Consider the following 576,716-nt stretch of genomic DNA (forward strand, 5'->3'; position numbering starts at 1 on the left):
GGCCTGGCCACACACAGTTGGCCAATGAGATTGTAACACACAGAGAAAGGGGCACAGTGATGCTAGGTGACCAATCAAATTGCAGTTTACCCTATAATAGACATTTGACCTAGCCTATCGCACCTTGGTCAGAATTGGTGCCCAAAAGGTGCCCAAAGGGCAGGGCCCATACTCCTTGGTAACTAGGGAGTTACTGATCAGATGTCTTCACCTGGCCTGACCCACCCTTGTATCTGGGCTTTGTTACCTGGAGCTGGTTTCCGGGACTTGTTTTTAAGTAAGTCCCCTGGGGGAAGAGGAGCTGGGATAGTTTAAGGGTTAAACAACGTTAGTGTTTTAACCTTGATGGAAGCCTCTAGCTAAATAGGTCCTTACACTTATAACCTCTCAGAGGGATAGATGCTGGAACTGAAGGACACTTTGTTTTTCCACACTCCCTGGGATTTCAGAAAAGCAGCTGTATTGCTCTACAAAATAAAGAAGTGATGAGTTTGGAGTTCCAGAGATTAAAAGATCAAGAAGAGAGAGAGACTAGAGTCAGTTGAGAACTGGGTGGTAGAAGAGTTGAGAAGCACCTACTGCTTATGGCTACATGAGAGAAAATGAATAGGCACATCTACAGCTGAGTTTTTAAGTGAAACAATGTGTGTTATGACCCCTCTCTGTGATGTATAAATTTTTATTGAATACTTCTGAAGCCACCATATATGTCATATGACTTGATTTCAGACAGACAGCAGTGAGGGGCCATAGGTTTAGGAAGCTGGCAGTATGGACATGCCCAAATCTCACACCCAGGCTATGAAAGCCTCTCTTTGATCTCTGGCCTCAAGCAACTTCCAGCCCACCGTCCATGTAGCTGTGCCTATATTAAGACACAAACCCGGTCATTTCCCTGCTTTAATCTTTTACTGACTGCCCAGTTGTTTCTTCTGAAACCTGGGGTTCTTCATGGAGCATCGTCAGGGGTCTTCAGTACCCATGAGAACATTTGTTAGTTTCAGGATTAATTTTTAAAATAACTTTTAAAAAAGATTTTGTTTATTTATTTGACAGAGAGATAGAGAGAGAGCACAAGTAAGCAGAGTGGCTTGAGCCTGCTGAGCAGGGAGCCTGATGTGGGGCTCTATCCCAGGACCCTGGAATCATGACCTGAGCTGAAGGCAGCCGCTTAACCAACTGAGCCACCCAGGCGCCCCATCAGGATTAATTTTTTAAAAAACTTATGTGTAGTCCATAATACCCAGATGACTACCTTATAACCAAGTACTTTGAGGAGATATTAGTATTAGTCTCTACTCATATTTATTGATCAGACTGGTGCCAAGTAATATGAAATGATGGCATTTAACTTTTAATGTTGTAATTATTTTTAAGCTCATAGTTGACAGATATATCCTCAGCACCTAGAACAGTACCTGGCACATCGTAGGTGTTCCATAATATTTGCTGAATGAATGAATGAATGAATGAATGAATGAAATATCTCAAACCAAGTTCTGATATTCTTGGGGACTCTCTATAGTTTGAGATCTCCTCAGCGTAGCATGTGAGGCTCTTCACAATCAAGCAAGGAATACTCAACTAGTAATTTTATCAGACAGTCTGGGCAGGATGTGGAGGTGTAGTCCTTTTTAGAAAATTAAAAAAAAAAAAGAAAGTAGAAAGGATTTATGTACATTTTGACAGGGAAGCCGTGATATGCAAATGACTTGCAAATATAATGCAAATGACATGCAGCTTCTCATGCAAATGAGCATCCTGTCTTTGGAATCAACTGCTAGAGTATTCACTAATTTGTCTGTGGCACTGGCAGTAAATCTTTCAAGGGCTTAGGATGCAAGTATCCTTGATGGGAATGCCTGTGTATTGGGAGGAGGAGGTGGTGGAAAGGGGTCACTCAAGGAAGAGTCAGTGTGATGCTACGAGCTTGCTTCTTAGTATGAAACTTGGTACAGTATGCAGCTTAATATGAAGTTATTCTGCCACGATACTCCAAAGGCTGGCCTTTTGGAATTGGCAGAAAGTGTGGGTGCAACATGCAGTAACATGCAACCTCATATTTTCTGTCCACCCGTCTCCTATCATTCAGGCTGTGGACTACAAGAGCAGAGACAGGGGAGTCAGAGATCCCTCACCATGAGGACCACAGATGAGCTGGAGACAAGGGCTCTTGTAAATCACATCTGAAGGAGATTAAGAGCCTGATGTGGAGTTCTGCATTTCCTAATCTCATGACAAGAAGAATTTAGCTGAATTTTTACTAGACCTCTTAGAAAAAGGTGGGTGGTTACAAGAAACATGGGGGCTTTCTGAGAAATACATCTGCTTAATCTCAATACCAATGATGTGGTCTGACAAAATTGGAAGCTTACTTAGAAATCTAAAGGAAGGGGCGCCTGGGTGGCTCAATGGGTTGAAGCCTCTGCCTTCGGCTCGGATCATGATCCCAGGGTCCTGGGATCGAGCCCCACATCGGGCTCTCTGCTCCACAGGGAGCCTGCTTCCTCCTCTCTCCCTCTGCCTGCCTCTCTACCTACTTGTGATCTCTGTCTGTCAAATAAAAAAATAAAATCTTTAAAAAAAAAAAAAAGAAATCTAAAGGAAATAAAGGTCAGCTGTGATTTTTTTTTTTCATTATAAAAACTTGTTCTTCCCTGTCCATGACATGAAAGGAAATTTTTGGTTACACAGACTCTTCTCCAATGATTATAAAAGTACTCGGAAGGGGTGCCTGGGTGGCTCAGTCGGCTGAGCATTGAACTCGATTTCTGCTCAGGTTGTGATCTCAGGATCCTGAGGTTAAGCCCCACTCAATAGGGAGTCTGCTTGAGGATTTCTCTCTCTCTGCCCTTCCCCCTGGCCGTGCATGCATGTTCTCTCCTTCTAAAATACATAGATTAATCTTTTTTTAAAAATTATTTTATTTTATTTTTTATTTATTTTTTTAAGATTTTATTTATTTATTGGACAGACAGAGTTCACAAGTAGGCAGAGAGGCAGGCAGAGAGAGAGGAGGAAGCAGGCTCCCTGCTGAGCAGAAAGCCCGATGTGGGGCTCGATCCCAAGACCCTGGGATCATAACCTGAGCTGAAGGCAGAGGCTTTAACCCACTGAGCCATCCAGGTGCCCCAATGTTTTTTTTTTTTTTTAAAGTATTGGGGAGGGGCACTTGGGTGACTCAGTCTGTTAGACACCTCTCTTTGGCTCAGGTCATGATCCCAGGGTCCTGGGGTTGAGCCCAGTGGTGAGCTCCCTGCTCAGCAGGGAGTCTGCTTCTCCCTCTGCCTCTCTCTGCCATCTTGTGCTCTCTCTCTCTGGCTCACTCTTTCTCATATAAATAAATAAAATCTTTTAAAAAAAGTATTGGAAAAATAAAATAAAAGAGCCTCTATCAAATATATTTTAACATAGCTCAGAATCTGTGGGGCACCTGGATGGGTCAGTCAATTAAGCATCTGACTCTAGGTTTTGGCTCTGGTCTTGATCTCAGGGTCATGAGTTCAAGCCTCACATTAGGCTCCATGCTGGGCATGGAGCCTACTTAAAAAAGAAAATCAGGCAACATGGTTCAGAATCTTTTTTTTCCCTGACACTTTGCTTCACAGTTAGACTTTGATTCAAATTCCCATCTCCCAACTATACAGATTCAGGCACTTTACACAATTTTTCTGAACTTAGTTTTCTCATCTGTAAAATAGGAATAAGAGAATCCTTGGGAGATTGCTGTGAAGATTAAATGAGATAGTGGATATACTTGGTGATGAAGAAATGTTGGGGTTCAGAGCAAATGGTAAGAAAGAATTCTTGAGACTTCTTTGGTGCAAAAAGGTTGTTTTATTAAAGCATGGGACAAGACCCATGGGCAAAAAGAACTGCACTGGGGTTGTGATGGGTGACTGATTACATACTTTCAAGTTAGGAGGAACTGAGAGATAGTGTACGTCTCTAAGGAATTTTGGAAGCAAGGTTTCCAGGACCTTGAGGGGGCTAGCTATTGTTAGGAAAGGTCATTTATTACTGTTCAGTAAAACCTTAGTCATGACCCTTCAGATGTGTATCAGTGGTCCATATGCTTGGAGGATGATTGCTAACATGTATCTTGGGGGTAGAAATAAAGGAAGTCTTCAAAAGAATTTTATAAGTTAAAGCAGACTTAAAGGATCGGGGTGGCGGGGGCTGTCAGGACAATATTAAGCTAAGATTGCCTTTTGATCTTAGTAAAGTGTCAACATTGAGACAGTTGAGTTCCTAGAGGAAGGTTGCCCATTTCAAGAAATTATCAATAGGCTGTGAGTACCAAGGAAATTTAATTTTCTCTTTTGCCTTTGTTTCCCACATCACTTAGCCCCGTGTCTGCCTCACAGTAAGCATTCAATAAATGTAGCTATTTGCAGTGGTCATTTGTGGATTTGCTGCTTCAAGTCCATTCACTCTCTGTCTGGTAAATGTACATCATTGCCTTCTGAGGAACCATCATTCTCTCCTCAGTCCATGTAGTTCTAGTGAAACAGACTCCACTCTGAACACCAGGAATAGAGCATGTGACTTAGGTTTAAACCAATTGGACCATTCTATCCTCTAACCCATAGTTATTGATTTAAAAAATGGTGGCATAAACAAAGTTACCACATGCTCTCGAAACTCCATTCCTCAATATATACTCAAGACAATTGAAAACAGGTGTACAAATAACAACTTGTATGTGAATGTTCATAGCAGTGGTATTTATAACAGCTAAAAAATGGAAATAATCTAAATGTCCATTGTCTGATGAACAGATAAAGAAAATGTTGTTGTGGGGTGCCTGGGTGGCTTGGTCATTAAGCATCTGCCTTCAGCTCAAGTCATGATCCCAGGGTTCTAGGACGAGCCCTACATTGAGTTCCCTGCTCAGTGGGAAGCCTGATTCTCCCTCTCCCACTCCCCATGCTTGTGTTCCCTCTCTCACTGTCTCTCTTTCTGTCAAATAAAGAAATAAAGTCTTTAAAAAAAAAAAAAGAAAAGAAAATTTTGTTGTATCCATAGAATAAGAACCTTTTTTTAAAAAATATTTTATTTATTTATTTGACAGCGATCACAAGTAGGCAGAGAGGCAGGCAGAGAGAGAGGAGGAAGCAGGCTCCCTGCTGAGCAGAGAGCCCGATGTGGGGCTCGATCCCAAGACCCTGAGATCATGACCTGAGCTGAAGGCAGAGGCTGAACCCTCTGAGCCACCCAGGCGCCCCATAGAATAAGAACCTTAAAAACATTATGCTAAGTGGGAAAAAAATTCCCCAAAAGAACTATGTATGATTTCATTTATATGAAATATCCAGACTAGGCAAATCTGTGGAGACAGAGAAAGTAGCTTAGTGGTTGTTAAGGACCAGAAAGAAGGGAGTGGGGAGTGATGCTAATGGGTATGGGGTTCCTCTATAAGTTTCAGCCTAAATGTTGCCTTTTGGGGGAGACCTTTCTTAAAACCCTCAGTGACATTAGATCCCATTGCACCTGGCCCATTTCCTCTATGTGGTTATTTGATTAATTATTATTCTTTTGTTTCATGTCTGTCTTATTTGCAGTTTTTAGCCTCTTGCAAAAAAGGACTATTCTGGTTAGCTGTTTCTAGGTAACTAACTACCTCAGATCTTAGTGCTTAAAACAGAGTTTTGCAAAGTAGGGACCATGGGCCAGATCTAGCCCACAGCCTGTTTTTGTATAACTAGAAAACTGTGCCTGTGTGTGTGTTTACATTTTTAAGAGGTTATTTTAAAAACCCAGAACAAGAACACTATGTGCCAGAGACAGTACAATGGTCATCAAGGCCTAAAATATTTACTATCTAGCCCTTTACAGAGAAACTTCGCCTACTTGTGGATTCAAACAACAGCCAGTTTGTTACAGCTCATGGTTTTGTATGCCAGGAATTCAGGAAGGGTTTGGTTGGATGATTCTTCTGCTCTCTGTGATGTTGACTATGACCTCTCAGTGGCACTCAGCGGGAGGCTGGTCTGTCTGAAATGCCCATGAAGGCTTCACTCAAAGTCTTGTACCTTGGTGGGATGGGTGGAAGGCTGGGCTCAGCTGGGCCCCTCTCCCTGTCCGTGCTGTCTCACTATCAGAGTGGATGGACTTACTGCAGAATGGCTCAGGGCTCTAAGAGACCAACGTGGAAGCTTTTAAGGCTTAAAACTGGATAACATTGGTGTGCCTGGGTGGCTGAGTGGGTTAAAGCCTCTGCCTTTGGCTCAGGTCATGATCATGTCCAGCTCTCTGCTCAGCAGGGATCCTGCTTCCTCTACTCTCTCTCTCTCTCTGCCTGCCTCTCTGCCTACTTGTGATCTGTCTGTCAAATAAATAAAATCTTAAAAAAAAAAACTGGATAACATCACTTCTTCTGTATTCTATCGGTCAAAGCCATCTAGAGTCACAGGGATGGGATATATATTCCACCTCTCAATCATGGGAGTGCAAAGAATTTGAGACTACTTTTAATCTACTTCAAGACTAAGTGTGCTCACTCACCATTAAATCCCCAGTTCTTAGCACAGGACCTGCAGATGAACTCAATAAATTTATCAAGTCATGGACACACTGTGGTAGGTGGAATCTCACCTATTTGTAATATTAAAATATTAGATTTGGAGCTAGAACAAAGCATCTCCTTGGGCCATTAGGAACATTCTGTCCCACGTGTTCCATTTGGAGACTACCATGGTCCCAGCACTGTGCTACATCACTCTCAGAGATGTAGAACTTCAAGATGTAGTTTGAACTTCAGTTTCCTTTTTGGTTAATGAGGGAGAGTAACACCTGCATTTCTCAGGCTATCCGTGAGAATTATATGGCATACATAAGAAGGCTTTCTGAACTGTGAAGTTCTGCTTCATGTTGTTATTATTCTCATTCTCATTGTTGCTCAGGGTGAGTAGCTGATGAGGTCAGAGTCCCTAGATCCCCTGACCTGGAGAAGGACCCCTCAATCTTACCAGGCTCTCCATCTCTTACCCCTGCCAGTCACTGAGGAGCAGGCATTAGGAGAATGAAGTAGGGTTCCTGTGGCTATGCAGTCAAGTTCTAGCCAGGTAAGATTTATTTCCCCACAGGGGTTCTAGTGATGGTTTGTTTGGTCTCATAATTCCATAACGATCTTGATGCCAGTGCCTCCCACTCTGGGTGTCTCTGCAGAGGCCGTGGGGAAATGGGAAGTCACACTAGCTAAACAAATAAGAATGATGTGTTGCATGTGGCCAGCCCCTTGCCGCCTGAGCTGGCCTATTGTGTGCTCCAGTGTATGCAGTAATAAAGATGCCACGAGAAAAACCACATTCAACTTGTCATCCTCACCCAGCCCAGAAAATGCAGTATGCCTTCTCCAGAAGAGCTCCCAAGACCTTCTGTTCCAGAGATGCTCCCATACCTTTCATTTTATGTGTGCCTCATTTTTGACCAGAGGAAGGCTTTGTCTGCTTGAGTAATACCTCTTTTTCCAACCTTTTCACAAAAGCCCATATACAGCCTGGGCATGATGTATAATGTGTGTGTGGAAAGTGCAGATCTGCCAGTGGAATAATTAGTTCAAATGTTAAGTGGGAATATAAAGCAGGATCTCCTGTGTGAGCTTTTAAGTATCTGTACATGTACTGTGTGTGATTTAACTGTACCCAGCTTTTAGTGCCACATCTATGTAACCAAAAGGCCTGGAAAAGAATAGTACTAGTAACCAGCACTTACTGTGCCAGGCACTGGGCTGAGTACTTTGCATATGTCATCTCATTTAATCACCATACAGTTATAGAAGGGAATATTAGTATTATCTCCAGGTTACAGGGAAACAGCCCTGGAAGGTAGGTTAGGGTTAGAACAACTTGCTTAACTATTGAGAGGCTGTCAGGATTTGAGCCATCTGTCTGATTCTAAAGCCATTTAAAAACTGTTCCACAGTCCCAAATCCAGTCTCCCTTGCTAACAATGATGCTGGATTTGATGACCTAATATTCTGAGACATGCCACAGAGTCAGCAGAGTCAGCCTTATTCTCCATATGTGATCTCCCAAAGCTTGCGTGCTTAGGAACCTTTATGAGGGACAGTGTCAGAGGAGGGAAATGTTCTCCCCTCATTGACTTACTGACCCAGGACCATGCTAGCATGTGCAGGCATGGTCAGTCACTGTGCCTATCACACCTGGGAGTCCCCTACAGCAGACAGCATCCCATCTGCAGCTCTCTGCTTGGAGAAGCAGCCCTGGCCCTTGTATGTGGGAGGCACGGATTGGACTGGGAGAGGGCCCACACAGGCTGCCCTACAACAGCTCTGCAGTGGCCTTGTTCTTAGCGATCTTCCAGGTGTGGGTGGGTGGGTCGAGATTGCAAAGAAGTGTTCCAGTCAACTTGGTTCAGCCCAAATTAGGAATGTAGAGTTAAACTGTCTTGGTCAGTCAGACATCTTGGTGTGATACAGAAGACAAGAGCAAGAGGACAGGTGGTCCATGAGAAGGAGAGATGAGAGCGTAGCCTGTCTTTAGACCCCCTTGCTTCCAGCTCCAGTCCTTGCCTGTCTGTATTTACATAAGCCCTTTCTAATGGATCTGGGCAAACTTGTACTTCTCTGTATGGTAAAGGAGTGAAGAATTTGGAGGCTCGAGGAAGAATCCAGGAGGAGACAGAGATGTGAGCTGGCTAACTGGGTACCATCCAAGGGAAAGAAAAGGTAAAAATGATTCACAGAGTGATGGAAGTGAGACAGGGACTTGGGAGGAAAGAACTGCTCAAGTAGGCTTCCAGGTTGTCTGCTGCGGGGTATGTGGGATTAACATTCTCCTCCATCACGCCTGTGACACCTGCAATAAGTTCTGCATTTCACACTGATGGTTGTGCAGCCATGGGTTCTTGGTGGGGAAATGGAGCAGGGTGAGGGGACAACTCACATCTAGATTATACTCCATCTGCTCCCAATCTGGTTTTCTTAGGGTCTCTGTTTGATGTTCAAGGTTGTTCTCTAGTGTATGCCTTCATGTTTCCCTAAACACTTCTAATTGTGTAATTATGTAAGAAATATATATGTGACAAAAGGCATAGCATTAGGTGACATGTTCGTATATGTGAATGCAGGAAGTTTTCATTTATGTACAGGTGTAAACACATCTGTGCACTCTGTATGACTCTGGATGTGTAAGCTGTGTGCATGACTGTGGGTGTCTGTGACAGGGTGTGGGGCTCGTGGCTATTCTCCAGAGATGGCTGCTGTGATACATCCCCTCCCACATGTTCTCCTTACCATATGATGTCAACTTCTTTCAGAGAGAGAGAGTTTCTCCTTCCTTTTCCTTCCATGTAGACAGACCTCTGTGACTCCCTCAACCAACAGAACATGGCAGAAAAGATGCTATGTGACTGCTGAAGCTAGATCATAAAAATACCACGCACTTTTATGTTTTGTTCCCTTGGGATGCTCATTGTTAGAAACCAGCTATCAAACTGTGAGGAGGCCAAGCAGCTATTGGGAGAGGCCACTCGTCATGTCCTGGATGACAGTAACCAGTGGAGGTCCCAACTGACATCCAGCAGCAGTTGCCGGCCATGTGTTGAGCCTCTTGCCTTCACTGAACCATGCCAGCTGACAGTACACAGAGCAGAGTTGGTTCTTCCCTGCCAAGCCCTACCCAAATTGCTAAGTAAATGATTATTTTGGGATGCTTGGTTATGCAGCAGTGACTAACAGGAACAGGGCTGTAGCAGTGGCTGCCCTAACTGTGTGTGTATGTGTGTTCCTGTGGTTGACTGTCTTTGTGGGTGCCCGAATTTGTGTCAGATGTCTGTGTCCCTGAGTAGGTGTTGTGGATGAAGGTGTTTCTGGAGACAGAATCATGGTTCTTGGGGTTTTGCTTTAGCCTCAGTGGGAGCTGTTTGGTGAGAACCCTTTGAAATCTTGTCTGTCTTGTAGGTCTCTTCTTTTGAGTGCTTTTCCTTTGAACTAGAGAAACCTGTTTAGCTGAGGGCAAATGCAGCTTAAATTTACTGACTTTTCTGGTCGAAGCCCCCTGGAGCTGCCAAGGCCTTCTAGCAGGTGACAGCAGGTGACATGTGAGGTCTCACAGGATGTGAAAGGGATTGTTATTTTTCCTTTTCTGCTAATGAGGCCTTCAGAGATGAACCTGAGACAGAGGAAAACACAGTCACTGGCATCCTTGATATTTTCTGGAGTCGAGATACCTAGAATTCCTGAGTTCCACCAAGGAAGCTGCTTATGTGGGCTCAGATGTGCCCAGGTTTCAGTGTAGAGATCATCTGGTTTCTACCATGCCTTGGCTGCTGCCACCCATGCCATCTGTGTGCAGCCCAGGAAGTGGAGGGCCCTGCTTTCGAAGATCAGTTCCTCTTGGTCTCCTTGGAAGTGCCCCTCAGCTTCTTGCTTGTTCTATGTTGGCAGCCCTACTCAGCTTTTCTGGGAACACTGAGAGCTCTGACTCCATACTCCTGCCCTTGCTCTGTCTCTCAGGACCTCTAAAGTGCTTTGTTCAATAGAGATTTCTGTGATGACAGAAATGTTCTATTATCTGTGCTGTATGGTATGGTAGACATTAGCCACATGTGGCTCTTGAGTACTTGAAATGAGGCTACTATGACTACTGAGTTTTAAATTTTCTTTCATTTTAATTAATTTAATTAATTTAAATCTAAACACTACATGTGGCTGTTGGCTACCATATTGGACAACATAGATCTGATGAGTTCAAGGAGTTTTTCTTTATCTGCAAAATGGGAATAAAATCTGCCCTATCTGCCTCACAGGGAGCAAACAAGATGATGAATGGAGAAAAGATGTACTCACATAAGGGATTTGGAAAGAAAGACAGCAGTGTGAATCGAGTGGGGTTCTTCTTATAGCTCTGTTAATATTTCTGTTTTATAGTCCTTGTTGGACAGTGTTGCTTTGATCTGTTTACATTTCTGTGTCTCTTATCTGACCCTGAGCTCTTTGAGGGTAAGAACCCAGTGAGACTATTTCTGCCCAATTCCAAGAGTAATTCAAGGAAACAGAAAGGAGACTTCTGTGATCCCATCACCCATTCTGTTCCCTAGAATTCAAACTTCCCACTTTTACAGTGGTCCTCCTTGTTTGCTGGCCATGAAAGTAGGGGCTGTCTGCTTAGGCCTAGCCCTGCATACTGGTTTTAGCAGTCGAGGTGGCTTGAGGTCAGAGCTGGTTCTCCTGGGAAAGTGGTCCTCAGGTCCTTTCAAGATTTGGGGGACTGGCGGGGCTCAGAATTTCCCTTCCCCATACACTTTACCCAGTTAGCTCTGTCCCAAGAAGGAAACCAAGCTCTGAGTACTGGCATCTCTGTGTCCAGCTGGACTCTTCTCTTGGCCATACATTTATTTATTCATTCTAACATTTGAACTTATTTATTTATTTATAAAGATTTTATTTATTTATTTGACAGACAGAGACCACAAGTAGGCAGAGAAGCAGGCAGAGAGAGAGGAGGAAGCAGGCTCCCTGCCAAGCAGAGAGCCCGACTTGGGGCTCGATTCCAGGACCCTGAGACCATGAACTGAGCCAAAGACAGAGCCTTTAACCCACTGAGCCACCCAGGCGCCCAGCTTATTCTGTTTATAAGCATATTACTCTGGTAGCACTTTGTTACTGTCTTTTTATAACTTGCTTCAGGCACGATTGTAATTTATATATTCATTCTGTGAATTACCATTGTGCACTTTTGAACATTTATTATTTATCTTCATGGTACTAGGCAGTGACACAAGCTAGAATTATTCCTGGGCTACCCTTGCTAGCCTCCCCAGTGTTCCATGGAAAAAGTGAGCTGATAGCTGTCCTTTCCCACTTAGTCCCAGGAAAGTGTTCTATGCAGACTTTTCTGGGAAAGAGAGAGAGGAAGGAAGGAAGGAAGGAAGGACGGACGGACCCCCACCCCCCAAAAAAAACCCCTGTCACTTCCCACTCAACTATTGCCCAAAGTCTTGTTCTCCTTCCCCAGGCTACTAACCAAAGTTTGCTCACAGCTGCAAAGTCAATTTCCCATCTGTTTGAAGTAAACATAATCAAGAAAGTAGATCAACTGCTGGAAACCCAAACCAGAGACCGGTTGATTGTTTCTTCTTGGAAAAAACCTGCTATTTGGGGGAAGTTGCAGCTTGTTTGGATAGTCGTTTTCTCCATTTCTGAATGTCCAGGAATCACTATGTCTGGACTCTCAGGTCCTGAGGGAGCAAACACTCCATTTGACTTGTCAGATTAAATGCCTCTGGTCAAGGGGAAGGTCTTATCATGGAAAGAGAAAGGGACTTTGGGATCACCCAAATCTGGCTTATATTCTCAGTTTTATTACTTCCTGCGACTTTGTACAAGTTCAACTTCTTTGACCCTTAGCTTCCCCATCTATAAAAAGGACGGGACAGTTCTGATCTTCAGAAATTATTAGTAAATATATATGCAACACATGGCCCATAAGATATTCAGGGGTAGAGCAGAATTTGAACTGTGGATGACTTTAACTTTGAAAATGATTGGTTGTGTAAGTTCACGCAGTACGTAAATACAAAAACTAAATGACTTCCTAGTGACCTATCTGCATGAATTTTCAAAGGACTATTTTTACTGCTTGAGGCTCGGATGTATCCCGCACTGGCAACAGTTTGATTTCTCTTTACGCCTCACGTCCTCTGGTTTCCTTCTGTTGTTCTTTCCGCTAGAAAGAAATTAAACTGTTGGGAAATCAGAGATGAGACTTCAAAGTCCCATTTCAGTCTGGCTTGGAAGCAAAATCAGGCCCGTGGGGATCTCCTTCAGACGTGTCTCACTCTGGCGGAGGGATACAGAGTAAAAGGCTTCCATCACACGTGCGTTAGAAGAGGGGGGACTTAAAAAAAAAAAAAAAAAAAAAAAAAGAAGAGGGGGGACTTAGCAGAAGCAGGGGAGAGAGGCGGGGTTTAACAAGCTCTCTAGCAGGAAAGGGAGGGAGGAGGCCGCACGTCTTTTCTGGAAGGCGGCAATTGGGCGAGACGGCCAGTGACGCAATAACTGCGCGCTCACAGATTCAGAGGGTCGCCGCCGCGTCTGCGCATGGTGAGCTGGTTGCCGCTGCAGCCGCCTGGAATTGTGGGGGTTGTGTCTAACCCCTCGGCTGCCGGGCAGGAAGCCGAAGGTAGGGGCGAAGGGGGCCGCCCGGCCCTGGAGCTGGGCGGGAGTCTCGGACCGGTGTCCTAGTCTCTTCCCACAACTGTTCCGGGGTCCCCACACAGGACACCTGCCCCCCTCAACCTATATATCGCCTTCTTCCAAAGCGGGACGCCCAAGCGAGACCTGGCCTCAGCCCAGGAGTCGCCTCACTTATCTTTTTTGTTCACAGCGTCTCCCGTAACTTTTTTTTAAGTGCCAGGGTATGAGGCGGTGGGAATTCCGAGACTAGCTTCTGATCTCTGTTTCAGCTTCCTTTTCTGTTTCCTTCTTTCACCCTGTTTCTGCATCTAACCGCTCCTTTGCTGACATTCTGGTTCTTGGCCGAGGCCTCGATGTCTCTTCACCATATGGAATTGACCATATGCCTTCGTCGTATTTCCACGCCTGACTTGTGTTGTCCTTTTTCTTGGTAGATGGAAGACTTGTCTTTGAAGTGCGGATTTTACACTTTGGTGTTTTTCAAATCACCTAGGAGGTTGTGTACATCCCTGGCCTGTACTCAGGGACATCATTTAAAGTAGAGTATGGGCACCTACAGTGCTTCCCAGGTGATTCTGATGGTCCTGAAATTCTTGCTTTGAGAGTCTCTCCTATAGAAGACTGGAGGGAATCTGTTGCCATAGGAGCTCCTGAAATGGGCCTCTAGGTGGGAAAGAATACCTAGCACCTGAGAGGCCATTGGGGGTTTCTTTGCATTCTAGAAGGTAGAGGTATTAAAAAAAAAAAAAAAAGCCCCCCCCCCCCGCATATGTATTGTCAGTTTTCTACTAAAAAGTTTAATATCTGGCATTGACTTCAGTTTGTGTGGCTTTCTGACCTCAGTAAAACAAAACCAACCACGAACTTCTTTGCGGGGATTGAAGGGGTTAGATTAACCCGGAGGAGGTAGGCAGGAGGAGAATGAATCTTCCATGTCTGCTAAGAAAAGAAACTGATGTGTTTATAAACAGTAACAGTGTTATGACAGTGCAAAAGTTTTGTTTTATATCTTTGTGTCTTTTTAGCTCCCACCCCACCCAATCTTTTTTTGTTGTGTGATAGAAATATAGCCAGATTTGGGGTTTGGATAGGATTTTGATGGGAGCCAGGGTATGAGGATGTTAGGATTGATGTATAACGTGGATTTTAAGGTGATGTGTGGTTTCAGTTGAGAATATGGCCCTTGGGTTTTTTTTTCTTTTTTTTTTTTTTCTTTTTTTAAGATTTGACAGAGAGCAACCCAGTGAGAGAGGGGAACACAAGCAGGGGGAGTGGGGGAGGGAGAAGCAGGCTTTCTGCCAAGCAGGGAGCCGGATGTGGGGCTTGATCCCAGGACCCTGGGATCATGACCTGAGCCGAAGGCAGACGCCCAACAACTGAGCCACCCGAGAATGTGGCTCTTAGGTTTTTAAGAAAGTGTTGCCACACTCGATTTATGTTTTTCTTTTGATTGTTTAATGAATTTAATCTGCTAATTATGAGGTGTTCTGAAATGAAATTGGCTATAGAAAAGACTTATTTCCCCCATTTTACAGAGAGTAGGAATGGGGAATATGTTAGTAAGGCGGTGGTGATCCAGGAATGAAAAGTTGCCTTGTTCTTGGATTCCTGCTTTCTTGACCTTCCCTGATGTCTTTGGAGACCAGTTATTCTCTGCAGAGGCCAACTTTGACCCTTGGTGTGTTTCACTGACCCAATAAAAGGCTAGTGAAGTGAAACTGAAAAATTAACAACATGAGTTTTAAAGTAAACATGCTAGAACTTCTTCATTGAGTGCTGTTCTCCTTTAGAGTGGTATGCGTAGGTGTGAGTGGTGGGAGTGTAGCCTTACTTAAGTGAACTGTCATTGTCTGAAGCAGTTTTGAAAATCTACCTCTGAAATGTCTTCAGAGACATTTTTGAGCCATATTAGTGGTCAGTTTCATTAATACATAATGCCGTACTGTTGGTTTTTTTTTTAACCCCAAGTGGCATGCATGGTTAAAGCCACTTTCACTTGACTTGTCTTCAGATGAGTAAAAAGTTCTTTTGAAGTGGACTTAGTAGATTTTTGGTGTGTGGTGAACATGTTTTGAATCTATCACTTACTAGCCATATGACCTTGCACAAGTCACCTCTCAGGCTCGGTTTTCCAATGCATAAAAATGGGACTACTGGAGCACCTGAACCTGGCTCAGTTGGTGGAGCATGTCTCTTGATCTTGGGGTTCTAAATTCGAGCCCTATCTTGGGTGTAGAGATTACTTTAAAATTTTCAAAAAAAAAAAAAAGAGAGTGCTTACTTGGAAGAGTGGTTAAATGAGGAGGAACCCATTAATGGACATAGGAATGCAGTAACTTTCTACCCTCAAAGAATGAAGATTTACTATTAATGAGAATAGTTTTTGAAAAATGAGTCTTTTTTTTTTTTTTTAAAAGATTTTATTTATTCACTTGACAGAGATCACAGGTAGAGAGGCAGGCAGAGAGAGGAGGAAGCAGGCTCCCCTCTGAGCAGAGAGCTGATGCGGGGCTGATGCGGGGCTGATGCGGGGCTGATGCGGGGCTGATGCGGGGCTGATGCGGGGCTGATGCGGGGCTGATGCGGGGCTGATGCGGGGCTGGATCCCACAACCCTGAGATCATGATCTGAGCGGAAGGCAGAGGCTTAACCCACTGAGCCACCCAGGTGCCCCTGAAAAATGAGCCTTTTTAAAAAAAAAATATTTATTTGACAGAGATAGAGATCATAAGCAGGCAGAGAGGCAGGCAGAGAGAGACGGGGGTGAAGCAGGCTCCCTGCTAAGCAGAGAGCCCGATGTGGGGCTCTATCCCAGGACCCTGAGATCGTGACCTGAGCTGAAGGCAGAGGCTTAACCCACTGAGCCGGGGCTCGATTCCAGGATCCTGAGATCCTGACCTGAACCGAAGGCAGAGGCTTAACCCACTGAGCCACCCAGGTGCCCTAAATAATGAGTCTTTAAAGGTAAGTTGTATCTTTTTCCAAATAGGTAGATGCCTTTCTCTGTTTATTATCTTTGTCAATTCATGCTCTGACCTCATCCTACCTCTCCCTCCCACCCTCTACTTATTTTCTATCCTTTCCTCAGTGAAGCTGTGTTGCAGAGGCTGTCTGCCATCTCTTGGAGTAAGCCTCTTTTCAGGAGGGCTAATCTGAACATTCTTAAAATGCTAGCTCCTTGGTCATGTATTCCTGGGGATTTTTCTTTGGGGCCTCAGATGGTGCTTAGCTTACGCTCTGTAGCACAGGCATCTCTAACTCCTGGATTTGGTGTCAGTTTGGAGACCTGTCCTTGTGAGGCTAATCTTTTCTCTTTTTGAACAAGGATGAATACTTTATCCTTCTCTGAGTCAGTCTTGAGCTGCAGGCCTTAGTTTTTCACAGCACAGAACTTCTTATTTTAATTATATGTAGTCTGAAGGGGTAGTATCCTGCCCTTTTCTTCATGTTCTTTCACCAAGGGCTTCACTGCTGAGTAGGGGAGGAGGAGAATAGCCCCTTGCCATTCAGATGGGGCTTTGGGTAACCCCTGATTCCTAGCATCAACAGTAATTGAGTTTGACTTTGGTACAAGAATCTTGTAAAAGATAGAACCTGCTCAGGACACATGTGAAGAATTCTCCCAGAGTTTCCTGACTTGGGAAGGGTTTACACTCTGCATCTTTACTTCTTCTATTTTCCACCAGAATCCAGGAGCAACAGAATTATGTTCCACACAGACTTATAGTTCCTTCAGATTAAACCGGGTAGCACATAGGTAAGGGTGTGGTTGTGTTGGCTGGCCATATCTGCTTTCATTCTCCTAACAGTGCCCTTGGCTTTAGTGTTTTAGGCATTGAGATGTGTCTAAGTTGGTTGTGGGCTGCTGTAATAGAATAGTATAGAATGGGTGGCTTAAGTAGCAAACAATTATTTCTCGATATTCAATCTTGTAAAGGTTTTAGAGTTTGGAAGTGTGAGATCAGAGTGCTATCGTGGTCAGGTTTTTAAAAGTAGTGGGTCAGCTCTTGAGACCTCTCATCAAGTGTTTTTCGACCTTTTGTTCACTATCCCCTTTTGAGTCCCCCTCCCCCACAATTGTCCCTTCCCTATGGAATTTTTTTTTTTTTTTAATTTATTTGACGGACAGAGATCACAAGTAGGCAGAGAGGCAGGCAGAGAGAGAGAGAGAGAGAGAGGAGGAAGCAGGCTCCCCCTGAGCAGAAAGCCCAATGCGGGGCTCCATCCCAGGACCCTGAGATCATGACCTGGGTGGAAGGCTGAGGCTTTAACCCACTGAGCCACCCAGGCACCCCTCCCCATGGAATTTTAATACCAAAGATATACCATGTATCTATTTATGTACTGTGACCCTTTGGAGGAGCATAAACTTAAAATAGCTAAGATTTTTATTCCTGAAGAATCATTCCCTGCGGTGCTTGTGGGCAATACTGCCCTCAGTGAGACTGCATGGTCTTACCTATACACTGTCTCCAATACAGCCATCAAGGCATATTTTATATCTATAAGATTAGTTAGGACACTAACACCAGACTAGTAAAGGTGGGAGAACATTATCTCATTCAATCTTCCTTTTAACCTTGTAAAATAGTTGGTATTACCCCATTTTACACATGAAAAAAATAGGCTCATTGAGGTTAAGTGACTTGACCAAGGTCAAAAGTTTGTTGTAGTCAGGTTGTAAACCCAGTTCTGACTCCACAGTGATTTCTTTTGCACTGTACTACCCTCCTCCTCTCACCATGAGCCTGCTCATATCAGCAGAATATTTGACCATTCACTTTATTTTCTTAAGGCTCTCATAGGTGCCAGGCCTAATGGAAGATGAGATGTTGAGGACACTAAAGTGAGAAAGAGTTCCTGGTTTTGAAGAGCTCACTTAGTTTTCCTAGGGTGGGGTGTCTTAGGGATAGTACCCTTGGTACCCATCCTGTTTGACTTCTCCTGTGATAGCTGGCAATAGCTAAGGGCTGTCATGCAAAGATTTGAGGTAGTTGGCCTTTACAAGATTCAAAGCTGTGAATATGTCCCTCATAGTTTGATTTGCCAACCAGCTGAGCTGTTTCTAATCGCTGAGCCTGTTGCCTAAAGTGTGTTGTAGGCCCAGGAAACTCCTTGGCCATTGCGTGTTTATAAGCATGGGGATTAGTAAGATGCCATTTCTTTCTCTCTCTCTCTCTTTCTTATTAAAGATTTTATTTATTTGTCAGAAAGAGAGAGTAAAAGTAGGCAGAGTGGCAGGTAGAGGGAGAGAGAGAAGCAAGCTCCCCGCTGAGCAAGGAGCTCGATGCAGGACTCGATCCCAGGACCCTGGGAACATGACCTGAACGGAAGGCAGTGGCTTAACTACTAAGCCACCCAAGTGTCCAAAAGATGCCATTTCTGCTTTTTTAAGTGATATTCCTAATTCAGAGCAGAAGTTTTGTCCCTTTCTGATGTTACTCCATATTCCTGGCCTCAAAACCTAATGCTATTAAGAGCGTTGGAGAAGAAATGGAGTATGTTTGGAGGTAGAGGTGGGAGAGATAATTTTTACCTGCACTTCTCCAAAGGGTTGAATTGAGTTTAGCCTTTTTTTTTTTTAAATTTTTTTTTTAAAAGATTTTGTTTATTTGACAGAGAGATACAGCAAGAGAGGGAACACAGAGGGAACACAGCAAGAGAGGGAACAGCAGAGGAGTGGAAGAGGGAGAAGCAGGCTTCCCACCGAGCAGGGAGCCCGATGTGGGGCTCGATCCCAGGACCCCGGGATCATGACCCGAGCTGAAGGCAGACACCTAACGACTGAGCCACCCAGGCGCCCCTGAGTTTAGCCTTTGATATATATTTTTTTCCTTCCAAATGGACTTTTTAAAACATTTTTTTAAAGAGAGAGAGAGGGGGATAGAGAAGGAGGTTAAGGACAGAGGGAGACAGGGACTTTTAAAGCAGGCTTCATGCCCAGTGCAGAGCCTAACTCCAGGCTCAGTCTCATTACCCTGAGATCATGACTCTTGCCAGAATCAAGAGTTGGACACTTAAACGACTCAGCCACCCAGGCACTCCCTAGATCTTGGCCTTCCGAAGTGTTCTGTTTACCATCTGTTTCTCTGATGCCTCCTTGGCCTTACTTTTTCATAGCTGAGCCTGCTGTGTTGGCTCAGGTGTTCCTGGTAGTTAGAGCCTTTGGCTAGTTTCTGATGCCCATGTCCACATGTCCTATCCACAGAGAAATGGGAAGCGGTATGTTTCTTTTGGCTGAGGGGGAGGGTGTTGTGCTTTTTAATTACCACTTATCATTCCAGGCAGAAGAATATCACAGCAGTCAGTGAACTGATCCATGTCTAGCTACTGCCTTTTCTGTCTTATGAAGGGGAGGAGTTCTAGAAACTGAAAGAAGAATCACAGATGCATCTCATAGGTCAGGTGAGGGAAGGCTGATACCAATGGACTTATAAAAGGGCATTTCTTTATGTCTGGAAATAGTTTCATGCTTTTGCCTCTCATTTCTGTGAGGCTCCCATGGGTTTAGCAGGCATCTGACCAAACTTGAGAAAACTAGCAGGCTTCAGTTCAGTGGAAGTAACATAAAATGGGACAATCGATCAGACAACATTGATTGGTCACACTTTGAATTCAGTTGGTATTAGAGTTGGAAGCTTAAGGGGCAGAATCCTAAGGAAGGTATAAGGTTGATTTTTGTGACTCTCCCCACTGCTGGTCATGGGGAATTGGGTTTGATTGTATTCATGAAGCAAAGTCTCCATCTTTGGGCCCAGCTGCTAAAGTCTGAAATCATGGTGTTTATGGGCTGGAAAACATCATCCTAGGGGTCTTTATATCAATTTTATTGGAAACATCAGTGCTGGGTCTGGTTCAGATCCAAGGAATGGCTGTTGGTGGTTTCTTTGGTGAGTGAAGAGTCAGGAGTTTCCCTAGTAGTTTCTCACTTTTCAGTGCTTGAGTTTTGTATTCAGTGGTTCTTATTTTATTGATGACAAAACTGAGTTCCAGAGAAGTGAAATGGGCTGTATACCTTTTTTAGGGCCATCAGCATATTACTTGCGGAGCTGAGACTCAAGCCAGAGGGCTCACAGAGGGTGGCCATAGAAGTTGTTAAAATTATTTAAAGCTTTATAAAGATGCAAGATGCCTTTGCAGTTAAAAATCTCCAGGGAGGGAGAAGGGCCCCTCCTCCACTGACTGCCTTACTCATTATCTTAAAACCTTCACTGGTGAGGTTTTTTGCTGTCATGCTGATTTCTTTCCTCCTGTTGAGGTATGTTTCCTCTTGATCTTACCCTGGAGAAAATAGATTTGAAGCTTTCCCCTATTTTAGAAACAAAGAACAAGTGCTCAGGCCAGGCTGCTCTGAGGGTATTCTGTAAAGAATGGGGCCAGTGCACCAGTGGATCTTATCTGGTGACCTGGTAAACCCGTGATATATCGCGAGGGAATGAAGGGCGTGTCAGAGTGGTTTAAAAACATTATGGAGGGGCGCCTGGGTTCCTCAGTCTGTTTTGTGTCTGTGTTTGGCTCAGGTCATGATCCCAGGGTCTGGGGTTGAGCTTTGCATCAGGCTCCTTGCTCGGTGGGAAAGTCTGCTTCTCTTCTCCCTCAGTCTGCTGCTGTTTCTGCCTGTGCTCTCCCTCTCTCTCTCTCTCTGTCAAATAAATAAAATCGTAAAAAGAATAAATAAAAACATTCTGGAGTCAACTTACTTGGTTTCATATTTTGCTATTTACCTACTAGCTGTCAGGTCATGGATAAGTTACTCATTTTCTCTTAGCCTTAATTTCATGATCTGTAGAATGGGATTAGTAATATTTCCTCTTGGAACTGTCTTGAGAATTACTTGAGAGAATGCATATGGAAAGTGGCTCCTCCGGCATAGTATAAGTGCTCTGTGTGACCAGTCATGTCTACAACAGTAGTTTCTAATTCCTGACCCAAGACTTGGTTACAGGATAAGTTATGCTGACTAAGCAAGCCAGTGTTACCTTCACCATCGCATCGTTGTCAGCCTTCTTTGTTGTTTGATTCTTCATATCAGTGGTCACACCTGGCTCATGCTGAATAAAAGTCATGAAGAGCAAGGAACTTTGAAGTTTCTCTGCCATCTTCTTCCTTACTTAGCTTACTTCTCACCTCTCTGGGGCTGCCTTTGACTGGCTCTCCCAGCCAGTGGGCCCTGTGTCCTGGACAGTGGCTGACATGGGGATGTTATTAGAGCAGGGCTGGCTGTCCAGAGTCTGCCTGGGGCCCTCTGACAGAATGTTCTCCCTGTCTCTTGCTATCTGCTCTTCAGCCAGACATGAAGCAATTAGCTCGTTATGGGAAATTTGACTTCTGTCACGGCTTTCTTCTGATTTGTATGCCCATTTCTGGTTCTTGTCCAAGGTCAGGGAAGTGCAGTCAAATACACTGACCCAGATTTTGTGTTTAAGTTGACTCTTTCTTTTTGAGATTTACAACTGGTTCTGTGTAGCAGTGGGGGTGGGAGTAGGGAAAAGCCCCTGAAGCTACTACCTCTCATACTGATCTCAAGCTGAGTTTCTAAAAAACCCTGAGCACTGTAATTATAGCCCGTGCCTTACTTCTCTGAATGAAACAAATAGGCCAAAACCTTAACATTGTGGGGGTGGGGGAGTGGCAATGTGGGAGAGCAGTCTCAATTGGTTTAAAACAAGAAAAATTAAAGAGTCAATGCTGTTGGGGCGCCTGGGTGGCTCAGTGGGTTAAAGCCTCTGCCTTCGGCTCAAGTCATGATCCCAGGGTCCTGGGATCGAGCCCTGCATCGGTCTCTGCTCGGCAGGGAGCCTGCTTCCTCCTCTCTCTCTGCCTGCCTCTCTGCCTACTTGTGATCTCTGTCTGTCAAATAAACCAATAAACAAAATCTTAAAAAAAAAAAAAAAAAGAGTCAATGCTGTTGTCTTCAGTTGTTCCACAAGCCTCTACAGTATCTTACCTAGTCTTAATGCTTCCCCTATTTTCTGTAACTGCTCCTGAGTTATTACGGGAGCCTCCTCCTTTAATTTCCTCTAGGACACTGTGTACCACTGCCCCTTGGGGTCTTCCTAAATATGGTGGTGATTGGAGAACAATCATGCTTAGAAGCCTTCAGTGGCACCCCCTGGCTGCTGCTGAATGTGTTCTAAATGTATCATTTGTCCGTCATTTGTCCAGGTGTTCTGATGTTCTGTGCCTATCACGGTGTATCCCTGTCCTACCACTTTAATTATATCCTCTACCGTTACCCACATGTATCCTTTGCTCTTGGTAAACTGGTCTGTGTGGCCCTCTAAACATGCCTCATGTTTGTGATTTGGCCAGTTCTTTTGCCCAGAGTCCCCTCTCCTTTGTTTCCTATTTAAGCTGCACAGCTGCCTTCTTCAGTGAGCCTTGCCTGATACCTCCTCATCTGTATCCCCATAGCAACACTTTGATTCTAGAATTTAGCATACTTTATCCTGGTTAGTTATTTTGTCTCTTATTATGTGAGCTTCTCAAGGACATGGGCTATGCTTTATTTTGTGTCTCCAGCATTATGCTGAGTATAACATGGACATCATTAAATGCTTGTTGAATGAAGAAATATGTGAAAACCTGAGAAATGATAACAGTCCTGGTCAATTTCCAATTCTTTCCTGAAGCATTCCTTGAACCCCAGTCACAGTGAGTCTGGCACTCTCAATTCCTAGAGCTCTTGGTGTCTGAAGTAGTCAGATTCCATAGAGTAAGTCTTCTTTTCCCAAATGGGTTAGAAATTCCTGGTGGGCAGAAAGTGCATCCTTCATTCCTGTTTGTGTCCCCAGCTCCCAGCGCAGTCCTTGGTACACAGAGGGTGTTTAATAAGTGCTTATGAATGTCAGAGTCCTGCTCTTTGCCAGCTGATGTGCCTACCTCAGCCGCTTCTGTCACTCACTGGCCAGGAGTCTCCCAACTCCAAGATGTTTTCAGGGTCAGGTAGGGAACAGTGTCAGCCACAGGGAATGGTAGACCTGTGTTAAACTGAAGGGCTTATGTGTTCCATGAAGTACAGCTGCTACTCAGCTATAGTCATGAGTGAGTGTGGCTCTAGTGTCCTTATCTTACATTATAAGAGAAGCCAGAAATCCAGATTTTTATGTGAAATCCCCAGGGACTACCAAAGTACATCTGTGGTCCAGATTTGGCATCGAGGCTACCCATCTGTGATCTTTGGATAGAGCCTGAAATTTCACATTTTTAAGTTCTTTACGGAAGAAGAAAGGGAGTGGAGAACATAACCTGAAAGCTTGAAAGGGAATTTTGTTGAAAGCCTAGGTTTGCTTGGGTGTCCTGTTATTTTCTGTGGGGGGTGACATAGTCTCTTGAGCCAAGTCCTGCAGAGACCTCCTGTTTTGCTTCATCCTTCCTTGTATTCTGTCCCTGGAAAAATGGTGACCCAGGGACTTAGATGATTTTTACCCTTTGGCCCAGCCTTTGCTGAGGCAGGTGTAATGGTGGTTCTTGCTTCTGTCTGTTTCTGAGGGCCTGGTGGTCAGTCTGGTTACAGGCTGAGGTCCTAGGAATCATTCCTGTTGATGGCTTCTCTGAGAGGGAGTTCTGAATGAACCAGCACAAGTACAAAGGAGGCATATTGTACAAAATTATTGCCTAAATGTGGTAGTCAAGGGGTAAAGCAGTATAATAGCCAGGAGGAAATCTGTACCTCTATGGAGGCTTTTGCAGGAGTATATTACCCTCTGACTGTCCTGTTCTTTTCATAGTCCCTAGGAGCCTCTGGCAGAGTTTACTTGGCATTACCTTTTAGGTCTGAAGGTGTTACTACCATTGATACCTCCATCTGAGGCAGAAAAACTGATTGGATTATCTCTGGAAGACTGCATGAGAAACTGAAAAGAATGATGTCTTTGGTGAGGGGCCCTAGGTGGTTGGGCAGTGAGGGAGAAGAGAGCCTTAATTTTCATTGCATACCTTTGTGTGCTTTTTCAGATTTGAGCTGTGTGTGTATATTGCTAATATTTTAAAAAATATCCCTGGGCAGGGGAACCTGGGTGGCTCAGGTCATGATCCCAAGGTTCTGGGATTGAGCCCTGCGTAGGGCTCCCTGCTCACCAGGAAGCCTGCTTCTCCCTCTCCTACTCCTCCTGCTTCTATTCCCTCTCTTACTCTCTGTCAAATAAATAAATAAAATCTTTAAAAAATAAAGTATTCCTGGGCAGACCCAAGTGTGGTCTCTTCAGCTTCCACTCTGTCCTCCCTTTATTCTGTAACTGTGGATTCTCTGTAAACATCTAGAACCAGTTATTGTAGTTTGTCCCTTGGAGGTGACAGACTTGTTTTTCTGTTCCTCAGAAGTGTCTTAGGTTTTCTCAGCCACAGGTCTTCAGAATAACTGTCAGGCCTAAAATATGCTTAACATTTTACTGTTTATAAAAGGGCTTTCATGGGGTGCCCGGGTGACTCAGTTGGTTAAGTGTCTGCCTTCGGCTCAGTCATGATCCCAGGGTCCTGGGATCAAGTCTTGTGTTGGGCCCTCTGATAAATGGGGAGCCCGTTTCTCCCTCTGCCCTCCCCCCACTCATGCTCTCTCTCTCTCTCTCAAATAAGTAAAATCTCTCTCTATATATATTTATTTATTTTTATTAACATATTATGTATTATTTGCCCCAGGAGTACAGGTCTGTGAATCATCAGGCTTACACATTTCACAGCACTCACCATAGCACATACCCTCCCCAATGTCCATAGCCCAGCCATCTTATCCGTACCCTCCACCCCCCAGCAACCCTCAGTTTGTTTCGTGAGATTAAGAGTCTCTTTTGGTTTGTTTCCCTTCCAGTCCCATCGTGTTTCATTTTTTCCTTCCCTACCCCCACAACCCCCTGGCCTGCCTCTCATATTCCTCATATCGGAGAGATCATATGATAATTATCTTCCTCTGACTGACTTATTTTGCTCAGCGTAATACCCTCTAGTTCCATCCACGTTGTTGCAAATGGCAAAATTCCATTTCTTTTGATGGCTGCATAGTATTCCTTAGTGTGTATATACCACATTTTCTTTATCCATTCTTCTGTTGGTGGACATCTGGGCCCTTTCCATAGTTTGGCTGTTGTGGACATTGCCGCTATAAACATTGGGGTGCACATGACCCTTCAGATCACTACATTTGTATCTTTAGTGTAAATACCTGGTAGTGTGATTGCTGGGTCATAGGGTAGCTCTATTTTCAACTTTGTGAGGAACCTCCATGCTGTTTTCCAGAGTGGCTGCACCAGCTTGCATTCCCACCAACAGTGTAGGAGGGTTCCCCTTTTTCCTCATCCTTGCAAGCATCTGTCATTTCCTGACTGGTTAGTTTTAGCCATTCTGACTGGCCTGAGGTGGTATCTCATTGTCGTTTTGATTTCTATTTCCCTGGTGCTGAGTGATGGTGAGCATTTTTTCGTGTGTCTGTTGGCCTTCTGGATGTCTTCTTTGCAGAAATGTCTGTTCATGTCTTCTGTCCATTTCTCGATTGGATTATTTGTTCTTTGGGTGTTGAGCTTGATAAATTCTTTAAAGATTTTGGATGCTAGCCCTTTATCTGATATGACATCAAATAAAATCTTTAAAAAAGGCTTTCAAATAACAGATCCTTAGAACATCCCCATTTCATAGAGATGAGAAATTGAGGCTTGGAGAGCCTGAATTACTTAAACTTACTGAAGGTTGTACAATTAGGGCAGAGCTGTGACTAAGCCAGGTAGCCTTACATCATATTTCTGGTCCTTGCTCTTAGTGCTTATGTCAGTGAGGTATTCTTCCCTTTTTGGAATTCTCTTACAGGTTTCCAGAGCTGTTTCAGTTGGGGGCAAGAATAGAGCTGTGGTGGGACGCCTGGGTGGCTCAGTGGGTTAAGCAGCTGCCTTCGGCTCAGGTCATGATCCCAGCGTCCTGGGATCGAGTCCCACATCGGGCTCCTTGCTCCGCAGGGAGCCTGCTTCTCCCTCTGACTCTGCCTTCCACTCTGTCTGCCTGTGCTCGCTCTCGCTCGCTCTCTCTCTGACAAATAAATAAATAAAATCTTTAAAAAAAAAAAAAAAAGAATAGAGCTGTGGTGTTGTGCTTTTTTTTTTTTTGGTTTTAGCCTTCACCTCTTTAAAACTCTCAGTGACATCAGCCTGACTTCTCTAGAAAAAAGTGGTCAGTAGTAGGTTTCTCCAGTTTCTACTTAGAAACTAGTTCTGCCTCCATTGGAGCAGTATCTTTTAGGGAAGCTTGAATTAACAGTTTTCTTTTTTCTTTTCTTTGCTGAGTATTATTGCTGCTGTTAGGCAAAGGGCTTTGTTTCCAGGTTACAAATCTTTTTAGCAAAGAAGTAAGTGCAGACTAGAACTGGAAGGACTTGTGTTGTTCTTGGATATAATTTAATGCTCCACATCCCAGAGAGCATAAACATTGTAAAGTGCGCAAGATGGATTTGGATTAATATCCTGACAACATATGGCTTGGCATGTAGGGCACTCCTGGGAGACCCTTCTCACCATACCTAGACCGATTTTGCCGGGTGGCCCCTTCCCACATGTCTTCCCAGCAGCTGTTGTGCACCTGGGTGAATCATCATCTTTCCTAAGCTTTGGGGTGGGGGGGTACCAGTGTTAACTATTGAAAGCCCTCATGTGGGAGGTGAAATAAACAGACAACCCAGGGAGACTGTGTTTTAGTACTACTTAGCTTCCCCTGAGTTTGTCCAGAGTGTTCATTTCCGTTGGAAATACAGGCTGATCCTCACCACTGGTCTCTTCAGAATGCAACCCTGAAAATCATCTTGCCCTTTCTACTTTCCTGCCCCTGGCATCATGGGTGTAAGAGGTCTCTGAAAGCTCTAGAGAGGTGTTGGGCAACATGGAGGGAAGGCTCAGTTGCTTCTAAAGACCAAGCAGAAGTCCTTCATTTTTTTTTAAACTTTTCTATTTCTACCTTAAATCAAAATTAGGTTATTGTCAAAGAGAGTTCTGTGCATTACTGAAAGAGCTCAGAGTGGGAGAGGCTCTTGGTACCTCCTTTGTAATCTCTGAAGAAAGCTTGTTGGGGGCATGTAGAGATCATGCCCGGGTTGTCTTTTCCTCCCCCAGCCCTGACCTGCACTGTGCCAAGAGAGTTGCCCCAGCTGATGGCTTAGTCACTGGCTGGCAGCTTTGTGGGTCTGGAAACTCAGCCAGTTCACCCAGGTTTAAGTTCCCGTGGGCGCTCTCAAGCACATGGAATTCATGAGCCCATTCAGCTATAATTCCAGTTAACTAATTAACTCTAAGAAACATGCCTAGCAAGTTGACTTGTGTGGACAGGAGGGAGCATTTTCTCCTCTATGGATAAGATGAGCTGGAAGCCAGCTCACCTCTAGAGGAAGTCAAGGTGAAGTAGGTTGGAAAGCTCCTGGCTGTAGCATTAGATAGATCCAGATTGAACCATGTACTAGCTGTTAGACTAAAGAGAGTTATGTAACTTGTCCCTTATTGCTTCATCTATAAAAGTCCCTGGGCTTTTCAGATACACATACAATATGCATTCAGTGTATCTTTTGTCCCATTTATTCACTTCTTCCCTCTCTCCCCTCACAGCATTGTATTTTAAGGGCTATCTCTCTACTCTGACCAAAGTATACCTGTTACTCTCTTGGGGCACCAGAAGTGTCAGAGAGACTGAATTTAATTCTCTGGGTACCTCTTGGTGTTTTTCACAGACCACAGCCCTTCTTTTACCACAAGTTATAGTAGGAACAACTAGATTCTAGCTCTCATCAGTTGGTTCCAATCTAAGGAGTCTTTGTGGTTATCATTCGAGCTATAGTTCTTGGTAAAGACCTCTGTACGTGTCAGGTACTGCTTGGCCATGGTAATTTAGTGATGAGGGAGACAGGGTCCTCGCCCTAAGTAATACCTTTCTAATACCATCCTCAGTTGGGTTACTTCTTTGGGTGCCTAGTCTTATTCGTTCTTTGTTGATTCATACTGACTTGCTTCTGAGAGAGTAATCCTCTCCCTAGACCCTAGGGGACAGTGCCCCTTTGTGCAGCCTGGGCCTTGCCTTCTGGCTTGCCTGCTCTCAAACAGTGAGAGCAGAGTGCTGAGGCTGGAGGAAAAAGCCCCGCAGGCTACTACTGCCTCGGCCACACATGTCCCGAGAGCCTGTGCTTGGCACTCTTGAATGTTCTTTTCTCCTTGCACATAGATTATAGTGTTCCCTGGTAATTTAAATTCAAAAACCTTCCGCCTCCCTCTCTGCCTTGGGGAAAAAAAAAAAAGGCTCTGTGTATTACAGGGTGGAGAACAAAGCTGGCCAGCCCTGATTTCCTGGTGGGGTTTGTTTGATCACGTGTATTTTTTAATGTAGCCTCAGTGTGGGTTACCTGTAATAAGGCTACCGTGTAATTCAGGCATATTGATATTCTGCAGTCATAGAATCTCACATCTTGTTCTGCCTTGTTTGTCATAAATAGTGTGGTGGGTAGATTTAGGGGCTTTGGCCGACAGGAAGTTGTACTTCTCTGCTTTGTATTTCAACTGCATTCTGGCCCCTAGTGGGCTCTGTATGTAGAAGGCCCAGCAGCCAGGTTGATAGATTTCTCAGTTTCAAAATAGGGGCCTGAAGATAGTCCTCTGCTCTATCCTTCTCTCTCTCTTGCCAGTTTTCCTGGCAGTTGGCAGGAAGTGTGTGTGGGGAAGCAGGCAGAATTGCTCTCTGAGAACCATTTATCTGAACTCCCAGTAGAGAATTGCATTTGCCTCTCCTCCTTCACTTTCTGTGTTATGCGGTCCTGTGATTTGGTACTGCTTGTGTCTGTGCAGTACGGAGGCCTGAGTATGACTCCTCTAGCCCTATTGGGGTTTTTATCAGTAAATTACTTGCTGGTTGGTCTTTCCCCTGAATTCCATTACTTTCCCAGGAGCAGGGGAGTGTGTAAACATTTGGAGACCTATTTGAGCCTCTCTTTCTAGCACCGTGGCCACTGAAACAATGATAGCTAAGCCCAGATGAGCCATGTTTCCCACTGCTGCTGGGGCTGGGCATTGGCTATAGCTGGATTTAGCTTTAACAGTCACACTAGAGGCTTGGTTGGAAAGAAAAGAGCACAGCATAATTATTGCTTATGTATCAGTTAAACCTATCAGCCAACAGATGTCAAGTGTAGGAAAAAAAGTGCAATAATGTTATTATAATGGCATAATAGTTATTATTATAATAATCAGTTGGCATAGCTTTTGATAAGAGGCAGATCCTGAAAGGAGTGCAGGGGGAAGGGTTAACCTTGAACTATAGCACAGTGAAGGGATGCTTCACCTTGTAGGAGATGGTGTGTGAATGTATATGATTCAGGTATGGGGTTGATACCCTTTCTGCATGGCTTGAGGTTGTATGGAGACTTCTGCTGGGTACTGTCTTTCTCATGGTGCCAGGGAACAGCTGCCATCCTCTGGTTTAAGGTGCCTTGGGTTGCAGGATTATGATTCCAAGCACCTAGCACCAGTGGGTTCTCAAAAGGGCAGAGATTTCATCCCTGTAGCTCCATTTGGAATTTTCAGAAAATCTAGCCTCATCCCTGTGGCTACAAATGATGAACTCCCCTCTGTTCAGCACACTGCACTCTGTCCCTATGGCGTGGCAGTGTATCTCAGCTATGTACATGCTTATTGTGGTGGAATGTGCTCATGGTAGACAGCCTTTCCTTACCCAGGAAGCTCTCAGAATGTTCCCATTATGGTAAGGAGGTGGTGATGGGGTAGGGAGCAGAACTGAGCTCATGGGTGACCCATAAAGGCAGCTGTAGGGTAGGAGAAGAGTTTGGATTCAGGCAGACTTGGGTTGTCTCCTGACCTCACTGTTCACTAGCTGTTACACAACCTTGTTGAGCCTCAGCTGCCCCTCCGTGTATGTGTTCATTTATTTCTCACTGTTTGTCACTACCATCCCTGTCTCTGAAGTACCTGCCACTAGGTAGTTTTCAGTAATTGGTGCTGCTTCTACTATACCACCCTGCCCATCTTCCCTAAAGAATAGAAGGGCTAGGACAAGACCCTCCTGCTTCCATAGGGAATTGAGGCTTTAATCTGAGCTTCATGTGAGCTTTTTCAGGCTCTGGTGTTGTTGTTCAGAGTCCTACTAGGATTCCTCTGAAGCTGCCTCATTGTGGGAGACTTTGATATTTAATGTTTGGGCAAATCTCTGCCTTATCCAAGGAGTGAATGGTGGTATTTAAAATCCCATTCAGGGATTTTCTGCTTTAGCCCCTTGCAGTCTTTATCCCCTCCCCATTTTTCCTTTGGGTGGGTCACTTGGGGGTCACTGCCTGCTTTGAGGAGCATTTGTTTTTTGAAGATGCTGTTAGTTGTTTGGCTTAGTCTCTTTACGGAGTAGAGATGTTTGTGTTTCCATCTGCCTGGGCCTTTGCTCTGGACTTTTATTTTGGAAGTCTGGAGCATTCAGACAAGGTGATATCTTTTTAGACTATTTTTGGCTGTAGGCCAGCTTATCACTATGGCTACCACCTGCCTGAAGAATGGCAGGGCATAAACAGTCACTTTTATCAGAAATTTAGGAAGGAGAAAGGGCAAAGGGGAAAGAATAGTTTGGCTTAAGTTCACAAGGGAAGAACAGCTTCTCTAAGCAGAACCTTTTGATTTGAATAGAACTTTATTTCCCTTTTCTGGAATTTTGTTCGTTCTGTCAACAGACATAAACAGAACATCCTTTACACTCCAGATACTATGCTAAGTCCTGAGTCATGACCGAGTCATATGTATTTCCTCCTTAGGGTGTATTAATGAATATGGACATTAATACAATTAAAATCGCACATATAAATGCAAAATTACAATTGTATTAAGTGTGTTGGAAGAAAGGAATGTGATACCATGAGAAATAGGACAGATTTGACTTGTTCCTGCGGTTGAGAGGGTATCAGGGAAGGCTTGCTAGAGAAAGTGATCTTTGGTTTAAATTGTTAAGAACAAACAGGTGTTTTAACAACCCGATGTGAAGTTGAAGAGTGTTTCAGGCTCAGGGCCCAGCTCTTACAAAGCCTCTGGAGTGGGGTTGGGGGCAAAGAGGTGGCTTCTGTGAAGTGCTGAATAAGTGTGGTTGGAGTGCAGAAAATGAGAGGAGATGGATGCACACTGAGGCTGGAAGGATTGGCAAGGGCAGTCCTGCTGAGCTGTGGCAAGGCCTTTTTGTATTTACCTGGAGAACATGGAAGCCTTTGGAGGGTTGTTAGTCATGGTGGTGAGATGATTGGATTTGCAGTATGGACAGATCACTCTGTCAGATGGTACACTGGATGGATTTTGATGAGGGAGTGAGAATGAAGATCAGAAAAAGAGCGTTGCTGTGATAGGTGACTTGTTTTCCTTTAGTCAGCTAAATGGTAATTTTGAGACCCCCCCCCCCCCCCTGAAGTGTTGATAGTCAGTGTGTTGTTGGGGCCAGCTGGCCACTCAGCAGACATGGTGGCTCAGGGTGCTGGCATTTGGCATCTTTCCATCTTCCCGGAAAAAGGCCTGGAGGTTTCAGGCCTGTCACTTGTTAACATCTGACAGGTACAGAGCCCTTTGTTAACCTGTTTTCTTGCTGTCCCTCTGTTGGCTGTCACTACTGGGCAAGAGCTACCCCTTTCACTTTGGACCACTTAAGCCACTGACATGGGCAACTACCTGAAATGTGATGTGCCAAGTTAGCAAAGCCAACACCTGCGGTTTATGTAACATTCAGTTCTGGTTGATGTAGGTGTGCACATGTTCTCTCTTGGCAGTAGCCAATGTCTAGAGGGCTGGAAATGGGCTGTGATTGCTCTTGCTACTGTGTAGCTAGGAAGACTGAGGTACAGGAGAGACCTGGGGTGTAAAGAAGCCCGGGTCAGAGTCACATGCTGTCAGACCAAGTGTTAAATGCATGGTGGGTGGTTTCAGACCATAGACTAGAGTCTTTCCTCAGTGGGACAGTGGCCTTGTCCACTGTTCCTTCACGTACTCAGCTGGAAGGCTGTGCAGCACAGTGGGTAGGAGTATGGCCCTTGAATTTGGGCAGACTTCAGGTAGAATCTTAGCCTTACCACTTGCAAGCTGTGTGACTTTAGACAAGTTATTTCACTTCCCTGATTGGTAGTTTTCTTAGCCCTAACTGGGAAATAATAGTACATCTACCTAACAGGGTTAATTGTGAAGTATTAATGAGAATATATGAAAGGTGCTTAGGTTCGTTCACAGGGTAAATACTGAATTAAAAGTGGTAATACTTTTAGTTAAGGTTTTTATTTGTCTAATTTTTGTTTTATTATCTGTCTACTATGTGCTGGGCCCCATGCCGATGGTGGAATGAAGATGTGATCTTGGGGCGCCTGGGTGGCTCAGTTGGTTGAGCAACTGCCTTCAGCTCAGGTCATGGTCCCGGACTTCCAGGATCGAGTCCCGCATTGGGCTCCCAGCTCCTTGGGGAGTCTGCTTCTCCCTCTGACCTTCTCCTCTCTCATGCTCTCTCTCACTCATTCTCCCTCAAATAAATAAATAAAATCTTTAAAAAAAAAATTAAAAAAAAGAAAAAAAAGATGTGATCTTGGCCTTGATGGTGCTCAGTCTTATGCTCATCTTTGCTGCTTTTGGTTTTGTTCTGTGTGGTCATGGTTCAGCAAAACAAGGAGGTCTCCTATGGGGTTTCTTTTTATTTTTTTCTTTTCAATGATCACATTAAGTTTATTTAAAAAAATTTTTTTATTAACATATAATGTATTGTTTGCTTTAGGGGTACAGATATGTGAATCATCCGTCTTACACAATTCACAGCACCCACCACACCACATACCCTCTCCAGTATCCATAACCCAGCCACCCTATCCCTCCCCTCCCCAACCCCCAGCAACCCTCAGTTTGTTTCCTGAGATTAAGAGTCGCTATGATTTGTCTCCCTCCCCAATTACATCTTGTTTCATTTTTTCCCTCCCTACCCACCAACGATCTCCTTCCCTGGCTCTCAAATTCCTCATATCAGAGAGATCATATGATAATTGTCTTTCTCTGATTGATTATTCTTAGCATAATACCCTGTAGTTCATCCACGTTGCTGCAAATGGCAATATATATATATATATATTTTTATGACTGCATGGTAGTATTCCATTGTGTGTGTGTGTGTGTGTATTACATCTTCTTTATTCATTTGTTGATGGACATCTAGGTTCTTTCCATAGTTACCTATTGTTCTCCTCTGGGCCTCTCTTCTATGGCCCCGATTCCAGTTTGTTTGCTGCTTAGCTGTAGAGGGTGCTCAGCTTTGGTGTTTTTGTTGGGGGAAGAGTACCCCTACTTCCTGCTTGGACTGCACCATCTGAAACAGCGTTCTGTTTTTCTGCCTTATGAGTACCCATTTCTAATAGTGAACATCCCTGGAATCTTTGGTTTGTTCTTTAAAACATTTAATTGCTGCTGTTTCGTTTCTTTGGTAAAATACTGTGTAAGATGGTTGACCTAAAAGAGACCATGAAAAATAAGCTGGGTTGTATTTTTGTAAGGGTTTGTTTATTAGTACTGAGTTACTGAAATAGAATACTCCCCAGTGGTCTCAGGGGGGAGGTGACCTTTGTCATGTGATTGTTTTTTTGTGAAGGTGTTGGGGAAGGTTAATTTGATTCATCTGATTTCTTTGGTGGTGGTGGGTAAGGTGGGTGAATGGGAGAGAAAGGACAAAACCTTTAACAGTCTCCGAATTAGAGCCTATATTGGCTGAGAAGAGGAGAGGATGTATTTATCCCGAGGGTCTAGAGCTGCGTGTGTAGGCCCTGACCTTTGCCCATGCTTTCTTCCTCATTCATGGTGGTAGAGTCTGCCATGATGAGTTTATTTGTCCCTTCACTGACTCACCATTTATGTGTACTGTATACTGTAGAAGGGAATGATTTGCACTTCTGTTAAATGATACCTTTTTGACCTTTCCTGGTACTTCAGTGACTCAGCTTTCGCATCTGAATAAGAGTGTACTGGTACTCACCTCCTGGGGCAGTTAGGATGAAAGGAGATAATACACTGCATGTTTCTGGTACATGGTGGATACCTCAGAATGGTAAGGATTATAATGCCTTCAAAGAAGTCGGACCCCATCTGCGAGAAAAGCCACAGATGGGACCATAGGTGCTGAGAAAGGCTGGCGAAGGCCTGGAATTGTGAGACTGGATTTGGCTTGTTAGGGAAGGCTGCTACGAAGCATATTTGGGGTCAGGCCCCAGTCTGTGACCCTCACTGGGTAAGGTGAGTGACTGCTTAAATTAGAGCAGAAAGCAGTAAGCAGAAGGCTTGAGTGGTAAACCAGAAGTGTTGTCTCTCTTCCTCCTGTCAGGGAAGAGGGTAGAGTCAATACAACAAAGTGGCTGGGAAACCTGGCTCTTCTGAGGCAGACCAACCTGGGTTTCAGCTCTGGCTCTTCCATATACATGCTTTGTGGCCTCGGAGAAGTTACACTTCCCTTCCTCTCTTTTCGCTTTGGAGACCTCATCTGTAAAATGGAAATGATAATATCTACTTGGGAGTGTTGGGTGAGGGAGGTTTAAATAAAACAACATGCAGTGTCTTTCACATAGTACATATTCATAGAACAGATAATATTCTGCCATAGCACTGATAGATTACAAAACAATTAAGCATTTTTCTTAGGAAATTACAGTCTTCTAATTTTTGTGGCTAGATTAATTTTTTTGAAAAGTCAGTCTCTGCTTGGATTCAACAATCAACTCAGTAAGTTCTTAGGGAGTCTGTCACTCCCCTGTCTCACACCCTCTGCAGGTTTACAGTCTTGTACTTAGAATAAAGTCCAAACTCTTTACTTCGATTGCAGGCCATTCATGAACAGATCCTGGCCTGCCTTGGCAGCCATGTGTCCTAACTCTGCCCCTTGCCTCATATGTTTTCATCACAGTGACCTTGTACAGAGGGCCTTTGCTCTCACTGTACCCTCTGCCTGGAATACTCTGCCGTTATGTTCACTTGATGGGCTCCTTGTCATTCATATCTCAGTTCTGCTGTTACTTAGGAAAAAGGGGCCTGCCTTTCCTCTGTTATAAAGTAACTGCTTATGTCACTGTTAACATAGGCATCTGATATTTTTCTTGTTTGTTTGCTTCTTGTTGATTCTCTGTTTTTCCTTCCGCCAGAATTAAGTTCCATGAGAATAGGGACCATGTCTGTCATGTTCACAGCTGTATTCACAGTGCTAGGAACAGTGCCTGGCACATAGTAGATGATCATACGTTTGTTGAATGAGCTTGTGAGTGACAAAGGATTCTATTATTACTCAGAATCTGGTTACACAGGTGTTCATATTCATATTGCTTTGTTTTGTAAATAAGTGAAACTAAGATGACTTAATTTCTTGTTCATTACTTATTAAGTGCCTCCCCCTTCCCCCATTAATTGGAACCTTCTGAGGAGAGGCAGTTTTCCCTGACTTTAGTTTATGTGGCTCTCTTTCTTCTTGGCATTTTGTTATTAGAAAGGGGAGTTTGTGGTTGCTGGACTTTGTGCATTGATTTTTAGGTGTTCTCAGGAAGCAAGCCTTAGTGCATTTGCTTGGAATAAAACAAACAAGAAAGCTCACCAGGACATGGCAAATTTGTCTCACTCTGATTTTCTACCAACACTTTCTGCAATACTGTGTAAGTTCTTAGACAAGGACATTAGAGAAGAATTGACAAATTGACACCGGCCAGATAGAAACAAATTCACAAAATGTGAGTGAGTAACAAAGTAAGACATGGAGAGGTAAGAGAGGATAGTGCTGCTTTATGGCAGTGGCCTGGTTTTTCATGGGTAATAGTAACGGTATGAGTGAGAGATCCTGGACCAGTTAGTTAACTGTTCCTTTGGCAGAGGGCCTTTTATTCTGGGGAACTATACGGGGAGGTGCTCAGGAGTAAGTGGGACTCCAGCCACCTTTGTAAATGTTTGGGTCCTAAATCTGATTAGTCCTCGAAGACTTGGTCTTGAATTGAGAGAATAAAGTCCCAGGCATGGATATGAGCAGGAGAAGGGTGTCTGGAGCAAGGTGAGCAGCAGGGGTGGGCTTATATTGCTTTAAAGGTTTTGTATGCCTCAAGAACCATAGCTCTGTAGGTACTAGGCTCCACTCATTTCCAAAACTCCCTTTCTTCTACCCAAAGCTTCCTCTAAGCATGGGGTTATCTTAATCTGTCTTAGGTATTGTTGACTTTTCCTATTGATAAAGCTCTCCCTTATTGATAAAGACTGCAACAGCCTCCTTGTCAGTTATGTCCTTGCTCATTTTCCACCTTTGAAGGACTTAGCCTTGTGGTTAACTCAGGGTATTTGGTCACTCTGGCAACCACCTTTTTTGTTGTTGTTGTTAAAGATTTTATTTTTAAGTAATCTCTACACCCAACATGGGGCTGGAGCTCACGACCCCAAGATCAGTAGTCACACTCTGTACCATGGAATCAGTGTCTTACTGTGCTGTAGTTACTGACTATCCTCTATCCATTTGGGGTAATCTTTAATTTATGTTTAAACTTACTTACAAGTCCACTTTTGGTGAAGCTCCCAACCCCCCTTATAGCAGGAATTTTAGCTATAAGCCGCAGGGTAGGTTTTTGAAGATTCTGGTACAAGAAGGTGACAGAAGGTGGTAGAACAGTGGCTCTCGGGACCAGCTTTTTCTGGGCTCAAAAATTATTGAGCCTTTTCTTAATTCTTTCACCTCCTTTCTTTAATCCTTTCTCGGCTAATTGATAATCCCTATTCCTTTCTTCTGTGCTCTGTTTCTTTGCCTTGGAGGTGTTTCTGCAGTTCTTACTCAGAAGAGTGTTTGCTTTCAGAATCTTTCACAGCTTTCTTTTATGGCCAGAGTTGTAGGTAGCATGCTAAGCTCCATCTCTTCCACCTGCCAGGCTAGAACATGTCTTCTTCTGTGATTGTAGAAGTGTGGTTGGGGTGGGCAAAATGCCCTTTATACTCTTATACCCCGTTGTGATTGTCCTCCATAATTTGGTATCATTTAAAGGTGGATTAGCCAGTGAGTCCCCAAATCAAAGATGCTCCTGACATTCATGGGTGTTGATGGCCTCAATTTCTCTGCTTAATCAGGCTGTTTAACTAATTAATTAATTAACTTACTTTTGGTTAAAAAGTAAACAAACTTGCATCCCTTTATTTTGGTTTGCATTGATTTTTCTCTCCTTTCTAAATCCTGAGTGAGAACTTCTTCAAAATGAATTGTCAATCTTTATGTATTCACAAGGATTTGGAGGATGAGACCTTGCATCCTTGCCCTCATATTCTTTACCTATGCGTCCCATAGAATGATAGACTGCTCTAGACCTATAAATACAGAAAACAAACTGATGGTTGCTGGAAGGAGAGAGGGGTAGGGTAGGGGGAGTGGGCAAAATGGGTGAGGAGGAATGGAAGATACAGGCTTCCATTTATGGAATGATTGAGTCCTGGGTGTCCAAGGCACAGAATAGGGAGTAGAGTCAATGACACTGTAAAAGCCATGGTATGGTGACAGATGGTAGCTACACTTGCTGCATCACTATACTGTACACCTGGAAGTGATGTAACCTGGTGTGTAAGCTATACTCAGATAACAATAACAAAAATAATGGACCGCTATGGAAATAGCTCTCAAATGTTTCTATTCTCTTAGACACATGTGTGTACACACGTGAACACATTCATTTTCTGAAGAATGGATGGTCCTCTAGGAGGAATTCATCCTGTTTCATGTAAACGCCTTCCATTACAGTGACACTCTGGAGACTTTGTGAAAGATAGAAACAGGGAGGTTTTCCTTTTTTTCTTTTTTTCTTTCCCAAAAGGCCTCAAAGCTCTTAAAATAAACCTTAAAGAACCTGCTATACTGAGCTTTAGCTCTGAAAGCAGACACATTGCAAACCTGGTGCAATAAGACTCCTTCTCTTCTCTGATCTTTTTTCCTTTTTCTCTCTCAATTTATTTTAACATCCCCTTTCATGGTCTTACCTTTCTAGAAGGTTGATTCAGTCTTTCCTTGCCAGCTCTTGGCAGGAGAAGCGTCAGGACTTCCAGCCCTAATTTATGGTTTACATTCCTTCTCCATTCCCTCTCTTTGCTGTTATGGAACCTAATCTCGTGGCATCCTGCTGAGCTTCCCCCTGTCAGAAGGGACAGTGTTACTGCCAGTGACAGGTAGCTTTGGAATTTGATGTCAGTACTAGTGATTTGGGCAGAATTTGGGAGCCTGTTTTGTGCGTGTGCTGCTGCCTGAGAAAATGGGGCTTTTCTCTCTTTGGGTACCATCTTTCCCGCTGCCTGTCTAGCCCCAGTGAGTCCTGTTGCCAGGGGAGATGAAATGGAGAACTCTTTACCATGATAAATTCTGGGATTTTATCCTATGAGGTAACAAAATAGCCTTTCAGAACAGGATGTAAGGGAGTCTCCCTGCAGTTCCCATGGAACAAGTTAACCTTTCAGTTACATTTTTCTACATCTTTGGGGGCCCATTTGATGGGAGCTAAAGCAGTAATTACTCTAGGCAAAGAAAACTAATTTGGAGCCAGAATATTTTAATAAGAAGCTTAAAAAACCAGAACCTGCTGATACATGATAAATAGAAATTGGAGCTTTGTTCTCTTCTTATGTAATCCTTCCCTTTTTGCATTATTATGGTTTTTGGTTTTCTTCCCGAAATGTGAGGACTCTCCATTATTCCTCTGGTAGTGGAATGAAGATGTTGGTGTTGACTGCCTGCCTGCTGAGTCTCAAACAGGTAGAGAGAGCAGAGGTGAGCTGCCTTCAGGTACTGCTAAACCTTGGGGTTTTCGTTCACCTGGGAAAGGGGTAAGCTTGGGGTAAGCTTGCTTTCATGTTCAAGTTGATTCATATTACCCCAAGGATTCCTTGGGACTGACTGTTTTTTCCAGATGATTCTGGGAAATGAGCAGTGAAGGGAATTTTGTGGAAGATTTTAAGAACATATTTGCCAATCTTTCTGAGCACTCAGAAGCTTAGGCAAAAATAGGTAGATTTGTCTCTTTAAGGTCTTCTCTAGGTGACAGTGGTAAGGCCATCAATTCATCTGAGGAATTGATGTCATATGAGTCTGATGTTAAGAGCTTGACTTTGGCGTTAGATGTGTTTTGTAATTCTGGCTCTGCCACTGTTTAGCTCTCTGACCTTGAAAAGTGATTTAATCCCCGTGAGTCGCAGCATCCTCATCTCTAAGAGGGGGCTAATGGCATAGGGTTGTTGGTGCCCAACATAGAGTGAGTAAATACCCCCTGAATATTAGATATGGTTGTTATTTTGAGATACTGATGGAAAATCAGATGGAACCTTCTTGGCAAGAGACAAGAAGGTAGGACATTGCTCAGAAAACGTTGAAGGTAAGGGGTTGAGGGAGAGAAGAAAAAAGCATCTAGCAAAAACAAGAGTGGGAGAACTCTGGGTCCTCAAATGAGTTACCTATTGTTTCACTGCCTAATAAGTCCCAAGTCTTCTCCTTTGGTAATCCACCAAGTTGATTGTTTTCCCAGAAATCCTATCTGTGTGTTGGCTCCTCAGCAAAGACTGAATAGCCACATCAGCCACAAATGTCCTGCGTTAGCAAGACATCATTATTTTTACAGCGCACATTGCTGTGTTTTACCACCTGCACTTTGAAGTGTTAAAAATAATTAAAGCTGAACCATATTTGTCAGAATAGGTTCAAAAAGTGCATTTTGGGATGCTGTACCTTTGTTCTGACAATGTGTTCTTATTTGTTTGTTAGGATTATTAGTTTCCAGGATTGGTTAACTTGAGGCACCTCTGGGCCAGCCTGCTCACACCAATATTTACCCCAAGGGCTTAGAGAGAGGAGTTCAGTATAACTCACTCCTTTCCTCTGTGTTCCTGGGAAGTCATCAGGTGGTGAGCAGAGGATAGAGGGACACTGAGCTATTTGGAGCTGATAACTCCTTCCTAGATGTGTCTTTGAGGGGAAAGAAATTGTAGACTGGATGGAGCAGAGCAACAGAGGTTAGGAGCTTTGCGGTGTTGCGCAAAACAGTTAAGTGCAAACAGATTAGATGAAAGCCTTTATTAGAAGGTTTGGTGTGCTTTCTCATCAGGATTTTTTGGAATATGGGCTGTTTCACTGCTTACATGATAGTTAAAACACTAAGATAATGGCTGGGCCATTGATAAGCCTTTCCTGTGATATGGGAGAAGGGAAGAGACTTGTTTGGGGGCCTGTAGCAGAGGAGTTGTCACTGCTAAGTACTTCAAGTCTTGGTGGGGTCACCCATCAGACAGAGCATAGGTTTGGCTTGGTGAGGCTTTGTGCAGAAAAGGAGCAAAGCACAGGGCTTGAGAGTGTAGGCCTTGAGTCACCAGGTTCCAGGTTTGGACCCTGACTTTGCTCTCCTAACTGGGTATATTCGTTTCCTGTGGCTGTTGTAACAAGTTAGCACAGATATGGTAGCTTAAAACAGCAGAGGTGTATTCTCTCCTAGTTCTGGAGGCCAGGAAGTCTAAAGTCAATACCCCTGGGCTGAAATCAAGGTGTTGGCAGGGCTGTACTGCCTCCAGAGGCTTTAGGGCAGAATCTGTTCCTTGCTTCTTCCAGCTGCTGGTGGCTGCTGGCATTCCTTGGATTGTGTTCATATACTCTCAACTTCAAGTTCAGTATCTTCAAATCTGTGTGTCTTTACATCACCTTCTTTTCTGTGACTGTGTCAAATCTCCCTCTGCCTATGTCATATAAGGACACTGTGATTGTATTTAGGGCCTTTCTGATAATCCAGGATAATCGGTTTAAGATCCTTAACTTAATCATATCTGCAAATACGTTTTTTTCCTTAAAAGGTAAAATTTAGAGGTTCTTCTGGGCCTTAGGACCTGATCTCTTTGAAGGTCTGCCTGCCATACTGGGTGACCTTGGTAAGTGACTTTGACCAATGTAAGTTTGTTTCTTTATCTGTAATATAAAAATGGTAATTGTATATTCTGTGCCTCATTTCCATGAGGCTCAAATGAAACCCTGCAGGCCAAATACTTGGCACTTAGTACCTACTATTATTTATGTCCACGTTTGTTACTCATTACTGTTAAACATTACTATTATTGTTATTTAGCTATCTTCTGTGAAAGAGAGAGGACTAGTTTCTTAAGAGTTTATTTGACTTGGGGCTGCCCCCTGCCCCTACCCTAACACTCAGGTTGGCCCTCATAGCTCTAGGATCTTTGGCCATTAACCCCCACCCCATAGTCAGCTGGTGTATCCCCAGGCCACTTTTTTTTTTTTACCCAGTCCTCCATTTTTCCTCAAGGCCACTCTCTTAGCTGCTCCTCCATTTTCCTTTTTCAGTGAATGAGCTGGTGTGTGGTAATAGGTCTCACACTTCAGGGGGTGTTCATGTCTCCTCAAAAGCCTATGTTGAAATTGTAACTTCTAGTGTGGCAGTATTTGGAGTAAGGAAGTAATGTTAAATCAGGTCACAAAGGTGGGGCTCTGATAGAATTTATGTCCTCAGAGGAAGAAACACCAGAGAGCTCTTTTCTCCTCAGTGCCATGTGAGGGCCTAGGGAGAAGGTGCTCGTGTTCAAGGCAGGAAGAGAACTCTAAGTAGAAACCAAACAGGCTTGATACTGGATTTCTAGCCTCTAGAACTGTGAGAAAATATACACGTCTGTTGTTCAGGCTATCTAGTCTATGGTGTTTGATTGTAGTAGCCCTAGCAGACTAAGCAGATGGGAGTATATAACCCGGCTCTTAGACCTTCTTGTGCCAGACACTTGGGTAGAAGGTTGGACTCTGGAATTATTCCAGTTACCATTCAGTGTAGATTGCTGGATTGCTGTTTTCCCATGGATAATTCTAGCTCCATAATGAAGCATGGAAGAATATTATTTTTACAGTGGTATTTAGTATCTGATAGCTATTAGCCAAAAGGTACATGTCCCCAGTGAGGTACTGTAAATACATTTTATCTCTTCTATTACCTGCTGTTTCACGAACACATCCCTGAAGCATTTTAATCTTGTTTTTCATACTTGTCTTCAAGTGAGGAATTGTTCTGATTTGCAACTTCAGGGGATAATTACTATGTTCATTAATTTCTGTTCTTTTCTTTCCCTCCATTTATAACTGGTTTCTTGAGAAAATTTTTCCCTAAATCTACACTAACTGGAGACAAGTCACTTGATTAAAAGGGTGTTTTACAACACAGGTTTCTCTGGCTCTCTAGGCACACTGATAGGAGGGCTGTGTCAGCATCTTCTTAGCTGGGGTGAGGGTCTCCCTAGTCTGGGCTTAAATGAGTAAGAGGCTTTTTTGCCGGAGGGGTGGGGTGGGAGGGCTGAGCTCTCTCACCGCAGGCTGTAGGGCAGAATATTTTTTGCACTGGGGTATTCCTGGGGAAGGGGTGGGAGAAACTCACCCTTTTTTTTTTTTTTTTTTTTTCTTTTCAGAGATTCAGTGATAGACATTAATTGAGCATGTGCTACATATGAGACATTGTGCACAGCACTATGAGGAACGTGGTTTTTGGCTCATAGGGATGCTCATGTTGATTTAAGTGAATGTGTGGCTAAATAGAGTGACCTTAGCATGCACAGAGACTGAATGCAAGCCCAGAGGCTCGTGGATTAAGGGTGCTGTAACCTCCCTGGAAAGGTAACACGATTGGTCGCATCCTCATGAAGGCCATGATGCCCTAGCACTTGGATGTGCAAGAGGAAGCAGTACAAGAAGAAGGCTGTGTTGAGGATGGTTTAATTTTTTCTGGTATTTTGGCCTTGTGAGTCCCCTTTTCTTTTCATTGTAGACAGGGATTGTTAAGTATGTTTGTGTAAGTGCAGATGTTTCATAAAAGTCAAGTGATCACCCAAGACAGCTGAGGGAGGAGATGGAAAAATAGTGGTTTCGACAAGTTGGTTCAGGTTAGGGCAGAGGCAGGGATGTATGTGACTGACATGCTGGGGGAAAAGAACTGAAGAAGATGAGAAAGCAGAAGCCAAAAGGATTTGAATTAATCTGGAGCTAAATGGAAGCCCAGCTTAGAGAATACTGATCTGGGCTAGGTATTCAGGGAAAGAGTGCTGGAGAGATTTCTGTGAGAATGAGGAGAGATAGAGAGTAGTTAGTCTGGAACATGGCTCGGGAGGGGAGGGAACAGTGGGTAGAATGGCTGAAATCTTTCCTCCACTGCCCTCACCCCATGTTTTTCTGCATTACGATACTTGTCATACCGTGGGGGCAATTTTTTGTTTATATGCCTTTTCTTCCAGAAGGGAGGAGAAGTGGCTTGGTCATCTCTATCTTGGTTACTTGACACTGTATGCAGCACATAGCATGTGCTGCCTACATGACTGATTGAACATGTGTGAGGTTAAGGCCTTGGGTGAGCTATCCATTAATGACCGAAATGTGAGAGGTTGAGGTTGGGGTGTAGGGAAGATGAGCACATAACTGGCTGGGGTATAGGGGGGTGAATTAGGATAGAACTGAGAAGTGAGCCTGACATAGAATCTAAATCATCCTTTAAGAATTTACTGAACATTTCTCCTGTGTCAAGTGCCAAGAGAGCTGTGCAAAGTGGACATGGTCCTTGTTCTTAAGATGCTTGGGACAACCATATTATAAGTGTAGTAAGTGGTGTCATCCAGGGGGGTATGCATGCTGTTGCAGCACACATTCTGTCCAGTGGAGAGGGTCAGTGGCAATGCCCTGGAGGAAGTGTCTTTGAGGGTGAGGAGGAAATTTTTTAGGATGGTAGGAATTTGCCACATAAAGATGAGGGGTAACAGAATTCCGAGCAGAGGGAACGATGTGTACAAAGACCTGGAGGTGGGAAACAAGATGTCTTAGAGCCCTGGAAACAAGTTTCATAAAGCCAACAGTAGACAGGGAGAGGAAAGAGACAAAGCTGGAGATACTGATCTTGGCTTGATGGTGGACAGCCTGCGTGTGAAATTTGGCCTTGATCCTCAGGGCCCTGGAAAACTGTTGGATGGTTTCAAGCAGATGGGGGTATAAAATTGTGTTCATGTTCTGGTTATAGAATAATTCATCTGACATTTAATCAAGGTGTGTACTTGTAATGTGCTGACATTTTACCCCACGATCCTTTGACATTGCAACAAAGTCTGCCCATTTGCTTGAAATCCCTGAGTTCTGGATCCTGAAGTGGGGTGGAGAGGGAGTTCCGCCTGCTGTAGGCCTGAGTCTCTAGTGTTTGATCTCAGGCTCAGACGGCTCCAGCTCTGTTGCTGAGTGAGTGTTGGGAAGGACCGCAGCTCCCACGGCTTCTGCAGCTGTTCCTGCTCTCACCTCAGCCCCTTTACAGCAGCTGGCAATTCCTCAGCCACCATACATTCCTCTGCTTTGTGCTGTCAACAAATGGAAAATTTTTATGACAATGTCAAATAATGGGATAGGTTTTGAATAGTAGAAGTGAAAAATAAAGACCTCTTTGCCCTTTCTCCCTGTAAGGGAATTTGAAAAATGGAGAAATTCTAAGTTGTATGTTAAATATCCTTGGGGTTTCCTTTCCTTTCCTTTTGAATATTTTTATATTAACCCAAAATCTGGTAGAGACACTTGTGGGAAGATAATTCCTTTTGGCTGGAGCTTAAGCTCCACATCGTGAGCTTTTTAATTGTCTTTCATCGGAGGTGGGTTGGGACCCAACTGTGCAGTCGCCAGCACTCATCACAGTCCTGTTGCTGTGCGAATTAGCTCTGTGAATCTGTATGTTTTCCCCTTGTACCTACCTAATGAAAGCCAAATTAAATCAATTTTTAATCAAGGAGATGAATGACAGGTTCTTCCTCAGAAAAGAAACCACAAGGCCCCAAAGTACTGGATATAATAAAAAGTGAAGTTTTTATTTGCGTATGTGCTGTTAGGCATGGCTTTAATGTCAGGAAAACAGGAGGTGCCGTTAAAATAGTATTCGGAAATATGCCATCCCAGAGAGATGAAGGGGAGTGCTTTTCTCCCTGCCACGTTTCTCTTTCATAGGTCGTGCATGTCTGTTCAAAGCATTCTGCCCAAGTACAGAGTACCTAGTAGGTGCTTGGAGACAGAATGAATGAACATTTGGTTTTGAGCAGGTCCTTCATGCTGCTCCCACCCTCTAGCTCCTCAGCCTATTTCTTCCTTCCATTTTCCATTTGTTCATTCATTCAACATACATTTTTCCTTCTTGACAGATGGGAAGGTCATTGGTAGGGAATGTAGTGAAGGGAAGTTTCCGTTGAGTTGAGGCTGAGAGACATGGCTGGATCTCTTCTTTAATACCTGTTTTGTCTTTTATTTGGGGGAATTGATTTCTAGGCTACTGTGGGCACCCACATTATCCTCCCCAAAATTGCCTTCTTCCATCTGCTTGCTTTGGTGGAAGGAAATGGCTTCCCTTGTGGTGAGGGAGGATGGTAGAGCCAGTAGGGGTGAAGACTCTTGAATTCAGTGGCTGTCCCCATAGCTTGTCTCTTTGTACAGTGTGTGTGGGGGCATTGTGCAGAGCCCAGCTTGCCTCCACTGTGATTTGATTCCCATAATCATGGGTCTGGCTTTGGCCTCTGGGCTCCCAATACATTGGCATCTCCAGAGGATTCAGGCAAGGCACCAAATCCTCCCTGCAGCCCACGTTGCAGCTTGTTACTGTGATTGAATGGGCTCCCTGAGTGTGACTCCTCATCTGAGGAAGAAAGTGGCTTTTATTGAGAGCCTTTGCAAAGGAGGAACTCAGGAGACTGGATTTGGGGTACTCCACAAACCTTGGGCTGAGCAAATAAGAGATTAAGTAAAGCTGTGTTGCTTCTGCTTCCTTATTGTGCTGACTGGCTTGGTTCTGGCTTCACCGAAAGCCTGCTTGGGTGGCCCTCACCTGAGAGGTGGGCGGTGGCTATAGCAATTTGGTCAGATGAGCAGAAGGGAAATAGTAGATGAAATTGACTGTGTTTGGTGTTGGATGGGCAGAGTGGTAGGGGTGGGAGGAAGGAGAGGGAGGTATTGTGGAGAGCTTCCTGGGTTTCTGGCTTTTGCAGTAGGGCTAGGAAACCTTAAAGGATCAGGAACGTTGGGGGAAGAGCATGAGTTGAGATATGAATTTGCTGAATGTGAAGCATACAAGGAGAGTGGAAAGCAGGCATATCCTTCAGGGAGAGGTGGCACAAACACTGCCTAGATTCTCAAACTGCTTTCCTGTTTAAGTTCTCTGCTGGGGTTTTAGGCCACTGTGGGGAGTAATACAGCCCAAATCCAGATTCTGTTGGCTGGCTCTTTCTATTAATAGATACTGAGAATTTGCAAGAGCTAACAAACCACTGAACTGCAAGGCAAAGGAATGAGTTCATAAGCAGAGTTCACAAACAATGGTGACCTTCTTATCTTATCTTAGCAGGCATATAGCAGGTCTCCTTTTCGCCTTCCTAATCTCCCTCTCACTGTGGGCAGTTCTTCAGATGCCAGAGGCTGGCCAAGACAGTGCAAAGAGCTATGTGTTTGAAGCTCATCTGACCTGTCTGGCAAAGAGAGTTCTTGTATGTCTTGATGCCACCTGCCATAAGTCCTTTGCTCCTGCCATTGTTGAAATAAATGCATGTTCCTAGTTTCGTGCCTCCAGGTCTTCAAAAATCCCTCTTGCCTCTGCTTGGGATGCCTTTGTCATTGTTTGGCTGATTCATTTTACTCTTTTCATCTTTAAAACTCACCTCTTCCAGGAAGTCCTTTCTGACCCCCTCTGTCTCAATGAAGGTTCTCTCCTTCTCAGAGACATCTGGCCACATCTGTGTGGGCTCTTTCAAACCAGTGCTTACTATAATGACTGAGGGACTCCTCCATATCCATTGGCCATCTTGAGGACTCCTAGAGATCAGGACCTTGATTTACTTAGCCTTTGTATCTCTAGCACTTGGCCCAGGGCTGGCTTGCAGTGGGTCTCAATACATAGGTATTAAAGAATGAATAATCCGCCTGTTGAATGTTTTGGAAGTGGTGGCAACTGGACATATGTTTCTTAGTAGGTGGTAAGGATTCCTTCATCTTTTCTGTTCTCTAAAGAACAGAAATTTTGGGGGCGCCTGGGTGGCTCAGCCGCTGCCTTCGGCTCAGGTCATGATCTCGCGTCCCGGGATCGAGTCCCGCATCGGGCTCTCTGCTCAGCGGGGAGCCTGCTTCCTCCTCTCTCTCCCTCTGCCTGCTTCTCTGCCTACTTGTGATCTCTGTCTGTCAAATAAATAAATAAATCAATAAATCTTTAAAAAAAAAAAAAAAAAAAAAAAGAACAGAAATTTTGTTCTTTATAGCTCTCCTATATGGGAGAATGGACAAGGTCTTGTAAAATATTTTTCTGGGGGCGCCTGGGTGGCTCAGTGGGTTAAAGCCTCTGCCTTTGGCTCAGGTCATGATCTCAGGGTCCTGGGATCGAGCCCCACATCGGGCTTTCTGCTCAGCGGGGGTCCTGCTTCCCCTCTTTCTCTGCCTGCCTCTCTGCCTACTTGTGATCTCTCTCTCTGTGTCAAATAAATAAATAAAAATCTTAAAATAATTTTTTTTTCTGGATTGGTGGGACTGTTAACTTCTTATCTGAGGTTGAAATGGATTTGGCGTGGGTGAGGCACTGCTGGTGAACATCATGTCTGGGCTGTGTGGGCTTAGTGCTTTTCTGTTTCTCTGGATGCTCTCCATGTTTTTGTGAGTGGCAACCCAAACATCTGGCTTCTCTGAACCCAGGGCTTGTTGCCTAGTTGTTTATGGGAGTGGTTGCCTTTCAGGGTTAAGAGGCTGTAATATTTACGAAGCTTTTTCTACAGTGTTTTCTGTTGGCATTACCAGGGGGCCGCAGTGGCTGTTTTAAGGAGAGCTGCCATAAGAGGAATCCCTGAGCTCTGAGAGACAGGATGAACTAATTGGAAAGAATTGCCTCCTACTCTGTGGCAAGGCACACTCTTCAGGCAAAATAGAAGGTGTAGGGAAAGTCCTGAGTAACAGAGACAAAAAAGTAAGGCTAACCTGGAGGTGAGGTGGTAGTTTTGTAGGAAACTAGGAAAACTAGGGCCTCTGCATTAAGGGTGGGGCAGGGGAGGGCTAACTTGGCATCACTCACACCTTTGATGCTCTTCAAAGATACTGTCTGATCCTGTGGAATTGGGTTCAGAGCTGCCCACAAGGTGGGCTCCAAATGCTTACTGATCCTTGACCAAATGTGCTCTGCTGTGAGGCCTATTGTGAGACTGACTGTTTCTAGGATATGTATACCTGGGTGGGTGGCTGTCATGTCACCCCTTTCAACAAACCTGGTGCTATGATAAGGCTAGCTGGCAAGTTGTCCCTGTGGAGCCTGTTGTGGCAAGGGAGACTTCCTGCGGTCCCTTTGGCATCCCCATCACAAGCTCATTCACTGGAACCTAGAGTCCCCTTGCAGCCTCCAGTCTAGGATGCTGCTCTGGCTGAGTGTGCCCCTGTCAGTTGCAGGCTGATGACTCCTGGCAGGCTGGGATTTGGTTAGTGGCATCTTGCAGGGCCCCCTGACCCTACCTGCTGTCACAAATCCTGTTATATCCCCTTTGTATACATGCTTGAATATCTTCTGATGCACCACTCTTCAGAAGAGCAGATACCAGATGGGAGAAGTGTCTCTCTTGGGTTTATGGATGTGTGTGTGTGTGTATATATATATATTTTTAAATACACTAAAAAATAAATTGTGTCCTGGTTTGACTGTTTTCCATGCTCAGAATGTGTTTGTCATGTTCTTGATCCCCTGTGGAGACCAGTGGAGCTGTGAAAAGAAGCCACCTCATTAGGAGACTCTAGAAGGAAACTGGGCTCTTCTGGCACTGCTTCCCCAGGGTATGGGCTCCTCATCTTCCACAGCCTGCCAAGGCCAAGGCCTGGGAATAGCTCCCCCAGGCAGTGTGCTCTGTGCCAGTGTCCAAGGATTTTAAAGAATTTAATTAAATAACTAATAGACTAGATGTTTAAGGTGTGATTTTGTTGACATTAAACACAGTATTTAAATATCAGTTAATTAGTGCTTTTTAATATTGCTTCTTGAACTCAAGTTTGGTTACTGTAGTTGACGTAGATACTTGACAAACCCAGGTTCAGTGTGGAGGCGTGGGGCACAGTTGAGCACGGACTTGGAGGAGGAGAGGAAAAGAGAACACATAATTTACAGCTGCTGAAATAATTCAGCTGTTTCCCTTGCTGATTGCTCTCCTCCTCTGTGCTGCTGATGCAGTGAATTGTTAATGGGATGGGCTTTTGCTTTTCCAATCAGGGCTGGGATGAGGCCATTTTGATTGTTGGGAATAAACTCTGAGATTGGGAGGAACACTTCTAAGCTTGATTCCAATACCGAATTCCTCCTTAATCTCAGCACAGGATCTAAGCTTTGGGGTGTGCTTTGATATGATGAGGGCTGGATCCTGTTGGGTGAAAGCAGGCACTGAACTGCGGAATGTTGTTCACTGGGTAATGAGGGAAAATGGGGAGACGAGAATCTAGGGCTGGGGTTCAGCTTACAGGGCTGCAAACTGTGCTGCCCATAGAGAAGACTGCTCTGTGGAGTGATTGGTGAGTGCCTGCAAGGTCTCCCTGCCAGAAAAATCTGCTCTGCACATCTCCTTGAGTGGGTGTCAGTATTCTGGATTAAGGTGCTCATCTGCTCACCTGTTCGTCTCTCCACATATTCTTTCATTTATTAATTAATCAGCCATACTTTTATCGGGTGCTTGCTGTGGCCTAGACCTTAGACTAGCTAGGGATGGAACAGTGGATGAGGAGGGAGTCTGCCCTCAGGGAGTCCATATTTCCAGTACAATTTGGTGGGTCTTAGGACAGCTGCACAGAGAGTCATGAGAGTACACGGAGGACCAGCAAAATATGGCAAATCAGACCCAGTAGGATATAAAAATGACCATCTGACTAAGTTGGGCTTATCCCAAGGTATGCAAGGGTGGTTTCACATTAGGAGATCTTTACACAAAATTTGCTATAATAACAGACTAAAGGGAAAAACACTGTGTGATCATCTTAGTAGATGTAAAAAACACACCTGGTAAAATATGACATCCATTCATGATAAAAAACAGCTATTTAAAAATAGAAGGGGGCTTCTTCATCTTGACCAAAAATACTTAATAGAAAAAGTACAGAAAACGCCATTTTTGCTTCTTAAATTTTTGTGTAATGAGCATACTCATGTGCTCATTGTCCCATATTTGACAGTTCCCAATTTGTGAGCAGTCTTAAATTCTTTCTCAGTGTGGTAAAATATATATCACATGAAATTTGCCATTTTAACCATTTTTTAAGCATATAATTCAGTAGCATTAATTGCATTCACGGTGCAGTACAACCATTACCACTATCTATTTCTAAAACTTTTTTTTTAAATCCTCCGAGACAGAAGCTCTGAACCCACTAAGCAGTAACTTCCCATTTCCTATCTCCTCCCCCCAGTTCCAGTGACCTCTGACTCTCAGACTTTCTTGTCTGAATTTGCCTATTGTAGGTACTTCATATTAGTGGAATTACATAATATCTTTTTTGTGTGTCTGGCTTATTTCACTTAGCATAATATATATATATATATTTTTAGCATAATATTTTTAATGCTCATCCATATTGTAGGATGCTTCAGAACTTCATTCTGTGACTGAAGAATCCATTGTATGCATATACCACATAAAAAAAAATCTGCTAAAATATCTACCCATCTCTTGGTGAGTACTTAGGTTATTTCCACTTTTTGGCAACAGTGATGTGCAAATATCTTTTGAGTCACTATTTTCAGATATTTGGGTATATACCTAGGAGTGGAATTGCTGGGTCATAGAATTCTCTGTGCAGCTTTTTGAAAAACTGCCAAAGTTTTCCACAGTAGCTGCACCATTTTACATGCCCTCTGGCAATATACCACTTTTCCATATCTTTGTCAGTGGTGGTTTTCCTTTTTTTTTCCCTTTCCTTTTAATCATTGCCATTTTAATAGGTGTCGGATGGTATTTCTTGTGATTTTGATTTGCCTTATGGTACCCACAACTGATAATAAGCACAATTTCATGAGCTTATTGGCCACTTATGTATCTTCTTTAGAGAAGTAACCTTCTTTCTATATTGTCTTCACCAGCTTTCATTTTATTTGTTTGTTTGTTTGTTTGACAGACAGAGATCACAAGTAGGCAGAGAGGCAGGCAGAGAGAGAGGAGGAAGCAGGCTCCCTGCTGAGCAGAGAGCCCGATGCTGCGCAGCTCTATCCCAGGACCCTGGGATGATGACCTGAGCCGAAGGCAGAGGCTTTAACCCACTGAGCCACCCAGGTGCCCCTCCTTCACCAGTTTTCAAATTGGGTTGCTTGTCTTTTTGTTGTAGGAGTTGTAGGAGTTGTTTCTATATTGTGGAAAATTTAAAAAAAAGAATTTATTTATTTGCGAGAGGATAAGAGAGAGAGTGAGCGCACAAGCAGGGGAGAGGTGACAGAAGGAGAGGGAGAAGCAGGCAACCCACGGAGCAGGGAGCCTGATGTGGGGTCCTGGGATCATGACCTGAGCCAAATGCAGACGCTTTACCAACTGAGCCACCCAGGTGCCCCTATATTGTGGAAATTAAACCCTTATCAGATATGTTTTGCAAATATTTGCCCCCATTCTATGGATTTTGTTTTCATTTTATTGCTAGTGTTGAGGCACAAAAATTTTTAAAATTTGATGGAATTCAGTTTATATGTTTTCTTTTTTATTGTTTGTGGTTTTAGTGTTGTATTTAAGAAGTTTTTGCCCAATCCAGGATCACAAAGCTTTGCCCTTATGTTTTATAATTTTACTGTTAAATGTAGGACTTTAATCCATTCTTAGTCACTGACACCCTTGTTAAAAATCACTGACTGTGGGGCGCCTGGTGGCTCAAAAATCACTGACTGTAGATGGGAGAGTATGTGTTTACCTTTATGTCAGTACCATGTTGTTTTGTTTGTTAGCTTTGTGGTCCAGTTTCGAAGTCAGCATATGTGAATCCTCCCACTTGGTTCTTCCTTTTAAAGATTCCATAAGAATTTTAGGATCGGTTTTTCCATTTCCTCGAAAAATGCTGTGGGGATTTTGACAGATATTGCATTGAATCTGTAGATCGTTTTGGGTAGTATTGTCATTTGACAATATTACGTCTTCCAATCCACCCAGAACATCTTTGCATTTATTTAGGCTGTCTTTAATTTCTTTTAGCAGTTTTGTAGTTTCCAGTGTACAAGTTTTTTCATTTGGTTAAAGTATTTCTTCTTTGGTTAAATTTATTCCTATTTATTTATTTAAGAGAGAGAGAAAGTGAGAGCGCAGAGAAGGAGAGTATGAGGGTAAAGCAGACACCCCGCTGCATGGAGAGCCCAACGTAGGGCTCCATCCCAGGACCCTGAGATCATGACCTGAGCTGAGGGCAGACACTTAACCACCGAGCCACCCAGGCACCCTAGATTTTTTAAAATGTTATTTTTATTTTTATATTTTTTAAAGATTTTATTTATTTATTTGGCAGAGATCACAAGTAGGCAGAGAGGCAGGCAGAGAGAGAGAGATGGGGAAGCAGGCTCCACCGAGCAGAGAGCCCGATGTGGGGCTCAATCCCAGCACCCTGGGATCATGACCTGAGCCGAAGACAGAGGCTTTAACCCACTGAGCCACCCAGGTGCCCCTTTAATGTTATTTTAAATGGAATTGTTTTCTTAATTTCCCTTTTGGAATCTCTTTTGCTGAAGTATAGAAACACAACTGATTTTTGAGTATTGATTTTTGTCCCTGCAGCTTCGCTTATTAGCTCCAACAGGTTTCTTATAGATTCTTCAAGGTTCTCCACATATAAGTTTATGTCATCTGTGAATAGAGATAATTTTGTTTCTTCCTTTCCAATATGGGTATGTTTTATTTTTCTTGCCTACTTGTTCTGACTAGAACTTTCAATATTAATGTCACATATAACTGACGTAAGCGGACATCCTTACATTGTTCCTAATCTTGGAAAAAACTTTCAACTTTTCATTATTCATGTTAGCTGTGGGTTCTCCATACATGATCATCTTCATATATGTCCTATATCATGGTAAAGCTCTCTTCCTGGTTTGAATGTTTATGGAAGAATGTTGGATTTTGTTAAATGCTTTCTGGGTATCAGTTGAGATGATCATGGTTTTGGGTCCCCCCCTTATTCTATCAGCATGTAGTAGTAAATGGATTAAATTTTACTTGCTTAACTGCCCTTTTATTCCTGGGATAAATGCCACTCAACCATGTTATACGATCCTTTTTTTTTTTTTTTAAAGATTTTATTTCTTTATTTGCCAGAGACAGAGGGAGAGAGCGCGAGCGAGCACAGGCAGACAGAGAGGCAGGCAGAGGCAGAGAGGGAAGCAGGCTCCCTGCCAAGCAAGGAGCCCGATGTGGGACTCGTTCCCAGGACCCTGGGATCATGACCTGAGCTGAAGGCAGCTGCTTAACCAACTGAGCCACCCAGGTGTCCCTACAATCCTTTTTAATAGGGTGCTCAGTTTGGCTTGCTAGTAATCTTTTGAGGATATTTGCATGTATATTCATATTGTTCTATAGTTTTCTTGTAGTGTCCTTTGCTTGCTTTGGTGTCACGATCTAGACTCAGAGGACTCAGTGTTCCCTTTTCTTGTTTGTTTGTTTGTTTGTTTGTTTTTAGTATTTGGAAAGATTGGTATACTGTTAACTCTCTGAACAGTCACTTTGCTGGCTTAGAAGGCCCTGGGCTGTGTGGCATGATGGTCTTTATTTGAAACTCTGGCCTTAAAGCTGGGCCAGGTCATCTTTTACATACTCTTTTGTCTTAACACCTCCATCTTGACCATCTGTCTAGTGAGCCATTCATACTGATGATGCACACTGGCAGGTACTCTGGCAAACAGGGTGAAGTTGATAAGTTGGACTTGAAGATTGCAGCTTTGCCCTTGTACTTTTTCTTTGGGCTGATGAATGGATGATCTGTTCTTGGGCTTGCCAGACAAGAGCAAGGCCTCTGAGCCATCCCAAGGACCAGATCAAGTCAACAGACAAGGGAATGGGTTCCATGTTGAAGATAATATTTATTTTTTTAAAGATTTACTGATTTGAGAGAGAGAGAACAAACACGCACGCGTGCATACACACACACACGCGCGCGCGCGCGCGCGCGCGAGTGCGGGGAGGGACAGAGGGAGAGAATCTTCAAGCAGACTGCCTGCTGAGTGTGGAGCTGGATGTCAGGCTCAGTTTCACAACCCATGAGATCCTGGCCTGAGCTGATACTTAACCAACTGAGCCACCCAGGTGCCCCGAAAATAGTATTTATTTTAAATGTTTTCTCACATAGCTAACGTTTCAGGAAGAAAGACTCCATTGAACATAGCTTCTCGTAATTCTAATTTCATATCCGATCTTAAAGGTGGTCACACATACTATTTTTCAAAGTAATATTTCATACACCTGTGCTGTTATGTTCTGCTTCTGCTTAAAAATATGTATCTCTTTTTCCTGTATCATCACTGTCCACAAGTTCATCTATTTAAAATTTTTTTCATCTGTTTTAATGACAACACTGTTTTCCATTGTGCTGTTCCAGATGACCTCCCCCCCTTTTTAAGATTTTACTTATTTGACACAGAGAGAGAGAGAGCAAGAGAGAGAGGAAGTGTGTACCAGCTGAGGGAGAAGGACGAGCAACTCCTCGCTGAGCAGGGAGCTGGATGCAAGGCTCCATTCCAGTACCCTGAGATGATGACTTGAGCCAAAGTCACACGTGTAACCAACTGAGCCACCCAGGCAACCCAGATGACCCCTTTTAAATTAAAAATAAAAATAAAAATAAAAAAATTATTTATTTATTTGAGAGGGGGAGAGAGAAAAAGAGCAAGACCAAGTGAAAGCATAAGGGCTGGGGGAGGGAGAAGCAGACTCCTCTTTGAGCAGGGAGCCCAATATGGGGCTGGATCCCAGGATGCTGGGATCACAACCTGAGCCAAAGGCAGCCGCGTAACCAACTGAGCCACCTGGGTGCCCCCAGATGACCTCTTTTTAGATTGTTGATTTTATTCCATCAACAGGTACTTTTGAGTGCCAGGCACAGTGTTGGGCAGTGGAGATACAGCAGTGGACAATTATTCCTTCCTTATTGAGCTCCTAATCTGGTAGGGTCTAGTTATTAAAGGCCTATGAAATGGAATTTCATTGGGCATGTAACAGCCTTAGAGAGGATGACAAGGTTGTGTAGTCCCCAGCTCCGTCTTCTATCATTGCTTTCTAAAAACCAAGTGAGACCTTGGCAGGACAGGGGCATTTCTGCTCGTGAAGCCCAGGATGGGGAGCCCTGGGACAATGGCAGAATCGACTCTGAAATGGGGCTGTCGCAGCGGGGAAGACTGCTGTTTCCTAGGCAATACTCTGCTTAATATTTTTAGTGCGTGGTCACGGCAGAACTAAATGTGGTTTCTGATCCCAAATTGGTAATAAATGTAGACATATTTAGAGTCAGAAACAATGCATTTAAAATCCTCTGCTCCTTAATGGTCCTGCCAAGTGCTGAGTTTAGGTTTCTTTGTTTCTTGGCTACCTACCCAGCCTCCCACCATCTCTTGGAGAAGGCGCCCGGTTTTTCTTTGGGTGTTAGGTGGGATTGTGAAAGCCGTGAGTTAGGGCTCCCAGAGCTGTATTGAGAGGCATCTGATTTTTGTGTTTCTGCCCACGTATGTAAATGTGTACATTTTAAAATTCATCCCTCTTTCAAGTTTTTAAGGATCTGGGATTATAAATAGTCTTGGACTCTAAGGCATGTTAAAAATAAAATATGATGTTTCAGTTGCCGATTTACCTGGAAGACCGAGTCATTGCCAACATGGTAGTAGCGAGTTCCGTGCTCGGTGACCTGTCCTCATGCTGCACTAATTTTTTCTGTAAGTTAATGCTGTTTTCTTCAGGCTCCTGAATTAGCTTAAGGAAGAACCTAATTGTTGCTCTTCTCATCATTTTGAAGTTGTAATTGTGTCTCAAGTTGCCTAGAACAGTATACATTTTCTTGTTCCATATTTCTTAAGAGGGCTTTCTTTTTGGTGATTGTACCATCTGAAACTCATTTGTGGAAGGGTTATGTTACCCACTAATGGTGCATGGGGTACCAACTACCTGAGGACAGTGGTGGTTCTGTAGTATGGTGCTCAGTGTTCTGTTCCTGTAGTATGTTGTTCTGTTCTATAGTATGTCCGGTTCTGTGATATGTTGCTCAGTGTTTTCTGGAGACTGAGGATAATGGTAAAATATCTTTGTGAGGTACCTGTTTCTAGAGTGGAGTGCTGAATGCCTATAATCCAAAGTGCCAGAATAGCTAGCATAGAATAAGGGTTGGTGTACTTATGGATTTGCAGATGGTCCTGTTAGAGTTATGGACAGGGAGTTGTACCTTCCTTCCCCTTATCATTTCACGAAGAGGACTTGACCTTCTCTGGAAGCTTGGAGGCAGCAGGGAAAGGAAAGATGAACTCCAATTCTGCCTCAGGTTGTATATGGATGAGTGCGTGAAAGTCCCTGGTTTTCTTTGAGAGCAGGCTATAGAGAAAACCCATTGTGCTTACTATCAGGAGATCCATTTATTATTATTATTATTATTATTTTAAAGATTTTGTTTATTTATTTGACAGACAGAGATCACAAGTAGGCAGAGAGGCAGGCAGAGAGAGAGGAGGAAGCAGGCTCTCTGCCGAGCAGAGAGCCCGATGTGGGGCTCGATCCCAGGACTCTGGGATCCTGACCTGAGCCGAAGGCATAGGCTTTAACCCACTGAGCCACCCAGGCGCCCCTCCATTTATTATTTTAAAGGAGAGGGAAGAAGGAGGACCTGGCGCCTTACTCTCTGGATGCCAGCTGACCCTATCTAGGGTCGTCCAAATAGTCTAGGTCTGCTGAATTTGGCCCGGCTGTTCCTGTCTTCTCTGTTGTCCCCTTAGAGGTATTGGAGTTTGGAGACAGAAAGAACTGAGTCACCAGGAAGTGACCATTCTTTTTTTTTTTAAAGATTTTATTTATTTATTTGACAGCACAAGCAAAGGGGAGCGGTAGGCAGAGGAAGAGGGAAAAGGAGGCTCCCTGCTTGATGTGGGGCTCAGTCCCAGGACCCTGGTATTATGACCTGAGCTGAAGGCAGTCACTTAACCACCTGAGCCACCCAGGAGCCCCTGAAATGGCCATCCTCAGTCATTTCTTTAGTGGACACTGATGCAGATCCAGCCAGCAATGCTGAGATTTCCATGGAAGTGCCTATGTAGCCACCTAGAGTGTAGTCCAGATGGCTCAGGGAAACTGAATTCCAAGGAGAGACTTGGCTGTTAGAACACAAGACAATTCTGTAAGAGAATGAAGCTCTCACTGCTTTTGTTTATCCTATCCTTGGCTTGGAATTTTCTCTCAGAATAGTTGTTAATGAGAGCTACAAGCTTCTTGAGCCCTTACTTAGTGTCAGGCACTGTACTCTGTGCTTCTTCATAACATCTCACTTAATACTGACAGCCATTCTACAAAGTAAAGTGGTTACTATCAAGTCCTTTAGTAGATGGAGTTGAAACCTGGAGAGGTTAAGCAGCTAGTTCAAAGTCCTGCGACAAGTCCAAGATACCTGAGTCAAAATCCAGAGCCCACATTCTTTTCATTACATCAGAGTGGAGATGGGGTAGAGTAGAGCTTCTAGTACCCCTTGCTTTTATCAGACACAGGCCCATCACTCTTAGGACCTCAAGCAGGGTTAGGAAGCAAGTATAAGGAGTAGGTCTTCTTGCCCACTCTTTGCTGGGAGTTTGTCATCTAGGGCCTAGGGGAAGTATAATCAGCTGGTCTGGGATATTTCTCTAACTCACCTGGTCACTTACTGGTGTGCTTAGGCAAATGACGGTCACCTTTTTGGGCTCCATTTTCTTCTGCCGTGAAGAAGTGATCCTGTCCTCAGTGTTCCCTACATGCAGAATGGGGATGTCATGATCACAGAGTAGATGGAAATGAGCCATCTCATTTCCGAGTTCTTGAGCCGAGTTCTTGGCAGACAGTCGGGTATACATGAAGGGAGTGTGTGGGGTTGGAGGGCAACAATATTTGTCCTTCCTGTTCTGTGTTGGGAACCCTACATAATGGGAGTTTAAGAGGTCAAACCACACAGAGTGCCAGTGATCTGGTTGCAGCATGAGTTAAGGGTGTTCTTCCTCTTGAATGTCTGTGCCTCATATGTTGGCAGCTCTGTGCCAAGGGCATTCACCAATCAAAACATACTGTGTGTGTGTGTGTGTGTGTGTGTGTGAGAGAGAGAGAGAGAGAGAGAGAGAGAGAGAAGCTTGGACATGGTAGAGGTGGGTCTTTCCACAAGAGGGCCCCAGTAAGCTCATTTAAAATTTTTTCTCCTAACACAAAATGTGTGCCTTTGTATTCACGCTGTTGTAGAATAAGTAATAAGAGTCCAATTTCTGTGGCTGATTCATAGGCCACTGGAAAGGCAGTGTGGCCTGTGGAAAGAGGATGGGTTCTGGGCCAACTGGCTTTGATTCTTTACTACTCTCTGGCTTCATGATCTTGGGCAAATTATTTAACCTTTCTGAATTTTAGTCCCTTCATGGGCAGACTGAGAAGCATATTAGAACCCTATCAGAGAGTTGTTGAGAAGAGTGAATGAGCTTAGAACTTTGGTTGGAACATAGCAAGTGCTTTATAAACACTGACTGATTACTATGAGACAGAATTTATTTCCCTGTGGGCGGCCCAGATAGTGCATTTGAATCCTAGGGGATTTGGTGTCATTGAGGTATTTCTCTCCATCCCATATTACAAAATACCAGGACTAAAGCTTCTGAGCAGTCTGAGGCATGGCCGAGAGCTAAGAGAAGGTGGAGTTGTGTCTAATGGGAGTTTGTTCTTGATGGTTTGCTTCCCTGCCCCCTTCTTTTGCCGGTGTGACTGTCCCTGTCATTATCCTGAGAATTTGTGTGTTAGAGAAGGTAGTTCTACACCACCGTAAGAACCTTTCTATGGCATTAGAGGATCCATCTGTAGGATCTGACCATTGGAGTCGATTTTTTCTCTGTTATCATTAAGACTTGAGTGATAATATTGAAAAAATTGGATTTACAGAAGTGGCCCCAAATCTCCAAACTTAAGTGTACTCACTCGAGCTTTCAGAGGATTCTACTTATGTGCCTCTATTTCTTCTCACGTGTGCCCTCTTTTGCAGGGCCCTCTGGCTGCCTCATTGCCAAATCCAGTGGTCTTTTATATCCTCATTCTGATCTCTTGACATTGTTGCCTATAACTTGAATTTCTCAGGGTTCTTTCCTCTGTTGATCTGTTTGATTCTGCACTATTGTTTTTGTTCCTTGTTTGATAACGTTGCTTGCTTTGCTTTCTTCTTAAACTCCAGCCATCATGTGAAGATTATTCTTGCTCATTGTTCCTATCCCTCTGGGTTTCTCTCTAAGACAGGGACTCTATTCTTGTTGCTTTGCTTATTATCTCTGTGGTTGTGGCATGAAGTTCTGACCCTGTCCTGGCCTTCTGTACCTCTTTGTCTTTGGTAGGTGTGAAGTTGCCAGAGCAGAGCTTTCCTGGATCTACTGACAAGCTTCAGGCCTAAAGGCATTGAACCCTGGTTATCCTTTTTTTTTTTTAAAGACTGTTTTTGTCAGAGAGGGAGAGCATGCACACAAGGAGGGGGAATGGCAGGCAGAGGGAGAAGCAGGCTTCATGAAGAGCAAGGAGCCTGATGTGGGACTGGATCCCAAGATCCTGGGATCATGACCTGAGCAGAAGGCAGACACTTAACCAACTGAGCCACCCAAGTGTCCCCTGTTTATTCTTCATGTAATGAGTGCCTGCTATGTCTTCTAGGTCTTCAGCAGATCTAATGAAGATTGAATCTTAAATTCCCTTCTAGCATTCAGATTTATTGAAGGCTCTGGTTGAGTAGCATAGGTCTGGAGAGGGTTAGGCTCGGCTTCTCTTTGCTTTGTCCCTTTTGGGTTTGCTCTCTTTTTTGTTTGTCACTTGATTTCTTTCAGCTGATGTCACAGTCTTTTGTCTGTGAGATTGCAGTCTTTTGCTAATATGCTTAGCTATCCTCTTGAAGATCTGTTTTCTCCCCTACTGGAATAGGAATGGGATTGGTCATGTTCCTCAGCTTTTGGAGTACAGAGTATTGAGATGGGGTCAGGAATGCTTTCGTCCTATTTCATCCTATTCCATGTTGTTCTAGTTCCTGCTGGGCTTCTGGAGTCCTTCTTGGTTCCATGTACTCTCTGGTGGGGCCAGTACCTGTCCTTACATTGCTACTGGAAAGGGCTCTCCTGGGTTCTTTTTTGAAGGCTGCATGAATGGATTTTGGCTTTGTAGCATTCTGTTGAGGCAGAAGCTTATTAGGTCTCTTGTGAACCTCCTTCCTCCAATAGCCTCCTCCAATCACTTTTTTTCTTGGGTACCTTGGGTCTTTTGAGAGCAATCTCTGTTTGCTTGGCCCTAGGCATGACTTCAATATTGGGGACAGATATTTTCCCCATTTACACAAAGGGTTGGTGGTTAAGGATATTCCCTGTCCAGCCTCCCAGCCAGTTACCTGGGCTGGCCTGGGATTGGAAGCCACTTTTCTTTTGCTGTCCAAAGGCTCTTTGGATTTAATTGCTGTTTACCTCCTGACTTTCTATTTAGTTTATGTCTTAGGGGGAAAGAGACTGTTTGCTTGACTGTTCCAGACTTACTTCTCCTGTCCTTTAAATTTTTCTTTAAAAACCCATTTCTTTTCCTAAGCTTTTGCACATTGTTTTCTCTTGTCAGGGCTGTCCTTTCAGTGTCCTTTTTGCTTTGTTTCCTCAGCTTCATATTTGCTCAAATTAGGCAGCAAGTTTCTGTTTGTGTAGAGGTGAGTGACTGTGTGTGTGTGTGTGTGTGTGTGTGTGTTTGTGTGTGTGTGTATGAGTTTGTGCAGCCCATAAATAGTAATAAACGTGTGTCTGTAGGAAGAGCTCATCCTCTAACCTTCAGTCTGGAAAGCAGAAGGTTTTTCACAGCTGTTCCTGCAGCCAGCAGTTCTATGTGAAGGTGGCCTGGCTCTCTGGACACTTGTATGCTGGGAAGAGTACTGAGTGCTATGGATCTGCTTAGGGACTCAGAAAACTGGCTTTCATCTCTCCATTTTCAGAGGGGGGTGGGGAGGGGGGGTTGTCCTATAACATCTGTTTCTTTCACCTTCTGGGAGTAGATACCCAAAAAAGGCTTTGGTCCTGAAGTTTGAGGTATAGGGTCAGCTAAAGGATGTGTAGGTCCTGCAGAAGGCAGAGTTCTGGAGAGTGGTTCCAGGGTGCCTGGCCTGGCCCTGATGTGTAGGTCCAAGAGCTAGTCATCATCCCTACTCTAATGGTAAGTAGGTACCAGATGCTTTATTAAGCACTTTCCATATATTTATTTAATCCTCTATAACACTCTTTGAAGTGGGAGCTCTTATTATGCCCATTTTAGAGATTAAGAAACTGAGGCGTAGTATAGTTGTGTTCAAGATCACATAGTTAGGAATTGACAGAGCTAAGAACTGGCCTTAGGTCATTCTGCCTTTAAATTCAGGTATTATACTTTATCCAGTGTTTTTCTCTCTTTCCTTCAGATTCCTTCTTTTAAGATGGAAGTGGGAATTCTAGTCCTTTCTCTTCTAGATTTAGGGAAACAAATACATGGATATACACTGTAGGTTAAGACTATGAGCTTTTCTGAGATGGGTTTCAGAGTTCTCCCAGGTAGCTTGCTGAGGTGGTTCTGTCTGCCCAGGACATTTTTGACCTCTTCCTGTTCTTGTGCTCTAGTCCTGAGATGAGAGCAGCCACTGTCCGTGGGGCCAACCAGCCATGTAAGACGCTTTCAGAGATCCAGCAGTCGCACTTCACCTTCCCCTGTTGGCTCTTTGCCATCCTCATCACATTCTTTTGTTTTCTTGCTTTTGGAGAAGATAAAAGTTGTGGGATAATGGTTGGTTTTTTTAAACTTTTATTTTCTTTAGGTGGCTGGTTAGCTCAGTTGGTTAGAGCATGGTGCTAATAAAATTTTTACTTTCTTTTTATCCAGTGCCTAGTCCTTTCCCCCAGTTCTGTCTGAATGGAATAAAGGACATGAGGCACCAAGAGAGGCAAGGGCTGGTGAGTCCAAAGGCCTCCTCCCACCCGTGCCCCAAGCATCTGCTTCCGTAAGCTGTACAGTACAGTCAGCTGAAAATACAGATTGCTGAGAGCATCCAACCTCTATTAAAGTAGAGTTGCAGCCTACAGATGGCCAGTTTTGATAGGAAAAAAAATGGGCATTTCAAGTCCTAATTATCTTTTTTATCCCAAAGCCCAAGGATACCTAAGGAAAGAGTTATTGGTAGAACATTGAAATGTGTTTCCTTTCCCAGATCGAGTGGTGGTGGTTTAAATCAGAAGAAGATCGTAAATGTAAAGATGTTGCTCTGTGCTCCAGTGAGAGCCAAGGATGATGGGAAGATTTGTTTTACAGTATGTGCAGGGATAGGTGATCAGGCAAATACAGGGTTAGTGGGTTTTGGGAAGGTTTGGAAAGGGCACTAACTGCAGGCCAGGTGTGCCTACTATGCTTCAAAGGGGCGCCATGACTTTGGCTTTACTTACATCAGTGTACTGAGGTGTTCTCTTGCTGCTGCTGTTGCTGCCTAAGTCCCTGGTTGTGTTGTGAGCTGTCCTGGTAAAACATAGCTGTGTGCCACTTCCTCTTTCCTTCTTTCCACCCACCCCCCACCCCTCTGCACTCTGAGCATAAAGCCCAGAGAAAACTGTGCCTCCATGTTCTCCACCTGCTGCTACTTGAATAAGGCCCAAGCCCAGGTTGACATGCTACAGGCCAGGCCTCAGCAGGATGCAGGACATCATTCCCCATGCCTCTGTGTTGCACTTGCTCTTAGGGTATCCCTGCAAAGCCTGGGAAGCTGTCTCATTCCTTTCTCCTAGCCTCACTTCTCCTACCTCTGTCTCCTGGCACCTCCTCCCTGCAACATGTTCTCTCTCTCCCTGTGTTTCATGGAGAAATATATGGAGGCAATAAATAGGTCAGGTGTGCAGTTCTTGTGGAATTATTGGCGGGGGGAGATGAAGGATCTATTTGCAAATCGATTGCTCATCCTTAGTATTGGTATAAAATGCATCTGAGGGCGTTAGTATGTGTGCAGGAGACGGAGGCGGCTGGGAGCCCTGTGGGAGCTGCCATTTCTCTTGCTGCCCCCCCCACGCCCCCTCCCCCAACTCCAGGAGGTAGGGAAGCTGCAGTGTGTGTATCAGCTGCCCCCAACCTCTTTTGCCTCAGTCTCTTCTGTATTTCTTCCTGCTGCTCATTTGTCTTCTTTGCCCTTGACTAATTCATTCTTATTTATCTCTTCCTCTTCATCTTTTCCCCCAACATCAATTCCAGTATTTATCCCTGGCTGTGAGAAGGGAGTGTTTAACTGTGTGTGTGTCCATTCATGTATAGATGAACACTACTCTTCATGCAGGGAGGGAGATCTGTGGCTTTGGGGTTAGTCTTTGTTTTCTCTTATGGCATATTTCCCAGTAATGCACCCCATTCCCGTTTTTGATTCTCCTTTTCCCCACAGGCAAGCCTGTGGATTAAGAAAGGTATGGGGCATAGAGGAATCCCTAGGGAACATTGTGTGTTCTCAGGACCCTTCTCCCTGGGCCTTTCCAGCCTTTTCAGTCCTGATGTGGAAGCCTCTGCTGCTTGTTCATCCTCACCCAGGCTGCCCCCCGCCCCGAGATCTCCCCCAACCCAGGCACGGTCAGGTACCTGTCCAGAACCTAATGCTGTGTTGTGAACTCACTCCCTGTCTTTCAGTGTGATTGGTGCCCCAGGGAACCAGGTTGCTGGGGAAAGCTCATGTGGCACTCCGCCGTTCCATTTTGTCGACGAAAAAAGAGGGGAGAAGCTGGCAGAAAGCACAGGCTTTTGCTGCTGGGTGAGTGTAGCAGCTATTTTTAGTGCCCAAGCCTTTGCTTTTCCATTTGGCTATGCTTTTTTAGCACAGTGCCAGTCCAGCAGGGCTGTTTTCCTTTACGGCTCCAGATGTCCTTAGGGAAAGTTTCCGTCGGTGGCTGAGAAGGTGTGGGCTGAGCAAGGGGTAATAACTGCTGAGAATGGGTTCAGACAGGGCTTTGGGTCCCACTGCAATCCTGTTATAGGACCAATTTCCTGAGGTGGAATGTAGAGTATGGCAGGAATAGCAAGGAGAAAAGGAGAAAAACATACTCTTCAGAGATGTTCCCCTATAATGAACACAGTTAAGCCTCTGTTGAGTAAACAGCCTAATAAGGTGTAATAGGGCTGAGTGACCAACATGCAAACCTTTTATAAGGGTCTGGACTAATGCTGACATGTTCTGACTTTTTCTAAGGCTTCTTAAAAAATCTTAGCTTGTTTTATTTTTTTCTTTTTGCCCTTCTTTCCTAGATCATGTGCCAATTTTTTTTTTAAAGTACATGGGTTTCTCTTCATTTTTTTCCACGTTTTATTTAAATTCCAGTTAGTGAATATACAGTAATATTAGCTTTGGGTATATAGTATATATAGTGATTCAGCAATTTGGATTAAGTTCTCTTGACTGCCACTCTAGTATACTGACCAAAATTGTTTCACTGAGAAACCCGTTAAGCAGTAACTCCCCTGGTAACCCGTAATCTACTTTCTGTCTCTCTGAATTTGCGTGTTGAAGAGAATTCATTTAAGTAGATTCATAACAATATCTTTTCTTTTGTGTCTAACTTACTTCACTTGGCATATAATTTTTTTCAAGTTTGATTCATGTTGAGGCATGTATCAGAATTTCATTCTTCTGATGACCAAATAATATTCCATAAGTGTGTAAATACAATATTTTAAAAACTCTGTTGATGGATATTGGGGTTGTTTCCACCTTTGGGCTATTGTGAATAATGCTGCTATGAACATTCGCTTAGAAGTATCCGAGTCACTGTTTTCAGATCTGTTGGGTGGAATAAATACCGCGGGGTGGAATTACTGGATCATAAGGTAATTCTGTGTTTTACTTTTTGAGGGACCACCAAACTGTCCCACACCATTTTACATTCCCACCAGCAGTGTATAAGGGTTCCAGTTTGTCTGCATCCTTGTTAATATAGGTTATTTTCCCTTTTTTAAAAAAAATACAGGGCACCTGGGTGGCTCAATGGGTTGGACCTCTGCCTTCGACTCAGGTCATGATCTCAGGGTCCTGGGATCGAGCCCCACATCAGGCTCTCTGCTCAGTGGAGAGCCTGCTTCCCCCTCTCTCTCTCTCTGCCTGCCTCTCTGCCTGCTTGTGATCTCTCTCTGTGTCAAATAAATAAAATCTTAAAAAAAAAAAAATACAGCCACCATAGTGGATGTGAATTAGTAAATATGTGGTTTTGGTTTGCATTTCCTTAATGATTAATAATGTTGAAAATATTTTCATGTCTCTATTGGCATTTGTATATCTTCTTTAGAGAAATGTCTTTTCAAATCTTTTGGCTATTTTTAATTTGGGTTGCTTGGTTGTTTTTGTTGTTGTTGTAGTTGTTGTTGAATTGTAGGACTTGTTGATATATTCTGGTTAGTAAACCCTATCAGATGATTTGCAAGTATTTTCTCCCCTTTTCTTGGCTGTCTTTTTACTCTCTTGATAATGTCTTTTTTTTTTTAATGTTTATACACTTTATATCATTTATTTATTTGTATTTTTAAAAAAATTTTAATTTTTTATTAACATATAATGTATTATTAGCCCCAGGGGTACAGGTCTGCGAATCACCCAGTTTACACACTTCATAGCACTCACCATAGCACATACCTTCCCCAATGTCCATTACTCAACCCCGTCTCCCTACATCCTCCCCAACCCTCAGTTTGTTTTATGAGCTTAAGAGTCTCTTATGGTTTGTCTCCCTCCCAATCCCATCTTGTTTCATTTTTTCCTTCCCTACCCCTCAAGCCCCCCGCCACTTTGCCTCTCAACTTCCTCATATCAGGGAGTCTTGATAATGTCTTTTGAGGCATAAAAGTTTTTAAATATTGCTGGTGTTCAATTTACTATTTTTTTAATCACCTTTGGTTTGGGTATCCTTTTCAAGAAATTACTGCCAAATCTAAGGTTATGAAGATTTTCTATATGTTTTCTTCTAAAAGTTAAGCTCTTAAATTTAGTCTTTGATCCATTTTGAGTTAAGTTTTGTATGTGGTGTAAGGGAAGAATCCATCCCATCTTTTGTCTGTGGCTATTTACTTGTCTCAGAACTGTTTGTTGAAGAGACTCTTTTTTCCCGATGGAGTGGTATTGACACCCTTATTGAAAATAAGTTGACCATACATGATTATTTCTGGGTCCTCAGTTCTATTCCATTGGTCTTTATGTTCTGTCCTCATTGGCTGTACCATACTGTTGTGATAACTGTAGCTTTGTAGTAAGTTTTGAAATCAGGAAATATGTGTCTTCCAAATTTGTTCTTTTTTTTCCCAAGACCTTTTTGGTTGTTTTGGGTCCCTTGAGAGTCCATATGTATGGACTCTCATATGTAATCCATCTTAGGATGGATTTCTCTATTCTGTAACCACTTTGGTATTTTGACAGAGATTGCATTGAATCTGCATATTGCTTTGGGTAGTATTGTTATCTTAACAATATTAAGTCTCTAATCATGAATATGAGATACCCTTTTATCCTTTTGTTTTAATTTTCATAGCTACTAGAGCGTGGGCTTCAGGCCTTCCCTTGGCCTCCCCAAATTGTTTGGCCATTTGAAAAGCGATGTGTAAGGCTTTGTGGCTTGGGAATATTGAATTGCTGGTTGATGGGATACTGATGGCATCTTTCTTCAGGTATAACAGTGAGCATGGTTTAGAAGTGAATGATTATGAAGGCTTAGGAGAATTTGGGCCCAGGTGTGTTCACACACAAATAAATCGGTTAGTTTCTTTCTCTCACTGTCATAGCCAATACTACCCTCTACAACCTGACAACAAGTTGATAATGAGGAAGGAAGGAACCATACCTTTGTATCTCCTGTAAGAGTCCTGCTTGGCTCTATGCTTCCAACTAAGGCATGTCTGCCCATGAGTGGCTGAACTCGTTATGGGAGATGGAGGCTTCCTTTAGATCTTATCCTGTGGTAGAAGACCTTTGATAACTCTATGCAGAAAATGTATGTTACCCTTTGAACAAGTGACATCTTGGGAATCACATTACTGGGGGACCAGGCACCAGCTTCCTGTTGACCTTCTGTTTGTTTGTTTTTTTTATATTCCCCAGGGCCTGCCCCCTTCCAGGATGGCTCTTCTGGGAATGCTGCTTGGGCTGCTGATGGCTTCCTGTTTCACCTTCTGCCTCAGTCATCAGAACCCGGTAAATATCTTAGCATAAACAGAAGAATCCTATAAGGTCCAGGAAAACATCCATGCCACAAAGGCTTCTGTGGGAGTAGAGTGAGCTTATTTTTCTTGTAAGAATGTGGGCAGCACTGGGTCAAGGAGTATGTGTACTTCTCCCCTCAACCCCTGACCTTACTCCTCTGGCCTCTATTAAAGCTCATAGCATAGTTTCCTTTGGAGAAAATATGATGATGATGGTGGTACAATAATAATATCGATAATGATGATGAGTTTATCATGTATCAAGCAGTTTATTAAGTTCTTTATGTGTATTCTCACTTAACCCCCTTAACTACCCTATGAAGTAGACAACTATGAAGTAGATCCTTCATTTTGAGAAGGATCCCAAGGCTCAGAGACATTAAGTAACTTAGCTAGGATCATTCAACCAGTTTGTGGCAGAATTGGGAAGGTCAGGATTTTCCCCAAGAGAGCTGGTTGCTTGTGTGGTGAGCACCAAGTAAGACTCTGCTTCTTCCTCTACTCCTGTCTTCCTTGTGCTTTCTCTGTCTCTGTTTCTCTTTCTCTATCCTTCTGTCCTTTTCTCCCTATTCTTTCTAGGCCTCTCTTCATTAACCTAGACCTGACTGCTCAGGGTTTCTGTCACTGCTACAGGCAGGAGTAGAGTGACTGAGAAGCCTCTGAACTTGGCCTGGCTGCAGCATTCCAGGGCTTCTGGCCCTGTTTCGCTGGCTGGCCCTAGGAACAGGCTGCCCTTGACAGCTCCCAGTGCCCCCTCTTTCCTCTCCCCTGAGAAGCCTTGTCTGTCAGCTTTCTGACAGTTTTGCCCTCCCCTGGCCACCTTCCCCAACCCCAGGGGCTCCTACTAAATGTTGGGTAAGTGCTGCAGGCTTTGGAGCAGGAGGGCCTTGAAGTGCAAATGACAATTGTGATGAATTTAATAACAATCCAGCTCAGCTGAGTTTCACCTCTGGCTCATGGCAAGCTTCCACCTTCTCTCTAAAGTCATTTGTTTTCTCTCTGCCTTTCTCCCTACTTCGTGGAGCAGAAGAGATAGTGCAGTTAGGAGTCACGAATTCTTTTGAGCTTTTAATGTTACCTAAGATCTTACTGCTGCCTTTTTTTTTTTTTTTGCCTTTTCCTCAAGGATAATGAGGATGAGATCCCTTTGGCCCCTGAGGGTGGCACTGGTCACAGCATGAGTTAGGGGCTGTCCTTGTCATAGCCTTGGCCAGAAAAGCACACAAGTGTCTCAAGGGATCCAGGCTGTGTCCCACTTCCCCCCAACCCCCCACCCCTACCTGCCACTCATGAGGATCCAGTGGTCCCCCTTGTGAGCTTTAGCAGATGCACAATTAACAAAAACGTGCTGATGGATTTGCTTAAGGACTGTGTTAGTAAGTCCCTTTTGGATAATAGTCCAACCAAATAGATGAGCTTTCAGAGCCATAATTATTCTGGCCCATTTATATTAGCTCTATTGAGTCTAGTCTCAGAAAAATGTTAATACTGACTTTCATCAACAGAAGCTACTTTTATCCTTATGTCTGTTCCTAAGCTGTATCCATTTGTCATAATCTTTCATCATGTGCTAAGCACAAGTAGGAGTTGAAGCATCTTTTCTCTCATATCATAAAAATTGCTGCCCTGTTGGCATTTAAAATCCAAATTCTGCAGCCAGCCATCACAACAGTGAAAATGGGTGGTGGAGGAGGAGGGGGTGGTTATGATGCTTTCTTCAGAGCCCGGAGTCCAGTCAAGAGCTCCTGGTGCCTGGAATTGTTCTCCCCAAGGGCATTTGTGCAGGTTAATGGCCACCCAGGAAGGGTTGTTTGTGTGTATCAGGGTATGGTGTGGAACCAACCACTTCTCCTGGCTTCTATCATCCTACCTCTCTGGGATGCCACAGCTTAGGAGCAGTGTGGATGCTGAAGTAGTGTGGTTGTGTGGTATCCTGGACTTCAAGAAGGTAGTGAAGGTAGTGGAACCAGTGGAAGGAGCAGAGACCCTTGGGAAGTTCCGTTTTACCACCTATGTTGGCAGTTGGGCCATTTCTGAGCTTTGTTTCCTCATCCAGAAAATAGGCTTGATACCTCTGTTAAGATTTCAGTGTAGATGATATGTGATTACATATACAGAGCACCTAGCATTGGGATTGGCAGAGTATGGTCAATAAATGTCAGCTATTATTTTTAGTAAGCACGTGGCTGCTTTTTTGACTTAATGTAGAGCTCTGGCAGATAGGGGTCTTGTCCAAGAATGTTGCCCTGGCAGTCTGTCTCTGTCACAGCGTCTGTCAACTTACCATTAGAGATTCATTCATTCTCCTGGATTATGAAGGCTTTGGTCTTTAAGAATCTCTTATTCAGATATAAGTGCAAGGAAGTGAGACATGGTAAGCTGTTGTCAGCTAACACCTTAGCTGGAATGTCTTGCCAGTCAGTTGAGAAGAAATTGGTATTTGGAGTGATGGTAGCGGGGAAAAGAGAGTGCTGAGGTTTCAGCGTGGAACAGAGACCCAAGAAGCCAACTGGGAGGGCACCAGACATGGGGTTTACTTGAGAGTTAACCAAGGGCTGGCTGACTTCTGTCACCTCTTGGTCTTTTTCTCCTGTTGAGGACACTTCCTGAGCACAGAGAAGCTAGTCTTGCTTGTCCTTTCTTGGGGACTGTGGTTTTTCACTTGGTCCATGGAAGTCTTCGCTTTCCCCTGGGAGGCCGGGGATGTGCTGGTAGATATGCAACGGTGATTTCACTGCCCTTCCTGCCAATTCCCTCAGCATTTAGGGCACAGCCTTTAGGACACATGACTAAGAACAGAAACACTGAAGGGAGTCAAAATTCCTGCATGGGCTTTGGAGCCAGGCAGGCCTAACTTAAATCTCTGCTCTGCTTTTTTCAGCAGTGTGATTTTTGCACAGGCCCCATACCTGTCCTCATCTGTAAAATGGGAATGAAAGTGTGTGCTTCACAGATGAAACTTGGATGAGTTGTGCGGCGTGGAAGGCACTTTATAGCCTGGAGCTACGGATGGTAGCTGCTGTTACCATGGCAGCCTCATCCCTGTGATCTGCTTTTTCTCAAAACCTTTTCTGGAATGCCCTTTTTGAACTGACTGACGTCCTCAGTGTTTGTCAGATGTGATTTGGGCAAACAGTCCAAAGTCACTCAGAGTTAGATTTGGTGAATAGGGTGAGCTGACCAGAGGAGCTCCAATTTGTATCACCCGCACTAAAGACGGATTTGTACTGTAAAATAATGGCAGGTTTTGTGTGTGTGTGTGTGTGTGTGTGTGTGTCTTAAAATCTGGTTCAGAGGTGACACTAAGAGGAAGCTCAAAAAACATTTGGAGCAGTGGTGGGATTTTTAGCTCCTTTAGGGCTTGGGGCATGTGGCTTAGTGGTTCATCAGTCTCCTTCCTGAATTTACTTTATTAACCTTAAAAGGAATCTAGAAAAAGAGGCTTTCTCAGCCTCTAGTCAAGAGAATGAACACGGACCAGCCTAGAGTTTGATGCCATGTTTCGTCATCACCATTCCTGTTGCCTCTTTCTGCTTCTCCCGGAGATGAGAGTTTGGTTGCTTGTTTACAGCCACACCTGCCAGGAGTTACCTGGCTAATAGACTAAAGCAAGAACTGCAGTTTATAGCTTAGAGATGTTTAGTTTGGTCCTCTTAGTGTTCTAAAATAAGAAGAGTTGAGATAAAAATCTGTTTTTCTGTTTTTCTCTTTTTCATGGCAGTGGTGGACCAGCTGAGTAGCAGCTGTGTTCTTAGTCAAGGCAGGAGGACTCCAGTTTTCACAGCACAAGCACTCCCCATTGTTGGACACCCGGCCCTCCTTGGCCCCTTAAGACATTTGACCCTCACACTTTGGGAGTACATTTTATTAACATTCCCCTAGGCCCATGGTCTAGTGTATGGTGCTTTTGGCAGAGGCTGACCAGCATGGATGGGCTGGATTATAGGCTTCGGGTACTTTGTGGAGAAGGTAGTCTTTGTTCTAGAACGTGGGGCTACTGCCTGGGTTCTAGCAGGTGTGGCTACTTTGGACTTGCCTCACTCCAAGGCATCCAGAACATGTACCTGCCTGTGGGAGAGGGTTGTTCCTTTATTCCTTTGTTCTTGGATGATGGTAAATTAAGAACTGTGCTGGGCATGGAGGTACCGTGGTGAAAGAGACAGACACAAAGCCTGCTCTTAGGAAATCTGGCTTTTGGCCAGTGTCTCCTGCCATTCTGTCTTTATTTTAGTCTCACAAGCATGGCTGCTCTTTTGCTCCTAGTTTTCTTTTGAGCTCAGATCTGTGCAACTCCATGTTGAAGGGATACGAGAGGTTTGATGGGCCAGGCAACTCAGGTGTCCACAACCCAAACTTGACCTGAGTCATGTCATTGTGTAGTCACAGCACAGACTCATCCAACCTGTAGTCTATGGTTGTCTTTACAAGTGGTAAGACTAATGGCTACCCCGTACCCAGAGCTAGTGGTTTATAAGTTGGTGCCTTGTCTCATGTATGAGCTAGACGTCGCTATTACTTTTGCTTTAGAAATGTGAAAACAGGTTTAGAAAATTGAGTACATTTCTGGGAATCACAAGAAACTAGGATTCGAACTTCTGTGTATATGATACGGAGCTTGAGTTCTTAACCACTGTGCTGTAGTCTTTGCCTCTCTTTACATGTGACATGATTTGAGGGCTTCTTCTTGTCCAAGATCTCTTCCTAATAGGTCCTGAACAAGATCTGAAGTCCTGCCATCTGAATACCATGGCTATTTTTCTTGTTAAAATGTAAAAAGTCTTTGGAGGGGCTTTCCATTATCATTACCATTAACTAAACACCTTGCCTTTTGACAGTTACTGAAAGGTCAGACTCTGGGTAGGTGCTGGGTAGGTGCGGATACCTCTCTGAAGCTGGGGTGCTGCTTGGAAGAGATGCATTGCTACCTCCCATTCAAGGTTAGGCTTGTTGGGAAACCAAAATGAGATGTGTGTAAAGGTCCTAGCTCAGGTTTGGGTTCATAGGAATTCACAAAATATGCTCACTATTATTACAGGAAGGCTCTGGAGGTGCGAAGTCTAAAATAACCTCCCATTGTGCTAGTGGGGGTTCCTCCTTGCTATCCAGAGCTCTGGAACCCTCTGGTTCCAGTTTCCTGAGGCCCTACTGCTTTTATGCAAGAAAGGTTTAAAAATGGGACAGGAAGAATGCGCGGCCTGGAAGAAGCAAAATGAATAATACTTGGTATTTATCTTGCATCTCTGTTTCCTGAGCTCAAAGTGCTCCACAGACATCATCTCATTAATCCTCCATGCTCTCCATGGGGTGGAAGGAAACAGGTTTTAGGAATTAGTTTTCAGCCTGGCTTCTTCCTCCTTCACCTCAGCTGGACTCCCAGCTTCCCACTTGCAGTCCTTTCACCCTGGGTTGTTATGTCCCAAGGGGTCATTTATGCCCTGTAGGCACCCCGGAGAATTGCCAGGCCCTGCTGGGCCCTGTTGGTATCAGTTGGGCCTCAGCTGGCAGGTTTTTACTGTCTGGGGTGGCCATTTGAAGTCTTATTCTCCCATTCATGTGTGCATTTCTTCTTTTATTATTTATTTATTTATTTATTTTTAAAGATTTTATTTATTTATTTGACAGATCACAAGTAGGCAGAGAGGCAGGCAGAGAGAGGAGGAAGCAGGCTCCCCACTGAGCAGAGAGCCTGTTGCGGGGCTCGATCCTAGGACCCTGAGATCATGACCTGAGCTGAAGGCAGAGGCTTTAACCCACTGAGCCACCCAGGCGCCCCAACATTTCTTCTTTTAAATACATCTTTTTTATTTGTAAGAGCAATTAGGTGAGAGTTTCAATGTCACACAGTATAGTAACAGGGCAAGTAAAAAGCAAAAAGCTCTTACTGTCGTCTTCTGCCGACCCCTCTCCCTAGGTTGTTCCCTTAACCCCCTTGAGATAGTAATGAACTGGGGCACCTGGGTGACTCATTTGGTTAAGCATCTGCTTTTGGCTCAGGTCATGACCCCAGGGTCCTGGGATCAAGCCCCATTTCTCCTTCTCCTCCCTTCTTGTGCACATTCTCTGTCAAATAAGTAAATAAAATAAAATTTGAAAAGTGATAGTAATGAACTTTGTGGAGTTTTTCCCTACTCATATACACATAACACCTGCTGTGTTGATGTAACTGTATCACCTCACTCATTCTTGTTATGAGGCTAACCTTGTGAAGGGTCCAGACAAGGCTGGGGAGGAGAGGAGGACGGAGGAGAAAGGTATACCACCCAGGCCATGTTCTTTGTTTACCTGGTACTTTGCTATGGTGGGTCATGCCCTGCGTTTTCCTTTCTCTGAAGGAGTTTGCGCTCACCAGCCCAGAGAAGAGCAGGACCAAAGAAGCAGACAGAAAGGAAACCACAGCAGAAGAGGAGCTGGACTCCGAGGTCCTTGAGGTGTTTCACCCGACCCATGAGTGGCAGGCCCTTCGGCCAGGTACCAAGCCCAGCCCTCTTCCTGTGAAACACACTCTGAATTCTAAGTGCATATGTCCTTCAACCCCACAGGGCTGTTTGGAAGAGCAGTCACTCTGTGGCCCACTGGAGGGGAATAGTGTGGTCCTTCCAAGTGGCGACTGCTGCTGTGGGGCTTAGGGACCTCCGTTTTCCAACAGAGCAGAGATTGTGGCATGTTATTGCCATGAAAGGAAGGCAGGTGGTGGGTGGCCGAGCATTCTGAGCAAGTGATTGAAAACTTTCTTTCCTTGTGCTTCTGAAACACAGGAGAGGCAGTGACATGTGCCTCACTCTGCAAATGCTATTTTAGGCTCTGCTGCTCGGCTCAGTGCAGCTGAAATATTGTTCACGGGAGAGTACTGAGCACCGGTGCAGGGCAGGAGTGTTCTGTTGCTAAAAGAACCTGTGCCAAGGAACAGGGGCTGATCCTGGCCTGGTTTCTAAATGGGGCATCCTCAGAAAGAACAACTTTCTAGCCCTTTTATGAACCTGGGCCCATAGCTTAGAAAGTAATGAGCAAAAAAAAAAAAAAAAAAAGAAAGTAATGAGCATTTGTGGAGAGTTCACCATATTCAGGTACTGTGTTAGGTGCTGAGTGTGCATAATTTCATTCAAACTTCACAACTGTAGGAACTGTTATTGTCTGGGTTTTCCTGTGAAAACACTGAGGCTCATTGACCTGTGTCATTCAGCTGATGTGTCGTAGGTCACTGACTACGGAGCCTTGAACCACTTTCCTTCGCACTGTCCTTCTCGTTCCAACCTTACCGACTATAGCCCCACTATGGGGACACTTGGGTCTGTTCTCCAGAGCGGGCTGTTAGCACTGTGTGCTGTGGCAAGGTGGATGGCCAGCCCTGGCAGCTGCCACTGTGGTTTGGTCTGCTCTGAACCAGTATTCATCGCTGTGTCCTCACTGTCCCCATTGCTTCTGTGCCGGCAGGGGCAGCGTACACTGTGCCAGCCAACTTTCTGGTAGCGATAGCGCCCCTGCCGGGCTTGCATACAGGTCGCTGATGCCACTGAAGAGTGATGAAGCACCAAGGAAGTGAAGTGGGAGCCAGGGGGAGGTTTTAGGAAAACCCCTATCACTGGGGAAATGTCCTGCCCTCCCTGTTGTGAGGATTCTTGACATCAAGATATCACTCAGTACATTCAGTTCTGATTTTAATTGGTAAATTCTCCATTTGTGCTATCCTTTGAACTTGATTGTGGAATTGGATGCTAGTAAGGGTGCATGAGTGTATAGGCTTCCTGTCCTCTCTGGTCTTTGATGGGGAAGGACACTTATGGTGAGGTGGAGAGACTTCTATGCCCCTAAAGTGCCTACCCCCCTAGAGATTTTGATGAGGGAGCAGAAAGTGTTAGCACAGTTTTTTCTGCCTGAAAGTCAGGGATGTGGCACAAGGAGGATGATGGAATATCTTTTGGGGACTTTTCAGAAAATGGCTAGTTTTTGTTGACGGGTATTTTCCCCAGTTCAGTAACTTTTGTCCCCTCATGTGTCTGAAGGAAGAACCTCAGCTCTGTTGTCCTCAGGCCTCCAGGGAGGGCACCCTGGGATACATGGTCTGGGCTCATAGGAAGGTAGCTTTCCAGGCTGCATGCTGTGGTCTGTAACACCACGGGACCTATCTATGACTTCATGGGCCTTCCCACCAGGCCAGGTGGGAATTGGGCCCCAGCCTTTCAGCCCTGGAGCAGCTGCAGGTCACCCTCCTGAAATCGACCCGCCTCTGTTATTACTGTCAGCATCCTCACTGTGAGCCGCTTGTTCCTGGAAGTGATTTTCCTGTCTCTCTCTGTCTTCTGGTTTATTTTGGGATCTGTCTCACCTTACGGAGGCTCAGCAAGCATTTGAGTGTGGATTCAGCATCAGCTGTTCACAAGCAAGCAGAAGAAAGCTGTTTGCTGGCAGGTCCTATGGGTTCTGGGCAGGAAATTCAGATATTTGTCTTGGGGTGGAAGACCCCTGAGACCTAGGACTTTGTGCCTGTGTAATTGTTACTACAGAAAGCCGGTCATCGCTTCTTGGCCTTTTGGCTAAGATTAAGTGTACGGAAAGCCAGTCATAGCCAAATGTGGTGAAGTCTCTGCTCCTTGGGCATTTGTGAGATTCTGCTTTGTGCCAGACACTGTACTGGTAGCCAGAGATACAGGTAATATGTCACATTTACTGAGTATCGATGGTGCCAGTGCTATAACTACCCTCACTTTTATAGACAAAACTGAGTCTTAGAAGTGACTTAGTCAAATGACCAGTTTTAAACTGTAGAGTCACAGTTTGTCTGGCCCCAAGCCTGAACTCCTCACCACTGGGCCATGCTGTCTTTTTGAGTAGCAAATGAGACATGATTCCTACCTTCTAGTAGCATATAGTCTCAGGATACAGTGACAGAAAAAGGCACTAGAGTTTGGATGTTCTGGTGGAAGTGTCCTGTGCTCATTGAGAGCACAAAGGAGGGTATGGGAAGGCTAGGGCCTTCTCTCTGTATTGTTGAGATCTCAGTGGAATGGTGAGTCAAATTTTATGCTGCTGAGCCTTCAACCCCATGAAAGTTCTCTTTTTGAGCTGTGTGTTCTTGGTCAGGTTGATGAGAATCTTTGAACCTTAGTTTCCTCATCTGAAAATATCTGCTTCCCAGAGATGATGTGAGACTAAAACAAGATTAACATATGTAGAATGTTTCACACAGGACTTGGCATATAGGAAATAGTAAGTGGCTATAGTTGTCATTAAAAAATATATATATACCTCTGTTGCCTCCCTTTTCTTGGGACCTGAAGGAGAAGTGGAGGTTGACAAGGCAGCCTGAGCAAAGAGCCTTGTCCTGCCCGTCATCCAGTGCTGCTTGTTGGCCCCATGTGGGCTCGGGGAACGTCAAACCTGGGGCACCCTATTGACCTGAATTGACCTCTGAGGCTGTTGGAACCTCAGAAATATTGGCATCAGCACAAAGAGCCCACTTAATGGGAGCACGCAGAAAGCCTATGCAGGAACACATTCGTGTGAGGGGGTTAAAAAAAAAGGGAAAAGAAAAAAAATCCAAATCATCAACAACTGATGAGAGCAATCCAAGAATTATAGAACACCAGCCATCTGGTCAGATCATTTCAGATCTGCACGAGCAATAGGAGGGAATTGAATTTTAAAAACCTCATTTATAGTAGACCAACTACTCTGTTTCAAGTATTTAAGAGAGGAGTCTGATTTCCTGCAGGCCCTGGACATCTGTCTGAGGGAGCACTTGACTCTGATCCAGGTGACTCTGTGGACTTGTCTGGGAGGCCTTTGACCCCTTGCAGCTTGGAAGGGGGCTGTGTGATTCTTTAGTCCTCAGATACCACCTGCGTGTCCAGCAGTTCAATTCTAAGACCGCATTCCTGGAGGTAATGTCAGATCCCTAAGTTAAAGGTCTCAGTGACACCGCATCTACTTAAGATGCTAGTTCCAAGTCCCAGATCACCCCATATTTATGACCAGCTATAAATTGGAAATTCCCACACCCCCTCTTCAGTTTCAATAATTTCCTAGAACAACTCCTAGCTCAGGGAACTTAGGAACACACTTGGGTTTGTTGGCTTATTGTAAAAGGTCCAACTCAGGAACAGCCAAATGGAAGAGAAGCAGAGGGCAAGGTATGGTATACAGAGAGAGGTGCAGAGCCTCCCAGCCCTTTCTGGGCACACCACCCTCCTAGAACTTCTGCATGTTCACCAGATTGGAAGCTCTCAAATTGCTTGTTCAGGGGTTTTTATGGAGGTTGAATTTGATATACATGATTGAGTTTAATCACTGATGTCCAATCACTTAATCAGTCTCTAGCCCTCTCTCCTCTTCTTGGAGGTCAGCAGATGGAGCTAAAAGTTCCAACTGTTTGATCATGACTTACTCTTTCTGATGACCTGTCCCCATCCTGAAGTTATCTAAAGCTGCCTTCTCTCCTTCCTCTACCCCTCAAGAGTCATCTCATCAGCATAAACTCTGGAATAACTCTGGAATTTACTGTCACTCGGTAAATTTCAAAGGTTTTAGGAGCTCTATGCTAGGAACCAAGGATAAAGACCAGATTTTTTTGAATATCCTACAGGATGAATTGAGTTGGGACTCAGGAGCAAAGCTCCCTGTGCCTTCTGCCACCTCCCCAGCTGTGTGGCTGGGAGGCAGGTGATCCTCCCTTCTTCCCCTGGTGTGGAGAGATCCTCCTTATGGGTGATCTTGTTCCCAGGATGGTCCACAAGTGTATGACCTGCTTCTGTCTCACCCTTCCTATACAGGCCTGTGCGTGCGCACACACGTCTAAGCCCATGAGCTGTGGGTGACTATGGGAGTATTGGTTAAAGGCAGTTTATAAGTTAACTCCTGTGTCTTATCAGAGTGGTGCAGTGGGACTTGTCTGCCAGCAAAAGGTAATGCCCTGAGGGAGGTCTGTAGCAATAGGTCTCTGCTCGTCTTTTCCTGGCTCAAGTGCAGCACTGGAAAGGTGTAACAAGGAGCAGATAGAGGAAACAGGCTGGTTTTTGTGTGGCTTTCAGATAGTCTGTCTCTTCTCTTGAACACAAGTTGCTATCTCCAGCAACTTTAAAGGATAAGATGTTCAGCAGAGCTTCTCTCTGGTGCTCCTTCTTTCTGCACAATGCCTTCCCCCCACCCTCTCCATTTCAAAGCCTTTTGAGTCTTCCGGGGATTCCCTGAGAGCTTTATTTGTTCTTTCCTACCTATACTTCTGGCCCATCTCCATCACTACAACCACCTATGAAGCCTTTGTTAAGCATTCTGTGCTCTGAGCATTTCTTTTGTACCTTGGTAATAAGAATTTGTCAGGAGAACTGCTTGGGGCATAGCAGGATGCCAGGTCTTTTGAGGCCTATAAGAGCATTTTCTGAGGCTCCAAATTACCTTGTCCTTGGGGAGAAAAGGAAGGTGGGTTGGAATACATGAAGGTCCCAGAAGGTTCCATGAATACAGTTTAGATCTCTCCATTTCAGTGAGCCCTCATTTTCCATTTGTGGTGTTCTCCCAGGATGGCTGACCACTGCTCCTCAGCAGCCAAATCCCACACCTCCTGGGGGAACAGGTGGAGGCCAGGGCAGAAAAGCCTGTGAACTCCATAGCAGTGACTGCCAAGGCTGAGGCCACTTTGAGACTAGCTGGCTGAGCTCTGCACTGGCACAGAGCATTGTTGCCCGGGGTTTGGCCTTCATTACCTGGATGGGGTAGGCCAGGGTCCAGTTTGCAATCTGTGGACTTGGGTGGTAATAGAGAGCAGCTGTTGACCGTCCGCTTTCTAACAAGCATTTGTATGCTTAATGCTTACCCTAGGCTCTTACCCTTGCCTTTCTCTGCTTCCTCTGTCCACCTGTTCTCTCTGAGGTTTAATAAAGACTACTTAGCAGAAGGGCATAGTCTCAGCTCTCAAAAGTCAGGATACCCAAACTGGCTGAAATGAAAAACTTAAACTGGAGTAGAGATGATGGAAAACTAGCTGCCAAAACAAGTCCTAGCCCTCATGCCTAGGGCTTGGCTTTAGCTCAGACAATCTGTGTAGCTGTGACTTCCCTTTTTTCTCTCATATTGGCCTCATGCTGCTGGCTTAAACTGACCAGGCCATCTCCAAGGTTGGGACTCATCAGGGCTGGGAGTATCTCTCAAGGGCTGCCTTGGAGCTGGAATGAGAGGTCCTTTTCCAGAACCTGTTCCATTCTTGGTTTTGTGATAGCATTAGAGGTAGGAATTGATTGGTAACTTAAGAGGAGGTAATACTTGTCTAGGTAGAGAAGAGGACAGGTAGGAAGCATGAGTGGACGGGAAGGGATGACATGAACAGAGACCTCAGAGTGAGAGTACAACTCCCTGGCTGGAGAGACAGGAATGTATAGGGAATAATGGGAAGATGGTGGTGGGCAGAGTCCCATCTGTCAGATAGGGGACGGTGGAGAGAGGGTGGGAGGAGAGATGAGGAGGAGAGCTAACAAGGCAGTAGAACTAATGATGTAAGTAAGTGTAAACTATTAGTGTGCAGTTGAGTCCAGTCAGGGGCTGTGTTGTGAATGGGAGATGAGGAAACGAAGAAAGATGATAGAAACTCCTAGGTTTGAGGTGTTTAAGAGTAAGTGGAAGAAGAGAACTAAAACAGTAATTTTGGTGATAGTGACATCAAAAAACTTGTCTATGTTATGTTACATTTATTGTATGTTATAGTGATGTACAGTTGATTCCATCAAGATGGAATGCTTGATGCTAGAGATAATGTGGTGGGCATTGAATGCCTGCCTAGGTTTATGGTGTAGGAGGACCCCCAGACAGGAATATAGTTAGGTAAGAAGACAGAGGAGGGGCCCTGAAGGGAAGACTTCCTAGAGGCAGGGTCACTGAAACTGAGTTGAGAGACCTTTGTAAATGTTTGAAGGCAGAAGAGAAAGGAATCAGTGTTGACAGATTTGAAATCCCAGAGAGGAGACCATTGATGAGATAAAATTGTATAGGTGCCAGATGGAAAGTCTTGGCCTATTGAATATGATGCGCCTTGGAAATGAGAAGCAGAAGCTAAGAGACAACAAAGATCAATGGGAAAGAGGTAGAGGGAAACTGATGAAACTTCACTTAGATATTTTCTAAGTTTCCTGAGCCAGGCTGAGGGTGGGGTTTCTACCTTGGATAATGTGAGAGAAGGACTTGATTGGTTACTTGGGAAATGGAGGGATGAGGAAGAACCTCTGTGGGGAAGATGCTGAGACCGTCAAGAGGTCAGAACCAAGTGGTGTCCAGTGTCCAGTCCAAGGAAGGGCCTAGTTGGGCTCCATGCTGGGCACGGTGCCTACTTTAAAAAAGTGGGGGGTGGGGCATTGGCATTTGACAGCCTAGCCTGCCTTTGTTGGGGACCAGAAGCATTGGATTTGGTGCAGTCTGAGCCTTAGATTGGGATAGCTGGCAGGCACATCATTAAGGGGACTGTTGGAATGTCCTCCTTAGTAAGGAGACCTTTGGCCTATGGGGCAAGTTGGAGAGCTTTACCAGAAGTTCCTCTGAAATTGCTCCAACCTTGTCTCTTCTGAACCAGGGACTCTCAAGATTTTTTTAGGTCCCTGGCAGTGTCCAAATTCAGAAATGGAGTGGCACCCTACTGGCCACTGATCTTCTTAAATAGGCCTGAAAAGAACCTGAATGAAGTAGAACTAGTGTGCAGGGGGCTCTGTGAGCCTTTTGGTGCTTGTGCTGAATCAGGCTGATTGTATTTTTGGTCCTGTGGGGGTTTTGTTTTGATACTGTTCATAAACTAATAGGTTGTGGTCTTGCCTTATTTCCCATAATATGTTGATTTGGGCAAACAAAGATTGAGTTGTATTTTAATTTCTTTAATTAGAGAACAGTCTGTTTTGGGTTTGTATAAGCAGTTATTTGAATGGAAAGAACCATTTCTTGGATTAAAAGTTTTCAGATTTGATTATCTGTAGACATAATTAGTTTATCTGGGTAGAGGTGAGTTTTCAGGCAATACTAATATGGTCTATTTATAATTTTTTTTTTTTTTTGCCTAGGGAGAAAAAAGAAAACTACCTCTATAACCCCATCCCAGCAACCCTCTACATGTTGTATAAACATCATCTTGTTAATCTCCATTCTGTCATCCTGGTTTGCCAAGTCAGGCTTTTGGACAGAGGGTGAGGAGGTTGTCTAATCTATCATGGCCAAGAATGACTGAGGCAGAAGAGGACCCAGGAACTTTAGTCTAGCTGTTGGGGAAGGGGGAAAACTAACATTTTTTTTGGAAAACGCCCTTGTCCCTGGTGTCTTGTATACATTATTTAAGGGAGATCTCAAGGTACTGCACCAAGGAGTGATTACCTCTTCTCTTGGTCTCTTCTGGAGCCCATGGTCTGTCAGTGAAGGATCCCAAATCCCATTGCTTTTCCCAGGATTTCAATCTGCAAGATCATTGTTTGAAAGCAGTGCTATTTGAGGGCTATGTGGGAACAAAGTAATGTGAATTTTAGAGGCTGTTGACATTGGGAGGGGGAAATTATTCAAGAGGATGCAGAATTATTCAAGCCTTGTTTTCTAGATTAAATCTTAGGGATCTTAGGAGTAGATCCAGATGTTCCTAAACACAATCAATTAAGTAGCCCTGTTTTATGTCTGATTCGAGGGCTCTTAGTTGGCTTTAGATTCTCCCTAGGTTAGATTGCAGAAGGGGAAGCTGGAGGAATTGTTCCCTAAATACCATTAGCATTTCAATTTCTAGTATTTGATCAGAGTACCCAGCTGAAGATACCTTGGAGTTCGGTATCAGTGGTAGATTGCAAAGGGGAGGGACTCTTGCGTAGTCAGCAGTAATAAGGGCGGCCACTTGCAATGTCAGTTTTACACAAGTCCATCTTAGTGATGGAGTTGGCAGGGACACTTGGGGAGCTGAAAGGCAGTGGGGAGAAGGAAGAGACAGATCAGAAGAAGACTGTCTTTTCACCTATTTGCTGGCATCATCTGGCCCTGCTTATGCATGTCAGGGAAAGTCTGGGTTCTGTAGTGACTCGCTTTGAACAAAATGTTCTCTCTCCCTTCCTCATTTTCATGCCCTGAGTCCTTCTCCCTTCCACCCTCCCTTGCTGCCTGCCCTCCCTGCCTCCTTTCCTTCTTTACTGTAATGGCCTTTACCTGCAGCTGAATGGCAGGTGGCAGGGATGGATAGATGTGGGGGTGTGTAGCTGGGGGAATATTTTCTCAGTTTTGCCAGCATCAGAGAAATTACTTCGAAGGCAGTCCTTCCAGCCATGCATTTCGCTGATCAGTCAGAATAAGAGGAAAAACATATTAGCATTGCCAGAGAGGCTATTTGGGAAAAATCAAGTCTGTGCAACTGAGTTATCTAAAGTTACAAGCATTAAAAACAAATCCTGGTACGCAGCTGGAATGCTTCCCACCTTGTCTCCCATAGCCCTGTCCCTTGACACCACCCCCCCACCCCACCACCACCCTCACCCCCGCTCCTGTGCTACATGAATGGGTTGTGCTTCAGCATTCCCAGAGAGCCTAATTTGAAAGAGGAAGTGCCAGGTTGTGTTGGACTTCTCTGGGCCTGACATGGAAAAGCAGTCTAAGAAGTTTCTGGTTTGGTTTTGCTTTTTGTTTGTTTGTTGTTTTTAAATCCTGTGACTGCAGTGTCTCCATACCCTTGGAGAGGCCATTAGAAGGGGGTCCTTTTGAGGACCTACACGCTCATTTATTTTCTCTCTGCCTGGTGCTGGTCTGGAGTGAGGTCTCAGGACAGTGGCCTCCTCTTTATCCTTAGGCCAGGGAGGTACTTCTTGTAAAGGGAAGGAAATTTCTGGTTGTTTGGGTAGAACTTGGGAGTTAAAGTGGGTTTGTTTGTCTCCTTTGGAAAAAATGACAAAAGCTAGAATGCCCTTTCTTCAGAGGGTAGCATCCCGGCTGTATTGTGGCATCTAGCCGAGTTTGGCTGGCAGTGGAGTGTTATAGAATCAGTCTCCCCATGCTCATACCTCAGCTCTCCCTTTTACAGCTGGGGAGTCTTGGGCACATTACCTAATTTTACTAAGGTTTAATGAAGTATTATTTGCAAAATAGGGATAGTAAGTAATACCTGCTTCAGAGGGTTGTCTTAAGTAGTACATGAGGTGAACATATTAATTGTTCACTGTAGTGCCAGGTTCATACCAACAGCTCTTGTAGTAAAAATGTGTAGACATCAAACCCACAGTGAGACATAATCTAGAAAAAAAGCTGGCCATTACTCTGCAAGTACATCCAGGTCAAGAAAGAAATACTGAGGAGATGTCAAAGATCAGAGGAGACAGCAGTTATGTGTAGTGTGGTTTCCTAGATGAGAGTCTGGGACAGAAAAAAAGTGATTAGAGGAAAAACGGGTACAGTCCAAATAAAGTCTCGAGTTAGTACTATTGTACCAATGTTAATTTCTCAGTTCTGTTAGTTTTATGGTTTTGTAAGATGTTAGTATCAGGAGAAGTTGGGTGAGGGGTTTATGGGATCTCTACTTCTTTTTCTTCTTCCTTTTTTTTTTTTTTTTTTTTGCAACTTTTCTCCAAGTCTAAAATCATTTCAGAATAAAAAATTAAAACCAAGGAAGTTAATGTCCAAGTGATATGTTAGGTAAAAAGAGAGACTGACCAGAGTAGAGCCACGCACAGCAGATCTCACCTGACTTCGTCTCACCTCCTGTGTCTGAGAAGGCGAGCTCTTACTAAGGGACCCCAATGCCCTCTTCTGTAGTCCCCGTGTACCTGGGGCATCCTTTGGAGAGGTTCCACTGTAGGCCGATAATTGGTCAGCAGTGGAGACACACACCCCATGTCTGATCCTGGATGGTGCTCTACAGCGGTTGGGAAGGAGACTACTCATTTAGCATTAGGACTCTCTGTGGGGCTGAATGATCAGGGCACTTGTCTCTGTTCCTTGGAATATAAATGAAGTTCTGCCTGTTTTATCTTTCTGTCTCAGCACCAGTCACTATGGCAATATGTTTGCAGATTGCGATGCCTACCCCTACGCTAACACTCAGTGTTTGATCATCCAGAAAAGAAAAATAAGTTCAGACCCAGCTCTGCAATAATTTATTATTTTGTTTCCTGTTTTAAGTGCCTTGCTCTTGCACAAAGCAGGCATTTTGCTTGCTCTTCTTGGGTGCAGAATATACATGTGCTTTTCTTATGACTGATGTGGTCATCTCTGCCATGCTAATGGCAGGGTGTGTAGAAGAAAGCCATTATTGTAATTGGGAAAATGTGAATCTTGGGGTTTTTCTTTTTCCACTGAAATTGGCTGTCGGGGGGTGGTTCTAGAAAGGATAAATTCTTCCATTCTGGCATACAACTCCTTCACAAGTATTTGCTGTCAGAAATTCGTATTTTCTAAGTTTAAAAAAAAAAAGGTTAATGCTAAAAAATGTTTTTTGTGTTTTACCTTAGTGGCTAAGGTGTACTGCTTTTTGCTGTTGATTTACAGATTTTATTGTCTGACCCTTGGGATGCATGTGGATTACTCAATAGTGTGACAAATGGCTGGGCTCTGAATTATGTATTGTATTACAGGGGAGTTCATAAACCATATTTCTCTGTAGGTTATTTTAGGCATAAGACTAGTGAACTGTCGTTTCTCTTTTGGTCACATGTGACTAAAAAAAAGGTGGGGGTTGGTGGTGGGAAGAAGTGTCTGGCTCAAAATCCAACAGAGCACCGGGAAAGGTTTTGAGTGTAGATGCTGGATGTAGACCGACTTCGGGTGTGGACTGGGAGGACTGGGAACACCTGGAATAGAGAAGAGTGGCTTTGCTGCACCTTTGCTCAGGCTAGAGCCCCTTCAGGAAAACTTCTGGCTTCCACTCCCCTGGGGCTTCTGTTCCAGTCAAGTAACAAATGGCCTGAGGCCAGAGAGTCCTGCACCCCGAGTAGACCTACCACACTCCTGCTCCCCTCCCCCTACATAGCCACTTGTGCTGATGGATGTGCAAACCCTTTACAGACGGTTTGGCACTGCTCGGCTTGCAGAGATCATCTGTCTCTTTTGAATGAGCAACTTGATGTTTGTGGCTCCTTTTTCCTGCACAGAGAGAAATTGCTTCTGCCTTCTGATGGAAATGTTTACCTTCCCTGGGGAAAGGTACTATTCTTTAGGGGTAATGTTTGCTGGTGCTCCCCACCCCTTGTGGGAGCATCAGCCTGTGCTTGAGGGTGGACAGGAGGAGGCGGCCATTGGAGCATGCAGAATTGCCACTGGGGCAGCCATCTGCCAGTGTCGTGGCTCACAGCCTGCCTCTGAGCAGGCCGCGGGGAGGGAGTGTCTATACTCCGGTGCCTGCATGCATTATGCACAGCCTCTTCCCTAAAAGAGCTTTCTGAACGTATATAACTCCTTTCTACCCTTTTCTTGTATGGTCTGCCTCGGGGCACCATTCAGAATCTCCCCTAATTATACTGGAGCTCAGCTTCTACTGTCTCGCATTTGGAGTTTCTGGTAATAGCTGATTTTTTGGGGGTAGGGGGAGTAGGGAATAGATTTCTAAAATTGCATTGAGGGATTGATTTATAGTTATAGGAAAAAAATGCTTTTTACAAGCAAATTATCAAGACTGCGATGATAAGAGTTTCCCATCAGTGGTGTTGAGACTATCCAAAGCCGGGTTAGCTTCCATGTCTTTTCTAGAATGGACTCTGTAATTTGAGGAGGCTACTCTAGTATTAAAATGAAATCTGTGCTTCTGATTGCAGACCACCACCTTCCCCACATATTGCCCCCATGTCTCCCTTCCCTTCCTGAGATGGAGGAGTTTTTGCACATGCTGCTTAGAAAAAGAAGATTTATATCATGACTCAATCCTCACCCACAGATCTAGGATTCCTGCCATCCAGTAAATTTTGGCAGGCAGGTCCTGTGTATGGAGAACATGTCCTGCCTCCCTATCCCTGTACTGCTCCCCTTATTGCGTTTGCGTCTTGGGTGGAGTCTGGGATGTCTAGCTTCCCATCTTTCCTGCTTTGCCTCCCAAGCAACTCTTGCATCTCCTATAAGGCTATACCTTAATATCTGTGAGGTACAGGGTTTGGTCTCTCATATCCCAGGGACTTGATAGAGAGACCTATAAAGCCTGTAATTATAGTGTTGACCCCTTAAAGCCATTGAGGCTTCCAGGTGAGTGCTGGTGAGGCCATGATGCTGTTGAGAGTGGCTTACTGGTGGCACTGGATCCTCCTTTGCACTCTGGTAGGGGAGAGGGGGGTGGGGGAAAGGCACTGGGTTTTAGAAAATGCTTGGCTATGAAGACTTGGTTGAACGTCTTCTCTTCCCCATCCCTAGGTAATTCGAAAGAATTTAAGATAAAAGAGCACAGGGCAGAATAGGACTTTGGGGGCCAAAGACAAAGAGAGAGGTGTGGTGAGGAGAAAGAGGGTGTGCTGCTGGCTCACCTACGTCTTAGAACAGGACCTTCTTGGTCTGGCAGCCATGGACCAGCATGGGCTGAGCCCACTGTTGGCATGTGTACGAGGGAGCGGTGAGCACCTCAGAGACTGTTCCCTAGGGATAGGATATTGCTGCTGCCTCTGAGGCTTCTGCTCCCCTCTTCACCGGGCCACTGGAAAGCAAAGGGTCCTCAGCTGCTTGGCTCCTGCAGCAAGGAGACTGGCCACATGGGGAGAGACTTAGGCCAAGTCTGGACCACATTAGATGTTGCTCCCTCTGTAGCCGAGCCAGTAGGAAGCTCTTGTTGGAATAGCCTCCCTGTCCCCTGGGCCTGTGTAGATGTGACTGGACCTGAACCTTTCCCTTCCAGACTGACTATTTTGGGTTTTTCTCCCCATTTCTGACCTCAGAACTAACATGATGGCAGCTTCTGGAGTGTCTCCAGGCCTACAGCATATAGGGCTTAGCAATTACAAGATGAGTTGTAGGGTGGCACTTTTACTGGATGTCCTTTGAGATTGACTTTCTGATGGTCCTTAAGTGCCCCATGGGGGCCTCTTCAGGGGCCCTGGTTTCCCTTGAACTTAGTGTTAGTGCTGACTCCTACACACATTCCTGTGTGGGGTTTTTTTTTTTTTTTTTTTTTCCATCTTAACCACGATTGGTGATGAATTGGGGGAAGGGAGCAAGGATTTGCTTTCCTCTGCACCAGAAGTGCAGAGCTGCTAATTTCATTCTCCACGCTGTCTCTTAGATGAGCAGGGTCCTCTGTGCCCATGTTTAGTACCGCTGTGTTGCTGGACTCTCCTGGCAAAAATTAGGCTAATGTCTCCAACGACTGCATTAGCCACTGAAATGAGGTTCTAAATTGAAGGTACTACACCAAGTCTGTCTCCAAGGTATTGCCTTGTTCTAGCTTTTATTATTCAAATTCATTCTCTCAATGATTCTCTGCAGACTGACTGGCACGGGGTTCAGCGTGGAACTGAAAGGCAAGTTAGCTGAAAGGCAGGCTCACCTTTAAAGAGAAGGGAGAAAGGAAAGGAAAAAACAGAAAAAAACCCAAAAAGATGAATGTTGTGGTACAAATAGTCAGCCATTTGTCTGTTCCAAGAGCTCCTTGGCCAGTCTGAGCAATGCATAGAGATAGGAGAGTAAGGGACCAGACCTGGGACAGAGTGGAGGCGGTAGCGTGAGGATAGAGGGACTTGTCAGTGCTTTAGTGACATCTGTGCCTTGTGAGTTTACCGTACTTCCTCCTTCCCTTTCATGTTTACTGAGCACCCAAATATATGTCTTACAGGGTGTTGAGAACTCCACGGTAGAAAACCAAAGATCAACAAAACAGGATCTTCTCTTTACAAAGCTGTTAGTCTTACAGTTTCACTGCGTTTTCTCTATCTTGGGTGTGTGGGTAGGGGTGAGGGGGATGAGGATTGGAGCTATGATTCTTATATTTTACATCAGAAGTAGGAGCCTTCTAACAGTCATATGCTTAGAGAGTTGAGAATTTGGCTCTTACATGTTTGTTTTTAAAATAGATTTTTTTTTGCCTGCTGACAAAGTAATATGTTTTCCAAGCAGAAAGCTTGGAAAACACAGAAAAGCACAAAGGGAAACACCACCACCACCCGTATTCCACTATCCACATGTAAAGATAACATTATAGCTTACGTTCTTCCAGTTGTTTTTACACAAGTGCTGTCATTCTGTACGTAGTATTTGGAGGCTGATACTTTCCTTTTAGCAACTGGGAGTTAAATTTTGCAGAGTTTTGAAAGGTAGAGCCTCTAGCACATAACTAGGCACACAGTGAACATTATCTAGGTGCTGGTCTTTATCAATTATATGAATATACCAAATTTTGCCTAATTGGTTCTTATTGTTGTACATTTAGGTGGTTTACAGCTTTCCATTCTGAGTAATTCTACAATGAAAAGTGTGTGTGTGTGTGTGTGTGTGTGTGTGTGTGTAAATCTCCTTTTGTTTGTTTTTCTGTGCCCTCTGACTATGTTCTTAGAAGAGATTCACCAAAGTTGAAGCGCTCGTCTTTTCTGATTCTTCTGCCGTGCGTCTCAGCTGGGACAACCTGATGTCTGGGCTGTTAGAACAGCACCGTGGTTTGAGTATCTCTCATCCCTTTTCTGTATCACATGTCAGATGCCCTAGGATTTCTTCTCCCTGTGGTCGCTGGGTGCTTCTCTCTTGACCAGGAAATAGCTGGCTTCAGGGAAGACAGGGCAGCAAGCACCTAACACCTGTTCTCATTGTTTTGCGCCAAGATGGTAGTATCCCTGGAGACAGGGACATTGTCATCAACCTCTTTAATAATAAGCACATACTGAGTGCCTGCCCACCTGTGTCCTGCCCAGTGCCAGGTAAGGCAGAGATAAAAAAATGGGCCTCTACCTTCCAGCTACTTGCCTACTGATTGGATAATGGAATTGACACAAAATAATTCACACACGTTTATTGAGCATTTGCTATATGGTAGATACTTGTGCCAGGCTACTGTTGGGGGAACCGAAACGGCTGAGATGCTATTCTCCTTCTTAAAGGACGCTGCAATACATATAAATAAGAGCTATTTATAGGTAAAGTTAACTAGCCACACAGGTCAGTAAGTGATAAATATCTAGTCAGGCAGACAACAAGTATTAGAGACTGGCTGCTTTGGAGAAGAGGGTCATTCATTATGAGTCAGAGTAGTTAGATTTCGGAGAGAAGGCAGGACACTTTTTGGGGCCCAAGAAAGAGCTGGCATTTGGTGAGGTAGAGTGGGAAGGGTTTTCTAGGTGAGAGGAGCAGCTTGCAAGAGATGGTTGCAGTACTGATTGTGTTAAGGTGTAGAGCAGTTGCCAGGAAATACAGGAGCAGGCTAAGGGTGGGGAATTGCAGAAAGGCAGGTTAGGGTCAAGGCTGCATATCGGGACACCTGAGCATGGTGGGCTCCAGATAACTATTTGGTACACAGTAGATGAAAACAGTTTGGTAAAATTGTCTCTGATTAAAGGACAGGTAAGAAGGTCTTATGTCTCTCAGTGCCAGAAGGCCCTCAGGCTCAGTCCTTGGGTCTCCACTCTTCTTTGTCTACACTAAAGTTCTGGGTGATCACATCTAGCCTAGCAGCTTAAATTTCATGTATATGCTGGTCATTGCCAGATTTTTTTTTTTAAAGTCTCCAGCACATACTTTTCTGAACTCCAGACTCCTGTATCCATCTGCTTACTAGATATCTGTATGTGGATGTTTAATAGGCATCTCAACCTTAACATGTTTAAAACTGAGCTCATGTAACCTTCCCCACTTCAGTGAATGGCAGCTCTGTCCTTTGACTTATTCAGATCAGAATCCTCTTAGGTATTCTTGACTCCTTTCTCTCACATCCACCTTTGCCCAATGTGGGGCTTGAACTCAGAGCCCTGAGATCAAGACCTAAGCTGAGATCAAGAGTAAGTTGCTTAACCAACTGAGCCACCCGGCCACGACTAAAGATTTTATTTTTAAGTAATCTGTACACCATACTTGGGGATCAAACTCAAAGCCCCAAGATCAAGTCACATTCTCAAATGACTGATCTAGCAGGTGCCCCCCTCACACTCATATTCTGACAGCACAGCCTGCAGTAGCTCTCTCTTCAAAATATATCTAAAATCTGACCACTTCTCATTATTCTTTGACCACCATGATCTCTCACCTGGATTATTGTAGCTGGCTCCTAACAGGCCTTCTTCATCCTTCTGCCTTTATCACCCATACTTCTTTCTCAATACAGCAGCTAGAGTGATTCTTTATGTCTGTCTGTGCTCAGAAATATCTTTTGGTCTTCCTTCTCATATAAAGTAAGAGTCAAAGTCCTTTCCAAGACCTATACATCCCCGTCATGTGGCCCAACATTACCTTTGTCGATTTATCTCCTACTGCCCTCCCTAAAGTTCCCTCTCCTCTAGCCATCTTGGCCTCCCTCATGTTCCCTGAACACATCAGGCGCATCACACCTTGGGACCTAGAATACTCCTCTCCTAGACAGGTTTGTGGGCAACTCCCTCACTTTTCTTAGGTCTTCAATCAGAAGCGAACTTGTCTTCTGATGGCCAAAGCTAGAATGATTTAAGTAATGTAATGTAGTATCAGATTATAGCCCGAAGTATAAAATAAATATATAACAATTTGAACTGGTATAAACAAATGATTGAATGAATGAATGAATAAATGAATAAATGGGAGAAATAAGATAAGATATCTCTTACAGAAGAATTTCAGTAATTTATAGGTGCTTTCACCTCTAGGAGGAGGAGCTTAAATCTTCTGAGTGTGATCTGGACTTAGTGATTTACTTCTAAAGAACCATTTTTGGGGCGCCTGGGTGGCTCAGTGGGTTAAGCTGCTGCCTTCGGCTCAGGTCATGATCTCAGGGTCCTGGGATCGAGTCCCGCATCGGGTTCTCTGCTCCGCGGGGAGCCTGCTTCCTCCTCTCTCTCTCTCTGCCTGCCTCTCTGCCTACTTGTGATCTCTCTGTGTCAAATGAATAAATAAAAAAATCTTTAAAAAAAAAAAAAAAAAGAACCATTTTTGAGGGGCGCCTGAGTGGCTTAGTGGGTTAAAGCCTCTGCCTTCGGCTCAGGTCATGATCCCGGGGTCCTGGGATCGAGCCCCACATCGGGCTCTCTGCTCAGCGGGGAGCCTGTTTCCCCCTCTCTCTCTGTCTGCCTCTCTGCCTACTTGTGATCTCTGTCTGTCAAAAAAATAAATAAAATCTTAAAAAAAAAAAAAGAACCATTTTTGAAAAGAGAAAAATAGTAACATTATGGTAAAGAAACCCAATAAGTATTACCTGTCATCAAGAGGGACCTCACAAGTGCTGTCATATGGATATGAGGGACCCCCTGACAGGATGTGAGAACATAGGCTCTTTGCCTGTGTGGTGTTCTTCCTTGCAACCAGTAAGCCCAGAGTAATCATGAGAAAAGTGTCAAACAGATTTAAATTGAGGAATAGTCTACATAATATGTGGTCAGTACTCCTCAAACTGCCATGGTAATGATAAGGAAAGACCAAGAAGCTATCACAGGGATGTCTGGCTGGCTCAGTCAGTAGAGCACACAGACTCTTGATCTCAGGATCATAAGTTCAAGCCCCACGTTAGATGTGGAGCCTACTTAAAAGAAACAGAAAACCCCCTCATAGAGCAGAGAAGACATGACACCTAAATTCCTAAATTCTGATTTGTGTACTAGAACTGAAAGAGGACATTAATGGAAAAACCAGTGAGACATGGAGAGTCTGGAGTTTAGTTACTATTAATGTAGCAATGTTGGTTTCTTAATATTGATAAATATACCACAGTAGTGTAAGATGGTAATATTAGGGGACAGCTGGGTGGCTCAGTCAGTTAAGCTGCTGCCTTCGGCTCAGTTCAGGATCCCAGAGTCCTGGGATTGAGTCCCGCATTGGGCTCCTTCCTCAGTAGGGAGCCTGCCTCTCTGCCTCTTTCTGCCACTCTGCCTGCTTGTACGCACGCTCTCTCTCTCTCTCTCTGCGACAAATAAATAAATAATCTAAAAAAAAAAAGATAATATTAGGGGAACTGAAACTGGGTTAGAGTTATGCAGGAATTTTTGGAACTCTGTACTATCAGTAAAGTTTTCTGTAAATCTAAAATTATTCCAAAAATGAAAAAAGTAGCCTTCTCAAACAAGGGCTTCCCTGACCACCATCTGAAGAAAGTTTTTTCCCTCCTTGACACTTCAAATCCCTTTCTCTGCATTGGTTTGCTCGTTAGTACTTATTGTCTCATAGCATATATTTTACTCATGTTTGTTTCCATGCTACAAGAAAGAATAGGGGTTTTGGTCTTAGTCTTGTTCACTTATGGCTCTTCAAGGCCCAGCCCTACGCTTAGCTCATAGCAGCCATTCAATAAATACTTGTTCATGACTGAAAGAATGAATTCTTAGATCACCCTTTTGTCCTTAAGCAGCATGAGGATTTTGTGTTTGGGCCTGCCTTTCTCTTTCGAGATTACTAGTAGTTTACCATTCCAGTGGGGGAAATGACACCTGTTGTTGGCTTTTCTTCTTTAGCTCACGTAGAAATGAAAGTCATGTCAGAATATGCTTCTAATATATTCACCCACCAGCAGGCAGAAGAAGAAGAAGAAAATTTCATCATTTATTCTTTCTTGCAGACATTATTCCCCTCCTTAAGGTGAGGGCTGTTTTATGAGAGACACCCTTCTTCCCTTACCTGTTCTCCTGTTGAAACGGACTGGCTGGTTTAGCATGACAAATGTGAAGTGTGAAAGCGCTTCTTGGCCTTCTGGCTAAGGTCAAGTGAAGTGTGTATGGATGTGAGGACAGTGAGCGCGGGACTCTTGGATCTGGAAGAGTAAAATTAGTCAAGGGAAATGCATTTAATCCTGAATATGTATTGAGCTTTTCTTTGCCCAGCCCTGAAACTTGAAGGATGAAGATAATGGGGATATGAACTGGTTCAGCAAATCCTGGTCACTAGAAACTGATAGCCATGCTTGACTTCAAGGGGACTAAATCTAGAACAAACTAGAGAAAACACACAACCAGTAGTAAATGCATAGTTAGGTGTGGATTCACAAATGCCTTAGGGAAGTGTGCGGATGATAGTAGTGCTGTGGGCAAGGGATGTAAAAGAGAGTTTTGAGGACCTCCATTGATGACGATGGAGAAAGAACAGTGTTTTGCATGCTCAGCGCATGTGCCAGGAGGGTCCTGCAGGTTCCTCTGATACTTTGAGGGAGGTGACGTTGGGTGGAGAATTATATTGTCAGGACCTTTTCATGTGTAGGAAGTGGGGAAATGTTGGAAGAGAGATGGGTCCAAGTGATCTCTAGAGGACTGCACACAGTGTTGGCTCAATAGCATAAGTTTTGTCCTGTGTTGGGACTTGATTTATGTTGTCATTTATTTCAAAGCCTCCATGGAACATACCAATTAAAGAATGGAGTCATACTGATTTGATGCCTGAGCAAAGCCATCAGGAACAACAAAACTAGAAGATAAAAAGATTATTTCCCTTGTAACTGACACTCTCAGTCTCCTGTTGTTTTCAGGTTCTCCTTTTCCTGAGCCCAAAGGTGGAGCATTTTTGCTTTGTTTTTGGTGCAGTGCCCATCACACTTGTGGTGCTCTCTGAACAAAGGCCTGCTCCCTGCTGGGTACAAGAATTGAGCCTGTGCCTGGGGCAAGATTCCTTTCAGAAACAAATAAGCAGGGCATCTTGCAACCCCCTCCACTTTGCCTGTCTTAAGGAAGAGGCCAAGGTTCCACTCCCTTTGCAAGTAGAGCAGAATGTACTTTCTTAAAACTATTCAAATATCACAGTTGGGTTCAATTATCTGCCAAAATAGATTTATATAAAAGGAAAACTTACAAAGGAGAAATTTGTACCAAATAACAGTCTACATTTTTGTTAAATTTTCTTTTTCTTTTTTAAGGCCATCCAGTTGAAAGTCTGAGTGTCCAGGAAAGAAGGGGGTGGGGGAGGGGAATTAAAAAGGAAGAAGAAAGGGAACAGAAAAAGAACCCTAAGTATTTAAGATTTTAAAAGTGTAAACCTGAGGTGATGGCTACTCACCAGCCATGTGGCCTGTCAGGGCCTTCCCCTCCATCACCTTCTGCCTTACATTCCATGTCTGTGTTGGAGGGTCAGGCAAGGAAAGCTGGCCCCTAGAACCTTAGCTGTTCTAAGCTCCTAGCTCTGCCTGCCTGCTTCTCCAGGCGAGCTAGATGGCTTAAGGTCCCATCCAACTGACTTCTCACACCTCTAGGTCTTGATGTGAACCCTTTCTCCCATCTGCAGGGTCATATTACAATATGTAATATTACATATTACAGCTGTGCAATAAATTACTACAAACTCGGTGGTGTAGTGGCCTAGCTCACAGTGTAGGTAGGTTAGAAATCTGGGTGGTGGTTAGCTGGGTCTTCAGCGCAGGGTCTCATAGGCTGATAGCAGTGTGTCATGCAGGCTCTCTTACTTTCTGGTGGCTCTGGAGACCATCTGGCTTCCAAGATCATTCAGGTTACTGCTGATGTATCTTTGGAAACCCTTCCTGGAAGTTACATTTCTGTTTTAAGGGTTAAGTGCAGTTGAAATTTTTACTAGACATTGTCAAATGGCTTCCATAGGGGTTGTACCATTTGCATTTCCATGAACATTGTTTTTGTAACTGCCCCTTTCAGTATAATCTTCCCTGGGATAGGTACTGGCTAGTCTCATAGGTGAGAAATGGTTTTATTCCTATGATGTAGAAGGCCTTCTGTGGTTTTATTTGACTTTTCTTGTATTCTGAGCAAAGTTGAACATCTTTTTTAGTTAATGGCATTGTATTTCTTTTTCTGTGAACTGCCTTTTTTCCTATAGGGTTATGGGTCTTCTGTATTTTTAAAAGTGCTTTATGGATTAGTAATATTAACACTTTGTCTATATTAAGTTGCAGATTTTCTTCCCAGTTTGTCATTTGTCTTTTACTTGTGATATTTCCCATGGATCTAAAATTTTTATGAAGTTATTTTTGCATCATCAAATTTATTAATATTTTTGTTATTGCCTCTGCATTTTGGATCATAAATAGGAAACTTATTCTCTTCCGAGGTTATAGAGGAATTCACCTATGTTTTCCTCTGGTACTTATATAGTTTCATTTTTTACATTTAAATATAATTTGTTTGGAATTTATCCTGATATATACGCATAAGGATGGAGTTAATTTTATCTTTTTCCATATGTCTGTTAAATTATCCCAAAGATGCTTATTAAAATGTCTTCCTTTCCCCACAGATTTGAGATGCTACCCTTATATTAGATTTTCATATGCAGTGGGTCTATTTTTTAATTTTCTTCACTGTTCCATTGCTAATTCTATCCATGTGCCAGTTACCAGACCTTTTTAGTTATATAGACTTTGCAGTATATTTTGTTTTATTACCTAGTAGATCCTTCTAGTTTATTTCTATGCATTCCTGTGTGTGTGTGTGTGTGTGTGTTTGTGTGTGTGTGTGTGTGTGTGTGTAAGAGAGAGAAAGAGAGAGAGAGAGAGAGAGAGAAATGTCACGGAAGAGAGACAAGCACTCGTTTCTGGAAAATTTTAACTCTTCAAGGTAGGAAGAAGAAGATAAGCTGGCAGAGTAACCTGGGGAAGGGGAGACTTTAGAGGCAGGAGGTAACTGGAGGTTTGCAGTCTCACATCAGGGCAGAGTACTTTTGGACAGAGATACTGATCTCTGTGTCAGGTGCTGCCACAGAATCTCAAGACGTGAGGAGTAAGAAGCATCAGTGGTTATCACTGGATAGGAGTAGAGTGGAGTAGGCTATGGAATGAGGGGGAGGTGAGGAGGTACATTCAAGTGTAGACAACCATTGTGAAGTTTCTCAGTATAAGTGAAAAGAAAGGAAATAAGGAAAGGTAATACCTAGAAAGAGTGTAGGGGAGTTTTCTTTGCTTAAAATTTACATAATATAAAGTTAACCATTTTATTTATTTATTTTTTAAAGATTTTATTTATTTGTCAGAGAGAGAGCAAGAATAAGCAGGGGGAGTGGCAGGCAGAAGGAGAAGCAGGCTCCCCACTGAGTAAGGAGCCCGTTGCGAAACTTGATGCCAGGACCTTGGGCTAATGACCTGAGCTAAAGGTTGATGCTTAAGCGACTGAACTACCCAGGTGTCCCTCATGTTAACTATTTTAAAGTGAGCACTTTGGTGGTGTTCAGTACATGTAAAAAACAATCACATCTACCTGGTTCTACAGTGTTATCACCCCAAAGGGAGACCTCTTACCTATTAAGAAGTTACTCTCCAGTGTCCCCTTTCCCTAGCCCTTGGCAGCCACCAGCCTCCTTTCTGTCTTTATGAATTTACCTCTTCTGGGTATTTCTTACAAGTAGAGTCATATAATATGTGAGTTTTGTATCTGTTTTTCTTCCATGTAGCATAATGTTTCAAAGTTCTTCCATGTGGAAGAAACTAGCGACTCTATAAAAAATGCTGCTGGAAGAACTCTAGGACACAGAGACAGGTGGGTAAGAGGTCAGGTTCTTGAAAAGGTGAGTTCCATTCATTTGGAAGTGGGAAGGTGGGGAGAACCCATCTGATAGCTTTCATGTAGTCTGTGATGTAGAAGTCCAGACCTCCATCACGAGATGGGAGTCAGAAGTTCCAGGGAGTGTAGATGGTGTGAACCAGTGATCAAAGAGAGGGGTAGATGCACTAACTAGAGAAATGCAGTTATGATTGGTGGGTGATACTAGATACTTTGAATCTGTTTATTTCAGTTCATACAGGGTCTTTTGTGGGGGGAGGGCCCTCCAAATGTTGCCTAGTCACAGGAGGAATATTTACGTGCTAAGGCAGTATTCTAACTGTATCAGCACTCGGGGTCCAACCACAAGTAGGACCTACAGGGTGTTCCACCTTCACAAGTTTAAAAAGGTTTTGGTTGGGCTTTCCTGAAGCAGACATTGTGATGGAAGCCGGGAAACAGTATATTTATTCCAACACTAGTGCAAGGAAAGGGGAGGAAGAAGTCGAACAGTGCAAGCCCATGAAGCCATGGCCATCCCAGCAGGGAGTTCTGGAATGAGTAGTCTTTTAGATGGTCCTGTATTGGGCAAAATTGGTGAGGTTTTTGTAACCATACTTGGCTCAGTCATCAGTTACAGGCTGCTTAAAAGCTCATGAGCTTGACCAAAGTAGCTCTTTGCATAGGAGACAGACCCTGAAGGAGCTGACACTGTAGTTTTCCTTGGGACCAAAGTAAGTCTTTACTTAAATAGTCGATTTGGGCATATCTGCCTCAGGATAGGGAGTCTTGCTGGACTCCCAGCTAGAACACCTTAGAGCTGAGTCACGTGGGAAGTAAACTTTTTCAGAACAACTCTTCCAGTCATTGCCCCGGAAATTTTTCTTAAAATTTTTTTAAGAAAAAAATTTTTAAGAAAATTTTTCTTTTTCTTTTTTTTTTTTTTTAAAGATTTTATTTATTTATTTATTTGACAGAGAGAGAGATCACAAGTAGGCAGAGAGGCAGGCAGAAAGAGAGAGAGGAGGAAGCAGGCTCCCTGCTGAGCAGAGAGCCCGATGCGGGACTCGATCCCAGGACCCTGAGATCATTACCTAAGCCGAAGGCAGTGGCTTAACCCAAAGAGCCACCCAGGCGCCCCAAGAAAATTTTTCTTAAAATCTGAATGTGTGGATAGGAGCTTGGTGGGCTGGTGGAGTTGGCACCAGAAGTTACACTCTGCTTCTCAGGTAGAATGAGCTCAGCCCTCCCATTTGAGAACATAGGTATGTGTTCCCAGGGGTAGTGAAATCTTGCTTATGAGAAAGGCTTGATTCTCAGTCAATCAAGTGACCAGGAGTGGTGTGGATTTTGAAAATGTCTCATTTGTTTTTGACTTCACTATTCTTTGTCAGAGAAATGACAAAAAGGAAAGTGCACCTAGTCAGCAGTCAGCAAATATTTGCTAAACAAGTGAATGAAAGAACCATTGTGAGCAGAGCAGCCGCAGGAAGGAAGCAGAGGGTCAGATTTCCCTGTCATCTTTTCAGAGGAGACTGTGCTCCAGAGGTAGCAGCTTGATGGGCTTAATAACAGCTCAACATGGAAAGCGAGGATGAAGGATAGAGCCTGGAGCAGAGGCACAGTGGTCCAGGGTCTGGCTAGGGAGGTTCCTGAGTATGGTAGACATGGGTAGACTGCCTCAGCTGGCTTGTAGGAAGAGAGTGTGGGCACCTGAAAGTGGATGGATGGCTGGAGACTTGCCACATGTAGCCTTGGGACATGGAGGGATGGTCTGGTAACATTTTCCCTGGGGAGGCTTTTCCCCTCCACATTGTTAGAGAACTTTGTGGCCCTCCCCTACTTCCAGCAGCTTCCTCCTCTAGCCTTTGAACTCCTTCAGCTTTATCACTTCCCCCCCCAAGAACTTAATATGACTGTTCCCCCCACCCAGTCCATCGAATGACCCCCAGCTCAGGCCTGTGGCCCATCAGCCCCTTCTTGGTTCTCAGAGTCTCTCAGTGTGCTTATGGCCTCACTCTTTATCACCTGGCATGGATCTCATGCCACCTGTCATTTGTAAGACACTGTTGATTGCCATTCCCCTTGATTCCCTCATCTTCTAGTTGTATAGAGAAAGAGTTAGAACTGAGCAGGATGGGGCGCCTGGGTGGCTCAGTGGGTTAAGCCACTGCCTTCGGCTCAGGTCATGATCTCAGGGTCCTGGGATCGAGCCCCGCATGGGGCTCTCTGCTCAGCAGGGAGCCTGCTTCCTCCTCTCTCTCTGTCTGCCTCTCTGCCTGCTTGTGATCTCTCTGTCAAATAAATAAAATCTTTAAAGAAAAAAAAAAAAAGAACTGAGCAGGATGCTGGATTATAAATGAAGAAATGGCTGTGGTGTACAAGTTAGAGTCCTGGGGTTTGGGCTGCTGTTGTGGTCTGGGTACTAGCCCTAGGAGTGGAGCTGCAGCTGGGCAAAGAAGGGAAGGAAAGAAGCCAATAAATATAATAATTTATTATTTTAATGACTCATTTATGTAGAAGTTAAATTTGGCAAATTGTTTCTACATCTTTTATTTCCCTGGAGTCCATTCTTCTGTCCTCTTTTTCTCCCTCCTGTTTTTCAGATGTAGCCATTTTTCAAAGCGGTCATAAATACTTTGTCTTCTCTCTTTGGTTTCTGCCTCAGATTTCTGGCTTCAGCCCTCATTGCTATGCAGATGACTCCTAAACCTGTGTTTCTAGCCTCAGCCTCACCCCCTGAACCCCCATCTCATATTTTCAGCTGATTAATATATATCCACTTGTCTCACTGGTATACAAACACTTTTAAACCAGACTCATGATAATTTCCTCCCAAATTCCTTCTTCCTACTTAATCATGACACCATTATCTTTCCAGTTACCTTACCTTTCAACTTTGCAATCTCCCTCCCTCCCCTGCTCCCACTAGTTTACTCTTAACAGTTGTCTTGCTCTGCCTAGGCCCATCACTTTGTTTCCATTCCCAGTGCTCTCTCTTGTTCCTACCATATGACTTTTTACTAAGCTATGGCTCCTTGTCCAGTCTTCCCAGCCACAGGTGTGTTTGCCTCCAGGTGCATCCTGTACACATCAGCCACTGTTCTTGTTACATGATTTTTTCCCCCAAAGAAATGATTCCCCTATTGCTTGCTAGAGCCAAGGTCCAACTTCTCAACATGGATTATGAGGGTCCACAACCTCTTTCTTTCCTTCTTGTCTCCTACAATGACCCTTCTCACACTCACCTCATTTTCTTTCCCCTTTTTAAAAAATAGATTGATTTATTTATTTGATAGAGGTCACGAGTAGGCAGAGAGGCAGGCAGAGAGGGGGGCGGGAAGAAGTCTCCCTGCTAAACAGAGAGCCCTATCTCCCAGGATCCTGGGATTATGACCTGAGCAGAAGGGAGGGGCTTAATCCACTGAGCCGCCCAGGCACCCTCTCACCTCATTTGCTAGCCATGGGACTGCTTCCATTTCTCTGACTGTCCTGGACTTGACTTCTTCCTTGTCTTTGTTCAAGTTATTTTTTTGTTCTGAAGTTTCTTTTGCACTTCTTTCTTTCTTGGCTCCCTTGACCTGTAGCCTACATAATTTCTACCTGTTAAATCATACTGATTTATGTCCATTGTAATGGAATACTGTGACACCATTGAGAGATGAGGTAAGGTAGATGCACATGCACTGACATGGAATAATACTGAAAGTGCACTGCTAGATGAGAGAAAACATCTCATATGACAATACGTATGGTGTCATTCCATTCTTGAAAAAATTAGTAATAAATGTATACAAATATACATATATACATATATAGAAATTTTTAAAAATTGTGCCCTATTAATAATTGTTATTTGGGGGAGTGCTTCTGGGTGGCTCAGTCAGTTAAGTGGCCCCCTCTTGGTTTCGGCTCAGGTCATGATCTAAGGGTTCTGAGATTGAGCCCTGTGTTTGTCTCCTTCTTCGCTCAGCATGGAGTCTACCCCTCTTTCCCCCTCTGTCCTCTTGCACATGTGTGCACTCTCTCTCTCTCTCAAAATCTTTTAAAAAAGTAATATTTTTTAAGAGAGTGTGAGTGGAGTGGGGATGTGGGGGTATGAGTAGAGGGTGAAGGAGTAGAAGGGGGAAAGAATCCCAGGCTGGCTCCTCACTGAGCCCTGAGCCTGTCGCAGGGTCTGATCTCACTACCCCAAAAACCAAGAGTTGGTTGTATAACCGACTGGGCCACCTAGGCACCCCAATAATTATTCTTGAAGAAAAATGATGATTATAGGGATTATAGGATGGTTATATATTCCTGTAATGTTTAATTTTTTCAAGTATAATGATTGTATATTTCTGTAGTAATCAAAAAATGTAAAGGAGGATGCCTGGGTGGCTCAGTGGGTTAAGCTGCTGCCTTCGGCTCAGGTCATGATCTCAGGGTCCTGGGATCGAGTCCCGCATCGGGCTCTCTGCTCAGCAGGGAGCCTGCTTCTCTCTCTCTCTCTGCCTGCCTCTCTGCCTACTTGTGATCTCTCTCTGTCAAATAAATAAATAAAATCTTTAAAAAAAAATGTAAAGGAAAGGAAAGTGGGGGAAAAAAGTTGTCCTTCCTCCCCCCACTTCAGGGTTCTTCAGAATTTTCTGTTAATTGCTCCCAGTAGTCTTACTTATATTCCTACTGCTTACCACACCCTCTTGCTTGAAGCTCACATAAAGCCTTCTATTATAGTAATATATGGATTTGCTCTATACCCTCTTCTTGTTCCTGAGCTAAAACCAGTTGGTATCATTTGCATCCTTGAATGCCTGTAGGGCCTGGCCTGGTGCCTGTGCTTGGTGGTGCTCCAGCAATGTTGGCTGAGCTGGGATGCCGTGCCCCAGGCATTTCTGGGTATCCCAGGACCTTAGTGCTACTTTGGTTTGGGAGGAACTGAAGCCCTGTTTTTACCACAGCAAGAGCTATATGTCTGATGAGGCTGATTGATTGGCCTTTAATTCATTACCAGCTTCCTGAGTAGGGTCCTAATGATGATGATTGATAAAGTTGTGATTGGAAATCTGATCTGTGTTTTTACTGATCCTTAGAGGAATCTATTCCCACATGGCAACCTAGGCCCTTACCTTGCATTAGATAAATTCAATTCAGCAATCCATCAAGACATAAAGTAATTGAAGTGTGCCTGCCAAGAGTGGCAAGAAGAAATGATGGAAGAGTTTTTGGCTAAAGGGGCTGAGTTGTCCAGCCCTTAGGGAATCTATTATTCTACCAGCCCACCAATCCCTCTGTTGAGCCTTAACAATGTCTGCTTTGTTCTCAGGCCCCAGATCAGCACAGATTCTGGTCTTTGTATTAAGGTTGGCTTGTAGCACATAGTGAGAGACTTTTCTCTTTGACCCCAGTCTGTTTTCTTGGAGGCGAATAGCAGAGGTGTTGGCAGTTGGGATTCATTTGTTCCTGAAGTGCTTTCAGGCTCAGGACATCCTCAGCAGAGCTCAGATACTGGGGGAAGCAGTGTCTGGTGGTGGAACAAGAACTGCTTTTGAAGTTAGGCAGACCTGGGTGGGAGACCTCGTTCTCTTACTAGCTTGAAGGCTACTCTAAGCAGAAACTTCTGTGCGTTGCAGGATCCTAGGTGGCTGGTAATTTGGGAAAATATTTGTTGAGTTGGACTATTGGTAGAATCAAAGTATTCTCATCTGTAAGATGGAATACCTATCTCACAGGATTGTTGTGAATATGAAATAAGGTGTGTTAATAGCAACTCTAGTGCCTAGCACCAAGAGGTGATTGTTAACTGCTGGTTTTCTCTTTTCTGTGCCCTTTCCCCTTAAACTCTTAAAGGTTAGAAATCCTAAGAACTACTATATACATACTTACTAGGCTGCAATGGCAATGGCTTGAGCTGATGTCATTTTTTAGCAGGTGTGGCCTCTCTCCCCATCTGTTGTCCTCATACCTATCTATATGGTCTCTGAAGGCTCTCTTAACAGCAGTGGCTCATGGCACAGCAGTGTCGTACAGTGGAGAGAACCAAGGACTGGGACAAGTTACTTGAGCTCTTTGCCATCTGTCTTCCTATCTGTAAAAAAGTAATATTTTCCCTGTGTAGAATTTATATTGCAGTCCAAATCTACTTGTATTTGAGAGGACATTACCTTACCCCATTGTTTTCAAGAAGGATGCTGTGTGCTGTTGTATACCTCTCTTCCCACTGCCCTGCCTACATGCACTTAGCTTCTCCTGAATGCCTGTCTTAGGATAGGAACTTACCAGTGAACTATTATTGACACCATATTGTGATAACGGTGGTTAATGCTGTGCTCATGGTGTGGTAGTGCACTTTTTTATTAGGCTGCCTGCTAATTAAAAGGATTTTAAGTAGCTGTTAGTAAAAGAATATATACAGAAGACTGTTTAAATACAAATTAAAAATAATTTAAACTCTGTGGTTGTGAGGCTGGAGAAAACAAGTATTGTAATCACTTAAATAATTATAGGACCTAAACATTAAATATAGTTCTGAATGTCCTGGCAGCCAAGAGAAAAAGGTAAATATGATGAAATACACAATTATCATCTAATAAAATTGCCAGTATTTATATTGGTTTTCTGCTGAGAAACAAGCTTTTACTTGGTACTAGTAAGAACTGATCTAAAAGAATCTTTTTTTTTTAATGTATTTTTCTTTTCAAGTTTTTATTTAAAATTCTAGTTAGGTAACATTGTTAACAAGTGCAATATTGGTTTCATGTGATTCCTCACTTAAATACAATACTCAGTGCTCATCATAACAAGTGCCCTCCTTAATACCCATCCCCCATTTAGCCCATCCCCCCATCCCTGACATTCCTCAGTTTGTTCTCTGTCATTAAGAGTCTTTTATGGTTTGTTTCCCTCTCTCTTCCCACCCCCCATATGTTCATCTGTATTCTTAAATTCCACTTGTGTGAAAGCATAGGGTATTTGTCTTTCTCTGACTTAGTTTGCTTAGCATAATATACTCTAGTTCCATTCATGTTGTTGCAAATGACAAGATTTCATTCTTTTTGATGGCCGAGTAATATGTGTGTGTGTGTGTGTGTGTGTGTGTGTGTGTGTGTGTGTGTATTCACCACATCTCCTTTATCCATTCATCAGTTAATAGACATTTGGCCTCTTTCCATGGTTTGGCTATTGTTGATAATGCTGCTGTAAACATCAGGGTGCATGTATGCCTTCAAACCAGTATTTTTGTGTCCTTTAGGTAAATACTAGTAGTACAGTTGCTGGATCGTAGGGTACTAATACTGTTAACTTTTTGAGGAAGCTCTGTACTGCTTTCCTGCCTGGCTACACCAGTTTGCATGCCTATCAGCAATGTAAAAATGTTCCCCTTTCTCCACATCCTCACCAACACTTGTTTTCTGAGTTGTTAATCTTAGCCATTCTGACAGGTGTGTGGTGGTATCACCGTGGTTTTGATTTGTGTTTCTCTGATAATGATTGATTTGAGCATCTTTTCACGTGTCTGTTAGCCATTTCTGTGTCTTCTTTGGAGAAATGTCTGTTCATGTCTTGTGCCTATTTCTTAACTGGATTTTTTTGGGGGGTGTTGAGTTTAATAAGTTCTTTTTTGGTTTTAGATACTAACCCTTATTCAGGTAAGTCATTTGCAAATATCTTCTCCCATTCCATAGGTTTTTTTAAGTTTTGGGTTTTTTTTTTTTTTTAAAGATTTTATTTATTTATCAGAGAGAGAGAGGGGGAGAGAGCGAGCACAGGCAGACAGAATGGCAGGCAGAGGCAGAGGGAGAAGCAGGCTCCCTGCTGAGCAAGGAGCCCGATGCGGGACTCGATCCCAGGACGCTGGGATCATGACCTGAGCCGAAGGCAGCTGCTTAACCAACTGAGCCACCCAGGTGTCCCTGGGTTTTTTTTTTTTTTTTTAAATTTATTTGTCAGAGAGAGAGAGTACAAGCAGGGGCGTGGCAGGCAGAGGGAGAAAGAGAAGCAGGTTTCTCATCGAGCAAGGAGCCCGATGCGGGACTCCATCCCAGGACTCCAGGATCATGACCTGAGCCAAAGGCAGATGCTTAACTGTCTGAGCCACTCAGGCATCCCCCACAGGTTGCCTTTTAGTTTCATTGACTGTATCCTTTGCTGTACAGAAGCTTTTTATCTTGTTGAAGTCCCAGTAGCTCATTTTTGCTTTTGTTTCCCTTGCCTGTGGTGACATGTCTAGTAAGAAGTTGCTGTGACCAAAGTCAAACAGGTTGCTGCTGCCTGTGTTCTCCTCTAGGATTTTGATGGTTTCCTGTCTCACATTTAGGCGTCTCATCCATTTTGAGTTTATTTTTGTGTATGGTGTAAGAAACTGGTCCACCTTCATTCTTCTGGATGTTGCTGTCCAGTTTTCCCCATACCGTTTGTTGAAGAGACTGTCTTTTTTTCCATTGGATATTCTTTCTTGCTTTGTTGAAGATTAGTGGACCATTTCTGGGTTCTCTATTCTGTTCTATAGATCTCTGTGTCTGTTTTTGTGCCATACTGCCTTGATGACTATGGCTTTATAATGCAGCTTAAAGTCTGGAATTGTGATGCCTCCAGTTTTGTTTTTCTTTTTCAGGATTGCTTTGGCTATATGGGGTCTTTTCTGGTTCCATTTGGGGTCTTTTCTGTTTATTCTAGCTCTGTGGAAAATGCTGCTGGAATTTTGAAAGGGATTGCCTTAAATGTATAGTTTCCTTTGGGTAGTACAGACATTTTAACAATATTTGTTCTTCCAGTCCATGAGCATTAGACTGCTTTTCCATTTCTTTTTTTTTTTTTTTTAAGATTTTATTTGTTTATTTGACAGAGAGAGAGAGAGGTCACAAGTAGGCAGAGAGGCAGGTAGAGAGAGAGGGAGAAGCAGGCTCCCCGCCAAGGAGAGAGCCCGACGTGGGGCTCGATCCCAGGACCCTGGGATCATGACCTGGGCCGAAGGCAGAGGCTTAACCCACTGAGCCACCCAGGCACCCCTGCTTTTCCATTTCTTAATGTCCTCCTCAGTTTCTTTTATGAGTAGTCTATAGTTTTTAGTACAGATCCTTCACTTATTTGGTTAGGTTTATTCCTAGATACCTTGTTGTTTGTATGTATTAAAAACATTTTTTTTAATAGATTTTACACCATGTACTGGATAGGGTCTTTAATGAAATTTCTTCAAAAAAAGCAGAAATCTTCCCCCTCCCCCTGTCTGTTTCTTCTAGAGAAAATTTGAGGGCTTATAAGAAGTCAGGGTTCAATGAATTTGTAATGTAGGGGACAAATCCAGTGCACACTGTTCTGTTTTACCTAGGATACAATATGGAATCCCCTTAGCAGAATGGACAAGGAGCCTGTCCTTTAGATTATCTTCCTCGAATATGTGCTCTGTTAAGCTGGTTTTTAGCAGGGACTTGAATGATAGTCAGATGAAGATTAAAACTCTGGTCAACACTTGGTACAATGTTTCATCTTTAAGATATATTTAGCCCATAACTCTTTTTTTTCTGTTTTTTTGAGGATTTTATTTATTTATTTGACAGAGATCACAAGTAGGCAGAGATGCAGGCAGAGAAAGAGGGGAGGAAGCAGGCTCCCCACCGAGCAGAGAGCCTGATGCAGGGCTCAATAGCTGGACCCTGAGATCATGACCTGAGCCGAAGGCAGGGGCTTAAACCACTGAGCCATTCAGGCGCTCCTAGCCCATTAACTCTATCAGGAATGATCTGTATGTGTTGATATTGTATGCATTGTGGTAATATGAAAAGTGAATGGATGCATATCAACTATTAAACAAACAAAAACTATGAATTGTTTAACTTTTCATGAGTGTGTCCAGTGGACGGTAAAATCTGCATTTTGTGTTTATGTATAGCTTTATTTGAAGAAAAATACATCATACACAGTCTATTGCCAAGTGCAATAACATACATGAACTCCCTTTCCCCAATCCCACACTGAAGATGGTAGTAGCCTTTGTTACATAAGAAATTCTTTTGTCAGAGATCAGAAGTATAAATACAGGTCTAGGAGACTTACTGAGAGGTATTATCTGTGGTTATGTTAGAGAACGTGGAAATCCCTGGTTTTCCTGTCTGTTTCCTTTGCTTTTTCTCCTCTTGGGACTTTGAGTGTTGGTTTGAGGAAGAAGAATGTCATTGGAAAATGTAGAAGTTGCTCTTTTGCTAATATGGAAGATTCCTTCAGAATTCGGAAAGGGGGGAAAACTGGAAAGCTGTATATAAGGTTATTATGAAGTGATTTTCTTACTTTGTGGAACCTTTTGATTGTAATTAGTCTCAGAAGACGCTATCACTAGAGTTTAATTTTCCAGTTAGTTCTTTCTGCCATCTCCTGAACTGAAGAAATCCAGGCCAGTTATTATCCCTTTGGCACTTATTAGTGGGTTGTTTTCTGTCCCCTTCCCCTCCATCTCTGAAAGGGTTCTCTGTATTGTTTGGGAAGGCAGGGTGTTCTCTACTTGTATATATCCATTATTTATGTTTGCAGTCAATGATACTCAGCCTTCCTTTCAATTATGGAGATAGCTCTTGAGCATTTTTGTTTCAAGGAATAGGTATCTGTTACAACAGTTAGCTCTGGAGAGAGGGGAATTACCCATAATTCTTGTCCTCAGAAGACATGTGGTACTAATGGATCCCTGGCCTCCTATCTGACTCTTCTGGAGAGTCACTGCTCTTATTTACTCCTTAACTCGGGGTCTTCTGAATTGGAACTGGCAAAAGGAAGGTACTCAGTGTTGTAAACCAGTTTTGAGTCCCCGAGAGGTGCCTGTGCTACAAAGATTCCAGGATTCCAGCTTGAGTTTGTGCTGGTTGTCATGCCCTTCAGAGCCCTTTTCTATCTAGTATTTGACTAAGCCCTCAAAATACTCCAGGGATACTCCATATGTGAAATAAAGATCTACCTCTGCAATGTTTAACATGGTAGTCACTAGCCAGTTGTGACAAATTAAATTAAAACTAATTAAATAAAATTTAATATTCAGTTCCTCAGTTTTATTAGTCACTTTTCCATTGCTCAGTATCCATGTGTGACTGGGGTCTGTTGTAATGGGCAGTATGGATTTATAACATTTATATTGTCACAGAAAGTTCTGTTGGATAGCCCTGGTCTACAAAGTGAATGGCTGATGCTAGTCTCCCTTACTTGACTGCTAATGTGGAAACACAACCTCCTCTCCTACACTATACCTTTTTTTTCTTTTTTTAAAGATTTTATTTTTGAGTAAGCTCTATACCCAGTGTGGGGCTCGACTCACAACCGTGAGATCAGGTGTTGCATGCTTTACTGACTGAGCCAGCCAGACACTCCTCCTACACTAAATCTTAAATAGCTGCTTAATGATTATTATTATTTTGCTGCTTTATTAATATAACTCATCAAAGGAAAATGGCTAGATACTGCTACCTAAAGGCATTGGCAGCAGCGCTTGGTTCTTGACCTCTTGTTGTCTGGCATTTTATATTTGTGTCATGTGGCAGGGATTTTCCATCTGCTGGGGAGGATGAGTTCACATGCAGGTTGTGAAACTAAGCTTCTCCGTAGAGAAGCCACACCTTATCATGCGGGTGGCCTCTGCAGGTTGATTCTTGACTTGCTGCTCTTTCTTTCTTTCTTTCTTTCTTTTTTAAAAACAGGGAGGCCTGGAAAAAGTAGATCTGGTGAAATCTGGAGGCTCAGGTGGGAAGATGCTTGGCTTTTAGGACCTGTGATGTGCAAATCAGGTCCAAAGGGTTGTGGAAGAATTCAGATGGTTGTAGAAATAAAGATTTCTTTTTTCCCTAGAGACCATAATGAGAGATTGGGAAGCTTTTTTGTCAATTACAATGTTGTCCCCTGTAATTCTTCATAATTTTTTTTCAGGCAGGATGGGGTTAGCTAGATATTAGAGCTATAAAGAGTATATGTAACCAAAATGATTTGTAGTGTACCCAGAAATGTGAATGTGAGATTTTACATGGAAAAATAGAGCCACGTTGCCCAGGTGACCCTGGAAGGACATATTTGCTACACTGAGAGTGCCTGGACCCATGTGAAATCTTCCCAGATGCCAGATCTAGATACGTGCTTCCTTGTTCAGTGCTTTAGTTTGTCTGCGGTGTGTTAGGGGGAATGAGGACAGTGGAAAGCACATTCATATACATGTCTCCTCCTACCCTGCCATCCCCTTATCCTAAAGTGCATTGAAACATGTGATTTGTCCTAAGATAAACTAAAGATATGATCTCAAGAGATGACAATCTTACAATGGGATTTGATTAGTAGGATTTGGGAATGACTTTTGGCATTGCACTGACTCCCTCTTAGCTCTCCAGTCCCGGCATATCAACAATTGTTTGGGTGCCTCTTGTGTAGAACTGTGTCCACTGCTGTGCCCTTTCAGGCCAAGTGCAGGTATTTGGGAGAGGAGGCATTGGGGAAAGTTCCTTATGATGTGGTGGCAAAGCCTCGGTTACTGGACTCAGGAGATATAATGAGAGCTGTTAGGAAAAGTCAAGGGAGATGAAACAGCAAATTCCCAGAGAGAATTAAAAAGATTGTTAGATTGGGATCACAATTTTAGACAAGAATACTTTGGGGAAGATGGACTTTTTTTTTTTTTAAGATTTTATTTATTTATTTGACAGAGAGAGAGAGTGATCACAAGTAGGCAGAGAGGAAGGCAGAGAGAGAGGGGGAAGCAGGCTCCCCACTGAGCAGAGAGCCCAATGTGGGGCTCTATCCCAGAACCCCGAGATCATGACCGGAGCTGAAGGCAGAGGTCTTAACCCACTGAGCCACCCAGGTGCCCCAGAAGATGGACTTTCATTGTAGTTTGGGACTCTGGCCTCCTATTCCTGGATTAGGACCTGTTAAAATTTCAGTTATGGAAGCTGTTGAGAGATCAGAGAAACACCAGTCCCTCTTGATGGATGGTACTTCAGGTGATTGTTTGTTTTTGTTTTGTCCCTCCGCCCCCCAAACCTTGGCATCTCTATGTAGGTCAAAGAAGGCTCCCTCCATTCCACTGAGCCTGCAGTCAGCTGCTTTTCTTTTTGGAGACATGCTACTGTGCTGCGAACTCTACAGAAATTCAAGTTAAAAAATCATTGTCCCTGGCCACCGTGAGCTTGTAATTGAGAGGCATGGAGAATATTTAACTGATGCCATTGACCAGATAATTAAGCTATCTAAAAATGTGAAATAATGAGGAAGTCTTGAGTATTGGATAATAGAAAATTGAGGGGAAGTTGAGATATATGTCACTTGTATACTTTTTGTAGCTTTGAAGTAATTTATTTATTTTGGAAACGGAGAAGGACTTTACTTTTTGTTCATAAAGGTATCGTGTATTTAGCAACATGAATTCCTGAAAAACTTGATTTTAGATTGTGGAAGAGAGGATGGTTGAAGAATCAGACCTGAGAGGGGAATAGCTTTTTGATCTCTCTCTGGAGGCTCTTTTATTGCTCATTTTGGGTCACAATGGTCTTTGAATAAGAGTGACCATTAGCTATACCAGTTGAAGGGAAATTGGTTTCTTAGTCACTGTGCTGGTTAAAAAAGGGGATGGTTGTAATTCTGACCTTTTTGACATCATGTCCTCAGTTTTCAAATGTCCATCCACCTGTCACAAGCCCTAGGAATAATCATTTATTCTTTTAAATGGAGATGCTCTGAGCCCAGAGATTGATCTCAGGATGGGACAATGTGCAAATAACTCTATCAATACCAAGCTCTTGCTGTTCCCAAGATCTTTATATTCAGCCATTTTAGTGGCTTTCCATGTAATGCATTTGACTTTTAGTTTCTGTTGCTAAAGTAATGGTAACATATTCCGTTTTCCATTTGTTTATTTATGGTCTTGTTTTCTACCCTTACAAAACTTGATATAGGTACAAAGCCTCAGAAATATACATATACCAGAGTAATAGATAACTCTGATTTGGTTACAAGGCAATAATTTAAGTTGACAGGTTTAGCTGATAACATAAAACACAAGAGAGAAATAGGATCAGTTTATAAATGTCAGCAGAACCCCTGAGAGTGAGTTGCTGCCTTGGAGCTGGCTCTGGTACTATTGTTTTGTCTAATATATTATAAAGCAAAATAAACTGATGTCTGTGAAAATCTGGCTGACCAAGATTAAAAGAATAGTGTTGTAAATTAGCTGCTTCCTTTATGACACTTTTAAGCAACTTTCAGAAAGGACTAAATGACAAGACGTGAGGGTCCTTGCAAAGATCTAGGGTCCAGCTTCTCTGGAATGCCAAGAGACCAAGAGCATTGGATGAGCCTCCCTGTGACAAGTCCTACTGGGAATCACAACTTGCCAGTTCTCCATGCCCCGCTATGCCTCTTTCATGGGAAAATGACATCTTAGAATAGAGGAGACTGTGAAGTCCCACATGTTTAAAAACTGGACCTTGTTGAAGGTCATTATAGGTTCTGTCACTGTGACAGCCGTAGCCATCCAAAGTAATGATGTGAAATATTTTTAGTAATTTGTAAAAACAAAAATCAATACAGCATAATGAGGTGATGACACACAAGATCACCATCTCCCTCACGGAAAATAAATATTCCTGCTTTACCTTGACATTTATTCCCCATAAATGCACTAGCGTTTATGTGGTGTTATCTTATGGTTGTGTTTTATTCCCTGTGATGTGCTCTTTTATTGATGTCTGCAGAGCCAGGGAGGGTGGTGGGGATTGCTTAGGGCATCTAGGAGTAATTGGTTTTTAGGGAACTAGTTTCAGTTTTGTGTAGTTAGTAGGACTGGACATTAAAAACCAAGCACATGCCTCTGTGGCTTCCGTACACTCAGAAGAGTCCTTGGAGTATTGTTTTTACTCTGTAGAGCAGCTTAGTCTCATGTCCTTGTTTTGAGATACCTCCTGCTGCAAAGGAAAACGAAAGTTTAAGGCATAGAACTTTTTAAAAGTCCTATTTCTTTCAATCTGTCTCAAGGCAGAGCTGCCCTGAATCCTGTCTAGAAACCACTTTGAGAGGTTTTTGTGGATGTAGCTCACAAACTCTGGTTGTTGATTTGTGTTTTCGGTCATTATGGGCATTTAACATTGTCTTAGTCTGTTTGGGCTTTTATAACAAAATACCACTGGGTGGCTTATGAACAACAGAAATTTATTTCTCAAAAAAAAAAAAAAAAAAAGGAATTTACTTCTCACAGTTTTGGAGGCTGAGAAGTCCAAGTTCAAGGCACCAGCAGATTCAGTGTCTGGTGAGAGCTGGCTTCCAGTTCATAAGATCACTGTCTTCTTGCTGTGGCCTCACCTGGTGGACAGGGCAAAGGAGCTCTCTGAGGTTTCTTCTACACAGGCACTAATCCCATTCAGGGAGGCCCCACCCTCACCATGACCTCTTGACCTCCCAAAGGCCCTGCCTCCAAATACCATTATGTTGGGAATTAGGTTTCAAGATATGAATTGGAGGATGGGGGGCCATGGGACATGAACATTCAATCCATAGTAAGCATTAAATATAACCCAGAGATGCTTAGCTCTAAAGGCAAGAGGGGATGAAGGGAAATGAGTCCTGTTTTAAAAACTCTTTAATTCTCTCTACTCTTAACTCACCCACCACCACTGCCAGTACATCTATAAATCCTCCTGAAGTGCCCATCCTCTCCCACTCTTTGGTTTCCCCTCTTCAACCTAGAGGACAGATTGGTTGGTTGGCTAAGGGCTCTGTTAAAGATCATTTGAGGATAAAGACACCGAGGTCAAACCCAGCATCTTACTTTATGTTTAAACAAGGCTGTTCCTGTTCCCAGCCCTGTGGACCACATTCTTGTGAAGCTATAACCTTATCAAAATACCTGTTAGGTACTCCATTGCAAATATGCAATTTACATTTGATTTGGATTGTCTACTTAGCAGAATGTGCTAGAATGTGTGAGTACTGTATATTGATTATGACGATAGGGTATTCTACATCATTCTTATTTTAGAAAGTGCGTGTGTTGTAGGTATGTAATTTATAGATAGATCCCAATTATACCTGTATACTTAAAGGGATCCCAGATGAACTCATCCTATAGGAAAGGCATGAAATGGTTGGTTGGTTTATTCTTTCCAGCTCCCCTCATTTTTCCTTTTTAAAATATGCCTTTATTTAATTTTCTAATACATGCTCACTACTTAAAAAGTCATAATTACAGAAACATATAACAAAGGCAGTAAAAGTCCTTTTAAGTCCACAGTTTCTTCACCTGAGATAACATATACTAGTGTATATTCTTCTCAAAGCCCTTTTTATTATAAAATTAAGTACAGATACAGAAAACCGAAAGTATACAGCTTTATTATTAGAAGGTGAACACTCTTGAAATCCTACCCAAGTCAAGAAATAGAACTGGACCAATTACATCAGAAGCCCCTCCCATGCCCCATCCCAACTACAACATCTCCCTCCCATCAGATGTAATTGTTAGCTTGAGTTTTAGAGTAATTGCATCTTTACATTTTAGAATACTGTGTTACCCAAGTGTGTAGCCTAGGCCCTTCAGTGTTTACCATTAAAGAAAAGGTTATATCCTTCAAGTTTCTTTGAATCTACAGGTTATTCCTCCATTTCTTTTTTTCCTTTATAATTTGTCTGTTGAGCTCAGGTCAATTCCCACATTGAATTTTGCTGATTTCATACTCGTGATGCAGTTCAACATGTTCCTCAGATCTCAGAATTTCTTACAAATTGTCAGCTGGGTCCAGAGGCTCAATCAGATTCAGGTTCTGTCCCTGTTGCAAAACTATAAATAGTTTTGGGTTCTTGTATTAGGAAGTACATAATGTCTGATTGCCTCTCTTTTTCTCATAGGATTGCAGGATGGTGATATTGAAATTTATCGTTTTCTTTTTATTTTCAGATGAATTACTGTTACAGAGACATTTCACTTCATACACTATTAGGTTGCCCAGTAGTAGAGTTCATGAAGGAAAGACGGAATAAATGTTTGGTTCTTTTTCCTAGCTTATCAGTTTTCAAGATGTGTTGCTAGTCATCCTCTGAGGGTGGTTCCTAGTCATCCTAGGATGAGGATGAGGGTGATTAAGGCCCCCCCCCCTTTATGGAACTCATGGATTTAAGTGTATTTGGTATATTTTAATCCCTTGCAATCATCACTTTTACTGAAACTGAAATTGTCCCATCTTTGGTCAGTTGAAGGTTTTCAAATAAGCTCTTTTGGTATTACCCTAGTAGCATTGATAGGTTTTTTACTTCTGGTGTGATAAGCTATTCTAGGCTCACCTTGTAATTCCTGCTCAGGACTAAAATCAGGCATTGCAGTTGGGAAGCCCTGGATTCGTTTAATAGGAGGTGGTATCTTAAGACTGCAGTCTGACCATTAGGTTGCTCATTGCCACTGTGTTGATCGTTGTTTCTAGGCCTTTTCTGTTGACAATAGCTGTGAAATATATATATGGTAATACACCTCAAGTAGTCAAGTGGATATTCATACTTAGGGGAACAGGATTTTTGTTAAACCTCTTAGATATTAAATCCATATCTCTTCTTCCACACTAAGAATTCTGGTTTTAGGATACAGGGGAGTATACAATTAAAATATCTGATAATTACTCATTTGCTCTGTGTCATTTTGCACATATAACAGTTTAATATTGACGGTATTACCACCCCTGATGTAGTAACTGATAAGAATTTAAAAAATCAATGCATGTGTATGTGCACTCATTGTTCTTAAACTGCTGTACTGTATTTATGTTGTCAGAGCATATAGCCATTATATAATTTCTTCTTCTTTTTTTTTTTTGTCAGAGAGAGAGAGAGAGCAAGCACAGGCAGACAGAGTGGCAGGCAGAGTCAGAGGGAGAAGCAGGCTCCCTGCGGAGCAAGGAGCCCGATGTGGGACTCGATCCCAGGACGTTGGGATCATGACCTGAGCCGAAGGCAGCTGCCCAACCAACTGAGCCACCCAGGCGTCCCTATAATTTCTTCTTTTTAACTCTCATTTTGTCTTATTTCTATACCCAACTATATATTTGATACTACCAGTCCTTAAGACAATGTCTGTCTAGTGATTTTTGGTTGTCTGAAATGTGTTTTCTGGTAGATTCTTCAGGAAGGGCTCATTGAAACAATCGTTCTCTGAGTTCTTGTGTGCTAATAAGTTTGTCTGTGGTCTTTATACCAAAAGTCTCTTTGGTAGGTACAAAGTCCTTGGCTCACGTTTTCTTTCTTGGACTATCTTAAATGTGTTATTTCATCTTCTGCTGGCAGTAGGCTTTGCTGTCAAAAACACTGCTGACAATCTAATTTTTTAAATTGTATTAGTCATTTGCTGTTTTTGTTGGAATTTTGTTGGAATCCAACAATTTTCCTAGAATATGTCTTGATGTTGAATAATCCTGGCTATTACTCTCAGATACACAATGTGTTCTTTCGATATGTAGTTTGAAAAAAAAAATTTTTTTTTATTTTAGGGAATTTGTCTTGAATTGGAGTTTTTGGTATTCTTTTTGCTTGTTTGGGCTTTATTCTTTATGTTGGATCTTCTTTATCTTCACTGTTTATCAGCTACTGACAAATTTTACTTTTTTCCTTCATTTCCTTTAGGTTTTTACATTTTCTTCCTTTCACCTTCTATTTATCTTAAGGTATTTTCTGTTGTGATTATTCTTTTACTTATAATTCTGCTTTGAGTTTTGATACATTGTTTCCAGTTGTTGTTCTTGAAAATCTTATATCATTAAGAAAATGTATTTAGCTCGTTTTGAAATAGCAAGCTCAAGTTTTGATCTGTTTGTGGCCAAGTCTTTCTGGCTTGCTTGGATTGTCTGTAAGCATGTTACTCTTGTCTACAATCTTTTTTTACTGTCTTCTAATAATTTTACTGTATAGGATTTGACTTCAGTGCTTTTCTGTTGCTTATTCTTAGGTGAAATAAGATTTCTTGAACTGTTAGAAAGAAACATGGTTTTAATTACCTTTTCTAAATTCATAGTGCTCCCTCTTCTGTTGTTTTCATGTAGTGTTCACAAACATGGCAGCTTCCTACATGAGATCTGGCTCTGTTTTCTTCTCCAACTTTTACCTGGACCTCCTCTTTCCTTTATTTCTGTTTCAGTTTTGCTCAGTTTTAATTCCACTTCTGAAAGTGTCTTATTATGGGACCGTGTGCTATTAAAGAGTGCTGGTTGATTAAACTGAGAGTTCGCTGGGACTCCACTGGTCCAGCCCCTTGAGAATTTACCACGAGTTTCTTGGACTTGCCCACTATTAAACCTGGAAAAATCTCTCCTAGGTTCAACTGCTCTTCTCCTATTCAACCACTGTGTTTTTTTAATGAATACCTATTGACTACATTGGCATTGTCCTTTCTAAAGTCTAGAAGATACCTCAGTGCTTCTTTAATCCTCACATACTGATACCATTCAGATCTGTGTTGTTTGGTGATTTGTCTTCATTTGCTTCTGTTTTGGGATCCATAGATACTTTTGCACTTAGTTTTCATATAAATGTTGCTTATGGGCTTGGTTTTGCTATCTAGTCACTGTGTCTGTTTTTGTGTGGGGATTTGGATAGATTAGGAAACTATGCTGCTGCGACGTTAACATTATATGTTCTTTAAAAAGAAAGATGAAATCATATATTTGCAATTTTTTCTCTTTGCTTGGTCTTAGTCATCTTTTTATGTCAGTACAAATCTCCCTCTTCCTTGTATTCCATTGAAGGGATATGCTGTGTTAGGCTGCAAATCCCATGTGATAGATACATGTATTGTTTGTCGTCATTCACAATTATCAAAAGTTCAGAAATAGGTAAATACAATACTAGTTAGTAAAACTTTATTGTGCACACACCAAATAGACAGTTTGCAAACTGGGAATACTCCAACTAAAACAACAAGTGAAGAGGCTTAGGGTATATTTCTATAATGCAGCGTATACAGTGAGAGACTACCAACTGTTTATTCTTCACGGGGATGGGTTATAGTATTAGAATTTCCTGATCAGGGAAATGGTCAGTGGTCACCTCCTGTCAACCTTGGGACATAGATTCAGGTTTTGCTTATCACGTTCAGAGGCATAAGCAAGAAATGACCTAAGTCAAGTTAGTGTTGCAAAATAAGTTAAATTATGTTGTGTTTGTATGATGAAAGTGGTTTTGTCTGCCCAGAGAACGTTCATGGCTGGTCTCCATTTGTTGCTGGTTTTAACACAGTTTATAAAATGCTATAATGAACTTTCTATCCGTATATCATTGTGCACTTCTGTGAATGTCTCCATTGGAGACATTTGAAGTGGAATCTGCTGGTTCAAATGAAATGAACAGTTAAAATTTTAATAGATATTGCCACATGCCCAAAGGTATTTTGAATTAATTTGTATCCTTAACATACAGTGTAGTAGAATGCTTTTTGCTGAGTGGCCTTGCCAGTATTGGCATAAAGGCTCTCCAAGGTATGCATGCTGATATGTGCATTTGGAGAGTAATGTACACACCTCTTTGATAAATTGATGAAGGCTGTAGACCTCTTCAGAAATACATAATTGTGTACTTACAGACTACACATACAATTTCAGTCTTCAAAGCCAGTCTCAGGTGACATCGTTCTTGTTGCCTTCCTAACCACCAGCTCTATCTTGCTTCTGTTGGTTTACTTGGGAACACTTGCAGGGTTAAGGTTAAAGAGCAGTTATAGAGCTGTGACCAATAGTTCATTGACTAAAGCTTATCGTTAGAGGTGATAATATTCAGAAGTCTGCAGTGCAGTCTGATGCATGTGTTTAACCATTAAGAACTAAACCATGATTCCCTCCTATTCTCTTTCAATCTCTTGCTCTCTGTTTTTGTCTGTGTAATTCTTAGTCTTTGTACCTCTCTTTCATTTTTTTTCTGGGTTGAGCAGTGATACTGTGGAAATAAAACACATTTAAAAATACATTTAAATTAAGTTTTATTTTCCCCTGGTCCCAAATTGAAGACTGTCTTTTCAGCAATACATCCTTCAGCCCTGTGTTTCAGAAAGATGAAATTGTTTGTTTTTCTTCCCATAAAGCTCATTCAGTCATTTTTGTTGTGGAACATATACACAGTGGACATTTACTACATACCAAGCACTCCATTTAGCAGTATAAGGAATATAAAGATGTCCTGACTTCAAGAGGAATATAGCCTACAGGAGAAAATTTGACAGGTATTACGATTTTATGGATTTGTTTCCCTCACTAGACCAGTGATTGCCTTAATTACAGAGAGGCCATGTCTCATCTTTGATTTCCCTAAGACCTGGCATATTGTAAGTGGCCAGCAAATGTCTGTTTAATGAGTAACAAGAACCCAAATGACTAAGAGAAAATAAATAGAATGCCATTAGGTGAGAATAAGCAAGATACTCTGGAGATTAAAAGAAAGGGAGAACAGTAGATAAAACCAGGTGGAGTTGTTCAAGCTAGGTCATTAAAAAAATGGATTCAAATTAGGCTAAAAGCAAGGAAAGAGGTGTATCAAGGACAAAGGAAAGCATTGGGTGTGTTTGGCCAGAGTATAGGGTACCTGTGGTTGAGGGGAGATGGGCACAGAAGATCAGACAGGCACATTAGTGGATTAGGTAGGCCTTGGACACCTAAGAGGTGTCCTAAGACACCTAAGACAAGAGCTGACACCTAAGAGGGTGTCAGCTGGGGTATTGGTACTTGGAAGGACAGCAGAGAACCACTGAAGGTGTTTCAAAAGGAAAGTGCCAAAAGAATTGTCCTTGGGTGATGCTTGCTTTGCCTGTGTGCAATGGCAGGGGGCATGGCACAAGGAGAGACCATTTATCTTTTCGGTGGAGATTAGCTCTCATGATCTCCTAATGTTGCTTCTAGCTCACGTTGCTGGCATCCCCGGAGTTTTGAAGGATTTGCCATCTCCCTTATAAATTTGAAATGGGAGATGAAAAGAGGGTGTCAGAGGGTGTCTTAGAGATGGCTTTTTGGGAGATGATTTCTATCACAAGGGATCCAGTCCAGAAATAATCACTTAGTAGTAAATGAATCCAGTTATGAGTGGGAGAGAGTACCAAGGCCAGAACTTTGAAGCACAGCCTGAGTGTATGGTGGGTAAAGTGTATGTAATCAAATGATGGTTGCAAAGTTCACATTAGGTGCTTAGGATTGGGAGTAACTTGGGGAGGTTCAGCCAGGGCCAGCACCAGCTGTTTTGATGTTGGGGTGGAGGTGTGGAATGGGCTGCTTGTTGGAAGTATACACAAGCGCCAACCTTGTGCTCAGTGGTCCAAAACATTCCAGCCTCCTGGCCCATACTTGGGTGGTACCTGCCAGCATAGTCCCCTGAGGAGCCAGAAGCAAGGCAGCTGCTTTTATCAGCTTTGTGGTGCATTGTTGCAAAACTGGCTTAAGCTTGTGATTGAGTTAAGTTTATCGGGACTCCTGAAACCCTTCTCCCCTATTACTGGTTGGCAGTTCTCATTTAAATCCTCCCCATGTTTGCCTAAGTTATGTTTCTGGATATAACCTCTTTGATTTCTGTTTTGATGTCTTGGGGAGTGGGACAGAGCCCTCTGCATCTTAAATGGATTTGGTTGGCCTGCTTGTTGCCCCAGTCAAGGAAAGCTGTAGTGGGTATTTTCAGTGTGGTACAGACCTGGTTTAACAGGCTCATTTGCTACCCTCTCAGTTTGAATGCCCTGAAGCCTTTATTGTTACTGAACTTTTTGTAGCCTTAATGAGGCAGTTTGATGTGAAAATTCTATAAAAATCATGTACTTGTCTCTTTCTACAGAACTCAATCAGGTATGTACTAAGAGCCTGTTAACACTCAGTGTGACCATCTATCATGGCACTACTACCTGTCTCATAGCTGGAAAAATGGAACAAGTCACAGAGGGGCAAGAGGCACAAAACACCATTACTGAGGGCTCTGGGTACTCAACCCTAAGCTTCCCACGTGTATTATCTCTTAATCCTCACAGTGAACTATATGGAGAAGGTACTCTGAGCCCCTTCTGTCCATGGGTCACAGAGGTTATTTTCCCAAATTGTAGGAGGTTCTAAGAGGTGGAACTGGAACTAGAACCTGGGTCTTCCTTACTCTTTGCCCTCTACCACTAGACTGGACCACTGTCCATGCCCCCCAGATGTCAGGGCTGTAGCTCCTGGTGAAGTTGGCAGTACAAGTGATTAAAGCAAAGCACAACACTATTAAGTAGGTCTCAGTACTGATGATCTCAAATTTTAAGGTAAGATGCAACAAATTGGGATTGTCATCACACTTGGATAGGTGAAAGAAGGCGTAAGTGACCTCATGTTATTCAAGTTGCCTCTATTTAAGGGAGGTCTCCTTCAAATGGTGGGAGAAGGTCTTGGGACCAGTTGTTTCTTTGACTGCCTTATCTGCACTGTATCTGTTTCCCCATCTGCCTCTAGTCCCACTCTGATTTGCATGCGACCCCACCCCACCCCCAAAAGGGGAGAGATTTAAGTGCTCCATCCCTTAGAGCTGATCTAGAGAGAAATTCTGTCCTAGAAATTTTGTTCCAATCCTTCCTATGGATTTTCCCTCTTTCCATTGCAGGGAGCATCCAAGCTGGGGGGCTACTTCAGCAGGCCCTGGGGAAATTGTGGAGGTTGGGAGTCACTAATACTGTTTTGGAATAATTCATAGAGCCATGTTTGGCCCTTGAGGTAACAGGTGCTGTAAGAGAGAACAAAAAGAGCCAATTATGATGTCAGGAGCCCTGGGGATTGATGGGGTGGGGAAAGAAAAGGATTAAAAATTGGAGTACAATATCTTTGCACTTTGCCTTTTTTAGCCCCTTATTAAATTATGACTTCTGTTTGCAGAAAATAAATGAGAACAAAGGGTATGTTTAGAATACAATCTTTGTGTTTTAAATTTGACTAATGAGTGGTTTTAGCACTTTCATTTGGTTCTCAGTCAACCTGTGTTCAAAGTGTCAATTAACAAATAAATATTATGAAAAACAAGAGTCAGGAATGGTTGCCACTCCTGCTAATGAGCTGCTAATGAAATTGTGCCTGGGTGGGAAATGCAGGCACTCTGGAATCCCCAAGAGTCTCCTCCAGAAAATGAGCAGTAGTGGAGCCAAGGCCCCTGACCCTTGGGAAATGGGCACAGTTAACTCCTTCACTTCCAAGCTGTCATATCCTCCCTCATTATTAAGTGAAGCTCATTGCTAGTCTCTCATGGTTAATATCAATTACATGGAGTCTTTTACAGATCCAGTTTTATTTGACTTAATAATTACTAGGTCGGTTTAGAGAGCTGGAAAAACTGTAGGGATATGCTTTGGTTTATTTCTAACTGTGTAACCTTTGATGTCTCAGTGATTCCCTACCTCTTTGAATTTTCTTGAGGTTCTTCTCCATCTCCTCACATGTGAATATGTGCACAGTTGAAAATGGATTAAAGTCTGGTTATACTCAGGATTTTGTAGGTTGGGGTGAATATATATATATATAATTTGATGTTTCATTTATTTACTCTAGAGCGAGAGAAAGGAAGAGGATGCTCCAGGGAAGGGACAAAGGGTAAAGAAAAGGGAGAGAATCTCAAGCAGAGTCCTTTCAGAGCCCAGAGCCTGACATGGAGCTCAATCCATGACCCCCGGATCACAACCTGAGCTGAAACCAAGAGTCCGTCACTTAACCAACTGAGCTACCTAGGCGTCCTGGGGAGTATATTTTTAAAACGAAAGAAATGGCAGGAATTAGTAGACCATAACAGTTAACAGAGTTATTGAAAACCAGCTTTCCAGCATGGATGCAACATCCCAAGTGCCCTGATTAAGAGGCTGTGCTGTATCTACTAGTCTTACTTACTGGGTTGTCTTCTAAGCTAAAGAGGAACATGGTACACATTGAGGATAGCTGGAAGGGAACAGAGGCAATCAGGAGGCTAGGAAAAGACATGGAATTCCCAATCTGTGAGTAAAAGTAACCCCTCTGCCCATTACCTCTGTTGTCATTTACTCCACCCATTGTCTTTCTTAAATTTGGGGGGTTCTGACAGGTACTCGGGGCTAGTGGGAGAACTATTGCTTATGCATAAAGATCTGGTGCTTTTGAGGGAAGAAAGATTGATGGCCATGAGAGGATTCCTAGTTTGTCTGGTTAAGATGTGGTCATTCCTTACTACTATCTCATTCTACCCATTCCCCTGGTTCAGACTTTATTACAGGTGATTAGGACAAGTATCATAGCTTTTCAACTAGGCTCCTTGCTTCTTGTATCCCTGTTTTATATGCTGAGCTCCGAATGCTTCAAAGGGTGTTACTTGTGACCTCTAAATATGTTCATTTCTTTGCTTGCGTTCTGAAAGCCATTCTCTGGACTTGGAACTCCAAATGTTACTACCATTCTCCTTCATTTACTTCCTACCCCTCCGTGGCAGCAGTTGGCCTTGTTCTCGTGGTATTCTTCCTAGTGGCCAACACAGCAAGTGGCCCTCAGTGGGTGTGCAGTAAGCTGTGATAGAAAGGATGCCTGGAGAAGAGCAGGTTCTTACCTAACCCTCAGTAAATTCTTGTTGAAAAGCCAGTAGGAAAAGAGGCTCACTGTGTCCTACATATGGTTACTTTGAGCCTTTGTCCTGTACCTCTCCGACTCTAACACAGGAAGTTTTCTAAGTAGCATTGCTAGTCCTTGTCTTTGAAGAACACTGCTCCTGTGATTTCTGTATGAAGAGGTTGGTGACCACCTGTTTGTCCTCCTTGAGGACAGGGAAGGAGACATTCCATAGGTCACAAAAGATGAGATTTTTGGAGCATAGTGCTGGAGGGTGGTGGGAGCTGTCTGGGTAGCTGTTCGCTGAGGAAAATGGTGGTCTCTTGTTCTGAGGAGCTTTAGTGGTGTTAAGGTGATTTTCACCCTGGGAAGCCATGCCAGTTAACTCTCCTGTGGCCCCACCTGGAGTCTTTGACTCTGTAACTCAGAGTGAAAAATCAGTTTGGAGATTATTTTCGTGTTTTTCTCATTTTGTCATTGTTGAGTACTTTTAAAAAATGTATAAATATAACTCAAGACTGGTTCGCTGCATGTTTCACTGTTTAAAAAAAAAAGAAAAAAAAAAGGTCTCTGTTGGTGTTACCCTTCAAAATATAATAACATAAAGCATTGGTTCAGGGTTCAGCACTCTAGAGAGGTTTCTGCACATTTTTTTTTGTTAGTGGTTCAGTTCAAGTTTTGCCTGAGAGACAGGATAGATGCTCATTTGTGTGAGGCAGGGATCTTGCCAGGACTTGTTTGGGGATTTTGAATAAAAAAGCAGGAGGAGAGGGCTGTGGTAGTCATGGCAACCAGGCCTGTAAAGTCTCTGCTCTGACCAGCCCTGGTTAGGGGCTTGGAGGCTGAAGTGAGGTGAGTGGCACCTCTTCCTGTTCCATAATCCTCCTATTCCTTAGGCTCTGGGGGAGGTAGGGGCAGGGGGCTGGCATTGAAGCTGACCTTTCTGGAGGCCTACTTTGTGGCTGGCGTTGAGCCTGAGCTGTAGACACAGGTAATTGGTTCAGAAATATAGCATAATTGGGATTGTTTTTTTTACTCTTGTTGACACATACCTATAGGACTTGATAAGTAAGATGTCATTGTTTCATCTGGTTGACATTTACCTTTTTGGGGCTCTGTTTCCTGAAGCACTTTTAACTTATTTAGAACACTGGCACAGTATTTTCTCATTTGTTCTTCACAACAATCTAACACATGAGGGAATACAGACATAGTAGATTCTTTTCATTTGGCACATAAGGGCATGAATTTCCAGAAAGAAAAGGAATTTGGCTAAATTCACCCAGCCTTGAAAGGCAGAGCTGAGTGGGTCACAGAGTTGGAGAGCTCCTGGTTGCATGGTCAGCTTTCATCTGAGGAGGCTGTCAGCCTAACCCTGGATTTCCTGACACTGCACCTGGGGATGACTTGAAAGAGCCTAGAAATCCCTGGAAGGGGAGTTTTCCAGGCAGGAGCCTACAAGGGACAGGCCATACTTGGCACCACTCCCAAAGCCATGTAACTGCTGGGGCATCTGATGGCAAGGCGAGAATGAGCACTATGGCATCCATCTGAGCTGGCCCTGGGTCTGCTGAAGCTGCATAGCCAGGCTGCAGGTTATCCTCACTGTGGGCACGCCCCATGGGGGACCCTACTGTGGTGAGTCCAGGCAGGGCAAATGTCCAATCACTAGAAACTAGGAGGAGTTGGGGCCAACACTAGGTGAAATACCTTTTACAGCAGTCACAAACTGGCTGGAGGACAAATTCCATTTATAGATCTATTTTGTTTGGCTTTTGTATTTCAAAATTTGTTGCTTTTAGAGTGGACATTTTTTTTCAGCCTTCACCACTCAATATTGTCTTAGAGATGGCCCATCTCACTGGTCTCTCTTAACTTGCCGGCCTCCTGTGGGCATTTCTGTTGGCTCCTCCCTCTTGGATCACTGTTTCTTACCTGCCCTTCTGGTAGGGTTCCTCTTGCCCACATGCTTCAAGGCCTCAGGCTTTCTTGGGTCCATTTTCTTCTCCATACCATACCTACAACTATCCTGGGGCTATGTAAGCTCTGTGCTTAGTGCTCTGTCCAGGCCCCTGGAAATATGTGGTGTCACCTTGGACTGTATCAGATACACTAATTGCTGTTCTGGGATTTGAATGGAGAAGGTAATGCTTTATCCAAGAAATGTATTTTTTAAACAGTTTTATTGAGATATAGTTTATATGGCGTAAAATACCCTCACTTAAATTGTACAATGAGAATAATTCTCAAACGTCCTGGAGAATGTTGGTAGAATATATGGGGGGAGTTTCCTGATTGTGGTGTTTGATGGGTAAGAAAAAGTTGAAAAGCAAATTTTGGGGACTAAAGGCCAACTTCTATACTTTGCTGAGTTAAGAGCCTTAACATCGAAACAACCCACCATCATCCATCATTGTCATTTGCTCATTTCATAAAGGGACATTTTAACACTAAAAAGATAAGAACTACATAATTTCAGAAAAAAGAACTGTTCTTTATATTGGATACTTTTAAATTCCTTGTTTCTGGACCACTGGAATGAATTACCACAATAAACACAGCACCTCCAGATTTAAAAACCACAGTAATTTCTTTTTGTATAGTTCTGTCTTAGAACTCCAGAAATAGTTCACATACCCTTGAGATGCCCCCCAAACAGACAGTTAAACCAGCCAGCATGTGGAGGAGCGGGAACCACAAAATGGAATACAGACACTAACAAATGAACTAGGCATTACACATTAACATCATAATCATACGACATGGGGGGTAAGGAAGAAAAGAACTAACCTAAGTGACTTTGTGGAAAGATAATCCTGATAAGATATTGTGAAGTCAGAGACAAAAGAATTGCACGTAAATGCTGCAATCTAGTTTGGTAGCATTTCTCATAGGGGTATGGGTTACCAATTTTGAAAATATATTCGTGCTAGAATTGAACAATAAAAAAGTACGTTGCAGAAAATAAGAGCCAAGTCTCTCTCTGCTGGAGAAAGAAGTTATAAGTAAGGGAAAGGGAAAGACAAATGAACTCTGTGGTGTTAGATTGAAATCTGATATAAAGTTTTAGTTTTTACAAGTATAAACCTGTAGTTTTTAATAAATATAAAAATAGATACCAAAATAGAGATGCGTATATGAGCATATATATAAATTTATACATGTACATAAATTTCTTAGCTCTGTCTGACAGGGGCTAAAAGCCATGGTACTCTAGTAGTAATAAGCATACCTAGCACCCAGATCTTGGTTTCTTTTTTTTTCCCCTGATTTCTTATTTTTTATTAATATATAATGTATTATTAGCCCCAGGGGTACAGGTCTGTGAATTGCCAGGTTTATACACTTCACAGTACTCACCATAGCACATACCCTCCCCAATGTCCATAACCCAACCACCCTCTCCCTACCTCCTCTCCACAGCAACCTTCAGTTTGTTTTGTGAGATTAAGAGTCTTTTATGGTTTGTCTCCCTCCCGATCCCATCTTGTTTTATTCTTTCCTTCCCACCCCCTAGCCCCCCCCACATTGCCTCTCAAATTCCTCATTTCAGGGAGATCATATGATAATTGTCTTTCTCTGACTTATGTCACTCAGCATAATACCCTCTAGTTCCATCCATGTCATCCCAAATGGCAAGATTTCATTTCTTTTGATGGCTGCATGATATTCCATTGTATATATATACCACATCTTCTTTATCCATTCACCGTTGATGGACATCTAGATTCTTTCCATAGTTTGACTATTGTGGACATTGCTGCTAGAAACATTCGGGTGCACATGCCCCTTTGGATCACTACATTTGTATCTTTAGTGTAAATACCCAGTAGTGCGATTGCTGGGTAGTAGGGTAGCTCTATTTTCAACTTTGTGAGGAACCTTCATGCTGTTTTCCAGAATGGCTGCACCAGCTTGCATTCCCACCAACAGTGTAGGAGGGTTCCCCTTTCTCCATGTCCTCACCAGCATCCGTTTCCGGACTTGTTGATTTTAGCCATTCTGACTGGTATGAAGTGGTATATCATTGTGGTTTGATTTGTGTTTCCCTGATGCCGAGTGTTGTGGAGCACTTTTTTATGTGTCTGTTGGCCATCTGGATGTCTTTGCAGAAATGTCTGTTCATGTCCTCTGCCCATTTCTTGATTGGATTATTTGTTCTTTGGGTGTTGAGTTTGGTAAGTTCTTTATAGATTTTGGATACTAGCCCTTTATCTAATATTTCGTTTGCAAATATCTTCTCTCATTCTGTCAGTTGTCTTTTGGTTTTGTTGACTGTTTCCTTTGTTGTGCAAAAGCTTTTGGTCTTGATGAAGTCCCAATAGTTCATTTTTGCCCTTGCTTCTGTTGCCTTTGGCGATGTTCCTAGGAAGAAGTTGCTGTGGCTGAGGCCAAAGAGGTTGCTGCCTGTGTTCTCCTCAAGGATTTTGATGGATTCCTTTCTCACATTGAGGTCCTTCATCCATTTGGAGTCTATTTTTGTGTGTGGTGTAAGGAAATGGTCCATTTCGTTTTTCTGCATGTGGCTGTCCAGTTATCCCAACACCATTTGTTGAAGAGACTGTCTTTTTTCCATTGGACATTCTTTCCTGCTTTGTCCTAGATTAGTTGACCATAGAGTTGAGGGTCTATTTCTGGGCTCTCTATTCTGTTCCATTGATCTATGTGTCTGTTTTTGTGCCAGCACCATACTGTCTTGATGATGACAGCTTTGTAATAGAGCTTGAAGTCTGGAATTGTGATGCCACCAACTTTGGCTTTCTTTTCAACATTCTTCTGGCTATTCGAGGTCTTTTCTGGTTCCATATAAATTTTAGGATTATTTGTTCCATTTCTTTGAAAAAAATGGATGGTATTTTGATAGGGATTGCATTAAACGTGTAGGTTGCTTTAGGTAGCATAGACATTTTTACAATATTTGTTCTTCCAATCCATGAGCATGGAACATTTTTCCATTTCTTTGTGTCTTCCTCAATTTCTTTCATGAGTACTTTATAGTTTTCTGAGTACAGATTCTTTGCCTCTTTGGTTAGTTTTGTTCCTAGGTACCTTAAGGTTTTGGGTGCCATTGTAAATGGGATTGACTCCTTAATTTCTCTTTCTTCTTTTTGGTGTATAGAAATGCAATTGATTTCTGTGCATTGATTTTATATCCTGACACTTTACTGAATTCCTGTACAAGTTCTAGCAGATTTAGAGTGGAGTCTTTTGGGTTTTTCACATAAAGTATCATATCTTCTGCAAAGAGTGATAGTTTGACTTCTTCTTTGCTGATTGGATGCGTTTAATTTCTTTTTATTGTCTGATTGCTGAGGCTAGCACTTCTAGTACTCTGTTGAATAGCAGTGGTGATAATGGACATCCCTGCCGTGTTCCTGACCTTAGTGGAAAAGCTCTCAGTTTTTCTCCATTGAGAATGATATTCGCTGTGTGTTTTTCATAGATGGCTTTGATGATATTGACATATGTGCCCTCTATCCCTATACTTTGAAGAGTTCTGATCAAGAAAGGATGCTGCTCTTTGTCAAATGCTTTTTAAGCATCTATTGAGAGTATCATATGGTTCTCGTTCTTTCTTTTATTAATGTATTGTATCATATTGATTAATTTGCAGATGTTGAACCAACCTTGCAGCCCTGGAATAAATCCCACTTGGTTGTGGTGAATAATCCTTTTAATGTACTGTTGGATCCTATTGGCTAGTATTTTGGTGAGCATTTTCGCATCTGTGGTCATCAAAGATATTCATCTGCAGTTTTCTTTTTTGAAAGAATTCCGGCCTCATGAAATGAGTTTGGAAGTTTTCCTTCCATTTCTATTTTTTGGAACAGTTTCCGGAGAATAGGAATTAATTCTTCTTTAAATGCTTGGTAGAATTCCCCTGGGAAACCATCTGGCCCTGGGCTCTTGTTTGTTGGGAGATTTTTGGTTACTGCTTCAATTTCATTACTGGTTCTGGGTCTGTTCAGGTTTTCTATTTCTTCCTGGTTCAGTTTTGGTAGTTTATACCTCTCTAGGAATGCATCCATTTCTTCCAGATTGTCAAATTTGCTGGCATATAGTTGCTCATAATATGTTCTTATAATTGTTTGTATTTCTTTGGTTTGGTTGTGATCTCTCCTCTTTCATTTATGATTTTGTTTATTTGGGTCTTTTCTTTTTTCTTTTTGATAAGTCTGGCCAAGGGTTTATTGATCTTATTAATTCTTTCAAAGAAACAGCTCCTAGTTTCATTGATTTTTTTTCTATTGTGTTTTTTTTTTTTTTAATTTCTATTTCATTGATTTCTGCTCTGATCTTTATGATTTCTCTTCTCCTGCTGGGTTTAGGCTTTCTTTGCTGTTCTTTTTCCAGCTCTTTAGGTGTAGGGTTAGGTTGTGTATTTGAGACCTTTCTTGTTTCTTGAGAAAGGCTTGTATTGCTATATATTTTTCTTCTCAGGACTGCCTTTGCTGTGTCCCACAGATTTTGAACAGTTGTGTTTTCATTTTCAATTGTTTCCATGAATTTTTTCAATTCTTCTTTAATTTCCTGGTTGACCCATTCATTCTTTAGTAGGATGCTCTATAGTCTCTATGTATTTGGGTTCTTTCCAGATTTCCTCTTGTGATTGAGTTCTAGCTTCAGAGCATTGTAGTCTGAAAATATGCAGGGAATGATCCCAATCTTTTGGTGCTGGTTGAGACCTGATTTGTGACCCAGGATGTGATCTATTCTGGAGAATATTCCATGTGCAATAGAGAAGAATGTGTATTCTGTTGCTTTGGGATGGAATGTTCTGAATAGATCTGTGATGTCCATCTGGTCCAGTGTGTCATTTAAGGCCTTTATTTCCTTGTTGATCTTTTGTTTGGATGATCTGTCCATTTCAGTGAGGGGGCTGTTAAAGTCCCCTACTATTATTGTACTTTTGTCAATGTGTTTCTTTGATTTTGTTATTAATTGGTTTATGTAGTTGGCTGATCCCATGTTAGGGGCATAGATATTTAAAATTGTTAGATCTTCTTGTTGGACAGATACTTTGAGTATAATATAGTGCCCTTCCTCACATCTTATTATAGTCTTTGGCTTAAAATCTGATTTATCTGATAAAAAGATTGCCACCCCAGCTTTCTTTTGATGTCCATTAGCATGGTAAATTGTTTTTCACCCCCTCATTTTAAATCTGGAGGTGTCTTTGGGTCTAAAATAAGTTTCTTGTAGACAGCATATTGATGACTTTTGTTTTTTTATCCATTCTGATATGCTGTGTCTTTTAGATTGGGGCATTTGGCTCATTTACATTCAGGGTAACTATTGAAAGATATGAATTTAGTGCTATTGTATTGCCTCTTCTTTGTAGCAAATTTTCTTTTTTTTTTGAGAGGTGCATATGGAAATATTTAGAACTGACATGTTTCTGTTTGTAACATTTTGTGTATTATGTTTCTGTTTGTAACATTGCTTCTGTGAAGCAGTTGTGACAAAAAAGCAACAGTTACGTGATATAGGTGTCTGTATTCATTGTGCCCTGCCTTTTCCTGTGCTTGAAATTTCAATTAACATATTAGAAAGGAAGGAAGTAGAAAATCGCCATTAGACCACCAACACGGTGGTAGTTGTTGCAGAAGAATTTCTCTAATGGTGCGGTTTGAGAAGAAAAGGGATTTCTATAATCTCAAAGAATTTCCCTTGTAATTTTTTTTAACAATTCTCCGGCTTTTGGTATATGCACAGTACTGTACAACAATTAGCATGGTCTAATGCCAGAACATTTTCATCCGCCCTGAAAGAAACTCCATCCTAATTAGCAGTCACATCCCATTCCTTCCTCTCCCTAGCTCCTGACAACCACCCATGTACTGTTGTTTGATTTGCCTCTTTTGGAATTTCATTTAAAAGGAACTGTCTGATATGTGACTTTTCTTACCTGTCTTCTTTCACTGAACATAATGTATCCAAGGTTCATCTACATTGTATTTGTCAGTATTTCATTTCTTTTAATGGTTGAATAGTATTCTACCATATGTATATACCACTTTTTCTTCATTTATTGGTTGATGGACACTAGGGTTGTTTCTGCATTTTAGCTATTGTAAATGATGCTACAGTGAGTATTCATGTACACGTTTTTGGTGAACACATTTTAAAATTTTGGGGGTATACACCTAGGTGTGGAGTTGCTGGCTTCATATGGTAACTTTTAAGTTGTTGAGAAGTGGCCAAGCTATTCTTTTCAGTTTGGTAGTCTGCTCTGATTTTTGTTTACTACAGTATAAAAAGCTCAGTAGGTACTACTTTTTATTAGTTAATCAAGTCCGATATCACTAGTTATAAGATTATTAACACCACAAACTTTGCAATATAATGCACCAAGAATAACACCGTGTCCTGTACTTGGCCATTCTGTCAAGGATGAATGACCTCAGTTTAATCATGAGAAGACACCAAACAGTCCTGAAAAACTGATCAGTATTCCTTGATGATGTCAGGATTATAAAAGACAAGGGAAGGCTGAGGGATTCTTGCATACTACAGGAAACAGGGGAGAAATAACAACCAAAGGTGATATGGAATCCTGGAACAAAAAAGGGCATGGTGGAAACACTGAGGCTTAAAAAAGGATCTTTATAATTTGGTTAGCATTATTGTTAATTTCCCAGTTGGGATAGTTATCTATGACTATGTTATTATGTTAAATTAATGCTATTAACATTGGGGAAGGCTGTGTGAGCAATATATGGAAATTGTATTATTTTTCCAATTTTTGTGTATGTTTAAAGGTAGTTCAGAGTAATAAGTTATAAAAGAAGTCCAGTCTTTTATTCTTGCTCATGTGTCTGTAGATCAGCTAGACCTGGTTTACCATGGCTAGGCTCAGCTGGGCTTAGCTCCGTTCTGCAGTTGGGGTCCACATTTGCTCCATGGGTCTCATCCTTCTCAGACCAGAATGCTGGCAAACATTTCTCATGATGATGATAGAATTCCAAAAGACTAGCAAAACATATAAGCACATTTCAAATCGCTATGGCATATTTGCTGACATCCCACTGGCTGAAGCACATCATAAACAAAGTCCAGAGTCAAGGGGTAGGAAAGTACTCCACCATGGTAGGTGGTGCTACAAGGTCCTGACAAAGGGTGTGGATACAGGCAAAGTGGGGGACAGTTGGTGACAATAATGTAGTCCACCACAGATTTTCCCCCATAGAAAAGCAAGAGTTATTACCTGGGTCTTGGACTATGATTGAAGTCAGTGACAGATTCTCAGTGGGCATCAAAATTCAAGTATGATGTGGCCTTACTTAATTTGGACAGTGTTTCCTTTTGTCAGAGACTGTTTATTCAGGCCATGGTTTGTCCCCAGAGGGCCAGTAGTAGGGACATTGTCACAGTAGGCTTTGCAGGCCTGTTTGAGGGGCCTTTCTGGATCCCTGTCATATTTTCTGCCTTCCCCCTTGCCTTCCACCTTTCAATTGCTGACTCTTGACCTGGATGTACCTTGTGACTTTTTGTATCCATTCTGCTCTTTGAGTGTCCCTGTCCCTTCATAGAGGCTCTAGAAGGATGCAGGTCAAGTTGCATGCTAAATTGGCCTTCTTCCCAGTGGGGTGGAAACATTTAAAATATTCTGTTTTCTGCTGCCTCTGTTGCTGCCATTGCTGGTTTTGTGTATCTTAAATGAGCGTAACCTGTATTTTAAGTTAATGCTATTGTGGTTGCTCTTGCCCCCTGTGGTGGCTTATGTGAAGGGAGTAATTTTGGAATTTTCCCCAAATAAGTGGATTCACATAAGATTCTAGTCTGTTCCTTGGCCACTTTGGCATATTATATAACCTGTTATGTTTTGAAACTATTAGTCACATACTTTTTTTTCACCTTGTCCATTTCTAATTTTGATCAAAAGTCTGAAATTTCAAAGTGCTACTCTTGTTTGTATTACTAGTAGTAGTATTACTACAAAAGAAACTATTAACATGACTAATTATTTTGAATCCTCTTGAGCTAGTAAAAATCCTTTTTGGTCTTTCCACACACCTCTAGATGAGTTAGGATTTCTTTTTCATTTTTAATCTTTACTCAGCAAATAATTATTGAGGATTTGCTGTGTACTAGACCATAGGATAGGCCCTGGGGATAAAATGGTGACCATTTCTTTTTAACAGATGAATAAAAACGCTAAACTGTAACCACTGATTGCGGTCCGTGGTGCTGCGAATGAATGTAGGGAGCAGGATCAGCCGGGTGTGGTCTGAGAAAATAGAGGATACCACTCAGAGGAAGTAACTGTTAGCTGGGATTGGGAAGTTGAGGAGATAGGGAGGCTGGAGTTGAAAAGAGCCTTCTGGGCAAAGCGAACAGCAAGTGGAATGGCCCCATGGTAGGAATAAACAAGCTTCTTTCATGGAATGGAAAAAGGAGAATAGAGAGTGGACAAGGCTGAAAAGGCAGGCAGGGGCTAGATACTAATGGGCCTCATTGACCACCATGAGGACTTTCAACTTTATTTTGAGAGAAGTCAGAAGCCCCTAAAAGGTTTGAAACAAGGTAATGACATAGTCAGATTTGTATTTAAAAAAACAAACCACCACCACCACCACCACCACCACCGACAACAACAACAACAACAACAACAACAACAAAAAACCCTCAAACTGTTGTTTGTAAAGAACATTGGACCAGGAGCTAAGAATAGATTAAGGAGTCCACGGAAAGGCTGTGGCACTGTCCAGAAGAGACATGGTGATGGTTTGGACAAGAGCAGTGGTGAGGAGGACAGAATGAATTCAAGAGATGTTGTAACAGGAAAAATCACTAGGTTTTAGAGATGCATTGGGTATGGGGGATGGTGAGGTAAAGGGAATATCAAGGATGGCCTGCTTATTAGCCTTTAGGCTAGAAAGATACTCTGTTGTTTTGTCAGTTTGGGATCTCTCCAGGTGAGACAACCTCTTGCCTTCACACATGGAGAGATTAATGGTGAAGAAGATACCTCTTGCCCCATGATCCTGGAAAAGCATAGAAGTTGCCAGTTCCTTGTTGTTGCCACCAGTTGGCCTCATCTTGTCCTCAGCTGCCTCCCGTCTTTCCAGTTCTCCCTGATTCGTTTGCTCCTGGCTGCCTGAAGGTAGCCTGTCAGTTTCTGTGTCTGAGTCTTTGCACGCACAGCTCTATTTTGGATTCCCTATTTTCCCAGCCTTTTTGCCTCATTCAACCACTAGTTTAACCTTATTCAGGAAGCCTCCCCAGAGAAAGTTTTCCCCACTCTACTTTGGGCATGTATTTTTTTTAACCTTGAAGCATTTTGGTTGATTTTGAGGTTAGAAGAAGATGGTAATGTACATATACTCATGTACTTAATTTCCCATTAATTTTTTTAGCCAAAGATACAGAAACTCCCTACTGAAGTGGGGGCAACAGGAACCGAACAGCTTGTCTTGGCATGGTATTTCCCTGGCTTTTAGTTCTCTGGTAGAGACACAGTGGTCAGTAGAACTTGGAGTTCACTGTGGTTCTGCCAGAATTGAGAAAACTTGAAATCTTGCTACCTCATTACCTTTTTATACTTAAGGTTTACCTGGTCTAAGTTCTGAGAGAACTCATGCTATATGCTTCCCTTAAAGGAATTTTTAAAGTATTGTCATCCTTTTTTGATCCTTGAATCAAATTCAACATCAGCAAGGCCATGCCATCCTCTGGCAGGAAAAAGCACAGAGCAGGATTTCATCTAGATTTCTAATATCTTGAACCCTTTCCCTAAAATTTTCTATCCCTGTGGCCATTAACATTCCTCTTTGTATTCTTAGAACCTGCCACAGTAGCTGGTATATAGTAGTTTCTGGGTAACAATCTGTTTGTAGTATGTGATCTTGCACACTTGCTTTTTAAACAATGTTTTAAAAAATTCTTCTCTATTTCCAGTATAGTTAACATATGGTATTCTATTAGTTTTAGGTGTACAATATAGTGATGTCTCTATGTTACTCCTTGCTCATCATGATGGGTATACTCTTCATCCCCTTTACCTGTTTTTCCTACATCCCCACCCACATCCCCTCTAGTAACTGTGAGTGTGTTGTCTATATTTAAGAGTCTAGTGTTTTGTCTCTTGTTTGTTTTGTTTGTTAAATACCACATATGAGTTGAAATCGTATGGTATTTCTCTTTCTCCGATTGACTTATTTCACTTAGCATTATGTCCTCTAGATTCATGTTGTTGTAAATGGCAAGATTTCATTCTTCTCTATATCTGAGTAATATGCCATTGTATATATATATACCACATCTTTCTTATCCATTTATCTGTTGATGGACACTTGGGTTATGTCCGTATTTTGGCCATTGTAAATAATTCTGTGGTAAACATAAGGGTGCATATATCTTTTCAAATTAGTGTTTTTGTATTCTTTGTGTAAATACTCAATAGTGGAATTACTGGATTGCATGGTAATTCTATTTTTAATTTTTGAGGAACCTCTGTACTGTTTCCTAATGGCGCTGTGGCTGCAGCAGTTTGCCCCACCACTAGTGCAAAGCTTTCTGCCCATTTTCCAAATGGATTATTTGTTTTCTTTTGGTGTTGAGTTGTGTAAGTTCTTCATATGTATTTTGGATACTAACCTCTTAGCGGGTATATCACTTGCAATATCTTCTGTTCAGTAGGTTGTCATCTTGTTTTGTTGCTTCTTTTGCTATGGAGAAGCTTTTTATTTTGATCTAATCCCTGTAGTTTACTTTTGGTTTTGTTTCCCTTGGCTTAGGAGACATATCTGGAAAAATGTTCTTACAGCCAGAAATCACTGCCTGTGCTCTGCTCTAGGATTTTTATGGTTTCAGTTCTCACATTTAGGTTCTTAATTTATTTTATGTTTATTTTTGTGCATAGGGTAAGAAGGGGGTCCAGTTTTCCCAATGCCATTTGTTGAAGAGACTGTCTTTTTGCCACTGTATATTTTTGCCTCCTTTGTCATACATTACTTGACCATATAATTGTGGGTTTATCTGGACACTATTCTGTTAATCTCTGTGTCCATTTTTGTGCTAGTACCATACTGTTTTAATTACTGCAGCTTTGTAGTATATCTTCAAATCTGGTATTGTTGTACTTCCAGTTTACTTCTTTTTCAGAATTGCTTTGGGTATTTGGGGTCTTTGTGTTGCCACACAAATTTTAGGATTATTTGCTCTAGCTCTGTGAAAAATGCTTTTGGTGTTTTGTTAGGGATTACATTAAATATGTAGATTTCTTTGAGTAGTATGGACATTGTAACAATATTTGCTCTTCCAATCCATGAGCATGGAATGAATAGCTTTTCATTTGTTTATGTCTTATCTATCTATCTATCTATCCATCTGTCTGTCTGTCAAAGAGAGAGAGAAAGAGAGAGTGCACAAACGGGGAGCAGCAGGCAGAGGGAGAAGCTGGCTCCCTGCAAAGCAGAGTCTGTTGTGGGCCTTGATCCCAGGACCTTGGGATCATGACCTGAGTCAAAAGCAGACGCTTAACCGACTGAACCACCAACGGTCCCTTCTTTGACATCTTTCATCAGTATTACAGTTTTCAGAGTATGAGTCTTTCATCTGTTTGTTTAGTTATATTCTTAAGTATCTTATTATTTTTGGTACAATCATAAATGAGATTGTTTTCTTAATTTCTCTTTCTGACCTTCATTATTAGTGTATAGAAATGCATCAGATTTCTGTATATTGATTTTGTATCCTGTGACTTGACTAAACTCATTTATCAGGTCTAGTAATTTTTTAGGGTGGTCTTAAGATTTTCTACATATAGTATCATGTCATCTGCAAATTGTGGAAGTTTTACTTCTTCTTTACTGATTTGGATGCCTTTTATTTCTTCTTCTTGTCTGATTGCTGTGGCTAGGACTTCCAGCACTCTGTTGAATGAAAGTGGCAGCAGTGGATGTTCTTGTCTTGTTTCTGATCTTAGGGGGCAAGCTCTCAGTTTTTTCGCATTGAAGATGATATTACCTGTGGGTTTTTCATAGATGGGCTTTATTATATTAAGGTATGTTTCCTCTAGATCTTACTTGTTGAGGGTTTTTATCATGAATGGGTATTTTATTTTGTCATATACTTTTTCTGCATCTCTTGAAATGAGTTTTTATGCTTTCTCTTGTCCATGTGACCTGTCACGTTAATTGATATGCAAATATCGAACCACCTGTGCACCCAAGGAGTAAATCTCACTGGATCATGGTAAATGACTTTCTTAATGTATTGTTGGATTTAGTTCACTAATATTTTGTGGAGAATCTTTGCATCTGAGTTCATCAGAGATACCGGCCTGTAGTTCTTTTTTTGTAGCGTCTTCACCTGCTTTTCAGCTGTCTTTGAGTAATTTTGTACACTGTATTACTTGTTTTTTCAGTTAGTGGATTATTTCTTCTGAGATGGTTGGGCATAGATTTTTAGTTTCTAGTTTCTGTTGATTCCATTCCCTGACTCCTTGGCTTGCTCTATCCTCTTACCTTCCAATCACACCCTGGTCTGGGGGCTTGGGAAATAAAATAGGAAGAGATATAGTCCCTGTGCTCATCAGGGAGAGAGCCTCACAGAGGGAGCCTGATGATGAATAGAAGAAGGTGGTGAGGTCTAAGCTTGGTGGAATGGCAAGCTCGCTGGGGTTGTCTGGGATTGTTGGGGAGGGGCAAGAAGCATGTCTTGAAGGATGCAGGGATGTAGCCACATCCTTAAGGGTGAGTAGTATTTACTATTCACCTGCACATTAACAGAAAGGCTTATTATAGCTCAGTTTAAAGAAAACAGAATAGCTTAAAGATGCAGGTTCTAACTGGAGTTATTGGTCTCTTGATTGAAGTGCAGATGCCCTTGCCCATCTGCCTCATTCCCTTAATTTGATATGTATTAGCAAAAGGAGAAAATATGTGTGAGGTATGTGTGTGTGTTAGAGAGATGAATGGAGTCAGGCAGTGGAACACAATGTTAGCCAAACATTCCATTGCACTGTCCCTTTGAGGACTGTCTGCCTCATGAGCCCTCTTTCTTCTTGGCTTTTAGGGCAGGCTGTCCCTGCAGGATCCCATGTGCGGCTGAATCTCCAGACTGGGGCAAGAGAAGTGAAACTTCAAGAAGAGGACAAGTTCCGAAGTAATTTGAAAGGGTTGAAAAAAGGCAGAAGGTACAGTGATGACCCTAGGGACTGGGAGGTTGACAATATTGATTTTGTAATACTGAAAGTAATGAAAATAAAATGTTTCTTACCCAAATTCCTGTGGCTTTTTCAAAAATTTGAAGTTTAGTAGTCTAGAATTTGTGATAAATCTGTCAAGGTTTTGTGGAAGTTTACTTGTAGAATCTACAGAAAGAATTGGTTTGCAAAGCAAATTGATACTTTAGAAAGGGCTGTAGGGGGAATGCTTAACCTGCTTTAAAAATGAAGCTATTTTTCCCAGTACTTTAAGAGCACCCATTTGAATCCCAACAATTAATGTGCTGATTACAGATGAGTCATCTATTCATTAAAACAGGCCTGTTAGGCCTTCTGCTTTGCAGTAATACTTCCTTGGTGAACAATAAAATTGCATTTTAAAGTCTTTAATTCAGACTAACTTTTCCTCTTGTTAGTCCATATTAAACAGGCTTTCTTGCAGGATAAAAATTCTCCAATGGTAAGAGATTGCTTTATTTTTTAATAACCAGTTTAGAGTATTTGATTTTGGGCAATTTGTCTATTTTTCTATTCTTTGCTTTGAATTAGTAAGTACTACTTGCAAGTTCTTTTTTATGTGAGGGAGGAAGAGACATGGGGTTTGCAGGGGCTGCTAGATTTGGGTAATTTTAAAGGTCGTAAATACCAATCATGAGGTTTCTAACACAGGGACCAGCAAACTATGGGCTGTGGGCCATACTGGGACTGCTGCTTATTTTTGTGCAGCCCACAGCTAAGTTGTTTTTAACATTTTTTAATGGTTGGAAAATAGCAAAAGAATGGTATTTCATAGCTCTTAGAGATTTCAGTGTCCATAAATAAAGTTGTTTTGTTTTTTTTTTTTTAAAGATTTTATTTATTTGTTAGAGAGAGAGATACAGAGCGCAAGCACAGGCAGACAGAGTGGCAGGCTAGAGGCAGAGGGAGAAGCAGGCTCCCTGCCGAGCAAGGAGCCCGATGTGGGACTCGATCCCAGAACGCTGGGATCATGACCTGAGCCGAAGGCAGCTGCTTAACCAACTGAGCCACCCAGGCGTCCCCATAAATAAAGTTTTATTGGAACACAGTTATGCTCATTCATTTATGTATGGTTTGTGTCCACTTTCCTATTAGCTGGCAGAGTTGAGTTAGTTGGGATGATTACGAATAAGGCCCATAAAACCTAAAATATTATGTGGTCATAACAAAGAGTTGATGCCCCTATTCTAAATGCATGCAAGTATTGACAGTCAATAATGGATTGAGCTGGGTTAGTGTTACTCAGTCCTTGAATTTTCGTTATTTCAACCATATTCTACAGTTAGATAAGAGCCAGAAGTTAAAGGAGAGACCCAATTCTTAACCTGAGTCATTTCTTTGATGTACTCAACAAAAGGTTATTTAGCCTGTCCATATGTACCTTCAGTCCTATGGCACCCACAACCCCACAGAGCAACCTGCTCAGATGTGGGTGTTTTTTACTGTTAGAAAATTTGATTATATATTGTGATAAGGATATTTGTCCTCCACACAGTCACTCCTAACTGGGGAGGATCTTTATCTTCCCCATCTCTCTTGACAGGTTTATACCTGGAGGCCATATGATGATTAATTTCTCACAACCATCGAAGAAAGAATAAAATTTCATTGTTGTAACCCCTGCCAAGCTCCCTCCATCCCTAGCACACACATATATGCACACATATATCAGTGTCTCACAGTACGTCAGGAGGTCTTTTATCACCTCTGTGCCAAGTCCTATTTTCTAAATAAAAAGCTTATTTTATTCTTGGTTTAAGAATATTGAATTAGGAACTTGATTAACTTGGAATTTGTTGATTTTAGTACTGTGGAAAGTTCTTTTTCCAGTACCTTACCATAGATCTTCAGTAAGATTGCTAAATGCTTTGTCAGTTGCTTTTATCTTTTTAGGCTAGAAATCAAAATTATTCATGTGGTCTGTAATAGGCACACCATAAGAGAGAGATATCTGTTTTATTTCTGCCTCTTTACTTTTCTCCTTCAGAATGTTTCTGAGGGTTCTGGTCTGGAATAGCCTCCAGGGTATATTGGACATATCCTCTTCCTTCTCCACATTTATTAGTAGTAGCAAACCTGTCTAAACAGCAACCAGAATCATGGACAAAGTGGTGTGGGTTTCACTGCTGTAAACTCAGTGAATCTCTGGCCACCTCTGATGGTGACTTCTTCCTTCTGCTGTGGACCTCATCTTGGGCTCCTCCAGTTCTACTTAAAATTGTCTTCCTGGCTCTTCAGTACCAGAATGGTAATAGTGGCTAAAGGGCAGGGTTCATTTCCACAATTTTTAGAGTAGTTTGCTTATCTGCTCATTCTGTTCAGGGGACAAGAAGACAAGGCCCACAGCTTTCCATCAGATTGTCAAAGAGGTTGATGATCACTGAGTTTAGAACCACTGGTTAAGGAGAGATGGGTACGGTTCATTTAGCATGCAATGGCAGCCTGTCCATTTAGCATCCATGGCAGCCTGTCCACCAGTTCTGCTGGATATATGACTGGCCACACTGCTAACTAGAGCTGTAATGACTCTGGCCTCTAAAATCTGGGATAAGGCATCTGACTCTGACTTGTTTCAGAGGCCTCTCCTGGCACTGCCTTCAGTGTATATTTGGTTCCTAGCAGTTGGGTTTTCTCTTGCTATTTATGTCTTAGGCATTGTCATCTCCACTGGTTTTAGTTCATATCCCTGTCAACATCCCAACATTGTATCAGTCTTTTTTGCCCTGGAACAACCATCTTCTTTGAATCACTGTCTTCGGTTCAGAGGGATGAAGGACGGTGTACAATCAGGTTTTCCCATCTTGAGTTGGGCATTTAACATGGTAGAATACAGCATTGTGATTAAGGGAGTGGGCCAAAGACAGAGCCATTTCCTTGCTCCATTCATTAATTTCATAAAAGACCTGTTGAGTGCAGATGTGCCATGTACTGGAGATACAGTAGTAAATGAAACAGGATGCTAGTGTTAGGCTGGCAGGCAGAAAAACAGAAAAATAAAAATGCAAGAGAAATAATTACAGATAGTGGTAGAAAGTAGGGAAGAAATAAGCAAGGTAATTAGTCCCTAGGGAAGTCCAGTTTAAATAGGATGGTTTTGGAAGGTCTCATTAAGGTGATATTTAAAACAAGACCTGAAAAATGACTGGGATTTAGTCATGCAAAGAGTTAATTTTACAGAGTTAAGGTTAGAGCATCTCAGGCAGAGAGAAAAAGGAGAATCTCCAGCTTTGTCAAGGAAGAGACTCCATCAAGTTTGGGAAATAGGAAAATGACCAGAGTGACTAGAGAGTAGGAGAAGAAAGAAGCATAATAGATGGTTTTGGAGAGTGGCCTCATGAGGGGCCAGATCATGTGAAGTTTGGAGGTGCATGTTGAGCTGTCTTCCTTTAAGTAGAATTGTAATGGAAATCCAGTGGAGGATTTGGGGTGGGAGAGTAGTCAAATATGATGTAGTTTAGCAAATTCAGTCTAGTTGCTGTGTGTATGGAGAGTAGATTGAGGATGGACAAAAGAAGAAGCACAGAGAAACAATTAGGGTGTCATTTCAGTAGATCAGGTAAGTTATAATGGTGGCTTAGTCTAGATAGTGTCATGATGGAGAGTGGTTGGGTGTGGAGATTTAATTTGGAGGTGGTGCCAGGGGGGCTTGCTTATAAAGATTTAGGGGTTGAAGGAAGGCAGTGGGGAGGTATTTGAGATAAAGCCTCATTTTGGGATTTAACACAAGTAGGTTCTTAGAAGTACCATTTATTGAAATAGAAGAGATTGAGAAAGGAGCAGATTGATGGGGAGAAACATCAAGACCTCTGTTTTACATGTAGTAAATTTGAGGTACCTGATGAATATCTGAGATCCATGATACATCAGTTAGTTGTACCACAGTCTGGCTGGTACTCTGGGGAGAGGATTGGTCAAAGATATAACTTTGGACATCATTGCCTGACAGATACTTTATTTTATCTTAATTAATTTTTTTTAAAGATTTTATTTTTTGAGAGACAGAGAGCATGAGCAGCGGGTTGAGGAGGGGCAGAGGAAGAGGGAGAAGCAGACTCCCTGCTGAGCAGGGACCCTGACGTGGGGTTTGATCTCAGGACCCTGAGATCATGACCTGAGTTGAAGGCAGATGCTTAACCAACTGAGCCATCCAGGTGCCCAGCCTGACAGGTATTTTAAAAGAACTTGTGGAGAATGTGGAAATAGAGATGGTTGTTCAGGATTGAACTCCAAAGCAATCAAGTATATTGGGTTCAGTAGGAGATGAGGAACCAAGAAAAGAGTCAGAGAAGGAGGAAGGAAGGGGAAGCAGCAGTAGAATGTAGTAACAAGTAGCTAGGAAGGAGGGTATTTCAACAAGGTGGGGGTGAACTTTGTAAATGCCACACAGTGGTTAAGGAGATTGACATGAGTGAAGAGTCCATGGGATCTGGTCCTCAATTACTTTAGTAATCTTGATGAGAAGTTTTAGTAGGCTGTGGGAACTGAATCCGGATTAGAGCAAATGGCAGTGTAGGTAGAAGTCATGAAGATGAGAATAGTGAGTGAAGACAATGTGTTATAAAGTTTTACTCTGAGGAGAAGGGGAATGGCATGATAATTAGAGACCCTGGAGTCAAAAAGAGTGTTGGTATATTCAAAGGAATAATCCAACCAGAGAGAGAAAATGAAGATGCAGACAGGAGAGAGAAGTATAATTATGGGAGTTAAAACTTTTGAAAAGAGAAGTGGAATCTGGAACATAAGTTTAATAGGAGCAGGGACACTGTTACCCTTCGCTGTAGAGGGGAAAGCAGACAGTGTATATTTGGTGCAGGTTGGTGTATAGAGGTGATGAGTGGAATATGAAGATGTTCTTGATGATAGCATCTATTTTTCTGAGTGAAGAATGAAGTGGGCATACCAGCTGAAGATGATTTGATGTCTGTATGTGCAGTCACACATGCGCACACTTGTATGTGTGTGTAGGTTGGGCTGAGAATGGATGATGGCAAGTGGCCTGGAAGAGCGGCACTTAAGGCAGTGAATAGAGGTATTAGCATGATGGGATTTGTTCCGACCAAGTCTTAGAGGAGGGAGGGGGTAATCCGTTCAGGCTGTGCCCCCAAATACTTACCTCTGTTTTAGGGATAAGGGGCAGGGCAGTGGCTTCCTCATGCTACTGTCAGTGGGTGATGCTCTTCTGAAAGAGGGGTCATCTTCCCTACCTTGTAGGATTGTGGTAATCAGTTGAATGAAATAATACTTCTAAAGGATTAAAACAGTGACTGACACATGGTTAAGTGTTCAATAAATGGGAGTGATTAGCTATTATTAATTAGTTTATGAAGATTGAGGTTTAGAGAAGACAAGCATTTTTCTTAGGGCTCTAAGGGGTTTCTAGGATGAATCAAAGACTAAATGAGCAAAGCCCTAAGAGCATGTGCCTCTCATAGGCACTAAGGCCTGCTGACATCTTGACTTTTAGACTGATATGCTTATCTTGCCCAGAGCAGCCTGTTAGCCCCTTCCTTCCCCACCTGTATATATCTCCTGGGCTATCCTTAAACCACCCCGCCACCCCCTTCCCCTGCCCAGAGCTGGATAGTGTTGTCAAGCACAGACCACATTCCACACTTCCTTTGTCTATGTTACTCTTAGTCTTACCTCTCTGTTCACTGATCAGAAGTCACCATTGGTGGCAAAACCCACCCCATCCCATGAATGCCTTCTCTCAAGAAGAACAGTCATGGCTTGGATCAGCTCCAGGGGGCTTTGAGAAGATGCCACTTGAGTTTTCGCCAAGTTCTTGAAATGACATCCACATTTGTTTCTTTCCTCCCTCTCCTCAGAGGCTGACTTTGGAAGGTGGTTGGCTTTGTGTCTAGTCCTCAGTATCTCAAACTTATTCCTTGGTCAGATTGACACATACCTCCTGCGTTTTCTCTGTGCCCAGGAGTTGGTTTCATTTTTTTTTTTTTTAATTTTTATTTTTTTAAAGATTTATTTATTTATTTATTTGACAGAGAGATCACAGGTAGGCAGAGGCAGGCAGAGAGAGGAGGAAGCAGGCTTCCTGCTGAGCAGAGAACCTGATGCGGGGCTTGATCCCAGGACTCTGGGATCATGACCTGAGCCAAAAGCAGTCTTTAACCCATTGAGCCACACAGGCACCCCTAGGAGTTGGTTTTAAAGGTGTGATTTTATCCAGCCTTTTTTTGTGAAGAAAGATTGCCTTATGAAATCAGGCCAGGCCCATATAGGGGGGTGTTCAGGTCCCCCTTTACTAGAAGAATATAAATAAGGTGCTTGTTATACCCTTTGTGCCCACTATTTCCAGGAGGTCCTCCTGTCACATGCTGCCAGAACAGCATCACACTGACATTCCAGACATACTTCTGCCTGTGTAGCTGGCTGAGAGCTCTCTCTCCATGGTAGGCCTCTGTCTGCCCCATGGCATTTCCTCCTCTTTCATGAAATGACCCCATCTTCAACTGTGTATTTTCTCCTCTAGCTTCAAGATAAGACTTCCTGTTTGCTTGTGGCTGACCAAAGTCAAAGTTAGAGTGGTGCACTCTGAGTTAGAGCTGGCCTGGCTTACCTTGTTTTGGAGTGCCAGCTCCTGTGGTGGTGGGGGGTGTTTTTTCCTTGGGAAAGATGGTGACTCTCACCTTCTCTTTGGACAGGCTGGACATCAACACTAACACCTACACATCTCAGGACCTCAAGAGTGCTCTGGCAAAATTCAAGGAGGGGGCAGAAGTGGAGAGTTCAAAGGAAGACAAGGTGTGTGATACTCTTTCCAGGGAGTTAGACAGCCTTGAAAGGAATCATTTCTTCCTGCAGCTGTTAAAATATACATGGGGTTATGATAATAATACTGTAAAATAATTCAAAGGGTAGTTAATGCCAAATAAGTAATCCTTTATAGACAAGTTAAAAAAAATAAACCAATGCTGGGAGCATTTCATTGTTTAGGTTCTAACTTTGCATTTTATGTTTGGGGAAATAGAGGCACAAAGAAGAGATAATCATACTCTTCATTTTTACAGACAAGAGTGAGGGAAGTAGAGATTAAAACACAAATCTCCTCACTTTCACTTGGATTAGACACAAGCTTAAAGAACAGAGGAGCTAAGCTGGGAAGGAGGCCTTGATCCTTGTCCATGTCCTTTGAACATGTAGCAAATGTATTCCCTGTTCCAGGGTTCATGTTCCTAAATGTACAGCACAGGGGTGGAACAAGAGGATGGCTGAGGTTTTCTCCAGTTCTGAATTTGTGTACAAACTAAGGGAATGAGAAGGAGAAAAAGGCAGAAATGCAGCCCAATCTTAAACTTGAGATGGATCATGAACTCATGTGATAGCCAGAGAAATGTCCCACATCATTAAAAAAAATAAATGTGTGTGTGTGTGTATTATTTTTAATTTGGCAGAGAGAGAGGACAAGCAGGGGAGAAGCAGGCTTTTTGCTGAGCAGGGAGCCCGATGTGGGACTTGAGCCCTGGACCCTGGGATCATGACCTGAGCCCAAGGCAGATGCTTAACTGACTGAACAACCCAAGCTCTGCTCCCGTATCATTTTTTTGCACTTGCATTTGAGGTCTGTCCTTGAAAGAAGCTCCTCTGATGGCTACTTTAGAGGGCTCTCTAAGTTCTCCCTCTTATCCTCCTCACAGTCCTCTTTTGCTTTGTCTCTCTACTGGTGCCCCAGAATCCAGGCAGTATCTTGGAGGGGCAGCATCAGGTTCTTGACAATTTGTATGTTAAGTGGAAGGAGCCTTAGGTCCCTCAGATCGTTTAGAGCTAAGCGTTTCTGAGACAAATGAGCCTTTTGTTGTTTTGTTTTTTGGTTTTGGTGTCGAGCAGGACCTAATTAGGATGTGTTAATATGCAGACCATGTCCTACATGTCTTTCCTCATTTTAGTGAAGTCACGTCTCCCAGTATGGAGAGTGTATATGGTATGAGAAGATGAGTAGGATGCAGGATGGCAGTGGTTGTAGGAAGGTAAAAGATAAAATTTCATCATACCACTGGTTAGGAGAGTGGGGAAAATCAAATTCTCTTACCTGATGAAGCAGAGGTCAGCAGAAGAGAGAGGTGTGTGCCTAGGTGCTTAGAACAGAGATTGATGTTCCTATGGCCAGGGGTTGGACTCATTCTCACTTATCATCCCCTCCGGGCTTCATGTGGACCTGATGGGAACATAGCAGCGAGCCCCTGATTCATGTCTTCTCTGTGGGTGATAGACCCACTCTACCCCATCTCTTCTTTTTGTTCTCTTTTAGTGGTGTTCTTTCCCATAGTTAAGTTCGTATAGAAAAGTATGAATATTAAGAAAATATTTTTTAAACTCACAGCTGTCAGAATGGCTAAAATTAACAACTTGGGAAACAAATGTTGCTGAGGATGCAGAGAAAGGGGAACCCTCTTAAACTGTTAATGGAAATGCAAACTGGTGCAGCCAGTCTGGAAAACAGTATGGAGGTTTCTCAAAAAGTTAAAAATAGAACTACCTTATGATCCAGGCATTGCACTACTAGGTATTTACTGAAAGGATACAAGAATACTAATTTGAAGGGATACAGCCCCCCCCCCCGTGTTTAAGAAGCATTATTAACAATAGCCAAGTTATTGGAAAGAGGCCAAATGTCCTTTGACTGATAAATGGTTAGAGATGTGGATCAGGGGCTCGTTGCTGTGTTCTTTTTGACAATATCTGTCCTAGTTTAGCCAGAGATGATGGAAATCTCCCACTCCACACTTGTACCAGTGGAAGTTGAATGGGAAACTTGGATTTCCACCTCCTACTTGGTGGTAGCAGGCTGCACTCTCATTCCTACACCAAAGTGGTATCACCAGAAGCCAGGTGGGTAGGCTGAACTTCTACCACCTATGAATGGCAGTGATAGGATATGATGCAGTATTCTGCTGCCTTAACCAAGGTGGCATCAGTGAGCCTTGAACAGGGAGCTGGAATTTCTACCCTCTGCCCAATGGTAGGAGACTATTCTCTGTTTCCTCTGCTGGTGTGGTACCAGTAGACACCAAGTGCAGAGCCTGGTTTTCTACCCTCTACATGGGGGTAGCAGGCTGCTTCACCTGCTGGGGTGGTATCGGTAGAGGCCAAGTAGGATATTTGAATGTCTTCCCCTGCCTTACACTACCAAGGTGATTTTTCACTTGGAGCAGAGGTGATGCCATTGTGTGTGTTGGTGGGAGTTGGGGGGAAATGGGTGATGGTGAATGGAGAATCTATATTCTTACCTTCTACTTGGCACTGAGGTAGTGTGAAGCATCATTTTGCTCCCCACTTTGGGACGTTGTCAGTGAGGGTAAGTGAGGAGCCTGAACTTCCACCCTCATACTAGCATCAGCGAAGCAGTGTTTCAGTTTCCCCAGCAGGGTGGTAAAGAGGCCAAGGAAGGATTTCTGTCCCAATGTAGAGTGTCCAGTGGTGGCAGGTGATGTTCTTCCTCCTAACTAGAGAATGGTGGTAGGATTTTAGAGACAGGGAGCTGGAGAAAGGGATTTCACAAATGAAGCCTTGGCCATATTCTCTGGTGACCCACGTGAGAAACTGACCAGAATTAACAGAGCAGAAGATTTGATAACTGAAACATAGTGTGGAATACTCGCAGGTTTCTAGATGTGCTTTTGGCAGGTTATAAAGGAAACAGACCAAAATAATGCTGCATAGGGTCCGGAAACTAAATTGTCTTAGAGTCACAGCCATATAAGAAGGACAGAACCAGCGTATTAAATGTAAACATTAAAAAAAAATTTTTTTTTAAGATTTTATTTATTTATTTGACAGGGACACACTGAGAGAGAGAACACAGCACGGGGAGTGGGAGAGGGAGAAGCCCGCTTCCCGCTGAGCAGGGAGCCCAATGCAGGGCCCGATCCCAGGACTCTGGGATCTTGACCTGAGCCGAAGGCAGCCGCTTAACCAACTGAGCCACCCAGGTGCCCCAAATATAAACATTTTAACTGCGTGCTTTAAAGGAAGATTCAGTAAGTTAGAGAAATCTTAAAACTAATACCCAAAATGTCCAGAATAAAAAAAAAAAATCAAACCTTGAACCAGCAAAACAGTTAATAGATGCCAACAGTGGGATGACACAGAAGTTTGAATTTCCTAAAAAGGATTTTAAAACAGTTACAAAAATCATTCAACAAATGATTCTGAACACTTTTGAAACAAATTACAACCTTAGGAAAGAAGCAGATGATAGAAAAAAGAACCAAATGAAATTTTTAGAACTGAAAAAATACAACTGAAAATGTTCAAAAATCACTGACTAGGGCTCAGTAGCAGAATAGGAAAGAGAAGAACCAATAAACTTGAAGACAGAAATGATTAAAAATGGAAAAAAAAAAACAAATGAACAGAGACTTAGGGACCTGTGTGATTACAAGGAAGGATCTAACATTTCTGTCTTAGGAAAGGAGAGAGTACTGAAAAATAATGAAAAAATAAACTAAGAAATAAAGATGGAAAAATCCCCAAATATGATGAAGAGCATAAACAAATAGATTGATGAAACTGAATTTTCAGTAGGATAAACTCAGAGAACTCTGACTCTTCACAGTTAACCTCCTGAAAATTAAATACAGAAAAAATATTGAAAACAGATAGTCAGAAAAAAAAAATACTAGCTTACGGTATAATGATTGACAGTGCATTTTTCATTTGAAACTACCAAGACCAGAGTAAGTAGCACAGTATTTTCAAGTCCTGAAAAAACTGTTCACTCAGAATTCTATAGCCAATGAAAATATCCTTCACGGGTGAAAGAGAAATCAAGACATTCTTTCCTTTTTCTTAAGATTTTATTTAATTATTTGACAGATCACAAGTAGGAAGAGAGGCAGGCAGAAAGAGAGGGGGAAGCAGGCTCCCTGCTGAGCAGAGAGCTCGATGTGGGGCTCAATCCCAGGATCCTGAGATCATGACCTGAGCCGAAGGCAGAGGCTTAACCCACTGAGCCACCCAGGCACCCCGAAATCAAGACATTCTTACACAAAAGAAAACTGAAAAAATTTGTCACTAGCTGATGTACCTAGAAGAAAGACTAAAGAATATTCTCCAAATAAAAATGAAATAACAGTAGAACAAAACTTGGAATCATCAGGAAGAAGAAAAGAACAATAAAATGAATGAAAATAAGGGGGGAAAGAATAGATTGTCATTCTTTTACGTTTGAAAAATAATGTTTGGAGGCGCCTGGGGTGGCAGTCATTAAGCGTCTGCCTTCGGCTCAGGTCATGATCCCAGGGTCCTGGAATCGAGCCCTGCATCGGGCTCCCTGCTCGGTGGGAAGCCTGTTCTCCCCCTCTCCTACTCCCCTTTCTTGTGTTCCCTCTGTTGCTGTCTCTCTCTCTCTCAAAAAAAAATACATAAAATCTTAAAAAATGAAAAAGAAAAAGACTGATAGTTGAAGCAAAAATTGTGGCCTCTTCTGTAGCTCCATATACATTCCATAGGAGTTTTACTTTCAGAGTTACCACTGTTAGTTTCTTTGTTGCACTTCTTTCTTGGCTACTTCTTTCTTTTGCATACCCATTTTTATGAAATGTTATGTGGGTTTGTCATTGGAGGATGAGGAAGTCCTACAACTACAACTGCAACTACAACTACACTATACTTCTGTGTATGAACTAATTTGCAGTGGCCTGTCAAAGTTAGAAAGAAGTGGTATAATCAGCTGCTCATCATCGGCAGCATTTATGTTACATTAGTGAGTTGTGGACTGAAGAGCCAGCAACAGAGTTTGTACTTCATGCAATTACAGTTAAATGTAATTTGTGGTAACTGGAATTTGTGTAGTGTTGGGAGTATGGTGTTATTCAAAGTATAGTATTTGAACTTGGTGCATATAAGATCTGTGCAAAGCAAAGACTGTATCTGATTAAAGACTTGAATCTAGAATATAAAGAACTCTGAAAGCTCAACAGTAAAAACTTGACAACAAATTTAGAGAATAGGGTAAGGAAATGAACAAATGGATAATTCACCAAAAATGATTTGTGAATGGCAGATAAGCTCAAGAAAAGATGTTTAATGTCTTTAGCCTTTGGAGAAATGCAAATTAAGTCCACAATGAGCTATCACTGTACATCTATTAAAATACCTAAAACAAAAGTGGTGATAATGCTAAATACTAGTGAGGATATGGAGAAATTGAGTGTTTCATACACTGTTAGTGAGTATGTAAAATGTAAGTCACCATGGAAAATAGGCGGTTTCTTATAAAACCAAACGTGTATCGTATGACCCAGCAGTCATACTTGTGGGCATTTATCCCAAAGAAATAAGAACTTGAATTTATATAAAAACCCTTATACAAATATTTATGTGATTTTGTTCATAATAGTCAACACGTGGAAACAACTCAAATATTCAACAGGTGAATGGTTAAGCAAACTGTACATCTATATAATGTAGTACTACTCAGCATTAAAAATAAATGAACCATTGATGTGTGTGGTAACTTGGATAGATCTCAAGTGCTTTATGTTCATATAAAAATACCATCTTCAAAGATTACAGACTTTGTGATTCCATCTTTATAATATTGTCTAAATGCCAGAATTAGAGAGATGGAGAACAAAGTAGTGATTGCCAGGGCACAGGGTTGGGAGGGAGGGTGACATGTAGCTATAGAGGGGGGTAGCACAGTGGAGTTGTTTGGTGGTGGTGGAGTAGTTTGGTAGCCTGATTGTTCTGGCAGATGCATGAAAAAAAAATATATATATATGATAAAATTCTATAGAATAATATACATGCATATACGTGCACATGTGCACATGTAAAAGCTGATAAAATCTGAGTAAGGTTTATATTCTGTTTAACAGTATTATACTTTGTCATTTTCTTGGTTTTGTTAGTGTACTATTATGTAAGATGCTGCCATTGAGGAAAGCTGAACCAAGGGTACATAGTACTCACTGTATTATTTTTGTAACTTTTTGGGAGTTTATAATTATTGCAAAATAAAAAGGTTTTGTGATTTTTTTTTTTTCTTAAAAGAGGAAGGCCCTCAGGAAGAGGGCCACGTATACATCACTTAGGTGAGATGGAGGTGCTCACTTCCCTGCCATCCCACAATGGGAGGCAGTGACTCAACTTCCCCAGACCTTTTTGCCCTGCCTTTGGCAGCCATCCAGAGTCCTTTAGCTGGATGTAGGGGGAGCATTTCACTGTTGTTTTATTCTGAAGAAGCAGGATGTGACATCCCGTAGATGTGATTACTCTGCTAGGAGCTTGGTCTTTTTTAAGAAAGGCTGATTCATTTCAGTACTTGTAACTGGGGAGAAAATCCATAGGTAATAGATGAGCAGTTTGGAGCTGACAGCTGCTCATCATTCTACTTTTTATAAATATTCGTGCCTTTTAATTTTTCTGGGAAGATAGAGACATAAACCACTGTGATCTTCTGGACTCTATTTATAAGCACTGTCCTCTAAAATTGGGAAGAACATGGAAGTGCCACATGTATAAAATATCTAATTAAAGTCTTTTATTCACCTCCAGCATAATTTCATTTTTTAAATTTTTGTATGTGTGTGGGGTGGGGAAGAATTGAGAGAAAATTGAGACTTGAGTATAGTACATACAGTAATTTAGCCACTTCAAACAGTTGAACAAATTGTACACCTGTAGTTAGATCGACAGTAATGACAGTGATTTAATTTTCATCAGCAAATTGCTCCCACTCTGACAGCTCTTTACCCGCAGTTGCCTACATCCGGGTTTCCCTAAAATGTTGCTGGACTGGGCAGGGCAGAGCAAAGATATTAAATGATTGTTGAAGATACAGAACCAAGGTGCCGATTACTCCACCTTAGCCCTCAGCCTTTTCAGCTGAGGTTAGGGGTTGAAGGTGAGCTTGCATTACTTCCCCTGACCTCAGCAAGAAGACTTTCCATTCTTCTTGAACATTAGAAGTCAGACTAGAAAGTGAACCTTGGAAAATCTTGAGTGTGTTTCTTCTGTGGGCATCTTAGAAGGTATGGGTGTGCCTTGAGTATGGATTTGGTTCTAGACCACTGCAATAAATCAAGTCAGATTAATTTTCTGGTTTCAGTGCATGTATGAGTTATGGTGACTCCGTACCATGGTCTACTAAATGTGCAATAGCATTATGTCTAAAAAACAATATGTGTGCCTTAATTCAAAAAGTACTTATTGCTAAGTCAGTCAGGGTAAGGTAATTATCATATGATCTCTCTGATATAAGGAATTTGAGAGTCAGGGTGGGGGTTTTTGGGAAGAAGGGAGGGAAAAATGAAACAATGGAACCAGGGAGGGAGACACACCATAAGAGACTCTCAATCTTAGGAAACAAACTGAGGGCTATGGGGGGGGGTGGATGAGGAGGGACAGGGTAGCTGGGTGATGGACATTGGGTCGAGTATGTGCTATGGTAAGTGCTGTGAATTGTGTAAGACTGATGATTCACAGACCTGTGCCCCTAAAACAAATAATACATTGTATGTTAATTTTTGAAAGTACTTTATTGCTAAAAAATGCTAAACACCTCGAGCTTATAAGTGAGTTGTAATCCTTCTGCTTGTGGAGGGTCTTGTGTCAATGCTGATGGCATTGACTGATGCAGGTGGTGGCCGCTGAACATTAGTGTAGCTGTGGTGATTTCTTAAAATAAGACAGCAGTAACTTTTGCCACATCGAACAATTTCCTGGACAGTTTCTCTGTAGCATGTGATGCGGTTTGATAATATTATCCCACTGTAGAACTTCCCTTAAAATGGGAGTCAGCTCTCTCAAACCCATTAACTGCTTTATCAACTGAGTTTCTTTAGTATTTTAAATCCTTTGTTGTCATTTCAGCAGTCTTCACAGCATGTTCATCAGGAGTAGATTCCATTTCAGGAAACTACTTTCTTTGCTCATCCATAAGAAGCAACTTTTCATTCATTAAAGTTTTATGTTGCAACAGTTCAGTCACATCCTAAGGCTCCACTTCTAATTCTCTTGATATTTCTATCACATCTGCACTTATTTCCCCCACTGAAGACTTGAACTTGTCAAGTCATCCATGAGTGCTAGAATCAACTTCTACTAAACTCCTGTTCATGTTGACAGTTTGACTTTTTCCTGTTATGTTCTTAATGGGATCTAGAATGGGGAATACTTTCCAACAGGTTTTCAGTTTACTTGGCCCAAATCCATTAAAGGAAACACTATCTGTGGCAACTGTAGCCTTATAAAATACATTTTCTTATTATTATAATTAAGACTTGAAAGTCTAAATAACTCCTTGATCCATGGGCTGCAGAATAGATGTTACGTTAGTAAGCATGAAAACAATATTAATCTCGGCTTACATTTCCCTCAGAGCTCTTGGGTGACCAGATGCCATGCCATGTCCGTAAGAAGTAATAATTTTGAAAGGAGGTTTTTTGGTTTTTTTTCTGCCATGTCTCAATGTTGGTCTTTTTTTTTTTTTTTAAGATTTTATTTATTTATTTGTCATAGAGAGAGAAGCGAGAGCGAGCACAGGCAGACAGAGTGGCAGGCAGAGGCAGAGGGAGAAGCAGGCTCCTTGCCGAGCAAGGAGCCCAATGTGGGACTTGATCCCAGGACGCTGGGATCATGACCTGAGCCGAAGGCAGCTGCTTAACCAACTGAGCCACCCAGGTGTCCCCTCAATGTTGGTCTTAACATACTCAGTAAACCATGTTGTAAATAGACAAGCTGTCATCCAGGCTTTGTTGTTCCATTTATAGAGGACAGGCCAAGTAGATTTAGCTTAATTCTTATGGGCCCTAGGATTTTTAGAGTAGTAAATAAACATTGATTTCAACCCAATGTCAGCAGTTGCATTAGCCCCTACCAAGAAAATCACTGTGTGCTTTGAAGCCGGGCATTGACTTCTCTGTAGCTATGTAGGACCTAGATGGCATCTTCCTCCAATAGAAGGGTACTTTGTCTTCATTGAAAACCTATTGCTGGGGCGCCTGGGTGGCTCAGTGGGTTAAGCCTCTGCCTTCGGCTCAGGTCATGATCTCGGGGTCCTGGGATCGAGCCCCGCATCAGGCTCTCTGCTCAGCGGGGAGCCTGCTTCCTACTCTCTTTCTCTGCCTGCCTCTCTGCCTGCTTGTGATCTCTCTCTGTCAAATAAATAAATAAAATCTTTAAAAAAAAAAGAAAAGAAAAAGAAAACCTATTGCTGAGTCTAGCCACCCTCATGGATTAGCCGACCTTCCAGATAACTTGCTGCATTTTCTGTATCAGCACTTGCTGCTTCACCTAGCACTTTTCTGTTATAGAGATGGCTTGTTTTCTGAAACCTCATGAACCAACCTCTGCTAGCTTCAGACGTTCTTCTGCAAGCTCCTCACCTCTTTCTGCTTTCATAGAATTAACAAGATTTTTAAGACCTCTGGATTAGGCTTTGGTTTAAGGAGTTGTTGTGGCTGGTTTGATCCTCTATCCAGACCACTAGAACTTTCTCCATGTCAGCAATACTATTGTATTGCTTTCTTACAATTTGTGTGTCCATTGGAGTAACTTTTCAGTTTCCATCAGGAATTCTTTGCATTCACAACTTGGCTAACTGTTTGGCACAAGAGGCCTGTCTTTTGGTTATCTCAGCTTTTGATATGCCATCCCCACTAAGACTAGTCATTTCTTGGCTTTTGATTTAAAATGAGACATGAGACTCTTCTTTCACTTGAATACTTAAGAGGCCATTATGGGGTTATTAATTGGCCTAATTTCAAAATCATCGTGTCTTAGGAAATAGACCAGGCCCAAGAAGAAGGAGAGCAATGGGGGAATTGCCTACCAATGAACAGTCAGAATACACAAAACATTTATCAGTTAAGTTCAGTGTCTTATATGGGTGTGGTTTGTGGCACCCAAAACAACTACAACAGTAATATCAAATACCACCAATCATAGATCACCATAACAAATATAATAATGAGGGGCGTTTGGGTGGCTCAGTCAGTTGGGGTCTGCCTTCGGCTCAGGTCATGATCCCAGGGTTCTAGGATTGGGTCTAATGTCAGGCTCTCTGCTCAGCAGGAGTCTCTTCTTCTCTCTCTCCTTCTGTGCTCTCTCGCTCTCTCTCTCAACAAATAAAAAAAAAAAAATCCTTAAATAAAGGATTATAATGAAATATAAATATAATAATGAAAATGTTTGAATATTGCAAGAATTACCAAGTGTGACACAGACACACAGAGTGAGCAAATGCTGTTGGAAAAAATGATCCTGATAGAGTAGCTAAATGCAGGTTGCCACAACCTAACAATTCTAAGTGTGGCAAAGTGAAGTTCAGTAAAATGAGGTATTTCTGTGGGAGGATTTTTTGATAGTACAGATGAAAGAAGGTTTTGAATCCGGGAGCAGCAGTCCTTTGAGAATGGACATCCATGGTAGATAGCAACTGTCTCGGGGAGATGTCCCCAGTTGATCTACTTAACCCCTTTGCTTCAATTTTTTTCTTAGGCAAGGCAGGCCAAAGTTAAACGACTCTTTCGCCCCATCGAGGAGCTGAAGAAGGACTTTGAGGAGCTGAACGTTATCATTGAGACTGACATGCAGATTATGGTACGGCTAATCAACAAGTTCAATAGTTCCAGCTCCAGTTTAGAAGAGAAGATTGCTGCACTCTTTGATCTTGAATATTATGTCCATCAGGTATTGTATTTCTCTGTCCATAAATCTGACTTTTAAGTAACATCTTCAACAGCAAACCTCCCTGTCCTAAATCCTAAGAAAATAGCACCAGCATCTTTACTCCTCTCTTAGGGCATCTAGTATTTTTAACCTAGGCCAATAGTTACTGTAGTAAGATCCATTCTAGAAGAAAGGGCCAACCTCTTTTTTCATTTGCTGTGTTACGTCCATTATTTTTTCAGTACCTGTTACACAGCAGGGGCGAAACAGCCACGGTCCCTGTTTTATGTAACTTACAGTCTGGAAGAGGGAACAATGAAATCATGAACAACTGAACAATTAACAATTAACAATAAATTTAAACTTAAGATTGTGATAAAGGCTCCAGAGAGTAGTGTGGGAGTTTATAACAGGGGAACTTAGCCTAGTCAGAGGTGTTGAAGAAGGCTTTTGTAGATAAAGTTTTACTGCGACACAGCCACATCTATTTCTTTATGTATTGTTCTGTTGTTTTGGGTTGTTTCTATGGTACAGTGAAGAGTTGAAGGGTTGTGACAGAAACCCCGTGGTTCACAAAGCCATAAATCATTACTGTCAGACCCTTTGGAAGACGTTTGCCAGCCCTTGAATCAGAGTACCACAGGCAGAGGAACAGCATATGCAAAGATTTTGAGGTTGAGAATCATTGAGAAGATATGATAGCATAGATAAAGTGGGAAGGTTAGAGAGTCAGAGAGGTGGAATTGGGAGTATTGTGCTCTTTATGATTTTATCCTTGATTTTAAGACCCATTGGAGAGTTTGCGGCAGGGAAAGGACTGATCACACTTGTGCCATAATTATAATAGTTAATATTTATTGAGCGCTGTTATAGAGAGGGCACTTATTCCAGTGTTTTGTATAAACCAATTTATTGACTTCCACAGCTGCCTTATGAGTGGATGCTGTTACTAGTTCCATTTTATCACTGAGGCAAATAAGACACAGGTCACACCTGATATTACCCAAGGTCATCCAGTTAGTGAGTGGTAGAGCTGGGATTTGCAAGAGGGTCTGTCTGACCCTAACCAGTGCTCTTAACCTTTTGATCACTCTGTCTCTCCTAGGATACTGGAATCATTTGAATGAAGCTCAAAAATATCTATTAGGTAGATCTAAGGAAAAGGAATAAGAGAAGTCATTTGTTTAAGTAAATTAATTTATTGCATCCCTGTTAAGTTCCAAGAGCTATTCCAGGCACTTAAAATACATCTGTGAACAAAATTGTGGAGCTTAGCTTCTAGTGGAGACAGGTAGATAATAAACATAACTAATAAGTAAATTATGGGTGTTGTGTTTAAAGTTGATAAATACTATGGGCAAATAAAAAGTAGTTAATGGTAAGGATTGGCAGTATTGGAAAGGAGCGTCTCAGGAGATGAGAGAAGGACATAGACGAAACTCAGATAATGAGGGAAGATCATGGTCTGCCTTGTCAACCATGGAAACGAATATGAAACTAGACGTTATTAAAGGCTTTTGAGCAGAAAAACAACTTGCCCTGACTTACTTTTAAAGGATCCCTCTGCCTGCTTTGTTGAGAATTAGACTGGAGGCAGGGGGTGTGGGCACAGAAACCAGATAGAAAGCTATTGCCATAATTCAGACTAGGGACGATGGTGGCCCAGGAAGACTGTGTAATCATAATCAAAAGCTTGTTTGAGATCCTCATCAAGACACAGATCTTCAACATCCTCCCACTCATGACTGCGTCCTTGTTCTCTATAAACTAGGCTAAAAGACATTCTTTCTTTCTTTAGGATTTTGCCAGCCTTTGTGGTGAGAGAGGATGAGTGTATACTGTATCTGCAGGAATTATGATGCGGCCTCTTCATCTTCTTCCTTTGCTCCTAACTGTTTCTCAGGACTCAAATAGCAGGTCTATGATCCTCTTAGAGAAAAAGTGGGCCTGAGTTCTCTTTCCTCTTTCCTGTGTTTCTCTTCAGGGTGAAAAACAAGAATTCCAACAGCTTTTCTGTTACAGATATTTAAAGGATTAAGGATCTTAGAGGTTATTGGCCAACTTAGTCCTGCTCTGATCTTGGCAGCTTTTATTTTTTCTCATTTAACATACTTGGGCAGATCTTTAGGTATCAGGTTTCTACAGACTCTTCCTTTAGCTGAGCATGAAAGGCCAAATGACTAGAGAGCTGATTATACCTAGAGGGGAATGAGTATACAGGAGGCCAGTAGGGCCCTGACAAAATGTTTTTTTTTTTCATGCAAGTCTGGTGGTTATCTGGCAGTGTTACCTCTAGGGTGACATCCTATTCTGCTTTCATGGATTATGAAGTGGGGTAAACAGTTTCTTCAACATCACCTGACTCAGTCCTAGGTCAGACCAAGAACCAGTTCTCTGGTGAGGCTTAACATGCTCTCTTCAGAGGCTCCTGCCATATTGGAATTATTAAACAGGGTTTATGAAAAATATACTGTGTGTTTAGAAAATTGTTGTGAGTTGCTTATGAGGTGCAGCTTCTGTCTGCCCAACATACCATAGGGCAGTGTGTTTGCCTTTCCTCAGTGTCTCCCTTTCTCTATTTACTGTTGTCTGATTGTCTGGTTCTCTCTTTTCTTCTGGAGTGTTGGCACAGTTCCTACTGTGTCCTTCCTCATACACTCCCTCCCTCTACCTTGAGTTTCTATCCACCTGTCTCACCTCGTCCTGAAGGCAGCCTGGGGAAACCTGTGGCCTTAGACCTAGATGTGGAGCTGCAGACCTGGGCCCTGATCATGACTTCTGTGTGATACTGAGCAGGGCCCAGATTTTGGAGCTTGATTTTCTGTGTATACAGTGGGCAGAATGACTCTTTTCTTCCTCGTTTTCAGTGAAATAACAAGTGAGAAAATGTATTGAAAAGGTTGAGAGGTGTATATAAATGCTATAGAATTTATAATCCCCTGAATTGTCTATGTAGTAATGAAGATAAACTACATCTACAACAGAACCTCTGTGACTGTGTTGCTTTGGGGCTGTCAGACTGGCAGCCATTCCATTAGGAGATCCTACCAGCATCGAGAAGTAGCCACCCCAGGCATTTCATGACAGGACTCTGAGCCATGGCTTTGTTATCCAGAAAACTTGGGGGAGGGGATCAAAAAGAGGCAGTGAGTTTTTAGATTTTAAAACTGTGAGAAAGGAAGGCTCATGAGGTATTATTGTACTTACCTCAGCAAACACCCAGCTCAGAGTCTCCCTATTTGGCTGGCCTATGGTCCAGTAATAACTCTTCATAAGGACAGATTGAGATGGAAAAATCCCAGCCCTGACTTGGGGGACCTGATAGCAGAGCAGACTCCAAAGTTCAAGACCCTGGATTGGCCATCTCTTCGGGTTTCTGGTACCAAGGACCCACCATTTTGTTGGCACAGATACCCCAGGTTGCCTTTTTTACTCACCTAAGTATATTATTGAGCACCTAAGTATATGCTCAGCACTGTTCTAATCACTGGGCCTATAACAGTTGACAGGCAGACAAAACCCCTGTTCTTGTGGAGATTATATCAGAATATATAAAAATGATCTTATAAGTGATGAAAACGGTCTAGGTCTACCCAGAAACAGGCAGAGTCAAAGTCCTTCAAACTCAATTTCTCTGTTACAGTCTTTGTCTAGTTTGGAAGGGCCCAATCAGGTAGGAAACAGAGGCATCTGGAGGAAAAGGTGGATAGCAGTCACGGTGTTGGGCTAGCTTTCTACATTTTCCTGATGATTCGTAGAGTGGGATCAGACTGTGGGCAAGAGGCAGTCTTTGTAGCAACAGAGGTGTTTCCAAGGGAGACTGTAGTATTACATGGAGAAAATAGGATCCAGTGACCTTTCTGAACAAGTTGAGTTTTCTTGTTCCAGGATACTAACTAAGAAAGCCTGGGGAGTGAGATACCCTATAGAATAAAAGAGTAATACTTCAGACTGTCCTTGGAGCTTTGGACCTGAAAGGGTAGCCTAGACCAGTGCCATTTGATAGAATTTTATTTGATTATGGGAATGTTATGCACTCTTCAATAATAGCCACTACCCAGCAACTCGAGCCTAGAGAACCACCTTTGAGAGAGAGAATTCGTGCAGATTTTATTATGAATGTCCACAGAGTCAGTCAGCCTTGGACTGTATGAAGTGAGGAAGAGAGAGGACTTCTTTTTTTTTAAGTGTTTGCTGCTTCCATTCCCCACACTAGGACTAGACATGAACCGGAAGCATGACACCATTTAGAAGTCCTGATGATGCCAGATCTTTGTGTTAGCAGCTTGTTAGGAGCAAGCTTTGTGATTCATGATGGTTATAGAATTTTTCCAGGACATGTTTGGCATAAGCAAAAGCTAGGTGCCATTTCGGCCATTTCCCATGCAGGTGCTCATCAGTCATGTTAGATGAATTTGGAAGTCTCAAATTTAAGAATATAATTTGTTACTACAGATCTTTTCTAGCTGGTCAGAATGGCCACCATTACTTTTTACTTGACTTTTTAGGGGTTTTTTGAATACTCACCAAAAGAAAGGCAATAAATAAGAAGGGCTTTTCTTTGCTTGATGGCTGTATATACTAAGCCGTGCTTTTGTTGCAGATGGATAATGCACAGGACCTGCTTTCCTTTGGTGGCCTTCAAGTGGTGATCAATGGGCTGAACAGCACAGAGCCCCTGGTGAAGGAGTATGCTGCATTTGTGCTAGGAGCTGCCTTTTCCAGGTGAGCAGCATGGACGGACATCCCATTGGCCAGGATTGTTAGGGCCCTTCAGGTGACGTCTAGCTTTACTTTTGGCCTGATTGGCCTGGAGAAGGTTACACTTGAAGTCTTGCATATCCCTATCCACATTTCATTGTAATCCTAATGAAACTAGGGTAAGAATTTGATTCTGTCCTTACTCCAAGTAGATAAGCATTTTCACCATGTTGTTACCGTGTGTGACTCTGTGTTCCCTCTCATCTTATGGACATACAATAATGAATTTTAGGTCATATTCTCTGTTGCATTCAGAGCTAAAAAAAGTTAGACTACCCATAGCTGGTTGAGTGGAAGGGAATGAACTCTAAGAGTTGATCCTTTTGCAATCTACATCTAGTAGATGTATCTAGAAGCTACATCTAGTGATGAATAAATGTTGAACCCAACCCATAAGAGCTTTGTGGGGGGAATATATGCCTTCTCCTTATCATGTGGTACCAATCAACATGCAGTCAGGTATTTGTACTCTTTGGGTTGGGATTTGTTTAAATTTTAGTTAGTTTGGCTTATGTTAGAAGAGTGATAAGGCAAGAGAAATGGGGATACGGCATCACTTAAGACTGGATACAGAAAGATGTTTGGGCACCACATCATAATACTAAAAAAGTCAAGATGTCTTCAAGCTGTAGTTGGTCCATGGAGCCATAGTTCCTTTAATTTTTGAAAATCTGCTCTTAGGACTATTTGTGCTTCTAAAATAGGAACCAGTCAGTATTCAGATTCTTGGTGTAAGGGCATGGGTAGTAGCTATGAGGGGATGCTCTGCTAGGGTGCAGGGATTACGATGTTGCAGGAGAAAGGCTATTGTAAACAGTTTTGCCGTTATAGGCTTTGTTTTTGTTTTTTTGTTTTTTAATTTTTAAAGATTTTATTTATTTATTTGACAGAGATCACAAGTAGGCAGAAAGCCCGGCAGAGAGGGAGGGGGAGGCAGGCTCTCTGCTGAGCAGAGAGCCTGATGTGGGGCTCGATCCCAGGACCTTGAGATCATGACCTGAGCCAAAGGCAGTGGCTTAACCCACTGAGCCACCTAGGCGCCCCTGTAGGCTTTGTTTTGAAAAGATTTTCTTTGTCTTTCATCCATGCTTATTGTTACTTAATCAGAATCTCAGACTGGTGCCTCCTCACCGTGAAAGGCTGCTGAGTTTTTTCTCCGTAAATTGAGGGGCAGAGCTGGTAAGGCTGGAAGAATCTTTCCATGGGGAGACTGAGGACTCTGCAGGCCTTCGTGCCCCTTATCACTAACCTGCTTTGATCTTCAGGCCCTGGTTATCCTGTGGTTATGTTCTTGACAGTGTAGGCTGTGGCTTCCAAGGCACTCTGCCTCCCTTGGTCTCACCTACCACACCCAGACAGTCTCTCAGGAAGCCCAAGGAGATGTTTGCCTGTACATCTCCTGGAAGGGTGGAGAATCTGTAAGTTTATCATAGGTCTCTGTGATTTCAGCCCTGGACTGAAGTCCAGGGTCTTATCCTTATGGCTTCAGAGGCTTGAGAACTTATGGAAGCTCACTTTTTATTTCTCAAGTCATGAAATAACTAAATCAAACATTATTAACCTCTCTCCCCAGACTCTCTTCGAAATTCTTTCCTCTAATCCCAAGTACCTTCTTTCCATTTTCAAGATGAACAAATAATCCTACATGTCCCTTGCCATTGCTTCTGGAAACACATTTCTTGGGGGAAACAGTAACATTTTGATGTTACATCTTATTTAAAGGAGACTAACCAAGTGACTTGAGAAGCATGCATTAGGCCTGCTTAGCAGGCCATAACTCACCCAGGGGTGTGCCAGTATGCAGTGTTATTAAGACTTATCCATGATTGTATTAGCATAAGACCATGTTAACATTTATGTGGCATCACTAAAATTTAAATAGAGATAAATATAAAATACCGCAACTTAGTGTTTTGGTGACAAGCGAGCTGCTGTACTAAAAACATTCTTGCTGGTCTTTTGATGGCCCACTGGAGGGCAGTTACAGTGACAGCATGGTATGGTGCCAGAGCTTTTGGAAGCCAAAAGCAGGCTCCCTAAACATGAAAATGTCAGTGTTTTATGCACAGAGGAAGTTGGTACAAGGTAACTCTTTCTATGCAGAGAAGCAAGCTTCCGTGCTCTAGTCTCATATTCATTATTGACTCCTAATGTCCTAAGGGTTGGTGTTATAGCTCCCTACCTGTCCCGAGCATACAGTGTGTGTGTGTGCACACGCATGCATGTCTGATTGGATGAAGTTGCTCGTTGTCAAGAAGGCATTCAAGGGATAGTGAGCATGGAACCATGGAGTTCCAGGGTTTGGGGGTGTTATTTAGATAGCATTCCTTCTAGTTTTCTGCTAATGGGTAGGAATACTGCTCATTCAGTCCAGATGTTTGAGTATATGGGAGAACCAGGCAGACCACTGCACCAGGAGTCAGAAAATCCAGGTTCAAGTCTAGTGTCTGTTATTTACTGACTGTTTATGCATGGACAAGTGATTTCACTGAGCCTCACCTTTTCATCTGTTAACTAAAGGCAGTGATAGCCATTCTCTGTATTTGGTAAGGTTGAGTGAACATGAAGTAACATACAGGTCCCGTGAAAAAGCTTATAGAGCTCCTGTCAGTGATGAGTGGTATTACATCATTGTATTCACCATGTGTTCTTTTTACTATGAGTTTTCACTATAAGGCAATTTTTACTTCTTATGTTTTCACAGTACGAACCTTTATCTTCCTGATTTTCTTTTCGGCTTATGTTCTACCGCATATATTTCTCGGAGCTAATTTTGATGCATCATGAGGGTGTTTACTTGCTTACTTGGGTTAATTGCTTAATAAAGCCTCCACACACAATTCTGTGGATAAAGAGATATCTTGCCTCGTGTTAACCATGAAGCAATTATTCCAAGATCAAGAAGAAAGAGTTGACATAAATGTAATTGGCATGGCCACTGAATGTTACATGGCTCCTGAAATAGTCTGTTCCCTTATTTAAATATTATTCACACTAATTTAGGGGTCACAGACATTCATTTTCTGCTGTTTGTTGCCTTTGTGTAAGGCAGGTCATGCTCTTGCATAAGAAGATATGCAGAGATAAGGAGAATGGGATCTGATGCCTTTGACAGCTTCATCTTTTCATGGTTTCTTTCCTTTCTTACATGCTTCCCCATCTCACTGCCCCTCTCTCACTCCCCACTCTCCATGTCCCTCCTCTTGCCTTCTCTCTCTCCATTCCCTCTCCTTTCTTCTTTAAGTCACTTATTTTCATTGGCCTTTCCCTGACCTGATAACATCTCATGAGGGCACCTGTGTGTACTATCTACAGTCTGACCTACCAGGAATCTTGGAGTCCCAGACAAGTCATTGTGCTTCTATGGGTGAGAAGTCTCACAAAGGTCTTGTGAATTTCAGAGGGCCTGCAGCCTTCTGTAATCTGGTTTTGGTTTTATTTCTCAAAGTAAGAGTACTTTGGCTTCTCAGCCAAACTACCAGCTGCCTATTTTTATCTCTTATCTCCCTATATGTAGCCTTTACCATTTAACTGTCAGGAGTTAAATTATCAAGAAACTGGTGTGCTTGCCCCAGGGAGCCCTGGCTTTTGCTCTCATGCCCCTGTCTCCATCATTTCTCATGTTCTATATCCATCTTTAGTAACTCACATTCTCATCTGCATATGTATGCATTATTATGCAATTAAATGGGATTGTAGTTCTCACTGAATGCAGTACTTTTGTTTGTGAACTGTCCACAGTTTGCAGGGGTCATGGACCTGTGCCTGGTGCGAAAAAGTATGTACATGTGCCATCAGTCACACTGCAGTTATGTTCTGTTATGATGGATCTCCAGAATAGGATTCTGTTCTAGCCTCTTTTCTTGGCATCTGCCTTGGAACCTCCTTAGCAGATTCTGTGTTAGTTACATGTCTTTATAAAATGAATGTCTCCCCGACTCCCGACCCTGCACCCCCTTTTCCCACGCTTTGTTGGCTCTCTGGTTTCCTGTTATACTCTTCCCACTAAAGTTTTACCAATTCATTTTTTTAACAAAGATTTTATTTATTTATTTGACAGACAGCACAAATAGAGGGAATGACAGGCAGAGGGAGAGGAACTGAGCAGGGAGCCCGATGTGGGTCTTGATCTGTGGACCCCAGGATCATGACCTGAGCTGAAATCAGGCACTTAACTGACTGAGCCCCCCATGTGCCCCTTACCGATTCATTTTTAACCATTGGGCCAGTGTCCTTTCACCAATTCCCATTTCCATCTATTGACCTTCAACTTCGAGATTTCGTGGTGTCCTTAGTGAATTTTAGTGCTCTCCTTCTTGATGGCTTTTGTGAGTTTGCTGGGCATTAACGCTCTCACCTGTATTGACCTTTATTTTTACTTCTCTTATCTGCTAGATATCTTGAAATTCATTACCCATTTATGTCAACATCTCATGTTCACTGACCACCTCCATATTCATATTTTCATCTCTCCTGTCGAATCTAGTTTTTAGCCTTATCATGACCTTTAGCCTCTGCACATTTTCCTGTTTTCCCATTCCATTAGTGCTCCTCACCCTTTTCCCTCTTTCTAGGCTCCTTCCTCTTTGTCCACAGTGTTCCCAGTTACTCACTGACCCCTTCCCACCACTACCTTAACATTGCCTCCAACATGACAACCTATATTTTCCTTCCCTTCCAACGTCCTCGAAAGAATAGGCAAAAAGGGATTCAAGTAAGTGCACATGACCATTATGTTCCTACTGTTCCTTGAATTTTTCAGGAGTATTTTTTTTTTTTAATTTATTTATTTGTCAGAGAGAGGGCGAGAGCGAGCACAGGCAGACAGAGTGGAAGGCAGAGTCAGAGGGAGAGGGAGAAGCAGGCTCCCCGCGGAGCAAGGAGCCCGATGTGGGACTCGATCCCAGGACGCTGGGATAATGACCTGAGCCGAAGGCAGCTGCTTAACCAACTGAGCCACCCAGGCGTCCCTCAGGAGTATTTTGGAATCATTAACATCTGTGTAGCAGTCGGCAATGTCAACCAGTATATTCCTTTGAAAAATTTACTTCTTGGGGTACCTGATTGGCTCAGTCAGTGCAGTATGAAACTCTTGATCTTATGGTTACGGGTTTGAGGGTCACTTCTAGAGATTACTTATAAGCTTTTAAAAAAGAAGAAGAGGGACGCCTGGGTGGCTCAGTTGGTTGGACGACTGCCTTCGGCTCAGGTCATGATCCTGGAGTCCTGGGATCGAGTCCCGCATCGGACTCCCAGCTCCATGGGGAGTCTGCTTCTCTCTCTGACCTTCTCCTCGTTCATGCTCTTTCTCACTGTCTCTCTCTCAAGTAAATAAATAAAATCTTTTAAAAAAAAAAAAAAGAAGAAGAAACTTTACTCCTTGACTGCCATGTGATTATGGTCCCTTGGTTCTTGTATCTCTGGAATTAATTATTCCTTCTTCCTTACCTTTTATGGCAACTTCATCATCTTACTGTCTCCTAATTATAGCTGTTCACCAAGATTTTTTTTCTGGCATTTTCCCTTTTCTCTCCCAGTGGTTCTGTCTATTCCTGTGTTTCAAATCCTGCCTCACTGTGGATTATTCCAATATCTATGTTGAAGTCCAGCTTTTCCTCTCAAGTTGTATTCTCCATTTCTACCAGACTGTCTGACTGTACCTCAAACCCAAGGAGAAGAAAGTGGAATTAATTTTTGTCTCTCTAACAAACTAGGTTCTCCCTCCCACGATCTTTTATCTATTTTTGGCAGTATGATTGTCGTAGTTACCCAGGCTGAAAACTTTTGAGGGATATTTGAGTCGTCTTTGTCCCATTTTAGTTGTTTAGTTGGTGAATGAATCTTTGGATTTTTATTTTCACTATTGTGTCTACTAAAAACTATTTGCCTTTTTTAAAATCTGTTTTAAGGAACCTTGATATTGTAAGGATAGCAACATGTTCAGAGAGGGGGTTCCCTCTCCCAGTGCTAGGAAATGAATAATCTGAACCAAAAACAGTAATCTCATTCTTTGTGCGTGTAGATTGATTTAGCGATGGGCATGTGACCTGGTTCTGACCAAAGAGATGTAAAGAGATGTTTCTTGAGAAGGCTTCTGGAAAGCTTTTTTTTGCTGTCTTATAAAAAGAGAGATAGTAAAGAGACCCTGCCTACTCCTTCATGCCTTGACTGCATTTGTCTTAGAGCCTCAGCAGCTGGCTTAGACCCCTGAGGTGAGAAGCACAAGGACAAAAAGCCAACATGCTGAGGAATATAAACAATAGAGGGGAGAAGACAAGGGAGACTAGGTCCATTATGATATAGTTTAGCCACTATACTGATTTAGGAGCCAGCTATTTCCAGACTTCGGTTGTGAGAGATAAACATCTTTGTTTTTTAGAAATCACTGGTAGTTTTTGTTTTGTTACTTGTAATTAAACATATTCATATTAATAAAATTTCTGAACTGTGGCATAAATTCTTCACAGCATTCATCTCAATTTCCAATTATATCTTTGTTTGATTACCTGTTTATTTTTATTTATTTATTTAATTTTCTGGGAGGTTGGGGAGAGGCAGAGGGAGAGAGAGAATCTCAAGCAGGCTCCAAGTCCAGCATGAGCCTCATGCAGGGCTTGATCTCAAAACCTCAAGATATGACTTGAGCTGAAATCAGGGATCAGATGCTTAACTGACTGAGCCACCCAGGCACCCCTACCAGTTTATTGTTGATGACCTTAGACTGTATGAGAAGAATAGGATTTGTTCTCTATCTTCATCTTCTTGTCTCCCTAGTATATAGTACAGAACCTTGAACTGAAATCTAGGAAATAATGAATGATGAAATTAAAGGGTAAACTCGTACCTAGGAAATGAAATGTTTCTCCAGATAGCATATGAGGGCTGAGTGGTAGTGCCGTTATGATTAATGATGCAAGAGTGGATGATTCAGATAGCATTGCTTGACCCTTTAAGATCTGAAGTTGTGGAAATAAGTATGTGCCCCCCACCTGTGGCTGAAGGTCCAGAAAATTGAAGGTTAGAGATTGGGATGAGGTCAGGCACTGGAGATGCCAACATTTGATAGAAATCCAGGTCTGACCCCCTAGGACTAGTTCTGACCTCTTGACTCCAGGAGCTAACTGTTCACACTCCTCCTGTGACAGGGAGGTGTTCAAACCGTTTTATATCTGATAAATTGATGAGTATATTAGCCAAAATTGACCCAGGGAGGTTGGATAGCCATCGCTCTTAAAGCTGCATTCAAAGTCTCATATCTTTTCTCAAATGACAATTAATGACAAATAGAAAGTGAGCTCTAAGCCTGACCAGCCACCCGGACAGCTGCAGAAACCAAGACTTCATTCTGGTGAGGGAGGCACCACTTTGCTTAATGAACTTGTCCTTTCAGTGTTTCTTTTGAATCTATCTCCGTGATGTGCCCCTGACTCCTCCACATCCTGTGTGTGGCTGCCTTCAAATATTTTCATTTATTGACTACCTCCTTCTTAATTTGTTCCTTGTGTAACTCCAGCCCACAAAGTTCTAACTTTTCACTTTATTATTGTTTGTTGTCTGGACTTCTTTTTTTTTTTTAATTTTTAATTAATTATTTATTTAACTGACAGACAGAGATCACAAGTAGGCAGAGAGGCAGGCAGAGAGAGAGAGAGCAGGAAGCAGGCTCCCCGCCGTGCAGAGAGCCCGATGCGGGGCTCGATCCCAGGACCCTGGGATCATGACCTGAGCCAAAGGCAGAGGCTCTAACCCACTGAGCCACCCAGGCGCCCCTGTTGTCTGGACTTCTAAACTGATTCTTAAATACCTCTAATTCTCTGTGTATGCCAGTTCTTTCCTTTTCCCTAATAGAACTGAAAGCTTCTTGAGATTGGAAACTGGTTCCCAATTCTATGGGACCCACAGAACTTTATAGAAGGTATGTTTTAGAACATTTCATGGTACAAACTAAATGGTCAACATGAAAGCTGAAACCACCAAAAGTCGGTGGGAGGAATCAAGCTTCTAACAGCAGGGAAGCTTTTTCTTTTCTTTTCTGTTTTGTTACATTTTTGTTCCAATGAATCTATATTATATTTATAATTAAAATTTAAGTGATAAGTAACAAAACAGAACTGGAGAACTTCTGTATCTAAAGAGTGGTGGTTTATATTTTCCAAGGAGCATTCTTGGTTCAGAACACTGGATGATGGGGCGCCTGGGTGGCTCAGTGGGTTAAGCCTCAGTCTTTGGCTCAGGTCATGATCTCAGGGTTCTGGGGTGGAGCCCCACATCAGGTTCTCTGCTCAGCAGGGAGCCTGTTTCTACCTCTCTCTGTCTCTGCCTACTTGTGATCTCTCTCTCTCTCTGTCAAGTAAGTAAATAAAATCTTAAAAAAAAAAAAGAAGAAGAAGAAGAAGAAGATTGGAAGATGCTGGATTGAATATTTAAACCTTTCAGGGTGCCTGGGTGGCGCACTTGTTAAGCGTCGGCCTTCAGCTCAGGTCATGATCCCAGGGTCCTGGGCTAGGCCCCTACATCAGGTTCCCTGCTTGGTGGGAAGCCTACTTCTCCCTCTTCCACTCCTCCTGCTTGTGTTCCCTCTCTCGCTGTGCCTCTCTCTGTCAAATAAATAAACAAAATCTTAAAAAAATTTTTTTTTCAATCTTTCCTTAAATACTCAGTTGATCTAACAAACTATAGGGCCACTGTTTTGTATAACTAAAGGGGGAAATTAATAGCATCATAGTATATGTGGTGTGGTGGCCCTGCAAGAAAATGAGAGAAGTCCTGAAGACAAATAAAATGGAAAACACGAATCCCAAAAGATACAGAACTTAGAACTCTCCTGGGGATGCTGCCATTCCCTAGTGGCCAAGAGTTTTGATTTCATGGCTCACTAAGCTGGGGGACAGGAGACAAAGGCTACAGTCCATGAAAAGAAGAATCAGAAAAATGAGAATTTCTTTTTTTTTTTTAAAGATTTTATTTATTTATTTGCCAGAGAGAGAGAGAGAGGTGAGCACAGGCAGGCAGAGTGGCAGCAGAGGCAGAGGGAGAAGCAGGCTCCCCGCCGAGCAAGGAGCCCGATGTGGGACTCGATTCCAGGATGCTGGGATCATGACCTGAGCCGAAGGCAGCCGCTTAACCAACTGAGCCACCCAGGCGTCCCAGAAAAATGAAAATTTCTACCCAAAAGGAGATACTAAGACAATTTGGCTTTGAAGAGAAGGGAGAAAAATTCCCCAGAAAATTCTTCACTGAAGCCAGCCCTACAGTGCCTTTAGGCTAGAACTCCTATTCCTTGTATGGCCTGAAAATAGTCAAGCTATGAATTTAGTCTAAAATGGTTTCAATATGGGGCACCTGGGTGGCTCAGTGGTTTAAGCCTCTGCTTTTGGCTCAGGTCATGATCTCAGGGTCCTGGCATCGGGCTCTCTGCTCAGCAGGGAGCCTGCTTCCCCCTCTCTCTCTGCCTGCCTCTGTGCCTACTTGTGATTTCTATAAAAAAAAAATAATAATAAAATCTTAAAAAAATTTTTACTAAAATGGTCTCAATAAATAATGAACTATAAAAAATGTTTGCAACTTATAAAGCATTAATACTCGTAATATTTATAAAGAGCATCTAAAAATAGAGAATAAACACAATTAATAACCCTATAGAAAATGAGCTAGACACACACAGTTCACAGAATTTAAAAAATGTAATGTAGCCACGTGGAAAAAATACTCATAAGCAGAAAAAAACAACCAATAAAAACTACACCAAGATACTGTTTGTCACCTATCAGATTGACAGAAATCCAAAAATTGATAGCATACGTTTTTTGTGAAGTTGTCAGGAAATATGCTCTCTTAAGCATTGCTGGTAGAATTCCACCAAAATGGTACAGTCCTTATCGAAGGAAACTGGACAGTATTTAGCAAAATTGTATATATTTTCTTCCCCTGAAATGATACTTCTATTTCCAGAATTCTGCCTTGAGAATACATTGGTTAAAATATAAAAAGATACGTGTTTTGAAGGTTAGTCATCATAGTACTGTTTGTAAAAGCAAAAGGTGGCAATGTCCATCAGTAGGAAACTGACGAATGAACTGTATAACTTATTTCATGGAGTACTACATGGTCATAGAAAAGATAGAAGAATATTTCTATATAATACATACTATTTCTACTGTTACATGTTCTAGGATATATTAAATGACAAAAAGCAGGTCAAGTATGAATAACTGCAATTAATTGTGATACGCTTATATTTTAAAAAATGAAGAATAGAAGGTTTATAGGGAGAGGGACTTTCTAATTATGCTCTATTTTATATAGTCTTAAACTCAGAATGTAAAAATCAAGAGCTAAATGAAATGTTTGGATCTACTTATAGAATTGGTGGCATAAGCCCACAGGGAGAACTATTTTGTATGATTTTACAACCTAATAATTTGTATGTCTCTGTTCGGATATATCCTAAAGACCAAAAAAGCCTGTAAAACTTCAGACATCTTACTGTTGATGGAAGTGTTGGTGTTGTTATTCTGAGACTGAGTTGTGGGATAAAGTAGATGAATAATTATGCTGGTTTCTCTGAGAAGCAGGATTTTCAACACAACAGAAGGGAAATACTAATGTAAAATTGGAGATTGTATAAAATCCCCCTTACTCCTGACTTTGAATTGGAAGTACTAGTAAGAACTCACGATGAATTTTTTCCTTAAAAGTGTATTTGTGGGGATGGGGAGCTCTGTCCTCTGAAAGGATCTAGGTAAAAAAATAAACCCAATACCAATGAGCAACTCTTACTCTACATTGTATTTTCTAAATACCATTTCTGTCTAAAATTGCATTTGCCACTAAAAGGAACCATGATTTTTTGGAGAAATTGCTGATGTCAAGTCTGTAGTAAGATGTGTACAGAATGATAGTGAATATCTTATCATGACAGAAAGCAAGGAAGCTCTCAAAGGCTGGTAGGATATTGTGTGAAGGACTCAGGAGTCATTGTGAAATAATTTCCATTGACTATAGATGGGATATTTTGAGTTTTAAGAAATGTAACAACTGCAATAAATTGCAGCAAATCAAATATATTTAAATCCCTAAGTTCATCATGATTCTTAAAAAAAAGTTAGGGCACCTGGGTGGCTCATTGGGTTAAGCCTCTGCCTTCGGCTCTTGTCATAATCTCAGGGTTCTGAGATTGAGTCCCCCGTCGGGCTCTCTCCTTAGCGGGGAGCCTGCTTCCCCTCTCTCTCTGCCTGTCTCTTGGCCTACTTGTGATCTCTTTCTCTCTCTATCAAATAAATAAATACTTTTCTTAAAAAAATTTCTTAAAAAAAAAAAAGTTAAACCCATCTCATTAGACTTTAGAGAGTACTGTAGGAAACCAATAATGAAGAGTACCAAATAAATAGAAACAGTGAAGCATTTATCCTACCCTTCCATATGTACTAAACCTCAGTGTACTCAAATAGTTGATGAGGGGAAGTTTATAGAGAAATTCTAGCTAAAAAAGGAAGAATGATGCAATTAGAATATCATCATTTAGAACCTTTTTAAAAATATATTTTATTTATTTATTTGACAGAGAGAGAGAGCAGAAGCAGGGGGAGCAGCAGGCAGAGGGAGAAGAAGAAACAGGCTTGCCATGAGCAGAGAGCCCAATGTGGAGCTCGATCCCAGGACCCTGGGATTATGACCTGAGCCTAAGTCAGACATCTAACCAACTGAGCCACCCAGGCCCCCCGCTGACTTCATAATTTTAAAAGCTAATTTTTGGGTCTAGGGAAGATTATTATACTGTTCATTCTCTACTTGAGTGTATATGAAAGTTTATATAAGAAAAAGTTTCTTTCTTTCTTTTTAAGAATAGAGATAGAGAGATAGATAGCAGATAGCACAAGCAGGCAGAGGGAGAGGGAGAAGTAGGCTCTCCGCTAACCAGGGAGCCCGATGCAGGACTGGATCCCAAAACTCTGGATCATGACCTGAGCCAAAGGCAGCCACTCAACCGACTGAGCCACCCAGGTACCCCATAAAAAAAAGTTTCTAAAGAATGTTCCAAGTTGGCAGAATTTATAGGTTACTAGTAGAACCATATATAAATCCTCTTTTGAGGAACAAATCTTAAATCCAAGCCTGAAAGCATCTCCACAAAGAAAAGAACTCCAACGATGATGAGCTCATAATCAAAATATCACAGAACAGTCCAAAAAATAAGACATCATCTGTGAAAGACAACAAAAGTAATGTAATCAGAATGGAGAAACTATAGATAGTAAAATTCTGAAAGTACAGAATATAAAATAGTTCTTTTAATATGTTCAGAGAGATAAAAGATTTTATCAGAAGTATGAGTAAAGACGAGCACCTGGGTGACTCAGTCAGTCAAGTGTCTGCCTTCAGCTCAGGTCATGATCCCAGAGTCCTGTGACTCCCTCACCCTCTTCTGCTCCCCCTGCGTGTGGTCTCTCTTTCTGTCCAATAAAATCTTTAAAAAAAAAAAAAAAGTATAAGTAAATAATAGTACACTACCAAAAACGGCAACGTCCAGGAAGATTTGGAAAAGAAGTAGAAGATAAAATAATTGCAGTTAAAAATTCAGTATTGCTAATGCAAACAACTGGTCGGACACAGCTGAGGAGTGGTTAAGCAAACTGGAATAAAGAATTGAAGAAATCGGGTGCCTGGGTGGCTCAGTGGGTTAAACCTCTGCCTTTGGCTCAGGTCATGATCTTAGGGTCCTGGGATCGAGACACACGTCGGGCTCTCTGCTCAGCGGAGGGGCCTGCTTCCCCCTCTCTCTCTGCCTGCCTCTCTGCCTACTTGTGACCTCTCTTTCTCTCTGTCAAATAAATAAATAAAATCTTAAAAAAAAAAAAAAGAAAAAAGAATTGATGAAATCACTCAAGGTGCAGGATGGAGAGACAGAAATGGAAAAAGGAAAAAGAGGTTAAGAGATAGAAGAGTACGACTAAAAGTTTAATGTGAGTTCCAGAAGGATAAAGAGAATGGGGGAGAGGCTATATTAAAAGAGGTTTGGTTGATACTTCTCCAAAATTGCCAAAAGACATGAATTCTAATTCAAGAAGCCTACTGAATCTCAAGCAGGATGATTAAGAAAACAATGTTTGCTGGCAACATAGTGAAACTATGGAAATGTGGGGTTATGAAAGCAGCTGGAAAAAAGACAGATTTGCTGAAAAGTACTAGGAGTGGCTCTTGGCAAAAAGGAATATTCTTAGCCTAGTTGCCTGGACTGAAAGTTAGGCTCTAATGTTCTTTTCATCAGCTGTATGCAGTAGTTGCCACCATGATTCCATTGCCTTTGACATTCCTTTCTTGGTTCTATATGCATTCCATTAGCATCTGGATTCAAGGAAGATTCTACCAGGCTCCCCAAAATTAGGGGTACTTAAGGCCTGCCACATTTCTTATTAAGTGTTTGTTGATAGGCTGAGATTATTGAAAAGAGGATAATTCAGCTTTTTGAGGAGAGAAAAGAGTGGAGCTACAGTCTGGTAGAGAGGCAGCCAGCATGGGATTTAAAAAATTATTTCATCCCAAGGTGCCTGGGTGGCTCAGTCAGTTAAGTGTCTTCCTTCGGCCCAGGTCATGATCCCAGGGTCCAGGGATCGAGCCCCATGTTGGGCTCTTGGCTCAGCGGGGCGTCTGCTTCTTCCTCTCCCCCTGCCTGCTGCTCCCCCTGCTTATGTTCTCTCTCTGTGTCAAATAAATAAATAAAATCCTTTAAAAAATCTATTTTATTCCTACTTATTTATCAGACCTCAGTTTCTCTTTCTCTTTTTTCATTTTTTCTGTTTTTATTTTTTTTTTTAGGATTTTATTTATTTATTTGATAGAGAGGTCACAAGTAGGCAGAGAGGCAGAAGGAGAGAGAGGGGGAAGCAGACTGCCTGCCAAGCAGATAGCCCAATGTGGGGCTAGATCCCAGGACCCCGAGATCATGACCTGAGCCAAAGGCAGAGGCTTAACTCACTGAGCCACCCAGGTGCCCCTGTTTTTATTTTTTTAAAAGAGTTGCTGGTTTTGTAGAAAATATACTTGCTTGTTGAAAATATATAAATTGGGGCATCTGGGTGGCTCAGTGGGTTAAGCCTCTGCCTTCAGCTCAGGTCATGATCCCAGGGTCCTGAGATCGAGCCCCACATCGGGCTCTCTGCTCAGTGGGGAACCTGCTTCTCTCTTTCTGCCAGCCTCTCTGCCTACTTGTGATCTCTCTCTGTCAAATAAATAAAAATCTTAACTTATACATTTTTTTTAATGTGGGAGAGATTGATTTCTACCATTATAGTAGGAGGTTTGCTGACCCACTCCCCAGTGAAACTGGTGAAAATACGTTAAAAAAATTTTTTTTTAAGTCTTTGGAAATGGTCCTAAGGGCAGACAGGAAAAAAAAAAGAAAGAAAGAAAGAAAGAAACTTTTACTCAAGTAAATCTATGTAAATTCACCAAGAAAGTAGAGAATTTGTATTGTTTGAAACAGGGCATCTCTATTCGTCCCCACTTGGCTACTCTAAACCACTGTGGTTTAGAACCCAGGACTTGCTCTACCCTCAGATCCCAGTTGGCCTTTCTTCTTGGAAGGAGCAGAACTTGATCCTGTCCTGAGCTTTCTGTTGCTGAAGCCAAGCTGTGGAAGAGTACATTTTCCCCTCCCATCCCCAGTTATGGAATTGAGGCGCTAACATGGTTGTGAAGCACAGAGGAGCACTAGGACTGCCATTCCCCTCACCCTGGCTCATGAGGTGGTGGTACCCTGCTTGGAGGAGCAAGCCAGGGAGACCTCAGGCTGTTGTCCCCTCAACTCACTAAGCACTCAACTTCTAGGGAGGGGGTGTCACTTGAAGCTTGTCATTGTCACCACTTGTAGTTCCAGAGCCCTGGTTCAGTGATTTTTGCCTGGGAAGAAGCTAGGCCTTAAAAGAGATAGCACCCATCAAAAGAAATGAAATCTTGCCATTTGCAACAACCGTGGATGGAACTAGATGGTATTATGTGGAGTGAAATAAGTCAATCAGAGAAAGACAATTATCATATGATCTCTCTGATACGAGGAATTTGAGAGGCAGGGCAGCAGGTTTTGGGGGTAGGGAAGGAAAAAATGAAACAAGATGGGATTAGGAGGGAGACAAACCATAAGAGACTCTTAATCTCACAAAAACAGAGGGTTGCTGGGGGTGTGGGGGCTAGGGAAAGAGTGGTTGGGTTATGGACATTGGGGAGGGTATGTGCTATGGTGAGTGCTGTGAAATGAGTAAGCCTGATTTTTCACAGACCTGTACCCCTGGCGCAAATAATATATTGTATGTTATTAAAAATAATTTTAAAAAGCGAGAAACCCTTCCCAGTGGAACTGACTTCATTTGCAAGATTGTGCAGAAGTTCAAACAGGACAATCTCATGAACATGGAAGGTTGTAGTAGAAGGCAACTAGAAGATTGATGGAATTAGCAAAGCTACAGCCTAGACTATAGGCTGGCTAGATTTCAGGAGGGAGTACAACATTTGGGAAGTAGCCTTCCTGGGATCAGAGCTAACCTCACACAGGGACCTCAGAAACTATTCCTTCAATGGGGCTGTAAGCTGGTTGGATTAGTTTGTATAACAACTCATGCAGCAGCATATGTTCAAATAATAGAGGTCTCTACATTTTAGATATTAACGTTTTTGTGTTAAAAATATTCTTTTCCAAGTTTGTAATTTTTCTTTTAGCCTTATTTATGGTACTTTTCTATATGGAAGTTAAAAATGTCTACTTAGGCAAAATTGTTAACTATTTCATGGTTTCTGTTTTTAATGACACACTAAAGCCTTTACTAACCAAGAGTATATAAATTTTTTTTCTTCATATTACTTTAAAAATATGAGCTATTTCATAAAAAGGAGTTCAGAGCATCTTACACTCATTACCCAGATTTAATAAACTAAAAGTTGGTTTGTTATTAGCCTCAGATTTTTTAAAGAATAAAATGTTAAGGGGCGCCTGGGTGGCTCAGTGGATTAAGCCGCTGCCTTCGGCTCAGGTCATGATCTCAGTGTCCTGGGATCGAGCCCCGCATCGGGCTCTTTGCTCAGCGGGAGCCTGCTTCTCTCTCTCTCTCTGCCTGACTCTCCGCCTACTTGTGATTTCTCTCTCTATCAAATAAATAAATAAAAAATCTTAAAAAAAAAAAAAGAATAAAATGTTAAATACAGTAGAAAACCATTTCATAATTCTTTCTAATTATTCCCTTTCTTCTTCCCCAGAGGTGGCTATTGTGCTGAATTTTATATGTATCATATCCATTTGTCATGCTTTATCATATATCTGTCCTCATAGTGTGTATATATTTATATTAGTTTTGGGCAATCTAGTGAGTGTGAATTGGTATTTTGTTCTTAATTCATTCTTTCCTGACTACTATAGAGGTTGAGTACTTTTTCCTCCCATAATTGGAATCATACTGTATACACTGCTTAGAAATGTCTTTGCTTCTTCCCTCCCTCACTTTTCTTGGTTGAGTACATTTTTTTTGTATGTTTTTGTCTTTCAGGACTGCCACATTTTTAAATTGCTTCTTCCTTTGCCCATTTTGCCATTGGGTCTTTTGTTTATTGCTTAGTATTTTAAAATATTTTTGTATACTCCAAATACAGTATACTTTGTATACTCCAGATACTTAAGTATGTGTATTTTCATTATAGGATTAGTCTGGATACAAATCTTTTGCCCACCGTATGCATAACAAATATTTTCTAGTATGTGGCTGGTTGTTTAACATTGCTCTGTATTGCCTTTTGGTATGGATGTTTAAAATACTTTTGTAAAGTCAGAATTATCACCTTTTTATATATAGTCGGTTCTGCTTATGTTTTAAGAAACTCTTCCTTGGTTTGAGGCAATAAAGACATTCTTTATTATATTATAATCTCAGAGTGTAAAGTATTGACACTTAGTTTTTATTCTAAAATTTACTTTTTGGGGGCGCCTGGGTGGCTCAATGGGTTAAGCCGCTGCCTACGGCTCGGGTCATGATCTCAGGGTCCTGGGATCGAGTCCCACATGGGGCTCTCTGCTCAGCAGGGAGCCTGCTTCCCTCTATCTCTCTCTCCGCCTGCCTCTCCATCTACTTGTGATCTCTCTCTGTCAAAAAAAAAAAAAAAAAAAAACCAAAAAAAAACCTTAAAATCTTAAAAAAAAAAAAATAAATAAAATAAAATTTACTTTTTGACCCTGTGATACATAGATTTAATTTTAATTTTTACCATGTGGCCAGCTAGTTGTTATGGCACCATGTAGTGAATAGTCTGTCTTCTCCCCAGGGAATTATAAAGGGTTTTCTACCATGTATCAAGTTCCCTTATTTGTCTGAGTTTGTGTTCTGTTCCACTGGTCTCTTTTTCTGTCCTTGAGAAATTCTCCTGGTATTTCAATTATAATAGCTTTATATGCCTCTGTATCAAGTAAAACAAATCTTTTTTTTTTTTTAAGATTTTATTTATTTATTTGACAGACAGATCACAAGTAGGCAAAGAGGCAGGCAGAGAGAGAGGAAGGGAAGCAGGCTCCCTGCTGAGCAGAGAGCCCGATGCGTGGCTCAATGAGGGGCTCAATCCCAGGACCCTGAGATCATGACCTGAGCCGAAGGCAGAGGCTTTAACCCACTGAACCACCCAGGCACCCCAAAACAAATCTTTTTTTTTCATATTCTTTACAATTGCCTTGGATATTTTTGGCCCTTTACTCTTCCGTGTGGATTTTAGGCACATTTCGTCCAGATCAACAAAAACTATATTTCCATCAGAGTTGTAGTACATTAATAGGTTTACTTGTGAGAATTAATATACTTTAAAAATTGTCTTCCCCCCGAAAAATTGTTTTCCCATCTTTGAATATGTCATATCTTTCTACTTAGATGTTTTTAAATCTTTTAACAAGCTTCATGATTTTTCCCTATGTAGTTTTTAAATCTCTTTTGTTATTCTCAAGCACCTTACAGCATTTGTTATTGCAAATAGGGTCATTTCAAGTTTTCATCTTCTGATTTGTTGTTGCTGGTGTATGTTTTTCTATTTAACGAACTTACTGAAGTCTTATTACTTTTAATAATTGGTGTTTTTTCTTGGATGTACTTAGTAGATGATCATATTATCTAAAAATAAGAAATTTGTTTCTTTCTCTTCTTTATCCGTCATTTGTCCTTATTGTGTTGTTTAGCACCTTTAATATAACATTCATTGAAATACTAATAATAGATTTTCCTGTCCTGTTTCTGCCTTCAAAGGGAATGATCCTCATATTTTACCAATAAATATTATCATAGGTTTTTAGTAGGCTAAAAACTCTCTTCTGGAGCTTCTGGGTGGCTCAGTTGGTTAAGCATCTGACTCAGTTTTGGCTCAGGTCATGATCTCAGGGTTGTGAGATAGAGCCCCTTTACAGGCTCTGTGCTGAGTACAGAGTCTGCTGAAGTTTCTCTCTCCCTCTGCCCTTCCTCATCTCACTCTCTGTCTCTGTCAAATACATAAATCTTTAAAATAAAATTCTCAGTTTGCTGAGTTTTTATAAAAACCATGAATTGGTATTAGATTTTATTGATGATTTTTTGTATCTGTAGAGGAGATTATATGATTTTGCTCTTGTTAATTTGCTGATGTGATTAATTGCGTTAGGAGATTTTCTAGTGTTCTACTTGGCTGTGATATTTCTTTAATATTTTGTTGGATTTAGTTAATGTTTTAGAATTTTTTAGTCTGATTATAAGTGATACTGGCCATTTGATTTTTTTTTTTTTTTTTGGTCATACTATTCTTGTTTGGTTTTGTATGAAGATTATAGTGGTGTCGTAAAAGAATTTGGAGTGCTTTCCTTCTCTTTATAATGTCTGGAACATTTTCTATAAAATGGGATTGTCAGTTCCATAAAGGCTAGATGAAGCTCAACTATAAAACCATCTGTACTTGGTACTTTTTTGGTGGGCAGATTTAAAATCTTTCTTTTATTCAGTTTTATTAATATTTAAGTGTCTTTAGATTTTATATCTCTACTTGAGTTAGTTTTGGTAATCTTTCATCTCTAAAGTATTTTTTTATTTAATTTTTCAAATTTATTCACATAAAGTTGTGTGAAGTATTATCTTGGATTTTTAAATTTTCTTCTGGACTGTTATGTATATTTATGTCCCCCTTTTCATTCCTAATATTATTTGTCTGTGCTTATCTCCTGTTTTACTTGGCCAGCCTAGCAAGAGGTTTATCTTCTATTAGTCTTTGGATTCAATTTATCTTTTCCACCTTTCCTTCTCAATTTAATTTATTTCTGTCAGTAACTATTATTTTTATTTGTATGTTCTCTTTGGAGTCATTCTTTTTTTTTTTTTTTTTAATTTTCAAGTTGTTTTTGTATTTGAAAATAAATATAAGGACTTGGTTTCCTATGAGAACATTTTAGTTCAATTTTCCATAATTTTTATCATAATTGAGAGGTTTTTTTTTAAATCCATGATTTATTTATTTATTTAAAGATTTTATTTATTTATTTGATACAGAGAGAGAGATCACAAGTAGGCAGAGAGGCAGGCAGAGAGAGAGGAAGGGAAGCAGGCTCTCTGATGAGCAGAGATCCCGATGCCGGGCTCAATCCCAGGACTCTGGGATCACGACCTGAGCCGAAGGCAGAGGCTTTAACCCACTGAGCCACCCAGGCGCCCCGATCCATGATTTATTTAGAAATGTAGTTTCAGCTTCCCAAATACAGTGTCTCCTTTCTGTACATATGCATGTATGTATGTATCTATGCATTTTGCTTTGTAGGCAAAGAGTATGGGCCGTATGATAACAGTTCTTTAGTATTTGCTTAGAATTCCTTTTTTGCTTGTCAGGTGGTTAGGTTTGGTGAATGCCCTGTAAGTGTTTCTGAAGAACAGGTGTTTTTTATTTGCTGGGTACATGGATGGATATAGATAGAGATAAAGGTACTACTTTATATATTTGTGTATGTATGTGAATTCAGTTTTTTATAAGGTATTCATGCCTCTTATTTTCTTATTAATTTGTGGCCAGCCTTGCTTTCTTTTCCAAGATATTAGTAATAAAATCTTTCTATGATTATGTATTTCCGTGTCTTCTTGTAATTGTTCAATTTTTGCTTTATTTTGAGTTATGGTTGTTAAATTTATATAGATCGAGGATTCTTATAACCTCCTGGTTAATTGTGCCTTACATCCTCTAGTTATAATCATCTTGACCCCCAAGAAGTCTTTTTTGCCTTTAAGTTTATTTTGTCTAATATTAATAAATCTATCAGCTTTCTTTCTGTTAGCAGTTTTTTGGTATATCCTTTTTTTTTTCAGTTCTTGTTTTTTATCTTTCTCCCATTCTATTTTGAGTATTTCTTTTCTTCATACAACATGTAGCTTGATATTGTTTTATTACTCCAATTAAATATCTTTGTTTCTTATTGGGTGAATTTAATCCAACCCCTTCTACTGTGATTTCTTAACATACTTGGATTAATTTCTGCCATCTGTTTCAGTAATTACCTTGAAGTTTTTAACATGCTTGATTGGGCTGCTAAGGTGGAAAGTCTTCTACCTCCTCTCAAGTAATATGAGAGTTCTAAGAGTGCTTTAAGTCCAGTTTCTCTAGTTTTCATTTTCCATGATATTGTTGGCTAATATTTTGTTTCCAACTTGTTTTTAACTGACTTCATAAATTAGTCATTATTATAGTAATCTTTGCTAATATTTTACAGTTCATGCTTTTTCCTTTGTACCTATATGTCTACTGATTTTTTTGCCCACATTTCCCTCCTGGAGCTCAAGTCTTTTTTTCTTTTTTTTTTAAGAGCTCATTTATTTAATTGACAGAGAGCACAAGCAGGTAGAGTGGCAGGCAGAAACAGGCTTCCAGCTGAGGAGAGAGCCCAAGGTGGGGCTTGATCCTAGGACCCCGGGTTCATGACCTGAACTGAAGGCAGATGCTTAACTGACTGAGCCACCCAGGTGATTTGGGGTTCAACTCTTTAATCAGTTCTCTGGGACTGGTAAACTTTTTAATTTTCTTTCATACTATCGTCATTGTGCTTTTCTGTATCATTCCGTATCATTTTCTGTATCATTCCGTAGAATGATACTATATCTAGTTACCCTTCTGTTATCTGTTACTATTGATGAAAATATCTTTTATGAATCTAATAGTATTTTCTTCTGTAGTTTTCCCCTGATTTTTTTAAGGTTTTTCAGTTTTATTTGATTATCAGCAAGGTTTACCATTATATATCTAAGTATGATTTATTTTCATTTATCCTGTTTGATAAATGAAAATCGATTTTGAAAATTTCCTCCTTCATTACCATTATCTGGTTCATTGGCTCTCCCTCATATTCTCTCTTCTTTTCTCCCTAAACTTCTTTCAGAATTACATTGGACCATGTGTTTATAATACCTTTTAACTACTATTTCATATTTTTCATCTCTTTCTCTCTTCTGATTATTTGTGGGTGATTTCTTCCACTTTATTTTCAAATCTACTATTTTTTTCCCCTCAGTAGTGTTTAATGTGTTTATTATATCCATAAAGCTGGGATTTAAAGGGCTAAACACTTGACCCTTGAACTGCTTGGTAGTTAGGGGTTCTGACCCACCATGCATTTGAAAATATACATTTAACTTTTGATTCTCCAAAAACTTAACTACCAGTACTTAACTATATAACTAATTTCATTGTTGACAGCAAGTCTTACTGTTAAATAGTTGACTAATACGGGTACCTGGGTGGCTCAGTGGGTTAAGCTGCTGTCTTCTGCTCAGGTCGTGATCCCAGGGTCCTCAGATTGAGTCCCACATCCCAGGCTCTCTGCTCAGCGGAGAGCCTGCTTCTCCCTCTCGCTCTGCCTACTTGTACTCTCTCTTTCTCTGTCAAATAAATAAATAAGCTCTTTAAAAAAAATAACAGTTGACTAATACATATTTGGTATGTTATATATGACATATGTTATATGTGTATATATATTATATATAAAAAGTGTTATTTAGAAATTCATAAGGAAAGTACATTTCTAGAACTGTACTATAAAAAATTCATTTATTCCACCAAAAAAACTGCTGGAGCTGATAAATGAATTCAATAGTTGCAGGAAACAAAATCAATGTACAGAAATCTTGCATTTCTATATACCAGTAATGAAGCAGTGGAAAGAAAAATTAAGAAAACAATCATATTTACAATTGTACTTCCAACAGTAAGATTGCTAGGAATAAACCTAACCAAAGAGGTGAAAGACAAGTCTGAAAACTATAAAACACTGATGAAGGAAATTGAAGATAGAAATGGAAAAGCATTACATGCTTGTGGATTGCAAAACTTAAGTGTGAAAATATCTATACTACCCGAAGAAATATACACATGTAGGGCAATCTCTGTCAAAATACCAACAGCATTTTTCACAGAATTAGAGCAATCAGTCCTAGTATTTGTGTAGAACCACGAAAGACCCCAAATAGCCAAAATAATCTTGAAAAAGAAACACAAAACTGGAGGCATCCAATCCCAGATTTTAACTTACACTACAAAGCTGCAGTGATCAACACAGTATTGAGCTGGCAGAAAGATAGACACATAGAGCAATGCAGTAGAACAGAAGAAACCCAGAAAGAAAAGCCACAACTATATGTTCATATAATCTTTGAGAAAGCAGGAAAGACTATCCAGTGGGAAAAGGATCGTCTTTTCAAATGATTTTGGGAAAACTGGATAGCAACATGCAAAAGAAAGAAACTGGACCACTTTATTACACCATACACAAAAATAAATTCAAAATGGATGAAAGACCTAAATGTGAGACAGGAAACCATCAAAATCCTAGAAGAGAACACAGCCGGTAACCTTTTTGACATCACCTGTGCAACCTTTTTCTAGATATGTCTCCTGGGACAAGGGAAACAAAAGGAAAACTATTGGGACTACATCAAAATAATAAACTTTTGCAAAAGCACAGGAAATTATTAACAAAACTAAATGATATCCTAGTATACAGGAGAAGATACCTATAAGTGGCATATCTAATAAAAATTAATATCTGAAGGGCGCCTGAGGTTAAGACTCTGCCTTCAGCTCAGGTCATGGTCTCAGGGTCCTGGGATCGAGCCCTGCATCGGGCTCTCTGCTCAGCAGGGAGCCTGCTTCCCTTCCTCTCTCTCTCTGCCTGCCTCTCTGCCTACTTGTGATCTCTGTCTGTCAAATAAATAAAATCTTAAAAAAAAAAGTTAATATCTGAAATCTATAAAGAACTACAACACTCAACACTCAAAAAACAAATAATCCAGTTCATAAATGGGAAAAAGACATGAATAGACAACTCTTCAAAGAAGACATACAGATAGGCAGCTGACACATGTAAAGATGTTCATTATCACCATCAGATAAATGCAAATCAAAACTACAGTGAGGGGGCACCTGGGTGGCTCAGTGGGTTAAAGCCTCTGCCTTCGGCTCAGGTCACAATCTCAGGGTCCTGGGATCAAGCCTCGTATCCGGCTCCCTGCCAAGCAGAGAGCCTGCTTCCCTCCCACTTCTGCCTGCCTCTCTGCCTACTTGTGAACTGTCAGTCAAATAAATAAATAAAATATTAAAAAAAAAACAAACTACAGTGAGGTATACCACACACTAGTCAGGATGGCTAAAATCAACAACACAAGAAACAACAGGTGTTGGCAAGGATGTGGAGAAAAAAGATTTGTGCACCATTGGTGGGAATGCAAACTGGTACAGCCACTGTGGAGAACATTATGGAGGTTCCTCAGAAAGCCTGTAGTTCAGCAACCACAAGACTGGGTATTTACCTAAAGAATACAAAAACGCTGATTCAGAGGGATACATGCTCCCCTCTATTTATAGCAGCATTGTTTACAATAGGCAAATTATGGAAGCTGCCCAAGGTCCAACTGATGAACGGATGAAGAGGGTGTGTGGCATACACACACACACACACACACACACACGTGCACGCGCATGTGTGCACTAGAATATTACTCAGATCTAAAAAAGAATGAAATCTTGCCATTTATAACAACATGGATGGAGTGAGAGTGCATTATGCTTAGTAAAATAAGTCAGAGAAGGACAAATACCATCTAATTTCATTCATATGTTCAAGAAAAAAGCAAATGAGCCAAGGGAGAAAAAAGAGACCAACCAAGAAACAGATTCTTAAGTTTAGAGAACAAGCTGATGATTACCAGAGTGCATCCAAAAGTTTTGAAACATAGTATTTTAAGCATTATTCATTCACAGTATTTTTTAAAATTTCATTTATGATTTTTTGATTCATTATGTTTGTGTTTTCTTATTTTCCAAATATAAGAAGGTTCTAGTTTTATTTTTGTTACAGACCTGTAGCTTGTAGTCAGAGAAACACTTGTATTATTTCAGTCATTTGGAAATAGTTGAGACTTTATCTTTGTTTAGTATATGATCAGTTTATTTTATTTATTTGGGCGGGGGAGAGGCAGAGGGAGAGAGAGAATCCCAAGCAGGCTTCATACTCAGAAAGGAGCCTGACATGGGGCTCAGTCTCACAACCCTGAGATCACGACCTTAGCTGAAATCAAGAGTTGGACGCTTAACCAACTGAGCCACCCAGGCACCTCATCATATGATCAGTTTTTATAAATATTCCACTTGTGCCTGAATAAATGTGTATTCTGTACTTTGACCATGAGGTAGCCTCCCTGCCTTTCTTTTCTCCCCCTTACCTTCCTCTGTCTACCACTCTCATCTATGATGACATTTGTTTTCTTTTAGCAACTTAAATACATCATTTCATTCCACATCCTGTTGATGTGGAGAAAAGTTAGCTATCAGTCACTTCTTGAAAAAGTCTTTTTTTTACCCCTGTCTACTTTTAAGATTTTCTCTGATTTTCTGTACTTTTTCTAGATGATGTGTTTAAGGGGCATGTATGTGTTTAATTTCCTGCTTGGAGTTTGCTGGATTTATTCAATCTGGATTTATATCTTTCATCTGTTCTTTAATATTTTCAGCCATTATCTCTTCAGACATTCTCTGCCTCTTTTTCTTTGCTATGTTTTTGAGATTTCAATGAAATAGATGTTAGACCTTCTTATTCAGGTTTTCCTGTTTCTTTACCTATTTTCCATATTTCCTGTCTACATGTTACATCTCTGCTGAAGTCTAGATCATTTTGTGTAACTTATCTTCCAGTTTACTCATTTTCCCTTGTGCTGTGTCTAATCTGCTTTGGATCTGTCTATTGAATGCTTAACTATGGATTTGCAGTTACTTGGAGAAGTTTTATTTGTATCTTTCCAAGTCTGATGTGTTCCCCCCCGCCCTTTTTTAGTTGATTTTGCACTACAGATATTATAAAGGATGTCTTTTATTTATTTAATCATTGTAAATGTAATTGTCATTCCAGGTCTGTTTCTGCCAGTTTGCATGTACTATGCCTTGTTTCCTTATGTGCCTGGTTATTTTTTACTCTACTACTCATTGATTTTTAGTATTTGGGGCCTACAGAGAAGGTGTATTTTTCCAGAGAGGCTTTGGATTTTCTTCTGCCAGGTGCCTGGAGGTAACTAACTGTCTGGAACCATCTCAAGTCAGGTTTACAGCTTGAGGCTTTCCAGTGTGCCCTAAGGAGGTGAACCCAGATTGTAAAATCATATGTAGGCTACATTTTTGTTCTCAAAGAGTGGGTTGGTCTGAATAACCTAACTCTCCATTATTGGAAATGAGAGATGGGTATTCATTTTTTTAAAAAATACTGTGATGTGCCTTAGTTAAACCATCTTTTTGTTTTCAACAGCTTTTTGTTTTATTCTCTGTCTGTTTTTGACAGTATTCTTCTTGGTATTTTATGATTTTGCATGATGTTGGCATTTGGTGTGTATGTGTTTGTGTTTTATCTATCTGTGTTTATCTGTTTGTGTATATTAGATAGGTATATGTTAAGTATATTATATTAATGTTAAGTAAATATATAGCAATTTCATTTTCACCAAGGTGAGTCTAAGAGCAGTTTGTGGTGAATTGTATGTATTTTGACATCTATTAAGATGACCATGTGATAAACCTCTACTGTGGCTTCTCTTTCCGTGAATTGTATTTATATATTACTTAGTGGTGAATCATTCTTACAAATCTGTAATGAATTGTCTTGGTTGTTGTATTAATTATTTATTGCTGCAAAACAGATTACCACAGATTCAGCTGTTCAAAGCAATGTACAATTATTATATAATTTTCTATGTATCAGAAGTCCAGCCATGACTTAGTGGGTCATATGCATTGCTTAGTAGCTGGGGTCCAATCTGGGGTTGACTAGGGAAACTCATGAGTAAACTTATGTAGCTGTTGACAGAATTCAATTTTGTTCAGGTTATTGTCAGATTACAGGCCTGTTTTTTGCTGGTTGGAGCTTGCCCTCAGTTCCTTGCCACGTGGCCATCTCCATAAACAGCTTACAACATGGCAGCTTGCTTCTCCAAGGCCAGCAAAGGGGAGAGTTCTCAGCAAAGTAGGCATTTGAGTGTTGCATAGTTGATCACATACACATATGTCCTGTCACCTTTGCTGTATTGTTTAGAAGGAAGTCATACACTCCCACTTAAGGTGAGGGAATTACTCAATGTTGTGTCTGATTTTTGTCTAGACCTTATGAATTGGCTGCAAGTGATAGAAAATGGCATAGATAAGGTAGACGTTTATTTATCTCTTGTCTAAACATCATCTTCCAGGTCAGCAGCCTACGTCTGGTGTGGTGGCCTTTTTCCAGGTACACCCAGGATTCTTGAGTTTTTTTTTCCACTCACGTTAGGATGCCATCCTTCAGGTGTAACCTTTTCCTTATAATCCAAGATAGCCAGGTATGCATTGCAGAGAACAGAGTGAAAGAAGGAACCTAAAAGAGGAAGCAAATGATGCTTAAAGGGTTTGTTTTTGTTTGTTTTTTTGGAGGATCCTAAAAGCTGTCAAGTGGTGCTTCTGCTTATATTCTACTGCCCAAAATGTAGTCTTTATACTTTATTTGCCTAGAAAAAAATCTTGCTGCTGTATAAGAATGGGAGAACAGATCATGAGGGACCACTACCAATTTCTGCCACAGTTAGCTTTAAGCTAAAAAAACAAAAACAAAAACAAAAAAACCCACAAACATCCCCCCAAAACTAGTTTTTTTTTTGTCTTGGAATAATTAAGCATGTAGTATTTTTTTTTTGAGATTTGTAAAGATAATCTGAAAAAATACCAATGACTTGGTTTCTCTTTTGTAGAAAGGGCAGGAATTGAAGAGTTCATTATACCAGAGGGGATTGGACTGACCAGGAGCAGCTCAAGTGTAGATATGAGAGGGGTGGTTGTGGAAAATGAGCCTGCCAGGGCCAGGGGCTTTACATATACCATCTCATTTCATCCTTGTAGTAGTTCTTACTGTAATAGTATTCTGGCTTTAGAGAAAAAGGTACTTGCCCAAGGATACTTAGAAGATAATTGATGGGAAGGCTGTAAATTTTGTTGAAGCGCTAACACAAAAAATGCCATCTCTCTAAGGGTCTTAAATGGGAATCCTAGTCTTTTTATTCATCAGTCACATAAGCTTTTGACTTTAATATTTTGAGGTTGCAGGAAATGAGATAGGGAGGGAACAGATGGGATTTATGGAAAGTCCTCCATACTCAGGCTAGTTCCCATAAACAGTCTGAGTGGTGGTCAAGATGAAACTTGATAAAAGTCTCATCTGCATCCTCCTTCCCTTCCATCATCCAATTGTACATGCAGGTATCCAGTGGACATTGACTGGATTGATCCTTATTAGGGATTTCATGCCCACAGGCTCCTGCCCATTGCTAACAAACCCTGAAAACAGCTCTATCCTTTCCAGAAATAGGCCTGGTCAGACTGGACAAGCATGTTTCAATCTCTACTGCTCTAGTTCATTTTTCAGAACAGTCAGGCCCCTTCTCAGTGGTCTCTGTAGGAGATTTGAGTCACAAGGTCATCGATGGGGAGCCTTCTCCCATCATACTTCATCTCTTTTCTCCCTCCCATCAAGTACTTTTGAGTGTTTATTAAATTCTGATTAGTTAGGAGTTTCCACTCCCAGCCTTTCTTCTGCTGGAAATAGTAGTCCATTCCTGAAAGAGGAGAATTCATAAAGGGGAGGGGGAGGGGGAGGGCAATAACTGAAAGATGGCAGGAAACAGCAACCCTGTCCCCCATTGATGACAGCCATGCTTTGCAGCCAGTGCTATACAGGTAGAAGACTGGTGGGGGAGTCTCAGGGCCTTTTCTGGATGTTGGCTGCATCCCATTATCTCTGAATGTATGCAAAGTGTTTAATGAACAGCACTGAGTAAGAAGCTGTCATGTGGCTGTGGAACAGAAGGATTTCTTCGTTTTGGGCAATCCATAATCCTTTTGTTTCAGGGAAATCTCTAAGATTGACTTTCCAGTCTGCCTCCCAGCCCCCACTGCATTTCATTTGTGTGCACAACCTTGAGGTTTAAAGCTAATTTATTTCTATCTCATTTTCTTTCAGCTTTTATACTGCGTTTAATCAGTTGCTTTGGTCCCACTGCCACTTCAGCCAGACTTGCCGGGAAAGGATTATAGCTGGGCCCTGATGCTCTGGCCTCATCCAGAGCTTTTGGCCAATATGCCAGAACCCAGAATGTCTCCTAGGCTTCCTGCTCTCTTTGAGTGGCACATGCAGGGTAATTTAGGGAGCCTTCTTTTTGCAGAGCACCCCAAAAATGGGAAGGCTGAAAGGTGCTTAAGGGTCTTCTTAAAAGCCAGATGGAAAAATGTGTGAAACATTAAATGCAAGCCACCTCCCTCTTCCCAAGAGTTTTCCCCATTTTACTATTTGTGGTTATGTCATTTAGGTTCTCATGGCAAATAGATGAAGGGTAAAGTAGGGTTTTTGCCTCAGTAGGGTTTCTGTTTGGGATTAGACTGGGAGTTCTGGGGGTATCCTTCGGTCATAGCCACTGTGGTGGTACCTTCCCTCTGACCAAATGTCTTTTTACGATCCTCATTGTCTTGGTGAAAAACTTTCTGGGTAAGTTTATGCCCACCTTGTAGCGTATGCTAAAATTCAGAAAAGAAGCAAAGACCAAGGAGATATTGGGCCCAGAAGTAAACTTGTTGGGTAGCACTCAGTTAGGAAGAGCGGACAGGAATAGGCAAGTCCTGATGCATACCTGTGGCATTTAACATGAGAGCCCTGATGCACACATGCTCTTGCCAAGGAGCTTTGGATGGTGATCAGTGGCTGAATGCAGGAGCCTCAGAACCACCTCACTGCCTCTGTTGAAGTGATTTGTGCAAGACCACGTGGCCATCTGGCAGCCAGAATGAAAAGATGAGTCAGAACCTTGGAGTTTTCAGGCTAAGATAAGACCTTCAGGTAGCCTTTCCTGCCCAGTTGGAGAATTCCTGGGATCTGGGACAATGTGTTCCTAAAAGATTCAGATAAAGGCCCCCTCTCCAGCTCTGTAACTCACAAAGAACTTGGCCTTAACAAGCTGTTTTGCGTGCTGTGAAGTGTGTAAACCTGGCGATTCACAGACCTGTACCCCTGGGGATAAAAATACATGTTTATAAAAAAAAATAAAAAATAAAAAAATTATTTAAAAAAATTAAAAAAAAAAAAAGCTGTTTTGCAAAGGTAAGAAACAGTTGGGGGCTTCTCAAGCTAGATGGTGCCTCATGGGGCAATGTGTGTCTCATACAAAATTGTCCAGCCTGCCCACCCGCCCGCCCTCCCTCTCTTCTTCTCCTCTTCCCTCCTTTACTACTACAGCCTAGTTTCAGATATTCAATGGTAACCACTTACGTCTCCATATCTGACTTGCTGTGGCTCAACTTGGCCGTTTTCTTGAAGTCTATACCCAAAGGTTCCGTAAAACTGTTTGGCAAAGAGATGCGTAAGACTTGTTTTCTCTATGGAATGTAATGAGACATTTCTAATATTTTGGTAAAGGTTCAGGTAAGTGTCTTTGAGGTGATTCACTTAAATTTAAATTTTATATCTTCAGCTCTGATTTAGTAATATATTCACATGGTTCAGAATTCAAAGGGCACAAAGGGGCATGGTGAAAAATGCTTTGTCCAACCCTCTCTTTCCTGTCCAGCTCCCCTTCCTTAAAGCAACCAGTGTTGCCAGTTTCTTCTAGAGATATTTATGCATATTAAAGCAAACAGACCTATACAGTGTTTTTCCCTGTTTTTACACAAACAGTATGTTACAATATAGACATCATTCTACAATTTGGTTTTTCCACTTAACAGTGTATCTTGGACATGATTCTTTATCTGTACATAAAACACATCATAGGAGGTGGATTTTGTTTTTAAATAAATGTAGAATGACTCTGGTGGAAGCTTTTGGGAAAATGTAAGCATTGACCTGTGTTTAAAAATGACAGTGGTCCAATTAATTAGACTTACTACTTGGCAAAATTCACTGTTTAAACAAAGGATGTATTTGATTGTTGTGTCTAAGAAGTGATTACCGATGACTTTTTAGTTAGTATGACTCACCAGGCATCTTTGATGATAAGTTTGGAATGACTGTGTCATTAGTTCTGATTGGGAGTTTGTGCAATTCAGAATTTTAGTTTAAAATATGTTAAGGCAATAAAGCAGCCATGTGCTGGATCTCTTTGATTACACTCTCTCCCCTCTATTGTGTTGGGACAGCTTTCCAACAGTCAGGTGCAGGAGGCTGTGGTACATACACCATGACCACTAGATACTTTGGACTCTGGTGATGCCCTGATGCTTTATCCTAGCAACTGTGAAAAGTAAAAATAAAAAGCTTAGCTATTTGCATTTTCTCTACTGAAAGCTGCTGACAAGTTGGGAATGCTTCCAGACCCATGTGGTCGTGGGAAGTGGTCCTTTCCTGATGTTCTTGTGATAAAGAGACCATCCCCACAGGGATTGGGGTTGGGGGTGGGTGGGTAGGAGGGCTCTATCCTGAGTGTTTGCAAGGAAAGCCACTTCAGTGCTGCCAGGAGAGCCAGGCTATTTACAGAAGACAAAAGCCATAGTTCTTGCCCTCTTGGGGGTTATGAGGGCTTAGAAGTCTCAGGACCAGCTTAAGCTATCAAGAGGTCCTAAACACTGAACACCCACGGCCTCTCCTCTTCTCTCCACAAATAAGGAACTCAACATAAAAATAATTCCAAATTTTAAATAAGGTCTACCACCCCAGGATGGATGACTAGTTACATTTTTTAAAATAACGTATTAAATACCAGTTGACTCAATTTTTGCCCTCAGGTTTTTCGGGTACCTATGCCTTGCAGATGCCCAAGAACAGATTGAGTATCTGTTTCATGATCCAATGCTGAGAGTTTCTAGTTCTCCTGAGAAGCTGCCCTTTTCTGGGATTTGGGGGGCAGGAATTATTTTACAATGTCAAGAATTTTGAAGTTTTAAAAAATGTTCTTTTGTTTATTTAGTAATATCTTTACCCCAACTGAACACTAAAATAGCTCTGAATTTTTTTCTCCAAGAAATGCATTTTCTTCTTGAGTGCTCCATGATGAAATCAGTCTTAATTTCAGTTCAACTAGTGTGTAAAAACACACAGTGAGTGATTATTAGTCCCCAAAGGAGGCAAGACAGATGGAGCCGAGAATGGAATTGGCTTTATGATTAATTGAATCCTTGAAGAGTTGAATAGAGTTAGAGCTGATTCGGCCCAATCAGCGCCTTGAGACGGCTGGTGCTGTCCCAAGCCTGAGAGAGGAAAGGGTCACAATAACCCAGATTTATCCTCTATTAAAATGGATTGGATGTATGCACCAGACGGTTCACATTTTTAAACCATTGATGCAGGATAATTGGAATGGAAACAAACAAGATTAGAACTAGATTACAGGTATTTGTGCAAGTTGCCTTCTAAATCAATCGGAGTCGATGATTTATTCTGAGGGTGCGTTATCATTAGAGTGAATCATTGAAACTCTGCAACACATCTGGAGCTGTCCAGCCAGAAGGAGAAGAGGGAGGAGGGGGCGCAGAGCACTGCTTGGGGTTGGGAACTAGGAACAACTGTACGTTGCTTTTCTGGCCCTTTGGGGCAGGCATTTTCCAGAGAGAATTTTCATTCAATTTTGCTCTTTTTCTTTCTAGCATGGTGGTGTAGTGTTTGGGTTTGAAATGACTTCCTCTACTCTACAGTGAATAGATAGATAGATGTGCTCTTTCATAATGTTTGGATCCACTGGTCACCCAGGGCAGCTGCTGCCTGTGGGAACTCTGCAGTTCAGGGAGGTAGAAGGGAGAAGGCCTAGTGCTGTGGGGGAAATGCAGCCACATTAACCACCAAGTCCATTAGGATGATGGGTGGGTGGCCCCGTGCCTTGCCAGGGGGCCTGCTGGTGCAGGCCATCATCTGTGGAGCTGGGAAGCTTGGGTTTGCCCTCATGGACAGGCTATTTTTCCTGGGCCAGGACCTGAGGGAAGAATCCCAAGTCCTCTCCCAGCCCTCTTCCACCACAGAGTCTAGCCATGGCCATAGGATGGTGTATGGGGTCATGGTCCTGAGGATGACTGATCTAATCCTGAACTCGGGAGTCTGGACACAGGTCACAGTCTCATGTCTACAGCCAGCTAACTGACATTTAAGCACTCATTTTGCTTAGAAAAACAAAAACAGGAGGACTAGATATCCAAGGTTCCTTCCGTGTAGAGAAGTGTGCCCCTGTGCCTTTCCTTCTTGAATTGTCTTCCAGGCACTGGTGCCCATACCAAGTCCCTGGCACCATGCTGGGTTAACCTCATAGAGGCCCCATCTGATAGTGAAGCCTCACCCTTACCTTCAAACTGTGCCTTTTTTTTTTTCTTTTCCTTTTCCTTTTCTTTTTCCATTTTGAGCTCCTGTGAGTCAGGCTGCAGGCAGCTCATTTACATGGGAGTCAGCCAGAAGGAAAGCGGCTTGAAGTCTACTTTCATTTTGCCGTGGGAGGTGTTTTCCTGTTGAATTGCTAACCAGGCAGGTCAGAGGGAATCATAAAGGATCTCAGTCATCCTTAGATGGAAACAAGTATAGCAAAGTACCTCAGAAGCAGGTGAAAAAAATCTTCCTTGATGGCATTTCTCAGCTCTGGCATTCTCCAAATTGAACATACCTAGAAGACACTGTCCCCAAGGGAAGGAGGGGGTGGTTTCTTAGTCCCAGATCAGGGAAGGTAAAAACCAAGGCCCATGCCACACCCTCAGGCCACTGTAGAGCTAAGAACTGAAGGCCTGCTTCTCTTCTCTCTGTTTTCCCACTTCCATGTCCTGCTGTTACCTTGGTCCTGCTAGCTGCTTTGGCTGTGGCTTCCACCGTTGCCATTGTGTTAGGCACAAAGACCTTTAATTTGCCTATTTTGTTGGAGTCCCCTTTGTGTGGAATAGAGCCTGAAAAGTATGTAATCCCCTTGTGTCCGTTACAGCTTTTGTTCTTGTCAGAGGCATGTCCTCCCTTTCCAGCTCAGCCTCAGCTGGACATTTTGCCCTGCCCTCGCCTGGCCCCCAAGAGCAAGCAGTGCTCAGCAGATTTTCCTTCCTTGCTTTGGGGTGGGGATGGGAGCGAGGAGTGGCTTTCCTGGTTACGTGGCGGCATGCCTGGTTCCGTGGACCTGAAAGGCCTCAAGTATGTACAAGAAAGAGGAATTGGTGATACAATGTCAGTCTTGCCTGGGACTGCTTGTCTTTCCTGTAATCCTTGGCGTCTGAGGTCTAAGGAGTGTGTTCCACTTTTCGGGCTTGAGTCTGCTTTCTTCCTCCCATCTGTCTAGGGTGTTACTTGTCCTGGAGTCCTGAAAATGCAGCTGCTCTGTTCAGTGACGAGAGGACAGGCTAGACACTTAACCCTGCGGGTTACGTAAGATGGGAGAACTCAGCAGTGTCTTTCTTAGCCTTTGATTCTTTAGACTTTAGTTGGAACCTGTCCTCTGGGGTTTGGGAATATTCTAGCCACCTTTGCTAATTCCCCAGTGAAGCCCAGTATGACACGAAGCTCTTATTTTTGCCTCGAGCATGACACATGGTACTTCTTCCTAGCATGTCCCATCCGTCAAATGCCCAGTGCTGTGGGAGGGGTACATATCACGGAGATGGTTGAGTGAGAGCTGTTCACAGCAGAGGAAGCTCTTGTCTGAGAGTCGTTAGGATCCATTTCTGGGGGGAGGGATGCCAGCTAGGCTTGTGTCTCACAGAGACTTTGTTTTTCTGCTTAGACATCAGCGTAGTTCCCATTCATAGTTTCTGCCAGGCCTCCCTGTCCCTCCTCTTCTCTTAGAGCCAGCATTTTCTGTTCTCACTGGGTGGGTGGACAAGCCCTGTTGGGAAGGACTGGAACATGGGAGGTCCATTAGGGTGGAATGGGTGGCGGTAAGACAGACGTGCTTGGATACATACCTCCTGTATGTCTCACGCAGCGTGAAAGGGCCTGTCCTCATCTCCAACCCCTCTCTCTCTCTGGCACACCCACTTCTGGACTGCTAGGCAAATGGGATACTGGATGACAAGCTGGAAGGGGAGAACTAAGCCAGGAAGCACTCCTGGCTAAGGGCTTCCCACCAGGAGCAATGCTTTTTGGAATAGTGCCTAATGCCATTCCTCCTCCCCCCTCCCCCCTTCCGCCATTGGCATGTTCTTAAAAGGTGACTTTGTCCATTAAACATTCCAGGGATACCGTGCTGGGGAAGTACTACAGGGACCAGAGTTGCCATCCAGAGATGCAGAGGAATCTATAGGGCAGGATCCCTAGGGTCCCACTGATGGGCACAGTGACCTTGACCAAAGCCCTTAGCCTCTCTGTGCTCTTACCTGGAAGTACAGACTGTTCTCCTATACCTCCTGGAGAAAAATGAGATTATCCCTATAAAATGCTCTGATTCTCTTGGAAGAAAGATGCTGTATCTATGCCAGTTGTTATTGTTACAAATAGTGACACTTGAAAATCGATAGGGCGACACTCTGAGGAGCTGCAAATACTACCCATGCACGTTTGTTTTCCATTTTATTTTCACCTCTCCCTAATGAAGGGGAGGGGCCGATGCTGTCAGCCCTGCACACCTCACTCATGGTTGCGAGGATTAGCCTCAAGGTAATGAGCAAAACCAGGGCCATGAATGGGCAGAGACATTTGGCTGCCATGCTCGTTGACCATGGCAGGCAGGCTCGGAGAGTCCAGCTCATTTGACAAATATTTACTGCATTTCAACTCTGTTAACACTCTAAGAGGATAGAAGGATGCATTTGGCATACTTACTAACCCCAAATATTTAGAGTCTAGACCAGGGCACGAAGAATGTTTAGAAATAACTGTAGTACTTACAGTATTCCACACTCTGAGCTGAGCGGTTTATATACATTTTCACATTGAATCTCAGTAAGTGCTGTTATGAATAAGTATAGTTACTTCCATTTTACCCAGGAGGACCCTGAGACCTAGAGAGGTCACGTACTTCCCTAGGGTCACACGGCTGGACTGTATTCGGCCTAAAACATGAGCCTAGTGTGACACGAAAGCCAAAGCTCTTAACCACTGTGTTGTGCTCATGATAATAAGTCCTGAGAAACAGACAGTGAGAGGCAGAGAGAAACAGAGAGAAGGAAGGAGGCAGAGGAGAGAAGGAAGGGGGGTAGGGCAGAAGGGCGGGAGGAGGGGAGCATGGGAATGGGAAGACAGGCTGAAGGGGCTTGGAGAGGGAGAGGTGGGTAGATATCCGGGTTCCTTTTGTTTTCTCTGCCTGTGAGTGATAACCAGCCTTATTCTTCGCTTTTATTTCTGACCTTTCTGACCTCTTCTTTTATTTCTAGGATATGCCATAGGTCAGATCCAACCCCTAGAGCAAACTCAGGGTCTATATCAGGTATGGGCTCTAGATAGGAAACCTGATTTGGGTGGCTCACCAGTCCCATGAAATGACCCTCACCAAACACTCTGTCTTGAGGTGGACTCTGATTGTTCCCTGGGGAAGGTTGTTGGGGGTTCTTCCTTCCTTTCTTGATAAATACTGGGTTCTGGTGCCTCTGTAGTTGAATGGTACTCCCTTCAACCCCAGTCAGCCTGTCTTCCTGAATGGTAACCCCTACTTCACTAGGGGCTCTTTCTGGAATTATTGAGAGCTTGAATGCTATTTTCAGCATGTGGCCCTGGGCCTAGGATGCTTCTCAGAAGAAATTTGTCTCCTTACTACTAGAGACAGGGCACCCAGGGTGAACCTCTGATACAAACGGGAGGTGGCCATGATAGCATTGAACTCACCACACTGGGAGGGAAATTTGTCTGTTGTCATCAGGCACTAGACAGGGACCCTGCCTTTGGGGAGAGGGTCAAGCATGGTATTTTTAGCAAGCAATCCTTTATCATTTATTCAGCCACTTTAAAAATAGATACCACTCTTTCTTTCTAATTGGCACCATTTGTCATCCTCTGTCCTTGCTTTTCACATGCTGAATTGTTCATGAATATTTATTTACCCTCCTGGAGGCAACTCCGTGTGTGTGTGTGTGTGTGTGTGCGCGCGCGCGCGCGCATGTGTCGCTCAAAAGGCATTCTACCCCTTTTTGCTTTTTTGTCATAAATGTTGACATAGTGGAAGGCAGGGAATGAAAAGCTGGGGCCCTTGTCTTTGAACCCCTGTCTTTGATGGTGCAACTGGTGAGTCCTTGTACCTCTGTCACATTCCTCCATGTCCAAGAGGTGACCGCTCCTGGTTGCCCAGAGTATTGCCTTTTTTTTTTTTTTTTTTTTTTTAAAGAACTAATTCAACCTTAGGCTCCCATACCATACCTCCACCCTCTCAGCCTGGCTGGTGAAATGCTTCCTCTTGGCAGTCAGATCCAGGATCCCTGAGATTCTTTGATTGGAGTACCGTGGCTTAGACATTCAAATATTCAGATTTGGTGGTGTTGGCAAAAACTGCCTGAGAGAAGGAGCCGGGTTTCACCTTTTTTTCCCCAGTCAAATCTCTGCTTCTCAGCCATACTGATACCAAGGCCTAGCAGTTCTGAACAACAGAGGAGCCTAGAGCTTACCTCAAGGATATTGTGCAGAGCTGAGCCCTCTGGAGAGAATCTCCCCTTTGTGGCTGGGCCTCTCTGCCTGATATGTCCCCATTCCTGAGCCACTGTTTTGTCTTTTGACTCTCCAGAGTGGCTGAAAAGACAGGGTGACAGCCTGAGCAGACTCCTGGCTCAGTCTGGAGCTTGATGTGGGGCTCACTCTCAAGACCCATGAGATCATGACTGAGCTGAAACCAAGAGTCTGACATTTTAGACTGAGCCACCTAGGCGCCCCTGATTTGCATTTTTGAATGATCCCTCTGGTTACCCTGTGGGAAGGAATTCTTCCTATTTTCATAATGTAGAGCCTCCTATCTTACTGTTTTATTGTTTTGTCTTATACCTCCCATGATAGGAAGGCCTTCTTGGTATCTCCTTCAAGTCATCCCTTCTCATGAGGATTCTGGAAGGTAGATCTCATGACCTACCCTGGAGGTAGACCTCATGACAAGATTGTTGCTCTCCAGGGCACCTGGGTGGCTCAGTGGGTTAAAGCCTCTGCCTTTGACTCAGGTTGTGATCCCAGGGTCCTGGGATGGAGTCCCGACTCAGGCTCTCTGCTTAGCAGGGAGCCTTCTTCTCCATCTCTCTCTGCCTGCCTCTCTGCCTGCTTGTGATCTCTGTCTGTCAAATAAGTAAATAAAATCTTTTAAATCTGGGGAAAAAAAAAAAAAAGAGAAAGATTGTTGCTCTCCAGATTAGAACATGGAGTCAAAAAGCTTCACATCTCTGCATGGATGTGGGTACTTTGGTTGTGAGGTTTTGACTTTCTGGGCTTAGGACCGTGGTATCTGCTTAGTTTTCCAGTGCTGGGGTTGGCTCTGACCCTGGTACCCTGGGACAAGATAAGTAGGGCCATTCTTTTTCCTCCACCAGCTAATAGCATACCCACTTCCTTCCCCTGAGTTAAAGGGTAGTCTTAAGAGGAAGCAGTGCAGGGTGCTGGGTTGATGTCCCACAACCCGGTGGCAGGGTTGGAATGAACTTTTTTATGGCTCCAAGAAACTCTTGAGATGCTGGTAGTACAGTGAATTAGAACATAAGACAGGAGCTCTGTGACCGGGATTGGATGTTAGCTACATGTTAGCTGTCTAAACTTGGACAAATTATTAATCTCCTCAGCAGTTTCCTCCTCTGTAAAATGGGAATAATAACACCTATCTCAGGCTCGTTATTGTGGGGGATTAAATGTGTTAATACACATGAAACATTAAGAAGAATGCCTAGCAGGGATGCCTGGGTGGCTCAGTTAAGTGGCTGTCTTCTGGTCAGATCATGATTTCAGAGTCCTGGGATTGAGCCCCACATGGGGCTCCCTGCCCAGTGGGGAGTCTGCTTCTCCCTCTGCCCCTCATGGCTTGTGTTTTCTCTCTCTCTCGCATATGAATAAATAAATAAAATCTTTAAAAAAAAAAAAAAAAAAGAATGCCTAACAAGTAGTGCTCAGAGTGTTAACCTTTTTCATTATCTTCTCTTTCTTCCCCCACGAAATATCCCAGAGTCAGCTCTGGATGGAGGTGTACTTCTCCCGGCAAGGCAGTGGTTGCCCGGAGTCATTAGAGCTTTGCTTGCTGTACAAATACTCTTTTTAAATTTCATGTGTGTTATTTCTTCTGATTCTAAAAGTAATACACACTCAGAATAAGCTTTCCAAACATTAAAGTAATAATATATAATGTAGAAAGTTGAAATTATATTGAAAGGATGTAACTGCCTAATGGTAGTTAATTTGCTCATGTAGCAAATATTTCTTGAGTGTCAATTATGTGCAGAGGTATGGGCATTGTATTTTCTGTAAGCTTTTTCTTGACTGGGGGGCTGGGGCATCTGGGCAGTGAAGGTCTTTGTTTTCTCCTGTATAGTGTTCTGGACCTTAAGGGCTTAATCTGATCTTTTTGGTGGCCTGTGGCCCTAACATCAGACCCAGTTCTTTCATTGTAACATCATATGCAGGAAAGAGAACACTGTAAAACCTCTCTATCCTTTCCTTCTTACCATTTATTAATTTTTTATTGCTTTTTAGCAAATTGCTTCCAAACTGACTGACTTAAAGCAACAGTAATCATTTTATAGTTCAGTTTTTGTGAGTCAGGAATTTGGAAGTATAATCAAGATGTTGGCTACGACTGGGGTTGTGGGATCTGTTTCCAACTTGTATGTCTCACAAGCTGATGTGGGCTGTTGGTGAGAGGCCTCAGTTCCTCTTTAAGTGAGCCTCTCCATAGGGCCATTCAGGTATCCCTGTGTCTCCCTTCAGAGGGAGCAGTGTAAGAAGGGCGTCAAGTGTTGATGCCTTTTTATGACATAGCCTCAGAAGTCAATACCATCACCTCTTCTGTATTATTTTGGTCACATGATTCAGTGTGAGAGGGAATGATACAAAGGCATAATACCAGAAGGCAAGGCATTGGTGGCCATTTTGGAAACAAGCAACCATACCCTGTATCCAAAGACCTTTTCCTAGACACTGTGGGAGGGGACCCCAGGCATCCAGGGCCTGGCCCAGTCACTCTGGAGATAGTCATCTCTGAGGTAGGCAGTGCTCATTGTGGCTTGCAGAGCCTATACCCGTCCCCCATGCTCTGGCCTCAGATTTCTACACTGCCCGTCTGCTGAAGTAGTGCATGTCAGAAGGACAGTGGTTTCATTTTTCAGGCTTTGGCCATGATAGTAGATGGAATGATAAAAGACTCTGTACTCCTCTAAGTTTGCCAGTGGCTTGGGCATCCAGACTCTGGATTTCTCGAAGTGGACTAACCGGCCTCTTTCTACAGGCTTCTTGGTTTCAGAGGCGGGGGGCGGGGTGGGGGGCGGGGGAGGGGCGCAGTTTTGGTATTTTGAAATCCGGTCATTTCAAGATGAGGGTGGATGATATTATACTTGTAAAAATTCGTTTTCATTCCATATAGTTTCATGCGTTCTATACAGAAAAATCTCACTTACAAGGTGGTAGAGTTATGAGCTGGTCAGCAAAATAAGTTCCCAGGTAAGAGACTCACCTCCAGACTGACAGCTTGACAGTCTTTATATGGAGCAAGTTACTTAATCTCTCTGAGGCTCAGCTTCCTCAACTTGGAAAGGGAGAAGACAGTGCTTCATAGACTGACTGTGAGGAATAAATGAGATAATGTATGTATAGTATAACTAAGTAAACTGCTGGCCCAGAGCACAGCACATGGTAAAGAAATAAGAGCTGTCACTAAAAATATTATTAATGTCTGTTTAATCACTATCACCATCATCATACTCGTTGACCCTAAGTAGGATGGAGAGAAGGGCCGTGACTTAAACAAAGCAGAGGCAATCTGGGCCTGAGAACAAGGTCTCCTTCCCTCTTCTTGCTTTCATACTTCCCATCTTGAATGTTCTTCCACGTGATGCCTGAACCACAAATAGAAGTTTGGGCAACTCCCAATTATCCCTAGTGTGAATAATTCACTCTGAGATAATCTGTGCGACTGGCTAGCTTCCCAAATCAGCTGAGTGGATTATTCTCCTCTTTCAATTATTCAACAGTACAAGTAATTGGGAGCTGGCGTTAGCATATGAAGGCTGTGAGGTCATCTCCTGTTGTTCTCAGTTGCTCAGCCCTGCCAGGGGTGATGTTTCAGAGGAGCATGGAAGCTGTAGAGCAGGGCCCAAGGGGCGATGACAGAGGTGGTGACAGGCATGAGGGTGAAGGACAACAGCCCTAGAATGACCTGGTGGGCAAGATGAAGCTGCCAACTGCGGAGCAGGAGAGCCAGACAGAACGGTTTACAAAGGCTACCTTCTCTCTCTGGGCCAAAGGAGGGGCCCTGTTGGAGGCAGGGGTGTGCTTCCTTCTGGAGCTCTTGGATTTAAAGTTGACTCTGGAACGTTAAATGTTACTGGAGTCTTTTAAAATAGGATTGGCCACCCTCCTCCATTCTATTTGCTGTTCTCTTTGGCTTTGGGGTATGGCACTAGGAGACTCGAGGAGCCTCTCCTTTCTGTGAATAGGGTCTTGACATATAAATTACATACAGTGATGATGCATTCCTCTACAAAGTAAATGAGTAAAAATTTATGTGTACATTTGTAGTACATGTGTATTTTTAAATATATAATGCAAAAACTGGCTCTGAGGGTGGGAGGAATGAGGTTATGAGAAAAGGATTTTTCCTTTGTGTTCTGTACTCTCTATACTATGTGCATTTTTTTTTTAACCATGAGCTTGCATTTGTTTCTAATTAATGATATAATGAAAGTAAGACATAGAAGAGGAGCTGCTGTTGGGTTTTGCAGCAGTAGCGCTTTAAGCCATCACTGTCTATAACCTTGAATTGGCTTGAGTTTGGGGTGGACCCAGCACCTTGAGCAAGGTGGCAGTGGAGGCATTGTGCATGAATACAATGACCCAGGCTCTCTCAGAGTCTTGTTCTCCTTGTGGGACTGAACAAGCCTGTGTCTGCCCCTAGTCGTCAGTGCCTTGGCCCCGAGGCAGTCATGCTCCTTCCTATTCTTATTATTCCTTTCTCTTCTCCTTCCCTGAGGACCCAGACACCATTTGCCCTAGATCTGCTGGACTCAGGGTTACCCTGAAATTATCAGCACAGTCTCCTCTTTGCCTCTGGGTGGGAGAATAAACTTCTTGATTTATACACTATTTTGATGTATGTGCATTGTCCCAAGTTCAGTAGTTTGGAAGAGAGAAGAAGGTTAGTTTCCTTTCGAACTGTTTCTCTAGGTTAAAAAATTTATTTCATTTAGTTGGTGGCTCAAGAAAAATTGTTTGAGGGGCACCGGGGTGGCTCAGTTGGTTAAGCGTCTGCCTTTGGCTCAGGTCATGATCCCAGAGTCCTGGGATTGAGTTCCACATTGGGCTTCCTCCTCTGTGGGGAGCCTGCTTCTCCCTCTCCCTCTGCTGCTCCCCCGATTGTGCTTGCTCTCTCTCTCTCTGTCAGATAAATAAGTAAAACCTTTAAAATATTTTTAAAAAAAGAGAGAGAGAGAGGGGAAAAAAAGTTGTTTGAGCTCAGTTTGAGCTCAGTTTGGGGTTTGTAGTTACTGAGGTTAACTCCAGGTTTTGGCTGATGATTGGTTCCAGTGTGTGCTTAGGAAGGTCAGGGGCAAAGTGAGAGGTGGGAACTTTTTTGTCTCTAGGGCTCTCAATAGCAGCAATAAATTGTGATGTGTGTGGAACAGGAGCAGAGCCAGCTCAAAGAGCTCTGGGCCAGAGGGCCCATCCATGGGCAGGCTGCTTTTCAGCCTGGTGGAGGTTCTTACATCTGGGCCCAGCATGACTGCACTGAACCAGACCTTCAAAAGTGTCTCTGGAGTACCAAGCATAGCTAGAGCATTTAGCTACTCCACATGGGAGCCAAGCTTCATTTTCCTCCAATTCTAGAAAAGGCCTCAGTGGCAGAAAGAACTCGGTAGCCACATGTTGGCCAGCATCACTGATAAGAGTAGGCCCCAGGTCAGTGGTGAAGTTGACAGAATCACATGAATGTACAGAGTTTGAGAGCTGAAGCCTAGACGTGAATCTGCGACATCTGGCTCCTGAGGTTCCCTCTGATCTCTTTTCCTTAGCTTGTCTTGGAACAAAGAGACCTTCTGGATATGTTTCAGCTCTGTGTGGCCTGGCAGGGGTGTGAGTTTCCAGAGTCCCTTGAGAAGGGAAGCTGCTTTGATAAAAAGCCAGAGAGACAACTGGGGTGTTCACTGGAATCTAACTAAGGAGGGAGTTTGAGGAGGGTGCAGGAGTGAGCCCTGCAGGTGAGGGAGGCCAGGGACCTCTCTTCCTTCAGGCACATTAGGGAGAGAGCCCCACTGTAAGCCCTTTGTGCTAGGTGCTGAACAAGTGGTGGCTTTGGTGGCAGTGAGGATGTGGTAGGTTTTCTATTTTTGTACTGGAATACCTGATTCCCTTCTGCAGGAGGTAAGAGTATCTTGGAATAGAGAAACCACCCTCTGGAATCATTGGTGCGAATGGGAGTGGCACTGGGCTGAGCCTTATTCCCATCCTTGGGTCCCTACCAAAGGTGCTGAGCTGAGATTTCCCGGTTGAGAGGAGTTTATTCTCTTTGGTTTGTGCTATGGGAAGAAAAGATTCAAGTTAGCAGGTGCAAAAAGCTTCCAAGGAGTTGGCTACCCGGGAACTTGATGCTTTGGCACTATGTGAGTTTCCTAAATATGGAGCTCTCTGTTGTCCACATGGCCCTGTGCTTGGTTACGTCTTGGGGAGAGTCTGCAAAGATGGACTGCTATTAAAGGGACAAGCAGCAGGGCCTTGAGAATGTTCACAGTTGATAGGGTCAGACTGGATCTCTGCAAACAGCCCTGGTCAGACGGTGACAGACCTGGCCTGCCTCCCATTCAAGCCCTTAATAACCAGTTATTACTGAGCATCATGGTTTGAGGTGGTATAAAACAGGGTGGTGAGCTGTGAAGGCTCCTGCCTGAAGTCGTTTTTGGCCCCTTAACTCATTCTTCTATCCTCCACCTTTGGAAAATACTTCCTTTCTTTTGGGACTCTCTTTAGCTGAACCATGTGGTCAGGTAAGGGTGTTCATCTTTCTTTGCCACCTTTTTCAATCCTGGTTGAGGCTGTATGACCTCAACCAGCCACTTGTTTTGCCTCTGCCATCTGTGCAATCATTGGTCCGGGAGCAGACATGTGACACAAGCAAAGCCAGTGGAAGTGCTGCCCTGAAAGTCTGAACTACTTGATGGAGAGAATGCTTAAGCTGGGATTGACGTATTTAGGAACTGCCAGTGGACACCAGGTTCATCCCTGCCTGGAGCAAGCAGCCTCATCTAGAGAGGGAAGCAGAGCCTAGAAATGCAACCTGGGAGAAGACCCTTGCATATTGCTTGAGCCTGTGGTCCCAGTTTAGCTTTGACTTTTGTCATCGTTCTTCATGACGGAACCCAACAAACCAGTCTTTTTCACTTAAATAACTCGGAATTCCATTTTAATTCCTTAAGAATTAAGTCCTAACTAATACAAAGCCGCTTCTAGCTGATCAGACTATTTGCTTCCAAATAGCTTAAGTCATGTCTAGGGAAGCTTCTCTTCCATGGTGGAGCCCTGTGCCCCACACTGTGCTTCACACACATTGGGGCTCTGTTTCTTAGGAGGGCACATGCACCCTCATCCTCTGCCCCAGCCTTTGGGAAGAGAGTGTGGAGTCCTGAGCCTGGGTTTCCCAGCTTGCCTCTTGGTGTCAGCAAATCTTATCTTGGATGCCTGCATTTTTCATCTCCTTCCTCTTCCCGTGCAGAGAAAAATACGGTCTGTCAGTCTTGCTTTCGCAGGGGCCTTGCCAAATATGCCACTGGTGGGGAGTTTATCGGTGTACGGCAGGTGGTCATCTTCCAGACGGAGACAGGGGATCATACTCGCACGGGACTCTCATGGCACAGCACGGTTCACAGCTGTGGGCCTGACCATCTCTCTTTGAAATCACTCCTCTAGTACCCAACTTGAGTTGGTGCTGACTGTATTGTGTCTGCAACATCAGGGCAGTATTAGACGTTCCTTGCCCACTGCTTTTTTCCCAGACTGCTTGTGCCAGCTGCAGGGCCCTTGTGAGGCTGTTAGGTGTCTCTCTGTGGCAGATTCATTGTTCCATATTTTTATTTAATTACTTACTTTTACAGCTCTTAGAATAAATCTAATTATCCATCTGTTATGCTACATTATGTCACTGTGGTTCATGCAATAATTTCGCGTTGTATGATATTTGTCAACTTGACCTTGCCCTCTTCCAGTGTTTGTGTTCCTCTCTGTGGCTCTGTGCCATCTCCTCAGTGGATTCCCAGCATGTCAGTCTGTCAGGGCCCCCAGGCAGAGCTGACTGCAAATGGCTTTTAGGTGGAGTAATGGTTGGTGTTCCTTGGCGTAGTGTGGAAGAGGAGAATGGCCAAGGACTCATCTCTGATACTATGCTGACCTGACCAAGGTCTAGAAAGTTGGATTGGTGTTAGAGTTCCAGAAAAGAAAGCAGGATTTCTAGCTTTAGGGTTTCTGAGCTTTTGCCAGAGGGCTGTTGTCAAGGAGAACAGCCAGGAAAGGTCAGGCTAAAAGGAGATGACCAGCTGTAGATAGGTCTGTGACGGTCCCACCATGGCTGTCAGGTGGTACCTAACATTAGGAATGAGTTAGGGCTGACCTTAGACATTGCAGAGGTAAATGTTACCTACTAGAGGTTGATTTCGGAAACCATGTAGAGGATCCCAACTTTCAAATTCTTTTATTCCCCCTGTTACTGCCTAAAATTCTATTATTACCATTAGAAATTAATTTCTTGTTTTTTTTTAATGCATCTCTTTGTGAGCAAATGTAGATACTCCCCATAGGGTTACCCCCAGGGGTCACTGAACAGCTCTGCTGTATTCCTTTTCACAACCAGGCAGGGGATGTGTGGCAGTGGACACATATGAGGGAGTTGTTGAGGGAATACGAGAGGGGGTGAGAAAGAGAATGCAAAACTTAGAACATTGGCTGGCGTCTGCCCTCTCTGGGCTCTTGGAGTAAGATGCTCAGAAAGGGAGGAAGATCATATGCCCTACCCACCCCCACACCCAGGTGTGGGGCTGGGCAGTCTCAGCAGGGGAGGGGCAGTGAGCCAGCCTTGTCCCTTCAGGTAGCTCCTGCCTAACTGAGTATGGGCTTTGGGCTAGACCATGGAAGGTGAGGTTACTGGTGAAGAGACAATAAGGCACAATCTATGCCCTTGAGAGAGTTGACAGTTTAGCAGGGAAAACAGACTCACCAAACCTGTTGAGTGTGATGAAGAAGGAAGAGGGCCTCAGGAATGCATAGCTGGGGCCTTAATGCGGGTCAGGTGGTGATTGAAGCCTTCTCAGAGGCAGTGTTTGGAGTGAGACTTGAAGGTGTAGGCTAGCCTGATGAAGATAGGGACAGAAATGAGGAGGGTAGGGAAAGGGTACTCCAGGCAGAAGCAGTAAAGAGCATAGCACATCTGAGTAGAGGAATTCATTTGGGAAGAGGAGGCCCACTTTTGGTCCTGACATAGGGTCAGTTCCAGCAGATTCTTGGGTGGAAGCATTGAGGCAGCTGTTACTGCTTGCAAAGCATACACCCACCAAGGACCAAAGGAAGGCCCATATGTGGCCCATAGGCGTTCTCTGGTGGAGGCCCTTGGGTTAGAGGCTCTGTGTTCTACTACCTCCCATACCTAGCTAGGGCAGGGTCTGCTATACTCCTCCTCCTTCCCACCGCCCCTGCCTTCAACCCTGCCTCTGGCTCAAGCCCACATTAAAGGCCTTCCAACTTGGATGTGGGCCCAGGTTGGAGCTCATTACAGCCCTGTGGCCAGGCCCTCCATTTTCTCTTCCAGGTTAAGACTTGGCAGGCATCAAAGACTGCCAGGAACACCCCACAGGCCTTCTCCCTTAATGATCTCTCTCCGTTCCTCGGTCTGCATGGCCTCCCTAGCCACGCTTTGCTCACCAGAGCCTCTGGTGACTTTTCGCAAGCTTTTCTCCATTCCAACAAGCAGAATTCAGTGACTAATTGCTGGTATTTTTTTTTCCCCTCAAGACTCTATTTATATAGGCTGTCATGTTGGGGGTGGGGAAGAGCAGGCTTTAGTCTTGGGAGGACTGCTGTTTCCTGCTACTGCCATCATTAGACGGAGGCCCATGTGGCATTGATGTCCACACTTTGTCTTTATTCTTGTATTTTTTTTTGTCGTTTCGACATTTGGTTCTTTGAACATCTAACATCCCTTTTATGCTTCTCATCTCCCACGGAAGATTGTTGTATTTTGTCCCCCACCGAAGCTGAGTTTTCCTTTTGTCAGATTTCTCACTTTCTTCTTTAATGTATTTTGATCAGTGCGGCCATGTAGGTCTGGGTTTTATTGGGAGCTTTTCATCTTGGCAGTGGCCCTCCGGGCTTGGGTCTTCTTGCAAAAACCCAACTCTGTTTCAGGCCCCTGAAGCAGGCCTTTCCTGGCCACGGCTACAGAGAGCCCAGCCTGTCACCTGTCCAGGGACATGCTCTAGCCAACAATTCTCAAACTTAAGCATGCATGAGAAGCAACAGGATTTAACTGGGATCTGTTAAAATACAGATTGCCAGGCTCCTCCCCTAAAGCTTTTCATTCAGTAGGTCTGGGTTGGGGCCTGATAATTTTTATTGCATATTATTTCCCAGGTGATGCTGGTACTGCTACTCCAGAGACCACATTATAAAAACAAAAACAAAAACAAAAACCACTGTTTTAGTGTAATTTTTCTTTTATCTTATGCCAGAGTGTCAAAGGCCCTAGAGAGGGGAGAATAGCTGAGGACCAAGTTCTCTTTTCCCCGTACTGGGCCCAGCTCTCCAAAATTAGATGATGACATCTGTTGGCAGTGGCATTGTGATATTTAAACATTTTTACAGTAATTTCACTTGTCCTAAGTCATTTGATACAGCAGATCCTTTGGTTAACTAATGAGTTTTTTCAGTTGAGAAGGTCAGATAAGAGCTCTTTCTTGGCCTTCCAGCTAAGAGTTTGTGGTGTTCCCCCAGCTGAATCCAGGTCTCTTAGCTCCTATTCTTGAGCTTTCGGTACTCTGCCACTTACTACATCTGTGTGATGTGACCTACTACGGTCACATCATTATCTACTATGTGACACTATCTACTGTGTCACTATCTACTATGTGACCTTGGGAAAAAAGTACTTAACTCTCTCTGACTTAGTTTATTGATTAGTAAAATGGGGGTAAAAATACCTGCCTCATAGAGTTGTCATGAGGATAGTGTGACTTAACATTTTTTTTTATTAGAAAGATTGTAACTCTTTCTGTGGGGTAGAGGGGGAAAGGGAGATACAAACTCTCCGTGGGCATGGAGCCCAACTCAGGTCTTGATCCCAGGTCTCTGGATCGTGATGTGAGCCGAAGGCAGATGCTTAACATACTGAGCTACTCAGGAGCCACTTGACTTAACATTTGAAAAATATATGACAGCTATGAAAGGACAGCACTCCAGAATTCATTCTCCTCTTGACTGTTAGGGACTGCCCTTAGTTTGGCGTTTCTGTTATTACAGGAGCCCCAGAAGAACGTCCCACCACTCACCAGGCAACATTCCTGGCCATTAGGACAGGGCTCCATCACTTTGGAAGGGCCCTTCTCTCCATGGCCTGCTGTGAAGGAACTGGAGCCTAGCAAGCCGGTGGATGGCCTTTGCCTCCAGGAGTTGAAGATGAGGCTGTTGCTGATAGGCTGGGTTGGTGTGAGAAGTTTAAGACCAAAGGGGAGCCCCTAGGAGAGCAGCCCGCATCACCTTATGCCCTCCTGGGGAGCTGCCGCCATTGAGGCCCTGCTGCTGTCTAGACCCTGCAGCACTCAGTGTTGAAATAGCCCTTGGAGCTTCATTTAGAGGGAAGAGAAGTCAGACCTGCCCTTTTGGGGTTTTCTCTTTTCCTGCTTCTCTTCTACCTTCTGATGGGGGCATTCATAGAAGTAGCTGTGGTTTTACATAAAAGGCTGGCCCTGGTAATGTTGTTATCATTGAACCTATTGAGCTTAATGTCTCAGGAACGGTTATATTCGATATTTCATTTAATCCTTGCAACAGCCTTCTGAAATTATCTTCATTTTACAGATGGAGGAGGCTTAGGCAAAGACAGGTTAGTTAGGCTGGTCTAGCTCCAGAAGCCATGGTCTTTACCAGTGCGATGCTGCCTCCTGGGACCCTGCCCTGATATTTCCCTCCGTGGTGCCTTGTTTCCCTCCCATGGATTCCTGGCCTTATCCTGTTCCCAGGATCCTTTGCCCCTCAGCTCACTCCCTAGAGTCCAGGCCTGTGCAAAGTCTTTATTTACCTTTGTACCTTTCATAGAACTTGATACAAAGCCTTATACAGAGGTTGACCATATGCTCCATTTATACTTCTTGTCCTAGTGCAGTAATTAATAGTATCTCCTTTCACTCTTTTTAAAGTGTCTCATTTAGACAATAAATTACGTGGTCACTTTACTTACACATGACCGATTCTCCCAATCCAGGGACAGTGGCATTTTAATAGAGGAACCTGAAAGACAGAATTATCGTTAAGACTCAAAGAAATAAATCGCAGATGGCAAAAATTTAAGCACTTTTACAGCCCAGCGGGCAAGAGGATTTGGACAGAGGTTCTGCTCAGCACCCCACAAACCTACCACATAGAACTATTCCCAAGTCCAAACTCGAGGCCTGTGAAGGTCACCAGGCTGGTCTCAGATTTCACAGGGCCAGAGTCCTACTGGGTAGCTTCGTGGAAGTGTCTGACAAGCAAGGCCAGAAAACAGGAAGGAGTGCCAAAAGCATTTGCTTTTCCACCTCTTTTGGGCAGAAGGGAGCCTTGCCTAGAAGCTAACTATCCTCAGCACCTGAGGCTTCTTGCAGAAGACAGCCTCAAGCGGCGGTTGGTGGGGTGGGGGGGACTGGCCCTTTCCAGTGCTGAACTCAAGCTTAGTGGGAGCCTACACTTGGGGTCCCAGTGCTGGGGGTTCTGTTTACCACAGGCTCTACCCCATACCATAGACATGGAACCATAGCCGCCCCTCAGCCTTGGTGTGTGCAAGTCACATTCTAGGCTGTGTCCTTGGCCCATTTGTAGGCAGCTGGAAACTGCTGTGCATATGTCGGTTCACACTTGAACTGGTTTAATGTTTTTTCTTTTAAGCTGCAATCTAAAATTCAGCCAGACAGGCTTTAACGAGCACTAAATCGTCAAGCCTTTTGTTTCCCTTGCTATTCAAGCCATAGAGATTTTGTATTTGATTCAGCAACAATTGCTGTATCTTAAACAAACCATTTACATTTTGACATTAACTATTTTATGAGCGTAACTTTTTTGTTGGCATCAGAATGGTTCCAGCAGAAGGCCTTTTAACGATTTATTAGAAAAAGAGTTTAAAGGGTCTGTGGAAGGTGATTCTTAACATTTTCTTTGGGGACAAGAAAGACTTTCATCTGAATTCATGCGGGTAATACATACAGACGTGTAACCTTTTTCCTCCTATCTTAGTGACTTGATCTCAGGTCATTCTTCTAGGGCACTTTCCTGGTCAAGCCGTCCATTTTTCAGATTACACCTAACACTGGACTCTTGCACAGGGGCTTGTCTAATAAACTACCTCTTTGCGTGTCCTTGTTGGCTGCTAATTTTGTTTACTAGGGGCAGAGACTGTTTTCATTCTTTGCTCCGGCTCCAAGCTGCTTAGCTGAGGAGCCTGTGCACACTGGGCCCAATCAGGATTGGTCAGCGAGCCACTGGGATGAAGAGCCTCAGTCAGATAAATTACATGCTCACAAAGGAAGCATCCATCATTCTGTCTGCAGAAGCTGAGAGTAACTGGAGCTGTTTTCTAGTTCTTATACCATCACAGAGTAGGAAGTCTTCTCTTTCCTCCTAGGCCCCCATTCCAGTGCCTGGTGACTCAGTTCTAAGGGCCTCAGGCAAGGCAGGCCTTCTAGTTCGGTTCCCACATTAGGGGAAGCTCTGTGTCCTTCTTCACCTGGAGTCTTAAGCCTGAGTAGGGAGTCAGGAGACCCACTCCATCCAGTTTTCTCCTCTGTTATAGTGTGACAGAAGTGGCTAGGGGCAGGGAACCCATGCTTACCTGAGCCAGGAGAAGAACCACACAAACCTTCCCTAGCTGGGGAGGCCCTATTGATCCACCCCCACAGAGAACCAAGAACCTGGGTACTGCAATTCCTTCTCAGAGCTATAACTAATTGTTCATAAAGATCTTTCTGAATACCAATGATGCAAAATATTTGAATGGTTTACCATATTGTTCACCATATTTAAACTGTCAGAAACCTTAAATATCTGAGCAGAACCTCAGCAAACAAAGGATATTTTGGGGACTTGTTATGTATGTTGTACAGCAGAGAGATTTGTAGTCTATATGACTTCCAAATCCTGTAAACGAAGCATTTCAGTGTTGTCATTTTCAGCTATAGACCATCCCACGATTGTTGCTTTTTCTTTTGCTATTAAGAGATAGCTCTGTAAGTCAATTATTTCTCAATAAAACTGGGGGGTAGGGGGAGAAGAATGGCTCATTCATTAACATTTCTGCAGTTTGTGGCAAAAGCCAAACAGGCCCTGCTTGATTCCATTGGCTCTGATAAAGGGGAGGAGGACGTGGGAGGGAAGGGTGAGTGATTGCCCAGCACACACCTCTGAGCCCTTGAGAGCAAGATCTGGGTGAGTAAGGGAATTCCTTCCTGAGCCACCAAGGGACTATCGAGAAGTTGTATAGCCTTCAGTTGGGAACAAAGATTGGCTAGGTGATTTCCCTGCAGCCCTCTCACCCTGTGGATCTGGCCTGCTCTGGTGCACGCCCCCTAGCATCTTGGGTGACAGAGATAACCCACCAGCTGGTATAGATGACCTCAAGTAACATCCTCTCTGTGTTCTCTAATAAACTTGATAAATCTGACTGTGTGAAAAATCTCCCATATGCTTTAGTCTAAATTTTCTTCTGCTTAACCTTGTTACTCCTACCTTGCCTCCCTCAGACTGCCTGAGACAATTACTGGGAGGCATTTGTTGAATAATTATAGGCCACAGATAATTTCTCTTTAGCTCTCAGTCTTGCATGTTACCCACCCTGTGGCCTCCCTTTAGCCAGCTCTAATTAGCTTCTTTGATCCCTTCCTCCCAATTTCTCCCTCTAGCTTGTTAATTACCTTTCTCCCCCATGAATTCTTTCTGCCCTGCCTTTGTCCATGTAGCCAGAGGAGCTGAGAATGACAACCTAGGGCCACTCAGTGGGAGGTGGTACTTCTTTGTCTCCAACCACAGGTAACCCCTCCTACTTCTGAGAAGCCTGAAGACCCAGGCTCTCCTTAGCAGAAAAGTAAAAATAGTGATTTTCATTAAATAATATAAATACTTTATGGTAAAACAACTATGAATAGAATGCTTAGTATTTGCCAGGAGTTGTGCTAATCTCCTTATATATTATCATATTTCATCCCCATAACAGTCCCAAAGGATAAATACTACTAAGCCCTGTTTACAGATGTGGAAACCAAAGTCCGAAGAGGTTTTGAATAAGTTGTTCAAGTCCTACAACTTGGAAACACCAGAAAGTTGGACTTGAACCCATTTCTCTCTGGTGCCAGAGCAACTTTTATTCACTAGTTTGCTCACTGAGTTTGGGCTTTTGATGAAATAAAAGTTGAGATCATTGGCTCTTGGCCTACTCCAAAACACACAGACTAACCATGGGATAAGATGTCAGCTAGTTACCGTCAGTGTAGAAGAGGCTCTCTGAACTGAGAGGCTAAAGCTGGTGCCGAAGCAAGCCAATGTGGCACTTCGGGTCTCTGTGTATCTAAGCAGCTAGAAATCTCCTTCAGTAGAAAACAAGACCCTGATAAATTCTTGATTTGCTCTAATTCTTAACTCACTTTCCTGACAGTCTCCTCTCTCAGATGATTAAGGGAACCATAAGGAAAAGGACCTCACTAAAATTATATTCTGAGCAACAGAAAGGATATGTTCAGTGAAGTGGCAGTGTTGGGGACCTTAGCAGGAAGGGGCCATGTTTGGAGAAGCCAAGGGAAATGTAGAACTCTCTGGATTTGGGGGAAAGCAGATTGTAGAAGGTCCAGGAGCAGGTAGATAGGATGTTTGGGCAGGAGCTTCAAAAGGAGGATGACTCAGTCTGAGAAGTGAAATGTGCTCAATGCAGTCATAGGTGATTGCTGCAGGGAACAAGGCAGGAGACGCCTAGAGGTCAACGTGGCCACACAGCAAGCAGTTAGAGTGGAGTTTTTTTGGTGAGAGATGAAAAAAGGTGAACAGAGAGGGTGTGAAGCTCTGACAACACTGTCAGGAATATCAGGAGGGTGTGACCTGGGATGCTAAGAACGAAGGGACCTCCCCAAGCAACGTTAAGCAACGTTAAGAGTGAGAGCATGGCTGGGGGGCATCAACCCATTACTTTGGCAGATAAGTCATTGCAGCAGGTGAGGGCATCCCCATCCTCCTTCTTAGGTTTGTTTTGCTTCTCACCTCTCTTTTAAGGAGAATGGTCTTCCTGGGACAGCTGGGTAGCCCAGTCTTCTAAGTGTCCTACCCTTGGTTTTAGTTGAGGTCATGATCTTGAGGTCATGAGATCGAGCCCGTGTTGGGTACAGAGATTACTTAAATATATAAAACTTAAGAAAGGGGGGAGACCTTAAAAAAGGAGGGGAAAAAAGTGAACACACACACACATGCAACTACAACCCAGGTCAAGCAACAGAACTTTGTCAGCACCCCAGAGAGGACTCTCTCATGTTCCCTCCCAGTTTGAACTTCCTTTTCAGAAAGATTTGCCATCCTGGGAGCTTAGGTGAGTGTTACGGACATAGAAGGGCTGTGCATTTCAGGAAAGCATTCAGCAGAATCTGATGATTATCTAATAGGTTAGATAGAGAAATGATGTTAAAGATGTGGACTTGTAGCTACTTGAACAGTCAGACCTAATAGATGTTTGTTTACAAATGGTCCGGTGTCTATAATAGAGTCTTGACTGGGTTGTTGTTCTGGAAATCTCATGTCAGACTCAGTCCTGTCCAGGCTGCATTCAGATTCTTACATAAGGACCTGGGGGCAGATGACACAGATCAGAGAGGGCTTAACCACCATGTTGGGCACATGACAGAATGAGGATTCCATAGTGACATGCTAAGGGGGCGGTCTTGGGTAACAAAGTGGTATTTTAAATCTTGTTATTTTTAATTTTATAAAAACCCATATTTGTTGTTTAAAAAAAGAAATCCGGGAGAAGGGGGGTGGGGTTATGGACATTGGGGAGGGTATGTGCTTTGGTGAGTGCTGTGAAGTGTGTAAACCTGGCGATTCACAGACCTGTACCCCTGGCGATAAAAATATATGTTTATTAAAAAATAAAATTTTTTTTTTAAATTTTTAAAAAATAAAAATAGAAATCCTACTGGCCAGAGACAAATACATGATGTCATACTATCCATATCCTTTGGTAACTTGGTTTTTGCCTTCTCTACTTCGGTTCAGGGCAATGTTGGAAATCCTTGGCTTATCACGTGAACAGCTTTTAGGGATTGGATCTAGGCAGGCCTAGTGTGAATCAGTTCTGCAGTACCCCTGCCAAAAACCTATATGTGACCTGAGGCATTAGTCACAGCATGATCCTGGGCCAGAGGCAGCTAGGCCCCCTGGACTAGAGGGGTTGGCCAGGCAGGAGCCCTGCAGGTAGGTTTGCCAGATTTTGAGGGGAGCTTTCTCTAGTCAGTTGGCTGCCCCTAAGCTTCAGAAGGGGTAACCTGTCAGGACAGTCAAATGACCTTCTCCACATTGAGAGGGCAGACTTGGGACCAGTGGGTATAAATAAGCTTCCTGAAAGCAGATTTCAGTCCTTATCAGAAGACATTTTTCAAGCAATTAGATGAGTTTAAAACTCAAGGCAGCATAAATCGTTTGAGGAGCCCCCTACTGCTCTAGTCTTCAAATACTGGGCTGTCAATTATCAGAGGTGCTATACCAGGTAAGAGGTTGGTGATTGGGTCTAGTTATCCTAAATGTTGGTCCTCACATCAGTGCCAGGCATATTGGTAAGGATCAGGTGGAACGTTTATGAAAAATCAGGTTTTTGAGCCCCATCTCCTGAGGCTTTGATTCAGTATGTGTAAGATAATGGTTAGACTCTGTTAGAATTTTGAAACACTGCCCCAAGTGCTCCTTGGTGAAATGGCTGATTCTACAGTGGTACATCTAAAGTACAGTATCTTGTGCAAGAATGTCTTAGGCCAGAAAGTCAGGAACTGCTTAGAGAATGATGAAAATAAGTAGAAAAGGCACAGAAGCCAGTATGAAAAAGGCTCTGGTGGCTATATAAGGGGGTAATTTGAGCATCAAGATAAATAATGATAGAAATGGATTATAACCCATTATAGATTAATGAAGAATCCATGAATCCATATTGATAGAAATGAGTAAGTGAGAACATAGGAAAGCCTTTCCTTTCCCGTAGACTGCCAGCACAGACGGGTAGAAGCAGTGATCAAGTTTGAATATCATTTGACAAACATCATGGTAATAATAATTTTAAGGAAGAATGATCAATGAACACCAAAACTAGTGGGTGAAAGTTTGCTGAGGAACAGGCTGTTTTCATATTTCAGAATGTGTCTCTCCACAAAATATGTATTAATTTCAAAGGGCCAGATAGCATCTTCATAATGGAGAAATCTGGTAGACGCCCCTGTGACCAGTAATCCAAGTAAACATGGCCCATTGTGAGCCTTCCTGACAATCATGTGCCTCCTGACAAGATGCACCGAGAAAGACACGACATTGCTTTTTACGGTGTTCCTACCAACGTGCACAACCTCAGTCTAAGCATGGGAAACCATCAGACTCTGGAATATTCTACAACTGGCCTGTGCTCTTCAAAACTGTCTGTGTCTTGAAAGACAAAAACAGGCTAAGGAGGAAGTGTCAGGACTAGAGGATTTGAGACATGCTGCTGAGTTCATTGTGCCAAGTCCTGGATTGGACAGAAACCAAAATTACTTTATAAAAAGGATAGTTTGGGGACAGTGGATAAAATCTGAATATCTGTATGTTAATTTCCTCATTTTGATAACTGTCCTGTGGTTCTTAAGACATACACTTGATACATTTAAAGGTAAAGAGGCAACTTACTCTCAAATGTTTTAGGAGAGAAAATAATACGTCTAAACATATATATAGAGAGAGAGAAAGAAAATTAAAAAGCAGATGCGGTGAACTGTTAACAATTGATGAATCTTAATGGAAGTCCTTTTACTCTTTTAACTTTTCTGTAAGTTATCTGTGTAATTTTCCTGTAATTTTTAAAGTGCCCAGTCTGAAATCGTTTGAGGGGGAATACAAATCAGTGTCCCTGATGACTGTGATGCAGTTATGTATGGAGCTAGCAGATGTCTGTTAAGATTCCTTGGGACTACCTTCTCTGAGGCCCTGTTTCTTTTTCCAGAGTTGGGCATTTGATCTCTGTGCATGTGTGCAGAGGACCCCTTAGAGATACTCTTGTGAGCACTATCATTGTGGTGATGTGTGTGTGCCCCACATTTGCTTACACAACTGGCTTCTGGTTTTGAACTATTTATGAATGGGTCCAGTGATGCTCCTACCCTTCCCCTGTCCTGATGGAACCTCTGAAGTGGCCCAGTGTGGTTCCCATCATCCCAGTTGTGGTATGAGCCTCATGTTATAGGCTGGTTGCTTTGGTTCTCCTGGGGGCTTCACTTTGATGTGGAAGAGTTGTATGTGGTATTTATTCTTTACCTGTTCTGTTGTTATTCAAGTTGGTAATTGTCCATCTCTTGATTGACTAATTGATTGCTTACCCCCACTTAATCCCTAGATGGCAGGCTAGTATAGATCCCCAGTGACCTGCCGATTTCAAGATTACACATCCTGCAAATCCTTGTGTTCCACAGATGATCAACGCCACACGCTAGGTCACGGGCAAGGAGAGGCCCGTAGAGAAGGAATCTTTCTCTCTGGGCAAGAAGGTGAACAGTTAACCACCACTTCATCAGGCAGGATTGCAGATGATGAAGCCTGACCACGTCCTCCCCTGAGATATGCCCCCTTTCCACACTGTGTAGATTGTTCTCAGGGAGTATTTCACAACAATGGCAGTTTTTTCCCCTCTGTTTTTAAGAGAATGAAAAAAAGAATCATTATCCTACGTAGAAATATGGTGAGGACTCCTGAGAGAGCTCATACCCCGATGCGTGGATAAGCCTTGAGTCTAGGTTGGGACTGGGACTCTGAATGACGCGAGCTCTGCTTTGGAGGGTTTCCCCTTGGTATCTACTCAGCCCCATGTAATGAGTCAACCTGACCCTTATTTTCCAATCCAGAAGTCTCTGCCTTTTCCGTTTTTTTTCCTGCCATTTCCAGTTACTCAGATTCCCTTTTCCATCCTTGTTGTTCCACTTCACCCCAAACAGGATCTCTATGTGTTTCCTGTTTCCATGCATATGGCCCCTGATGCCAGCAGCACCTGCTTTGTGGCTCTGTGACCCTGTAGTTGCAGGGACCCTGCCCTGAAGTGGGCCTGTGCTTGGTTTAATGCTCTGCCTGCTCTTTCCATCTTGAAGTTTCTAGTTTCTAATAGTTTTTGAACACGGGCCCCACGTTTCCATTTTGCCCTGGCGCTGAAAATTACATAGCTCATCCCAAGTGGTAGAGAGGGAGAAGGGCAACTCGTGGGCGGCACTCTCATGGGGCCTGTGGTGGGGCTTGGCTGTATACCCTGGGATCAGCTGAACCACCCAGACTGCCCCCCAACACTTGCTCAGCTTTGCTTAGCTGAAATATGATCTCTGACCCTTGGCAAATTGCCTACATCAGTCACCCTGACCAAACTGTTTGGTTTCTGCACATGTAATCATTTCCATTTCTGTGATCTACCCCTCCCCCAACCCCACCCAAGATTTGCAAAGTAGCAGCTGCTGCCATCCCTTTGCACACAGACAGCTGACTTGCCTGCTGATTGTGAACATCCCAGTAATCCAAGTGCTAATGGTATTTATTCAGTCCAGCCGGCTTAGCCCTGAACAAGGTTTAGTCTCATTTATCTCATCAGAGACAAGCTACGTCCTTAATATCCTTCTGTTGACTTTGAGCACACCAGTTCCACGGATGTCGCTGAGAGGCAAGCCAGGCCCCTGCCCTTTTAACGCACTCAAATCCCCAGCTGTCAGGCTCCGCACCTTTCTGCCCCGCCCCCTGCATGGGCCATAGCTCCCGTCCTGAGCCTGTAGGCTGGGAGGGAGATGAAGCCAGCATATATGTGCCCTGGACATCTGTGTTCCCCGGACAGCTGTGTTCTCGAGGATATGGTCTGGGCTCTTTGTAGCAAACCCACCGTAATTGTAATGTTTCCATCACATTGCATTGGCTGCATTTTGGCACTCGATACCTGTTGTATCTTTAACACAAGGTAGTATTAGCTCTGCCTCACAGGTAAGGAAACAGAAATGAAGGGACTTGCCCAAGGTCATCAACCCTTGTTCACAGGATTCCCACCAAATGTCCTCCAGGCACTGGCCCTTGTACATCCCCTAAACTCACTCAGCTTTCTGGGGCATTTCATCCCCCAAAGCACAGAGTAATGAACATTCAGAGCCCAAGGCTAAGCTGCCAGGGGAGGGAGAGGTTCTGAGAGCATGTTGGTACCTGCCCCTCCACAGTGGATTGCCTGAATGCCCAGCTTACCTGTTCCCACCTGGCTGGACTGAGTGTCATTTGGAAACTCTACCTTCATTGGAAGAACACACCTCTGCTGTGTTCCTTAGCCCCTTGATTGGGCAGGACTAAAAGACTGTTTCCAGAAGGTATTGTACAGAACCCCTGAATCATGCATGGTGCCCCTCAACTCGGGAGTAGGGCCCACAGTTACATGGGCACCTTACCTTCATTTAAGTTAGGAGAAAAGGCCCAGGGCTATTGAGACCACACTTGGCCACAGTCCCATGTTTAGCTGATGGTCCTGCTCTCCTCACCCAGGTTCTTTAGGACTCGGCTGCAGGTGAAAAAGTAGATTTATTGCCTTATGAAAGTGATTTCAGCAAGTGACAAAGTATCAGGCTTTCACTTTTTCCCTTTGGTTTCTTTCTGTGTGACTTCTATTTTGTCCTACCTTAATGAGTTTCTCTCCTTGGGGATGGGGTGGGACCCGGCCACTGTTGTCATGACCCTAGGTGCTCCTGGCTTCTAGCAACCTATCTTATGGAGAAAAGGACTTCTTTTGGTCGTGACTCCATTATAGACTCAGGGCTCTGGTTGCCCAGTCCTGGGTGACCCACAGAGGCCATGGTGGTAGCAGGCTATTATGGACCAGCACCCAATCCACAAGCCCTTCCCCGTGGTTTCGGGAGTTGCCATAAGGACCCCATCAGGACCATAAGGAGTGGGAGAGGGAGCAGTGTCTCAGAGGAAGGGAGGCAGGGGTATCACTACTGGGAGGCAGGACAGAAGGGATGCTGGGCAGATACAGGTGCACACTGCATAGCCACAGCCAACCTGACCTGGGAGTGGTAAGTTGTGTCTGGTTCAGAGTGTTCTACCATCTCATCTCTTGTCCCCAGGGCAACTGTACTGAGGCAGACCCCGCTTGTGGGCCCTCTCTGGTGTCTGCTTGTCACCAACTTTTCATTTTATGTAGGGTTTGGTATTTGCTGTGGAAGGAGGAGCAGGAGCAGATTCTGCTTGCTGGACGAGGTCTGGGTCCTGCATCACCCTTCCTAGGTCCCAGCCAGCAGACTTCAGTGCTGTCAGTAGCTTGGCCTCCTGACCTGCACCTTCTTGTCAGCTGCACCTCTTGGCCCCATTTCCATGACTTTCCAGGGTAGCTATTCATTCAATGGTCTCACCTCTCCACCACAATCATGCTGTTCCCTGAGCACCTGCCCTTCCTCCTGTCTACAAGCTGTCTTCTTCAGCCTCCTGCAGTGTCTCTTCTCCAGTGCAGGCCTCCTGGATCTTCCAGCCCAGACCTTCCTGTTCTTCCTCCACCCTCTGCCCGCCCCCAGCCTTAGGTTCAGAGCAACTTGGTCTGGCCTCATGTTAATATCATTCATTCCCTCTGTAACTTCTAAGTAAAATCTGGTGGATGGTCTCTCTCCTGTGTGTGGATCCTGGCTTGTTCAGTGGCAGAGGGCTGGCTGAGCTTCCCCAAAGACCTGTCCTGTATGTGGGGCTACCTGTACATCATTCCTAAGACAGACTGCTGTCTGACCCTCTGTCACTTACATCAGGGCTCCCGTGGAAAAGAAGCACCCGGGAAGCCATGGGGATTTGCCTAGATGGTACGTGCCCTCCCCTTAAGGCCCTGGTACTTTGTTTCTTGTTGGTGCTTTGGTTCCCTTAGGGGTTTGAGCCTTCTCTCCCCTCCTAACAAGCAAGACATGGGTGAGCACGGTTCCCCTCCCTCCTAATACTGCCTTGCATTGTGACAGGGCTACTCCTCTGGGTGGTGTCCAGGTGGGTCCCGGTACCCAGCATGCTCAAGTGGCTTTCCTAAGGCACCTGGCAGGTGATTCTCTCATCTCTAGGTCTTGTTCTCAACTCCATGTGCTGTCTTTGGAGGACCTTGCCCCTGCCACCGTGTGGGCCCGTGAGCGATGGTGCTTCCTATGAGGCTGATGTGATGTTGGGTCTCACAGCCCCCCTTCCTTGGGAGGCAGCTTTTGACGTCTGTGTGAATTTCTCAACATGGTCGTCTTTTCCTAGAAAAGACCCTGCATGTTGCGGGTGAGCATTCCGCAGGCACATGATGGCAGAGGCAGTTCTAATTAGCTCACGCTTTGATGAAGCAGCTGCCTTTCTCAAGTTAGGGGGAACAGGGGGCAGGGGAGAGGCTCAGCTCCACAGCCCTCCTGCATTGGTGCCCACCTGCTTGTCTGGAGAGGAGCTGTCAGCTTCCCTTCCCCAGAGACCCTGGCCCATCTCCAGGCTGCGCCTGAGACACACTGGTGGGGTTGCCATGGGACAGGCTGGCACCCACCCTGCACATCCTTTCTGGCTGAGACGATGCAGAGGGACCCACGCACCTCCCATTTAGAGCAGGGAAACTGGCTCAGTGTGCTGAGTCTTCTTTGAAACTTGAAGCTGGTGCCTGGTAGGATCGGGCCCCATCACCATGCCACTGGGCCAGCTTTCATGGGGTGCCTGCCATGTGGCAGGCTCTCTCTTTCAAGCAGTAGTGTGCACTCTCGTCACCTGCCTCCCATTTCCTCTGGGTCTCAGACCCTGCCTCACTCTGCAGGATCACGAGGGACCCTTGCCAAAGTTGGGGGTTAAGAGGAACAGGTGCTCTTTCGGTCTCCAGGGAGCTGGTGGCCTGGCTTAGGTGAAGGAGCCAGAGCCAAGAAGAGACTCAGTGCCCTTTGTGGGCTGTCTATGCAAGTGTGGCAGCCACTCTGTGACCTCTGGAGTCTGGCCTCTCCTCTTCCTTCTGGCCTCAGGGTTTTAGGAGCCTGCCACATTTCTTCTCTGAGGCCTCCTAAGTGTCTGGCAAGGGAGCCTTGACCTCCCTCGAAGGCCTAACCACCCAGGTCCCTGTACATGACACTTCTCCCTAACTGATCACTAATTTGATCTTGGAAAGCAAGAGGTTCCCAGTCTTATCTCCTCCCGGGCACCCTGCCCTGTGGAGGCCTCACTGGCAGGGCCCCTCTGCTTTCTTCCAGGAGAGTTGTGCCTGAATGTTTGAACCTCCTTGCTCTTTTGCCAGCCCAGAATGGGGAGAGGAGCTGGAGAGGCAGCTCTGGGTTTTGAGTGTTACAGTGTTGCTGTGTGTGGGTTGGTATAGTCCTGGTTGTGCACACATGTTGATTCATTCTGGCCCTCTTTTCCTGGGCCCCATGACAGAGGCTATATGCTGAGTACTGATAAGATGGGGGCAATCCCAGCAGCTACTCTCACAGTGGGGAGGCATCTGGGTTGGTTTTGTTTTAGGCTCTGCTCAGGTTCAGAGGCTCCCTGGCTCTCATTCGTTCTTGCGGTCTTTTTCCCCCACAAACATTGACTATATGTTGTCTATGTACTCCACCCAGAAGAGAAAAGAGGAGTGGGTCCCAGCACATGGCCAAGAGGAGCTAATAATCAGAGAGCAGACCTGTCAGTAATTGCCCCCAGTGTATGATTGCATGGGGTGATGGAGGGAGGAAGACCCAGTGTAGGCCTGGGGACTGTGAAGGAAGGCTTTCGTGGAAGGGACACTGAGTAGCACCTTTAGCTTCGGGAGATCTTAAAGGGGTGTAGGTGATTTCCCTTCCCAGATCACTCCAGCCCAATGTTTGCTGGGTAGTAGGATGTTGTGGGAGCCGTTGGTCTGTGATTTTGGCCATAGGCTTTGGTACCCAGGTAGATGTATAGTCATTCACCTATTCAGCCAGCTAAGTTCTAGCTTGTCCCAAGGGGGAATGCTCCTTTGGGCACCTTAGTTTTCCCCAAGGGATGGCTGGTACATTATCACCCCCAAACCACCAAGATCCCTGGGCTGTGCACAGTGATGTGTCCCTAGCTTGGTGAGGAGGTATAGTGTCATGCTGTCCTGTACTTTCCCTCCAGCAACCCAAAGGTTCAAGTAGAGGCCATTGAGGGGGGAGCCCTACAGAAGCTGCTGGTCATCCTGGCTACGGAACAGCCTCTCCCTGCAAAGAAGAAGGTATGTATCTGCTCCCTCCCTGCTGCCCAGCCCCTAGCACATCTGCAGAGCCTGAAAGACAAGGGTCCCTTGGGACGCCTGGGTGGCTCAGTTGGTTAAGCAGCTGCCTTCGGCTCAGATCATGATCCCAGGGTCCTGGGATTGAGTCCCACATCGGGCTCCTTGCTCGGCAGGGAGCCTGCTTCTCCCTCTGCCTCTGCCTGCCTCTTTGTCTGCCTGTGCTCGCTTGCTCTCTCTCCCTCTGTCTCTTACAAATAAATAAATAAAATCTTTAAAAAAAAAAAAAAGACAAGGGTCCCTTTTTTGGCTGTGCGTGTCACCCTTGGGGACCTGAGTGCTCACCCATCCACTGGGTGGCGTAGGGCGAGAGGTCCCACTCACCTCAAGCAGCATGACAGCTTGCTGAGGCATCTGGAGGCCTCAGTTCAGCTCCCATCATAGTCTGGGATACCACCCTCTGGCTTCTTGTGTTGCGGTCTCTCTGCCTAGGGGGTGATGTTAAAGGTGTCTCACCCCTCTTCCAGCTTTCACCAAACTGTGTTCTGGGGTATAGCTGGACCTGAGAGGGACGAAAAGAATGGAGGCTGGGCTGGGGTCGTCGGGGCACTTCTGGCTGCGTTTACTGGGCCCTGGAACAGGCTGAGCAGCATGTGGCTCATCACCCTCTGCAGGTCCTGTTTGCGCTGTGCTCCCTACTGCGACACTTCCCCTATGCCCAGCAGCAGTTCCTGAAACTGGGGGGCCTGCAGGTGCTGCGGAGCCTGGTGCAGGCAAAGGGTACAGAGATGCTGGCTGTGCGTGTGGTCACTCTGCTTTATGACCTGGTCACTGAAAAGGTGAGTGCCCAGACCTGGGGTGCCTCCGGGTCACTTTGCTTTGTTTTGCTTCTAGCCTTTTGGCCCTGGCCTCTTCCATGCTACCTTCCATCCTCCTAACAGTGCTTCCGAGAAAACGTGCCAGACTGTGCTGGGTAGACCTGGAGGCTGTGGAGGCCCCTCCTTGGGATCCTGAACCCAGAATTTCTGAGGGAGGGTGTCCCATGGGATGTGACAGCTAAACTGAAACTTGAGGGCTGGTGAGGAGGGGGGAAGGGGACGGGGTGCCAGGGATGGGGGTGTGCCAGAAATGGCCAGGATCGGCCCTTCGTGGAATGACAGGTCATTTGGCTAAAGCCTAGGGTGGTGCAATAGGGAGCAAGGAGGATGGAGCAGCTGTGTCGGGGAGCCCTCGAAGCAGCCGGAACGACGACTAGCCAGAGCCTGGAAAGAGGCTGAATCTTTAGATTCTAGAAATGGGGTCTTTGGATTTTTAAGTTTAGATTTTTAGATTTTGATCTTTAGATTCTAGAAACATGCAGGTTCCTCCTCTGGGAGCTTTGACCCTGGGCAAGGGCTTGGCTACCCTCGAGGGGCTCAGGGACCCTGTTGTTGCCACCTGGCAGGAGACTTGGTGTCCAACCCACTTTGGTCTTTGTGAGCCTGAAAAGTGTCTTAATTAAGAACAGAGTGCAGCCAGCCGGGCCTGGATTCTGAATGCAGCGGCTGCAGAGTGCAATAGCAGAGCTCTCAGCTCGCTTTCTGGCCACGCTTTCCCTAGAACAGCCAACTGGAGCAGGCTGGGCAGCCCCAGAGCCACCGCTGAGTCTCGGAGGAGGAGAGGCCCAGGCCTGCCTCCCTGCTCCTGCCTCACATTGAGGGTGGGAGTGTCTGGAAGTTGCTGTTGTGAGTGCGTGGACTCTCTGGTGCTCCCTGTGTCTCCAGGCCTGGCTTGTCCTTCATTCTCTCCTGCTCTCCCCCATCTCCCTCTTTTTCTCCCCCTCTCTCTCTTTCCCCTCTTTCTCGTTCTTTCTCTCTCTCCAAGCTGCAGAAACCCAGAACAGCAGGCAGCCATGTGGTGCTCACATCCAATTAATAAGGCCTGGGCACAGTTGACTTCCTGGCAACAGGCCAGCAAGCCTGGAGAAGGACCTGTGTGTTGGCTTGGCGTTTTCTGGGAGAAACTGACCTCTTCCCTCTGCTGAATTCGGTGTCTCTTTGCCACCCCTAGTCCTGGCATGGCAGGTACCATGGCATTGGCATGTCCCCAGAGAGCTGCCCAAGTCAGCCAGCCCCCAGGGCTCACCTTGAGGCTTGGGGTGCTGAGAACACTGGTGTTTCTCTGTGGAAAGTACTGGGATAGCTGTCCCTCTGCAGGCGGGGAGGACAGTGGAGGAGTTTCTGCCGCCGGTGAGCGTAGGACAGGTGTCAGCCGAACTGGGTTTGAGGCAGCTGGGGCTTCTCTTTTCTTGTAGTTCCCCGGAAAGAATGAAAACCAATTAACCCTGGGGCTGGGTCTGGAGCTGCGTGAGATGGCAGCGTGTCAGGTTGCCGTTGGAGGTGCCCCACGGCTTGAGGGTGTTGTGGGAAGGGGGCAGCTGCTTGGCAGAATTCCCGTGGGGAGTGCGCCCACCTCTCACAGTCCCTGTCCTCCTGGTGCTTTGGGACAGACTTTATTGACAGTAGCACCTGGAGCATGTGGGCTGCAGAGGACTCTGACCTGTTTGGGCAAGTCAGGGGAGGCAGTGAGATCTGAGGGGTGAGTTAGTCGGGGAGTTGGAGTTAGGTGGGAGTGCACCTCCTAGCTGCACCTTAAGGGCTCTGGGGGACAGTTTGTGTGACAGGTGCATGAGTGAGGGCGTCTGTGGGGATGAGGCCCTGCACAGGTTGGGGTGGACCCTGCAGGGCCTTTAAGTCCTTGGGAAGGGATTTAGTTATGAACATCAGAAATGCTCAGTTGTACAGGGTGTAGGGCTGGACAAGTCTACTGTCAGCTGGCTGGAGGTGGTCGTGAGTGGGAGGCAGGGGGCTGACAGGTGCTGTGAGTGGCAGTGGACGTGGGGCAGAGACCAAGGGCGGTGGGGCCTTGAATGTTCCAGGTGCAGCTGGGGTATGTGGGGTAGCTTAGGAAAGGACTGTCAGAGCCCTCTCATCCTTTTCTGGGCCAGGATGCTGACCCTGCTCCTCCCTGCTTCCTTCACCAGCCCCAATGGACCTCAAGGCCATCCGGTGGTGCTCTGTGGTCCCTGCTCTTTGCCTGGGCTTTCCTCTTGTCTTCCCTGTCCTTGGCATGCCGTGTTCTCCCCGGAATAAGGGCAGAGCTTCCTCTTTCGTCTTGTAGGTACACTTAGTACAGCCAGTAGCGCATGTCTCCCCCCTCTCCCTGCTCATCCTCCACCTCTGCCTTCCCCCAACATTCGAGAGAAGCTGGTCACTCACATTTTAGGTGTGTCCTACCCCTGTAGCCTGGCAGGCATGGCTCCCACTGTATTGTGCTGGCGGGGGGTTTCTGTACTTAAGAGCCACTGGCCAAGCTTGTGACTTTCTGCCCAAACTTGTCTCAAATCCCCAGGCCCTTGGCATAAAGGCCACACACAGCCGGGACTCAGCCAGACCCTCACGCCCCCTGGGCCAGAACAGCCTCACATTCTACACACAGGAAGGGGGCCTCAGCCTACTGTTGTGACCCGCCCGTGTGTGGACCCTCCACCCTTGTCCACTTGGACAACTCCCACATAGCCCTCCAAACTCAGGGAAGTGCCATCCTGTTCTCTTGGCTGTGCCCTCTGTCCTCTGAGGGAGTGAACTGTGCGGAGGTGAGGCTGCCACTGCCGCGGACGGAGGTGTCGATGGTGTGACTCAACTTGAGAGCTGAGCACCTGTTGCTAGGTGTGCTGTGTGCTGGGCACTGGCCGTGTGTGGTCCTGAAGGGGGCACATCGTCACATAAGAGATGATGCCGTGCCCGTCCAAGGCTGTTCGGCTGTCAGTGGCGGAGCAAGAATTCGAACCCAGACTGCTGGCATCCACCGGGCACTGCTGAATTGCAGTCATTGTGCTCCTCAGGGATTACTCCGTTAATTTCTCTTCTCCTGCTAGACCCTGAGCTTCTCAAGGGCAGGGACTATGTCTCCATCTGGGTTTCTCAGGCATACTGCACAGTTGTTTTTGATGAATGGATGGATGGACAGACAGATGGACCTATGGGTGGATGGGTGGGGGAGCCTGATTGAAGCCGTGAATCCAGCTGGCCCTCTCCCATGTTGGGCCTTTGAGGCCCAGAAGGAAGAGCGGGTGGACGGATGATGAGCCACATGCCTTCCCATGACTGCTCTCTGTGTGTTCTCTCCCCCAACCCCGTCCCGGGTGCCTGGCCATGCGGACAGCAGAAGTTTGCTGAGGAGGAGGCCGAGCTGACCCAGGAGACGTCCCCGGAGAAGCTGCAGCAGTACCGCCAGGTGCCCCTCCTGCCAGGCCTGCGGGAGCAGGGCTGGTGCGAGATCATCGCACACCTCCTGGCCCTCCCTGAGCATGATGCCCGAGAAAAGGTGCTGCAGACGCTGGGTGCCCTCCTGGCCACCTGCCGGGACCGCTACCGCCAGGACCCCCAGCTCAACAGGACGCTGGTCAGCCTGCAGGCTGAGTACCAGGCTCTGGCCGCCCTGGAGCTCCAGGATGGCGAGGATGAGGGCTACTTCCGGGAACTGCTGGGCTCCATCAACAGCTTGCTGAAGGAACTGAGATGAGGCAACTCCCTGCCACTGGGACTGGACTGGGACATTAGTGAGGCTGACGGACACCAGCTTGGGTGGGCTCCTCAGGGGACAGTAGCCAGCGGGGAGGACTTCCCTACTGGGGCCAGGGCATCATCTGGGCAGTGCCGGCTTGACCATTAAATGGAGGCATGAGGGCCATTGTCTGTTGTGTGTCTCTGCAGACCGGACACAGTCCTGTGGTTGAGGGACTGTGTCTAGGAGCCCCCAGGTCACTGGGTAGATAGGCACCCCAGAGGCCCCTGATGACACGGTGGATGGTCGGCCTGGGGCATCCAGTAATAGGCCCTATGGGAAGGGTCTGGGCTCAGGAGTTGGAAAGCCCTGGCTGGGACCTTGCTCTTCCCCACCCAGGAGCTCTGTGACCTTGGCAAGTCATTTACCTTTCTGTGGGCCTATTTTCTCAACTGACAGAGGGGAGTGTCATTAAGTGCGAGCAAACCTGCATAAAGCACTGCAGCAGGGCACCTGTGCTTGTTCCTTCCCCCACCTTGCTCTGATGGCAGGTTGGTGCCAGGGTGGGGGGGGTCATCTCACTGCCCCTTGTGCATGGAAATAGCTTTGAGGCCCATGGCAGTGGTACTCTGTCAGCCCTGGCAGCCTATGGGTTCGGCTGGAGCGATCGGCACTGGGACCAGGGTGCTGGAAGGATTGGGGGTGACTTGTGGCACTCTGGAGGGCTTGGGTGTGGGCCTTGCTCTTGGAGAGGAGTGAGCTCCCTAAAACTGGAAGTAGGAGCCCAGGCCTGCCTGGCCCACCTGACAGGGCAGAGGTGCGTCTCTGTGCCCTCGCCCCTCCCCCGTGTCAGCCGAGGTACACTGCGGAGGAGGCCTCGGAGGCGGGGGCAGCCGAGCCTGGCAAGTCCCGGCCCCCACCCCACAGAGGCTGAGTGCCAGGCTGGGAGCCTGCTGCAGGTTGCCACGGCAACTCCGGCCCTGGGCTTTCCTGTTTTGGATTCTGGTGCGTTTGTTTTTCAGCCTTTCCCAGTGCATCACAGCCTCACTCCTGCTGCTTAGGCAGCCCCTCCTGGCCTCTGTGTAGAATCTCCCCCATCCTGGCCTGACATGTAGAAATCTCGGTTTCACAGAGCTCATGGGGAAACCAAGGCCCAGACAAACATGAGGTAATGGGTAACTTCCTATCTTGCAGTCCTTTTGTTTGGCCTCCCACCTTCTTCTGCCCACCTCGTGCCCCAACACACAGGAAGCTCACAAGAGAGTGGTCACCTGCACACAACCTTCCCAAGAGGGCAGGAGAGAAGCAGCAGTCTGTTTTGCTGGTTGGAAGGCTCATGGTTCAGGCGTCATGGGGATCAGACCCAAAGTCTATCGCATATTGGATATTTTCTGCCTTGTTGCCTTTAAAACCTTTAAATCACCTTCTAATTGTGTTTTACAGATGAGGAAATCATGGCTCAGAGAGGCTGCATGGTCGTGTGAGGTCACACAGCTTTTGACTGGCAGAGCTAGGATTTGGTTCCAGCATGTGGCAGAAGGCTTGCATATGTGGCTCAGAAGGTGATAGTGTTGAATTTGATAGGCAGGCAGGGGCAGGAAGACCACGATGGATGGCAGAACAGCTGTTCTGTGGTGAAGCAGGGCAGGGTTCAGAAAGGAGGTCCTGGGCCTGGCTAGGACCAAGGTCAAAAATCCCTTTAAAGATGGTGTCAGCAGACTGAGTGAATTTGAGAGAGGAGGGCGGTAGGAGGACACTGTCCTGCACATGCTGGGAATGAGGAGGGCTCAGGGCTGGGGAGAAGTTCAGTATGGGCCTCAGCCTGGCAGAGCTGAGAGCTGAGGTTGTGGGAGCAACTGTACCTTTGAGCGAGGGCTGGCGAGACCCTGCTGAGTTGTGGACTGGGGCCTTTTGTTGGCCTGGGACAGTAGCAGCTGGGGATGGGGTCCTTGAGACCTCTTTGACCACCAGGATCTGATCTGGGTTGTGGGAAGGGGTCCCCATGGAAGGATTAACATGAGTGGAGGCTTAGTTGAGGACCCCAGTATCCCTCCACCCTCAGGCATGCTGCAAAATATAGCATTTAACTATAAAGCAGGGTGGTGTCTGAGGGGGCCCTGCTGGTTGAGCGTCTGCCTTCGGCTCAGGTCCTGATCCCGGGGTTGTGGGATCAAGCGCCATGTTGGGCTCCCTGCTCAGCTGGGAGCCTGCTTCTCTCTCTCCCTCTCTCCTTGACCCTCCCCCTGCTCATGCTCTCTCGCTCTCTCAAATAAATCATTAAAAAAAAAAGAACCTAAAAGGAGACTTTGGACCATGAGCTGTTTGTGGGAAGTAGAGGCAGGGGTGTGTCAGTGGGACTGAAGGAGCATCTGGGGGCAACGGTGCTGAGCACATAGGCTGGGTGGTGACTGCTGCTACCCTGTTCTCCACTCCACATCCACAAAGACAAGACCTAGCGAAGGGTGAAGTTCAGTCTGTACTCCTCTTACTGGCCTCTGATTTTCTGGATCTTGAAGCAGAACCTCCTGGATGGAGGCAGCAGTGTGACCCAGGGCTTGGGCTCAGGCCCAGGCTTCTTGGCTGTGGCTTCTGATTCCATCATCCAGTTTATCACTGACTGTCTGCAAGCAAAAAGGGGACTTTCTCTGTCCTCCTTTGGATGCCATCCTGGAACCTGTGGCCAAGAAGTAGGACCTTCTAGGCAGAAGAGTTAGGCAGAAAGTGGTAATGGGGGCTGTAGCCACCAGAACTCAGGGTGATGTGACTTTTGCCAAGGCCTAGACCCTACTCTTATCTTCTCCCACCCCTGAAATGCACTGGAGCCTTATGGCAGGAACAGGACAGAGAGCTCTGACTGGATGACACCCTCTAGGCCCTGGATGGTTATTGCTTCCCTGCTCCTCAGCAGGGCTGAATGAGGTCCTCTCTGGGAGGATGACCGGGATGGGGAGTGGGGTGGTCATCTACTGTCCCCACCCCAGCCCTCAGCAGACTTGGTTTTCATTAATTCACTTGTTCATTTATTCTTTCATTCAGACTGTTTGTTGTGCACTTACTCAGGTAGGTTCCAGGGTCCCGAGGTTGGTCAGTCACAAGCCCTGCTGTCAGGGAGCTCACAGTCTGGTGGGGGAGGCAGCAGTGGTATCACATGTACTCTGAGCGGGAGGCCTCTGTCAGTTGGAGCTGAGGGAGGGTCAGAGGAGGCCAGTGGTAGCCAAGCTGAGACCTGAAGGACATGTGGAGAATAAGCCAGCTGAGGCAGCGAAAGTGTTCCAAGCCCAAGAAGATAGAGGAAGACCTGTGTTGAGGGAGAGTGGTCTGTTGGAGGACCCACGTGTTTAGTAGAGCTGGAAGAAGTGGTGGGGTGAGGGGCCAAGTGGCCACATGGAGCCATAGGGGTCGAGGGGACCACTTTGTCCAGCACCTCATCAGCCTTGCTAAGGAGTGTGCCCTCATCCTGATGGAGGGGGAAGTGAGGGCTGACTTGCAGGCACTCTCCTGGCTGCTGCTAAGTCGTTTGCTTATTCTTTCATCTTGATTTAGTACAGTTGCTTCTACCAGGTCCCATTCTAGGGCAGGAGGTGGTCAGAAGAACAGTGGCGGGAGGGGCGGACCAGGACAAGTAGGTGAATGCTGAGAAAAATAGCATTCCATAGCATTCAAACAGCAAATGCCAAGGAAAATGCAGTACAAGGGGAGAGAGTGTTCGGGGCTCCCTTTTTGGACCCAGTGGTCAGGGAAGGCTTTTTTGAGGAGATGCATTGTGAACAGAAGGAGGCAAAACCGTGAACCCTGTGGGTGTCTGGGTGGTGCTTTGTAGGCTGGAGAGATGGCAGAGGCAGGTGTCTGAAGAGCGAGAGTCTCAGCACGGTGAGAGGAGTGAGCCCGGGCCAGGACTTGAGGTCTCTCTTGGCAGTGGTGCTGCTAGAGAGCTACGGGCTGAGGAGAGACCTAATGAGACTGACACTTCAGCAGGAGCGCTCTTAGTGCATGGTGAGAACAGACAGCACAGGTGGGGACAGTGGCAGGGTCCCAGCGTTGTGTCCTTGCACAGCCGGGTGGGAGTTGATGTGGTTTAAACCCAGGTGATTAGGGCGAAGGCTGTACAAAGTGCTCAGACCCAGATGTGTTCTAAAGGCAGAGCTGAGAGGACGCGCTCAGTGATGGCCTGTGGCTGAGAGGAGAGGGGTCAGGGCTGGATGCAGCCTCGCTCTGGGGCTGGCACAGAGGGGCCTGTGGAGGTGCCATCTATGGAAGTGGGAAGGCAGAAAAGCAGGGGAGTACTGGGACCTGGTCACGGACGCTGTTTTGGCCGCATCCATACTGAGTTGGCCATTCGAGCCAGGGATGCTGACTGGCAGCCAGGGCCTGTCTGTGGCCTAGGAGAGAGACGGCCTGTGGAGAGCACGTGCCAGGCAGGGGTCCGAGGCACTGCAAGCTGCTGGTTCCACAGCTGCTGTCACAAATCGAATTCCACAAATTTATAATTCAATGACATATTAAAAAAATAAAAGTAATTTTTAAAAAAAACCAGCAAAAGAAGAGCAATAGAAGAGCTTCTTGTAAACCCACAGAAAGTAGAAGAAAAGGAAGTAATAAAGATAAGGGCAGAAACCAGTGAAACTATAGACAGCAACGTTAGAGAAAATCAAAGGTAGTTCTTTGAAATAAGAAGACACAAATTACCCATCTCAGGAATTAAGAAGAGATTATCACTGACAGCTTGGAAGAAATGATGGACCAGTTCCTTGAAAATACTGTCTTTCATTCTATTAGTTTACTCCTGCTGCTGTAACAAATGACCACGAATTTCACACCTTAAAACAGCTCAGATTTGCTCTACTATAGTTCTGTAGGTCAGGAGTCAGACACTGTTCTCATGGGGCAAAACCAGAGTCATCCGCAGGGCTGCATTCCTTCCTGTAGGTGCTGGATAGGATCTGTTTCCTTGCCTTTTCCAGCAACTAGAGACTGCCTGATTTCCTTGGGTTGTGGCCCTGTCCTCCATCTTCAAAAACCAGCAAAGGCCATTCAGCTTCTCATGTGACACTACTCTGATCTTCTCGCCTGCCTCCCTTTTCCACTTTAAGGCCCCTATGATTATCTGAGGCCCATCCAGAGAATGAAGGATCATCTCCCTATTTTAAAATCAGCCAATGAGCAACCTTAATTCCCCTTTGTAGGTTCCAGAAAGTAGGATGGAGAAATCTTGGGGGAGCCACTGTTCAGCCTCCCACAAGGACAAATTACTAAAACTCAAGAAAAAACAGGTAATCAGGGGCGCCTGGGTGGCTCAGTGGGTTAAGCCGCTGCCTTCGGCTCAGGTCATGATCTCAGGATCCTGGGATCGAGTCCCGCATCGGGATCTCTGCTCAGCAGGGAGCCTGCTTCCCTCTCTCTCTCTCTGCCTGCCTCTCTGTCTACTGTGAACTCTCTCTGTCAAATAAATAAATAAAATCTTTAAAAAAAAAAAAAACAGGTAATCATTTAGTCTTGTATGTGTTAAATTGAATTCATGGTTTAAAACCTTCCCACGAAGAAATCTTAGACTCAGATAGTTTCCCTGGCAAATCTACCTGATAATATCAGTTCTACAGTCTGTTCCTGAAAATAGAAGATTCCACTCCCAAACTCATTGCAGAAGGTCAGGGATCATTGGGGAGGGGAGATCTTACACACAGCGTTAAGGACTTCAGATTTTCCTAAGGTCCCTACCAAAATTCTTAGTGCAGAACTTGTCAACAGAATGTATTAGCAAATTGAATGTATCGGGGGGTTTACCCTGGGAATGCAAGGCTAGTTCAACACAATTCCCTGTATTAACAGACTAAAGAAGAAAAAGCCACACGATCATCTCAATAGATACAGAAAAAAAAAATGACAAAATTCAATATCCATTCATAGTAAAAGCTCTCAGCAAATTAGGGATAGAAAGGAATTTTGTTAACTTGATGAAGGGAAACCACATAAAAACCTATGACAAGTATCAAACTTCATAGTCAAAGACTGATTTGTTTTTCCCCAAGATTACAAAGAAGGCAAGAATGCCAGTGCTCTCTGCTCTCTTTTTCTCTCCTTTTCAATATTTGTACCAGAAGTTCTGGGCACTGCAGTAAGGCCAGAATATGTATAGGCCTACAGATTGAAAAGAATAAATTCACAGATGACATGATTGTTGAAGTAGAAAATACCATGGAATGTAGAAAAAAATCTGGAACTAATGGTGAGTTTAGCAAGATCACAAGATACAAGGTAACATCCAAAAATCAATTTTATTTCTGTATACTGGCAATGAACCATTTGAAACAAAGATTTTAAAAACAGTTCCGTTGGCGCCGGTCTGGTCCAGTCAGTGGAGCATGCAACTCTTAATCTCAGAGTTGTGAGTTTGAGACCCACCTTGGGTGTTGAGATTACTTAGGAATAAAATCTTTTATTAAAAAAAGTAAATAAGGGGAGCCTGGGTGGCTCAGTGGGTTAAGCCTCTGCTTTTGGCACAGGTCATGATCCCAGGGTCCTGGGATCAAGCCCCACATCGGGTTCTCTGTTCAGTGGGGAGCCTGCTTCCTCTCTTTCTCTCTGTCTGCCTCTCAGTCTACTTGTGATCTCTGTCTGTCAAATAAATAAATAAAATCTTAAAAAACAAAAGTAAGTAAAAAATCAAGAATGAAAATAAAAACAGTACTATTTACGAATACCACCGCAACAAACGTGTAAATGAAACAAAATATTTGCAGAATTGTTATGCTGGAAACTAAAACACTAAAGAAAGAAGTAAAAATTATCTAAATACACTTGATCCTTGAACAGTGTAGAGGGTTTGGTGTACTGACCGCCGTGCAGTGGAGAATCTGCACAGAACTTAACTTCTCAGAAACTTAACTACTAATAGCTTACAGTTGACAAGAAGCTTTACCAAGGACATACACAGTTGATTTACATGTATGTGGTTTATTAAATATATTAGAATAGATGAGAGGAAAGAAAATGTTATTAAGAAAAACCCAAGGAAGAAAAAATACATTTACAGTCCTCATACATATTTATTGGGAAAAAAAATCCACCTATAAGTGGACCTGTGCAATTCAAACCCATGTTGTTCAAGCTCAACTGTAAATGGATTCATAGGTTGGAAGACGAGCCAGCACCCCCAAAATTGATCTGTGGATTCAATTCAATCCCAGCAGGAATTTTGTTGATCTCAAGAGTGTGATGTGAAAATTTGTGTGGAGATGGAAAGGAATCAGAATAGCTAAAACAATCTTGAAAAAGGGAAGAAGTTGGAGGATGCAGACTGAGCTGATTGTAAGGCTGACTGCAATCTCTGGTCATCCAGGCAGAGTGGTGCTGGTCAAAGACAAGACACAGAAATGGAAGAGCACATGACAAGTTCAGAAGTAAACCCACGCAAGTATAGTTACTGAATTTTTGACAAAGGTACAAGGCAGTTCAGTGGAGAAATGTTTGGCTTTTTGATAAATGGTGCTGCAACAAGTAGACAGTCCTGTTTTCTGCAACGAAACTTGACTTACACCTGTCATCTTATTTCACTCAAAATTTAATCACAAGGGTGCCTGGGTGGTTCAGTGGGTTAAGCCGCTGCCTTCGGCTCAGGTCATGATCTCAGGGTCCTGGGATCGAGTCCCTCATCAGGCTCTCTGCTCAGCAGGGAGCCTGCTTCCCTCTCTCTCTCTGCCTGCCTCTCTGTCTACTTGTGATCTCTCTCTGTCAAATAAATAAATAAAATCTTAAAAAAAATTTATCACAAATCATTTATAGACCTAAATGGAAAACTACACAAATTTTAGAGGAAAAGAGGAATGAAATCTTTGTGACCTTGAATTAGGCTAACGTTTCCTAGTAAAACTCCAGATGCAAAATTTATAAAGCAAAAAATGAATAAATGGAAATACATTAAAATTAAAAACCTGTTCTGTGAAGGAAATTAAGAAAATAAAAAGCCACAAACAGGGAAAAAATAAGTGAAAAATTACATATCCTAAAAAGGCCTTGTATCCTGATTATATAAAGAGTCCTCAGAACTCATCAAGGAAAAAAGTCAACGATAGGGGCCTGGGTGGCTTAGTCAGTTAAGCATCGGCCTTCAACTCAGATGATGATCTTGGGGTCCTGGGTTTGAGCTCCAAGTCCCTTGTTGGACTCCCCGCTCAGTGGAGAGTCTACTTCTCCTATTGTCCCTGCCTCTCCCTGGGCTTGTGCTCTCCTGCTCACTCTCAATAAGTGAAATCTTTAAAAAAAAAAAAAAAAAAAAAAAGGGCAAGACATTTGAAAACACATTACCCCCAGAGGAGATATACAAGTGACAGACCAGCATGTGAAGAGAGATGTTCAGCATCAGTAGTTGTTAGAGAGGTATAAATTAGAACCACAAGATACTATGACCTACCTATGCAAATGGCTATAGAAAAGAAAAAAATACCTAAACACACAGAAAACATGACATCACATGCAGGGGAGGATGCAGAGTGACTGCGACTCCTGTGTTTTCCTTGTAGGTGCAGAATGCTACAGCTACTATGGAAAAGTTTGGTCATCTCTTACTGAATTACATACTTCCCATATAACCTACCAGTCTCACTGCCTGGTATTTACCCAAAATAAACATCTAGGTTCACACAGAAATTGTACATAAATGCTTATGTCAACTTTGTTTAAACACAATGACAAAAACAACCTAGAAACAAAATGTCCCTCGGATGGACAAACTGTGGTCAGCGCATGTGAGGTGGCAGTCCTTATGGCGGGAAGCAGAGCAGGTGACCCCACGCAGAAGAAACTGGACCCCAAAGACTGCATACTGTGCGATTCCATTTGTGTGACAGCCTGGAAAAGGCAAAACTGAGGGTATTTTGCTAGGACTTAAGGGGACATTTCTACAACACTGCGGTAGGACAGGGAATCTATGTGGAGGAGACGGCACCGGTCTGTACCTTGATTAAGGTGACTCTATACATGAGGCATGTCCATGGAATTATATACCAGAAGTGAGTTTTAGTGTATGTAAATTCAGAATTTAAAAATGTGAAGGCAGTAAACACTCAAAACTTTCTTTCCTAATTACTTGACATTTGACCATTGTGATCTGTGCTCTTGAGATTATAGGTGGCCCTCGAAAAGTGGGTTTGAACTGCGGGGGTCCACTGTGTTTTTTTTTTTTAATTACATACATAATACTGTATATGTATTTTCTCTTGTGTCTTTCTTAATGTTTTCTCTAGTTTATTGTAATATGGTGTATTATTCATATAACACACAGGGGCGGCTCAGTGGGTTAAACATCCAGCTCTTGGTTTCAGCTCAGGTCATGATCTCAGAGTTGTAGGATAGAGGATGGAGCCCCGTGTCAGGCTCTGCGCTCAGCAGGGAGTCTGCTTAAGATTCACTCCTCCTTCCCCCACTGCCCCGTTACCCGACTCGTGCTCTCTCTCAAATAAAATCTAAAAAAAAAGAACTCCCAAAACCCTGTAACACAAAGTATGTGTTCCTCAGCTATGGTATCCGTAAGTCTTCAATCAACAGTAGGCTATTAGTAGTTAATTGGCGGGGGGGGGTCAAAATTTATACGGGGACATTTGGCTGCACTGGGGGCCATTCCCCATTGCCTGAGTCATTCAGGAGTCACTGTACTTACATCTGTCTGTCCTATCCAGGTGGTGGAAACTACGTAACACTGTACCCCGGCGCTTCTCTTCCCAGCTCCCACCAACAGGACAACACGCTGGTGGCTGGAAATCTGATGTGGGAGTTCTGACGCCATGAGCTCAGGAAATGCTACAAATCCAGGCTTGATTTATTGTTGTGTTGATTGTCTAGTCTTAAAGTGAGGAAGAAATGTTAATACTGCCTATTAAACTTGAAAGTGGGTCGTCTATAGATAGCCCATAAAAATGGATGTCTCACAGTATTTGACAGGTATTATCTGAGTGAGCAAAGAAGTCACTCGTGGATGAACAAGTGCGATTCTAAGATGTTATCGTTGCTTCACTTCCATCTTACTCCTTAAGGTCAACAAAGTAACAACCAACTTTGATGTCAGAACTAGACTCATTTGTCAGTTGCAACCATAGGTTGGCTATGGATGCAGTTTCAACAAAAATCAGTGAAAGCCTTTTGTGAGAATCACTTGGCTGTTGGGAATTTATGGGAAAGGCTACTGCATACTTGGTTAATTGTGAATTATGTGCTGCAAATTCTTGCGGGAGTGAAACATGTACTAAATGTCTGTACACGTATGCAGCCCCTCCCCTCTGCCCCAGGAAGCTGGTTGGCCAGCACCTGGCAGCATACTAGAGCTGGGAACCATTGCAGACAGGGAGGACAGAAGGACCAAGGTGTGTGGCCTGGTTGCTTCAACATGAGAAGTCAAGAGGAGGAGCTGGGAGAGGAGATGAAGGACAGGGGTCAGGGGTCAGGGGTGGGTGTGGGAGACCGGGCGAACAGAGTGGCCCCGGCACCATGTGCTACTAAAGGGGAGGAATGGGCAGAACGGTGTGTGCTGTGGAGAAGGGTGGGCAGTGGGCCTGGAGGCTCATCTGAGTTCTGGTAAGGGGGTTGGAGGCAGGACTCAAGGGAAGCTCTTTGTATTGTCGTTGGTTTTAAACTTTGGAATCTAGGTGAATGTGTTTTGTCTGCTGCTGAGAAAGATGGAGGAAGAAGGAGAACCTGGGAGGCAGGAACTAGAAGGGAGCATTGGGTACAGCCCTTGAGTAGGCTGGGGGCCTGGAGAGCCCCGAGGACTGGGCCCTGCAGTGGGATGTGGCCGCTGCAGTGGGGAGGAGCTTGAGGCAGCTTCTGGGAGGAAGGCTGGGGGACAGGCCCCTGCCCTGCTCTCTGCAGCCCAGAAGGGATGGTCATCTGAGGCTGTAGGGGGACTGGGTCCTGAAGCTGGGAGGGAAGCTGGGCTCCTTGCCTGTTGTGGACTCTGGACCAGCTGGACCTCTCTGACTCAGTCCCCTCAGCTCTAAGGCCGGACGGGCAATAATGGCACCAGTGGTCACAGGTGGATAGGATGAGGTGGGGGACGGGGTGAGTGGCGGCCTGATGGGGGCTCTGGGCCGCGTGTCCAGTACATAGCAGTTCCTCCTTCAGTGGTGGAGCATTCAGTGGTGAGGATTCAGGCTGCAGAGGTGAGGTGGGGTCTTTGAGGTGTCTGGGGACCTTGGGGGGCACTGCTGGGAAGGAGGAGGGCAGCTGCTGCCAGTGAGCAGAGGGGAGGCAGGCTCTGCAGTCCCCGGCATGCAGGTAGTGGCCAGGCCTCCCCTGAGGGAGGTGACACTGAGGGTCATATCTGCCTTGTCTGAGAAGCAAGAAGCCTCAGGATGCTGAGGGCAAACCACTTTTGTGGCAAAGGAGCGAATACCCGCAAGGACAGGGTGGCGTAGGTCTCCCTGGTGCTCAGCCCGGGCTGCGTAGCTTGAGACCACGGTCTCTGATGAGGATGTAGGATTTCAGGATTTTTGGGCAGGGCCTCTCTCTAGTGCCTCCTCACTTGCCCGCTCTGTGCCTTCCAGTATCTTCTGCTAGATTGGTTTACCTCAATGAACGATTCGACAACTGTTTCTCAAGCATGTGCCAAGCCTTTTGCTGGGCAGTAGGGTGAACGAGACCACCAATGTCTGTTCCCCAGCAGGACACAGGGCGGCCCCCTGGAAGGCCAGCACCCCAACAGTGCAGGTGGAGGCAGAGAGGGCCAGGCAGAGTCCCCGGGGCGGGAGGGAGACCGTGGGCCAGTGCTTCCCACTGTGGTGCAGGGGTGACACACGTGAACATTTATCAGAATGTTACGTGACTGTGTACTGGAATAGAAGTAGCACAGGAACATGATTCCAGATATTGCTTCGGAGGTGGATTAAATGAGTTCATCTTTTAACGCCGGGACGATGATATGGCCAAGGATGATCCAGACCCAGGAAAAGCGCTGGGTTGTCCCAGGAACCACCGCCAGGAGGCAGTTTGGGCACAGAGGGCAGGGTCACAGTGCCAGGCCCTGCATACCCACCGGCCAGCAGGAGAGGTGGGAGGTCCCAGAGATGTGACTGGCAGAGGTATTTCCAGAAGATCCTTTTCTACTAGGTGAGAATGGCTAATGGATGCTGGGGGCTGAGGTAGGCCAATTTCGGCAGCTTTGCAGCAGTCAGTCCAGGTGAGGGCTGGGCCCTTGGTCTGTGCAGGAGAGGAGTGGACAGGCTGAGGGGGAAATGGGGACGGGAATGGGGACTGCCAGGGGTAGGCTGTAAGAAGCCAGCAGGTCAGGTGATGAAACATCTGAGGCAGATGTGGATCGGAGCTCAGGGTGGAAGAGAGTTGTGGAGTGAGGCCAGCTGATGGCAAAGGAAGCCATGGGAATGGCCCAAGAGTCCATGTGTATCTTGAGTCCGCCAGGGGAGAGACTGAGCCACGGAGGCCAGTGCCTCAAGGGCTCAGCGATGTCCTGGGGCTGCTGCTCACTCCCTGCCTGGGGCCTTGGAAAGTCAGCGAGGAACGGAAGATTCCCACCCACATGGATGCATACTGTGGAGAGAGGGCAGGGTACTATCAGGGAGGGGTTTCGGGTTAGAGAACTTTCAGCAGGATACCTGGAGGCCCAGGGAGCTATCTGGGGAGGGTGCCCTGCAGGCAGGCAGCAGGCGCACGAGTGCAGAGGCCCAATGACAGAGACTGGGGAGTAAAGGCCAGATGGGCAAGAGACCAGACCATCACCGAGGACTTTTACTGGGAGATGGAAGCCTCTGTTAGGGATTGAGCTAAGGGAACGACACTATCAGACCTGTTTATCGAGGTTCCTATGACTGTCGTGGGTAGTGGAGTGAGGGAACAGGATGACTGGGGGAGCCTGGTGGAAAGGTCACTGCAGTGGCCGGGATGCACAGGACTGTGGGAGCCCCCCCCCCCCGGCCATGACATTTACCCCATGTGCTGTCCCTTTTCACAGTGCGCTGGGGGTGAGGGGGCGGGAGTTGATGGGACCGACAAAGTACAGCAGAAGTGATTTATCACTTTTCTAAGATCAGGGTGGGGTTTTTTTGTTTTGTGTTTAAAAACCCTGTAGCTTCCATCTGCTTGCTGTTATTTTTTTTCCAGCTGCCAATTTCTCTGGATCATTCCTTCTGGGGGAAGCCAGCTACCATGTTGTGAGCGGCTCTATGGAAAGGCCCACGTAGGATGGAGCCAAGGCCTTCTGCCAGCAGCCACGTGAGGAGCTCAGAAGCAGATCCCCCAGCCCATCAAGGCCTCAGACACTGCAGTCCCATGAGTCCCCAAGTCAGAGCTTACCACTGAGCTGCTCCTGGATTCTTATCTTTAGAAACTGAGGTAATAAGTGTTTGTTGCTTTAGCTGCTAAGTTTTGGGGCAATCTGTTACATAGAAATAAATTAACAGCTTAGGCCAGGTAATAGTAAGCAGAAGCGGTTGAGTTACTAGTAGTTGGACCCGCCTACATTTTGAAGAAATTGGACAGCTCAAGTTTGAGATGCTGATTAAGACATCCAAGTGGATAATTCAGGAGGCAGAGTAGTCAAGTTCTGAGAGCATTCAGCATTTGGACAGTATTTAAAGCCAGGATTCTGCTTAAAATCCAAAGAAAGAGCAGAGCTAGAGAGGAAGTAGCCCAGCTACTGAGCCCTGGGACCACACAACTAGGAAGAGGAGAAGGGGCACATGGTAAGGAAGACCGGAACCCAGTCAGGTGTTCCAAGAGTCCCGTGAGGGGCTTCAGGAAGAAGGATGGGGTGGTGGGGAGGAGAGGTAGAGGGGAAGGAGTGTTCCCCTGGCCACTTGTATGGTGAGATGGAGGAGACAAGGAGCCATGCTACTTAGTGGTAGGATGGACGGCAGCAGAATGGCCAGGACACAGCTGACCAAATTGGAAGGAGGAAGAAAACACAAGCACCATATTGGTCTCTTTGGGGCCCTGTGCTTCAGGAGGGTATGTGTGCCCAGGAAAGACATGAGGTTGAAGGGGTACTTTTATATTTAGGGCAGCTATTAGCACAATTTTAAGTTGGTAGGACAATTCAGAACAGAGTGGGAGACACCCACAGAGATATCATGAATGCCTCCAAGGTTCTGACCTGCACTTGAAGCTCCAACATCGGAGTTCCTGAGGAGGGTGAGGCCCTCCCTGGATTGGGAGGGGAAGCTGGCACGTAAGTGTCAAAGCCCTGACAGCTGTTAGCTTAGAGCCACAGACTGGGCAACACTGTCCCCAGGGCAGAGGGACATCACGAGGGACCAGGGCACCACAGATGCGCTGGGCAAATCCAAGAGATGTTTAATGTAAAACCCGACCCACTAGAAGGCAAAGAAAATCACCTTGGCCTCTCAGACTTGGTTTCATAGTGGACTTTACTGGGAAAAGTTAGTGTAAAAAACATTTAAATTCATAAAATTTAAATAAGACAGCAAAATTATACCTTTTAGCTATAGTAATCGCTATAGTAATCACAAATAAGGTAAAGTCTAAATTATTGCCTAAGCAAACACTACTTTTTGTCAGGCTTCTGTTGCAAAGCCCAAGGTAGGAAACACTGCAATTATTAGAAGTGAGCCCAATGATGAATTTGCATTTGAAGCTGAGGAACGGGAAATAAAGCATGTTCTGATTGGGGCATCACAACATTCTAGTCTGAAAAAAGCAACTTTATTAATGTCCTGCAGCAGAGTACATTAGTAATTGTAACCAGGCATTAAAATTCTCATTTCATGTCATAAAGAGAGTAATCAGTTTTCTTCATGATGCATTATGTTCTATTGAGCTTCGTGTGGTCTGTCCCCCCAAAACCTTTCTGGGAATGCTCCTTCTCCAGGCACGCTCCTTCTCCAGGCACAGCTTCCTAAGATGCCCAGGTAGCTTACTTGGGAACATCTTTGGTCATGTGACACCAGCCAAACCCCCAGAACCCAGCACTGGTGGAAGCCACCTCCCTAGCCAAGGCTGATTCTGATCCCCGTATCTCAACCCCTAATGCCACACTGAGAACTCGGTCAAGAGTATCACTAACAAGTTAATGTGGGCTTCTCTTTGGTTATGGAATTATTTTTATTTCAACTTATAAAAAATATAGCTAGAAATGTGCTCCTGAATTCCAAAAGTATTTCTGACCAATTTAAACACAAGTATGTCCTTGCCAAATTCACCACCTGGACAGGTTTAAAATCTGCCTATTTCCCTGTGGAATCTAATATCAGTGTTCTATTTAGCAGATATATTTGAGTGAAGAGCAGTGACTGATCTTTAGAAGCCCCAAGGGGTGGGGGCAGCTGGCAAGGTGGCCCTAGATGCTGTCCATGGCTTTGAACTCGCTTAGGGCCTGCACAGGGTTCACGTGCTTCTTCTGAGATGCCCGTTTAATCTTGGTCTGTGTTTCATCCTGCTTCTCTCTCTTCACCAAGGGCTTTTTCTCAGGTGCCTTCATCTTCCACGACACAGCCGGGAGGTTGAGGGAAGCCATACCCTGAGACTTCTGATATTTGGTAGAGGCCACGTAGGATGCCTTCACTGTCTGCACCACCGCATTCATCAAGTTCTTGGCGGCCTGGATCAGGGACATGGCACTGTCCACCTGAGAGGCACAGACAGGGTGGTGAGTATCACAGGCCTGACCTCCACCCCATGTACACTAGGGATCTGGGCAGTAGCCACATTCCTGGTTTGCTCTCCCAGTGGCTACTGCCCTGATCCAAGAAAGCTTAACATGCCTGTTTCACATACTTAGAAGTCAAGGGAGTAGTATCAAAACCACAAGGCACCATCACCTTGCCTGTCCCCACCCCTTCCCAAATCTTTATTCAGACTCAAAACCCAGAGAAAGATCAGTCTGAGTGACTGTGCAGCTATAACCAGCAGTGACAAGGAGGCTTCCTAGACAGAAACCCACCGCTTTCAGTCATGACCTAGGGACCATCGGTATGTCCCACATACCACGGAGTCTTTCAAAGGAAAAGCCCTGAGATAAGCAGAAGCTACAGGGAACCCAACAGGCCAAGCAAGAACTCCTCTCCCCCCGGCCCAATGTGATGAGGGGTTCAGAAACGTAGCAGAGGGAGAAATACTGCTTGAATACTCTGTGAAGAAGGGTGGAGGAGGTCTGAGAAAGCCTGGCTAGGTTATCTTTTTAATTTTGGAACAGGTTCAATTTCTCTCTAGGGGGGAGAACAAGAAAGATAAAAACACTTTTTCCCAGGGAGAGACCAGCCAGGAATTGGCTCCCAGCTGTCACCAGGCACTGTGGTTCATCAGGGTGCCTGACATGCAGCTCATGGTCACCAAGGACTGAGAAGAAACCAATGGTTTTTCCACAGTGCACTTTCCTGGTTTCAGGGCATGTAAGAAGTATATGCGGCCAAGAGGCTACTTTCATTTTGGAGAATCACTTTTCATGGATATAACTTACCCCAGAGACGACAAGCTCCCCTCCTAGATTCTGCACCTCAGCCTTGACTTTGCTGCAGATGTTGAGCTGGTGGCAGTAGAGCGCGATCCGCTGCAGGTAGGCCAGCAGGTCCTGCTTGCAGGCTGAGTCTGGACACTGATGGGGGAGCAGCAGGTTCAGCATCCCAACCCAGGCCTGGCCCCAACACAGCCCCCACCAACACCAGGCTCAGCTGGATACAGCTCAGTGTGCCGTGAAGGGCAGGGGAGGGGAGTTACCAGTTACTGGGGGACTCCGGTCCTAGGCTTGCTCTGCTGGGGCCCACGTCCCTCAAAGGGAGAAAAAGCCTCAGCAAGAGCCTGGTTCTGAGAAAAGGGAGAGAATGCTTTGAGCATAATAACCACCCAAGTGCTCTTCTGCTCACAGGCACTTTATGTGCTCAACTGTGATGCACACTGTAAACACCTGATAAAAAGGAGATGTTAACTTTCGGCAAAGATGGGGGATGAGTGAGTAACCTGATGCAAGGGAAAGAACACCTGAGGTCTTGACCAGCTTCAGGGAAACCCAAGGGCAGCCCATTTCCCATCCTGTTGCGAAAGCTGAGGATGGCTTAGAAAGCTTCCCCCCCAGCAACAAAATAGAGCACCTCTCTCAAGTGTTTAAAGCAAACCCTTCCCTCTGGTGAGGCTGGAGTGTACTGAGAGGTGGTCTCAACAGAGGCCTGGAAAGCACGCTGGGGCTCCCGAATGTTGTGAGAGGAAGCTAGTGAAGAACTGTGGACCCCATCTGGTCTGCCCATTAGGACTGTGCTGATGGCCATGTCCCACATGGAGGGGAGGGCAGGACCAGTGAGGAGAGGCTACCACTGGCTGAGCCTGGGCTGCGGAGGCCTGGACTGAGCTGTGGTTGCAGAGAGGAAAAGACTGGGTGTGGCCAGCAGATATACCAGGGCTTAGTCCTAGATTGCAAAGAGGGGGAGTCAAGAAGGACCTCTGCATCTCTGGCTTGAGTGGTGAGGAAACATGGCCACTTGTTCTGCAGCTTGGATCCTTCTGGCAAGGAGGGGACTGCAGGGCTGGACCTGCAGACAGAAACTCTAATGGGCAATAGGGGCTCTGAGAATAAACTTAGAGCATCAAGGGAGATGTAGTGTAAACTTGGAGGAGGAACCACATTTGTTGATACATGCATATGGAAGCAAAGGGATGAAGACTGGGTGCTTGAGAACACATGGTACAGGGGACAGACACATCTGTCCCCAGCGGAGCCCATCAGCTTTCCAAAGCACTACCATGGGGCATCTAATTCTTAGACGAAATACCCACATGAGCTGCCCAGTTTCAGTGTGGGAAGCCCCCAGAGGCAGCTCCCAGCTGGATCTGAGGCAAGGAGGAGAGAACAAGCAGCAGCCCACAGTAGCGGCTGCCAAGCCACCACCACGGCAGACGGCAGGATACACACACCTGCTCTAGAGAGGTGCTCTCATGCACACTCTGCCTGGATCCCAAGACTTGTCAAAGGAAAGGAGGAATTCAGAAATCCTTACAAATCTCTGCTGGTATTAATCAGGGAGGTTGACAAGTTAAGCACAATGTCAGAGATAAGAAGAGTGTTGTGTCCCCAGAAAAACATTACTGTCACCACCTTGGAATGGTCCAGGTTGGGGTGACCTAAAAAACCCAGAGCAAGCCAAGCCTCTCACTCACATGGTCTGCAATGGTCCGGCCGAGCTTGTCCATCCTGGATCCAGCCTCCGCAATTTTCTTGGCAGCACTGATCACGTCTGATGTGTTTTTGAGCGGCCCTTTACCTCTGACGAGAGAGAACAGGCATTGTCGTATGTAACTGGAGATGGACAGAAAAAGGAAAGGTCTGCAAAGCAGCACAGGGTCACCTCTGTGCACGTGGTGGGGGTGGGGGCGGCTCACCGGGTGAAGTCTGTCATCTCCATCATAATCATGCACATCTGCTTGGCCAGCACGATGATGTCATTACCACTGTCATCCCACTTGGACACTTCGGCATCCAGCTTGCTCTTTTCTTCCTGGAAGCTGGCCACCTGTTCTGCAATCTTTGCTTTTTGCTCCTGGGGAAGCTGAGCCATGATCGCCTGGAATCAGAAGCATAGAAAGCTCTTACAGAAAGAGAAGATGAAGTTCTCACAGTGCATTAGCCCAGAGTATTTCTACCAAGCAATCTATGACACAGGTAAGATAATGCTTTAATAGATTTCATTTTTCCTAAAGGTCCACTTCTTCTCATTTGGAGCAGAAGTTTATAGCAGTCTGAATTTCCGACCCACTTTCAAGAACAAGTTTTTGTGTGGAGAAAACACACTGCAAGGGACAGAAACCTAACATGGAAGCTTCCAGATCACATCTGTACAGGAACAGAAGCTGCTTAATTTTTGGTAAGTTCATCCTCTGCCTGCTGCCGTGGGGAGAGGACATACGAGAAGGGAATGATGCATGGAGCCCTCTCCCTGGTGGGCCCTGCCCATGGCTTCTACATTTAGCTATGTGACATGGCACTGAAACTGGAGGCCTGGTGCCCACCTCAAGGCCCACGGACACCAAGCCTAGAGCTGCTCCCCACTCAGCTTCCCCAAGTGCTCACGATGGAGTGGGGCCCAAAAGCAAGGATGCATTTGTTGTTCAAAATGATTTCTACAGAGTGCAGAAAGACTCCACAGAAATATTTCTTGGCATGCTCCCAAAAACATAAATGCTATTGATTGAAAATTTAATGACTCAAATGAATGCAATGGCTCTGAATGATTTTCTTGAATGTACCACTGTTGTTTTTTTTTTTGGTAAACCATGAATAATTAAATAGTTCATACCCATGATATCATTGAGATGGGCAAAGACAGCAATCTTTTTCGAATTTCACAATCCTTTTAACAAACATTGCATTGACTGGATGCTAGGGCGCTCCCGATGCAGCGCTCTGTCATCAACCAAAGCCCCAGGGCACAGCTGAGGCAGAGGGCTTATTCCTGCCCTGCTCCCAACCAAGGAGGCATTCTAATGGAACATACAACAGGCTAGCATGTGCCACAACTGAGGTTCACCTCAGTCCTGCTGCCAGAGAGAGAATGGGAAAATGGTATTCTCAATACTGAGTGTTTTCCTAGAAAATAAAAAGCCAAGTTCCTAGTGGCACAGGGAGGAGTTGCAAAGTGAAGTCAAATGTGTCCCTTACCCGGGCACTTTGGCCTGCTATCAGCTGATCATCTTCTGTCTGGACGCTTGTCCTACTTCTGACATCGAAGTCCTCTGTCTCAAAGTCAGAGTCATCCAGTTCCTCGGGGGTCTACCACCAACACAGAGATCACAAGTCAGACACAACCCCGGGCGTCTGAGCCCAATGTATGAACATTCTGGATTTTCATGTGCCATGTTCCTAACAGTTCTGGGGAATTAAGTTAAAATCATTCATTATTTGTCCAAGACCCCACCTCATTAATGCCCACATTGGAAGCCCACCCAACAAACACCGGGCAAAGGCACCACATCAACACTTGCCAAAGGGGCAAGGAGTTTCTCATGGGGGCTGAGGCTTCAACTTCCACTAGAGTCAACACTCTCTTTGAAATCATGTACTCCTCTAGCACCTGTATCCTAACATAAAGGTGATGATTACCCTGCATAGGAAACACACTGTATTAAAAAGAAATATTTTATCCAACATTAAGCATATTTTTATAACCTTCCCAACCTGACGGCAAAAAAAAATTAATGAATTACATAATATTGGGGTTTCTCTTAGGATACTGCTTTGAGGAGTACAAATAAGCAATGTATTTTGGTAGATGCTTTTTAATTTTATCAATACAAAAAGAGTATGGCAGGTAAGGCCTGAGTATGTACCAAAGGCTCTGATTACCAGTCCTAGCTCTTTAATTATGAAATAAAATTCCTATTTCACATAACCTCCAGCCTCTCATGATTAGCTGCTGACTTGAAACATAATGTTGTCTTCTGGAAGTTATCAGTAACAGGGCAGCAGGCGGAACAGCTGGGGTTGGCTCTTGGCCCAGCTGGCTGGCCTGTGACAGGAGGGCAGTGAGGCGAGTCCCTCATCTGCACCAGGACCTAATCCAAACCCAGCCCAAGGGCTCGCTGTGAAGCCCCAATGTGAGGATGTGTGAGGAAGCATCTGGCCCAGCCAAGACTACCTTGGGTTTGTACACAGGCAAATGCCAAGACTGTCCCTCAGTGAGATGAGGTAGGGATGGCGTGGGGGTAGGGGGTCACACTAGGCACCAGCAAGCCACAGGGAACACCGAAATGGAAGATCCTGGAGTCTCTCTGACCTGGCAACATGAAATACTACACCACCATTGGCCATTTTAAATCCTAGGGTCACAGACACCTGTGGAGGATCTTTCTCAAAGACCTGCCTGCTGGTAATACCTCTGCTTCTGTACCCCTCCAGCAGAGACCCAAGAACTGTGCTTGCCAAGAAAACCCAGTGCCTCCTCCTCTTTGATTTTTGTGGAGTATCTGTGTGCCAAGTACTGTTCTGGGCCCTGGAGGTACAAAATAACTAACACACAGCAATGTCCCTGTTCTTGCATATATACAAATGGGAGAAATTACAAGAAACAAAATGAGAAAGTAAATTTTATCACATAAGAAAGTGATGAGTGATAAAAAGCAGGATATGGGAGGTACCTGAGAGGGAGTGTTCTAGCACAATGGGGTCATCACCAGAACCAAGGCCCAGAGGCAGGAACTTGCCTGGGGAATTAGATGAACAAGGAAGCCATGGAAGAGAAACTCAACTCACTGCCCTCATGTCACAGGTCCACTCTGGTCAACAAGAGCCCCAAGGGAGCAGCAGGTGGTGAGGTCCTGGAAGGCCTGCAGGCTAATGTAAGGACTGGTGCCCCACACAGCCTGCGGAGGGTGCTGAGCAGTGGGTAACATGATCAGACTGAAGCTTAAAAGGATCACTTGAGTTGCTCTGTGGAGAGTGAGACTGCAGGCATCGAGGGATGAGAACAGGGAGGCAGCTGCATGAATCCAAGTGAGAGATGCTAATGGCCTGGGCTACAGTGGGGACTGTTCACATGTGCTTTGTATTATGAAGGTAGATCTGACAGGATGTGCTGACAGATCCATGTGGGACAGGAGACCAAAAGAGCAAGCAAGAGGGAATCTGAGGTTTGGGCCTGAGCAAGTAGAAGGTAGGTTGCCATCACCTAACACATAAGACCAGGTGGCACAGGGTAGGGGTAAAAGATAAGGACATGCCTGTTAGATAACGGAGTGGCAGAAAGGGGCAGGTGAGTGTGGGACTCAGGAGAGTCACCCCGGATGCTTTTCTCAAGTCTTAACCACCAAGGGAATGAGGACAGCTGGAGAAGAGTTTGAGAACTTTGCTACCAGGCATGCCACTGGTCAGAAGCTGAAGAGATGAGGACAAAGTGCCACAAAGAAGGAAGGGGGGGACGCCTGGGTGGCTCAGTTGGTTAAGCAGCTGCCTTCGGCTCAGGTCATGATCCCGGCGTCCTGGGATCGAGTCCCACATCGGGCTCCTTGCTCCGCGGGGAGCCTGCTTCTCCCTCTGCCTCTGCCTGCCATTCTGTCTGCCTGTGCTCACTCTCGTTCCTCTCTCTCTCTGACAAATAAATAAATAAAATCTTTAAAAAAAAAAAAAAAAAAGAGGGAAGGGGAAAGTCTTAGGCAGGAGCACTGGGATAGTCACAGAGAGAGGGGAAAGCAGAGTACCCGTGCACAGCCAGGGCAAGGAACAGGCAGGATGTCGAGACCATCGCCACACCAGAGAAATAGCAGGCCACGCAGGAGGCGAGCAGGAAGGTCTGAAACCGTCCCCAGGCGCTAAGATTGGGGGGCAATGCTGGCCGGTTCTAGGACCCCAGGAGGGACGGTTGCCTACACTCCTCCGGGCTCAGCAGATGGCGGATTCCATGAGGACCCTACTGTGCGAGGCACCAGAAGGAAGTGAAATGGCGCAAAGGAGAGTCTGTGGACTAACAAGAGATGCAAAGCTAGAAGAGGAGTGAAGCAAAGACCAGAGAGGCCGAGTGAGGGTGGCAAGGGAGGAAGATTCAAGGTTGTCACAGTCCTAGAGAGTGGGAGCTGTGGAAAGCGACACCTGACACTGGTAATGATAAGGAAGGAGCTGAAGGGCTGAGGTAGAGGACGAGACAGCAAGCAGCTGAGAGTTCCCGGGACTTGAAGGATTCTTGAACTGAAGCAGCAACAAAGCTCAGGTACACAGCCATTAGCAAGGACCTGCCACATGGCTGCTTCACAGGCCTCTGCCCGCCGCGCCCCAGCTCCCAGAGGCCCATGCCTCTCCCAACCAAGGACCCAAGACTGTGCCTCCTGCCAGGCCGCTGCCATACTTGTGTCCCAGCACAATTCCTTCACGGCCTGGCCCTGGGCACATTACCTACATTACAGTTCATTAAAACCACCAGCACCTCTGGAGATGAGGGCACCCGCCTATAGTCTGAGAGCTGGAAGAGGGGCAAGGGGAAGCTTGCCTGCTCCCAGAACCTGCTTTCCCACAACAGGACTTCAATGCATGCATTTCCTTGCATGTCTGCAGTATCTACCCACTTAAACCCCTCAAACCTCAGCCACCCACAACTCCTCTTTATCATTAAGGTTCCTTTTTATTCTATTTGTCTGTCAGTATGGAAAAGAAGTCTGGAAAAATAGGGCTGTGTTCATTACCAGTGGTTGAAGGGACTGTGAGTCCCTTCACACCACCGAGCTATGGCTGCTCGGTTTAACCTATCATTTACCCAGGCCAGATTTCTTCTTGGCCACACGTATGCAGGGATGGAGAAAGCAAATCAATTCCTTGCCGCCAACCCCCACCATGTCCAGGGGATCAGGAGCCAGTAAGAAAAGTCAGCAGCCTACTAGGCAATCCATGCACACTTCTCTTTCCTCCTCACCCCCAGGGAGGAGCAGCAGTGGTCTTGCCCAAGTGTTTCTACACTGCATACAAAATGGGTCTAGCCTCATGCCACTGCCTTAGAAATGGCCTCTGTTTCCAGCTGACAATCTGGCTAGATTCTGCATGGTGCCAAGCTGAGAAGATAAAAAGTGGGGCAGAATCCCTGCCTACCTTGAGAGATTTGACTAGCAAACCATGTAAGTGTAAATGAAACTCCCCTGTGCCTACCAGCCCGGAAGCCCAGACCAGCCTAGCCACTAGCTCTGCATCAAGCAGGCCCCACAGGGCAACCATGGCTCTGCAATGAGAGTGGGGCCTGGACTAGGCTTGCAGGACACCCAGGGGGCTCTGGAGAGAGAGACGCATACTCTCTGCTCGCAGCTTCCAGACCAAGAGGCACATCCTCAGAAAAGCATGTGAGAGACGAAAAGCTAGGGGAGACAGCTCTGAGGGCTGGCCCAGCACCCTGCACTGTATTCGAGGGGACAGTAGTTTCTCAAAACCCCTCTGTTTATGCCACCTCAGAGGGGGTGCTGGCCTTTCCCTCATATGGTAAGAACTGCTGCGTTCTTGGAGCAAGTGGCCAGGAGAAGGTGGCACTTTCAGGGAGCATCAGCAGCAGCCGCCACAGGCTCCCATCCTTCCTGTGCACACCAAGCCCCAGGAGCCTCCCTGCTACTCCTTCAAGGACAGCAGCACTCTACGTGAAGGGTAAGGGAGTACTCAATCAAAGAGCCTTCATTCGGTGTTTCTTCCCTCTAACTTACCAGAAACCTCCTATTTGTGGGGATGATATGCCTGCAACTAAATCCTCAAAGCCAACTCATACTCGCTCCCCTTCTTGGCCCAAGTTTGGGCTCTAACTTGCAACTAAAAGTCATTTTAGACAACATAATTAAATATATCTCATTTTAACAGCTTTTAGATTCATGGTTTTAATATACTGCCACTGCATCTGGTGAGTTCCAGAATGATGCATTGCTCAAGTTTAGCAAACGATAAGAAAGAAGCTGTTAAAATGTCTAAAATGTAGTTACTCACCCTTATCATCAACACTGCTTTCCTGATGTCCCGGATGCCATCGTACACCAGGCGGGAGGCATCGATAAACTCGTTCTCATCCATGGGCTGGGCGGGGTCTGAGCTGAGGGCTTCCACCGCCGCCTCCACTTGCTCCGTAAAACGTGGCATGACTGTGGAGAAAGAGGCGAGGAAGATCCTGCTGGCCCGGCAGACAGCACCATTCTACCAGCCCTCCCTTAATCCCTCAGTGACACAGGAGGCAGCAAGGTACGTGATGAAGAGCCTCTGCCTCTACCTTTGTGAGCAATATTTATAGTGGAAATAAATTAAACGCTGTATTTTACCAAGACTCAAATCATCTTTGTCTCTGACCAGATTCTGCAATACTAGGTTTGGATGGATGAGCCACTGAAGTGAGACAAAGTGGAGGCCTTGCTTAAGAACAGGACTGCCGCCCACCCTTAATTTAGTATTTATTCACTAACAAGACTCAACAAAGAAGTTCATCTCAAATATGTTCAGAACTATTTCCATCATAAGCTGTGGGACGCATGGGAAAGAAAGGTGAAACACTTAACTTGGCGGATCAACTTCTCAAAGTCTGATGTTTGACCCAGACATGTCGTGGGCAGACCTGCGCTGTGCCCTGATCTCGCCCTTCCTCACCACAGGGTCTGGACTCACAGAGCGGCCCAGCCTACCCAGGCCATCTGTGTGGGGGAAGCACAGTAAAGGGAGGGAGTCCCCGAACCTGTGTTGGAGAGCAGCTTCGTGGCTTCCAGCACCTTCTCTGTGTAGACTCCTGGCTCATAGTTGTCCATCTCTGAGGTCACTACATGAATGACCCGAGCAGCCCGGCCTCGAATTGCACCAGCTGTGCGGTCCAGCCCATCCACATCTTTCTCCTGGAGAGCAATGACGCATTTGTTCACATCTTCCAAAATGTGATTTTCTGAAGAACAAACAAAAACCTGAATGAGGGAAAAGGCATTCCACTAGAAGGGGACAACTACAGGCTGGCATCTATCACTCACTCGGTGCTTGTTCTGGGTCAGCTGCAGGGCCAAAGCTCCACATGTATCATTTCACTGAAGAGACCAGACTCACCACTGGATTAACTGTCCCACAGAAACTCAACCTGCAATCACCTCCAAGAATAACAGCCTTCAATTCCAGGTTTATAGGAAGAGGGAGAGATAAATCAAGATCTTTAAGGCACAACTGTTCTGTAAGCCAGGCAGAAAATTCAGATCACAGAAACCTTAATAACTTCTCTCTTCTTTTAATCTCACTGACCTTATGTCCAAAACAAAGTCTAAAATAGAAGAAAGCATTCACTAGAAGGCTCTATTCTTCCAGTCCCTTGCCCCACCCTCCAGTAGATGCCAGTGGTATTCAGACAATTTGCCAAGAAGCCAGGACAGTCCTGGGATAGAAGGTGCTGGAAAGCAAAATGAAGCCTCCTCTGGAAGTCACCAAGGGAACATACCTGGGGCAAAACATTTAGTAATCCTTTCATAGATGGCCATGGAATTACTGTGCTATTTGCAAAAACGCTTGAATCCTGTTAAGCTGACAGGTGACTCTTACTAGTTATAGACCTGGGTTTGGAAAACCCACTGAAACTATTTTTCCTCAAAGCAAAATGCTTGACACTGGATTCTGGGAACCCCAGAGTAAGGAATCAGCCTCAGTTTCATCTGTAAGAACAGCAAAGTGGAAGCAACCAAAATGTCCAAGAGCAGAGAAGGTATAAAATATGGGCACTACAGAGCCATTCAAATGGATGATGTCAATCTGAACCGGCCCACCCAGAATGGTGAAGGAAATGTTCTCACTGCCCCAGAAATGCAGAGACCACCAGCAGACAGCCCAAATGACAGGGCTGCTCAGACTCTCTGGGGTGGGTGGGAGAGTGAAAGAAAGGAAAGGCCCCATGTCTATTTTGGCCACCGTCCTTCTGTTCAGAAAGGAGTTTTCTTTAAGACCTTTAAGAACTTGTAGAAGACAAACTCACTCGCTTAAGCCAAAAGAATACCTGGTACAACAGGTCAAAGACCAAAGGTCCTGGTTCTTCTGGAGGAGCCAGAATTATCAGGGTAAATGTTAGCTGCTTAAAAAATGTATCTGGGGGGCGCCTGGGTGGCTCAGTGGTTTAGGCCTCTGCCTTCGGCTCGGGTCATGATCTCAGAGTCCTGGGATCGAGCCCCACATTGGGCTCTCTGCTCAGCGGGGAGCTTGCTTCCCCCGCCCCCCCCCCCCCGCCTCTCTGCCTACTTGTGATCTCTATCAAATAAATAAATAAAAATCTTAAAAAAAAAATGTATCTGGTCATTTCTTTGCCAGCCCTGGCCCTCTTATGCACTGACATGTCATTATTCTGGACTGCCTCCTGATTTAATCCATTTCCAATGGCCCCTTCCCTTATAGCCTCTGCTAACATACTCAGTCAAGTTCTATGTGACAGTGTCTAGAAGGGAGGTAACAGTAAGCCTGACCTCTTAAGATACTTTAAACAAGACAGTGGTCATGGTGCTATTTCCTTTCATGTCAAAGGGAACCAGAGGCAAGAGGTACTTAGTGTATCTATCAAAGAGCAGAGAACCACAGTGCCCTGCCTCTGGGCTTCAGGCTCCAGTGTAGGCCCCAAGAGAAACCAGAGCCCTCCTCTTTGTAGTTCCCAAGAGACTGCAGGCAAAATGAAGTAAGATGAAAAAATAAAAAGTCACAATAGGTAGTAGTAATGATGTAAAAGAAATAAAAAAGAAGTTTGGTAAAAATTTGTTTCCTATAAAATTAAACACCCTGATCCTGGCTCCAGGAGTCCCACTCCTTGGTATTTACCCAAAGGAGCTGAAAACTTAGGTCCACATAAAGACCTGCACATGGATGTTTACGACAGCTTTGTTCGTAACTGCCAAAAGCTGAAAGCAACCAAGATGTCCTTCAGTGGGTGAAGGAAAAAATGAGGTAAATCCAGACCATAGGATATTATTCAGTACTGACAACAAATGAGCTACAAAGCCACAAAAAGACATGGAGAAATCTTCAGTGTGTATTAAATGAAAGATGCCAATCTGAAAGGCTACATACTCTATGATTCCAACCAAATGACCTTCTGGAAAAGGCAATAAAACTATGGAGACAGTAAAATATACTGGGAGTTGGAGGTGAGAGGGAAGAACAGGCAGAGTATAGAGGATTTTTTTAGGGCAATAAACACTATATAGGACACTGTAATGATGGATACATTTGTCCAAACCCATGGCAGGTACACCAACCAAGAGTGAACAGTATGTACATTATGGACTTCGGGTAATAATGATGTACAGGTTCATCAACTGTAACAAATGTGCCACCACGATGGGGGAGGCTGTGCATGTGCGGGGATACAGACAGATGGAAAATCTCTGTACCTTCCTCGTAATTTTGCTGTGAACTTAAAATTGCTATAAAAGTTCTTCTTTAAATATATTAAAATATTTACAGTGAAAGCCAAAATACAGTATGAATTCCTATTATAGAAGGGAAAAATGAATTACCACTGTATAGCTAATAAGACCCTAATTCAAAAACTAGAGGAGACTTGCTAGAGTTTCCATCATTGTACTATTAACAGAGAAAATGTTATTAAACTTTTTCATAAACAAATTTTATGGAGGATATGTAAACCAATCATAAGAATAAATGGGTGGGGAACCCACTGGAAGCACCTTTTATAATACAAACTCTATATAACGTAAGCTGACTGATACTGAGCCTGCACATAACTTTTGCTTTTGCTAAACCTAACACATTTTTTCATTTGTATTTCAACTCACCACGGAAAGGAAAATAAAAGAAACAAAAAGGAAGAAGTATTGCTAACTAAACCATGGGCCAATGTTTTCTTTTACTGATTTTAAAATTCATCCTTGTTTCGAGATTGTTAATTCTGGTGAGGAAAAACATCTGAGAATCAATGAAGCATGGCATTCTTTTTCATTCATTAGACAAAGTAGCCCAAACTTCCACCAAAGATTTGTTAACCTTCATCTAGACCCTGATTGTTTTTACAAATCAATTTTGAGGGGCGCCTGGGTGGCTCAGTGGGTTGAGCCTCTGCCTTCGGCTTGGGTCATGATCTCAGGGTCCTGGGATCGAGCCCCACATCGGGCTGTCTGCTTAGCCGGGAGTCTGCTTCCTCCTCTCTTTCTGCCTGCCTCTCTGCCTACTTGTGATCTCCGTCTGTCAAATAAAAAATAAATAAATAAATAAAATAAAATCTAAAAAAAAAAAATCAATTCTGACTTTCTTGAATTTACACTGGCTTTCTTCTAGTGAACCTAAACCAAGGGTGGGCTTGCCATGTTTTAGCAACAAAGGAGCCTTCTATTTTGGGAAGCTGACTAAAGTAATAGTCTCTCCTGTCCCTCAACAGCTGTCTCTAGGAAAGCCCCATGCAGCTGAGGCCACCACATACCCAAGACACAAGCACCAATTCTGCTCGCTACACTTCAGCCATCAGGTAGAAATGAGTTTCCACTGGACATGTACAAACAAGGGAGGGTTGGAGGTACCTAGGCTAACCTAAACCATAAATTACTTTAGCTTTAATTGAATTACCAAGGAAACTCAGCATGGGTCCATTATGAGCTGACACACCAATCTGTACCCCATTAAACACACTGAATATTCAACATCAGAGGTGCCACTTAAGAGGAAAAAAGTCACAAACACAACAGTCTATCTAATAAGGGATCATATTATGGACACTATTTTATGTTTTTCATTTCAAAACCTTTCTAGGCCTGCCTCCACCCATCTATCTCATCCTTTTTGGTGATTGCAAAGTACCCTAATTAACAGATGCAGGGGCCATAATTTACTTACCTAGTCTTCTCTTAGACATTTTGCTTGACAAGAACATCCTTGTACAGGTATTTTGGCAAATATTTAGGTACATACCCCTGGGGAAAATTTCTAGCAATAGGATTACTAAGTCAAAAGGCATATATGTTTAAAGTAGATGTGTGATGTCTAACTGCCCTCCAAGCACCAAGCCAACTGGAGTTCTCCAAAAAGACTGCATGAACTCTTACTTCAATCCATGATGAGTAACAGGGCCCATTCTGTGTACCCTCTGCTCTGACTCTACTTACTGATGTAAACTTATGCAGACATAGGAGGTGACAATATTAATACTTCATATAGAAGACTTAATCTATTCTGAGTGCTTGACATCTAACTCTTTATAGACTAGCATTAAAAAAAAAAAAACAGACAATTTAGGGGCACCTGGGCAGCTCAGTCAGTGAGGTCTCTGACTCTTGGTTTTGGCTCAGATCACGACTTCAGGGCCATGGGATTGAGCCCCATGTCTGGCTCCACACTCACTGTGAAGTCTGAGATTCTCTCCCTCTGTCCCTCCCCCATGTCTGCCTATGCTCTCTAAAATAAGTAAGTCTTTTAAAAAATAAAATTTAAAAACACCATTAATTAATGAGGAAACCAAGGCACATAAGTATTAACTGAACTGCTCAAAGTCACACAGCTAGTGGGCACAGGAATCAGAAATCACACCCAACTTGACCACTACTTTATCTGTAGTTTCACAGGTTTTTTGCTCTCAAACACAACCCCTCCCCAAATTAGGTATAATAATCCTTTTATTTAGTGGCCCTCTATCAAAAAGAATAGTAATAATGGCCTTCAGTCAAACCAAATTCTTTGGGCACACTGACACTTAGTGAAGAAGTACAAATCACCACTCTTAGGTGTTACCCTGAAGTATCTAATGTGGTATACTATTTGTTTCCAAAAGTATGAGGTAAAGAAATGTAATAAGCCCAATTAGAACCACTCTAACCAAACACTTGAATTAAAAAAAAAAAAAGAGGTAACTGAAACTTCCACATATAACCAGAATAAACATATAAGAGTAAATTACACTTCCATGGAAAACATTTATCAAATATAATTCAAATGAAATTCAAACAGTCTTTATCACTTTGATAAATTTCAAACTCCCGTCCTTAAGGGATCAGTCAGTATAAATATACTTGGGGTTTAATGAATGCACTCTACCATCTTAACCATCTCCAATATTTACAAGTCATATTCTGAATACAACTTGGTGAAAAAGAGCCCCCCAGTCTTTCTTCCCTGGGTTGGGCGGGCATGCATAACCCCTGAAGTGCCACTGTCTCATACTTGATATATAGGGACCCAAGTTTCCTTTGCCCTGCAGCCTCATGAAATGCTTGGTAGCTTGGCCAGATTATACACAATATGACCATTACTTCTCGAGCCACAAGATATGACTTGTGGCAAGTATGCGGGAACTTTGGGAACCAATGGAACTGAATATGCAGGAACAATACAGAGAAAGTAGACCTATTCCCTAAGTAACTTACCCCTGAAGGGGTTCTTGGCTAGTGGACGGCTACATTGAGTGGACAAACACTGAGGCACCATCAATTCCAAGAACGATCTGATGATGGAAAATCAGTAGTGGAAATATTCCACAAAATCTATCACATTGCCAGAGGTACCAGAATACAGTACAAAACAGTATACAACAACCACTCTAGGGAGTCAAGCAGCTTCCTTACTCTGCATTTAGCGAAGATGCATGATGCCAGAAGCCAAGCTGAATCGAGACTCTGGGCTGGGCACTTGCCTGGCAGACCCTTTACTCAAAGACATGCCAACATCACTGACAGGACTGCTGAAGCCCCAGTGTGCCACAGGGCAAGGGGAAATTGACAAAGAGGGCACATTAGGATGAGGACAAGATATGACTCCTTGTCCAGAGGCTGTCTATGAATGCTACAGACTGACACCCGCTCTCCAAACCATGGCACACAATGAGAGATGCTGTCAACTGCCCCAGGGTGAAGGACTGGACACCAGTGGGGGCCTGCCCAATTCAAACTGAGGTTCCTCATGATGAGAGCCAGTCACTTCCCTAGCAAGACTGGGTCAGGTGTGATGGGAAGACAACTCTAGTCGCCCACAGACATGCTGAAGCTCCCATGGGTGGGGGAGGTGTGTGAGGACAGAAAGCATGAATGCTTAAAACTGGTCAATGGTGGAGAACTCTGCCCAGACATTTGCTTATCTCCTCCTTCATCCCATGTCCCTATGAAGCACACCATAAGAAAATGATAAGAATTATGAATAACAGGGGTGCCTGAGGGTTCAGGGGGTTAAGCCTCTGCCTTCGGCTCAGGTCATGATCTCAGGGTCCTGGTATCGAGCCCCATGTCAGGCTCTCTGCTCAGCAGGGAGCCGGCTTCACCCCCCACTCTCTGCCTGCCTACTTGTGATCTCTTTCTCTCTCTGTCAAATAAATAAAATCTTAAAGAAAAAAAAAAAAAGAATTATGAATAATAGCCTGGCCCTGTTACTCTTAATTGCCTGACTCTGCTAAGCGAGCCTGTAACAAAACTTTGGAGAAATATATTGGGTAGACCTCTAAAAATTAAGGTACTCTGAAAATACCACTTTCTGACTGAGAGAATTGTTCCATGTTTTTACTGTCTAAACTCCTTTCCATGGAGGCGACCCCTTATATTTTCCCTCATCTGCATAAACATTGAATATACTCACTAGATAAAAGTGTATCTGTTAAAGAATTTGATTTCTCTTTACCATGCTTCTGTTTTATGTCATACACCCTAAAGATACTGTCTGGATCCCACTAAATGCTACTGCAGAATCCTTTTTGTTCTCCAATTTGAAGAATGTTGCATGAGGGACATCTGATTCTATTACATTTTATTTTGCTGTAAGAAGGACTGAAAATCCCTTGAGACCAAGCCTGAGCTAAACCCAACCTAATCACAAGAAATAAGTATAGGAATGTAGGATCTATCTCCGGAGGGGGGCTTTACATTTAGATTTCAAAATTTGTTGTTTGCTTAAAAGTGTGCTGTGAAGGTGGAATGTTTTTCTCTAAACCTATGAAAAAGAATAATTCAGTACTTCATTGGGAAAAACAACAGAAGGCCAAGATTTCCCAAAAAAGCCATTGCTGCATTTTTGGCACCTGCAAAGATGTGCTTGCAAATGGCTTTTCTGTTTTAAAGTACCAGCACCTGCAATTTGGCAGTCCTGCAGCAGCGTGGCTTATCCCCTCTTTTTGCAGTTTACGGATTACACTCCCTACTCTCTCATGTACAGCCACAGCTACCAGTCCCAAGGAGAACGGGCAGGGACAGGAGGACATTAATATGCAGAACACACTGTCACCTTAGATATAGGTCATTGCTGGAGGACTGTGCTGTGCATGTACTTAAGCCCCGCTTCTCTTTCAAGCCCCACTGACACTCACATCTCCCACGCCGCAGCCTGTGGTTCCCTGGGGTGACAGGAAGTTTTAGCCCTACAAGTACCCAGCAACTGACTCTGACCAAAGCCACTGGCCTCAGGAAGCCTGGCACCTCCAGAGAGCAAGCAATACATCTAAGGGCAGCAGAGGCCCTGTTACACCAAGAATGCATTTATACTTGCTCAACTTGAGGGAGATGGATTGAAATTTATCTCTGTGTGATAAACAGTGAATTGCAGTTGACAGACATTTTCTATATGAATGCAATTTACTATGTCATTACCAGTTTATGTTTATATAATGAAATCAACTGTTTTTGTGAGGTGAATTACCCAGATTTATTTTTTGCAAGTTCATAATTAAATGCCACTTAAATATTTCCTCTCTGTTTTCTATCTGTGCATCATGCAGACAGAGTCTTTCGAAAAGTAGGCAGTTAAACTATGATCATTTCTGAGGGAGAAAGGAAGAAGCTTTCCAAGGAGGGGGCAAAATTATTCTCAAAAAGAATTCAAGGTGATGGTGCTGGGAAACCCTTCTCTTAAGTTTCACAAGATCATAAGAAATAATCACAGCCTCTCCCAGGACCCAGGTCAGTGTTTTTTCTAAATACAACAGCAGCAAGAGAGACGGATTTTTATGGTGTTGTGCAGGTCACAGCTGCAAAATCTTACTCTACACAAATAGGGGAAAACTGCCAGCCAGCTTTCTATTTCCTGTTTCTAAGATCAAGACCAGCCCCACCATAAGGGAAACAATTTCAACCCCACCTCCCACTGCTGAGGAGTCAGTGACAGTTTGTTGTTGTTAGCTGCTGATGTTTTTTTAATTAAAATGAAAACCAGCACAATATTATTGCTAGAGTAATTTACCTGCCCAGACTTGGGGGCGTTTTGATTGTCCATTATTGTGACTTAGGCGAAAAGTAATTATGCACATTCTCACAGGCTTCTCGGGGGAACCAGCTCATTACCTGAGACAGCCAAGAAGTCATCAATGGAAGTAATGTCATCGACAGCATCTGTAAGAACACGGACTTGTTTTTCCCACTGTTCTTTAAAAAGATCCATGTTCTCTTGGGCCAGTTTACTCTGTGGTTTTGCTGCTAAAGCCAATGCAGCATTGATAACCTGCAAAGATATGGAAGTTCCTTGTTTACTCTTTCAGTGTCATGAAAATAAAAGTATGGGGGCCGCTCTGGTCAGTGCAGCAGCTGTGCTTTGTCTCACATGCATCTCACCAGGACCCGCCATACCACGTGCTCCACTGCAACACTCACAAAGATGGAGAGAAGTGGCAGGCAACAGGCTATATATGTGTGTGTGTGTGACAAACACACTGCAAGTACAGATAGGCAGTGAAATAAAACTATCTCCAATCTCCACTCTGTGACAGCAACTTAAAATTTTTGACATTATATTCCAGGCTTTTTACACACACACACACACAATGTAAGTACACATGTCCAAAAATATGTAACATTATCTTGTTTCTTCTTTTAAGTACATCTCCGTATCATTAAATGTATGTTAAAAATATCAACTGTTTCTTATTCCATCCTGTGGATGTACATCATTATTTTCCCATATGATTTGCAGGTTCGATCCAGTTACCTACCATTCTTAATTATCTTGTGATGAACATCTGGTATTTCAGGTTCTACATGGGAAGTGTAAAATTTCTTAAGCTTAAAAAGTGATTTGTAGGAACGTCTGGGTGGCTAAGTTGCTTAAGCACCCAACTCTTGACTTTGGCTCAGGGCATGATCTCGGAGTCATGAGATCAAGTTCCACACTGATCCCACAGAGTGTAGAGCCTCTTGAAGATTCTCTCTCTCCCTCTGCTCCCCATCCCCTTCACTCGTGCACACACTCTCTTATAATAAGGAAAGGAAGGAAGGAAGGAAGGAAGGAAGGAGCAATCTGTAAACTGCCCCCCACCCCAGGTTGATATATAATTCACATACCAAAAAAATTTGGCCATTTAAACTGCATAATTCACTAGTTTTTAGGATATTCACAGTTGAGAAACTATCACCACAGTCATTTTTAAAACGTTAACAAAATTTTCATCACTCCAAAAACAAATCCCGTTATCTGTCAGCAGTCATTTCTCATTTCCCTCAGCGTTCCTTAGGTCTACCTACTGGCATCTACTTACTTTACTTTTGTTCTCTATGGATTTGCCTATTCAGGGCAGTTCATATAAACAGAATCATATCAATATGTGGGTTTTTGTAACTAGCTTCTTTCATTTAATGTTTTCGAGGTTCTTCTATGCTAGAGAATGTGCCAGCACTTTATTCCTTTTTATTGATGAATAATATGCCATTATACAGATATATAAGATTTTATTTATTCATTCATCAACTGATGAGACATCTGAACCATTTTCACCTTCTGGCCATTATGAATAAAGTTGTTATGAACATTCATACACATATTTCTGTGTTTTCATTATTCTTGGGAATATAGGTAGGACTGGAATTGTAACTCAACTTTAGAGAAACTGCCAGACTGTTTTCCAAAGCAGTTTCAAAATTTTACATTCCCACCAGCACATATGACGGTTCCAATTTCCCCACATCTTCACTAACACTTGTTTTTTTCTTTTTTTCTCCCACTCTTTCTTTCTTTCCTTTTTAATGAGAGCCATCGTAGTGGTATAATAAGGCAACATGGAAGGGAAGCAAAGACAAGATGAAACTAGTGGGATGGGAGCAGAGATCTGGACGAAGCAGAAAAACAGCACAGAAGCATCTGTACATGCAAAGTGGAGGACAGGATCTGCAATAAATTTTGTTAGGTGCCATAGAAACTACATGCCTTCAGATCAGATCATGTGTTTAATTCCCAATATAAAGGAGCAGTATTCAAGAATAACATCAATTTAGCCCTCACAGACTTGTTACCAAACAGAAGCAGCACAGCTTGTAGACTGGTGCAACTACTCCTCCTCCCAGAAACAAGGAAGCACTGGGCCACCGAGACTGCCAGCTAGAGATTCGGAGGCACAGAGAACTGGGTAGTCTACTTATTAGTTACTGACAGCCCACCACTTTCAAAGGTATATGGGTTTAGACAGTGAATTATTTGTGAGACAAGCTGTCCCATCATCTTTTCATCTCAAGGCTTGTTCTCTGCCTCTTTTCCTTCTTGCCATTGAGGACTATACTCCTCATTGCTTATCTCACTGATTCACTAAATGCATCAATGAATCAGAGCAAGCTAGACCTTTTAAGAATACGTGGCTCAAGTAAATGCTTCCTAAGAGAGCCAAATAAACAAGGGCAAGGAATTAATTATATGTTTTAAATACAAAGATAATTCCTCCATTACAAAGAGAAAATTGCTCTCTTTGTTCTGTAATATATCTTATCTCATACAGTATAATGGAGAAAAACCACCTTGTCTAAGGTTAACTTTCTCATTTTCATTTACAGAACTGTTTACAGAGAATACTTGATATATTAAATACTCATTTCTGATGACTCTTAGTAAATTATATAGATACTTACATACTACTTCAAATAGTCATCAAACATAATACTTAGTCGTGAAATCTAGAATCATTTACCTTAAAAATAAAGATGTTATTAGTGCTGTACCTATGATCACCATTAGTTAAATAATAATATAATGGTCCTTCTACCCAATAAAATAAAATGGGAAAGGAATAAAAGAAAAAGTTGTTAGAAAGTGACCACAAAATTACTTCTCAATACAGATGATCTTTGTTATCTAGGAAACTGGAAAGCCAACTGAAAAAACTTAGAATTATTAAGAGTTCATTAGGTAGCTAGCCAATATAAATCTATTTTAAAATGTATTTTCTGTATGCCAGAAAAAAAGTTAGAAAATAAAATGAGAGAATGTTAAGTTCTTTCTGAAAGCAATTAACAGGAAATAAAGGGGGTTAAATCTGTGAAGGAAACCACATGAGTGAAGTAACAGTAAGTGACTAAACTTTTCTAAGTTACATGACAAAAATTCAAATAAAGAGCAACATATTTCTTGTTTGGGGGTAGGAAGAATTACGTATTTATTCACAAATTCATCTAGAGCAATGAATAGCTGGGAATAGCGAAAATTAAAAAAAAAACCCTTGGGAATAGAGAGCTAGAGTAATGAAGTGAAATAATTAAAATGTAATACAAAGCTAAAGCAATTAGAAGAGAACCATCTAGGGGCGCCTGGGTGGCTCAGTTGGTTGAGCGACTGCCTTCGGCTCAGGTCATGATCCCGGACTTCTGGGATGGAGTCCCGCATCGGGCTCTCGGCTCCTTGGGGAGTCTGCTTCTCCCTCTGACCTTCTCCTCTCTCGTGCTCTCTCTCAAATAAATAAATAAAATGTTAAAAAAAAAAAAAAAAAAAGAGAACCATCTAAAAACATATCCTATCAGGTGCCTGGGTGGCTCAGTCAGTTAAGCATCTGCCTTTGGCTCAGGTCATGGTCTCAGGGTCCTGGGATCAAGCCCCATGTGGGGCTCCCTGCTCAGTGGGGAGCCTGCTTCTCCCTCTCCCCCCTCCCCCTGCTTATGCTCTTTCTTTTGCTCTGTCAAATGAGTAAAATCTTAAAAATAAAAATAAAAATAAAAACAAACCCTATCACAGAGCATAATTCAGTGTACAATAAAAGTGATATCACATACCAGCAGGTAATTAATAGTATATTATTTTTACACTTGATGTGCTATCTGGAGAAAAATAAAATTAAAGCTTCACTTCATGCTTATATTTAAATGCTATGACTGTTTCCAGAAAGATGAGATAACAAAGCTAAAGAATTTATTTATGCTTTTATTTAATATTTAAAAGAAATAAATATTTCTCACTTCTTGGAAAATATCCCATATTTCCAAATAACAATGGAAGAAGTCAGTTAATAAATTTGACTATTACTTCTGCATTTAAGTATACTTACACAGTGTTAGGTAAATCCGTAAGGAAAACACCAAAATACTAGTAGAAAAATGGGGGAAAGACATGGGAGAGCCTACCTAAGATGAACCAAAAATGACCAACAGAAATTAGGGGAAAAACTTACTCTCACAAATCAAAGAAAAAAAAATTCGTGTGAGTTAATATTTTTGCTCAATAAATTTGCAAAGGGCCCCAAACCAGACACTACTATATATAGACAATGTCTATAGTCATGGTGACTATCAACTTTTAAAATGCTGCTGTTGACTGTGTTGAAAAGGATATCCTTGTCTTGTTTCTGATTGTAGGGGGGAAAGGCTCAACCAGTTCCCACTAAATATTATATTCCACCATTAAGGATAAAGTTATCAGGCTGAGCTGAGCAAATTCTCTCCTGTTTCTGCTTTACAAAGAGTTCTTTCTTTCTTTCTTTTTTAGGCCTTGATGTTAGATTTTTGTCAAATACGTCTTCTGTTTTATTTCCACTGTTTTGGCTATTTTTTCTTTTTAAAGATTTTATTTATTTATTTGACAGAGAGATCACAAGTAGGCAGAGAGAGAGAGAGGAGGAAGCAGGCTCCCCGCTGAGCAGAGAGCCCGATGCGGGACTCGATCCCAGGACCCTGAGATCATGACCTGAGCCGAAGGCAGCGGCTTAACCCACTGAGCCACCCAGGCGCCCCGGCTATTTTTTCTTATCTCCTTTGCTACCCTTTCTTCTTCCGCTAATGGTAAAGTTCCTCAACGTTCCATCTTGACACGACCTTCTCTCCTTCTTCTGCACTCCTCCCTTCATAGTGAGTAATTTCATCTAGTTTCATTACTGCATACCACTTAGATGTCAACTACTCCCACATCTCCTACCTAGACCATTCATTCTAACTCCCCACTCATATCCGTGCTGCAGACTGAACAGCTCCACTCAGATGTCTCACAAATTCCTGCTCCCAATCATGCTGAGTGGTCTTTCTTTAAAATTCTTGATCACTCAAGATGAATAATGTTGGGGACATTTCCTTAGTCCAGTTAGTCTCCTCCTTTCGGGTCTGGGCTCTAAATTAGTATTTGTTTCACACTTTCTTCTCAAACCCATAACACATCTGAGAGCATCCTCACTCTCAGCTTGTAACTCTGCTGCTTCCTATTTAAGCGGAAAGGTGAGTGCCACCAGAAGGCAATGTCTATAGGTTCCTACCACTGCACCTACCCACATACTGTGCCACATACTGCACCTGTGCCACATACTGTCTTAACCTTTTTTAAAAAACAGTGTGCACTTGTCCACAATAGCCAAACTATGGAAAGAACCTAGATGTCCACCCACAGATGAATGGATAAAGAAGATGTGGTATATATACACAATGGAATAATATGCAGCCATCAAAAGAAATGAAATCTTGTCATTTGCGACGACGTGGTTGGAACTAGAGGATATCATGCTTAGCGAAATAAATCAGTCGGAGAAAGACAACTACCATATGATCTCCCTGATATAAGGAAGTGGAGATGCAACATGGGGGGTTAACAGGGTAGGAGAAGAATGAATGAAACAAGATGGGATCGGGAGGGAGACAAACCATAAGTGACTCAATCTCACAAAACAAACTGAGGGTTGCTGGGGGGAGGGGCGCTGGGAGAGCGGGGTGGGGTTATGGACACTGGGGAGGAGGGTATGTGCTATGGTGAGTTCTGTGAAGTGTGTAAACCTGGCGATTCATAGACCTGTACCCTCGGGGATAAAAATACATTATATGTTTATAAAAAATAAAAAAGTTTAATAAAAAAAATAAAAAGATATTCGTCCAAGAAAAAAAAAACAAAAAAAAACAGTGTGTACTCTATGCTTGCATGTTAAATCAACCCTTCTTTCCATCAGTCCCCTAGACTTCATTTGGTCTTCCCTACTCCAGAACATTTCTCCATTCTATATTATCAATATAGGTATCAGTATCTATACTGGGATTTTCTTATGAATTCTACTGATCATGTAAATTATCTACATTCCTTTCTAGATTATCAATATTTGGTAATGGTAATACTATTCTGTAGTATCAGTATTTCCCCTTTACTGGACTATTTCCTAATTCTCTATTTTCAGTATTTCCCTCTATTCTATAATGTCACTACTTCTCTACCAATTATTTTTCATCAAGTAGACATAAAAACATGCTATTACAGGGGCTTCTGGGTGGCTCAGTCGGTTGAGTGTCTTTGACTCTTGGTTTTGGCTCAGGTCATGATCTCAGGGTTCTGAGATCAGGCCTCCATCAGGCTCCTCACTTAGTGGGGAGTCTGCTTGATATCCTCTCCTTCTGCCCCTTGCACACACACCAAACACACACACACACACTAAAATAAATCCGAAAAAAAAAAAAGAAAAGAAAAGAAAACCATGCTATTATAGTTTCCAACTAAAAATAAAAAATAGGGAACACTCTCAATCCCATATCCACCTCTTGCTACCACCCCACGTCTACGTAAACATTACCTAATAACCTGAAAGAGCTGCCAACATGCTAAACTCAATCCCTCTCTTCTCTCCTGAACCCACTCCAGGCAAGCTTGTGTCTCCTCAACTCTACCTAGACTTCTTTTGTCCAAAGTAACTTATGACATCTACATGTTGCTCAAGGATAAACTCCCAGCTCACTTTCTACAACCATTTGACATGAACGAACACTGTTCCTAGACACACTGTTTTTCACTTGGTTTCCAAGGTAAAACCAGCTTCTGGTGTTCTTCTGGTCTTACTAACCCTTCCATCTCCACTTCTGGATATTGCTCACCTCCCAAAACTCTAAATGCTAGAGAACCCCATTTTAGTTCCTAGACTGTTTTACTCTAGATATGTACTCCATTAACAAGTACATTCATTAACGCTTTCTCCATTAACGAGTACATTCAGGCTCATAGCTTTAAGCATCATGTATGTACTGATTGGTCTCAATTTATATATCCTGTCCAGAACTGTTCCCTGAATTGCACTTAGCATCTTGCATATCTAATTACCATGTCCAAAACTGAGCTCCTCAATTCTTCCCTTAAACCACTTTCCCTATTAAAATAAATGATAGTTCCATCCTTCTAGCTACTGAGACTGAAAATCCTGATTTCTCTCTGGCTCTTCTCCTTTCCTTTCACTTCACTTCTAATCATTCAGTAAATTCTATCAAAATATACACAGACTCTAACCAGTGCTCACCATGTCCACCGTCCTCTTTCGTGGATTAGTACTGCAGCTTCTGTTTTGCTTTCCTATTGCTGCTATAACATATCGTTATCAAAGTAGTTTAGCTTAAAACAACACAAAAACGTATTATCTTAAAGTTCTGGATGTCAGAAGTCTAACTTGGATCTTAGGCAGCTAAAATAAAAGTTCAGCAGACCTCTTCATTTTAGAGGCTCTTGGGGGGGAACCCGGTCCTACTCCTGGAGGATGCCCACATTCCTCTGCTTGTGGCCACATCACTCCAACTCCTTCTTCCACACTCACAGTATCTTCTCCGACGCTGAAACCTTTGCCTCCTGTGTATTAGGACCCCTGTGATTATACTGGGGAGCCACCTGGGTAATCTAACTAGATAAAGATTCTTAAGTGTTTGTTTATTTTTTTAAAAACTGTTGAAAAGTCCCTCTGCCATAAAAGGTAACACATTCATAGGTTTTTAGGAAATGAGCATTTTTGGTAGAGGGGAAGAAGAGATTATTCTACTTAACACAGTCTCCTGAGGAGTATTTCTGCTTTTATCCCTCCCGACAAAAGTCATGGAGACTGTGTTCAAACCTACGTTAAATCATGTCAATCTTGTATTCAAAATCCTTCAATGGCTTCCCATGTCACTCAGAGTAAAGAGCCAAAGGCCTTACCATAGTCCTAAAAGGCCCTAAACCACATGAACTCATTTCACCCCCTTCCTCAAAGCCTCTGCGCTTGCTATTCACTCTACCTGCAGTGCTCTCCCCTCAGATACTCTCCATGGCCTGCTGGGTCATCTCCTCCAGGTCTATGCTTCTAAATCACATTCTCAGTGACATCTTTCCTGACCTTCCCGTACTATCTAACACACACATTAGAATTTGTGGGATGCAGCTAAAGCAGTGCTTTAAGACAGATTTATAGCATTAAATGTTTAAGTGTGACATTAGAAAAGAACCTACCAAATCAATTATCTCAACGTTTTGAACTTCAGAAACTAGAGAAAGAAGGGCAAATTAAACACAAAGCAAGTAGAAGGAAAAACAGAGTAGTAACTGATGCAACATAAATTACCAAACCTCACTCAAGAAGAAATAGCCATGAATTTGAATCTGTAACAGAAACTGAATTGTTAAAAACCTTCCCACACAGAAAACTATAGGTCAAAAGACTTCATTGGTAAATTATCCCCAACATTTAAAGGACTAATACCTATTACACAGACTTCAAGAAAACAGAAGAGAAGGAAACACTCTCCAAATGTTAGGATATGGAAATCAGATTCTATGAGGAAAGAGAAGAGACCAGTATCCAAACACAAGCCCTACAAGGAGAGTGCAGCCCCTCTGGTGGCCTGTTACTGCACAGCCCTGTCAGAGTGAGTGGAAGTGGGATGGGGGCGGGCAAGGGACAGAAACTTAGTCAGAAGCATGTCCTTCAAGGTCCTCTGTGAAAATGCTTTGAAAGAAAAGATTAGACAATATCAAAAGTGGAAGAATGAGCTGGTTCAAAGATAGATGGTCCTCTCATTGTGAAATAATAGATGAGTGAGAGCTGAGGTCACGGTACCGTGGCCTGTATGCCTTGAATGCTCCTTTAAGAGCTATATATTTTCTCATCACGATAGGCCAGGCCTGTGTGGGTTTGTGCTTATTTGATGCTTGTTAAGCCTGTCAGCCACAAAAATGATCAGCGTTACCAGAAGCACAAAGGAAAAAGCAGCAATATGGAAGATAGATCTAAGGAGGCACAAGAAAGAATAGGCAATTTTAGAAGTTATTTCTCTAGTTAGTGAGAAGTACAAGAAAGAAAAAAGAAAGAAATGCAGATAAACATTGGCTTCAAATACTTAATTCAACCTTGTGTAGATTTCCAAGAAAGGACACACATTAAAACCAGGCTCTATGAATTATTAAAGGGCCAGATCTGTATTAACCTAAATGTATAATGCTCATTCTCACAAATGAAGTAAGAAAAATAAAATATTAAGTGAGATCATCTCCAAAATGCCTTCCTACAATTTTAAAGACTCAATTGTCAGAAACATTCTTCTTTTGCTTTTTCCTTTTTGTTCCCCCTAGCCAGCAACAAGCAAACTAACAAGTGAAATATCTTAAGCAGCTACCATGGACTAAGACTTAGGAGCCTTCACAAACAAGACATGTCAAAAATATGTGGGGTACAGACTGAGACCTTTTCTCAAAACAGCTGGGCTTTTTCCTGTGAGATTTTGCATGTGAGATCAGGGCTCTGTGTTCAGATGGAAGCAGGTCTTGCTCCTGATGAAGAGAGAGTGCAGCCACAGAGTAGAAGGCAGTGCAGGCAGAGACCTACTTCGTTTCTTACAATAGCAGATCAGCAAAAAATGCAGGTGCATTTTTTTAATCCCCCAAGCAATGAAAAAAAGCCACTTTCAGGTTACTTCCTCCTCAACTTTAATTAATCTCAAATATTTGAACTTAATGTTTAGATGCTAAGAAGTGAGTACTTCAGATTAACTCCCCTTTCCAAAAGTTAATTTGCCCTTGGGTGGACTGAAAAGTAGGGAAGGAAAGCTCCTCTAGAGGCTCCATCTATCATCTCTCCCCTTTAGAAAGAAAAATAAGGTCTAGGAACCAACTGTAAACTGCACGTGGGGGCCAGAGAAAAGCAGCCCCCAGGAAGTTACACAAGGAGGGCATCCCCAGCACAGGGACCTGATTCCTAAATGTGAGAGCCTATGTGTGAGGCACAAAAAACAGCCTGGAAACGCCTCACAAGGTACTCCATACTGGGGCCAGATACCGACAGCAGCCTCACCACAAAGAAAGATACACTCTAATAAAAACCCCATCTTAAACTCCTGGTGAACTACCTCGCCTAGTTGATTAACTTGCCTAGACTCTGTTTTTGTTTTTTGTTTTTTTTTTTTTTTTAAAGATTTTATTTATTTATTTGACAGTAGATGGAGAGGCAGGCAGAGAGAGAGAGAGGGAAGCAGGCTCCTTGCTGAGCAGAGAGCCTGATGCGGGACTCGATCCCAGGACCCTGAGATCAGGACCTGAGCCGAAGGCAGCGGCTTAACCCACTGAGCCACCCAGGAGCCCCGCCTAGACTCTGTTTATCCACAAACCAGTGACTATGGAAAGGAACACCTCAGTGCTAGGGCCCTCGTGCTAGAGATCACTGCCCAAATAAGGATGAAGAGTAAAGAAAAGGCTCCAATGAAGGCCTTCCTCCCCAGAGGGATGGCCACCTGCATCTTTGAAGAAGAGGCCCTTTGGGCATGCAACACATGGGCCAGAGTAAGCCAGATGCAGTCCCAGAAGAGTTAACAATACTCCAAGATTTTCAAAACTTTTTCATTAGTTACCTATCATTTAAAAAGGAGACCTGAGAAATAAATCTGAATTGCTGACTTCTCTTTAAAAATAAGGAAAGGAGGGGGCGCCTGGGTGGCTCAGGTCATGATCCCATGGTCCTAGGATCAAGCCCCGTATCACATCAGGATCCCTGCTCAACGGTGAGTATGCTTCTCTCTCTCCCACTCCCCCTGCTTGTGTTCCTTCTCTTGCTGTTTCTCTCTGTGTCAAATAAATAGATAAAATCTTAAATAATAATAATAATAATGAAAGGAGGGATGCCTGGGTGACTCAGTCAGTTAAGCGTCTGCCTTCAGCTCAGGTCATGATCTTGATGCAAGCCCCGCTTCGGACTCACTGCTCGGCGGGAAATCTGCTTCTCACTCTCTCTCTGTCCTACTCATGCCTTCTCTCTCTCTCTCAAATAAACAAAATCATTTTTAGAAATAATAAATAAAAATAACAAAAGGAGGGGTGCCTGGGTGGCTCAGTCAGTTGGGCATCTGCCTTCAGCTTGGGTCATGATCGCAGGGTCCTAGAATTGAGTCCCGCATGGGGCTCCCTGCTCAGCAGGAAGCCTGCTTCTCCCTCTCCCTCTGCCTGCCACTCCCCCTGCTTGTGCTCTCTCTCTCTGACAAACATGTCAATAAAATCCTTTCAAAAATTAAAAAAAATAGGGGCGCCTGGGTGGTTCAGGGTGTTAAAGCTTCTGCTTTCGGCTCAGATCATGATCCCAGGGTTCTGGGATCGAGCCCCGCATTGGGCTCTCTGCTCAGGAGGGAGCCTGCTTTCTCTCCCCGCCTTCTCTGTCTGCCTCTCTGCCTACTTGCAATCTCTGTCAAATAAAGTCTTTTTAAAAAAAAATTAAAAATTAAAATTAAAAAGAAAGGACCTGGCAACAATGGTCTGGAGTGGAAGTGCCCTGCCTCATGTAGAAACACCACATAGTACTCAGTCTGTCACTGTCATGCCTGCAAACGTCAGCTCCATTTGCCTCAAGAAGCCTGCTCAGCCTGGCTTCTGAGGATGAGTAGAAATGAGCCTAGGCCAGGGTCTAAGAGAGAAGAAACACACCTAGAGAAATGTTTTTTGAAGTTTTTTTTTAAATTTTATTTATTTATTTGACAGATAGAGATCACAAGTAGGCAGAAAGGCAGGCAGAGAGAGAGGAGGAAGCAGGCTCTCTGCTGTGCAGAGAGCCTGATGTGGGGCTCGATCCCAGAACCCTGAGATCATGACCTGAGCCGAAGGCAGAGACTTAACCCACTGAGCTACCCAGGTGCCCCCTAGAGAAATGCTTTTATCCAGAACACACACTCATACCAAGTGTGGTCTGGGCACTGTTCTAGGCCTACTTCCCTTGAGGGTGTGTCCTAGTAGAAGAAAGGACTACCCAAGAGAGAAGCAATCATCTCAATCATCTTGATAGCAAACGCAAACCAGCACACCACAGCCCAGCCACACATGATTTATGCACACTATTGTTTCATTAGATCTACTAGACTCTCCAAGTGGTTTTTCTCCTAGGCGTTAAGATCATTTATATAAATAATCTTGGTAGGTGTGATCAGCGTATGTTACCATCTGTTTCAGCTGATATGTGAAAGCATTGTCACTTTTGAAGCATTTCAAAACCAAATGGAGAACTAAAGACATTAAAAACAAAGTGCTGATAGGGTAAAATGGCAAACTTGAAGAAAAGAGGCCAAATCTTAGAAATCTACTTTAAATTTACTTCGTAAAATTTGGTCATCATGAACTTTCTACATGTGACCGAATCCACTGTGCTTCCATCTTTATAGTTACCAGATTCCCACCAGATTTCACAACGGGATTAAAACTGTGGAGATGTCCATCCCGTAGCATGGATTTACTTCGTGGCCCATCACACTGCTGTTTAGACAAAGCAAGTCTCATTGGCACATTACATCCACATGGGTAAGAGGAGAAGAAAGAACAAATTCCCTAACTAACCTGTGCACCAGTCAGGATCCCAGATAAACAACCAGGTATTACTTACCATGGTGGCCTATCCTGAGTATCAGGAATTGTTTAGATAAACAAGACCTCAACATATTTTAACACTGGCTGCAGACCTAACACAGAAACTTCATTCCTGGGACCTGTCTTCTGTTACTCCAGTTCCTCTGTTTTGTTTCCTTCTATCTGTGGCCACTGCCATCTGGCAGGACATCTCGAGAGTGAATGTAAATCCTCAGAGTATGCCAATAAGGCAGTCTCTACGTAGGAAATCAGAGGCAGCATCTTCCATGGGAAACAGCACTTATACTGCTTAAGAACACCTGTGGCTGTCAAAGAGCTTCAGGCACAGACACAGTGTTCCCCTCACAGGAGGCAGGCAACACAATGGGCATTTAACAAAGTTACTATTCTTCTATGTGCTTCTACGTCTTTTTCCAGATGCTTAACCTAGCCTAATCGCCAGTCTTCCAATATGCCATTATAAATGGAGAAAAGTTCTCAAGCTTTTAATTCAGTAGCTGGCTGAATTACATTATTAATATCTGTATCAGGATGTACTTTAGGACATTACAGAGTAACGATTCTACTCTTGAATCTTGTTCCCTCCAACAAAGAGATCCAAATCCCAGGCATTAAGGAGGAGCACAGGCGGATGGCTGTTTCTAGAGTCAGGCTCACGAGGCACCTACCCTAACTGCGGGACTGCCAGATGTTGTCACAAATGGCCCTCTCTCAAGGAGTGTGCAGATCAAATAGTGTGGTCACTACCCCTTCCATTTGCCAGCGATTAAAAGACACTATACATTTTTAATGAAGGGCAAGAGGATAGTAACATGTGATGCCCCAGGGAAATGTTACTTGAAGTTAAACACAAATTTCTCCAACTACATGAATTCTGGATCAGTGTTTTGTACCCCAAGACTTCAATGTAAAGTCCTAAAAACAAAACAAACAAAAACCCCTCATTTTCACCCTAACTAAAATCCAGTTGGGTGGTACCATAAACATTCCCAGCCATACCTTACCTGAGGACAGAGGGCTTCCAGCTGGCTTGCTGACATTCGAACAAGTTTTACACCTTCTTCATTGTTTGAGATGGAACAGGCCAAGTTGGCAACCTAGGAAAAGGAACACCATAAAAAGATCTTTGAAGATTTTTCTTTTGAAGGCTGAAGAAAACACACGTATACCTACTCCCAGCCCTGATCTTCTACAGAACACACGCCAAGAGCATCAATGGTGTTTTATTTCTCACAGATTGATTACGTACTTCTGAGGACAAACAGATTTTTAAAAAATCTCTGTGCCATTGTACATACCTGTAAAAAAGGCCACACTTTAAGCTGGTGGCAGAAGCTTAGAAATTTCAAGGCGTGTAACTCAAGGTTTTACATGTGCTCGAATCTGCCTGAACAGCAGCTTCAGAAAGAGGTTCTCGTGGTGCAGACAACATGAGAAAAGCTAAAGAACCAAGGGCATCGGGAAAGAATAGTTGGTATCCTCAAATAAAAATATACTATGCAGCTGTTCTTGAAGAAAATAAATAGAGATTCTGAGTTGCTATTCTCATGTGACGGGTGAATGGATGCTTATTAAGCCAAAAGGAGTTTTACTTGAACATAAAGCTATTTTTCACATAAGGAAATAGTATTAAGACAATATCAAGATGTGCCCAAAGCCATCTTCCTCAGAAGCGTACAAAGTAACAGGGCTGATGTTCCACGGTTAAGAGCAGAACTGTCCTTCGAGTGCATTCTCGAAAGCACTGACAGCTGGCCTCTTTCCTGAACGGTACCACTTCATTTGAAATAAAATCCTATCCTTCCCTATCTGAGTATCTCTGTGACACTGCTCATGTATCCAGAAACCACCTTTCCAGGCTGTGTCATACTAGCCCTCCTGCGGACTGCTGGGGCTGAAAAGGCTGCTCTGGAGCAACTGTAAGGGCCGTGATCACTTACCCCTGTTTCTAAATGAACAGGCTTGCCAATACCATTAGCAATGCTAAGGACCAAATGAATACACAGTGCTAAGACACATCATTCCCCCAGTTGCAAATTGAGTTATGAATGACAAAGGCGTAGGCAGGTGAATATCAGAGGCACTTTCTGGGAGCTTAAATGCCAGAGTAAACAAGGGCAAGGGCAATAACCTTTGATTTTCACTCTTCCACCCAACATAAGCACATAAAGGCATAAGAAAAATTACATATTATTAAGGCAGTTGTTTGCAGTAGTATGGTTAGGGATTATCAGCTTTCTGTAAGACTGCTATCAGAATCCTAACCATAAGAAACAAAAGAACTAACATGCAATTTAAATTATAACATGTAAGGAAGTGAAACATTAAGTCAGATCCTTAATGTTCGGGGACTTCAAAATCCCATAAAGAAATCCCATTTATACTCCCCCTAAAGATTACAATTCCACTTTCTAGTATCATCTGGATCTGGGCAAAGAGACACTCATCTTCATGATCATAATACATAGCTAGAGTTGACTGTAGATTTCTATTAGTTTGTTTCAAGTTACTGCAGGGCCACCCAGGTGACTCAGCCAGTTAAGCACCTGACACTTGATTTTGGCTTAGATCATGATCTCAGGGTTGTGAGATGGAGCCCCAAGTTGGGCTAAGTGCTCGGAGCAGAGTCTGCTTAAGATTCTCTAGAGAGAGAATCCTTCTGCCCCTCCCTCCATTTTCTCCCTCTCTTAAAAAATTATTGCAAAATATGACCAAAACTATATTTTATAGAATGCAAAACTCCTAAAAAACCTAATCCCTCAAATGTAGAATTGATGATGCTACAGTGAAGGAAAAAGCTTAAATCAGATGTGTTCATGAATCTGTAACTCCCATTGCTTTAATTCTTTAAGAAGGCATTTTGAAAAACAAATATAAAATTTGAGGTTCATCACTGAATTAGTAGTTTGGGACTAACAAAGATTCCTGGTGAGGTGAGCATACTAAGACCTAGCACCCTTGCCCCACTCCTGCCATCTGGGAGGCCAGCCAAGTGTTAAATTCAGGAAGGTCTGTCCCTGTGTTTCTATCTTCTACTGTCTAGTCAAATTTTATTTCAATTTGTACTCTCCAATTTAATGAATCTGTGAAAACTAGAAAAACACTTAAATTAAGACGCAAAGATTATGTAAACTATCACCTACTGCAGATCAGACACCTGAGGATGGTATGTGGCTGAGGCTGAAATGGGTAACTTCTGTAAATCATCTTTCCTGTTTCCTGATACAACACTGAACAAAATAAAGGTTATGAAGACTTGTTCTTTCTTTTAAAACATTACTTGAGATGCTTTCTGATGTACTGCTGAAGCAGTTATGCTCTACATGAGTACACTGCCTGTTTCAGGAGGCCACCCTGCCTGGCTGAGGAGGAAGAAGCGGGCGCCTGTCACTGACAGTCTTCTCCAGATGAATGAGCTTCTATTCACCCTCCAGGGACAGGGCTACTCACTTCTAACAATGATAAATGTGCAAATGCAACATCTCAACCATAGCTCTCTGAGAAACTGAGAGGCTAACCTCATATACTAGTGCCAGGCTTGAAGACAGTGAAAGCTGAGAGTGAGAGGACAGGCTTTCTAAATGTCTCCTGGGGCTCTAAAAATTTGGGAGAACAACTGATTCTGAGACTGAAGAAGATCTGGAAGTTTGAATTAAAAATACTCAGAGCAGCTCGCTTGTAGAGAACCTTGGTAGAGTGCTGCACAGTACCTCTAGATTTGTGCTGAGAATAAATGACTGCATCTCTGCCATCATGGTAACTTGTGTATTAACAACTTTGTCTTTCATTCCTGCTAATCCAAGAAGTGGGCTTAAACTGACACTATGACCACTAGCTTTGAAATCATGAAGGCCTCTTGAATGGTTGATGCCTACACTGCGTAAATCTGGACCTCACAGAAGAGCAGAACATTTCAGAAAACCAGCAACTCCCTGATTTTAAATTAAAAAATAATAAAAAAAAAAAGCTCTGGATTTCTGCTAGTTTCAGGAGTAGTGCAGTAACAATCCGTGCTGTGGAGAAAGAAAAAAATCTCAAAGCCAGGCTGTATCAGTCAACAAATATGACATCTGCACATTGCAGAAAAGACTTCAAACATTTAGGAAAACCCTACCTTTATACTAGATTTTCTTTTCTGGAATAAAATTTATGAAGTTCCCTAGTGGAAAAATACCCCATTTAGACAGTATTTTTTCTATTATAACATGTGTTGATGACTTTAAGTGAAGTTGAAATTTGTTTAAATTCAAGCACAAGTTGTCCCCACTGTCATGAGTAACTGCTTCTCCCTGATATTTGGCTAAGTTGCTCCACTGCCCCTTACTCTGGACCGTGTGAATAAATTAAGATTTCTTTTTGTTCTTGGTAATAAATTAATCATTTATTAATGACCCAACAGCCTACGCCCACTTTGTCAGAGTAAAACAAGTGAGAACAACTTTGAAAAAGGCAGCTTTTAAGTCCATAGTGATACCACAATCATAATGCTGAAGAGGAGGAAGTTCAAAACCTAACAAACAATTACTTGCCATTGAGGCTTTTCATCAAGGAACCACCTAAATTTTCCTCTTTAAAATGGCTGAGTCTGAACTCTCAAAAAAGGGGAAAAAAATAACAATAACTCAACTTTCCAAGTCTGTCATGCATTAAGTAGTCCTAACTGTACATCATATAAATTTCAGAACCACTCAAATTTCTACCATTTACTCCCAAATCTACAAGGGAAATGATGATGGAACAGAGGATAAGCTATCAAAAAATGAAGCATGCATGGATTATAGAAAAATTCCAAACTGGATTGTGGTAATGGCTACATACTTCCGTAAATTTAGTAAAAAAAAAAAAAAAAAAAAATCACTGAATTGTATAGTTAAAAGGGGTGAAGGTGAAATTTTACAGTCTGTAATTTATACCTCAAAAATTTTGTTGTTAAGGCAGAGCCAACCAGGTAATTAATTAAGGAAAATTATCAGAGGCTAGATATGAGAAAGCAAAAATTCAAAGAGGAAAACACAAGCACTGAAAACAGTGTTTATACGAGGGTGGGGAATAGAGAAATGGAGTATGCGCCATTGTGTAATCAGAATTGGGGTTTTTAGTGGACCAACAACACCACTGCCCTCAGAAGGTAAATGCCTCTGATCTAGTCATATATTAGTGATATGCTTAAGCAACTAGGAGAAGCAAATATAAATGGAAATTCTCCATTTATATTTCCATTTAGATGGAAGAAAACTTAAACCCAGGCCTCAAAGAATTCTCATATGCATCATGCCAGGAATCTGAATCTACAATAAAATATGCAGAAGTACCCAAGGAGATAAGCTATCTTGGGCAGGAGTAAGCAAAACAATTGTGTATCAGATCCATAATGAAGGCAGATACTCCAATGACCAAAACCAGAGTATTAAAAAGTGTTTCTTATGTTAACAGAAATAAAAGAAAGTATACAAAGGAAAAATGCACTAAAAAATGACCAGGCAATGGAACAAATAATCTTAAAATTTATATGGAACCAGAAAAGACCTCGAATAGCAAAAGGAATATTGAAAAAGAAAACCAAAGTTGGTGGCATCACAATTCCAGATTTCAAGCTCTATTCCAAAGCTGTGATCATCAAGACAGCATGGTACTGGCACAAAAACAGACACATAGATCAATGAAACAGAATAGAGAGCCCAGAAATAGACCCTCAACTCTATGGTCAACTAATCTTCAACAAAGCAGGAAAGAATGTCCAATGGAAAAAAGACAGTCTCTTCAATAAATGGTGTTGGGAAAATTGGACAGCCACATGCAGAAAAATGAAATTGGACCATTTCCCTACACCACACACGAAAATAGACTCAAAATGGATAAAGGACCTCAATGTGAGAAAGGAATCCATCAAAATCCTTGAGGAGAACACAGTCAGCAACCTCTTCAACCTCAGCCGCAGCAACATCTTTCTAGGAACATCGCCAAAGGCAAGGGAAGCAAGGGCAAAAATGAACTATTGGGATTTCATCAAGATCAAAAGCTTTTGCACAGCAAAGGAAATAGTTAACAAAACCAAGAGACAACTGACAGAATGGGAGAAGATATTTGCAAAGGACATATCAGATAAAGGGTTAGTGTCCAAAATCTATAAAGAACTTAGCAAACTCAACACCCGAAGAACAAATAATCCAATCAAGAAATAGGCAGAAGACATGAACAGACATTTCTACAAAGACGACATCCAGATGGCCAACAGACACATGAAAAAATGCTCCACATCACTTGGCATCAAGGAAATCCAAATCAAAACCATAATAAGATATCACCTCACACCAGTCAGAATGGCTAAAATTAACAAGTCAGGAAATGACAGATGCTGGCGAGGATGCGGAGAAAGGGGAACCCTACTACACTGTTGGTGGGAATACAAGCTGGTGCAACCACTCTGGAAAACAGCATGGAGGTTCCTCAAAATGTTGAAAATAAGACAAACCATAAGTGACTCTTAATCTCACAAAACAAACTGAGGGTTGCTGGGGGGAGGGGGGTTGGGAAAACGGGGGTGGGGTTATGGACATTGGGGAGAGTATGTGCTATGGTGAGTGCTGTGAAGTGTGTAAACCTGGCGATTCACATACCTGTACCCCGGGGGATAAAAATATATTATATAGTTTATTAAAAAAAAAAAAAAAAAAGAATAGAAGTAGTAACTGGGAAAAAAAATGTTGAAAATAGAGCTACCCTATGACCCAGCAATTGCACTACTGGGTATCTGCTCTAAAGATACAAAGGGTAGTGATCCGAAGGGGCATGTGCACCTGAATGTTTATAGCAGCAAAGTCTACAAGAGCCAAACTATGGAAAGAACCAAGATGTCCATCAACAGATGAATGGATAAAGAAGATGTGGTATATATACACAATGGAATACTATGCAGCCATCAAAAGAAATGAAATCTTGCCATTTGCGACGACGTGGATGGAACTAGAGGGTATCATGCTTAGCGAAATAAGTCAGTTGGAGAAAGACAACTATTATATGATCTCCCTGATATGAGAAAGTGGAGATGCAACATGGGGTGTAAAGGGGGTATGTTAAGAATAAATGAAACAAGATGGGATTGGGAGGGAGACAAACCATAAGTGACTCTTAATCTCATAAAACAAACTGAGGGTTGCTGGGGGGAGGGGCGTTGGGAGAGGAGGTGGGGTTATGGACACTGGGGAGGGTGGACACTGCTATGGTGAGTTCTGTGAAGTGTGTAAACCTGGCGATTCACAGAGATAAAAATATATGTTTATAAAAAATAAAAAATTGAAAAAAAAAATGACCAGGCATACTGGAGAAGGATCAAAGTAGAACTTCAAGAGAAAATTAATAACTTCCACACCTTCTAGAAGTCTAGAGTAATACTGACTAAATACTGATGGAAAGAAAATTACTAACCTATAAAGTTAAACTGAAGAAATTATTCAGAAAAAACAAGAAATTTTCATGATAAGGAAACCATACACAAAAACAAGAGATGTGCAATTAGACTGAAAGAGACTACTATTCAACTATGAAGGATACAGAAGGAAACACAGAGAATGGGAAAGGAGCAATAGTGAAAGAGATTTCGGTTAAACAATTTTAAGAGTGAAGGAAATATAAATTTTACATTTGAGAAGACCAATTTTAAGCAGGGTGAATAAAAAGAAATCCATACCTGGACATAATACAGTGAAGCTTTACAACAACAAAGATAAGATTTTTAAAACAGCCACAAAGTTAATAAAAATTATTCACAAAAAGTAAGCTCAGTGAGACTGAATGCTGACTTCTCAAGAGCAACAACTAGAAGCCAGAAACGGGGAAAAAGTACCTTCAAATCACTTGGCAGGGGAGCAGACATGGAGAGATCATCCTAGGACTGTACACTCAATGAAATTATTTTTCCTAGATTTGGCGCACAATAAAGACATTAAGAAAAACAAAACCAAAAACAACCTAAGAGCATTTACTCCAGAAAGAACTTCCCTACCCCAACTAAAGCAGTTTGTAAGAAAAATGCTTCAGGAAAAAGGGAAGTAATTCCAGACGGAGGGTTTAAAAACATGCAAGAAGTAATGAGAAGCAATGAAAATTATGTCTCAGGTCTATTTAAGCAAAGTTGAAAAAATGAATACAGCAACACTAATGGGGCTAAAACTTAACCAAAGTATTGGACAACAGTGATATTTAAGTTGGAGAATGATGGAAGTGGAAGCATTCTAAGATTCTGACATTGTTTCAGAAGAGGAAAAGATACTGATTAACCTCAGCCTCTGAGTTAAACATGCATGCTCTAATATCCCCAGTTACTACTAATAAAACAGAGTTTACAACTTCCAAACAAGAAGGGATAAAAAATAGGTGAGAGGACTCAATCAATCCAAGAGGAAAGATAATCAGAAACAGAGAAGGAGGGATGGAAACAGAGGGTAAAGAAGAAGAGAACAAAATGCAATGTTAAAAATGAATCCACATGTCTTAACGGTAATGAAATGTGTATGTACAAAACTCTCTAATTAACTGGGAAAAAAACCCCTGCTAAACTGAGTAACAATAAGTAAACATATGCTCTTTATAAAATACATTTAAAACATAAACAAAGATTGTACAATATTTTAAAAAAGAAAGGAGGGCACCTGGGTGGCTCAGTCATTAATTATGACTTAACTAAATTAATTAACATTAATTAAACTCCCCCTTTCTCTGCTTGTCTGCCTGACTGTGATATTTCTCTCTCTGTGTCAAATAAATAAATAAATAAAATCTTTAAAAAAAAAAAAAAGGCTTTCATTGTAAATCACCACCCAAATGATACAGTAATCATTTCCATTTACTTGGTTATCATATGGACCACTAAAGTTCCCTATTTCTATATAACTGCCTGAATAATCTATCAGTACAGATAGGGTGTCTGCCTAAACATTAGCTCATCAGCTCTACTGAGGAGCGAACAGTAAGTCCTATACTCTTTTGGAGCAGGATGAAGATTGGGCGTGCTTCCTTTGTCATTCCTATCAATGTTCCAAGAGAAAAGAATATTGATGTTTCTTGAGAACAAGGTTCATCTACTGTCTTCTCTAGACCATTCCAAAATCTGACTACGTAGTTAAGTTCAGCAAAAAACACTAGTTTGGGGTATGAGTTGTTAAAATAGTACACACAAGACACTTCTGTTTTGCAGACTCACGCTTATGAACTTGCAGAACTTTGAAAATGTGGGAAGACCAAGCTCAATAGGCTTAGTAAATTCTTTTGGAATCCAAAGTCAGCATTCCCCCCAAGAACACCAACTTCTTTAAACATGCTACAGTCCTAGAAAACTGAAGCTTCATTTAATTTGCTATTTACAAGAATTTCAGTCTACAGTATTATACAGAAGCACTGAGAAAATGCTGAAGATGTCACAGGTGGATCATATAAGGTTAGTATTCTATTCAAATACTCCTCACAGAGCCTTCTTCAAGGCTACTTTACTGCGCATTATCAGCTAAACCACAGAACATAAGTAATAATGCAGATCATTCAATCTGCAGTAAAAATATACATTTCAAGCCAATAAAGTCCTAGATAATGGGAAATACTTTGGGGTATGGATAGTGCACAGGGCAGTGCAACAAGTAGTGATAATCCAACTCAAAAGCATACCAATTACATTTACTTATTGGCTAGTTTGTTTGTTTAAGATTTTATTCATCCATTTTTGATAGAGAGAGACAGAGAGACAGACAGAGAGAGGAGGAGGAGGCAGAGGGAGAATCAGGCTCCCTAGTGAGCAGGGTCCAATGCAGGACCTGATTCCAGGACCCTGGGATCAGGACCTGAGTGGAAGGGAGACATTTAACTGACTGAGACACCCAGGGTCTACTACTAGACCCTACTTTTTGGTTAATACACAAAACAATGAACAAGATGTATCTCACTGTAGCAAGTTCATTATATTAAGAGACCCATTTTAATGCAATGTCTGGGGTTGGGGGAAAGGGATACTAAGTGATACATAGTTTTTTATAGGTAAGATTTCATGAATGGCACTTTCCCGATTTCACTCTTAATTTATGAAATTGAAAAAGAACTCAGAAGAAAGCAAAATTAAAAGGGAAAACATTGCTCCTTAGTTATTAGGCTGCTCACAGCCAAAGGAGCTAGGCAAAGAATGAAGCAATTAAAAAAGGACACATGGGTGTTGCCTTATTGACAAAAAGGTTACAAAATAATTTTTTTTTTTACCTCAATACACTTTAAATTGAAGAGAAACATATGGAAATCATTAACCTGATATGGGAGAAAGAGTCAAGTATAAAAGGTGTTATCATCACCCAGAAGCATAGCCTTGCCCTCTCATAACAAGATGAAAGGAAAGCCCTCAGTGCTATGAGGTAGAGCAGAATATGGTGAAAAGAAGCAACATCCAGCTCACCACCCTCAGCTCTTGGTCCCTAACTCAGTGACCTTGGGAACACACCTCTATGCACCTTTTGCATAAAAAAAGGGACTTCAATACCTTGTGGTAATGGATTCCACTGACAAGTGTGATATGAGATAGGCAGAGGTCCTAGCCAAAACCTGAGAAAAGAAGTCAAGAACAACTTCACTGGAAACACTCCATTATTTGCTTTTTCAAATAAAACAGAGTATAACTGAGTGAGTATCCAATTGGCAGCCAGTCCTAAACATCCTTCCGGACATTGACTGTGTGCACACAGAGAGACTGGAAAAACCTTAAGAGTCAGTATATGGTTTCTATTCTTTAAACCAATCTTGTATTTCCATAATGTGATATCCAAAGAAGGCACCACAAAAGGTTTCCATTTTTAAGTGTGTGTTATCCCTAATACCACTCAGAAACTATTTATATATTTGAAGCAACTTTACATGACACCCCAAATTAAAGCATAACCTTTTTATACTATTTTACTTGGTCTGGAAAGAAAATGTTTCTATTAAAGCAATAAATAAGACTTCCAAAAACCAAGTTAGCAAATGCCAACACATCTGCTCCAATTTTATTTTGGTCATGTATTTAAACGCTACTTAAACAGTTTTAGCTCAGCTTCCATTTAAAATGCTGATAAAATGGATAACTTTTTTCACGTATCATCTCAGCATCATTTGTATCACATTATACAAAATAAACAGACTATATAAATTATTTTGATTGTCTTTCTCGCTCTCTAGTAGAACATAACTCTTACGGGGGTGAGGATTTTTGTTCCATTCTTTACTACCTCCCTAATGCCTAGAACAATGACTGGGACATATCAGAACACTATATCTGTCATAAGAATCAATCACAATTTTTTTTCTCCCTCAACTGCAGAAAGTTTGCTTTGGGTTTCTTTTTTTTAACATTTTTATTGTTTTGAGATTTTATTTATTTATTTGAGAGAGAGAGAGAGCGAGAGAAGAGCCCGCACAAGCAGGTTGAGCAGCAGGCAGTGGGAGAGGGAGAAGCAGACTCCCCACTGAAGAGGGAGTCCAATGTGGGGCTCAATCCCAGCATGCTAGGATCAAGACCTGAGCTGAAGACAGATGTCCAACCAACTGAGCCCCCTAGGAGCCCCCTGCTATAGGTTTTTCAAATGTTTCAGGACCCATTCAACTGTGGCTTTCTAGCTAACAAACAAAAATATTTTTCAAATCAAGTCACCTCATCTTTGAAAAGTGTCCAAATTTTCCCGTTTATCTTCATATCCCCCAAAATCTTACACTTCATCCCTTCATGTACACATTATAAAGAATGATGCATTGTGATGCTCTTTTGTATAAACATTACAAATACTCAGGCTCAATATCCATGATGTTGAGTCATAATATACAGCTTTGAACTTCTCAAGGTCTAGTACTGAGACCAGGGAATAAGAATCCTGGGGGACGGTGGTCCAGGGATCTGAAGGTTGAGCAACTTTACTGTTTATTACCTGCGAACTAGTATTCATTTATGTAGTAGTTAGTGAGTACCTACTAAGTTTCAGGCACTGTTCTAGGCCCATGTTCTCAACAAACTTACATTCTATTAGAATGTGAGATGGGGAACAGAGAAATAAGAAAACGAAACAGACCTAATAATTTCAAAGAGTGAAAAATGTTACAGAGGCTAAAAAATAGGCAACTGGGTTAAAAAAAATGATGGAAGTTGGAATGGAGGGGATGAGGGATCCATGAGAGCCTCCATGCAGAGGAAATATGTGAACAAAAGACAGGGTGAGAGGATAAGTGGACAGAACATTCCAGGCAGAGGGCCGAGGGAGTGCTGACATGTCTGGGTTCACTTCAGTGCTGAAAAGCGTATTTTCTAATACCCAGTTTAGTAATCACATGTGAGGAGAGTGCATCTAATGCCAAGGAGCAGCTACAGTACAGTAACACCACCCAGGTGTTCATGCAGAAGATTTTTTTAAAAGGGGTGGGTGCAACAGACCACAAAAAGAGAAAGAGAAAAACCCTGCTCCCACTCGTGTGCACACACGCACACTCTCTCTCTCTGTAAATAAATAAATCTTAAAGAAGCAGCAGCAGCAGAAGAATGCACGTTTTAGGATTTTATCTCAAGTATGCTTAGAAAGCCACAGTTGAATGGGTCCTGAAGCAAAGAAATGATGTGATCTGATTTAAAGGGGTCATGTTGGCTGCTCTGCTCTACAAAAAGAGACTAGAGAGGGACAAGAGTGCAAGCACAAAAACCAGCAGGGAGGCAGTGGCAGAAGTCCAGTGAGACAGGATGCTCGGACTAGGGAAATGACCGTGGAATAAAGAAAGACAATGATATGAGAACTTATAGATTAAATAGGGAACATGAGGTGAAGAAGAAAAATTAAAAATGACTCCTATTAATTTTGGCTTAAAAAACTGGGTGGAATAAAAACCACCCAGAAAAATGGAAAACAAAAAACAAAACTGTTTATGAAAACATTGTATGTTATAATGAAAGACTAAAACAATCTAAATAACCTAATATCCAGCGGTAGGGGATTAGTTAAATAAATGGACCAGTATGCAATCAACAGAAATACTACAGATGACTACTTCATAACACAATAAAATGGCTCTGATATCGCAAGCAGGAGGAAAACACATTACACCATAACAAATTACGATATCATTTACCTCAAAAAATAAATCAGTGTATCCATTTTGTATATTTTTTTAAAAAGTCAACCCACACATAAATTAAGTATAAATCTACTCCAAAATGTTACTCCTTTTTCTTTGTGCTTTTATTTTCCAAATTATCTAAAATGAACTCATATTTTTTTATAGTATTTTTAAAAGCTGCATTTTTAAATGGCAGTGTCCCTAAACCACACCTACCTAAACTGGCATTTTTTTTCCTCCTCAGGTACCTCCTCCATAAGGATGCTTTCAGAAACTCCTGTAGCATCTCTAGTATTGGGATATGAATGCATGAGCAAATGAGTACTGTTGCCACAGAGTGACCCCAGATAAACTCTTAACTCATGAGAGTTTTACATTGGGTCTGGATCCCTACTACAACAATTTCACAGCATCCCCAAATGGTTCTGGGAAGAAGCCTGGCTTCACTGCAGTGCTGAAGAGCACATCCTCTAACATCCACAATCAGACTAACCAATTTAGGGATCTAATGTGAGAGGAGTGCATCTAAGCCCACAGAATGGATATCTGATATATACAACAGCACCCAAATATTTATGGGGAAAATTGGGGGGGGGGGAATTAACAGATTTTAACAGATAAATTAACAGATTTTAACAGAAAAATTAACACATTAACAGAATCTCCCAGCTGCTTACAAGAATATAAACTATGATCCCTATAGGTATCCCAGTATTAATAGAGTGATCACAGAAATTACCGAAAAGGATGTAAGGAAATAATGTAGACATGTTTTATCCAAATAATTTAGAGAGCAAGATAAAAATAAGGGGATTCTAAACAGGCTGAACTGCCAACTATATACTAAGAATTGTTCAATCAAGAGAATGATTTCCAGGGGCAAGCTAAAAGGTTCTTGGAATTTAAAAAATTTTGAGTAGCCACTAAAAACGATGAAATAAGCAAAAGTGATTTGCTAGGTTTTATTTCCTTCCTCCCTTCCCTCGCTCTCTCTCTCTCTTTTTTTTAAGATTTTATTTATTTATTTTTCAGATAGAAATCACAAGTAGGCAGAGAGGCAGGCAGAGAGAGGAGGAAGCAGACTCCCTGCTAAGGAGAGAACCTGAAGCGGGGCTGGATCCCAGGACCCTGGGACCATGACCTGAACCAAAGGCAGAGGCTTTAACCCACTGAGCCACCCAGGCACTCCTCTTTCTTTTTTAAAAATATTTTATCTATTTATTTGAGAGAAAGAGAGAGCATGGAGCCTGACTGGGACTTGACCCCAGGACCCTGGGATCACGATCTGAGCCAAAGGCAGACACTTAGCTGACTGAGCCACCCAGAGGCCCCTAATTTGCTGTTTTTAATCCCAAGTTATTACATTTTAACATGTAATCAATATAAAAAGCTAATGAGATGTTGTACATTCTTTTCCCATACCACATCTTTGAAATTGGGTTTGTGTTTACACTGACAGCTCCTCTCAATTTACATGTGCACAGCAGTAAAACAAAAAAAAGAGAAAAAGAGCAGCAGCTCCAGAAAAGGAGATTGCTGCTCCCCTTTACTGACAACCAGAGAACCTAGCAAAGTCCCCCTACAGAAGCAATCCACGAAAATATAAATAACAATGCATGTATGTTACAAAGAAGGGGGATTTACAAACCAGAATGAGAATCTATGTTTCTATGAAAAGAAAACCCATTCACTGTGAAGAGATGGACCCAATCCCTGAAGAACAGAAAACCTAGCTCCCAAAGGGGAGAACCTCCAGGGAAAAGAACAATGCAAGAACCAGGTAAGTAAAATGGTAAGTCACTGGGTAAATGGCCACACAGGATGCAGTAAAGCTACAGAAAACAAACACCAGCCTTGTCTTACCTCTTCTATTCTATGTGGCTTTATGGCAGCAGGGCCATCTACCTGAAAACAAGGTATCCCACATTCCTTCAAGATGGGGAGGTGTTGTATAATAAAGAATGTCCAGTCTTTGTCTCAGTTTCCTGAAAGGAAACTTCCATTAAGTTCAGTTAATAACAAGAATGTCTTTGTTATTCAACATGACCCTGAGAGTTTATGCTAATGAGGTAACTCCTGGTGGGCCCCGAGTTCTAGGTGTTGTTCTAGCACATTATCAGACCTCAAGGGGGCCAAGGGAAGCCCCCAAATTTGTAGCCAGTTGGTCAGAAGTGTGAGCAGCCTGGGGACCCTCCAAACTTGTAGCTGGCATTTGAAACGCAGCAGTCACGTGAGGAAGGATCAGGGAACTCCTAAATGTAAAGTCACTGGGGTGAGAAGAGCTTGTGGCAGCTTGCACCTACAGTGAGAGCAATCTTGTTGGGGATCATGCCCTTTTACCTGGGGGGGTCTATGCTAACTGCAGATGGTTAGCATAGAATTTTACTTCAGTATTTCATTTTATTTTATCTTACTTATTTTTTACTGCAGTATTTTAAAAAGTCAAGCCGATCTGGCAGAATTCTCAGGGGCTGCAGAATCTGAGCCCCACCTTTCCAGCTAATATCACTAGCCCTACTCAACTTTCCCACATACTCTTACTTTCCCTAAACGCTCAGGAAAAACTACAAAAGGCCACAAAAACCAAAGTCAACTGACATTTACTCCAATTTAAAAGGGAACTAATGCAACTAAAAGAAGTAAAGAGATTCAGAGCAACAATCAAAATGAAGTATTTCACCTTTGTTTAAAACAAGGCCCTCACTAGTTCAGCGCTCATCATAATGTAAAAGTGCAGGGTAGAGAAGCCTTGTCACTGAAGAATCAAGTTCTGCCTTGAGTCAAGAATTTTAGGCTTCTACAACACTTTAAATACTCATTTCCTTTTCAAGCACATGTGCAATTATATACCCTAGTATCTCTATTACCATAAATGCAATTCAACTGTTTGCAGAGTCATACTACAAAGTCTTTAGTTATGCCTTGAGCAATAAAAAGGATGTCATTTATAAGTATGGTGGGGTGAAAGGGGTGAGATAGGGGTCAGAAGTGAGTTGTGATAGAGAACACCAAACTCCAAACTCAAAGGAGCCTTTGGTTAGTGAAGTTCAGAATGAAATAAAAAGTAGAAGCATAAACATGCTCCTGAAGCAAGGTCTACAGAGCCACCAGGTCCACATAATGTTTCCACTGTCCACTATGCTAGCAAGCTCAAAAGGCACAGCCCTCACTGCTGGAGGACCTTAAGCAAGTTACTTAACCTCTCTACGCCTCAATTCCCTTACCAAGAAACTTAACCTCTCTACACTTCAATTCCCTTATCAAGAAACACCATATTCACCAGATATGGTGGAAAATGCACCATATCCGCACATGCCTGGTTGCATAGCAAGTGTCAGTTGTGTTGGACGAGTCTGACAGAGCAGGTCCAAATAAAAAGCCCTCCAGCACTAGAGACAAGGGCTTGCCCTCTGAGATTCAGGGACTACAATGAGCCCTTTCCTGTGCCACTACCAGTTACCCTAGGCCTAGGGCAGACAGTGTCCGTGCTTTCTGCATTACAAGCATACTTTCTAATATGTAGGCTACTTACAGGAGGTTGGCTTCCTAAAGGAGGGTTTGGAGGTTAGGCCTCATGCTACCATGTGAGTATGGCGAACAAGACTATGCTTAATGGAGACACAAAATGATACTCTTCTGATTTTAATTCCAAATGAATCATTAACTTGAATATAAGACTGACCTATGACCCACAGGTATATGGTCAACTAATCTTTGACAAAGCAGGATAGAATATCCAATGGGAAAAAAGACATTCTCTTTAACAAATGGTGTTGGCAAAACGGGACCACTTTCTTACACCAGACACAAAAATAAATTCAGAATGGATGAAGACCTAAATATGAGACAGGAAACCATCAAAATCCTAGAGGAGAACACAGGCAGCAAACTCTTTGACCTTGGCTGCAGCAAGTTTTTACTAGACACGTCGCCAGAGGCAAAGGAAACAAAAGCAAAAATGAACTACTGGTCTTTTATCAAAATAAGAAGCTTCTGGACACCAAAGGAAACCAATGAACAAAACTAAGACGTAGCCTACAAATGGGAGAAGATATCTGCAAATGACGTATCTGATAAAGGCTTAGTATCCAAGATCTGTAAGGAGCTTATCAAACTCAACACCCAAAAATGAATAATCCAGTTAAGAAATGGGGAGAAGACATGAACAGACACTTTTCTAAAGTAGACATCCAGATATAGCTTGGGCGCCTGGGTGGGTTAGTCAGCTAAACATCTGACTTCAGCTCAGGTCATGATCTGGGGTCCTGGGATTGGGCCCACAGAGAGGTCCACGCTCAGCAGGCAATGTGCTTCTCCCTCTTCCTCTACTACTCTCCCACTCTCTAGCAAATAAATTATTTAAAAAAAAAAAATCTTTAAAAATAATAAAAAGAAAGGACACCTGGGTGGCTTGATCGGTTAAGTGGATGCCTTTGGCTCAGAGGTCATGATTCCAGGGTTCCCAGATGCAGCCCTGCATGATGCTCCCTGCTCAGTAAGGAGTCTTGCTTCTCCCTCCGCCCCTCCCCCCACTCTTGCACACACCACCAGCCAGAATGCATTCTCTCAAATAAATAAAATCTTTTTTTTTTTTAAGATTTTATTTATTTATTTATTTATTTGACAGAGATCACAAGTAGGCAGAGAGGCAGGCAGAGAGAGAGGAGGAAGCAGGCTCCCTGGTGAGCAGAGAGGCCGATGTGGGGCTCGATCCCAGGATCCTGAGATCATGACCCGAGCTGGAAGGCAGAGGCTTTAACCCACTAAGCCACCAAGGTGCCCCAAAATAAATAAAATCTTTTAAAAAAATAGTAAGAAGACATCCAGATGGCTAACAGACACATGAAAAGATGCTCAACGTCACTCATCATTAGGGAAATATGAATCAAAACCATGATGAGATATACCACCTCACACCTGTCAGAATGGCTAAAATTAACAACCTAAGAAACAGGTGCTGGTGAAGATGCAAAAAGGGGAACCCTCTTGAACTGTTGGTGGGAAGGCAAACTGGTGTAGCTACTCAGGAAAACAGTATGGAGCTTCCCCAAAGTTAAAAACAGGACTGCCCTATGACCCAGCAACTGCACTACCAGGTATTATTCACCCAAAGGACACAAAAACACAGGAGCACATGCACCCTGATGTTTACAGCAGCATATCAACAATAGCCAAAGTATGGAAAGAACCCAAATATCCATCGACTGAGAAATGGACAAAGATGTGACAGAATGAAATCTTACCAACTGCAACATGGATGGAGCGACAGTGTATTATGCTAAATAAAGTCAGTCAGTCAGATAATGACAAATACCAGATGATTTCACTCATATGTGGAATTTAGGAAACAAAACAGATTAACATATTATGGGACTGGGGGGGGATGGGGAAGAAACCAAGAGACTCTTAAGTAAGACCGAAAACAAACTGAGGGTTGGTAGAGGGAGGGAGGGGATGGGCTAGATGGGTGATTAGTATTAAAGAGGGTACTTGTTATGATGAGCAAAGCATGTTGTATGTAACTGAAGAATCCCTGAATTCTACTCCTGAAACAAATACTGGACTATGTGTTAACTAACTAGAATTTTTTAAAAAAGAAAAAAAAGAAAGAAAGAAAGAAAGAAAATTAAAGACTGACCTATGTATTTTATACATAATCAATTCAGGTCAAAATACATTTAATGGTCAAAGAAAACCTAGTGTAAAATTAGTAATGCATTTAATGTGATTACTGATGTTTTCCTTGGAATATTTTTATGGCATTAACCTGACCTAATGTCACTATAAATTCAAATGTACAAGACACACATTTTACATAAAAGGTCCATTTTCTATTCTTACATAGTGACCAACTTCCCAAATGGTCTATGGAATATCTTTTCCATACGTTAGATGTTTTATATTTAGGTTACAAAATCAAATAACTTGAGTATCTGCCTTCTATGTGTCAATTTTTTAAAATAAAATAATAGTTAAACATAATATACTTTCCAATATAATAAACAAAAGGTAGTAGCAAGCATAACTTACCTGGAAATTAAATACCAATTCACTTCCCTTTTTTTCTTGTCACCTTACAAAACAATCAATTTACATGAAGATTTCTATTGTACAAACTTAACTAATTAACAGCATGTTTCTTCAATTTTAAAACATGATGAATGGACTAAGTCTACGTCTAAAGCAAAAAATTAAGCAGCTGACACAGATCATTTCTTTCAGATCTCAAAATATTCCTCCTCCAACAGGTATCATTAGTATCCTCATTTTACAGAAAAGAAATGGCAATTTAGAAAGGTTAAGTAATTTGCCAGGATGCAGCCAAGCAATTTCTCCTAATTGTAGACACTACTCCCTTCTATAGTATCTTTAATTTCAGATATATGACAATCTATTTTTATTTGCATTAACATTAAGTGGAGGGGCGCCTGGGTGGCTCAGTGGGTTAAGCTGCTGCCTTCGGCTCAGGTCATGATCTCAGGGTCCTGGGATCGAGTCCCGCATCGGGCTCTCTGCTCAGCAGGGAGCCTGCTTCCCTCTCTCTCTCTCTCTGCCTGCCTCTCCGTCTACTTGTGATCTCTCTCTGTCAAATAAATAAATAAATAATCTTTAAAAAAAAAAAATTAAGTGGAGATATTGGGGCGCCTGGGTGGCTCAGTCATTAAGCGGCTACCTTTGGCTCAGGTCATGATCCCAGGGTCCTGGTATCGAGGACTCCCCCTACTTGTATTTCCTCTCTCGCTCTCTCTCTGTCAAATAAATAAATAAAATCTTTTAAAAAACAAACAAACATTAAGTGGAGATGTTAAGTTTCCAGGACAGAGACTACCTATATTTAAGCATACACATAATTAATGTAAACTGACCAAAATGACAGTTTGGCACAGATGTAAAGTAATGCTAAAAGACTTTCATCTTATACATACTGTGATTAAAAAATCACCACATTCCACCAAGTTACCTACAATTAATGAAACTGCTAACACACTTACCTCAATTAATTTGTTGGCATGTTCACGGAAAACTTGGGCATATTCCTTAACTTCTTTCTCATTTCCATTCTTTGCAGCTTCAATCAATACTAAAAGTGGAACATTGGTTTCCAGGAATGAATCTGAGACATGGTCCATGACAGCTTTGCGGAGCTAATAAATAAATTGTAAAAATTTGATTTTATTTCTACCAAGAAACTAGACTGCTTTTTTTCTCTTGTACTTCCAAATGTTAATGTTAGCTCATGATAGCTGGGCCACACTGATACGAGGATCCCTCATGTAAGCTGTGCAGCTACATGATCTGCAACACAGGAAACACGATCCTGAGGATAATGGTTATGCTGCAGTTATAGCATTTCAGCAACAAAATTTCAGAATTCAAGATAATATCCTTTTTTTCTTGGGTATTAAAAACTAAAGCTTGTATCTTAAAGGAATAATACAAAGCAGCTCCGGGCTGAATTGAAACACAGCCTTGGAATATATGTTATTAGCCTAACTGCCTAACTAAAAATGAAAACCCAGGACTAAGTGACTAAGTACCTTCTGGTTTATCTGAAGAGGGTTAGCACACTGTGAACCTTAAACCTAAAATGTTATCTTTATAACCATTTCTGAAAGGACTTTACCAGAAGGAAAACAAATAAAAACACATTCCATCATTAATTCTGCTTTTTATCAAATGTGATCAATAAAATGTCTCTTTACTAAGTGTGGAAACTATTAGTACAATTTTATTTTAAGTCTTAATACATTGTTTTGTAAATTCAACCCTAATTTTTAAAATACTAAAACTCAACTGGATTCTGAAATGTTAATGGGACTATTTAACAAATGAGATTCTTTCCTGTGTATTTACTAGCTTGGAAAATACAGCAAACGCCAATATCTCTATACCCACATATTTGTACTAGAAAAACAACTCCACCAAGGATCTCCACTGCAATTTCTGCTTCTCCCATATGTAACCCAGTATCACGAGACCCTTCAGGGTTCTGTCACAGGTCCCACCCAAGTCATTTTACATTGAGTTTCTTACCTGTACATCTTTTTCATGCTAGAGCTAATTTATTCAGTCCATCCCAGTGGGCTATATCATTCCAGGCCCCCAAAAGATTTTATTAACCATTTAGAACTTTACTAGCAATCAAACACAGACAGGCAGTTCCCTGTGAAAAATCCATCCTTTGCCCCAATAAAAAATATGGGCCCAGTATTTATTGGAATTTTAACCCAAACCACAAAAGTGAGAACCTGGGAAAGCAAACAATTTGTTCCAGTTTACCTGCCTACGCAAGTCCCTAGTCTTCTTGGTCATTTTATCTATTGCAGAATTGAGTGCATCACTTCTTTCTTTACGTCCAGCCTGAAAAATAAGAAAAGAAATGCACATTGTAGTGATTCACAAGGAAATGTTAATTATGGTCAATAGTTGTTTCTGTTCAAATCAACACTTTTTTATTTTTTTTAAATTAAAGCCCAAACTTGGAAAATAAATGGGGGTAGTATAGGAGAGAACCATGTGGCTTTGTTTATAAAAACCTAACCTTGGGGGGGACTTGGGTGGCTCAGTGGGTTAAGGCCTCTGCCTTCGGCTCGGGTCATGAACCTGGGGTCCTGGGATCGGCCCCGCATCGGGCTCTCTGCTCGTTGGGGAGTCGGCTTCTCCCTCTCTCTCTGCCTGCCTCTCTGCCTACTTGTGATCTCTGTCAAATAAATAAATAAAATCTTAAAAACAAAACAAAACAAACAAACAAACAAACACCTAACCTTGGGACACCTGGGTGGCTCAGTTGGTTAAGCAGCTGCCTTCCACTCAGGTCATGATCCTGGAGTCCCAGGATCAAGCCCTGCATTGGTCTCCCTGCTCGGTGGGAAAGTCTGCTTCTCCCTCTGTCCCTCACCCCTCTTGTGTTCTCACTCCCTCTCTCTCTCTCTCTCTAATAAATACATAAAATCTTAAAAAAATAAAAAATAAAATAAAACCCTAACCTTACAATGCTTAGGCTCCACATTATCTGATGGCAAGAACTGAAGGAGTTTTACCAAGAGAAGCCAAGACATGACTGTCATTTAAAAGGTTCTGCTTGAAAAAATTAAACCTTTTTTTTTTTTTTTTAAGATTTTATTTATTTATTTGAGAGACAGATAGTGAGAGAGAGACTGAGCACAGAGAAGAGGGAGAAGCAGGCTCTCTGCTAGCAGGGAGCACAAAGCAGGGTTCATGACTGGAGCCAAGGGCAGACACTTAACTGACTGAGCCACCCAGGCCCCTAAACCTGTATTTTACTTCAAAGTTGAGAATACATTAATTTCTCCTTGAACTGCAAGCAATATTAGGTTATACCTGATTCTCATAAACTCTGAGATGTGAAGAATGTCAAAACATGAAAGATGGCATCTGGCACTAAAACAATGTGAAACAATGAATTTTACAGTTAAGATGCACCAGGAAGGATCTGAGTTAATGTGTATTATGCAGCTCCAATAAGAATGCTTTGTAAGATTACTTCAGCCATATATTTTTAAGTTCTAGGCAAAGCTTAATCCAATTGTATTGCACAGAAAAGAACATATTAGTCACTCTGAGAGAGTTCTATAAATGGGCACTGCTTCAGAGGTCAGGAAGTTGAGATTTTCATCGGGAAACATTTTAACCAGAACCAAAATTGATGGGTGCTGAAAGAAAAGGAGACAAAGTTAAGTTACCCAGGTAGAATTAGCCATGTGCTTGGAAATACCTTGGTAAGATATTAGTAGGTTAGTCTGTAAAGTACATTAAAAGTTTTTCCTTACAAAATGCCTGGCCAACAAATGTAAAATAAAACACATAGCACTCAAAGGAGAGATACAAGTAGACAAAGGAATTTAACTCAGCGTTCTACTTTCCGGTGCCCTCAAGACATTCTGGTATAGATATGCCATCAGTACACAAGCCAGCACAGCATATGAACAGCCAGGTGAGGAGATGTATTTTCGTGTTTTCTCAGTGCCCTGTTCATCGTCTATTTGTTACTCGCCTTCTCTGTTCTCCCTCATTGGAACCACTGGAACAATGACACTTGTCCCTCTGCTCCCATCTCTATGGATTGTTACAGGAGAAAAGAAGGAATATTGAGGGATATAGATGACTCAGCAGAGGGCAGAAAGGAGACAAGAGGGGATTTCAGGAATACTAAGAGTTGAAATACAGATGCAAAATTAATACAATCACTCTCAAATTTGTTTAGGGTCACATCCATTACTTTTCCCCCTAATAATCATGTACTGCCAATAAAATTAAGTAGTGTAACTTTTGGGTTCAGCTCAGGTTGTGATCTCGGAGTTCTGAGATCAAGCCCTTCATCAGGCTCTATGCTCAGTGAAGAGTCTGCTTGGGACTCTCTCTGCCCCTCCCTCCCTAATCTTCTCTCTCAAAAAAATAAATAAAATAAAATAAATTTTAAAAAAGTAAAAATGAAACAATTTTTTTTTTTTTTTTAAATGGCTTTAGGGGCTCCTGGATGGCTCAGTTGGTTAAGCATCTGCCTTCAGCTCAGGTCATGATCCCAGGGTCCTGGGACCAAGCCCCACATGGGGCTCCCAGCTCAGTAGAGAGCCTGCTTCTCCCTCTCCCTCTGCCCCTCACCCTGCTTGTGCTCTTTCCTTCTCTTTCTCTCTGTCAAATAAATAAATAAATTCTTGGGGGAAAAAAATGGGAGGGGAGTTAAAAAAAAAAAATAAAATAGTCTAGGCAAAACTGATTTAGAAATGAGAATTTCTACCTGACGGAATAAATGGTGATTTACTCATGGCCATCAGTGAGAAAGAACGTGACAAGTGTAATTAGTTACTGACAATCTCAAAGATCAAAATAACAGGATCTAAGGCAAAGGTGACTAAAACAGAATTTTAAAATAATCAAACTAATGCCTTCATCAGGAAAGTCTCCATGCATTCCCCTGAGACCTAAGAACACACTTCAAAAAAAATTTCTCTAAGTCAATCTAGTATGATTTATCATTATTCCTAGCTACGTTTTTAGGATGTTTCTAGGAGATCATTTATCCCAGAAAATATCAGCTATCTGAAATGCAAAAGCTGGGTACAATAACCTCATGAGAACCCAATCCCTTATAATCTCGAGTGCCCAGAAATTTTCTCAATTTGTGCAGAAGGATTTACTCTGCAAGTTATATAAAAGCAAATCATCAAGCTTGATTTTGAGGGAATCATAGCCACACAGCAAAATCATAGCCACACATACCACAAATCAGCTAATTCTATATTTGTGAAACTACCCTAAAAATCAATTTGTCTTTCTCGTTACTTTGGGAGATAAAAGTTTATGCCTCCTTGATCAGGAAGGGAAAGTTCAGAGCAGTAATCTGCTGAAGCTTTTAGGTTATACGAGACAAACCCTTTTAAAATCACAGCATCCCTTTAAAATATGTATACACACACACACACAAACACACACATATGCACACACATACACCTGGTGGTTCAGTTGATTAAGTGTTTGTCTTCAGTTCAGGTCATGATCCCAGAGTCCTGGGATTGAGCCCTTGCATCCTGCTCCCTGCTTGGCAGAGAGCCTGCTTCTCCTCTCACTAACCCCACTTGTGCTCTTTCAATCTATCTGTTAAATAAATAAATCTTTAAAAATAATAAATAAAATAAAATATAATGGCGTAAGTACACAGGCATATACACACTTACAACTTTAACAATGAGCTTGATGAAAGTGGAAAGGCTGCTGATGCATAAAAAATTTTTACTTCTCTTTGAAATTAAAGTTGTTGGGATTTTTTAATTTCTAGTTTTAGTTATGCCAAAGGAAAGTTGCTCATTTAACCTTTAAAATAAATGACTCACAGCTCCTACCTAATTGAAACTCTATTCCATCTAAGCAGAGACCACCTAGGTCCACTCACATTTGATATGTATGTTCTGCGAGGCAGCGACAAAAGGGCTAAGAAAACGACAGGCCATATTTAGGGTTTCAACATACAGTTTTCCCTCAGCAAGTAAATACCAGCTGAACTGAGGGGAGGTAAAGGTTATTAGCTAGATGGCCTCTAGCAACACAGTCCTAGTTGAGACAGTGAAAGGGCTTTCAAAACCCATCCTCAACAGAAGCATGAAGAAGCCATTTTACCTTTCTCTTATTTATTTGAGAGAGAGAGAGAGAGAGAGAGAGAGAGAGGAAGAGCAAGCACAAGCCTGGGAAGGAGCAGAGGGAGAGGGAAAAGCAGACTCCCTGCTGAACAGGAAGCCGGATGTAGGGCTTGATCCCAGGATCCTGGGACTATGACCTGAGCCAAAGGCAGACACAAATGGACCTGAGCCACCCAGGAGGCCCAGGATTGCTCTATTTTTAACTTCTTAAGGAACCTCCTTACTATTTTCCAGAGTGGCTATACCAGCCTGCATTCCCACCAACAGTGTAAGAGGGTTCCCAATAGCCAAACTGTGAAAAGAGCCCACATGTCCATCCACAGAGGAATGGATAAAGAAAATGTGGTGTATATATAATGGAGTATTATTTGGCCATCAGAAAGGATGAAATCTTACCATTTACACTGATGTGAATGGAACTAGAGGGTATTACACTGAGCAAAACAAGTCAGAGAAAGACAATTATCATATGGTTTCACTCATACATGGAATGTAAGAAATAGCACAGAGGATAAGGGAAGGGAGGGAAAATCAGAATGAGAAATCAGAGAGGGAGACACAAACCATGAGAGACTCTGAACTACAGGAAACAAACTGAGGGTTGCTGGAGGGGAGAGGGGTGGGGGATAGGGTAACTGAACAGTGGGCATTACGAAGGGCACGTGATGTGTTGGCGCTGGGTGTTATATGCAACTGATGAATAACTGAACTCTACATCTGAAACTAATGATGTCCTGTATGTTGGCTAACTGAACTTAAATTAAATAAACAAACAAATAAAGCAAACAGGTATATGAAGTAAGTATATGAAGTTCATAAAATAAAGCCTTAATTTTGAAACTACTAATAACCCAGAAGAAAAAAAGAGTAGGATGACTCAACTGTGAGGATATTTCAGAAGGATTTTTTTTTTAAGATTTTATTTATTTATTTAACAGACAGAGATCACAAGTAGGCAGAGAGGTGGGCAGAGGCGATGGGGGGAAGCAGGCTCCCCACCGAGCATAGGACTCGATCCCAGAACCTCGAGACCATGACCCGAGCCGAAGGCAGAGGCTTTAACCCACTGGACCACCCAGGCGCCCCTCTCAGAAGGATTTTTAAATGCTCAGTCGACTAGGACAATCAGGCTAAGATTTGGTGATAATCCAGGATCTCTTGATTTCTACACTGATTAACAACAACAAAAAAGCACTGAGCTCGATGTGGGGCCTGCTCTCATGACCATGAGATCACGACCCAGGCTAAAATCAAAAGTCGGACACTCAAATGACTGAGCCACCCAGGCACCCGCCAAATTAATTTAATTTTAAAAAATAGCTTACAAATCTTTTAAGAATGAGCAAATGAAATACACATCCACGGAAAGGAACAAAAGGATAATAAACTATATACAAATGATAGTCATTGTTACTCATAAGTAGAGAGAAACAAATAAAAGAGCATTTTTCACCTATGAGATTTCCAGATATTGTTAAATATGGTGTGGGGGGTGGCGGAGGGAGGTGGTGGGATGGTTAGTGAACACTTACAGACTTCTGGGGAAGTATGAAATGGTTTAAAACTTTTTGGAAGGCCATGTAGCAATGTCTATCAATTTTAAATATACATACACTGTAACCCAGTGATTTTATGGTTAGGAATTTATATATAAACTTGCCTAAGGATGCAGAGATATTAAAAGGATATTCGTTTCACACTGTCTGCAAAAGCCAAAATCCTCAAAACAAACTACATGTTCACAAATTACTGTATAGCCATACAATGGAAAAACTATAAAGCCACAGACAGACAGACATCCTGCAAAAAAAAGCAGCAGCAATTTGGAATCAGCTCCCACAGGATGTCAAGCCTTAGCAGTACTGTTTCAGCAATATGGGTTCAGCTCAAGCCCAGCTATAATGCTAACATGCTGCTATAAGCCTTTCATAGTAAGCAATGATCTTTTTCTCTTTGGGTCAAATTTTTGTTATTTTCTTTGCACTGATGACATCACATGTTCAAATTTTTTTGCTTGTCTTAGCACAGGTCGTTGTCCTTCTACCCCAGATTTTTGAGGGAATGACATTTCTAAGGTTCAGCAATGAAGACTGCTAGCATCTAGCCAATATACACACAAATTCACCCCTTTTAAGTTTAGCCAACTGGGTCAAAAGGCCTAACACTGAAAGGGATTCTTCAAGAAAATATGAATGGGTATCTTAACTCTTAATTCTGTTCTGTGCAAATGGCTTTGTATACCTGTGAGCCACCTATGTTGGCAGGAGGAAACACATCTAAAGAGAAAGCTACTTGGAAACGGAGTGGGAGAAGTAGGAAGGACAAATCCAAACGTGGTAGTATTTCAGAATAAAAAAATGAAGCCTGCCACACACACACACAAGGAAGGGGAAAACATGAACATGATGAAGCCACTGTGCAAACAGTTAAAAAAAGGGTTTGGCAATACAAATTTCAATCAGTCTGCATTAATCAAAACTTTAAGATAGCTCTGTTTGGTATGAGGTCTATGGTAGATGAAATAAAAGATCTTCATGGCTGAAATGCACCTCTGCCCCACGTTCTATGAAGATTTCCCCTCACCTAATGTCTGACTCTCCAGTGCATCATCCCAGTATTTACTGCTGAATTACCTAGCCTTGGACACAAAATACAAAATTAGCACTACAGAGTTGGGCTGTTACCTGATCCTAGCCCTGCTACCCCCACCAGCAACAACCAAAAAACACATGCCTCCAAAGCTAGAAGAAATCCCTAAGTTTGTAAGTTATTGCATCAAAAGGAACACAGTTCACCATCACTGTGGCACCACTACTCCTTCTTTCTGCTTTCTCTGTCATGTTTACTAACAAGAGAACAAAAGGACTTTTAAATACCAAAATCAATGGAGGGTAGGGATAGGGACAAAGATCTAGTAAAAAACGGGATTCCTGGCCTAAGTGGACAATTGACTTTTAAAAAGGTATTTGAAAAGAAAGATTACCAACCATCACCTATTTATTTACACACAACAGTGGTCTAGTGAACACCAAGGCTCTGGGAGCCTAGTGTTCTGAATGCTCTCAGATCCTCCAGCTCCACCTGGGACCATCAACTACTCTTTATAATCCATCCCAACATGATAAGAAAATATGAATGGGTATCTTAACTGGTAAAGCCAATGCATCCTTATGTATTCTATCTGCCTCTGTTATACACATTTTGTTTCTTGAGAAGATAACAAGTTATGTTCAGCAGGAACTTCACTGGTTTTTCTTTTTTTCTAAATAGCAAATCAAATAATTTAAAAGAACAGTCATATCTTTGCCGCCAAATACATGTAGTATGAAAGCGGTGAACAACTCTAGGATTTATCGTATCTTTTCTCATCTTCCTTCCTACTTCCCTACAAAAGAAAACCACTTATTCTAATATAGGCCCAAATATGAGGTTGCTAACTATGAACCCTAAAAGGTTCTTAGCAGGGGATATACTTAGACCCACTAAATCTAGGACCTTCACCCAAAAATGACTATCATTTTTTGATAAACCTGAGGAGATCCTCCAAGTAGCAATCAAGACTGGCAGCAACAAGGTTTTTTGTTTGTTTGTTTGTTTGTTTTTCCCACTGACAAACCATTTATGCATGCCCACTGTGGGCCCTGCTGGGTGTAACAAGGATCTAGCTGTGGATCAGAAACAGCATTTACCCCCATCCCTTCCCTGGGACAGTCCATTAGAGGGCGGCCTGAGCTGCAAGGACAATGTAGACCCCAATAAAGAGTCCCCAACTCAACCAGGCTTTGCAGTTCACCTGTCACGATGACGAGGCAGAGAGGACCTGAACAATGTTTATTTTAAGGTACTTCTCCAGAGCACCTATGTGTAGCACCACTGGTATTAGAGTTATTACAATTTTTGGATTTGGGAATGATTCAAGAAACATTTGACTTTTTGGCATAATGCAAAAATCAAGCTCTGGCTCTACCACAAATGAAAAGAAAAGTCCATGTATCTGTACATCTGTCTCTCTGAGCAGGGAAATAATTCTCCCTAATCAGCAATACGTATCAAAAGCAAACTTTCTGGGGCGCCTGGCTGGCTCAGTGGGTTAAGCCGCTGCCTTCGGCTCAGGTCATGATCTCAGGGTCCTGGGATCGAGCCCCGCATCGGGCTCTCTGCTTGGCGGGGAGCCTGCTTCCTCCTCTCTCTCTGCCTGCCTCTGCCTACTCATGATCTCTCTCTGTGAAATAAATAAATAAAATCTTTAAAAAAAAAAAAAAAAGCAAACTTTCATATAGAGTAATGCACATAACTACAGCACAGCCCTGCCACTTGACTCAATTACTTTTGCTTAAAGCCATTCAGAGAAGAGAGATGAGTTTGACTCTGCTTCTCCTTTGCCTTGTCACAAACAAAGCAGTGAAAACTTGAGCAGAGGATATGGACAGCGCTTTCCAAAGGCTGAACTACCACTTTAATTAAGTCAAAGGCATATGTATGGGGAGTGAAGCTGCCTAAAATGAAACCAGAAGTAAGTTTAATTCAGAAAGAACATGGATCTCTGCTTAGTCCTTTGAGCTAAAGAAACAGATTTTTTAAAGTAACAATATAAAATTCTATCAACAAACCATGTACTCCACCAATTTTAAGACAAACACTGTATCTTCTTTGGTTCCACAGACAACCTTTTGAACCCAAAGAAAAGGCAAGATGACTTGTGACTTAAAAGGAACTCTCTGGGTACCGTGCATTACTGCCCACTTCTCCAGATGCGTGAAAAAATAAATACTCTTGGGGCACCTGGGTGGTTCAGTGAGTTAAGCCTCTGCCTTCGGCTCAGGTCATGATCCCGCGGTCCTGGGATGGAACCCTGCATATGGGGCAGGGGAAAGGTGTCTCTGCTCAGCGGGGAGCCTGCTTCGCCCCTCTCTGCGCTTCTCTGCCTACTTGTGATCGATCTCTCTCTCTCTCTGTCAAACAGATAGATAGATAAATAAATAAAATTACTCTTGATCGCACTGGTGCTTCTCTGGGTGATTTTCCTTGCCCACAAATCTGGTCTAACAGTGCTGGGATAATATAATTTAAGCATTCTCCATTTGTTAACATGTAAGAGGTAGGCAAGCAGACTAGAGAGCAGAAAGGAACCAAGAGTCTAAGGGGGAAGGAGATGCTTTCCTTCTAAATTTTCACATACAACTCATTCCTAATTGTGGTTGCTCTAATACAACTGCCTCTAATGCTTTTCTCCACATGGAACCAAAGTGGTTACTTCAGGGAAGAATTTAATCCAGTTCTTCTTGCATGTTAAAGGTATTTTTTGTTTTTCGGGGTTTTTTTGTTTGTTTGTTTTAAAATCAGGGAGCAGCTTACTTCATTCAACAGGGGCAGTTACAGTAACCCAAGGGCTGCTTTTCCTTTAAAAAAAAAAAAAAAATTAAGAGCCAGTCCTTATCAGACTACCCCCTCCTTAGATGTTTTGGGAGAAAGTTGCTGTAGAGCAGGAACTCTTGTCACCCAAGCTCACAGGCCCTGTACGAATCTGATTAAAACTTATTCACAAGAAAGAGAATTCTGCAAATCAGTCTATGAACCCAGGACCCAGCCTATGGACAGGCAAGACTTCAGAAAAGATGAGGTCAGTGCAGGGGGGAGTGACATCCTTTAGGTCTAAAACCGAACCTTTCCCTTCCTTAACCAGCAAGTAGGAAAATGGCAAGAGTACTACCACAGGCTCATTAAGAATGTGGGGTTCCATTCATAGGCAGTTCTGGCCTGGGAGCTTGGCTCTGGCCTGGGGATGCACTGCAGTCTATGACTGTCTATCCAATCTTACTTTCCTCTGTGGCCTGAAGACTCCAGTGGCCTATAAAGTATTCCTACTGTCTTCTCTCTCCTTTTATACCTCTATGTACTTTCCAAATATAACTCTAATACTTCTAATCCATCTTGGGGTCTGCTTCTAAGAGGACTTAGACTAACCCACCTGCAGTTGCTGATGCTTCCACAGCACCTTCATGCAGGTCCCTGAGGACAGGACCTTGGATTCCTCCAATTTTCACTCCAGTAACACCTTTCAACACAGGAACTATACCTCTTTAGAGTATAACTTCTTACTCAGCAGGATGAAGCTCCTGGAACCCAAGAGGCCAATGATGTTCTGGTTTCATAGACACCACAGGTAGTTTTGAAATTTTTGCCTCCAGGTTAAGCACCAACAGTATGACAGGAATTGGCATGGAAGCCCAAATTAATATAAGGTAAGACCTGTAAAAGACCTTACATCTGTCCGGCCTGAATATATGGAAAAAAAAATACACACACACACACTCTCTCTCTATGTGTATGTATGTGTATATATACACATATGTGCATATGTGCATGTGTGTGTGTGTGTGTGTGTGTGTGTGTGTGTGTGTGTATGGCCCTGACTAATGCTAGAAAAATCCCTCACATTTATAGTATATTAAACATGGACCTGGGGCACCTGGGTGGCTCAGCTGGTTAAGTGTCTGTCTGTCTTTGGCTCATGATCCTGGGGTCCTGGGATCGAGCCTCATGCTGGGCTCCCTGCTCAACAAGACACCTGCTTCTCCTTCTCCCTCTGCCCCCAACTCGTGTTTGCTCTCTCTCTCTAGTGGTGTCTCAAATACATAAAACCTTAAAATAAGATAAACATGGAATTGTACGTTCATAACCAAGTTCTGAAAAATGACACTACTCGACAAGGAGAAGAAACAGGTCAAGTAAAAACAAAATCCTATTCCAAAGTACAAGTGACCTTCTGTATTCACCAGAGATTCCAACAGTGAGTATTAGACTCAAAGTCAGTTCTTAGTGTGCCGGTAGGAGCTATTAAATATGCAAATGCTCTGTTACATGGGGGCTACAATGCCCCAAATCAAGCTCAGTCCTTTCAGATGAAGGAGTAAGTGAGATTCAGAGGTAAATACGAGGGACTATACCAGAATCCAACCATGCTCTATCACTTGTCCTAAATCTCTTCTGTTCTAGGTTTATGTTTATTTAGGACATGCAGTATTAAATGACAGTATCACCCTTATTCTCCTAGTAAGACATCTAAAGATCAAATCAGCATTATTGTTCAATCAGCACTATGATCAAAACATCACTGTAAAATGAAACAGAAAAGGAGAAATCTTTTTAACTCAATTTCCCCTTCAATTCTCAAGGAGCAAAAGTAACCAAATACTTTGTATTGTTAGGTTTTTCCCCCCTCCTCTTCATTCTTGGTTTATGATGTTAAGCTCTTAATGACAAGAAGCCAAGCCCACCTTGGCTAGTTTTCCAACACATCTACAGCAAATCATACTCAGACTTCTATTTTCTCCAAGCATGACAACAAGGTGACGGAGTAGCTTTCCAAACTACTGGAGCAGCAGGCACTACCTCGCACAGGCCGGCATTAAATCTGCACTTCACAAATCATGCAGGCTCCTGCCCATGTAGATGATCTCTCTCTGCAGAACCGGCAGTCTAACACTGGCTCTTCCAAGCATTAAAAATCATCACTCTGCTATCCCAACTCACTGTTCAGACGGGTCTTCCTGAATGCAGCCTTTATTATACCTCACTGCTGCTTCCTACACTGAAGGAATACCATGTTTTTAAGTCAGGGGTCCTCTTTCTTGCTTTATTACAATCAAGGGGTCTTACAGCAACCCCGATGCTGTTACATAGCACAGTGCTTTATAACAGTAAAGCTTCTGGAAAACCCAAACAAAAGACACGTCACCCGGTGACGTCAGCCTATATACGGTTCTGTGTGGTCGCAGCACATAAGCAATTCCATTCTTGTGCCGTTTCTCGGAAAAGCTTTTCAGTAAATGCACTCATGCTGCTCCAGGAGCTCTTCTCTGCAACAAGCCGCCCATCTGCCATCAACAAGTTAAGACCGAGGGAACTAACGGCTGCGGAAAGGAGAGACTGAAGCTTTGATTAACCAGCCGAGCAGTTAAAGGAGGACAAAATTAATAACTTACATTCAAAACTGATTAAGGGAAGCAGAGAGGACACAGAAAATGAAACCAACGCTTTCAAGAGGAATATCCTAAGGAAAAACATAATTCACCCTGGTGGATTCAATTTTGCTCAGAAAGCCTGGGACACAGAAAACAGGAAACTGGTCAAAGGCTCCTGCATGTTAGAGCCTTTTACAGACTCACTGCGTTGAGTCTAACAACCGTGACTGAATGCAGCCTCCAATGTGCTCAGAAGAATGGGTAAGTCCATGCATTTATGTGTCTTGTACAGTCAGCAAGGAATCGTGCTTTTTAAAATAAGCCACTGAATTCATGTTTTATGAAAGAAATCACAGTCAAATTTCTGGATTTTGAGGTTTAGGTAACAGCCTATATTGCTAATGACAAAACATGCTCTATTTTCTTAATGGTTTAAGTTTTGTTCTAGTCATACTAACGAGGTTAGTTTTCCTGCAGCAAATGAAAAATAAGTTATATGCAGTGAAATCTTTCGCCATAATGTTTTGTTTTTTTTAACAGCTCATACATTCTGCTGAAAAATATCCTATCTTCTTGTTTTCCTTAAATTATATTCTGCAGGCTTACATTTCAAGTGGCCATTAGGGGCCCCTATGCTGGCAGCAATATATGCAATGAGTATGGTTTTAAAAATGCTGCCTGCCCTGGGTATGGCGTGTCCACCCAAATGCCGCTGCGAGAAGCTGCTCTTCTACTGCGACTCTCAGGGCTTCCGCTCAGTGCCAAACGCCACAGACAAGGGCTCTCTGGGCCTGTCCCTGAGGCACAATCACATCACAGAGCTCGAAAGGGATCAATTTGCCAGCTTCAGTCAACTTACCTGGCTCCACTTAGACCACAATCAAATTTCAACAGTAAAAGAAGATGCTTTTCAAGGACTATATAAACTTAAGGAATTAATCTTAAGTTCCAACAAAATATTTTACTTGCCAAACACAACTTTTACTCAACTGATTAACCTGCAAAATTTGGACCTGTCTTTTAATCAGCTGTCATCTCTGCACCCAGAGCTCTTCTACGGCCTTCGGAAGCTGCAGACCTTGCATTTACGGTCCAACTCCCTGCGGACTATCCCAGTACGTCTGTTCTGGGACTGTCGTAGTCTGGAGTTTCTGGATTTGAGCACAAACCGTTTGCGAAGTTTGGCTCGCAATGGATTTGCAGGATTAATCAAACTGAGAGAGCTTCACCTAGAGCACAACCAGCTGACGAAGATTAATTTTGCTCATTTCCTACGGCTAAGCAGTCTGCACACACTCTTCTTACAATGGAACAAAATTAGCAACTTGACATGTGGAATGGAGTGGACCTGGGGCACTTTAGAAAAGCTAGACTTGACTGGAAATGAAATCAAAGCCATCGACCCAACAGTGTTTGAAACGATGCCTAATCTTAAAATTCTCCTCATGGATAACAACAAGTTAAATAGCCTTGATTCCAAGATCTTAAACTCGCTGAGATCCCTCACAACCGTCGGCCTCTCTGGCAATCTGTGGGAATGCAGCCCTCGAATATGTGCTTTGGCCTCCTGGCTGGGCAGTTTCCAAGGTCGGTGGGAACATTCCATCCTATGTCACAGCCCTGACCACACCCAAGGAGAGGATATACTAGATGCAGTCCATGGATTTCAGCTCTGCTGGAATTTATCAACCACTGTCACTGCCATGGCTACAACTTATAGAGATCCAACCACTGAATACACAAAAAGAATAAGCTCATCAAGTTACCATGTGGGAGACAAAGAAATCCCAACTACTGCAGGCATAGCAGTTACTACTGAGGAACACTTTCCTGAACCAGACAATGCCATCTTCACTCAGCGGGTAATTACAGGAACAATGGCTTTATTGTTTTCTTTCTTTTTTATTATTTTTATAGTGTTCATCTCCAGGAAGTGCTGCCCTCCCACTTTAAGAAGAATTAGGCAGTGCTCAATGATTCAGAACCACAGGCAGCTCCGATCCCAAACACGACTCCATATGTCAAACATGTCAGACCAAGGACCGTATAATGAATATGAACCCACCCATGAAGGACCCTTCATCATCATTAATGGTTATGGACAGTGCAAGTGTCAGCAGCTGCCATACAAAGAATGTGAAGTATAATATCGGCCTGTCATCAAAAATTACATCAGATAAGTAACCTATTTTACATAGTAGGGGCTAAATACATACCTAATTTTTACCAATGGTGACATTAAGCCTAATTTTCCAAATCAAGTGGAGACTTAAGTTTTTGAAGTGTTGAAGTATTTTTAATTTTTTTTATGAAACCATATTTTAAGTGTTATATGAAGCAAAGCTCTTATTAATTTGCACTCTTGTTGCAAAGTCTAAAAATGCTTACTTCAAAATAAGACATTTCATGTATGTAATTATAAACTATTATGTGTAAACATTTACACTAAGGTCTCCATATGCTATTTTTTTTCTACTGAAAAGAGTTTGGAAAGAAGCTACTGAGCAGAAAAAGATATGGATCAATACTTGTTAGATCACTGCTCTCCATCCCAAGTACCACAACTGGCTTGCTGCTTAAAAGGAGGCTTAGCAAAGTTCCCTTATATGATAATTTGGTATTTACTCAAATCTACAATTTACTGCCAGTGTGGGAAGTAGAATTTGATGTATGCTGAAGACTGGTAAATATCAAACACTCTTCTTCCAGAGTTTTTGCCTGGGTTGGTAGATGCTATCGAAGTCCACATTATGAAATCAAAACCCTTTATGTAATTCTAATAAGCTGAGTGACTCTTTAATGTATTTAAATAATGAATCCAAGTGATTATGAAAAGGTCTCATCGCAATGAAATCAATAGCAAATAATTACACTGACTTCATGTGACATATTTCTAGTTTTACTTATAATGGAAATGTTGATTTTTGTGGCATTTAGACAATTTTCTTAAACTAGTATTAAATCACCATTTTACTAATTAGTTTACTAAATCCTGTATTTACATTTACATGTAAAAAAAGATTTAGAAATTATTTTGGAGAGAAAAGAGACAAACAGAGTCAACTTAACAATCCTGTGACCTGCTCCCTCTAGTTTGAAGCACACACAAAAATTCTCTCCCTCCATGATCAAAGATGCCTTGACAAAGGGGTTTAAACCTCTTTCTTCTGCCTTCTCCTGATCTTCAAACCTCAAAAAGCCAAATTAAAAACAATTGGCTAGCAAGAGGCATAACACTAGTTCTTAATAGAATATAGTATAATGGAACCAAGAAAAAAAAATCACTTTCTAAATATTATATGCTGAAATTTGGCTATTTAATAAAGATATCTAACCATACTATAAAGAGCAGTTCCTTCCAGGTGAAGGGAACAACATATTACTGAGGAGAACATTCTACATGCCTATATAGCCACACAGCGGTAATGCAAAGGTGGCGTGGAGGTGAAGGGATGAAAGGGAAAGGCAGCATTTTGAAATGTGACTCAAAGAAACAGTATAGCTTAAGTTAAAAGACAGTCATGAGTGAGGCAAAGGTTAACTACACAATCTGCATCAAACTGGGCAAGGCCCTGGGACCTGCAGCTGAAAAGGGGAGAGTGTGTTAATAAAAACATTCCATAATTAACAAATGCTAACGATGCCATACTTTTCATGCAGAAAAGAGCCACAAGTATCTCATTTCTTTGATTATGATTTCTACAAAGAAACTATGACATATATGGGATTTAGATCCAAGTCATCATTTCATATAGAATTTTTCCATAGAAGAGGTTTGTTGCATGTAGAGGCAAAACCCATTAAATTAGACTGGCTTAATTTTAGAAAAATGAGCATTTCTACAACTGACATTGGCTCTATGTGAAAAAAGGCATATATCCTTAGAGAAAACCACTATCATTAAAAAACAAAAACAAAAAATCCCCAGCTAATCTTTCCCTTAATATGACCATTAACACATTATCCTTCTATCCAAGGCATGTTTTCTTCCCAGGATTGAACTGCAAACATGCTAAGACTACAGTTTAATCCATGAGATTTAACTGTAATTTTTTTCTTCTTTAATATTAAGAGAGGGGTGTCTACCTACATTTCAAAGAAAACGTCTATCAGTAAAAACGCAGATAAGATCACAAATTGGGGTAAAAATGTGCTCTCTATATTTTTTAGGGTGGGTAGATTAGTTTGGCAAAGTCTCAGCCCAGCTGTGTTCAGCTGATCTAGAGCGGTGAGCATTTTATTTCTTATTAAACCAGACCATGGGCCTGCCTGAGCAGAGACAGAAGCTGATTTTACGGCATAGAGCGCAGATCATTGCTTCCCTGTGGAGGGGCTGGATCAGAAGCCCCATTACAAATGAGAGCTCCATGAGCTAAAATTTACCAACCCATTTATCAGGGTAACCATGGCCATTTGTCAGGGTAAGCTTTGTCACAACACAACTGTGCCCTGAACACACAAACTCCACTAGCCCTAAAGGATAGCACTGAAGTATTTTCCGTCATTTCATCCACAACCAACATTAACTGAAACTGTGAAGAGAAGGATGAGAAATACTGGCTAAAAATTCCCACATAAATATTAAAGATTACCTTTAGTAAAACAGACCATCAACTGACAAAACCCTTAATGTGTGTAGAAAAGTAAAATGGGAAAGCAAGCAATTCAGTAAATTCCGGGAAACAGCATAGCAAAGCCACTAAGGAATACTTTCCAGTCGAAAACTACAAAAATTTTTTGCCCTCCATTTTTTGGGTAATGCTCTCAGAGAAAAGTAACAGTGCAGATAGCATTTTCCTTTTTCACTTAAAGTGCAAACTTCCCTTTTCAACTGCTTGTAGAAGGCAGGATTCCAGTGAATTTTGGCCTATTTGTGTTTTGGTATCGGCGCAGCTTTGAAGATGAGACTGTTAATCATATGTCCTCTCTTTACCAACTGGCTAGGGTGTAAGAGCATCACAGCTACACTGCAGATCCTGGTAATATGATGTTAGAGCTTTTGTTTCATCAGTGTAGTCTTACCCTCTTCAGTGCCTCCCCCCTTCCCTCAGATCTTTTTTCACTTTCAAGGTTTGAGGAAAATGACCACTTAAACAAGAACCAGAAAAATAATTAAATCTTTCTGGAAAAAGAAAAGCTAAGAAGGCCATGATACTGTACCCACCTAGTAACCAAGAGCTTCTTTGGAATCGTTTATATTCATTTCTGTAGCTTGCCAGGGATTTCAATCACTTTTCTGAAATCAGAGTGGGCTGATAAATCTGCAAATTCACACACAACTCAGAGAATGCCCACTGCCAACATCAAATAGCAAAGATACTAATTTTTTAAGCCAAAAATCTGCACTAACACATGTAATTTCTTAATGTGCCTAAGTTAATTTCTATACCAATTCAATGAATGGAATCGACTGAACTTTCCAACTCCACTAATTATTAAAATCCATCTGCTTATTCTAATGCTAGTCACCAAGAGCTAGACTCCATCTTTCCAATAAAAATGAGCCCTCTGTATCGCTAGGTCCAAATCCTAAAATTCAAAACAGGCATATCATTTTCTTAAGGCATACTTCCTACACGTGCTATCAGGGCAAAAAGCTGTAAATGTCTTCTTCCTAAAATGTGGATATCTATATGAAATTTTAAAAAGAATATTTTTGAGAAGCTGACTTACATGACCATTTTCCTAATAGAGCAATACAGTGACAGACCTTTCTCAAAGTCTGTTTTGGGACATGATCTTCATATTTCATTGGCTTAAGTGCTTCAACCAGAAAAAGATGAAGATAAAAATGATAAGGTCATCTATAGGTAATTAAATATTCCTGTTCTTAATCTAGGGCAAAATCACAGTACTTGAATAAGGCCAAAAACACAAGGAAAATGACTGTTCAAGCTTTCATACAAGCTATTCATACAAACATTTGGAAACCTCTGCTACTCCTTCAACTAACATATTCTTCCTTGGTAATCTTTAAAAAAAAAAAAAAAAAGTCTGATATATGGAATGTTTGGTGAACCTTCCTATCAACACTGAGACTGGACACTAAGAGTATAGTCCAAACACATTGTGTTCAATCACCTTAAGAGCCATTTTTCTGTTTTGTTTTGTTTTTGCTGGGAGGTGGGCAATTGGGTTTGGGGGGTGGGTGGGAAGAAAGTACTATTATAATGGGGCCAGGGGGATAACGAAGTGCAGTGTACAGGAAAGATTTGTTATTAAAATTGTGTATACTGTAAAAAGTGAATGTCTTTTTTTTTTTTTATAAAGCTTTTCCTTGGTAGGCAATCAATTTTGACATGTGAAACTTGAAAAACCATTTGTGACAGAGAAACCTTAAATGAACATTTGTTTTGTACCATATTCTCTGCAATGCCAAATATGCCAGTTGAGTAAAGGGCAGTTAATCAACTTTCTTCATCGACAGAAAGGATAAACTAAGCGAATGATGGGGTGCTGGTGGTTGGGTGGGGAGGGGGTTGGGGACAGCCCTAGCCAAAAAGCTACCATGCCAACAGCTAGCAGTTCTGGAATAAGAAGCTGCTTTGTCACAAGCCTTAGGGAGTGGACAAACTGCTATCCATAGGGATCACAGGGCCTAAGGTTGGCTCCTACCCTGCCCAACAGTGGACTGCCACCACATCCTGAGGAGCTTCAAAAAGACTGCCTGTATCTAGCAAACAGCAACTTGGCCTTTACCTTGGCAGTTCTCTGGTGGGGAAAGACACCAACAGCACCTTACACACCATTCCTGGGAGGGATGGCCATAGGTGCTGATCATGCTGAGATCTCTAGGATCCCCATATACCCTACCCCACTCTGAGATACCAGCTCAGCAAATATGGATAGGGAAAAGGAAGGTAAGATTTTTAAGTAGTGGCCTTTGCTTATAATAAACAACCCCGGGATAGGATGCTATGTCTGGGCAGCATGGTGGTGGGGGGTGGGGGTGGGGTGTGTGTGCAGAAAGTGCCCTGGTCTCAAGGAACTGACTGCCAGGAGCTGCCACATTTGACTGGATGTACTTGCTACTTCTCTAGGCCCAGAGCAACGCAGCAGGACTACACCGCAGGAAGAAACAAGGCCATCCCTTTCACCCAAGATTAAGGGAATCAGAGAGCCTAAGAGAGCTATCACACCAGGAATCTCAGCAGTAACAAGGGCAGAGACAGGAACCTCAGCACAAAATTTTACTGTCAAACTCATCATGTATGCACTAGAAGGCAGAGGTGATGGTGGTTTCAATTTGCACAAAGAACCGAATTCCTATACTATATGGAGTTAAAAGAGCTTATTAACCTAATTCTCATACTTTTAAATCTTGAAAATCCCATGTAAAGCTACATCTCATTTCTTTATCAGCTATTTTAATTAGTTTTGCCTGTATGCCACAGCATTCTCAGGTTCCCACTCAAATTTATAATAGATTTCTTCAAGGTCTGTTTCAAGTGATTTTTTTCCCTTTCTTTAAATATATTTAACCAGCTGGGTACTCAAATCTCCCTTAGACAAAATGTACTACAAATCATCTTTCACAAAGAGAGAAAGAGAGGTGAAAAATCATAGCTATTCCAAACATCACTCCTTCTTAGCATGAGATCCTCCTCACCAGCCAAAGTTTTGGGAACACTCTTTAGGGACACATGTTGAGCCTCCCCTCCCCTAGCCACAGGGGACATTAAAGAGAAAGAAATTTCCAAAGGCAAGTACAACGAGGCACCCTATCCTGCAAAGTCTGCAAACTGAACATACACCAACCCTGAATACATGGAGACCCAAGAGCAAAGTCTACCACATGGCCTCCCACATGGGTCTCAGGACCTCCCACCAGAACCCCAACATGAATAAACATCTGTGAACAATTAGCCTGAGGGCAGGGCCAATAACTCTACCACCACGCTAAGACACAGGACACTCTTTCCTCACTTGAGAACCAGATTTTAAAACTGCAACCCCAGAGACAAACCCAAAGCAGTTTTACAACTTTCATCAAGACACGACCAAAAACTATGGTAGAGAGATATAAAAATGTTTTAACTTCACTAACTGACTCTCCATTCAAAATTGTGTTCAGAGCACAAGAACTCCATGCTTAGGCTGCAGTATTTGTACAAAAAAAATACACATCTGCACCTGCACATATTTACACACATATACATATGTGTATAATTTAAATATATACATGTAAAACCTGTAAGTTGCTTCTTTTGAAAAATTAGAAACTATACAGCCACTGATATTAGCCCACCTACTTCATCACCATGAGAAGCAAAAAAGTTCCTCGAGACAGACTAAAACATTTCCCATGACCTAGCTGCCAAATATACAGAGAGCAACTGCTCAGCACCTTACACCTTTGAAAACTATTTATCATTTCATATAACTTACTTCTATGAAGTCAAGGAAACAGAGCTTAATACATTCACATGAAATAAATGGTTCATGTATTTTTTAAAGATTTTATTTATTCATTTGAGAGAGAGCCACACAGAGATAGAGAATGAGCAAGGAGGCAGGAGAGAGAGAAGCAGGCTCCCCAATGATCCAGGAGCCCTACTAGGGGCTCGATCCCAAGGCCCAGGATCATGACCTGAGTCAAAGGCAGATGTCAAACCATCTGAGCCACCCAGGTGCCCCAAATGGTTCAAATATGGATATTAAAAGATCAAAAGCAGGGATTCTTAACTCTAAGGGTCCAGGATATGTTTCATAGAAAGCAAGAACCTCTTGAAATTACAATGTAAGTATTTTATGTATGTCTCAATATTTCACCAGATTCTAAAGAGTTGTGATAACTTATTAAAAGAAAACTTATTTTTAAAAAACTTATTTAAAAAGTTTATTATTAAACTTATTAAAACATTAAACTTATTACTTTTAAAAAGCCCTAGCAGAATAATGGGACAGTTATTTCTAATATACACTAATTTGACCTTGACCTTCCCCTAGTGGCTAAGGCAAAGAACAAAACCATGAGCTTTCATCTGATAAAAGCAGCACACAGTTTACTTGGGGTAGAGATACTTAAGAGCAAAACCCTGTGAATTACTTATAAAACAGAGCCAGTTGCAGGATCAGTAAGAAAAAATGTCAGACAGTATCTCCAAGGAGGTTATGAAGAACAGACAGACTTGTTCTTCATGTAAATCCTTGAAAAAGTTAAGAGTAAGAAGCCTACCCAAGCATGTTGCATGCTTTGTGGTGACCCAAGGGTGAAGCCTATACAGTCAGCAAGAATGAAGGCGCACCTACTTGGGAGAGCAGTTAATGTCTCCTCCTTATCACATCCCTACGACCCAAACTACAGTGTTCCATCACCTATGAGACATTTGGTGAATATCTGCTCCATTACAACATGAGGAGTACAACTTAAAATTTAAAAATCTTCTAACTACATCAGGAATGAAAAGCAGCACATTCCATGGATAATCTTTAGTGCTGATGATAACCCTAACCACTCTCCTTGGGTAAGAATCTTAAAAATGGTAACTAATTTTCTAAGAAAGAATGCATTTAAAAAGATAAAGCATTCACTGGTCTGATGGCTGTCACAAATTTAACTGTCCCTCATTCTATAATTATCAGAAAAAACATTTAGATTTCAAAAGGAGTAAAGAGCACAGTGATTAAGAGACCTATTCCACACTTGTGCCTGTGACCACAGACAAGTCCTTCAACCTCACTGTCCCTCGAGCTTCTCATCCCTAACACGGAATTAATAGTAGTAACAACAAAAGGGGAATCAAATTCACGTAAAGTACTGAGAACAGGCTAGAACAGAGTAAAGGTTCAATAAATGCTTGCTATTTTTTTAACTGCAGTATGTGGAGAGCTAGATGCAAAAGATCCATCAAGAAGAGAATATAATCACATTAAAAACATGTTAGACCTCAGCATTATTTCAGGAACCTCTCTGGTTTCTGGTCTCCCTTCCCTCACTAAGCTAATGCATAGTATCCAAAATGAAGACTCATAGCAACAGCTTTTAATAAGCCAACAGACTGCATACACTTTCTGTGTCTAGTACCGATATAAAACTAACCACATTACTCACAGCCAAGTAATCTGCTTTATAAAATGTATTATAATATTATGTATGACATTACTTTGGCTTTACGAATCAAGGCTAAATTTCAAAAGATAAAATCCCTAATTCCAAAATTCATTCTGAGTAAGGCAGTCACTTAAAATCCAGTGATGTCTTTTTTCCTTGTTCAATAAAACTATATGTGACACATGTATTACCCATTATCATAAACAGATACTATTTTTCAAAAGAAAGAAGAAATAATCTCATTGGTATCTCAGCTTCTGACAAGTTTCTTTTAGGACAAAATACACGGCTGAGGATTAAAGATCACGATTATGTTTATTATTTTTTTTTTTTTGCTTAGAAGATAAATGCCTTCAAGTCTACCACATCTAATTTAGGAAGAAGCCCATCCAACTGTGGCAGATTTGGTTTGTAGGCAGATTTGCTAGAATCATTGATATGAAGGGAGGTATGAAAATGTAAAACCACAAAGATAACTTATCAGTTCAGTGCATATAGGAGGGTTATGTTTCATGATTGCTGATGATCCTCCATTTTACCAAAATGTTAAATATAAAGCTTGTTCAGAATTAGCCTGTCTGAATGAATACACACATTATTATGGCCCCAATTTTTTAAGTAAAGAACTTTCTTAGTCTTCCTAAGATCATGATCCAGTTTATCCAGCAAGGAAGAACATTTTATCTCCTCCTTCATCCACAATTTTTCTCCATTTTCCCACATCTCTTGACACTGGGCTTGCTTTCTGATCCTCAGTTTTACAAACTTTTCCCATACCCGATTATCCAAGGAAATTCCAAGGAAAAGCACCTTAATGAGCAGAAACCAGTCAGCTGCAGTGTATTCAGGCTGAGCACCAATCTTCTATAAAAAATAACCCATATAAATATATATATATATATATACACACACACACACACATATATATATATATATTTTTTTTTTGAGAGAGAGAGAGAGAGCATGCGAGCGCACACGCATGAGGGGGTGGGGGGCAGAGAGGGAGAGAGAGAAAGAGTATCAAGCAGACTCCATGCTGAGCATGGAGCCAAACGTGGAGCTCAATCTCATGACCCTGAGATCACAATCTGAGCCAAAACCAAGAGTCAGACAGTTAACTGACTGGCCACTGAGGCACCCCAGAAATTTTAAAGATACTCCTTGACTTCACAAAACTAGATGCCTATCAGCTGCAAAATGATCCCCACAATTAGGGAGACAGTAATAGGAACAAAATCACTCACCAGAGTTGCCCTCTTAGTTTACCTTTCCCTTTGTAGAAGATTCAAGTATCAGATGTTCATTCGTTTTGCTTTTACTTTCAAAAGACCAAAAACCCAAGTCATTTGAGAAAAGTACCCTTTTGCACTAATAATTAGCATTCACTCTGGCCAGCTCTCTGGCCAAACAAAATTCCCAACACCTTTCACATCTTTAATATGAATAGTTATTTTACTGGTTTTATTCAGGGGTGGGGAGCGTGCCTTGGAGCAAAGAGGACATGGTTATGAAATTTTCAGAAATGTCGAATTCTTGGGGTAAGGATAGGCCGTACTCCTTACCCCCCTCATCTATGCTGTAAAATTTTATACCAGTTTTGTCAGGATTCCATAAAATTGGCCACAAAAACAGTGATCTTTCATGTGTAAGTACTTTCTGAGTTTTTGTTCCCCAAAGGAAAAAAGACATGAGCATGAGACACTGATAATGCTAGGACTGCCACACGTGGCACACACAATAACAGCTGTGCTCACAAGTGACTCTGATGTTGCCACTCCTCTCTCACCAACCTCCCTAACTTACCGGGAAGCTCACAAGGGGAAAAAAAAATAGCGCTGGGAAAGAAAAGGAAAAGAATCACCACTCTCAGCACACTCTTGTAGGCATCTAGAACACTGCCATATCACCACGTCTTCCTCTTTCCTGACAACCCCTGAAGGCCAATGTGTGCAAAACTGCTCTCTGACACTTGCCATCAACTTTCAACAACTAAACCCATTTTATTATAGTGTTAAAACTGCCAGTCTAACATTTATCTCTTACTCTCCATGAAAACCTAACAGCAGGTGGTCAGGCATTCTCTCCCTTTGTGAAGCAGCATTTCTGAGGTGTCAGAAAAACATCACAGCGCATAAGTGATATCACCCATTTCATGCTCACTTAAAATTAGAAGTGAGAGGAATTAGATAAAATGTGAAGAACTGAACAAACTATAGTTTATTTAAAGTCTAGCTAGTTGACATTCCCACCAAAGGCATCACCATAAATTACAAAAACTATTAAACAAACATATTTCTATAAAAAAACACAAATCGACTAGCCTCCCAAACATATAAACAGTGTTTTGAAAATCTTGCCTTTTAAATATTTTATGTCAATTTTTAAACACAAACACGAACACGCACACACACACACACACACACCCTTCCCCTCAGTTTAAATTGAAGGCAGGGTTGTCTGGGGATTAGATAAAACCCAAGAAAGGCTAGCTGCTTTATTTTGCTATTAACTAACATTTAAACTTAACTGAATTCCAAGCCTTTGTTACCAGCTGGAATTGAGAATATTATCTGGGAAGGGGAGACAGATGGGAAAGACTGAGATTCAGGTTTTGACATACTAAAATCGAAATGTTTATTAGCTATTCAAGTAGAGATGACAAGTCCAGGATAGAGATCTAGACTGGAAATACAAATTTTGAAGTCATCATAGTAAACATGGGTATTTAAAGTCACAGAACTGAGAGATTACCAGGGGGGATGAGTATAGATGGAGAAGAGACCCAGAGAAAACACATCTTCCTCCTATGTCAATCTGTGGCATATTTAAACAATATCTTACCAAATGGCAGTCAACAAAAAAATGACAAGTTTCAAGGGCAGCATCCCTTCAACATCAAAGTCACATGAGCAAAGAATGTTCTATTGGAAAACAAATGGGAATAAAGTCAGCCTGATTCAGGAAAATTACCTTGAAACATTACCTATCAAAGAAATTGTTGCTAATTAAAGGTCTGCACATACACTGTTTTAGAAGTGAGAATGATTACTACCATAACAAGTCCATCATTCATGGAACCTTGCATGGAGCATACCTAGTAGATGCTAGATATGGCCCTGTCCTCAATGAGGTCAGTGCAATAAATTAAAGAACCAATCAAAGATCATGGGACAACCAGAAAAGCAGGTTTTAAGCAGGGCAAAGGTACACCTGACTCTTGTACTTGAACTACAAGATAGTCAAATATTCACTAAAAAGATAACCATATTTTCTCTGATAGTGATTTGGTTACAAAGTATGTGTGCTGATCAAAACTCATCAAATAGCACACTTACTATCTGTACATTTGTGTACAAAATTTTCCATAAAAAAACTGAATTCCAGTGCATGCACGCCGCAGTGTTTAGAGGTAAAGTATACGAGTGTCTGCAAAATGATTTTAAAATACATCTGAACAATAAGATGGATATAGGGATAGATAAACATGTGATAAAGCATCTAACAAAATGTTAATCACAAAATCTAGGAAATGAGTATGTGCGTGTGTGTGTCTATATATATGAATGAGTGATCGCTGTACAATTCTTCCAGCTTCTCTGTATGAAAATTTTCTTAATAAAATGTTTGGAGGAGGGGGCGCCTGGGTGGCTCAGGGGGTTAGGCCTCTGTCCTCGGCTTGGGTCATGGTCTCAGGGTCCTGGAATCGAGCCCCGCATCTGGCTCTGCTCAGCAGGGAGCCTGCTTCCACCCCCCCCCGCCCCCCGTCTCTGCCTGCCTCTCTGCCTACTTGTGATCTCTCTCCGTCAAATAAATAAATAAAATCTTAAAAAAAAAATTGGGGGGAGGAAAGGAAAATATAAACCTACAATTGTAATTTATGGCATTGACAATCTACACACTATTCCTCTCAATTGAACCAACAGCATTACATGATGGTTAATAGCTTAGACTCGAGTCAGACTAGGTTCAAAATATAGCACATCCACATGCTACCTGTGAGATCTTGAGCCAGTCACTTATGCCTTAATGGTACATAACTCATGCTCTGAAGAATATTATGGGAATATGTGCATAAGAGGTTGTAACACTTCCTGGCACACAGTAATTGTTAAAGCATAAGCTGTATGATAATGATGATGACGACGACTACTAAGTATTTTTAAATATTTCAACAAGTACTACTTCAACTTCCACTATGAGAAAAAACAATATTCACTGAAGAGCTTAAAAAAATAAAATAAAATAAAATAAAATAAAATCGGCCAAAAAATGTGGACAGTGCTACTTAGATTGCTGATATTCAAAGAACAGGGAGGGCAAAGAAGAATATAGTGGAAAAGAAGCCGTTAACTGAGCTGCAAGTACCAACAGGATTTTAATATAGCTGGGTGCAGGGGCAGCCAAAACCACCAATCTGACAGAATCTACCAGTAAGTACAGCTAAAGTGAACCGAATGACAGGGAGACTCGGAACCAGAAAGGGTGTATAGACTTAACATGGTCAGCAAGAGCAGCCATTCCAGATCTCTGGAGATGGCTGGGATATATGATCAAAGCAGTGATTAAGAAAAATGTATTCTGGGGCGCCTGGGTGGCTCAGTGGGTTAAGCCGCTGCCTTCGGCTCAGGTCATGATTCCAGAGTCCTGGGATCGAGTCCCGCATCGGGCTCTCTGCTCAGCAGGGAGCCTGCTTCCCTCTCTCTCTCTCTGCCTGCCTCTCTGTCTACTTGTAATCTCTGTCTGTCAAATAAACAAATAAAAAAAAAAATTAAAAAAAAAAAAAAGAAAAGAAAAATGTATTCTGGCAATCTTCCTTGTTTTGCTGAGAAAAACAAAATCCAGAACTTTAACAAGGCCTGCTAAGGAAGAAGGATAAGGGAAAGAGATTTATTTAAAGGACAGGCAAAAGGGTAAGAACCAACGGTCCGCTCAGAAAGAACAAACGGCTCTCTTGAAGACCCCTGCTCAAGAGAAACAGGCAGAAAGTTATGGTATGAGGGGGAAAGGAGGTAAGACATCATTCATTCACCAAGATGCACTAAATAAAAATAAATAAATAAAAAGAGCCTCTGGGTTCCAATATTATATCTTGAGGGTTCACCTATTAATCTCCAATCTAAAACTATTTTCTGAAAAGACAGTTTCTCCACATTTTTGATTTGCAGGTCCCCCCCCCCACCAACTGTCAATTAAGGGACTTCCTCTTATGAATCAGACACACAGAAAAAGGCAGGACCCGTTTCTACTTTGTCAAGTATGAAGCAAAGCTCTTGCCAGGATCCCATTCATTCTAGTAAAACCTACCCCTTTCCCACTCTTAGTTATATACTGTTAACATTTTTGCAAGATAAAAGTCTTAAACTTTTAGAACAATCATTTCTGACTCCCTAATGTGGTACAAATACTAAACAGAAATGGAAGAGCACAGTGTAGTGACAACCTGTTAATTTTACTCCCTCACATGCTACAAAAGAATCTTAATGTAAGGTTTAATTTGTTACTTTCATAAATAAGAGGTTCTTTAATGACTTCACTGTTAGAAATCTCAGTGGAACTGCTGTTTTTGTTAAAAACTATGTGGGGTATGACTGCCAATACGATCGTAATAAAAGCTCAAACTGTTATCTACCTCCCATCCTAATAACAGAAACTGAAGATGAAACATGATGTCTTAAGGGTTACACTTCACAATCAACAACCAAAACAAGTTTCGGTATTTCAGAATCCCTTCATTCCCTACCCGGATTTAACTCTAACATGTTTTTCATTCCCTCCCCATAATCAAATACTTTATTCTCCTTTAGAAATATTCTTTCAGAAATCGTAATTATGGAAGCTCTTCAGTATGTCTCAAATATGTACACCTCTTTTTTTCCTCCACATTTGATATTATAATCAAGACTAGCTAATAAATTCCTTCACTTAGGCAAACCATGAAAATTATAAGATATGCAGACTTTTTCCAAGACTTAACAATTATACATTAATTTTGATTTAACAAAAGTTAGGAAAAATTCAAATGGGGAGAACCTACCAGAAATCAACTCTTGTTGCTTTTGTTTCCAGCTCTTCCTTTTTACAAGAAAAGGGACAAGTTGTTCTTTCTGCTAAGACAGTAACAGAGTGGAGACCCTATCTCACCAACCAAACACTATATGAAGTGTGAATGCTCCATACACCTTCAGGGAACTGTCCACAACTAAGAACCATTGGTAAAACAGCATTCTACGCTAAAAGGAAATTAAAACTCAACAACATACAAATTTTTAGGAAACAGGGAGAAAAAAAAATATTTTATCCAGTATGTGTTGGATTTTTCTGTCATTGCTGTTATAAAGGCTTTACTGGTAAATCTGCAATTTCCTGCATCCACAACAATACTTATTTACAGGAACTATACATAAGGGCTGGCTCGTTAGTCTCCTTGGTTAAAACATAAAGGTTAAAAAGATAGCAACGGGTTTGTTCTTTGTAGGGATCAGTTTTGGTCTTCACATTCAAAAATCCCCCAAATCCCAGGCTCCAATGTTGGGAGCCTGGGTGACACAGTTGATTAAACAACTACCTTTGGCTCAAGTCATGATCCTGGAGTCCCAGGACTGAGTCCCATATCAGGTTCCCTGTCTGGCAGGGAGTCTGCTTCTCCCTCTGACCCTCCTCGCTCTCATGTTCTTTCTCTCATTGTCTCTCAAATAAATAAAATCTTCTTTAAAAAATCCCAATGTATTTTCTCTATAAACTGAAATTATCTGTCAAGGGTTACAACTGGTACTTAAAACTCCATGGGAATCAGTGAAAATGCACTGCCAGTGCTGCAGAGAAATCCCAGTGTATATCCCACAGGGTAAGAAATCCCTTTCCATGCAGGATGACATTATTAAAAAGACATTACCTCTTTTAATGAATACCATCTATGCACTATAAGGAAGGGTAAGAGTACATCACAATAAATCAGACAAAAAAAAGAGGGGCACCTGGGTGGCTCAGTCGGTTAAGTGGCTGCCTTTGGCTCAGATCGTGATCCCAGGGTCCTGGGATTAAGCCCTGCATCGAGCCCCCTGCTCAGTGGAGAGCCTGCTTCTCCCTCTCCCTCTGCCTGCCACTCTGCCTACTTGTGCTCTCTGTCAAATAAACAAGTAAATCTTTAAATTAGACCAAAAAAACCCCCCCCAAAAAAACTGGGAAAATGTCCCCAAAAAGACTCCATGGGCATTTCTTCCTTAATAGAGGGATTTAGTGGGTTCAAATCAATTCTGCCCTTAAAATCCTTTACTGTTTTCCCTGTACCCCAAAATGTCTGTATTTTACACTACTGCAGTTGGAGGAGTTTGTCAAACCATTCTTTCTTCCTCTTCTTCTCCCACTCAAGTTTCTCTCCAGTGATGCTTGGCAGCCCACTCATTCATCTTTTCATTGTCTTTCCTTACTTGGGAGCTCTCGAGCATTTACACTTTTCTCTTAAGTCTATGTAAAAAGAGAGTGTGTGTACAGCCACAAGTACATGTGTTCAGTTAGGGAAAAATGGAAGCAAAAAGACCCGTGATCAAGACAAAACAGCCTCTATTTATTTCACAGAGAAAGCCATTATTTAGCTCATTTCTTGTCAAAGATTTTCTTTTTTAACTTTGGCTCCTCCCTTTAAATTCGAGTCTTGTACCGGCCATTTTTACTTGATTAGAAAAAGAACCTCTCACTTGAATATGTTTAGCGTCACATTCAATGCTCGCATTCAGAAACTTGTATATCTATAAATAAACTGCAGATATCCACACAAATTTTGCAGATGCGGGTAAAAATAAAAACAAAATAAATATTCTTAAAACTATTTACAAGTATAAAAATCCTGCAGATGTGATGTCAATGAGAATTGTGAAAGGCAGGTTTATCATATTTTGCTAGAGAAGGAAAGGCTCTGAAAACCATCACTACAGCAGTTCCCTGACTGGTTGTCTTCCAGCCATCCAAGTCAAATAAATTTTGATGCTCAACAATTAAAATGGCCTGTATGAAAGAATTTTTATAAAACCTAACAGCTCAAAGTCAGGCAATTAATTACTATCTTATATTCAACCATGAAATTTTTACAAAAGAGTCTGTAGTCACAATATGTCAATGTCAAACTCTCATTTGAAATGTGAAAATTCCTTCCTAGAACCACTGAGCTCAACACTCCTTTCTCCTTTTTCTGTACTATTTCTGCATGTGTTTCATACACACACATACACACACATACACATAGCCACAGCATATTCCTTCTGAGTATTTTTATCCTATTCTTCTGTTTTAAGTTCCTTTTTTTTTTTTTTTTTTTTTTTAAACTTATTTGAGACAGAGAGCTTGAGAAAGAGAAAGAGCACAGGAGAGGTGCAGAGGAAAAAGAAGAAGAAGGCTCCCCCCAGAGCAGGGAGCCCAATGCAGGGCCCAATACAGCCCCTATTTTTGTTCCATTCCTAAGTAAGAATTGGAAATGTGCCTTTATTGTACAGTTATGGAATTTATATTTCTTTCCTAAAGAGTATCCACTAATGGAGGCTTCTAAGTCTCAAGCAGTAGCTATTACTTTAAGTTAATTCCTGATTTAATAAAACTGATTGAGCACAGGCGCACCTGGGTGGCTCAGTCAGATAAGCATCTGCCTTTGGCTCAGGTCATGATTTGGGTGCTGGGATCAAGCCTGATGTGGGGTACCCTGCTCAGCAGGGAGTGTCTCCCCCTCCCCTGGGTATGTGCTCTCTATCAAATAAATAACACCCCCCACCCCCCGCAAAAAAAAACACAACCCACCTGACTGAGCACACAATTAGTAAATGTAGGAAATGTCCTGTCATTTACCTACAAGCATTTCAAAGACCAAAAAGAAAAATAAAGACCTGTTAATGTTAAACTAAGTTTGGACCAATTCTGCAAATTTAAACTCAAGTAAATATTTGCTAGTATAACTTGATACTTGACAAAGTCATATTTCAATTCACTAGAGGAAAAGATGGCCTATTTATTAAGTCCCAGGGCACCTGGGTGACTCAGTCATTTAAATGTCTGCCTTCGGCTTGGGTCATGATCTCAGGGTCCTGGGATCAGCCCCCATCGGGATCCCTGCTCGGTGGGGAGCCTGTTTCTCCCTCTCCCTCTACCGCTCTCCCTACTTGTGTGCTTCCACTCGCTTGCTCTCTAATGAAAATCTTAAAGGAAAAAAAAAAAGTCCCTATCCAAATGGAAGAAATATTAAATTAGAACACGTATCTCAAAACAGGCAGATGAAAGATTTTGACATTATTTGTCCTGAGCCAATTTAGCTAATCTGGAACTACATTTCCCAGAAGTCCCTTCCCTGTACAGTTCCACATCACACTGGACCACATGAGACAACCTTGCATGAGATTTGGAAGGCAGAAATGAAGCAGCAACCATCTTTCTTATGCTGGCAAGGTTGGTACAGGTACAAGGCACTAATGCAGGTCACACACATTGTAGCTTTGCTGGCTCCTTTTGTTAAAATAGGGCAACAATCAAAACAACTCCTACAGGATTTTCTCCTTCAGCTTTGCTGACTTCTAGGTCAGGTGCATATCTAAGTCTGTAATAAAGGAAGCCATTTTCTTCAGGAAATCTCTGTCATCAAAGTTGGAGGCACAGATGTAATAAGAGGCCAATATGAGTTCCAGACTGTTCCCATGAGGCCCAGTTCATGTTCCAGAGTGACCCGGCTTCACAGGTACTACCTTTTCTTACAGACTGCATGCTCTGTTCATCTCTGGCTCCAGCACCAGATACATAAGCAAAAGCCTCATGCAAACTATTTAATCTGCATGATTGCATGTCAAATCACTAAACTCCTTATGTCTTTCATAGTTGCTCTACCTTGGTGAATGAACCCTAAGTGACACAAAGGTGTGTGTGTGTGTGTGTGTGTGTGTGTGTGTTATGTGTAATTAATCCAAGGTGGGAAAGGAATCTGTACCCTACAAAAATCCCCTAGCTGCAAACTAAGAGATAAACACATATAAATAAAAATAAAAACAGAACTCTGATATGGTGAAGGGGGTGGGGGAAGGGAAGAAAATCATAAGCAATATCAAAAGGCAAAGGACAGACTTAGAAAAAACATGCAATGCAGATGGGCAGGTATTAGGTTAATATCAATAATATACAAACAAAGAGCTCCGGCAAAGAAAAAGACACGTAAGTCATTAGAAAAATGAGCAGAGGATATGAATAGGCAACTCACAGGAGAGTAAATTCAATGACCTACAAGGATATGAAAAAAATTATTTTAAAAGTGGCCAGGGAAATGTAAATTAAAATAATAATGAACTATGACCTCATACCCATAGGATCAGAAAAATTACAACACTTTCTATTAGAGGATGTAAAGAAAAGGCTATTTTCTGTCTTACATTAGTGGTAGACCTATAAATAGTTTAGGCTTTTTTTAGAAAAGCCTAAATCTGCCAACATCTCTTCAGATGAGGATATACATGTACATTAAACCCAGCAATTTCACAGAAATAAAATAATCTATTCTTTTATTCTCTATTTTCAAGAATCTATTTCATAGAAATAAAGCAGCAAACACAAGGGACTGCCACATTGTTCCTGATGCTTAAAAGAAATCAACAAAACAAAACAAAACAAAATTAACCAAATGCTCTCAAGAGGGAAATTGTCAGATAATTTATGATATATCCATACCATGAAATACTAGTCAGCAATCAAAAGAATGAATCAGAGGTAAACTAGGATAAGTCAAAGACTTCCATGAGGTACTACTGAACAGAAAGATACCAGTTTTTAAGTAATGATCTCACTTTGAACAAGTAACTATGCAAAACAAAAAACAAAAAACTAACACCTACAGTGGGGTTAGGGGTGTGGAGACTGGAGGTCTACTACATAAGTCAAGTATAGAGATACTCATACCTGACTGTTAACACTGGTTCTTTGGGGGAGAAAGATACGGGATGGGGGAGAAAGCTCAGTAAAAGGAAAAGCTCGTGTGTGTGTGTGTGTGTGTGTGTGTGTGTGTGTGCGCGCGCGCGCCAGAGAGAGAGATTGTGTATAAATATTTTAAAAGGATTTTCTTTGCATTTATACATTTTTGTATCATGTAGTTCCACTGCTAAAAATGAAGCCTAATTTCTTATGATTACAGTATTCTGAAAGGCAATACAGGCTTTAAGAAGGAACTGCAAATGAACTATAGTAGTAATCAGATTCACTGGATCCTGGAAAGAAAGGGACAACCTTCTAAAAAGGTTGGAAAAAGCAAAAAAATGAAAGAATGAAAGCGGTGGGAAAAAAGATATACAGTGAAGAACAGAGTAGAATCACTGTCTTGGAATGCCACCCAAGGAAAAGGTAAAAGAAAGTACCGCCCTGAGCTGAGCATGAAAACAGGAAATGTTATGAGCTGAGGGGTTTGGCTACTGGCTCACAACCTCACAGGCAAGGTGCATATTCATGGCAATACAATGAGGCACTATTAAAACTACTGAAATATTACAAACCCTTATACACACACTTACATACACACACCATTACTTAAAAGGTTAAAGCCAGGCCCAGAAAAGGCCTCCAGAATCCTGCTCCAGCACTGGAGCACTACTGACTGAGTTCCACCCATATTCAACAAGTGTTGAACATATACGGAGTACCTCCCCAGCTGAGAGGCGGAAATCTCCATCCCCACAATGACACGATCATAGACCACCTTTACCCACAAGAAGCGAAGCATTACCTCCCACGAACAGCTGCCATGACCAAATGGACAACCTCTGGATGAAAAAAGACCAAGTGCCCCAGAAACTCTGGGGTCAGAGATCAGGTGCAACAGTGACCAGCAGGACACGAAAAGAGGCTCAATGAGAAAGAAGCCCAATAAAGAAAAAAAGGGATTATGGGCTCTCTTCTTCTGATTATACATGACATGCTCTAGACAGAATATTCTGTGGAGTCCTCTTAAACCTAAACTTCCCAAGCATGTTACCAATGGTTACATTACCCTACATGTTTTCTACTGCCACTTTTTGTCTTTATTTATTGAACAGTCTTCTTTCATTCTAGAGCACAGCATACCAATTTTTACCAACCATATAGCTTTAGGTAATATTCAATATCCCCTAAGAAGAGTGTAAAAACTTTGTGCATGGCTAAAGTTAAAGGTCCAGTATTTGTAAAGAGAAACTACTATCAGTCAAACAAAAGATATTTATTAGACAGGGATGTGTTCCACTGTTCTGAATTTTTTGTAGCAGTAACAGGCAAATTTTAAATGTGTAGAGGTATTATCTTTTGAACTCCAAAACCATTACTCAAAGTTAGGAAAACAAATGAAGGTTTACTGGACAAAAGCCAGGGTCAGTAGTTAAAAACCAAAGGAACTGTCAGATATGCAAAACTGAGAGAGACTATAGTAAAATGACAAAACCTCCAAAGTTATTATAGTGAATGAAAACTACTTTCTTTTTTTTAAATAAAGATTTTGTTTATTTATGTGACAGAGAGAGAGCAAGAGAAGAAATACAAGCAGAGAGAGAGGGAGAGGAAGAAGCAGGCTTCCCTGGGGTGCCTGGGTGGCTCGGTGGGTTAAAGCCTCTGCTTTCGGCTGAGGTCATGATCCCAGGGTCTTGGGATCAAGCCTGCATTAGGCTCCCTGCTCCTCCGCCTGCCAAATAAATTTTTAAAATCTTAAAAAAAAAAAAAAAAAAGAAAAAAGCAGGCTCCCCACGGAGCAGGGAGCCCAATGCGGGTTTTGATCCCAGGAAGCTGGGATCATGACACAAGCAGAAGGCAGATGCCGAACATGTTACTGAGCCACCCAGGCACCCCTGAAGACTACTTTCAAGGATCTGTGATGAGAAAAGGTAACGAATTATAAAAAGTGTAAAGAGAACTGACATTCTGGAATAAACATTTCAAAGAAGATAGTAAATACCTACTGACTATACAGATAATAGGCTAAGATGTGCTATTATTAATAGTAATTATTCGTTAAATAAAAGTAACCTCAGCATTACACAGAACAGTCAGTTAAGAGAGCACATAGGCAAAAGCAACTCAATCTGACTTGGTTGAAAAGCAATTCAGACAAGAAACAAAACACAATGAATACATCCCAGACATGTAAGGTTTACAGACTTCTCTCCAATAAGGTACTATGAGCTGATGCCATAGTATAAAGAACGGGAACAGAGGGCTCCAAGATTAAATATCCAAGAAAGAAGGAAAACAAAGACAGAAATAGCTTACTTAGGAGTAAGGAAAAGAATATAGAAGGTTTTGTGGGGTTGGGGGAGATACATGTGGAATGAAATCCAGTGGCCTTAAGAGCGAAGTATATAATACTTAAGGGGGGAAAAGTAGGTATCAGTGAATTATCATAGTAAAGTCTGTTTTTATAATCAAATAATGTAACTCTCAATACAGACATACATACAAACCTTAACTCGTGTGTATGTGTTTGTATGTTTGTGCTGCACTTTACTGCATCTACATCAAAGATTTCTGGAAGGAGATAAAATAAACTATAAGAGAAAGTGGATGGAGAGATAACAGGAATGAAAAGGAGCTTTATCTATACTCACTACACACTCTTTTATATACTTTCAATCTGAACCATGCACATACATTACCTATCTTAAGAATTAAGAAAACAACTTTTTATTGGGTATAAAGAAATAATACAGCCGTAAAGATATCAGCTCAACAAAAGATGTAACTTTTTCAAAACTATGAGAGCCAGCAAATGAACCAGTTTGCCATTACTCTTAGTTTCAGCATCATTTCTTTTTTTTTTTTTTTAAAGATTTTATTTATTTATTTGACAGAGGGAGATCACAAGTAGGCAGAGAGGCAGGCAGAGAGCAACTAACCATTAATCCATGAGTAAGTTCACAAAAAAACATCTGAAGGCAACTGTTCATATCTCATAAGTAAAGAGCAATGGTGCCAACCAGCACACATGCCTCACTTCTGTCAGCCTGGTTTAAATACAAAGATTCTTCCTAATAATATTCTTCTGTTCAACCATTTTAGAGTTCTAAAGAGAAAGATTAGAACATAAAGGAAAAGAAACTTCTGGACCACACAACACCTGTTCAAGTATCTTTTTATACTATAAGGCAAGGGTTAAGATTATTGTTTCTGGTTAATTATTTAACCAGCTCTACAATATGTAAATTCTCTTAAATGATGAGCTAGTGGGTTTACTAATAAGACCAGAGAAAGTCTTATTCATAACCACATTTTCCTTTAGGGCTAGAAAGATGGTTTAATAAACTACAGAGGAAATATAAACACAACTTATAGAAAATGAACAAGAAACTATATGAATAGTTATAGTATTCAAATAAAAAACCTATTTCAAATGCAATCACCAAATAGATCCAAAATGAGTGGGAAAGAATAATGAAGAGGTTTTATACAGAGATGCCTATACAAAACTCAATGAAGGGAATGAACATTGATGATCAGGGCCACGCTTCCCCATGCCAGACAACTCAGAATTAACTATAAAGAAGTATGTCAGACCCAAGCAAAACATACATTTTAATAGTACAGAGAACATATTATGAATCTGGGAATAAGGCCACCAACTTCAGGCAAGACAGTTAAGACAAATGGAGAGCAATAAAATAACCTCTGCAACACAATCAGCAGGAACACATTTGGCTAAAAAACTAATGCAGTCTTTAGACATTATTACCAGAATGCACATAAAAAAGGGATAATTCTCTAAATGTGTTTGACCACTGCTGAAAAAGAAGAGGGGAGAAGGCGGTTGGAGGGAAGGAAGGAATTAGCTCCTTCACTCAGCAGAATGAGAAACTGAACTACTCTAAAAGAAAAAGAAAGAAAGAAATTTGACTACTCTAAGAGATCACTGTAAAGTAGTAAAGCAGAACAGGTGAAAGTGAAAAACAGAGAACCTGAAGGTTTAAACCATTCAAAATACGAAAATTTGTTAGTAATAATACTGATAATAGTAGCAGTAGTATTAAAATCCTTTCCAACCATGCTGTGATATAGGTACAATCCTCATTCCCAACTGTATTTAGGCCACAAACACTTGAAGAATTTAGGTTATTTTTCAAACTCATTGTAGCTGTCAAGAACTACACCACTCCACAGAAAACCTTTTAGGTACAAAAAGTTGTTCTCATGCCATAATTAATACATACTGGTAAACATGTAGTTCAAACATCCCTGGAGAGAAATCAAAGCTTCAAATTTGATAGGTTCATCAAACCAGTAAGAGGACCATTAAATCTCAACTAAGAGAATTTTAAAGGCTGAGAAGAGCCACACTGATTTTAATTCCAATGTAGTTAACATACATTGTAGTATTAGTTCCAGGTGGACAATAGAGTGATTTAAATATAAAGAATCCCATATATTACTCCATGCTCATCATGAGAGGTGGGCTATTAATTCCCACCCCTATTTCAACTATGCCCCAACCACCACCCCCTGGTAACCAACTGTTCTCTACAGTTAAGACTGTTGTGTGTTTGTTCATTTTTTTCTTAAATTACACGAGTGAAATCTAAGGTATTTGTTGTTCTCGGACTTATTTTGCTTAGCACTGTACTCTCTAGATCCATTCCTGTTGTTGCAAATGGCAAAACCTCATTCTTTCTTAGGGATGAGTAATATTCCATTGCATACCTATATCACTTCCTTACCCATTCATTAATCAATGGACATTTGGGATGTTATCATAATTTGGCTACTGTAAATAATGCTGCCATATAAACATAGGGGTGGCTGTATCCCTTGGAGTTAGTATTTTTGTATTCTTTGGGTAAATACCCAGTAGTGTGATTGCTAGATTCTAAGATGGTTCTGTTTTTAGTTTTCTGAGGAACCTCCATCCTGTTTTGCAGAGTGGTTGCACGAGTTTGCATTCTCACCAACCGTGCATGAGAGTACCTTTTTATACACATCTTTATCAATACCTGTTGTTTCTTGTCTTGTGGATTTTAGCCATTCTGACAGGTGTGAGGCGATAACTCATCGTGGTTTTGATTTGCATTTCCCTAATAATGAGTGATGCTGAGCACTTTCTCACATGTATGTTGGTCACTTGTAGGTCTTCACTGGAGAAATGTCTGCTCATGTCTTCTGCCCATTTTTTAAAGATTTTATTTATTTATTTGACAGACAGAGATCACAAATAGGCAGAGAGGCAGACAGAGAGAGAGGAAGAAGCAGACTCCCTGCAGAGCAGAGAGCCCCAAGCGGGGCTTGATCCCAGGACCCCGGGATCATGACCTGAGCCAAAGGCAGAGGCTTTCACCCACTGAGCCACCCAGGTGCCCCTATTCCACCCATTTTTTAACTGGATTAATCATTTTGGGAGTGTTGAGGTGTGTAAGTTTATGTTATTTTGAATTCATACTAACACTTTATCAGACAGTGTCATTTGCAAATATTTTCTCCCATTCAGTAGGTTGTCCTTTAGTTTTGTTGTTTTCTCAGCTGTGCAAAAGCTTTATTTTGAGGTAGTCCTAATAGTTTATTTCTGCTTTTGTTTCCCTTGCATCAGAAAACATATCTAGAAAGATGCTGTTACAAAGTCAGAAAAATTACTGTCTGTCCTCTCTTCTACGATTTTGACAGTTTCAGGTCTCACATTTAGGCTCTTAATCCATTTTGAGTTTACTTTTGTGTATGATGTAAGAAAGCGGTCCAGTTTTATTCTTCTGCATGTTACTATCCAGTTTTCCCAGCACCATTTTTTGAAGACACTGTCTTTTTCCTGTTGTATATTCTTGCCTCCTCTGTCAAAGGTAATTGATCACATTTTTACGGGTTTACTTCTGGGATTTCTATTCAGTTCCATTGATCTATGTTGTCTACTTTTGTGCCTATATCGTACTGTTTCGATTATTACAGCTTTGTAAGATAACCTAAGTCTGGAACTGTGATGCCTGAAGCTTTGCTTTCCTTTTTCAAGGTTGCTTTGACTCTACAGGGTCTTTTGTGGTTCCATACAAATTTCCGATTGTTCTAGTTCTGTGAAAAATGCAATTGGTGTCTGGATAAGGATTACATAAAATGTGTAGGTTACTTTGGGTATTACAGGCACTTTTAACAATATTTGCTCTTCCAACCCATTAGCATAGGATGTCTTCCTGTTTTCTGGGGTCCTCTTCAATTTCTTTCATCAATGTTTTCAGAATAAAGGTCTTAAACCTCTTTCGTTAAGTTTATTATTTCGGGTTCAACTGTAAACAGGATTGTTTCCTTTATTTCTCTCTCTGCAGCTTCATTATTAGTATACAGAAATGCAATGGTTCTCTGCACACTGACTTTGTATAACTTTACTGAACTCATTTATGAATTCTAGCAGTTTTCTGATGCAGTCTTCAGGATTTTCTACATATAATAAGTACCATGTCATCTGCAAACAGTGAACGTTTTACTTCTTTCTTCCCAATTTGGGTGCCTTTATTTCTTTTCACTGTCTGACTACTGTAGTTAGGACTTCCAGTACTATGTTAAATAAAAGTGATGAAGAGTGGACATCCCAGTCTTTTTCCTGACCTTAGGGGGAAAGCTCTCAGTTTTTCAAGGAGTATGATGCTGGCTGTAGGTTTCTCATATTAAGGTCTTTATTAGGTTATGTTCCCTCTAGACCTACTTTGCGGAAGAGTTTTTATCATTAATCAATGTTATACTTTGTTGAATCATTTTCCTGTACCTCTTGAAATGATCATATGGTTTTTATCCTTTCTCTCATCAATGTGACATATTATGGTGTTTTGCAAATATTGAACCACCCTTGCATCCTGGAAATAAATTCCACTTGATAGTGGTATATGATTTTTTTAATGTATTGCTGAATTTAGTTGGAGACTATCATGTTGAGGATTTTTCCATCCATATTCATGAGAAATATTAGCCTGTAGTTTTCTTTTTTTGTGGTGTCTTTACCTCGTTTTGCTATCAGGTTGATACTGGTCTCATAGGATGAGTTTGTAAGCTTTTCTTTCTCTTACTTATTTTTTAAAGTTTGAGAAGAATGGGTATCAACTCTACTTTAAATGTTAGGTAGAATTCACCTGTGAAGCCATCTGGTCCTGCACTTCTGTTTGTTGGGAGCTTTTTTATTACTAATTCAACTTAATTGCTGGTAAATCAGTCTGTTCAAATATTCTTTCTTTCTGCTTCAGTTTTGGAAAATTCTCTATTTCTCTGAATTTATCCATTTCCTCTGGCTGTCCAATTTGTTGGCATATCATTTTTCATAATATTGTCTGAAAATTCTTTGTGCTTCTGTGATAGCAATTGTTATTTCTCCTCTTATGTGATTTTGTTTGAGTCTTTTTGTATCTTGCCCCCCTTTTTTTTGAGTCTGACTACCGACATCAATTTTGTTGAGCTTTTGAAAAACAGCTCTTTGTTTCATGCTTTTATTCTATTGGTTTCTTTGGTTTCTTTTATCATTTATTTCAGCTGCTAATAATAATCTTTATTATTTCCTTCCTTCTACTGGTTTGGGGTTTCTTCTTTTTCTAGCTCTTTTAGGTATAATTGGGATTTTTCTTGCTTCTTAATGTATACCTGTATTGCTATAAATTTCCCTCTTAGAAACTGTTTCTGCTGTAGCCCAAAGATTTTGTACCACTGTGTTTTCATTTCCATTTTTCTCCATACAAATTTTTATTTCTTCTTTGATTTCTTGGTTGACCAATTCATTGTTTAGTAGCATGTCATTTGACCTATATATATATTTGCACTTTCTTTCCAGACTTTTTCTGGCGGTTGATCTCCAGTTTTGAGGTCAGAAAAGATGCATGATATGAGTTGGATCTTTTTTAATTTGTTGAGACTTGTTTTGTGGCTTCTTAGTATGTGATCTCTCCTGGAGAATGTTCCATGTACATTTGAAAATATGTGTATTTTGCTGTTTTAGGATGGAATGTTCTGAATTTATCTGTTACATCCATCTGGTCTAGTGTGTCATTCAAAGTCACTGTTTCCTTGATGCTTCTGTTTGGATGATCTGTCCAATGATGTAAGTGGAGTGTTAAAGATCCCTAGTATTACTGTATTACTATCAATTAGCTCCATTATGTTTGTTATTAACTGTTTTATGTATTTGACTGTTCCCAAGTTGGGTGCATAAATATTTACCATTGCTCAATCTTCTTGTTGGACTGTCCCCTTTATTATTATGTAGTGTCCTCCTTCGGTCTCATGTTCCATTTTATTTTTTTATTTTTTTTTTATTTTTTTTTTTTTTAAAGATTTTATTTATTTATTTGAGAGAGAAACAGTGAGAGAGAGCATGAGCGAGGAGAAGGTCAGAGAGCGAAGCAGACTCCCCATGGAGCTGGGAGCCCGATGCGGGACTCGATCCCGGGACTCCGGGATCATGACCCGAGCCGAAGGCAGTCGTCCAACCAACTGAGCCACCCAGGCGTCCCTCATGTTCCATTTTAAAGCCTATTTTGACCAGCAGAAGTATTGCTGCCTGTTTGTTGGTTTTTTTTTTAAACATTCACTTGAATGATAAATATTTCTCCATCCCCTCACTTTTAGTCTGCATGTGTCTTAAGGTCTGAAATGAGTCTTTTATAGGCAGCATATAAATTTGTCTTCTTTTTGTTTACCCATTCCCATTACTCCATGTCTTTTGATTGGAATATTTAGTCCATTTACATTCTAAGTAATTGCTGGTAAGTACATATTTATTCCCATTCTGTTACTTGTTTTGTGGTTGTCTTGTAGTCTTCTGTCCTTTCTTCTCATTCTTTCCTATTCCACTGGCTTTCTTCAGTGGTATACTTGGATTCTTTTCTCTTTAATTTTTGGATACCTTAGGTTTGCAGTTACCTTAGGTTTGTATATAACTTCTTCCACATATAGCAGTCTGTATTAAGCTGATGGTCACTTAAGTTTGAACTCATTCTTTACTCCTCTCACCCACATATACAGTGTGATACTTTACATACTTTTGAGTCCCTGGACTGACCTTTACAGATACACTTATGTTTACTGCTTTTATGCTTCCTACTCTTCTTACTCTCACTTCTGGTCTTTTCTTCCCACTCAAACACTCCCCTTTAAATTTCTTGTCGAGCCGGTTTAATGGTCATGAAGAGGAGCCACTAGATTTATCTCCAGATACTAGCATATATAATCTGTCATTTTCAACTTTTCTCTTTAACTCCTCAGTCCCAGATAAAGAAACCAAATTCGTAATACTGGTATAGCTGCAAACAGCAGCAACAAAAACTGGGAGATGACCAAATATTTCCTTCCTGTAATTCACTAAAATTTTACTTGGCGCAGCGAAGATATGTTCCATCTCCCAGACATCAATTTAGAGAGAGTTTACCACCCTCCAAATTAGGCTTCACAAATACCTGCCCCAATGACCTGACCATAACCAACTCCATCAAAACACATCTTTCTCACTTCCTGCCCCAGTGCCTGAATTTCCACTTATCAGGCTTCTCTTTGAGAATTTACAAAGAAAGGAAAGAAAAGGAAAAGGAAGGAAAGAAGAAGAGGAGGAGAATGCAAATATCTTCAAATAAAGCAATACTAAAAAGTGGGGAATGCGTACTATTTGACTTTTTCATCTAACATTTTAACTAATAAATTATGATAGCTAAAAAGGGAATGTTTTCAGTTTTTTCCCTAGTTACACAAAATGCTTAAGAAGAATTAAATTCTTTCCATCATATTAATTTGTTTTTATTGTCTGTTACAGCTTGGTCTGGTAGCAAGCACCAGTATGTAAAAGGAATGAACCATATACCAAATTCACATTAATTTTAAAAAACCTGGAAACAGTTCATTACAGTTAACATGACCTCTTGTTAGGAGCAATAATTCTGTATTACATACAGAGAGTGAAGTGTGTTTTTTCTGACTGCAAAACCACACTGTTTTCTATGATAAAACTGAACCAACTTCTGTGGGATCACTGAAAGCTGTAAGGAGACTGCTAAGTTTGGCCTACACGTCATCACAGGAAAGGCGGGCTGCTGGGGTTCACCACAGTTAGATTCACAGCTTAGTTCTGTTGGGCAGCAGCAAGATAAAGGATAAGCCATTCTGGTCTGGTAGGTATACCACAGAAGTCACGAAAAGCTTGCATATCAACTGAAAATACATGCTGTTCAGCTACATGCACTACCCCAAAAAGCAGTAAGAGCAAAAATCTATTCTAGGTAAACCAAGTAATTATGTTGGTTAGAACAGGCCACTTCAATTACAACCACTGCTACAACTTTTCTGCAATTCCTTCTAGGTCAAGGGGACCTAGACCACAGCTGTGAGATACTACTATATAATATGAGCAACATTATTTTAACCAAAAATCCCTCCCCGTATCCATTATATTCCTCTGACCACCAAAAAAAAAAAAAAAAAAAAAAAAAAACTAAGAAGATTACATCATTAATAAAAAATCTGATTCATTTTCATAGTTCTTAGAGTTGTATAATCAAACTCTAGGTGATTATATGCAAAAATGTCAAGTGAAAAATCTGAAGTATTTAAAACATGGTAATTTAAGGACTAACAATATCGATATTACAGATCTACCACTTTTCAGAGACAAAATAAAAATGAAGAATACTGAATTAAAGTGATACATGTTCGATCTGATATCTGAGTCTCAGAACTACTTTTGATTCAAAAACCATTAATGAAATAGCCACCCAAAATTGCAGCCATTAGTCTGTTCAATACAGAGCTAAGAGATTTTAAAAAGCCAACTTTGTGCACAATGCAGGCTTTTAATGTAACCAGTGTCATTCTGATAGTAATAAAAGACACAGACCCCATTTCAAAGTGAGGAAAACATTATTTACTTCACATAAGATACACAAATTACCTTGGGTCCTATCTCTTATAGGAAATATAATTTAAAATACCGATCACATCATTAGCATATATACATGTATATAAACACATATATACATGTATGAAAAAACATGCAATATTTTAAAATAGCTTTAAGATATATATTTCTTAGGATGCATATTAAGATACAATTCATATATAAATCACCCAATTAAAGTGTACAATTCCATGGGTTTTTTTTTTTTAGTATATTCACATATGTGCAACCATTATTATTAGAACATTTTCATCACCTGTATCCTCTAGCTACCACTCCCTCCACATCCTTGCTTGTGAATATTTAAGGGTTAAATTTTAAATATCTAGGACATGGTGACCACGCTTTGTTGTAAGTTTAAAAGTTATAAATGTGTTGTCCTTTCCTTACAAGTGTTTTTTAGTATTTAGCCCAAATTTCCTCCTTAAACCTTAAGAATCACAAATTTATCCTTTCTCTTTCAAAAGACTTTTCAGATAATTCCTGGTTTGTGATACAGAGTAAAAAAGCAATCAAAACTCCAAAGTATTCTCCTTCATACAAATGCAACACATTTCAGCCAGCTATCAACAATTAAATAAAAATACATAAAAACAACACCCACAAACACATCTCAAAATGTTTCTATCCAGTATTACCTACATAAAAAGTTAACTATCCATATTCTATGGCATGTGCCTTTCTTAGGTTTAGAAAAGTAGAAACTGGCACCATGTCCAAGACTGCCAACTTAACAGGGCCTTATAGAATGTTAGACACTCTCTTCCTCCACCCACATTAAATATACACCCCCTAAAACTGTTGATTCACCGGATTCTCAGCTGCCAAAGAAAGTAGACTAGCTTAGCGTTTGACATTTCCTTTTGGCAGTCATTAGTCCTTAATGTGTCACTGTCTAGAGGCTAAATGGAATAGTTCCCTTTCTACTGTAGCAGATCATTCTCTTGGGCCTAATGAAACCTAGCAAAGCCTAAATCCACCCTACAAAAAGCTGCCAACTGAAGATGTTATAATATGAAAATATCAGGATGATCAAAACACCTCTCTCTAAAAGTCCCCTAATCTAGAGTCTGAGCAGTAACTTGCTATACAGGAGCAAACTAAAGGGGAAAAAGCAAACATTTCCCAAGATCTCTGACATCAGTAACCCACCCACTAACAGGGGAAAACAGGACAGTTTTCTAGCCAGACTTGCTTGTAAAACGATTCTTCAATACCTCTTCATTCCCAGCAAGTCCAGAAAATCACCATCCCCTGCACACTAATTTACTCCTCATTCTAAATCTACTGTTGTTTCTCTCTTCGCCCACTCCTCAATGCCAATCAATGTCAACCTTGTCTTTCTGTCTTTATATATTCTATTTAATATAAATAGTTTTATACTTGCTCCAGTGCATTCCAATATTAAAACAATTTCATTTGTGTGTTTTTTTTTAAACTCCATTGTACCAGTATTATCTCTTCTAAACCAGATCTCCTCATTCTTATTTTTGCCCACAGAAAGAGTACTAAAAAAGGAAAAACAGAGAAAGGTAACAGTAGACAGGATGTTTATATTCAGGCAAGGCATTCTCTAGCAATAGCGCATGTCTTCATAATCAACAGCAAAAGCCTGGCTCAGTGAGTTAAGCCTCTGCCTTCGGCTCCAGTCATGATCTCAGGGTCCTGGGATCGAGTCCCTCATCGGGCTCTCTGCTTGGCGGGAAGCCTGCTTCCTCCTCTCTGCCTACTTATGATCTCGCTCTGTCAAATAAATAAATAAAAATCTTCAAAAAAAAAAGAATTTTTTTTTGAATATTTTATTTATTTGACAGAGAGACAGTGAGAGAGGGAACACAAGCAGGGAGAGTGGGAGAGGGAGAAGCAGCCTTCCTGCTGACCAGGGAGCCCAATGCAGGGGCTCGATCCCAGGACCCTGAGTCTATGACCTGAACTGAAGGCAGAGGCTTAGCCCATTGAGCCACCCAGGCACCCCTATTGCTGGAAAACTTTAAAATAAATCCACAACACTGGGTCATGTAATAAGGGATTCTCCTATACATACCATTCCTCTTAAACCTATGTTCATATCTAAATGTTAAAATCTTGTCAACTCCTCAGAGTTAAAAGAACTAGCACCTGACCAAAGCCTCAAATCAAAAAACATATAGTTACTGACAATTATCATCATACCCTATAACTAATATAATTAGTTGATTCTGAGTGATTTTAAGAAGATGGGTAATTTTGCATTGGCTTGTGAAATACTAGTCAAAAAAATAGTTTGATTTTAGCATCCAGAGTTTGCCAAAATGAAAGAGCTGTAGATAGCAAAGAAGAACTAGCCAATGGAGTTAGTTTTAAAAAACATTGATTAGAAATTTTCAGTTTTAAGTTGCATTTTTTTCTGAATGCTTATAAAATTTAATACAGTTTTGAAAAGGAAAAACCAACAAATGTCCTCCTAACACTTTGAGCCCATTCCCTCAATTAAGAAATTTTAATAGTCTAGGGATGCCTGGGTGGCTCAGTCGGTTAAGCACCTGCCTTCAGCTCAGGTCACGATCCCAGGGTCCTGGGACGGAGTCCTAAACATCAAGTCCTACATCAGGCTTCTCACTCAGTGGGGAGCCTGCCTCTCTCTCTCCCCCTGCCTGCTGCTCCCCGTTTGTGTTCTCTCGCTCCCTCTCTGACCCAAAAAAAAAAAAAATCTTTTCTTTAAAAAATAAAAGAAAGAAATTTTAACAGTCTAAGAAAATCCTGTTTTGAAAAAGCGTAGAACGAAGGGTACCTTTATCACAACAGAAGTCACTAAGGGTACATATATAATAAACAACCAATTTTTTAAAACCAAAGAATTTTTCCATATATAATGGCTTTATCTATTCTTCACAGTAGAGATCTTTAAAAAAAAAAAAAAAGGCAGGATAAAGAAATATACTCTGCTTCCCAGCAATAAGTGTATTTATTATTAAGAGCTTTAAAGACTGTAACTGGGTATCACTGATCAGATATTTATGACTTTTCTTATACAGTATTTCAGGTTATTTTATACAAAGGAATAATAAGCAATGTTCATATAGACACAAAACAAGGGCAAGCTAAAACATAAATCTTTTCACTCCTAGAAGAGAAGTTTCATATTTGAGTCTACAAAACCAGTAATTCTCCCTCAAAGTAGAAAGAAGTAATTCAGGACAAGTATGCTCTGGTGTTCAATTTAAAGGACAACTAGCAAGGAAGCCTTGAAATAAGATGCTACACTGTATTCTATTTGGTAGACAATTACAAAATGCAAATTTTTTACAATACCAGAAGTCAGACGATCTGCAACTGGAGTAAACCCAAAACAGGAGGCCAATCATTTAAACACATCTGAAAATAACACTTGTAAGACAATTTACTACCCAGATGTTGTTTTAGTATAAATCACTGAAAGAAAATACCTTTCTTATAGTATGTCTCCAAATCATGCCATTATGAAAAGATCCCAGTGCCACTTTCAGAGAATGACCAAACAAGATCAGTTCTCAGCAGTCTTTGGTTCTAAATATCCAATGTTGCACTTTAAAATAAAAAAGCTATTTAGTGACCATCAAACACTTACTTAGCAGTCGTGAGATATGAACACAGAGTCAACCCAAAATAAACAGAAAAAATAAGGACATTCACTCAGAAAATATCACATTCTACAGACTTCTACCCTTCTAATTATATATTAAGACTGAGAAATATGAAAACCAAAGTAACTTTCAAGAAAGCAGGCCTGAAATGAGAGTAAAGTAAATTTCCTAGCACAACAGGCTACACCTGTCTTTGGCAAGGACAGTTTGGAAAGTCAAGAGTTTTTGTTAAATACTTTAAGTCCTCTAAAATATGTAATTTAAAAACAAATGTAAGGTCAGTGGGCGAAAATATTAAGGTAGAAAGATAAGCCTTAATTTTACATGTTTGTCACATACGAGCATTCTAGATAAAAATAAACAGGTGACCTCCCAAAACAACTAGTTCGTCACATTTAAACAGGAACTATTTTAAATGAATTTATCAGTATCAACACATGACAATTTTGCCAAAAGTAAAACATACTTTTTGGACCAAAAAGAATAAATGAGGAAAAGGAACTGTGTTACAAATGTATCTAAAACAGGGGCACCTGGGTGGCTCAGTGCATTAAGCCTCTGCCTTCAGCCCCACATCAGATTCTCTCCTCAGCAGGGAGTCTGCTCCCGCCCCCAACCACCTGCCTCTCCACCTACTTGTAATCTCTGTCAAATAAACAAATAAAATCTTTTAAAAAAAAAAAAAGTATCTAAAACAATGACAATTTTCCGGGTGCCTGGGTGCTTCAGTTAAGCGTCTACCTTCCGCACAGGTCATGATCCCAGAGTTCTGGGACCAAGTCCCCAACATCAGGCTCCTTGCTCAGTGGGGAGTCTGCTTCTCCCTCTCCCTCTGGCTGCTACTCCCCCTACTTGTGTGCTCTCTGTCAGATAAATAAATAAAATCTTTAATAAATAAATAAATAAATAAATAAGCACCTATTTTCAAGTGTATAGCACTTCATGCTTGTGTGGTGTTTTTTGGTTTTTTTTAAGATTTTATTTATTTATTTGACAGACAGAGATCACAAGTAGGCAGAGAGGCAGGCAGAGGGAGAGGGAGAAGCAGGCTCCCCACTGAGTGGAGAGCCCAATTCTGAGCTCAATCCCAGAACTCTGGGATCATGCCCTGAGCCGAAGGCAGAGGCTTTAAACCACTGAGCCACCCAGGTGCCCCACACTTCATACTTTTATGTGCACATCAAATATGCTATCTCTTCGGCCCTCCTCTTCCTTAGTTGAGGAGAGAAAAAGACCCTTCTTGTCTGCTATGAGTTAAATCCCTGAACTAAAAGATCATGCAGACATGGGGTGGTGCCACTTTGGTTCTTCACTATCAGAAGAGAGCAGCAAGAAATGGAGTTGTCACACAAAGCAGGAAGGACCTGCCACTCTTAAAGAGAGAGAACAGCCTCAGTCTCTGCCTGCACAGATCCCTGTTTACCTTGCTATGGCTATACTTCATTTACTGCTCTTTTCTTTTAAGGCATTTTCATATTTTTGCAGTACAACCATCTGTTACCCCATCTTCATGATTTTATTTCGTCTTATTTGATTGGTTCTCTGTGCCTTTAAACAAAATCAGGTGGAGGGGCAGCCATTAACAATCCAGTTTTATCTTGAGAAAGCAGCTCTAGGAAGTTACTTGATCAAGCTTAATAAGTCCTACTGTCTGGAAGCATCAGCTTATTGTCCACGGTCCATGGCATCACATATGGAAAGTCAGCAGGAGTAGCCCTGGATTAAAACTCAGAAGCCTCCTTTACCTGGGTATTATCATGGCCAACCAAGTTATCCCTACTTTCAGACTGTTTTGAAAATAGGTGGCTGGGTTTTGCTTCTGATTAAGAAGAATAAACCCAATCCACCCTATCACAATGACAGCATCTAAAAACCATGGACAGAATGCACACAGAGTAGCAATCTGAGAACTGAAGTGAAAAAGGGCCAAATCCACAATTAGAGCTGTAGTCAACACTCCTCTCTCAGTAATCATTAAGAGCAAGCTGACAACAGACAGATAATAAATAAGCAATGTATGGAAAAACTGAACCAACTGGATCAACCAATACCATCTACCAACTGGATCTAATTGACATTTATTAAAAAATCACTCTATCCAACAATAACACAATCCACACTTTCTTTCCAAAGGAAGACACAACGTTCACAAAAGTAGCACGGGGCCGTAAAACGAACTCCAATAAGCAATTTAAAGAAATAAAATGATGTAAAGTATGCTCTTTGGTCATATTCAGTTTTAGTTAAACTAGAAATAAAAGAAATATAACAAAAAAATTTCCATCTAGTTACAAATTAAATAACATACTGCCAAATAATCCACTGGTCAGAGGAAGGCTCAAGGAAAAATTTTAAAGTGTCTTGAACTAAACAAGACAGTAATGTATGGGATGCAGTCAAAGTAAACCTTGTATGAAAATCTGCCCTATGGGGCACCTGGGTGGCTCAGTGGGTTAAAGCCTCTGCCTTTGGCTCAGGTCATGATCCTGGGGTCCTGGGATCAAGCCCCACATTGGGCTCTCTGCTCATCGGGGAGCCTGCTTCCGCCTCTCTGCGTGCTTCTCTGTCTACTTGTGACCTCTGTCAGAAAGAAAGAAAGAAAGAAAGAAAGAAAGAAAGAAAGAAAGAAAGAAAGAATCTGTCCCGTATCTTTATTAAAAAAAAAAGAAGAAGAAGAAGAAGGTCTCAAACAGATAACCTGAATTCTCACCTCAAGAAACTAGAGAATAACAGGGCTCCTGGGTGGCTCAGAACAATGTTAAGTGTCTGCCTTCAGCTCAGGTCCTCATCCCAGGGTCCTGGGTCCTGGGATCAGAGTCCCTTATCAGGCTCCTTGTTCAGCAGGGAGCCTGCCTTTCCCTCTTCTCTTCCTGTGGTTCCCCCTGCTTGCACTCTCTCTCTGTGCCAAATGAATAAATAAAATCTAAATAAGTAAGTAACACCTTAAAAGAAAAAGAAACCTAAAAATCCAAGATGCATGAAACTAAGGGGTGTAAGTTTACTTTTAAACCTTTTTATTATGACCATAGGAAACATTATCCAAGAAATGTGGGGCAAAATATAGAAGAAAATTTATACTGCCTCTCACCCTACCCTAGTGACAATTACTAATATTGATACATTTAGAGGTTTAATCTTTTAATCCAAAAACATTTTTTGATATAAAATCTTTTCAAGGCTGCCCAATATCTGAAGAGTATAAAATAATACCAAGGATAATCTCACAGCCATCTCACGGAGGCTAAAACCTGACCCATCTGCAGCCTGACACTGGGCATGCTTCCATATCTACTCCATCATCCTTATCTCAAGAGACCATTCCACTATTGCTCCATTAGGCCAGCAGCATTTCATTTAATACATAAACATGCGTCTTTCTGTATATAGAAGGTTAAAAACTTGCCTGTTAAATACTGCAATATGTAATGCCTGAGTAGCACACACGGAAGAAACTTGAACCTCTCCAAAAGCAACACAAAATGTAACTTGAGGAGAAGGTCCTCCTCAGCATTAAGAAGGTCTTTTAAATCTCTCACTTCCCATCGTGAGAAAAATCAATATTTGACAAAAAAGATTTCCAAATTAAATAAATGCTGCTCCATCGATAGAAACAAGTCTTACACGTGCTCAAATTCTGCATTCAATGCAACATCTATTTATGTCTAAATTCTCACAAATATGCTAGGCAGCTCACAGAAAAGCTTACACTAACAAATCAATAAAAACCATATCCAAGCACCGCTACAGAACTGTGGTCTAGCACTACAGGTGAAAGTTTATTACAGGAAACCCACAGGTTCAAACAAAGATGTAAATCAAAGCATATTGTAAAACAAAACTCAGCCACAGGGTGCCTGGGTGGCTCAGTGGGTTAAGCCTCTGCCTTCAGCTCAGGTCAAGATCTCAGAGTCCTGGGATCAAGCCCCAGGAGTCTGCTTCCGCCCCCGCCACCCCCCTACCCCACCCCCCGCCCGGCCTCTCTGCCTACCTGTGATCTCTCTGTGTCAAATAAAGTCTTTAAAAAAAAAAAAAAAAAAACTCAGCCACATAGCTACACATCACAGAGCCAAATGAAACATCTATGACACTCAACATCAGAAAGTGTAGCTTGGGAAGACACTGTAAAAAGCTTTCCTGCTTGGCTCACTTCGAACAGATATATCAGACCTGGGTTTATCTTATTTAGGGTGGAGTATTTAATTTCAGAATAGTCATTTATGAAGTAGTACAGTGGAAAGCTCTGCAGCCATTAATGATAATGATGTAAAACCACATTTGCTGTAGTAAAGATGCACAATGATAAACGTACTGAGAGCTCAGACTTTCAGGACAGAAATTTCCGCTGTATGTGTATGTACTTTTGAGCAAATAACAACTCAATACGGGTTATTATGGCAGTAAACCAGGTAAAAAAACATTTGTCTTTTAGGACAATAGCTGGCATATGGTACAGATTAAAACAGTACAAATAATCCTTATTTTTACTGTTAATAATAGAAGAAATGGTAAGATAAGAATTGTTTTGTGTGTGTACCTACATATGCACGCATGCTTACACACGTACACACATATGCACAAAGTATAGAATACATGGTAGATTACATGTGATCTATAACAAACTTAGAATTATAATCAGAAAAAGTAAGCTATTCTAATTTTGAATATAATAAATGCAGCTACAAAATAATGTAGTAGCAAGCTCTGTGAAGACTCCTTCAAAGGCTGGGAAGCTCTGGATATGCTAAAGTGATTCCAGGAAGGCATCTGCAAAACTGAGAAGAGATTAGCATCTAAATTAAGTGCTTCCCTTCACTCAAAGTAAGTGAATATTAAATGCATCCTATTCATACATTCCATATCAAACTATTAACCAAATCAAATAAAAATTTTATGTCTGCTATATTAACATAATCAAACCCCTCAAATACATACCCAGTGCAACACAAAAACAAACAAAAATGCACTCTTCTTTTAGGATCCTACTGCCAATGCATCCAATGTTTTTTAGGCAAGAACAAAGATAAAATTTATCTTTAAGCAACATCATCATCACCAGGTTCTAAACTGTACGAATTTTCTTCTGTCTAAAACTATACTTTAAGGTATTAAAAAAAATACAAACTATGATAGTTACCATGTAACAGCTTTGCTACCATTTTGGACATTCAATGAGGAGGTTGAACTTTTTTATCTACACACCTTCGCTGGCTGATTACTCAGAAGTCAGAACTACCCAAGAGATACACAATGTGACCAAGTAACAAAAACTACATATACTTTTAAACATTCTAGTAGAGGTAAATAAGCAGGTAAAAAATAAATTTAAGAAGAGATTATATTTAACCATATTCCCATCCTTTTCTGTGTACTCAGTCTTTGAAATAATGGCAAGGAGTTTATACTTATAGCACATTTCAGTTTAAACCAGTTACATTTCAGGTACTTGACGGCCACATTTGGCTACTGGCTACCACACTGGATGGCGCAGAGCTAGAGCTCCTCAAGCCCAAAGCCTGTGTTTGTCATCAATCCTAAATCCTGACTCCAGTCAGTCAACACAAGACCATAAACCACTGACCCAGACTGCTCAGGACAAAACCAAACGGAATTCATTTCAAAGGCTGAGGGTCTTCTCTATTTCAGATACTGTGTTAAGTATTTTCAGATGTGGGTGATAAGGGGTAGGAAGGAGGAGTTTGGTTTATCTATTTTTTGAGAGGTCAGGTGGCTTGAAGATGAGTGTGGTAACAGAAAGCATGGTCACAGTAAATTCTACTACTGGGAAAACAGCTCAAAGCACATGCTCTAATAAAGGGAAAAAGGAACATATTGACGATCAGCATATCCCTCAGCAGAATGAAGTGTGAAATACAGAATTCAACTGCATAAAGTACAAGGCTCTTCAGAATGTTGTTTTTCACTGGCATTGAAATAACTTCAGAGAACATTCTAACATACAAGTGAGCTCCAAAGGCAGCTATGTATTTAAGAAAGAAAAAATTTAACCCATTAACCTCTCAGCTTGTTCCAACGCATTAATGTAAAGGTTTGAACCCTAATTATATAAATATTTTGTTTATATGTGGGGAACAGTAAGAGGGTTAAAATTATTTTTAAATAAAATTAAAAAAAAAAACACACTACATACAAGAAAGGGAAACTAACTGGAATGCCTATTCCTAAATGTTAATATTGGTGGTTCAGTAATTTAATGCATATGTATGACTTTCAATTATGAAAAACTAAAGTGGTAACAATACTTTTTCAACTTCAATTATATTTCAATTTCAATCCATTCACTTTTAAGCCTTTTAAGATTACGACACCCATCCAAGCTGTTTTTCTTTTTCTAGAACCCTTCCAGGAAGGAGTAACGGTAAGTGGACAGAGCAGGAACAAATTAGACTTAACCGCAATAACCACATTTCATTTCAAGGAAACCTGGAAGTCATTTGTGGAACTACAAAGATCCACTGAATGTCAAAAGACCTCTATTGTCATGCATCTGAGGCATTTCCATAATGTTCTGTAAGTAGGGGTCAAATGTATTACTTTTAACATCAATATCTCTTAGCTCTCTGTACAGTAAGTTAGCAATACAGCCAAGAGTAACCTCCTACTCTAAACCACAACGCAAACAGGAGCATTAAGTCTGTTGCCCTCCTGGCCCTTGAAACCTTTAAAAGGGAGTTTGGCTCTCACCTCATGAATCAAATTTAACTCTACTGTGACGCAGGACACCACTTTCCCTCACTGCCTATTTCAGAATACTTGGCTTGATTTTTTTTTTCTACAAACGTCATTATATACTGAGAGATCTAAAGGAATTAGTCGTAAACCCCCCATGGTCTCCTTCCCTATAACCTTCTAGAATATAAGGCCCATAAGGGCAAGGATCTTTTGATTTTTTTCCACTATTAAATATTAAATATTAATTCCTAGCACCCTGAATATACAAAATTGTCTATTTCATTCATCCCATGTCAGCACGAGTTAGTCTGTAAAGCAATCACTCACACAATACCACTTCTAGTATTGTGACAATGCCTGAAAGTATTTTTTAAATAGGTCCTGTCATTCATTCATTCATTTTAGAGAGGGAGTGCAGAGGGGCAGAGATAGAAAGAGGGAGAATCTTTTTTTTTATTTTAAAGATTTTTAATTTATTTACTTGACAGACAGAGATCATCAGTAGGCAGAGAGGCAGGCAGAAAGAGAGAGAGGAGGAAGCAGGCTCCCTGCTGAGCAGAGAGCCCAATGTGGGGCTAGGTCCCAGGACCTGAGCAGAAGGCCTAGGCCTTAATCCACTGATCCAGCCAGGTGCCTGGGAAGGACATCTTAAGCAGACTCCAAGCTCAGTCACCCAGATGTCCCAGTTCCTCTCTTTTATAAGTATAAACACAGTTGCAGAAATTATATGGATAAAGAAAATACAAGTAAGCAACAATTCAAGGAAGTCAACAATTACGTACAAACTTCATGCAGCAAAAAAATAATGCAAGATGGTGCAGTCTGAAAGAGCCTTCAGCAAATAGATGGAGGAAAAAAATGTGAGCCTTTAAGCAAGAGCAGATTAAGTTTTCAAGAAGTAGGAAGAGAATCTGCAACACAGAATGAACTATGTTCTACTGAAGATATGAGCACAGACTTGCCTAAACAAGCAGAACAGATCAGACAACAACAACAAAAAGTATGTAGACCCTAGAATAAAGCAATGACAGTAGAGACAGTAGGGACAAATGCAATAAAATACCAGAGGAGTTTCTCCACTTTAACCACATGATGGAATCACCTGAGGAACTTTAAAAAAAAAAAAAATACCGTCACCTGGGGGTGCCTGGGTGGCTCAGGTTGTGATCCCAGGGTCCTGGGATGGAGCCCCACATCACTGGGCTCCCTGCTCTGTGGGTAGTCTGCTTATCCCTCCCCCTATGCACTCCCCCCACCCAACTCTTGTGCCCTCACCTAACCTCTCTCTCTCTCTCTCAAATAAATAAAATACTTAAATTTAAAAAAAAAATACTGTCGTCTGGACCTCAGTTCAATGACCCTGATTTACATGGGGTACAACCCAGACATCAAGATGTTATAAGTTTCCCAGGAATTCTAATATGAATCCAAAGTTCAAAATCATTGCCTTAGAGGAAAAACCAATGGAAATCTAGTAAATGACCACACAGGATAAAGAAGGAAGACTAGAGATGATAACAGGACTTTAAGAGTATGTACCTTAAAAAAAAATGACATGGCTGAGAGAAGCCTGGAAATGGAAAAATATATATCTGTATCAGGGGGGCCTGAGTGGCTTAGTGCATTAACTGGCCGACTCTTGGTTTCGGCTCAGGTTATGATCTCAGGGTCATGAGACTGAGCCCCACACTGGGCTCTGCACTCAGATGGGAGGGGAGTCTGCGTCTCTCCCTACTCCTCTCCCTCTACCTCTGCCCCTCCCCCACTCATGCACAGGCAGGCACGCACTCTCAAATAATAAAAATAAAAAATAAAAATACAGGGCGCCTGGGTGGCTCAGTGGGTTAAAGCCTCTGCCTTCAGCTCAGGTCATGATCTCAGGGTCCTGGGATCGAGCCCCACATCAGGCTCTCTGCTCAGCAGGGAGCCTGCTTCCTCCTCTCTCTCTGCCTGCCTCCTCCTCTCTCTCTGCCTGCCTCTCTCCCTACCTGTGATCTGTCTGTCCAATAAATAAATAAAATCTTAAAAAAAAAAAAATACATCAGTTACTCTGTACTTGACCACTTTGTCTACGAAGTTTCATGCAGTGAACCAGTTTTAATTAAGCCAGATTATCTTAATTTTCCATGTATCATAATTATCTGTCTAATATTTTTAAGAGAAATAATCAAAACTTAAAGTGAGGCAATTTTTTTAAATCAAAGTAGAGCTAAAGAATGTAAAATAAATCTTTCATAAACACCTCTCAGGTTTCCCAGATAGAAATAATCCCATTCTCCTTGCAATCCCCATGCCAGTTTAGCACTCCCCATAAATGCTCTGTAGAGACCGAGTATTAATTAGAAGGAAAAGACTAGTGCCTCATTCCTCCTCTGCCCCGTGCTCAGCACTCTACTACTTCAAATGTGACACATACTCAGTACGAAGTTAGCAACAAGCAGATACCGCTGGTAAGTTCTGATTGTTATTAAAGGTTCTAAATGCTTTTGAAAGCTCCCTAAATAAGCACAAATCTCACCCCAATTGCTTCTGCTTCTTGCAGACCCTGTAAAGTTCTAAGCTTTCAAGCGTGCTTCATTGCTCTTCCCCTGGCTTTACCTTCATTCCATCACTTTTTGACAGCACCTAACCTGGTCAATGTCACTTGAATCAATACAAGGGAACTAAGTATTTTTATCTTTAGGAAAAACACGTCCAGAAACCACCTTCTAAAATACAATCTGAATCCCAAGATAATTTCTACCACAATCTTAAATTTCAGCCAAAGATCATTGTTCTAGCTTTCACCTACATAATAAAATGTTATGTAAGAGTGATATTATGCTCTCCGCAACTCCAAGTATAAATCAGTGTCTCCTACCTTTACTTACATCTGTGTTATGAACTGAAAATAGTATTTGTTTGACACTCTGGAGAGAAACTAGATGATTACTCATGACCAGAGAGGACTAGGCCAAGATCCAATCAACCCCAAGACTCAAGGGATCGTTAGGAAGCTCTTATATGCAGAATAGTTAGGAAGATCGCATACAGAACAATAAGAAATTTATCATATATTCTTCCCAATCAAAGACTGTTTTTAAAGCATTTTCCTATTCATAACTACATTTGATATTTTTGTACCACTTCAGTACTACATGTGATAGTAGATAACGCATCCTCACATATATCAAGTCCTTTGTTTCCCTATTTAAAACTCTAATATCGTGAACCATTCTTCAAACTACCCATTTTTTATTATTTTCTGTTTTCAACCTTAGGTACAGATTTTTAAATGTACCCCACATTTTCACTGACTTATCAACTGATTTTTCCATTTGATTTAACTAAGCCTCTAATCTCACTGCATACAATCAAAACACGGCAATGGCTTAAAAAAAAACTCAGTATGCTTTACTAATTTCACAATATCGTCGAAAAAAGATAAACACACTAAAGCATTCATCTTCACCCTAGGAATTCCATTATGACTTACCATTATATGTTCACTTATATACGCATATACGTGAACAAGTAAGATGTATTGCAAATGAATACATAAAAAAATACCAGATCTTTTCCTGAAAAGCATTAAACAACCAAAAACCACTGCTGATAACCAGTCTGTGTTGTTCCCTTCCCTTGAAAACGATTTTAAGATTTTATTTATTTATTTGTCAGAGAGAGAGAACACAAGTAGGCAGAGAGGCAGGCAGAGGCAGAGAGGGAAGCAGGCTCCCCGCTGAGGAAGGAGCCCGATGTGAGACTCAATCCCAGGACCCTGGGATCATGACCTAAGCTAAAGGCAGTGGCTTAACGACGGAGCCACCCAGGTGTCCCTAAAATGATTTTATATAAATTTTGTTTAACTTATTCCTTTCCTGCAACAGTAAATACTGGGTGCAAGGTCTAAATTATAGTAACTCTAAGCATTAAATAACTGGAATGACAGAAGTATCTGGGAAGGAAAAAGGAAGGTAATGACCACAGAGATAAAAATCAGCAAGTAAAGTATTATTTATAGAAAAAAAATTTTTTTTTTACAGCACTCGTTTTTAAACACAAACCCTAAAAATTCAAAACCACTACTCAGTTCACCTAATACAGCTGTAGTTGGTAATTACCTCTTCTTATGACATTTTATATGGTTCATGAAAAAAACTACCAACTATAAATATATTCAGCACTCCCTTTTGCCTAAAATTAGATGGCAGCCTAAATGTGATAATGGAATTTTAGGGAATAAAGGTCATTATCCGGGACGCCTGGGTGGCTCAGTTGGTTAAGCAGCTGCCTTCCGCTCAGGTCATGATCCCAGCGTCCTGGGATCGAGTCCCACATCGGGCTCCTTGCTCCGCAGGGAGCCTGCTTCTCCCTCTGACTCTGCCTTCCACTCTGTCTGCCTATGCTCGCTCTCGCTCACTCTCTCTCTGACAAATAAATAAATAAAATCTTAAAAAAAAAAAAAAAAAAAAAAAAGAACAGCTTTAAAAAAAAAAAAGGTCATTATCCTTAGTACATGGACGCTAAGGTATTTAGAGCTGAACCAACACAATGTCTGCAACTTACATCCAAATGTTAAATGGAAAAAAAGGTTGTGTGTGTGTGTGTTTATAAAATAAACAACACAGGTGCGCCTGGGTGGCTCAGGGGGTTAAAGCCTCTGCCTTCAGCACAGGTCATGATCCCAGAGTCCTGGTCGGGATCTCTGCTCAGCAGGAAGCCTGCTTCCCCTTCGCTCTGCCTGCCTCTCTGCCTACTTGTGATCTCTGTCAAATAAATAAATAATCTTTAATTTAAAAAAAAAAGAAAGAAAGAAAGAAAGAAAAAAGTTGGGAGGAAAGGGGAACATAGAAAGCCACTTACTTTTTTATTCATTCCTTGAAAAATCTGCCCCATCCTAATGGGCCAAGCAACCAAGAGCACACTTGCCATTTTTAGTTAAAATATCTCAGATCCAGCATCTGTTACACTCTCACTTCAAAAAAAAGTTCTGATACTCACATTGCCCATGTACTCTGAGAGCAGGTCCTGAAGGGCCTGGCGTACAGCATTACATTCAGCCACAATTCTCTCACGCCGGTCATCACGCGTGCACGATGAGTCGGCCATCAGGGCAGCCCCACTAATGATGCTTTCTAGGCGCTCCTCCAGGGAAGGTCTAAAGCGCTCCTCACTGAAGCTCAAGGGGTCCACAATGATTTGTTTCTGTAGAGAAAGTGTTAACTGAATCTTAGTGCTGATCATGTTCACTCCATTATTAACGAAGGTGAGCAAAATGTTGATTACGAACATCAAGATTTAATACAAATATTCCAATGCCTAAAATAAAGTTACACTTTTTGTTAGATTCTGAAAGAAGGTACTGGAAGCAATACTATCCAGCTGAATGGGGCTTCAGTAAGACACCATACCACAAAATGCAAACACAAGTATGTCAGCATTAAAATCATGTTCATACTACTGAATCTGAACATCTACATGTCAGCCTCTACAGTATTAGTAAAATGAGAATTGTAAGGAAATAAGTTAGCTCTTTTCCTTTTCCATATACAGAGTATAAAACTGCTACATGACATGAGAACTGTTTCACAGCAAAAAAAACAATAAAAACAGACAGACTTCTGTCCTCAGTTTCAGAAAGGAATGCATTTATAATCAAGTCCAATCTATTTTCCTCATCGTATACATCTACCAAATTTTATAGATAATACAGTCTCATACTCATTCTATAAGGTCTAAATTAGAGACTCTCTCTGCTTAAAGACTTCAAGGTAATCTGTAAGACATGATAGCAATCCATTCCAAGAAAGCTACTCTGTGAGGTATAACTGCCCCAGTAAGAATAAAAACTTCCTCTTCCTCTGTCAGTTGGTTGGACAACTGCCTTCGGCTCAGGTCATGATCCCGGAGTCCCGGAATCGAGTCCTGCATCGGGCTCCCAGCTCCATGGGGAGTCTGCTTCGCTCTCTGACCTTCTTCTCGCTCACGCGCTCTCTCACTGTCTCTCTCTCAAATAAATAAATAAAATCTTAAAAAAAAAAAAAAAAACTTCCTCTGTCTCTTCACTCCCATGACTCCACTTAAACCCAGCTTTACCAGTGAGGACAGGTCACAAGCGAGCTTTAGGTACAAGGGCAAACATCAATACCCCCAGGACAGCAGCTACTGGCCTCCCTCCAACTTTTCCGTTTAATACAATTTATCCTCACACTGGTAAATGTCTGTGCAAATATTGTGTCTTTCATTTTTCTTTATGGAGACTATTCTTACTGATTTCAAGTTAAATGCCAAGTTTTTTCTTTAAAAAAGCTTGCCCTTTCCAGTAAGTATACATTTCTTCTTCCCATTCCCAAGAACCCTCAGTTTCAAAATTGAACATGCAAGGCCTCCAGTTCATTATTAACCTGCACATTTTAGCTGACCATTTTTCTTATCAGATTAAGTTATTACAGGATTTCTCTTGTTGGGGTGCCTGAGTGGCTTGGTCAATTAAGTGTCTGCTTTTGGATCGGGTCATGATCTCGGAGTCCTGCGATTGAGCCCTCCACTGAGCTCCCTGTTCAGTGGGAAGTTTACTTCTCCCTCTAACCGTACCCCCTCTCATGCTCTCTAATAAATAAACAAAATCTTTGAAAAAAGGGGGGGGCGTGCCTGGGTGGCTCTGTGGGTTAAGCCTCTGCCTTCGGCTCAGGTCATGATCTCAGGGTCCTGGGATCGAGCCCCGCATCAGGCTCTCTGCTCAGCAGGGAGCCTGCTTCTGCCTCTCTCTCTCTCTCTGCCTCTCTGCCTACTTGTGATCTCTCTCTCTGTCAAATAAATAAAAAATATCAAAAAAAAAAAAAAAGATTTTTCTTATTAAAACTGAACACACAGGGGAGCTTGGGTGGCTCAATGTATTGTCTCAGCCTTCCACCCAGGTCATGATCCCAGGGTTCTGGGACTGAGCCCCACAAGGGGCTCTCTGCTCAGCAGGGAGCCTGCTTCCGCCTCCACAACCCACCCCCCACCCCGGCCCCGTCTCTCTGCCTGCCTCTCTGCGTACTTGTGATCTCTTTCTGTCAAATAAATAAATAAAGTTCCTTGTGGGGGGGGGGGGACCAAACACACAATGCCTTCTGACCAGTAAGAATGAGGAATAAATGGTTACAGAATGTTAGAAGTCATTAAGCTGCAATGGGCCTGCAATCACTTCATCCAACCCCCTCATTTTATGAAGTCTCACCCTAGTCCTAAGAGATTAAGTAGCCCCTGACAATTAAAACTCAAGTCAAGGAGGGACGCATGGGTGGCTCAGTTGGTTGAGCGGCTGCCTTCGGCTCAGGTCATGATCCCAGCATCCTGGGATCGAGTCCCGCATCAGGCTCCTTGCTCAGCAGGGAGCCTGCTTCTCCCTCTGCCTCTGCCTGCCTCTCTGTCTGCCTGTGCTCACTCGCTCGCTCTCCCTCTATGCCTGACAAATAAATAAATAAAATCTTAAAAAAAAAAAAAAAAACTCAAGTCAAGGCAAAATCTAATCCTTAGTGCCTTCAAAGAGGCCCAATACCTAAGACTGCAAAATCTGAGTGGAGTAGAAAAAAGGGTCACAAAATTTTAAGATGAATCATTTAATGATTTAACATTTAGTTATTTAATGATTAAAACTCCCAAGAAAAAGTCGATTCTAACACCATGGTCTGTAGAATTAACACTGTCTTTATGATTTATGAAGTCACAAATCGTCATGTGTATAAGCAATGTTCAGTTACACATGCCAAAATAAAGGGTCAAAAGGAAGAAAAGGAAGGTCAAAGGAGGAAAATATAAAGGCAAGGAAAAACTTAAAAACAAAATGCACTACACTATGTAGATTCTCTACTTCAAAGCATTCCTACTTATGAAAGGATAATGGCCACATGGAAGGCAATTTTCTGTTATGTTAATCAAAATAATAATAAAAATGATGATGATGATGATGATGATGATGATTAACCCAACAGTGGGTTTAGAATTAAAACAACAACAAAAACTTAAAAAAAAAAAAAAACCTGCTGCCATCTACTGGAAGCCATGAAGTATTGTGGGTAGAAGTTTAAAAAAAAAAAATAAAACCAAAAAACAAAAACCACCAGAAAGAGTTGATATATAGGACAGTGTGTACAGAGAATCTATACACAGAACAGATCCAGGGCATCAACTATAAAAGATAACTATATGGAAGGACACTGAGTATTTTAAGCCCAAATTTGCTTCCACTTGATTAAATTTCATATATTACTACAATTTAGTCACTGAGAAGTACACCTAGGCAGACAAGTAAGATTAACGTGACAACACTTCTGTCGTAATCACTTATGATATATTTGTCTTTTCCACTAGACTGTGAGCCCCTGGAGGACAAGTCTGCACCCACTCTGCCTCCATCTCCCAAAGCTTTACATCTGCTGAAAGGTTAAAATCTTAGGTGAAATAAATCAAACTCATATCTTCAACAGATAATGATTCCATAGGAAACTAAGTTTCATAAAAAGAATTCAGAAGTTTAACAAAAGAAAAGAGAAACGGAAAGAAAAAGAAAAAAATGTTGTAAGCCCAGTCACGTTCAAGTAGACCAATGATTTCTAAAATTTCTTTTGACATAGACTGCAAATCTAGGTAGAAAATGAACTTTCATCAGAAACCATGATCACATTTCCCTAGAAACCTCTTAACTTTGGGCAGATGGTCAAGAATCTGAAGTTGCCTCCTACGTATAACTTACATCAAAATTATTGAGTGCGTATGCCAGTTCTCCTCCTCCCCCACCCTGGTGCTGGGAAGCATCATCTGATGCAGTGGCTTGGGCTGCATTGGAAATGCCTGTGACCGCCTGCTGCAGCTGCTTATAGATCAGGTCTCTGTTAGCCTTATAGGCTGCAACATCCGGGTGCTGTAGGCATGCCTGGGATGCGGTATAGAGGATTGGAACATTTTTCTGCAGGATTCCTCTGGCTGCAGCCATCTGATCACGATGGCCCACATCTTTCAGTTCCTGTAAAACAAGAAATTGCAACAGTCTTTATGTGAGTTCTAGTCATAAAAAAATTTGTCAGTAAATTCTGAAAAGTGAGAAATTCTACACAACAGTTTCATGAATGTCTGGCTTCATAACAAAGGAGGTAGCATGGATTATAAGAATTCAAACATTTCAAAATCACCCAGACCTGGGCTTGAATCTCCAGCTCTATTTTTTCCTATTGTGATCTTACTTAAAATTCCCCCACTAAAGGCATCCAGCTGGCTCAGAGTAGAGCACGTGACTTTTGATCTCTGGGTTTTAAGTTCAAGCCCCATGCTGGATGTAGAGATCACTTAAAAATAAAAATCTCTTAAAAATAAAAAATAAAAATAGAAATCTCTTTAAAATCATCATACTCATTTTAACCTGCTATAAAATAGGAGCAATACACTTCTTCCATTGTCCTGAGGATCAAATGGGATAATGCATGTAAAGCACCTAACAGAGCACTAACTAAAAAGCAAAACATAAAACTGACTAGCATCTTCATTACAACTATATAAAAATGTATGTACCTATTTCAACCGAATTAGAAAAACCATTCAGACACATTTAAACAGAGTTAAGATTTTGTTTGAGTATTTTTTTATTGAGTTATAAAAATTCACTATAAGAGTTCTGCGAAATTGGGAAGGGATACCACAGGTCTACATGAACTACAACTTACAAGGATGTATGAGGCTACTCTTTCAAGTACACAACTCTGCACTCCCTTCCCTCCATTCCCCTGTCTCAAAGATGGCCTTGGGACGTAGGTCATTAATACACAAAGCAAAGGCTCAGGTGCTCCATGAGTTTTATTCAAAAGGTTTTCATTTCATTGTAATACTCTATGTACTTGTGGTCTTAAGTGAAACGATCCTTTCTCAATTTCCTCATAATTTTCTTTCTTTCTCAATTTCCCCATAATTATATTCCATAGTTTAAAAAAATTGAGGTTCCTGGCATGATTTCCAATACTGACATCTATTTGGTAGGCTGAATGGATGCACCAAGTGTCAAGTAAGTGATATCAAGTAAGTGACAAATAAGCAAGATGGGAAGAGGATATTTCAGGTATCCCACTGTTACCGCAAGAAACAACAATGGGTGGGGGGGGGGCACTTAAGTCTTTAGTAAATGTGGATTACCCCACAAAAGAAAAATAGAAGTGGTAACTCTGACCATCAGATCTGCTCTATTTTATGTGTGAATTTGGAACATCAACGTTAATTGTGCCAACTAAATCCTACAATACAAATTTAAATGTCTTAAAAAAAGAGTATTACATGTGTAAACAGTAAGAGAAAATTAACTAAGAAAGGCCAAAGTCAATAACTCAATTTGAAACCATTTAATAACAGTTCATCTTTTTAGAGGAGTTCCTAATTAAGCATTAGAGACACCTAACTGGCTTCTTTTTTCTGATACTTCATCTAACTATGTATTTTAGGTTTGCATCTTCATTCAAACCTTGTATAATATGACAGCTTACTTTTCCTCCTAGAATCCTTTTCTCATTTGGAATCTGAATTTGCAATAGCTCACAGCACTTCAAATGCCCCATAGCACAGTACATTAGGCTAAATATTCAGAAACAGGACCCTAAGGATTTAGAGAATCAGCGATCATTTCTAGACTCAAGCTATGACAGAGGGCTAAGGCTAACCATTACGTTTAAACAGATGGTACGCATGTTCTGTGTGGCATTTTCTAAATGTCTTGCTCTCCACCATCACCTCAGGGACTTAAAATCTTCTAGGGAGGCATTTGCCTCTAAGTACATATAATGTCCTCTGTTTTATAAGACGCTTTGCAAACAGCTTTAGAATTCTTCCTTAACTATCTATAACCTAAATCAGTATAGTCTCTTAAAAGGTTACCAAAGAAATTTCTGGTCACCTAAAGCTAATAGGTGCCACAATTACTATTCAACACTTGACTTTCCTTAAGTCACTGCCTTGCTTGGTATGAGAAATTTTACCTTTCTAAAAACTAAACTAGAAACAAAACCTCACAGATTTAGAGAATTGACGATCATCTCAAGACTCAAGCTGTAACAAGGGGAAAAGTCTAACCATTATGCTTAAGCAGCTGGTGCACGCGTTGTGTGTGGCATTTTCTACACATTCTGCCCTCACCAAAATTTATGTCTGACAGACTCCTATTTACCAAATATGGGGCATATATTTCAACTTATGATGAAAATAACAACTAAATATCATTTGTCCTAACTGCTAAACTATTCTGCTTTTTCTCTTGAGAATAGTTTGCCATAACAAAGAAACCAGATTTTATTAAATAAAGATAGGAAAAATGGGCACCATCACAAGGCAGCACTTGATCTACTACCAGAAGAATAATAATCATTAAGTATTATCTTCCAAATATGTAGTAGTGATAAGTAATCTGGATTGTTGAAAAAATGAGCTATTGAGGAAATTAATAGATTACTTATGAAGCTAGAGTCCCTTAATCCACCTTAGCCTTCAAGACCCCCAAACTGTAACAATCCAACTGTATGTTAAGCAGACTCAGGAACAAACAGAAAACACGAAAAAGAAATGATTACTTTCAACGTAATCTGAACTAATCATGCCACGCAGTGATCAAGAAATAAAAGCTAACTTATAAGTAATCTATAGCACTCTCTCTAACCCAAAACTAGAAGGTCGAGTAAAAAAAGTTTCCTCTTATTTCCCTCTTAACAATATAAAATTGTAGCCATGTGATCAAACATCTTCTCTTAAATTCAAACAAAAATACTTAAACAAAAGGTCAAGCCCGGGGAGCCTGGGTGGCACAGTCAGTAGAGCAACTGGCTCTTCGTTTCAGCTCAGGTCATGATCTCAGGGTTGTAAGATCAAGCCCTGAGTGAGGCCCCATGCTCAGTAGAAAGTCTGCTTGAGATTCTCTCTCCCTCTCACTCTGCCCTTCCTGTGCATGCCCTCTCTCTCTCAAACAAACATACATCTTAAAAAGGGGGCGGGGGGGGGGGGCATAAGCAAATCCAGCCAGTCCTGATTATTTACACTTTACTATCCATTACCACTGTGTCTGTTCAGGTTTTCAAGAAAAAGAAATCATGAGGGATGCCTGCCTGTGTGGCTCAGTGGGTTAAGCATCTGCCTTCAGCTCATGTCATGACCCCAGGATCCTGGGATTAAACCCCATATCAAGATCCCTGCTCAGTAGACAGCCTGCTTCTCCCTCTGCATGCTGCTCCCCCTACTTGTGTGCACTCTCTCTGAAAAATAAATAAAAATCTTTTTAAATAAATAAATAGAAAGAGAGAGAGAGAGAGAGAGAAAGAAATCATGAAACTCAGAGTTCATTAGGTTTTTGGCAAATATCTCAACAAGCTCTATGTACCTGGTGGATGGACTAATATAAACATCATAGTGTTCCATCTGAAGCAGACTGAGGAAACAGTGTTGACCACAGGAGGCACAGGCAGTCCTCCTTACAAGAAGTAGGGTCAATGCCGGCCCATCCTTACCTCTGCCATCTATTTTACCCTTACACTCAAAGAAGAGTCTATAGCCTCATGGAAACCCAACACTCCTAGTGAGCAAATTATACTCCAGCCCAAGAAAATAACAGATTAGGACCAAACTTAGAACCCCATTCCAGGGTGGATCTACAGTATAGCCAAATGGCTATTCACTTGTTCATTAAATATTTAAGGAACACTACCACAACCAGACAATGCTCTAGGCACTAGGGATTATAACAGCAATTTAAACAGACAAAATCCCTGCCCCTGGGGCCTGGGTTTAAAACCTGGCTCCACCTGACTAGATGAATGACCTTGCCAAATTATTTAATCTTCCTGTACTACTACAGTTCTTTCATCTACAAAAATGAGTATCTGATCAATTATAGATCTACCTTATATTGTTTTGTAAAGATTAAATGAGTTTGTATTCACAAAAGGTTTATAACAGCGTTTAGCACATACAAAACACCTTTCTAGAGTTAATCATTATTATTTTCAGCAACATCCTCACCACCCCACCACCATACCATGCACCAGAAAAACCTTAAGGAGAAACAGATAAATTCCAAAGAGCCTGCAGACCTTATGAGGCTTAGCATTTCCTCAATGGGTGGTTGCTGATTAAATGATACAAGGGAGGCTAATGAAGCCAGTATATACATCACACCCAAATACTGTTCTTGAGGAAATACCCCTTTTCTGGACTAGGGGCTATCTGCAAAGATTAAGAGCCTGGACGAGAAGGTAAATTAATACTGCCATGCCTCAGAAAAGAAGAAAAAGTTAAAGGTGAAAACAGTCAAGGGGGGCTAAACATACAGCAGTATAGGAATTCTGCCAGAAAACAAACACTGTGAAAAAATGTTGCCAGTTACCGAAGGAGACCAGTGGGCAATTCTAAAAGGGAGAATGAAGTTTCCGCCAGGCTGGGAACTTAGGATCAAACAGCTGTTTAATTCCCAAGGAAATCACTAGTTTATAGGAATACACACCTAGACCCATGTCCTACAAAAGACTATTTTATGATCAGGAGTCAGAAAGGAGCCCACAGCCGGCCTATTCAGTGGATTCTACTGCAGATGGTTAAGGCTAAAGGTTTAAGAATTAGTCCCAAGGAACACTATAAATGACCAGGACATGCTACAAACCCAAGATAAACTTTAAAATGGAAACATGCATCAATTAAGACACCAGCAGAGGGATGCCTGGGTGGCTCAGATGGTTAAGCGGCTGCCTTCGTCTCAGGTCATGGTCCTGGGGTCTTCGGATTGAGTCCCACATCGGGCTCCTTGCTCGGTGGGGAGCCTGCTTCTCTCGCTTCCTCTGCCTGCCTCTCTGCCTGCTTGTGTGTACTCTCTCTCTCTGGCAAATAAATAAAATCTTGAAGAAAAAAAAAAAAAGACACCAGCAAAAAACAAAAGAGTAAATCAAACGTGGTTCAAGGACTATGCTAAAAAGATATGAAGAGGGGCACCTGGGTGGCTCAGTTGGTTAAGCGTCTGCCTTCAGATCAGGTCATGATCCCAGGATCCTGAGACCAAGACCCTTGTTGGGCTCCTTGCTCAGCAGGCTCCCTGCTCCCTTTCCACTTCCCCTGCTAATGTCCCCTCTTGCTGTCTCTCAAAATACATAAATAAAATCTTTAAAAAAGTAAAAACATAAAAAGTACAGAGAAAGTACATGGAAACCACAAGGCTGATACAGTACTTAGGCCTGATGAGACAGAGGCAGCAGTTACCAGAAACCAGGCAGCAATGTGTATGGAGAATACCACCTGAAAGGGGCTCTGACTTTTAGCCACCATAATCATTAAGCAGGATGGGGAGCCAGGGGAATAAATCCCCAGCCTCACCCTTCTATCCCCTCTGATCTTCTGCTGATGTTCCCACTGGCCAAACCCAAACAGGACCTAGAGGGCAGAGGAGCCCTAGATGCAGTCGAGACAGGCTGGGTTCCTGGGGCAGAGAACAAGATGAGTTAGGGTGAAATGAGATATGGAGGGGCAAATATAAGACCGTCCAGTAAGTAGTAACTTCAAGATTTTAATGACATCTTATTTCAGAAATATTTAAAATTTACTGGATTTTGTTTCATTTTGTGTTTTAGTACATTCGGGATTTATGTTCAAGGAAGTCTTCATGTATTCACGGCGCACAGAATTAAAAAGTCAGGCACCATTACTTTTTAAAAAAAAAAAAGGCCCCTTCAGGGGTCTAGGTCTGTGATTCACCAATCTTACAAGTACCATTACTTTTGAGTAAGTTTTTTCCATAGGATACAAAAGTCTGGTCTATCATTATGTTCTATCTCAAGAATATCATCAATTTACTTACTCTACTACTTTGCAAAGATAGCCAATATGGTGTCAGTCTAAACATTCTTACTTTCCTCAAATAGTAAGTCTTCATAAACAAAGATTAGACTAAGTTTTAAGACAGTGAAACTGTTCACCAAACTTTATTTTTTAAATATAACTAACATTTACTTCACATATTCAAATGAGAATTTAAATCATAAACATTATGCAAAATAAACTATGAACCTAATTGGGCAAGCATGTCATATTTACAGAATTATACTACTGAACAAATACTCAGAACCGATCAGGCCCAACAAAAAGAAAAAACTTACTTGTGATTTATGTGATGGAGACATAGGCCAACACGGGGATAAGTGATAAAAACATAATGAGCCCACAGAAACTAAATAACTTAGGCAACACATCAAATCTAGGTGTAGTATCATGCATAATATTAAATAACGGATATGTAAAACCAGGATCTCATATGCGCAGATCCAGTCTGATCACAACCTAAGCTTGAAATATGCTTAATAACCTTATTAAATACCTTACGTACATTATTTATATCTTCTCAATCAGTGGGGTAAAGTTTTACACTGGTATAATATAACCAAATGAAAGGTACTAAGAAGATTCCAAAGCTGAGGACAGCCTATATGGGACATTTACAGTACTGACTCCATTTTCCCCATGCCTATCAGAACTCTTGTTGGGTGTCCTGTCCTCAAGAAGGATACCTCCCCCCTAATCTCAGTAGAAGGGAGGTCTTCATGACTCTTCATGACATATAACTACTTTACTCTCCACTAATGATTAATGAAGAATGGGTATGTCACACGATTCAGATTTAGGGCAAATCTGTTAGGGGCTTCTAGATCATTTGCTTATTAAAAAAAAAGACATATGGAAGAAAACAGTTTTGTTCTTCTTGCTGGACATAGTGATGTGTACAAATAGCATGCCTAGAGCTTCTGTAGCCATCCAGTGCCGGGCACACAAAACACAGCAATGCTGGAAAAGATCAAAACCCTGGATCCTTGAGGACATATAATCTATAACCATAATCACCTCAAAAATCACATCTAATTTGGGACTTCTAATTGGTGAGAAAATAAATCCCCCAGCGTTCAAGCAGTTTTGGAGCTGGGTTTTCTGTGAAATGTAGCATGAAATATCCTAACAGGTATCGCAAACAAGAAAAGAACTGATCTTTTCAGGGCTTTTGAAAAAGCACAAGCTTGATCAGAACTACAAAGTTTTAAGAAACTGGATGGTGACACGTGTGTCTCCCTTACAGCACACACCACATTCAAAGCACTCTAAGTCCCAAAATTCCGAAGGGCTAGCAAAGCCTGGAAAAATGAGAACAATGATCCACATGCCACACAACACAAATTCATAACACAATGGAAACTACTAAGGATGATAAGAAATACTTAAAAGTGGCCAAATATGGGGAGAGAATGGGGTTAGTTTCTCATAATCAAGTAATTCTACTAATTTTCAACGGGCTTAAGGTTTTTTAAAAATCTGAAATTAGGGGCGCCTGAGTGGCTCAGTGAGTTAAAGCCTCAGCCTTCAGCTCAGGTCATGATCCCAGGGTCCTGGGATCGAGCCCCGCATGGCATCGGGCTCTCTCCTCAGCAGGGAGCCTGCTTCCTCCTCTCTCTCTGCCTGCCTCTCTGCCTACTTGGATCTCTGTCGGTCAAATAAATAAATAAAAATCTTTAAAAAAAAAAAATATCTGAAATTAACTCTACCACCAAATCAAGTTAATCCTTGAAGGCACATAACAAAGACCTTATTACCGCTCCAGACACAACTGCAAACTGCTAAGCTATTTAAAGTAAGATTTTCATGAGAATTAAAATGGAAGCATAACATGAAAGCAACTTAATTACAGGTTTATTAACAATACAATACTAAAAGGATACTTACTTCATAAGTTAAAGGTTTTAACTGGCAGAGAGAGGTATCGGTACCTTCAGAAAATTTAAGTAAAATTGATTTTTCCCACTAGATCATAATATAAACAATTTTAATATACACCCAAATCATGACTGTACCTGTTGTCTTTTGGCTGCCATAATGTTCAGTTTATCCACTTCAGGTTTTAGGGCTTTATACTGTATTCCTAAATCTTGTTCAGTGCCAGCATTCCTCAGTTTCAAGATACCTTCTTCTACCTATATAAAACATAACTCTAAATAAGAAAAATTCTAAACAAAACAAATCTGTATGTAAAAAAGATCTATACTGGGCACCTGGGTGGCTCAGTCGTTAAGCTCTGCCTTCGGCTTAGGTCATGATCTCAGGGTCCTGGGATCAAGGCTCTCATTGGGCTCCCTGCTTGGTGGGAAGCCTGCTTCTCCCTCTCACTCTCCCTCTCCCCTTGCTTGTGTTCCCTCTCTCTCTGTGTCTCTCTCTGTCGAATAAATAAATAAAATATTAAAAAAAAAAAAAAAAAGATCTATACTATTTTATTCCTTTTAACTGCTACTCGGATAGCACTCTAAACTTTCTCTTCAGTTTACATGGCCCTCAAATATATGAGCAACTACTACATGGGAGGATTATACTGACTGTTATCTAAAATGATAGAATTTAACACATCTTGGTTTCTCAACTCTGGAACTCCAGTAAAAGGAAATGCTTAATCACTACTGCAGAGGGAAGGAGTCAAAACAGTACTTTTGCTACAAGTTCTTCACTACAAATCAAGACTACACAGGCTCATAGCACAGCCAGTCTGAGGTACACTTCGAGAAGAGCTGAAAATGGAAACTAAAGAAAACATTCCTGCTCCACTTAGGTAAAACAAGTTCAAAACCAAAACAAACTCTAAGGAATGCTGAATTAACTATGGGCAGCAGAGCCTCACTGTGATGGAAAGAACAAATTACAGACACAGGCCTGTACTTACAACTTTCAGCTGAACAAGTAATTTGTAGACATCTGCCATGTCAGCCAAAATAAGCAGCCGGGTAACAGCAGAGAGCAAAGCTCGAGCTGCCCGAACCATGTTGCCACGCTTCACAGAAGAGCAGGGATCATCTGCAAACTCTCCTGCAGCAGTCTTCATCAAATCACCTGTTTTACAGCATGAAAAAACAAACCCATCAGGAATGAACCAAATAACTGGTCTACGTTTAAAAAAAATAGTAACTCACACCTTGTATAGTTCATGCACAGAATTTAAGGGCTCTCATTTTTATTGTTTTGTTTGCTTTTGTTTGTTTTACAGCAATCACTTTAAAAAGCACCCTCATGTACTGCTGGTGAAAACATAGTATCTGGAAAGTGATTTTGGTGCTATACATAAAGAGCCTGAAAAACACTCCTTTTCAGGGGGGGCACCTGGGTGGTTCAGTTGGTTAAGTCTCTGCCTTCGGCTCAGGTCATGATCTCAGGGTCCCAAGATCAGGCCCCACTTGGGGATCCCCGCGCAACAGGGAGTTTGCTTCTCCTGCTCTCTCTCCTTCTGTTCCTCCCCACTTGTACTCTCTCAAATAAAATCTTTAAAAAAAAAAAAAAACAAAAAAAAAACCACACACTCCTTTCCTCAAAGGAGCATTACATGTATCCTAAGGTGTGGGAGGGATTTCAGTGGGGGAAAAAAATGGATCTAATGTGATCTACCCTCATATCCACAGAATGATACAGAAACACAGCAACTGTTATGGAAGACCTCCACACTACATTAACCACCTCAAGAGAGACTTACTGGCATATGAAGACAAAGCTGAGTCAATGACTCATTCGTTTTCCTCAGAGTAAAACAATGACAACAGCTCAAATGCACAACATGCACCTAGTTAAGTAAATTGTTATATCCTACAATTGACTACTATATAAATATTAACATATATATGAAAAAATGTTAACATTTATGATGAAACGATAAGCATAAAGAAAACAAAACATGTATGTAACGTGTTTTTAAAAAAAGGGAGAGAAAAGACTGGAATCCAAAGGCAAGTAATAGTTACACTAGGTTATAATCTGACTCTTTACATTATTCTGCACTTATAAAAACATTTTCTATAATGAGGAGATATTATATCCATAATTTTTTTAAAGATTTTATTTATTTATTTGACAGAAATCACAAGTAGGCAGAGAAGCAGGCAGAGAGAGAGAGGATGAAGCAGGCTCCCTGCTGAGCAGAGAGCCCAATATGGGGTTCAATCCCAGGACCCTGGGATCATGACCTGAGCTGAAGGCAGAGGCTTAACCCACTGATCCACCCAGATGCCCTATATCCATAATTTTAAAAACTACACTAACAACATATACAATACAGGGGCGCCTGGGTGGCTCAGTGGGTTAAGCCTCTGCCTTCAACTCAGGTCATGATCTCAGGGTCGTGGGATCGGCCTGTATCAGACTCTACTCAGCGGGGAGCCTGCTTCCCCTTCTCTCTTTGCCTGCCTCTCTGCTTGTGACCCCTCTCTCTGTCGAATAAATAAATTTAAAAATATCTTCTAAAAATAATGAATTTTTAAAATAAATAAATTTTAAAAAACGTTATTGTAGGATACTAAAATGAGCTCATTCTTTCATCTATTTACTCAACAAATATTTGCGTACCCACTATATATCAAAGTCTGAACTAGGTGTCAATGATAGAGCACACAGGAAACAGCCCATCTTCTCATGGAAGTCTGGTGGGGGGGGGCAGACAAGCAAACAATTAAAGGCTGATTAAGACAAAGGGCCTGGACTCAAAGGGCTCACAAATCAGGGAGTATTACAATGCAATCAGAATTATAACAGCCTTGTGGACAAGGTGCTGTGGGATAGGAAAAACTATTTACTCATGAAGAATTTGTCTCAAAAGCCTTGCAGAAAAAAAATGTACATTAAATATTAATATTAAATAAGAGATATTGGCCTTAACCAATAAAAAGAATTTCACCTATGTATTGAGAGCTTAGTACAGACAAAAACCAATCCACTGCTGGGGATACAAAGAACAAGATTATCTGTTTTCAAGTGGTTTATAATCCAGAAAAAGAAGAATGTGATCACACAGAAATTACGTGGCATTTTAACACAAGAGCTGTACAAAAGACAAAAGTACACAGAGTTTCAAAGCAGAAAGCACTAACAAACGGTCTGAAGAAGTAGTGAAATGCCAGCAACAGTTTTATGGGAAATATGGTACTCTGAAAGTGACTCTACTCTGAAAGGACAGGAAGAATTTTTGGCATTAGAATTAAGGGAGTTGGGGCACCTGGGTGGCTCAGTGGGTTAAGCCTCTGCCTTCGGCTCAAGTCGAGATCTCAGGGTCCTGGGATGGAGCCCAGCATCAGGCTCTTTGCTCAGCAGGGGGCCAGCTGCCCCCTCTCTCTAGAGCTGCCTGCCTCTTTGCCTACTTGTGATCTCTCTCTGTGTCAAATAAATAAATAATATTAAAAAAAAAATTAAGGGAGTTAGCATCTCAAGTAAAAGGAACAGCAACATAATAGCATCCAAAATTTATTAAATGTCCACTCTATGGCACTCTATGTATTTTATTTAATCCTATGAGTTACCTAGGAAGCAGGTTGTACTGGCCCTTCCTTACAAATGAGGTAACTAATCACAATTACCTGACAGTAAATGGGAGAGCAAGGTTTTGTAATGCCAATGTTATGCTGTTAGAACCACTTATCAAGTTGAGATAAACAGTAAGAAGGCATATTTGGAGGCTAAAATCAACAAGTCAGGAAATGACAGATGCTGGTGAGGATGCGGAGAAAGGGGAACCCTCCTACACTGTTGGTGGGAATGCAAGCTGGTGCAACCGCTCTGGAAAACAGCATGGAGGTTCCTCAAAATGTTGAAAATAGAACTGCCCTATGACCCAGCAATTGCACTACTGGGTATTTACCTAAAGATACAAACGTAGTGATCCGAAGGGACACGTGCACCCGAATGTTTATAGCAGCAATGTCCACAATAGCCAAACTATGGAAAGAACCTAGATGTCCATCAAGAGATGAATGGATAGGGGCGCCTGGTGGCTCAGTGGGTTAAGCCGCTGCCTTTGGCTCACGTCATGATCTCAGAGTCCTGGGATCGAGTCCCACATCCGGCTCTCTGCTCTACAAGGAGCCTGCTTCCTCCTCTCTCTCTGCCTGCCTCTCTGCCTGCTTGTGATCTCTGTCAAATAAATAAATAAAATCTTAAAAAAAAAAAAAAAGAGATGAATGGATAAAGAAGATGTGGTATATATACACAATGGAATACTATGCAGCCATCAAAAGAAATGAAATCTTGCCATTTGCGACAACGTGGATGGAACTAGAGCGTATCATGCTTAGCAAAATAAGTCAAGCGGAAAAAGACAACTATCATATGATCTCCCTGATATGAGGAAGTGGTGATGCAACATGGGGGCTTAGGTGGGTAGGAGAAGAATAAATGAAACAAGATGGGATTGGGAGGGAGACAAACCAAAAGTGACTCTTAATCTCACAAAACAAAATGAGGGTTGCTGGGGGGAGGGGGATTAGGAGAAGGGGGGTGGGGTTATGGACACTGGGGAGGGTATGTGCTTTGGTGAGTGCTGTGAAGTGTGTAAACCTGGCGATTCACAGACCTGTACCCCTGGGGATAAAAATATATGTTTATAAAAAATTAAAAAAAAAAAAAAGAAGGCATATTTGGAGGCACAGTCCTCCAGTCTAAGTAGGCAGTGATGGACCTGTATAGAAAGAACAGAAGATGGGCACGGAAAAGCCACGGACAGGGTACAAAGAATTCCTGAGTGAAAGAAGGAAGTGAAAGTCATACATACACAGGATTGACCCAACAAAAGCACATAAAATAAATCTGACCAGGAGCTTGAGTGGCTCAGTCAATTAAATGTCTGCCTTCAGCTCAGGTCATGATCCCAGGATCCTGGGATGGAGTCCCACATTGGGCTCCTTGCTCAGTGGGGAGTATGCTTCTACCTCTACCCCTCCCCCCTGCTCATGATCTCTCTCTACCTCTCTCTGATAAATAAAATCTTTAATAAATAAAATAAAATAAAATAAATCTGACCACATAGATGAGTCTGAAAGCCACAGTGAGAGCTCAGGAAAGAACAGAGATAGATTATAAAAAGAGGGGTCAAATGATACAACCACCTCTGATTATAAAGAGTGAGGAAAAAGGGGGCGGCTGGGTGGCTCAGTGGGTTAAAGCCTCTGCCTTCGGCTCAGGTCATGATCTCGGGGTCCTGGGATCGAGCCCCATATCAGGCTCTCTGCTCAGCAGGGAGCCTGCTTCCTCCTCTCTGTCTGCCTCTCTGCCTACTTGTGATCACTCTCTCTGTCAAATAAATAAATAAAATCTTAAAAAAAAAAAAAAAAAGAGTGAAGAAAAAGAAAGCATGAAAGGTGACTTAAAGGTTTCAAGCTAGGATTGTAGTAAGATGGAGGCAAGGGCAAAAGCAACTATATGAAGATTAAAAAAAAAAAAAAAAAAAAAAGTGTTCCCTGAGACTGTGGAATTAGGAGTAGGGGACAAAGACTACTGGACAAAAGAAACTAAGAGAACCACGGTGACAAGACCAAAAAAAAAAAAAAAAAAAAAAATCAAATGCATACATACAGATCAACGGAACAGAATCTAGAAACCAAAAATACAGTCAATTAATTTTCAACAAGCTGCCAAGAACATTCAATGGGGGAAAAACTGTGTTTCAAACAAACAGTTCTGGAACAATGGATACTCAAATGCAAAAGAATGAACTTGGACTCTACCTCACACCATATATTTTCAGAACAGATAGAAACCTAAATTTAAGAGGTAAAATTATCAACACTCAGAAGAAAACATTAACGTAAGTCTATATGGCCTATGATTAGACAATCGTTTCTAAGCCATGACACCAAAAGGACAATTAACAGAAGAAAGATAAAACAGCATCATCAAAATTTGGAAGTTTTGTGCTTCGAAGGACACTATCAAGAAAGTGAAAAGACCAAAAGAACAGGAGAAAATTTCTAAAAACCACTATGTAATAAGGATCTGGTAGACACAATATAAAAAGAACTCTAAATAAAAAGAAAATCTAATTTAAAATAGGCAAAGAAAGGCATTACACAGACATTCTGTGTTCAGCCTCATTAGCCATAAAGGCAAGGCATAACAAAACATTATCTACTAGAACGCCTAAAATTAAAAAGACAGGTAATAATAAATGCTGGTGGAGAAAGTTGGTGGGAATGTAAAATGATACAGTTACTTTGAAAAACAGTCTAGCAGTCCCTCAAAAGGTTAAATATAGACTTACAGTATGATCTAATAATTCCACTTGAAGGTATATTCCTTTAACAATTTAATTCCACTTGAAGGTATATTCCTTTAACAATTGAAAACAAATGTCTACACAAAAACTTACACTAAACGCTCACACAAAAGCACTCCTCGTAATAGCTGAAATGTGAGAACAACCAAAACATCCATCCATCCACTAATGAATAGTTAAGTAACTGTGATATGAGGTGCCTAGGTGCCTCAGTCAGTTAAAGCAGCTGCCTTCATCTCAGTCCAGGGTCACTGGGATAGAGCCCCACATCAGGATCCCTGCTTAGTGGGGAGTCTGCTTCTCCTTCTCCCTCTGCCTGCCATTCACTCCCTCAACAAATAAAAAATCTAAGAAAGAAAGAGAAACTGTGGTATATTGGTATATCCGTGCAATGAAGACAGGTAAGCATAAAAAGGAACAAAGTACTAATATACGCTACATGAATGAATCTTCTAAGCATATGCCATGTGAAAGAAGTCAGTCCCAAAAGGCCACATACTGCATTATTCCATTTATGTGTAATGTCCATAATAAGTAAATCCAGAGACAGAACCAAGCTAGTGGTTGCCAGCGGATGGGGCAGAAAGAAAGAGGACTAACTGCTAATAGGTTTGGGGGTTCTCTCTGGAGTAATGAAAATGTTCTGGAACTACATAGAGGTGATGGCTGCACAACCTTGTAAATATACTAAAAACCACTCAACTGTACACTTTAAAAGAGTAAGTATTATGGAAAGTGAATTATGGCTCAATAAATAAAGAGATAAAGAGTATCAAATGCAGTGACCTGAAAGAACACAGGCCTCGGAGTTGGAGATAAGCCTACGTTTTGGTTTTCCCACCTATCAGCTATGTGACTGGACTCCACTGACTGTTTTCTCTTCCCAAAGTATAGACAATATTTTGCTGTGAGGGACAAATCAGGTAAGATATCTAAAATGTATCATTCATTACCTTGCACTAGGAAACAATACAGGGTTGGCAGAAATTATTATTAATTAAAACTAGGTAAGACAGAGAAATGGGATTCATTGTGTTTCGTGAGCATCCATCTGTTCAACAACCAGCTTTAAGAGCATTAATTAATGCCTTCTTGTAACAAGTGTTTACTGAACACCTTCTAGGAGCTGGGCACCATTCTAACCACTTAGAAGAGAAATTAACTAACCAGGGGTGTCTGGGTGGCTCAGTCAGTTGAGCGTCCAACTCTTGATTTCGGCTCAGGTGGTGATCACAGGGTTGTGGTGTTGAGCCCTTATCGAGCCCCACATAGAGCTCTTCACTCAGCGCGAGTCTGCTTGTCCCTCTCCCTCTGCTCCTACCCCCTATGTGTGGATGCTGTCTTTCTCTCTAAAACAAAAAAAAACTCTTTAAAAATAATAGATTAATTAACTAACCAGACAAAAATCCCTGCCTCCAGAGAGCTTATATTCTAACAGGAGGGGAAGATGAGAAACATAATCATGTCAGTTACATAGCTGGTAAACCAGAAGTACTTGTGAGAGGGCGCCGCAGTGACAGAAAGGACAAGGAGAGTGGGGATATAATGTATCACTTAAAATAGGGGGATCAAGGCAAGCCTCACTGAAAAGGCACCACTTGAGGAGTGTCTTAAAAAATGAAGAACAGGACAATCTATCTTACAAAATCACTCCAAGCAGAGGGAACACCAACTCAAAGGACCTGGGACAGATGCACACTAAAATGATCCTGGAAAGCCAGGGACACTACTGCAGCTGGCAAGGAAGAATGAGGAAGAGCAACTCTGCGGGAGGTGAAACAGGCAAAACAAGACCGCTCTTTGAAGAATCTGGTCTGCAACCAGTAGGACAAGTCAAGGGCCTATTAAAGAAATTTTTTTTCCAGGTGTATGTATGTATGTATGTGTGTGTATGGACAGCAGTATTATGGGAAAGAATAGGATCATAAAATTAGATGTCACACAGATAGAAACTGTAGCTTCACCACTAAACAGGTCTCACTTTCCGACAACTATAAAACAGAGATAATATAGGTAATCCTCACTTTGCATAGTAGTAGAGATCCACAAAAGTGATCACGCAAGCTGTAACACTGCAAAGTAATCGTACTATATGGGAAAATTATGATTATCCTATAATCTTTAACATTTTTTGACAAAATGTTAAAAGCTCCTTTACTACTAATTATAAATACCCAGGTAAATGAAAATAGTACAATTAATATTTATTTAATACATTTTAATTCAAAACATTATTAACAACGAGAATTAGTGTTTTTTTCTTTGTAAGAGAACTATTCCAAAGTAGTTTTGTGGTTTTTTTGTTTTGTTTTGTTTTGTTTTTTTCCCAAAAAGACTTTGAGAGAGGGAGAAGCAGACTCAACACTGGGCAGGGAGTCCCACACAGGGCCCAACCCCAGGACCCTGAGATCATGACTTGAGCCGAAGGCAGAAGCCTAACCAAATGGGCTAGGTACCCCCCAAAGTCATTTTTAAACAACACTTGCCTTCTTCAGCATTTAACTTGGGATACAAACAATGCATCTCTTCTACTATTAGGCAAATTGTCCTACTGCTTTCTAAATCTGGATCACCTTCCAACATTTTACTATTTGCACTTTCAATGTCAAGAAGTATCTTCAAGGGCGCCTGGGTGGCTCAGTGGGTTAAGCCTCTGCCTTTGGCTCAGGTCATGATTTCAGGGTCCTGGGATCAAGTCCCGCATCGGGCTCTCTGCTCGAAAGGGAGCCTGCTTCCTCCTCTCTCTCTGTCAAATAAACAAAATCTTAAAAAAAAAAAAAAAAAAAAAAGAAAGAAAGAAAGAAAAAGAAAAAGAAGTATCTTCAAAAGTTCCTTTAGTGTAAAGGTTTTGAAGACACCACTTCCTCTTGGACATCATCATCCTTTTTGTCACAACCACTTTCTTCCTGTGTGTCAGTAACTCTGCTTTCACTAAGTTCCTCTGACTGTACATTTAGAGTCTCTTTCTTTTTATAAAAAAGATTTTTTATTTTGGGAAGGGAGAGCAGGGGGAGGGGCAGAAGGAGAGGTAGAGAAAATCTTTTTTCTTTAAGTCTCTCTCTCTTTTTTTTTTTAAGATTTGTATTTACTTATTTTAGAGAGAGCCAGAGAGAGAGAGAAAGAACATGAGCAGGAGGAGCAGAGGGAGAGGGAGAAGCAAGCAAGCATGCAGGGCTGGATCCCAGAACCTTGAGATCATGACCTGAACCAAAAAGGCAGCTGCTTAACTTAGATTTTTCTATTTATTTATATGAAAGAGAGAAGTCACATGTGACTATGCAAGTGGGGGGCAGAGGAGGAGGAGGGAAAGAATCTCAAGTGGATTCTGTGCTGAGCCCCACATGGGGCTCAATCTCAGGACCCAGAGATCAGAGCTTGAGCTAAAACCAAGAGTCTCCTGCTTAAGGAACTGTACTACTTAGGTGCCTGCCCCTAAGAGTCTCTTCAAACAGCAGTGATGTCAACACATTCAGTCAACTATTTCTTCTTTAACTTAATTTAACATTATTTTTTTTAATTTTTTATTTTTTATTAACATATATTATTAGCCCCAGGGGTACAGGTCTGTGAATTGCCAGGCTTACACACTTCACAGCACTCACCATAGCACATACCTTCCTCACAGTCCATAACCAAACCACCCTTCCCCAACCCCCCTCTCCCCACCCCAACCCTGAATTTGTTTTGTGAGATTAAGAGTCTCTTATGGTTTGTCTCCAACCAAATCCCATCTTGTTTCATTTTTTCCTTCCCTACCCCCCAAACTCCCCACTTTGCCACTCAACTTCCTCGTATCAGGGAGATCATTTTATTTCTCTGACTGACTTATTTCACTCAGCATAATACCCCCTAGTTCTGTCCACATTGTCGCAAATGGCATGATTTCATTTCTTTTGATGGCTGCATAGTCTTAATTTACATTCTATTCAAATTTAAACCCCAAGTTTATCTTTTTTTTTTTTTTTTTTAATTTACCTGACAGAGAAACAGGGAGAGCAGGAACACAAGTAGGCAGAGTGGAAGAGAGAGAAGCAGGCCTCCCGCTGAGCAGGGAACCCAATGTGGGGCTCGATCCCAGGACTCTAGGATCATGACTTGAGCCAAAGGCGATGCTTAATGACTGAGCCACCCAGGCACCCATATCACTTTGTTTCTTTGCTGCAGTTTCATCTTTGTTAGCAAATTTGTTCTTTCAAAGATTCCTGTTTGTAAAAGGGTTCATGTTGGGTTTATCACTGGGAGATAAGGAGGAAACACAACCAAAGACAGAATGAACTACACAGTTGCACAGTCACCAATTACCAAGAGACTTTGAAAAAAGGGACATGACTGCTCAGTGAGCATAATGCACATTATTATTTATGTAGTAGCTTGTTCCCTTAAGAGCTAGCAACCAAGTCCGTTTTTCATGCGTTCACTCACAGTTTAGTTACCATGGTAACTAAATTTGGAACCACGTTGGTGGAGGATTGGTTTTTGGGGTTTTTTTTTAAGATTTTATTTTAGAGAAAGAGAGTACTAGCAGGGTAAGGGCATATGGAGAGGGAGAGAGAATTCTAAGTAGACTCCATGCTAAGTGCAGAGCCCCACGTGGGGCTCAATCTCACCCCCCCCCCACAGATCATTACCTGGCCAGTATCAAGCATAGGATGCTAAACTGAATGAGCCAACAAAGCATCTCAAAGGACTGGTATTATTTAACTATACTGTGTAAATGAAATTTGTACATACTGGAACCATGCAAAAGCAGGATTGTCTATACCTACTTACAGTTGCTGTAGAGATAAAGACAAATGTTCAGTAAAGTGCTTCTAACAGTGCCTGCACTCCCATACTACTATCACTATTGGAATTACAGATAGATGAAGAGGGAGAGGAAGACTAATAGACATGGAAGACATGGAAGTGAAGAATGAAGATTCTGGATCATAGAACACACAAAGCCATGAAAGGGGGAAAGAAGGTTCTTGGACCCTCAGATAAGTGAAAAAGCAGAGGTAGCAAGAGGCTGGCTTCCAGGCAGTATGAAGCTCAGCACTGTTGGATAATCTCATTTGTTCCGAAGCAGTGAGTGAGGCTATCCTAAAAATTGAGCGGGGTGGAAAAGGAAGTGAGGGTTGGGGGAGAGTGAAATAAACTCAAAAGCAGCTGTTAGTGGAAATGAAAAAGAGAGTTAACCTGGGGTAAATAAAACTGTAGGCAGAAGAAAAGGCCCAGATTAGGCCAACAAGTGAACTTAAATTCTTAAAATTATAGTCTTTCTAAAATGAATCAAAATTCTTTAATAATTACCTTACAATCAAATGGATAAATGTTGTAGATAATTTTAAATTTAATTTTAATCACTTAACCTCACTGTACTAATCCAAGTTTTCACCAACTCTAATCCCTCTTTCACCAAAACCTCTCCTAAATTCTCACTCCCACACAGGTTCCTCTTCAAAAGCCTCATGCGTTCTACAGCTAACATATCATTCCAAACTAAAATCAGGCCAAATGACAACAAATAAGTGGAAGAAAGCAAATTAAGTACACATACATCTATGCTAATCTGTTTTAGCTCAAAGCCATAATGACAAATCTTTAATTTCACAGCTAACAGTGTTAGTAATTAAAAAAAAAAAAGTCAGAAATATACTGTATGGTGGTCTAAAACCTTTGTATTTTCTCTACTCATGAAACTATGAACAAATATATTAGTAAGTCATTAGCTAAAAACAAGGTCCTCCGGCTTCTGCTGAATGATCCTCTCTAAAAGGAATATGAGACTAAGAATGATTTGAGATACTAAGTTTTAAAAAATAAATAAAAAGAATCAAGAATTCTTTAAAGGGGACACCTGGGTGGCTCAGTCGTTAGGCGTCTGCCTTCACATCCATGATTCCAGGGTCCTGGGATCAAGCCCTGCATCAGGCTCTGCTCTGCAGGAAGCCTGCTTCTCCCTCTCCCACTCTCCCTGCTTGTGTTCCCTCTCTCGCTATGTCTCTGTCAAATAAATAAAATCTTAAAAAAAAAAAACCTCTTTAATGTCTCTGGAGTGTTGGGCAAGTCACTCTCTCCCCATATTTACAATCAGATCACAAAAGAGACTGAAAAACTGTTTCAGGCACCCATCAAAAGAAGATATTTGTGAGGCTTTCTTTCCAAAATAAAGTAATTAAGTCACACTGCAAATGGGTACTGGGTTTCTGTTTAGGGTCATGACAATGATCTGAGATTGGGTGTCCAAAACTCTGTCAATGTACTAAGAAAACGGAATCATGTGATACAAGAATTACAAGTCAATACAGCCACGACGTGAGCAAAAAGAAAAAAAAAAAATTCGTCAATGTCAATTAGTTTACAGAGCATACTTTTTAAATAAAGATTTTATTTATTTATTTATTTATTTATTTGCGAGAAAGAGAATGAGAGAGAGAGACCATGAGAGGAGAAAGGTCAGAGGGAGAAGCAGACTCCCTGCTGAGGAGGGAGCCTGATGCAGGACTTGATTCTGGGATTCCGGTTTAGAACAGGACAAAAATCAAAGGCTTTCTAAACCATCGAATATCTTCGGTAAACTCCCTTGAATGCAATCCAACTTTGTATGAAGTTATAGGGAAAGAATATGCTTGTCAACAGTGTGGGGTAACAGGGTATTCGAGAAAGACAAAAAATAGAAAGAAGGGCTGGTTTTTCTTCTCTGGAGCCTAGGAAATGAGATACTCTGCTTTGCTGCTCTCCTCTAAAATACAGAACGTTACAAGGTGATGTTAATGAATACACCCAATTCTCCCAGAATACCATATGGATTAGATAAAACAAGGTGCTGGAACTAGGCCTGAATCCCAACTTTGCTATTCAGCACCTGTGTGGATTTGGGTTGCTTCATGTCTACCTGGTTAGTCTTCTGTAAAATGAGAATACCATTATCTCAGCGCACGAGGGTGTTTTGAAAACTCAGGTAATGAATGCAGAGCTCAACAAATACTTCTGTGTCCCTTCCGCTTTCCCATCTACTTTCTCCAATTATCAAACCTATCCAGAACATGATCACTGCTCACACACCAACTGTCTCTTACGTTTTTAGAAATAAAGTCAGGTTAGCAAGTTTCTTACAGGATAAAATAAAATTAACTTTTGATTTGTAATATGAAGCAGTATTGGGGGGATGCTCCCTCACTTCAATCTTCATAGTGCAGACAGTAGAAAAAACTTGTCCTTTCGTGGTAATGGCTACAAAATGTGATTTTGTTCCCCTTATTGGGCCTTAGTTTTTCCATATGTTAAAAAAAAAAAAAGGAATTAAGCCAATCTGAGGTTCCTTCTAGTTTTTAGGAACTGACTATCTCCCTCATCTATCCCATTTACAACTTCACATCCCATAAAGCTCACGCCTTACAGCAAGAACAGCTCCCAACCCAGTGCTATAGCAAAGTGTCTCAGGTCCTCAGAAATTCAGGTATAAAAATATCCCAACAGCCTTCAAAAGTCCCCCAAGAGACCCAACAGATAGGTAGCAAAGTTGTATCTTCCCTAAAATAACACCAAGGTAAGTCTAATATGCTCCTTAGCCAGAACCTTTTCTACCTTGAAGTCCAGAAAAAGACAAGAACTTTGCCAGGCCAGCAGAGGAGCATGGCTTACCTCCTATAAATTACATAAACTGCTGACTTCAGGTCCCTTTATTAATGGAAATTTTTTTTTATATTTCCACCATAAATAGCTGATATATTAATAATCTGTACTGCACGAGGAAAATGGAAATCACAGGGGCTCCTGGTTGGCTCAGTCAGAAGACCATGTGATTGTAGATTTCTGGGTCATGAGTTTGAGCCCCATGTTGGGTATAGAGATTACTTTTAAAAATACACAAATAAACTTTAAGAAAGTAATTAAAAAACCTAACCCATGGCCACTGAGTGCCATTGCAAAAAGAAAAAAGTAAAATTAGCATATAGTAGAAAATATAAGAGCTTTGTGAAATCAGCTGTCTTAAGAAGCTTATCTAAAATATGGGTAAGCACTTTACCCCCAAGGGGCCATTTGCAGCCCCAATCTCATTATTATTTTTGTTTAGTTGCTGCAGGAGTTCAACATGGTATTATATAGACCATAAGTAGGTTATTTCTTAAATACAGTGTTTTATGGGACTACATTGGTATCAACCACCAAATACAGAGGAAGATTTTAAGATATCCACCTCAATATGCTTTAGAGGATCACAAACATAGCCCTGTGTCAAAATGACAGAAGTTTCCAGAAAAGGTGAAAACCATTTACCATCTCAAACATGTTCGAATTCCTTATTTCAGGATCAATTTCAAAGCCATATGTGGAATTCTGATTCTCCCTCTTCTAGTGATTTCCCAAATGACCTTGCACAACTCATTTTGATTTCTACCTCAAAATGATTTTTTTTAAGATTTTATTTATTTATTTGACAGACAGAGATCACAAGTAGGCATAGAGGCAGGCGGGGGCGGGGGGAAACAGGCTCCCCGTCGAGCACAGAGCCCACTATGGGGGTGACCCTCCTGTGAGGCTGGATCCCAGGACCCTGGGATCATGACCTGAGCCAAAGGCAGAGGCTTAACCCACTGAGCCACCCAGGCGTCCCTCACAATGATTTTAAATACCTGTTTTTTTTTCTTTTCAATCAACTATCTCATTCTATACTTGTCAACAATGGCAGCCTTCAGTCTTCAAAATAAAAAACTGTCCTATTTACCATATCCCTTTTAAACTTTTAAAAAAGGAGTATAAAATTTTGGCCATAAAAATATTAAAGAGAGTCTCTAGGTTTCTGATTCAAAATAACCCCCTTAAATCATATTACTCTATAGAGGATAACACAATCATTAAATACTATATTGTACAAGAGTACTTAATGATACTGAATGATGTTCAGGATCCATTAAGCAAAAAAAGCAAATTACTCTAAAAAAGTAAATGACTCAACCACAACATATTTCTACCCACGTAAGGATATTCACAGAAAACAAACATTAGGGGCCTACAACAAAAATTTAACCATTGGTTTCATCTGTGGGTAGCAAAATTATAACTAATTTTTATTTTCTTCCCTTTTTCTTACTATCAAAAACATTCACTGAAGAAAATTAGCTTTTAAAAAAAGTTTTTAGATTCACAGACCTGTACCCCTGGGGATAGAAATATATTATATGTTTATAAAAAAAAAATTAAAAAAAAAAAAAAGTTTTTAATTCTACCCAAGGAGTAACCAAGAGGAAAAGGGGGGAAAAGAAAAAAGAGCAAGCAACCAACATCACAAAAGAAGTCTGTTAAAAATCAACCTGTACTTGATAGCTTGGCCATCTTTACAGAAAAAAAGTAAAAAAATCGCAATCCTGAATTTAAATAGTTTAAAGTTCCCTATCATGGAATTCCTAATTCTTGAAAGTTACTTTTTCAATACTCTAGGTCCAACTATAGGCCTACTTTATACCAAATTCTCTTAAATATATCTGATTAATGGATCTCACCAAAAAGTGATACACCAGTTACTTCTTCGTTATTCTGCCAATTTCATTTTTATAAAATAATAAACTGACAGGACCAAGGCTTCATGAAAGTATTTGCTAGCTTCAAAATAATCAAGAATTAACAACGATTTCTCAATCTGCCTCACTCCTCCCATCCCCCAAATTTTTAAATTCACTTTCCATGACCTGATAATAAAGTATTTTCCTCACTTGCAAATGGAGATAAACTGGCAATACTGTTGCAAAGAGAAACAGATTTCATTACATACCCTTTATGGGAAGGACCCAAATGGTAGTATGTATGAGACATAACCCACATGCCCTGTGACATGGGGATGAACACTTAATTCTCTTTCACCTTTCCATTCAACACTGGGGTTATTTGGCAAAAATCACAGACCTCTAAATAATGCTTCTGTCATTAGAGAAAAACTGACAATGATTCAAAGAACTCCTAACAGATGCTTTAATAGAACTTTCCTGTGGGGCCATTTTTAATCCATAAAACTGCTCATCTTTTGAAGAGCAACCCAGGAAATAAACATTTAATATCACGTTATATAACTACTATAAGCCCTTCTGAATCAGCTCAGAGAGTGCCTAGAAAAATTCAACCTACTCGCCCTTTCTCATCCCTTGGGGATAACGAAAGGAGCTTTGAAATTTCTACTTTTTTCCAGGCGACAAAATGGTTTTTTAAAAAAAAATTAAAATAGAGTACCACACATATTCATGTTCTCATTTTCCTTACTAATTCAAGTGTGCCCTGCTGCTATTCAGAAACACTTCAAAGAGAGGCACTTACTTCCTGATTACACATTCAAATAAATGCATAACATGCATTTCAAATTGGAATCACTTTCTTAAGAAATTAACTAGTAGAAACCACGTTACTGCAACATCATGGTTGAAGTCATGCCAAAGTCAAAATTGTAATACCTAAGATAACTCCTACAGCTACACTGTACAAATATATTAAGGCAACACTATTACCCACTGTAACTTAAAACTATTATTGTGTTGGTTAGTGTTATTCACTAAATGTTTAAAGAGACAGAATAAAAAAAAAAGAGGAACAATTTCAAAATGAAAGGAAACATTAGAATTTAATAACTTCTTTCTCCTTTCCTCACTTTCAAGCTGGCTATACCAGAAACCAAGTTTCTGAAAGCAGCATATGCTCACATAAGGGTAGTGATCCAGAAGCAGACAGCATGCTTGACACATCCCAAGTCAAAGAAAATATAGCCTCCACCCTAGAGACTTACAGTTTAAGTCAGAAAGACAACTTTAAGACATAAAATACCCAGATGACAACCAGTTAATGATTTTTTTGGAATTTATATATTGCCTTTCCTGCTCAAGTTAAATGAAGAGCAAGAGAAAATGAATTAAATAGTGGGAGTGGAGGAATGGGGGTCAATAATGAACAAATTTTAAATTAATCACAATCCTCAGGAACATGGGAAGGGAAAGAACTGGAATGGGTGCACTTCCCAAAACAGACCCAGCCATCAGGGCATCACATGAAAAGAGATGTCCACAATAATAAGAGGAGGACTAAGGATGAAAAATATACCAAGATGGAAAGGGGGAAAAGCTAACAGTAAGAAGCCAGAACTCAAAGAAAGAGTATGAGAAAAATCAGCTGATTTCTTCAGCTGATTTCTTGGTAGCTTTAATGAAGAAAATGATCACACTAATCCAAAAATTAACTTAACTTCTATCTTTTTCAAACTGTTAAATATTTTTTTCTCTGCTATTGCTCTTCCAGAGCATCACTATTAAAACTTTTTAAAACCCATACTCAACATTCCAGGGTAGGAATACTTGTTTGTCAATTTTCTCCTGTGAAAAATCAAAGAGCCCATATATATAGATCAAGCTCATGATTCCAACCTGATTAAAATCACACTAACAAGACCAAATTAAAATGCAATCTCTCACATACCCACACAAAGCTATGTTTCAAGCCTTCACATCATGAACTTCCCAAACCCAGTTTCCACTGTCTCCTGTCTACCTCTCAAACCCTACCCAAAAAGTCATTGACAGTTGCTTTGTCCTGATCACTCACATCTGCCTTTTAATATCTATCTTCCAGCCTGCTTATATTAGATGTGGGTACATCAGTCTGAGGCTGTCAACATCTGCACTGGACAGGAGACCAATTTTCACTTCCTTCAATCTGACTCTAGGCAGTTACCAGGGAGAAAATTATGCCTCAAGAAACTGACAGCTTGTGCTCAATATTCTTTTGTCAAGGATAAAATACATCATTATTTTCCTTAAAATTGCCTTGCCATGTTCTACAATGTTAAATATATGTGTGTACACACATATATAAAAAAATATATAGACACACACACACATATACACATGTACACATATATATATCCACAAATACCTCTCCATATATGTGTATATTTCTTTTTCTCCCTATATATGATTCGAGCTGTATCAGCGAAAATGGTACCTATGTCCTCAATTTTACTATACAATTACTGAGATAAATAAAAGAATGTCTCTTAAAAAAATGAAAATAAAATAAAATAAGAGAATGTCTCTTAACTATTATCAATTGAAAATCCTCATTGCCTATCCCTTCTTTACGACAATGCCCGAAGAGACCATCAGTTTTATCTGACTGGGTAATTCTGCACCTTCAACATTTAAAAAAGGAGAGAAGATATCTGTGCAACAAGACCCTTGAAGAGTACGCTTACAAATAAACTACAGCTACTAAGATCACACAGGTGCTAGCAAACTCAATAGTTTTAACTCTACTGTTTTAGTAGACCAATAAATAGTGCTTTTTTGCTCTAAAACTAACAAGACATTTTCTACCAAAAAGATGGTTCTTGTAACAATTGAGACTTAGCACTGAACAACACTAACTACTCTGAATAAGTTGAAGTCGTACTTCCACTCAAGGACATTGCACTTGGCACTATAATCAAAGCTTACCTGAACTGGAACACCAAACCAAAAGCCAGAACTTGAAAAGAAAACCTCCAAAGAAATCTTAAGACAAATACTGCTTAAACATAAATAAACATGAAAAAGGGTAAACTACAAGCCAAACATTAAACATTAAAGAATTTATCCTCTTTTCTCCTTCCAGCCATTTGAGAAGGGCTATCTGGTTTCACTATTAAATGTTTCCTCAAGGGGCACCTGCATGGCGCAGTCAGTTAAGCACCTGACTCCCGTTTCTGCTCAGGTCATGATCTCACTGATCTCCAGGTTGTCAGGATCTGAGGTCAGCTCCAAGTCTCGTTTAAGACTCTCTCTCCCTTTCCTACTGCCCTTCCCCCATCCACAACTGCCCAATAAGACATCTCAATCATTGAGAATGTGGTAAAATTCAATTGATAAGAAAAATAACCAAGATTCAACCAATCAACAAAGTAGGATGAAGGTTTACAGATACCTACCACTGCCCTAGGGTGTCTCACAAGCACCATGAATAATGCTCAACATCAATTCTCACCAAATAAAGCACGTTTTTTAAAAAAGGAAGCAGCATTTTACATCTATAAGGATAGCAAACAATGTTAACATTGTAACATTGTAACATTACTTGTCAAAAAGAATAATTAGCTTCTACTCAATACCACTTTACTATATTCCTTCAGAGAACTCTCCCCCATTCCTCATGTCCCAGGGTGAGCCAGGCTGGCTAGAAACTGGTTCAGCTGGGATGCCTGGGTGGCTCAATTGGTTTAGCCCCTGCCATCACTCAGGTCATGATTCCAGGATCCTGGGATCTAGCACTGCATCAGGCTTCCTACTCAGCAGAGAGCCTGCTTTTCTCTCTCCCTCTGCCTGCCACTCCGCTTACTTGTGCTATCTATCTGTCAAGTAAATAAATAAAATCTTCCCATCTAAATACTAACCAGGCACGACCCTGCTTAGCTTCCGAGATCAGACGAGATCGGGCGCATTCAAGGTGGTATGGCCGAAGACTAAATAAATAAAATCTTAAAAAGAAAAAGAAAAAAAAAACTGGTTCAGTGCTCAGCATGACCCAAGCACTAACCAGTCCCCTCCATGACTAAAATATAGAGGCAGAGGAAGAAAAGTTCTTTTTCTGCTAGGGTAACACCTCAAACTATAGGTGGACATCTTGTCCAACATGTACATATGCAAACAAAGGTACACTCGATGTAATATTATATAGCCATAAAAAAGGGACAAGATCATGCCATCTGCAACAACATGGATGGACCCAGAGGCTATTAAGTTAAGTGAAATAAGTCAGACCGAGAAGACAAATACCCTATGATTTCACTCTTACGTAGAATCAAAAAAAGAAAAAGAAAAAGAATAAAAAATAATAAACAAAAACCAGAATCAGACCTATAGAGAACTGATGGATGCCAGAGGGGAAGGGATGGGGACGACAGGCAAAATATGGGAGGGGGAGTGGGAGATACAGGCTACCAGTTATGAAATTTAAAAAGTCACAGGAATAAATGGCACAGCATAAGGAATACAGTTAATAATTCTTTAACAGCAATGCATGGTGAGAGGTGGTAGCTATACCTGTGATGAATACAGCATAATGTATAAACTTGTCCTATCACTATGTTGTGTATCTGAAACTAATATAACATTGTGTGTCAACTACACTCAAGGAAGGAAGGAAGCAAAGAGGGAAAGGAGGGAAGGAGGAAGGGATGGATGGACAGAAGAAGGAATGGAAGGAGGGAGGGAAAGTGAAATAAATGGAGTTAAGTGACGAAGAAAGCCTTATATCCTTTGAGTCACTCACAGCCAACTATCCCTGAACTCAAAATCTACTCCTGGAATTCCCAATTATGAAGGCCATAAACTCCCTTTTTACTTTAAAAACTCTGAATTAAATGTATTTCTGTCACTTGTAATTAGTGAGGTTATATAAACATGAGCAAGCTAAGATATAACCCCACTGGAGAACAATTTCAGAGTACATTTTAAAAGCCCTACAACTTCTGTTATGTCCCAGAGGAAACAGTAGTTACATGGGTATACACATATATAAAACTTCAAAGAACTGTATACTGATTTGTGTATTTGGTTGTATATAACTATACTTTAATTAAAAAAAAAAAAAAAAAACAAGACCTGTGTCCCTGTATTTCTACCCCTAGAGATGTCTATTAATGATAAAATTTTTAAAAGGGGGGAGGGGCTGTGTGACACTGTACATGTTCACATACTTCAGCATTATTTATATCAAGAACATAAAAACAACTTCTAAGTCCAACAGGGAAATTATGCAATAAAAAAGTTTTAAACATTATAAATTCCAAGGTTATACCAAATTTAAAAATGCCTATAATTAGTGTAAAACTTTTTATAAGACAATAAAATGCTATCAAAGCTAGAATTAAAACTAGGGTAAAATGCATATGCATTTAGCCAAGGACTTGAAAGGAAACACAAAGCTACATAAATATAAAATACTATTTATAATCATTCAAAAAAATGAAATAGTGTAAATCTAAAATAACAAGTAGAGGACTTATATGTAAACACTGATGAAAGAAATTAAAAAAAAAGATCTAAAGAGAAGGAAACATTTTTGTCATGGACTGGATGATTCATGTACTAAAAATATAAATTCCCCCTAAATTAATTACAAGTTTAGTATAATTCCATCAAAATTGCAGATTTTTTTTGTATATACAGATAAGCTTCCCTAAAATTTATCTAAATTATCTAAAATTTATATGGGAAAACAAAAGAGACAGAATAACAATTCAGAAAAATATTAAGTGGGAAGAATCATTTTATCCAAGTCTGACACTCCCGCAGCTACAGCAATAAAAGACCACGCAAGTAAAGGCAAAGGAAAGAAACAGTGATCAATGGAACAAAATAAAGAACCCAGAAATAAAGAAACCCAGCTTGTGTGCTCCCACACAAGCACAGGTGACTAATTTTTAATATGGGTGCAAAAGTAATTCAATGGAGGAAACAGAGTCTTTCCAACAAATGGTACTGGGGCAACTAGGTGTCCATGGGGTTCAAACTTCACATGTTATATAGAAATTAATCCAAAATGAGTCATAGATTTAAATATAAAACATAAAATTAAAACACTTTTAAAAGAAAACAGGAGAAAATCCTGATGAGCTAAACCCTGGAGAAGAATTCTTAAACAGCAAAAGCAAAATTCATGAAGGGGGTTAATAAATTGGACTTCCTCAAATTAAAGACTTTTACTACGTAAAACACCTGTTAACATGATGAAAAAACATGCTATAGCCACACAACAGAGTATTCACAGAATACTATCTAACAACAAAATACTATCTAAAAACAACAACACAAAGTCACAAACTAAATATAATGGCTCTCAAGGGCATCACGCTGACAAAAAAAAGACAATCTCAAAAGGTCATATACTGATTCCATTTATACAATTTTCTTGAAATTACAGAATTAGACATGGAGACAGAGGAGTTGCCAAGAGTGTTGAAGACTATAAGCTAAATGGGTGGGACTATATGGGGATAAGTATGAGGGAGACCTTTATTACAGTGATGGTGATAGAATAGTTCTGTAGTGAGTGCAGTGGTAGCTGCACAGATGTACACAAGTGATAAAACCAGAGAGTTATACACAGATAATGTGCTAATGCCAGTTTCCTGGTGTTGATACTGTACCATACTTCCTAAGGATAAAACCAATGGGAGGTGCCTGGTTGGCTCAGCCAGTTGAGCAACTGTCTTAGGCTCAGGTCATGATCCCAAGGGCCTGTGATGGAGCCCCACATTGTGCTCAGGGAGCCTGCTTCTCCCTTTCCCTCTGCCATTCCCCTCCCTCTCTGGTTCTCCCTCTCTCTCTCTGTCAAATAAATAAAAAATCTTAAAAAATATATGACCATTGTGGGAAACTCAATAATGGATACACTGAACCACTCTGTGCTATCTTTAAAAATTCCTGTGATTTGGGGCACCTGGGTGGCTCAGTGGGTTAGAGCCTCTGCCTTCAGCTCAGGTCACTATCCCAGGGTCCTGGGACTGAGGCCCACATCGGGCTCTCTGCTCGGCGGAGAGCCTGCTTCCCCCCTCCCTCTGCCTGCTTCTCCCTACTGATTCTATCAAATAAATAAAATCTTTAAAAAATAAAATAAAGCGGGGCGCCTGGGTGGCTCAGTGGATTAAGCCGCTGCCTTCGGCTCAGGTCATGATCTCAGTGTCCTGGGATCGAGCCCCGCATCGGGCTCTTTGCTCAGCGGGAGCCTGCTTCTCTCTCTCTCTCTGCCTGACTCTCCGCCTACTTGTGATTTCTTCTCTATCAAATAAATAAATAAAATCTTTAAAAAAAAAAAAATAAATAAAATAAAATAAAATAAAATAAAGTAAAATTCCTGTGATTCAAAATTAAGAAAAATAAAATTCAAAAAAAAAAAGGAAAATTCACGTGTTAAGTGACTTTTTATTAGTATAAACAAAACACTAAAGCAAACAGTGTGAGAGAATTTTTCTGACTTGACTAAAAACTGGTACAGCAGAATCTTAGTGGATCTCAGCTGGGGAGAATATACTAATACTAGGTAAGCCCCCCGGAGTTATTAGGAGCACACACTGCCTAAAAACATACCCCAAATAACTCAACCTATAGGAAAATAAATTATAATAATTTTTCATACATTAGGCCCATCATTTTTATCTATAAAAAAGATGAGCTATCTGCTCAGGCTTGACCTGTGTTCAACAACTGGCCCATTCTCCCTTTCCCAATATTACAGCAATCTCTTCCTCAACAGCTCTATCTCACCCCTCACCACTGTGATAGTCTCCTGACTCTTGGTCCTGCCTCCAGGTTCTCTAACACATTTAACTCTTCCTGCACACAGCTGAAAGACTCATCTCCCCAAAACACCACTCTTCCTATTTCACGTCACCCAGATGGCAGAACTTCTTAAAACAGGAAGAAAGTTAACGAGACATATTTTAGTTTAAGAAGAAAAAGAGCTTTAAAAATAAACATAAAGCAATGCTGGGAAAAACTGCTTCCAGAGGTTAGCAAATCCTGTATCATTAGATAAATTCAAGTATAGGGGAACCTGAACCTCAAGATCTATTCCAACCCTGGAGTTCTGATTCCCTATCATTTCCCTGAAAATTCTCCCTCCATCACCAGCATTCCAAACTATCCTAAAATCCAGCTCCAATCTCTTTTCTTCTAATCTTTCCTCCCAACACTTCTCTCTAAGCTAGGCCCTAACTATTCCCCCATGCACATCGTGTATAGTCTATTTTTCTAACTAGATGATTTTCTTAACTGGATGATTTTTTCCCTCTCTCTCTTTTCACCTTTCATGATCCAGTGCACCTTGAGGAAATTTTTCCAATCCCATGCTTACTCTCCCATTTGTGCTATTCATCTACTTTTCATGTCTAAGTGTACTGATTATAAGCTCTGGGACAAACAAGGAAAAAAGCCTCCTATCTGTTAACAGTCTCTCTTTGTCAGAGACCACACAGTCAACCAGCCCTTTCCCCACTGTGGTTTCTCTGAAACAAGATTTTTCCCAGGAAACACACAAATGTCCAGTACACCAACCATCTACCTATATGGCCCCTTTGCTGAGCACATCATCATTAGAATCAGTGCAGGAGTACACAAAGGTGTACCTCAGCTTCTTTGAGCCTTCTCCTTCAACCACCCAGAAATGTCCATGATGCAACAGCAAGTCTCTGATCTTGGTCTTTGAGAGCCAACACTGAAATATAACAGAAGGATTTTTAAAAACTCTGTTCTAGTAGAAACTATTCCTCATCTACTCTACTTCCAACCTACCATCACTAGTCCTCCTTTTTTAACAACTGCCCTTTTTCTAACAAGTTTCATTTACACCTTTCCATCTCTGTCCCTTGGATGTCTCCAACCCAGCTAAGAGCCCTCTTTTTCTCATCAGAGTGCTATTCAAAGATTCATAAAATACACTGATACTCTTTTTTAGGTAATGTGAAAATACATATATGTACACATATATGTAAACACATATATATAATGTGTGTATAAGGAGTGACTGCTAATACACGATTTCTTTTTACGGAGATGAAAATGTTCTGGAATGATAATGGTGACAGCTGTACCACTCCATGAATATACTAAAACCACTGACATATATACTTTAAAGGGGTGAATTTTGTTATATGAGTATCTCAATTTTTTTTAAGGTAAGACTCTCCAACCCTACCCCTGTATTTACATTTGGCACTGGGAAGGAGAACTTGTAATTTTTCAGATAAGACCCTTTTCTCACATACTTCTTGGAGAACACAGTCAATTATCCTCTTTACACAATTAAGTGCCTATCACAAAACGGGCACCAAGACAGGAGCTGGAGAGATGGTCACCAGATCACCACAGAGCCTGTCCTACTGGAGCCTGGAGAGGGGAAGACAACAAATTATCTAAGTCTAGGAAGAAAAAGTATAAGAATAACCTAATCAGGGTAGGGAGGTGAGGGTGGAAAGGATCCCCCCAAAAAAGAGCACATCTAAGAGGCACATACATGCCTCAGCCCACATAAGGTAGTTACTCCTCAACAACTAGTTAGAGGCGACTGGCAGTAAAACAAAACTCCTAGATCACAAGAATTTGGATGGCATGCAATTGATAACTGATTCCCATCTACCACAGGAGGCTCACATGTCCACTGCACTGGCCTTGAGGTCAAGTGACCCTGTATAAACATATAATGTTTTACCTACTGACAGTGTTAGTATGGTAATGTTTTAATGTACTCACAAATATTTGTGCTTATTATTCATGTATCAGGGCAAATACAAAAAGAAAATTAAGTTACACTGAAAAACTGTATATTTAAGTCTGTTTATTGATGACTACACAGAAGGCACAGCTCTTGTAAAACTGAAAAATATAAAAAGCTTAACTTTCAGCTCAAAGTATTATAAATAAATACACAAACTGTTTATTGAAAACAGTAAGCTCCTATCTTTAACTATGTGAAAACCCTAATATGAGGTCAGCTAACCAGAGCCTATGGGTCAAATCTGGCCCACCATCTGTTTTATAAGTAAGTTATACTGGAACTCAGCTACACCCATTTGTTTATATATTACCTATAGCCGCTTTCCCAACACAACTGTAGAACTGAATAATGTTAACAGAGACCTTATAACCAGTAAAGTCTAAAATATTTACTATTTGAATCGCTTCTCGGCCTTTTAGCTAAGATCAAGTGTAAAATATTTACTACTTGACCCTTTACAAGAACAAAAAAAACTGCAAACGTGTACTAAATAGAAGTACTTCAAGTTGATTCAGAACAAAGAAGTATTATACATCCTTTACCAATGAAGCATTCCAGTGGATAAACAACAAATTCAAAACGCAAAGAATTCTAACTCTAATTGATTAGTCAATCCGCCATGAAGCTTTGGGTAAATCGTAATTAGTCTGTGTTTTATATACCAGTAAAATTCAGAGCACCTGGGTTGGAGTTTCATTTAAGTGCTCAGGACCACTGAAGCCAGAGCTGGGAAAGGTGTCTGTATTAATTATCTTTTGCTGCCTAACAAATTCCCCCAAAAGGTGGTAGCTTAAAATAAGTATTTAGTATCTCCTGAATCTTCAGTGGGTCAGGACTTTGGAGTTGGTTAGGACTGCCATCTTTTAAAAAAACCCCACAGGAGCTGAAGGATCTGCTTCTAACGTGGCTTACTCAGAAGCTTGGCAAACCGGTACTGACAGTTTCCCCCGAAGTGAATAATCCATAAGAGCAAGGCAGATACTATACTCCCTTTATGACTTTGCTTCCCTTTGAAAGTAGATAATATCACTTCTACCATATTTTATTCTTTATAGAAATGAGAGTCTTTAAGTCCAACATACATTCAAGAGGATCAAAGTCAGGCTCCACTTTTTAAGGGAGGGGTGTCAAAGAATCTGCAAACATATTAATGCCACTACAGGGTTTCAAATGATGAGTAAACAGCTTCAACAACATAACCAACAAGGCCTGGCTGATTAAAGAATATGCACTTAACCATTTTCATAACATGTACTTTTGTTCTATTTATGAGCGGAGAGAGATTTCATCACTGCTTAAGATTCTCAAAAAAAAAAAAAAAAAAAAAAAAAAGTAAGCCAACAGGAAAAAGTAAGGCACTTCAGCTTTTCATATCTGATGCAGTAATGATGATGGGAGGCAGTTATATTTTTGTTTTAGCTTTTTTTTCCCCAAGGAGAAAAAGCAAGGAGAGAAGGCAAATTATGGTGAATAGATCATGATCATAAATAATTGCAAAGTTGGACTAGGACAGACAAGTACTTATGATTCAGAGCTACATAAAAGATTTTCTCGGATATAAATATAAAAAAGAAAACAGAAATTCAGATATGCATTCAAAACTGTGGGGGTTGTTGGGGTGAGGGAGGTGTGTGTATTAATACCATGATTGCTACAAATCTGCATCACAGAAACTTCTGAAACAAGGAACATTATACAGAGTGAAACTAAAAGTTACCTATAAAAATTAAACATATTTTCAAAGTAAATGTCTTAGTTACTAGACTTAGGGAACATTTGGTGAAATTCATCACAATCTATTATTTTGAGGCAAAAGGCCTGGGAGCAGACTTCCTCAGAGGAAAATGAAGTAAGAGCCATTCTGATTTCCTTAACAAGAAGCTCAAAAATTGGGGCACCTGGGTGGCTCAGTGGGTTAAAGCCTCTGCCTCCGACTCAGGTGATGATCCCAGGTTGCTGGCATCAAGCCCTGCATCTATCTCTGCTGAGCAGAGAGCCTGCTTCAGAGACCACAATTAGGGAGACAGGCAAGCAGAGAGAGAAGGGAAGCAGGTGCAGGCCTGCGCGCGCGCGCGCGCGCTCTCTCTCTCTCTTTCCTCTCTCTGCCTGCCTGTCTCCCTAATTGTGATCTCTCTCTCTCTCTCTCTCGCTCTCTGTCAAATATATCAATAAAATTTAAAAAAAAAAAAAAAAAAGCTCAAAAATTGTCCTGAACTAGACAATTTAACTGCTTTTTAAGTTCATTCAAAGCCCACTCTGATGGGCTGAATAATGTCCCCCCCAAAACTCATACCCACCCAGAACATACGAATGTGGCCTTATTTGTAAATAGGGTCTTTGCAGACATAATCAAGAAAAGATGAGGTCATACTGGATTTAGGGAGCACCCTAATTCAAAGCTTGATATCCTTATAAGAGGAAACTTTGTACACAGAGAAACAGGGAGAATGCCATGTGACAAGACAATGAAGGAAGAGACTGGAGTAACAAGTCGACAAACCAAGGAATGCCAATGATTGCTGGCAAACACAAAAAGCTAGGAGAAAAAGAAAGAAAAAAAGCTAGGAGAGAACATTCAACAAATTCTTCTTGAGTCCCCAAGAAAGAACTAACCCTGTTAACACCCTGATTTCATTATCTGGCCTCCAGAGTCGTGAGAGAGTAAATTTCTATTGTTCTAAGCCACCAAGTTTATAGTAATTTATGTTATTACAGCCCTAGATAACAATTACATATACCTGTATTACAGTTAATAATATGGAATTTAAATTTAAATATTAGAAACATTTTATCTTCGGCCTGAAAATTTAGGAAAATATTTACCAATCAAGGTTCTTAGTTCACAAATTCAGAACAATTAGAGACAGCACTGTCCCATTTAATGCACTGTCCCTTTCTTGGGTACTGTCACAGGGATGAATGAGACATAAGACTCCAACAGACTGGGCGCCTGGGTGGCTCAGTGGGTTAAGCCGCTGCCTTCAGCTCAGGTCATAATCTCGGGGTCCTGGGATCGAGCCCCGCATTGGGATCTCTGCTCCGCAGGGAGTCTACTTCCAGCGCTCTCTCTCTGCCTGCCTCTCTGTCTGCTTGTGATCTCTGTCTCTGTCAAATAAATAAATAAAATCTTTAAAAAAAAAAAAAAAAGACTCCAATAGACTACATACACTACTATCAGCCATCAGATATCCAGTGAGATTCTCCCAAAAGTCAGTAAAACAACTGTACAGAACAGGAGCTCAGTTCACCTTAGTTGATACTCAACAGCTTCATAAAAAGCTGTCTTTAGGGGCGCCTGGGTGGCTCAGTGGGTTAAGCCACTGCCTTCAGCTCAGGTCATGATCCCAGGGTCCTGGGATCGAGTCCCACATCGGGCTCTCTGCTCAGCAGGGAGCCTGCTTCCTCCTCTTTCTCTCTGCCTGCCTCTCTGCCTACATGTAATCTCTCTCTGTCAAATAAATAAATAAAATCTTTAAAAAAAAAAAAAAAAAAGCTGTCTTTATTTAAGTCCTCTTGCTGAACCGGAAGTTTAACACAAAACTGTAAGTTTTAGGAATTTAATGTTCCATATGTAAAGTCTTATCACACTTGCAGCATCAAAATAACAAGTTTTTCTAATTGGCACTATACCAAGCTGTGGGTTACAATTCCACCCTTTATTAATTCTGAGTTTCCCAAAAACAGGATTCCTTTAAGCCCAGATTTGTTTTTATTTCAAACCCAAACCACTTCAAGTACGCATGGCTAATTTACCATACCAGCCTGACAGAATGGCTGGATATTTTTCCATTTTATCACCCCTGTATCTTCAGCATGAACTACAAAGAGGTACTGCAAAGGATGAAAGGTAAACTTCTGCCCCATTTATTTCCTATTCAACTGCTGTTGGAACATTTCTAAGACTCAATGCCTTTTTTTTTTTTTTAAGATTTTATTTATTCATTTGACAGAGAGAGAGACAGCGAGAGAGGGAACACAAGGGGGTGGGGAGAGGGAGAAGCAGGCTTCCCGATGCAGGGCTCAATCTCAGGACCCTGAGATCGTGATCTGAGCAGAAGGCAGACACTTAATGACTGAGCCAACTCAACTCTTATTTAGGGTATCCAAGAAAAGTGCATTCAGATTCTCCAAATACAGTGTTTCTTTGTTAGTGCCTCTCCTGATTAAAAGTGAAGCCTGATCGGGGCGCCTGGGGTGGCTCAGGGGGTTAAAGTCTCTGCCTTCGGCTCGGGTCATGATTCCAGGGTCCTGGGATCAAGCCCTACATCAGGCTCTCTGCTCAGCAGGAAGCCTGCTTCCTCCTCTCTCTCTGCCTATTTGTGATCTCTGTCAAATAAATAAATAAAAACCTTTGAAAAAAAAGTGAAGCCTGATTAAAACTTAATCCATCTCTAATAAATGAGTACTTTAAGTTACTGAGCAACTGGAAAGCAGGAGAATACTGGCCATAAAAAGTTACCTGCAAGGATTAATTTTCTAGAAAAGCCTGCCTCTCTCTATATAAGAAGCAGCATTGACCTACCTTGTTTTCGAACATCTTCTACTGCAGCCACAAGCTCTTCTTTGAGAAACTGACTCTCCTTTGCAATTTTATCCCCTTTCTCCAAAAAATTCTCTGTTGCTTGTTCAACAGAAGCAGCCAAAACATGTGCCTTCTTGGAACGGCCTCTCTTCTTATTTGAGGGCCCCTTACTATTGGTGTTTACCAGAGTTGTGACCTAAAAGTTTCATTTTTACAAATTAAACTGCAGTCAATTAAAATGAAAACAACAGAAAGATGACCATCTTTAAAGACAGGAATAGTAAATTATTCGTAACTAAATGAAATAGCACATTTATAAATTCCACAAGCATTAACAAATAACACACACTCTCCATTTTTAAGAAATACAGCAACAATACTCAATTTAGGTCCCAAAATAATTTTGCTATCTCAATGTGCAAGACAAAAAATATTTTATTTTTTTCAAACATGTGTTAACTAGATTTTAGTTCCGTTTTACAAATCAAAAACTGATTAGAATCATGTTACACATCTGTACATATCATGAACAAGTCCCTGAAGGAGACTGACAATGAACTTGTTAGCTTCATGTGGAGGTCAAGTTTTCCACTGTTTTCAACCTGTGTAAAATATTTTAAAGTAACTTGCTTCTGATTTTGTTTCACGGTTTATTCAAACAAACCTCAGCAATGAATTAGTAAGGTCCTTAACAAAAAAAGGAAGGGCTGCCCAAAGGAGCCTACTGTGATGGTGCTTTAAGTGCCAGAACATCAACCACCATTTAATATATATGCAGACATATATAAATAAAATACCAGGTGATCTGTAGGTTGACGATGACTACAGATTTTTTTATTAGCATAGCTTGCCATGCAAAACACCTGCTTAGAACTATACTGGCTGGGCTTCAAGAAAGTAAATGTTCATGAGTCTTACTTATCACACACTTCTACATTATATTAAAATATATAAATATATTTGTATGCATGTACACATTTGCATATATGTATTTGTGATACTCGTTGTTAACAATTAGTGAGACGGCATCACACTGTGGTATCTGCAACAGAACATAGCAAACCTATATCCTCAAATTACCTGCTAACTGATCCTGGACAAGGAAGTCTGTTAAGCATGGTAAAGAGACAAGAGTCAAAGCTTCATAGCCCATCTTTCTTGACTATAACCTCTACCTTCCAAGAAAAAGTGATGCCAAGAAACCATCTACAAAATACAAATACTTGGTAAGCTGCATTACATACCACTTATCCCCTATTATTGCCAATAAGACTCAAGAAAATGGCAGTAACTATGTTGCCACAGGGTTAAATGAATGCATGTATCAATATTTAAATAATTAGGGGTGCCACATCCTCTAAATACTATCAACCTAAACTCAACTACTCAAATTAAAGCTTTGAGCTAAACTTGCTCTGTTTGTTTACCACCCTACTACTATGGAACCATACGACAGCTACGTATTTGCAGATTCTTACCTGTGTAACAAGAGGCTCCAGCAGTCTTTCAACTGCCAGAGTCCTGATCTCTAGACTTTTGGGGTCCCATTTAAAGTTTATGTTGCCTGTGTGGACAGAAGTCATTTCTGAAAAAGAAACAAAGGGTCAACGTGAGGCAAACAGCAAACACAAACATGAAATAAATAATAAATCTTCTACTTCTAAAAAAGAACTTTTTGTATCAGCAAAACTTAATTCCAGATGGGAAGAAAAATTCTCAAGAGCCTGCACAAGAGGGCCTGGTAACTCTTAACCTCTTACACTTCCAAATGTCGAGCTTGTAAACAGTAGAGGTACTATAAAAGGAACTCCCAAACACATAGAGGGCTTCTCTGGCACCAAGACATTTCTACTTTGATTTTCCATACCAATTTAGAAGCAGGATGAAAAGCTAACGTGAATGAAGGCCTGATTCTGATTTTTCTTACTCCATAATATTTATAGTACAATATTACCTAAAAGTCATCTCCTTCATTTTTTGATGACTTCTTAGAGAATACCTTGTCTTACTCTATTAAAACATAATGCTTAAGTCTGCTGCCCTCTGCACCTACAACTATTATCACTCACAGCCAGAAGAAATTTCAAGTCACACTTAGTCAAGTTATCAATGTATCAGTGTCAAGGTAAACTTCCATTAGACAGAGGCTTTAAGACTAGAGGAAAAGACTTCAACAAAAACACCACAGCATCTGCTTCTTAAAGTAGTGCCTAAAAGATAAAAGGGAAAAAAAAAAAAGACAGGAGGTACATAACTGAAGTAAACACTAACTATAAACTTTCTAGACAACCAATTTGGTATTTAAAATCTTAAAAGAATATGTTCTTATGACCCAGAGATTCTACTTCTGGAAATTTATTCTAAAGGAATAATCAAGGTGCATATAAAACTTGGATACAACAATGTTCACAACAGCAAAAAAAAAAAAAAAATCAGATATCACTGAATAAATAAATCAGTCACATAACCAACCACATAATACTGTGTCACACTTAAAAAACATTATTTACGGGGCGCCTGGGTGGCTCAGTGGGTTAAGCCACTGCCTTCAGCTCAGGTCATGATCTCAGGGTCCTGGGATCGAGTCCCGCATCAGGCTCTCCGCTCAGCAGGGAGCCTGCTTCCTCCTCTCTCTCTCTCTCTCTCTGCCTGCCTCTCTGCCTACTTGTGATCTCTCTCTGTCAAATAAATAAATAAAATCTTTAAAAAAAAAAAAAACATTATTTACAAAATTTAGGAAAATTAAAAAAAAACAAGTGTTCTTGGAGCACCTGGGTGGCTCAGTGATTTAAGCCTCTGCCTTCATCTCAGGTCATGGTCTCAGGGTCCTGGGAATTCGTTTACCATGGATATAGAACAGAATTAGAAAATGACCATTTTGCAAACTCCAGTGTAGTAACTGATTCAGCAACGTTATCAATGGATGTTAACAACCATTAAGTGAAAGGCTACTGGGGAACAAGATACTTCTAAGATGCCCGAGTATCACTGCATGAGTTACTTACTAATTACACGGGCCAAGACATACCTTTACAAATTTGCAATCTAATGGCCACCCTCTTAAACAGATAAACTTAACATCACTAATGACACACCGGATATTATATGCCTCCCAATATGAAGAAATGTATAACCTATTAAGTACTCTTGATTAATTAAAAAAAAAAAAACTTTAAAAGGTTTTCAAGAGGGACACCTGGGTGGCTCAGTCAGTTAAGCGTCTGCCTTCAGCTCAGGTCACAATCCTGGGGTCCTGGGATTGAGCCCGGCTCCCTGCTTAACATGAGTCTGCTTCTCTTCCTCTCCCTTTGTTCCAACCCGCCCCCATCTCGTGCGTGTGCATGCACGTACTTGCACTTGCGCACTCTCTCTCAAATAAATAAACCTTTAAAAAAAAAAGAATAAAAGGTTTTCAAGAGCGTCGATGTTACTATAAAATGAGTAGTCGTGCGAGAGAAAAAATAAATGTTTAACTAGAGTAAATGGAGTCTACTGAAGCCTCCATATAGGGATTCAAAACCTTTTTTAATGCCATGGAGCTTTTTGGCAGGCTAGTAAAGCCTAAAGACCAATGTCTGTCCAATAGAAATACAGTGTAAGCCACCAATGTAATTTTTTTTAATAGCAACATTAAAAAGAAATGGATGACTGTACACAATATATCCAAAAAAGTATTTTGCCATGTAAACATTTCTTAAATTATTAGAGGTATTTCACATTAAGTACTAAGTGTCCAAATCTGGGATTTGCTTTGCACTCAGGGTACATTTAAAGTCAAAGATGTCACATTTCACCTGTTCAAGAGCCACCTGTAGCTAGTAGCTTCTGTACTGAACAGGCAGCTATAAGACCCTTTCCTATAATGTTTTTCAAATGCATACAACACAATCTAAAAGATTACAAAGGAAACACATATACTGATATTTAGTTATCAAGATACTTTACAAACATGATACAGTAACATATGTGCTTCTTTATTAATATTAAATAAGACTTAGCAAGAAGTCCGACAACCACTTCAAAGTAACAATGAACATGCACATTTTTCAAGGTAACGTTGTAATTATTGCAGATATGAAAAACACTGAAGATTCCTACCGGTGACAAAGTTACAGGTTCAACTGAAAACTGTAGTTTGTTATCTACAATAATAGAAATGCTAAATTCCTGTTAATAGTGAAAACAAAGACAAAAATTTTTCCAATCCAAATTCACCGCAGCTTTAAAAACTTGGCCTAGGGAGGCCTGAGTGGCTCAGTTGGTTAAGCACCTGCCTTCAGCTCAGGTCATGATCCTACCTGGGATCATCTGGCTTCCTGCTCCTTCTCCCTGCCACTCCCCCTGCTTGTACTCTCTCTCTCTATGTCAAATAAATAAAATCTTTTTAAATTTTTTAAAAAATAATAAAATAAAAAACTGGCCTAGGTTCAACGTCAACCTTATAGGGGATACAGAAGCATGGTAAGCAACACCATGGGAAAACAAATCCAGAATGGAGGGTACCTTACAATATAACAGCCTCAATTCTTCAGAAAGTCAGAGTTTTGGGGGAGAGGGTAGGAAGACTATTCGAGACTGAAACACTCAAGAGACATAAGAAATCTACTGCAATACATGTACCATATTTAGACAACAGCTTGAGACAAGCAGCTACTAAGACATTTGTAAGGAAGTGTGCCTGCGTGGCTACGTTGGTTAAGCAACTGCCTTTGGCTCAGGTCAAGATCTCAGGGTCCTGGATAGAGTCCCCACGTCGGGCTCCCTGCTCAGCAGGGAGTCTCCTTCTCCCTCTGACCCTTCCCCTTCCCATTCTCTCTCTCAAATAAATAAATAAAATCTTAAAAAAAGACATATCTAAGGAAATTGGTCTTCAATACTTATTCAATATTAAATGTTATTACAGAATTACTACTCAATTTCATAGGTGTGATAATGAAATTGGGACTATGTAGAAAAAAATGACAATTTCTAGGAGATGCATGCTGAAATATTTAGGGGTAAAATGTAAAGATTTCTGCAACTTTCCAATAGTTCAGCAAAAAAATATATATACATATACAGATCAAGGAATTATGAAAAAATACTCATAACTATTAAATATAGGTAGAGGACATGTGGTCGGGTGTTCTCAGATTTATTCTTTTTCTTTAAAATATTTTATTTATTTATTTGAGAGAGAGACACTGAGAGAGAATATGAGCGAGGAGAAGGTCAGAGAGAGAAGCAGACTCCCCGTGGAGCCGAGAGCCCGATGCGGGACTCGATCCCGGGACTCCAGGATCATGACCTGAGCTGAAAGCAGTCGCTTAACCAACTGAGCCACCTAGGCGCCCTCAGATTTATTCTTTTAGCTTCTTTATATACCTGAAATTTCCTATCTAATAAAATTGGGAAGATTTTACAGAAGTTTAAGAGAAAATGTTCCAAATATACTACTGAAGATGCTAAAGAGGTTTCAAAACAATATAAAGTATGACTTCAGGGAGGAATAAAGATATCTAAATGCATAAACCAAAATATTAGCAATAGTGTTACTTCTAAAGTGTGGATTATAGATAGTTTAAACATCCTTTTTGCTTAACTGTATTTTCTGGTATTATAAAAATCATACAGGTATTTAGAAAAAGTTACTTTTGTAATTAAAAAAGCAGAATCTTCATTTTATAATCTTTACATCTTTATACGAAGAGGACAATACAATCAAAAGGCAAGTTTGAGGGCTGCCTGGGTGGCTCAGTGGGTTAAACCCTCTGCCTTCAGCTCAGGTCCTGATCCCAGGGTTCTGGAATCAAGCCCCTCATTGCGGTCTCTGCTTGGCAGGGAGCATGCTTCCCCCTCTCTTTCTCTGCCTGCCTCTCTGCCTACTTGTGATCTCTGTCTACCAAACAAATAAATAAAATCTTAAAAAAAAAAAAAAAGGCAGGTTTGATCATAACTTAACCACTCTAACCTTCCTTACTCATTTATAAAACAATATAATCACTACCTTCAGAAGGCTTTCCTGAAGATTAAATTAAACAGATTATGATCCACTCAATAAAATGAGAACCCAGGCCAATTAAAATAAAGGAGAAGTTCTTCCATACAACAGGAAAATAATAAATGCAGAGGAATAATGGGTTTAGAAAAATCACCCTTTTGGGGCGCCTGGGTGGCTCAGTGGGTTAAGCCGCTGCCTTCGGCTCAGGTCATGATCTCAGGGTCCTGGGACCGAGTCCCGCATCAGGCTCTCTGCTCGGCAAGGAGCCTGCTTCCTCCTCTCTCTCTCTCTCTGCCTGCCTCTCTGCCTACTTGTGATCTCTCTCTGTCAAATAAATAAATAAAATCTTTAAAAAAAGAATAATCACCATTTAGAAACATCATAATAATGGATTCACTCAAGAATCATGCTGAGGGGCTCAGTGGGTTAAAGCCTCCGCCTTCTGCTCAGGTCCCGATCTCAGGGTCCTGGGATCCAGCCCCACATTGGGCTCTCTGCTCAGCAGGAAGCCTGCTTCTCTCTCTCTCTCTCTCTTTGCCTGCTTGTGATCTCTGTCAAATAAATAAATAAAATCTTTAAAAAAAAAAAAAAAAAAGAATCATCCTGAATGATCAGCATCCTGAATGCTAAAACAAGTGGTTGAAAGTTTACAAAGAAACTGATTATTTACATACTCTCATGGTAATTACCAACAGATTATTTACTGATTACAAGGGGGGGGGAGTTAGTTATAGGAACTTCAAAGTGGAAAAACCTTTTAGACACGACTTTAATCAAGTGATCAAAATCAACATCCCCTGTAACAGGACAAACTGACATCATATACTTCCTGGTATGATGCACAGGGAAGGACATAACATTACTTTAATATTTCCTACCAAAACTACAGAGTCTCAATCTTGTCATGAGGAAATATCAAACTCAAAGTGAGGCATAGTCTACAAAATAATTGGCTTTAGTCTTCAAAGACGTCAAGGTCAGAAAAACAAAGACAGAAATTCTTCCAGACTAAAGGAGGCTAAAGAGACATGACAACCAACGCAGTAATCCTGGAATGAAACTGTACTTGAAGCAGGGGCAGGGGACAACTGAGACAAATGATAAAATCTAAGTAGGTTCTAAATTAGACATCAAATTTGCATATTTTCATCATTATACTGTAGATATGTCCTTGTTGCATGTAACAGACATGAGATGTCTGCAACTTACTTTCACATGGTTCAAAAAACACAATGCAGGGGCACCTGGGTGGCTCAGTGGGTTAAGCCGCTGCCTTCAGCTCAGGTCATGATCTCAGGGTCCTGGGATTGAGTCCCGCATCGGGCACTCTGCTAGGCAGGGAGCCTGCTTCCCTCTCTCTCTCTCTGCCTGCCTCTCCATCTACTTGTGATTTCTCTCTGTCAAATAAATAAATAAAATCTTTAAAAAAAAAACACACAATGCATTAAGTATGTCATATACAGAGAGGAGAGGAAAGTAGATGGGAGAGTGGGAAGAAGAAAGAAAGGGAAGAACGGAGACAGAGACACAGGAAGAGAGGGAAATGAATGCTGATGAGATGGAAAGAGAGTGAGGGGTAGAAGGAGAATGGAGAAGGGAGCAGGAGTAGAGGGAAGGGAAGGGGAAGAAGGCAGGAGGAGAAAGATCAGACAGAGAGAAGCAGGAAGGAAGAGGGGAGAAAGAGGAAAGAGGGAGAAAGATGTTCTGAAATGTGACTAGTGTGGCTGAAGACAGATTTTATTTTATTTTATTTTACTTTAATTAATGTTGAATATTCCTAGGGATTACCTTGTCAGACAGCACAGATCTAGACTCTACAGAAAGCAACATCAACACCTAAATTCTACACATTAAAATGACAACTAGGACAAGGTAGAACTGCACGTCTATGACTAGCCCACTCTTGACAATTTTAATATAAAACTGTGTCTTCACCCATAAATGCACGCTTGTTGCATAAATAGGTACGCCCTCAGATATTTTTTAAAACATTAGTGCAGGCATCATCTAACATTTCTTAGACTTATCTAAGCATCAAAACATCCTAGATTCACTGGAGATGGGATGCCAAAAGAAATTTGGATTTGCTTAATCTGATAACAGAATGCCAGTTTCCAGGAAATTTTTTTAATTGCAAGTGGGCAAATTTGCTCTCTACACTTAACATTATGTCAGGCCTACACTTTGGTTTATAAAGGTCATTTATCCACAAAACTGATCAGCCCAAGTCAGTAAACCTTAGAGATGGAGTGCTCTAGATTGCTAAAGGGCTGACAACAGCTAAAGCAAATGTCATCGAATGTCACAGATAAGACAGTTCAGAAAGAATGATTTGCCCCATGGACCTTGCATTTCTGTATCCTAGCATTCCACCACCAATACATCAACACAAATAAAGCAGAAAACCTCTCAAGAGTTGTAGAGCAAGGTGCCAGACATTAAGTGAAGCTGGTTCCAAGGAGATAAGTGGTCACATTTGTATTAATTATTAAACAAGTGCAACACAGTAACAATTCACTTTTCCAAAGAAATAAACTCTGGGCTGAGCACAGAACCTGAGGCGGAGCTCAATCTCATGACCCTAAGATCATGACCCAAGCCAAAACCCAAAGTCAGACACAACCAACTGAGCCACCAGGTGCCCCTTTTCCTATGCAAACTTGGACCCATTTTTCCTTCATGAGCAAAAGTGGGGCCCAAGATGAGAGTCCCAAGCAAAGAAACAAGAGTCTCAGGCCATCAGGAAGCCGTTGAAGAGCTGGAAAGCTGTTTTAGAGATACCACAAAGGGGGAGGAAGCTGTGCAAGGTAAGCCTGTGAAGACTGAGCAGACCAAGTCAGAGAAAGAAAGGAAAAAAAAAAAAAAGGTTTCTCTGAAACTTGTAAGAAAAACTAGCCTTTTAGCTTAAAGAACAAGAGTACCCTGAAGATTTGTATACTTGCTGATAATAAAAACATTCTCCAGAAAAAAAAAAAAAAAAAAAAAAAAAAAAAAAAACCTACTTGGTCTTTTGTTTTTATTATTTTGATACTTTGTGGTACAAAATAATTCAACTTTCTTCTTAACTTGAAAAAAAGGCAAAGTGTAAGAACAATAATGAGTTGTTGGGTCGCCTGGGTGGCTCAGTGGGTTAAGCCTCTGCCTTCAGCTCAGGTCATGATCTCAGGGTCCTGGGATCAAGCCCCACATGGGGCTCTCTGCTCAGCGGGGAGCCTGCTTCCCTTCCTCTCTCTCTGCCTGCCTCTCTGCCTACTTGTGATCTCTCTCTCTCTCTCTCTGTGTCAAATAAATAAATAATTATTTTTTTAAAAAAAGGAACAATAATGAGTTGCAAACGACACCCGACTTCTCAGGGACCCCATTAGAAGAGACCAGGACAGGTAAATGCGGAAAACATGTGCCCAGCTGCCCATTAGCTCCAGGCAGGCACTCTATCACGCAGACATAGGGTTGGTAGATCACGCAATTTTTTCAAGAGACCCAGAGACGTAGACTTTCATGTAAAGCCTCGGAACTTCAGTGTTAGCAACTCATCCCAAAATATCTTACCACTACTTAGGGCAAACAAAAACGTCTAAGTACTGTTTGCACTGCTGGCCAAGACTTTGCAACCAATGAACAAGTTCTCCCCTAAAGTCCCTTCAGTTCTATGTTCCAGAACTCTACATCCTGTTAAGTAATATCTCTGAGGAGGTCTCCAATCTCCCCATAAAAATTCACCAGGCTCCACCTGCTGCTAAAAGCGTTAAGGCAAAGGACTCAATCACTCACTCACATTGAAAAACTTGAAATATACTGACACTTGAAAATTGAGAAGCCATTCAGTGTGTTTTCAAGTCTAACAATAACCATGATGGAAGCAGACTGCCTTGTGCAGCACCTTTAATCAAAGGCCCTGCCAAGAGCGATGCCGAACATTATGAAACTATACTACCGAACCAACTTATGCTTTTGCTGACCCCAACCTGAAAATGATTTCAGGAAGCAGAAGGGTTTTTTGTTTTGTTTTGTTTTTAAGATTTTATTTATTTGACAGAGAGAGAGAGAGAGAGAGAGATATCACAAGTAGGCAGAGAGACAGGCAGAAAGAGAGAGGGAAGCAGAGAGAGAGAGAAAGAGATCACAAGTAGGCAGAGAGACAGGCAGAAAGAGAGAGGGAAGCAGGCTCCCCGCCGAGCAGAGAGCCCGATGCGGGACTTGATCCCAGAACCCTGAGATCATGACCCAAGCCAAAGGCAGAGGCTCAACCCACTGAGCCACCCAGGCGCCCCCAGGAAGCAGAAATTCTAAGAGCATTTAAAGTCTAATGAGAATATGTTATCCGGAAAGAACATGCCTTCTGGTACCAGCTTCGTCACTAACTTACGCTCTTACCTTGGGCAAGTCTTATCACCTTTCTGGATCCTCAGTTTTCTCAACTATAAAATAAAAGGGACTGAATTCTAGGCTCCAAGTCCTTCCAGAACTGAAATCCTAGTATTGCTTTCATTTATGTTATCTCTCAATAGCTTCGGAATTAATTTATTGGATGCAATTTCTCCCACGGTTAGCCTGTGGTCTTCCTAGCTATATTTTAAGGATAGTAACTATGCTTATGCTTCTTTATATCCCTTAAGTTGCTGGCAAGCTGCTTTATGCAGAGCAGATACAGTATTAGTCGAAGTGAATTTATGCAAACTGATTTTAAAATATTTACAAGCTTACCAAGACAAAGCTCCTGCCTTAATCTTAGTCATATCTTCTGTTTCTCTACAATTAATGGTATTGTTTAGAGTAGCTAAACAAATAACTTTTAAACTCTTGGCAGTTTCTAGTTTTCCAATTAACTTACAGAGCACTCCTTCACAAGACCTATTATAAAACGTACTAGAGCTAGCCAACCTTAATGAATTACAGCAACCTTAGGTTTTTTCAGGAGGGATCATGCTTAGTGGAACTAAATAAAAAGTTAAACTATAGTTATTCAGTCTTCATTACCTTATTTATAAATACCAATCCTGGCTATTACGCAAAAGTTTGCTATAAATTCTGAAAGAGGCAGAGATGTAGGCGTTTGACTAGCAATCTTCATGATAGAGAAATGGAGAAGCAACAAGCAGAAAATATACCCATAGTTCTATCAGAACCAAGGAGGCTGATTGTTGGCAAACTGCCTCATTCGGGCAAAGAGCTTACATACCTTCTCTAAAGACATTAAATGTTCATTTACAACAGAATAGCCACATCACTCTTAAAACCAGTCTGCTTCAAAGCTCTAGAATATCCTTACCTTGCTACTCCGTGCCGGCCATTTTTTTTTTTTTTTTTTTTTAACAGCAAGGTTAAGTTAATGCAATGTTAAGATGGTTCATTTAAATGCAAATCAGGAAATTTTAAAATTAAAAGTACCCACAGTAACGGTTAACTGTCACACTGCACAAGATAGAGGATTGTGGATTACTCCTTGCCATAACAAGGGTTGCCAAGCTTCATCTGCATTAAGCAGAGTTGACACAGCTGTTGGGATCTCAACTCTCAAATCTCCCACTAGCTGTCAAAAAAAAGCAAAAAAACAAGGTAATCCTTATCATTAAGACTTACTCTGACTCACGCCTTTTTTTACTAAATTCCCTTCCACCAAGCCTGCCACTTTCTTCAAAAATGTAAACAGGTTGAGGACAGAGGTAGTAAAGGGAAGAAGGGAGGGCAAGAAATTAAGATGCATAAAAACACAGATGGTTCATGTAAACAAAAAGAAAACTTGGCTTTTCCCCCCCAAAATGCAGTCTCTTTGTAAAGATAGGTACAATATCATCATCATCAAAAAAAAAAAAAAAAAAAAAAAAAAAAGGAGGGGAAAAAAAAGCGCTCAACCTTGGTCAAAACAGCCAAAATCAGAGTAAAAAGTTTCCATTCTACTGCAAAGTAACTGGATTTCTATGTGATCAATTCATCATACCCAAATACGTTTAATATCAGGCGCTTATATGGCACATAGTAGTTTGTCACCCTCCTTTTAGGTGTACAAATCTATGAGGAAAAGGATGGTGATTGACTATGATGATGAACATTATCATTTTATAAAAATTTCAATTTTTTTTTTTACAAAGAGAGAGCAAGCACAAGGAGGGGGAGCAGCAGGCAGAGGGAGAGGGAGAAGGAGGCTCCCCACTGAGCAGGGAGCCCAATGCGGGGCTCAATCCCAATGACCTTAGCTGAAGGCAGACTAACAACTGAGCCACCCAAGCACCCCTATAATTATTTTTAATTATAATAAAAAGTTAATCACTTTTGATCCTTTTCTTATTTTGAGAGCACCAAAGACAATGAGAAAACACAGAAGAGCTGAATGAAAACTGTCACACTGCAAGCAACAGGAGACATAATGATTAGCAAAAGCACTAAACAAAGAACAGATAAAACAATATTCAGTCAACCATTTAGCCAGTCCATCAGCAAGTATCTGAGTGCCTTCTCCATTAGGCATTATTCCAGATAGCATGGAACAAAACTAGAAAAATCTGCCTTCATGAAACAACACTACAGTAATGGCATAAATTAGAAAATGAGACCAAGGCGCCTGGGTGGCTCAGTCCATCAAGCGTCTGCCTTCGGCTCCAGTCAGGATCTCCAGGTCCTGGAATCCCGCCCCACCAAGCTCTCTGCTAAGGGGAGAAAATGCTTCTCCCTCTGCCCCTCCCCCTGCTCCTGTGCTCGCTCTCTCTCTCCTTCTCAAATAAATAAAATCCTTAAATTAATTAATTAATTAAAGAAAGAAAACTAGACTATACCAGGACTAGGAAAAAAATTAAGCAGGATAATGATAAACGAATTAGGTAGGGTCTTTCAAGGGCCTTTCTATCTTGTTAACATTTGAACTTCAATCTGAAAGTCCAGGAAGAGTGAGGGAGTATCTGAAAGAACAATGCAGGCTGACACAACACAGACAACGCAGCATCTCCCAATACTTAAAGAGAAGGCCAATGTGGCTGGAGCACAGACCAAGAAGAGGTAAGAGATCAGGGAAGGAAAAAACAAAAACAAACGCTCCAGAGCTGCTGAAGTGACTGTTTACAGTATGAACCAGGTATCTATATTCCTTTACTTAGCTTCCAACCCATATGGCTGAGGCCATTAACAATGGGAAGAGTGTTCCAGAGAATGCTGCACTAAGCCATCATAACAGACAACTGATTATGGATGCACAGGAAGTCCATTTTCATAAGAAACTGGAAGACTCTGGTCAAAAAAGCAAATATGATGAAACCAACATCTGGACTGAAGGCACCAGAGAAAACAAAGGGAAAGAGGTTTTTTGTTTTAGAACAATAGGACTAAAAGGCAGAGAAACTTTTCACACAGCTGAAGAGAACCCCACAGAAGAGAATTGTATTTTTCTTGGAGAACGGAAAAAAGATGCCTGAACTCGGATTCAGATTAGGAAATTACCCAGACTGACTGACAAAATAAGAACAATCTGCCTCTAAAATTTGTACTGTAGTATATACTTTTGATTACCTATTCCATAATTCAATGATGGACCAATTACCATATCCTGGGAAGCTGCTAGGTGAAAGGGATACAAAGACTAATTATAAATCCCTATCAGATCATTACGGCAATTAATTAAGTACTGTGGGGGCCAGGGGCAAGTCTTCCCAAGTTTATGCTTTGGCATAAACATTATTCTGAGTTAAAAGCAATCAAAACCCAGCAGATTCAGGAAAAGTTCTTTACCTCCCCCTCCACTGCCTATTCATATTAGGGAGAGAGCTGTTAACAGATTCCTCTTTACCAAAGAAATTTATCTACTTTGTAAGACAACCTTTGGGCACCTGGGTGGCTCAGTCGGTTCAATGACTGCCTTCGGCTCAAGTCATGATCCCGGGGTCCTGGGATCGAGTCCCACATCGGGCTCCCCCTGCTCTGTGGGGAGCCTGCTTCTCCCTCTCCTTCTGCCTGCTACTCCCCATCTTGTGCTCTGTCAAATAAATGAATAAAATCTTAAAAAAAAAAAAAATAACACAACCTTTGTTTCCCAAATATTTCCTTTTACCTTCCTGCTATTGGTCTTTCTCCCCTCTGTATCCTCAGATTCCCCCCTCCCCAGTACTTAACTCTTATTGGCATTATGTTGCCTATCTTTAGAATCGCCATGTCTGTATAGATTCCCCTTAAGTACATTATTAAATCTGATTTTTCTCCCATTAATTTGTCTCATGTCAATTTGATTCTTAGTCCAGCTAGAAGAACCTTGAAGGGTAAAGGAAATTCTTCTACCCCAAAAGGACAAAAGGAAACAGGTAGACTTACAAGGGAGAAATGTGGCAGATGCTAACTCATCAAGTGTTTAAACTTGGCATCACCACCAGGAGAACAATGTGACAACTGCTGCAATGCCCTCAGAAAAGAACATCATTACGTACATAGTATGGCCAAAAATAGAAACAATCAGACCAATCCAAACTATAGAGCATCTACAAAATCGGCCTAACTCTTCCCAAGTGTCAGTGACATGGAGGGAGAAGGAGGAGACAGAAATAAAAACTCTTTAGAGATATGACAACTAAACACAGTATGTGATCTCTTATTGGTTCCTGCATTTACTTTTTTTAAGACTTTACTTATCTGGGGCGCCCGGGTGGCTCAGTTGGTTAAGCAGCTGCCTTCGGCTCGGGTCATGATTCCAGGGTCCTGGGATCGAGCCCCACATCGGGCTCCCTGCTCAGCAGATAGCCTGCTTCTCTCTCTCCCCCTCTCCCTGCCGCTCTGCTTACTTGTGCTCTCTCTCTAGCTCTCTGTCAAATAAACAAATAAAATATTTTTTAAAAAATAAATAAATAAAAATAAAAAAGATTTTACTTATCTGAGGTGGTGGGGGGAGGGGAGAGAACTTATGCACAAGCAGGGAGAGGGGCAGAGGGAGAGAAAGAAGCCGACTCCCCACTGGGCAGGGAGCCCAACATGGGGCTCAAACCCAGGACCCTGGGATCATGACCTGAGCCAAAGGCAGACGCTTAACTGACTGAGCCACCCAAACACCCCTGATTCCTGGATTTTTTTTTTTTTTTTAAGATTTTATTTATTTATTTATTTGACAGAGAGAGTTCACAGTAGACAGAGAGGCCGGCAGAGAGAGAGAGAGGGAAACAGGCTCCCTGCTGAGCAGAGATCCCGATGCGGGACTCGATCCCAGGACCCTGAGATCATGACCTGAGCCGAAGGCAGCGGCCCAACCCACTGAGCCACCCAGGCGCCCCTGATTCCTGGATTTAAAAACAAAAAACCTATTAAAAAAAAAAAATCACTAGGACAATTGATGAAATTTAATATAAATATGCACCACGCCATAAGATCAGTATTTCTGGGAACCCTGTTAAAAGGCAAATTCTGACTCAGGTCTCATGTAGCAAAGATGGGAGTTCGAAGCCAACAGCCAAGAAATGAATTCCTGGGGAGCCTCGGTGGCTCAGTCAGTTAACCCTCTGCCTTTGGCTCAGCAAGGAGCCTGCTTCCTCCTCTCTCTCTCTCTCTCTCTCTGCCTGCCTCTGACTACTTGTAATCTCTGCCTGGCAGATAAATAAATAAAATCTTAAAAAAAAAAAAAAAAAAAAAGAAAAGAAAAGAATTATTGAGACCTCTTCAATGCAAAAAGGTGGTTTTATTAAAGCATGGAGACGGGACACATGGACAAAAAGAGCTGCACTGGGACTGTGAGGATTGGCTGATTATATACTTTCAAATTGAGGCGGGGTTAGGGATACCATAAGTCTCTAAGGAACTTAGATAGCAAGGTTTACAGGACTTTGAGGGGGCTATTGTTAGGAAAAGGTCATTTATTACTGTCTAATGAAACCTTAGTCATGAGACCCTTCAGACAGGTATCACTGGGTCATATGCTTGGGGGATGAATGCCAACATATATCTTGGGAGAGCCGTGATAAAGGAAGTTTCCAAAGTAATTTTTATATGTTAAAGTAGACTGACAGGAACCTGGGCTTCAGGGTTAAGACTGCCTTTTGCCCTTAGCAAAGTGTTAACACTGAGGCTACTGGGATCCTAGAAGAACGTCACTCTGCCTGTTTCAAGGACTTATTAATGTACTGTAAGTAGTAAGGAAATTTAATTTTTCTTTTGCTTTTATTTCCCACATCAGGTCTAGGGTAGGACGCCAGAGTTGGCATTTCTCCCAAGTTTCTGGGGAGAAGTGACACAGTGACACTCTTTATGTTATTTTATTTTTATTTTTTTTTTAAGATTTTTTTTTTATTTATTAATTTGACAGAGAGAAATCACAAGTAGACAGAGAGGCAGCCAGAGAGAGAGAGAGAGGGAAGCAGGCTCCCTGCTGAGCAGAGAGCCCGATGCGGGACTCGATCCCAGGACCCTGAGATCATGACCTGAGCCGAAGGCAGCGGCTTAACCCACTGAGCCACCCAGGCGCCCTTTATGTTATTTTATTAAAGTAAAATGTCTTGTGTGATATTGAAGTTAGGTAAAGGCAATGTCCTTATTCTTAGGACTTACATGCTGAAGTACCCTGGTATCTGCAGTTTACTTTTAAATGCCTCAAGAAAAGTTTATGGAGTAACAAAGCAAATACAAAAAATGTTAACAACTGGAGAATCCAAGTGAACTAACTAGTCAAGTGCTTACTCCAATACTCTTTCAACTTTTCTGTATATCTGAAGATCTTCAAAGAAAAAAAAGCTGGTGGGAGGTGGGGGGGACTTAATCAAGACAAGAAAATAGTTACAATACAACAGAAAACAGTTACGGAAACATTAGCTCCCAAGAGCAGCACCCAGGAGGGAGTCCCCAAAAGGGGAGAAAGTCCTCACTGAGGATCTGTTGTACAAGAGGGGGTAAGGCAGCTGTTTCAGGTTACAGGAGGAGACAACAGCACCAAAGATCTTCCAAGCCTTCCAAAAACAAGCATGAGTGAAAAACACAGAAGATAAATATTTAAATGGCAAGAAGTAAAAAACAAAATAAAATAAATAGCAAAAAGTAACATTTAAAGATGGGCAAAGAAATTAGGAGGTATTACAAGGTTGGTCTTTTCTTTCCTAACTTAAAAATACTTTGGGCCCATTCTTACTGTTTATAACACTGCCAGAGAACTCCTAAAATCCCACCCACCCATTCACCCACCTAAAAAAAAAAAAAAAAAAAAAAAAACAAGAAGCAAACCCCACCTCCTCATAGCTACCATAGTAAAGGCCACCAGCATTTCCCCAATCCAAAGGCCTTCTCCCCACAAAGCAACTGAAGAGCTAAGTCCCTCAAACTCCACAGGCCACAAGGCAAGTATTTTCCTCCCAATCTACTCCCTCTTTGGCATTTCCCATTTCTGCTGACCAAAGTTCCACCCAACCAGCTCCCCCAGACTGAGATTCTCGGCCTTTCTTTCATCCTCTTTCCTCTCCCTTCTCTACTTCAGTAAATACCTCACTCTACTAACCCTTCTCATCTCAGGGCTCTGGCCTGGGTTTGGTTTAAAATATCTAGAAGTCTTGGGGGCGCCTGGGTGGCTCAGTGGATTAAAACCTCTGCCTTCGGCTCAGGTCATGATTCCAGAGTCCTGGGATCAAGCCCCGCATGGGGCTCTCTGCTGGAGCCTGCTTCCTCCTCTCTCTCTCTGCCTGCCTCTCTGCCTACTTGTGATCTCTGTCAAATAAATAAAAATCTTTTAAATAAATAACATATCTAGAAGTCTTTAAAAAATATACATATATATCTTCTCATTTCCAATCATTATCCAGACTGCCTCACTTACCATAAAGTCTACTCTCCCCTGAAAAAAAAAAAAAAAAAAGAGGGACTACTTCCCCACCACAAACAGGATGAAGCCCAAACTCCTATAAACAAACTTGAATGGCACTAGCCTGAGACTCATCACCTCCATCCACTCTGTGAAACTTCTCCAATGCACATTCATGTGTCCAGACCTTTTTATAAACCCTCTCTAGGCCAGAGCACCTTTCCTGACTTTTCCATCTTCCTTCAAGACTCTCACACATATGTCCTCTAATCCCACAGAAAGAGCTGTTCCCTCTTTTCTGAGTCCCTCCAGCACTTCACACGCACCTCCATTATAGCGCTAGGTCAGTGCATCTGTTTCCCAGGAAACTGGGAGCTTCCCTTTGAGCACAGTGACCATGGCTTTCTTGAATATGGTAATTTTACACCTAACAACATTCTATAAATGTTCAACAACTGGCTTGACAGTTTCCGGTTTCATCTAGCAACACAGACACTTGTGAAAGAAATAAATGTTCTTCTTGGGGTGCTTGGGCGGCTCAGTCGGTTAAGCATCCGACTCTTGATTTTAACTTTTTTTTTTTTTTTTTAAGATTTTATTTACTTGAGAGAGAGAGAGAGATCACCAGTAGGCAGAGAGGCAATCAGAGAGAAAGAGGGAAGCAGGTTCCCTGCTGAGCAGATAGCCTGATGCAGGGGGTTCTATCCCAGGACCCTGAGATCATGACCTGAGCTGAAAGCAGAGGCTTAACCCACTGAGCCACCTAGGTGCCCCACTGATTTTAAGTCTTAATTTGGTCTCGGGGTCCTGGGATCAAGCCCCATGTAGGGCTCCACACTCGGGGGCGGAGGGGGGGGGGCATCTGCTTGAGATTCTCTGTCCACCCCTCCTCCCCTACCCCTGCTCACTGGCACAAATTCTCTATAAAATTAATAAATTTTTTTAAAATGTGTTATAAATTAGCAAAACTATAGATTCCTAATTCTTACCTACCAGTGATTACTTAGACTAATAATCCCATTAGTTTGTAAACTCTTGAGGTTAGCAATGGTGACTTGTAAATTCTTAACATCTCCTAACGCCTGCTTTGAAAGGCAGACTTTGAATAAATGTATACTGCATTTAACTGAATCCTTCCCACTGTTACTGAGATATAGCTAACTAAAGGTTGCCTTTGACCCTGCCTCAAAAAAGACAAACTAGAAAACATTCCATCTTTCACTGGTCTTAATGACCCGAAAGAAGTTTAAATTTCTCTCAGATATTGCCATCTTCCATTCCCTTGGTTTTTTTCCCCCTCCTCCCAAGGAATCAAGCTCACATTTCACTCAGCCGCTTCTCTGCAAAATGACAGGTTTCTAAAGATATACTTCAAAGTCAGACTACAGCTTTTCTGAGAACATGATGACCCCAGGTCCAAGGAAGCAAGGAAATGATAACAGATGAATTCTAAGAAACCTTTGCCAATTCAGAGATCCCCAGAAGAGCAAACTCCATGAACACTGACAAATAACTTACCCTTTCAGTTTCTGCCTTATTCACTACACTATCATTTTTCACAAACCACGATTAAGAGTCTAGATTAACACTGAAATATTTAACATAATGAAATATTCAACACACTATGGGAGAATAGTAATAATACATCTTTGCTTGGAAAGAAAAGCATGTTTCAGAACTGCAGAGGGTAAATGGACTATTAGCAAAGGCTCTTGTCCTTCATGTCACTTGAAATGGGCCACACTGAATGTATTTCCTGAGTTATGATAGCACTTTCAATTTCAAGAACAGTCTGCAGTCCTACCTGGTTAATAAACCAGTACAGGATTATGTAACCTGATAATTAACAGGCTTCTAATAACTTCCATTTTCAATTCATAATGCCAAATATTAAGCAAAAAAACCATAGCAATAACACACTTTCAAAATGCAATTGATGGTCCACTTATTTATGACAATATTTACTAATCAAATCTCAGAATAAGAAAACAAGGGAAATCTACAGCTCACTACAATAAAATGGCAGTAGCCAAACTAAGCAATCCAGGAAAGAACTAGCCTTTAAGTTAGCAATTAAGGAGTATGACCAGTTACTTAACACCAAAATTATATTGGACTACATTATTCATTAAAAACTTCTAAAGCAAATGAGAGTTTGTTTCTTCTATATAGCCCCTGAAATCTTAAAAAAAAAAAAGCAGGGGGGGGGGTGCGCCTGGGTGGCTCAGTGGGTTAAGCCTCTGCCTTCAGCTCAGGTCGTGCCTGGGATCAAGCCCCGCATTGGGCTTTCTGCTCGGCAGGGAGCCTGCTTCCTCCTCTCTCTCTCTGCCTGCCTCTCTGCCTACTTGAGATCTCTGTCAAATAAATAAATAAAATCTTTAAAAAAAAAAAAAAAGGTTACAGCATAAAATCATAACAACTTCCACAATGTAATTCCTGCTCTACCTATACTACAACTGTAACAGGGGACAGATGACAAGGAATTTTAAAAACCAAATCACATTCCAAATGATCAATCTTTATTACAAACACTTAAAATAACACTCAAGGGGCGCCTGGGTGGCTCAGTCATTAAGTGTCTGCCTTCAGCTCAGGTCACGATCCCAGGGTCCTGGGATCCAGCCCCGCACTGGGCTCCCTGCTTGGCGGGAAGCCTGCTTCTCCCTCTCCCACTCCCCCTGCTTGTGTTCCCTCTCTAGCTGTCACTCTCTCTGTCAAATAAATAAAATAAAATCTTTAAATAAATAAATAAGCAAATAAATATAACATAACACTCCAAGCTGCCTTTCAAATCATATTTACATTATGTGCATTACTATAACCCTGAGCCACTGAAAAAGCAAAAATTAAATCACAATCAAAAAGTGGGGTTGATAGATGACAGTCCATCAACAAGTAAATAGAAATGCATGTTAATTTCAAGCTCCATTAGAAATGGGGTTGGGGGCATGCTTGCACATGGAGAAAAAGTTTGACATTATAGAAAAAAAACTAAAGATGAAAATAATGAACATTTTAGAGGCTCTAAGAGAGAAAGGGCAATGCTGAAGTTTTATTCTGAAGCATGGTATTTCTGCACACATTGAACTTTCAATAATGCATAAATTTAGTATAGTGTTCTTGCAAGTGAACAAACATCATGAGGCAGGGCAAGTCAAGGCAAACTGTTCACCTTCAAGCCAGGCCCACGTTGTGGGGGTCTAAGCTAAAGAACACACTGCAGGAACAACACCCTCAAGGTCTGGAAGCTAGCACACTGCCATCTGACCGAATTTTAGGAATTGCTGCTCGGAGAGGCTCTCCCAGATGCCTAATGTGTTTAACTTATGTTTTTGTTGTTGTTGTTGTTTTTTATTGTTCTTTTTTATTCATTTGACAGAGAGTACGCACATGAGTGAGAAAAAGAGAGAGAGAGATCGTGCACTCGCACGCAAAGGCAGGGGGAAGGGACAGAGGAAGAGGGAGAGGCAGGCTCCCCCCTGAGCAGGGGTTGGATCCCAGAACCCTGGGACCACACCCAGTGCCACAACAAAGGAGACACCCAACTGACTGAGCCACTAGTCGCCACTTTAACTTTTTTTCTTAAAAGAAAACAGAAGGAAAAAAAAGAAAACAGAAGGAACTAGTAAGACTTAAATCCTCCAACATATACATTATAACCAAAGTTCTTTGAATACTTTTTAAAGGTGTGTCTTCACAATCACTCACAAGGAAAAAATGATTTGAGCTGAGAAAAGCAGAAACGATAATTGGCCTTGGATACGATTATTTTTTACCTATTTTATCACTTTCACACGCAGTAAAATGGACTCTGGTGTACTATTCCATACATAAGGTTTAACAAACTCAGACAGCAGAGTAATCATCTCCACAATCAAGATGTACAGAAGTTAAATGAATTTATTTTATTTTCTCAACAGCATGTACATACAACGGAACCACAGAATATAAATGTACAAAATATTACTAACTTCAAGAGCTAATTTAACATCAGTTTAATACAAAGCTACAATTATCAAAATAGTACTGGCATACTATTATGTATGTAGTACTGGCATAAAGACATACAGACCAACAGAACAGATAGATCATCCAGAAACAAACGCTCACATTTACAGTGAAATGATTTTCAGTAAGGGTATCATGACCATTCAATGAGGAAATGACAGTCTTTCCAACAAATGCTGCGAAGTAAACTGCATGTCCATGTGTAAAAGGATGAAGTTGGATCCTTACCTATTATCACACAGAAAAATGAACTCAAAATGGGCTAAAGACCTAAATTTAAGAACTAAAACTATAAACCTCTTGGAAGAAAACACAGGGAGAACATTTTATGACACAGGATTTGGAAATTATTTCCTGCATAGGGCACCTGAAGGCACAAGTAAATTGAACTTCATCAAAGTAACTTTTGTGTATCAAAGGACTCTATCCACAGGGTCACAGGGTGAAAAGAAAACCCAGGGTATGGAAGAAAATATCTGCAAATCATATATGTGATAAGGATTAATACTCAGAAAATAGAGCACTCCTAAAACTCAAACACCAGAAAACAAACAACCCAATGATGACCAAAAGATTTAAGCTGACATTTCTCCAGACATACAGGGATGTGCAATAAACATATGAAAAGATATTCAACATCACCAATCATCAAGGAAATGCATATCAAAACTACAATGAAATACCACTTCATGCTCAATGACTACCATCAAAAAACCAAAATAACAAGTGCTGTCAAAGATGTGGAAAAATTAGAGCCCTTGTGTACTGCCAGCAGGAACCGAACACGGTAAGTATGAGTTTCTCAAACAAAAAATTAAAAATTAATGTACCATATAAGCCACGTTGATAAAGTATAACTAGACTTTTTTTTAACATTTTATTTATTTATTTATATGAGAGAGGGACAGTCAGACAGCCCCCCCACCCTGCAGTTGCAGAGGGGGAGCCTAACATGGGGCTTGATCAGCGGGAAACCTGCTTTTCCCTCTCCCATTCCCCCTGCTTGTATTCCCTCTCTCCATGTCTGTCTCTTCTGTCAAATAAACAAAATCTTAAAAAAAAAAAAAAAAAAAAAAAAGGGAGGGGGAGCTACATAATGGAACAGTAAGGGATCATTAATATGCTATATTACTACTGTGCAATTAATCACATGTCATCAGTTCTAACACATACATATTTCACATTTTTAAGTCTCTGAAATCTGGATGTCTCTTAAAATTGAGGTCATTGCCTAGTTCATCTGGCAGTTCTTTTTTCTAACTGATACAAAAAATAAAAGGTTAATCTTAGCTTACTAATAGGGAAAATGTTCAAGTTATAATAAATAGTAAATTACAAAAGAGCACATGAAGTAAAAACTAATTTTTATAAAGTTACTGACAATATACATGTCTAGAAAAAAGATTAGAGGATCTACCCCAAAATGTCAGCAATATTTATCTCTAGGTACTATGAGTTTTATTACCAAAAAAACCTTTAATGAAGTGGAGGTAAAGTCATGCCTCCATCCCCTGCCACAATCCTATATATAGCTTATGCATGCCTACTCTAACTAATCCAGTATTTATTGAAGAATATCTGCTATGGGTTTAGAAATAAGTCAGGTATCACAGGAGTCAAAGATTCAGAAGAAAGTAATTGCCCTGAAGGAGCTCGGCATCTCGCAAAAGAATTTATGGTCTAGGGGTGGCTGGGTGGCTCAGTGGGTTAAAGCCTCTGCTTTCAGCTCAGGTCATGATCCCAGAGTCCTGGGATCGAGCCCCGCATCAGGCTCTCTGCTCCGCGAGGAGCCTGCTTCCTCCTCTCTCTGCCTGCCTCTCTGCTTACCTGTGATTTCTCTCTGTCAAATAAATAAATAAAATCTTTAAAAAAAAAAAAAAAAGAATTTACGGTCTAGAAGAGTCTAAAGGAAGGTAAGCCAGCAATTTAATGCTATTTAAATACTGAACTAGTTCACTAGTTTTACTTATAAGACAACCCACTTAATATGGATAACACATTTCCTGTTCAGGACTGAAAGAATAAATTAGCATTTTATCACATTAGATATTAAATATCCTTTATAAATTCTCTTATTCATTACACAGATGATGAAGTTCTAACTCTAAACTCTCCAACTAGGATTCTTAAGATTAAAAACTAAAAACACACTATCATCCTAATTCATGAGACAGACATAATCAATGACAAATCAGCAACAGCAAGAAATACTCTAAACATAACTCTTTATTGTTAAAACGTTTTAAAAATTAAAATTTTTTTTTAAAGATTTATTTATTTATTTATTTGACAGAGAGAGAGAGATCACAAGTAGGCAGAGAGGCAGGCAGAGAGAGAGAGACAGGAGGAAGCAGGCTCCCTGCTAAGCAGAGAGCCCGATGCGGGACTCCATCCCAGGACCCTGAGATCATGACCCGAGCCGAAGGCAGCACCTTAACCCACTGAGCCACCCAGGCGCCCCCAAAAAATTAAAATTTAAAAAAAAAAAAATGTTTTCCCTACTTTTTCCTTGTTCACCACGCCTTCACTGTGCTGGAGGGTAAAGGGCCTAGAATACTAATTTAGTTCCTGCCTCAGGGTATCCAGTTTAGCTGAGGGGATTTAAAAAAAAAAAAAAAAACCCAGAGGAGAAAAGCTCCATGGCACTGGATTTGGCAATGACTTCTTATATAGGACACCAAAAATCACAGACAACAAAAGAAAAAAACAGGTAAACAGACCTTGATCAAAATTTCACTTTTGTGCACCAACAGGGTGAAAAGGGAACCCAAAACCTGAGAGAAAAATATTTGCAAATCACACACTAAAAAGGGATTACTACTCAAACTATATATCCACTACTGGATATTTACCCAAAGAATATGAAAACACTAATTCAAATAGATACATCCATTTTTATGTTCACTGCAGTATTATTTACAATAGTCAAATTATGTAAGCAGCCCTGGTGTCAACTGATTGATGAATGTATAAAGAAGATGGGGGGGGTGTATGTGTGTATATACACACATATATACAATGGAATATTACTCAGGGTTCCCCGAGTGGCTCAGTTGGTTAGCCGTCTGCCTTTGGCTCGGGTCATGGTCCCAGGGTCCTGGGATCCAGCCCCCCATCCTCCCTCTCCCTCTGCCTGCTGCTCCCCCTGCTTGTATTCTCCCTCTCTGTCAAAGGAATAAAATCTTTAAAAAAAAAAAAAAGAAGAAAAGAAAAGAAAAAATGTGGAGTATTACTCAGCCATCACAAAGAATGAAATTGTAATCATTTTCAACATGGATAGATCTAGAAAATATAATGCTAAGCAAAATAAGTCAGAGAAAGACAAATAATAAAATATGATTTCATTCATATGTGCAATTTAAGAAACAAAACAAAGAAAAAAAGAGAGAGAGAAACGAAAAACAGACTTTTAAGTATAGAAAACAAGCTGATAAGTTACCAGAGGGGAGGTGGGTGGGAGGATGAATGAAATCAGTAAATGGGATCATGCGTACACTTATTATAATGAGCATTAAGTAATATATAAAACTGTTGAATCACTTCACTATATAGCTGAAACTGTAACACTTTATGTTAACTACACTGGAAATTTTTAAAAATCCAGAAGAGATGCCCTGGTGGCTCAGATGGTTAAACATCTGCCGTGGGCTCAAGGAGTGACCTCTGGGTCCTGGGATGGAGCCTCCCAGCTCAGTGGGATTCTGCTTCTCTCTCCACCTACGCCTCTCCCCCTGCTCATGCTCTCTCACTCTGTATCTCTCTGTTCCAAATGAATAAATGAAATCTTACAATAATAAAGGGAGAAAAATAAAATAAATTTAAGAATCCAGAACACACAAAGAACATCTAAAACTGAACAACAAAAAACGAACAACTCAAATAAAATTGCCACAGGACTTGAACAGAGACTTATTCAAAGAAAATATACAAATGGCCAATAATCACAAGAAAAGGTGCTCAACATCACTAATCAGAGAAGGGCAAAGCAAAACCACAAAGAAGTATCACCTTACTTCCACTAGGATGGCCAGTTTAAAAAAGAAAAAAGAAAGAAAGAAAGAAAATAACAACTGTTGGTGAGGATATGGAGAAACTGGAACCCTCATACACTGCTAGTAAACATACAAAATGGTATAGCTACTGTAGAAGACAGTACAGCAGTTCCTAAACACTATAAACACAGAATTACCTTATGACCAACAAATTCCACTTCTGGGTACATATCCAAAAGAAGTTAAAGCAGGGACACAAATACATACTTGTACACCCATTTCATATCAGCATTATTATCAGCCAAAAAGTGGAACCAACCAAAGTGTCCACCAACAGATGAACAGATACTAGTGTATCTTTCCAAGAAAGGAAGGAAACTCTGACACATGCTACAACTCAGATGAACCCTGAGGTATTATACGAAGGAAAATAAACCATTCACAAAAGAACAAAATACTGTATTATTCAACCTACATGAGGTGCCTACAGTAGTCAACTTCAAAGAGGAAGTATAATGGTCAGGAGGCTGAAGGGAGGCAAAATGGGGCGTTAATGTTTAATGTATATGGAGTTTCCATTTTTGAAAATGAAAAAAGTTTTGGATATGGATGGTGGCGATGAGCAAACAAAAATATGAATGTACTCAATGTCATTGAAGTGTATATGAAAATGTTAAAATGGTAAATTTTGTTACATATATTTTACCACCAAAACACACACACAAACAGGATCAGGAGTGACAATGTCATAGTCAGAGGCAAATTTTAGAATTCCCAGTAAATTAAAGATCACTTTCAGCAATGATGACAAATGTCGCAACAGGGAAAAAAAAAAAAAAAACCACGTTAACCAGCCTTCATCAATGGACAGCATTCATGTCAAGAGAAGGATGAGGCACTCCAGTACGAATGCCTGGCAGGTGCAGAGGACATGTAGCAACATTTACAATAGAAAATGAAGCTGAGGTATGCCTGGGTGGCTGAGTCAGTTGAGCGACTCTTGGTTTCAGCTCAGGTCATGATCTCAGGTTGTGAGACCTGCCCAGCATCGGGCTCTGCACTAAGTGGGGAGTCTGCTTGAGGATTCTCTCCCTCACCCTCTGCTCCTTCCATGCCCCCTCTTCACGTTCTCTCTCTCTCTATAAGTAAATCTTGGGGTGGGGGGGGGGATGAAAGAAAGAAAATGAAGTTGAACAAATGAATTCAGAGCCAGAATTTTGGACTTAAATGCAAACCTAAGAGTCTGATCAGTTCAGCAAGGAGAGAGCAGTAAGTTTCTCAAATGAACATGAGTACTACTTGGGTGTAAAAGACTGAAAGGTGGAGGGGAAGATAGGAAAACATTCCACTAACTGTGGCAAACACTAACAGAGCAAACGAGCAACCATAATGTTCCCAAATCTCAGATTAAAAACTGAAGGGAGCAGAGGGACAGGTGGTGACCTGGGATTCCTGGAGTACTGACTGATAATTTACTGTTTCTTGGTCTAGAGAGTGGATGTGGGTGGTCTTCACTCAAATACAGCATTAGGCAGGTATTCTCATGATTTGAGCACACTTTTACAGGTATATTATACTTTAATTTTTTCAAAGTTCTGTGAAAAATAAAAGCCCAGGCCCCATTTCCAAGAACCCCCAGCCGGGAAAAAGACAGACATGAAAATATTTACCAAACAGTACGAAAGATACAACCGAAGAGTATGTACAAGCTACCCAAGAAGCACTGAGTTCTAAGAGAAAACCCAGAGACAGTGACATCTAAGGTAGGTTTTAAAGAGTAAATGAGTTTGGGGCGCCTGGGTGGCTGAGTGGGTTAAAGCCTCTGCCTTCGGTTCGGTTCATGATCCCAGGGTCCTGGGATCGATCCTGCATCAGGCTCTCTGCTCGGCAGGGAGCCTGCTTCCTCCTCTCTCTCCGCCTGCCTCTCTGCCTACTTGTAATCGCTGCCTGTCAAATAAATAAATAAAATCTTAAAAAAAAAAAAAAAAGAAAAAGAAAGAGTAAATGAGTTTGTCAGAGGAATAAAAAAAAGAGAGAGAGAGAACAGCTCCAGGAAAAGGAAAAAATATGAAAAAGGCACCAAAGAAAACAAAAACAACAATTTATCCAGAGAACTACAAGTAGTTTCAATTGTTCAAAGATGGGAAGATAATCTAAACTGCAGTGAAAACAGAGAAAACAGAAAAAAGGAATTAATGTAACATGAACACTGGATGGAGAGGCTTTCACCTCTGATTAGATATGGGTAGAAAAGAAAGAAGAATGGAATGGAGATGGTTTTCAATTTGAGGCTCTCCATAATCTGACTATTGCCTCATCCTTCACAGTTCCACCCACAAGTTAGACTCAAGACGGGAAAGACTGTTTTTCCTCCTTCATTCGACAGTATCTAATTTGCCCTCCAGGCCAGGTACCAAGTCAAAGACTAAGGCTATCAGGGGCCTCACAGGTCCACTCTGTAGCAGAAAAGGCAAACAGGGATATCAGTAATATAAGGTAAAGTATAATGAAGTGGGAACACACCTCCTGGTGCGAAGAGGTATGCTACCATAAAGAAAAGGCCTGGGCGCCTAGGTGGCTCAGTGGGTTAAGCCGCTGCCTTCGGCTCAGGTCATGATCTCAGGGTCCTGGGATCAAGTCCCGCATCGGGCTCTCTGCTCAGCAGAGAGCCTGCTTCCTTCTCTCTCTCTCTGCCTGCCTCTCAGTGTACTTGTGGTTTCTCTCTGTCAAATAAATAAATAAAATCTTTAAAAAAAAAAAAAAAAAGAAAAGGCCTAACTTGAGTCCTGAGATGTGACTAAGAGTTCATCATGAGGGGCGCCCGGGTGGCTGAGTGGGTTAAAGCCTCTGCCTTCGGCTCAGGTCATGATCCCAGGGTCCTGGGATCGAGCCCCACATCCGGCTCTCTCCTCAGCGGGGAGCCTGCTTCCTCCTCTCTCTCTCTCTCTCTCTCTCTCTCTCTGCCTGCCTCTCTGCCTACTTGTGATCTCTGTCTGTCAAATAAATAAATAAAATCTTTAAAAAAAAAAAAAACAGTTCATCATGAAAGGGACATTGGGGGGGGTCATTACTGAAAAAACAAGTCAGAGATAAGCCTAGGCCTCTTACAACCAAACCATATTTAAATCCTGTCTCACTTCACCAAAACAGTTTATTCATCCACACCACCTCACTCCCACAATCTTCCTTTAAAATATCAGATCATAAAACTTCCTACAATGGCTTCTTACAGATCTTAGAAGAAGATCCAAACATATGACCCGGTGTTCCCTGGCAATCTCATGTGAGGCCTTCTCCCCACAGGTCTTAGGTTTCAAAACACATTAAGTTCATTCCTGTCTCAGGACCTTTACACCAGCAGAGGACCCTGTTCCCTTGGTCCAGATCTTCACCACCACGACATACCACCACCTGCGACAACCAGGTCTGTCTGTCATGTCTCAGCCTATTACTTTCTCAAAAAATCCCCGGACCCTACCAGTTACTGCTCATCTCCACATACAGTTTAGGTTTCCAGAAAACAAAGGTGTCTCATTTTGGGCATGCTGAGTTTGAGAAGCACCAGGGACACTCAGCTCTCTGCAGCAAGGTGACCATGTAGGTGAGGTGAGACATCCACTATCAAAATAGAAACTTGGACTTGAGCACCTAAGTTTGAAGATATGGAAACTGCACCGAGAAGAGAGTCTCAACTTAGAGGGAGAGGGCACCCCTGACCTCTAACTCACTCTAAGAATGAGATGATGATGGCAATGAAGGTGATGCCACCTCAACAGTGTCAAAGGCTGAGATATGTTAGAAAGAATCTTGGGTCTGAGTGAACTGAAAGGGGGGGGGGGGTGCTGAGAAGCAAGAGCGGAAAATGTAAGGAAAATCAGAAGAGTCAGGTCATAATTCCACCAATTCCTATCCCCCTTTATGCTTCCTCCACTGAAAAAACCCTATCAAGTTTCATTCAGTTCAAAAGCCACCACCTTCTAGAGCCTTCCTGAACTTCTCCAAACAGAACTTATTAGGCCCCTCTCCATGCTTTCACAAGTTTTGGGTTTTTGTTGTTTTGTTTTTTGTTTTTTGTTTTGTTTTGTTTTGTTTTCTATCCTTAGTAGTAAAGAAGATACGACCCATGCACAAGTACTATTATGGCACTTTTAACAGTCTGCCTTACACTCCATGGGGGAGTATACGCCTTCCCTACATTACACTAAGAGCTCTTGGGAACACAGCCTTTATCTTACGTCATGGGTGGGCCCTTAAAAAAAAAAAAAAGCGGATAAAAATTATTTAACTTAATAAGAGTCAAAAAGGGTACATAATTAAGCAGAGGTTTGGATAATTTCTTTCGTCTTGTAAAACAAAATAACACCGCCTAATGAATTTAACTTACATTTTCCTAAAGTAACATAAACCAGTACAGTCACTTCAAAAGTCACTGCTAAATAAAATATCCTCTCATGGAAATGGTTATCCTGTTGCAACAATACAATGATGTAACCGTTTCCTTCAACGTAAATACGAAATGTCCTTAATTTAGTTGGGAACTTCACATAACTCATTCTTCTAAATTGTAAATTCTGTTCAAAACAAACACGAAAAATAAATAAATAAATAAATAAACTGTTCCAAAGACGCAGGAGGACATAAAAGGGTGTCTGCCAATCCTGGCTCCAGCCAACTGCCGCTTGCATTGTTGGGAAGCCATTCCTGGCAAGCCAGGGTCAGGCATTCGGTCCACATTTTTTCCAACAAGTGCTTCACACACGCACACTCTTTTAAAAGTCAACAAGAAGGAGTTCAACGCCCCCCGGGCAAAAAAAGGACGAACCAGAGTGAGGCGCGTCCTGTCCACCAGCACAAGAAGTCTGAGTAATTTCACAACAAAGGTTAACTTGGTACACGCCAAAAGTCCACTCGGGTGTGGCGCACCTTCCCAGCCAGACCCGGTCAGAGAAAGGCGGCACCCCACTCGCACCCTCGCGCGGGGCCCGGCAAGCCGGAGCGCGGCCTCAGTGAACCTCAAGTCCACCAGACCAACAAGTTTCGGTGGCGGGGGGAGGAGGAGGAGGGTGCGACCACGGAAACCACAAACCACAATCACTTCACAAGGAAGCTCAGCTCCCCGCCACTCCCGCACCGGAAACAGCGCGCAGGCTCCCCTCCACAGGGGAAGGCGGCCGAGGGGACCCGGCGCGCGCACCGAGTCGGCCGGGATAAAGTTTAAAAACCGCGAGAAAGTTTCTCGAGAGAAAGCGCCGCATCCGCGCGGGGCCCGCCGCTCGCTCAGCTCCAGCCTCCGCGGCCCCTCAACTTCCCGAGCGCCAGGAAGCCTCGGCCCCGCCCGCCGGGCCAGAGCGCAGGCCAGGGGCCCCGCAAGGGAAGCAGCGGGCCGGACGCCGCACCGCAACCCGCCAAGAGCCCGATTCAGGGCGGGGTCGCGGGGGAGACCGCCGCCCGCCCGCCCGCCCGCCCGCAGGCATGCCGGAAGAGCCCCTCAGCTCGGAGCCGGCGCCCGCCTGAAGAGAGTTACCTGCGGCGAGTGGGGCGAGCGCAGGAAGATTCCCGAGGCCCAAAGCCGACGGTCGCCGCTTTGTCTCCCTCCAGTCCGACTCCGAGGAGGAAATGGGCCGCCAGGCGCCCCCGCCCCCGGCCCGCCCCCCGCCCGAGGCCCCCGCCCGCGGCCCCGGCCCCGCCCGCCCTTCCGAGCACCTCCCTCCGGAGCGCTCTTCTCGGCCCCTCCCGCCGCCGCCCCGCTTTCCCTCGCTTTGGGGGTAGGCCCCGACCGAGAGACCCTGGCGACGCCAAGCCGGAACTCGCAAGAGGATCTCTTGCTTTCCGCCCTGTGCCCCCGAGTTACTTCATCCCAGGCCCCTAATGGGCGTTCAGGCCGGGAGTGATCCCCGCCTTCCCAGAGGAAGGAGGAGCGGTGACTCCTGGAACAGCCCGGGAGCGGGGGAGGGCAGGTGAGTCACGGCTCCGCGCACAGGTGAGGCTCAGGATGCTGCCCGCGCTGGCTCCACACCTTCCTCCCCCAGCCGGTGAGTCCCGGACCTGGTGAGGCGACGCAGTCCTGGGGACGCTCCGCTGAGGAGTGCCACAGGTGATTCCGAGTAACAGGCTTCCAGAAAAGTACTCTAGGCCCACCCATTTGTTTTACGGAAGGAAAGTGGCCTCGCAGCTGAAGCGGAGTGTTGCCAGAATCCGACTCCAGGGATTTTACAGTGTGATGTGGGAGGCTTCCTTGAAGTCATCTAACCCATCCCCTCACTTCACAGATCCGGAAGCCAAGAGCCCTCCTGTTGCTCAAGAAGCCTGTCAAAGGAGCGTCCCCTCCTGAGACTGGGCCCCTACACACACACACACACACACACACACACACACACACACACGCACGCGATGGACCGGCTGCTATCCCTGTCCCTCCAGCCATTTAGAGAATGTTATTCCCACTCCTCCTTATCTTCCTGGCGAATGCTCTAAAAAATCTTCAAAACAAACAAAACAAAAAACAAACAAAACAATTACATACTAATTATCAGCCTGGTATAGAAAACCCTAACGAGGTTTCAACTCCTTCATCATGGGATGAGGAACAAGACTGATTCCAAAACCAAGCAAGACCATACCCACTGCCACCTTGGTGCTGAGCCATTATTGAACAGGGTGCTAGGAAGACTGGCCTCAACATATTTACACTCTACTACTCACATCTCCCTCTCCCCCAGGAAATGCAAACTCCAGAAAGACAGAACTGGTATTCCCTACAGCACCCGGCTCAGCACTCATCCCCGGACAGTGCCAAGTTAACGTCCACAGATGAATGTGCCCACCGTAGTGCTCGTTGAGAGATGTGGATCCAGCACTTGGGTGGCTCAGTGGTTATCCGACAACTCTCAGTTTCTGCTCAAGTCATGATCTCAAGGTATTGAGACCAAGCCCCACCCTGGCCTCCCTGCTCAGCGAAGAGTCTGCTTGTCCCTCTCGTTCTGGTCCTCTTCTCCTCCCCCCCCACTGTGTGCTGTCTCATACTCCCGCTCTCTCAAAATTTTTTTTACTCTTAAAAAGAAACACCTTAAAAGACAGAAAGAAGAGATGTGGACAATAGGAGGCAATAGACTATGAAGGGAGAGCACAAACTTAAAGAGAAAGACCGTAATAAGGCCATTGTTGTCCTTCTACACCCCATTCTGTTTCTGTCTTCAGAGTCTTTGCTCCTAGTCTCCCCTGCCTAGAGTGGCCATGGCTTCCCCCCCACTACACTTGGCTACCTCAGAAGATAGTAATCAGTCAATAAATATTTGTGTGAACCAACAAGCGACAGTTAAAGGGTGATGCTCCATAGCTCTGTATATCTATCACTTCACTCAGGAGCAGCTACTTAATTTGTGAGGCCCCTTGTTCAAAAATTATGAACAATTTCAATACAGCAAAAGTGGAGCATTAACAAAGTATTTCTAAGCATAAGGCTCTTAGGTTTAATATTTGCATCCCTCAAAATTCATACATTGAAAACCTAATGCCAAGAGTGGTGTATTAAGAAATGCAGCCTCTGAGAGGTGATGAGGACGTGAGGGTAGAGCCCTTGGGAATGGAATTAGTGCCCTTATAAAAGAGGCCCCAGAGATAACCCCTATCCCTTCTGCCATATGAGGACAGAGCAAAAAGGATCAGACTGTATATGAGGAAGAGAACTTTTACCAGAACATGACCACGCTGATGACTTGATCTGGGACTTTACAGCCTCCAGAACTAGAAGAAATAAATTTCTGTTGTTTATACTACCTAGTCTGTGATATTTTGTTAGAGCAATACAAAGGCCCTAAAAATGAAAGTGCAGGGATGTTTTGGGAAGAGGGGGGGTCAGGTGACAAAAAGAATATGAAGGCAGACATACAGTGCATCCTGTAAGCTAAGGGGTATCAGACTTTTACCTCTGAGAAGCCTTGAAAAGTTTACCAGGGAAGACTTGAGCATTTGTTGTGTCTCAGGCACTTGCTTTGTGCTGGGGAGGATGACAATGAATAAAACTAACCTGATCCTGTTCTCCCACAACTTAAAATATAATGGAAGAAATGGCTACTAAAACAGATTAACTCTCCAGATTACTGGTGGCTCAGTTAGTTAAGCATCTGCCTTCAGCTCAGGGGTCCTGGGATCCAGTCCCACATCCGGCTCCTTGCTCATCAGGGACTCTGCTTCTCCCTCTGCCTGTTCTGCCTCCTCCTCCCCCTGCTTTGCCCTCTCTCTCTGACAAATAAAATCTTAAAAAATAAAAAGAAAACAGGTAAACTAAAAAGAAAGTCAAGTGTAAAGATAAAAGAGAGATACAAGTAGATTTTGGGGGGGAATTACCCTAGTCTGGGTTCAGTGACCTGAGGAAGGGATCTTTATGCTATGACCCACTCCAGTCACATTTTAGCACTCACCTCTCCATCAGAACTGCTTTTATTAAGGTCCCTGATGACCTCCATGATGCTATATCCAGTGGTCATTCTCTGTGCACAGCTGACTTGTATCATCATCAGTGCTTAATCACTCTTCCTGAAACATTATCTTCATTTGGCCTCTAGGGCACTAGGCTCTTCTAAGTTTGTTCCAGCCTCCCTGGCTCCAACTTACCCTCCTTTGGAGATTCCTTCTAAAACCTCCCAACCTCTAAATGTTAGAGCAGCAGTTCTCAAGGTGTAGTCCAGGGACTCCTAAGTCCCTTTCCAGGGAGTAGTAAGGTGAAAGCTATTTTCATAATATTAAAATATCATTTGTCTTTTCACTCCCAGTCTCTCATGGTGTATAGTATTCCAGACTACATGATGTATATAATAGGGCATCACAAAGAATGCAGAAGCAGACAGAGAATCCAATTACCTTTTATTAAGCCAGACAGTAAAGAGATTTGCAAAAAGGCAAAATAATGACACATCTCCCCGAATGTCCTTTTATTTTAAAAGACATTGCCATTTTTCTTTAAATGATATTTATGACAATTTAATAATACAGTAAACATTGATAGATAAAACTCACATGCACAAAAGCCCTTTGTGATCCTCAAAAAGTTTTAAGAGTGTAGAAGATTCCTGAGAGCAGAAAGTTTAAAAACTGCTGTTAAAGGGGTGCCTGGGTGGCTCAGTGGGTTAAAGCCTCTGCCTTTGGCTCAGGGCATGATCCCAGGTTTCTGGGATCAAGCCCTGCATTGGGCTCTCTGCTCAGCAGGGAGCCTGCTTCCCCCTCTCTCTCTGCCTGCCTCTCTGCCTACTTGTGATCTCTGTCTTTCAAATAAATAAATAAAATATTTAAAAAAAAAAAAAAAAAAACCTGTTGTTAAAGTGTCCCAGGACTCCATCCTTGGACCTCTTTTTCTGTTTGCCATAATCCCGCTAGTGATCTCATCCAGTCTTTTGGCGTTAAGTATGCTGACAATTCCAGGTTTATATCACAAGCTGAACCTTTCTCCTGAGTTCTAAACTCGCATATCCATTTCCCTACTTGATACCTCCATTTGAATACCTAGTAGGCATCTAGGTATCTCACACTTCATATGTCTATATGTCTAAAACTGATTTCCTGATAACTCTGTCCAAACTTGCTGACACCACAGTTTGCTTCATTTCATTAAATGGCAACTCCAGGGGCACCTGGGTGGCTCAGTAGGTTAAGCGTCTGCCTAATGCTCAGGTCATGATCCCAGAGTCCTGTGATTCAGTCCGCATTGCATCAGGCTCCCTGCTCAGCGGTATTCTTCTTCCTCTCTCTCTGCCCTTCCTTCTGGCTCATGCTCGCTCTCTCTCTCAAATAAATAAATAAAATATATTTTTTTAAAAAGGCAACTCCAGGGGCTCCTGGGTGGCTCAGTGGGTTAAAACTGCCTTCGGCTCAGGTCATGATCCCAGGGTCCTGGGATCGAGCCCCCCATCGGGCTCTCTGCTCAGCGGGGAGCCTGCTTCCTTCTCTCTCTCTCTCTGCCTGCCTCTCTGCCTACTTGTGATCTCTATCTGTCAAATACATAAATAAAAAATCTTTAAAAAAAAAAAAAAAAGGCAACTCCATTACTCTAGTTGTTTAGGCCAAAAACTTTGGAGTCATCCTTGACTATGTTCATTCCCTCACACATTTTATATCTGGTTCCTCAACAAATCTGGGCCTCTACCTTCAAAATATATTCAGTGTGTGTACATATATATTTTTTAATTTTTTTTTTTTTTTTTTTACCATTTCCATTGTTACCATCCTGAATCAAGCCATCATCATCTCTTACTTGAATTTCACAGGAGCCTCCTCACTGGTCTCCTTACCTTTGCCCTTGCTTCCCTCAGTCTAATCTTAATTCAGCAGCTGGAGTGATACTGTTAAAATATAAGTCCAAACATGTCATTCCTACTCTGCCCAAAAGTCTCCATTGGCTCCCATCCCACCAAGAGTAAAAGGCAAGGTCCATATAAGGGCCGGGAGACCTCTCCTGCTCCTACACATTTCTCTGACACACTGGCCTCTTTACTATTTCTGGAACCCATCAGGCAGGCTCTTGCCTTAGGGCCTTTGCTTTCTGACTGGAATGTTCTCCTCCAAATAGCTGCCTGACTCACTCTCTCACCTCCCCCAGGTCTAGGCTCAGCTATCACTTTTTGGGAGGCTTCCTCTTGGCCACCCTATTTAAAATTGCAACCCCTTCCCCCAACATTCCCATTCCTTTTTCCTTGGTTTATATTTCTGCTTAGGGCGTATCACCATCTGACATGTAATGTCATACATATATTTATTTTTTAACTTACCATTTTCTCCTGTCTTCCACTAGAATTTAAAGCATCGTGAAGGCTAGTGTTTCTGTTTTGTTCAGTGCCTAGAAGACTGTCTGGTACAAAGCAGATCTCTCAATAAATATTTGTCAAATGAATGAAAAAATAAGTGGGACCTTAAAAAAGACATTGGCAAGATAGATAGGGAGAGAAGGAAAGAGTTTCGTTCTAGACCAAGGGACAAGGAAGTTTGAAGGCCATGAGTCCCATTCTAGGAAAAGAAGTTCTGTGATTCGGAAGCTGGTAAGGTAGGTAGAGGCCAGACTGGAGAGGACTTTGTAAGGCCTTACACTTTATTGTGAGAGGAATGAGACATCACAAAGGATTTTGAACAAAGAGATAGCATGATCATATTTTGTTTCTGAAAATTTTATTTTGAAAAAAAAAAATTTTGTTTTTACTTTGGAGGGGTGCTTGGGTGGTTCAGTTCGTTAAGCAACTGCCTTCGCTCAGGTCATGGTCTCAGGGTCCTGGAATTGAGCCCCGGCACCAGCACAGCACCGGGCTCTCTGCTCAGTGGGGAGCCTGCTTCCCCCTCTCTATGCCTGCCTCTCTGCCTACTTATGATCTCTGTCTGTCAGATAAATAAATAAAATCTTTTTAAAAAAAAGAAAGAAAGAAAAAGGACAGAGGATCCTAGGTCTTGTCAATAGATTGAACACGGAGCTTTCTGACTTGCTCAGCTGAAGAAACAGTGTTGTCATTTACCTAAATGGAGAGCCCTAGAGGTAAAGAAGGTAGGGATGGATGGGGTAAAAAACAGTGCACTCAAAGAGTTATTTCGGGTCATGCTTAGTTTCAATACCTACCAAACATCTAAGAAGAGATAACCTGTGGACAGGGGTATATCCAAATCTGAACTCAGGAAAGGCCCTGAGAGGAGCTAGTGCTGTAGAACTCACGTGCATCTGGAGAATGTGTAGCAAAAAGAGATGGAGGCCCAAGAACAGCTTTTAAGAGGAAGAGAAGCCAGAACAGGACAGAACTCCCTCCTGCAACCCAGAGCCCTCCTTTCCTTTCCTAAAATTCATCAATTCTTCGAAACACCCCCCCCATGGGGAGCCTGCTTCTCCCTCTCCCTCCCCCTGCTTGTGCACATTCTGTCAAATAAATAAATAAAATCTCTGAAATGCGCCAATTCTTTTCCTTTTTTTTTTTTTTAAGATTTTATTTATTTATTTGACAAAGAGAGAAAGAGATCACAAGTAGGCAGAAAGGCAGGCAGAGAGAGAGGGGGGAAGCAAGCTCTCCACTGAGCAGAGAGCCTGACGCGGGGCTCCATCCCAGAACCCTAAGATCATGACCTCAGCTGAAGGCAAAGGCTCAACCCAGTGAGCCATCCACTCACCCCACCAATTCATTTCCTACCTTAGGATCTTGTCATTTCTGCACCCTGTACTTGTGAATTTCTCTGCCCTAACTCTTCATCTTGCCTCCTTCTTAGTCTTTTTTTTTAAATTAAGTATTTTATTTAGCGTCTACTTATATACTGGATTTTTGAGATCACTTATACTGTTTTTTTTCCCCAATCTTTTCAGCCACTTTTTAAAATACTTTATTCTTTTTTTTTTTTTTTTTTTGTAAGATTTACTTTATTTATCTGAGAGACCTAGAGATAGAGAGAGCTGGAGTGGGGAGGAGGGGAGAAACAGGATTCCTGCTCAGCAGGGAGCCTAATGTGGGGCTGATCCCAGGACTCACAGTATCATGACCTGACCCAAAGGCAGACACTTAATTGACTGAGCTACCCAGCTGCCCCCAAAAATACTTTATTCTTTTTAGAACAGTTTTAGGTTCACAGCAAAATTGAGAGAGAGAGAGAGATTTCCCATGTAGTCTTTGTCCCCACACACTCATAGCCGCCATTATCAATATTCCCCACCAGAGTAGTGCATTTATTAAAACTGCTGAGCCTATATGGACACATCCTAATCACCCCAAATCACAGTTTATCTTAAGGTTGACTCTTGGTGTGTATTCCACAGGTGTGGACAGATGCGTAATAACATGCATCTGTCATTATACCATCATACAAAGTATTTTTACTTTTTCATTGCCCTGAAAATCCACTGTGCTCTACTTATTCAGCCTGGCCTCCACTTCTCATTCTTGAGGAACATTTTTGCCATCACCTGGTCAGAGAGGCCTTCCATGACCACACCCCCATACCCCAGTCACTCCCTACCACAGTACTGTATTTCTACTCTCGATAGCACTCATTCCTCTCTAGAAATACCTTGTTTACTGTTTTATTTTCTCTCTCCGCCATTAGATTCTAAGCTCCATGCATGCAGACAGGAGTCTTGTCTGGCTTTTTCACATCTCTGCTTCTATAATTTAGCACAGTTCCTCGAACATAAAATGCACTTTAAAAATATTTCCAGGGACCCCTGGCTGGCTCAGTCAGGAGAGTGTGCAACTCTTGATCTTGGGGTCGTGATTCAAGCCCCTTGTTGCGTGCTGAGATTACCTAAATAAATACAACCTTAAAAAAAGAATGAGTGGCCACAGATACGGGAAGAAAACCAAGTGACACTGAAGCCAAGGAATTGTTCACTAATGTCAACTAATGACATCTGGTTTTTTTATAAAGGTTTTTTTAAGATTTTTTATTTATTTGACAGGGAGAGAGATAGATCACAAGTAGGCAGAGAGGCAGGCAGAGAGAGTGGGGGAGAAGCAGGCTCCCCACCCACCAGAGAGCTGATGTGGGGCTCGATCCCAGGACCCTGAGATCACAACCTGAGCTGAAGGCAGAGGCTTAACCCACTGAGCCAGGCTCCCATGACATCTGGTTTGAGGCTTACATTTGGTAAGGGTTCAATTCACTTCAGGTTGTTGAACACAGTGCAACATAATCACAAGAGGTAAACCGCACCAAGAATGTTACAGAAAAGCAATCAAAAAAGTCAATCGGGGGTGCCTGGGTGGCTCAGTGGGTTAAGCCTCTGCCTTCAGCTCAGGTCATGATCTCAGGGTCCTGGGATCAAGCCCCACATCGGGCTCTCTGCTTGGTGGGGAGACTGCTTCCTCCTCTCTCTGCCTGCCTCTCTGCCTACTCGTGACCTCTCTCTGTCAAATAAATAAATAAAATCTAAAAAAAAAAAAAAGTCAATCACCAACACTTTATGGGGTATTCTAAGGGGTTACACAAAATAATGTCAAACTATTAATAAAGATGAACTATCAGAGATCATTCTGGAGACTCTCTACATTATGAGGACTTCATTATTATTTATCTACATTGCACTGGTTAAATACCTTCACAGTTTGAAAGGCACTTTTCCTGGATGTTATTTCATCTGAGGCACTTCACAACCCTTAAGGAAGGTAGTATCAAAATAAGTGAAGATCCAAAAATGATGAAGATGAGAACTGGCCTGGCAGCTATGGAATGAAAGATTGGAAAATTGTTACCTCTTGTATCCATGAAATGATGACCAACCACCCCTGCACCGTGCGCACACACACACACACACACACACACTCACGTGACTACCACCATTGAGCCCCATAGAAGAGATCAAATGGTTTCGGCTTAGCCTGGGGAAAACCGACAAAGGGGATCAGATTTGGACTAGAGTCAGTAAAAACCAAAGGTAAAACCAAAGTGTGGTCAGGGTCAAAGGCAAATGGATGCCTGGTGGCTCTGGTTGCCTCTCTGTTCCATTTCAGATGGGTGGGCAGAAAGCATTAAAGCCCAGCCGCCCTGGAAATTGTGTCTATTAGCGGAGCTAACATCAGGGTATCTTCCTCATTTCTGTGTAGCTCAATAACTCCCAACTATGGCAGCGAATCAGAATCACCTGGAGAGGGGCGCCTGGGTGGCTCAGTTGTTAAGCATCTGCCTTCAGTTCAGGTCATGATCTCAGGGCCCTGGAATAGAGCCCCACATCAGGCTGCCTGCTCAGCGGGAAGCCTGAGTCTTCCTCTCGTGCTCCTCCTGCTTGTATTCCCTCGCTGTCTATCTCTTTTTAAATCTCCCAGGGTGATTCCAGTATGCAGCCAGAGTTGAGAATCACTAATAACCAGTCTGAGCCTGGGCAGAAAACAAAGTCAGGTATACTTACAACTTACTCATTAATTCATTTGCTTATACAATGGTAATTATTTTAACACTCAATAAAAATAATAATAGCTCGTATCTAATAAGTCCTTGGTGTATGCCACACTCTGTGCTAAGAGCTTCACTTGTCACCAAAGCCTCTCAACATCCTGAAGTAGTTACTATTTTATCCCTCATTCAGTGAATGAGAACACAGAGGCTCAGGTCACACTGGGAGTGACAGTGCTGGGACCCAGAACTGCCAGAATTCAGAAGCAGGCTCTTAACCACCCACACGTAGCCCCCGAGATATCAATGGCTTATAAAACCTTTTGGTTGAAAAGCCAGACTCGGGGCGCCTGGGTGGCTCAGTGGGTTAAGCCACTGCCTTCGGCTCAGGTCATGATCTCAGGGTGCTGGGATGGAGTTCCGAATCGGGCTCTCTGCTCAGCAGGAAGCCTGCTTCCCTCTGTCTCTCTCTGCCTGCCTCTCCATCTACTTGTAATTTCTCTCCGTCAAATAAATAAATAAATAAAATCTTTAAAAAAAAAAAAAAAGAAAAGCCAAACTCAAAATAGTTTTCATGTCAAGACCACACCACAGTGATTCTTATGCTATACCCATTTTGTCTTTTTGCATAGCTTTGATTCAACAGATGGGGCTGGTTGGGGGCTTAAGGGTGGGGTGAAAGACAGGAGCTCACTTCTATTTCTTTCAGGCCTCTTCTAAGAGACAACGCTGTTGCCAGTGGGTTAAATTTAAAGAAAAAAAAACAAAAAATCTTAGCCCCTTGACAGTTAGAAACATATGTATAAGGTTCTCTTGATTCATGCTCTTCATCTTCATGCAGAAAGTGAAATCAAGATTTAGTTCCTAAGGGGCACCTGGGTGACTCAGTGGGTTAAGCCTCTGCCTTTGGCTCAGGTCATGATCCCAGGGTCCTGGGATCGAGCCCCACATCAGGCTCTCTGCTCAGTGGGGACCCTGCTTCCCCCTCTCTCTGCCTGCTTCTCTGGCTACTTGTGATCTCTGTCTGTCAAATAAATAAATAAAATCTTAAAAAAAAAAGATTTAGTTCTTAAAATCAGTCAACAATGGGTGTTCATGCTTCTCTCCTCTCTGATATATCAAAGATGTATACACAGAAACAAACACTTCCCACCTTTTCTATGCTCATATTTTTGTTGATGATAATGGAGAACAAGAATTGAAAGGAAAAAAGTTAAAGACTGTGCCAACCCAGCAAAATTATATCTAAAAATAAGTCTTTTTAAAAAGGGGAGGGGAATGGAGGAAGGAGGGATGGGCTTTATTCTTCTCTTTAAAACTATCAGTGGGTTGTATTATGAAAACCTGGTTCTTTGTATTTACCATTCTAAAAATGCTTTTTTTGTCTGGCATTTTTAGATTTTTATAGGAGTATGAAAAGTGCTATCAAAATAAGAATTGTTACATTGTAGCATAAATGGAATTAAACTAATGCACTTTAGATCTCAGATGTACTGGTGAATGAGTCACGTGTCTCCATTCATTGCTTCTGTTGCCTGACAATAATTTCTCTAGATTCCAAGAAACTTTGAGAAAATAAATTCCACTGGAACGGAGCAGAGAGATACATCTGCCAGGAATCTTTACATGCCCCATAAGTCCCCACATAAACATTCTGAATACAGGAGAACTTAAAATGGAAGCCACGGCGGCCTTTGTTTTTCGCTCACCCAGACTGAATCTGGTTCCAGGTTGAGGACTCAGGCTGGCTGAGTAGGCCCTGGGATCCCTGGACTTGTGAGCTCCCAGTGGGTCATAGCAAACCCACATTCCATCCTGACTCCCTCTATTGGTTCTTACCAATCCAGCGTCTTTATATCTTTAATCACGATAAATCACTCTTCTGTCTGCCTGGGAGTCTGGCAGAACCTGCCCCTCTATCACAGAAGGCTAAGATCATATCTATGCATCCATTCGTTTCCTCAAGCAACAAATATTTTGGAATACCTACTGTATGATACATATGGTACCAGACCCGGTAGATCCAGTAGTAGGCAGCCCTGGTGAAATCTACACTCTAGAAAGGAAGGAAGACAGGTAAACAGGTAATAATTAAAGGGACGGAATGATTTCAGATAGGGGTACAAGATGAGAGTAACTGGGAAAAGACATGCTCATTTAGATAGAGAGCTCAGGAAAGACCTCACTAAAAACATGATGTTTGTACTGAGACTTGAACGACCAGAAGAGGCTGGTGATGAAGCTGAATATCCCACAGGAGAAGAAGCAGGTGCAAAAGCCCCAGGATGGGAGTAAGCCTGGCAGATTCAAGGAGCAGAAGGAAGGCCAGGGCCCTGAGTGATAGTAAATGAGCAAAAGAGTAGTAGATGAGGTCAGAAAGGTAGGCAGGAGCCAAATCATGAGAGACCCTGTAGGTGATGGTAAGGAGCACGGGTTGTCCTTTCAGAGCAATGGGAGGCCCGCAGGGGGGATTAACAAGTAGAGTGAACATGATCTGATTCACATTTTTAAAAGGTCACTTTGTTGTATTAAGAATGGAGTCTAAGGGAACATAAGTGAATGCCTATCATCATTCATTCATCTATTCAAATATTCAAAATATTTTTGTAGTGCCTAATTGCCAGGCAATGTACCAAGCACTGGGAAATCAGGGTGAGAAAAACATAATTCCTGGGATCCCCGGGTGGCTCAGTCATTAAGCGTCTGCCTTCGGCTCAGGTCAAGATCCCAGGGTCCTGGGATCAAGCCCCGCTTCCAAGCTCCCTGCTCAGCAGGAGTCTGCTTCCCCCTCTCCCACTCTCCCTGTTTGTGTTCCCTCTCTGTCAGATAAATAAATAAAATCTTAAAAAGAAAAGAAAAAACAAAAAACATAATTCCTCCCCTCAAGGAGCTTATAAGACAATTGGAGAGACAGAAGAGTATGTAGGCTTTTATAATGAGCTAAGAATTGTGCTGGGAGAAACCTCCATGTGATATAGGAACCCAGAAGAATTTCATCCATCCATCCATCCATCCAACCATTTCGTAAATATTTATGTGCCAAGCTCTTAAGATACAATGGTGAAGTAAACAAACAAGGCACATATCCCCATGCTGTTTACAAATTACTGGAGGAGACTTATCAATTAAACACCCTCACAGACCCATCATTATATCTCTTATTGAGATATAAGCTATGGCAGACAAATAATGTGACTCAATAGGAGGGGAGCCTGATAGTGTCTGGGAGGACTTAGGAGCCCTGAAGGATGAGCTTCAGGTATGCCGTAAGTGGGGGTTGGGGGGGAGGAGAGGAAGATTGTCAATTATACCTCAATAAAGCATGGGGAAAAAGAAAAGGAAGAGTACTGTGGGCCAGTCCTAGCTCCATAGGTCAGGAAAGACCTTCTGACATCTAAGTTGAGTCCTGAAGGATTAGTAGAAGTTAGCCAGATGAGGGGAGCTGGAGGAGAAGGGAAGGCATTCTAGAGCAAGGGAATGGTCTATGTAAAGGCATGGAGACAACAGAACATTGTGGATTCTGGAAAAAGCAACTGTTCCATATGGCTGATCTACAGAGTAGAAAGGCACAGCAAGGTCAAAGAGAATGGAGAAGTAGGCAGAATTAGAATCATACTCTACTAATAATTCTTTTGAACTTCATTCTGAGGGCAGCAGGAAACTGTTAAAGGACTTGAAGCAGGAGAAAGACCAGGCCAGATCAAGAGTTAGAAACTTCTCCCGACACAAAAGAGGAGACAGTCTGAGCCCTCACAACCTGCCATACTGCATTAAGCATAGCATATCTAACTGAAAGTAGACATTATGCCCTCCGTGAAATCCGTTTTAGGACTTTCTAGGTTAAGGGAGGGCCAGTTTTGCAAATGAGTTTGGCTACTCTATCTCTGTGTCTTCCCACCATCCGCAGCCCAATGCAGGACCAGCAAAAGTCACTAATTCAGAAAACATCTGCTTGTGGTGCTGAGCAACAACTTATCCGCACCTCCATAACTGGGCATACCAAGGAGCCCAGTTGCACAGAGGCCAAGGCCCAGGACACCAGAGTGAGATTTCCAAAATGTGGCCTAGGTAGTCCTTCCTGCCTCAAACAGCTTCCCATGGTTACAAGAGAAAAAAAAAAAAAAAAAAAAAAAAACTAAACAATTTAGTGTGGTCCACAGGGCCCTTAGGGATCACTCCATTCCACCAGCTGTCCTCCTATCCAGAGGGCTCTTTCCCCAGACATCCCAGTGGTGGTGCCTTCTTATTGTTTGGGTCTCAAACTAAATGTTGCCTTCTAAATTTGGTCTCCCTGACAATGCCTTCTAAGGTAGCTGGATAGTCACGACCTATCCCATTACCCCACTGTATTTTCTTCAAAGCTTATGTTACCATCCAAAATTAGTTGTTTATCGCCTTGCTAATTGTTGGTCTTCTCCCTCTACAATGTTGCTTGACAGCTTGGTTCTTGGCTGTCTTGTTTACTGTTTTATCCCCAGTACTCACAACAATGTCTGGCACACAGTAGGTACTGAACAAATAAATAGTCTTGGCCTATCTTTCCAACCTCACCACAATCCATTCCTGAATTATTCCCTAAGCTTTGAAGGGGTGGAGGTGCATGGAGGTCTTCAGACCTGCTTTGCTAATGGAAGTCCCTAATTGGTTCAACCTGGAATAGCTTTCCTCCTTTTCCAGCCGCCAGTCTCCTCAGTCCCACACCGTATTCTCCCTTTTCTTTCTTTTTTTTTTTTTTAAGATTTTTATTTATTTATTTATTTGGCAGACAGATCACAAGTAGGCAGAGAGGCAGGCAGAGAGAGAGGAGGAAGCCTGAGATCATGACCTGAGCCGAAGGCAGAGGCTTTAACCCACAGAACCACCCAGGCACCCATATTCTCCCTTTTCTTCCAGATTCTGAAATCCTCCCAGATTTTCAAGCCTTGTACACACCTCTGTCAAGGCTCATCTCACAGTACTGCAATGAGATGTTTACCTGTCATCTACCCCACTGGCCTGTGTCCGTGAGCTCCTAAAAGCAGGCAGTCATTTACCTCCTTCTCCCTAGGACACAAGAAAGTGATCAGCAAATAGTAGGCACTTCCTCCATGTTTGTTGAGCAATTAGGTAGAAAAATGTGGTTCAGGGGTGCCTGGGTGGCTCAGTGGGTTAAACCTCTGCTTTCAGCTCTGGTCATGATCTCAGCGTCCTGGGATTGGGCCCTGCATTGGGCTCTCTGCTCAGCAGGGAGCCTGCTTCTCCACCCCCCTCTGCCTGCCTCTCTGCCTATTTGTGATCCCTGTCTGTCAAATAAATAAATAGAATCTGGAAGGAAGGAAGGAAGGAAGGAAGGAAGGAAGGAAGGAAGGAAGGAAGGAAGGAAAAGAAAGAAAGAAAGAAAGAAAGAAAGAAAGAAAGAAAAATGTGGTTCAGAGAAACATGAATTTGTCATGGTCATGTTTCTGGCCATGGTAGAAGGGGTTGTCATAAATCTAGACCTAGGGTACAGAGGGCAGGTATGGGCCAAACCAGAAAAATAGCACCATATTAAATTCTGATCATGCAGAGCAAAAGGGGGTGGGTTTGGCTGAAAACACCCTGGTTCTCACCATCCATGTTCTCCCACGTGGGCAGCAGCAGTTAATTCATGGGTGAGAAGTCCAGGAGAAGCTCACTATCAACTCTGGGAGGATCCATCCAGGAGGCCTGGAGAAGTGCCAGCTGAAGTCCGCACAGCACTTCCACTCCTCCAAACATGTCCTCGGACTTTATCGCACTAGAGTCAGAGGTGAAGGAAAGCAATTCTTTTCCTATCAATGAGACTCAGAGAGGTCCAGCAGCCTGCCCAAGTAGACACCATCGGGAGTGAGTTGCTCTGTTAGCAGTGCCTTTATTCTGCTATTCAGGAGGCCTTAACATGCTCGTCCAAGATTTAGTTGCGAAGCTCCTAGAAGCATGTGTAATTATTGTTGTCTAAAATACAGAACAGCAGAATGTGTAATTAGATGCTTTTAATAAAGTCCTTGTGGATGATTACGAAGACGATGCTGATGATGCTGAAGATGATGGCAATTTTTGATAACGAGGACGATGAAGACGCTATGCTTGAAGACAAGGGCCAGGAGGGAACCCTTATCTCAGAAAGGAGCCAGAGCCGGCCCCACGGGCAAAGGGCCGATCAGGAGGCAGCACTGCCTAGCATTTGATCTGAATTCTCATTATCACCGAGCCTGCATCTCAGTAAAAACTTCATGGTTATACTAGCAAATTCTTACAAACAACACACTTTAGGATAGGTAATGTTCTAAGCACTTCATACATATTAGCTCATTTATGTAACACCCTATAAGCTAGGAATTAACATCATCACTCCTGTTTTATAAAGAAATTAAGGCACACCGGGAAGCAGAATAATTTGACAAGGGTCACTGAGCCAGAAAGTGCCAGACCAGGATGCTGGACCCATGCAGTCTGAGTCCAGGGGCATCACACAGCTGTGGTGACCATGGAGGTATGCTACTCAGATTTCCCTTTGAGAGAACTGTTGGAGTGAACAGAACTGATCCACCTTGAGACCCATCACAGCATCCACACCAAGACCATGCTTTCTCTGGGACGCTCTCAGCCCCTGACTGAGCTCAGCAGAAAGCCTACTTCTCCCTCTCCCACTCCCCCTCCTTGTGTTCCCTCTCTTGCTGTCTCTCTCTCTGTCAAATAAATAAATAAATAAAATCTTAAAAAAAAAAAAAAAAAAAAAGGGACGCCTGGGTAGCTCAGTTGGTTAAGCAGCTGCCTTCGGCTCAGGTCATGATCCCAGCGTCCTGGGATCGAGTCCCACATCGGGCTCCTTGCTCGGCAGGGAGCCTGCTTCTCCCTCTGTCTCTGCCTGCCATTCTGTCTGCCTGTGCTCGCTCTCGCTCCCTCTCTCTGACAAATAAATAAAATCTTAAAAAAAAAAAAAAAAAAAAGACCTGAGAAATAACAAGGAGTTAACTAGGCAAAAGAGAAGAAATTCTAAGAGGCACTGCAGGGCTAGAACCTAGGTAAACATGTCCATGTGTAATAGGTTTGATGGCTTACTGAGCATGTGACTCTGCCCACAACTGCAAAAAAATGATGAATGGTATGTGTGTGTGTGTGTGTAGCAGCAACTCACTGATCAGGAGATAAGACCTCAAACAGTCAAGGAATGTTGGGAGGAAGGTTTCAAAAAGCAGATACTCATGAACTCACTAGAGGAGAGAAGCTAGTTGATCCCCCAACATTGGACTAGAAATACTGGCCAAGCACTCAATTCTCTGAGGGCAAGGAGATGGCAGCATCTCCATCTCCCTCAAGTTCATAGGCCCAAGACAACGCCACACGCAAAGAGGAACCTCAGTTGTAGCCGGTGCCATGGATCCTTGTTTCCCATCCTAAAGAGGCATTAGGCAACAGGAAGATACTCTGGATGATTCATGCCACCTCTTAGGAGTGCAGTTGGTTCAATGTGAGGTACGGAGGCTAGGGGTCTTGAAAGCAACACAGAAAAAATAGGAAAGCCTGGCCTTTTCCCTAAGTAGATCTGAATGATCAATCAACAGCAGTAGCAGCATTGCCCATCACAGAATTTCCACAATAGGTTGGTGATTGGGAGAGAGTGAGTATTGTTTTGATATTATTTTTTCTTATCGACATAAACTGACAGTTTATTTTCAGCATCCTATAATTCTCGTTGGCCACGTTCTATTTTAGTATATGAGTATAAATAAAACTATTCAATGAGATAGTATCCAAAGGGCTCAAAGTGTGCTGAGAGGCACCACCATCTCATTAAACACGAATACCTTTAGCATGTAACTTGGGTTTGGGGGGGAAAGCGGGAGAGAACCACGGTGTGTTATTTTTAGGTATGTAGGTGAGGCGGCACCCACACAAGCCGCCATATCCCTCTGAGCAGTAGAGACAGCTCCTCCCTCCTCCCAGGCTGGGAGGAATGGGCTAAGATGTCCTGGTAGGGCTTCCTCAGTATTCTCTTCCTTGAGGGCCAGCAAGCCCTCCACTCCCACATCCAGCTCCAGTATGTAGGGAAGGAGCCGCCAGCAAATGGCCAAGGGAGTCTCAAGGCCCATGTCTGTGGTCCATGAGGCCTTGGCGTGGAAATGGACTGGAATCCCCCCCAGCCTGGTAGCTGGGGCCCTAAGACAGACAGGCAATCACAAAAAGCAGTAAGGGCCAGAGGTCTGTGTGTCCTGCCCGTGGAAGAAATGTCACTACCTCCCTCAGGGACGGGGGTAGGAGGGGCTGTCACTGTGTGGGTGAACACCCACTGGTCTTCTCAGCCAATTTGGGAATCAGGGTAAAAATAACACTAGCCGCATCATTTTCCAAAATTAAGGGCGATGCTATAGCAAATGTATGCAGATGTATACAGACACAGATGGGAACAAGTGTATTTAATTGTAAATGAGTCAGAACAGGGCAAATGAGATTTCCCTTATATTTGGGTTCCAAAAATTACAGAGAAAATGTGCCTGAGGCGAAACAACCCCCCCCAAAAAACACCCAACCTCCAAAAAACACACAAAAAAAACAGGGGTAGGTTATTGCAGCAAGAGCCACATGGGAAAGAACCTTTGGAATCCAGAAAGCTAGGGCGCTTTTGTCCCCTCTGGGTTTATGAGAAAGTGTCCTGGCGCCTGAGAGCTTGATCCCTGGGGCCCTACAGTGGCCACGGTGCTCACAGATGGACACAGGCAAAGACAGCAGGCCCAGGAGGGCCTTGGCCTTGTCTGGCCCTTAGGCACCACAGAATGAAGAAAGGAAGGGAGGGCTATATTGGGCTGTCCCCAAGAAGGGAGCCAAAGGCTAGCTTTGGGGACCTCAGAGAAACGAACCCAGAGCAGAGAAAAAGAGAGAAGGAGAAAAATCACCTCTGCGCCCTGTGGCCAGAGAGAAAGGAATGACAACAGAATACTTTCTTGTCTGGAAAGCATCATTTCTCCTCAATAGCTTTAAGGAAGGCACCTGGTAGAGTGCCAGGCTCTTGGGAGATGTTCAGCAAATACTAGAAGGAAAAGAAAGAGAAAGGATGGAAGGAAGGAAGAAGCTGTCATCTTGCACGTCCCTTCTGTTCTGCAGACCGAAGTGGTGCTGGAGTGGAAACAGGCAGAAGCAGAAGGGCAGGTTTGCCCAAGGAAAGGGGGGCAGAGCCAAGGCGTGAGGGGGAGGGTGGGAAAGCGAGACAGAATGCATCCTGCCAGGCCTCCTCCCCCTGTAATCTCATCCCCTCCCAGGCAGCAGCATGGAATTCATACCTACCCTCTGTGCCTGAACAATTGTAATTTGCTCCTCAGAGAACGGAAAAACACGGGTTTCACCACAGCAGGTGAGCAGTCCCTAGGGTGGCATCCCAACTGTCAAATCGGAAAGCTTTGTGCCTCTGGCTGCTGCGGAGCTCGGCACAAGGCAAGGATCAAAGAAATAAATGCCTGCAAGCAGATGAGCATGTGAATGAGTGCATGTGTGAATGAATGAACACAATAAAGACTTTCCCCACCCAAATCGGCCTCTGGTTTGAGCCCTTACCTCTCCCTCCTCAGGCCTGTTTCCTCTGTTCACTGATGGTTCTCTGCAACCCCCACCCACCCCCACCTTATCCCCCAGCCTGGCAAACCCAGCCTTTTTCCTCACTCCAGCTCCCCTGGCAGGAGGATTCGGGGAAGGCCGGAAGCACAAAGGCTCCTCTGGGGAAAAGGGCAAGGGGAGCTTCCATCCCAGCCACCCCTGCCTTCTCAGTCCATTTCAGCGGTTTTGCAGTCCTCACCTTATCTCCCCCCACCGAAAGCCCCAGAGGGCTGGGTTGGCCTTGCTGACATTTGATTCAAGCCCCTCCTCCCTTGCTCTCCCTTGCTCTCCCTGCTCCACTCGCACTCCTGCCCCACCTGGGGATTTCAGCGGGAAGAAAGCCCATGCTGTGTGTCTGGCGATCTGCAGGTCGGCTCCAGGGAGGGATCCTGTGTTTGAGAGTGCCACACGCCCAGGAGAGCCTGTGCCTCAGTCTGCAGGTCCTCTGAACCACCCCTGTGGGTGCCCACCCTGCTCGTTGCCAGTGCATACCAACACAGGAGAGGAAAAGGAAAAAACACAGCACAGCTGCGAGCAGCCCAGCGTCATCACCGCAGCTCCGGGCTGCCAAACGCCAGCCTGGTGCAACTTTAAAAGGAGTCAAGGAGAGTCAAACCCCTGGCAGCTAGTGGAGAACCCCATGTGCCATGCACAGGCTTTATCTGGGCACCTGTTTCCTGCAGAAGCTCAGCCCCAAGCTCCAGCCCTACCCTGCCACCTCCCTCCCCCTTGCCCTGCCCTTGCCTTCTGTGTCTGATGCTGTGGGATGTGTCCCACTTTTCTACCTCCACCTTCCAGCCTCTTGTTCTTTCCACCACCGCCACCCCCTGCTTCCTTGCCTGGTCCATTTGCTCAACCCTTTCCAGTTTGTGACGGTCTTTCAGATACATCAGACATAGGATGAATATAGTGGCATGAGTGACATAGCCAGGACTGGAAGAGGCAGGTTTTGAAAAGGTGGAGAAAAGAGACAGGGACCGTGTTAGCATGACAAGCACCACAGCCATGCTGTATGCAGGAGAAGCATCGTACAGACACCCCATCTTCACAGTGGGCTGTGGAAAAACATGCCCCATTGTTCATGGCCTCCAAGCAAGACCTGAAGACTGACATCTATGCTTCTGTTTTGTGAGATGTCTGTTCTGGTTTGGGTTCCTCCAAAACGGACCAGCAACAGGGGATTCAAGTGCAAATACTTTATCTGGGAGGTGACTGTAGGAAACATGCATAGGGGAGAGAGAAAATGAGACAGAGAAGGGAAGGAAACCACAAGAGAATGTGCTGGAAGGTAGTAAGTTACTACACAGACAACTGGAGCTCAGATCTGCTGGGAACTCCAGTGGACAATGTGGGCCTCCGGGTTGAGCCCGCTAACGGGGGTAAGCCCCAAGGTCGGCTACACTTACGCTTCTGTCATTGCTCAAGAGCTGAGAGCTGCTTCCAGAGGTGACCCATGAACGCCCTGGCACTTTGCACTTCTGTGCAGAGGCCAAGTGTGTTCCTGTAGCCAGAACAAAGTCCTCAAGCAGGGTCCCAGGTGTTGCTGTGAGCAGTCTCTGGCACAGAGTGAGCACTGAGAAAGGACTGGAACAGGGCAACAGCCTCGTGGGCTCCAGACCTCAGGAGCCTTCCTTGCCATCAACAGCCTGGACCCTGAGCCAATCTGAGGGGGTCTCTACCCCTTGCAACGAAACAGCCTCTCTCTGTCCCTCATCACTCCCAGTAGTGAGGCTAGGCAGTACAAAGGTCCTCCACTCTGCCTCTGCTCCCTTGTCCCTGTGGCCTGAAAAGGCCTCTCTTCTCCACTTCAAAATGTCTTTGAATCTCCATCCACTCTTTTTCCTTTGCTCTGGGCTTGGAATATTGTCCTTCCACTTGAGCTTCTGTACACACACACACACACACACACACACACACACACACCCTCTGTTCTTCTTGAACGATGGGCATAAGTTATGAAGACAGTGTTCCAGGCAGGGGAAACAGCTAGAAGCCGCATATGAACTGGGTCTACAGGTGCCCCACCCGGTGGCTTCCCATCACCCATGATACAATGTCCAAATTCCTGAGCCTGGAATTTAATACCTTAATCCAATTCACCACACTTCTAAGCCTCATCTACTTCAGGCTTTCCCTATGCGTCTCACGAATCAACATTTATTTATTTTTAAGATTTTATTTATCTATTTGACAGACAGAGACACAGCAAGAGAGGGAACACAAGCAGAAAGAGTGGGAAAGGGAGAAGCTGGCTTCCCGCTAAGCAGGGAGCCTGATGCAGGGCCTGGCATCATGACCTGAGCCTGAGGCAGATGCTTAACTGAGCCACCCAGGCATCCCACAAATCAACATTTATCAAGGTCTTTACTATGTACCAGATGCACCAGGCACTGGGGAGGAGCAGTGCCTAAGATAGACACAGTTATACAGTCCCTGTCCTCACAGAGTTTACAGCTCATTAAGGGTGGAGAAGACAGAAATGAGGAGGAGATCATAAGACGGTTGCCCTTCTCCGAACCAAAAAAGCTCAGGGCAAGAGCCCAGACCACCTGCCTTCCTGGGCTCTGTGCCTCTCCACATCTGTATCCAGCTTCCAATAATTCCTGCCTCCCCAGAGTCACACCTGGCCTCATTCCTTCCCACACTGTGCCAGAGTCAAGTCTGTGTGACCAACAGAGAAGAGCAGAAGTGCGGTGCCTGAATGGCTCAGTCAGAAGAGCAGGCGACTCTTGATCTCAGGGCTGTGACTTTGAACCCCAGGATGGGTGTAGAGATTGTTTAAAAATAAAATCCTAAACAAACAAACAAACAAACAAAAACCCAGCAGAAATAATGGTTTGTTGTTTCTGATATTAGGGCATAAAAGACTCTGTAGCTTCTGTGTGGGGCTCGTTCTCTCTCAGATCATTTGCTCTGAAATTTAATTGTCATATCACAAATATCTTTCCAGAGAAACTGAGACCAGCAAACAGCTACAACAGTAGCTAATCATCTGGTTCCAGTCAAGCCTCAGGTGACACAGGCCCCTGAGAGACAGAAGCACCCCACTAAGCTACTCCTTAATTTCTGACCCTCAGGAACTGTGTAAGATAATAAATCTTTTTAGGCCACTATATTCAGGAGTAATTGTTACACAGCAATAAATAACTAATATATCACCTTTTGTGTTTCCACTTTCCCCTTGATATCCAGGACCTTTCTGCTTATCCCATGTAGTTCCCATTGCCCACCTGCTCACCAGCATCTCCTGGTGGGCCCAAAAGAGAACATTACAACTGGAACTCAAAGGTGATTTCAGTCCCATGGTTGGCTAGAACCCTTCACACTCTTCTTTCCCTTAGTAGTTTCCCCCATAATTTATGCTCCCTTATACAATTCAAGAGGGAAAAGGAAAGAAGCCTTATGTTCCTGAACATAAGGCTTCTTTCCACTCACTTCTTCCCTGTGGCCTTGTGAGAGTGATTTGCTGTGAGAGGTCCCTGTCTAAGAGGTCCCTGAGAGGCCCCTGAAAGCTTCTACTTTCTCTGTGAACAAAAGAAGTGAGCTTGCAAGAGTAAACAGAACTTGGACCTCAAGAAAAGTTGGAGTTGGATTTTAAATGTGGAATCTGCGTTCTCTGAGTGAGTTCCAAACCTGAAGTTTCCCCACCCTCCTCTGATTCAGTCTGTCTGCCTCACTGGACTGCTCTTTCCAGCAGAAATATGCAAACACTCCCCTGGATGGCTTCCTTGCAGGGCATGCAGGAAGTACACACGCAAACACAGAATTTTCTTAAAGCTGTAGCACAGGGTGTGGACACGCTTAGAACTGAATCATAGGGCTGGCTTCCCCTATCAGCAGAGGATTCAAGCTCCAGAGTTAGTTTTCCCCTTTTGTTTTCATTTTCTTTGAGAAGTGGCTCTGGAAATTCCCATGGGTCATTAAACCACCTGCCTGGCCCAGGCCACCACCCGAAGATTTGGCAGTGAGGGACCATTTCCCTAGGCTTTGTAATAGTCCAGAAAGGGACACAAGCCAGAAAAGACCAAAGTTCCTCCTGTCTCCAAAAGATGGGCTCTACTCTATGTCCTCTTCCCTTGAATCGAGGCAGACTGGTGACTTCTCTGACTGTGGTAGAAATAATGCTATGTGACTCCCAATGCCATCTCATAAAATGTCATAAAGTTCCTGCCTTGTTGGCTGGGACACTCCCTGTCCGAACCATGAGTCATCATGGAATAAGTCACAGAGCCCAGAGGCCACCATGCTGGGAGGAAGCCCAAGCCATGTGGAGAGACCATGGATGAATATTCTGCTCACAAGTCCCAACTGAGCTCAGTTTCAGGTCATCCCAGCTGAGCCCCAGATACCACAGAATAGAAACTACCCATTCCCACGGTGCCTTGTCCACGTTACTGACCCATAGAATCTGTGAGCATGACACATTGGCTGTTTGGGCTTGGGTGTTTTTTTTTTTTTTTTTTTTTTTTTTTTTTTATGCCACTAAATTTGGGATTGTTACACAGCAACAGAAAACCATGAACAGTCTTAGTATTGCTGTTGGACAGATGTGGAAACTGAGACTCAGAGAAATTAAGCTTTAAGGCCAGTAAGTGGCAGAGGGACAATGTGAACTCAGGTTTCTGACTATAGAGATGGCTGTTTTTCCAACAGAGATGCAATCAGGCATGGGATGTCAGGACCAGCTGGACTGTGGGATTGGGGAGAATTATACGGTTGTACTTTTCCTTAATTGAATCTCACTGACAATCATGTACTCACCTTTCCCTCTCAGGGAAGATATGCCCACATACTTGGACAACTGGACACACTTGGCAAAGATTAATCTAGCTTCTCGGACTGGTTATTACCTGACACTGAGAGTGGGAAGCTGGAGCAGGATTCCTGGGTCTGGAGGTCTGATCTCCAACAGGTCAGGCCTGTGTGCTGGTGCCAGCTTGACCCATTTTTCAGGCAGATCCTGACCTCCAGGAGACGTTCTGAGCTAGCACCTCTCTGAGGACCAATCAAAAGCCCTTTGAAGATTGGCCTACAAAAACTGAGGTGGAGGTGAGGCGGGTTTGGCCCTTTGTCTCCTGTGGAGAGGGAATATGGGATCTGGTCTCTCTTCTCCCTTCCCTGTTCACAATGGTGCTGAGGGTTCATTTCATTCGTTTTTAAAGTCTCTGGAGGGTGTCAGGTTCCAGGTGCTATAATAAGTGTGAAATTTAACTACTTTTTCATCAAGGCAAAAAACCCAGGCTCAGAGATTCAAGCGCTGGGAATCTACTTATAAAAGGTAGGAACCCTATTGTCAACTTTAAATAAATTGCAACGGAAGCATGATCAAGCATTGAATTATCACAGCAAGTCCTCTCAGGAGCTCTCACTCTTCAGCAAGGGATAAGCAATAAGAAGTCAGTCAAGGAAAGAGGCCAGACAGAAGCCACCATCCTGCTACCTCTCGTGGCTGGGGGCTTCCAATGGCCCATCCTTTCTTCTAGAATGTACCATTCTCCCTAGAGAGACTCACCACGTCACTGTGCAGACCTCCAGCACCCTCCCCACATCCTCCCAGCAGCCCCCTCCCTGTGCAATAATTTCTGGTGAGTGCTGGAGGCCGAGGTTTCCAGAGGCACAGCCCTGGCCATTAACCTTTAAAGAGCAAAATGCCAATAGTGCTGCGTCAGAGGGAGCATACTTTCTATTTACAGCTGCTTTTTCAGATCACAAGGCACCAGGCAAACAGAGAATTTTGCTTTAATAACAAGCAGGTGCTTAGAATTAATGCAGGGGAGAAAAAGCCAAGAAGGGATCTGAGCAAGCCATGGAGAATCCAGGTCAAACAGTGGAGATGTTGGGCAGCATATTTGCAAGAAATTTCTGGGGCCAAAGCTGCAGGGAGCTGTTTTGGTCAGGTCTAAAAAAAAAGGGAAGAAGCACTTCCTGAGCTCTTTCAAGATATTTTACATACATGGGTGCCTGGGTGGCTCAGTGGGTTAAGCTGCTATCTTCGGCTCAGGTCATGATCTCAGGATCCTGGGATCGAGCCCCGAATTGGGCTCTCTCCTCAGCAGGGAGCCTGTTTCCCTTCCTCTCTCTCTGCCTGTCTTTCTGCCAACTTGTGATCTCTGTCAAATAAATAAATAAATAAATCATTGGGGGGGAAAAAAAAGATATTTTACATACATTACATATTCCTCATTTCAAACTGGTAAGGTCCCATTTTATGAAGTAAACTGAGGTTCAGAGAAAAGGAGTTAATCAACTGAGCTCACTTGCCCTAAGTGACAATCACACAGCTAGTGTGAGAGGAACCTGGAATTCAGACCCAGATTTGTTTGCTCGGCATCCTTTCTTTTACCTGCTGCTGGAGAGAAGTATGTATTGTCCTTGTCCTGGCAGAGTGTGTTACTCCCGCCCTCCCCAAAATGAAAAACAAATAAAAGTAATTCTTTTTTTTTTTTTTTTTAAGATTTTATTTATTTATTTGACAGAGAGAAATCACAAGTAGATGGAGAGGCAGGCAGAGAGAGAGAGAGGGAAGCAGGCTCTCCGCTGAGCAGAGAGCCCGATGCGGGACTCGATCCCAGGACTCTGAGATCATGACCTGAGCTGAAGGCAGCGGCTTAACCCACTGAGCCACCCAGGCGCCCAAAATAAAAGTAATTCTTAACCAATGTTTATAAAATGACCTGAATGATGGACACCTGGGTGGCTCAGTTGGTTAAGCATCTGCCTTTGGCTCAGGTCACGATCTCAGGGTCATGGGATCAAGGCCCACATCAGGCCTGCTTGGTGGGGAGCCTGCTTCTCCCTCTTCCTCTGTCACTCCCCCTTCTCTCACTCTCTTTCTCTGTCAAATAGATAAAAATTTTATTTAAAAAAAAAGAAAAAGAATGACCTAAAGAAAGGAGCTTTTTATCCTTCGCAAAGTTCCCAGAAGACACTCCAAACATTGATTATTGGACTCAGAATGTAAAATGAATGTGGTAGAAGCACTCACCATTCCCAAACCCAGCTCCGAGTCTTCCTAGTCTCTCTCATACCCAAGCCTACATGGCAGCCCCTCCACAGTACTTCCCAAGTAATTACAATTCTTTCTCTTCTTAGAATGCACTGAAAGATGACTCTTAATACTGATCTCTTGAGGGTGGCGAACACCGACGTCTACCATTTTGCCCACCTTGATGAAGTTCAGCACCTCAGGCAGGATCAGGAGGTCAGCCACACAGGTCACCACTGCCACATCTATCATCCCAGCCCACTGGACCCTTGGCATTGGGAACTCTGCCATTTGGGGGCCAGACTTGGGGCAGGGGACTCTCGGGGTCCAGGTGCTCTAGTGTTTCCCTCAGAGGTACAGCCAACAAGAGAGATTCAGGTCTACACAGTTCAGATGACCCCTGACTTTAGGTTTCTTCCCTATCTGGCTGCCCTCCAGAGGGCAGTCTCCTCTCTCCCACCCACTCTAGGACAGTCCCCTCCAGGAGCTTGGATTTGGGGGAAAAAACAAAATAACACAAAATGAAACTTGTTGTTTGTTGAGTATAAATGATGATTTCTCATTCACTTTGGTACCACTAAGTGAGCTTTAGGTGGAACTAGGTGAGCACATACAAAATGCCCCTACCTGAACCCACCCACATAGAAATATACAAACACCACACATGGCGGGAGGTTGGGGGGTGAACCATCCATACCTGGTGTTACAACTTTCTATCCCATTTCAGATAACCTTCCCTCCACCACTTCATAACTTTCCCAACATCCACTTCCACAAGCAATCTTCGGGTCTTTTTCAAATCAAAGATGATCCCACGACGAGATCACGACCTGAGCCAAAATCAAGAGTTGGAGGCTTAATCAACTGAGCCACCCAGGCGCCCCAGGTTCCTATCTTTTTTTAATATGTCACTGCTGAAGTTTTCACTGCCCACTAGTTTCACTGATTTTGCCTTATAACCTCATAACAGAACTGGCCCTACTTAGGTACATCTTTCCTCTGCCTCAGTCCCTAACTAGAGAGAAAGAAAACACCAGAAGGGTAGGGAGATTTTTTGTTTGTTTTTTAAAGCTTTTATTTATTTATTTGACAGACAGAGATCATAAGTAGGCAGAGAGGCAGGCAGAGAGAGGGGGAAGCAGGCTCCCTGCTGAGCATAGAGCCCAATGCAGGGCTCCATCCCAGGACCCTGAGACCATGACCTGAGCTGAAGGCAGAGGCTTAACCCACTGAGCCACCCAGGTGCCCCTAGGGAGGGTTTTTTAATGCCTATTTTATTGATTTATTTTTTATTCCCATTGTAATCCCCAAAGCCAACCCTCTCAAGACAGTACATAAAATAGATGCTCCTGAAATATGTGTTGCTCAATTTATTCCTCCCTAGCCTCTTTCAGAAGATCCTCCATTGGCATTCTATCAAACTAAGCTTGGAAACAAGGGTGGCTTAAAGAGCTCCAGAGAAATGCCCAGGTAAGGTCTTCGTCAGCAGCACTACCCCCTCCCCCGCAGAGCTTCCAGGAGGCCCACTATGGGGGACCATTAACTTTCATCTGAGTGGAAAGGAGCCAACCTCTCTCCACCAAAGCCCCCAACAGTGATGAGTCCCTGGGCTTGGAGGAAGGGCAGGCACAGGGCCCTGGAGGTGGTGCAGGCAGAAGGCCCCCTACACGGGCCCTGCAGCCCCCAACGGGTGCTGGAGGAGCTCGTCAGCAAGGAGGCCGCATGCAAGATATATTAACATCACAAAATTTAATGGACCAGAAAGGGAAAAAATTAACATAAATTACCTTCGGCTGAAATCCTGCCTTCCTCTGCAGCTCAAGAAAGAATTCAATGCTGTGCCACAGGAAAACCAGGCCTTGAGAAGCAGAAGCCTTTAATAGGCTGAAATATCACCTCCAACCCTCCCTTGAAAACAGTAACTCCCTGATCATCCGGGCCTACGAACAAATTATGCAGGGCAAACGGCACAAAGACTGGTTTCATTTATGTTGCTTCCTGGTTAGTGCTCCGTGCAGTATGGGCTTTATGTAGCCTTTACTGGGGGTGCAATGCTTTATTGGGAGAGTTGGTTAACTTTCCCCCACCTGCATGAATGTGGGGCTGGGCCTCTTTACCTCTTGGTACTGAGAGAGCCATGTTTAGGAGGAAGGACTCTGTGGATCTAAAGGATATAGCTTCTCACCAGTCCCCAGCCCCCTCTGCCTACCTCCAACAGCGAGGTTTAGCAGGATAGCTATATTTCTGTATAGGTAGTCTCGCATTTCTGGGCAAGGGGCTGGGGGGAAAGAAGGAGGACACGTGAGCCGGTGTTGATGGAAAGTGGGTATACACAGCAAGGCAGCAAGCAGGCACTAGAGAAGAAAGGCTGGACAGCAGTGGAGAGATGCCTAGTGGCAAGAATAACCAAGGGCCTCTCCATTACAGTGATGCCCGAGACAGGTTTTTAAGTGGATGACTGTGTGATGTGTGGCCCCTTCTGTCTCACGCAAGCTTTCAGGAGATCTACCACGTGTAGCCTTGAATTAGGGCTGCTTTGGAGAGTGAAGAGATATTGGCAGCAGGAGAGGAGAAAGGGTGAGGTGCCTAGTAGGTCAAGAATTCAGCAGACATAGGTAATAAGGGCAAATACTTTTATAGAACTAGTGGAGTGGCAGATACAGTTCTCAGGACTTTATGTCCATATCTTATTAGTAACTAACTTAATGTTCATAATCAACCCTATGAAGGAGGAGCTCTGATTATCCCCATTTCATATACAGGAAAACCGAGGCACAGATAAATTAAATGACTTTTCCAAGGTCATACAACCAGTTGGCAGCAGAGCTGGACTATGAACCCAGGCTCCAAAGCAACTCTCTTAAACAGTACCCACTACTGACCCTCAAGGATTCGCAAAGACAGGGTAACCCTCTTGGGTCCCCTTCCTCTTTGAGAAGTTTCAATAAACTTTACTATTACTCAATAAACTTTCCACCTAAAAAAAAAAAAAAAAAAAGAAAAGAAAAGAAAAAAGAATTCCCAAAGACATACAGTTGAAGGCATGAGGTTTCCTACTATACTTAGGGGTGGAGGGCAGCATAAGGTGAAACCCTGTAGCTGAATACGGAGGGAAGGATAACCCACAGGAGGTTGGGAGACTTGGATAAACTCGAGAGTCTGACAGTTGGGCTACATTTAAATTAGGAAGGGAGGGCCAGGGATTGCCCCAAGTCCTTTCCTACATTAAGGGTCTGTGAGGGGGCACCTGGCTGGACATAGAGATCACTTTAAAAGACAAAGGGGTCTGTGAGACTAAGACAGGGATCCTGCCTTGCAGGAGGCTGTGGTGTCCCTATGGAGGGGACACATACGTGGAACAAGGGTCCTGGGATCAAATCCCACGTTGAGCAGGGAGCCTGCTTCTCCCTCTGCCTGCCACTCTCCCTGTTTGTGCTCTCTAACATATAAATAAAAATCTTTTAAAAAATAAAAATACAGGGGCACCTGGGTGGCTCAGGGGGTTAAAGCCTTGCCTTCCGCTCAGGTCATGATCCCAGGGTCCTGGGATCGAGCCCCGCATCGGGCTCTCTGCTCAGCAGGGAGCCTGCTCCCTCCTCTCTCTCTGCCTGCCTCTCTGCCTACTTGTGACCTCTGTCTGTCAAATAAATAAATAAAATCTCCTAAAAAATAAAAAATACAAATACAAATACAAAATAAAGTGTACAATTCAATAATTTTTAATATAGTCACCAAGTTGAACAACCATCATCACAATCTCACACTAGAACATTTTCATCACCCCAGAGAGAAATCTGTATTCATTAGCAGTCACTCCTCATTTCCCACTCACCCCAGTCCTAGTTACCATTAATCTACTTTATGTCTCTATGGATTTGCATTTTCTGGATATTTCATGTCAAGCGAATTATATAATGTGTGCTCTTATCACTGGCTTCTTTCACTTAGCGTAATATTTCCAAGGTTCATCTATACTGTAGCATGAATTAGTACTTTATTTCTCTTAGTGTCTGGCTCTAAGAGCTTCTGCTTCAGGTAAACTGATCTGAATTTTGTATTCATCTGTCTCTCTAGTTTTCAGGGTGGCAGTTTATTCTGTGATCTCGGTGTCCGATGGATCTAAGAAAAGCTGTTGATTTTCAGTTTGTCCAGTGTTTTTTTGTTGTGAGGCAGCTGGGACTTTGCTAAGAATTGAGTTGACTCCATAGATTATTTAGGAGAATAATGTCATCTTAAAATATTGAGTCGTCCATGAACATGGGATATCTTTTCTCTTATTTAGGTTTTCTTTATTTCTTTCAACAATATTTTGTATTCTTCGCTGTACTTTTTTTTTTTTTTTTAGATTTTATTTATTGATTTGACAGATGGAGATCACAAGTAGGCAGAGAGGCAGGCAGAGAGAGATGAGGAAGCAGGCTCCCCGCTGAGCAGAGAGCCGGATGCAGGGCTCAATCCCAGGACCCTGGGATCATGACCTGAGTTGAAGGCAGAGGCTTTAACCCACTGAGTTACCCAGGCACCCCTCTTCACTGTACTTTTGCTTAACTTTTGTTCTTCTCTGGCTCAGCTCCTATAGAGCTGAAGAGTTAAGATGTGAGAAGGAGTAATGGGGGTTGTTACAATTTCTCAACCAGGAGCAAGACCAAGACTCCTCTAGAATGACCCAGGCTGGGTGCTAGGTAGTTTCCAAGTGCCTTCATGCTGAAGTGCTAGGCACAGCTGTTGGTCAACATGTATCTGGCACTGTCCCACTCTGGGCAACTCACTGACTCTCGATGCTAAGAAGGGAAATCTCTCAAGCTCATTATATTCCAGGAAAAGCATCTTATTCTTTGGCCAGTCTTAGAACAGCAACCCTACTGACCCTGAAGTCCAGTTCCCAGCTCCTATTTATCCTTGGAATTTCTCCTGCCAGGAAGGACAAGCTACCTTCTCCAGGAATGTCATAGGTAGAGAGGACAAGAACCATGTAACTTATATCTCCAAGCTCTTCTCTAATCACATCAAAGTCTTTTTTAAGGAATCTTCTGGCCTAAGTGGAGTTTGATAATGACAAATTATTTCTAGCAGAAATGCTGACTGTAGGAAAGCAGGTTAGAGAAAATTTGATTCATATTAAAGCCATGGTCAGATCATCATGAACCTTCAAGGTATTTATTTTTCCATCAGCTCCTCCCTGGTCCCCCCACCACCCTTCTTGGCCTTGCTAAGCTGGAGCCTTGCCTAATACAAATAACAGCATTAAAATAAAATCATGCGAAAGCTCAGGGGAACACGCCTGAGTAATGGGGAAGATAATAAGCTTGGACAACCACCTCGGCCCTCTCCTCTTACTCCCTCCAGGCAGGCGAAAGTTCACAACTGATTTGGGATCAGTAACAGGAGGGAAACTAGAGCATAAGTGGTTTAAGAAAAAAAATGTAGTAATGGACAGACTGCTATCACTCCACTGATACTCAGTCCCTGCATCTCTGAAGTAATTTCCACTTTCCAAGTTATAATGGGTGGGGGGGAGTTGTGGGTGTTGAACAGAACAAAGAGATAAAGCCATGAGAAATAAACAAACCCATAGGTGGTTTTGTTCATTTATTCATTCATTTGTCAAACATCAGGAGGGCTGACTGTCCCAGGCACGGGGTAGCCTGCAGGAGATACAGAGACGAAGGAGGTGGGGAAAACCATCCCTGGCCCCAGGTGCTCCAAGCACAAGTGGGGAGATAGATGTGTAGTCAGAAAGGCCATACTGCTACCATATTGGCTGCTTCTAAGAATCTGCAGCTTGACACTTTCCCTCAGTTTGGGTTGGGACTAGGAAGGTGGAGAGGGGTCATCTCACCTCTGCTTCTAGGAGTTGGAAATTAAGAGCTGCTAATTCATCATTTAAGAAAGAACCAAACAACAGAAAAAAAGAAAGAAGGTGGAAAGGAGAGAGGAGTGGGGGAGGGCTGTCATGCCCTTGGGAAGGGCTTCTCCATCAATCTAGCAGCCTTGGAGTGGACAACTCTGTTGGTCTCAGAGATCTGGTTCTTTGGACATTGGCTCTGATTTGAGGGGTAAGGGAGATGACCAAAAGGTCATAAAGAAAAATCGAGCAGAGTGTCTGAATGTGAAAGGTAACATTTGGTAGAAGCCACTGCCCATGGTATGGGACTCCTCCCTGCCTGCCTTCCCAAGAGAAGGTGCCGATACAGAGGAGGACCTCTGGGAAGGGGCTTGAGGGATGAGTCAGGTTCACAGCCCTCATCCCTGCATGGCAGTGACAGCAGTGGCCCCAGGGAGGTAAATCTCTTGGGGCCATTGGGGGCTGCTTTATTACCACAAAAGTCCTGTGGCTTTTTACTGTGGGGCACAGTGGCTGTGTTCTTGGTCCCTCCAGGGCCTGGGTGTTTGGTGAACCTCATCCCTCAAATCTCCTCTCAGTGTGAAATGGATTGCTCCATTTCCAGGGCTTAATTGTCCGCACCGGCTAAAAGCACTCTGCCAGTAATGAAAATACATCCACTCTTTTTATCAAGGAAAAAAGATAATAACTCAGCCAGCTTTAGCCTACATTTTATTGAATATCAGACATCAGCCCAGCTTGTTTCTAAGGACATCTCTGATGTGAGGCACAGGAAGTCGCTGGACTAGGGGTGGAAGGGGGAGCCCGGGGATGTGGAAGAAAGGTGTAGGGGAACAAAGGGCAAAAGGGTGCCCAAGGTTGCCCTCCATACCTGCTCAGAGCACACAGCTTTCCAAAATGATAGCTGTCCCTTCCCAGGAAGCTGGAGGATGTGACTATTCAAAATTTATTTTTTTTAAAGATTTTATTTATTTATTTGACAGAGAGAGAGAGATCACAAGTAGGCAGAGCAGCAGGCAGAGAGAGAGGGGGAAGTAGGCTCCCCGCCGAGCAGACAGCCTGATGCAGGGCTCGATCCCAGGACCCTGAGATCATGACCCGAGCCGAAGGCAGAGGCTTAACCCACTGAGCCACCCAGGCGCCCCAAGTGACTATTCAAAATTTTAAAACCCCTTTGTTTCTCAGGGAAGATGAATGGCACTAAGAGCAATAATCATAGCTATGGCACTTTCTACTTTTCAAAGGACATGCAAATATTCTCCCACTAGATCTTTGCAGCCCCCCGACACGCTAGTAGGACAAATGTTGTTGTGTCCTGTCTATAGATAATGAAGCTAAGACTTAAGGAGAAGTGACTTGCCCAGAGTCCTCAGCTGGCTTTAGAGTCAGTGTCTGATACCTGAGGGGCAGGATAGGGACTGGGCTGGGACAGTAATTGGTGCAAAATGGGGTAAGGTCTCCAGAGACCCACATGGTTCTGAAAGTTCACATGTGAAGAACCTGAAACAGACTCTGCATTCCTTCCATTCCATCTCCATCGCCTCCAGCCATACTGCTACTTGAGGCAGATTTTTCTGGAGCACCAACTTATAGTCAGCCATTCTCCATTTATTCCTTGGTCACAGAAGCCTAGTTTCACTATCAGAAGCCTGGTTTTTGTCAGAAATTGGCTGCTCTGGTCCTTCAGTGGTGTTCATTAGAAGCTAGGTTGCTCCCTTGGGCAACTCTCAACCAATCAGAGTCATTCATTCATCCCCTAAAATGACCAGTTGAGGAATGGGCATGTGATGAAATTTTGCTATGCTGTGAGATGTGAAGGGAGATCTGCACAGAGTCAAGGGAAGTGTTTCCCTGTTCTGAGAAGGGAAGGGTTTGCCCACTTCTCTCTGCCTCTGGACATTGAGGATGAGGAAATCATATGGGGTTGGAGCTTTGGGAGACATCTTGGCATCCAGAAGGAAGTCACACAAGAGGGTGGCTGAGCAGAAGGAAGGGAATAGTCTGGTCCAAAGAGATGCTGATTTGCCAAATTAACCACCCTGGGAACCCTACGCATTCTGCACTCAGGCTCCTTTATGTCAGGGAATAAAATTCCTTCTTATTGTGCCATTTTGAATTGCAGTAACCTCTCTTTCTTGAAAGAATGCTAAAAGGCACACTTCCTTTCTGTTCCTCAAATCCTCTAAGCTCTTTCTCATTGTAGGCCTGTCCCCACGGTCTGGGACACTTTTCCACCAGATGTTACGTGGCTGTCTCCTTTACACTTCAGGCCTCGGCTCAAACGTCACTTTTCCTGAGAGAATTTCTGTGAACTACCTAATCGAAGCCAGTTTTCCAGTCACTATGCTTTCATCTTAGCACTTATGTATTATAAATCATGTTTTCATTTATGTGTTCACTTGCTTATTATCTCAGTAGAGTGTAAGCTCCATGTGAGTAAGAACTGTGCCTGACTTGCTCGCTACCGTATTCCCAGCACCTGGCACAGAGCCTGTAGGTACTCTGCAGAACATTTGCTGAATGAGTAAATGAATCCCAGAGACAACCTCACTGAGCTGCTCCCCAGTCTTCCTCTCCCCCATGGCTGTTCAGGTAATGTGTCAGTACCTTTGGCCTTTCATTGATTCCTCTTATAAAAATCTAAATCTCAAGACCAGCAAGAAATAAAGACCAGCAGAGAAGAAAAACATCATAAAAGCAAAATTATTTTAGGCTTAAATGTAAAAGGAGAGTAGGCTGATTGCATAACATATGTAGATCTATGCAAATTACCATGCAAGTTAAATACGGGAGAAGTCTGAAGTGGTAGGAAGTCTAGAGTAGCATGTTGGGTGTGTTTTCCTTCTCACCAGGAAGTGGTATCAACTTCTGAGCCTCAGAAAGTGGGAACGCTGACACACAGTGAGAGGAAAATCAATTGAAGTTACACAAGTAAAAAAGAATTTAATTTACTTGTTGGGTTTTTCTAAGAGATGGAAATCAAAAACATTCCACTTACCCACGTTAAATAGTAGAAATAGGAAGCATACAGGATGGCCAACTAAGATTACAGAGGAAGTGGGAGAAAGGAAACCGAAAACAAGAAGAAGGGAGAGATCAAGAAACAACCCCAAGTTACCCAAATCCTTCAGAAGCAAAAACCTAATTTATGTAATAACAATTTTTTTTCTTTTTGGGGCGCCTCAGTGGCTCAGTCCGTTAAGCGTCTGCCTTCAGCTCAGGTCATGATCGGGGGTTGTGGGATGGAGTCCCACATGTGGGCTCCCTGCTTAGCAGGGAGTCCACTTCTCCCTCTCCCTCAGCTGCTCCCCCTGCTGTGCTCTCTTGCTCTCACTCAAATAATAAATAAAATCTTTTAAAAAGAAAGATTTTATTTTTAAGTAATCACTATACTTAAGTTTAGGGCCTGAACTCACAACCCCAAGATCAAGAGTCACACACTCTACTGACTAAGCCAGCCAGGGGCCCCAACAATTTTTTTTTTTTAATTTTATTGATTTATTTGCCAGAGAGAGTGGCAGGCAGAGACAGAAGCAGACTTCCTGCTGAGCAAGGATTCCCAAAGACCACACAGACTCAATCCCAGCATCCTGGAGTAATGACCTGAGCCAAAGGCAGATGCTTAACTGACTGAACCATCTGGGCATCCCCCCAACAATTCTTTATTTTTATTTTTATTTTTTTATATTTTTAAATATTTTATTTATTTATATGACAGAGAGAGAGAGCGAGAGAGGGAAACGCTTAACAACTGAGCCATCTAGGCGCCCCTACCAATTCTTTATATTTAGAGAAAACAAATAAAACAAAAACAAAAAACTCCACATACAAACAGTCTTCTGGGTTTAAAAAAAAAAAAAAAGATATACATTTTCAGAGTTTATTAAAACTGTTTAAATGCCTACCTAAAAAGTGGAAGAAAGGGTACTTAGTCATTCAACAATTATTTAGGGGTTGCTCCTGTCCTGGGCCTTAAAATAGGTGCTGGGGAGGATCTGAGACCAGGATGTGGGCACAGTACCTGCCCAGATGGGGCTTGCATTCTACCATGTACCCCACTCTGATTTTCAATGATGGAACTCACTCCCTCTACCTGCCTTCTCCAGAAGGAAATGATCAGGGGCACCTGGGTGGCTCAGTGGGTTAAGCCTCTGCCTTTGGCTCAGGTCATGATCTCAGGGTCCTGGGATGGAGCCCTGCATGGAGCTCTCTGCTCAGTGAAGAACCGTCTTCCTCCTCTCTCTCTCTGCCTGCCTCTCTGCCTACTTGTGATCTCTGTCTGTCAAAGAAACAGAAAGAAACGATTTCTCACTTAGCAGAGGAAAAGCACGACCACACTGTGAGCGGTCTATTTGCTGTCCTTAAGGACTTGAGGGCCCTGTCACAATTTCCCACAGCCAAGCACCAGCGAAGTGCCTTTTGGCAAGGATCTCAAGGGGATGCTGACCTTACATGCCCGATTCTCTAGGATATTACTGATAGCAATCATTTTGAGCCTATGTGTCCCTGAGTCCCTCAGCTGTCCTCTGGCCATCACCAGACCTCCCTTCAGGCACCACAAGAGTCGCCGATTTGGTCTCCCTGTCCCAGCCTTCCTTCTGTCTGTGCTCCACACGGCAGTCACAGCCATCCCATTCAGATCTAGGACAAAGCTTGCCTCTTTGCGGCTCCAACCCTGCGCTGGCTTCCAGTTCGCTCAGAGAACAATCTTAAGTCTCTACAAGGCTGTCCCAGCCTCCTATCCTATTCCTCCAACCTCCTCTTCTCCTGCTCACTCAGCTCTAGCCACACATACACACCCATCCCACACACACAATCCCACAGTAGTCTTTGCACTCCCTATCCAGAGTGCTGCCTCCCACACCCACCAAATTCACATCATTCCCTCCCTCACCTTTTCAGGGCTTGACTCAGTTGTCACCCTCTCCTGGAAGCCTTCCTAAATGCCCTAGTTAAAATGACGAATCCCTCTGCCCTCCACACTCCCTATCCTCATTTCTTTTTTCCCATGGCTCTTATCACTCTCTAACTAATTGTATATTTCATTCTTGTGTATTGTTTATTGTCTGTCTTTCCCCCACATAATAAAAGCTTTAGGAGAGCCATGATTTGGCTCTCTGTTCATTGCTGTATCCTCAGTCCCTTGAAGAGTGACCAACAAATGAGGCACTCAAAAAAGTATTTGTTCAAAGTCCTTTAGGTTGAATTGAGTTAGTTTTATGGCAAACGTGATCGCATTCTTCTCATTTTTATCATTTTACAGAAAACACTGAAAACTGTCTTGGAGTTTTAGCCTAGTCCTCACACTCATGATTGGAAGCCTGGGCCCAGAAGCTCTAAGTCCCTGGATATAACCACTGGCCCTGAGCCCCCACACCAAGCCCAGAAGACGTGGGTCCTCCTTGACATGCAGCTCACACTGGCTAGGTGTCTGAACAGCAAATGTCAGAGCCTCTTTCTAAACGCAGGCAGATTTACTTTGCAGACGGTGAGAATGCATTTTAATTTGTTGATGTGAAATCTTAATTGAACTAAACTGCTAGAGGTAGTCTCTGTTCTCTGTCATAGTCTTAATTTAGTTGGCAAAACAAGATATCATCAGAGGAAAATCACAGGCAAAGACGCCGTGCCCAGAGGGTTTGGGAAACACCCTTCTGTGTCTGGAGGTGGGTTGGTATGCGACAGGCACAGGCGTGAACCCCTCCCACCCAACTCACAGCACCAACTTGGCTTTCCAGGGATACTCAGGGGACAGCACATGGGCTCAGACACATGGGCCCTCCAAAGGCAGCCATGCTAAGTACTGCTCCGCTCCTGTGTTTCATGTTATATTTTTACAGTTAGAGCAAGGAAGAGATGGGGACTTTCTCACCTGGAGGTACAGAAGGATGGGAGGAGCCAGCTCTAGAACCCATTTGTAGGGGACCATAAGCAGGTCACTTTCACTGTCTGAGCCAGGTTTCTTTATCTGTGCAGTAAGGACATTGGAATTCATGTCTCTAAAAGGCTTCCATCACCAATACGCCATGTAAGACCCCCTCTGGACCCTTAGGTCTGTGCCAGCATCCAGCCAAAGGCTCCTGACACTTGCCCACTGAATCCCCTGCTGAGCTCTTGGCCATGCACCCACCAGTGGCCTCACTGCCTCCTATAGAGGGTCAGGCTAAAGGTGTTTCACTAACGTAGCCTCATCCCTGACCCACAGAACCTCAGGCTGCCATTCTGGTTAGGACCCTAGGAGGACAGAGGCCTTAAGAATCATTATCTTGGGGGCAGATGCCCACTCCATCCCTTTCCCAGACCTCCACCCCCAGGGGCCTTCTATACATGCCACTTATCCCACTCCGGCACCTTCTGTCAACTTAGCCTGTCCACGTCTGGAGAGGCTCCCTCCGGGGCATTGCTCCAAGCTCACCCTCCTGGCAGCAACCTGAACAGGAGGAGGAAAATCATCTCTGGCCGTGAGCAGGAATCAGCCCCCTGCACAGTCCGGCTCAGAATCCTGCAATATCTTGTTCTGGGGACAGTCCTGCCAGGGAAGTCCCCAGGGAAGTGATTCAGCCTTAGTAGCTCTCTCTGAAGCACTAGTGAAGAAAGGCTGGAGATAGCTCCCTTGGGGGTCAGAGTCTGGGGGTGTCAGGTCAGTGGCTGGAGCAAGGGCCTTGCAGGTCCTGGTACCTGCACAGTCAGATTGTTCTTAGGCTGGGAATCAGGTGCCAGGAAGCTTAGCAATGAGGCAATGTCGTGCCGAAGGAAGATCACAGCTTTGCAGCAGAAATTACCTGGCAGGTCTCTTTTGCTCACTGTTTCTGTTTCTTCATATGTGAGGTGGGGAGAACAATACCTGCCTCAGAGAATGGCTGTAAGAATTAGAGGGGGCTGTCAGGCTTCTAGAAGGTCAAGCACCGTGCCCTATCCAGAGACTGCACTCCCCAATAGCAGTGGAGGAGCTATTATTATTAAAGTCCTAGAACAGGGCTTGGCATCCAGAACGTGATCAGTAAATGCAATTGTGATCATCATCCCCAAGAGGATATGCAGAGCTATAGAGCTCCTTTCAGCTCTGGAGATGGCAACAACCTGCAGATCACATAGACACATCCCTGAGGTTCCAATCTCCATTCTTCCATCTTGCTCTCCTTCCCCCTCAGTCTGTGAGGAGACAAGGGCCAAAAAAACTCAGATAGCTAGTTGGTGGGGTGAAGACATTTGGTAGATAAACTATGAGCTCTGCCTCTGTTTACCCTTGGTGGAGGCTGGAAATGGCCTTTCCCCCACCACAGGGCAGAAAGTTCGAGAATGCAAAAAATTTAAAAACAAAAAACCCCCAAAGCACAAAGTTTGAGGATGCTAATCTAAAGCCAGCAGGGCTTCTCGCACAGGAAGGGCCTGGACATATGAGCAACCTTCCTTGGGGTGGGGTCCTTTATAGAGACTGGGCTTAGCCTTTGATTAGGTAGGACACTCCACTAAAAGTGTCAGAAACTCTCTCAAATTCTTAAGCAAAAATTGAATGCTTTGACTCATGGACTTGGGAAAATTCTAATCAAAAGGTCAAAGGAAGCAGGAGGGAACTAAGGCCACAGGGACTAGAACCAGGGACACAGCATGCAGGGACATCTTTTCCCATAAAGGAAATAAAACCCAGCGGTGTGGTGGAAAGTAGGCCCACTTTATGTTCCTAGATCAGGAAAGGTCAGTTATGAACAGATCTGTGGATGCGGCAGCTTCAGGTAGAGATAATATAATACTCAGTACAAAGGTCCCAAGTCAGGAATGAACTTATTCAAGGATGAGAAGAAAGACAGTGTGGGCGGAGAGCCATGAGTCAGGAAAAGGACAAGAAGAGATGACAACCAAGGAGGAGGCAGGGCCGGATCATGAAGGATCTTGTAGGCCAAGATACGGAATTTCTATTGCATTCAAAGGATTGTGGAAAGTCTTTGGAAGGTTTTAAACAACAGAGGGAGGTGGTCTAACTTATGTTTTCTTTTTCATTATTATTATTCTTTATTATGTTATGTTAGTCACTATACATAACTTAACGTTTTTAAAAAGAACACTCTGGTCATCTCTAGAAGCAGGGGAAACAAAAGAAAAATGAACTATCAAGATAAAAAGCTTCTGCACAGCTAAGGAAACAATCAACAAAACTAAAAGGACGTCTACAGAATACGAGAAGATACTTGCAAATGACATGTGTGATAAAAGGTTAGTATGATAAAGAACTTATCAAACTCAAAAACCAAAAACCAAATAATCCAATTAAGAAATGGGCAGAAGCATTTGCAACTACGTAGATCAAACTAGAGGGTATTAAGCTTAGCGAAATAAGTCAATCAGAGAAAGACAACTATCATATGATCTCCCTGATATGAGGAAGTGGAGATGCAATGTGTGGGGGGGGTGCGGCTAGGGGGTAGGAAAAGAAAAAATGAAAGAAGACGGGATTGGGAGGGAGACAAACCATAAAAGATTCAATCTCAAAAAACAGACTGAGGGTTGCTGGGGGGCGGGGGGACGGGAGAGGGTGGTGGAGATATGGACATTGGGGAGGGTATGTGCTATGATGAGTGCTGTGAAATGTGTAAAACTGGCGATTCACAGACCTGTACCCCTGGGGATAAAAATACGTTATATGTTTATTTTAAAAATTAATTAATTAATTAATTAAAAAATAAAAAAGAAATGGGCAGAAGACATGAATAGATATTTTTCCAAAGCAGACATACAGATGGCTAAAAGACACATGAAAAGATGCTCAATATCACTCAACATCAGGGAAACAGAAATCAAAACTAGAATAAGATAGCATCCCACATCTGCCAGAACGACTAAAATTAACAAATCAGGAAACAGATGTTGGGGATGGTGCAGAGAAACGGGAAGCCTCTCACACTGTTGGTGGGAATGCAAATGGTGCAGTCACTCTGGAAAACAGCATGGAGCTTACTCAAACAGCTAAAGAAAGAACTACCCTATGATCTAGCAATTGCACTACTAGGTATTTAAAGGATACAAACATAGTGATTGGAAGGAGCACATGCCCCTCAATGTTTATAGCAGCATTATCCACAATAGCCAAAGTATGGAAAGAACCCAAATGTCCATCAGCTGATGAATGGATAAAGAAGATGTGATATATATATATAAATATATATATATAGAGAGAGAGAGAGAGAGAAAGATAGTGAGATATATATATAGTTACACACACACACGCAGGAATATTACCTAGCCATCAAAAAGAATGAAATCTTGTCATTTGCAAAGAAGTAGATGGAGCTAGAATGTATCATGCTAACTGAAACAAGTCAATCAGAGAAAGACAAATACCATTATGATTTAACTCATATGTGGAATTTAAGAGACAAAATAGATGAACATACAGGAAGCAGAAAAAAGGAGAGAGGAGGAAACAAACCATTAGAGACTCTTTTTTTTTTTTTTAAAGATTTTATTTATTTATTTGACAGAGAGAAATTACAAGTACACTGAGAGGCAGGCAGAGAGAGAGAGAGAAGGAAGCAGGCTCCCTGCTGAGCAGAGAGCCTGATGCGGGACTCGATCCCAGGACCCTGAGATCATGACCCGAGCCAAAGGCAGCGGCTTAACCCACTGAGCCACCCAGGCGCCCCACCATTAGAGACTCTTAATGACAGAGAACAAACTAAGAGTGACAGAGGGAGGTGGGTGGGATGGGCTAGATGGGAGATGGACATTAAGGAAGGCACTTGTGATGACCACTAGGTGTTGTATGTAAGTGATGAATCACTCAATTCTACTCCTGGAACCAATATTACCCTATATGTTAACTAACTAGATTTAAATTTTAAAAACTTGAAACAAACAAAAAAGAACACTCTGGTTACTATACGGAAAAGAGGCAGGGGTCCAGGTGGAAGGAGGGTTTGAGGGAAATGGTAGTGGAGGAGCAGGTTTGGGCATGGGTTTGGGAAAGAGTTCTGTTCTGATCATGTTAAATTTGAGATGACGATTAGAGGTAGCAGTTTTCTAGGGCTGCTGTAACAAATGACCATAAAGTGGGTGGTTCAAAACAAAAGAAATGTATCCTCTCCCTGATCTGGAGGCCAGAAGTGTGAAACCAAGGTGTTAGGAAGGTTGGCTCCTTCTGGGTGCTCTGAGGAAGAATGTGTTCCATGTCTCTGTCCTAGATTCTGGTGGTCGCCAGCAAGCCTTGGCTTATAGACACAGTATTCCAGTATCTGCCTCTGTCTTCACATGGCAATCCCCTTGTGTGTCTCATCTCTGTGTCTTCTCTTCTTATAAGGATACCTGTCATACTGAGTTTAGAGCCATCCTAATCCATTACAATCTCATCTTAACTTGATTATATCTGCAAAGATCTGATTTTCAAATAAGGTCATATTCACAGGTATAAGAGGTTAGGACTTCCACATATCATTTTGGGAGACACCATTAGACCTATAACAGACATCAAAGGGGATGTAAGTGGGCCAACAGATATACAAAGCTGAAGTTCAGAGGAGAGGTCCACTTTGGGGATACTAATTTAGCAGTCACAGAAAAACAACCTAGGGACTAAATGTAGATGGAGAATAGAAGAGGTATTGGTTGAGCTCTGGGACTGTCCAATATTTAGTGGCTGTGGAAGAGAAGAAGCCAGCATAGGAGACAGAGAAGTGTTCAGTGAGCCAAGAGGAGAGAAGTTTCAGGATGGAAGTAGCAGTCAATCTTGTCGAGAAGTGGCTCTCAGACTGGGCAGCACACAGAGCAGTAATGATGCCAACACGATTAATTTCAGTGATGTGGGGGGATGGAAGCCCACCTGGAGGGGCTGACAGGAGGAGGTGAGGGAGGAAGTCTGGCAGCAGCTAGCTATACACAGCTCTTTCCAGAAGTTCTCCCATGAAGCATAGTAGAAAAATCTGGTGATAATAGAGGGAATTGTGGGATAAGCGGGAGTGTTGTATATTTATGTTTTAAGCTGGAATATATCAGAGAATGTCTGTATGCCATCATGCATGTTCTAGCCTAGCAGTTGGTCACTAGCGAACACAGAGACACTGGACTCACTATATAAAGAGGGAAGGCACATAATGGAGTGCACGCACAGGCAGACAAGCAGAACTGGTACCAGGAAAATGAGGAAGTGCTTGTCCTATTGCTTCTGTTGCCTCTACAAGGCATGAGGTAAAGTCATCAGCTGAAACTGAGGGATGAAGAGAGTGAAAGATGTTTAAAGAGACGGGGGAGAAGTTATGAAGTAGAAGTTTTGAAGTGCAGAAAATGAACCTATCAGAGAAATATGGGAGGATTACAGAACAGTGAGTGTCCCCATGAGATTTTCCATTCACACGTGGGACACTTTCTAGACACCTTTCTTTTGGGTCTGTGCCTCCCTTCAGGAAAGGGTCACTTTTCTTTTCTTTAAGATTTTATTTATTTATTTAAGAGAGCGAGAACATGAGAAGGGGAGGCAGAGGGAGAGAGAGGTGAGGGAGAAGCAGACATCCCCCTGAGCAGGGAGCCTGATGTGGGTCTCAATCTCAGGATCCCAAGATCATGACCTGAGCCAAAGACAGCTGCCTACCCGACTAAGTCCAGGAAATGGTTCTGATCAGCCCTATTGGTCCAGTCACTGGATCCAGAGAATGAGATCCTAGGACTGGGCAGCCCTGGGTCACATGCCTACCCTGGGACTAGAGGGGCTGCTGTTATCACCGGCAACCCCCCCAGAACACAAGGAGTCTGGGTGTCTGGGTGTGAGGCAGACAACAAGCAACAACTGAGCACTATCCCCGACTGCTGTCCCAGAGCTGTCCTGAGACCAACAGAGGCAGGGTCTATAAGGCTGCATTGTGAGCTACATAGCACTAAACAGGGCAAGGGGTTATTACAGGAGCGCTTAATAAATGATGGATGTGTTTATTTATTTGTTCACTCAGTAAACAATTACTTAAGCCTCTGAGTGACCCTAGCTTTGGTCTCTTTGTGAAGGAGAGGAGACAAATCATGAATACGATATGATCTGCCTCATAGAGTTTGCCAGTTAGTAAAGCTATTTTGGTCATCTTTTGACAGGTTACACTGTGATAAACAAACCCCCAAATCTTTGAGGTTGATAACAGCAGTGGTTTATTTCTTGCTCATTAGCTTCAGGTGAGCTTTGGCTCAGCTCCAAGAGCCTTCGTCATTCTAGGATAGGAAATGCCATTCTGTGGCAGAGGGTAAAGAGGATACCATGATGACTCCTAAAGCTTCTAATTGCATCACTTCTATTAGCATTTGATTGGCCAAAGCAAGTTACATGACCAAACCCTATCACCACAAGGTCCTGAAGTACCCCGCTTCCACGGGGAGGAATTGAAAGTAACATGGCAGTATGTGGTGATTCACCGTACTTTTACAGGGAGTAGAACTGAATAATTGGAAATGGTAATATAATTATCAAAAAAGGGCAGAAGCACATAAATGCTCAGCATACAGTGTAAAGTGATCAGGGTCCTTGATCCAAGGCATAAGGAGTTCAAAGGGGAGAAATCAGAGGTTTCTTGGAGGAAGTGGCTTTTGGGCTAGCTGTGCCTTGAACAATACCAGATGATCTAGATGGGTATAGAAGACAGGGCCTTTTAGCAGACAGGGCCTGAGAAAGCCACAGAAGAGGGAAAGTGGGAAACTCACACAAGGAATGGTGAATGGTTTAGTTAGCCTAAAGCAGAGGAACTGGGAGCAAAGAATAGAAAGATAGGAAAGTGGGTATGCCTGCCAGCTTCTGGGAGCATACAGAGGCTCTCATCCCTCCCCCTTCCAGCCAGAGGTTCCTGGACTGGAGAAGGGCCTGCAAGTGCTCATAAATGAGTTCAGGGCTGACCAGCCTTTGCCTAGACTCTTCTGCCCTTCTTGGCTTGGTCAAATGCAGGTCCTAGGCCAGACTCAGCTTCTCTCAATGCCTCTTTCAAAGTTTTGTTGGAAATTGTACTCCCAACATTCTCACAAAGGTATCTCTATGTCTTCTGTTTGTTTCCTCTGCCTGGATCAGCTAGCCTGATACCCAAAGGATACCCCCAAACTAGGAGATTTTAAAACAAAAAACGAGGGGCGCCTGGGTGGCTCAGAGGGTTAAGCCTCTGCCTTCGGCTCAGGTCATGATCTCAAGGTCCTGGGATGGAGTCCCGCATTGGGCTCTCTGCTCAGTGGGAAGCCTGCTCCCCACCCCCACAGCCTGCTGCTCTGCCTACTTGTGATCTCTGTCTCAGTCAAATAAATAAATAAAATCTTTAAAACACAAAAACAAAAACAAAAAAAGAGGTCTCCCTAGAGGCAGGGAGAGGGACAAGATGACATGGTGTAGAAGGCCCAACCTTGCAAAGAAAGCTTCATGGTGCTGGGCTACTCGATTCCGCAGCACCAGTACAGTGAAATTCCATTTTACTTTGTATAGAGTAAGATCCCAGGATTTATTTTGTTCATAACGTCATAAAAGAAAAATATAATGGCTCTTTATAGTTGTACTCCAGTGTGAGTTTCATTGTATTTTAGATTCAGCTTATTATTACAGCAGTGATTTCGGATAAACGATTATGTAACAGAAACTTTCTGCTTCTTATTATTGGATGAAAATGTGATAATCGGTAAAATTAATTTATTCGTAACAATCTTACCTCTTTTCTTTAGAGTTAACCCATGCAGTACCCAGATGGAAGAGCTGTCTGTGAAGGGGTCCTGGCTTATTGGAATTAACGAGCTACCTACATTGTGGGCATGTGGTCTAATTGATACTGGCCCTGGACAGGCTGGCATTCTTAATCATTAATGCCCTGCAGCCTGCTGGAAGCATGGAAAGAAAGAGGCTGACTGGAACATGCCAGAAGATAGGGATGAAGCCATAGGGAGACCTCCCACTGCCCTGGAAAGGCTGGCCTAAAGGTACAAGTGGGGCTCAGGGCCCTGTTGTTGGGTGCAGACCTTGGTGGTCCTGCCTCAAGGGAGGCAGGGAGACTTCTTGCAGGAGTAGCCTCCGATGTGAAACATCTCAGGAGGTGCCAGGGCCCATCTCAGACCAGAGAGAGGCTTGTGGATCACTCATGCCATCATCCATGCACTCAAAAATATGTATTAAGCATCAACTCTGTGCCAGGCACTGGATATAGTAATAAACAAGACAGACAAGCTCTCTGCTGTTTCGGAGCCTCATGATAGTCTGGGAACAGAAACAAACAAGTCAGGGAATAAATCAGGAAGATCAGGTCAGCTAGTCATAAATAAAGTGCTGTGGGGACAATGAAAGGGTGACGCATGGAGAGGACTTAGGTGAGGGGTAAGCATGCTCTGGGTTCTGTTCAGAGAAGGCTGCTCGGCAAAGCTGACATTGATGCTGAGACCACAGCCATGGGAAGGAGCCAGCTTTGCAAAGGGCTGGAGGAAGAGTATTCTAAGCATTGTGAACAACAGGTGCAAAGTCCCCAAGGCAGGAAAAGGCTACAATTATGTGAGGAACAGAAAGGAGACAAGAGCGGCTGAAGCAGAGTGAGCAGGAGGGGAATGATCAGCCGTGAGGTTAGAAAGTTGAGTAAAGTTCAGATTATATGACGTTTTGTAAAGCCAAGTGGATACCTGTTGCTGTGCAGCAAAAATTAGAGCTTAAAACAATGTTTTTGTTTTTAAAGATTTTATTTATTTATTTGACAGAGATTACAAGTAGGCAGAGAGGCAGGCAGAGATAGAGAGAGGGGGAAGCAGGCTCCCTGCTGAGCAGAGAGCCTGATGTGGAGCTCGATCCCATCTGAGCCGAAGGCAGAGGCTTTAACCCACTGAGCCACCCAGGCACCCCAAAACAATGTTTGTTTTTATGTTTATGGTTCTCTGGATCAAGAATTTGGACAGGGCGCAATGGGGGAATGGCTTATTTGTGTCCCTCAGTGTCTGAGACCTCAGCTGCTAAGATTAAAAGGGTGTGGGTCTCTTAACAGCTGAAGGCTGGAATCCCCAAAGGCTCGTTTGCTCCCATGTCTGGTGCCCAGGCTGGGTTGACTTGAATATTGGGACTGGAGACCACAGTGCCCACATACTGCGTTTCTAAGCGTCCTGCCTTCCTCACAATGTGGCAGCCAGAGGGTCAGAGGATGTGACATTTCAGGGCTCTAAACATGAGTTTTTCAGCTAACAAAGTGGCAGCTATATCTCTGATAATGACAAAGCCTCGGAAGTTTCCTGACACTGTTTCCCTTGCAGTCTACTTCTATATCATCTGTATAAGGAGTCACAAGCCTCCTGGGCTCCCAGGTGGGGCATCTACCTCTAGATTCGGGAATGACAAAGTTCTAGAAAAGCATGTACTGCACCTGTTTTGGAAAATATAATCCACGCCAGGCCTGCAGGCTAAAATTCATACTTCTCATGGGCCCAGGGCTTTGCCAGCCATCCTAGGGAGAGAAGGTCTGAGCTCCCTGAGAAAGACAGGGCCAAAGGCATAGACCTCTCTCTAAGCCCTGTCTTCACTTACAGAAGAAGCCTCCCCCAAACCCAAAAACGGAGGAGATCTGTGGCCCAGAATAAGTCCTCACAGAGTCCACTGATGAAAACTCAGGGGACATATGTCATATTAGAGAGCAAGAGAGCTGGAAAGTGTGCTAGGGAGGCTCAGACAACTGACACTGGGTAATAATAATGATGATGGTGATGATGAGATACTTAGCGAATGCCCATTTGGGACCAGCCACTGAAATATATCTTTCTCATTTGAGCTTCCAAAAGGAAATCTGAGCCTTAAATGCACATCTCAGAAAAGCAGAACAATTAAAAATTAATGAGCTAAGGATCTATCTTAATAAGTTAGAAAAAAATATGGCAAAAGAAAACTCAAAGAATGTAGAAGGAATCAGCAAGATAAAGACTAGATATTGAAGAAATAGAAACCAAATATGCAACGGAGAAGATCAGCCAAGCCAAAAGCCAATTCCGTGAAAGTAGATAAATCTCTGATGATACTCACCAAGAAAAACTTGAAAGAAATAAAAATAAACACGGGCACCTGGGTGGCTCAGTGGGTTAAAGCCTCTTGCCTTCGGCTCAGGTCATGATCCCAAGGTCCTGGGATCAAGCCCTGCGTCGGGCTCTCTGTTCAGGGAGGAGCCTGCTTCCTCCTCTCTCTCTGCCTGCCTCTCTGCTTACTTGTGATATCTGTCTGTCAAATAAATAAATAAAATCTTTAAAAATAAATAAATAAAAATAAACAATGTCAGACATAAAAAGAGGGATATTGTGATGGGCTTCAGGCATTAGAAAGAAACAAAGCGAGGTGCTTGGGTGGCTCAGTCGGTTAAGCATCTGCCTTCCACTCAGGTCATGGTCCCTGTGTGCTGGTATAGAGCACTGCATCCGCACATCAGGCTCTCTGCTCAGCGGGAAGCCTGCTTTCCCTCTCCCTCTACCCCTGCTTGTGTTCCTGCTCTCACTGTCTCTCTGTCAAATAAATAAATAAAATCTTTAAAAAAAACAACAACAACAAGAAAGAGAATATTACAAATAATTTTGTACCAATAAAATTGAAGATATATGTGAAATAGACAGATTGCTAGACATGTTGCCTTACTAATACTGATTCAACCTGAAACAGGAAATCTGGATAATCCTATACTGTTAAAGAAATTTAATCATAAGTCAAAAATATTCCCATGAAGGAAACCTAGTCTTCACCGGTGAGTGGTAATTCTTTAAATGCCCCATTAGAGAATGAGGATTCCCTTCTTCGGTGGAGGAAATTGTGGCTCCTGGAGTTCTAGCAACTTGCCTAAGAACCTAAGAACTAGCAATTGTCAAACCCACGATTTGAACCTTGGCTGACCTGGCTTCAAAGCCATTACCCTCCCTGGCCTCCTCTTACAATGCTATAATTAGCAACATATTTGTGAAGGTGAAGGACAAAGTCTTGATGCAAAAGCATGCAAAAACAGATTTCAGATTTGCAGAGATGGAAGGTAAAGCTTTTTCTGCCCAGAGCAGTCCTAGATATAAGGAATCTGGTTATGTCCACACAGAGAGGGAACCTGGAGATGATCCCTAGGACACCACCCTGCTCCTTCAAGACCTGTTTCAGTGTCCCCACTGTTTCCCTGTAGGGCACCTTAATACTGCCCTGGGCCCCATAGCGGCCTTGCAGTGCTGTATTTGGGCCTCTTTTACACATTGTCCGCCGTGTATCCTTCTCAGCAATGTTTTCCAATCTTGAAAACTCATGGCCTCCTAAGAACACAGACCCCAGTTTGAAAAACCTACATTAAAAAGTTAAATGCTGGATGCCTGGTGACTCAGTTCATTAAGCATCTGCCTTCAGGTCAGGTCATGACCGCAGGGTCCTGGGACCAAGTCCCATAGGCTCCCTGCTCAGCGTCTCCCTCTACCTCTCTCGGTCTCTCTCTCTGTGTCTCTCATGAATAAATGAATAATATCTTTAAAAAAAAAAAAAAAGAAAGTTAAATGCTGGCACACTTAGTGATCACTGGGCTTTGAAAACTGTAAGGCAGTGAGGCCATTCAAAGAATGTTTTGGTCAGGGGGCATCTGGGTGGCTCAGTCAGTTAAGAGTCTGCCTTCAGCTTGGGTCATGATCTCAGGGTCCTGGGATGGAGTCTCACATCCCTGCATCAGGCTCTCTGCTCAGCGGGGGTTCTGTATCACCCTCTCCCTCTGTGTTCTCCCTCTCAAATAAAATCTTTTAAAAAAGAAAAAAAAAAAAGGAATGTTTCTGTCAAGAAGTATTTTTAAGATTTTCACTCAAATAAAAACTAAATATTCACATAGCAAATTTTGTGGTCCCTGAAGATAGAATTTATCTTTGTAACAGGCATCAACTGCACCACAGTATAGTATGAGATTTCATTACTTCCCTAAATCAAAATTAAATCCAGCTGAAGTTCTGTCAGAACACTAGATGATTGCTGCAGCTCTTCCTCTCCCCACCAAGGTAACAGGATTATACTCAACTACAGCCTTTGCTGCGTAACTCTGCTCCTTTGGGCAGAGTGTGTTTCTCCATCCCTTGCCTCTAGACTTGGCCCTTATTCTGACCGGAGGTATTTTAGCAGACTCGACATAAGCAAAGACTTAAAATGGGCTTGTGAACTGGGGGCTGGTGATCTGGTGCTTCTTCCCTCTCTGTGAGATGAACATTCTCTGGCTAGCCTACCGGTCCTGGAAGGAGGATGAAAGACACATGGGGCGAGCAAAACCACCCCAGCCAAAGCCAGCCTATATGCAACAAGCCCCCAACTTGTCCCTAAACACATAAGGTAAGTAAGTGCTCACTACTGGCAACTGTTACACAGCATTGCTGGGGCCATAGTTAATGGATCCATACCCCTTCTTCCCAAGATTATCAGGACATCAGTCATGCCAGTTGCCACATTTGTGCCTTCTCTCTGGGCTGTGATGTACTCCTGAAGGTGGGTGTTCTGAGTCAAGCTCACAGCTCTGTCCAGTCTGTGGCAAGTTTGGCCACAGCGCGCCACCCACCCAAACGGTGGCCCTGTGCTCAGTGATGGCCTGGGTTTGATCCTCAGACCTGTAACCTGAGCAACTCATTTGATTTTTCTCTGCCTCATCATTTTCCATAAAATGGAAATAATAATAGTACCCCATAGAATTCTTGTGAGAAATAAGTGAATATATATAAAGTGCTTAACACTGTCGCTGGCATAGAGTAAATGTGCAAAAAATATTAGCTGTGATTATTATCATGGATTTATTCGTCCAAATATTCTTCCTCCTAGGATCTCCCACCTCCAAGAACCTACATTCACGTGTGTTCAGGTTTCTGCTCTGAAGGGATTTATATCTTCCTTCCCTTTTTCGCCTTGACATCTCCAACTCATCTGAATTGGGCCCACAGTCTTCAATCTGGGAATCATTTAGCTTCCAACTCTAAAGCCTGTTAGGTAAGCTGTGTGGAAGTTGTGTTCTGGGCAGCTCACAGCTTGCAGATTTTCCTTTCTATGCAGAAACACACAGATCCTCATGGGGGCCTAGAAAGTCCCAACCTCAGGGACACAGTGTCTGGCTCTTCCCCCCAGGAGCTGTAGAATGCCTTTCATTCTTCTGAGTTGAGCCCACAGCTGAGAAATCTAGACGGGATTATTTTCTCAATAGGTTATTCTGCTATACCTAATTCTCAATAAATCTCCACCATTGGACTGTAAGTTCCTTGGCTGTGTTTTATTCACTGTTTCCAGAGCCTAGCACAGAGCCCACACTTAGTAGGTACTTGATAAATGTTGGATACATGAATGAATGAGGAATATGGGTTGGTTATAGGACGAAGGCAATTTCCAAAAGAGGACTGGTGAGAAATCAACATGAATACCCACAGTGCACTCAGTCTCAGGCTCAATGCCAAGGCCCATACAGAAGTACCAAGACACCTGGAGCCTCAAAGACAAGCCTACCAAAAAAATAAAGCTCAACCATAGGAATAACTTGCTCTGTCCCACATCAGCAAGCGCCCACTGAAGGGCTCAGTCCAGAAGCTGCTGTAGGCCCAATGGCGCACAGGAGACTTAGGAAAGGAAGAGGCAAGATGTGGCCTAAGGCTTAAGAGGGCCTCAGACACTCAGCAGAGGGCCACTGGCTTATCATACCAAGAGCATCACAAGCAAAGGCACAGCACAGGAATGAGTTTGCTATTTGTGGAAAATAACAAGAAGACCAGCTTGATCTGGCTGTAGGTCTTGTGACAGGGAGTCAAGGGAGATAAGCGTGGCTATTTCAGGCTGTGACCTGAGCTTAGAGACCTAGAAGTCAGGCTGGGGGTGGGTCCTGATGAGTCAGGCAACAGAGAATGGGTTCCTGAGAAGAGGTGTGACAAGTTTGCGCTAGTAGTAGGAGCTCTCTTTCCTCTCATTCCAGGACTCATCGAGATTTCCATCTAAGCCACAGTTTCCAGATATGAGCCCACTCAAGGGGCAGACTACTCAGCTCCTCTAAGAGAGTAGCTCCAAGAGAGTACCAATTTGTATTGGCAAGAATGTGTGGTTGCAAGCAACAGAAAAACTCTAGCTAATGTAACCAAAAGATGATTGTGTTCAAAAGAAATGGGGATTGCTCACAGAATCAAATACTGAAGAGGCTATTCCAGAAAGATGAGCAACCAGGGCAGTGATATCAAGGGTGCCTGGGGTTAAGGATAATTTCTTTCTCTCTCTTTTTTTAAAGGTTTTATTTATTTATTTGAGAGAGACAGCGTGACTAGAGAGCAAGCACAAGTTGCCAGGGAGGGGCAGAAAAGAAGCAGGAGAAGCAGACTCCCCTCTGAGCAGGGAGTCCTGGAAGCAGCAACAACATGGGGCTCCTTCCCAGGGCCTGGGGATCATGACCTCAGACAAAGGCGGCTGCACACACAACTGAACCACCCAGGCATCCCTACGGATAATTTCTGAATGGTACTACCTTGGGGATCAGTGAATTCCATTTTCATGCCATTCCATTCTAGATTCAAGGGGAAAAGACCATCTGGTCGGCCTAGCTTGGGTCCCATGTCAAGCCCTTGGCCAAGCAGTGGAGGAAGTCTTCATGAACATTCCAGAAGGTGCTGTAGGCCCGATGGTACACAGGAGATTGTGCTGCTGAAGAAGTACCCCAAGCCAAAGCCCCAAAGCTGGCACCAGAGAAATGGAGTGGAGAAAGGCCAAACAGTCATTCCCACAAGGCGGGAGCATTGGGAAAACCTAAGGCCTATTTGCTCTTGGAGGGTGGGGAGAGAAGAAAGATGGAGCAATTACTTGAACTTCTAGGTATTTGTGATGGTTGATTTTACATGTCAACTTGACTGGGACACAGAATGTCCAGAAATCTGGTTAAATATTACATCTGGGTGTGTCGTGAGGGTGTTTAAGAAGAAGACTGGCACTTGAATAGGTGGACAGACTGAAGTGGATTGACTCTCCCTGCCCCTGCCCCAACCACACCCATGTGCAGACGGGTAACAGTGTTCAGCCAGATATCTGGGTGTCCTGCATCCCAGTTGTCATATAAAATTAACCAATCTGTTGAGGCCCAAATAGATAAAAAAGCTGGAGGAAGGCAGAATTCTCTCTGCCTGACTGCATGAGCTGGGATAGTGGTCTCCTCCTGCCCTCCAAGCTCCTGCTTCTTAGACCTTCAGATACAGACTGGAATCTACACCATTAGTTCTCAGGCTCTCAGAGTTCCTCCCTTAGAGGTCTTCAGAGTGACCAAGGGAGTGACGTCACTCACTTCAGAGTGACCAGGTCATCAGAGTGACCTCCCTTAGAGTGACAGCAAATGTGCTGGTGTGGAGGAGGGAACAAATTAAGGTTCAAGGTGGGAACTCAAAACAGTGATGAGAAACGAACCCATGTAATTTAATAATAGTTCTAAGGGAGAGCAGAGCAGGACTTAGCATTTCCAGGATAAGTCATGTGACTCTAGATCTCAGGGTTGTGAGTTTAAGCCCCATGCTGGGTGTACGGATCATTTTTAAAAAATACAATCTTTTTTAAAAAACAAGGAATTTCAGAGGATAGGGAGCAGGAACAAGCAGGGAGAAACCTTTTGCTTCATCTAGCTGAAATAGAGTCAAATGGGAGCAAGGGTTTGTAGGGAAAGCACGATTACCCTGCTTGCTTGTTCCTAAAGCCTAGCATGAGGAGAACACAGTCATCTGGGAGTCCCAATGTTGAATAGCTGGGGAAGAGGTAGACTCATGGCAACTGAAGTCCTTGCCCACATTGGTTGGTGCCTACCCTGAGCCTGTCCCGGTCCTGGTCCACCCCAGCCTGAGAGATGGAATGGGTTTGAGCACAAGTGGCACAGAGACTTACAAGCTTTTTAGCAATCAGGTAGGCTTAAGGGTGGATGATATCAGGAGGAGAAGATGAAAGGGTTTTGATTGACTCCCCATTTTTTTAAAAAAAATTCCTTTTTTTAAAATAGAGATTGTATTTATTTATGTCAGAGAAAGAGAGCACAAGAAGAGGGAACAGCAGGCAGAGGGAGAAGCATGCTCCCTGCTGAGCAAGGAGCCCTACACAGGACTCGATCCCAGGACCCTGAAATAATGACCCAAGTGGAAGGCAGATGCCCCACCGACTGAGCCACCCAGGCACCTCTTGACTCTCCATTCTTTTCTGCTTCATTCAGGGCCTCAGGAATCTAAACTCTGTGGACTGTGTTGTCCTGGTTCTTTGGCCTCAGCTGCGTGCTGGGTTGGGCCAATGGGAGACAGGGCAGGAGACAAGCTGATCAGAGGAAAGAGACCTAAGGGTATTTATTCCCCACCCTCGGCCCTCTCCTGGGTCCTGGCGTAGGCAGTAGTTGTGTCCCTTTACAGAAGGCCACAGCTCCTGTGGGGCAATGGCTCTCCGACAGACAGCTCTCACCAGGTTCTAGCAACAGCACTCCCTCCTCTCTCCATTCCTCTTTCGCTTAGAACTGGGAAAGGCTCTGTGGAGAGGCCCTGGGGAACTTCTAGGAACTTTGTTGTTTCCTGTAATTCCACCCGGGAAATATTCCCTTCACTGCCCCTCTTTTTTACCCTTTTTTTCAACATTTATTAAATGGCAATGACTTGACTGGCACTGGCAGAGAAGTGTCTCAGGACTCAGGCGGATGAGTAGCTGCTTCCCAGGGTAGCACGTGGGGAGGACACTGGGGCACGAATGACACAGAGCAGGAGTGGGGGTTGGGGGGCTGCGCAGACATGAAAGCACCTCAAGGAACACAGACTCCCTGTAAAGGACACTTCTTCGCAGACATGGGAAGCAAAACATAAAAACATACAGAGTTCAACAATACAAAGTTCTGAAAGTCAATTCTTTTTTTAAGAATTGGGGGGGCTGGTGCCTGGGTGGCTCAGTTGGGCTCAGGTCTTGGTCTTGTGATCCTGGGATCAAGCCTGGGGCTGCCCCCTCAGCAGGGAGTCTACTTGTCCCCCTCCTCTGCCCTTCCCCTACTTGTGGTCATGCTCTGTCTCTCTCTCTCTCAAATAAATAAATAAAATCTTTAAAAAATAAAAGGGGGGGAGGGGCAGAGAGAGAGAGAATCTCAAGCAGGCCTAGAGCCCCTTCTCGGGGCTCCATCTCACAACTCTGAGATCATGACAGGAGCTGAAAGCAAGAGTCTGATGCTTAACTGACTGAGCCACCCAGGCGCCCTGCCATCTCTTTTCTGAAGGGCCCCTGCCAGGTAGTATCTTACTGTGGCACAGTGTGGAAACCCTGTCATCTTGGTCCCTTGGTGAGCGCCCCTACCCAGGCCTGGCTCAGATCAATCAACAGCCATCAAGGAATCTCAATCAAGTGTTTTCTGTTATTTGGCAGGACCTGTACAAGGTTATTCTGTCATCTTCCTGCCTTGACACATGGAGAACAGTGACAGGGCAGAGACTGGCCACCCCAGGAAAGACCATCACCCAAGCAGAGGCTCTCTGGCCTCAGTTGCCCAACAGAATGAGTCTGGTCCCCTTTAGTCCTGCCTCAGTTCTTCCCGCTGCTCTCTCAGTCTGTTATCTGTCTCTTCCTTGGACTCTTCTGAGCAGGGATGCTAGGTCCCCTCTTTGTAATCTACCCCTAAACTTTAGCTGTCTTCCACTTGCCTCCTCCTTTGCCCACAGATAATCGCTTTTTCTGCCGTCTCTCCTACTTCAGAGCATGGCAGTGGGTGGGGGAGCAGGGAGGAAGACTGAGGCTCTTCTCTGAGCTTTATACTCCCACCCCAGATCTTAGTTTCCCCAGAAGCAGCAGGCAGGGGGAGGCCTGTCGCAAACTGAAGACAGGACAGCTCGACATTAAGGAAGCTAACAACGAGGAAGGTGAGGAATAGTGTCAGGAGCAGAACCCAGCCTAACCAGCTAAGTGAGCAACAGCAGTAGGTTTGACTGTGAGAAGAGAGGAAAGGAAGGAGAGAGAAGAGGAGGGAAGGGGAGGGGAGGGGAGAAGAGGAGAGCCGGAGCCCAAAGCAGGCAGTGCCTAGGGCAGTCATTTCCAGAGGATTCTCTTAGGATAAAACAAATCCAGCCTGACCCTCTGTCTGCCAGGAGGTGTCATTTTAGAAAACAGGACAACTCGGTCACTTGGTGTGGGGCAAGGAGTGGTTAGGACATGGATGTTAGAGGCAAGGATTTTATTCATTCATTTCACAAATACTTACTGAGTGCCTACTACATACAGGAGCCCAGCAGTGAATCAGACAAACATAATCCCTGTACTCAGGGAGCTTGCTTCCTGATGCATTTATTTTTTAAATTTTTTATTATTTATTTATTTTTATTTTTTATTTTTGATAAACATATATTTTTTCCTGATGCATTTAAAAAGCAAACTCTCTACTATGGCCCACAAAACCACCCCTGGTCTGGAACCTGTCCTGTGCAATTGCATTTTGTGACTCTCTCCCCTCTTACTGTCCTCCAGCCACGAAAACCTTGCTTTATCCTGAATATGCCAAGTTCATTCCTGCCTTCGGGCTCTTGCATTGGCTGTTCCCTCAGCCTGAAACATTCTTTCACTGGATCTTCCTTCTCATGGCTGCCTCCTTCAGGTCTCAGCCAAGGGACCAAGCAGAGAGAAAATGCACTCCAGATAGTGAGAAAAGCTTATTTGAAAGTCCAGAGGTGAGACAGAGCTGAAGAACTTAGAGGAAACCAGAGTGGCTGGGCAGAGAGGGCAAAGGGCAAAGGGAAGTGATGAAGCCAGAGTTCCCCTGAAAGCCAACTGTGGGACAAAGGCTGGGATCCCAGGAGGAGGGATGAGGGTCAGAGGAGTGAGCCAAGGAGAGCTCAGGAGAGAATAGAGAATATCTGAACATAGTACTGAGTTAGTCATGGCTTCAAGTACCAAGGGTCCATTCTTAAAGATTTTTTTTTTTTAAGATCTTATTTATTTATTTGTCAGAGAGAGAGAGAGAGAGAGAGAGAGAGAGAGAGAGAAAGCACAAGCAGGGGGAGTGGCAGGAAGAGGAAGAAGCAGGCTCCCTGCTGAGCAAGGAGCCCTACACAGGGCTCGATCCCAGGACCCTGAGATCATGACCTGAGCCAAAGGCAGGCACTTAATCCACTGAGCCACCCAGGCATCCCCTGAAAAAATTGAACCAGGACCTGGGCAAGTAAGAGAGAAACCTTTCTCCTGGGGTTCCCAACCCTCTCTGTCAAGAGTTGCCCTTAAGGTATTAACTACCCCACCCCCCACTTCAGGCCAGAAAGCTGAGAGGTCCCCAGGGCACAAAGAAGCCCTGGGGCAGAGAGCCAGAGGACAAGGTCAGGGGCCTGAGGGTGGGGCCCGCCTGTCAGAGCAGTGGCCAGAGTAAGAGGTGAGACCAAAAAAATATGAAGTGAGGCAAAACATGTATCCCAGAGAGTAAGATGGATACAAGTGAGCCTGGAGAGGGAGGCTGAAAATAGGAGGGATGAGCTGTGCATGTCCCAAGAGGCTGGGGGAAGCTGGTCTGGGCAGGCGCATGTTCCTGACACAGACTGTGGGGGTCTGAAGCCTCAGAAGGTACCTTCTCTCTGTAAGGTGTCCAACCAGGCCGCTGCCCATCCCTTCAAGTCCCCTTTCTGGGAGTTCACTAATTTTCCTACAGCATTGTTCCAAGAAAAGGGTAAGAAGAAGGCAGGGCCCTGATGCCCTCCTCAAGCACCTCCACGTGACTAGTGTGGGCTGAAAGGCTGAGAAGATTCTCAGCGTTCGTGACAAGAGCTAAGCGTGCACTTTCATTCAGGAATCTGTGTCTGTTTCCTGAGCATCTACCATGTGCCAGGCACTGGGGATGCAGAAGCCATCAAGAGCACCATGGCCCCGGTCCTTACTGCGTACACATCCCAGGAGGCGACATGTACACCCGAGACATGCTCTGCACAAGTCACTGTGTCCACAGTACAGATGACTGCTCCCTGGTGGGGTTCTACCGTGCTACTTTGCTTGTTCCCTAATCTCCTCCCCACTCCCATCCCTACCTCCCTAGCCCTACACTAACAGCCTCCAGCAAGCAAATGATTCCAACCCCCTTGAGCTGGAGGCCAGCTCATTCTTTTTTCTCCATAAGTTTAATTTTGCCAACAGCCAGAGGCAATGACAGCAGTTCTGGAAATCTGGCCACTGGTACTCTCTGGGCTGGGATAGGCAGCCCAGAAATAATTGCTTCTTTGAGTGTTTTATTGGAATGTGCACGTGCTTCTTGCTTCTTGTGGGGGGTACTGCCTCACAGGGCTGCCCTGCTTCTTGATGTGAGGGAGGAACCGGACCTGTGAAGTTGGTGGGGGCTGCTTCAAGGAGAGGGTTGGGGGTGGGTCAGCCTCGGGGCTGTACTTTGTCCATCCTCCTTCCTCCAAAGTCACATTATTCAAGCAGGAGTTTGGAGAACACCTGAAATCTTACCTGTCACATGCACCTAAGACTCACCACTTTGCAATCACAGAGTCGTCCCCCCCCACACACCCCCATCTACCTCAAACCTCCCACTGCCCTGGAAGCCCCCCACTCCGCTGCTGAGGAGGGTTGGCCCTGAGACTTGGGGTCTGAGCTCTGAAGTTTGCTTTGCTCCAGGAGTCTCCCCCTTGCCACTGCCCTTAGCACAGGATGCCTGCTTCTCCTTGATCTGCGTAGGGAAACAGAATGTGAATGATGATGAGTCCCAGTTTCCCTGGGTGTGGAACCAGCCAGATGGATCCTCATGCCACATCCTGGCTCCGTCCACCAGGCCTGTGACTGCACCAAGATGGCTGCCTCCTCTGCAGCTGTTGTCGGGGGTGACGGGAGTGAAGAGGCAGAGGGAGAGAGCATGCAGGGAAATACTTGTAAGAGAGGAAGAGGTTTAATTTATCTGCCCCAGATCTGGTGGGGCCTTCTCAAGGTCGCTGAGACTGTGTCCCTGACCCAGCCCAGCCAGTGCCTCTCAGCTTCCTTAGGAATCTCAACCCACACCCCTCACTTGCTGTGCCCTTGGTGAGGTCAGTGGACACAGGGAGAGGGGCTCCATGGCCATGCAGTTATTTCAGTTATGGGCCTCGCCTAACATCCTGAAATCACAGGCCTGCTGACTGTACGCTCTTTAAAATAATCACCCTTTGGGGCACCTGACTGGCACAGTTGTTAGGGGTAAAGGGGGAGCGGGGGCAGCAGGGGCAAGTGACTCTTGATCTTGGGGTTGTGAGTTGGAGCCCCACATTGGGTGTAGAGATTACTTTAAAAAATAATAATAAAATCTTTTTAAAAAATCACTCTTCATGTAGGTTATGATATGGTCTTAAGGGACATGAGGCAATGGCTGTCAGGGTGGGTGCAGGAAACCACAGTCCTGTTCAATGGTCCCTGATATGGGACACAAAGAGCTCGGGCCTGGGGAGCTGCTGCTTGGAGCTCCAGCCCTGCAGCAGACCCACAGAAGTACTGTGGCATTTAACTCCTTCCCCGTCCTGGCTCCTGGAAAACTACTCATTCCTCAAAACCCTGATCAAAGATCACCTCTTGGGGGGAGGGGGGTTGGGAGAAGGGGGTGGGATTATGGACATTGGGGAGGGTATGTGCTTTGGTGAGTGCTGTAAAGTGTGTAAACCTGGTGATTCACAGACCTGTACCCCTGGGGATAAAAATATATGTTTATAAGAAATAAAAAATAAAAAATAAAAAAAAGAAAAGGAAATTGGATTTTCAGAGTTTTTTGTAATGGAAAATTTATGTTTTGTTGTAATAAAATAACTTAAAAAAAAAAAAAGATCACCTCTTTCTACAGGCTTCCCTGATCCTTTTTTTTTTTTTTTTAAGATTTTATTTATTTGACAGATGGAGATCACAAGTAGGCAGAGAGACAGGCAGAGAGAGAGGAGCAGAAGCAGGCTCCCTGCTGAGCAGAGAGCCCTAGGAGGGGCTCTATCCCTAAGTTGAAGGCAGAGGTTTATAACCCACTGAGCCACCCAGGCGCCCATTCCCTAATCCTTTTTTAGGCACAGCTAACCACTCTCCTTCAACTCAGTACTTGACTCTGCAAACAGCCTGATCATGAGCAAGTTACCAATTACTACAGAACATTTGTAAAATGGGGGTAATAGCACCCTTGTAAGATTAGGAAGGAACTGGGGAAAAATGTATCCTTTTTTTTTTTTTTTTAACATTTATATATTTATTTGAGAGAGAGAGAGCTTGCACACAGGGGAAGAGGGAGAAGTAGACTCCCCGCCAAAGAGAGAGACCAACTTAGGGCTCAATCCTACTACTCCAGGATTATGACTTGAGCTGAAGGCAGATGCTTAACTGACTGAGCCACCAGGTGCCTGATCAATGTATCTTGAAAACCTAGTATTGTGTCCGACATGTGGTTCTGGCTCAGAAAACGACAGCTCATGGAGTGAAGATGGCAGTGATCACGTTTTCTCAGGGGTCAGTTTACACATCTGTCACCTCTAAGAAACTGTGGACCCCTTGAGGACAATAGCCATAGTTAAATCAATTGCTATATCCCTAGCATCATGGCTGGCTCAGGGTAAGCACCCAATAAAGGGTAATAAGTGTCAGCATTATCATTAGGATACTTAAAGTAATACTCACTGGTCTTTGGTAGGGGTTTGCAATTTGCCAGGCACCGTTCCAAGCAATTTACCAGGATCATCTCACTTACTATTCACAAAAACCCTATACAGTAAGCGTTCTCCCTATTTCACAGATGAGTAAACTGAAGCTTACCAGGACAGGACAATTTGCCTGAAGTCACACCATAAGGAGTGAGAGATGGAGGCACTTTCTGAACAAGGTCAGTCTGTTTCAGAGTTTTGCTCAAAATCCTGTCCACCTAACAACGGGAACTGGCCTTGGTTCACTTATGTAGCCCCTGAACCCCAAACGGATCCTGGCACCAAGCTGACTCCCCAATGAATGTCTCTCGGATAAGCGAATGAGAAGAAGAGAGGGGAAAGCAGAAAGCCAAGGCCAGATGAGGCTGGAAGAGGGCCAAGGACAGGGCTGTATTCTGACACTCAGGTTCACATACCTTTTCTGGGGTTCTAGCCCTTCCTACCATCCCAGGTTCCAACTGTGTTTGAAAGGAGTTTCCCTTGAGAACAGACTGAAACTCAGAAAAATATAAGCTGGGACTCAGGTGCTCCCTCCTTCCCAGACAGCCCATGTCCATCCCCAGGATGCCTGGCCTGAGTTATAGGGGACACAGAGAGGTCGGTGGTATGCGACTGAGCCAACATCACGGAGAAAGGGAAACAAAAGGAGACCACGGCATCTCTGTGCCTCAGATCACTAGCCTTGGGGGGGCCAAGGAGTCTTTCCCACAGTCCCCAATATCTCTCCCCCAGCTCCACATTGAGGGCCTGACCTCGTTCAGCAGATCATGGCCCAGAAGATGAAACCTTGATGGAGGTGAATCTCTCGGGTAAGTAGGTGGAAGTTCTCTGGTCCCTGATGTTCTGACAGTGCCCCTGGGGTGGGGGTGGGGCCTGCCTGCCCATCTGGCCTCAGAGCAGGGTCATGGGGACCTTGACCAACCGGTCCTAGCCCAGCCCTGCTTCTTTAAGCCCAGTTGGTGCTAGGGAGGGAAAGGGAAATTTTAATTTACATTTCTCCCCTCCATTCAGAGTCTGGACAGCTATTTTGACTGTTTCACTGGAATATTCTTGAATTCTAAGTTTTTCTCATTATGGCTCGAAAATTAAAATCTCTCTGCCTTGAGCAAGTGAAGGCTGAGTGAGGGATGGCTGCCGCCACCGCACATTTCTTATTTAAGTCAATTTGAAAACACCGACTGCTTTCTCTCAGGGCAGGTGACCGGGAGAAGAGGAGAGGGCAGACGGTAACCTCCCTCCTTCCCACGGCGCTGGCATTAATCCTCCCATTATTCCTGTAGCCCTCACTGACCTGGCCTAATCACAAACTTAATAACACCCTGCGCCTGGAAAGCTCTTGGCCGTGCATTATTTCTAGCTGATCCTCACAACAGCCCTGTAAGGAAGGAAAGCAGGTGTTCTTGTCCTTGTTTTTATTAATGACTTAACTGAGGGCCCAGTGCATTTTACAGAGGAGACAAAGCCCCTGCAGTCGTTGGGGGCACACAGGGTGAGGGTGGTCAAAGTTGTGTCCCTTCCCCAGCAGGTCTCCTTGGTTCTGAAAAGACAGCTGGGACACGGCTGCCTCTCCTCATTACCCCCAGAACACTGACTGAGAGACCCACTCAGGAGTGGCATGATCTAGGGCAGCTCCTGAACTGTGTCCGAGCTTCAACTTCCTTATATTTCAAACAGGGGTTGGCCTAAATCATGCTTGGAGTCACCTTGCACTGCATGTGCCCAGACCCCAGGGAGGGAAGGAAGACGGTGTTCTGTTACTTTGCTCCACTTCTGTGTTTTGGGCTCTCTGTCCTCCTGGGGGCGGTGGGGGGGGGGGTGGTTGGTGACTGCTCCATCCTGTGTGAGAACACCCAGCTATCTTTGCCCCGTTCTTCTTTTCTCTCCTCTCCTCTCTTGATTTATTCAGAGACTCTCAGAGGAGCATTTGATGCATGTGAGCTCTTCCAGCAGCTCTCAAGAGCATCCCTTCTGAGAGGGGCCTGGACGAGGTGGTGTGGTGAGATGGCTCCGAGACCACCTCAAAACCCTAGCAGCATAGTTTTCACTGAGCATATGGAGAGGAAACTGGGCCTTCCGAGGTCTAGAACAGGTTCTCTCCACCAGGGGACACCGGGTCCGGGGATGCTGGCAGGCTACCTCTCACATAGCACTAGAAGTGGTCATTACCCCGTCGGCAAAGAGTGGCACCAGCCTTCTGGGGGCACGTGCTCTGGCAGGAAAAAGAGTTTCTCCTGTCACCTTTGCTCCAGTCCCCAGCTCCCTCAAGGACCTGGTAGTTTTCCACGTTCTTCTATTCTTTTTTTGTGGGACCCCAGAAAACCATGAGCCCTAGTCACCACGTGACCCTATACCTCTCTAACAACCTCATGATTTTGTTCCTGGTTTGAAATGACAGCCACTCTCACCTCCCTCTCCTCTTCCCTGGTGAGTGCAAGCAAAGGGCAGGACTGCTCTCTTGTCACCACTTCAACCGAGGGCCACAGAGGGAACTCCAGACCTAACCTGAACCTGCAAGAGGGACAGCCTGGGCAACCAGGGGCTTCCCAAAGCTGGTGTAGGAAGGAAGGAGCACTGAGGGAGGGAAGGAGAGAGGAGGAGGGAATGAGTACTTTCTGGAGATAAAGGTTTGGGATTGTAACTCAAAACAGAAAAGAAGGCCATACTGTTGAGGCAGGAAAAATCAGACAGGTCTTGGGTCAGATTTCACCTCTACCTCAAGCTATGAAAATTTAAACAACTTCTGGAATCCTAGGTGTCCTTCTTTGCTTTCCACAGTGCAGAGTACCCCACAGTGGTATCCCAGGATTTAATAAAATAACGTGCATAAGAGACTGATCAAGGCCTCTGGCATACTCCTCAGAAAATGGTTGCTATTACCTTATTATTGGGATCTATGTTATTGTTGTCATAGCTGACAGTGAGTTAGAAATAGGGAGGCAGACTTCCTTGTTTGTAGAGACACTCAGCCACAGCAAGTTGACGGGAAAAGCACTCTGAGGTCTCGTGAGGCCCCAGCCTTACCCTCTGGTGCCATCCTTTTGCCTCACATGCAGACCCCAAGGCTTCTGTTTCCTTGTAGCAGCTCCCTTTACAACAGGAACAAGCTGCATTTGGGGAACTTAGAGTCACAGAAACTGGGCAACCCAGTCCTTCTAACTGTCAGATAAAGGGGCCCCTGTTTTGGTTCCCGTCAGTGGCAAGGGATGACGCTCAGGCTGCCACTGAGCATGAGGGCAAGGCCAGAAGGAACAAGCGTTGGGCAGGTGCCAAGGCCTTTGGAAAAAATTGAGGTCCCAAGAGAGAAACCAGAGCTGCCCCAGTGGGGACTGCCTTCCGCTTTGTGCCACTCACTCTCTGCTCTCATCCCTCCTTGTTTCTAGTGCCTCCAGCCCCCATCTCTGACAAGGAGGGTAGGACCAAGCTGAGACCTCACTGGTAGGTAGGTGATATCACAGACACTGGGGTTCCTCTCCTGGGGGAAGCGGTTTAAAGTGATGAGATTTCCCCTCCACCGCTAGGTCTGGGCCCCCAAATACAACCACAAGGCCAGGAAAATGGGTCACTATCCTAAGATCCTGAGAAGGGAGAGTCCACAATCTCCCTTTCCCAATCCCAGTTATCTGTTTCTTTTTTCTATTCTGGCTTGCTCCTCTCCATTTTCTGCCCCTTCCTCTTTCTCCCCTCCTTCACCACAGGCTGGCTTGCAAGTGTTCAACTTCTGTTCCCAGCCCCCCTGTACAAACTGCGAGTCCCTCTGTTTCTCTTGCTTCCTCTCTCCCACCCCCCACTGCCTCACCCACAAGCAGGGATTCCTGCCTTCTGTGGCAGAGGCTTAAAGGAGAGATTAGCCCCAGGGCTGGGGTAGCTCAGGGCCTTCTGGGCACATGGCAGGGGGCCAGTGAGGGGGAGGGAGGCAGGGCCTGGCCTGTGTGGAAGAGGAAAGCATGAATTGGCTCACAAGAGCAAAAAGATGGCATAGACGAATGGAATGCAGTATTGATCAGGCTCTGGGTGACTCACCACCTCAGAGGAGGGAAGCTGGGAGAGTGACATCATTGTTGAAGCTGGCGGTGATGCTGGCAGCTGCACCCCCACCCCTGCCCTAAGACCTTCTCTGGACTTGCTAGCTTCTTTTCAACTCTCTGTCACAGGGGAGGGCTGGGGAAACAGATTTCACCCTTACCACGTTTAGAACCACACATTTAATGCATTTAGAATGTGGTTTTCTTAGGCTGAGACCTTTCTTCCCGCATCCTCACCTCCACTTCCCTCTGCTCGTCTTGGTAGATGAACTAGTGCGCACGTAAGTATTCACCGTCTCACACATGTGAGTACAGCTTACGTGCACGTGTGTGCACATACGCACGCATGCTCACACACACTCCCACCTGCCATCTGCTTCTCTCCATAGGGAGAGTAAACCAGGCTCCCAAAGAGTGCTAAGGTACTCTAGGGGGCTGCCTCTCTCTGCCAGGGGTCTGAAGAACTCCCAAGGTTTTTATCTCCAGGTGTCTTAATGCCATGTGCCTCTTGACTTCAGGGGCCACAAAATGGAACCAAAGTCAGCCTAGCATTTGAATAGGCATGTGTGTCCCTGAACATATGCATTTTCAAGATCGCACTGCAGGGAAATTGGGAAGGAAGGAGGTTGGCAGGGGATAGGAATATGTAGAGGAAGATCTCTGAGCAGAGCCACAGACTTTAGAACCTGACTCCAAGACAAATGTCACCATCATCCCTCTCTCCCATGCACCCCTAAATTGAATGTATCTTTCCTTCCACATCCTGGGAAGAGAAATTATTGAATCTCACTTGTCACCTAAGTCCCAAGAGCCCAGCTAAGCTGTGGCAGAGGAAGTGTTCCATGTATGAATGTGAATATTAATGTGATGTAAATCACACGCAAATGCATTGAAAACAAAAATAAATAGCTTGCAGGTCTTGAAAAAGAATAATTGGACCAGAGTAAAAGAAGAGGAGGATCCACAATCCATGTACTGGGGTGACTCTCAGGGTCTGGGTGGAGACTGAGGCAATTGCCGTCCTCTGGACTTGCAACACATGGAAATGGTTTGTTTTGGCCGCAAGGAACCAGCTGACAAGTATTTGTCAAATGTCCCCCCTGACACAGTGGCAGAGGTGGATTTTCCATCAAGCTAATGAAGCTTAAGCTCCTCATTTGCACAGGCCTCTTCCAAAGCCAGCACGTAATTTTATGTTCATAATTTTGTATTATTTTTCTTAAGGAGGGCATCCCCAAATTTTACAAGCTTTGGGAAAGACAAAATGCGGCAGCCTCCTTCGAAAGCATCCCTATCAGGGATGCCAGTCTGTCCTCATGACCCTGTACGCCCCTTCCTCCGGGGGCAAGAGGACTGGATGACTTCCCAGACTGCTCCTGGTTCCAGGACTCCCCAGCTGTCCGCCTTGAGGCTGGTGTAGGGAGGAGGACAAAGGTGGCTGCTTTATGATTAAAGTGAATGTGGCCCTCCTGCCCAGACCCTGAGAAACCTCAGGGAGCAAGTACCCAATAATAATAACACCTCACATTTGTAGAGCCTTTGAGAGTTTCTAAAGAGAATCTCTCATTCCATCTTCACAATAACCTTGAGGCAAGGAGGAGACGTATTATGGAGATGTGTGGTAGACAAGGAAACTGAGGCTCAGGGAGGTAAACTACAAATAATAAGAGCTTAGATTCATGACACTAGTTACCAGCAAGCTATTATTATCATGTTCATTTAATCTGCACCACAACCCTTGGAGCTAGGTACTAATATCACCCTTATTTTAGAAATGGGGAAACTGCACAGGAAGGTTAAATAATTTGCCTTAGTGAGACTGAAGAGTAGCAGAGACAAGATGCAAATTCAGGCAGTCTGACTGCAGAGTTCATGGTCTAGATCACATTACTGCTTGGGATAACTTGTGCACAATCATGGGCCAAAATTCAAATCTAGATCTGTCTGACCCCAGAGCCTGTTCTTGGCACCAATAAGCACTACCATCTCCCTAAGGAACCAAGAAACATCAGCCACTGGTAGCCAGGGACCTCAAGAGAGAGATAGGGAAGTTGAGGTGATTAGTTCAGGGACCAGGGTCTAATCAGGGAAGGAAGGATGAGTACCAGTGTTCCTCCTGGCTGATAGCCCAGGGTGGGAGGTAAGCCTGCCATCACGAACCTCAGAAGAGCCTGGAGAAACTTCCTTCCTCCTAGGCCCTCCAGAACCTAAAGTGTTTGGCTCCCGACTCTCTCCCGACTCCTGCAATTCCCTGACAAATGAGATCAAGATTATGGCCAGAGTGTGTGTGGGGAGATCAGCATGGCAACCAAGTAAGGATGATGGATTAGGGACGAGGGTGAGTTAGAAGTCAGTTGCACAAGTCCAGGAGCAAAGTGAGGAGGTCCCAAACAAATGAAGGTAGTACCTCCAATGTGCAGAAGAGAGCCACTGCAGGACCAAACATAGGGTGGGCAGGGATGTCTTCTTCAAATGACACAGCCCCCTTTTGGCTCCACAGAAGAAGGATAAAGAATGTGGGAGGTATGGGGAACAATAAACAATGAGGTGTGCAGCAGGAGCAGCCCCTGGAAGCTGCCAGAAGTGATAACATCCCATCTTCCTGCTCTCTGAGTCCCCCCAGGCTGCGTGTGTGTGTGTGTGTGTGTGTGTGTGTGTGTGTGTGTGTCGAGAAGTGTCAGCCCAGGACTCTGGGGCCACATCACAGGGAGGTGAGCTATGGGGAGCATCAGGGAAGCGTGATTTAGAGTCTCATTCCCACTGCCCTTCACTGTGCTGCAAGGACAGTTCAATGTAATATATAATTACCGCTGCCCAGCAAGGCTGCACTGTACACAGAGCTCCCCACCTTCCTCCCGCTCCCTCCTGCCTGCTTCAGACTATAAATCAGTTTTCAATCCTGAGTGCTACCTGTAAATGTTCACGCACAGGATCCTCGCCTCATAGTCCTACGTCCCTGGGGGGTGATTCGGGCTCTGAGCAGTCCCTTTCCCCCAGTCCTGATTCTGACATCCATCCTATCCCCTAACTGATGGGAGAAGGGGAACTGGGAGAACTGGAATTGGCTCTAGGGTCTACGGGGCTCTGTGTCTTGAGTCAGCCAGGCCTGAGCTTCACATGCTCTGGATCAACTGGGAAGAAGGCATTAAAAGCCACCCCTCCTCCCAAAATGGCAATTTTCTCCCAGTCCTATAGGATGTGCCAGAAGGAGGCAGGGGGGCCCTTCCTCAGAGAGTCTCAAACACAGTGCCCAGGGGCACCTGGGTGGCTCCGTCACTTAAGCGTCCAACTCTTGATTTTCAGCTCAGGTCGTGATCTCAGGGTCACAAGATCGAACCCCACTGTGGGCGCCATACTCATCACAGAGTCCACTTAAAGATTCTCTCCCTCTGTCGTACCCCCTATTTGCACATGCACACACTCTCTCTCTCAAATAAATAAAATCTTTAACAACAACACCACAAAAATCCACAGTGCCCTTACCATGGGCTGACATGGGGTTGAGGAGGCACCAGCCATGGCTTTGCCCTTAGCTGGGATGGGAAATCCCATGGTGTACCCTGGAGGTACATAAAAGAAACCCAGGCACGATGAAAGGACAAATCAAGAGTGGACAGGGAGGACTTCTTGATTTGTATCTAGCAGGTACCTTGAGGACTTTGATTCTCCCTTAAAAAAGAATTAGGATGTGTCCCCTATTCCCTTCCTGTCCCTCTGCTAGGATAATGGCAATAGTTTCCTGATGGTCTGCTTACATCCAGTACCCATCTCACATTCTCTTGCTGAATGGAACTCAGATCATGCCTTTTGTTTCCCTGATTAAACCTTTGTCAGCTTCCCTCCTCCCTTAGGAGAATACCAAATTCCCCACATAGCTCACAAGACTTGACCTTGCCCACCCTAGCCATATCAATTCACTGGATACCATCTCTCCCCTCATTGCTTTCAGTTTCTCCACCACTCCTGGCACAGGGCTTTTGCACTGGTGGTTCCTGCAATCTGAAGTTTCCCCTGGCTTCTGTTCTTCCAGCTCTGTTCCTATGTCAGAACCCTTCGATGATCTCATCTGAAGTAGGTCCCCCTTCCTGTCTCAGCACCCTATCTGTTCACTTTATAGTACTAATTATATTTTATATAATTTGTAATTCTATATTCATTGGTTTGTTCCCTCATATGTTGTGAGTTGTCCCCACTAGACTGGAATTTCTATGAGGGCAGGTGCCATAGTGTCTTATTCACCACTGTATTCCAGGTGCTTAGCATAAAGCGTGGCACATAGTAGGCATTAAGTAAATATTCTTTGAATAAACTGAATATGTGGGAGGTGCTGCCAGAGGATATCTTAGCAGCTGAAGCCGGGTCTGCCTACCCAGTGGCATCCTCACTTACAAACAGCAAACAATCAGATCAGTTCTTTCCCTGGTTCAGACTTGCACAGGCCCTGGGATGGAACCCTCCTCCTTCTCCCAGGGCCTCAGGCATCTTTCCTCTCTTGGGAAAACTCTTTCAGCCAGGCCCCTCTGGCTGTCCCTGGAGCTTCCCCTTCAAGGACCACGGGTCAGAGGTCAGCCGCAGCATTCGCTGTCTCCCACCCCCTATCAAGGCCCCTGGATTGCTTCAAAGCACAGCTCAGCCCCCTCTGTGCCCACTGATAGGGGCAGAGGAGAGGGACATTAGAAGGAAGAGGGAATGTGTGGGCTTGGGACTCAAAATGGGGACAGCAAAGGGAGTCTGAGGAGGCAGCTCTTCCACGCATTATAATATCCATAAAGTAAATGCAAATTAACTGAAAGCACCTTTGGAATAAGAAGCTTTTATTGAGGGAGCTGCTCTAATCCCTAAATGGCTTTATTGACCGAGAGGCGCTTCCTAGTGGGGAGGTGGGGGGGTGGGGGGGTGGGAAGGGGTGGGAAATGTGAACGCGCTGTCAGGAATTGCTCCGCAGCGCCCTTGTCCCAACGCTTTTAGATTCCAGACATGCTTCTCCGGGCTAATGGAACTTGCAGATCTCTAACCTCGGCTTCTACATTTCGCTCCCCTCCCCCACTGGAGTCTGGGGAGCCCGGATTCCAGGTCTGCAGGAGGCCCAGGCTGCTGGATGCCGCATCGCCTGTCTGGACCATGAGGGAATCAGGGACGGTAAGCCACCGAGTGTGGCTACTGTGACACAGCCCTGTGGGCTCTCTGGTGTGACTACCCCTGGGTGGGTAAAACATCCCTGTGCCTGTGCGTGAAGGTGTGTGGGCTGTGTGCACCAGCGGGTTTGTGTCCATTTACCCACAGCCCAAGGAATGAGCATTGCTACGTCTGTGCACACTCAGTCTTTGCAACTGAGTGTGTCTCTCCCTGCTCCATTCCCAACACTGTGTCCAAATACTGGTATTCCTCTTCAGGTGGGGGCAGGGGGCTGGCCTCATCTGGGGAGTCTTACTTTTTCAGGGACTCATGACTTTTACCAGAATGATAAAAAAAAAAACTGATGACACACGGAGGCCCCTGGGCTCTAGAGAGAAGCCAGAAAAGAACACTGGGGACACAGCAGAGGCTGACAGGGCTTGGGGCCTTAAGGACCTCAGAAAGCTCATTCCAGCCCTGTTCAAATTGTAGAGTGGGAGGGGATGGGGACAAAGGAGGCCCAAGAGATGCTGGAAAGGCAATGTTCCCAGACTGACTCCCATCCCCTGCTTTGCTCTCTCTCTCTCACCCTCCCAAAGCACTCACCTTGGCAATGGGGCTGGGAAGGGTGAAGCTGGCTATTCCACTGTCTCAGCCTCTGTCTCTCTGGCCCTCACCAAAGCCGGGCCTGCCCAGAGCTGGAGGGAGGGCGCCACTCCTCAGGAGCAGATGTACAGAATTCTGAGATGGGCGGGTTCACATAAACAGGCCTTGGAGCACCAAAAACTGGAAAGTGGTCCCTTGGCCATGGAGCCTGTCGAGGCTAATTGGCCTCAGGACTCTGTAATAATATTTAGGCCCAGGTGAGTTGTCACTGGGGAAGGAGGGTCCAGAAGCTTGCAGAGCATCTATTCTAGAGGGACATGGATTACAAAAGCAGGGACTCTTCTCATTGGTCAGAAAAGATAAAGGATACCCCCCTTCCTAAAGCTTTCATAAAGCCTTTGGGCAGACCTGGGCTTGCAACACAAAGGAAGTCATTCCACTGGAAAGTTCCTCTACCCCACTGCCACTGAGAGAAGCCACTTCTCCCCAGGCTGGAGAGACAGGGCCCCCTTAGCACAGCCTGGCACACAGTAAATGTTCAATAAATATTAGCTGTTATGGATATCCACATAATCTTCTGGGACAAAGTCTATGTGGTTGATCCCTATAGAGAAGGCTGGGCCTATAGGACCCTGGGAGTCACAAGGGTGGAGGGCAGTGGAAAGCAGGCATGGTGCCAAGATGCTCAGTTGGAACACCAAGGAGGCAGGGACCCTGGCCTTCACTGTGGCCTCTCATTCCCCTGCCCTGGCCTCCCAGGGTCCTCTGTCCTCTGTCTGTGTGCTACAAGGAGTTCTCCCTCTGTCCCAGGCAGGCCCAGTGACCTTTCGCTCAAGTCTGCAAATATATTCTTGGCGAGTCTTGGAAATGAAATTGTGCTCAACATTTGTATAGGGCTTTTCTGCCACCCAGCCCTTTACAGACATTAGCTAATTAAACGGAGGAGGAGCAGGAGGAGGAGGGCTTGGCCTCTGCACTGGGACTCTAGGCCCTCCTGACCTGGGTAGCTCTAGTCTCATTCCTCTCTCTTTTTCCTTTAAGGTCGGACTTATTTTAAAGAGGAAGCAACTCGTGGGGAGTTGGCCACCGAGACAGAAAGCAAGAAAGAAGAGAATCTGGCAGTAATCCGAGTAGCTTGGTGTCTTCCTGAGGGCACTGTGTCCCACTACCGACCACATCCAGCAACCTGGTGGGTCTGAAAGTACAGTTAAAGATTTGCCATGAATGGTCAGTCACCTTCTCCCGCTTTGGAGGAGGGCACGAGGGCAGGCACAGTAATTACAGCCAGAGTGGGTTACCAAAGATCCTTCCAGAGGGCTAAGGGACACAGGTGCACAGATGTTTGGCCTCATTTAGAGATGGGGTCGACCACTGAGACCACCTGCAAGTCACGAAACTGGACATGAGGTCCTAGCCTGGAGAGAAGTACATAAACCTCTGCCTGTCCCCCCACCCCAACTGCCTACCCCCCACTTCCTGGCCATGAGAGTTGGAGGGGAGCCATCCCAGGGTCAGTGGCATTTCTTGCACTGTCTGCTCCCCAGTGTCAGACCCTGCCCGTGCCAGCAGGGAGTCCTGTGAGGGAGCTACCTTCCAGGGGGCAGAAGGTCAATTCCTACCTGGGGAAGAGAGAAGAAGCAGGAGAGAAAAGGTGGGGAGAGACAGAGACAGAGAGAGAGGACTTGGGGAAAAACCAAGAGAGAAACAGACATCAGTTACAGAGACTGACCTAAGGAAGAGAGAGGCCATATTTCAAACTAGGAGTGCAGAAGAAAAGAAAGAAGACCGAAGGAGGGAGGGAGGAAGAAACAGCTCCACAGGTAACAACATTGTCAAGATGAAGGATTTCTTGGCACAGCCAGCAGCAGGCCCCGTGTCAGAATCCCCCAGGAAGCCTAAGAAGGAGAACCCTACACCCCCCCCACCAAGGATAGCATTGCCCACCTTGAGTATGTGGGCTCCTTCAGAGGCAGGTGTCTCTCCTCCTCCCTGGTCCCATCACAGAGACAACAAGCCTGAAGACTCCGCCCCTCCTCCCGCAGTGAGTCTATCCCACCCCCACCCCTACCCCAGGCCTGCTCCTGCCCATCCTGATCCTATTGGTCAGCCTGGTACTGCCTGGGGAGTCAGCAATTCTGGAGGCCCTGCCAAGTCCAGCAGAGGAGGGCCTGACCTCCCCTTACCATAATTATCTGTCTCATAAAAAATAGGCAGTGAACTTCATAAAACCAATTAAGATTTCAGGACCAGGGTACAGGTGCAAGCAGAAGTCCAAGCAGCTCTGGCAACAGTGGGACCAAGTCCAGGGGCAGAGAAGCCTGGCAGCTCCCTCCCTTCAGGCCCAGCCCCAAAGGCTACAGGGCTCCTGTGGATGCCGCAGAACAGGTTCAAGATTAAACCCAAGGAAGGACTGTCTGGTTGGCTGGAAGGCAAGGGGACCCTGGGATGGTTTCTTCCATTTTGTGATGGACAGCCTAGCAGAGCCTGATTTCTCCCTCTGCAGCCCTATCTGGTTTCAGAAAACCTCAAGAGCTTCCCACCAAGTTACCAAGGCAACCGCAGCCCTGCAGGATTCACAGTGACAATGGAGAGAAAGCAGAGACTGACAGCAGCCCCACATCTCACAGGGAGCAGGAAGACAGAGGCTTCAGACCAAAGCCAACATCCCCTGCATCCCTCCCCAAGAGACTGTTTTCCTGCAGTCTGTGAGCTGACACAGCCCAGTCCCACGTGGATGAGAAACATTACAGCTTCCCTCACAGACAAGTGGGAAGGGGCAGGATCTCTCCCACGTGGCAGGTTTTCTCCCACAATGGCAGATTTGCAGCTTCTGGCCCCGCTTTCAAAGGCCAGTGGTATTCTCTTCTATAAGCACCTGCGCTCTCCATGATGGCCCCCCCTCAGGAGACAGTGCGGCTAAGGGATCAGGACCTCAAGCAGCTTTGGAATCAGAAGCGAGTTTGGCTCTTGGTTTCGTCATTCTCTGAAACCCTGTAACCTTGGGCAAGTCACTTCTCTCTCAGTCTTGGTTTCCTTAGCTGAAAATGGGGATAATATGAGGGAATCGTCAGGATTTTAAAATATCATACATATGATATGCTTGCACAGGGCCTGGCACTGGATCAGTATAAAAAAATTAAAGCTGTTAAAATTTTCTCATTAATATTACTATTTTAAATTTTATTACCGGGCGCCTGGGTGGCTCAGTGGGTTAAGGCTCTGCCTTCAGCTCAGGTCATGATCTCAGGGTCCTGGGATGGAGTCCCGCATCGGGCTCTCTGCTCAGCAGGGAGCCTGCTTCCTCCTCTCTCTCTCTCTGCCTGCCTCTCTACCTACTTGTGATCTCTGTCTGTCAAATAAATAAATAAAAAATCTTAAAAAAAAAAATTTTATTACCAATAAGTGCATGCCTTGTTTACTCATCTGTGAAACAGGGACCACAATTCAATGAGTCATGTGAAGATTACACAAGGCAGAGCATGTGAAATGCTTAGACCAATACTTTCCCCATAGAAAGTGCTCATTGAATAGGAGCTGTTATTTTGATTCCTACATCTCTCTTCTTCCCCCAGGGCCTCAGATTATGTATCAAGGAGCCATTACTGATCTGGCCCAAACTCTTAGTTCCCTAAGCAGTAGAGACAGTGAAAATGCAGCTCTGGAATCTCAGGGAGTGGCGGGTGGTCATTCCTAAGGGGCCATGCCAGCAAATGCTCCATTCACTTCTGGACCAGAAATGACTTTGACTTCTGTGCTCCCTCATTTCTGGCCTGAAGCCAGAACTTCTTTGAGCAGGCTGATATCCAGGTAATGCCTAGCATCCTGGAGAAAAGGGGTAAAGTGTCATTTAGAATGGAAAAAGGTTTTGTCCCTACGCAGAGGGTCAGATGCCTGGCTGAGGGAGGGGACACAAGAGCGTGGCTGAAAGGATCGCGTGGGTGGGGCTACAATGCCTCTTCAAGGCTCCTGTCTTTTTTCTTTTGGTCCAGCTGAGGTCTCATTTCTGTGAGGAGTTCTCAGCTATGGCTGACCAACCGCACACCACTCCCCAACACTCACCATCTTCCTCCCTGAAAATACCCACAGGTTTCCTGGGCCCAGTCACACACACTCTGGACCTCTGCGACCAATGAATAGGCCAACTTGTGATGAAGCCTTCTCCGTGTGGGCCACTTCCACACACGGTCTCACAGGGTGAATTGCACAGGTGGGTGTCCCAGGGGCCTCCAGGGTGTGTCACAAGCTAAACGGTGGGCTACAACATAAGGTGAAACTTCAGGGATTGTCCTGGCTGACAGAGCTGGGAGACACAGGGAAACGGTCCTGTGCAAACTATGGAATCTGCTTCTCTGCAGACTTTCAAACAAAGAAGGCCCCATCCTGAACCTCTGCCGTCCTGGAGAGCTTGAGAGTGAATGCCTCTGTGGGCGTGGGCTGGGGCTATCAGGACCCCTAAGATGTTGGGGGAAATGAGGCAGTTCTCATGCTAGACCCAGCCAGGGCTGTCCACATTGTCTTTGTCTTTCCCTTCCCCTTGCCCGCTTCCTTAGTATTCTGGAAGACCTGTTTCTTTAAAGTTCCCAGCAACCCTGAGGCCTAGCGGGGTGAGGTGGAGCCCCTGCAGAGCCAGACTCTAGGGAGAACCAGTGATGCTGGGTTCTGATGTGAGAAACCAGGTCTGAGGATGACTCAGTCACGTCCTCCAGAATAAACTCACAGACTCGGGCCTCTGTCCTCAACTCTGCTGGCAACAAAGCCTTTGTCTCCAGCCCAAAGATCCTATCTTCCACACCAGTCACCATGCCCCGGACTCTCCCCTCATTATTCAGAGAAAACTCAGAGATGCTAGAAGCCAAAGGCCAGGTTTTTCTTCTGGGGCTGCATAACCTGACACATGTGTCACCCTCCTTGTGCCCCCACAAGCCCTGTTACTGGAAATGAGAAACTCCTGACTGTTGATGGCTTTGGGAAGACTGGGAGAGGGTGAGGAAATCTGAGGGATGCAACTGGAAAAAAAAGCAGTAGCTGGGCCTTGGGAAGCAGCTCCCTTCCAGGGTTTCTCTGAGAGCCACTGCTGCCCAGGAAGTCCCTACTGTGTCAGGCAGGGTTAGGAATCTACCATACCCCTACTCAGCACTTCCTGCCTCACCCCACCTCTAGCCCCTCCTAGATACAGGAACAGTCACAGAGGACAGTTAGATCTGGAAGAGAAAAAGGTTGTTTTTGTTTTCTCCTCATGATGAAGAGCCTAGTAAGCAGGACTTGGGCAATAGCAACACAGATTAATCTGGAAGTCATTCTGAAGAAAATTCAGCTCCCCGAAGATAGCCAAACCGGGGTCAGCTACTGGGGACTGGTAAGAGGCAAGAGTTAGACTGTCCCCAAACTGGGACCCACCTGGCCTTGGCCATGATTCCTGGATGGAGACCTGCCCTACTAGCTGATCTCCTTAAAGCAGAAGTTAGAGTCCTTCCAGCCCAAGGAGTCTCAGGGACAAGCTAGAAAAGCCTCTTTCTCAAGTCTCTGTCTCTGCATGCTAGAAAAAGATTGCTTCCAGTTCCCAGAGGGCCTGCCCTCTACTCACCCTCAGACTGACAAGAGAACAGACAAAATTTCCCGAGCTCTCAAAGTCCAGGCTAAAGACAGCAGCCCAGAATCCTCTCATTGGGATGACCCAGGAGCGCCCCCTGCTGTCTGATTTGGCTGAAGCCAGTTGAGGGCTGGAGGAAGGAAGGACTACTAAAGTAGATCATAGTTGCCCCCACAGAAGGGGCCACGCTCTATGTTGCTTCCTCTATACACTGCCAGAGCCTGAATCAGAGCTGGACTTCCTTAGCGGTCTCTGAAGGGGGGAATTACCAGAGAACTGTTGATTGGGTACAAGGACAAATGGGGACCCTGCAGCCCGGCCTCCGGGCACATGCCTAGAGCTCTGAGGAGGCTGTCCAGTTTGCAGGCGTTCCTGGCTTCAGGAGAATAGTCACACTCTATAGCAAAATCAGTGGCCTCCTCTGAGCCTCAAGGGAGAAGAGGTTGTACCACACTCAGTGAATTGTCTTAGTAAGTGTGTGGTAGGGGGGGTCTCTGCCAGCCTTGGGGTGTACAAGAGAGAGCCCACTTCTCCCCAGCAACTAACTCCCCCAAGTGCCAGTGGGACATGTCCAAATTTACCATTGATTATACAGATAACAACAGCTGTTTCCAAAAGGACCTCTGGCTCCATATCTGTAAGCTCAGGAGAGATTTGAAGATTCTCCTGGTCTCTTAAGCTCCAACATTCTATAAGCATATAGGATTCCACAACCCATCCCCAGTGGCTGTCTTCTCTCCAACCACATACCACTTTCTATTCCGAGTTCTTCCTTTAATCTGATTAAACTTCTCTTCCTGGTGTGCCTAGGTGGCTCAGTTAGTTAGGCATCTGCCTTCGGCTCAGGTCACAATCCCATTGTCCTAGGATCATGCCCCATTTCAGGCTCCTTACTCAGCAAGAAGTCTGCTTCTCCCACTCCCTCTGTTTGTGCTCTATCTCACTCTCTTTCTCTCTGTCAAATAAATAAATAAAATCTTTTAAAAAATAAACTCCTCTCTAGCATCCTAAACATTGGCAGCTGAGGTGGGAGGCGGTGGCTGAGGTTCTTTCAACACTTCCCATTTTCCAGATCAGAAATAGAAAGATAGGGAAAGAGTCAGGACTTGGAGAAATTGGTGGAAGAGGTAGAAGCAAGATTAAGGAATGGAAAGATGATTAAGACCCAGCAAATATTTGGAAGAAACCATCTTGCCAGGATGGAGAGGTGGGGAACAAGCCTCACCATTATTCTAGTCATTCTCCCTCCAACATTTCATAGTTGCAACTCTGCGCATTCGCGGAATGGAGGTGTGAGTGCACACACACCTACACACAAACCCATGGATTGTGGGGAAGGCCTGGCTGTGTGGCAGGTTGGAGGGGGGCAGCAGTCCTCTCTTGGCCCAGAGATTTCTGCCCCCACCTCCAAATCATCTTCTCATCATGCATCCCCCCACCTCCGAGCCTTACAGCACTAGGTGTTTCTGCTTTCAGAACAGCTCCCTTTCTGAATGCTACCTCCAGAAAGTGCTGAGCTGCTCATATGGTGAGGGGGATAGAAGGAAGGAGAACCAGTTCTCTTCTTTGTAGAGCACCACCCCATCAAACAGTGCTCCTTTACCTCTCCTCTGCCCCACCTCTTTTTTTTTTTTTTTTAAGATTTTATTTATTTGATAGACAGAGATTACAAGCAGGTAGAACGAACAGGCGGTGGCGGGTGGGGTGGGGGAGCATGCTCCCTGCTGAGCAGAGAGCCCAATGTGGGGCTCAATCCCAGGACCCTGGGATCATGACCTGAACCAAAGGCAGAGTCTTTAACCCATTGAGCCACCTAGGTGGCCTGCCCCACCTCTTTGATCACTGCCAACAACAGCTGCAAAACCAGCCCTTCTCACCCTGAGTGGTGGGCTGCAGGCAGGGGTTTGCCTACTTCCCAGGGCTGAAAATAGCCGGGCCTGGGTTGGGGCTGGAGCAGCAGCATTCCCAGAAATGCCAATATCCTCTGCCTCCCTTCCCCCACTAGTTACAGAGCACAAGGGAAAGAAAGCCCTAGCAGTCAATCCCTACAGACAACTGTGCACTTTGGAGTCACCCCAGCTTCCCCAAATCCCTACCAGGCTGCTACCAACCCTGTCCTCCCAAGGTAGCCTTTACTCCCCAGACCTTGGAAAGTCACTCCAGGCTATCTCGCCCTGAAAGACAGATCTGCTCTTGGAATGCAGGGAGACAGTGATGAATTCGCCCACACGCTAGCAACCTACTTCCATTAACTCTTATGTCCAAATAATTTCTTTAAATCACCAAGGATGAGGCTGGGGGAAGGGAAGGCAAGACTGTGACATCAATCTTCAGTGGGGATTCCTTCTTCAGACCCAGCCAGAGCCAGGCAGGAGAAAAGCCCTGCAGACACACACACTCTTGGGCCTTCTGGGGCAAAGCAATGGAAGTGAGACTTTATCTCCCAACCCTATCCCCCCCACCCCACAGTGCCTCCTCTGCCCTAAATTCTTCCCACCCACCCTCTACCTTGGGTTCTTGGAAAAAGCACACAGATATGAGCTCACGGTAATCCTTCCTGGAAGTTTCAGGGCTCTGGTTGCCCCTGGGCAGGATGAGGCTGCCTCCTGGGAGCATCCTAACCCCTTAGGCAGACAAGAGAGCATCTCCCATGTGACCAGCGTCCTGGGGGACCCAAAGGGACAGGGCAGGAAAAGGATAACTAAGATCTGTACCACAGTTCCTGGTTGACTCCTTCCTTCTCAAATTACCCTACCTAATGCCCTTATTTTACAGATGAGGAAGTGGAGACCCAAAGGGGTCAATGTGTCAAACCTAGCAGCTAGAATAGGGAGAGATCTGAGTCAAACACAAGTCTTCTACCTCTAGGGCCTGCGACAAGCAGATTATGTCCTGGTAGAAAAGGGGGCCAGGAAGCAGGTGACATTTCAGCTGCTAAGTGTGCCTACCTACCCTTGGCTCTAGAACACAGGCTCATCAGCTCAGACCTAAGTTTTTAGACCCTTCCCTGCTTATACTGCCTGCTTAAAAGCCAGCCTCCAGCTGGGAGGTTCCTGTCTTGGGGATAGGTCAGGTGGGCCCCAAAGGCAGAAGGAATGCTGGCGTTTCTCCAGGGCCCGGGAGCAGGAGAGGGGATGAGAGCTGGGCAGGACAGGCCTGGACAGGCCATGTGGGAGGGCTGGGCTGTAGGAAAAGTATGTGTACATGTGGCCTGGCAAAAACACAACTCTGCCCACTTGGTGACTTGAACACTTTCCCTTCATCCATTCTCCCCATGGCTCCCCAGATTGCCTGCTTCCGACGTAATTCTTTGCAAATGGGCACCCCCCCCCCCAATGAAGGGACTGGCATGTGGTGGGAGGCTGTGGACTGATTACTAACATCATAGTCTTCTTCCAGCAGCAGCAGGCTGGGGAGCTGGCGGCCCAGACCACAACAGGAGCAGCTTGTGATGTTCTGTTCCAGCAGATTGGAGAGAGTTTCCCATGGCTCAGACCTGAGGCTGAGGAGCCAGGATGGGAAAAGCAAGAAAGAGGAGGCCCCCAAGCTCTTGGCCAGCCAGCCAACTTATTGGTGGCCTGGAATACAGATTACCTGTACGAGCTCTCCCTACCTGGAAGAAGTAAAGTCAGCATTATCCAGACTTGTGATTCTGATGGCTCCTGGGGCTCACTCAGTGTTGGGGTTCCCATTAAAGGGTGTTCAACCTATCCTAGACCTTGAAGTTACAAGGAATGAGGGGAGGGTGAGCATGAATGAGTCACTGGCCCTTGCTGGCTCTCTTCATGCCTCTTAATAACAGAGACCTACCTCCCCTCTTAAGTGCTTCATTGAAGAAGTGCATGTATGCGGGACGGGGGGTATCTTTGCCTCCTAGCATTCTGTGGGGCTGCCAAAAGTTTGTGTTATCTAGTAGGACCAAAAGAATCAAGGTATGTTAAGAAGAGCAGGAGAAAAATAATTTGAGATTGGATTCTAAGGCATGGCCTCTGTCAGGGAATATTATCTGGTCACCCTTACACGAAGGTACTCCAAATAGTTTCTCTGTGGCTCAAAGCCACAGAGCCCAAACTCTTCAAAATGCCTGCAGAAGGAGCAGCAACACAGAACCGCAGCAGCAACACAGAACTAAACGATCCTCAGGGATTACTCACGCACCTGGCCAAAGGCCCTCACCATCTATTTGGTGATAGAACAAAGTATGGGCTTTAGGATTTTGAAGGGGAAAGCAGGTGATAGGGAAGAGAAACTTTCATGCATTGGGGTAATCAATGAATGTTGGATGAGGGCCACTGGTATAGGAATGTGTTTCCAAAGGAGTCCAAGTGCATGGGTAGTTGAGTGGCAAAATTCTCACCTGCCAAAGGAGTCCATTGTCCTCTAATGGGAAGAGAGAGAAGTCTAGACTAAGACTAGAGGGTCTTGCCATTTCAGCCAAGGTGATCAGAGGGCTTACTACATATGGCATATCTACCAAAATGGAGATGGGAAGACAGGTTACTATTAGGTGGGCTTCCTGCGCTGGTATGAACCATTCTCAGGACACCTTTGAGCCTCTCTGGGCCCTGATTTTTGTCTAGACACTTCCTCTTGAGCTGAGGCTGGGAAGCTGGTGCAGACACCCACAACCTCACTCTTCAGAGAGCTGCCATTAAGAAGCTGCTTAGCAGAACCCCATGCCGGGCAGCTAATGGGTTGGAGACATTAAGGATAAATGGTTTCCCAGACATCGGCATGAGCAGAGAGCTCAGGAAGAAACAAATATTTTAATTTCTAAGAAACACAAGTGTGGGAGGGAAGGAAGTTCCCTCTGCTTATTCTGCATCTATTGCTCTCCAGCTTCCACCTGTAACAGTCCCTGCAATACTCAGGTCTAGGGATTCCCTGTCTGAGACAGGAAGGCCTGTGGCAGGCAGAGAGATCTTCACTCACCCAGACATGTGGCAGTAGAAGAGATTCTCAGAGATTTACAGGGAGGGAGATTCCTGGGTCTGAGTTGGCTCTAACCCCAATGGTCAGGAAATCCTTGAGTTAATCTTGTGATCAGTCAAGGCCAATTTCTCTGTGGTTAAAGAATAGGGGGAAATGACTAGAATGGGATATCAGGGATGGGACACATTTAGACCCAAAGTAGTTGTTCTAGGCCAGTGATTCTCCCAGCATGGATGGGACCCGTAGCATCAACATCATCTGAGAACTTACTAGAAATGTAAATTCTTTTTTTTTTTTTTTTTTTAAGATTTTATTTATTTATTTGACAGAGAGAGATCACAGGTAGGAAGAGAGGCAGGCAGAGAGAGAGAGGAGGAAGCAGGCTCCCTGCTGAGCAGAGAGCCCGATGCGGGACTCGATCCCAGGACCCTGAGATCATGACCTGAGCCGAAGGCAGCGGCTTAACCCACTGAGCCACCCAGGCGCCCCTAGAAATGTAAATTCTAAGGCTCTACCCAGATCTACTGAATTAGTCAACTCTGGATGTGACAACTTATAATCTTGTTTGAACAAGCCCTCCAAGTGGTCCCTACGCATGTTTAAGCTTGGGAACTACTGCTCTTGGCTCTACCTCAGATAGAAGGGGAATGTCAAGGCAAAGAAGAATTAGGAGAGGACACAACAAGTAGCCTCATTCAATGGAAAATAATAACAATAATAATAACTTGCCCAATGTGGAAATCCAAAGCCAGGCCTCCTCTGTTCTTGCTGTAAATGTCACAGCAGTGGCTAAGTGGCCCTACATGGACAAGTCTGGGAAAGATAACTAACCCTGACCCTTCACATTTTGTTGAGGGTAGGAAAGAATAATGGAACAATCATTTCAGGTAATGTATCTCCTATTCAGCTCCTCTAAGCTACCTTTTCCTCCAGCTGGGCCCCTTTGAGACTCTCATGCTTCCCCGTCATCTCGTGTCTTTTTCTCTCATCCAGTGAATGAGAACTGGTTTAGTTTCATAACCATGTCAGTAATAAGACCCTACCCCTGAGGAGTAAGATGAAGAAGCCCACCTAACCTGCAGCTATAACCTATAAAGGGGCAGCCTTTCTTCAATATCCTCGGCTCTGTTCCCATCCAGGCCATGCCATAAAGAAAAAGAGGAGCTACTCTTTCGGTGACATTTTATACCATACCTGACTGGTCATACTTGCAAAGAAAAAAAAAAAAAAGATAAAATTAGTCTCCTAACCAACCTGTAAGTTTCCTGAAGGCCAGATTTGGTATATAGCATATTCTCCTTTACTATCTTCCATACTAGATAACTAACACACTAGATGCCTAATGAATATTTGGGAAATTGAACTGAAGGAAGTCCCAGAAGCAAGACACTAATGAGTCTCTTCTTCTAAACTAGAAACACAACAGAGATCAAGAAATGGGTCCTCTCTGAAATGATTAGCCCTTTCCTGGTACCTCGGTGCCCAGAAACTGCCATCTTCATTCATTTTTCCTTCAACAAGCAGGTACAGCATACCTGCTATATGTGAACCCTGGATCTTACCTTCAAGTGGGGAGAAACAAATATAAAATAAGCAAACATATAATATTTCAGGTGGTATTAATTGCCTTGGGAAAAACAAAGTAGTGTAAGGGGGCTATGGACAGTGGGATTAGGGCTCAAGAAAAGCCACTCAGAAGAAGTGTCATTTGAGCAGACACCTGAAGGGAGTAAAGGAGCTAGACTGGCAGCTACGTGGTGGGGAAGAGTGCTCCAGGTGGAGGGAACAGCAACTGCAAAAGCCCTGAGGTGGGGGCACCTTACAAGGAGTCCAGCATGGCTGGAGTGGAGTAAGCAAGGGGGAGAGAGGTGGCAATAAGATCAGAAAGATATTTGTGCTCAAGTTACACAGGGCCTTGCAGACCTCCATAATAAGGATTTTAGATTTCATCCTGAATGAGAAAGAAGTCATCAGAAAATTGTGCACGGAAGAGTGACATATTTTCATTACATAGGACTAGTCTGGTACTGGTTGTTTGTGTTTTAAGAAAAAGAGATGGGGACACAGAGGGAGAGGAAGAGAGAAAATCCTAAGCAGACTCATGGAGCCCAAAGCAGGGCTCCATCTCACAACCCTGAGATCATGACCCAACCTGAAATCTAGAGTCAGATGCTCAACCAACTGAGCCACCCAGGTCCCCCTTGGCTGCTGTTATGATAAAAACCTACAGGGGATGGAGCAGAGAAGCAGGGAAACCACTTAGGAAGTTATGGTACAGCCTACTCATTTCCTCCCAGAATTCATCCTCTCTTTCCACATTTTATTTTATTTTATTTTTTTATTCAAATGGTTTTCCTTCGCCATCCTCTTTTTCCTTTTTCTTTTTTTTTTTTTTAAGATTATTTATTTATTTATTTGAAAGAGATCACAAGTAGGCAGAGAGGCAGGCAGAGAGGAGGAAGCAGGCTCCCTCCTGAGCAGAGAGCCCGATGCGGGGCTCGATCCCCGGACCCTGAGATCATGACCCAAGCTGAAGGTAGAGGCTTTAACCCACTGAGCCACCTAGGGGCCCCTCTTTCCACATTTTAGCTGGGCACAAGGCTGTTCAGAAAGAGAACTACATTTTCCAACCTCCCATGTGGCTTAGTGTGGCCATGTGACAAAATGCTGATTGACAGGGTGTGAGCAGAGGAATAGATGCAACTTTCAGGTCATGTTTTTAAAGGTATAAGCCTGTCCTCCACTTCTTTCTTTTCCCCTTTCCATAGGCTAAAAGCTCATGGGCAGGACAGTGGCAGCTGGATCAGCTATCTTAGGCTACAAGATGATAGTCACATGATGAAGAGGACAAGCCCCAAGCCCTGAGAAACTAGGGTCTCTGACCACGTGGAATGACTTTATCAATGCAACTATCTATGCACAGGTTCACAGTCAAGAAGAATCAATCTTCTATCTTGTATAAAACCCAGTGTTTTGGAGACTCTGATACAGCAGCCTAATCTAGACTGTAACGAACTCAGAGGAAATCACAATGGCCTAGGCAAGTAATGATGGTGGCTCCAAAGAGGGCAGAAGTCGTGTAACTAGAGATTCTGGAGATAATTTCAAGGTAGAACTTATGGGGTGCATGAGTGGCTCAATCAGTTAAGTGTCTACCTTTAAGTTAGGTCATGATCCCAGGGTCCTGGGATCGAGCCCCAAATCAGGCTCCCTGCTTCTCCCTCTCTTCCCCGCTCATGCTCTCTCTTGCTATTTCTCTCCCTCCCTCAAATAAATAAATAAAATCTTCAAAAAAAAAAAAAAAAAAAAGGCAGAACTTACACCATTTCTGAGGAATTGGATTAGGGGCCATTAAAGGAAGAGAAAAGCCAGGAATGACTCTGAAGTTTTGGGGACTGGCAGAATAGAGTGGTATTTACCAGACAGGAGAAGGGAGAAGGGAGAAGACAGAAGGTGGGGGGGCAGTGAGCTGGAGCTGTGCCTGAGTGACATTTACATGGAGATGTCAAGTAGCAGCTGGATGTGAGTCTAAAGTTCAGGAAAGATGTAGGGGTTGACGATATCCATTTGGGATTCATGAACATGCAGCTGGCTTTAAGGCCTTGAGATAGATGTCATTAGGTAGAGAGTGAGAGCATGTCAAGAAAAGTAGGGGTGTGATGACAATCCCAGACCATTGCAGAGGTGAGGAAGATGAGGTAAAGCCAGCACAAGAGACTATGGAGGTGGGAGAATGGAGAGAGGGGTGTCTTGGAAGCCAAATAAAGAGGATGGGTTTGTTTTTTGTGTGTGTGTGTGTTTTTTTTTTGACAGAAATAGTGAGAGCAGGAACACAGGCAGAGGAGTGGGAGAGGGAGAGACAGACTCCCTGCCAGGCAGGGAGCCTGATGTGGGGCTCGATCCCAGGACCTTGGGATCATAACATGAGACGCTTAACAGCTAAGCCACCCAGGCCCCCCAAGAGGGTGTTTTAAAAAGGAACAAGTGCAGGGCACTTGGTTGGCTGAGTCAGTTAAGTGTCTGCCTTCCGCTCAGGTCATGACCCCAGGGTCCTGGGATCGAGCCCCACATCTCACTCCCTGTTCAGTAGGAAGCCTGCTTCTCCCTCTGTCTGCTGCTCCCCCTGCTTGTGCCCTCTTTCTATCAGATAAATAAAATCTTAAAAAAGAAAGAAAGAAAAAAGGAAGGAACAAGGAACCATCCGTGTCAATGTGTCTCCAGAATGACTAAGAGATGACCATGACTGCTGAAACTGGCAACAGGGAAGTCACGGGTTGCACAGACAAGAGAATTTTCAGAGGAGCACTGAGGATGAGGCAGAAGAAGAGCAGAAGTAAAGATACCTTTGAATTCCTGGCAGGCAGAAATCATCCCAGCAACCTAAATTTCACCCCTCCTATCACAACTGCCAGCATGCTAAAGGACACGAGGGCCCCTGGCATTTGAAGCTGATCAGGCTCCCCATCCCCACATGTCTGAATAACCAGCCCAGAGCCTGCCCCATCTCATCTCCCAGTTTCCAGGCTTTGGAGCCCAGAGGTCCCGGCACTTGGTCCCTGCCCTGCTGGCTCCCAAGGCCACTGTCAAGGACTGCCAGGGAAGACTAGGTGGCCAGGCCTGACTCTCCTGGATCATAATTAGGGCTGCTGCTGCTAATGGTGTTTGGCCCCTGTGGAAGAGCAACCTGGGAAATCCTGATACTTCCAATTTTCCCCCTCAGTGCTTTTCCGGATTCAATTTCCCAGCCAGCGTCTGTGCTCCAGCCTTGGGCCCTGGCTGCCTGCTCACCAGGGAGAATGAAGACAGTGCCGTGGCTGCCATTCCGGAGGGCCTAACCAGTTACTGAAGTCATATCCAGGCCATTATTACAGCAGCATCATATTAAGGCAGGTGCCAACTATGGGGCAGGTGGCAGGGGGTGCTATGAGGAAGGGGTGGGGGAGGCAGACCAGCTCCACAGAGCACACGATGAACATGACTAGTGGTGTGATCAGAAAACTGATGGCTAGGAGAAAGTAGGCCTCCCAGGAGAGCTCTGGAATTTCCAGCAGAAATACAACTCAACCATCCACTCTTGCCTGACAAGGAGACTTCCTCGTGCTCTTCTCTCTAGGGGAGACAGCCTCAACAGGCAGAACTCTGGACACTGTCCCATGGCCTGGCATCCCCAGACCTAGCTCTCCTCTGTCTTAGCAGCCTCAGGTCCTGGCCTCTTGCCCTGCAAAGTGCTCAGCCCATAATGGTCCTATCTCCCAGGGCTGGAGACTATACTTCATTGCCCCAAAGGACCTCCAGCTCTCTAGGGCAGGAGTTGTGGTGCCTCAGGGTCTCAGAGGAGAGCCAGAGGGTTCCCTTGGGTTAAGGGCACTGGGATTGATTGGACCTTGGCTTCTGTTATGGCAGATAAAGACAGAAACCAGGATTTATAGGGCCCTGCTACATGTGAGATCAATATAAGGTCCTTGTTAAAGTATAAAATATATATAACATAAAATCTACCATTTTTAAGCATATAGTTCTACAGCAATAAGTGCATTCCTACTGTTATACAACCACACCACCATCCCTGTCCAGAACTTCTCCATCTTACCCAACTCAAATTCCATACCCATTAAACACTAGCTCCCTTCAGTGCAGGGTCTTGCACATTTATCTCTGGTAATCCTTGTTGTGGAATAAGAGTTATCCCCATTTGTACCAGTGAGGACACTGAGGAAAAATAATGCTGCTTTTCCTAAGGAAAGACACGCAGAGAGAGGATCTGAATTCCAGTCTGCTCAGTCCCAAAGCTTGTGCTCTCTCCGCTTCTCCACACTGAGCTGTCCAGTATGGGCATGGTATCCCTGAGTGATGTCACTGATGACTAGTAATCTCACACATGAGGTTGCACGCTGAACTATGGCTGGTGATGGGAGCGCTTCTGGCCAGCGTGTTTTGTACATCTCGAGGATTCCCAAAGCCAGGCCAGGCACCATTAGTTAGTCTTGTGAGGAGCTCACAGCACCCAGGGTCTCTCACACACCCTTCTTTAAAAATTTTTTTTTTAAATATTTTAATTAATTTATTTATTTGAGAGAGAGAGAGAGAGCAGGAGCAAGGAGGGGAGGGGCAGAGAGAGAAGCAGGCTTCCCGCTGAGCAGGGAGCCCAACACAGGGCTTGATCCCAGGACCCTGGGATCATGACCTGAGCCAAAGGCAGAGGCTTGACCAACTAAGCCACCCAGGTGACCCCACACCCTTCTTTAAATTGGTAGCTCTCTTCACAATGACTATGTTCATTCCCAGGGTGTTGGGCCTCTGACACCCTGAGGGGCTCCCCCCCCATACTGTGGGATAATGAAAGAAGCATAGGCTATGCGGTGGGTCCGATGGCTTGGATTGGGATTCTGTCTCTGTTATTCTGTCCCCCTCAAGTTAGCTCCAGCAGAGAAGGTTCATGTCAGCATGCTGGGGCCTCTCTAGACCCTCCAGGAGCAGAAGCTGAAGCAGAGCATGAATCTAGATGTGAGACTCCTCAGCGGCTGGATGTTCTGGCTCTTCCTTGTCAGGTCCCACCCACACTTAAAATGATTTGGCCACACTGGGCAGGTCGGCTTCTCTTCCAGGCCCGGGACACTTCTGGGGAACTCTATGCTTTAGGTGGAGGCTTCTAAGACATGGAGTCTGACTGGCCTAGCTTGTGTTTTTTTCCACCAGGCCACAAATTAGAGGGGAGTGGCCAGCTCCTAAACTGACCATGGGTGAGAACCTCCTCTGGTCCAATCACCTAGGGCAGAGGAGGGTGGTGGTGGCTAAGTGGTGGTTTAAGAAACTGGTGGGCAGAGGGGTCCTGTGGTACATAACATGGCAGGCAGCCAAGTTTGGGCCAGTCTCTTAAAGGGGGCCGTGGACTGGGTAGTAAATGGATCTAATACAATATACTATGTGTGTAAATTACTTAATGTTTCTGGGCCTCAATGTTCTCTCATCTATAAAAATGGAACAATAATTCCTACCTCACATTGTTGTTGTAAAGACTAAATGCAAAGACAAAAGTCAAAGCGCCTGGCATATGCTTTCCCTCTTGCAGAGGGAAGTTGCAGGTCCACTTCCAGAGCTGTATTGACCTCAGCTGAAAAAAACTTGAGAGGGGATTCTCTCTCCTGCAGCAGACTGAATTCTCCCTGAGGACAAACATCATGCCTCACTCTCTTTTTGTTTTCCTCTTGGCACCTTTTATTCTCTGCTGCTGAAATGAGCTTCCCAGCCAATCATCTAATGGGAGAGAGAGATGAGGTATCCTCCTTTATATTCCTGAAGGGCTCATATTGCTAGCTAACCCTCTCTAAGAACCATTGGCAGCATGAGTGATGGAGAGCAGAAAGGGCTCCCATGACAAAAGGAAGATAAATGTGCCCCTGTGATTAGGAGAACACTTTGATGGAAAGCCTGGGACAAGGCAGCATTTTTCTCTGAAATGCTATGAGACAATAAAAATAGAAATAGGTCTTCCCCAGTGCACGGGTCTAGGGCAAATGACTTAATTTTTCAGTGGTTAATCTATGTTCAGAGAAATTGTCCTAGGCATCATGCAATCATTGACTCAGCAGATATTTACAAAATGTCTGCTCTTATGGAACTTTCAATCTCCTCAGAGAGAGACAGTAATCAAACAATCCCATATGAATATATAAGGACAAACCAAATCACGGTGAGCATTATGAAAGGAAGGAACATTTTCTAGGAAAGCTTATACCAAAGAACCTGAAATAGGTTGGGGAGTCAGACATGTTAAAGATGTTGATCTTCCTCTTGAGAGCAGTGGGAGGTCATGAAGGATTCAAGCGGGGTTTTGCATAGGAGCGCCTGGATGGTTCAGTCATTAAGCGACTGCTTTCAGCTCAGGTCATGATCCTGGGGTCCTGGGTTCGAGCCCTCCATTGGGCTCTCTGCTCCGCAGGAAGCCTACTTCACCCTCTCCCACTCCCCCTGCTTGTGTTCCCTCTCTCGCTGTGTCTCTCTCTGTCAAATAAATAAAATCTTTAAAATAAAATTTTAAAAAATCACTTCACTATAATAAAGGGGACAGCTGTGGTAACTCCAGCAAAAGATAACAACGTCTTTGACTTTGGCAATCGTGTTAATGGTAGAGAAAGAGAGAAATTGTGGACTAAAAAGATATTTAGAAGGCAAAATTAACTGAACTTGATGATTGACTGGAGATGGGGGAGAGGGAATGTGGTCAGGACAAGGATTCTAGCTTATATAGCTGCAAGGAAGACAACACGGGAGACAAGTCTTTGACAGGTTACCGTTGGGGAACCTTTGACAAGTCCAATATCAATGTTGAATTGATAGCTGGATACATGTCTGAAGCTCCAAGGAAAGGTCAAACCTAGAAAAACAAATGTGTGGGTCACTGGTTCAAAGGTGGTTCAAAGGCAGTAGAGGAGTTCACCTAAGGAGAGAGTGAAGAGAGAGAAGAAAAGAGGACTGGGTCAAACCCTTAGGAACTCAGATATGTCCTTTAGGGCAGTGGCTCTCAAAGTGTGATCCAAGGACCCTCGGGAGGCTCCCCAGACCCTACAGATCCACAAGGTCAAAACTATTTTCATAACACTATTAAGACATCTATTCATCTTTCTCACTGTGTTAACATTTGCACTGATGGTGCACAAGCAACTGAGAGTAAAATAGTTTGCACCTGAGCAGAAATCAAAGCATGGCACAAAAATGTACTAGTAGTCCTTGTATTGTTCACCACACACATGCAGGAAAAAAAAAATCACTTTCACTTAGAAATGTCTTTGATAAAACAGTAAATATTATTAGTTTTTACTAAATCTCAATTTCTTTATTTTTTTTTTTAAGTAGGCTTCATGCATAATGTGGGGCTTGAACTCACAACCCTGAGATCAAGAATCACATGCTCTACAGACCAAGTCAGCCAGCTGCCCCTAAATCTTAACTCTTGAGGACATCTTTTTAATATTCTGTCTGGGGAAATACAAAGTACATTTAAAGCACTTCTGCTATATCCCAAATACAATGGTTGTCCCCAGGGAAAGCACTTCTGCAACTGTTTGAGTTTCAAGCCAAACTAGCCTCTTTTTCCATGGAGCATTATTTGTACTTGAAAGAATGATTGAAAGACAAACTAAGATTATTCAGACTTGGTGTTTGGCAGACAGTTTCCCCAAAATGAACAAAGTAAGCCTGTCACTCCAAGGAAAACAACTGACACTATTTGTTGCCAATGATAAAATTTAAGCTTTCAAGCAAAAATTAGAATTCTGGAACACTTGTATCTGCCACAATGAGCTTGACAGCTTCCCAATGCTTAAAGATTTCTCTGATGAGATTGATGATGGTAGAATGAATATGATTTTTAAAATATTATATAATGAAATGTATCAACATTTGGAAGATCTATGTAACTCCAAGGATCTAAATTTTCTAAATGACCAATGTATGATGTTAAAAAACATACTCAAAGTGCAAGATATGCCAATAGATGTAATGTAATAGAGTAAGAATTATTTGATATGGTCCCAGATTCCACACTGCAACTAACCCTTAAGAAATTACTGTGTATGGAGTTTTGGTGTAGTATCAAAGAAGAAGATCTACAATTATTTGCAAGCTAAAATATTCCCTTTTTCAACTCCATGAGTTTTCAACTCTTCATATGCTTCATCCAAAACAACAGATTGAAACTGAACAAACGCAGAAGCAGAAATAAGAATCTAGGTGTCTTCTACTAAGCCAGATATTAAAGAGATTTGCAGAAATGCAAAACATGCCAATCCTATCACTAACATTTTTTGTTTTAAAAAATATATTTCTAGAGGCGCAAGGGTGGCTCAGTCAGTTCAGCACCTGACCCAATTTCAGCTCAGATCATGATCTCAGGGCTGTGAGATTGAGACTTGCATGGGGCTACCCACTCAGTTGGGGATCTGCTTGAGATTCTCTCCCTCTCCCTCTCCCTCCCCCTCTTTTTCTCCCCCTGCTTGTGCTCTCTCAAATAAATAAACAAAATCTTTAAAAAAAATAAAAATAAAAAACATAGTTTTTTTTTTTTAAAGATTTTGTTTATTTATTTGACAGAGCTCACAAGTAGACAGAGAGGGAGGCAGAGAGAAAGAGGTAGAAGCAGGCTCCCCACTGAGCAGAGAGTCCAATGCAAGGCTCGATCCCAGGACCCTGGGATCATGACCTGAGCCGAAGGCAGAGGCTTAACCCACTGAACATAGTTCTTTAAAAAAAAAAAAAAAAAAAAAAAATATATATATATATATATATATATATATATATATATATATAGTTCCCTTTTTTAAAAAATGTGTTATTTATGTTAACATATAATGGGGTATTGTTTTTAAAGGGATTAATCAATATTTTTTTAATTTCTGGATTTTTTTTTAAGATTTTATTTATTTGACAGAGAGGGATACACTGAGAGAGGGAATACAAGCAGTGGGAGAGGGAGAGGGAGAAGCAGGCTTTCCAACAAACAGGGCATCTGATGCGGGTCTCAATCCCAGAACCCTGGGATCATGAACCGAGCTGAAGGCAGATGCTTAACTGACTGAGCCACCCAGGTGCCCCCTGGGTTTTTTTATTTTTTTAAAGATTTTATTTATTCATTTGACAGACAGAGATCACAAGTAGGCAGAGAGGCAGACAGAGAGAGAGGAGGAAGCAGGCTCCCTGCTGAGCAGAGAGCCTGATGTGGGGCTCAATCCCAGGACCCTGGGATCATGACCCGAGCCAAAGGCAGAGGCTTTAACCCACTGAGCCACCTGGGCGCCCCTGGGTTTTATTTTTAATACAGTAAATATCAATAGATATAACCCATATAAAAGCTTTGGGAGACCTAGGTAATTTTTAAGAGTATAAAGCAACATTAAGACCAAAAAAAATTTGGAAGTGCTAACTTAGAAATTGCAATCCTCTCATTTTAAGAGGTCATTCTACACAACTCCCTGAACAAACAACTTGGAATAAGGTAGCTCTCCTAATTCATAAATATCTTTAGGGAAGAGGAAACACTACAACTCACATACAGGCACAATGTTTTAGAGCTGCAGAGATGGGCCCCATCAGTTTTTAAAAGGGCCCAGGAAACCCCCCCATCAGGAAGCCCCCACCCTGTCCCTCTTTCTTCCCCCAGAAAGTAATGGCTCAAGTGGTCAATGAAATCCAACATCTTTCCCTGTAAGTGCCACCACCTCTTCCCATCAGCATGTCTCACCCTTGATTTTTCAATCTGAACTTGGGAGAGGCAGTGCTAGAGGAAGGGAACATGAAGGGGCAGATAGGGTCAGATGCGTTTCTGAAATGCCAGCACATTCAATTTGTTGGGTATTTTGCGTGAATTTCCTCTTGAGTTCACAGGCTCCTAACTCAGCAGAATTAAAATGGAATGAAGTAATTAGAGCAGCAGACTGGGAGGATGTTCTGGGCCTGGCACACACAGGAAATGTGGGGCAGAGGGAAAGGAAGGAGAGAAGACAGCCTTAAAACAGAGGGCTCAGCAAGAGACCCATCCCAAGAGTTAGCTCCTTGGGAAAGTCTCCCCCATCCTCCCTAGTCCCTGGATCAGCAGCAATCTCCTCTGCTCTGCTTTGTAAGAATCTTCTCCTGGTCTGGTCCATCTTAATCAGGCTCCAACCATCCCTTCTAGGCCCCTTTTCAGACACTCTGACCAGACACATCTTACTTCTTCTCATGCCAAACTCATCATTCTCTGCCTACACCATGATTCTTTGTGCTCTTGGACTTGTATTTATTACACTGTATTGAAATAACTGCTTATATGTCTGACTCTCCCAAGAGAGCAGTGGCTCCCCAACTGCTGGACTTCAAGTATGCATTGCATCCTATGCACTAAACCAACTGCTACCTCCTAATAAGACTTTCTCCACTGCTTCCTAAATTCATTTGGACCTACAAGCCTTAAGTTATAAACAGGAGGATGCAGCCTTGCATGGTGAGGTGAGCTTAGGTGCTAATGCTACATTGCTAGCAGGTGTGTGACTGGCTTGGTGATACGATTGTAGGGATTGATGTGTGGGTTATTTATGCCTGAGCCATGAAAATCCCGAATGCCTGGCTCATTGGGATAAAATTGGTGACCCCATTGCATTACACCGCAAGAAAGGCCAGATGCTCCTCATTCTGCAGCATCCTACTTCTATTTTGACAGCTTTTCCTGTTACACTTGCTGGATCTCTCTGTAAAAGTGCTGTCCTTTCCCAAAGAGAGGAATGCAGAGCTCCTGGGCCTGTAGGCTCCTGGAAAATCAGCCCCCCCCCCCAAAATGCTATCGGGAAGAGTAACCGCTCTCTAGAAAGGAAATTCCTCTCTAGAATCCTGACTCTCTCAAAACCAAGGACGCTCCCCTTCTCCCATTTCTGATTCTTGAGAGGGTAGGAAATGGCATGAGAGTCTCCTTTTGTCTTGGTCAGTCTGGTAAATTGATGTTCTCTACATAGGTCTACCCCTTTGGATGAAAAAAGCCTTCTCTTAGTCCCACCATTGTAATGAGGAAATTAATCTTTAACCAGCAAATTTCTCTCATACACACTGTTTCTGAGACATGACAAAATATTGCTGACGTCCCATTTTGCCAAGTAAACATAAAATGAAACAAAACAAAGCCCTACTATTTACCATCATCTTTTCAAGGAAATATGCACATACAAATATAACCTCCCATTATAAAGGAAAGATTTCATATGAAACATATTTAGATTTATTTGAAGACTCATTACATTGTCCTTGTTTTTTCTCAATTCAGTGAAATGGGCCCTTGAATACTGTAGAATAGAGTTTGGGAAAAACTACACCAGACTGTGAGCTCTTCTGAGAAAGGGGTGGTTTTTCTTCATTTGCGTTTTCCCGTGACCTAACCTAGAGCCTGGCTTCTGATAAATGCGCGCCACATTTCTGTGGAAGAAAAGAAGAGAAGAGAAGAGGAAGGAAAGAATTCCCCAGTTGGCACACCATGACAGGAGATAGATGTCAAGAGCTATTGTCCAGGGGACCCTGAAACAAAACTGTCTCTACCCCAACTCTACTCTGTGACCTCTTTATGGAGCAAACAGTTGATCAGCCTACTCCCTTGCTTAAATGTTCTCGGTAGTTCTACACTGTTGTGTGAGAAAGTCCAAGCTTAGCAGAACACACTAGTCACTTCATAAGTGGTCTCTCCCTACTCTTTCTAGTCCTCTGTCCAGACACTCCCCCAGGACATCCCTTACCTCTACTCATACCAAACTCCCCTTTCTCCCCATTCACTGTGCTCCTTCGTGCCTTTGGAATTCCTGTTCCCTCTGCCTGGAATCTGATTTCTCTCTCCTTTCAGATTGGCCAACTCCCAGCTCACTCTTTGAAAAGATGCAGTTTAAGTGTCTCTTTCCCTCCCTCTTTCCCATTAGCTGCTCCCTCCTCCCAGATCCCATGTTACCTGTAAAACAGCAATTAGCAACCTGGGTTATGATTATTTCTATGCCTGTCTTCCCCACAAGACTGCATCTTGGAGGACAGGGACCATGATTTTTCATCTCCAGTGTCCGGCACTCTTTGGAATAAATGAATGAATGGATGAATGAATGGGGGAAAAAAACAATGAATTAACCAGCTAACCTCCCTTTCTTGCTGGGCAGTCCAAAGTTAGAGCCAACTGTGGATTAGGGGAATAAATTCAGGTTCCTTCTCCCGTAGAGAATGAAAAGCCATCTAAGACATTCCTACTCTCTGACCAAAACCCCACGGCTTCCTTCATTACCTGTAGGGGCTGAGGCACTGCTGAGGCTAAGCAAGGAAAATTCATCATTTCCCCCACAAAGTCACTTACACAAACCCATCCAACTCTTCCTTGAAGTTACTAGTGCCAAAAGCAACCATCAGGGAATTTGGTGCTCCCTAAAGTAATAGAGAGTCTGGGTTGAGGGCTTCAGATTCAGGTTTTGTTGAAACAGAAGTTATAGCTAAAGAGTGAATAAAGTCTTGGCATGTTAATTACTCTCAAATACACTTGCCAAATATAAAATGTGAGAAAACATATCACCCACGAAACTATCCTTTCCTCTGGTCTTTCTTGCTTATTCTTTTTTTTTTTTTTTTAAAGATTTTATTTATTTATTTGACAGACAGAGATCACAAGTAGGCAGAGAGGCAGGCAGAGAGAGAGAGGTGGAAGCAGGCTCCCCGCTGAGCAGAGAGCCCGATGCAGGGCTCGATCCCAGGACCCTGAGATCATGACCCTAGCCGAAGGCAGAGGCTTAACCCACTGAGCCACCCAGGCGCCCCCTTTCTTGCTTATTCTTATTATAATTTTCATGATTCATGCTCCCATCAATTTCACAGTAACTTGCTCCACATCTTTTAGCCATTATACTAAAAAAGTGGGGTCAGGATGTGATTCTCGACTCACATGTTTAATATAAACCTGGGCACAGCTAAGACTCCTCCTGACCCAGGCACCACCTGCCTCTAACAGATTAGTTCATTAGCACAATTTCTAAATTCTGAGAAATCGGTGATACCTCTGCCTGTCCAGGTGCAGATACATTTTACACGATGACAGAATTTTAAACTTCTGGAGCCCAAGAGCAATGTGAAGCCAATAGAACCATCTGCTTAGCAACACCCCAGGGAAGGGAGGGAGTACAGAAGACCGGGAGATTAGGTTAGGGGGTCAGGAAGGATCAAGTGGGAAAGCAAGAACAAAGATATTCAGAGACGAAAATGACAAAAGAGGGCAGGAAAGGGCCAGAAAACAAAATGACAAGAAAAAGAGGAGGGAGAGTGTAGAGGTAGAAGGATCACACAGGTGAAAGCAACGAAGAGGGCAAGGTCTGAAGGAGAAAGGGCCCATCCCCTCTGACCACATGCTCATTTCCTCTAGAAGAAGGGCAGTCTCATCCCCCATATAACCCACTCCAAGTGTTCAACAAGTGCACTGTTCAACTCCAGCACTGTTTATGGACAAATGACTCAATATGAGAATCCAAGTATCTGGTCAGGCATAATTCTGGGACTGAGGTTTGAGCATTCATTACACCCTCTAATTTCTCTTTCCATCCTAGGCTCTTGATCTCATCTGTTAGAAGCATAATGTCAGGCTGTGGTAGATTCTGAGTCAGCAAGGTCAGCTCCCTATGCTGGGCCCATCCATTCCAAAGGAGGTCCACAGACCATGGTTAACCCATCAAGTTGTGATATTCGCCCACTTCTCCCACCTGAAAATAAATAATTCCCTTTGGCTGGATGCAGAAGAGATTCAAATGAAGAATTTTTAATGCAGATGCCTGGTCTTCAGGGCACACTCTGCCCATCTCCCCTTGCAGGGAAAGAGTCTTCCTCAGAATTCATTAATTTCAGCACAACGGCTACCTTCCTAGGCTAGGTCCTTGAGCCAGCCTCACTATCCCCTTCAGGTAGCTATTGGCTTAATTGGCTCTCCCCCGCCTCTGCCTAGCTTCTTCTAAGAGAAGACCTGAAGGCAGGACTGTTCCAGATATTCTCTGTTCCACTAGGATTCTCCACGGCTTGGGGAAGTTTCCAGTTCTTTCCTTTCTAGATCTCCCCACCAATCTACCCCTAGCATCATCTTGGTAGAGATCTCAGTATCTTATAACCTCCTTTTTAATAAATTCATACTTGATCTCCCTTCAGTTTTATACATAAATCCAGTGCTAATAGAGAAATAACATATGTTAAAAAAAAATCCTTCAGAGTCTGGATGACTAGTCCCCAACTTCCAGCTCTCTTTTCTCCTAACTAAAATATCCTCAAGCCTCTGAGTTTTCAGGTTAGGCCCCACTGTAACCTCTTCAAGCGCTGCCATTTATCTCTGGTAGAGCACTGAATACAGCAAGAGGCTACAGGCATCCTGACATCTGCCCATCAGCAAGTCAGAAATGATGGCTTCAATTTCCTTTCTCATTTCATTTATTCCCAGGCTGCTCCCACCCCATCTTCATAGGCCAGTTCTTATTGCAAACAGTCAAAGTAATAAAGCTATTCTCCACTATTTATCGGGTTGCAGGCTTCCTCCCTGTCACATACGCCCTCATGCCCTCTCTTCTGTCTCTCGATCACCCTCCTTTTGTGTCTCTGCCTCCTTTCTCTCACCCCTTCCAGAGGGAATTCAGGGTTACTGGCATTCCCTCAAAGTTCTACACTCTTCCTAGAACCTTCTGACAGCATTCTCGGCTAGGTTGGTGATCACAAGACTAAATACATTTTTTTAAGATCTTTCTTAAAGATTTTATTTATTCATTTTTTAAGATTTCATCTTATTGAATGAAACAAGATGGGATCGGGAGGGAGACAAACCATAATGGATTCTTAATCTCACAAAACAAACTGAGGGTTGTGGGGGGGAGGGGGGGAGGGAGAGGGTGGTTGGGTTATGGACACTGGGGAGGGTATGTGCTATTGTGAGTGCTGTGAAGTGTGTAAACCTGGTGATTCACAGACCTGTACGCCTGGGGCTAATGATACATTATATGTTAATTTAAAAAAAGATTTCATCTTCTTTATTTATTTGCCAGAGGTAGAGAGAGCACAAGCAGAGGGAGCAGCAGGCAGAGGAAGAAGCAGGCTCCCCGCTGAGCAAGAAGCCCTATGTGGGACTTGTTCCCAGGACTCCAGGATCACATCTGAGCAGACCCTTAACCAACTGAGCCACCCAGGACATCCCTTTTAAAGACTTTTATTTATTTACTGGAGAGAAAGAGAGAGAGGGAGGGAGGGAGAGCACACTAGCAGAATGGGGGGAGAAGCAGAGAGGAAGGGAGAAGCAGACTCTCCTGCTGAGCTTGGAGCCCGATGAGGGGCTCAATCCCAGGACCCTGAGATCATAACCCAAGCCAAAGGCAAAGGCTTAACTGACTGAGCCACCCAGGAGCCCCTAAATACATTCTTTATGATATGTTTCATATTTACTGATTTCCTCATGCCAATGTCTCACGCTATGTATCTATTGACCCTACAAAACCTGCTGTCCCGGAAGAACTGAAAAATCCCAGGGAGATTCGTGGGCCACAACCCAGCCAAGTTTATCCTGCCCCATTCCAACAACAGGAATTGTTCTTTCTGAGCTGGGCTAACCCCAAAGGCCAAGGCACCAACCCTACAGACTGGGTCTGGATCAGAAACCAAGAATTCTGTGAGGACAGACCTTACATAGGCACCTGTGGAATCATTCTTCTTGCCAGAATGTTTGATATCCTTGGGCAGTAAATATAAAGAGATGCAATTCAGCGTGTGGGGTAAGGCATGGGGCTTTGGAGTCAAAACTCAAACTAACATTTGTTACTTATTTTTGTTACGTATTACATATTAAAACCTATTGTACATGTTACATGTTACATTACATGTTGTATCACACTACGTGTCACATTGCATTACATGTTATATGTTATCTTGTCACATGCAATCCATTATACATGTTAAGTGTTACAACCTATTGTTACATGTTACATGTTGTTACATGTTACTGTCCTAACATTTGTTACCTGCATGAACTTGATCAAGCCCCTTAAAGTGTAATATCTCCCTGGTTGCAAGGACCAAATGAGAACATGTGGGTAGAGCATCTAATGCAGGGCCTGGTACACAATGATCACCAGATAACTGTTAGAAATTATCATGGTCATATACGAATGGACATAAGTCAGATAAACTGTTCAAACCATCACAGGCTGTTAAGTAAAAAAACACAGCTTCCCTTTTTTCTTTAAGCATTGCCTCCAGGAGTTGCTTTAATGGATTGCTTGAAAGGAGTGATTTATAAGTACCATATTGTTGGAATGCAAATAGAGACTTCAAAGAGGTGAAAAGTAACTTGTTTTCTGGAGTGGGACAAACATTCCCCTTGGGATCTTGTTTATAAACTAAATATTCTGTAAGCAAATAGCATTAGGATGAACTCCAGCTCTTATTTAGGTGAAATGATCACGAAATTATATTCCTAAACTTTTGACTAAATGAGGGTTTTACCCTATCAACAAGGAGCCATTGCTCACAGGAAATGCCCTAATTTCAAAAACACAAGGAAAAATGTCAAACTTGAGGGTTTTCCTTCTATACATCTCTATTGTAATCTTGCAAAACACTGGGTAATGGTCCATCTACTCGACAAATGCAATTTTCATTTATGTATGGGTTATCCAAGGCAGATATCTAATCAACCCTATGTTTGCTTCTGTTTTATCTGCCCTTTATCTTTACTGTCCTCCAAAAACACACACACACTACTCTCCCACATACACATACATTCTTTCATTCACAGACACACAGTGACTCATTCAGACACACTCATTTACTAATACACTCTCTCACACACACATACTCACATTCTCTCTCTCTCTCTCTCTCTCTCTCACACACACACACACACACACACACACACACACACACGCGAGCAAATCCACTTGGCCCCAAACAATCTATTCAGTGCTTACAGAGGATGTCGATTCCTGGGAAAAGCATCTTTGTTCCTTTTTTTCCCCCTCTCTGCAGGTCCCCATTTCCTGAATATCACGCAGGGAAGGAAGAGAAAGCAGGAGGAAGGAAGGAAAGGAAATCATGGGCTGTGTACCCCAGCTCAGCAGTGCAGGCTGTGGGAAACAGAAGGCTCCTTCCCCCTGTGTGCTGGCATCTCTCTTGCCATTTTACTGAAACTTTGGGGTGTTTTTCTCTCTGCAGCACCCACGCTGCCTCCCTTTCTGCCAAACCTCCTTGTTGTGACAGAAAGAGAGGCTGGTGGGTTGGGGGAAGGGGAATGCAGTAGGTAGCCTGAGGGCTGAGTTATAGCTCCCCCTCTAGGAATAGGGAGGGGGGATTTAGCTCCAGACAAATCCTAGAAGCACCCCCCCCAGCCCAGTGCTGAACCTCATACATACCCAGAGCAGCTGCATACACACCAAGCTGTCAGGACCCCCCCCCTCCAAAACCCACCCCACCCCTCAAAGGACTAGAGCTCAGCCGGCAATCAGTAACGCTGAGTAAGTAACACTCATTCAGGGACCTACATGCTCCACTGACCATGCCAGCCAGACACCAAAAAAGTTTATCTCTCATTCTCTCGCTCTTTTTTTAAGATAGGGGGAATGGGCAGAGAGAGAGAAAGAGAGAGAGAATCTTAAGCAGGCTCCATACCCAGCACAGAACCCAAAGCAGGACTTGATCTCATGACCCTGAGATCATGACCTGAGCCAAATCAAGAGTGGGACACTTAACCAACTGAGCCACCCAGTCATCCCAAGATTAACTCATTTCATTTCCTTCCAAATAGGGACATTCTTCCCTTCAGTCCAGGCAAACTAGACTGAACCAGTCCAGATTCATTCAACTACTCGATTATTCAACAAGTATTTTTTGAGCACCTACTATGAGCCAGAAACTGCTCCTAGTGCAGGAATATGCTGGTAAAAGAAAAGTACTGTGCTTTCATCGTGCTTGCATTCTAGTGGGAGAAGGCAGATAAGAAACAAGTAAACCAATAATCAGTGCTAGGATGAATATCAAATAAGAGGATATTATAGAGCAGGGACTGGATCAGCCAAGTATGGCCGACTTCCAATTTTGTAAATAAAACTCATAAAGTAAATAAAGAACACTCAGCAGGGGCCTACTTTATTTTCTCTCTTTTTCTTTGTATTTTTAAATTAATTTTTGAATAGATAATATATTCAGTGAGTCTAAATTTAAACGAAAAAATAGAAAAGGATATGCAGAGAAGCCTACCAGCTCTGTTTCCTAGCTCTCCAGTTTCCCTCCCTATAAACAACAAATGTGAATTTCTTGTGCATCCTTCCAGAGAAATTTTTCATATAAAAAGCAAATACATGTGTAGAGTCTATATCTTCACCCCGAGGAAGCTATTTTAAATTGGGAGATCAGGAAAGGCTTATAATTTAGGCTAAGATTCAAATGATACAAAGATGGCAGCCAGGCAAAGATTTCAGAGCAGCAGCTTCCAGGATCTGGAACAGCTAATACAAAGGCCCTGATGCTAGAATGTAAATGGTGAGAAAGGAGGCTGATGTGTTTGGGGCACACCGGGCCAGAGGGCAGTGACTGGAGAGAAGCTGGAGAGAAATTCAGAAGCTGGAAGATTCTCCTTCTAAGGACTCTTTAGTGTCCTTATACCCCTGCCCGAGTTTCCACATTGTGGGGAGAGGGAAGTCACTCCTGACATCTAACTTGAGCCTTCTTTGCACCCTCTTGAGTCTTTAAAAATTATTTTTTAAGATTTTATTTATTTATTTGAGAGACAGAGAGAGAATGAGAGAGAGAGAGAGAGAGAGCGTGCGCATGAGAAGGGGGAGAGTCAGAGGGAGAAGGAGACTCCCTGCCAAGCAGGGAGCCCGATGCGAGACTTGATCCCTGAACTCCAGGATCATGACCTGAGTCGAAGGCAGTCACTTAACCAGCTAAGCCATCCAGGTGCCCTGCATCCTCTTAAGTCTTAAAAGGGGGACACTCTGTCTTTTTTTTTTTTTTAATTTTTTAAAATTTTATTTATTTATTTGACAGAGATCACAAGTAGGCAGAAAGGCAGGCAGAGAGAGAGAGGAAGGGAAGCAGGCTCCCTGCCGAGCCGAGAGCTCCATGCGGGGCTCCACCCCAGGACCCTTGGATCATGAACTGAGCCAAAGGCAGAGGCTTTAACCCACTGAGCCACCCACGAAAGGAGGCAAAGACAGAGAGCAATAACTTTCCATCCAAAGCTTTGCTTTGTAACATGTATGAAATTCTCAACTTATCTGATAGTTACATGGCCATAAAGTTTCAGTCTCAGGTTTTCTAGAGCACCTGTCATGTCTGAGGAAAAGCAAGTGATGTAGGGTAGCTATTCCCTGTGCCAAAGGAGTTTATAATCCAGCTGAGAAAAAAAGAACTGAAACTTGAGGAATAATGGTAGGCTAACCTAGACAGTTCTTACTAGTTCAGAGAAGTTAGAAACCAATGTGAGTAAGAGCTGCCAAAGATCTCATGGGAAGATGAATTGAGAGCTGATCTTAAAGGACAGAGAGGATATGGGGTACTTGGCTGGTTCAGGTGGTAGGGGCCCGCGATTGATCTTGGGTTCTTGAGTTCAAGCCCCGCATTGGGTATAGAGATTACTTCAATAAAAATTAAAAGAAGGGCAGGACAGAGAAGATATGAATAAAAGTAATTATATCTTGATTAAAAGAAGACAATGTGGGGGCACCTGGGTGATTCGGTGGGTTGAGCCTCTGCCTTCAGCTCAGGTCATGATCTCAGGGTCCTGGGATCGAGCCCCGCATCAGGGAGCCTGCTTCCTCCCCTCTCTCTTTCTTCCTGCCTCTCTGCCTACTTGTGATCTGTCAAATAAATAAATAAAATCTTAAAAAAAAAACAAACAAAACACTTTCTAATGAATCACTTCCTTTAATATTTACAATAACCCCGTGACTGGGTAGGGCCGGTATTAGCTGGCTCCATTTTACAGCTGAAGAAACTGAAGCTTGGGATGTTTAAATACATTGTCCAAGTCATAGAACAGAAACTGAAAACCAGTTTCAGTTTATTATCATTTATTATCATTTAAGAGCCCAGGCTTTATTGTGGAGACAGCAGCGGGAAATTTAAGCAGGAGGAAGAGTGGATACCAGAGAAAGAAGCAGGGAGCCTAACTAAACTGAATTACATGTCAGTTGCACCAGGCGCACGTCTGTGCGCTCTCTCTCTTCACAGGAGTCTACAGGCTCTGCCTTCTCCCTAATTCCCAGATCACAAGCCCCAGTTCAGGAAAAGGAGGACTTATTTGTGGACAACCTCAGCAGAGTAGGAGTACTAACCAGAAGTTCACCACTTCTACAATCATGTTAGCAATGCAGACCTACACCCATGCATCAGACCTGCAGGTTGTCAACAGCAAGTTACTAAGCCCGAGGCCTGGAGTAAATTAGGCCATGTCTCAGAAAAACAGGTTATATTAAGTTATATTAAGTATTTGTGTGGATTAAAATATCACATACTGTTTTGTGAGTCTTTTCTCAGGATCCTGCTGAGTGGCTGGAAGGGCTATCTTCCACACCTTTGCACCCCCTGAGCTCCTTAGCCTACACCTACCACTTCCCAGAGGGCAGTGGCTGAGATGAGCTCCCTCCCTGTTGTCTATCAGAGTCAGGCTACAAGGCCTGGGGCAAGGGGCTTCAGCGACTGCCTTTGGAATGAGGCTGCCTTGGGGTTGCCCCTGGCAACCAAGCTGCTCCAGTGACGTTCATTTCTTAGAGAAGACTTGAGCTGAAGGAGGTCACTAACCCGTAGGATGCAGAGAATACACCAGACATCGTCCTCTCTTCCTCCTCCCAGTCCCAGATCCCAAGGCTATGGTGAGTACAAGTGCTGTCCTGTCACCTGTCTTCCCCAGGCCAACAGTATCAGCCTGTGATTCTCCCTGAGGACAGGGAGGTTTAGTTGAACATGCGTCGTTCGCTCTGCAGCTGAGATCCAGGCACCCAACACTTTCTTGGCCAGTTCCTCCCACACCATGTGCCCTCAAATGCCAAACACTTTTTCACCATTTCACCCTTTTCGCCCTTTCTCCAGGAAGCCTACCTTGACTTGCCTCCTTTGCCCCAGGCAGGGACAGGTGGCCCTGCCCATGAAAGCCAGAGGGTCCCTCTACCCTAGCACCCATCACCCCACCAGTACTTATCCGTTGTTATGATTAGTTCCTGGAGATCAAGGACTGTGTCCTATTCTAGCATAGGGCCTGACATGTAGCAGGCACAAAATACATGCTTTTCAGATGGAAAAATGAATGAATGAGAACACAAAATTTGGACAGAAGCAAACAGGGGAGGTGGGCAGGTGCTTTTCCAGCACTGGCTGGAGGAATCAGCACATAGAGAGCACAGAGGGGCTTCTGGGATGATTCTACTTCCTCTAGGAGGTAGGGCATGAGAAGAGAACAAGGAAGGTAAGCCAGGGCCAAATAGGACAGTCTCGAAAGCTGAATTAAACATTTGGGAAAGGAGGGGGCACCTGGGTGGCTCAGTCGGTTAAGCATCTACCTTCACCTCAAGTCATGATCCCAGCGTCCCAAGATCGAGCCCCGCACTGGGCTCCCTGCTCAGCAGGAAGCTGCTTCTCCCTCTCCCACTACCCCTGCTTGTCTCTCTCTTGCTCTCTTTCAAATAAATAAATGAAATCTTTAAAAAAAAAATTGGGGAAAGGAGAGGGCAAACTCAAAGCAGCATTTTAGGAAGACACATCTGGCCAGGTGTGCTGGATGGATTTTAGGGGAGAGCCAGCTGTCAAGAAGACTGGGCAGGAGGCTCTTTTGACAGTCCAGACTTGACATGTAAAGGGTCTAGACAGGAGCAGTGACAGGGGAAATAAAAGCAAGAAATCAGCCACCCAGCCCTATTGCACGGCTTCTTGGCGCTGCCTGGGAATGCCAGCAGCTGCCTGACCTTGGTTAATTAGCATCATGTGGTTGCCATCCAGACAGACTGGCCATGGAGCACTCTGCTCTCCGCCGAAATCTCAGCTGCCATCCCAAGTGCTTACTTCAAGGGGGCTCAGTGGGAGTGGGGTGGAGGCAAAGTCCCAGAGAGAGTTTCTAACCCAGTAGCCCTGGAACAGTGGTCCAGTATATAGTGTAGGCATCTTGCGAAGAAAACAATGGAGTTCTCTGCTCAGACAATTCGGGAGACTACAGATTCAACCATGGGCAAAGCTGTTACTTTACTGTGTTGTCTTAGGGGAGCCCTCCTCCCTCAACCCTGTGTTTATCAGTTTAAATGGCAATAGAGACCTTTTCATGCCACACCCATATGCAACTCCTAATAGAAACCGGTGGAAGACTCTGGAACCAAATCTCTTTGTCTTGCCTCGGGCAGGACACTTGTAGATTACACATGCAGAGCACGCTGCCCAAGTGCCCACCACCCTTGCTGAGAGGACTAACTTCACCTACTGCCCCCCTTAGAAACAGGAAGCTGCTTACAAGCAATGCCTCAGAAGCCAGTCTGCCTGCGTTCAAATAGTAGCTCTACCACTTAACAGTTATCCAGCCTCTCTGTGCTTCAATTTCCTTATCTCCACAATGGGGAAAATAGAACCAACTTCAGCGGGGTTGTTGGGAGGATTATATTAGGGAGATAAGCCCTGAAGAGCACATTGCACTGTGGTTGGTGCAGAGTAATCCCTCCACGTGCACTGTTTTTTGTTTGTTTGTTTGTTTTTTAAATCTTACGCAGCCAAGTAAGTATTCTGTGATGAGAGCCCAAGCCCTCCAGCCCCAGCTCTGAAGTGAGACAACCAGCAAGGCCTGGTACAAGGAAGTGAGGGGGTCAAATTTTCTCTGGGAACACAGTAATAGAACACGGGGCTATGTGATTAACAGGGGAGTGAAAGCTGACAAGATTCGAGAAGAACCAGGATAGGTAGCTGGGCCTGAAGATCACAGTAAGTGACTCCTTCCACCATCTGCCCCTCCCTCTCCATGCCAAGATGCTCATCTTCCCAGGGCCCTGTTTGTACCCTACCTTTCTCAGAGAAGCACCAGGCCCTCAGGTATTTCAAGCCAGTGGCTTCCTGGCTGGAGTACTATTGCTAAAGTCTGTGTCTACCCATGGAACATTTCCAAAATCAAATAAGCAGGATTTTTCCTTACACCAACAACCAAATTTCCAACTCTCTGGACACCAGCTGGGTGTCCTACACCTTCATTCAATCCTGACACTATCTGCAGTTAATCTCAGATCTCACAGGTTAAGGGCTCCATCTCCTAAGACCGCCCCCCTTCACAAATCCCTGGCCACCTCTACCTCTGACCAACCAGTTATAAACTGGGGGGTTATTACAATTTCCCCTCCAGATGCAAGAATTTGCTAGAACAGCTCACAGGACTAATGAAAACATTTTGCTTACATTTACTGATTTATTTATAAAGGGCATTATGAAGGCTATAGTGAACAGCCAGATGAAGAGGTATACAGAGTGAGGTCCAGAAGGGTCCTGAGCACAGGAGCTTCTGTCTCCATGGATTTGGGGTACCTCACATTCCTGGACGTGGATGAATTCACCAAAGTGGATGGTCTCTGAACATTGTCATTTAGGATCTTTTACGGAGCTCTCACCACTCAGGCATGATCGATTAATTACCTAATCTCTAGTCCCTCACCCCTCTTCAGAGGGTGGGTGGAGTGGGATGAAAGTTCTAGGCCTCTGGGATCCTGGGTGGCTCAGTCGTTAAGCCTCTGCCTTCGGCTCAGGTCATGATCCCGCGTCCTGGGATCGAGCCCCGCATCAGGTTCCCTGCTCTGTGGGGAGTCTGCTTCTTTCTCTCCTTCCACCATTCCCCATGTTCACGCATGCTCGCTCTCTCTTGCACTCTCTCTCAAATAAGTAAAATAAAATCTTAAAAAAACAAAGTTCTAGGCCTTTAATTAAGGCTTAGTCTTTCTGGTAACCAGCGCCATTCTGAAGCTATCTAAAGCCCCACCAAAGAGTTGCCTTATTAGAACAAGAGGCTCCTGTCATCCTGAAAATTCAAATGGGTTTAGGAGCTCCTCGTCAGAAACAAAAGACGCTGCTATAAACCCCATCAGTTAGGAAATTACAAGCGCTTTAGGAGCTTTTGCCCAAAATGGGGACAACGGTGAAATATGTATTTAATATGCCCCAGCTAACAACTCAATAGGTGTTTATAGACTCTTACTATTCAGGTAAAAAGCTCATATCACATCCTTCATGACTCAGGGGATATCACCTCATTGCCTCTTTTACTCTCCTTTTACCTCTCCTTGCCCTCACCACACACATACCTTCCCAGGGCTCACCCTGAACCCAAGAGCTTTCACACATTCCAAGGAGAGGCCTTTGGATTTGGAAGGCAGAATGAAGGAATGTGGAAATAAGTCCTTCCACTGATACAGCATTTTACAAAGTGCTTTTATGCACATTCCCTGATTTTGATAATAGCCTTTGAGGAAGGTATTACTACTTCCATTTTAGAGATAAAAAAAAAAAAAACCACAAAAGTCTAAAGAAGTGAAATAATAGCTCAAGCTAGCACAGCTACATGGAGTAGAATCAGCCCTGACCCCAGCACTTTAGACCTCTAAGCTAGGGGTCTGTCCACTATACCCTCTAATCTGGCCTCCACCCCAATCCAGGACTCAGGGTCAGACTCACATACTCAAGAAGCATGGCTTTGATCTGCCAGAGAATTTGTCTCTGGGTAGGTCACACTCAGTTCTGTGGGTCTGTGGGAAGGCAGCACCCCGAAATACCTAGCTCTGGCTCCGGAAATGACTTTTGAGAGCAGGTGAACTGGTGATGGCATTCAGGGATGCCAGAAGCCAAGTCTTGGATCAGAGCTGCTCTGCTATCTCTTATCGCACACTCTCCTCTGGGGAGATCTCCAGCAGCTGTGATATGGTTGGGTTCAATTTCTGCCCTGATGTGGTCTGACAGCAGCTAAAAGGCTGGAGTGGGAAGATCCTAAGGCTGAAAATCCTTCTGTGGAAACATGGTTTCCTGTTACTACTCTGCATTCTGTATACCAGGGACTCGGGAAGTTAGACACCTCGATTATCTGATAGGTTCTGAGTCTCATTTGTTAGCCATGGTAAGAGGCATCGCACCCTTCTCTAGCCTCCAGAGAGGCCAACTGACCCACCCTTGGAAAAGATGGCTGCCTCCTTCCTTTGTTTTCCTTTTTTAGATCTGTCCCTCCTCTCCTCCTACAGTGGGAACCACTTTCTTCTCACTCAGTAACCAGCTTCTGAATCCTGGGACTCACCTCATCTTGGCCCTCACTTTTCTTCACCTACCAGCTTTATCACAGAATCTCTCAGAAGGCACCCCCAAATCCCCTGTGTTTTTATCCTTGTAATTCCAGCACTTCTTCATTACACTGGGCGGGGGCAGGATAGATTCCTTCCCGGGGCGCCTGGGTGGCTCAGTGGATTAAGCCTCTGCCTTCGGCTCAGGTCATGATCTCAGGGTCCTGGGATCGAGACCCACATCAGGCTCTCTGCTCAGCAGGGAGCCTGCTTCCCCCTCTCTCTCTGTCTGCCTCTCTGCCTACTTGTGATCTCTCTCGCTCTCTCTCTCTCTGTGTCTAATAAATAAATAAAATCTTACCAAAAAAAAAAAAAAGGTTCCTCATCATCCTCCCTGTGCTGTGGGGATGTGAAGGGAAGTGGTGTGAGCCCTCATTCTACCCTACCCAAATTATTACCCTCCCCAGCTTCACCTCAGCTGTCAAAGCCTATGACAGCACAGATACTAAGGCAACCACACAAAGTTCCCCCAAGGTACCTGGAGGAAAGCTGCAAGCTTTTTACATTTCTCCTAACACACATACACATTCAACTTTCTCTCTCTCACTCTCACTCTCCTTCCCTCTCCCTCCCTCCATACAAGGATGTGTTAATGGAGTCCTCTATTAAATGTAGCAGCTGCCAGAATTTTAGGCTGACTGGGCAGAGGGCCTGAACCCATTTATTCCAAACTATAGCCTCATCACATATCTCAGGTTTTTATCTTTTAATTTCCACACTGTGCCTCAGCCAGGTCACTGAGTGCCAAGTCCTGGTCTGAGAGCCCACACGTTTCCCTGGACTACACACTGATGCCTTTCTGTCTACCAGCCACAAAAGTAGTGCGTGGGGATTTAGAGGGGAGGACAGAGGGAAGGGTAAGTTAGTACACATCTCCCAAAGTCCACTCATATCCAAGAAAATGCTGCTTAAAAAAAACCCCATTGTGGAGCCTTTCTTTGACATTTGTCTACAATTGTGACAATTTACTACAATGTCAAAAAGTCTAAAAGCCACTCTCAAGAAAACACTGCCTGTTTCTGAAGACTTTGGACCTGAGACCATCACCCACTATCATTGCCATCTGGTACCTGTCTTGTCCTCCATCTTGAGTTATTTGAAAGTCATACACTACTTCACCAGTTGTTTAGAATAAAGACAACAAAACAACTTTAATCATAGTGGGGGAAAAATACTAGAACATCATCAGCTATGTACAACCTGGCAAATTATGGAAACACAACTTGGTCAAGGGTGGAACTCCTGCCACCACAAAAGTTTGCTTCAGTTCTTGGTTCTTCCTGCTTCTCCCAGTTTTTTCATTGACCTACAATTTTCAGAGCATTCATTCCACAAATACTAAGTCAGTGCCACCACATGCACTGATATCCTATCCTGGCATAGCCCTTGGATTCATGGCAAGACTGCCTCTTCCCTGTGGTTCTCTGACATCCCCACCTGATTCCCTGTACACTGTGATCAGAGGCTCCCCAAAGCAGCTGGGCCAATTTGAGCCTTTCTTGAGCTGAACTTGCCTGTCTTCACACCTGAGTCTAGAAAATGCCATTTACCATTAACTGTCGAGCCTATAATCTGTGTTTTGTAAGAAATTTCATTTAAATGGGCTAGATGTACTCCACAGTTAAAGAGGAGAATGGACGATACACACTGTAATGGACAGGTCCTTAGGGAATCAGTTTCTCCCATTCCCTAGTTATTCTAAGAGCATATGGTTCTGGAGGGACAAGATGACCCTTACAACTTCAGGGATAAGGACATGACCCAGGCTTAGCCCATTAGATTACTTGGCAGCAACTGGTTCAGAGAAGGACATATGACCCAAACCACACCAATCACAGTCTTCTCTATGTTTTTTCAGGATCTATGGGAAAAGATACATGCTTTCTCCCTCTGGAATAGTGAGTTCTAAGGGTGGTACTGGTGTGGGGCTACTGGTGGCCATCTTGCTGCAAGATGTAGAGAGCCTCCCTAAGAATGAAGCAATGCAGCAGCAAGCAAAGCTAGATGATGGAAGTCTATACCTTGATGGACCATTTGAACTCATGGATTTCGTTTTCCTGAAGCAAGTCTACTCTTCACTGGAGATGTTTGGGAAGAAAACAGATGGTCGCCTTTCACTGGTCTTAAAGGCTCTTAAACTACCTTCCGTAAAACATATTAGGAGAAAAGTTATGGAAATGGGTAAGAGTTGCCCCAAATTCCCTTTTTCTCCTCCAGATCTAAACATGAGATCCCAGATTTCTTGAGAAAAAGAATCAGGAACCACTCTCACTCTAAAGTTTTTGGTTTTGGTTTTGGTTTTTTTGGGTGCTTGGGTGGCTCAGTCAGTTAAGCATCTGTCTTGGGCGCAGGTCATGACTCTGGGGTCCTGAGATTAAGTCCCCCATCAGATTCCCTGCTCCCTGCTCTCAGCTCTCTCTGAGAGCTCCTTGCTGTGCTCTCTCTCTGTCAAATAAATAAATAAAATCTTTTAAAAAAATAAAAATTAAATTAAAATAATGAGTCAACTAAGTATTTGAGGCATGTCCCTAAATCATTTGGGAATATCTGGAGGATTTACTATGCTCTCACATTTTCCTGCAGCTACTATCAAAATAGATGGACCAAGATATATCAGTGGCATGCCAGGACCCAGTGACATGTCAGAGAGAGTTCTCTGTTCCTTTGCCTACTCCATCCCTTCCTGTCCTCCCCATCAATGTGAAGGAGGTTAAACTCTAAGAGGTAATGGGAAGCAGTTAAGCCTTATAAAGGCTCCCTTGGACGAATGTAAGAATCCACCCTCACCCTCCCAAGATGGAGTCAGTTCCACGTCCTAGAGGTTCCGATGATAAAGCCTGGACTCAGAGAAGAAAGCAGAGAGTAGAAAAGGAAGAAAGAGGGAACCCAAAGAGAACTATTACAAAACGAGTGAAAACAATCTCCCAAACACAGAAACAGCAACATGAAGAAGCCCAACAGACTGGCCAGAACATAGCAGGACCTGAACTCCTGAAGCCCCCCCATCACAGCAGGGATTTCTCTGGGCAGGTCCTGACTTTCTCCTCTCAGACAACTCTAGACCCTGCCCAGGGGAGTGTGGAAGCTGGTCGGCTCCCAAACAGAGCACAGACCTGCCCAATTGACCACATTGTCTCCTCACGGCTCAAGGGTTCATGCAGTCAAGATGCTTCCATAATTGGTTAAACCCATGGAACCTCAGCCTGTGGTTCTATGCTAACAAGGCTATTTAAGCCCTCACTGGCAAGGAAAGCACAGCTGTCTGCCAGATGCCTGTTGAAGAAGCTGTCTACTGATTGCTAGAACACATCCTCATCTTCTCTCAGTGGACCTTTACTCATCTATACTTTTTGGTCAGAGGAATAGGGGGTGTTGTTCCCAAAGTTCATAATCATGGGGTATTAATCATCATCACTAACCTCACAGTCATCTGGGTTGTTCAGTACTCTGCCGCTTGGGAGAGGTGCTGTCTTAAATTGGAAGCAGAGCCTGAGACAGGATTTAGGTCATATGGTGTACCGAGGTGTGCCCTCAGGAGAGAGAGAATGAAGGAAGCAGGATAAGGCAGGAAAGAAAGATGTGGTTGCAGCTTTGCATTTGGCCTCAGCCCGATCCCATGGCAGGGGGCTCAGGAGCATGAATAGCACCAAAAAATTTGATCCTTCCTTCAGGTCAAGGGGCTGGACTTCATACTTTCGTGACTGCAATCTATAGGGGGGTACAGATGGGGTCTTCCACCCACCAAGAGCAATTTTCTGTGCCCAGTACAGCAGCTGGAGACATGGATACACTAATGTGGTAAAGGGGATTCAGGCAAGGTACCAATAGCCCACTAGGGCTACTGTATTAATGAGCTCTGGCTGACATAACAAATTACCATAGACTGGTTGGCTACAGTTTATTATCTCATAGCTCTGGAGGCTGGAAATCTGAGGTCAGGGTGCCATAGTGGCTGAGTTCTTACAAGGGCTTTCCTCCTTGCTTGCAGAGGGCCATCTTCTTGCTATGTGCTCACAAGGCAAGCCCTGTGATGTATCCTCTCACAAGGGCACTATTTCCACCATAAGGGTCCCACAGTCCCACGCTCGTTACCTCAACTAAACCTAAATACTTCCCACAGGCTCTTCTCCAAACACCATTCCATTGTGGGGTTAGGGCTTTAATCATGTGAATTTCAGGGGGACACAATTCAGTCCATAGCAGCCAATACCCTAAACAGGGAAAAGAAACAATTGTTAGCCAGATTTGTTCCAGAAGAGCCATCTCCCTTGCACCTAAGTTTTTCCAGAAGCCCATCAATGGTCTGACACAGAAAAATTAAACCTTGATGGGCTGAGCCCAGCCGAGGATCTCCCAACAGCTTCTTTTCTAGGTCTCAGCAAGCGCTGCTTCCTGCCCTGGGAAAGTCAGTTTGTGATTGTTTGCAAGCCCCAGTCCTTGGTACACATTCCATAGGTGACAGCAGAGGCATCTGTGTGCCATCCTATCCAGCTTAGACTTTGAAGCTCCCAAGCAGAGCCATTAGCATTCTCTTCGGTCACAGACCGTTCTCTTTAGCCCTTGTTAGTCTCATTTTCTTCCCTTCTGACTTTCTCATCAAGAGCAGCCGCTTCCTTGTTCCTAGAACCTCTTCTTTACTTCAAAGAGCTCTGGACTCCAGGGAGGCCTGTGGCCAAGAAACTTGCTAGACACCTCTGGATTCCCAATGAAGGACAGACTGCCACCTGCTCTGCTGCTAAGAACTCAAGCACCTCCTAACTCCCCTCACTTCAGGACTGAGCGAACAACCAGCTAGGAAGGTGCTTTCCCTCTGGGCAGTCTGCAGTGATTAGGCCTGGTTTATGGAGGCTAGCCTGCTTAGCTCCCCAATCCACTCCTACTTCTGGATTTGGAGAATTTAAATAGAGCAAGTCAGCAGGGAGCATAACAGGCCCTGCCCTGGAGAGTGGGAATCCACCTACTGCCCAGCCTCCATTCTGAAGTCCCTTTCTGTTCATATGGGAGGTGGGGAGGACTCTCCATTTCCCAGAAGGAGTCCTAGGGGGCAGAAAAGAGTTCTCAATGAGGGGACCATTCATGCTGCCATTATTTATTAAGAACTGCCATACATACAGCTGTGTGGTGGGTTCTTAACAAAAAGGAAAAACTAATCTCAGGGAAGCTCAAATTCTACTACTGGCCCCAAAGTAAATTTCTTTAGCAGTCTATAGATTTTAATAAGAGGGCCATCACTGCTTGCGGTTCTGACAGGAGTTTGGCAGATGGTAATTCAGCTTCATTTTTTAAACTCTCCTTTGAAGGCTGCCCTTTCCTACCAAGAGCCACTGGTTGTATCCCCAGCCACAAGCTGTTCCAGGATGAGAAGACTATGCCATACTCCTCCACTGCCAGGGGCCTCATTCTGACATCTCTACATCCTCCCTTTTCTCATGCCCTACAGTTGTCTAAGGCACACAAGCACTCACGCCTTACAATTGCTTCTGCAGTAATTCCAGAGAGGAACATGAAAACCACTTTCCCAGGATCATATTTTACCAAACTCCTCTGCAAACAAACAGTTATGGCAATAGGTTGCCATTATTTGTATTCATTTCAGTCCTACCTGGTCCCAGAGCTGGGTCCAGCTTCACTGGCCATATGAATCCAGGTGGGCCCAGAAGCACACAGAAAAGGACCTCGACTCCATCTGCTGGTTTGACAGCAGCTCTTGATTGCAGCTTTTGAATTCCCTGCAAGGCAGGCTGTGGCTCTGAACCAGCAGACCAAGATATCTTTTCATCATGATGGAGTAAAGATATTCAGCCATTTTATCAGAAGTGATGACATCTACCCTTCCAAACTTAAACCCACAGACAGAGACACAAATACAGCTGGAAAACACAGAGCCAAGAATCATTGATCTAACAGGAGCTGGCTGTGCTCTGAGCAAGCTCTGCTCTGGGGTTGTAACAGGGACCTGCCTGTAACAAGTACACAGCTCCAACCCAAGGCCAGGGTGGGAGAGGTTAGGACAGAGTTTAGAAAAACACTGATGAAATTGGGCATTTTCTTTTCTTCTTTCCATCAAGCCCTTCATCTCTATTTGCCTTGTGTATGAAAAATGTTGCTTCTTGCAGATTATTGAACTATTCCCCAGAACCTGTGGTCCATCCAGAATCATCTCTGTCTGTGCAACTTCTAATTTATCTATCTTTACTGTGAGGCAAGGAAAAGATGGGGGTCCATTCTATAGATAAGGACAAGTAATCTTCCTCAATAGAAGAGAGAAAGACAAAATGATGTTACCTACCATCACTCAGAAATTAATTACTTGGTTCTTGAAATCCCTACATGGTGTTACGTATTTGGACGTTTCAACAGAGACTCTGCTATGTAGTATCCAGGTCATAGCAAAGTGAGGTGCCAGCAAAATGTTCACAGAAAACAGTTGAAAAACAGTTATGAAACTCTAAACCCCTCACATCTTGAGTAAAAAAGAAGTTGTTAGATACTAAGAGAAGGTCTTCGAAAAGGATTTATTTGGTGCAAAGTCTTGGTGTGCTGTATGTACCTGCCTCCAAAGAAAGGGGGTACCTGCATTTTAACACAAGCTGAATGAGCAAGGCTTCAAGGGGACCCCTCAGAGGACGTGAGACGGGCCTTCTACAGTTAGAAGGGCAGAGTGGACTACTTTCTGACTCCAGCCCGAGAAATACAGGGACCATTTTATAGGCTGGCAGCTGCTGGGCAGTGCTGGGGTCCGCCCATAGCCTCAGGGCTTGTGTGAGCAAAGAACCTATTTCTCATGGAGAAACCAGAAATGGACTATTGAATTATTAGGTGCTCTAGAGGAAGAAAGCAACTAACAGAGAAGAGTGTACTTGCCAAGGTCAAGTGTGGGTACGTGTGTGTAGAGGGGAGTTCGGATCTCTAAAGAACCCACAAGAGTGCCCCAGAAAAAAAGTCAGATTTAAACATCGGCCCATTGTTTTTTTTTTTTTTTTAAAAAGCCAGCTTCAACAACCTGAGCCAAGTATAATATTTCCTGCCAGCTCTTACTTCCTTGCTCTAATCCTGGTGGGTCAGAAATTTCAGGAAAAAAAAGAGGACCACACCTCCTCTCTTCAGTTGCTGCAAGCCCCAGATTGGGAAGGACAAATAGATTAATCTTCAAGAAATATGGAAACATGGATAAGACCTGGACTGAACATGTTAAGTACCTAACTGAGATCATGTTTTACTATATAAAGTCACTGTAGGGCTTCCTGATTAACCTGCAAGAAAAGCATTTGTTCAGGAGCAGTTAGGACCATCACTACTGAGCAGAATGAAAATAACAGTGGGAGCCAAAAACAAACTTTCTGTTATGATTGCACCTCATGAATCCTGCTTTTCATTGTTCCAGTCACAACTGTAAAAGTTGTTCTTCAACCTCTATTTTTAAAAGTAATAAAAACACCACCAAGGGGGTCATAACAAGAGGAGATGTTGTCAGGACTAATAGTTCTCCTTGGCTTAACAGCACTCTAATGTCCTTGCAGAAAATGAGACCTATGGATTCAAGCTCTGCTCACTTCTCCATTTCTTCTTAATTTCCCAAAGTATCCCCTGTTCCCTTCTGTCACCCTGCAGTATACACCACAGTTTTAAGGGAAGCTACTTTTCTTTGTTTTTGTTTTTAACCAAGGTCTTGAACTCACAAGCCTGAGATCAAGAGTCACATTGCTTTACTGACTAAGCCAGCCAGGAAACGCTGAGGGAAGGTACTTTTAACAGTGTCTTAAAATTTCCTGTGCTGGCCACTCTGGAAAACAATATGAAGGTTCCTCAAAAAGTTGAAAATAGAGCTACCCTATGACCCAGCAATTGCACTACTGGGTATTTACCCTAAAGATACAAACATAGTGATCCGAAGGGGCACGTGCACCCCAATGTTTATAGCAGCTATGTCCACAATAGCCAACTATGGAAAGAACCTAGATGTCCATCAACAGATGAATGGATAAAGAAGATGTGGTATATATATATATATACAATGGAATACTATGCAGCCATCAAAAGAAATGAAATCTTAGGGGGTGTGATTATGGACATTGGGAAGGGTATGTGCTATGGTGAGTGCTGTGAAATATGTAAGCCCAATGATTCACAGACCTGTACCCCTGGGGAAATAAGACATTATATGTTAATATTAATTAATTAATTAATTAATTAAAAAATTCCTGTGCTGTTGTAGTCCTGCCCACACCCTGCCCATCCTCAGGGATAACACAGAGAGTCAGAAGTCATCTTGACAGTTTCAGTCTCTTCCACGCTAACATTTACATTCTCAATTTTCCCCCAGAGTCCCAGGTGGTTGAGATACATACACCCACATACAAAGAAAATTATATATGTGGATTCTCTGTCCTCCAAGAAAGTACAACTTAAAATGGCTAACATTAAACAGACAAACATAAATGTATAAATAACAGAAACAAATACATGAATGAACAGCAGGGGAGATACAGGATTGAGATGGGAAGCAGAACCGGCCAGTCAATGAGTGTTTACTGAGCAGCTACTAGATGTCAGCATTGGGCTAGCATCTGGTAATAAAATTTTCAGCAAAAAAGACACATTCCTTGCACACACACACAGAACTTTCAAAATGCCGGAAAAAATGAACACTAAACAAGTCCTTAATAAAAAGTAGGTTAATGATAATAATACACAGGACTGGTCTGGGCATTAGGAACCAGATGAGGATCTGGTGGGAGTTTAAGAAACTTGCCTACACCAGTAACATTTTAGGTAGGCCCTGAAAGCTAAAGGGTTGGAGAGACGGCTGGTGGGGAGAAGAGGGACCTAGCGAGAAGAAAGGGCAAATGGGAAGGCAGAAGCAACACATCCAAGGAACTGAAAGAAGGCCTGTGTGGCTAGAGTGACTCTATCAATGAAGCAGCAGGAAAGGGGACAAGGTGAGGAGGTTGAAGGGATCAGCAGGAAGCTGGGAATTTTAGATGTTGATTCAGAACAAAGCAAGTGAGAATTACAGGATCAAAGATTTGGAGGACTGGAAGGAACTTTAAAGGTTATCTAGTCCAACCAACCAGATGATGCTAGAATTTTATTTGCCCATTCCCTACCCGGATCATTATGAATGGAGGCCAGAAAGGGCTTGGCGTGGGGCTGCTGGAAACTGGTTTAAGGGAGTGAGTGAAATACTCACGGAGCCCCAAGGGTTGAGGCAGGAGGGTTCTTGGCTCCATTTCTCTGTCCCCAGAGAATGAAGTGGAGCTGCCAAGTTCATCAGCCTGCCTATTTGTGTGAAGACACCCTCACAGCATCAGCCAAAGTGAAGCGGATGGTAACCATTCATGTTTATTAACCACAGCTTGGTGGGTGGTGAATTACTTTGAGCAGGTGTCAGGGAGGTTGGTTTGTTCAAGAGAGTTTGGCTATTTGCATTGAAGACAGAATAACCTGTTGTGGAGGTCCAGGCAAGGCAGCCTGGAGAGAAGCCAAAGGACAGCAAAGTCAGAGTCCACCACCCGGAGAAGCTCTGGCCTATTCACTCTAATACTGGAATTTGTTCATCGCCATTAGGGTGAATGATATTTCTTGTGCCAGATGCAGAGCATGGAGGCTAGTCCTGTGTGGTACAAAGCAATGAAACCTTCACGTTTCTATGGCAGAAGTGAAACCTGCTCCCCCTCTCCCCTTTATCTTCCTTCTTCTCACTATATGGCAGAGCTGGGTGTGCTCAAGAAGGGTCCCGTGCCTTGCCATCATCATCACTAATCAGCATTTGGTAAACTTCCCACACTACAAAGAGCCCCGTGGTGGCTCAGGATACAGGAAAGTGGGGGTTTCTGTACTTGAGATCCTCATAAATCTAGGTGAGGAAGGTAGAAACATGCACCAGAAGATAAACCATAATCTCAGGTACCAAATGGATAGACAGAAAAACAACCTGGGCATTATGGAAAACTAGATCACTGCAGAGCAGATTCATTGTGGAACTATGTCACTAGTTAACCCCCAAGCTCTCTGAAGGAGCTGGCACTGGATCTGGGTGTCACATCAAAGTCAGGTGTGGTGAGGAGGTAGGAGAGCAGGTGTGTGTGGAGAGAAGGGTGGGAGGCATGGGGGTAGAAGGACAGGGTTAGGCCAGGGATTTTGGACAAAGGAGTGATAGGAAGTCAGATCTGAAAGGTGAAGAAAATCACAAAAAGCCCTAATGGTAGAATAAAGAGCTTGAAGCTTTGATTTATTCTGCAGATAGTGAGAAGCCACTGAGAGTTTTTGGGCAAGAGTTTTAGAATAACTCTTGTGATTGGAATGTGCAAAATAATTTGAATGGAGAAGAGGAAAAAAAAGGCAAGGAAGCCAGCTTCAGATCAGCATATGGCAGGATTTGATAACTTTTAGTTTTTCTTCTCTCCATTTTTTTTTTTCCTAAAAGAACTGGATTACAGACATTTCCCTTAATCTCCCATCGAAATTTAAAGAAAAATAGATATGAGTTTTGGTTGCAGTGGTAGGGGTTTGGGATTTATAAGACCAGTAAGGTTACCATAAATCACAAAGATAGAACCAAGAGCTTGAAGAGACTGGCTGGGGAAAAGCAGGATGCAGCAAGCACTCCAGGCAGACCAGAGATCACCCTGGGTTGCACATGAAGTTGGGTTTGTAGGACCAGGAACAGGGGGCCTAAGCCTTGCTCCCTGGAAGCACCTGAGGAGGGAACACGACCCTAGAGAAGACTGGCCACAGGATGCAAGTAGGAGACAGGACTCAAGGCTGCAGGATTCGGGGACTCACAAGAATCCTGAGTCAAGCAGGAAGATCAGAGGCTCAGTCCCTGGACCTGATGGGACAGTCCAAATGATGGTGCAGTGGGGATCCAGCGATAAGCAGCAACTCAAAGCCCTCTCTAATCTCATGGCAAAATATAAGATCCTGGAACCACAGTACAAACGTGAAGATGAGAAATAGGTGAGGTTAAATTTCCCACCAGTCAGATGGGATAGGAGCAGATAATTGGAGTGTATCCTTATTTAAGGTTATAAATAAATGTGATACTTCCCCCACACATGAATTTATAAACTGAGAGTCATACCTGCCATAAGCGTTGCAGTTCAAGTGTGAAGGGATGACACCTAGATTAGAATGATTGCAAGGAAAAGACAAAGACATAAAAGTCCTAGACATATTATACAGGAAAAAAGAACAGGACTTGATCTGCCCAGAATCTACAGAAAATCCCAGGGCACATTGAGAATGCAGGAAGTTTCTCCTTGCCTCTGTCACTCTCTACCCTTAGGCATTCCTATAGGGGACTCAAGTAAATGCTTTATGAGTTAGTCTCAGCATCCATAAATTATGATGAAATGCAACTTTAAAAAGCTTTGTGCTCTCCCAGGGTTGTGTATTTGTGCTTGAGTAATAAAAAAATATATATATATGAGATTTAGTTACAGAGTTTCTACTTGGTGTCAGATATGGTAGGCGCCCGCAACACCTAGACTAATGTAACTCTGTTCTTGTCTCGGAGATGCTCACATTCTAGTGAAAGGGATGGACATGCTGTCCACTGTGAGTGTCATAGCAGAACTGGATAAATGGTCTAGAAGGGTCAAGTGACAAGCTCTGCTTCAGCAAGCCAGAGTAGGCTTTTCAGAGGTGAGACTTCAGTGGGTTTTATGGGTTGAGTAGGAGCTCAACATTTTGATAAGGAAAAAAAGAGCACTCCAGGGAGCAGAAAGATATACACAAGGCATGGAGGCATAAAGAAATAGGGAGCTTGTAGAAAGGGCAGATGAGAAGGGATGAAAAAGAACTCAGAAGAATAAGTCCCCCAGCATTTTCATAAGATTAATTCAACTACAAAGATCACATAAGTGATTTTGCAAATTCACTGGTAGATTAGGACCTATTTCTAAGCCTCAAAGCTGAGACTCACAGGGTAAGTGGGATTATCATATCCAAAGAGGAAAATTCAATTGCATTAAGTGAAAACGATGTTCTGCCTAGTAGACCCTATGATCTTTAACCAAGGGCCAGCTACCCATATGATGGACACAGGAGGGGCAGCTATTAACATATTCATCCTCAAAGGACTTGTGAGCTACACCAGAGAGTCACCTGTCGCCTGGTGTGTGGCCCTGCATTGGAAACGACATAAAGGGATACGGACACTTGACAACCTGTAGAGAACCTAATAACCTGAGACCAAACTTCATTGTTTTCTCTGAAGACATATTTTTTTTTTTTTTTTTTTTTTTTAATTTCCACTTACTTATTTGACAGAGCGCAAGAGCACAAGCAGGGGAAGCAGCAAAGAAGGAGAGGGAAAAGCAAACTCCCCGCTGAGCAAGGAGCCCTGGATCATGACCTGAGCAAAAGCAGATGCTTAACTGACTGAGATACCCAGGGACCCCTCTCTCTGAAGATTTTTCACCAAAACTGCTAGCATGTTTTCCCTCCTCATTAATAGCGAACCTCATAACCTTCTTCATCTACCACATGAGCAACTTGTAGAGAAAACACTTAAGTTTAATATCTGGATTCCAAGAGTCTGGATAAAGAGAGGCACCCTACAACACAGTTTCAAGCTTTCTGTCTTGGGGGTCAGTTCACTTTAGGCCCTACTTCTTCCCCATCTTTGGCCTTGAAGACAAAGCCAGTGCGAAAGAGGGCTATCCCTGTCTACCATCTGCGGTCACTTTATGTGAAACACCGCGCAAGAAGAAAACAACCCCCGACCCCGGAACTTCAGAGTTTGTTCCTAATAATGTATCTGAAGATTTACTGGAACATCTGAATCTCATTTTCAGTACATTAAAGATCTGGATTGCAAATGAACCGGTAATATATTTTGCGATGTTTTTTCTGATAGAATTCAGGAATCGGGGAAGAAAAGATATTATTATCGGCAGATTTTTTTTGAGAGTGAAGGGAGGATCTTAGAGAACTGACTTCAACAACAACAACAAAAAAAGAAAGGTAATCTAGTTTTACCCTTCCAATAAAAAGTGCATTTGATTTTGAAAAACAATCATCGAGCCTCAGATTTTTGTGTTTAACAACCACCTTGAAATTGGTCTCCCTCAGAGGACAGCATGATTCTGGGCTACCTTGGTATGAATGATTTATGACATTCATGAACTTGGCAACTACATCCGTTTTTCTAAACCTGGCACCCAACACCACCTGCATGTTAAGTGAAGATTTATGATTTATAAAACTTACCTCATTATGCAGAGGTACATGAATTGTCTTATGCGTGTAGTCTATAACTCCCAAGACAGATAAGGAGGCAGCTATGTCATGGAATTTATGGCTCCTTCCTACTAAAGCTGAAGTTTTGAAGAAAAAGTAAATAAATAAATAAATAAATAAATAAATAACCAGCCCTTTGGAGAAAAATAGCTTTAGCTAACCATCACACCCCCAAATGATGAACTGGCCATAGCTCACCACTATATTTTACAGGAACAAAGAGGCTCACGGTGAAAGTCACTTTAATCACAGCATTGAACTATGTCTACATTTTGAACACTGCAGTAGTGGACAGAACCTAAATGACTCTTTGGAAATATCAACAGTCTGTCAGCCTAATTTCCCCCCAGTTTGGTGTCTGAGATCTCTTGCTGAGATTTGGTGAGAAGTCTCAATAGCCCAGCCAGATCCACAGACATGGACTTCAGAGAAGAAAAATCAACATCTTGGTGTGCCCAGGGCTGCCTGCCTTCACCCTCACAGTGAAGAAATGCAAGGGTTGGTGCAGGTTCTGAAATGTAGCTTGTTTTCAGAGGTATTTTAGAAGCGTAGCAAATCTCCCCCCATACCCTGAAAAAAAGAAGGAGCACAAAGGATTCAGTGGAATAAACTCATGCATCTCAAGAAAGAACAAGGTTATACAGACAGCCATTAAAAATGACAAGTATAGGGGCACCTGGGTGGCTCAGTGGGTTAAGCAGCTGCCTTCGGCTCAGGTCATGATCTCAAGGTCCTGGGATCGAGTCCCGCATCAGGCTCTCTGCTCAGCAGGGAGCCTGCTTCCCTTCCTCTCTCTCTGCCTGCCTCTCTGCCTACTTGTGATCTCTGTCTGTCAAATAAATAAATAAAATCTTAAAAAAAAATGACAAGTATATGGGACCAGGTTGACAAGCAGGTATCTTTAGACAAGATAAGCATAGAAAGCAGAATATGAAAATGGTAAGCATGCATGTTGACAGGAAAAAGGCAAAGTGATGGAGAAAATGGTGTGTCCAGCTTAAAGATATTCCATAGTATAAAAAGAAGTTAAAAACAATTCTAAACAATGTATTTTCAAACAACCCCATAAATCAGGAAATAGAGACATATACATGGCTGCTAAGTGCCCTGAAGGCAAGAAGTACCCCATCCCTCTGTCCTCTGCAGACCTCTCTCAACAGTGTTCCACACTTCCTGGCCTCTGAGGTCAAAGAACACCAGGACTCAAATCCCCGAGGCAACAGAAGAAAGCTGAAAATGTGAAGTCTCCAGGTAGGGGTAAAAAAATTACTTGGAAAAAAAGAATGTAAAAAAAAAAAAAAAAAAAAAGAATGTGGGGAACCCACTTCCAGCTTTTTTTTTTTTTTTAAGATTTTATTTGACAGAGAGCACAAACAGGAGGAATGGCAAAGGGAGAAGGAGAAGCAGGCTCCCTGCTGAGCAGGGAGCCCCAGGCCGGACTCGATCTGAGGACCCTGAGATCATGACCTGAGCTGAAGGCAGACGCCCAACTGACTGAGCCATCCAGGCACCCCACTTCCAACTTTAATAGTTATTAAGCCACTTCATTTTTGAAATGTGTCTGGGATTTTTCCAGTTCTAACTTTAGATATGTCCAGTTCTAATAACACCTCCTGTCTGCTCATCCCGATGCAGTTGCACTAACTCATGGAAATGATGTCCTTCACACAAAATGGTGCCCTAGGGTAAGAGACCAGCACCAAAGAACCACAAACGCATCAGTTAAAGTAAAGCCTCTTTGGCCACTGGGAGTGTATCCAAGAGCAGAGGTGATGCACATTGAAGAACTGAATTCGAGCCCAGAGACTCGGTTAATAACTCTCTACCTGCTACCTGCAGACACCTGACCACTCAGACAGAGATGCTATTCTCCAGGGCTCAGGGCTCCGGTATTCTGCTGAGTGCCTATAATCCTGAAAGTCACCTCCCCAGCTCAAGCCAGGGAGTCATGCTATAAATGGAATGAGAGAGAAGTGGGCAAGTGCCATACACACAAACACGAACACACATACACACCAGCCCAGGAAAGAACCAACACCCTTCCAGGAAGCCATGCAAAGCTGCAGAGAGCACACGCAGCTCTGTCCACAGCCTCTTTGTCAGGCATGCACTTTGCCAGGCTCAGAAACAGTTTGTGACTCCGGTGGAAGACAGGTGCTCACGCAACCCACAGCAGCTACCATGCCCACAGATTCCCCCTTCCCCCTAAAGAAAGGGTCACAGGGCTCCTCCCAGGTAAACCAACTTGTTTCACATCATGTCACACACACACACAGTCACCACCCCCACCCCACCTCAACTGCTGGTTAAATAAAACAAGGAACTGGCACCTACACCAAAGGTCTATGAATGGACCCAGTGACCCTTGAGACAATCTGGCTCTTTTCTGTGCCTTTGCACAATAAAGGTACTCCCTATGAATGGTGTAGTTCAAGCCATGTGGCAAGGTAGCCAGGGTGGTGCAAGCAGCTCCAGGGATACACTGGGATACAGAAAGAAAATGGTCACATGTACTTGCATTTTTTTTCTTTTTCACTTTTATTTTCTATTTGACATATGTTTAATAATAGCACTATATACATGTATGTTTACAAAGATGTAAATATATACACAATGGAGGTGTGTGCTCAAATATATTTTTAAAAAATTTTATTTACTTATTTATTTGACAGAGAAATAGAGAGCATAAGCAGGGGGAGCGACAGGCAGAGGGAGAGGGAGAAGTAGGTTCTCTGCTGAGCAGGGAGCCTGATGTGGGACTTGATCACAGGACCCTGGGATCATGACCTGAGCCAAAGGCAGACACTTAGTAGACTGAGCCATCCATGCGCCCCTCAAAAATTCTTTTTTTTTTTTTTTTTTTTTAAGATTTCATTTATTTATTTGAGAGAGAGACAGTGAGAGAGAGTATGAGTGAGGAGAAGGTCAGAGAGAGAAGCAGACTCCCGTAGGGCTGGGAGCCCAATGCAGGACTCGATCCCGGGACTCCAGAATCATGACCTAAGAGCCGAAGGCAGTCGTCCAACCAACTGAGCCACCCAGGCATCCCCTCAAAATTTTTTCTGATAGGTGGGGCGCCTGGGTGGCTCAGTGGTATAAGCTTCTGCCTTTGGCTCAGGTCATGATCTCAGGGTCCTGGGATCGAGTCACACATCGGGCTCTCTGCTCAGCGGGGGGGCCTGCTTCTCCCTCTCTCTCTGCCTGCCTCTCCACCTACTTGTGATCTCTCTCTATCAAATAAATAAATAAAAATCTTTTTTTTTTTAAGATTTTTTATTTTATTTATTTGACAGAGAGACATCACAAGTAGGCAGAGAGGCAGGCAGAGAGAGAGAGAGGAGGAAGCAGGCTCCCTGCTGAGCAGAGAGCCCGATGTGGGACTCAATCCCAGGACCACGAGATCATGACCTGAGTTGAAGGCAGCGGCTTAACCCACTGAGCCACCCAGGCGCCCCAATAAAAATCTTTTTAAAAAAATAAAAATAAAAATAAATTTTTTCTGATAGGAATGTGTGACACAAAAGTTTGGAGACCAGAGGACACCATGGTGCCTGGGGTGTGGTCATTAAACCCCACCCTATCCCCCATCAGAATTCCTTGTGGACTAAACATGCAGATTCCTGGAGCCATCTCAGACTCACAGGACCTCAATTCTCTAGGAGTGGAATGCTCAGAGCTTCCCAGTCTGATGCCTTCTGAAGTTTGGGAACTAGCACAATAGACAAATTAGAGAACCAGAGCTATGAAAAGGGCAGAATCAGTGCAGACTGGGAATATCAGAAGCCCATTTCTGAAGGGAAGACCAATAAACAGTTGCTAGAAATCAGGTCCTGTTGGGGCCTGACCAAGGGAGAGCAGTCACCCTCCTTGTTCTTCCAGAATTCTGGCCGATGTATATGGAAATGATGCCTATACTTCCCCCAACTACCCTGCAGTGAAACCTTCATCACCTAAGGAAACCTGAGCACTTCATCTCCTGACGGCTGGGGAGCAGGGCTAGGGAAAAACAGTCTCTCACATAAAGGGCCTGTAATCCAGGCAAAAGGAAAAAGTAGTGGACATAATTTCACTAATTATGTATCTCAAGGAATGAGGATGAGATATAAGAATGTACAAGCCAGAGTTGTCTGTGAGCATATGAAAAAGGGACTGCACTGATTGAACATATAATTTGAAATCATGTGGGTGATGGTGGGGAGAGGGGCAGAGGGATAGAATCTTAAGCAGGCTCCACGCCCAGCACAGAGCTGGATCTTACAACCCTGAGATCATGCATGACTGGAGCTAAAATCAAAAGGTAGATGTTTAACCAACTGAGCCGCCCAGGTGTCCCTCATGTGGGTGATTTCTAAAAAAACATACCAAGTAAAAAGGAAGGCTATAGAGCTGAAGCTAACATTGTCCCTGTGACCTCAGGCAACTCATTCTTTCTGTTCTTCATTTATTAAATGAAAGGTTAGATTTTAAAAGGTATCTTAAACTCCTTTTTGTGTTTCTAGAACCAAGTTCAGATTTAACTTCTAGCTCAGGGTTCCTCCTACTATACCATGACAATTAAGAATAAATTAAAATTCTGGCGCTTTAAACTAGAAAATTCGGAAAAAGCTCCTATATCCATAAAAACTATTAAATTAATCCTCATGAAGACCCAATTTCTGCTCTCGTCAGCTCTTCTCCCCCAGCCCAAATAGGGACTTTGAACATTAGTTGGTCCTTCATCTAGCCAAAAAGCCAACTGTTTTCCAAACCTGAATGAAAATCCAGAGTGAGGTTGACTGATTTTTTACCCTGTGAAATGAGACTTCAGTATCAATGGAATGTAAATGTCCTATCTAATCAAAGTGACATCTGATTTTGATTTAGTGCGGCCATACTTTTCTTTCAGGGTCATACTCTATTTTTCTCTTTTTGGAAGGAAGGCAGGTTGGTGGGTTACCCAGGCAGTCGAAATAAAATGAAACGTACAAATTGACACCACCCGTGGGGACACAGACATTACCTGACATAATACTTCCTACGCCTCACTGGGGCAAGCTCTGTTGAATCAAACTCGAGTGCAGTGACACCGTGTAATACACTCCAATATCGTGTAGCTAATGCCAACATGGAGAAGTGGGAACTGGTGCCTGAAAGCTGCAGGTACTTGAAAAATTCCAAGGAGAACAAAAGTGAACAAAAAATTCCAAGGAGACTAAAAGTGACAAAGTGACAAGGCGAACAAGAGTGACAAAAATATGCCACATTTTTATTTCATGAAGATGGAAAGTGTCACAGCAGGATAGTCATCTTTGGGGAAAAGTGAATAAAACGTCATCTGAGTCACCAGTTTAAAGACACTTTGCTTTAAAAATATAAATCTGCGGAGCGCCTGGGTGGCTCAGTGGGTTAAGCCCCTGCCTTCGGCTCAGGTCATGGTCCCAGGGTCCTGGGATCGAGTCCCGCATCAGGCTCTCAGGGAGCCTGTTTCCTCCTCTCTCTCTCTGCCTGCCTCTCTGCCTACTTGTGGTCTCCCTCTGTCAAATAAATAAATAAAATCTTAAAAAAAAAAAACCTTGATTCTCTGAGTTCTATTACAGACTGAACTTTAGAGTTGTTTTGCACGTTAAACTGCAACCTAAACATAAATTTTTTTTAACTATTTCTAATTCTTCTATTCCACTCCCTAAAATAACTGCTGTTAATAATGAATAAGGCCAGTATTATAAAACTCAACTTCTCGATATATGTGGAAGTAAAAGAAGAGACCCATTGGCAGCTGGGCCTAGTGGTTCACAGCAAAGCTCCAAATTCTTGCTTTACCATTCAATTGTTATGTGAAGTATATAACACATCAACCATTCTAAACCTCAGTTTCCCTATCTGCAAAATGGGAATACTGATAGTATTTTACTTGAAACCACTGTGGTAAAGGTTCATTACACAATGTATATAAAGCATTTAAGATAGTATGTGGCATTTAAGTAAACATTTAACAAGAATTAGTGATTACCATCTAATAACAATTCCTATTAATTGCTGGGAATTAAGCGCTTGAAAAATAAATAAATAAATAAACATAGAAAACTAGTTTCCAGTCTTCAAATATGCTAACATACCAATTAGAATATAATTTAAAATATAGTATGCACAGATATTGGACAGCTGCCTATTCTGCCTGATAAACATTTACCCACATGCAAATTATGTACTGGTTCCTTTCACTTTACAGTGTGACACTGAGATGACAACAGAGAAATAAAATACAGTACTATGCCGTATGGTGAAGAATTATACCACCTGGCTGTGGATCTAACTGTCCATTCTTATTGCACCCTATTTCTTTTTAGACTCAAGCTCATTTCTTCAAGCCTTCAGGCTGTAGGCCATGTTAATTTGCAAAGCAGTCCAGCAACCTGTCCTTCACACTGGCAAATACAGTACCAGCCTCGTTCTCAGGCTCCAGCTTTGAATTATCTGGAGCTCACCACATCCCCCTTGTGGCCATGGCGAGTATTTGCTAGGCTCCTGGAGAAAACAACCAGGAACCTCTATCATCCACAGAATCTCGGTTCCAGACATCCTGTAGCTAACACTATTTGATTCCAGGATTCTTTTGATTAATACTTCGTGGATTTCAGGTGTATGCAACAAGAGAAAAAAAAAAGACTCTTAAGAGAACCAGTTGAGAAAAGAAGGAACTGAGAATATATGTATGCCAATTATTCCACTCAAACTCCTCCCTCCCTGCCATATACAACACAAGAATGTACAATTATCCATTTCCATAATTTTGATTCAATGTTTAATACTATTTGTCGTTCCTCTCTACGTCCTTTTCCATCAGTACATTGTTTTAAAATATAAATCTCTACAAATAGCGGTCATTAGCCTGTAACTGCGATGGCCTCATAAAAGTCTACGTCTGAGGGAATTAAAAAACAAAAGAAATGATAGAACATAAGCAGACTAGTTAGAATAATAACATAAGAGATAAGACTTAGGTAAGAGTGTGGGGTTAATTTTTTTTTTTTTTTAAGAATTTCACCTGCAACCAACATTATGTTTGACATTTATTTTCTTTTTTTTTTTTTAATTTTTTAAAGATATTTATTTATTTATTTGAGAGAGAGAGATCACAAGTAGGCAGAGGCAGGCAGAGAGAGAGGAAGGGAAGCAGGCTCCCTGCTGAGCAGAGAGCCCGATGTGGGACTTGATCCCAGGACCCTGAGATCATGACCTGAGCTGAAGGCAGCGACTTAACCCACTGAACCAGCCAGGCGCCCGACATTTATTTTCTTACTCCCACTTCCAACCCCTCAAAATGCAAACTCTAGTTACCTTCTTTCCATCCCAAACTTCCCCGATTTCGTTCAGAATGCCTCACACAGTCATGATCACTTAAGAGCAGAGCATCTCTTTCAAAACAGCACTGCTTCACCTTCAAAATCAAGCACAATCTCACTGTCATGTCACTAGTGAATTCACGTTTTGCTTTCACTGTACTCCTACCACTTAAAATCGTGTCTGACACGTGGTAGGCACTCCAGTACATATATGTTTCATCAGCGAACTCTATTTGAAAAACCTAAAGCGGTCACACAGCCTCAGCCTCTGGAAACCCGCACAAGGTTCGAGATGGGCCTGAGGAGCTTCAGGGAAGCCCAGCACAGGGCAGCGAGGGGTGGCTAGGAGCCTCAGCGCAAATATTTTTCCTCTTGGGGGTCTGCACGACAATTAGCCTAACTCAACCCAACAAACTATGAAGGAAAGGCTGCTTTAGTAGTTAGAACCCAGAGATCCTTGTGATAAACAGCATGAATTCGTCCGAGGTCTGAACACCCAGGTGCAGTTCAAATTACCACACTAGGCAACCAAATAACGAACAAGAGAGCAGAGCAACAAACATTTTAAGCCAGGAATTTTCACTGAACAAAGGCCCAGAGCAAGATGGCTCCCTTCTCCAGAAACTGGAGCGACAAAAACGTCAACGCTCAGGGGCGTGTAAGCGCCGGGTCTCGCCCCGGGCTACAAGCCGGCCAAACTCACGTGCGCTGGGACGTCCAATGAGTGCTGCAGTTAGATTCCACCCCCGGTTTCCGCCGCTCCCTGTGCACATGCGCCTTAAGTGCGCAAGGGGATACAAGTTGCGCAGGCGCGGCAGGCCCCTCCTCTCACGCAACTGACGCAAGGACACTGTAATCGGTTCGTAATTTATCCGTGTGACCTTGTCTTTCCTGCCGCTGAGGACCGGGGCTATCCAAAGTGATGCCTTTATACCTCGCTTAGCCCCCTCGCCGCTCACTGAGCCCAGACCTGTTGCAGCCGAAACAAAAGGATACAATTTTTCCAGACATCGTGCTGCGATGCCTAATAGCCATACGTCCTAACTCCGGGAGTGGCTGTCACGTACTCTCTGGTCAGGCAGCACGAGTAGCGCCTCAGCGGGAGAGTGGTCCTCTAGGCCGCAGCAACTAACCCCCGCCCCCCCGACCCCACGTGGTTGGAGGTTTCCAGAAGCGCTACCGCTGGGGCGCCGCGCAGCACTTAGCCGTCCGAACGCGTTTGCCGCTTCGTACTTCCACCATCTAGCGCCATGATAAGTGCCAGCCGAGCAGCGGCTGCTCGTCTTGTCGGCGCCGCAACCTCCCGGGGCCCCACAGCCGCGCGCCACAAGGTAGGGAATAGCTGGGCCTTCTCCGAGGGGCTCACGGCCTTGACCTCATGCTGCAGGCCTCGCCCTTCAGGCACAGAATTCTCCTGCACAGATCAGGGTGCTGGGAAGAAGATAACCAGCCTTCATTAATCAGTGCTGCCGTTGCAAGGTCTAACTCAGGATTGTGCTTCCATGTTTCAGGTTCTGCTGAGTCACACCTCTTAAAAGAGTATAGTTTTATTCTAGGAAGTAGCGGATAGTGTTTCTGACGGTCCTCTCAGTGACTGTTGACACGGTTTTGGCCTTGGGGGCGAGGGACGCAGTTTTAGTTGGGAGGGAACAGCTGTTGTGGGTTTCGTTTAAATCTACAAGTCGAAGGGTGATTCTTCGCCTCCTCTAAAATGTGTGCTCGAAGACCCCGTTATTAGGGTGAAAAGAAAAAAGGAAAGTATCTTAGAAAAGTCAAAGCCAAGCACAGATTTTCTTTCTTAGGAACATTGGTCTGTAGTTCTCTCAAAAATTTTTGGCGTAAGATTGTCCTTTCTTGTTATTTCAGGAAAAATAAAATCAGGAAATGGCCATGGAGTAATTGCTTACTGTGTAAGACTGAACATGTCTTCGGAGAACAGGACCTGGTCTCCTCTCTGCACTCACCATGGCGTTTAAAAAAAAAAAAAAAAAAAAAGGCTTGCGAGTATCCTGTGATTAGGTTTAATCCTGGTTTGAGGCCACTCCCGAAATTCTTTTCTAAATGACTCCCCAGGATTGCCAGTCCTGGTCTCCTTAAGGTGCTAGGTTAGGAAATGTCTCTGAGCAACTTAGATTTGCAGCTGCCAGCACACCTAGTAGGGTCTAGATACCTGTACACTGTTGCTGAGTATGAAATTGAGAAGTGTCTGGGTAGCGTTTTGTAAGGCAGTGATTGTCAACCGGGAACAATTTTGCCTCCTGCGGTGATGTCTGGACATAATTTGTTAAAATTTGGGGGGCCGACTGGCTTCTAGCAGTAGAGGCCAAGGATGCTGTTAAACATCCTACAATGCACAGAACAGCCGCTTGCAACAAAAATTTGGTTCATAAGTCTGCAGTGCCAAGGTTTGGAAATCAGTAGTGCTAAGTTGAGAAACCCCATTATAATTGAAGACGATTTTATGTGTGTGGGGGGGTTCCATCTTATTTGGAAAATTCATACTCAATTAAATTTTCTTCTATTTAAGTACCACAGTACCTTTTATATATAAGATTTGATCTTTTCAGGTTATGGTTACCAGAATGAAGGTTTAGACTTTGTGTTCTTCAGAAGAATAATGGGAACAGGCTCAAGTTTTCATATTTGTTGACGCATTTTTATCTTTTTTTTTTTTTTTTTTAAAGGATGGCTGGAATGGCCTTAGTCATGAAGCTTTTAGAATTGTTTCAAGGCGGGACTATGCGTAAGTATAACTTCGTTTCCTCTGAGAGGTAATAAATATTAAATCCTAGAGTGGTGGTCTCTAAACTTGTGCTTAACTCTTCCGTGAAGAAAAAAGTGACACATTTCTTAGAAGTTACAGATTATTTAATGCACAACTATTTACACACAAGTTCTTGTGTATCCCTGCAACCGTTCTGGAGGACCACTATTACGAAAACATTAACCGTAGCGTTATTTTAAATGTCTTTTAGATCAGAAGCAATCAAGGGAGCAGTTGTTGGTATTGATTTGGGCACTACCAACTCCTGTGTGGCGGTTATGGAAGGTAAACAAGCAAAGGTGAGCATGTTTGGAAGCTCTGGATCATATAGTAGTAGTAGTTAATACCCAGTTTGGAATTCTGTGTCCTTCAGCTTAGATGAGGGACTTTTTTAGATTTTACTTATTAGCAGAGGGGAGAGAGCACAAGCAGGGTCAACGGCAGAAGGAGATTCAAGCTCCCCGCTGAGCAAGGAGCCCAATGTGGGACTAGATCCCAGGATCTTGGGATCATGACCTGAGCCCAAAGCAGACGCTTAACCAACTGAGCCACCCAGGCATCCTGATAAGGGACATTCTTTTTTTTTTTTTTTTTTTAAGATTTTATTTATTTATTTATTTGTCAGAGAGAGAGAGAGAGAGAGAGTGAGTGAGTGAGAGCGAGCACAGGCAGACAGAGTGGAAGGAAGAGTCAGAGGGAGAAGCAGGCTTCCTGCGGAGCAAGGAGCCCGATGTGGGACTCGATCCCAGGATACTGGGATCATGACCTGAGCCGAAGGCAGCTGCTTAACCAACTGAGCCACCCAGGCGTCCTGATAAGGGACATTCTTAAAGCTGTTTTTAAGAATTCTTTGAGGTGAACCTTGGTTCTTAATTGCAAGGTGCAATTCCAGGATTTAATTATGTCCTGCCGTTAGAGGTAGAACTACTTAGGTTACCGTTAGGACCAGTTTGGATGACTTGCTCTTTGGATTATTTCTGTTATCCGAGTCATGCATTTCTATAAGTCTGTTGAACCACGGAGGTGCAGGAAGAGTTTAGAACCAAGTGAAGCGCCACGTAACGTGTAGGCTGCATCTTAGGAACTCTTGCTGTGATACAGGGAGGGACCTCATTGGTTTGTTCATAAAACCTTTATTCCCACTGGGTTCCTCTCAAGATGCAGAGCACTTGGGATTCTTTTTTTTTTTTTTTTTTAAGATTTTATTTATTTATTCGACAGAGAGATCACAAGCAGGCAGAGAGAGAGGAGGAAGCAGGCTCGCGGCTGAGCAGAGAGCCCGATGCGGGCGGGGCTCGATCCCAGGACCCTGGGATCATGACCTGAGCCGAAGGCAGCGGCTTAACCCACTGAGCCACCCAGGCGCCCCAGCACTTGGGATTCTTGAATTGTTATTTTGGCAGGTTTTTTTTTTAAATGCCTGAGACTTGGAGGCAGCATGAAAAAATTTAGTAGTAGATTTTTTTATTTTTATTTTTAAAGATTTTATTTATTTGACAGAGCATAAGCAGGAGGAGCTGCAGAGGGAGAGGTAGAAGCAGACTTCCCACTGAGGAGGGAGCCAGACATGGGGTTCAAACTCAGAACCCCAAGATCATGATCTGAGGCCGAGGCAGACACTTAACTGACTGAGCCACCCAGTTGTCCCTAGAAGTAGATTTAATTCCCTATACTGGCAGAAAGTGTACCTTGTTCCAGGATCCTACTGTGAAAGATTTGATTTCTATTTATTTTTTCATTTTTTTGTTTTTAGTTATCACGTGTTTCAAAGTAAAGGACTAAAGATACTTTAGGGGCACCTGGGTGACTCATTTGGTTAAGTGTCCAGCTCTTGATTTCAGCTCAGGTCATGGTGTTAGGGTTGTGCGATCGAGCCCCACATTGGTTCTGCACTCAGCTGAGTGTGTGTGTGTGTGTGTAATAGATTTTTTTAAAAAAGTAAAAATACTTTAAACATGTACCTGACATAGTGGTTACTATGTCAGCATTCACAGAGCAGAAAGCATGCCCATTAGTACTGTTCTTGAACATTTGTTTCACGATAAGGGAGGTGTTTTGTCTTAAAGTGATTGATAAAAGAGACTGGTGGTAGTGACTGGAACCTCATTCTCTCTCTGTCTTTGGGAGTTTTAGGTGTTAGAGAATGCTGAAGGTGCCAGAACCACCCCTTCAGTTGTGGCCTTTACAGCAGATGGTGAGCGACTTGTTGGCATGCCGGCCAAGCGACAGGCTGTCACCAACCCAAACAACACATTCTATGCCACCAAGCGTCTCATTGGCCGGCGATATGATGATCCTGAAGTACAGAAAGATATGTGAGTAATGGGAAAAGCATAATTAACTCCCAGAGGCCACACAAAAATATTTTTGCAACAAGTTTCTTAGAGCATCTTCTCCTGGTATTTTTATACGTTGTCTGTGGAGGCATGTCCTGCACCTACCAAAAGGGTATTTCCTTCAAAAAAAAATTCTTTTGCCTTCACATAATAGGTCTTTGCTATGTACTGACACGATGGGAAGATTTAGCTAGTCATTTCTGGATGACATAAATTGGTGTATCTTTGGTACACCAGGTAGAGAGAGGCAAGGTAGATATGGCATAGGCTTCATCGTGTGCTAATCACCTAGGATTTCCAAGGTTTGTCCATGGTTATAGCATGTATCAGTATTTCATTCCTTTTTACGGCCAGATATTATTCCTTTGTATGGATATACTGTTAACCCTTAAACAGTACGGGATTGTAGTGCTGAGCCTTCATGCAGTTGAACATCCATATATAAATTTTGACTACCCAGAAAGTTAGCTACTAATAGCCTGCTGTTAATCAGAAACCTTACAGATAACTAACATAGTCCAATTAACACCCATTTTGTATGTTATAAAGTATGTTAGAGTAAAAAGAAAGTTAAAAAGTTCTAAGGAGGAGGAACTATTTTTGTAGCATTATATTTACCCAAAAATATCTGCATATGGGTGGACCAGTGCATTTAGAACCCATGTTTAGGGGCAAGCATATACTACTTTTGTTTATCCGTTAGTCAGTTAATGGATATCTGGAGCTATTATGAGTACTACCGTAGGGATGCTAGGTTAGCTCAGTTAAAACAACATATGACTCTTGCTCTGTGGGTATTGGGTTCAAACTCCATGTTGGTTGGAGAGATTACTAAAAAGAACTTGAAAGAAAGAATACTGCCATAAACATCTGTGTACAGGCTTTTGTAAGGATCAGTTTTAATTTCTCTCAGGTAGATACCTAGTAATGGACTTGCTGGGTCATTGGTAACTCTCCAACCATTGCCAGAGCAGCAGCACAGATCTTCTGTTCAGCAGGAAATAATGTTCAGGTTTCACCAGGATGTTTTTACGTGTTAATGGTTACTTTCTAAAGGTTTTCATTAAATGGATTCCTGCCAAGTTTTTGTTTGTTGGCCATGGATCTCTTGGGATGGAGGATGGGCATTCATGGTATATGGTAGCGTTGTCATGGTAGGTTGTACAGGCACATTTTTTCAAATGCAATTTTTGTGTCTTTCAGTAAAAATGTGCCCTTTAAAATTGTCCGTGCCTCCAATGGAGATGCCTGGGTTGAAGCTCATGGAAAACTCTATTCTCCAAGTCAAATTGGAGCGTTCGTGTTGATGAAGATGAAAGAGACTGCAGGTGAGAATATTTAGTTCCTATCTGGGAAAGTTTGAAGAACTGGATGGTTTTTCACTTACATACCTCGGTGTCCCTTGGATGAATCTGTGGTGGTTGTTAGACAGAAAACCTAGAAATGGCAAAACTGTTCCTCCTCACGCATTCCCACATAATGAATTTATCTTCAGAGTTTTTCTAATGGTGGTTTAGCTTTTTCAGTATAGAGGGGTGGTATTCTGTATTGAAAGACAGAAGACTACACATTAATCTTTGAGCTCTGCTAAGTAAAACTTAAAACTTCCCATTTGGAGAAACTAGTGGCTGTTTTAAGTCTAAGAATAGGTCATTATAGCTGGGGAATCTTCACTCTAATGTTAAAGGTGAGATACTGGATTTTCAACCACTATCTTTAATTGGAATGTTTTCTGCGAGCTCTCTCTTGGTGTTAGGTCAGATGCGAAGAAACTTATGAGTTGTCTGTGGCTCCAAGAGGATAACACAAGTTGTTAGCCTACATGAGTAATTCTCTTAACTGTTTCATCTGACAGAGTCTCAGAATTGTTTTCATTCTTTAATTCTTTTCCAGAAAATTACTTGGGGCATACAGCAAAAAATGCTGTGATCACTGTTCCAGCTTATTTCAATGACTCTCAGAGACAGGTGAGTTCAGTTGGTTTTCCTGTTCAGGAAATACTTTATACTTAGGACACACAGTGGAAAATGCTTTTTTCTTTTCCTTTAGGCCACTAAGGATGCTGGCCAGATATCTGGACTAAATGTGCTTCGAGTAATTAATGAACCCACAGCTGCTGCTCTGGCCTACGGTCTAGACAAATCAGAAGACAAAATGTAAGTTTGTGTAGTAAACTCATTCATGGAACCATGAAAGTACTAGGCTGTAGTCTTTTTTTGGGGGGAGGGGGTGGGTATTCATATTGTCAAGTATTTATTTAAAATAGTGTTTGGGGACATCTGGCTGGCCCAGTCAGGTAGACCATGTCACTCTTGATCTCAGGATTATGAATTCAAGCCCAAGTTGGTTGCTGAGACTGCTTTAAAAAAAAAAAAAAGAAAGAAAAAAAACAGGTGATGGAGTCCTGTCAATTTTGCCTTTAAAAACATAATTCATCTCTGTATTTATAAATAGCTATAAGGGCCATGTAGTAAAATACCTGTCATATAGGCAGTTATCCAGTTTCAGTATTACGCTTGAGGGGAAATCATCAAGTTTATGTTGGTTTAGTTATTAAAATTAATACTTTAGTGGCACATGTTCCATAAGGTCTTCTTTTTTTTCTTTCTAGCATTGCTGTATATGATTTAGGTGGTGGAACTTTTGATATTTCTATCCTGGAAATTCAGAAAGGTGTATTTGAGGTGAAGTCCACCAATGGAGATACGTTCTTAGGTGGTGAGGACTTTGACCAGGCCTTGCTACGACACATTGTGAAGGAATTCAAAAGAGAGGTTGGTTCCCAGTATAGTTACTATGTAGACATTGGAATGTTGAGAATTTTCTTTATCCACATGGTTGTTTGCTTTATGACTCTTTGACCTTAATAGAACATTGACTAGAACGCTGAAAACAATTGAATTTCAGTTCATTTGCATTTGCATTGCATTTCATGAGTGGAATGAAATACTCTGAATATTGTAGCTTCAGCTTGGGAATAAACAGATTAAGAAGGATATGGTACTGTGTATAATATTGGCAGAGAAATTCTGGGGACTCCTGTCTTGAGCCAGAACCCAGTGATTGGAAAGAACCGATTTGGATCCAGGCACAGATAGCCTTTACAGAATAAGGTTTCTTTTCCTTACAGATTTTTAAGGCAGTAAGTGATTCATGCTTATTTATTAAAGGATGGATCTGTTTTATGTTGTTAACATTATCACTGTATCATAAAATAGTATTTATCAGCTCGCTAATGCTAGTATTTTGTGTTCTCATTTTGTAGACGGGGGTTGATTTAACCAAAGACAACATGGCACTTCAGAGGGTTCGGGAAGCTGCTGAGAAGGCTAAGTGTGAACTCTCCTCATCTGTGCAGGTGGGATGTGGAAAAATCCCAACAGTTTTGATGTTTTCAGCCTTAATTTATTTGAATTCTATGTTCTAATTTGCATGATGTCCGTCTGATCTTTTTATACTTTGCTGGTTGGTGTAAAAGCCCTCCATGAACAAAGGAGCAATACTTTAAGGATGAGCCAGAATTTGTTAACCACCCAAATAAGAGGTTTTCTATATCAGAGCCAAAACATAATGATGATCTGAATTACATTGAATACATTTTACTTGCCTTAAAGGTACTGGTTTTAAGATTTAGACTAGTAGCATACAAAATTAGAATCACTGGCCTAGAAATAATAGGACTCTCTAAGAACTGCTATTGTCTTCATTTCAGATAGCCCTTCAGGTGAGTCTCTTAATTGTCTGGTTTAATTATTTGGATCAGCAATCCAGAAAGTGAGCTATGAAACCTGGCTGAAGGCTGGGGTATAGATACTTGTGTACTTTTCTTTTAGCATCAGAGTTGCTCAGCGCCTATAGAAGGGGTCAGCATGTGGTGTCCAGTCCTTCTCAAGAGGTGAAGCTTTAGTTTGCCATAACCACTAAGAACAACTATATAAAGCATGTTAGATCTGGGTCCGAGAGGCAACAAAATGGAAGGCAGGAGATCTATTTCTGGGATCTCTGGTGGCAGCAGGAAAACCTTAACCTGTGACTACTTTAGTTGTTAATTTGATCATATACATTGGGTTATCCAGTGGGGGAAAACCCAGTTTTCTGTTTCGGTTTTTTTTTTTTTCCCCCCCAGATGTGGATTTTTAAAAAGTTTTTTAAAGTAGCTATGAAGAGTGACAAAGTATAGAGTCATCCATAATTACGGTGTGCTTTGTCCCTGCTGTCATACAGAGTGGCAGAACTTTGCAATGTGATGGTTAGGATTAGAGTTGGAATACACAACACTGCTTTGGAGGTACAGGTTGGTTTTTAGTGTGATTCTTACTGATAAGCATTTGGATTGTTTTTTCTAGCATTTTGCTGGTAAAGCAGAGTGTGTTGAGCACTCTTTTTTTTTTTTTTTTAAATATTTTATTTATTTATTTGACAGACAGAGATCACAAGTAGGCAGAGAGGGAGGCAAAGAGAGAGGAGGAAGCAGGCTCCCTGCCGAACAGAGAGCCCGATGCGGGCCTCGATCCCAGAACCCTGGAACCATGACCCGAGCTGAAGGCAGAGGCTTTACCCACTGAGCCATCCAGGCGCCCCTGTGTTGAGCATTCTTGCATATTAATGTTTGTGCATGTTTAACTAGAGATTAGTAGAATGAATTTCTAGAAGCGTCACCTTCATGAGGTTTACAGTGTGGTATAGAGGTGTTTTGTTTTGTTTTGTTTTTTTAAGATTGATTTATTTAGAGAGCACGTTGCAGAGTAGGGGTAGAGCAGATTCCACCCAAGCAGATTTCCCGCTGAGCCCGTGCAGGGCTCCATTCCAGGACTGAGATCACGAGCCAAAATCAAGAGTCAGATGCACAACCAACTGAGCCACCCAGGCACCCCAAAGATAAAATTAGGACATTGTATTAATAACTAGTCAAGCCAGAAGTAATGTGATTAAGAGTGGCCCTGTAGGGGCACCTGGGTGGCTCAGTGGGTTAAGCTTCTGCCTTCAGCTCGGGTCATGATCTCAGGGTCCTGGGATCGAGCCCCGCATTGAGTGCTCTGCTTGGCGGGGAGCCTGCTTTTCTCTCTCTCTCTCTCTGCTTGCGTCTCTGCCTAATTGTGATATCTCTGTCAAATAAGTTTTTTTTTTAAATCTTAAAAAAAAATAGAGTGGCCCTGTAGACAGAATGATGGGATTCAAGTCCTTTTTCAATACTTAATAGCTGTGTGACCTTAATAAATTATTTAACATTTCTGTTCTTTTATCTCTAACATGAGGACAATAGTGCTTTCTCCCTTAGAGTTATGAGGATTTCTAAATTGATACATGGTTAGGACGTGTCTTAAGTAGTAGTCTGAATTAAGTTATTGGGGCACATGGGTGGCTCAGTCAGTTAAGCATCTGCCTTCAGCTCAGGTCATGATACCAGGCTTCTGGGATCAAGCCCCGCATTGGGCTCCCTGCTTAGTGGGGAGTCTGCTTCTCTCTCTCCCCCTGCTTGTGTGTACATGTGCACTTATTCTCTCTCTCTCAAAACCTTTAAATAAAAAAGTTAACGTAGTAAAAAAGCAAAGTTACATTTATAATTGTAAGAGAAACCTTATCTGATAAAGGTGTTTGACCTAACAAGGGGAGTTTCTGAAAGATGTTCATAAGAGAAGGATAAAAGGTCAAGTAAATAACAAGGCTCTGGGGTAAAGACCTGAGAAAGCGCTAGTAGTTTGAGAGCAGGCATGCTAAGAAAGTGGAATATGAGAATAGAGGCTTTATAGGTTTGGGATTTGGGTCTGTCCTGACAAGAGTGAGTATAAACCAGTGAAAACTTTTTTTGAGTGATCTCTACACCCAACATGGGGCTTAAACTCATGAGATCAAGAGTCGCACACACTGCCCCCTGACCCAGCCAGTCACCCCTGTGAAAATTTAGGGGCAGTAATGTCAGATGTGGCTTATGACAGATGCAGTGGCAGAAGTGGAGTAAAGAATTGTTCTGGGTTAGGAGAGTTCCTGTGGCAGAGGCAGCTGGAGTGGGAGAACCTTGGGAAGCTAATGTGGACCTGGACTAGAGTGTGAGAAACTGTTGAATTTTTGAGAGACAAGGGACAATACTTGGTCACAGACTGGTTTTAGAGGGTTGAGAGTCCTGTAGTTCAAATTGTCAACATATAGCATAGAGAGAACTACATTAATAATGTCCATGTGAGGGGCGCCTGGGTGGCTTAGTGGGTTAAGGCCTCTGCCTTTGACTCAGGTCATGATCTCAGGGTCCGGGGCTCGAGCCCCGCATCGGGCTCTCTGCTCAGTAGGGAGCCTGCTTCCTCCTCTCTTTCTCTGCCTACTTGTGATCTCTGTCAAATAAATAAATAAAATCTTTTTTAAAAAAAATGTCCGTGTGAGGATTTTTTAAATTAAATTTTAGAATTCCATTTGTCAGTTGTACTGCCTGTATTTCAAGTGATGAGCCATGTGTGGCTAGTGGCTGCTGAATTAAACAGCACAAATACAGAAAGTACTGTTGGATATGTTTATATCATTAATTTTTATTTTCTGATTTGGTTTTATTAAAATTTTGCAAAGAAAGAAGAAATTGTCCATGGTGTTCTTTAGCAGTACTCAGGATCACTCTTTTATAGAAGGGATGTATGTTTTAAGTCTGGCTATTGAGCATTTAAATACCTAGGGTAGTTTACCTGATGAGAGATGGTTAAGGATTTGTTCCTTCTTAGTCTTTTTCCTGTTGGCGTTGCTTTGATGTGAAATTGGAAGGGGGCGGAAAGTAATTTTGTTCCTGAGGTTCTACCATAGGACATGTGTTTCAGCATGATTAGTGAGTTTTGTTAGTCTAAATATTCTGAATCTAGGCCTTCCTAGGATTTGGGGTTTATTAAATAATGGCTATTACCTGCTATGGTTATAGCAGTGTTTGCTGCTTACCATGAAGGTGATGGCAGTCAAGTCAGTCTTCAGAGTTACCTTTAGCATTTTTGTTGTAGCTTTCTTACCATCTTCTGAAACTCCGAAATCCCTGGCTTGGGGCAAGTTATTTGGTTCAAAGCATGTCTTTAACTTTATTGTGTATACACACATTGAGTTTTAGAAAACTTGGTGACTGAAAACAGTAGTGCGACTCCTAACGTATGTTTAGTGGGAGGACATTTCTTCATTTTCTATGTGGGGATTTTCCCTGTTCTTACATTCTTCACTGTTTTTTGTTTCTTTTTGTTTAAGATTTTATTTATTTGCAACAGAGAGCACGCAAGAGTATAAGCAGGAGGAGCAGCAGGCAGAGAAGAAGCATGCTCCCTGCTGAGCAAGATCCCAGAATTCTGGGATCCTGACCTGAGCTGAAGGCAGACACTTAAATGAGCCACCCAAGCATCCCTACATTCTTCTTTGTTCATTATAGATTCTAAATTTTTTGCCTCTGGGAAGAGAAGAGCTTGAATCTTAAGGACTCATTGTCTTTGGTGGCCATTCATTTAAAGTGGGTCTCTGTGTCCCTGTAACTTTGGAAGTCTTCTAAGTGGGAGTATGGTCTTATTTTAATTGAAATATATAAAGAAACATCACAACTATTGCTCTCCTTGCTTTCTTTGCAGACCGACATTAATTTGCCATATCTTACGATGGATGCTTCTGGACCCAAGCATTTGAATATGAAGCTGACTCGTGCTCAGTTCGAAGGGATTGTCACTGATCTAATCAGGAGAACCATTGCCCCATGCCAGAAAGCCATGCAAGATGCAGAGGTCAGCAAGAGTGACATCGGAGAAGTGATTCTTGTTGGTGGCATGACTAGGATGCCCAAGGTATGGATCCATGGAATCTTTGGCATGGAAAAGCAGACAGGGCAAGCACATAATGTCTTCTCTGGACAAATGGTTTGTGTAAGGACATGAATATATGGCTTCCTGCCACAGTGACCTGAAAGGGCAATGAGTTTCTTCTCTCAGTAGAGTTCTTTTTTAGATTCTTTTGGACAGAGAGAGAGGGAACACAAGCAGGGAGAGGGAGAAGAAGGCTTCCTGCTGATCCCGGAGCCCTATGTGGGGTTCAGTCCCAGGACCCTGGGATCATGACCTGAACCAAAGGCAGACACTTAATACCCAGGTGCCCCAGCCTCTTTTTAAATTAAAGGTATCAGGAAAAGGATTGGGAAGGATCGGATGTCTTTGGGGTGGTAGCATGGAGGATCCTGAACTTCATTTTGGGGAGTATTTTTAGAAATGAAACAAAGTTTGACATCAGAGATAGCTTAAAACCGTGGTATTGTCTAGCTCTAGGGGCAGTTTTGGACAGGAATGTCTTCCCACCATGGTGTTTGGGCTTCTGGCTGCATCTTTTCAACAAGGATTTGTGCAGTGATGCATTTTATCAACACATCATTCTGATAAGACAGGTGTGTGGAAAACGAATGACTGAGCACAGAACCTGTTGAAGATGCAATTCTTGGCTGTAGCTTGATTAGAATTTTCATGGGCCTTGATAGAAATTTTCCTTTGTTGTTCCTGGGCTTTGGAGAATATGCACAGAATAAATTTGGAGAAAAAGAAGCTTTGAATCAGGAAGAGATCTTTAGGTTAACAAATTATCCCAGATGCTATTTAAGTAGCACTTTTTCCTACCATTAATAAAAGAAGCAGGAAGAACATGCTTCACATTAGCACCAGTGTTGAATTACTGAATTAACCACTATTGCTTGTAAGTTGATCTGTAGAAGAGGAATTAGACTAACTAAATCCTGATGTCTTACACCCTCTGTTTCTGGTGGTGGTTTGTTTTTTAAGTAAATCCATGCTTAGCATGGAGCTCAACACTGGACTGGAACTCATGAACCTGAGATCAAGACCTGTTCTGAGATCAAGAGTTGGACACTTAACGAGTTGAGCCACCCATTCACCCCATGCACCCTCTGTTGCTTTTTTTTTCTTTTGAAGATTTTATTTTTTGAGAGAGTGAGCACATGAGCTGTGGGAGGAACAGAGGGAGAGGGACAAGCAGACTCTGCGCCAAGTGCAGAGCCCAATGCAGCTGATCCCAGAACCCTAAGGTCATGACCTAAACCAAAACCAAGAGTCTGAGGAAATCAAGAGTTTGATGCTAAACCAACTGTGCCATCAAGGCACCGCTTTACCCTCTGTTTCTAATTTAAAGTGTTGTATGGGAAACCCAGTAACAAAACGTAGATTTTTCTCATATCTTTCTTTCCAAGATTTTTTTTTTTAATTATTTGACAGACAGAGATCACAAGTAGGCAGAGAGAGAGGAGGAAGCAGGCTCCCCGCTGAACAGAGAGCCGGACGCAGGGCTTGATCCCAGGACCTTGGGATCATGACCTGAGCCGAAGGCAGAGGCTTTAACCCACTGAGCCACCCAGGCACACCGATTCTTCCCATATCTTATAAGGGCTTAGGAATGATAGTCAAGCAAAGTATTTGAGTATTTCCCACTTGATACATTGAAGTCATTAAGAAAAACTCATATGAAATAGTAACTTGAATAAATACTCTTTGAAGCAGACTGTCCTAAGATTTGCTGTGATTTTGGGATACACTCTTCCCTTCTTGGGTAGTTGCCCTTAGTAGTTAGTGACAGACTCTTTTATTATTTATTTATTTATTTATTTATTTTTGATGGCTTAGGTTCAGCAGACTGTACAGGATCTCTTTGGCCGAGCCCCAAGCAAAGCTGTAAACCCTGATGAGGCTGTGGCCATTGGAGCTGCCATTCAGGGAGGTGTGTTAGCTGGTGATGTCACAGATGTGCTGCTCCTCGATGTCACTCCCCTGTCTCTGGGTATTGAGACTCTGGGAGGTGTTTTTACCAAACTTATCAACAGAAACACCACTATCCCAACCAAGAAAAGCCAGGTAAGAATCACCTACTCCTCCATTGTCCCAGAGATACAAGGGTCTGTGAGGGTCGTGACTGCATCCTCCTTATGTGAGCTTTTATTAGAAAATTTCACTTTTTGTCTTGGAAGTCCATACAAGTTGAATGTGAGTGCTAAGAATCTTGTGTTCTGTTCTCTTCTGTTGTTCCTGAAAAAATTTTCTTTACATGTCAGCCAGCAGTGATTAGAGGGAGGGTATCAGTCTTCTTCTTCAGGCGATTTAAGTAACTTTGCAAAAAGGAGCCTCATCATTTGGGACTAAATTCCCTGTACTCGTCTGTTCTGAAAGGCAGTAACGAGGAGGACATGGCCAAGATTAAGAGAATGTACTTGTTTTGTGGGTGTATGATGGGGTTCCTTAGATAGCAAGCAAGGCTACTTGGACAGTGACTTGCTCAACCTTAGATTAAGAATTATTTCCCGCCTTTCCCAGTTTTGATGTTTTTCTGAAAAGCTGTTAATACTAAATGGATATGGCTCTTTGTTCAGTGATGTATTGCCAACACATCACTGAAGAGAACTATGGTGACTTTGCGTGACTGAGCATAAATAAAATGTCTGTGACCTGTTTCTTTAGATGAGCATGTTTCAGCATCTCACTTTATTAGCTCCTTTTGAGGCCGTTTACTAATGTATCTTTGTATAGTGTATTTGCTTAGCTGAAACAATAGCTGTTGTACACTCTTTGTGCTACTCCTACTCCAGTTCCCTGCAAAGACATAAGTAAGTCTTTATTCTGAACGTGGTGTGGATTGGGATTCTGAAGTGTTGAGATGTGAGTTTCTTTCTTTGGTTTGCACTTTATATAAGGGAAGCAACCCATTCAGATTGCCAACCCAGGGAGTTTCTTTGTTCCTAGGTGTTTTCTACAGCTGCTGATGGTCAGACTCAAGTGGAGATTAAAGTGTGTCAGGGTGAGAGAGAGATGGCTGGAGACAACAAACTTCTTGGACAGTTTACTTTGGTAGGTATCAGGAATCCTGGATACTGTACTCGTCATTCTCTTTCCATACAGTTAGACTACATTTTAATCCTTAATGATACCACAAAAAACTGTTAAAACACACAGGGACCTAGTCTGTGTTACCTTGACTTTGATTTTTACCTGAAAGTGTTGCTTGTTATCTGATGTCTTAGGAACTTCATTAAGAAATTGATGAACACAAGAGCCAGGAAAATATAACAAAGTTAGGAAAAATCTCCAATTACTATTTAAGACCTTTTGATATTGGCTCCTGTTCAGCATTGTTATTGGTTCTTGGTGAAATGAACAGTGATGGAGATTTTTCCTCTCATTCACTGGTCCTCAGATACATAAAGCCATGATGGCTACTTGCTGTCACGAAGCTATTTCAGGTAGCAGTGAAATTACCACCCTTATTATGAATTTGTGTTTTTTTATACATTTTATTTGTTCTTCCTAGGAACAAGTAAGACTATATAGATTTGGAAATAGAACACTGGACCTCTCATGAGAGGAACTTAACTCCGTATATTTATTTATTTTTAGATTGGAATTCCCCCAGCCCCTCGTGGAGTCCCTCAGATTGAAGTTACATTTGACATTGATGCCAATGGGATTGTACATGTTTCAGCAAAAGATAAGGGTACAGGACGTGAGCAGCAGAGTAAGTGTTTTTATTTATCCAACTGTAAGAGTGAGGCAAGGGACCTTGAAGTTCCTTTGTTTGAGAAACAGATCTTCTATGTTGTACATAGCTTTACCCCCACCCTTAGTGGAGGATGAATCCTCTTTGTTCCTTTTCTCCTTGGTTGGCAGATTACATTAAACAGGTATGGTGTTTATTACCCCAAATAGGCAGGCACTGGGCTTCTGGATCAGTGAAGTGTTGGTAGGCAGGCAAGTCGGTTGGTTAATCTATGTTATTTCAAGACCCTTGGTTTCCTTTTTTTTTTTTTTTAAGATTTTATTTATTTATTTGACAGACACAGATCACAAGTAGGCAAAGAGGCAGGCAGAGAGCCCGATGTGGGGCTCGATCCCAGGACCCTGGGATCATGACCTGAGCCGAAGGCAGAGGCTTAACCCACTGAACCACCCAGGGGCCCCTCCTTTTTATATTATAAGGACAAGAGTATTCTTTTTATTACATATCAAAATTGGTTACTCTGTACAGGTGTATTCTTTTTCTTAATAGAATAAGAAGCAGATATTTTTACCTAAATAATAATAAGATGCCTTTCTTTCTCACTATAGTCGTGATCCAGTCTTCCGGTGGGTTAAGCAAAGATGATATTGAAAATATGGTTAAAAATGCAGAAAAGTATGCGGAAGAAGACCGGCGAAAGAAGGTAACTACTTTCTGCTCTTGCAGTTGGGAAGTGAAAGGGGGAATATGGATACATGAATCTATTTTTCCTCTCTTTGCTCATAACTTTTGTGTAGAATCCCTTTCTTATGCTCAGTCTTTCGGTATCAGAATTCTTATGTTCTCCAGTCCAGCTGTAATCACTTAAAGACATCCTAGACTCTTTCAGACCACAATAACTTGGTTTTGTTTTTTTTTACTCTGTAACTATGTGCATCACTTAAGCATGTTGTCTAGCTTGGTGGGGACATTCAACCAATTGCTTGATTGGGAAGTCTTCATACTAAATTTCTGATTTTTATTAGGAACGAGTTGAAGCTGTTAATATGGCTGAAGGAATTATTCATGACACAGAAACAAAAATGGAAGAATTCAAGGACCAATTGCCTGCTGATGAAGTGAGTCCTCTTTTAAATTAGTTAATGAAGTTAGGCATTGTCACCAATGGCAGTGAAGTGGGTTTTTTTGGTTTTTTAAGATTCTGTGTATTTGAGAGAGACCAAGCACAAGCAGGGGGTAAGAGCAGAGGGAAAAGGAGAAGCAGACTCCCTGCTAAGCAAGGAGCCCATTGTGTGGCTCATTCCAAGGACCGTGGGACTCCCAACAGCCAAAGGCAGATGCTTAACCAACTGAGCCACCCAGGCACCCTTTTAAGTTTTTCTCCGTGAGTCTTGATAAGAATTCAGTGATATTTTTTGTTTCTCAAGGCTTTTTATTCCCATTTTTCACAAAAACTTTGATTTGGGACCATTTTATAAATAAGGAAATGGAGATATAATTCTAAAGATGAGTTTAAAAAAACTCTAAAGATGAATCCTCTATTGGTGATAGGAATTTCTTAATGTTTCTATTACTGCTACATAAAATGGGATAAGAAACCCAGAAAAAGAGTTTGGTTTTTTGGTTTTGTTTTTAAGTGCAATAAGCTAAAAGAAGAGATTTCCAAAATGAGGGAACTTCTGGCTCGGAAAGACAGCGAAACAGGAGAAAACATAAGGCAGGCAGCATCTTCCCTTCAGCAGGCATCACTGAAGCTCTTCGAAATGGCATACAAAAAGGTACAAGGGCTGAAGGGCACATCCCTAACTTGACCTTAATAGAACTGTTGATTACTGTTGTTACTGATGGCAGTGTACATGGCCATTTTATTGGAACTGGGAGTACTGGAGTTGGAAATACTCTTACTGCATTCTTGACTCTGCATTGGGAGGGAGGGTGATAGCAGTCAGAGGGAGGGCTGCACAGAAACCACCAATAATGTACAAGGAGGGAGGGAGAGTGGAATAGGCTAGATATGCCTCCTCCATTTTTTTAGTTTATCAAAGTACAAACTGTCAGACTTAATACTGAATGAGTTGCTCTCAAATATTTTAACAGATGGCATCTGAGCGAGAAGGCTCTGGAAGTTCTGGCACTGGGGAACAAAAGGAAGATCAAAAGGAGGAAAAACAGTAGTAACAATAAACTTTGGAGTCAAAATACGACGCTTGGGAGTGAAGGGATTTCCTGAGCAGAAATGGGCAAACTTCAGTCTTTTACTGTGTTTTTGCAGTATTCTATATATAATTTCCTTAATATGTAAATTTAGTGAGAATTAGCTAATGATAATTAATGAGAATTTCAACCATACAAAGTTCATAGTACTCTCTCATTTTTTCAGCAGCATGTAAAGGGTGGGGAGGGAGGATGATTTATGGATAATTATTGAAACAATGTTTTGTGCTTTAGTACCCATATTTTCAAGAGGTGAAACTACCTCGAAACATAATAATGAAGGTAGTCAGCCATAGACCTGGAATGAGATCATAAGGGGATGGGATCCTTCTAGTTAACTGAGAACTACTACACCAGCCTGTTATATACCTAACAAGGTGTTCTTTAACTGAGGCTTTGCAAGGCAAGCCAGCTGTGTCACATTGGGAGGTAGGGCAGGAGTAACTATATCAATGGAAAAATAGCTGTAATATACAGCTTTAAAATAGGGCTCCTTAACTTCCCTAAGGCATATTTTTCTAGCTGTCTTCTGTTCTGTGACTGGCACTTGTGTCCTTGTTGATTTTTTTTTTTTTTTGATCCATTCTGGGTTTCTTTTTTTTAAATAAATACAAAAAGCATCTTGATCTCTTGTTTTTGAGGAGTGATGCTCTGGAGATTTAGCTTCAGGAATAGGACATGAATCCTACTTCCCAATTCCCTGACCCAAAAAGTCACTCAGGTTTCTAACACTGGCCAAAATTCAGGATTTGGAAGGGCTAGTATAATGAAATACTATTACCAAGGACAATCCATCAGGATTTGACTCTTTCTACATTTCTCCTGTTTAATCCTGAATGAGTTGCCTTGTCCCATTCTCTCTGATACAGTTCTGGTTAAATGCTGACACCTTCAGAAGCAGAAGGGTGACTATCTTTCCTGTATTAGTTAAGTGTGAAGAATTATTTACCAAAAGTTTTCTAACAGTCTCCGCCCCCCCCTTTTGCGAATTACTGTCATATACCATGCCCAAAGGAATCTGTCAGTCAAGAACATGGCCTTAGACCCCATCAGATGTAATGCCTCCTTTCATTCTATGAGATCTAAAAATGAAATTGATGTATAATTAAGTCAATATAGTGCTCTAATGTGAAGGAGATTGTTTACACAAGTATTACATTCCTGAAAAATTAAGTGTTCCTTAACACCCATGTAAACATTTCTGGAGATTCATATGAAAAATAAATTTTAGGCTCAAGTTTTCAGTTATGTGAACACTTGGGAACCTTGTGGGATGTGCAATTCTTTGTGAAAGATTATCTAATGGCATGTTGGAAGTTACTTATTTAGTATCTCTGGTCAGTGTTTGCCCACTGAATGTCTCTAGTCTCCCAATCTTTGTGATAATAAGCCCCTCAAGGACTTCTAAAGCACCCCAGGTAAGAACTAGTAGTTTTTTATTAAAGGTCCATCTTTGGCATCAGGTAAAAGAGCTGCTTGGAAAGGCACTCAGAGATACAATCTCAAGCTACTCCATGTGTAGCAAACAGAGCAGCATTTCAGGTACCTAACAGTAAAAATTCTAAATGGTACAAACAACTTTGAAAAGTCTTCTTTCTTGAGGTATAGTCTCCCTTTTGTGGTGACAACTGCCCTGACAGGGCCCAAAAGGAACTGATGGTTTCCCTTCCTAAGTAGTCTTTCCAGTTAGAATGAATATGCTTCTTAGACTTGCCTAAACAAAAAAAGTCAATAAATTTTAGCCACTGTCAATGTACATCCAGAACTACCTTCTTCACTCCTACCAATGAGTATAATTTACTTGTTGGGTTCTTCCAAGTAGTTTTCCCCCACTTAAAATCACACCCTTGCCACTCTGGTCATTTCCCGTAATAGTCAGTAACCAGAAATCACAAGTGGCATTTCAGCGTGCCCAGGTGGCTCAGTTAAACATATGACTCTTGATTTTAGGCTCAGGTCATGATATCAAGAGTTGCGGGATAATCCCGCAACTGGCACGCTCCATGCTAAGTGAGGAGTCTGCTTCAAATCTCTCTGCCTACTCCCTGGTCTTAGGCATGCACATCCTCCCCGCCCTCCCCCCCCCCCTTTCAAATATTTGAAAACAATCACATGGGAACATTTGTGTCCTTTTCAGTAAGAATGGTTCCTTTACGATTTTGTCAGAGAAAGCAAGCACAAGCGGGAGAAGCAGTAGGCAGAGGGAGAAGCAGGCTCCTTACGTGACCCTGGGATCATGACCTGAGCCAAGGCAGATACTTAGCCAAATGAGCTACCCAGACAGAATACTGACTTGAAGAGTACAGGCCATTTAGTTTACAGAATGGCCCTTGTCACCTGATGATTTCCTTGAGTTCAGAGTCATGTACATAGGTGTTCTATCAATGTATCAATTACCAGGAAGAATAAGATGCTCTGCTCCATATTTCATTTTGAAGATACTTTCAGTAAGCTACTAAGGTGGCTTAATAAGTATAACAGTTACATTAGAAATGCTATAGCAAGAAGAAACAGTAAAGGTAAAAGCAAATTCTTACAGAAGGTACATGAGCTTAAAAGTGAGAGACAATCCAGACCTTGAAAATAAACTAAGCAAAGGCTGTTCACTATTTCAGATACCACTGTGACTCCATTCTGCAGTCCTAAGGCTGCTTTGTAAGAGCTGTCTCCTTTCCTCTAGTATCGGAATAATGAAACGGATGAAAGCTTAAATAAAGGAACTATAGGATGACCTACATTACTCAATCTGTACAGCATGGAGGCAATTTAGCAATTACAGAAAGAACCAGTGAAAGCCATTTCCACAGGTTAAAAACGACTATCAGCAATTTGATAATGCTTAAACCTAATACAATGCCTCATTATCAAACCCGTTTCTGCTGCAGCAGGTCACAAAGCAGAAATTTGGGGGAGGGACCTGCAGAAGGGGAGAGAATCTTAGCAGGTTCTGTATCTAGCACCGAGCCTAACACTGGACTACATCTCACAACCCTGAGATCATGACCTGAGCCAAAATCAGTGTTACACTTCTAATAAACTAGAAGTGTACTGGGCCACTCAGGTGACCCAGTAAGAAGATAATCTTGACCCTAAAGAGAACACTGCAGCTGAATCAGCCTTTAATAACCATGAGTTTCAAGTCTGAGATAGGAAACAGGAAAGTAATACATTGTACGTAGGGACATCAGGCTGGCTCAGTGGTAAAACATGCAACTGTCAATCTGGGGATCATGAGTTTGGGCCCTAAAGTTTGACCTAAATCACAGGCTCTTAAACAGGTTCTTAACAGCCCCTGACCTAGCAGATAGAGATTGGGAGTTACGAGAACAAGGAGCCCACATGAGTGACTTCAAGGGGTCCA

General features: G+C 42.9%; 5 protein-coding genes, 1 long non-coding RNA gene and 1 other non-coding gene across 15 annotated transcripts; 5 read left to right on the forward strand and 2 right to left on the reverse strand.

Moving 5' to 3' along the window:
• The first annotated feature begins 13,014 nt into the window (after positions 1-13,014).
• Positions 13,015-227,116, forward strand: SIL1 (SIL1 nucleotide exchange factor). 7 transcript variants are annotated; one of them, XM_032336565.1, is made up of 12 exons: positions 13,015-13,148; positions 40,987-41,061; positions 50,765-50,856; positions 67,463-67,555; positions 73,896-74,031; positions 137,570-137,690; positions 144,401-144,500; positions 155,202-155,393; positions 159,976-160,097; positions 222,292-222,388; positions 223,060-223,224; positions 226,589-227,116. In XM_032336565.1, exons 3-12 carry the CDS (start codon positions 50,806-50,808, stop codon positions 226,946-226,948), a joined length of 1,437 nt encoding a protein of 478 aa, XP_032192456.1. In that variant the 5' UTR covers positions 13,015-13,148; positions 40,987-41,061; positions 50,765-50,805; the 3' UTR covers positions 226,949-227,116. The 7 variants fall into 7 exon arrangements, with proteins under 7 accessions (XP_032192456.1, XP_032192457.1, XP_032192458.1 ...); XM_032336567.1 differs by having other exon boundaries at positions 13,016-13,148; positions 226,592-227,116; XM_032336566.1 differs by lacking the exon at positions 40,987-41,061.
• Positions 227,117-241,278: 14,162 nt separating this feature from the next.
• CTNNA1 (catenin alpha 1) lies at positions 241,279-426,739 on the reverse strand. 3 transcript variants are annotated; one of them, XM_032336573.1, is made up of 18 exons: positions 426,612-426,739; positions 396,843-396,949; positions 395,365-395,560; positions 366,216-366,382; positions 365,359-365,478; positions 357,216-357,485; positions 353,480-353,683; positions 294,453-294,533; positions 293,165-293,317; positions 274,073-274,165; positions 260,579-260,735; positions 252,043-252,243; positions 251,310-251,461; positions 246,531-246,641; positions 245,255-245,436; positions 245,033-245,138; positions 243,345-243,479; positions 241,279-242,513 (listed from the first exon to the last, which is right to left on the reverse strand). In XM_032336573.1, exons 2-18 carry the CDS (start codon positions 396,945-396,947, stop codon positions 242,226-242,228), a joined length of 2,721 nt encoding a protein of 906 aa, XP_032192464.1. In that variant the 5' UTR covers positions 396,948-396,949; positions 426,612-426,739; the 3' UTR covers positions 241,279-242,225. The 3 variants fall into 3 exon arrangements, with proteins under 3 accessions (XP_032192464.1, XP_032192466.1, XP_032192465.1); XM_032336575.1 differs by lacking the exon at positions 426,612-426,739 and adding an exon at positions 421,285-421,312; XM_032336574.1 differs by lacking the exon at positions 426,612-426,739 and adding an exon at positions 413,379-413,403.
• Positions 242,462-246,045, forward strand: LOC116586511. Its single transcript, XR_004284050.1, has 2 exons — positions 242,462-242,534; positions 245,573-246,045. It is a non-coding gene; the product is annotated as an uncharacterized LOC116586511 (long non-coding RNA).
• Positions 305,766-312,427, forward strand: LRRTM2 (leucine rich repeat transmembrane neuronal 2). The gene is made up of 2 exons (XM_032336577.1): positions 305,766-306,552; positions 306,892-312,427. Exons 1-2 carry the CDS (start codon positions 306,549-306,551, stop codon positions 308,436-308,438), a joined length of 1,551 nt encoding a protein of 516 aa, XP_032192468.1. The 5' UTR covers positions 305,766-306,548; the 3' UTR covers positions 308,439-312,427.
• On the reverse strand, positions 416,641-441,661 carry LOC116587223. The gene is made up of 3 exons (XM_032337929.1): positions 441,580-441,661; positions 425,910-426,574; positions 416,641-417,323 (listed from the first exon to the last, which is right to left on the reverse strand). Exons 1-3 carry the CDS (start codon positions 441,659-441,661, stop codon positions 417,078-417,080), a joined length of 993 nt encoding a protein of 330 aa, XP_032193820.1. The 3' UTR covers positions 416,641-417,077.
• A 114,035-nt stretch (positions 441,662-555,696) lies between these two features.
• HSPA9 (heat shock protein family A (Hsp70) member 9) lies at positions 555,697-574,599 on the forward strand. The gene is made up of 17 exons (XM_032336576.1): positions 555,697-555,891; positions 557,245-557,303; positions 557,536-557,623; positions 559,458-559,639; positions 560,864-560,988; positions 561,554-561,627; positions 561,710-561,816; positions 562,272-562,434; positions 562,926-563,018; positions 567,238-567,447; positions 569,281-569,508; positions 570,391-570,495; positions 571,042-571,159; positions 571,750-571,844; positions 572,167-572,259; positions 572,779-572,919; positions 573,239-574,599. Exons 1-17 carry the CDS (start codon positions 555,811-555,813, stop codon positions 573,314-573,316), a joined length of 2,040 nt encoding a protein of 679 aa, XP_032192467.1. The 5' UTR covers positions 555,697-555,810; the 3' UTR covers positions 573,317-574,599.
• LOC116587432 lies at positions 567,995-568,065 on the forward strand. The gene has a single exon (XR_004284442.1). It is a non-coding gene; the product is annotated as a small nucleolar RNA SNORD63 (small nucleolar RNA).
• Positions 574,600-576,716: the final 2,117 nt, after the last annotated feature.

Source organism: Mustela erminea, chromosome 3 (genome assembly GCF_009829155.1).
Source record: "Mustela erminea isolate mMusErm1 chromosome 3, mMusErm1.Pri, whole genome shotgun sequence".
NCBI lineage: Eukaryota > Metazoa > Chordata > Mammalia > Carnivora > Mustelidae > Mustela > Mustela erminea.

What these genes read in the sequence shown, in the direction of transcription:
- SIL1 (XM_032336565.1), top strand. Translation starts at nt 50,806, where the DNA reads ATGCATATACCACATAAAAAAAAATCTGCTAAAATATCTACCCATCTC. An exon ending in AGAGTTCAAAGGAAGACAAG is followed by an intron (nt 144,501 to 155,201) that starts GTGTGTGATACT and finishes TTTTTTTCTTAG; the next exon opens with GCAAGGCAGGCCAAAGTTAA. An exon ending in CTCTCCCTGCAAAGAAGAAG is followed by an intron (nt 222,389 to 223,059) that starts GTATGTATCTGC and finishes CACCCTCTGCAG; the next exon opens with GTCCTGTTTGCGCTGTGCTC.
- CTNNA1 (XM_032336573.1), bottom strand. Translation starts at nt 396,947, where the DNA reads ATGACTTCTGTCCACACAGGCAACATAAACTTTAAATGGGACCCCAAA. An exon ending in AGAAGATGTTCGAAAACAAG is followed by an intron (nt 366,383 to 395,364) that starts GTAGGTCAATGC and finishes GCTGTAAAACAG; the next exon opens with GTGATTTGATGAAGACTGCT. An exon ending in GAGATGACAGACTTCACCCG is followed by an intron (nt 245,139 to 245,254) that starts GTGAGCCGCCCC and finishes CTCTCTCGTCAG; the next exon opens with AGGTAAAGGGCCGCTCAAAA.
- LOC116587223 (XM_032337929.1), bottom strand. Translation starts at nt 441,661, where the DNA reads ATGTTTGGAGGAGTGGAAGTGCTGTGCGGACTTCAGCTGGCACTTCTC. An exon ending in GGATCCTCCCAGAGTTGATA is followed by an intron (nt 426,575 to 441,579) that starts GTGAGCTTCTCC and finishes CTCCGAGCTGAG; the next exon opens with GGGCTCTTCCGGCATGCCTG. An exon ending in ACAGGACGCGCCTCACTCTG is followed by an intron (nt 417,324 to 425,909) that starts GTTCGTCCTTTT and finishes GTGTGATAATAG; the next exon opens with GTAAGGATCCAACTTCATCC.
- HSPA9 (XM_032336576.1), top strand. Translation starts at nt 555,811, where the DNA reads ATGATAAGTGCCAGCCGAGCAGCGGCTGCTCGTCTTGTCGGCGCCGCA. An exon ending in CCACAGCCGCGCGCCACAAG is followed by an intron (nt 555,892 to 557,244) that starts GTAGGGAATAGC and finishes TTTTTTTTAAAG; the next exon opens with GATGGCTGGAATGGCCTTAG. An exon ending in GCATGACTAGGATGCCCAAG is followed by an intron (nt 567,448 to 569,280) that starts GTATGGATCCAT and finishes TTGATGGCTTAG; the next exon opens with GTTCAGCAGACTGTACAGGA.